Source organism: Megachile rotundata, chromosome 6, assembly GCF_050947335.1.
Source record: "Megachile rotundata isolate GNS110a chromosome 6, iyMegRotu1, whole genome shotgun sequence".
Classification (NCBI taxonomy): Eukaryota; Metazoa; Arthropoda; class Insecta; order Hymenoptera; family Megachilidae; genus Megachile; species Megachile rotundata.
This window is the reverse complement of record NC_134988.1, coordinates 13,224,959-13,773,641: the sequence shown is the minus strand read 5'-3', so window position 1 is coordinate 13,773,641 and position 548,683 is coordinate 13,224,959. Positions and strand designations below refer to the sequence as shown.

Sequence of the window (548,683 nt, the reverse complement as noted above, 5' to 3'; positions counted from 1 at the left end):
GGGGGGGAAAATGTATTCTGTATAGAACGATAGTGATGCACCGAATTCCCCGGTTTTGTTCGTGGAAAAGTGAAAAGCTCTTGTGGCGAGGCGACCGGAGCGGACACAAATTGTGTGTAATGCGTGGATTACTGTACATCGTGGAACTTCATATATGGGAATTTTGAAGATATTTTTTTAGCTCTTAATTTGAGACTTGCAGTCTTTTTTTATTTGTAAGTTTTGTTATTTGTAGATTTGTACATTTTTCAAATTTCAATTCTTCAATTTGACAGTTTTTCAATTTTTCAATTCTTCAATTCTTCAATTTTTTAATTTTTCAATATTTCAATTCTTCAATTTGACAGTTTTTCAATTTTACGATCATTCAGTTTTTCAACTTTTCAATTTTTTAGTTTTTCAACTTTTCAATTTCTCAATGTTTCAATTTTTCAACCTTTCAATTTTTCAATTTTTCAATTTTTCAATTTTTCAATTTTTCAATTTTTCAATTTTTCAATTTTTCAATTTTTCAATTTTTCAATTTTTCAATTTTTCAATCTTTCAATCTTTCAATCTTTCAATCTTTTAATTTTTCAATCTTTCAATCTTTCAGTTTTTCAATCTTTCAATTTTTCAATCTTTCAATTTTTCAATTTTTCAACTTTTCAATTTCTCAATTTCTCAATTTTTCAGTTTTTCAATTCTTCAGTTTTTCAATCTTTCAATTTTTCAGTTTTTCAACTTTTCAATTTTTCAATTTTTCAATTTTTCAATTCTTCAATTATTTCAATTTTTCAATTTTTTTTATTTTTCTAATTCTTCAACTTTTTTAATCCTTCAATTTTTTCAATTCTTCAATTCTTCGACTTGTCAATATCTCAAGTTTCCAACTTATCAATCTGTTAATTTCTCAATGAGTAAATTTATCAATTTCTCCGCTTTATCGGTCTTTCAATTACTCAATTACCTACTACATCATCAAATTTCTAAATCTACAATTAAAAATCGCTGAGTTCTGAATTTTCCAAATTCAGATTCGCGACGAAAAATTTTCTCCGGCTTCCATGACGGAGTGTATGCTCCTGTGTCGATCGAGACCGACAATCTGTTTAATCGAATGATTATGTTAACGCACCGTGCGTCGCCGAGCTTCGAACTTAAGCGTCTATTAACCTCTGCAAAATATTTGATCGACCGTGATGGCGTTTAAAGTGAGCGAAGTCACGTAGCTTGCTTTAACGCATTCATTAAATTTGCTCGGTATTAATATGTTAACCGATCAACCCGCTGTAGGTAGGCACATTTACTGCGCTAGAATACTCGCATTAATTCCCAAATTAATTTTAATACGTTTACGGTAAACTGTGCTTATCGCCTCTGCATACTTCGTTTTCATCTCTGCTTTCTATTTCAACGTAGACGAATTTCGACGTAGTTTTTCTACGCAAAAAGCAGTAAATTAGAAGATTGAAGACTGATTAAGAAATTCGTGGCTATAAAAAGAAAGCTTAGGTTGCACCCGAGTGCACGTACGATGTCCCTGCAGTGCTTACGTATTGCGCAAGCAGCACATGATACGTGGAAGTACGTAACTTGCAAATCGAAGGTAAGTTCTCGCGAAGAAGAAACGTCGTTGTTGCAATGCATATTTCATGCTTCGATTCTGCTGTTCCGTGGTGGAAAATCGACGCGGATAAAAGTTCGCGGCGTTATATCGTGTAGGGTATCAGTCGCTACGACAAAACACGAGTCGTGTTACGACATCGTCGACGACGTACAAAACAAAATTAATCGTAACGAGAAACTTTCATGAACAATGTTATTAATGAAATTTTGTGTACCATTAATAACAAAATGTTCTATTCTTTTACAACACAGTTTTTGTAGTCATTTTTGATACACTTGATTAACATATTTGATAGTTTTATTGTATGAGTATCTTTTTAGAATGTACTATGATATATGTAAATATATTTTAATATGTAAGTGTTGTACATAGACAAACGAGCGTTTCAAATGAGCGTTAGTCTAACTGTAATATGAGTTACGTGCATAAACGCCGGTTCTATGCAATTTTAATGACACAATTACGGAACGAAAATGAGAATCGCTAGGGCAAAGAGCCGTTTTCTCTTTTCCTGTCCATGCAAACGGTAATAAAGTAACAAATTTAGGTAACGTCACGCAGGACAGTAGAACGGTTGCGTTTGGTGTAATTGATAACTTGTGATTGATAATTTGGTGTGATTGATAACTGCTCGATAAGAATATTAAAATCTTCAAATCTCAGATCAGTGGAAATATCAAATTTCTCTAAATTCCAAATTCTCCAAATTCCAAGTTTCCCAAATTCCAAATTTCTCAAATTCCAAATCCCCCAAATTTCAAGTTTTCCAAATTCCAAATCCTCCAAATTTCTACTCTCCCAAATTCCAAATTCCCCAGATTCCAAATTTTCCAAATTCCAAATCCCCCAAATTTCAAGTTTTCCAAATTCCAAATCCTCCAAATTTCTACTCTCCCAAATTCCAAATTCCCCAGATTCCAAATTTTCCAAATTCCAAATCCCCTAAATTTCCACTCCCCCAAATTCCAAACCCCCCAAATTTCCACTCTCCCAAATTCCAAATTTCCCAAATTCCAAATCCCCCAAATTTCCACTCCCCCAAATTCCAAATCCCCCAAATTTCCACTCCCCCAAATTTCCACTTTCCCAAATTCCAAATTTTCCAAATTCCAAATCCCCCAAATTTCCACTCCCCCAAATTCCAAATCCCCCAAATTTCCACTCCCCCAAATTCCAAATTCCCCAAATCCCAAATCCCCCAAATCCCAAATCCCCCAAATCCCAAATCCCCCAAATCCCAAGTCCCCCAAATCCCAAATCTCCCAAATTCCAAATCCCCCAAATTTCCACTCCCCCAAATTCCAAATTCCCCAAATCCCAAATCCTCCGAATTCTAAATCCCCCAAATTCCAAATCCCCCAAATCCCAAATCCCCCAAATCCCAAATCCCAAATCCCCCAAATCCCAAATCCCCCAAATCCCAAATCCCCCAAATCCCCCAAATCCCCCAAATTCCCCAATTTCAAAATGAAATGACTAAATCACAAAGTCATGTATAGCACGAATAGTGCTATAAACTTTATACGATTTGAAACGTATTCCTTGATGTGACTTCGCGTTATTGCCACACTATACACCGCAACCACATTTCACGCTTTCACGGTGTCATACTGATGTTAATAAATATAAAATGACCGTGTCGATTGTAACCTCGGCACGGCACGTTATCTTTTCGTAGGAAGGTTGCGGTAATGGTTCTTTGCAATGCGTCAAATACAGTTATCTCCGGTTATATGGTACCACTATCAGGACCAGAGAGTGCCATATATCTGGACAGACTGTCAAGTGTGATTAAAGTTACAAACTTGACAAAAATTCGATAAATTTGACTGAAGAGGTGAAAACAAATTTGATTAAAATTTGACTAGGAAATTCGATAGAGAATTTTAGAAAAATTATTTGCTAAAAGCTTAACAAAGAAATTGGACGAAAAGTTTGATTCAGGTTTAATAAAAATTTGACAACGGCTTTGATAAAAAATTTCCAATAAAGTTTGATCAAAGTTTTCTTTAAAAGTGTCGTATTTAAAACTAAATATTAATATCATTACAAAAGTATGTGCACATGGAAAGATTAAATAATCTTCCAAATTTTCCTTCTTCGACCATAATTACCGAACCTAGCCTATCCTTCGTATAATGTACTTGCGTCAATGAATATTTTGTTCGAGAATAATTATATTTTCAGAAAAGCTCCGTCATTGTTTATTAAAAAGAACAGCACAAAGATATATGGATGAAAAATGATGAGGCAGAAAAATAGAATACGTGTGCGTTCGACAGTCAACGAGTTACTGCACAACCAGGATGAAAATAAAGTGAAAGGAGAAGTCCTTCGTTTCGCGGAATACGTGTTTCCAACTTTTCATTTAAAACCCTCGATCAATGTTCAAGTTTTATTGCAAACCCCAGTCATTTTTATTCCTCATTATCCTGCATATATTTTGCAAATTGGAATTCAAGTAATTTTCTACATTGTTTTGTATTAAACATTAATCTTTGCCTACTATTAATGTCTACTAACATAATAGTGTAATCAAAACAAATAATGTAATAAAACATCCTCCACAAAGCAAGATACTTTAACAGAAGACAGATCAAATGATCAGACTGTCAAATGTATTTGATTTCATCATGCAACCATAAAGAACAAGACATTTGTTTTTCCCTGAAACCTCTGTTTTCTGTAATTTATGTGTAGTTACATCAGCGGAGTCTGAATGGATGATTGGATCTTGGAAGTTGTCGGGAAACGGATACTGAAGCTCCTGGTACTTGTATAATGAGGAATGCATGATTGGGTAATAGCAATAAAGATTAGCTGAATGGGAAAGATACGTGAGACTGATAGGTGATGAAAGACGTACCCCATATGAATGTATCCCTGGAACTCTGTGGATGTCGAATGGTTCAGGAGTGGTGGTTCAAGAGACATTTGGTTATATCTGGTCTTTATCTTTAATGTAATACTTGAGCTATAATACTATAGTTATTTAGCTTCAATAGCTTTAAATTTTTAATAGCTTGTTATAGTTCTTTGGGTTTAGCTTCATGATGGTGAGGTTAGATCAGGTGAAATATATTCGATTATTAAGGTTCAAATAGCAGCTTGTTTATGTGGTAGCTTGTTTAAGTGTTAGCATCGATCGCTCGAGTTTGTGAAGCATCAAATTGGAATGATGAACACGTGTCACTTAGTACTTTCAAAGATCAGAACAAACGAGATCAAGGTGTCAGCGGAGAAACAACGCTTAGTAATGCGATTAGATAGAAGGTTAAAAAGCAAGAAGATTTCCTTGACACGGGAACAACCATGAATGATAAGTTTGCACGGTATGTGAACGCAGGTTCGTGCAACGTGTGAGACAGAAATATGTGTGGAAATATGAAAACTTTGAATAAAATCGAATTCCTAATGTTTCTAATTCTGTATTTCACAAATGCCATATATTCCAAATTCCATATTCTCCAAATTCTAAATTTCCCAAATTCCATATTTCCCAAATTCCAAATTCCCCAAATTCCATATTCTCCAAATTCTAAATTTCCCAAATTCCATATTTCCCAAATTCCAAATTCCCCAAATTCCATATTCTCCAAATTCTAAATTTCCCAAATTACAAATTCCCCAAATTCCATATTCTCCAAATTCTAAATTTCCCAAATTCTAAATTTCCCAAATTCTAAATTCCCCAAATTCTAAATTTCCCAAATTCCAAATTCCCCAAATTCCATATTCTCCAAATTCTAAATTCTCCAAATTCCAAATGTCCCAAAATCCAACTTCCCCAAATTCCACCCTCCCCAAATTCTAATATCTCCAAATTCCACCCTCTTCAAATTCTAACGTTTCCAAATTCCACCCTCCCCAAATTCTAATATTTCCAAATTCCACCCTCTTCAAATTCTAAATTTCCCAAATTCCACCCTCCCCAAATTCTAATATCTCCAAATTCCACCCTCTTCAAATTCTAACGTTTCCAAATTCCACCCTCTCTAAATTCTAATATCTCCAAATTCCACCCTCCCCAAATTCTAATATCTCCAAATTCCACCCTCCCCAAATTCTAATATCTCCAAATTCCACCCTCTCCAAATTTTAATATTTCCAAATTCCATCCTCCCCAAATTCTAACACCTCCAAATTCCACCCTCTCCAAATTCAGTAGAATACTTTTCAGTAGATACTACCCTCTATAACCCTATAACTACTATAACCTCTATAACCTCTATAACCTTCATAACCTCTATAACCTCCATAACCTCTATAACCTCTATAACCTCTATAACCTCTATAACCTCTATGACCTCCATAACTACTACTTCTATAACCCTCTCCAAATTTTAATATTTCCAAATTCCATCCTCCCCAAATTCTAACACCTCCAAATTCCACCCTCTCCAAATTCAGTAGAATACTTTTCAGTAGATACTACCCTCTATAACCTCTATAACCTCTATAACCTCCATAACCTCTATGACCTCTACAACCACTATAACCTCCATAACTACTACTTCTATAACCCCCAAATTGCAACGTCCAAAGTTCTAACATCCCCAACTTCCACCAATCCAAAACATCAAAATCCCGAACAATGCCTATAAATTGAATCACTTCACCTTGTAATTACCACATTCCCCAACAAAGCCAGATTCGCTATCGACACACACGCGTACAGTTACGGACGTAAATTACTTTTCCATTTCGATACTAAACAGACCCTTAAAATGGAGGCAACGTCGCCACGGTCTCGATTAATTCCGGGCCGAGGGCACCGCCATTTCCAATCGAGTTATCGTTGATAGGATTATGGAATTACAAGGTTAAACCCGAGCGGCGAGTTCGATGACGATAAGGTTAATGGATCTAAGATCAGGAACGAAAGGAATGTGGTTTGCGAGAAACCAAACAAGAAAAATTATACGTTTCGAACAAATAACAAACCTTTTTTGTTCTTGGAATACATGGAAAGAGGAAATAAGTTAATGAAATAGTCGACGAAATATAGTAAACTGAAGTGGACGAGGAAATTTGTTTTTCTGTTCAAATATTTATGGTTCAGACAGAAAAGAAGTGGATGAATATTTATTTGTTAATATCGAGGAAATCGATGGGTTTGCAGAAGTCGAATAATTTAGTTATTAATTTATGAGTTATTTAGGACAGTTATTTTGTATATATGTAGTGGATCGGACAGTTCTTATGAACTATTAATCTTCTGGACGTTGTTACTCATGAACCTTTGGTAACTAGAGGCTTCCTGCTGGGCATCTCAAATGTTAATGAGCTTTATTTATAAATTGTAATGATGTTCTATGTGTGGGCATATGTATATGGTTTTTAATGTACAGCCGTAATTAAAAACATATTTAACTTTAAATATATCTACAATTATTATTAATTTTTTTACAAATATTTTCATTAAAAGAAACATTGAACAGTTCAGTAGTTAGTTACTTTATTTTATTTTTAACATACATCAATAATTAATAACGTGTTTGTCTTTAAATATATCTACAATTATTATTAATTTTTCCAGAAATATTTTCATTTAAAAGAAACATTGAACAGTTCAGTAGTTAGTTACTTTATTTTAGTAGTAGTTAGTGACAAGCGAAAATTTTAAATGAATATATTGTTAATTAGTTTAAAGTCATTCTTGTAAACTTTACAATGCCAATGCTTTGAATCTATGTTGTTAATTATTTTATAAATGTCTATACACAATTCAACTTGCATATAAAATATTTCATGGTAATAATAATTTTCTGAATTGCACACTTTATTATTTTAACAGTTAAACGTGACTGAAAAACTCGTGTCAATATTCGTTTATACGATTTCATTTGCGTCACTGCAGTTATGATAATGTTTCGACAATTACGTAAATGGTAAGTATGATTAATAGCTAATCGTTTCTAACAAAAGAGTTGAAAATGTATTCCTTTTTGCAACATAGTTGACTTTCAATCGTAATGTCTATAATTATAATTTCAAGTTTTAATAATTTTAGGACTTTCAAAAAATTTTTAAATAATTCAATGTTCATTTTATTCAATTTTTAAATAATTCATAGATTAATATAGTTCACCTAAATTATTATATTTTTCAACACAATATTAGCTACAAATGAAAGTGACAATAAACGAAGTGCAAACTAATCTAAAATTTCCAAACTAAAATTGATTAAGCGTTGTGAATTAGCATGCTAACCGTTCACGAAAATAGAGAGAAAGGCTGTAAATCCCCGTCTGATTTCGTTGTTTTTCAACCCGATTTGCGTCATTAATTTCAATCAATTTCGATTACGAGCTGTGCCTGAAAAATGTCACGGATTCTGTATTGAAATCCGATTCCGGGCGTGATCTTTGTCCGCATAACATCCGTAATTTATGACGGTGGGCGTATCGTCTGGTTTTCCCTGCTGGCCGAAATAAAATCGTACGATATCCATGGTTAAAATAGCGTTTGACTCACATAAAAAATCCAGTTTATTCCTGTGCGACGTAGCTTTCGTTTCAGTAAGGATATATACATTTAATATGCAAAATTGCCAATCTAGGTTTTGTAATTTTAGTAATTGTTCATTTGTAAATTTTTTTTCTTAGTGCATGGAATTCCTACTCTTCCAAGTCCCTACTTCTCCAAATTCCTAATTCTCCAAATTCCTAGACCCCCAAATTTCTACTCTCTCAAATTCCAAATCACCCAAATTCCAAATTCCCCAAGTGTCAAATTCCTCAAATTCCAAATTCCCTAAGTGTCAAATTTTCCAAATTCCAAACACCCCAAATTCCAAATTTCTCAAATTCCAAATTTCCCAAATTCCAAATCACCCAAATTCCAAATTCCCCAAATGCCAAATTCCTGAAATTCCAAATTCCCCAAGTGTTAAATTTTCCAAATTCCAAACTCTCCAAATTCCAAATTTCTCAAATTCCAAATTTCCCAAATTCCAAATCACCCGAATTCCTAATCTCCCAAGTCCCTATTCTCCCAAATTTTCATTCCCCCAACTTCCTAGTCCCCTAAATTCTCATTCTCCCAAATCCCTAGTGCCCCGAATTCCTAATCTACCAAATTCCCATTCTCTCGAATCCCTAGTACCCCGAATTCCTAATCCCCCAAATTCCCATTCTCCCGAATCCCTAGTCCCCCGAATTCCTAATCTACCAAGTCCCTACTCCCCCTAATTCCTATTCCCCCAATTTCCTAATCCGCCTAATTCTTATCTCTCCAACTTCCTAACCCCCCTAGACCACCAAATCTGTAGCGTCCCATATCAGTAAATCCCCAAACCCTACCGACCCGAAGTTCCTTAATTCTCAAATTCCCAAGATCCCAAATTCCCAAGTTCTCAAATTTTTCCTTAATCTTCCAAGTTCCATATCCCCAAAAGTGCATTAAAAAATAAAGCAAGAACCCTCTACACCCTCATCTATCCGCTAAAACAAGTTTAGTCCGTAATTTCAAAAACGACGATAGACTTTCAACGAAGAAACTCGTCGTTCAACTTTCCTGTTAATAAGTACGAATCGTTTGTTCGTTAAAACTATTGTGCAAATGTTTATAATGAGAGCTCGTTTGCAACTATAATTAGCAGGTGCTGCAACTTTTGATAACAGGATACGCAATATCGCTCGAGAAACTTTGATATTAGTTTGATAGCACAATTACAAATACTTGCATTTCAATTATAAACTATTTAATTAAGCGGACGTCGCCTCGTGATGTATTCTGTTAATAAATTTATGTTCTCTTAAAATGTAAATTATTAAAAAAATATATATAAAAATAAATCTTGTATGAAAGGTTAAGGGTGTTGAAAATTCAATTTTTTTTGTTTATTTGTCTTGTCGGTAGCAAGACATGTCTCATTATGAATTTCATTTTAATTAACCTAGATTTGTCTGAATGGTTGAAAATGTAGTGTAAACACGGTTTAATTAACGATTCCATCGATATCCAATAAGCACACTTTCATTTTATACGAATGACAAATTCCGGGGATATTGGTGATATTTTTGTGTAATCGTTGCGTTTGTTGTTGTCAAATTTATTTGAGGGTTTTGTGAAACATTTTACCATTTTGTGAATTTATTCTTTAATGAATGATTTATAGTGTGCACAGTTATAATGATTTATGAAAAATTTTTTATTCATCGCGTCAAAACAAAATTTGGCCACTTTGAGGTTAGGATAAATAAATGTTAGGTTAGAATGAATAAATGTTAGGTTAGGATGAATAAATGTTAGGTTAGAATAAATAAATGTTAGGTTAGGATGAATAAATGTTAGGTTAGAATAAATAAATGTTAGGTTAGAATGAATAAATGTTAGGTGAGAATGAATAAATGTTAGGTTAGAATGAATAAATGTTAGGTTAGAATGAATAAATGTTAGGTTAGGATGAATAAATGTTAGATTAGAATAAATAAATGTTAGGTGAGAATATGTGTATGTTAAATTAAAATAAATGTTAGGTTAGAATGAATGAATGTTAGGTTAGAATGAATAAATGTTAGGTGAGAATAAATATATGTTAGATTAGAATAAATGTCAGGTTAGTATGAATGAATGATAAGATAAAGTATACTCTTTATTCAATAAAAAATATTTAACATCTACTTTATAAGTTTGTTTAATTTACAATTTCTGATCAAACATTATCTACCGAAAGTTGATCCGTGAGATAACGAATTAGGTCGTCATACAAGTTTACCTAAATACGATTACGTAGAATTAATCATGTTTGCAGTTTCGAACTAACTATTTGATCTCTAATATTTACCATCAAATTGTAATTAAGTTTGTTTGATCTAAAAGTTCGTTTCTAAACAAACACCATTATCTACCGTGAATTTATCGGTGAACAAATTACCTCACTAAACAGATTTAATTAAATACAGTTATGTAGAATTAATTGTGTTTGTGGTTTCAATTTGCTCTCTAATATTTACCGGATAATCTATAATTAAATTTACTTCATGTGTGATAAAAAAATTAATTACTAGTCAAATGTTGTTTACTGAAAATTGAATGGGAAACAAATTAGCTCTACAAGTTTCACTAAATAATCTTGAATTATTTAACAGATAGACTAAATTTCACAAATTTCTAAATTTCCTTTAGAATTTCCAGTTCTAATTAAAAATTAGAATGAATATTTAAAAATGCATCAAATATGAAATTTTGCGCCATTTTTCTTGCAATTTCTGTTGCGATTTCTTTATTTCTCAACTATTTCTATAAAAATGATTTTGCAAGGCACCGTTTAAGAAGTGAATAGAACCGTCACTTCGTAATTGAGGAATCGATATCGAATGGATGTTGTATTTAAATAATGGCGGATCAGAGTTTCTGCTGCGGACGACAGGCGAATTTACATCGTTTTGCAAGCGATGTGTTTCGGTGAACGACGCGACGTCGACATTTTGCGGTAACATCGATCGTTCAGCACACATTCATGTTCCAGACGACTTCGCTACGAATAAAATATTTAATCGGACAGCCTATGCTACACACGAGCATGAGTTATAGATACGGACAATAACCTCGATCGATTCCTACCACGTTCTGCAGTTAATCTTTTAATTATTCATATATTTGACAACAGGCTGCGTTTCGACACGATGTGACCAACAAAAATATTTTGACGTGGACTGATGATTTTCTTAACTGAGGGTGTGAATTTAATAAAATTTTAGGTGGGGTGTGGTATTGTATAAGCAAGATTTTTGTGGACATATATTAGGTATCTTGGGCAAGGATCATAGCAATCGAGGTCTTCAGAAAATAATTCAATTATGTATCTTAACAATTTAATGTATTTTAAGAATTTTTGGTAACCCCTTGCTGTACAATTTATTTGTCAGAGGAGTCAAAACTAACTATTCATAGTTATAATATTAAAACAAGCAAAGAAAATTAAAATGTTAGGACGATCAATTGTCTACTTTGCTAGTCTTGCTGTTAATTTAGTAGTTCTTTATATTGTCCAAGGGGAGCAATTATTTTTAAGAGTTTAATTAGGTTATTTAAATTTGTTTTGCTACTTTTAGTGTCGTCCAAAGGTTGCAATAATTTTTGCCAGCTTAATTGGGTCATTTAAATTTGTTTTGGTACTTTTAATGTCCGGGGGGATGCAATAATTTTTACTGGCGTAATTAGGTCGTTTAAAATTGTTTTGGTATTTTTAATGTGCAGATGCAATAATTTTCAACATTATATGTATGATAGTTTTGTGTGTGTTGTGCAGATATCATTCATGGAAGATGTGAGATATTATTTCAAATTATATCGTCAAATTAAACATCGAAATTTGCAAATGATGAATTCATTAAAAATCCCCAAGTATCTAAATTTCTAAGTACTTAAATTCCTAAGTTCCTAAATCTTCAAATTATAAAATCTCCAAATGACAAAGTTGCTAAAAATCCTCCAAAACCCTCAAAAATCCCCCAGGATCTTCCAGAACCCTCCAAAATCCCCAAATCCTGAAGTATCTAAATTCTTAAATATCTAAATCCCTAGGTTCTTAAATCTTCAAATCATTAAATCTCCAAATGACAAGTTTCCTAAAACTGCCCTAAAATCTCCCAAAATCCCCCAAAATCCTCCAGAGTCCCCTAAAATCTCCCAAAGTCTTCCAAAATCCCCCAAAATCCTCCAAATCCCGAAATTCCTAAGTTTACAAACCACAAAATCTCCAAACTCCCAACTAGTGAAATTCTCAAACAACAAAATTAAACCCAAAAATTTCCAAACTTCCAATTTGCGAAATCCCCAAATATTCCCCTAACCCTACCTAACTCCCCAACTTCCAAAGTCCTTCCCTCAATTTTTCAATTGCACCATCAATTTTAACTTCCATTAACATATCCATTTTCGCTGCATTTTTAATCGCCCGTACCGTTGAATTTCAGTCCAACCCTCAGTAAATTATTGCAATCACGGCAATGATTAATCGCGGCTATCGCACCATGAAAGATTGAAGCTGGAAGGTTTATGATCTACAGTTGAATCGCATATAATTCTTCCCGTGTTCTCGCCTCGTATCATATATCATTGTCACGATTTCCAATTCAGCCCTTATACAATTAGAAAATAAATTTCCACCGACGCCATAGATCGAGAGAATGAAGCGCGTGAGAACAAAACGGGAAAGCTTTCTATTTTGCATACACCCGTTAAACGCGCGTGCATACTAGCGAAAATTTATGTGGAACGTTGCTTTTGGCGTATAGAAATTTCTCCGATGTATACCGACAAATTTATGTCGGTGTGAACGCGTGCGAATGTACGTAAAAATTTTCGACGTTCAATGCATGTGATTTATTCGATGTGGAACTTCTTTTTTAAATATCGATATTTGCATTGCTATGTATACAGTGGTGGAATGAAAATATCTGCGAGCGAGTTTTCGGGTTTATGAATGTTTATCATATTGGGGGATGCAGTGAAGGCTTCGAATGGAGTACTCTAAATATTTTGAGGGTTGTTGAGGGTGTTTGCGTATCGAGTATGCTGATGATTGCTGTCATATTTACTGTCAATCGTATTTGTTGATAGTAAATAATATATGCAGATACCTATAACAATTTTAAGTGTAAATAGTTATTATTGTAAATAATATTTGTATATGTCTATATATATAATAGTGTACAAATAAATAATAATATTTTATTAATATTGTCATGGCAGTGAATATTTCAGTGATTCATTTGATACTAATTGTAAGGTTTTGTAGAAATGACATAATTATGTAAAAATGTAGTTTGAATATTATTATCATTATTAACAAGCATTATTGTTATTTAAAATATAGGAAATTTTGTTTGGTATGGAAGGGAAAGAAGTAATGACAAAATGATTTTATAGTTTTGAAATTATTTATTGTATCAATTGTTTATTATATGTGAAGGTAAATATTGATATATATTTCCAAATTCTGAAATTATCAAATGACAAAATTTCTAAATTTCTAAATGATCAAATTTATTTTTAAAATTACTAGATCTTCAAATTCTTAGATCCTAAGTCCCTAGATCCTTAAATTCTAACATTCCTAAATCCCTAGATCCCAGAAACTATAAATCTTCAAGTTCCAAAACCTGCAGTTTCCAAAATCTCCAAATTCTCAAAATTCCTCAAATTATCAATTTTCCCAAATTCCAAATTCCTCAAGTGCCAAATTCCCCAAGTGTCAAATTTCCCAAATTCCAAACTCCCCAAATTCCAAATTTTCCAAATTCCAAATTTCCTAAATTCCAAATCACCCAAATTCCAAATTCCCCAAGTGCCAAATTCCCCAAATTCCAAATCCCCCAAGTGTCAAATTCCCCAAGGGCCAAATTCCCCAAGTTCCAAATTCCCCAAGTTCCAAATTCCCCAAGTTCCAAATTCCCCAAGTTCCAAATTCCCTAAGTTCCAAATTCCCCAAGTTCCAAATTCCCCAAGTTCCAAATTTCTCAAATTCCAAACTCCCTAAATTCCAAATTCTCCAAATTCCAAATTCCCTAAATTCTAAATCACCCAAATTCCAAATCACCCAAATTCCAAATCACCCAAATTCCAAATCACCCAAATTCCAAATCACCCAAATTCCAAATCCCCCAAATTCCCAAATTCCCTAAATCCTCCAAATTCCCTAAATTCCCTAAATTCCCCAAATATCCCAAATTCCTCAAATCCCTCAAATCTCCCAAATCCCTCAAATCCTCCAAATTTCCCAAATCCCCAAAATCCTTCGAATTCCCCAAATTCCCATAAACCCATAGCACAAAGTATTAACGCAAAAGATAGGGAAATGAAAGAATAAACACGTTCTGACAACTGTAAAAAACTATTCTGCCTTTACTCTGTATAAATGCAACTGCATTCGTTCAGATTTAATATCTACATAAATACACTGTAAACATTTCATAGACGCATACTGGCGAGTAGATAGCAATAATCGCAACGTTCTTTCGCACAAGGATCCCATCTTATCAAACACAATTGTACAATCCTTTGAAACGCGATCAAAGGAGGAAACATTATCACTTTTACGCGTACGCATCTCTCTTCTATACGCTTAATTTATGTGCCATTAGTTTTGGAATTCAGCCATACTGTCAATCGATACGGTCACTTATCGAGCGTTCAATAAACGAGGAACCATAACCCTTGTAATCCTCTGCGACACTTTTATCGATTTCATTTAATGTTTATTTTATTTAACATAATTTTATACGGCGAGTTTTTTTACCACTTATATATTAATATGTACAATATCGAATTTTCGATCATTCTTCTTTTTTTTAGTAGACGGGAATTAAAACTAAACTCGTTGAAGAGTTTTTTATGCAAGCATACAGCAGATTGATAAAATTAATGTACAAATCATGCTGAAGATTTAAAATTGTAAGATTCACAGTTGTATCGATCGCTTAATTATTATGCAACTTATCGAGATTCTATGCTAATTAAAAGTCCAGTAAAGTACGTTAAATTAATTTGTTCATTCACACAACAGAAATATACATCTACGGGAAAGTTAACGTAGCTGAACAGTGGATTAAATCAGATCGGAATTGAAATTTACAATGTCTTTCTACACGTTGCAGTTTCTTTTATACATAACTATTGTACAATAAATACAGCGGTGTAACAACATTGTTCGAGTGTTTTTATTTTGACAATTGTACTTGTTACGGATAGAACTGGCCAATTGAGGCATTTCAGAGCATGGAATGAAAATTTAAAGATAAACATAAGATTTAATGAATTTAGCGGGGTTTTCGGGGACGACTGGTCAAAAGCAGCAGGCATGGCGAGTTTCCATGCCTCGAAGCCCTACGTGCACGGGGAAACCTGTGGCCGTATTCGTCGAACACCATGAGTGTCTCGGCATGAAAAACACCATCGTAGCACCGGGGGTAACCAATCCGCCCGGGAGTGGTGGTGCTCACCAAAACACCGAGGGCCACTCCGCTCGGGAGAGGTGAGAACCCGGGCGGGGGCGAGCTTGCTTGCCCTGCGCTCCGGCTAGCTGTCTGCGGGATCGGTCGCACTCGAAGACGATAGATAATTAATTTTTCTAAGAAATGTACACGTGCGTGGTGCACGTGGCAATGGCACGTGGCAAAAGTGGCACGTGGCACATGCTCTGAAATTCCGAGAAAAATGCCAATTAATAAGTATTTGATCCACCGCGAAATGCCGGCGAACCCAGGTGCGCACTTCGGCAGAAAAGAAAGGCACTCCTCGGCGACGTCTCCTGATGCGTAATTTTCGAGAAACGAGTACAAAGGCGCGGACCGCTCCGTTTGACGGCGGGTACCGGCAAGTGCCGGCGCGACATCGGTATCGGCGCGCGGCGTGGCGGCGCGGCGGCTCGGCCGCAAAGGGCGGGCGGCATCGCAAGGATCGGTTGTAGAGGGATGACCGCGAAGCCAAGGTCGACGGAGGGCACGTGGCAGATTTCGAAGAAATCGGGTGGTTGCTAGGAGACGTCGTAGGGGAGTGAAACATATAAAATAGGCGAGGGCACCGGGCCCGCGCTTCACTTCGATTCATTCTCTTATATTTGTTGCTACGCGCTTCTTTCTTTATATTTGTTGTTACGAGGCTTCACTTATAGCTTGTCACTACGGGACATACTTGTTGTCATTACGGACTTTACTTTATATTTTGCAAAGACTTTCGTTGCGGGATCAAGTATTTCGGCTTTGATTGTAATATTGATGTCACTCGCAGACTAAATTATAATACGTGTGTTATATAATAATTGAAATAAACTGTGCGTATTCACCGTCGAAAAATTGAGTTGTTCTGATACAATTTTTGGTGCCGAAACCCGGGACACTTTGACCGGACAGACGGTGTTTGACGCGATATCGTGACTTGTGTGGAAGTGCGAGTGACACACAAAGTGGACTTTACTCGAGACAATGGTACGAGGAAAACGAGCAGCAGCCCAGCAGTCAGGGAAGCAGCCAGCGGCCAAGCGGGGCAGACCAGCAAAGGCGAGAGCATTGGCAGATCCAGGACCAGGACCGGCAACCATGGAGGACAACGATTCTGCGGGGCCTTCCAGGGCACCGTCTCCCATCCTACCTGTCATCCGACAGGGGCGTCGGGCAACAAGGACCACTGGGAACCAGCGGCAGCAGGAGCTGCCAGGAGGTAGCGGTCACGGAGCAGGATGGCAGCAGCGACCCACGGAGGCGAGCATCCCATCCGCAGCCGACGAGGACACGGACTTCTCCGACGAGGCGGAGGAAATCCAGGGCAGCGAGGACGACAGGGCAACGCATCAGCCATGGAGCAACAGCACCGCGTTACCAGTAAGGCGCCAGCGAAACGTGAGTGAGCAATCCCTTATTGACCCGGCTGATCGACTATCCGCGGCTATCGAACGTACGTTAGCGGCGGTACGTGAAGCGTCGCTCGCAGGGGAAGGAAGTTCGCGATTAGTAAACCGTCTCACAACCGCGAAAGCGTTACCTAGCTTCTCCGGTGATCCCTTAGAGTGGCTACACTTTAAGGAGGCATATATATCGTCATCCGAATCGGGCGGATACTCGGACCGCGAAAACATTGCACGATTGTTCGATGCCCTAAAGGGCGAGGCACGCGACGTGGTTAAAACGTTGCTCGCGAGCAGCCGCGACGCGGACACAATAATAAAGACGTTAGAATTACATTTCGGGAATAAACGGGCCGCTGCCGAGAAGATCGTCGCGGAGTTAAAGACATTACCGGAGATAGATTCGGGGAGAATTTCGCTCGTACAATTCGCGACGAAGTTACGCAGTGCAGTGGTAGCGTTTAAAACGTTTAGGTTATTAGGGTACCTGCACAGCCCCGAACTAGTAAAATCCGTGGGACATAAGATACCGATAGCATTGCGATATGCATATAACCGGTACGCCGTAAGCGTTAGAGAAGAGAAATCGGAACTCGAGAAACTCGCGGATTTCATATACGCGGAAGCCGAATTAGCTACGGAAGCCGGGATTTTTGATATCGATTGCACGACGGAACGACCGACACAAAGGGTAGATCGCGGCGCGTTCGGTGGATCGCGGCGGCCGTCGGCGAAAACGGCGGTGGTATGCGTAGCAGAACGGCGAGATAGGCGCGTAGAAACAAACGCGACTGAAACTCGAAAATGCGCGTTTTGCAAAAAGGATAATCACCCGTCGCCGAAATGCCTCTTCTTTGCCCGTGAGCCCGTGAGTAAGCGCTGGGACCTCGTGAAAAAGTACAACCTATGCTTCGGGTGTTTGAGGCCCGGTCATTCAAGAAACGATTGCAAGAGTGAGATGTGTAAGGTCTGCAAGAGGCAGCATCACATCCTGTTGCATAAATATGTCGACGCAAATAGTGCGGAAAATGAGGCTCAGCGCGGGGCGATATCCGGGGGAGAGAGTGCGTCGGGCAGGGCATACGTCGCGAGCGACAACAGGTCGGGGGAAAATCGCGGTTCCCTAGATAGTTGACTAGACGAGCAAAGCGTATTGCTGAAAATTATAGCGGTACGCGCGGGTGGGCCGAAGCGAACAATAGATACATTCGCGTTACTAGACGAGGGTTCCACGGTCACCTTGATAGACGATAGGCTGGCGCGAGACCTAGGGGTAAAGGGTTCGCGAATAGACGTGTCTATAAAAGGAATAGGCGAAGGAGAAATTCGATTAGAGAACAGCAAAAAAGTAGATTTTGACGTAGAGGGGATCTTCGGCACGCACCGGATCCGCGGAGCGATAACCATAAAAAATCTGAAGTTTCCCACACAGTCGATCAGCCGGGACATTATTGCGCGGGTACACGGTGCCGCCAAAGACGTGGAGATCCGACCGTACCACGGAGCACGCGTAGAATTATTAATCGGTCAAGACAATTGGGACCTAATCGTAACGCGGGAACTGCGCGAGATAATAGGAACAGATTTGGCGGTTTCGCGCTCCCGTCTTGGCTGGACCGTGCATGGGTCCGCAAAATGCTCCTCACGCGCGGTATACAAAATAGATGTAAGCGAATACCAATGTACAGGGGAGGCTCTGACTTCTTTAGACGACTTAGTAAAGGGTTATTTCGCGCTAGAATATACCGGAATAAAGGATAGCGTCGCGTGTAAAGGCGAGCAGGATCGCGCGTTGCGGATACTAGAGGAAACTAGTTCGCGTAAGGGAAAAATCTGGGAAACGGGCCTCTTATGGAAGGACGATCACGCGCCGAGCACGAACGGTTTGTCTACTGCGCGGAAAAGGTTAGAATTATTAGAACGAAGGTTAGATCGCGATCCCGAATATGCACGTTTATATTACCAGGAAATGCAGCGTTTTCTGGACCAGGGTTACGCTCAAAGGGTTGAGAACACGTTAGAGCGGGCTAGGACGTGGTATCTACCGCACTTCGGAGTGCGAAACGTAAACAAGCCAAATAAAGTTCGACTAGTTTTCGATGCCGCGGCAAAAACCGGAGGAATAAGTTTAAACGACCAGCTGATGTCAGGTCCGGACCTATTAAAATCATTGCCGGGAATATTAATTCGGTTTAGACAATACGCGGTCGCGGTGAAGGCGGACATTTCAGATATGTTCCTACGCGTGCAAATTCGGGAAAGCGATCGTGGTGCGCAAAGATTCCTATGGCGAGGAAAAGACAGGAATAGAGAACCGGACATTTACGAGATGTCGACGTTAATCTTCGGCGCCAAATCATCCCCGTGTAGCGCGATCTACGTCAAAGATAAGAATGCGAAAGACTGTAATGAAGCTCACCCGGAGGCAGTTAGAAGTATTATTAATGATAGCTATATGGACGATTTCTTATCGAGTCGAAGAACCGTGCGCGAAGCGGCAGAGCTCGTTCGGGATGTAATCGCGATAAACGCGCGAGCGAATTTCGCCATGCATGGTTGGGCGAGCAACAAGGCGGAGGCCTTGCGAAATTCCGTCGATCACGGGCAACGGTTAGAGCAGGGCGACATGCGGTTAGGCGACCGAGGGGGAGAGAGGGTCCTCGGTCTTTTCTGGGACACACAGACTGACGAACTCAAATTCAATGTCGAGTTAAAGAACATACCAAAAGAAATCCTGCTAGGCGAAAAGAAGCCCACCAAACGAGAGTTCTTACGCGTTATCATGTCGGTTTTCGATCCGCTCGGTATCCTCGCGCCGTTCACGTTAAAGTCAAAAATCATCATGCAGGAAATATGGCGAAGCGGTATAAATTGGGACGACCAACTACGGGAGGAAGATTTTGTCCGTTGGCGCAAGTGGGTGTCCATGATAGACAGGGTAAAAGAATGCCGGATGCCGAGGTGTTACGGGGTAACGGAATCGCGGGAGTCAGAAGCGCAACTCCACGTGTTTTGCGACGCGAGCTTAACGGCTTACGCGGCGGTAGCCTATCTGCGGTTCGAAAACGAAAATGAGTCTGAATCCGCGCACGTTTCCTTGATCATGGCCAAAAGTAGAGTCGCGCCGTTAAAACCGTTGACAATACCGCGATTAGAGTTACAGGCGGCCTTGATGGGGACAAGACTCGCGACGTTCGTAGAAAAGGAGCTAGACATTAAAATTAGTAGACGAGTTTTTTGGTCAGATTCGACCACGGTGATTTCATGGATCAGATCGGAGCCGCGGACGCGTCAAGTATTCGTAGCGAACCGTTTAGGAGAGATCGGGGAAAACACGCGAACGACGGAGTGGCGATGGGTTCCGACCGGTCAGAATCCCGCGGACGACGCGACGCGCTTCGAAAATAGCTTCGAATTTATAAGCCCGCGATGGTTTGAAGGCCCGGAATTTTTGCGACGTCCGGAATCCGAATGGCCGATAGAAAAAACGTTGACCGCGAAAGAGAAGGCGACAATCGACGGATTGGAGCAGCGGAAAGCGTGCGTCTACGTGGCGGCGACGGTAAAAGCAGAATTTTCGCTACCGATAAGATTGATGGGTTGGCGCGGTCTTCTCGTCATCGCGCGACGAGTACACGCGATCGTCGGTCGTTGGAAGGGGAAGAACACCGTGAAAGAACCGTTGGAAATAGTTCAGATAGGGGAACAATATTGGTACCGCGTTATCCAGGAGGAATATTTCGGAGCTGAGATAGTTGCGTTGAGAAACGGCCGTAATATCAACAAAGGAAGTAAGATCGCCGGTTTAAATCCATACGTAGACGAACAGGGAATTTTAAGGGCCAACGGGCGCGTAACGGCAACGGGACTTGAGGGTTTTGACAACCGACCAATCATACTCGAGGGTCGACACCCTGCGACCAAATTACTAATTGCAGAATATCATCGCAAGTTCTATCACGCGAGTAGCGACGCGGTAGTCAACGAATTAAGGCAAAAATACCATATAATCGGTCTTCGACGCGTTTTACGTTCGCTCATAAGTAGGTGTATTGTATGTCGTATACGGCGAGGCAGGCCACAGAACCCGCTGATGTCCGCGCTACCGGTCGGGCGTGTAGCTTTTCGGCAGAGACCCTTTACACACTGTGGGGTCGACTACTTCGGACCATTGATGGTAAAAATCGGGCGGCGAAGAGAGAAACGTTGGGGAGTGTTGTTTACGTGTCTCACGACAAGGGCCATCCACTTAGAGATCGCGCATTCGCTAAGTGCTAGTTCGGCCATAATGGCATTACAAAGACTAGCGGCGCGGAGAGGCACACCGCAGGCAGTCTACAGTGACAATGGGACGAACTTTCGGGGCGCGGATAAGGAGCTGAAGGACGCGACCGCGAGTATGGACCGAGCTAAGATCGAGGAATACGCATTGTCGAAACGCGTGAAATGGGTTTTCAACCCCCCTGACGCACCGCATATGGGTGGGGCGTGGGAACGATTGATTAGGTCGGTAAAAACCGCGTTAAACGTGATTTTAAGGGAACAAGCACCCTCCGAAGAAGTTCTTTCTACGCTCTTTGCCGAAGCCGAACATTCGGTAAACTCGCGGCCGCTCACGCACGTGTCGTTAGACCCTCGCGATAAAGAGGCACTGACGCCAAATCATTTCCTGATAGGATCGTCCTCGGGTGAGATTCAGCTAGGTAGATATGACCTCCAAAATGTATGTTTGCGAAAACAGTGGCGAACAGCGCAGAGTTTCGCGGAGGCGTTTTGGAAACGATGGTTGCGCGAATATTTACCTACGCTCGTACCGCGTAAGAAATGGACCGAAAAGGAAAATCCCTTAGAAGTAGGCGATATAGGGTTGATAGTAGACTTACAAGCACCGCGAAATAGTTGGCGAAAAGGGACCGTTACACGAGTATTTCCCGGTATAGATAAGGAAGTCAGAGTGGCCGAGGTGCGCACACGAACGGGTGATTTTATACGTCCGACACGAAAACTAATAAAACTACTAGGAATAAATGAGGTACAAAATTAAATGAATTTTGTACGAGGGGGAGGATTGTTACGGATAGAACTGGCCAATTGAGGCATTTCAGAGCATGGAATGAAAATTTAAAGATAAACATAAGATTTAATGAATTTAGCGGGGTTTTCGGGGACGACTGGTCAAAAGCAGCAGGCATGGCGAGTTTCCATGCCTCGAAGCCCTACGTGCACGGGGAAACCTGTGGCCGTATTCGTCGAACACCATGAGTGTCTCGGCATGAAAAACACCATCGTAGCACCGGGGGTAACCAATCCGCCCGGGAGTGGTGGTGCTCACCAAAACACCGAGGGCCACTCCGCTCGGGAGAGGTGAGAACCCGGGCGGGGGCGAGCTTGCTTGCCCTGCGCTCCGGCTAGCTGTCTGCGGGATCGGTCGCACTCGAAGACGATAGATAATTAATTTTTCTAAGAAATGTACACGTGCGTGGTGCACGTGGCAATGGCACGTGGCAAAAGTGGCACGTGGCACATGCTCTGAAATTCCGAGAAAAATGCCAATTAATAAGTATTTGATCCACCGCGAAATGCCGGCGAACCCAGGTGCGCACTTCGGCAGAAAAGAAAGGCACTCCTCGGCGACGTCTCCTGATGCGTAATTTTCGAGAAACGAGTACAAAGGCGCGGACCGCTCCGTTTGACGGCGGGTACCGGCAAGTGCCGGCGCGACATCGGTATCGGCGCGCGGCGTGGCGGCGCGGCGGCTCGGCCGCAAAGGGCGGGCGGCATCGCAAGGATCGGTTGTAGAGGGATGACCGCGAAGCCAAGGTCGACGGAGGGCACGTGGCAGATTTCGAAGAAATCGGGTGGTTGCTAGGAGACGTCGTAGGGGAGTGAAACATATAAAATAGGCGAGGGCACCGGGCCCGCGCTTCACTTCGATTCATTCTCTTATATTTGTTGCTACGCGCTTCTTTCTTTATATTTGTTGTTACGAGGCTTCACTTATAGCTTGTCACTACGGGACATACTTGTTGTCATTACGGACTTTACTTTATATTTTGCAAAGACTTTCGTTGCGGGATCAAGTATTTCGGCTTTGATTGTAATATTGATGTCACTCGCAGACTAAATTATAATACGTGTGTTATATAATAATTGAAATAAACTGTGCGTATTCACCGTCGAAAAATTGAGTTGTTCTGATACAGTACTCAAACTTACTATGCAGCTTATCGATAGAGCTTGAATTAATTGCTGATGGCTGTAATAATTTATCTGATTTTGTCGATTGAGTAAAAGAATGAAGAAACTTGGACTTAAAATTATGTTGGTATTAAAATATTTGATGGTTGTGCAAATTTTAATGTTTGAAAGTTTTCAAATTTTTAGTTAAGGAACTTTCAGATATTAAAATTCTTGAATTTCAAATTTTTTAGTTAAAAAATGTTTAATTTTAGAAATTTACGAATTCACACAAACTTCGAATTACAGCCACCAAAATTAATCGATGTAAGTCAATTTCAACCCCAACTCAATAAATATATTAATCTGCAAAATAATTTTTCTTCTATAGTTCGCGATTTGTTTGTACTATCGAATTGTACAAAGAACCATCGTTGTATAGGAATACAGGTATCGAAAACACTGATGTACTGGCACTTCAACAGAATAAACAAAGAGAACAGCATTCCGTACTTTTCATTTTTCAAATGAATCTTTCAACAACATTGAATTTAACATTCATTCGTTGGCGTCTACATTTTGTTCAGTATCAATAATTGTAGGCCTGCACTTAACATCGAGTATGAACACTGAATGTAATTGAAGAGTAATCGATATTTCAGGCAGCGTACCGATGTCAACCCTCGAGTTGGCGCGTGGAGAGACGTGGTTGGAGGTACAATTGGTCGGAATAGAAAATGGACGTCTCATATTATTTTTGGCGGTGTGTTGGGTGGAGCCAGTCGCACATTAATTTGGGGCTTCAGATCGCCATATTTCAAAATTTCTACATTGTCGAATTTCTGTATTTTCGAATTCCTACATTCTCCAATTTCTACATTCCCCAATTCCCACATTCCCCAATTCCAAGATTTCGGTATCTCTACATTTCCCAATTCCCACATTCTCCAATTCCAAAATTCCCGAATTCCAAGATTTCGGTATCTCTACATTTCCCAATTCCCACATTCTCCAATTCCAAAATTCCCGAATTCCAAGATTTCGGTATCTCTACATTTCCCAATTCCCATATTCTCCAATTCCAAAATTCCCGAATTCCAAGATTTCGGTATCTCTACATTTCCCAATTCCCACATTCTCCAATTCCCACATTCTCCAATTCCCACATTCCCCAATTCCCACATTCCCCAATTCCCACATTCCCCAATTCCAAAATTCCCAAATTCCAAGATTTCGGCATCTCTACATCCCCCAATTCCTACATTCCCCAATTCCTACACTCCCCAATTCCTACACTCCCCAATCCCTACATTCCCAAATCCCTCCATCCCCAAATTCCAACCTTCCAAAATTCTCACACACCCAAATCGCCACACCCCCAACTCGCCACATCCCCAAATTCCTCCACTCCCGAATACCCACATTTCCAAATCCCCACATTCCCAAATCCCTCCCTTCCCAAATTCCCACATTTCGAAATTCTCACATACCTAAATCGCTACCGCCCCAAATCGCTATATCCCCAAATTCCTACATCTCCAAATCGGTACATCCCCAAGTACACCACGATTGGTCAGAATAGAAAAATGGCCTCACACGTATTTTCGGCGGTATATTGGCTCCCGCGGTCGCACACCAATTAGGCGAAAAACAATGACAGTGAAGTCTCTCAAGTGAGCATACTTGCTCGAAAGCAGTTGTCTTTATTATTCTTATTTGTATGTAACTGGAAGGGAGCTTCTTTTACTTTGCACGCGCCAACTTGGGGGTTGACATCTGTTCTCGTCGTAGATTTTGATAAAGCGACGAGATTTTTAAGCGAACACTTCTCTTGTATTCAATTTTAAATTAAATACTAATTAATGATAGTTACGATATAATGAGCTCGATTCGAATGATACAATCGAGTTGGACAGAGAACGTTTGTCGCTCTTTCTTTTTAATAAATGTGCTTGAATGAATGTTTATGCATAATTCTCTTTGTTGCTGAACAAGAGATACACTTTTGTTTAATCAACTTACTTCTTCTTTGATTAATTTTAGCACGAGGTAGTTGGATTTAATTTACTATTATAAAATTACTTTCAACTCTTTCGTTATAGAGGTTAAAAAATTATAAATATTCTTATAAAATTGTAACTATACAGCAAATTCAGATTTCGAATATATTTATATAGTTCTTTGAAAATTTCTGTTAGAATAAAAAAGTTGTTCTTCCTATGAAACAAGTGTTAATTAGACTGAGAATATCTGATGTATGCAAAGTAAATTATTCGCGTATTATTTACATAATATAAGTATAATAAAATAGTAACTGTTTTATATTATAATTTGTTACTAATTTATATTATAATTAGTTACTAATTTATGTTATAATCAGTTACTAATTTATTATATTTATATCACATAACTAATGTACAATTAATTAATAATTTGTGACACTTTACATCTAATAAACATCCACAGTCCAATTCACCATTAAATCAATAAAATTTAATGGCACGCAATTAAACAAAATGCACTCCTGTTCGAAGAATGTGTGCGACAACGTGATTTCATAGATGCAAATGATCGAAAAATTCTATTCCATTGTTAAGATTAGATCGTCTCCTTCTAATCTCATTCCCTGAGAGACATCCAGTGTCTTTACTTTCCCTGCTCTAGGTGCTTGGACCACCATTTCCATTTTCATCGCGGACAACACGACCAACGGTGCTCCTTTATCCACTGTGTCGCCTACTTTCACTCTGATATCGATCACGGTTCCAGGCATGGGTGCTCCAATTTGATTTTTGTCTCCCTTCGCTGCTTTAGGGTGCACGTGCAGCTCCTAATTCCAAACCAAAAACATTTATTCACATTAATTGTGAAAAGCAATTTTTCCATATGTGTTAACAAAAAAGAAATTGTCTTTTACTTATACAGTTCAGAAGTAATTGATAATTTTTATATAAAAATGAATGAAAATAATGATTACACAAAAATACATAAAAATGATATTTATACAAAACCAAAAAAAGATATGAATAAAAATAAATAACAGGTCTAAAATGTTTATATAAAAATGCATTAAAATTAACAGAAGTAAACAAGTCTAAAATGCATACATAAAAATGTATTAAAATTAACAGAAGAAAACTACAAGTCTAAAATGTTTACATAAAAATGCATTTAAATTAACAGAAATAAACAACAAGTATAAAATGTTTATATAAAAATGTTTTAAGATCAACAAAAATAAACAGCAGTCCCAAAATTGAAGCTTCATTATAATTTTTCTGCATGTGCTTATGAAAAGACATTTGTATCATCTGTACAGTTTAAACATTGTCGATAATATTTATATCAAAATAAATACAAGTAATGTTCACTTATGTTATTTGTATTAAAATGAACTCAAATGATGTTTATATAAAAATGAACAATAGACTGAATCTAATAATTGTAACTTTTATATTGTAACAATTTATATTTGATCATTGCATCAATAGTGTATCTATCATTTATATTGTATAAATAATTAATATCCTTCGCATCATTGCGTAAAAAATTATCATTAACGTAATTGTTCTCTTCTGTCAATAATAAATGTAGAAACTATTTATATTATAGCTTCAATAATTACTGTTTATACAGTTCGTTCAAAAATAAATGTACCTACACCCCTTAAAAAATCAGCATAATAAATAAATCAGTATAAAGCATAATACAAAAATCAGTATATATAAAAATAAAATAAATACATAAATGTTAATTAACATCTACAATTTTCAATTTACCTTAACAGCCTCCTTGTCTTTAATGAACACAGATCTGAGTTGTCCATTCATTTCGAAGAACACCTCTCGTTCGCCATTTTTCGTGAGATCCTCAGCAACCGCCAGAGTTTTGATAGCCAAAGTTTTACCCTTCTCGATGGTAACGTCGAATTCCTCTGCAACCTTTGGTCCAGTTAAGAAGATCCTTGTCTCCAGTTTATCAACTGGTCCATACTGTTCTCTGAAGTTCAAGTAATCGTTCGTAACACTCGGGTAGAGAGCCGCTGACATGATATCCTTGTCTGTGACGTTTGGATGAGATTCTAGTAATTGAGTCTTTAGTGCGTTGAAGTCTAAGGGAGGTAAAGTTGCTCCGGGTCTGCCTTTCACGCGGGGCATATCTTTCAATACCTTTGATCTGCAAAGAAATTATAAGTGGTTATAGCGATTATATAGGTGGTTATAAGGGTTACTTGAGGGGTTATTAATGGGTTATTTGAGGTTATTTGGAGTTATGAAGGTTTGGGTTGTTTATGGTTATTTCGAGTCATTTGGAGAATTCTTTATTTTGTAACTTTTGAAATTTTCGGACTTTGGATGTGTAAAGAGTTGAATCTACAGGTATCTTATTTTGCAGATTTCTACATTACCGAATCAATACATTTCCGAATCCTCAAATCTCTGAATCCCTTAATTTCCAAATACCTAACATCAATAAATCCCTAAATTTCCAATTCCATAACACTCTGAGACCCAAATCTCCGAATTTTCAAATCACCAAATCTCTCAATCACCCATATACCAAAATCCCCAAATTTTCAAAGCCCCGAACCTCCAAACCTCCAAATACCAAAATCTGTAAATTCCCAAATCCCCAAATTCCCAACCCTCAAATCCCAAAATCTCCAAATCCTCAACCCCCAAATTTCCAAGTCCCCAAATCCCCAAATCCCCAAACCTTCAAACCTCCAAATCCCCAAACCTTCAAATCCCCAAACCTCCAAATTCCCAAATCCCCAAATCCCCAAATCCCCACATCCTCAAATCCCCACATCCCCAAATCTCCAACTCCTCAAACCCCTAAATCTATGCAACAAGAAAAGCACCTCAGCGGCTCCGGGAATCCTCCATAAGGTTCTCCAATGGCGCCCTGTAGGAACTCAACAACCGATTTCGGAAAAGACAACTCCTCAGCCTTGTTCAGTACATCATCAGACGTCAGTTTATTCTGAACCATAAACTGTGCCAGATCACCAACGACCTTGGAACTCGGTGTAACTTTGATGATATCGCCGAGCAACAAATTAGCCTCTCTGTATGCCTTCTTGACGTCTTCGAACATCTCACCCAGACCCAACGAGTAAGCTTGGAACTGCAGATTCGTGTACTGTCCTCCAGGGATTTCGTTCAGGTACACGTCAGCATTTCCGGACTTCATGGTGGTTGTACATTCGAATGGTGCGTATAATGTTCTCGTTTGTTCCCAGTATGCGGAATATTCGGATACGTCATCTAAGTTAATCTTGGTGTCTTTTTTGGTTCCTGTAATTTTGAAATTTTTGTCAGAAATTTTTGGCAATGATTACATTTCATTTTATATTTCTTCATCACAGTTTTCAACTCATTTTTCATCTCATTTTTCAATACATTTTTCATCAAATTTTTCATCACATTATTCATTACATTTTTCATCACATTTTTCATTACATTTTTCATCAAACTTTTCATCACATATTTATGTAAATTTTTCATCAAATTTTTCATCACATTTCTTTCCACACTAATCTAACAAATAAAACCCACATAACAATCATCTCAGACTCCACATAACAATCACCTAAGACTCCACCTAACAATCACCTCAGACTCCACATGAAATCCACCGCTCCTCAGAAATATACAATAACTAAATAAACATCTAGTGTACAAAGCATCTTACCCATAAGGGAGGCAACTATAGCCCCCATAGACGGCTGACTAGTCATTCCAGACATGCTGTCAACAGCAACGTCAACCACATCAGCTCCACTCTCAGCGCAAGCCAACATAGACGCGACTCCAGCTCCCGCAGTATCGTGAGTGTGGATATGCAACGGTACATCAGGATGTTTCTGCCTGATAGCATCGATCAGCATCGAGGCAGCTTTCGGTTTCAAAAGACCCGCCATATCTTTGATCGCCAGAACGTGGGTACCAGCCTTCACCAACTCGTCCGCCAGCTGCGTGTAATATTTCAGGTCGTACTTCTGCCTGTTTGGGTCGCTTACGTCTCCGGTATACGAAATGGCTGCCTCTACGATACCTCCTGCTTTTCCGGCTGCTTCCATACCTGTTTGGAACGTTAACATTGTTAATTCTTAGCTTCTTTTATTTTCTTTAGAAGATATTTGTCGACTGGAAGAAATGATGTTCGCTGTAGAAGCCGATGATGAAGTTAAGCTACATCAATAGATCGACCCTAACTAGCAAATATGCTAGTTGTCTATGTTCCAGAACTGTTCTAAATGAAATGATATGCGGGTGCCGAATATATGGAATCTAATGTTAAAGTGTACCTACTACTGTTCATTTATCTAGGTTCTAAAATAACTGTTCTAACTGAAGTGACATGTGGATGTTGGACATTTGACCCAACGAAGTTAAGATCATTTAATAAAGCGATTCCACCAGCATAATTATTTTAACTGAAGTGATATGTGGATTCTAAACATTGTAAGTCAAACAATAAGTCCATCTATTTGCTGTCTACCTATGATCCACAATAACTACTGCAATTAAAATGATATGTAGACTTGAACATTTGAGGTCTAACAAAGTTAAAGTCTAATTAAGGTCTGCTACCTGCCTATGCTCCAGACTAACCCTCCTGATTAAAATCACGTCATGTGGCATGTAGATCTGAACATTAAGGGCTTAACAAAATTAGAGTCAAACTATGATTTACTATCTGTCTATGTTCAAGAATACTTGTTCTAATAAAAATCATATCATGTGACATGTGGATCTGAACATTTGGTGCCTAACAAAGTTAATGTCTAATCAAGATCTGCTACCTGCCTATGTTCCAGACTAACTGTCCTGATTAAAATCATGTCATGTGGCATGTAGATCTGAACATTAAGGGCTTAACAAAATTAGAGTCAAATTATGATTTACTATCTGTCTATGTTCAAGAATACTTGTTCTAATAAAAATCATATCATGTGACATGTGGATCTGAACATTTGGTGCCTAACAAAGTTAATGTCTAATCAAGATCTGCTACCTGCCTATGTTCCAGACTAACTGTCCTGATTAAAATCATGTCATGTGGCATGTAGATCTGAACATTAAGGGCTTAACAAAATTAGAGTCAAATTATGATTTACTATCTGTCTATGTTCAAGAATACTTGTTCTAATAAAAATCATATCATGTGACATGTGGATCTGAACATTTGGTGCCTAACAAAGTTAATGTCTAATTAAGATTTGATGACTGAAGATGTTCCAGACTAACTGTCCTGATTAAAATCATGTCATGTGGCATGTAGATCTGAACATTAAGGGCTTAACAAAATTAGAGTCAAATTATGATTTACTATCTGTCTATGTTCAAGAATACTTGTTCTAATAAAAATCATATCATGTGACATGTGGATCTGAACATTTGGGGCCTAACAAAGTTGAAGTCAAATTATGGTTCAGTTAATTTTGTCGTGTGCCCATGTTCCAGAATAACTATTCTAACTAAAGTCATGTCATGAGACATGTAGATCCTGAATATTTGGAACCTCACAAAGTGACTTACTGTCTTTGACTGTCTATGCAATTGAACTATTTCAAAAGGCTAATATTGTATCACCAACGTGTCTTACCAAGAATTAAGTTGGGTAAATAATTCAACGAATCAAACACCCTGAAGATATCCATTCCAGTCTGCACAGCCAGTTCACAGAACTTGTAGACAACATTATCTGGGTAATTAGTGTACCCAACAGCGTTCGCGCCTCTGAGGAGCATCTGGAAAGGAATGTTAGGTATCGCCTTCCTCATATCCTCCAATCGTTCCCAAGGACACTCGTGAAGGAACCTGAGTGCGACATCGAAAGTGGCGCCTCCCCAATTCTCCAGAGAGTACAGGTTGTTAAACTTGTGAGCAACGAAGGGTGAGATCATCAGAAGGTCGTGCGACCTCACGCGAGTCGCGAGGAGAGACTGATGCGCGTCACGGAAGGTGGTGTCCATCAGAAGCAACCCGTCGTGCTGTCTGATGGCTTTGGCAAAAGCTTCTGGTCCTTTCTCCTTGTAGATGTGGCGGAAGCCCTTAGGTGGTTCCAGAACGTCTGAAAAATTGAGGGTTTGTTGAAGATTTTGAAGGGGGAGGTATTGTGGTAAGCTTTCGTGCTGATGTTAGTAAGCTTGCACGCATTGAATCTTGAGATACCATGAAGAATTAAATATTGTTAAGAGATAATGAAGTTTGTAGGAAGATTTTAAGTGGGAAGTTAAGGTATTTACAGAGTTGAGATAGTGGTTAATTAATGATGGGAGGAGTAATTTCAATTAAGGGGTTAGGGGAAGTTAGTTGAGAGATATGGGAATGTAGAGAATTTGGGAAATGTGGAACTTGGGAAATTTGAAACTTAGGAAAATTGAAACTTGAGAAATTTGAAACTTGGGAAAATTGAAACTTGAGCAATTTGAAACTTGGGAGATTTGAAACTTGGGAAATTTGAAACTTTGGAAAATTGAAACTTGAGAAATTTGAAACTTAGGGAAATTGAAACTTGAGGAATTTGAAACTTGGGAAAATTGAAACTTGAGAAATTTGAAACTTAGGAAAATTGAAACTTGAGAAATTTGAAACTTTGGAAATTTGGAAATCTGAAAAATTAGGAAATTTAAAAATTTAGAAATAGCAATTGAGTTTGAAAGTAGTAACAGACAAAGAGAAATAACAAATTTAAGGACATGCAATAGTTATTACTAACCCACAGAATTTTTATCTAATTTTTGACTCCCTGCACATATAATATTTTAACTACATTTTATTGTATTGAGTAATATTAATTACTACGACAAAAGCAATGAAAAATAAAGTGACACAATTTAATAACATCTGTGTATTAGTTTAATTAGTACCACAATAAGTATATCCAATTGTATAATTTTGTACCTTTCGTTATCCAGTTTCCAATATCGAATTTTGTGTCGAATTTAGTGTAAATAAATTTTGCGATAAATTTAAACAAAAATTGTCGCTCCAAGTAACAATGTAATGTCTCCAATTATTAATTTAAATATTGCTTAAAGATATCGGTACATTACCTCAATTTTCAGGAAAATTAACCATTACTCAAGTTTTATATTAAAAATAAAAATGACCCACACACCTTATTTACGTAGAAAAATAATACAAGATTGTTTCTTGTATTACATAGTTAAAAAACCCATACCAGAAAAATAGTCATAAAAATAGCAAAAAGATTGCAAATAAAGATTAAAATCAACAACCCCTCTCCTTTCCTCCACTTTAAATTGCAACTGTATAGCACATCAAAATAAAGTGCCTCAATAATTAACCAAAATAAAAATGAAAAAAATGACATTCATACCTGGTTGGTCCGGATCATTGTTCTCTTCAGCAGCTGCAAGCTTAGCAAAGTCTAAAAAAAATTGCCAAACGAAAAGATAAAAGCATGCGATAAACGATTAGATGTAATTACGAGAGGTCATTTACATCTAAAAATAAAAAAGAAGGTACGAAACGTTCACAAAAAGACAAAATAACATCGAGTTCTTTTTATAAATTAATAGACACACTAATAAAACGTTATTGAATCATTTTTATCACCGTACTATAAACAGGTATTTAAGGGTATAATAAAAGAACACCATACCATGAAATATTTTCAAAAAAAGAGGAAAGTGTGTTGAAAGATGAAATATGTGCAGTAAAGAGATTTGTTGAGAAGTGCAACATAAAATTTCTAATCGTGGACCCCTTGCAATTTTTCCCAGGAAGCGTAGAAAATTTTTGTGAACCCACACGGGTGTCTACTATTATACCTTATGTAACCATGTTCATCGTGCATTAACCTAAAATCCTACACCTGTGCAGCTATCATTGAAGGGATGAAGAAATGCAAAGTTGAACATTTACCCACACAAATATTTTTAAGCTGATACTTCCTGAGTGCAGTAAGTACAAGATCCCGTTAGTAGACACCCTTTAGAATAAATAGAAAGACAGAGCTATCTAATCCCTTACATTTAACCCTTTGACTACTGCTCACCTTTGACATATGCAAACTCATTACTTTTTTCTTTTTATAACAGGCTATTGAAACAAATCACTTGTATTATTAAATTTATGAAGGAGTCTATGTTAAAATAATTCTTAATCAAGTTATCTAGAAGCAGCTTAAAATCAAGGTAGTAAATGAAATATTGATTGAGTATAAATTAAGTTATCTGGAAATAGCTATTAATCAAAGTACTGATTAAAGTACTGATTGGATACAAATTAAGTTATCTGGAAATAGCTATTAATCAGGGTAAGAATTAAAATATTACTTAAGTGCAAATCAAGGTACACAACAATAGTCATTAATCAAGGTATTAATTGAAATATTGATTGATTGTCAATTATCTGAAAATTAATCAAGGTACCACCTAAAATATTAACCAAGTATAAATTACCTTGACAACAACTATTTAGTTGTTAATCAAATTATTATTTAAAATATCAAGAAAGTTACCTAAAAATAGCTATCAATCAAGTTACTAAATAAAATATCCCCCAAACATAAATAACTAAAAGTAACACATCAATACTTAACAACTAAAACTGCCCTCATACCCCAATTCTCCTCACATATCTTTTCACATAGCCCACATAATCAAAGGGTTAATTCACGGCGTTAAAAGCATCCCTCGTGCTTCCAGTTCGTCAACCACACCCCATCTTCACAAGTTCAAAAAGTGAGAAAGTGTTCACAGTGCGATTGTTGTGTCGACAGTAGTGAGATGTGACGTTTCCATCCGATTTCAATACCATACCTAACGCGATCTGGGGAATGTGTGGTTTTATGTCGCCGGGTTTCAACGGCGTTGCCAGTGGAGTACTGGGACCGTTCACCAAAATGGAACCGAGGTAGTTCAACAATTTCTGCGCGCGGTTACGGCTCGGTTGGAATTGGAAGAGCTGCGGGTTCTCGTCGATGAAGTAGGTATCCACGTTACCGCTCAGGAACTTTTGGTTCTCCAATACGTTCAACAGGAACGGAATATTGGTTTTTACACCGCGAACACGAAACTCGCGGAGAGCACGGTTCATCTTCGCGCAGGAGGATTGTAGATCGCTTGAATGAGCTATCACCTGTCGACAAAAATTATTATTTATCTTAGGTGAAGCTTAGATGAACTAGGCTAACATTTTATGTCTGATCTCTTGACTGCCATGATCATATGTGATCGACAGTGCAAGTTCAGTTAAATTGTTTACAGGAAAAGGAAATGAAAGAAACTTTTGAGGACTCTTAATACAATGATATGCATTAATAGGTCAAAAGATGAAATCCAAAAATTATATATAGAATATGAAGATTTGGTACAACAAATATATATGTATTTTTGCTATGTTAACACGTTGCCACAGTAAAAATTGATTTTCTGGTCAAATACTATAACACACATATAATAGATTATTAACCCTTTGAGAGGTGACTCTCAGTCACCATTTTATTTAATAAAATAATTTGAAATAAGCATTTTTTTACTGATTCTATAATACGACACGTGTGATGTATAAATATAATGAAACAAAAAATAGTGGAAATAGTAGAGAAATAATAACCTCACTAAAATTCATTTAACTTTTTAAGTTTTGAAGTTGCTGTTTGCAAACAGTCAAATTACCTTCGAGTGCAAAGGGTTAAGATCAAAGGTGCTTCAAAGGGTTAAGATCAAAGGTGCTTCAAAGGGTTAACTTTTCAATGTCATCTTTACTTTTAGATATACATATTATATATGCATGACATTGGAAGATTAACCTTTATATTAACTTTAACAAATAATATATATTATATGTATATATAAAAATTAAAGATGAAATTGGAAGAATAACCCTTGCATACAGAAGCACCCTTGTTCTCAATAATCTATGTACGTCATAGTTTGACCAAACACCTCAATTTTTACTGTGGCAGTCAACGTTTTAAAATAATAAAAAATGAACGTTAACTAGAAGAGATTTACCTTAACAAGAAGAGAATCGTAGTAGGGTGAAATGATCGCACCAGCGAACGCCGACGCACCATCCAACCGGATACCCATACCTTCTCCAGAACGGAACACTTCGATTCTTCCAGTATCCGGCTGGAAGCTCTTCGCGGGGTCTTCCGTGGTCACACGACATTGAATAGCGGAACCTTGAGGAACGATCTTTGACTGGGTCATACCCAGCTCTGGTAACGTCATACCCTCGGCAATTCGGATTTGCGATTGTACCAAATCGATTCTGGAAAAGTTATTGCAAGTTTTTATATTTGTACCATTCGTAAACTTAATTGCATTATTTTGAAGTTTCGTAATTCGTAGATCACTGGACTTTGTGGACTACTTTCCCAGTTTCATTTCAACACAGTCAACGTTTGGAAGCAGAGATCAATTGCTAGATGTACTTCTATTTACCCAGTGATTTCCTCCGTTACTGTATGTTCGACTTGAAGTCTAGCGTTGACCTCGATGAAGTAAAAGTTTCCACCTTCGTCGGCTAAGAACTCGACGGTGCCAGCGTTCGAGTATCCGACGTGTTTAGCCAGTCGTACAGCGTGCTCCGTCATTTTGTCTCTGACTTTGGTGTCCAAACATGGCGCGGGAGCAATCTCGACGACCTGCATTCGACAAACTAATTAAATCTCGTCGTTCACTATGACGGTAGAATAATGTAGGCAACGTTGAATCAATGTGGAATCTGGGGATGAAATATGAGGATCTGGATGAAGATCTGGAATTCTAAAAATCTGAGAATATAAAGATGTGGGAGTATAAAAATCTAGGTACGCAATCACAGCGAATGAAGGAAGAAGCAAAACAATTTCACGTGTGAACGACCATCTAAGAATGCTGGTTAGTTCTAACATAGTGACCTTCTGATGACGACGTTGTACAGAACAATCACGTTCGTAAAGATGAACCACATTGCCAGCGTTATCTCCCAACAATTGGACTTCAATGTGCCTTGGCCTTTCAATGAATTTCTCAATGAACATCGCACCATTGCCGAAAGCAGCCTTCGCCTCCGATGACGCTCGGTCGAACATCTCTCGCACTTCTTCCATTTGCCTCACAACCCTCATTCCTGGAATAACAATATTTATATCAGCACCAATTTTTGTATACGTATATACTGAACTTTTACAAATTTTCTAATTTTATGATTGATAAATTACTTTCAATTTTTGAAACATTTTCAAATTTTCATGTGGGTGATTCATTTGCATATTCGAATAATCTTTCATACATTAAATAAGATTTTCGATATTTCAAAATGTATTACAGTGAGAATCAAAGGGTTTGAGCTTGAGTTTAAACTATCACTATGTTGCACTTTGATGCATCTAAAGATTTAAATATTTACTAAACTATTTAATGTTAATCCTTCGTAGTCGAAGGTAATTTGACTGTTCACAAACAGCAACTTTAAAATTTAGTTAAAAAGTTAAATAAATTTTCTTGAGGTTATTATTTCTTTACTAATAATGTCCACTATTTGTTTCACTATGTTTATACATCACACGTGTCATGTTATAGAATCAGTTAAAAATTATTGTATTAAATATAATGGTGACTGTGAGTCACCTTTCGAGCGCAAAGGGTTAAAATCTGAAAATGTTACCTCTTCCACCGCCTCCATAAGCAGCTTTAAAAATGACCGGAAGACCATGTTTCATACAAAACTCCATCGCCTCGTCTGACGTGGTCACTGGTCCATCTGTCCCCGGAACAATCGGCACTCCAGCTTGTATCGCAGCTTCTCTTGCGGCCACCTAACAATGTCGAATAATAATGACAACTGCTTTCGCACAAATATGCTCAGCCTCTTCCCCAACTCATAGTTTGTCATCGCTATTAGTAAATTTGAACGAATATTTACCTTATCTCCCATCTGTTGTACAACTTTGGGGCTAGGACCGATGAATCTGATCCCAGCATTAATCACCGCCTCCGCGAAATCCGATCGTTCGGATAAGAAGCCATAACCTGGGTGAATAGCATCTACGTCGTTCTCTTTCGCCACTTGGATGATTTCTGGAATGTTCAGGTAGGCCTGAACAGGTGGAAGCCCTCTGCCGACCATGTAACCTTCGTCGGCTTTTTGTCTGTGCATTTGCATCTTGTCCTGTTCGGAGTAGATGGCCACCGAACGGATACCCAGTTCGGTACATGCTCGGAACACACGGATGGCGATTTCACCTGTGATATAATAAAATTATTCTTTGATATTATACTTAATATTTAATGTTTAATATTATACTTAATACTTAATATTTAATATTATACTTAATACTTAATATTTAATATTATACTTAATACTTAATATTTAATATTATTTAATATTTATGTAATTATTACGATAATGTTTAATTCATATTATACTGTTTGTTTGAGTGGTTCATTGATGAAAGTGGAGCAAGTTTTCATAAAAATTGAACTTACGCAAATTTTTAGTCGCATGAAATATAATAATGTAAAAAATATGGGAAATGAAATTTTGTTTAATAGTGGACTTGCTCTGTTTTTATTATTAAGTGCACTGTGATGAATATAGTACATTACGTTATATTATACTCATTGTGTTGATTTATATATTATATTAAATTTTATTATATTTATATCATATGATACTGCACAAGAATTTGCAGATTAATAGTTGAAGCCTGAATGCAAAATATGCGATTGAGTGCTTAGTTGATCCAACGCAGAAATTGAAAAAAAAGAAATATAGTTTTCTTGTTGTGATTTAATACCTCGACCTTGTTTCACGAAATACAGCTATCCACTGAGTGTATTATTGATCTACCGTAAAATTTATGAATGCGTTCCTGAAGTTTCGTGTTCTACGCTAAAAATAGAAGAGCTAACAACTCATTTTGTGCTTCTAATTATATTCGACAGAAATACGAATAATGATGTTTATTACGAAGTGATATGTAAAGAGTGTTGAAAATGTATCAAGAATCTTTTGTAAACACACGATGATAATTTTAATTATACCGAATTAATTAATTTTAAATACACCTCTTTTGTAAACAATTAATCTCGTACCAATTATTGTTAATTAATTATAGTGATTGTGTATCGCGTAACTCGGGACTCTTAATATAAATGAGTACAGAAATTGCTCATTAGTATTCTCTAAAAAAGACAAAAAGTAACTATGAAGAGAACGTTGCGACGTTGTTTAATTGCACGTTGCAAGACAAACATGCGTTTGATCAAATACATTGTTGTCGGGTTAGCTAATCGTTCTTGATAATCAAAATGAAGCATTTGTCATTCTACATTTGCTAGACTGTTATTCTGTACTATTCTATTTCCATTTTGTTACTAGACAATGTGAGTTACAAGAATGTACTACGGGATGCCGCTTAAATTAATGGGGGAATGAAGACTATAGGAGTGTTAATTAGGTTGTGGATGTAGATCCATACTCCAGACTCTAAGGTCCAGATTTGGATCCAATCCAGATTCCAAGATTCAGATTTGGACCCAGTTCAGATCCTAAAGTCTAGTTTTGGATCTGGTCCAATTCCTAAGTTCCAGATTTGGACCCAATTGAGATCCCAAGATCCAGATTTGGATCTGATCCAATTCCTAAATTCCAGATTTGGACCCAATCGAGATCCCAAGGTCCAGATTTGGATCTGATCCAATTCCTAAATTCCAGATTTGGACCCAGTCTAGATCCCAACGTCCAGATTTGGATGTGATCCAATTCCCAAATACCAGATTTGGACCCAATCGAAATCCCAAGGTCCAGATTTGGATCTGATCCAATTCCCAAATTCCAGATTTGGACCCAATCGAGATCCCAAGGTCCAGATTTGGATCTGATCCAATTCCCAAATTCCAGATTTGGACCCAGTCTAGATCCCAAGGTCCAGATTTGGATCTGATCCAAATCCTAAATTGCAGATTTGGACCCAGTCTAGATCCCAAGGTCCAGTTTTGGATCCGATCCAATTCCTACATTCCAGATTTAGACCCAGTCCAGATCCTAAGGTCCAGATTTGGATCTGATCCAATTCCTAAATTCCAGATTTGGAACTAACGCAAACCCTAAAGTTTAAATTTGGATCTAATCCCTACTCTCTAATCCAGATTTGGATCTAATCCACACCCTACAATCCACATTTGGCTCTAATCCAAACCCCAAAGCCTAGTGTACCTAAACTTACCCAAACCTAGTGTACCTAGTGTACCTAAATCCTAAAATCCAATTCCACATCTAACCCAAATCCCATCGTTCCAAATCCAATCCACATCCACTTTAACTTCAAATCCACATCCTAAGATCCAGTTAAGAATCTGCTACAAATAACGGAACTTTCCCTTACAACCACACAAAGATTCCATCGATAACACTACAAAGTACAAAACTTAGGTTACGGTATTGACCCAGTATTAAACATCGTTATCAGAGGCAGACACAATAGTGCACGCATTGCAACGTTTCTCGTTATCGTTCGTCTCGGTTCGGTTCGTTAGTCCATCGTGTTGGTCTTGCAATTTACGTCTCTTGGGAGCCGCTGCCAAAGGTCGTGAACTGAATAATCATACTCTATACTAACCACCTCGTTGAACAGTTTGTGAGGTCAATGTCGTCTTCTATTGAGAAACTACTTTTAGACTGTGTGCTCGTATCGTTAGAACTAAATTAGAGATGCTAGAAAGGAAAATTAACTGTGCGACACTTACGATGTAAACGCTATGTATTATGTATTTGGAGTATCGACTGTGTTGAAGGGTTTGAGTCATGGAGATAGTGATTTATTATTTTTAGAAATACTGTTACTATCAAAAGTGGTGCACTATTTATGTAATGGGCTGACGAGTTATGAAACACAAATGCAATTTAAGTTTCTGTCATATGTGCTCATATGTGCTCATATGTGCTCATGTGTGTTTATGTGTGTCAATGTATGCTCATGTAGGTGCATGTCAGTATATGCTCGTGTATGTTTATGTCAATGTATATTTATACCTATACGTTTATATAGGTTCATGTATATTTACACATGTTATGTATGTTCACATATGTGGACGTTTATCTAGCTCATGTAGGTTCATGTCAATATATGCTCATGCATGTTTATGTCAATGTATGTTTATACCTATACGTTTATATATGTTCATGTATATTTACACATGTTATGTATGTTCACATATGTGGACGTTCATCTAGCTCATGTGTGGACACATACGAACATGTGTGTATTTAATGTATGTTTATAAACCTTTACATATACTGACATACAATTTAAGTGTTTTCACATATGATGTTTAGGTGTATTTGTCTAGTTCGTATATGTTCATGTATGTCTACATGTGTTCACATATGTGGACGTTCATCTAGCTCATGTATGGACACATACGTACATGTGTGTATTTAATGTATGTTTATAAACCTTTACATATACTGACATACAATTTAAGTGTTTTCACATATGATGTTTAGGTGTATTTGTCTAGTTCGTATATGTTCATGTATGTCTACATGTGTTCACATATGTATGTAAGTACATGATCATACATCATGTATGTTTATATGTATATACATGTGTGTATATATATTTATACATACTTATCTAGTTTATTCATGTGCATGAGCATATGTGTACATATATGTGTTTATATGTGCACATGTGTACATGTATGTTTATCTGATTTATGTATTAGCATTCACATGTGTGCACAGGTGTCCACAAGCTAAATTATGAAGATGAACAGATGATGTTATTGGTAATCGATCAAGATATGTTTTTGAATTATATCCTTTTTAAATGTATATCATTTTCGTGCCAAACAGAACGAAATTTAAAAAAAAATGAAAATATTGTCCATAATGTAATAAAGAAATTTAACATGGATTCGAAGGCTGTTTCACGACACCGAATAAAAACAGTTTTCTCTAAAGAAAAAGTGCAAAAAAGAAATCACGGTAAGTAGACCAAGGTAGTTGCCTTTTGAGTAGCATAAGAAATTCTTTAAAATAAAACTCACCTCGATTAGCAACGAGAACGCTTCTGATCGGTTTGTACTGAACATCGGTGCCAAAATTTCTGGAGGAAACCTTGTACACTTGCAGCACGTTCCTGTACCTCATCAACGAATGCCTTGCTCGTGAGGAATGCATTTTGAATAAATTATATCACCAATTACACAAATTGTACTATTACTATTTCACCGTGTCTCGAATATCGAAACTTCGGAAATTTCTAAATCATTTTCCACCGAAACTGCAAACCTCTTTTGTCACGCAACTTATCACTTTTCACAGAAAGAAACACACAAACACCGTATCGAACACTTTACTGAATGAACTCGTTTCGTCGTACCAGGTTCGAAAAGTTCGATCGTAAATCTGCAGCTGCACCTCCGTTCCTTATCGACTTCAGCGTGGAGTGATTGTCAGGTTTCTGAAACAAATATCGAAATTTATGCTCGACAAAACATATCGAAGTATTCGCAACTGCGAGTCAACGATATTAACTCGGTAATCAGGAAAGTTGTTAAACGTTACGACAACGATTGTTATTAGTCATAATGTGTGCGTTCGTTTTACTGGGTATTTGTTTTAAACTCGCAAGAATGTACAGTTTCGAAATATTCAGAGTGTTACGACATCGAAATGCATGGGTATAAAATTTCTGGTGAGGTGCATGTTAAATTATTTTATTTTTCTGTCATGATTAACTTAGTTATGATTCTCTTAATTAATAGTAAAATTATCAAACGACAGTTCAGGTGAAATGACAGGTTCACAAGTTTCTTATTATGAGGTAGACATTTTGTTAAACATACAAGGTACACATTTTGTTAAAGATATAAGTTACATATTTTGATTATTCATTCCTTGAAATCAACATTGATTTTCGTCAAAATAAAACATAAATATGTATACTAATTCATATTACTTTTTAACTTAATTTTGAATTTTAAACTAAGTATACATGCACCCTTAGGTTTAGTCCTAATTATATGACATAGATATCACATGCCTCTTGTATCACTGAATCACAACAATCTTCAATGAATATAGTGATTAAAAAATATTTTTTCCTTCGATAAAAGTGTTTTATCAGTTTATCGAGATTATCAAATATTGCGACACGTGTTTTTCCCGAAACGTGATCCGAAACGTAGCGATGGATTCACGATAGTGACGTAGAGAACACCGTTGGTCAAGAGCTTAATACCATCTGATTCATTGTATTATACAACTCAGCTAGAATTATAGGATAGTTGACCTCTTCACGAACGATTAAACTAATTGTGAGAGAAAATTTCCATATAAATGTTACGTGTGTATTTCATTGTGGAATTTTTTGTGCTGAATTAATTTTTTGACGAGTGCACTGATGTACAATTATCACATTGTAGAGTTTGTAATTAATATATAATTTTTTAATTATTATGGGCTTCATCAGAATCATGAATATTTTATGCGTGTCTGTTATATTTTTTTGAGACTGATTGGAAGAAGTGTTTAAAATTATTTATTTATTAAAATGAAAAATGAAAAATTAGTTGAAAATATGAATTTTTGGTAAGGATCATTTAGAGGCTCTTACACTTATAGTTGCAGTGATGAATATATTTAATATTTTTAATTAATGTATGTTTTTTGAATAATTATGTTGTCTGTATTTAATTAAGAAATGTACTTTTTTGTATTTATTTAATTAATGTACTTTTTTGTGTTTATTTAATAAATTTACTTTTTTGTATTTATTTAATAAATGCATTTTTCTATATTTAATTAATAAATGTGCTTTTTGTATTTATTTAATAAATGAATTTTTCTATATTTAATTAATAAATGTACTTGTTGTATTTATTTAATAAATGCATTTTTCTATATTTAATTAATAAATGTGCTTTTTGTATTTATTTAATAAATGCATTTTTCTATATTTAATCAATAAATGCATTTTTGTGAATTTAATATGAAATCGCAACCCTGCACCTTACACACAGAATAAATTTACACAAGTTATAAATTCTGAGGCAACCTTGCAAATCGTATGATATTTCTGGTACGTCATTGTATACGTTAGCATAATTAACATGTGACGTATAAATGCGATTAATTATTGTTAAATATAGAACATTTAAAAATAAATTTTGAATAACACTGTTTTTGTATAAAAATAAATTTGATGTAAAAATTGTAGTAAATATTGTGATACAGCACATATTAAAATTTAATTAACATTGTAGGAAGACATTAGAAATTTAAATTCTAATTTCTGTTCTTGAATGATCAACATATTATCACGTATGAAATTAGGATTCAAGTTAAATTACATGGTCTGATTATATCAAAGTTACACTCTAACTAGCAACAGCTTAACGTGTTATTTTCTTATTACAGTTCAGAATAATATTGAATAAAACTGCAGGGAGCAAAGTTGAAGTGTTTGAAAGAACAAGATACGTGTTAATCTTCAGTTAACTACTATCAATTTATAACTTGTTAATATAAACAAATTTTCCTTAGTTCGATAATAGATTTCAATTACATTTTTAAATTATTACTAAAATAAAAATGAATTGAATTATAATTAAAAATTCTCATTAAAATTCAAAACTAAAACTTTCATTAAAAATTCAAAGCCAGTTAATAAATTTATCGATAACCCAATTATCTTAAAATTACAATAAAAATTATAGTGTAGCAATGTACTTACATAAATAATTCTAAAATAATTTAAACATAAATACCTCGTAATTTCGAAATAATATTAATAACAAAAATACCTTAACAAAGATTAATGTCAACTATTTCATTGATAAAACAATCTAACTCAAATTTTTAAACATCATCCAAGTTCAAAGTACTATCAACGATAAAAGAAGAACATTAAACAATTGACACTCTAAGAAATTAAAGTGTCAATAAAACTCCTCGTGCGAAATTCTGAATCACAATTGTGTACATATCTCAAATCATGATGTTTTGTTAAAGCGACCGCCGTGATGTCAATTGTTGGACGTCATCGGGCCGAATCATAATCTTGAATCCAGAAAAATATTTTGGACCAGGCGCGATCGTGATTGGCCCGTTAATCAAACGCGATAACGGAACATGATTGATTCGTGTAGGCATAAGGCAAGTTATTTCCCTGACCTTCGGCAGCGTACTTTGAATCCGTGAATCGTGTTGGCTATCGACGACATTCTTATACGATACGCGCCTCTTACAAATAAATAACGCCCGGTTAAAGTCTCCTCGAATATATTGCCTTGGTTACGTCGACGCGAGTGCAACGATATTCATTGAATAAATTAAAACGACGAACTCATTGCGTTTAGCTTTTGTAAAAGTGCATATGACGCTGGAGTTCTTCGGACAGGAAGGCGTACAGATAATTGACAAATTTTTGATTTTTCAATTTTTGGAGTTTTCAAGTTTGCAAGTTTTCAAGTTTTCAAGTTTTCAGGTTTTGAAGTTTTCAAGTTTTCAGGTTTTCAAGTTTGCAAGTTTGCAAGTTTTCAAGTTTTCAAGTTTTCAAGTTTTCAAGTTTTCAGGTTTTGAAGTTTTCAAGTTTTCAGGTTTTCAAGTTTGCAAGTTTGCAAGTTTTCAAGTTTTCAAGTTTTCAAGTTTTCAAGTTTTCAAGTTTTCAAGTTTTCAAGTTTTCAAGTTTTCAAGTTTTCGAGTTTTCAGGTTTTCAAGTTTTCAAGATTTCAAGTTTTCAGGTTTTCAACTTTGCAAGTTTTCAAGTTTTCGAGTTTCAAAGTTTTCAATTTTTCAAGTTTTCAAGTTTTCAAGTTTTCAAGTTTTCAAGTTTTCAAGTTTTCAAGTTTTCAAGATTTCAAGTTTTCAAGATTTCAAGTTTTCAAGATTTCAAGTTTTCAGGTTTTCAAGTTTTCGAGTTTCAAAGTTTTCAATTTTTCAAGTTTTCAAGTTTTCAAGTTTTTAACTTTCCCATTTTTCAATTCTTCAGTTCTTCAATTTTTCAATTCTTCAATTCTTCAATTCTTACACTTTTCAATTTTCCATTTTTCCAGTTCTTCAATTCTTCAACTATTCAATTTCTGAAATTTCCACGTTCTCAATTTTTCAACTTTCAAATTTCCGAACTTGCAAGCTCTAATTTTATTGGACTTTTATTATATTTTTAACTTCAGCAAGCTTTACTCATTCTCCTTATATGTGACTTGCCATATAACTAGAATTTATACCCTTGAGAAAAGCTAAGATATACTAGGATATTCGATCCCTAGTACGTAATACTTGAAAATGGCGTACTTCATTGTGTAATCTACTTCCATCTTGTCTGGATTTCCTGAAATAAAAACCTTCTGAAATCCGAAACTCTACAAGTATTAAAATTTCCCAAATTGTCAAATGTTAATTCCACTAATCCCTAAATTCTCAAGTCCCCAAATTACCAAGTTCCCCAATTCCCAAATATGGAAATTCTCGACTGCCCAAATTTCCATCTTCCAAATACCCATCACTAGAATCGGTCGATCGTGCAGTGATCGATGAGTTGCTGAACCTTAACAAACTAATAAGAGAAAGAAATCTCAGTTTGTAATCCGTCGAGGTCGATGTCAGTTAATGACTGCGCTGACTTTTATCGTTCTTTGACATCGTACGTTTTCCAGAGCAACTTTCCTTACGTAACGCGTAGACTATGAACCTCAGACAAAGCACTCATTTACAATTGTATTGCTCTTGGCTCTTGCATAAAATCTATGCATTTTCTGTGAAAAACACCAACACGTACACTTTGAATTTACATAGATCGAAATAGTGCTACTTGTGTACCATGCAGATTTTATTAGCAACTGCCATTTTGTGTTCACGAGTGCAGCTGTACAGTTATGGCGGTCTAAAGGATTTTTATTTTTTTTTTTTTAAAGAAAAATGTATGGGGTAGTTTGTAATTTATAATGCAAATTGACAGGAGATAATAAATTATAGAGTATTTTTATAATTAATATATTCTGCATTGCTTGAAGTTTCTTATTTAAGTTTAAGGTTAAGTTATTTAAGATTGAGTGTGCATCAATGATTCTTTTTAATATGAATTTTTATTTAAGTTTAAGTTAGAGTTATTTAAGTTTAAGTGTGTGTCAATGATTCTTATTAATGTGAATTTTTATTTAAGTTTAAGGTTAAGTTATTTAAGTTTAAGTGTGCATCAATGACTCTTATTAAAATGAAATGTAAATTAATTGAAGCTATAAATTAATAATTCTTGTTAGTTTAAGTATAAGCTAGTGATTACTTACTTAAATTAATTCAAGTCAGAATTGATAACTATTAATTTAAATTACATAAACTAGAAAATGAAGATTTAATTTTATACCTTGTATAGACACTTCAAATACTTTAATAACCCGAATTAATTTTAACTAGGAAAAATTTCATTCAGATGATAATTAAACTTCAAGGAAACCAATATGATCTCCATCATGTAGAAATCTTACAAATATTTCTGTACATTTGTTTGTACTAAATTAGCATCTCTTTACAACTTAATTTTGCAAGCATCAAACGAAGATATTAAAAATCACATCTAAATTTTCCTATTTCTAATAATACAAAAATCTATAATAATTAAGAAACAATTTATAAGTAATAATAATTAAGGAACAATTTCTCTAATTTCTAAAATGCTCCACTTTATCCCACAAAATAACTATAAACTGTTTCAAAGATTTACCTTAACGAAAGTAGAACGTTTCATAAATAATAGAATATGTATACCAGGAGGTACAACCATAAATTCCAAAGTAACGGAAACTCAAAGTGCACTACATCGAGGTTACAGCTCGCTGCAAACTTTAAACGTAATGTTACAAAGGTTCGAGAGCAACTGCTCTCAGAAAGTTTTGTTATAATGAAAGGGTCTGATGAATATTTGACTCAGGTAGAGAGTTGCGTGCGCATTCTATTCTGTTGTTCATCTACGTGAAATGTATGCATGTGAAATACATTCTTCTAAAATACTATGGAACGTTAACCCTTTTATACATGGGGTAAGGGTTACTACCCCTCTGTATGCACGAAATGTTCGAAGTGGGTCAAGAAAATATTGAGGGACTATATTTTAATACTTGCAGCTGATGGTTTAAATGGTGTTGCAGATATGTGCATATACTATTTATAATACTATTTATGTAACATGTGTGTTAGTGCAGAAATAATGTTACTAAGATGGTGCACATATGTATGTTTGTTACTGTAGATATATGTCTTTTGTGGTACTCTAATGAACAGTCTAATACAATGTTATAGATTAATACGTATGTAGATATATATACATACGATACACATACGTACACACATTCATATGTGCAATATTATACATGATAAATACTGTTACTATACTGGTACATATATATACATATACTACCATACATGTACGTGTTTTGTGACACTTTAATGAACAGTTTAATATAATGTAATAAATTAATACGTACGTGTATACATATACATATGATACACATACGTACACACATATATGTTAATGTATTTATATGATGCAAGACATCAAATGTTAATTACGGGAACATATACTCATAGTAAAAATTAAATATTTCTTATATAATAAATATTTATACAGTCACATAAAAATTAAATACTTAATGTGATATTTTAAAAAATGTCCTGTCAAATTTATTGTATATGAGTGTATAATAAAAGTAGAAATAATTCTATGAACGTGAATGTGACATATTAATGTGCACATGACATACTAATACAGTAGATATAATCATAATATATTATATATTAATATAATAAAACTTTGTATGAATTTTTAAAACGACAATTAATGTATATCTAAAAAATTTTAGCATTTTGATAAAATATTCCTAGTAAATGTCCACAGTAATATCATCAAGCTTCTTCAAAATCATACAATTAAGCAATCACCGTCACAGAATGATTCATACACAACCCAACAAAGTTTGAATCACACATTCTGTTCCTGTCACAAAAGTAATTTATAGTAACAATAATATTAAAACAATAATTCTACTGTAACAATTTTAAGATAAACGAGTCATATGATCCGAAATTCAGAGCAACAAAGTGTCTACAAATAAGAGGTCTATATAAAATTATTTATAAATCATCGCCAGAAGACCTCACAAAACAGTAATTCTGTAGAATCTTTGTATCTATCGATCTGAACGAAGACATTTCATTGCCAAGATTTACGTCTAAGAGTTACGTACAGTTGTGTGTGGGCAATTCAGTAGCTGAGTAACGTTACAGAAACGGTTCAACCTTGTCCGAAACCTCGATGAAATAGTTAAAATAAATTGTTTATTATGTAATGAGATTAGTGTGATTATAATCGACGAAATATTTCCGGTTCCTTTATAACTTCTAACGTTGTGATAAATAAGTAAGACTATACAGAAATGATAGTTATAGAAATGATAGTTTTTACAATTATTTTTTGTTAAAGTTTATCATAAATTATTTAAGCGAGAGATAGTTAATTTTTATATAACACGATTATTGATTTATAAGTTAATAATAGCGTACGTATTGAACTTGTGTTAACATGAAATGTGTTAACATTCAAAGCTTTTAAACAATTTTTCTATTTTTTTTAATGAAATGAATTTGGTTTATTTGATTTATTAATAATATTGTATTTATGTACCTAAAATATTGTACTTAAAAAGTGAAACAAAATGTTGTAATATTAATATTATAATATTGTTATAATATTGTCAAATGTTATAAAATTAGAAACACAATATGTTTTTGAACAATTTATGCAACGATCTCGATCAACCCATAAACCTACGATCGTATTGAATGAATCTCTGTGTACTTACGCAATTACAAAACAGAGGCCGGATAATCTTTCGAACTACTAACCTCTGAACCTCGTTGCACCGACCTTACTTTAGCTAACATGTAAAATTATTAAATAAATATATGCAATTGTTTCTTTCAAGGCACCTGTTTTATTTAATTGAAAATTTAGAATTTCAAGAATTTTGTAATTTGGAGATTTAGGGATTTGGGAATTTGGGGAATTGGGGACTGAAAAATTTGGGAATTGGGAAATTTGAAAATTGAGAAATCGGGAAATTGGGAAAGTGGGAAATTTGGGAACTGGGAAATTTGGAATTTGGAAAATTTGAAATTTGGGGAATTTGGAATTTGGAATTAGGGAAATTTGGATCTTGGGAAATTTGGAAGTTGGGAAATTTGGATCTTGGGAAATTTGAAATTTGGGGAATTTGGAATTTGGGGAATTTGGAATTTGGGAAATTTGGAATTTTGGGAATTTGGAACTTGGGAAAATTGGAACTTAGGAAATTTGAAATTTGGGGAATTTGGAATTTGGGAAATTTGGAATTTGGGAAATTTGGAATTAGGGAAATTTAGAATTTAGAAAATTTGGAATTTGGGAAATTTGGAATTAGGGAAATTTGGAATTTAGAAAATTTGGAATTTAGAAAATTTGGTTCTTGAGAAATTTGAAATTTGGGGAATTTGAGACTTGGAAAATTTGGAACTTGGGAAATTTAGAACTTGGAAAATTTGGAATTTGGTTATGTAGGAACTACCATAAATCAATTCTTCTGACAAAATTCTAGTGTCGCAAAGAGATATTAGCTTCTAATTAAATCACTCCCATTTGCTGTAGCGTAAGTCTTCACTAAATTAAACTCGTCTTCCCCAAGATTGAATGTCCACCTATCTGTGATACATCATTGCGTCACAACGTAATGTGCTTCTGGAAACTGTGAAACAATTTCTAGTATCGATCCAAGAGCTACGTCACGGTTAAAGTCAGCCGACTATGAACTAATAATTGCTGGAAAGCGACATCGATCTCTGTTATCAAAAGCATCGTTCACGTAAAAACAGCTGATCCATCAGTTTTATGAACGTTCAAGATGAAAACCGAGCCAACGGTATTAGAGATCGCAGGACTCGAGCCTTCAATTTTCCGGAGGCACCGAAAAAGGGGCGTTAGCCGAATCGATACTTCAGGGAAGTACCCTAACTGGCTCTTAACGTCCAACCTAAGCATGCTTTAGGCAATCTGAAAATCTAAACATTTGAAATTTCAACAAATTTTATAAACTAGGAAGATAAACTTTGCAAACCTAATTGGAAATATAAACTTTGCAAACTTTATAAACTTGACAAGCACAAAAAAAGAAGATTCAAAAGAAAATCATCTAAAGAATAAAATAAAAAATTTTATGAATAAGAAAGTAAAGCTATAATTAACAATATCACCCGATGTTTAACTACGAAACACTAAGTGACATATCATGTATGTCCATTTTTAGTATCACAAGTTCGATTTCCTAAAACCTTGCCGTCAAGAGGGTGGATTTCGCCTATCAAAATAACGACGATAACACTGTTTAACTTGGATTACGGATAATAAAAGGAAAAACATGGATGCTAATATTAAAAACTTGCACAATAGCGTTATCTTTCTAGTTAATTCGATGATATTTGTTTATGTTATGTGGGTATTATATTTCAGTGAATTGTAGCATACTGATCCGTGCTTAAATGAGTTCATCTTATCTCAGAGGTTATGCAACACTGATCTCCATTTTGTTTTATGACAGCAGTCAGGTGCTTATTCTGGGGACTTATTGTTAGACAGATTGTTACGGGAATCAGAAGAAAATCTTTAGTTCTGTTGTACATATAAACAAATTTAATTTCTCAAATTTCAAATTTTACAAATTCCAAATTTCCCAAGTTCCAAATTTCTCAAATTCCAAATTTCCCAAGTTCCAAATTCCCCAAGTTTCAAATTTTCTCAAATTCCAAATTTTATAAATTCCAAATTTCACAAATTCCAAATTTCCCAAGTTCCAAATTTCTCAAATTCCAAATTTCTCAAATTCCAAATTTCCCAAGTTCCAAATTTCTCAAATTCCAAATTCCCCAAGTTTCAAATTTTCTCAAATTCCAAATTTTACAAATTCCAAATTTCTCAAATTCCAAATTTCCCAAGTTCCAAATTTCTCAAATTCCAAATTTCTCAAATTCCAAATTTCCCAAGTTCCAAATTTCTCAAATTCCAAATTCCCCAAGTTTCAAATTTTCTCAAATTCCAAATTTTACAAATTCCAAATTTCACAAATTCCAAATTTCACAAATTCCAAATTTCACAAATTCCAAATTTCCCAAGTTCCAAATTTCTCAAATTTCAAACTCTCCAATTCCCAAATTTCCCAAATTCCGAATTTCGCAATTCCCAAATTTCCCAAATTTCCCAAATTCCCAAAATACCCAAATCCTCAAATCCCTAAATTGTCAAAGCCCCAAATCTCCAAGAATCCCTAAATCCCAAAAACTCCAAAGTCCCCAAATCCCAAGAATCCCAAAAATCCCAAAATCCCAAAAGTCCCCAAATCCCAAAATTTCCAAACAGCCAAATCTGAAAATACGTTTAAAAAACAGCAAACAAAAGGATATAAAATCTATTTAAAATCAGCAGATCAAAATACGCAAAGAAGAAATAAAGATAAATTTATTCCGACTTTTTTACGGAACACGCCACTGCACTGTGCATTGGCGAGAGTAAGAGCATATGTATGAAAAAGGCCGCATATCGTTAAGTGACGTATGCACACGCGACGGATACACGTGCTTTCGACGCCGCATTGACACGTTAACTTAGTGCGTTCTTGCTTATTTATTGCACGAATTGCGGTTGCATCACAGACCGACTAACGATGTGTCGTGACTATTTAATCATCTTGATTAAACATCCGTAACTATTCTTAACAACTTTTGCTTATCAAGCTTGAATACAACTTTAGTTTAATAAGACGAGTGATATGTGTTATCAGTTTCGTGGATAAATTTTGGTATCATTTTGTATTTATTTTGAGTATTTGTTAACTGTTTGATTATAGAATGTTTTATTGACGGTCGCGATCTGTGGGTCTATTTAGACCCACTATACATGTAATACATATAATACATTATAATGTGTAATATATCATATGATGTACGTAATGTTCGTATGTACATATGTAATGTAATATGTTTAAGATATGATATGGTACGATATGAGGATGTTAATGTACGCAATATGTAATGTAACATATGCAATATTACATATCATGTACTTTTTGTAATATATTGCATATGTATATTAGATTGTACACATTATATCATATGTTGCATATGTTACATGTGATATAATGTGCAGAAGACATGATCTAGTATATATATATGCAATATATTATATGAAGTACATGATACGTAACATATATGTAAGATGATATGTAGCATATGCAACATATTATATAATGTGTACAAGACATGATCTAATACACATATGCAATATATTATATAAAGTACATGATACGTAACAAATATGTAACATATGCAACATATCATATAATGTGTACAAGACATGATCTAATACACATATGCAATTTATCATATAAAGTACATGATACGTAACAAATATGTAACATATGCAACATATCATATAATGTGTACAAGACATGATCTAATACACGTATGCAATATATTATATAAAATACATGATACATAACATATATGTAACATGATATGTAGCATATGCAACATATGATATAATGTGTACAAGACATGATCTAATATACATATGCAATATATCATATAAAGTACATGATTTATACTGTAATATATAATAAAATGTATTAAATATGAAATGTAACAAATACATATATACAAACATCATAATAAATACATACATGTGTAATGCACTACAAAATTATTGCATAATGCTATACACTACTGAAACAACCTATAGCTTCAACTATAAAATATAATGCATAACAGTATTATGAAAAGTACTTATGTTCAGAACATATTAAGATTAGATAATTGTTAAAACGATGAAGTTGTTCCATATTTAAAAATACAATTGTACATTATATATATCTGCCTCGTATAATTAAACAATTTTAAAATGGTAACAGATAGATAAAGATTGTAAGTTTCAAATAAACATCATGGTTATTAAGTAATGTACCACACATGTGACTTTAAAAAAGCATACATTTAAAAAATATTTAATAAAATTTGATTTTTGAGTGAAATTCATCCCTTGAGCAAGTCTTTACTTTTGTATGAAACTGTAGTTGAAGATGTATGAAACATTTCTATACATAATGTACCTTTCTATGTATAATTTATGTAGTGAGCTATGTGCATTATATTCTTGTATTATACTACAAGTAATAACAAGTTAGATATTTTTAAAAAGGTTGATAAGTTATTTAAGATTGATGAGTTTGTTTATAAAAATTGAGAGTCAAGCTGTATTTTGATCTTTGAACGATTTTAAGATAGGAAGATAGGAGATGAAAGAGTAAAATAAGAGAGGGTATCGTGATAGAAGGGGAGTTGAATTAATCGATAGAATTCCAATCGATGTGGTTGTTTACATTTTAAGGTGTAGCCCTCCTAAATCCCCTTCCTCCTCTCATTCACCGTTTAATTATGCGTCGTTCATTATTTAATCCATCATCTGCTAAGACAACATATCATACACAAACCATTAATTGCTATAACAATACCATAAAATAACAAAAAATAACAAAATTATTAAACACGTCAATTATTAATACACCTAACTTTGATTTCATAAAAGTCAGTAGTTTTTAGGTAAATATTTACACATGTCCCCACTGTCAAATTAGATTAAATATTTACCCTTTTTCCACTCGAATTATAACGCAGGAACAAAGGTCATCCAGAAATAGGCGAATAATAAAATTACTGATATCGACGTCTTTTTAATTTTATGGAAAATATGGGTATGCAAAGTGTATACGTATGTCGGTGAACAATGACATCATTGCGCAATCAATTACGCAATTGACGATTCAATAAAGACGAGTTATAATTCTTAATATGATTCTACAACTTCGGTGACAATTTAAACAAAAGTGCAACGATGTGCAAGCTTCGTTGCATGATATGATATTTTAGATGGGGTTTTGGGGAGTTGGAGATTTGGGGGTTTAGGGATGTGGGGAAATGCTGATTTGAGGATTTGGGAATATGTGAATATTGGGATTTGAGGAGTTGGAGATTTAGGGAGATGTGGAGATATGGGGATTTCAAGGTTTAGAAATTTGGGGATATGGGGATTTCGAGATTTGGAAATTTGGGGATATGGGGATTTCGAGATTTGGAAATTTGGAGATATGGGGATTTCAAGGTTTGGAAATTTAGAGATATGGGGATTTCAAGGTTTGGAAATTTTAAGATATGGGGATTTCAAGGTTTGGAAATTTAGAGATATGGGGATTTCAAGGTTTGGAAATTTGGTGATGTGAGGATTTCAAGGTTTGGAAATTTGGAGATATGGGGATTTCAAGGTTTGGAAATTTGGAGATATGGGGATTTCAAGGTTTGGAAATTTAGAGATATGGGGATTTCAAGGTTTGGAAATTTAGAGATATGGGGATTTCAAGGTTTGGAAATTTGGAGATATGGGGATTTCAAGGTTTAAAAATTTAGAGATATGGGAATTTTCAGATTTCAAAATTTGGGACATAGGAATATGGGGATATGTAGATTTAGAGATATGGGAATTTCAAGATTTACAGATTTGGTGATGTGAAAATTTGCAAAATTAGCGATTTGGAGATTTAGAGATTTAACGTTCTGAAAATTCAAAAATTTAGAAATATAGAAATACAGAAACTTGGCAATTCGGAAGTTTGTAAATTTGGAGACCTAAATATTTGAAAATTAAAAATTTAAAAATTCGTCAAATTAAAAATTTGCAAAAGCTCGTAACAAAAAAAGGATAATTTCCCCTCAATCATCCTCCAACTTTCCCGACTTCATACTCCACCAGTCAAAGGCAATTTCCGCAATAAAGTCATCCAGTAAATGATGAAACAGATCAATAAATATGTGTAATTGAAAACGAAAACTGTATTGGGATTAGTCGAGTAACAGGTTATGTAAATAACGTGTATTACATCAACACAACAAACAGATCCACACAATACGATTGCTTCAAAAATAATGTAATCCTAATCTCCCTTAACATTAATATTCTTTATAATACCATTACTTACACACATATTTATATTTCCAATCAAATCTGTATATTAATACATTAATTATTAACGAACAGTAATAAATTCTATTATCAAGTGTCAATAATTAACAAAAATTATGTTTCACAAATTCGTAACCATAAGTGATTATAAACATATCAGTTATAACATTCATCAATTATAAAAATAACAGTAATATAATTTTCTTCACAGCCCACATATTACATCGACAGCCTTATATGACAACAATATTTCAATAATGTTATTAAAAATATTTTCTCCACAGCTCACATATCACACCAACAGAATTATATGACAACAGTGTTTCAATACAGTAAATATCGAACCCTCAAATACAAACAGACAGATCTTCCGATAACGCATAAATCGCAAGACCTACAACCAGGAAAAACTGCCAAAGAATAAACAATACAAGTTCTAGTTATTTTCAAGCTAAAATCGGCATCGAGGATCACGATCTTCGACCCTACATCGAGACCCAGCGATCAGCGGCTATAGTAATGCGGCTGATTATTACATAAACGTCCTAAACGTCATTCGGGGTAGATCATTTGGCCAGTGTTCATAAACGTTTGTCACTATCGAACTCGATACCCAACATTCTCTTACAGAACCCATTCCACCAAATACTTTTAACAAAGCACTGATTACAAAATTTCTTTTCGACTTTTTTCATTTTGAAAGTATTAGAAATTAGAACGATTGAAAGGTAAAGATATTGGCACGGGAGCAAAGTGATTCAAATTGGTCCGAAAAATCCAGTCCGCAAGCAATTGGCGCGTTCCGAGCGTCGAATTAAGTAGCGAATTGGCCGCTGGGTCAATTCTGTGCGACCACTTGCCCGAAGAATCGCGAGAGAAAAAGAGATGGACCAGTTTCGAGGCTTTAACGCGGTCACCGTGTCGGTGATTAATCGACGCGCGGAAAAATAGCGCTCGAAAGAGGCTCGGCGTGCGCGTACGGGACGAAACGACGGTAAAATACGACTAACTTCAGTCAGTAATTTGAGTACTTACGGTGTCGCACGCCGGGGACAAGGCAGACCAGACCCCGTGCGGCTCGAGTCTAAGCCGCTGTAATATCTTCGAGCGTCGAACTGCTCTCACTGGCACACGCATTCGACCTCTACGGAAATAGAGACAGGCGCGATTGGTGTACCAACCTGCGCCTGCTCATATCCCGATGTGCTTCGAGAATGAACGACGCTGTTGCCATCTAGCGACCGACCGACTGCGGGAGTTATCACTAGTTGGTCTGTAATCAACGCTTTTGTATCATGCGAGTCTGGTTGGAGTTTCAAATGGCAGGTTCTTATTTTTGATGACTTCAAACAGAATGACAAGTTTGTTCATTCAGATGATTTTTATGGGAGATGTGGATTTATTGATGTGGATTTGATGAGGATGATTTAAGTTAGTCGACAAGCGTGACTCGTTTTGATTCTCATACTGACTCTAACTCACCTTGTAGCTGTGATTCTGACTCTACTCTTGGTGATTCTGGATGAGGTTCATCCAGTTTAACCGTAGTGACATGTTCCAATGTTGCGCCTTTAGCTAGCAAGTCAGAAGTTAGGACTATTGATGCAGGTAGTAGTTAGTTCATCTTCAAATGAATGATCAAGTTTGTCCTCAGCAAGTGTGACTCGTTTTGATTCTTATTCTGACTCTAACTCATTTTATAACTGTGACTCTGACTCTACTCTTGGTGATCCTGGATGAGGTTCATCCAGTTTAACTGTAGTGACATGTTCCAATGTTGAGCCTTTAGCTAGCACGATAAGAGTTAGGACTATTGATGTAGGTAACAGTTAGTTCATCTTCAAATGAATGATCAAGTTGGTCCTCAACAAGCTTGACTGATTTTGATTCTTATTCTGACTCTAACTCATTTTATTACTATGAGTCTGACTCTAGTCTTGATGATCCTGGATGAGGTTCGTCCAGTTTAACTGTAGTGACATGTTTCAATGTTGCGCCTTTAGCTAGCAAGTCAGAAGTTAGGACTATTGATGCAGGTAGTAGTTAGTTCATCTTCAAATGATTGATCAAGTTGGTCCTCAACAAGCTTGACTGGTTTTAATTCTTATTCTGACTCTAACTCATTTTATTACTATGAGTCTGACTCTAGTCTTGATGATCCTAGATGAGGTTCATTCAGTTTAACTGTAGTGACATGTTCCAATGTTGAGCCTTTAGCTACCATGATAGGAGTCCTAACTCCTGTTGGATTACTGTTATACATAGGTACCAGTTCATCTCCAAAAAGATAATCAAGTTGGTCCACATTAAGTTTGATTCGTTAGCAGCAAGTTTGAGTTGTTTTGAAGCTAAATTTGACTCTGACTCTGACTCTGACTCTGACTCTGTCTCTGACTCTGACTCTGACTCTGACTCTGTCTCTGACTCTGACTCTGACTCTAACTCTAACTCTAAGTGTGTTTCTGACTCTAACTCTGACTCACTCTGATCTTGATGAGATTAATCCAATTCCAATTCCACTATTATCATATTCCTCCCAATGTTACTCCTTTAGCTATCAAGGTAGGAGTTAGACCTATTGATGCAGATGCCAGTGAATCCATCCTCAAATAATCAAGTTAGTCCACAAGTTTGAATCGCTTTTATTCTAATCTTGATGACCCTAGATGTGGTCAAACCCATTACAAGTTGCTCAACTATTCCTTCCAACACTACTTCGTTAGCTATCGAGCTAAGAGTTGGAACTACTCATGTAGACACTAATAGGTCCACCTCCAACTGCATGATCAACTAGATCCACAAGTTTAACTTGTTCCTATTGTGATCTTGATGGTCCAACATGTGGTTGATCCAATTAGAAGATACTCAACTGTTCCTTGTAACACTGCTTCGTTAGGTATCGTGCTAAGAGTTGGAACTACTTATGTAGACACTAATAGGATCATGTAGGTCCATGTCTAAATGCTTGATTAACTTAGTTCGCAAGTTTGATTGGCTTCCTATTCTGATCTTGATGGTCCAACATGTAGTTAGCATGTGGCTACTTCGTCAGATATCAAACTAAAAATTATTCATGTGGGTACCAGTGAGTCCACCTCCAAAAGTGTAATCAAGTACCTCCACAAGTTTACACTTTGATCTTGATAGTCCTACCTATGCTTGCTACTATGCTACCCATTGCACTATAATTTTTATTTGACAGATGCGTCAGAAATAACTAATCATACCCACAATATTAAACCAGACAAAAAAAGTTGAAGTGTTATGTCAATCTGGTATTACGAAATATTTAAATGTTCTAAAGCTACTTTTCTGGTTAGCATGATAAGGATTAGGGTTATTGATCTGTCTATCAGTGAGACCATCTGTTCCAAAATTGTTGGTAACGAAGAAAATGACATGAGACAAGTGTTTGACTACCTGATGGCATTGGTATCAGCATACCTTATCACTTTTTATTTGCTTAAACTTTATGTATTGTAATATAGGTTTGTATGACGTTTGACGTTTTTATACGTTTGAATTTTTCATCTGTCTAATTGGCAAGTCTAGTGGTAAGTATAGTGACAAGTATAGTGACTATTCTTTTTTACTGGATGACCTATGTGCTTATTGCAATACAAGTTAGAATATGCTTATTAGCATATTGATTGTGATAACATATCTCATATTGACTAAATGGTAAATGGTATAGGCAAAATGGTATATCTCGCGTTATATGCAAGATGACACATCTCATGTGGACTATATACAAGATGACATATAAATGCATCATTCAACAAACGCAGCTCCAAACATTCTGACAGTTTATTAACCTATATAACAAACTATGAGATTCGTCATGCATAAATTCTGACACACCAGAATAAATCAAAATAACTTTTTAAATCCCTAACTTGTGAGACGAATATCTCTACACAACAATTCACAGAATATTGCAGAATTTATTAATTTATCCACCTGTGAATTGCATCAAAAAATTCACATAAATTATCTTTACTAAAATATGAAGATTATCTTCCGATAGAACATATATTACATACAGAAATCTCGAACAGAGTCAGTTGCATAATTGATCATTTTATTATCTCTCTTGTAGCAGTTATGTCAGATCTGACATAATTTTTATCTTCCAATATAAACTTCAGTCGCATGACTCTATTATACAATTTCAGTTCGCTATATTGCAATGTTTCTACGTAATGGTCGTTAATTTAGCACAATTTAGAAGTCTAGGTATTTAAGCTATGCTTATTCTTGTCTTGCAATTATAACCAGTTATTTGGATGATGTGAATGAACCCTTAGGGTTATGGTGATTGCGGTGTGCAGTGATGTACTTAGGTCTTTGGAGGCCCTGGGTATTTTTGAATTTTCAAGTTTAGGATTTTGGGACTTTTGGATTTTAGGACTTTTGTATCTTGGAACTTTAGAGTTTTGGGACTTTGAGATTTTGGGACTTTTGAACTTTGGAACTTTAAGATTTTGGGGACTTTCGGATTTTAAGTCTTGAGGATTTCAGGATTTTAGGACCTTGGAACTTTAGAATTTTGAGACTTTAGAATTTTAGGGACTTTCGGATTTTAGGACTTTTGGGTCTTGGAACTTTAGAATTTTGGGACTTTAGAATTTTAGGGACTTTCGGATTTTAAGTCTTGAGGATTTCAGGATTTTAGGACCTTGGAACTTTAGAATTTTGGGACTTTAGAATTTTAGGGACTTTCGGATTTTAGGACTTTTGGGTCTTGGAACTTTAGAATTTTGGGACTTTAGAATTTTAGGGACTTTCGGATTTTAAGTCTTGAGGATTTCAGGATTTTAGGACCTTGGAACTTTAGAATTTTGGGACTTTAGAATTTTAGGGACTTTCGGATTTTAGGACTTTTGGGTCTTGGAACTTTAGAATTTTGGGACTTTAGAATTTTAGGGACTTTCGGATTTTAGGACTTTTGGATCTTGGAACTTTAGAGTTTTGGGATTTTGAGATTTCGGGACTTTTGTATTTTGGAACTTTAGAATTTCGGGACTCCGGATTTTAAGTCTTGAGGATTTCAGGATTTTAGGACCTTGGAACTTTAGAATTTTGGGACTTTAAGACTGTAGGACTTTTGAATTTTGGGACTTTAGAATTTTGGGGACTCCGGATTTTAAGTCTTGAGGATTTCAGGATTTTAGGACCTTGGAAATAGAATTTCGGGACTTTGAGACTTTAGGACTTTTGAATTTTGGAACTTTAGAATTTTAGGGACTTTAGAATTTTGAACTCTTGGAACTTTGAGACTTAGAGATTTTGTAATCTTGAGACTTTGGATCTTTGAGACTTTCGGTCTTTAGAATTTCAGGACTTTCAGTCTTTAAAAATTTCGAATTTCAGTACTTTAGAACTGATGGTCTTTGGAAGTTTGGAATTTTAGAATTTTGGAAGGTTTGAACTTTGGGACATTCACATTTTGGAACTTTGCAACTTTGGGACTTCGACATGGAACTTCACTACTTCGACATGTTAGAATTTCAAGACTTCAGAACATCAAAATATTCGAATTTAATAATTCTAGAAATCTTTTGAATCAAGTTAAAATGAAGTCTTTAAAGAAACATTTAAAATCAAGTCTTTAGACTCATCTGAAATAAACTCAGACTTACAAAATTTTCCAATTATAAGACTTTGAACTCTCAGAATGTTAAAACTGAAGACCTTCAAACTCTCCAAGTTCAACTTTTAATAATTCTAGAAATTCTACAAAAAATATAATCTCCGTAATATCTTTTATGATAGTAAAAACTATCTTACTTCATTTAAAAATCAATTGAACCCTCCATCACAGAGTCACCGACCGCAACACCGTTTCAAAAACCCCGCCACAGATAATCGATTTTGTGCCACCTAGCGATAAATGAATGCAGCAATCTTGTCAGCTTAGGGACTTAACTACTCCGCTACCGTTGCTATCGGTAGTCTTTTGCGCGAATTTAACGAAATGTGAGTTGACAGTAACGCTGCATTTAACTTGATCGTCTCAGTATAAAACTTTCAAGTTTCTTTTTCCTCCCATCACGAACAATATACTTCACAAAAACCACTCTCCTCCGCTAAACTAAAACCAGTCCTTTACTTTTGATTATACTTTACGTTTACAGTGTAAAGATAAAGGAAATCATTTGAAAAATGTCGTAATAAGAATATTCATCGATAACTGTTTGTACCATAAGGTTAAGTATTTTGATTACATGAGTTCGTTCACGCGCAAAATGCTGATAAAAAGTTATTTTGTTTATTGAATCATATGATGTACTTGTTCTTTGATATTTTTAGACTATTTTTTGCGAAACCGTATCTAAAACGTATCTATGAAAGATGTATTTGGAAAATATGTTTTTTCGTACGTGCTCTCGGTTAATTGGGGCTGTTAAAAAATTCAGATGGGTTTGGAATGATTTAACGGTGTAAAAGATTAATTATTGGATCAGGAACTTTGTTATGAATTTTTAAATATGAAGTTTGGGATCAATTTTTTAATACACTGATACGACACATGAATTATATTTATAATTTTTAATAATATTGCAAGGTTTATTTATACAAAATTGTCATTTATACATATTTTGTATAAATTGTTATTTTGACGCCATTTTTGATATGCTAATAGTAATTAAATTTTTTGTAAGTAGATTGAACTTAATTTTCATAGTTTTGTGTAGGATTCTTATACATACAAAATAAAGGACTTTACTATAATACAAGATGGTATAAATTATTTCAAAATGAAGTACATCAAAGTAAAAAAATGAAGTAGTTGAAAAATGATTGAGGTTGTTACAGTTGAAAGTAGTAGGTATTGAATGATATTGAAACTATTATCCAGCTTCGAGTCTCGGTTCAAGTAATTTGATTAATCTAATTTATCTTTTTTTACATTTTAATGGTACGATAATTAGTAGATTGAGATGTTGGTGACATTTATTTAACAGAAAAAAAGTTTACCGATAAACCTGTGAGATATCTTGATCTGAATAAAAAAAATCAATTGTAGTAGCTTGAATTTGGTGATTAGGAAATTTTTTGTGGATTTGGAAGTTTCGAAATTTGGGGAATTGGAAATTGGGGAATGTAGAGATTTGGGAGATTAAGAATTTGGAAATTTGGAGGTTTGGAAGTTTGAATATTTGGAAATTTAGGAATTTGGGGATGTAGAGTTTGGGAGACGTGGAGATTAGGAAGCTTGAGAATTTGGAAATTTAGGAATTTGGAAATTTCGAATTTGGAAGATGTGGAGATTAGGAAGCTTGAGAATTTGGAAATTTTGGAATTTGGAGATTTCGAGTTTGGGAGATGTGGAGACTAGGAAGCTTGAGAATTTGGAAATTTAGGAATTTGGAGATTTCGAGTTTGGGAAATGTAGAGATTAGGAAGCTTGAAAATTTGGAAATTTCGAGTTTGGGAGATGTGAAGATTAGGAAGTTTGAGAATTTGGAGATTTTGAGTTTGAGAGATGTGAAGATGTGGAAATTTAGGAATTTGAGGATTTAGAGTTTGGGAGATGAGGAAATTTGGAAGTTTGAGAATTTGGGAATTTGGAGCTCTGTTAGTTTGGAATTGAGGAATTTGGAAACTTGAGGATTTAGAAATTTGAAAATTTTAGAACTGAAAGATTATAAAATATAAGGACTTGTGTATTCATGTTTCTGAGTATTTGGAAATTTTTGAATAGAAGAATCTGTAAATTTAAAAACTTGAAAATTTAAAGATTTAATTATCTTGATATTTAAAAATGTTTAAATTTACAACTTAAATCATTTTATAGTTTAAAGATTGCAAAGCTTGGACATTTGCCTATTCAGATATTTTTTACAACGACGGTAAAAATGTAATGGCGTGAGGTTGTATCCCAACCCCAGATAAAAGCAAACTAGAGTTTGCAGATATAACGTAAATATTTAGGTATTTTATAACAAAATTTCATAAAAACTAGTTGATATGACAACTCACGTATGATGATACCAGGTTTTATCAGGACAGTGATTCTAAACATACATATCGAGAATCATACGAGATTATTTCTTATGTAATTGCCTTACGGCATTGCGTCCGCCATCTTGATCGTCGGATTTAAATTCCTTGGCGGACTACTGACAATGAGAATCACAAGCCTCTTTGAATTTATTAAAACTGCTGGAATTTTTTTGTGGTCCATTCTTTTTTTAAGTGAAGCTTAAATTCTTAAATTTCCATATTCTTTAAATTTTTAAGTCCTCAAATCCCTGCATTTTTAAAACCTCAAATCCCTGGTCTCCCAGAATTATTATTATTTTAATCTTCTATTCTAGTGTTGCAGTCCCTGTATTTAAAAAAGAAATGTATGTCTTCAATAACAGGAGAAGAAAGAATAATACATAAATTTATTCCCAACGTTTTATTTGTTTGTGTACACTTATCATAGGCCCTAATTAGGCGTGAGCTATTTCAGATTCAACTCGAATTAACAAGTCAATTCTCCATAGTGAACATACCACGATCAGCAGACTCCGTGTTGTAATTCTCCAGACAAACATTACAATGTTAATAATATATGTACACAGAATTGTTTCGCCTACCTAAGCTTTAATGCAATGAAGCCGTGTAACGAAGATCGATCTCACATTTTCCGGTTTAATCAAAAGTTAAATGTTACGAGACTCTTGCTATATTGCCACTAGATTTCCACCCGTTAGATTTCTACGCGTTAGATTTCCACCCGTTAGATTTCTACGCGTTAGGTTTCCTCCTATTAGATTTCAACGCGTTAGGTTTCCATCCGTTAGATTTCCACCCATTACATTTCTATGCGTTAGATTTCCACGCGTTAGATTTCCACGCGTTAGATTTCCTCGCATTAGATTTCCACCCATTAGATTTCCACCCATTAGATTTCCACCCATTAGATTTCCACCCATTAGATTTCCACCCGTTAGATTTCTACGCGTTAGATTTCCACCCATTAGATTTCTATGCGTTAGATTTCCACGCGTTAGATTTTCTCGCGTTAGATTGCCACCCATTAGATTTCCACCCGTTAGATTTCTACGCGTTAGATTTCCACCCATTAGATTTCCACCCGTTACATTTCTATGCGTTAGATTTCCACGCGTTAGATTTCCACGCGTTAGATTTCCTCGCATTAGATTTCCACCCGTTAGATTTCCACCCGTTAGATTTCTACGCGTTAGGTTTCTACTTGTTACATTTCCATCCATTAGATTTCTACGAGTTAGATTTCCTCGCGTTAGGTTCCCGCCCGTTAGGTTCCCACCCGTTAGATTTCCTCCCGTTAGATTTCTACGCGTTAGGTTTCCACTTGTTACATTTCCACCCATTAGATTTCCACGTATCAGATCTCTTCACGTTAGATTTCCACTCATTAGATTTCCACGCGTCAAGTTTCCACGCGTTAGATATCTACCTGTTACAATTTCACACATTAACCCTTTGCACCCGAACACAATTTTACTGTTTGCAAACAGCAACTTTAAAATATTAATTAAAATGTTAAATGACTTCTTTTGAAGTTATTATTTCTCTACTAATAATTTTTACTATTGTCTATTTCACTATGCTTATACATCACATAAGCACTGTTATAGAATTAATTAAATAATGCTTCTTTTAAATTATTGTATTGAATCGAATGGCGCCTCTCGAGCGCAAAGGGTTAAATCATTACACACGTTGCATTACAATATATTAGATTTCCACGCGTTAGATTTGTGCGTATTTAGTTGTATATTATAGTTGCTACGCGTTAGATCACTTCACACTTCGGATTATCATGCGTTATGTTACCATGCATAGTACCTTCACGCGTCATATCGTTCGTGTTATATTACCACGCCCTCCGGCAATATAAAAGAAGAAAACCCCTCGACCAACCTATTATTTCCCCAAATTCAAAACTTCTCTTCTCTTTAAATCCCGTCAGTGGCAATATAGCGAGCTCATTATATTCTTCTCACGCTCAAGATATAAATTAAATTGATAGGTGGATTTTCCGGCTCGCAAGCTTCGAACCAGACGCTTTGAATTCACAAAGTAGCGCGATCGATGTTTCCTGAATCGCTAAGAATACTGCTGGCAAGAAATGCTTTCCCAAAGGAAATAGTATCAGTCGTGGAAGGAAAACTTCCTTTTTTTCTTCGCTTTCAACTAGTTTCCTGTCGGGCGAACTTGCGGGAAAGAGACGACTGCAGAATTATTTCTACTACAAGGGTTACGAAACTGAACAAGAGTAATGTACAAAGCAATAACGTTATTTTATTCGCTGATTTATTATGACGTAGTCGAGAATCCGTTTTCTTTGCTACAATCTTGGTAACTTATATACATTAATATTCTTCTGTACCATTTTCGAAATTATTGACGAAATTTTGGTTGTAAGGAGAATATCAAAATTATTGTAATTAATTATTTATTCTGTTTGTACAATTTTTCTGTACCATTTTAAATTATTGATAAAATTTTGTTTGTAAGCAGAATATCAAAATTATTGTAATTAATTATTTATTCTGTTTGTACAATTTTTCTGTACAATTTTCGAAATTATTGATGAAATTTTGTTTGTGAGCAGAATATCAAAATTATTGTAATTAATTATTTATTCTGTTTGTACAATTCTTGCGTTTCATGGCTTTTGTGATGTTGAAAATATATCTTGAAAAATATGAATCTCACCACGTGACATCTCACGTTTGGTATTTCTATCCTTCAATTTTTATTTTGCAGTTACATTCTCGGATACAGGTAAAATTTTTGAATGTAGTTTTTGTTATGATTTATTATCGAAAGATTTCGTTACACGGCTTTTCAAGTATATACGCGTGGATATACACCACCGGTCAAAAATATAGGACCATCTCCACTGCTTTTTCATGTAAATCTATAATCGATAGATTTTTTATCTGCAGTATTGTACCTTGTTACGTTCTTTTTAAAATTCATACTTAGTTAATTTAGTTTGCCAATCTGTGTATTAATATTTTTAGTGCGTGGACTTTTATACTATCTTCATTTCTATTTACTGATAGCACAATAATAATATGCTGTTATATATAAAATTATAATAATTATAATATAATGAATATATAAAAAATACTAATCTTGCAATATACGATAAGAAATTTATTATTAGCTTCGTCCTTAAATAGCAAAAGAATAGAATTATAAAAACCGTCTCTTATAAAATACATCTCTTGTGAAACATCATTATTACGAGTATTTTATTAATTCAATATTAAGATCGTTAGTTACGTTCACACTGCAAGAACAACTACTAAAAATTTTCAGAAATCTTCCTATATTTTCAAATTTATTTTTTACAAGATCAAAGTTAATATTTTGATAAGCATTTCATAAAACGTTTCTCAAATATTCAAAGCTAAATGAGGTTAGAAAACCACCACTTTTTATGTACAAAAATGTAAATATTAAATAAAACATACTCTAAACCTTGTACTTTACATTTTCATGAAAAGGTAGTCCTATACTTTCGGTTGGCAGTGTATGTACATGAATATACAGAGTGTACTGCAACCATGTAATAAACGAAAGAAGATTCCTTATGCAAAAATAATTCACGTAAAATTATTTCATTTAAGAATTAGCATGGAACTTGTAGCACGCTCCTGTAGCGTGGAACTTGTCTCAAAATGGCGGCGTACCGCACCAAATGGCGTAACGCCTAAGCAATTTCTGCCTAAGCAGAAAAAATATTTTACGTCTCCCTTTTGCAGAAAGAATCTTCTGATACACTCTGTACACTCTTATACGGTATTTATCCACATAATAACATTTATAATTTTATATATTTATACGTGTATAATAAGTATGCGAATACATATATACAATGATATGTATATATAAATATATGTATGTGGAAGTCAAAAATTAATAAAGTTAAAAAAATATAATCTTCAAAATAGAAACTATAACCGTTTTTCTTCTCCCAGCTACAGCACTATTGTGTCACTTATGAGTCCTTTATTCTCGTGTTTGTTTTCCTTGGAAAAACATCGAACATCATTCTTTCGCTTTCTTTTTGTCTCCTTTGTACGGAATTGCGTATTGTGTACCTACTGTTTTCTGTGCTCGTCGATTCGTGAACCAACGAACGAAAATGAAAATTTCACCGTTTTAGAGTATCTTAGGTTCCTAAATTTCCCGTTTACGAAATTTCGAACGAACGTAATAGAAGAATACGGAAACTCGTAAAATCTTCCAGATCGGTTACTTAACTATTTTAAATACTTCGGCATATAATTTACTCTTCTCACAACACTTATATTTCACTGGGTTATTTTGTAGCTTTCCAAGCGGGGCAAATGTTCGTCTAAAAATCTTAAACGTTAAAACAACAGATGTAAACTCGAAGAAAAAGACTCCAAGCTAAACACTTCTTATTTAAACATTCATCGCTTAACAAACCTTCAAAAATTTATATCTCGTGAAGGACAATTACAGTGTCCTTAAATAAGTTCCCATACTGATTACTTTACTGTATTAACAATATATCTACTTTACAAATATAAACAATCTTCGTTAATATACTCATTGAACGTAACAATTATTAACTCGTCATCCGTTTACAAAAGATCAGGACGTTATTTAAATAATAAACTTCTCTATGTATTGCTCTTAAAAATACTGAACGCTATTATACATATAAAATATACAACGTGAAAAATGTATAAATAAAATGTTCGATTGTCCTCTAAATTTTGTGGAGGATGTCGCTTAGCGACCGCCATCGTTCCGGTAAAAATACGGCAACCACGAAAATATCTTTTTGCTCTGCTGTTGACAGCGCTAAATCAACTAATTTTCTGAGGAAAATCGTCACAGTTTAATTCGCAATTTTATTTACTTTTCAAACGAACTCCAACAAAAATTTTATCATATTTACACTTTTCATTCAATTCAACAAACCTGTACAATTATTTAACACTTTTCTGCGGTGAACTGATTTCAAATTTAATTCATTATTATAGAACGGATTTTGTAGAAACATCAAAAACTGCAACGCCATCTGTTCAACAGTTAATTACAACTTCATAACCGCGAGATCATTTATAACTTATTCAAAAGATATTGTTCGAGCTTCATTTAATATTTAATAGGAGATTTATATTCATACTGCTTTGTATAAAATTACAGGAATTTTCTCAATATGTACTTCTCCAATTCACCAGGTCAACGATAATTAGTTGCAGCTTCCATCGAATCGAATAAAATTAACCTTCGGAGCTCGGGCAGAACTTTATTATAAATTCCAGCGTTACAATTTTTACGTGGCTGTTAACGTGCTAATATCTGGTTTTAAATAGTTCGAATTTTACGCACTGCGATTTTTATTGCTGCCAATTAGTCAGTGGTTGTCAAACTTTTCAAAAATACTTCAACAATAAATATAAAATTCAAAAATTGTACGAAGGCAAACATGTCTTTTATGTGTTTCAATGATCATTGAAGAAAATGAATTCACACACACGAATGACAGGCAATGTTAATAAAAATATGTACATATACATTTACATGTATTAAACTCGTTTTACTGTACACTGCAATTAACTATGCACTCAACTAATTTCTGTGTACTTTTTATAATATAAATTGAGAACCATTGCACACCAAAAGTGACCAAACATAAATGGAAGGCTTTTCAGAACATACACGTGTGTGTTTAGAAAAATGAAAAAATTAAGAGTTGCAGTTTAACAATATATTATACTTTGTGCTATAATCAACACTAACAAATTTTATTAGAAAAATGAAAAAATTAAGAATTGCAGTTTAACAATATATCATACTTTGTGCTATAATGAACATTAAAAATTTTGTTAGAAAAATAAAAAAATTAAGAGTTGCAGTTTAACAATATATCACATTTTGTGCTATAATGAACATTAACAAATTTTATTAGAAAAGTGAAAAAAAATTAGAGTTGCAGTTTAACAATATATTATATTCTGTACTATAATCAACAGTAAAAAATTTTGTTAGAAAAATGAAGAAATTAAGAGTTGCAGTTTAACAATATATTATATTTTGTACTATAACCAACATTAAAACATTTTTTGTTAGAAAAATGAAAATATTAAAAGTTGCAATTTAACAATATATCATACTTTATACTATAATGAACATTAAAAATTTTGTTAGAAAAATAAAAAAATTAAAAGTTGCAATTTAACAATATATCACATTTTGTGCTATAATCAACAGTAAAATATTTTGTTAGAAAAATAAAAACTGAAAAGTTGCAGAGTAACAGTACATCATATTTTGTGCTACAACCAACATTAAAAAATTTCATAAAAAAATGAAAACTGAAAAGTTTCAGAGTAACAGTACATCACATTTTGTGCTATAACCAACATTAAAAAATTTCATAAAAAAAATGAAAACTGAAAAGTTGCAGAGTAACGATACATCAAATATTGCACTATAATCAACATTAAAAGAATCAATTATAAAAAAAGGTCTTGTTAAATTGAGATTAGTGTCCGGTAATTTACTGCCCGTTCTCTAAAGGCTGATTAGCGAAACATACAAGAAGTTTTCGAATTCATTTGTCGTTAATACGATAAAAGGTTGAAAAGGTTGGGTCAAATCGTTATCGTTCTTTCGCAATCCGCGTGTACGTGACGTTTTCGCTAAAATGACGTTCCACTTGGTTACATAAGCGCAATTGCTTATCGATGGAAATATAATTTTAGCTTTATCAATATCGAGGGTCCTTTTAATTCCACTTTATTCGATATCTCGAAAGGCAAGAAACGAAACCGGGTGACGGTCCTGTTTTAAATAATGGCTAACTGTGAGAAAAATTGGAACTGTGCCTAATTTTAATTATTCTTATTAATATTGAATTAGTATAAGATTGAGATCTTCAAAGGGCAGTAAATAGAAAAATACCGAAAATAAGTGCAACAAAGGAAACGGACGATAAAATTCACTTGAAGTGAAATTATCCAAAGTGATTCTGAATGAACTGGTAAAGTGTTAGTCACGTCACGTTTCAGTGTTTGCGCGAAAAGAAAGCTCCTTTGTCGAAAATTTCTATCGAAAGGATCTCGAAAGCATATCTCCGAACAATCTTCTATCGATTCGGATCTACCGATTCTTCCCGTGGAATCTGGATTAAATCAGGTCCAGAATAACACTGGTTCTTATTGAAAGATCTTGAATTCAGTTATCTTAATGACTGCCTCGTACGATAATTAACCTCTTAACCTTACGATTCCTTCATCCAGAAAATTATCTTTTGTGTTTATAATGAAAAATTAATTAACCCTTTGTTGCTTGACTTTCTTCATTCCGACCAGAAATATTTCTCACTGAACACCGTGAAAAAACTCTTTGCATAACAATAACTCTTGCATTATTAATAAGAAGTCAGGAGAAGCGCTTTTTAATTAGAAAAATTTATTCAAAAGAAAATGATACATCTGCGAGGTTCAATTGGGTGTATTATAATTTTGAGGAACAAGAATATCTTCAATAATTTTATTTATGTTTGAAGAAATACAAGAATATATTATAATATATTTGCAACGAAGGATTAAAATGAAATCAGTTCTGTTTCAGACATTTTCTCTTCAATGAATACACCGATCTTCCGAATATTAAATATTCTACGATTAGCTAAAATGGCCGCCGAGGTTAAGAGGTTAAACTCCTTAAGATGACTCGATAAAGAAATCGTCAACTTCGTTAACAACGTTTTGTATCAAAAGTAATAATCGTGTTACTTGTTACGCGTTAAGTTAAAGGCTAATTGAAATATAATTACTTCAAGTTCGTGATAAACAATAAGTGTGTAAGCAAATGGATGATCACTTGTCAATTCCATAACCGATGTCTCTATTACTCGATCAAACAAACCCGGTTAATGTTATTCGGTGTTTCCAACGTCTCCACGATCGTCCGTTCTTTGACGCGAGGTACCTAACCCTAACTGATGCGCGTGTTGTAAAAATATGCGAGTCTTACGAGCTACGTGGTTTCCCTGTTACATGTAGAATCACGATTACTCCTTCTCCTCGGTTTCCTGGCTCTCGCTGCCCAACAAGGTCGATTTGTCTTCCTCGTGACCCTCTACTTCCGGTTCCTCCACGCTTTGACGCTGGCGTCTTATGGCCTTTCGTTGCACGTAGAACATCAGGACGATACTGATGCTTGCCAACGCTGCCAATCCTGCCAGCACTATGTAAATCATTACTGGCATCTGGTTCGATCCCTGGAATCAAAGAAATATTTTGTTATAGCCATGTGTGGATATAGGCTTGATAATCGGTTAGCTAGCTTTTAGTTAATTATTCAGAAATAATTTAATAAATGTTTTAATGATAATTGATAAGGATAATGATTTGACAAGAAAGATGTAGATGGAGATTTTTAGTAGAGCAATGTATAGATATATGATCGCTAGATATCTGCTTCTTGTAACTACTGATTCGAACAAACTTTAGTTACAGGAATAAGAAAATATATTTAGAGACTTTTGATATGAACAATGTACAGATATATGACCACTAGCTATCTGATTAGTGCAACTGCTAATTGAAGCAAACTTGAGTTCAGGAACAAGAAAGTAGTTGGAAATTTTTGAAAGATCGACGTGTAGATATATGACCGCTAGGTATCTGATTCTTACAACTACTAATTCGAACAACCTTGAGTTACAGGAACAAGAAAATATATTTAGAGACTTTCGATATGAACAATGTACAGATATATGACCGCTAGCTATCTGATTCTTGCAACTGCTAATTGCAACAAACTTGAGTTCAGAAACAAGAAAGTATTTGGAGATTTTTGATAGAGTGATGTATAGATATATGACCGCTAGGTATCTGCTTCTTACAACTACTGATTCAAACAGACTTGAATTACAAGAATAAGAAAATATATTTGAAAACTTTTTATATTAACAACATACAGATATATGACCGCTAGCTATCTGATTCTTGCAACTGCTAATTGCAGCAAACTTGAGTTCACAAACAAGAAAGTAGTTGTAGATTTTTGATAGAGCAATGTATAAATATATGACCGCTAGGTATCTGCTTCTTACAACTACTGATTCAAACAGACTTGAATTACAAGAATAAGAAAATATATTTGAAAACTTTTTATATTAACAACATACAGATATATGACCGCTAGCTATCTGATTCTTGCAACTGCTAATTGCAGCAAACTTGAGTTCACAAACAAGAAAGTAGTTGTAGAATTTTGATAGAGCGATGTATAGATATATGATCGCCAGATATCTGCTTCTTGTAACTACTGATTCGAACAGACTTGAATTACAAGAATAAGAAAATATATTTAAAGGCTTTTGGTACTAACAACGTACATATATATAACCGTTAGCTATCTGATCAGCGTATAGATATATGACCGCCAGCTACCTGATCACCGTACAAATATATGACCGCCAGCTATCTGATCACCGTACAGATATATGACCGCCAGCTATCTGATTCTGGCAACTATTCGAGCAAATCTGAATTACGGGATTAGAAATGGTATGACAGAAGATATGATACCGCAATATAGTGATATATGACCGCTAGCTATTTGGTTCTCACAAACGCTGATTCGAGCAAACTTAAATTACAAAAAATAAAAGAGATATGTTAGAAGATTTTTGATACAGCGTTGCACAGATATATGCTAGCTATCTGATTCTTGTACCTAGTGATACGAACAGACCGATTATTGGAAAAAGATATATTTAGAAATTTTTGGTATGTACCGATATATGTACATAGCCACGAACGGTTATATGAACTCCCCAACTCTTGCAACTACTGACTGATTATTGGAACAAGAAAGATATATTTAGAGATTTTTATTACTGCTATATAAATGCATATCTGATTTGAATTACCAAAACACGAAAGACATATTTGACGAGCTTTTATTTCATTTTATTGATATCTGACAACTTTAATCGAATTATTGGATTCGTAATTATAGGAATTTAATTGTCCGTCCAAAAGTCATCCTATGTGATTGTAATTAATTTCAGCGGAAAATATTTGTTATATTTGATATCTGTCGTATTAATTTCAAGCTGAGTATTTTTCAACTATTTCTTAATAGATGTTAAAAATGGAGAGGTTTTCTGTGATCGATAAAATGGACGTTCAAAAGATTGAAGTACAGAAAGGTAGACTTAAAGTGTTCTCTCTGTGAATTTCGCTCTGCTTTAACTTTCAAAATCCCAAAAATCCTACAAAGGTTCCGTAGGCAAAGAGGTTGATATTAATAATGCCAGTAAATATACGTGCAGAGAAGTATTGGACAAAACTGGTAATCGAAGAGGACGGAATACTTGATGCACCTTTGATTTACTTCTAACTTTTTACTTAAAAACATATCGTGAACTATTAAAAATAACATAACTGACCAAATATAAAATATGATTAAATGACTAAATGTAAAATTCCATTTTGCGTGATCAAAAGAAGTAAACTTCAGCGATGAATGTGACCCAGAGCAAATCGTTAAATCATAAGTACCTCGTTTTGTCCGACTTTCTCATATATTTCAATTCTCTTCTAACTTTTGTAAGAGTTAAACTGTTATCCAGAACTTTTGCAAGAATTCAATATTATCCTCTTAATTAAATACGATAAAAGAACATCTTAAGTGGAGACAGGGAATTACTCGATGTTTCATAGAAACTTTGATCTACTTACAACGTTGCTGAAACTTTTGTAACTCCATCTTGATTTCATACTGTGTACCATCTTGATTTAATTTTATGTCTCAAAACATTTCATTTGACAGTAATTAACTTTGTACATCATGAATTCACAATAAACTTTACGGTCAAATATTTTGATAGCAATATTAAAATTTTCAGTAGGAATTTGGTGTACTTCTTTTAACCATGAAAATAGATGTTTAAATTATGTAATATTATTAACAGATGATTAAATGTCCATATTGAAGTATCAGTTTTCAAAGGAATTCTTCAAAGTTGAAACTCAAAGAAGTCGTCTTGTTTGTTTGGTGAGAGAAATTTAGGTTGAACCCATCACTAATTTAAAATTAATAAACCTCCAGATCAAAAGAGTATTCAAACGAGATATCCAGAATGAATGGAATAAATCTGAATGCAAAAATTTGCAAGATATCCGGCGAAAACATCCCCTGTCTCCATTACCGCAACAATTTGCAGCTTTCGCGATAAACATCTCTTTTCGAAGCAGTCCACACGACACCCGGTCTGGGAATAAATAGTGGGATAAGAATAGTAGGAATTCAGAATAATCTCGAAAGTAACATGCATCTTTGTCCGTACTTGGAGGACTCTGCGATAAAAGATAAAAGATAACGTACTGGTGAGAAACGCGAAGTAAAAATAAAGAGACTAGGAGTTTCTCGTTTGCTTTTAGATTCACCAACGTACTCTGTGCCTATCGATCGGTACGAGTGCTTCGGTTTAAATGTCTTTGGTGCAACACGATCAATATTTATGTGGAATACGAATTAACCTTTGGGATCCGTGAAGATCCTCCTGAAATTTTCAGACGGCCTCAAGGCCGGCCATCGCATTCTCCGAAGCAACGCGCACGAAATATTCAAACAGACAACTTTTCCTTCTCTCAGGAACATTCGTCCTGCATCCGAGTATTTTTCTAGACAGATGGTCCCTCGTTACGAATACTCAAGCGTGTTCGAAATTTTCTAGTTTACCTTTTCGAACATAATTTTGTGTCCATGTTAATGGACATAATTTTGAAAGCTATGTTAATGGACATAATTTTATGTCATACATTATGTCCATGTTAATGAACATGATTAAACATGGACCACTGAGTGTACATATATGGAATTTTGCATAGTTGATTCTATTTCATTGAATCTAACCTAACCTCAGTCAAATTCAAACTCAACTAATGTAATCTAATATGATTTGACCTCACTGAACCTCATCTAACCTCATTTGACTTGATCTAATCTCATCTAATCTGATCTAGTTTAATCTAATTTAATGTGATCTAACCTAACCTACATTTAATGTGATATGATCTAACCTAACCTACCTTTAATATAGTATGACCTACCCTAACCTACATTTAATATAATATGACTTACCCTAACCTATATTTAATACAATATGACCTAACCCAACCTACATTTAATATAATATGACCTACCCTAACCTACATTTAATATAGTATGATCTAACCCAACCTAATATAACATAACCTATAATAACCTAATAATTTAAAGTAGCATATTTATGAACATACCAAACATGTCAATAACAGCGATAAAATAAAAATGAAAAATTAGAACATATTTATTTACGAGTACATCTCGATAAAATCTGTAATTGTACTTAATGAGCACCTCGATAAAAGAACAATCTACAACAGCAGAGAGATACTTTTACCTGCAACGTTTTAAAATTCTGGTCAATCGATTCTTGTCATTCTTAATTAAATGAAGTACAGAGTAAATCGCTGTCGAGTAAATTTACCTTTCTACAAATCTGACCTGAAAATGCACAAACATAGCTACCTGCTCAGCCGTTCAAATTTCCCGCGCCCGAATACCTTGCAACTTCGGACTTGCAACTTATATCTAAAGGAATTGAAATATGCTAAAAGAGTCTACTTAACTTCGCGACTATAATGCACCGTTTTATGAAGACTCCTAACAATGCACTTTTACGAAGAGTGCATTATTTTTGAAACAAGCTGTATGGTTACCGTCGCTTCATTCTCATAAGATATTGAAGCGTGTTGCACTCGTACGAACATATAAAATGCACCTACCTTCCACTGGAAGTCGGAAGAGGGGTCGGTAAAGAACCACTTCTGAGGCCACGGCTTTATCGTTCCCTCAGGTGTCTTGAAGATTAACCCCTCGAGACTTAGGCCGTGCGCCAGAACACTGGTCGTAATGTTTCCTTTTTTGTACGAAGCTATCCCCGCCTTCATGTACATCTGAGGTATTGTTTCGTTCTCCCGTAGCTTCAAGGTTATCCTCGGCATTTTCGCCTTTCTTGGCGAGCTCGCCGACGTCTTGGTCACTTCGTTCGGGGTACTGATCACGGGCTTGAACGTCGTCGAGAACGTCGGGGAGATCGTCGACGGGGACGGGGTGGATGTCTGTCGGACACTTGTTGTCGAGTCCGTCGAGGTACGGAGACGTTGCGTGCTGATGATTACGGCCTCTGGAAAAGGGAAACAAAATATGGGTGGTTATGATTAGGTAGTTGAATTTGTGAGGTGGTAATTTGGGAGCTGTGGGAATTTGGGAATTTGGGGATTTAGGGGTTTGGAACTTCAAAAATTTGAGGAATTTGAGCATTAAGGGATTTGGAACTTCAAAAATTTGAGGAATTTGAGCATTTAGGGATTTGTAACTTGGAATTTGGAAATGTGGAAATTGGACAATGTGGGAATTGGAAAATGTGGGAAGTGGACAATGTGCAAATTGAACAATGTGGGAATTGGACAATGTTGAAATTGGACAATGTGGGAATTGGAAAATGTGGGAATTGGACAATGTGGGAATTGGACAATGTAGAAATTGGACAATGTGGGAATTGGACAATGTAGAAATTGGACAATGTGGGAATTGGACAATGTGGGAATTAGCAAATGTGGGAATTGGAAAGAGTGGAAATTGGGAAATTTGGAAATTGGGAAATGTGGAAATTGCACAATGTGGGAATTAGACAATGCGGGTATATGACAATATGGAAATTGGACAATGTGGGAATAGGACAATATGGAAATTGGAAAGAGTGGGAATTGGGAAATTCGGAAATTGGAAAGAGTGGGAATTGGGAAATTCGGAAATTGGGAAATGTGGAAATATGCACAATGTGGAAATTAGACAATGTGGGTATAGGACAATGTGGGAATAGGACAATGTGGAAATTGGACAATGTGGGAATAGGACAATGTGGAAATTGGAAAGAGTGGGAATTAGGAAATTTGGAAATTGAGAATTGTGGAAATTGGACAATGTGGGAATTGGACAATGTAGAAATTGGACAATGTGGGAATTGGACAATGTGGGAATTAGCAAATGTGGGAATTGGAAAGAGTGGAAATTGGGAAATTTGGAAATTGGGAAATGTGGAAATTGCACAATGTGGGAATTAGACAATGCGGGTATATGACAATATGGAAATTGGACAATGTGGGAATAGGACAATATGGAAATTGGAAAGAGTGGGAATTGGGAAATTCGGAAATTGGAAAGAGTGGGAATTGGGAAATTCGGAAATTGGGAAATGTGGAAATATGCACAATGTGGAAATTAGACAATGTGGGTATAGGACAATGTGGGAATAGGACAATGTGGAAATTGGACAATGTGGGAATAGGACAATGTGGAAATTGGAAAGAGTGGGAATTAGGAAATTTGGAAATTGAGAATTGTGGAAATTGCACAATGTGGGAATTGGACAATATGGGTATTGGACAATGTGGGAATAGGACAATGTGGGAATAGGACAATATGGGAATAGGACAATATGGGAATAGGACAATATGAAAATTGGAAAATACAGAAATTGGTGAAATCAGAAATTTAAGCACCCACAGAAACCCCAAATTACAGAACAATTCCCACATTTCCCAAAGTGCGTCATGACGCACCTGCATCGCACCGCATCTCAACTTTACACCCCCATCGATTCCCTACCAAAACCCCCACCATATCTACTCGAAGATACAAAAAATCACAAACGTCCATAAATAATATAAATTCCGCAAAGAATACTAACCCGTGCTCGTAAAATCCTCGGTCTGTTGTATCTCCGCCTTCAACACTCCCGGCATCGTATTCATTTCGTCTTCAGCATCCGATTTTCTGTACATTTCCGCGGACGATGCGGTCGTCACAGGGAATTTACTTTTGCTTTTGTGCACGATATCTTTTCCTTGACTCCTCGACGAATTTCTGGCTATTGTGTTGTGACTGACGCGACTCATCGCTAGAACGGTGTTGGCGAACAGACTCTGGTCGTTTTGATTCATCAGGAACGGCGTCGCCACGCAGGACAAAATAATGAGGATCATCAGCATCCCCATGGTATATTTGATGATCCTCGGCCTCGGTTTGCTCGAGGTCTGAGGGAACCCAGACGATGAAAACTGGTCCGTTTGCGGCAGAATTGTGTATTGCAGGCTGGCATCGCCCTTTCGTACCGTTTTGTACATAATTAACAAACCTGTTGAAGGAATTCGTGGCTTCGTTGTGAATCATACGTAGGTGCATCGTTAACAGATTCTTGGCATTCCGTAGTTTTGGAAGGTTTTGGGTGTTGATTTTAGATGGGTGAAGGAGAGGTGGTGTGTGGAGCAGGAGAAGTAATTAATAGGAGTTAGGTTAGGTGCTAAGAAAGGCAAAATGTAAGCATTGTTGTTTAATTCTAAGTTCATCAGCTGACTAGTATTACTGACGATGTTGACTTAACGGTTAGGTTAGGTTAAATTTTTAGATATGTCCAGGAAAGGTTAGGTTGTGGTGCGTAGACTAAGAGAGGTAACTAATGGAGATAAAGTGTAATCATGTATTGTTTAATTTTAAATTAGTGAGCTAACTAATGCTACCAATGACGTTGACTTAATGTATTGAAATTTTAGATGTTTTTCAGGAGAAGTTAGGTTATGGTGCATAGACTAAGATAAGTAACTAATGGAGGTTAGGTGTTGATATAAGAGAGACTACATATTATAACCATCGATTGCTAAATTTTAAATTAGTCAGTTAACTAATGCTACCAATGACGTTGACTTGATATATTGAAGTTTTAGATGGTCTTCAGGAAAAGTTAAGTTATGGTGCATAAATTAAGACAAGTAACTAATAGAGATTAGGTGTTGATATAACAGAGACTAGCTATTATAATCATTGATTGTTTAATTTTAAATTAATCAGGTAACTAATGCTACCAATGACGTTGACTTGATATATTGAAGTTTTAGATGTGTCCAGGAAAAGTTAGTTTATAGTGCATAAATTAAGACAAGTAACTAATGAAGGTTAGGTGTTGATATAAGAGACACTAACTATTATAATCATTGATTGTTTAATTTTAAATTAGTCAGTTAACTAATGCTACCAATAACGTTGACTTGATGTATTGAAGTTTTAGATGTTTTTCAGGAGAAGTTAGGTTATGGTGCATAGACTAAGACAAGTAACTAATAGAGGTTAGGTGTTGATATAAGAGAAACTAGCTATTATAATCATCAATTATTTCATACTAAATTGAGGAGTTAACTAATAAGCAAACCAGCTACGAATGATGTTGTCTGAATGTATTAAATCTTTCGATGCATTCAGGAGAGGTTAGGTTATGCTGCGTAGACTGAGAGGTTAGGTTAATATAAGAAAGACTAGAAATTGACGAGCTAACTAATAAGCAAACCAGCTATGAATGATGCTGCTTGAATGTATTAAACCTTTAGATGTGTTCAGGAGGTTAGGTTATGCTGCGTAGATTTTAGAGGTTAGGTTATTATAAGAGAAACTAGCTATTATAATTCAGAATTGTTCAACTAACTAATGCTACTAATGACGTATAATGCAAACTGATCAGCCAACTCTATCAATTAATCCTCGATAACGAATGTATCTCCCATCAGCAATTGTAATTCAAATATTATTACTCCATAAATGCATACACTTTATAAATGAATACCACAATCACTATACATACGTACACTTAATATGTACACAAACTTCTACATAAATATACGTACATATATGTTCTACAGTGCATTACGCACCGTATACGAGTAGAAAGACGGATGCATGATTAAAAGTGATAAATGTAAAACGTGAAACATAGTGTAGTATAAAATAGTACTTTGCATGCAATCTTATCCGAGATTAAAAAAAAAAGGGATGAAATTTCCGAGGGTGTTAAAGCATGAAAAACGTGTTATACGACTTGCCGAAAGGCATTTGCATGGTTAAATTTGCTGGCTGATGAAGTAAAGCTGGGATTAGCCGAAACTATCTTCTTAAAGTCAAGCGTAGTAAGCCCACGTAAAAGAAGAACTATAACGCGAGCATAACAGGGACTTTATTCGTACAAAAGTTGTAAAATGCTATTTTACGGGGGAAGAATATGTGATTCGTAAACTGTCGATGAGCGAAGATCTGTCGATGAGATAGAAATTTTTAAAATGGTGTCTTGTTAAGTTTTGTAAAAGAAGGTAAGTTTAATACAAATGTAAGTACATGTATTCTTTAAGGTGCATAAATATTGGTACATTTATTGAGACGAATTTAAACATAATTTTAAATGAAAAATATATTGAAAATATTTGTTAAAATGTATTAATATTTGTTTTCCAATTTTACACAAATAAAAATGCAAGTACAAACGCAAATGAAGTATGAATATTTATTTCTTAATACTCATATGAATTTTTATGACAAAATGCACTTGCTAATCTTAATTCTTTCCCAGTTGCTTTCCATATTTTTTTTTGTACTTGAATGAAATTAAATAAATAATGTATTGCAATATATAATTCAAGAGGAAGATGTACATAAACGAACGAAAATGTTATTAAAATATAATGAGTTACATTTTCATCTCGTGTCTTTGAGACACGATAATAGAAAGTCCTAAAAATTACAATTTAAAACTACAGATAATTAAAAATAATTAAAGTTTGCAGCAGAAAATTATAAGTAGACAGATGTGAATGAAAAGTGACTGAAAGTTGGGAAATTAGAAATAATTGCGGATGGAAGTGCCTCCTCAGGGAAATAATTAAAATCGAAAATTGTATCTACGTGTAATACCTAACAGCAACGAAGCCCCATTTTTCAAATTCCCAAAGGATTATCGAGCATGGTCGAGCTAAAGAAAGGACAACAGACACGTTCCTCCGGGAGGAATCGATTCCCGATTTTCCTCGGCAAATATTAAATCACGATTCCCCTAAACCAGCCATAAGGTTAACGTTTCCCCAAAAATGCAACGCTTGACAAAAGCAAATCACCCGAAAATTCCTGTGAAAGTTTTTTACAAGTTCGAAGGGGATGAAAACAATAACGAATGAAAACAAATATATCAACGAAGCATACTTTGCAAATAAATGGCCACATTTGGCAATTGTCGAGAAAGAAGGCGAGTGACAGTCGGAAATAAATAATCGTTCAGAGATAAACAAGTAGTACTCACAATATGTGTGCAACAGAAGGGGTTGGTATTCTCCGTTTCCACTTCCGGCAGGCTTCTCTGTCGGAGCGAACACGACAATCCAGGACAGGCAGAACCTCGCCTGTGAGAGAAATTCTCCTGGAAAATGCGCAGATGCGTCTCACCAGGGGGTGGTGAAACGAGTGCGCAGACGCCGTCAACAATTTCCGGAAGTCCGTCACCGTTTGAATGTCTTCGATACGGATACGAGGAACCATCTTGGGTTCAAGGACGTTCGAATACTACTCGACCTTGAACTTCTATCATTGCTTCCTGTTATCATGCTTCCTGTTATGATTAGCTGAATTCATCTCTGGAGTGCTCTTTGGCGGTGGGGTTGACTTTGGTTCTTATTTCTTTTTTATTTTGGAGGAGGGTTGATATTCTTGGAAGCTTTTGGGGAGAGATTTTTTGTTGGAGGTTTGGGAAATTTGGAGTTTTGGGAATTTGAGAATTTGGGGATTTGAAGAGTTGGAGATTTGAGGGTTTGGGGGTTGAGAGGGTTGAGGAGTTTGATGTTGAGGAATTTGGATATTTGGAAATATGTGTATGTGGTAATTTGGGAATTTGGAAATTGAAGAATTCTGGAATTGGGGAGTATGAAAACTTGGAAATTTTGGAACTTGAGAGTTTATGATGTGGGAAATTTGGAAACTTGCAAATTTAGGATTTTGGGAAATTGTGGGTTAAGAAATTAGAACTTGAGAACTTGGAAATTTGAGAATTTGGAAATTTAGAAATTTGTGATATCTGTAAATTAGGATATTAATAAATTTGGAGATGTAAGTATTTGAAAACTTGAGAATTTGCAAATTTGGGAATTTAGCAATTTGACAATTTGACAATTCCACAATTTCCCAATTTCAAAATTTCACAACACAACAATTTAACAACTTATAAATTTGCAAACACAGAAATTTGAAAATTTGCAAATAAAACACCTTGTCAACAAAAAAATTCAAAAAACCAACCCTAACAAGAATAACAAAACAACAATAGCTCTGCATGGAATTCTTTATTAGTATTTTATTACAAAATATAGATACATAAAATGCTAAGAAAATTTCTCCACTTCAGTTCTACTGAAATTGGATCAATGGAAGACGTTTTTCTTGTAACATATGCCTATAGAAATTTGTACACTATACTTCATAAAGAGGAAGTATAACCATTAAAGACATTGAACGTAAGAATTAATATAAGTGCAAAAATTAGGAACTAGTATTTAATCTTCACATATTCAATGTGGAAGTTGAAGTCAAGTTCTTTTATTGCATAGTCGGCATAGCTGTTGAGGATGCGATGTCGCTGGAATCTCCAGATCTCCACAACTGAGTTATGGTTTTAACTTGTGTATGGAAGTTGACGCCCTGGAAACATTTTACATTTTTAATTAATATGTTAATCTACATTTTTGAATAATTATGTATATGGTAGAGGTTAAATATCAAATTAAAAATTATTTCCATGCTCGGAAATTTCCACTGGCTAACTATTATTGTATAAAATTGGTAATTCAATGGGTAAACTATTATATAAAATTTTAAAGTTAAATATACAAATAATTTTTACTAAAAGTTACTTAAGTCATATTTTATAATTTTTTAAACAATTGTAAAGTTCATACTTTAATTATTTATACTAGAATATTATTATCAAATATATATAAATTTGGGGTTGAAATATGTTGTATGTGATTGCACTTACATGTTTCCCATAAAAGTGATTATCACCCAAAAACGACCCCTTATTTCCTGTAAAACTGAACATTGGCAATGGGACAGGAATAGGGACATTTACACCAACTTGACCAGCCTCGATTCTATTTATAAATGCTCTCGCCGTTGCGCCATTTGTAGTGAACACCGCAGTTCCATTTCCATAAACATTCTTGTTAATTATATCCACAGCCTCGTTTAGGGTGTTGGTGAAAATACAGGAAAGCACGGGACCAAAAATTTCTTCTGTGTAACATTTCATTGTGGGCTGAAACATGATGTAATATTTGGATTAAATTGAGATGAATTTTATAGCAATGTGGATGTAGTTTTCTATATTCTGGAATTTCTGAATTGTCAATTTTTTAAATTTTCCAATTCTCACATTCTGCAATTCTCACTTTTCCCAATTTCCACATTTCCAAGTTCCCACATTCCCCAATTCCCAAATTTCCCAATTCCCACATTCCCCAATTCCCACATTTCCCAACTCCCAAATTTTCCAGTTCCCACATTCTCTAATTCCCACATTCCCCAATTCCCACATTTCCCAACTCCCAAATTTTCCAGTTCCCACATTCTCTAATTCCCACATTCCCCAATTCCCACATTCCCCAATTCCCACATTCCCCAATTCCAAAATTTTCCAATTCCCACATTCTCCAATTCCCACATTCCCCAATTCCCACATTCCCCAATTCCCACATTTCCCAATTCCCACTCTTCCCAATTCCCACATTCCCCAATTCCCATATTTCCCAATTCCCAAATTTTCCAGTTCCCACATTCTCTAATTCCCACATTCTCCAATTCCCACATTCCCAAATTCCCACATTCCCCAATTCCCACATTCCCCAATTCCCACATTCCCCAATTCCCACATTCCCCAATTCCCACATTCCCCAATTCCCACATTCCCCAATTCCCACATTCCCCAATTCCCACATTCCCCAATTCCCACATTCCCCAATTCCCACATTCCCCAATTCCCAAATTTCTAAATTGCCAAACTCCCAACTCCCAAGCTCTCAAACTCCTAATTTCCCAACTCCCAAAGTTTCCAAATTTCCAAATCTCCAATTCCACACCTCTCAAATTCCCATCTCTCCACTCCCAAAATTCTCAAATTCCCAACTCTCCACTCCAAAATTCTCAAATTCCCAACTCTCCATTCCAAAATTCTCAAATCCCCAAATCTCCATCTCCAAAATTCCCAAATTCTCAAATCAACTTCCAAGTTACCTCAACATTAGTAAGAACAGTCGGTCCAACAAAGTTTCCATTTTCATAACCACTGACAACGAGTCCTCTACCATCAAGAGCCAACGTCGCGCCCTCTTTCACCCCCGACTCCACCAATTCGCATATCCTCTTCTTGGACTGCGGCGATATAACTGGTCCAAGGTCGGTCCCAGGTACGTGGCCAGCATTGACCTTCAATTTTTTCGCGGCTTCTACCAGATCAGGTATCCAGTCCTTCGATTGGCCGACAAATATGGCTACCGAGAGAGCCATGCATCTTTGTCCAGCTGCTCCGAACGCCGCACCGACGATCTGAGAAAGGGTCTTGTTTTTGTTTGCATCTGGCAATACAACGCAATGGTTCTTCGCTCCCATGTTGCACTGCACTCGTTTGCCGTGGGCGCTGCTCTGTTTGTATATGTATTTTCCCTGGAAAATGGAGGACGTTCGTTAAGGCAGAGGTTGGGTGATTCAGAAATTAGTGACTCAAAAATTAATTTATATTGATAGAAGATGTTTGAAATTTTGTTTAGTTGCTTTAGTGTATTTTTGCTGATTTTTGCTGATGTATTGTGCTTGGCTTGTGCGTTGTTTATTGATGAATTTTATATAATTTTTCATGTAATCAAAAAATTTGTTATGTAATTTTTTAAAAATCACAAAAATTTCAAATTAAAAATTTGTTCAAATTAAACTACTTGTAAACTACCTCACCCTATCATAGCTCATCCTAAACTCAATATACGAGTTAAAGCAGTAACCAAATAAAAGCTCCATCATTCAGCTCGATATCTTGCGTACAAAATGCAACTGTCGATAGAACGAGCACAAAGGAATAGCAATCGATAGTAGAACGTACCGCCTGATCGGAACCAACGAAAGAAACCGCCTTGATATCCGGATGTTCGCAGATAAAATCAACAGCGGCATGTTGGCCATGTATAACGTTCAATAATCCTGGTGGAGCACCGGCCTTGGTGAACAAATCGGCCAGGATCATGGATGCCCCTGGCACACGCTCGGACGGTTTCAAAATGGTCGCGTTTCCACACGCGACCGAAACCGGAAACGACCACAGCGGTATCATCGCCGGGAAATTGAACGGACAGATGGAGGCAGTTACACCAAGGGGAACTCTGTAGGAAATTATGTCCATATCTGTGGCGATGTTTGGTGTACTCTCGCCCATTTGCAGGGAAGGAATTGCGGTGCATGCGTCCACCACCTCTGTAACGTAAATCAACATCGTTTGTAACGTATCGTTTACCTGTTTGGGATTAACGGGGACTGAATAACGTGGACAGATTGTAATTTGACTTGCTTACAGAATCATTTCGAAATTCATTGTTCAGTAACTTCTTTAAATTTCAGTATCTCTTCAAATTCCGTATGGTTCACTTTGAACTCTAAGCTTTATTATATATTATTTGTTTAATTGACTCAAGGCATTTTTAACACTGATGGAAGTTAACAAGTTTTGATCTTTGTTATATTTATCATTTGTTAGATAATGTGTGTGAAGTGATTTGTCGCTCTGTGTAACATATGTATACATATATCTATGATATTATAACTTATTCTAGAATCTTATTATACACTAAACAGCTTCAGTTATTATACGTATTATACATATAATTCAAGGATAATGTGATCTATGAACAATATCCAATTGCAGCAAATGTAAAAACTGTAACCTATTAATGACCTTGACAGTGACCTAGCGCATTGGGCATATACGCAGTAGATTGCGCAGTAGACTGCGCAGAAGGTTCATATACGCTCCAATAAACCTCACTGCGCATAGCTACTGCGCACACAACATCCAAACTGATTACTCTTGTTAAAAAAATATTACAATGATACTGTAACATTTATTCTCTTTTCGAAACACCTGAGTAATTACTCTTTCATTGTTATGATCTTAATTTGAAGTAACAATAGCTTAAGCCTTAATTTAAATTGCTTCAGAAGTTTTAAGAATACTTACGAAGACCTCGAAGAACATCCCCTTCCGCGTCCGCCATTGTCTTTCCATTCTCCTGAACTAAATTTGCTGCAATCTCTTTCTGAAACAAGGATTCACATTAAAATATCTACAAAAATTAAAGTAGAATTTCAAAATGCTTAGACAGTAAATGGCTTTAAGCTAAGTTTTATATTTTTTAAAACGCAACTTAGGAAGCTAAATTAAAATTGTTAACGTACCGAGTGTTCACGAATGAGTGCCTGGTATTTCAGCATCAAGGTTTGTCTAGTAAGAACGCTAGTGTTTTTCCACTTCTCGTACGCAGATTTTGCACTTTCTACGGCTGTCTGCATTTCTTCTTTCGTGCACTTTGGTGTACGACATAGTAATTTATTCGTGGCTGGGTCATGAACCTCCGTGAATTCTGTGGCCTTCGATTCTGAAACAAATTTAAAACTTCCATCAATAAAAATAAGTAATTAATTTATTAATAATACGGACACAGAGAAAAGTAAATTAGAACACAATTTTTAGAAAATTTTCTAATATTTTCCTCTGATTGAGAGCCTCTTAAACCCTTCTCTAGTCACCGATAACCATTAAAATTCTTCTTAAAATTAAAAGTCACATAAATTCTACATAAAATATCCACTTCCCAAAAGAATAGTTTTAATATTTAAAAATTTATGACTATTCGTGAAACTTGACGTCGCCATTTTTTCTGGAGGACACTACAGTGTTCGCTACCGTATACAAAATTAATTTTAACACAACTTTCAAGCGGGAAATAGTATGTATAATTATTCCATTTAACTTTGAAGCTTTTTACGTAACCAGTGCTTATTCATCCGATGGTTAAGCGTTTCCTTTTTAAAGCAATGCTTAAAATTGAATTCGCCTCGAAATATAACGCCTTTTCTATGCAGTTTCAATGGACGCTTCAGCAGCACTCGTCGTCCGCGGGCTTGAATCGAAATGCCTTCAGAAGTGTACTTTTAAATGTTCGTCATAAAAAAATGGGTTGTAGAATGCTTGAGAAACCGAGTATATATTCGATCAAAATTTTAGACCTTTCTATTCAATCTTCTATGAAACAATTTATATTATAAGTTTTGAACATTGATTTTCAACTAAAAGCTTCATCATATGATATATTTTGTTTCGTCATATGATACATAAATATTTTCGTATCTTCAAATTGTAGCACCTACTAATTCTGTACGATCGATTATTAATTTTTCTATGCAATTTTTAATACAGAAAAATAATTACCTACGAACTGGCCATCAATGTACATCTTAACCGTCGGTACACTACTGCTGTACGTCCTTGCGGCTAATCGCGCCTAAAATATTCAATCAATATTAAACAAATTTTACTTTGTAATTTAAGTCGAAGAATTTTATTTACCGTCATTTGCATTTGTAAATGGTTTTAAATCGTTTACCTCATTAGCAAACTCTATTGTCATGGCACAAACGAAAAGATAATTTTATTTTCATTCAAAATAAGTTTCAGTTTAGAACGTTTTAAATGTATCACCCAGTAGGCTTTAAAATAAATCTATCTGTCTGTTAAGGTTTATCGGTGGGCAACATCAAAGATAAGAAGCCCATTGGGAACAACTGTTTGCCCCTTGCACGATATACGTCGCTTTGACACGATACACTTGTTGGCAAACCGATTCAATTCGCGTTACGTAAAGTATGCGATCTCCATTACACCAGATTGGTAATGACATTCCCCTTTACGAGCGCCATTGCACTGTAATTTTGTATCGGAGTCAATTGGAACGAAGATTCGCAAGTAGTCTCCCTTGAAAAACAACACGGATGTCGTGGCTCTTGAATGAATTTAGAGTAGAGGTATAATTCGGACTTCCGGTGCGCTTCAGAAAGCAATAAGAGCTTTTAAGTCGATCGTTACTGATATTACTGATATTAAAACGTCAAATTGAGGTTTTCAATCACTTTAGAATTCTTTAAGTCTCAATTAGTGAAAATTTCATTGATTTGGGGAATCAGTTTTGCATTGGTTTTCAGTGACTTTGACTGTTAAATCAAAAGATGTCAGCAGCCTTAATATTTTATCAGATTGTATCGACATTCTATTAGATATTGTATTTTTCAATTGGACTAAAACTTGACGAAATTGTTTATACAATTGTGAAAAGTAGTCACAGTGAATATGTGTTTCAGTAATTAACATATTTTCTAGATTTCATGTACTAATTATGTGTTTAAGCGTTCGGCATAGTCGGTTCGGTGGCCCGCCAGTCGGTACGGAGCTTCTACTGCAATATTCGCGAGTTTGGACAGATTAGTATCGTTTAGACTAGTTTCAAATTACTTTTGTAACTATTATCTGAGTATATAGGTGTTCTAAAAGTTGCTCAGTATAATCCCCTTTCAAATTCTCTTCGGGAGTGAAACTTGCAATAAATTATTTTAATGCTGAAAATTATTCAAACATGATGAAAATTATTTAAATATGATCATTTTAATAGGGAAAATTATTTAAACCTGATCATTTTAACGTTGAAAATTATTTAAACATGATCATTTTAACGTTGAAAATTATTTAAACACGATCATTTTAACGCTGAAAATTATTTAAACATGATCATTATTTTAATCGTATGAATTATTTAAACGTGACGATTGCTTTAACGGTATAAATTATTGAATGATCACCGAGCAACAGATTTCTGATACATGAAAACATGTTTCTCTACGTCAGAAATGTGGAACATCGCTAGTCTAACTATCATGTTTGCACGCAGTTTCCCTTTTATGGATCCCGATAATTCGATTAAAGTCTAATTACAAAATGAAGGGTGTAAAACGTTGATATTCCTTGTTTTACTGGGTTGTTAACGCTTGTATTATCGTTAAATGAGAGGTGTAGATAACGTTGACCCCCCAGCGAGCACGCAGCTCCAAACGACCAGTAATGAGGATGACTCCATGACTGTTAAACAAGCATTACCGCATTCTGAAAATACATGTAAAAGAAAGTACTCGGAAATTAGGGATATTAAGCTCGTTTATGACTTAAGATGATCGAAAGCGTAGTTCGAGCATTGCACAAGAATGATTATTATATAATTGTCCAAATGTTATCCAAACACCTCTATCTCTGTAAACCCAGGGTAAACATAATAAAAAATTTAAGTTTAAAATTATAACTCGAGGTTATCTTGATATCAGCTGTGAAAAAGTACTCCATTACTAAAAATTAGGGTGGCATTTTACATTTTACATTCAAGTGGAATTTTGTTTACGTATTTTTCAAGTTAGTGGAACCTGAAGAGTCATGACGATTGTATCCACCCCATACTTTCAGTGATACAATTATCTTGAAGATAATTTCGATTTTAGTTATGTTAGAGATATCATCCCTTATCTGTAACGAAAGCCAGATCTGATGTTGTGTACGAAAAACAATATCCAAATAGAATAAAATTAAATTTCAGTGAAAATCTGTGTAAACTTATGAAGATGTGCACTGTATCCACCATGTGGCTAAATTTAATTATCATCGACGATAACGTAATTCATAAATATTAGATACAGTCATATTAAGACAGTGACTCCACATTGATTCGCGGCTGAAGTGCACATCTTACGGCAGCAAAGGCATCTGGAATACATTGATTCGACCAACGTTCTCTAACGAAAACAACAAATTTCGGTAAAATTAAGGGAAATTTCTGACGTACCTCGCACTTGGAAATTCTCGCGAGGAGCGCCATGCTTTCAGAGCACGTTCACGGCTGTCTGTAATGGAACTGGCCTTATCCACTGAAAAAATGGCCTTACGTAGTGTCGAATGCGTGGCAATGTTTTCGTCAAGGTTAATTATCTCTGTTTACAACGTTGGCAGTAGTTGATGTTTGCTGAAATGTTCTCAACAAAGTTCCGACAATAGCCGAAGAATGGACGATGATTGTCGAACGGAACACGAGGATAGTTTTATCGATTCGAACCACTTCTTGGCATAAATTACTGATAAAATTATGTACACTATACTTGAGTTCTAATATTTGATTTAGATGAAGTATATTAAGCTTAATTTTTAGTTTTGTAGGGTGGAGAATGGTTTTTTAGGTACTTTGTTTTGAGTTTTGGTAGAAGTGTAAGTCAGCTGTCGGTAAGGAGGGAAATTTGAATTGTGACTGCTGTTGCAGATGTTCGAGTAAGTTTTGCTTGAGAATTCGAGGTGGAGCCACTTTCCAGCAATATAGACGAAGCATTTACTATATAGCATTAGCTGTATTTACTATATGGCTAAGATACGCATTGATAAGACAATATGTATATGTATCATCATATTAAATATTTTAATAACATTTTAAATTTGTATAAATTGTCACATAAGTTAAATCTAACTACTATAAGTTTATGTATAATAAAAGAAAATTGTATGTGTACTATATGAAAATTAATTTGGTAAGGTTAGGTTAATTCGGTAAGGCTAGGTCAAAAAGTTAAGTTGCAGGCAAAAGTACAGTTCTATTAACTGACTGTTACTTTTAAAGACTTTAATATCAAACATTAAAAAACCTTACAAATATTTCCTGAAAATAAAAACTACTTCCTAGAAATTGAACACGAATTTCCTTTAATTTATAAACAATTAAAATCGTTAAAATTTTTTCATTCTTCATAAGATAGTTCTAACTTATAATTTTTTATGGAGACGTCCCTTTCAAATTTTTGTGGTAAAAAACATTTCTGTAGAAACGACTTTCATTTAATATACGAACAAGTAAAACAGTTAGAATTTATAATATTTCAAATGGATACAGTCTCTTATCATCATAACTGTAAATTATTATCATTAAACGACAATAATTACGTTCTTTAACCGTGGTCTTTCCTCGTTCATCGAAATACCGGTTTCCTTAAATTACCATCGATACAAAGAATGTAACATCGCGTTATAAATAATTGATAAAGCACCAACGTCCGATATTGTTCAGAATTGATTGCTGCAACCGTAAAAAAACGTCCGGTTTAGAAAAAAAATGGTATGAGGAAGAGGGGAAAGCAAGAATGTTGGTAATCGTTAGTGGCCCCGAGGCATGCGTAACAACTAACCGCGCGATTACACGGAAGTTGATTGGCAAACAATCGTTAGAACCGATCGACAGGTTCTGACTCTGTATTAAAGTCTCGTGCGTTTGTTCGTTTTATATGTGCAGCCTTTAACTGCCTCCGAAAGCCGTTTATCGATACGACGATTATGTATGGCGAAGAAAGTGAAACGCGATGGAAATTCACCCTAAAAAGGTGAACAAACGTGATCCATTACTCATTAGCGACTAATGTCAACGCTGGATTAGAAACTATATTAAATACTATTACAATTATTTATCGGGGTTCAACGTAACAAAATTTTTTAATTTTTTAAATAACTTTTACCATGTTCGATACTAATATAATCATGTATGTGGAAGGGGGTGAATTTGACAAAACTGTGTTTCTAATTTTTTAAATAAATCTACCATGTCAAATACTAGTAAAATCATTTATATAGGAAGGGTGGAATTTAACAAAACTGTGTTCTTAATTTTTTGAATAAAATTTGTGAAGTTAAATACCACTGCAATCATTTATATGGAAGGGGATGAATTTGACAAAACTGTGTTTCTAATTTTTTAAATAAATCCTACCATGTCAAATACTAGTATAATCATTTATATAGGAAGGGTGGAATTTAACAAAATTGTGTTCTTAATTTTTTGAATAAAATTTGTGAAGTTAAATACCATTACAATAATTTTTATATAAAAGGGATTGAATTTGACAAAACATCATTTTTAATTTTTTAAATAATTTTTACATTACAATAAGCTCTATCTAAACTACATAACCTCATTTACTCCCTTACTTGTGTGAACATTAAAAATTTCTTTTGAAATTAATAAAATTTTATTAACAATCCTTGTTCTTATATTAGAGCTCATATTCCATTTGAATGAGTTAATATTCCATCACACGTGAATATCCTTCTAACATTTTTTTAAGGTTATAATACCTTTTTATAGGTTAAGTTAATTTATCTTAAAGTCAGTCCAACTCATAAAATAAATTATACTTTATAATCACATTAGGAAGTGCACAAGAAGGACAAATTTTTATACGAACAGTAATTTGTTGATGTAACAGAGTATCGTGTTCGCTGTAATTCGATTCGTAGAGTTTATACATTCGTAGTAATCGATCAATTGAAATAATGAGAATATAAATAGAAACAACCAGAACGATGAATAATTCATGATGTTCGACAAATGAAGGTGAGACAGTAAATAGGCGATCAAGAATTGTATTTCGCTTGTAATAAAAATAAGCATGCTGTGAGAAAACGATATTAGAAAACGAGTTCAAGTCGGTGAAAGCAATCCTGAGCGAAACAAGTTAGTAAAAATTTCATTCAGATATTTTCATGATATTATCAATTACTCACACGCTTTCAGGAATTGAACATTTCAAATTCTAAATTATTATTTAATCTGTTGCGGTGCATTTAGTTTGTTACCTCAGATGATCTTAACATTGATTCATTTTTTATTTACTGTTAATCTTTACTTTCATTTACTGTTACTGTTAATTCATTAATACGTGTATACAGTTATTTTTAATCACAAAAGTTAATTCAACAGTATGCAATAAAATTTCTCATACACGAAGACTAATATCTTCTCGATAATATTGACTTTTGCCCCGGGGCTCTGTAAACTCTAACGACAGCTCTGCGGAGCATGTGATCTTTCATATAAAGATTAATCACTTTAGAATGACACATTCATACCACTTGATCACGATGAACACAGTGCTTTAAAATGATTGTAATACGAAAGTTACGATCGGTCACCTCCTAACAAATTATTTAACCCCCTCGTTGCAGCGTCTGCTGTGTAATACTCGCAAATCAATTGCTACAAATTAAACAACTTGTTTATTAATTATTCTGATGCTTTCCATCCTTAATTCTCAAGTTTCCTTTTCTATTTTCGAAATACAAATTGTCTTATTTCAACCCTTTTGTAATATTCAAACAAATGTACATTCTTTATTATTATATTATTGTTATTTAGTTGGAAGGTTGTGTATAATTTAACAGAGTATATATGTATATTAAAACGATATTATAAAACGACAATCATTTATATATACATGTTATTTATTTGATGTATTACATGTCATGTGTAGATACATTGTTTATGTGATGTATGTATCATGTGTACATATGTGATTATCTGATGCATTACATATTATGTATACATACAGTAGTTATATGATATATTTCATGTCACATGCATGTATTAATTACCTAGTATGTTACATGTCACATATGCATATGTGAATTACATGTCATATATGCATATATTATTTATGTGATATATTACAAATGTAGACATATATTACTTATATGATATTTCATACCACATATGCATGTATTAATTACCTAGTATGATACATGTCACACATGCATATGTGAATTACATGTTATATTACATGTCATATATGCATACATTATTTATGTGATATATTACATATGTACACACATATTACTTATATGATATTTCATACCACATATGCATATATTAATTACCTAGTATGTTACATGTCACATATGCATATGTTAATTACATGTTATATTACATGTTACATATGCATACATTATTTATGTGATACATTACATATGTACACATATATTACTGATATGATATTTCATCTCACATATGCATATAATAATTACATGTCATATGTGCATCTGTTATTTATATTATATGTAGACACATATAGTATACATATGTAAACACATATTACTTATATGCTATTTCATCTCACATATGCATAAATTACCTAGTATGTTACATGTCACATATGCACATATTACCTAGTATGTTACATGTCACACATGCACATGTGAACTACCTGGTACACACATCACATATGCACATATTACAAAAATAAATTTCACGTCACACATGTTAATCTGATATATTACACATGCATATATTATTAACGATATATTACACATACATTAATTAAGTGCGTCGATAATTCATGTAAAGAAGGCTAAATAAAGAAATGCAAAGAAGGTGATCGTTCGAAATTTGTTGACCGGTGTTCCGGAGGAGAATAATTTTCGAGCGGAGCGAAAACAGAAGCAAAACGTCGAAAGTAGTCAGCCTGGTACCGTCAGCAGCGGAATAAAAGTGAAAAGGAAATGAAATACGCTTCTTGTAAACAGGACTCGTCGTATTAAGCCGCGTGTGACATAACGGTGACATGAATGTCTTCAACACTAATCTCTCCAAGTAAAATGAAACGCGTACTTACGGCCATTAAGCTCCTTTCAGCGTGTCCCGGTGTTCACGTGTTCGCGATTGCTCTCCCGTTTCAGGAAAATCCGTCTGGCAAGCGCCGGGAACAGGTTTCCGCGCTGTTTAGAGATCGCGTCATTTTCCCGATGGATTGCATGCGAATTTGAAAGTCGAACGTAATGAACCTGAAACGAGTCCTTAAAGTTGACAACTTGCGTTTGGGTAACTTCGATAAATGTCCAAAATGGCTACGTCGTTGAGGACTCCTTTCGTGCATTGCGGGTTTAAAGTTCAAGACGAATTTGTGTTAGTACTTTCACAATGTAGAGTTTCGTTTTATTTACTTTCATAAAGTTTTAGGGTTTTGTAAGTTGGGGATTTTGGGACTTTTGATATTTTGGGGAATTTGGGAATTTGGGAGTTGGGAGTTGGGAGTTTGGGAGATTGGAAGTTTGGGAGATTGGGGATTTGGGAGATTGGGGATTTGGGAGATTGGGGATTTGGGAGCGTGGAAATTTGGAAATTTAGGAACTTGGGGGCTTGGGAATTTGGGAGCTTGGGAATTTGGGGGCTTGGGAATTTGGGGGCTTGGGAATTTGAGAGCGTGGAAATTTGGAAATTTAGGAATTTGGGGGCTTGGGAATTTGGGAGCTTGGGAATTTGGGGGCTTGGGAATTTGGGAGCTTGGGAATTTGGGGCCTTGGGAATTTGGGAGCTTGGGAATTTGAGAGCGTGGAAATTTGGAAATTTAGGAATTTGGGGGCTTGGGAATTTGGGAGCTTGGGAATTTGGGGGCTTGGGAATTTAGGAGCTTGGGAATTTGAGAGCGTGGAAATTTGGAAATTTAGGAATTTGGGGGCGTGGGAATTTGGGAGCTTGGGAATTTGGGGGCTTGGGAATTTAGGAGCTTGGGAATTTGAGAGCGTGGAAATTTGGAAATTTAGGAATTTGGGGGCGTGGGAATTTGGGAGCTTGGGAATTTGAGGGCTTGGGAATTTGGGAGCTTGGGAATTTGAGAGCGTGGAAATTTGGAAATTTAGGAATTTGGGGGCGTGGGAATTTGGGAGCTTGGGAATTTGGGAGTTTGGGAATTTGGGAGATTGAGAATTCGGGAGATTGGGAATTTGACAGTTTGGGAATTTGGGAGATTGGGAATTTGACAGTTTGGGAATTTGGGAGATTGGGAATTTGACAGATTGGGAATTTGGGAGATTGGGAGACATTCGTAGGTTTCAGAAAGTTGCAACGTTTGATGTGTACAGTCGGTCACAAAAATATTTATAAGTGATATAACAAATGTTAAATATAATTTGTTTGTGGCGATGTGCAATGATCTTCCAGTGCCTATATTCAGTGTATAGTACTTTTATAAGATACATGATTTGTAAATATTTAATATTTACAGTCAGTTAAGAAAATATAATAAAAATGATGAATGTAGAAAATGTTATAAATATTATACATTGAATTTAGTGTGGATTTGTGTATAAACTTTATCGGTGTTCCACTTCGATTGCTATCAGCACGCAGCAGTAAGCGGTTTCTCTAATATGACTAATCAGTTGCAGGTCTAGCCAAATTTTTATGCACGGGGACCCACTTTCGAAAACGGCAACTTTTCATGACTCACTAATTACTGTGATCATGATTCATTCTGTGAGATATGCTTTGAGTACTGAGTCCTTAAGTTCAAGAAACCTTAAATTACGAAAGTGAAGTACTCAGGACCTGAAATTGCAATGTGAAAAATTTTAAAATATCAAAGTTCAGAAATTACAGTGGTCTAAAAATTTTGAAGTTTCAATATTTGGAAGTTCCAGAATTGTAAGATTTCAGGATCTCAAATTCCCAAATTTCCGAATTCCCAAGCACCCAAATTTCCACGCTCTCAAATTCCCAAGCTCCTGAATTCCCAAGCCCCCAAATTCCTACGCTCCCCAATTTCCAAGCACCCAAATTCCTAAATTTCCAAATTCCCAAGCCCCCAAATTTCCAAGCCCCCAAATTTCCAAGCCCCCAAATTCCCAATCTCCCAAATTCCCAATCTCCCAAATTCCCAATCTCCCAAATTCCCAATCTCCCAAATTCCCAAATTCCCAAATTCCCAAATTCCCAAATTCCCAAATTTCCAAATTCCCAAATTCCCAAATTTCCAAATTTCCAAATTCCCAAGCACCCAAATTCCCAATCTCCCAAATTCCCAAACTCCCAAACTCCCAGATCCCCAAACTCCCAAACTCCCAAACTCCCAAATTCCCAAATTCCCCAAAATCTCAAAAGTCCCAAAATCCCCAAATTACAAAACCCTAAAACCCCAAAACTCCATCACCCCAAACTTCCAAAATCTCCAAACTCAAAATAACCAAAAACCCCCAATTCAACACCAAAATTCTCAAAAACCATTAACAAAGATAGATTTCGATCCCAGATAAAACGTAAAATCTATACGTCCATTTTCTCGAATTTCTATATTGTCGAAAGAAATCAACGAATGGTAATTGTACAACGTTTACATGCACAAGGAGAGTTTCTTGAACGTTGTGTAAAGATTATGTTATCGACTTGGCAGGGGATATCGTAACGTGTTTTGTAACTTGCTGCTCGGTGTGCTGAATATTAAGTCTGTTCTACGATACACACCGAGAAATCAGTTTGCAAAAGTTAAATAACGCTTTTAACGTTTTCAAATATTCCTCTGCGAAAACAACGCTGTAACCGATTTTTAAATACGTTATTTTCCAGGGAAAATTGTCTGATATCTTCTGAATTCAGTACTGAGTTTTATCTGTTAGTCGTTGTACTTTATTGAGTGTGTTTAGTGTTATTATTAATTATGTTCATGTTTATTTGATCATTTTATGTGATTAAAAAGTATGTATGTATATTGTGCATATATGTATGTTATTATAAAATGATGTTGGTAAATTTTTTTGGATATTGTTATTAAATAATGTTTTTATTAAATGTTTATGTACGTACATTATAAAATAATATAATTACAAAATGAATATGAATATCATTTTAAAATGATGTTTTTATTAAATGTTTATATATGTACATTATAAAATAATATAATTGCAAAATGATGTTTTTATTAAATGTTTATGTATGTACATTATAAAATAATATAATTACAAAATGAATATGAATATTATTTTAAAATGATGTTTTTATTAAATGTTTATATATGTACATTATAATATAATATAATTGCAAAATGATGTTTTCATTAAATGTTTATGCATGTACATTATAAAATAATGAAATTACGAAATGCTTGTGAATATTGTTATTAAATAATGTTTTTATTAAATTTTTATGCACGTACATTATAAAATAATATAATTACAAAATGAATATGAATATTATTTTAAAATGACGTTTCTATTAAATGTTTATATATGTACATTAAATAATATAATTGCAAAATGATGTTTTTATTGAATGTTTATGTATACACATTATAAAATAATGAAATTACAAAATGCTTGTGAATATTGTTATTAAATAATGTTTTTATTAAATGTTTATGTATATACATTATAAAACGATGTTTTTATTAAATGTTTATGTATATACATTATAAAACGATGTTTTTATTAAATGTTTATCTAGAATCAATTGAGTGAAGAGATATTTGTGAAAGTTTGTCACCTAGACACGCTAGAAAGTCTTTTTCTTCTTCTGATCGGGTCAATTAAAAGGTATCAAGTATAAATTATCGATGAAACCTGTTCGCATGAAAATGAATTCGCCACGAAATTTCGCAGGCGTTCAGCCATATTGTCAAGGTCCCCTTTTTTGTATTTTTTCTGATAACAATAAATATTCAATTCGCATATATCATCCGCTTGTATTTATATAATTCGTAACCTTCGGGGACTGTCGAACCGAACAAGGATATTGAGTAACAAACGAGAATTAGCATAATTTTGTAATCGATTTATATTCGAACGGGACACAACACGAGACAGTTAATGTAACAATGCGATTTCACTAGCTCGAGAAAACTGAATGAAACGATGACTTGAACTGAAACTGAAGAGGATATGCAAATCGATGGTTGCATGAATAGCTACATAGACATGTAAATGATTGACGAAAAAAAGTGAAGATAAATGAATGAATATTAATAACAATGTGACCGAATGTTGCGATAAACAAAGCTAAGTAAATGTGTGTATAAGTATGACAGCGTGAAGAGGAATAATTTAATAAATATTTTGAAACAAAGTACAGAGTTGTGTTTCTTCTTTTTATATTTGTTTTTGAACAAAATTTTATTTAACTGTTTGTGCAAAAATTTTAAGGCAGCTTTGTTTTAGGGTACTAATTAGTACTAATTGTTTTTGTATGACTGCTTATTTTTGTATTTTGGGGTGCTAAGTGGAGGATGTAAAAAAGGAAATTTTGATGATGCAAAAAATATTGAGGTGGAAATCATGAGGTGGAAAATTATTGAGTTACGTCAATAATAATAATAATGTAAATGTATTAAAATAAGTATGTCATATAAATCGTCAAGTAGAAATAATTATGGTATACAATATGTGTGTGATTAATATATGATTAATATTATTGCTATGATTATACTTGTGAGATCATAGTCAACAAAATTGAGAACCACTGACTGAAACATTAACATACAATCAAGTATTGAATAGACAATACATCATTTTTTTTTGCTGAGACAAAATAAGAAAACAATGTCGTCATTTTTAATCCTAAAAAATTGCAGGAAATTTCATAAATAAATTACATAAATCAAAATTAATGAAGTTTGGTTCGATCATTGATTTTCCTATAAAATAAAAGAAAAATTTGACGAATAAATTGTAGATGATGGTCTAATCGGTAAATTACGACAGACTGTAAAAACAAAAATTGTTGTCTGCAAATGAATTGAATCAATGTAACTTCCAACGTTACATCACAGATTTGCTTTTAACTAATGTTACTAATTTTCGAACAAATATTCTAACTTTCCAGCTTGTTTTTCTTCGCTTACGTAAATGGATTAGCAAACATCGTAGCACCTCCTACTATAGAATTCTTTTTTCAGGTAGATATGTTTCTATGAGTATGCTCTCGTTATATTGCCGTATTCATTTCTATTTATAGTAGTTTTTACACTGTCTTTTTTATTGATTATTGGAGTATCAATGAAGAAACGATTGATATCCATGCAAAATCAAAAGAGAAAGCCATTCAATATATTGCATATTTAAAGAACCTTTTTATTTCTTTATTCTCATTTATTTAAATGAAAGTCTAACATAATGAAATTTAGCTTTAAATTAAGGTTACAACTATCAATCAAAATTAGTCTGATCATCTAACACATTTTATTTAACTAACCATCGAAAATTAATCAGATCACATTCTCTTATAACCAGTGTTCTTATCAAACCAAAATTTATGCTAATTTACAATCCGGGATAAACTTGTTCCAAACCCGAACCATATTGTCTAAAATCATCATCACGTTCACAAAAGTATGTCACAAGGACTCGTTACTTAACCATCGATTTCCTAATCGTTTGCTAATTTTCATCATTTCACACGTCCATGTTCATGACACATTCCTTTAATACTATCAAAGCTTCATTTCTCGAAGAAACTCACTAATTAGCTACACGTGCCGATTTGTCAAGGAACCTATGCGACAATCTAGAAATTAAACGTTGGATATCTTCAAAGATAGTAGATAGTCACTAATATGGATGAATGTGGGTTCAATTATTTTTTATTTTACGCGCTGAGTTTCGACATTCCCCACATTCCCCAATTCCAACATTTCCCAATTCCAACATTTCGCAATTCCCACATTCCCCAGTTCCAACAATTCCCAATTCCAACAATTCCCAATTCCAACATTTCCCAATTCCCACATTCCCCAATTCCCACATTCCCCAATTCCCACATTCCCCAATTCCCACATTCCCCAATACCCACATTCCCCAATTCCAACATTCCCCCATTCCAACATTCCCCAATTCCCACATTCCCCAATTCCAACATTCCCCAATTCCAACATTTCCCAAGTCCAACATTCCCCAATTCCTATCTTTCCCAATTTATACATTCCCCAATTCCTAAATTCCCGAATCTCAATATTTTGGTATCCCTACAACCCCAAATCGCTATATTTCCAAATCCCTGCATCGCCAAATCCCTACATCCCCAAATCCCTCCATCCCCAAATCCCTCCATCCCCAAATCCCACCATCCCCAAATTCTCACACACCCAAATCGCAACACCCCCAACTCGCCACATCCCCAAATTCCTCCACTCCCGAATACCCACATTTCCAAATCCCCGCATTCCCAAATCCCTCCCTCCCCAAATTCCCACATTCCGAAATTCTCACATACCTAAATCGCCACCGCCCCAAATCGCTATATCCCCAAATTCCTACATCTCCAAATCGGTACATCCCCAAGTACGGCACGATTGGTCAGAATAGAAAAATGGCCTCACACGTATTTTCGGCGGTATATTGGCTCCCGCGGTCGCACACCAATTAGGCGAAAAACAATGACAGTGAAGTCTCTCAAGTGAGCATACTTGCTCGAAAGCAGTTGTCATTATTATTCTTATTTGTATGTAACTGGAAGGGAGCTTCTTTTACTTTGAAACCAACTCATGGGTTGACATCTGTAACTAATTTTTTACTTTGAAAATGACTCGATCTTAATTTGAATGATACACCATACATTTCACAGAATTCACGTATGGTTTCGTCCACAATGAGTTAATATTCAGTACGATCGAATGGCCCGATTACGAAACTGCGTCGCAAAACACCTGGTAATACGATAATGATGTACGTGACTGGGTGCAACGCTACGGAACGAAAACGTCAAACAATTTCGAAACTGAAACCGTGGCCTACAGCTTAATCATGTAAGGTGTTCTTGTACAGCCGCGAACTTGATTACCTTTCTTTGGTAAACAAATTTTAATTGCTTGGGTAAGTGGACAATAGCCTGGTAAGCAGGACCGCAGCGAATTGAGGAGAAGGCGAGAAGGTGGATTATTATACACTTGAGAATTGGTTCTACGTGACATTGCAGTACTGGGAAACTTTGAAGGATATTTTAATTTCCATGTGTATACGTTTGCAAGTTTACAAGATGGAGGATCTCTATATTTTTGTTACTACTTTTGTATTTTTAAATTTTCAAATTTCTAAGTTTTCAAATTTTCACGCTCTCAAATTCCCAAGCCCCCAAGTTCCCAAGCACCCAAATTCCCAAGCACCCAAATTACCAAGCTCCCAAATTCCTAAATTTTTAAATTTCCACGCTCCCAAGTTCCCAAGCACCCAAATTCCCAAGCACCCAAATTACCAAGCCACCAAATTCCTAAATTTTCAAATTTCCACGCTCCCAAATTCCCAAGCTCCCAAATTCCCAAGCTCCCAAATTTCCAAGCCCCCAAATTCCTAAATTTCCAAATTTCCACGCTCCCAAATTCCCAAGCTCCCAAATTCCCAAGCCCCCAAATTTCCAAGCTCCCAAATTCCCAAGCCCCCAATTTCCTAAATTTCCAAATTTCCACGCTCCCAAATTCTCAAGCTCCCAAATTCTCAAGCCCCCAAATTCCCAAACTGCCAAATTCCCAAGTTCCAAAATTCCCAAGCCCCCAAATTCCTACCCGTCCAAATTTCCAATCCTCCCAAATTCCCAAATCCCCAAATTCCCATCTCCCAAAAATAAAATTTCCAAATGAACTCACCCAAAGTTGCTCCCACCATTTCATTAGTAAACCTTGAAAAATTATTTCCATCATTTTCCCAACAACCCAAGTCACACAAAGTTATATAATTCGTTTAAAATTGCTTTACAAAGTACAAGTACTTCAACATTCTCCATAAAAATATTAAAATTTGATGTCAGAAACAGAGTAAACAAATTAAAATTTTCTTCCTCGCGCAATAGAGAGAAGAACACATTACAGCCTCTCGTGTCTACAAGGTACACAATTTCTAGCATAATTTTGTCCACAAAGTAAGGACCCCTGGAGATCACAAGATGGCGTGTTTAGTGGAATGTTTACTTTTTTCGAATACATGCAATTTGTCATTTTCTTGTGCACTTTCTTGCAAAACATGCAGTGGACAGTTATGTAAATCATCGGTCGGCAGGCAAATATGAGTAGATAAATGAATATATAGGTAGATAATGTTAGAAATGTAGGTAGATGGTCAGGTAATGAACAGTGTACATAATTGAGTTGGTAAATAAATAAATAAAGGAGGATATGTGACATAAAAAGAATGGAATTTTTGATAAATAATTTAAAATGAACAATTTTTTATTTGAAAATTGGTTTTCAATGTTTGATAAAAAAATGTAAAATTGATTGTTAAAGTTTGATATCAAGACTTACATTTAATAACTCATTAAATATTAGTTAAATATTGTATTAGTTAAATAGATTGTGTTTGTGTATTGAAAGGCAGTTTATTAAATATTGAACTCAAGGAAAATTTGTGAATTTTAAAAACGTAAAACATTTTCATTATGTATTCAATAACCGATACGTCACGCTTGTTCTCAATTTACAACGCTTCGACTTGTGTATAGTTACTATGTTTTGCTTCCAGTTCCTTGACGAGTCATTAGTACGTTTCCCGTGTGTCCATTTGATTTATCGACGACGTATCAATACGATTCTTGTCTCGTACGACTGATGTGCTAATCACGTATTACTACGTTTTTCATATTCCATGCTCGATAACTCGCCTTAAGCAACAACATCCTTTACCTTGTCTTTTACTCAATACTTTTATCATTTTTCACTTTTACTCATCATTTTTTCAATTATTCAATAATATTGTCTTACTAACAATTCTGTAGTTTAAAAGTTCAAAAACATCAAATTGTAAAACATTGCTAAACATCCAGAATTAAATTGTCATACATTTTAAAACATCCACAATGAAATTCTTAAATATTGTTAAACATCAACAATTAAATTGTTCAACATTGTAAAATATCCATAATTAAATTGTCAAACATCTACAATTTAATTGTTAAACATTGTAAAACATCCATAATCAAATTATCAAACATTGTCAAACATCCACAGTTACATTGTCAAATATTGTAGAACATCCACAATTAAATTGTCAAACATTGTCAAACATCCACAATTTAATTGTCAAACATTGTAAAACATCCACAATTAAATTGTCAAACATCGTAAAACATCCACAATTAAATTGTCAAACATTGTCAAACATCCACAGTTACATTGTCAAACATTGTAAAACATCCACAATTTAATTGTCAAACATTGTCAAACATCCACAGTTACATTGTCAAACATTGTAAAACATCCACAATTTAATTGTCAAACATTGTCAAACATCCACAGTTACATTGTCAAACATTGTAAAACATCCACAATTAAATGGTCAAACATTGTAAAACATCCACAAGTAAATTGTGTAACATTGTAGCACATCCACAATGAAATTGTCCAAAATTGTAAAACATCAATTTCCAAATCCCAATACTTCAAAGTCATCATACAGATGTCACCTAAACCTAACCTAACTCCAACGTCCAACCAAAATTAACATGCTCCCCGTAACAAAACTTTGTTCCCTCACAAAAATCCCAAAACACGACAACGATAAAAACCGAAGAAAATCCCCGTTCGTCAAGCAAGTTTATCCACAATTACGTGGATGGAAAAGGCGGGATTCTTCAGTGACGTATAAAATGTATTCGTAGCGCTGGTTAGACACGTTTACACGAACCACAGAAGATTCCCCAGATAGTTGGCGATCGGCCAAAGGCAACGAGAGGTAAAAGTCAGTGTTTTTTCTTGGTCGGATCATCGCAGAAACAGAGAATCCGCAAATCGGAATCCAGGATTGTTCCTTTTGTCTTGGCTATGTTTAGACATCGCCGCGTATCGCCCGCCATAATTCACGATAGTTTTCATTAAAATAATCCCTACGTTCCCATCTAAATGTCTACACAATTTGCATTCTTCTCGGCGAAGATTTGCACGGGAAAATTGCGTCTCCGAAGTGAGTCGTTCTCTTTCCCCCTGCGTCATTTGCATGGCGAATGTTTGTTTGATCTTATTACCCGGCTAATTCGAGCGTTTCACTTCGTTAGCCTTCTGCAGTGATTACAAATAGCTACGGTTCTGGAAATCGCGTATATTAAATTAGACGATGTTTGGTTTTATACCGCAACAGCTGTTGATCCGATTCATCCTCTGGACGCGATATGCTGGATTTAAAAGGGAGATTTATGTTGCTCTAAATAAGATCATTATTCCGTGGACGGGTACAAAGTATACCACCTAACTTTGTCACCATCAATTACTTTATCACGCTGTTGTATCTTCTCCGGCAATGTCTCGCGGGAAAGTTTGTGGCGGGAAATTCAAACGCGGTTTGAGGTTACGTCTTCGCTGTTTATATAATATATATTTACTCGCGTGGATTTCGTTCTATCTCGTTTTGTTGTAAAATTGGACTTTGAAAAATTAGATTTGGAAATCTTTGAACAGGGTGTTTTACTTTCAAGGGTAGGATAATTTTTTATTTATAAGTTGAGTCTCTTATATTTCTAAAATTATTCAACTTCGAAATTTTCTACTACGTTGTAAAATATTTAATACTTCTAAATTTTCCTCGCATTGAAATTACCAATTCCTTATTGACTGATTTTGAATTCGACAAACTCATACAATATTCAGACCGAACGAATAAAAAACCGATGAAGCTAAAAATGTCCATTGATTTGCAAATCTAAAATGCGGTGTGGTAAGAAACTCGGCAAAAAATAATAAAAATGTTTTCCTCTGGAACGAGATAATTAATGAAGAATGCAGAAAGCGGATTAAACGCATTAAATCCTCCCGTTCTTTTTTTTTATTAACTCATTGATACAGCATTGTGCAACGTGTAATAATTTTTCTATCAGATCGTTCTTGGAGGAAGCTTAGCGATTTATAACGAAATGTCATTCGAGATTATGCAAAGTCGCGAATTAATGGCTACGGTGTTACAAAAGATACTGGAAACGATTATTTTCCCTTTCGATGCAGTTACCTATGTTTAATATGCAGATAAGTTATGTAATTGAATGTATATACTGCATGTGTTCACTGCAGAGACTACTTTGAGCTGTTAATCAATATTTCCGAATACGATTTGAATACGTACTTGATTACGGGTAGTCGTTATATCGGTTAATAAATATTGCTGGTGATTTCTTGTTATGTACTTGTTATTTAGATTCTGTGAAATGGAATATTATTGTAAGGTTAGGTTACGTAGGTTATGTTCAATTAGATCAGGTTCAGTTAGGCTAGGTTCAATTAGACTAAATTTCACATAAGTTAGGTTCAATTAGACTTACTTTAGTTAGGTTAGGTTCAATTAGACTCAAAGTAGTTAGGTTAGATTCAATTAGACTTACTTCTGTTAGGATAGGTTCAATTAGAATCACTTTAGTTAAGTTAGGTTCAATTAGACTTACTTTAGTTAGGTTAGGTTCAATTAGACTCAAAGTAGTTAGGTTAGATTCAATTAGACTCAATGCAGTTAGGTTAGGTTCAATTAGAATCACTTTAGTTAGGTTAGGTTCAATTAGACTCAATGTAGTTAGGTTAGATTCAATTAAACTTACTTCTGTTAGGTTAGGTTCAATTAGACTTACTTCTGTTAGGTTAGGTTCAATTAAACTCAATGTAGTCAGGTTAGATTCGATTAGACTTACTTCTGTTAGGTTAGGTTCAATCAGACTTATTTCTGTTAGGTTAGGTTCAATTAAACTCAATGTAGTCAGGTTAGATTCAATTAGACTCTCTTTAGTTAGGTTAGGTTGAATTAGGCTAATTCTAGTTTATAATTAGTTACTCATTGATGTCTTAAGTTTTTATTTCTTTTTCTGTCTCGTTTTTAAAATTGAACCCCTACTTTTTCCTAACCATGCATAATAAAAGACAATTTATTAATTCATATAATGTTTTGTTAGTCAAATACAGGTAGAATAAATTGAAACTTCTTGTACATATCAAAAAGCAACATACTTAAGCCTTCTCGTCATCCTTGTCTATAACATTATTTATTGCTTGGTTAACCTCAAACGTATAATAAAAAATTAATTTATAATGCTTCATTTTAAAATTCATGCACACATGTTCATGTACAAATGTACTTTAAAATCAATACTCTTACACTCTTTCTCTCTGAATTCGTGAACTTGTACAAGCAGGGTCAACCGGGCTTCCGGAAGAGCACGTAAACTGCGGGCATAAAGGCGAGTCCGTGACAGGCGACACAGTGAACATAATAAAAGTTAGTCCACACATTCAACGTGACTGGGGACGTTTGTTAATCGTTCTCCAAAAGGCGCCAGTCAACCGAGGTTACGTACCGTGAGTCAAGATCTCCTGCTTCCGACCTTGGCCAGCTGGTTTCTCTGTTCCGCATTCTAAAAATATTTACCGCGCGAGGATAGTTAATCGTGATAGACCCTGATTCACCGATCCTATTTCATCCTCTTCCGCTACTGTAACCCCGAAGTCCCTACACGTCCGATCGCTTCGACAAAACCTTACACGTTTCACAATTTCACGCTTTGGTCAGCGCTTTGATCAGATTTTCTTCTGATCGGAGGACTGTTCTTTCATTCGATAGGCAAGTACTTTCTTTCATGATTTTTTTTTATTTTTTTACTACTTATTTTTGGTGGTGACGAGGTTATTGACAGATGAAGGGATTCTATTTTAATTTTGTATATATAGTGTTCTGATAAATTTTACGAATGTGGACATCTCGTGTTTTGATATATGTTAAGAATGTGGACATCTACTGTTCTGATAAATATTAACGTGGACATCTAATGTATTGTCAAATATTATGGATGACATCCGATGTTTTGATAAATACGAGAAAATTGTACATCTAATATTTTAATAAATAGGAAGAATTCATGCAACTAAAATTTTAATAAATTTTACCAACGTGGACATCGAATATCTTCTTAAATATTAGAAACTTGTGTATCTAATAATTTAATAAATATTACAAATGCACACATCTAATATTACAAATGTACATCAATAATTTCCTAGCTTCCCTAGCAGTAATTTCCACTACCAGCACTCAGCTTCCGAGTCGATAAAACGCGAACGAACGTCGTTTACGAACCGGCAAGATTTACGACCGCGCTATATCTCCGTCCCTACTCTACGCTATATTTACAGCTCCTCGAATTCAAAGTTTATTTGGAGTTTCGAGCATCTCGTTTCCGTCAGAGTGGCCGTTTTTACGCCAAGGTTCGCAAATTGTGCACGAATGTTTACTCTCCGAAGAGTTACAACCGAATGAAATGATAAAAGGTGCGAGGATTACAGCGATGTACAACAATTTCTTAAAATTCAATGACTCACACTCGCCTTGATTCCTCGCTAACATGCAATTTCAATGTAACGCGCAGGAAGTGTAATTATAGTCCTTCTACGGAGTTTGCGATTTTTTTTCCTGATTTCAAACCGAAATCGTTTCTCGCGTACGTACACAGAGGCGTGCATAATAACATGATAACTACTTTCGTAACTCGGGACGCGTGAATTATTAATTACTGGGTTAGCGACGATGCGTATGAAAGTGTAACATACGCGGTGTGTGGGGTTTTTTAGAAAAATCGAGAAAGAGGACGCGAGAGATTCGGTGATCGAGTTACGATTCAACTCTAGGTATATTGCCAAATCGAGGGTGCATTTAGTCTTGAGGTCTTCTGACTCAGTATCGGAAGTATTCTGTGCTATACGTGGTCCTGTGCAAAAGTTTATTTATTTTTTCATTTCAATGGATAGTAAATTTATTTAGTTTATTTAGGTTATTTGCTTTATTCAGATAATTTAGTTTATTTAGGTTATTTGCTTCATCCAGTTAATTTAGTTTATTTAGTTTATTTAGGTTATTTAGTTTATTTAGGTTATTTGCTTTATCCTGTAAATTTAGTTTATTTAGCTTATTAAGATTATTTAGTTTATTCAGTTAATTCAGTTTGTCCAGTATGTTCAGTTCGTTCAGTTCGTACAATTTTTCCACCTTCTCCACTTTGTTCAATTTATACAGTCTTATCAATTTGACCAGTTTGTTCAATTCATCCAATTTGTCCAGTTTGTCAAGTTTGTTAACTGTGATCAGTTTGCTCAATTTGCCAAAGTTGTCCTATTTGACTAGCTTGTATAGTTTGTTCAATTTAATCAATTTAGCCAGTGTGTTCATTTTATCCAATTTTCCTAATTTGTTTAGTTTCTTATCTTTGATCAGTTTGAACAGTTTGAACAGTTTGTTCAAATTATTCAGTTTGTTCAATTTTTTAAGTTTGTTCAGTTTATTGAGTCTGTTCAGTCTGTTCAGTTCGTTCAGTCTGTTCAATTTGTTCAGTTTGTTCAGTTTGTTCAGTTTGTTCAGTTTGTTCAGTTTGTTCAGTTTGTACAATTTTTTTAGTTTGTTCAGTTTCTTCAAATTCTCCATTCTCTTCAGCAAAGTTTATTTATTCGAAGACGTACTTTTTTATACAATGATGATGCTATCGCGATTTCACAATTGATGTGAAAATAATGTTGGAAGAGAAGGTTAAATGTTAGCCGATTATCGAGTACGCCAACAACATATTACACATTCATGCATGAATGTTGCTAAATGAAACACTATACACGGTAGTTCCTTTCTTCTCGTGACGAGGGAAGAGAAAATTTGGAAAGTTGAGAGTTCCCAAGAATTAGTATCTTTACCGACTCACGAGCATTTTTAAACTTTCTAAATATAAAATATGCGTCGTCTAAAACAAAATATTCAAAGTGGAAAACTTTAGAAGAAATGCTAACATGTTTTATTCACGAGTCACTGTTTCACTTTCGATTTGTTCTTTTATCAAATAATTTCTTTGGATGCTGCATTAATCATTGTAAATTAATATTTATAACTATTTTATAGTATTAAATCAATTACAAGTTATGATAATATTTATTTTATTAATCTATGACAATTATTTATCTTGCAATTAAAAATTATTATATATTACATATCAGTGTTTGTTTTATTATTTTGCAAATCAAAGTTAAGCTAAAAATTAAACATGAAATAATAACATATCCCATATTTAATCATATACATAAATCTATATTTATCCTACGATCTAAATAAATATTTAATCACATTCTCGAACAATATTCTTCATCTCCATCCTCAGAAAAATAAGTCACTTCACAATGTTCCATCCAAACTCAACAGGTGATTCATTAAAATAAGCACAGATGCTTTCTTATTTTCCAGTCCATTTTTCCTATCATCCAAGCGACTGTTCATGGAATATTTTTTTCATCCACAATTTACGTCAGTTTTCATTGTAACACAATCAGTATACTCGTTTTCTGCCACAACTAAGTAAACACAAGTAGCAGTCCTGTTGTCGACATAAACGTCGCTCGACTTTCGCGAACTGCAAACGTGTCTTCTGCTGCACTGGCGAGATTACATTGAAAGTAGCTCCGTAAGCGGTAAGTGGCCACTTTCAATTGTAACGGCAGAAATCTCGCACAACTTTCCATTTCAATCCGGGATATTGTTCGGTAGGAGCTTCTTGCGCCTCCATCTTGCCCTCAAACGTCAGTGGTTCCCAACAATTTGAAATACCACAATTGTGGCCTGGATTACGGTCATCTAACTTTAATGGCTGTAGGCACGTGTGAAGGGGTCTTTCAAATCTTTGTGTTGTGTAATGTTCAAGTTTGCAGATTTGTATATTGTGGAAGATGTCAAGTTTCAAATTTTACATGTTTGCAAATTGTCTAATTCCATCTGTGGATTCTTCAGTCCCCAAATTGTCAATTTCCGACTTTCCAAATTCCTAAATTCTCCAATCCCTCTACTCTCAAATCCCAAATTCTCAAATCCCCCTACCCCCAAATCCCCAATTCTCACATTCCCCAATTCCACATTCCCCAATTCCCACATTCCCCAATTCCCACATTCCCTAATTCCCACATTCCCTAATTCCCACATTCCCCAATTTTCATATTCCCCAATTTCCACATTCCCCAATTCCCACATTCCCCAATTTCCATATTCCCCAATTCCCACATTCCCAAATTCCCACATTCTCCAATTCCCACATTCCCCAATTCCCACATTCCCCAATTTCCTCATTCCCCAATTCCCACATTCCCCAATTCCCACATTCCCCAATTCCCACATTCCCCAATTCCCACATTCCCCAATTCCCACATTCCCCAATTCCCACATTCCCCAATTCCCACATTCCCCAATTCCACATTCCCCAATTCCCACATTCCCCAATTCCCACATTCCCCAATTCCCACATTCTCCAATTTCCATATTCCCCAACTCCCACATTCCCCAATTCCCACATTCCCCAATTCCACATTCCCCAATTCCACATTCCCCAATTCCCACATTCCCAAATTCCTAAATCTCCAAACCTCTAAATCCTAAATTTCTCAAATCCCTCAAATCCCAAATCCTCCAAACCCCACCTCTTCAAATTCCCAAACTCCACCCACATCTCCAAAACCAAATCCCTCACACAAACAACTAACTCCAACGACTAAAAATAACATCACCCTCCCAATATTACAACAAAGTAATTACAACACTGTTATTACCCATAAAAATACATCTGAAACAATAGAACCATAGAGAAGCAGTGAATTTTCCAAGGAACACGGTAATAAAGCGTAGTATTTAGAAGAAGTAGTAGCTGTTGCGACGATAATTGCTTAATTACCGTCTCGTTACCGCGCTTCGGCTTCTCTCGACTGTCCAATTAAACTCTATGCCGAACTTTAATCGGCCTGATGGCCAGCCCGACTCACAAAGGCTCACAAACGCGTTCTCTAAAAACTGGTAAGCGTCCAGTTAAGCTTGTAAACGTCAACGACGATAGTTCAACTGAACAGCGTACGAAACACCAGTTTCCGCTCCGATACACGGCCTTAATTATTCCTTATAATTGCCTGGTAAATTTAATGGTTTAATTAATTCGGTGCTGTGACGTCATTGGGTGCTCAAACGCTTGTTAACGTTCCACTGTTTTTGGAACGTATTCGTGTTTTTATCGTTTGGGGTGAAAAACTTGTTGTTGAATTTAATATCGGAGATGGAAGTGAGATTTTGGCAGGTCTGGAATGGAGAAATTTTTTTGGGTTTTCGAGGGTGATTCTGGAATTTGGGGATTTTGGGAGGTGGAAAGATGAGAGTTTGATAGTTTGGGAAATTTGGGGGTTTGAGAATTTAAGGGTTTGAGAAATTAGGGGTTTGAGAATTTGAGGGGTTGAGAATTTGGGGGTTTGAGAATTTGGAGTGTTGAGAAGTTTGGGAATTGAAAAATTTGACGGTTTGAGAATTTGGAGTCTTGAGAAGTTTGGGAGTTGAGATATTTAGGGGTTTGAGAATTTAGGGTTTCCAAAGTTGGAAATTTGAAGATTTGGAACTTTCACAGTTTGGAAGTTTAGAAAGTTGGAAGTTTGAGAATTCATGGATTTGCAAATATAGAAACCTTCAAAGTCACATATTACAGAATTTAAAGATTTGAGAACCTATAAATTTGAAAAGTCATTAATTAAACAGTTTATATCCTTACAAAATCTAAAAATCCACAAAATTGATTACTTACAAATTTCCCTACATAAAATCCTGAGAACCTAAAAGTCTAAAACAACTTTACTTTCCCTACAAACTTGCAAATGCAAAGAATATATAAAAACTTGTAACACTAACGAGAACACTTGTCGTACGTTCGAAGCCATCACTACCTACGTTCAGTGACAACAGCATGTGCTCCAAGAGTTAACGCGAACAATGACCGTCAAACTAGCCGCCAATTTGTGCTGGAACAGATGTCACAGCCCTTGTGACGTCAAACGTTCGTTGTTCAAGTATCACGAAAGGGGACAGGATTTAGAGTAGAGCAATTTGCTACATGACGAAGAAAAAAATGCGTTCTCGTTCGAACGTAGGATTCGTCCGTGTCTCGGACACACTTGAAAATAGAACCGCGTACTCGAAACTCTTCAAGGCCTTGGGCAGGAAGCCGAGAAGAGGCCAATGGATTTTCGTGGCCAGGGCTACGGCATCCGGTTGCCCAATGTTTTTATCGCACACACCAACGGGCTTGTATCTTCGTAGTTGTGGAACCAACGAGGACTTTCGCTTTCGAAAGCTGCGCCACTTATCGATTGACTTTCTTCCGACGTTCGTTTTCTGCCCAGAATCTTCGCTGTCTTTTATTGCTTCCTTTTATGATATGCGTTTAATTAAATACTTTTTACTTTGCTATATTTTTTTTTTAATGTAATGAAGTCTTTTCTTGCGAATAATGCTTTGTAATTTATACAGGGTGAGTCATCTAACGTTTGCACCTCTTTGTTGTTTTTTAAGACACAAGGACATTGGTGAATGATTCAGTGTGACTCATGAAACCGATACAATTTTTGTCTTTGTCTTTTTTTTTAGAAATGAAGTTACTTTCATATTTTTAGAAAAACACCTACAACCCCTGTTGATTTCAATAAGAGGTAGATTTTGAGAATATGAAACTAGTTCAAAAAAGTGAAGCCAAGAAATGTTTTTCTACAGAAACATGCGAGGGAATGCGGATAGATGTGCGCAATTATAGAAAACGATGCGAGTACACGTTAAACGTTAGGAGGAACGCTAAACGCACCACTTACGATGTCAACAGACTTTTCTTGTTCGACTGCTATAAAGGTATAAACTACTTTATTGATCTCTGGCTGTAAAATTTTCCATATAATTCTTAATCGATGATTGCATAAAAACAAATTGACACGACATTTTAACTTCGTGTTTAATACTGTGGCTGTGGTTAATTAATTTTGATGTGCCAGACAAATCATATAAAGATATTACTGCATTACTGTATTGAATGTAACTATTTGTTCTTTCTTATCTTTTATTATTTGATATGTTTCTTCAGATAAACTCACATTGAAAGTAAAAGAAATAGATCGTTCTACAAACTGTGTTGATCTAAAAACCTGACTCTTCCCCAAAAAAATTCTCATCAATTTCCAACGTAGATTGACTTGCAAGTCTCTCAGAAAAGAAAGTTAGTTCCAGAGAAATAGAAGGGGTTAACCGTGGTGGTCTAACCCCGCAAATTGCTAATCAATCAATGTGGTTTCCATCCGAGCATCGTCTGAACTGTAGCAACATAACGCAACGGTTAATTAAGGCAATCGTCGATTACGGAGCTCCGTGACGGGAAGGTTAAACGATGAAAAACCGAGCGATCCACAGGGTCGTAGCCATAAACTTGAATCCCATCATGAATTCATTTTCTTAATTGCGTACACGAGTAAGTTTCTTGCCGCGTTCCCTGAGGTCCGCCATCTTGGCCATTTTGTTTCGCGGAGAAATTTCTAGCGCCACATGATCCTTCTTTCCCGAAGAAAATGTATGCCTCGAGATAAATCACGAACGGCGTGGCTGGCTCGTAATAATGAAATGTTATAGAGAGACCGGCTACAAATGGCAGAGGAGCCAAAGAAGTAAGAAGAGTAGATAAAATATGGCCGAACGTCTGCCACTCAGGACTCGTACGCGACCCCGGCTACCAGCGAACAACGCGTACTATGTGTGCTTGTGTTTTAAACGTCCGAATAGATTGCACTGTAATTTTCCTTCTATTTTCAATCACCTTTTTACGCACCAGCTGAGTTACAACAAAGAAAATTATCGTATTTGCCGCGGAGGAATTTTATACCGGAGAGATTTAGCGGCGGTGCTTCTTGACTCGATATGGGGCTAAGGGAATTTATAGACGAGTTTTATATCTTGTGATGATACGCTCCGGGAAATTTGTTTGTTAAATGTTCTCTGGGAATATTAACGGTTTGTTCGTCTTTCATTTTTATAGAGGGATTTGGGGATGGAGGGATTTGGAAATGTAGGGATTCGGAAGTGTAGGGATTCGGGAGTATAGGAATTCGGGAATGTAGGAATTGGGGGATGTAGAGATCCCGAAATCTTGGGATTTGGGAATGTGGGGATTTGGAAATGTGGGTATTCGGGAATGTAGGAATTGGGGGATGTAGAGATCCGAAATCTTGGGATTTGGGAATGTGGGGATTTGGAAATGTGGGTATTCGGGAATGTAGGAATTGGGGGATGTAGAGATCCGAAATCTTGGGATTTGGGAATGTGGGGATTTGGAAATGTGGGTATTCGGGAATGTAGGAATTGGGAGATGTAGAGATCCCGAAATCTTAGGATTTGGGAATGTGGGGATTTGGAAATGTGGGTATTCGGGAATGTAGGAATTGGAGGATGTAGAGATCCGAAATCTTGGGATTTGGGAATGTGGGGATTTGGAAATGTGGGTATTCGGGAATGTAGGAATTTGGGGATGTAGAAATCCGAAATCTTGGGATTTGGGAATGTGGGGATTTGGAAATGTGGGTATTCGGGAGTGTAGGAATTGGGGGATGTAGAGATCCGAAATCTTGGGATTTGGGAATGTGGGGATTTGGAAATGTGGGTATTCGGGAATGTAGGAATTTGGGGATATGGCGAGTTGGGGGTGCAGCGATTTGGGTATGTGAGAATTCTATGGGATGAACTTTTGCAACTATAATTTATCTTATTTCTTTCATTTTTGTATTTGTGAGTATTATTTATTTGAACTTTTCAACTTTTATGTATTATTAATTTTAAGTTTTGAATTTTTATATTTATAACACAGCTATCATGTAAATTTACAATTTTTATATTTGCACAAATCATCAATTTTTTCTAGATCTCCGTTAATGTCTTAATTTATAAATAATTGTCGACTATCAAAATATCTTTTAAATTTAAAACTGACTGAAGATCAGATAATTCATTTGATACATTGCAGAAAGCACTAAACGTTTTAATATTTTTGGCAAGATCAGATATTTTCTGTCTGAATAAATGTATGTCGGAGAAACTTTTGTTGCCACCTTTTCTACCATCTCGTTTTTTTCAGTATTTTTAACGCATGATAATTATGTTATTCAGTGCCAGTCATAAGTTGCAGATATTACTCACAGCAGGAGGGCGATCGTTCAAAATAATGGAGGGAATCAGTACAACCTATTTGAATAATTGTTCTTATTACCCTCATTTGTTGGTTAAGTATAATTACTAATATTTATTAACTGTTATTAATAATTATTAATATCAAGATTTAAAAATTTATATGTTCATCCGTAATTCAAGATGAGCAATAAACTAATTTAGGTATTCAAGAAAGTTAAATGACTTTATTGCTTATTATCAGCATATCATTTAAGCACTGTAAGTCTGTTTATTTTGTGTTTTACAACGCACCTCAAATTTAATCGTCTGTAAATAGCCTAAAAAATATAAAAGCCACAGAATCTTGGGTCTTTTAGATAACAAGCGAAAATATCATACAATATTTAGGAAGTTTAATTATTTTTAGAAATGGTAGAATTAATAAAGTTCAGAAGCAAACATGAAACTTTTGTATGACGTTCTTTAACTTTTTAGTTAACTAATGTTTAAGTAAGGGGATGAAAATTACTCTCAAGCTATACAACATAGAACTTAACCTCTCTTTCTGAAATAAAAAAATGTCATACTTTAAACGAATAGAATTTAAATATTGCAGAAGGGGTGAACAAAAATATCCAACGCACGCTACAGAATGATATAGTAGCTACGTAGTTAATTGATCAACTGGTTTGGCCATTAACCGCAATTTCGATTAGTTGCTTTCACAACGTTGACGCTCGTTACCGTTGCAACTGGTAATTACGATGCCATCGGCACCGCGTGTAACTTTGAAACATGGTCGAGGTCGTTCTATGGGTCTGAGAAACGCAAAATTCGAGCTCGACCTCTGACGACGAAAAAAAACTTGACGCGAACAAGGTTCCGCCATTTCTTCCTTCTTTCAATTTACCTACCTCTGCTACCATGAGAATTCCTGTAATCTTGCTTCAAGGACTTGAATGATCTCCTGATTAAATTGCAAAGGAACGGTAATTAAACCTCAAATTTATGGTGTTTTTAACTGGTGATGTTTCCGGTAAAAGGACACTTTGGATGGTCTTTTGTTAATATTAATTAAGGAGATATATTGAGGAAAGGTCTGGCAAGTTGGAATTGTTAATAATATTTTAGAGATGTTCTGTAATAATTTACAAATAATATTGTATATTTTTATGTAGAGTTTAAAGCAGATTGTTCTCTGCAGATTGTTTCATTATATCAAGCTTTTAAGAAACTTAATTTTTTAAAAAGTGATCAAATACTAAAAAGAATTCTTCACCAATATTTAATGAAATACTACTTCAAAACAATCCTTCTTCAAATTGAAAAAGTTCTACTTCATGAAGAATCGATAAAGAACTATCTTAACCTCAAAAAGATAATAATTGATGAAACGTGCACCGATGTGAACCAGCCCTGCGCAGTAATCCACGGACCTGCGCAGTAATCCATGAACCTGCGCAGTAATCGCAAGTACTTCCCGAATGAAGAAGCAAAGTGAAGATTCACGCACCTGACCTCCGACAAAAGGTAATACGAAATCCCTGAAACGACAGAACCTCTCCACTTTGCGTTTTCGAACGGTTCTGAAAGCAGCCGCACCTAACAGCGGTCCTATAAAGCAGCGATTTAACAACCGACGATGAACTATAGTTCGCCGAGCGAGTAGCCGCAGCTGCCGGGCACGTTGGTTTAAAAATTGCACCAGCCCCAACAAACGCGACACGTGGAACCTTTTTTACGAGTGATTTGATGTTGTGGCAGCCGCAACGACGTCCTGTGACGAACAGAAACGCTCGTTCGGCGTAACGGAGCTTTAAAACCGGCAATAAAAGGAGCGTCGAACAGGCGACGTGGTCTGTAGGATATAAGGATACGATATTCCTTCTGCAATTTAGTCACGATAAATTTTTGATGCTTCTGTCAATTTTTTTAATGGGGTTTGCTGATTTTTGTGGGTGCTGTGTTGAAGGGAATGGATCATAATTTTTGGAGGAAAGATTGAGTTGTTAGGATAATAATTATTACCCTAAATGGTGCTTTTTTGGAATTGTATAAATAAATCATTACTTAAATTATACTTAATGACGTATAGTACCTATGTTAATTGAATTATGTTAAATTGTAATTAACAAAAAATTTTCAGGAAGATTTATACAGAATCCAAAATGGTTTACCGTTTCATTTTGTATTATTCGAACGTATTATAATGACGACATCGCTTCAAGGTGTTATTCGTGTTTCATCTTAAACGAAACGGCACGTGTGACGATCATAAAACTTCGTGATATCAACAGAAAAGGTTGCTGCCTTGTAATATTTGGATTTAAAAGTCTAATTCTGTGCTGGTAGAATAGTCTTCGAGGAAGTAGTTCTATGTGACTATTAAGGAACGATGTTTTAGTATTTGAGAACTTGCTAATGTACAAATTTAAGAATTTATTAATTTGGGTATTTGAGAAGTTGCCAATTTACCAACTTAGAAATTCAACAATTTTTGCTTTGTAAATTTAGAATTTAATTTAACAATTCAAATGCGAAGTCTCAAAGCTCCATATCTCAGAGTTCTCCAAATTCTAAAATCTCCAAAGTATTAAAAGTCCCGAAACTCCCAACTCCAAACTAACTAAAATCCCAAAATTAAAAAGTAGCAAACACTCGAAATGCATCGACATCCCGAGAAGCAGCTAATTGCATTAGCGAGTTCCGGTGTGGTTAAAATGGCGGGCAACCTCGTGCGAGATATTTCGCATAAATTTGCGAAGCGCCTTATGTTTCGTTTAAAACCGGTGGATGTTGACGATGACGCTCGTTCGGCAAAACTCGAATAAATATATTGCTCGCTGACCTTTAGCGTTCAGTGCACCGTGACACGCTCGTCCTAGCGAAGGTGAAACACAAAAAACCGCGAGATCCGAGATGAGAAGAGAGTGGCAGCGTATTCGTACGTTGTACCCGGATTACATGTGCGACACCTTGTTTACTAGGAACATGCGTACTGATGGCAACCCACGAGTTGGCGCGTGAAGAAGTTGATTAGAGTGGTAGCGAGAGATTTACTATTTGTGGGTATTCAGTGGAGATTTAGTATTTTCAAATTTTTATATTTTGTGGGTTTCATGTCTTCAAATTTCTATATTTCGTGGATTATACATCTCCAAATTTCTATATTTCCAAATACCTTTATTCTCGAATCCCTACGTTCCCAAATACCCACATTTCCGAATCCCTCCTTTCCCAAATCCCTCCGTTCCCAAATTCCTACATCCCCAACTCCCACATTCCCCAATTCCATCATTCTCCAATTCCCACATTCCCCAATTCCCGCATTCCCCAATTCCCACATTCCCCAACTCCCACATTCCCCAATTCCCACATCGCCCAATTCCAACATTCCCCAATTCCCACATTCCCCAATTCCCACATTCCCCAATTCCTACATCCCCCAAATCCCACATTCCCCGATTCCCACATTCCCCGATTCCCACATTCCCCAATTCCCAAATTCCCCAATTCCCAAATTCCCCAATTCCCAAATTCCCCAATTCCCAAATTCCCCAATTCCCAAATTCCCCAATTCCCAAATTCCCCAATTCCCAAATTCCCGAATCTCAAGATTTTGGTATCCCTACAACCCTAAATCGCTATATTTGCAAATCCCTCCGTCCCCACATCCCTCCATCCCCAAAACCCTCCCTTCCCAAATCCCTCCATCCCCAAATCGCCACACCCCCAACTCGCCACATCCCCAAATTCCTCCACTCCCGAATACCCACATTTCCAAATCCCCACATTCCCAAATCCCTCCCTCCCCAAATTCCCACATTCCGAAATTCTTACAAACCTAAATCGCCACAGCCCCAAATCGCTATATCCCTAAATTCCTACATCTCCAAATCGGTACATCCCCAAGTACACCACGATTGGTCAGAATAGAAAAATGGCCTCACACGTATTTTCGGCGGTATATTGGCTCCCGCGGTCGCACACCAATTAGGCGAAAAACAATGACAGTGAAGTCTCTCAAGTGAGCATACTTGCGCGAAAGCAGTTGTCATTATTATTCTTATTTGTATGTAACTGCAAGGGAGCTTCTTTTACTTCAGACGCGCCAACTTGTGGGTTGACATCAGTAGATACACACGCGATTTATGCGTAGCTCCGGCAGAATGGAGGCCTTGGCATGTTGATTCGAGAGCTGCAATGAACTCCTACGAGAGACGCTGCCATTCTTCGCTGCTTGACTCATCCGTAACCCTTTTTCATTTCATTCAAGCGATTTTTCGACCTGAAAACGTAAGCCGAGTTAATTGATGGCGAGAATCTATCGTCCTGAGAAGCTGGACGATCGGCTAATGGTATACGGTGCGACGACCTACGGTAACAGAGGTACTTTCAATGTCAGATATGCGCGTGCCTCTATGACTGTGGGAATCCGAGTTTATTTCTCTAACTTTGTTGTCCTCGTTTCTTTTAATGACGTATATTTATTTAAGGAATATTTTTGTATAGGGGATTTTAGGACTTTGGATTGCGGGGGGGTTTCAATTCTGGGTCTGTGGTTTTAGGTGTTTTGGTGATTGGGGTGCTGATGCTTTGGGACTTTGGAAGTTTGGGAGTTTGGGAGTTTGGGAGTTTGGGACTTTGGGAGTTTGGGACTTTGGGAGTTTGGGACTTTGGGAGTTTGGGATTTTGGAAGTTTGGGACTTTGAGAGTTTGGGACTTTGGGAGTTTGGGATTTTGGAAGTTTGGGACTTTGAGAGTTTGGGACTTTGGTAGTTTGGGATTTTGGAAGTTTGGGACTTTGACAGTTTAGGATTTTGGGAGTTTGAGACTTTGGGAGTTTGAGATTTTAGGATTTTGGTATTTTAGGAGTTTGGGACTTTGGGATTTTGGGACTTTGCAATGATGGAATTTGGGAAATTTAGGAACTCTCGAAATTTTGAAATTTTAGATGGCAGGAATTTTACTTTGGGACTTCAAGAAGTTGAGAATTTGGAGATTCAGAAATTTGGAACTCTGGAATTTTGAAGTTGTGATAATTTGATGTGTTGAAACTTTGCAATTTTGGAAACTTGGAATTTGGAAATTTTAGGAGGTGGAAATTTTAAAACTTAGAACTTTAAGATCATAGAAATTTGGGAATTCAGAGATTTGCAAAACCCCGAGTTTAATTAAATTAAAAAATCGAATTAAGTTAAATTAAGTTAAGTTAAATATCAAATATACTTAAATCAGCCATCATAACTGTTTAATACATTTAACATAACTGACCTAAACGTCGAAACCATTACTGACCTTAAAATCTACATAACCTAACTTTATCTTCTTTTACCTCGATTATATCTAAATCCTTCATAACCTAACTTTACCTCCTTCAACTCTACATAGAATCGAAAAATATTTAACTTTAATAAACCACTGTGGCTAGCATTATCAACTAAAATTCGCCATAATGATGCACAGTCTTCGTCAGAAATAATCGTACGACTTATGAAACGTTAACTTGTTTGTATGTGGTAACGCAAATATTTATTATTAGTGTCCGCATGACGTGTCGTAAATTTCCCGTCTCCTTTTTTCTTTTGCAATTAGCCAGTGTTGACTTATGCAAAAGCAATCGATGTCTTTTGTTAAAACGAGAATACCGTATAATTAGATAATATTGGAAATGTAAATTCTGATAGAGTTGCTTGAAGGACGTGTGAAGAACGCGCAGCGTAAGATAGGCAAAATTATATCTTTTTCAAATTACACTATGAATATATTTATAAATATGAATCATTGTCTATTTGCTGTTCTAAAAACATTTCAGGGACTTTTTTTAATTATTCTACTTCGCTTGTTTTTGCTGTGCAACAAGGTTCTTTGGCAAAGATTAATTGTGTTTCTTTTATTTATGAATTTTATTGTTTGTGGAGTGAAAGGAATAAAATAAAAATTGGGGAACTTTTTTTTTATTAAATTAGGGTAGGCAATATTATTAATATTGTATAGTATGTATTATAGAAAGGTATGAGATAAAAAAAGTATACTATTGATATAATTAATTTTTAGAAGTTATTAAAATTTTTATTTCAACATTGGACTTAAATTAAATTTCAAAATTTTAACTACATAAAATAAAATTATCAATGAACTACAAATTTGATATGAATTTCTTTTCATGAACTGAACAAAATAAAATTGTCAATAATATTATAATGTCCATGTTAAATAAACTAACCTTAAATTTTGAACAAGCTATTTTACAAGCTATTTGAACAAATGTACTAAATTTTTTGTAACAGAACTTTCATCCCGTATTTCTAAAAATTGACTAATAATTTTACAATAAAATTTAATAGTAAAATAAAAATAAAATATTATAATATTTCATAAACAAAATCTGTAGCAGTAAAATTTTATAAATAAAATATTATCTAAAAAATTATGTGTGTGCAATATAAAATTAAATAGAAATTTATAAGTAAGAAAAATTTCATTTTCGTTGAAACAAATTTACGACTGCAGCTGTCCGTTATCAATGCCGTTATCATCTTTCTATGTGTCTTATCGCACATTTTTTAATACGGTAAGCCTCATTATCTCGTTATTATGTCGCGAACAAAGCAAGCGAAATAAAGACGACATCGGTCGTAATTTTTTTTACCGCCACACTCCTGTTAGCTTACTATTGTCATTGTAATTAAAGGGAACACGATCTTAGAGCCGGATGATAAGACACCTTTTATCGCAAACGGAAACGTATCCGTTTGCTTTCCTCGTACTAAATCATTATCGAAGATACGCTCGTACGAAACGGATTGATGTAACGCAATAATTTAACTGAATGACATTAAGAAAATTACGTGATCTCGGGACGTGAAGAGTTAAGTAATTGTTTACGATATTTCACTAATACACGTGAGACGAGTTTGCTTTGAGACGGGAGATTAGATCGTGATTTTGTACAGGGTGATTACAAAATGGTGGCGCTGTTGAATTTTCATGAAACAAGAATCAAAAATGAGACAAGAATATACAATAAAGTATACTGTGCAATATAATACAATACTTTTATACAATTTGTTTATATGTTATTTTGTTAAAAAGAATAAGTTTGAACAGTTTTAAAGAACATATAAATAAAGCTTATTTATAGTACATAAAATAATACAATATAATTTTACAATTTGTTCATATGTCACTTTATTAAAAAAAAAATAAGTTTGAACAGTTTCAAAATACCTATAAAAAAGACTTATTCACAATACATAAAATAATACAATATAATTATACAATTTAATTATATGTCATTTACTTTAAAAAAAAAATAAGTTTGAACAGTTTCAAAGAACTTATAAATAAAACTTATTCACAATACATAAAATAATACAATATAATTATACAATTTATTCATATGTCATTTACTTTAAAAAAAAAAGTTTGGACAATTTCAGAGTACTTATAAAAAAAAACTAATTCACAGTACAAAAAATAATAAATGTAGCAACTTTTTAATTTGAGAATTAATGAACATTATTAAACAAATAAATCTTGACACTAATACTACTAAAGTTTGTTATCAGTCATTCTTTGTAACATTGTTGATGAAGATACTAATTAACGCGACGAGTTTAGTGGATGATAAGAGCACGTAAGCAACGAACATAATAAAGCAATAAAACTAATAAACCTATTTTAACAATGTTAATAGTTTAACAATGTGATTCTCATTTTAATGATTTTTAATATTTATTTACTTTATTGAGTAAACCATTAAGTAAAACAATTAAGCAAAATCAATTAAATAAAATCAATTAAGTAAAATCAATTAAGTAAAATCAATTAAGTAAAATCAATTAAGTAAAATCAATTAAATAAACAATTAAGTAAAACAATTAAGTAAAATCAATAAAGTAAAATCAATTAAGTAAAACAATTAAGTAAACAATTTATAAATTCCACCATTTTGTACATTATAAACAAACTTTTCTACAAACTCTTAAAAAATGTTCTTTTCTCAAAACTAATTGCATCCCCATATCAAAACACCCTGTATTTTGACCTGCATCATTCAGAAACCATCTTCAACATCCAACTTCAACCATTTTTATCCTAACCTCAAAAACAGCATCAAATAAAGATATAACAAGAAGATTACCCGATCGTCGAGCATAATTTTCAAATATCCGTTCACGCGAGTCGTTTCTTCTCGTCTAAAAGAAACGAGCATCAAAGAAGTTGGAAAATATTTTACTCGCATGTGTTTCATTAACAGAGTTTATGAAAACACGCCTTGTCCTTGTCGAGTGCATCGCACCCGCTTCTGGCTACGTCCTCGTTCAGCGCGCTGCGTGAGCTTTGTTCTTTTTTTGCCTCAAAGAACGTACACTCGGCTGCAACATGGCCAACACACGTAAACTTTCATGCTTTTTGATATGCGAATTTATGGCTGTTTTTGTTTTTGAATTAAACAGTGTTTCAAGTTTTTAAGGTTTTAAGTTATGGGATTGTTGAATATTCTGATTTCAATATTTTTTTATCTCTAGAGCCATGAATGTGTAGAATAGTGTAGATCATTAAATACATAGATTGATGAATTGGTAAATTTCCAAATTTCTGAAGCACCTTTAGGTTTTAGAAGTTTTAGAGCATCAAACTTGTGGGTTATGAAATTTCTAAACCCCCAAATACCTACATCCCCAAATTCACACGCACCCACGTTCTTAAATTTCCAAATTCCTACGTCCCCAAATTCCCAAGCCCCCAAATTTCCACGCACCCAAATTTCGAAACTTCGAAATTCTTACGCCCCCAAATTTCCATGCATCCAAATTCCTACGTCCCCAAAATTCCCAAGCCCCCAAATTTCCAAGCCCTCAAATTTCCACGCACCCAAATTTCTAAATTTCCAAATTCCTACGCCCCCAAATTCCCAAGCCCCCAAATTCCTAAATTTCCAAATTCGTACGTCCCCAAATTCCCAAACCCCCAAATTTCCACGCACCCAAATTCCTAAATTTCCAAATTCCTACGCCCCCAAATTCCTAAATTTCGAAATTCCTACGCCCCCAAATTCCTACGCCCCCAAATTCCCAAGCCCCCAAATTCCTAAATTTCGAAATTCCTACGCCCCCAAATTCCCAAGCCCCCAAATTCCTAAATTTCCAAATTCGTACGTCCCCAAATTCCCAAGCCCCCAAACTTCCACGCACTCAAATTTCTAAATTTCCAAATTCCAACGCCCCCAAATTCCCAAGCCCCCAAATTCCCATGCCCCCAAATTCCCAAGCCCCCAAATTCCCATGCCTCCAAATTCCCAAGCCCCCAAATTCCCATGCCCCCCAAATTCCCAAGCCCCCAAATTCCCATGCCCCCAAATTCCCAAGCCCCCGAATTCCTAAATTTCCCAATTCCTACGTCCCCAACTCCCCAACCCCCTAAATCCCTACATTTCTAAATTCCTAACCCGCCAAATTTCAACACCATTAAATCCCTACACTCCCATATCTCTAAATCCATAAACTTCTCCACCCCAAAATTTCTAAACCTCCAAATACCCATATCCTCAAATTCCCAAGTCCCCAAACCCCCAAATTTTCAAACACATCAAGCACTTCATCCTCCAATCTCCAAAATTAAATTCGTCTAAAACTCCCAACCGGTTCCCAAATTTACAAATATGAAAAAGTGCCTAAGAATTAACCCGCACCCTCGATTACCATATTTTTCATGAGAATTCAAGATTTGCTGTTGACTGTACTCGTTTCAAAATTGCACAAAGACGTGAATTATGATAAGCCGCAAAAAGGTGCTGCTTGTCCAACAGATAATACTGATAAATTGACATGCTTAAATTTTTCTCGTTCAAAAGGAGAACGTTCCGCGTTTATTTGAGCCATTGTCAGGTGAATTCAGGCATCGCGTAATAAAATCTACAGGGTGGGGTATTTAGTATAATGATTTAAACATTTTTTTATAAGAACTTGCGGTGTTAAAAAATATTTTAAAGAAGTGTATGTTGAAGAGAAAAGAATATAATATAATAAATATTGATATTTTGCAGATGCAATTCAATTTATTTTTTAATTTGTTTATTTAGTTATTAGATTTTTTGCGTTATTTATGCAGTTGCTTTATTTTATTTTATTTTTATTTGAATTTATTTTGTGTGGAGATAGAAGGGTTGTTGAGTTAAGAGATTTTGTAGGAATAGTGTTTTATACCGACAATAACAGACCATAGTTCCATACTTCATTTTTTATCAGGCTCACTCTGTAGAGTTCTTTGAACCCTTATCTTGTTATCACAGTGGTACAATTTAGTAACTGCAGATATGTACATTCGTAATCAGGAAGGCTTGAAATAATATGATTGTGAAACACGTATACTGTGTTATTCTTCATTTTTAAAAATACAGGTATCCATACGTTTCTAAATTAATTTCCCAGGAAACAAAATTTCTTTGAAATACAACTATTTTCAAATATTATTGCACACAAAATTTTTTTTATCTACAATTTAATTTCTATCTCCATTCGAAAACTACTTCGACATTTTTGTTATTAAAAAATTATAAGGAAATTTAAAAAATGTGCAAACTTACTAAATTTATAAATTTGAAAATTACTCTGTTTGCAAAATTAAAATTATTAAATTCGAAAAGTTTCAAGCTATATATGAAAACTTTTCCTGTATAACCAATTATTAAAGCCTTCATTTGAAACGATATAAGAGGTTAATTAAAATGAACTGTATTGATCAGTTTTAAAATTGCTGCACTTTTTCTTATACGCTATACAAACTTCGAGGAGCAAAGAATTTACAAATTAAACTTTCTCTTCTTGCTGATACTTTATCTTTCCGTGTGTACAGAAAATGTTGAATCTGCTTTCGCCAGAAAATATTATCTTTGTTAACATATTCTGAGAAGAGACGCAATTTAATCACCCGTTAGTACTTTATTGATACACCGTTTCTTCAAATTGCGACATTAAAATTATTTTTAGAGACGTATTTATTCATTAAATTGCACCGACATCTTTAAATCGTAAATGTTTCCTAACCTCTTTTATTTTATTTTAAGATTTATTTTAAAATTTCATTTTTTAACCTAATTCATTTTATCCACGCATAGACTTTTTATTTGTCCATCCCATATTTAATTTATTAAAGAATGTAACAGGTTCTCGGTAAACAAGCAATTCTCAGAACCTAGATAACAATTATGTAACAATATGAAATCAACAGGAACAAGAAACGAAAAACAGTTCCAAAAATAGCACTTACGAATTAACTTTTGACATTATCCAAAAAAGCAGTAGAAAAACAGTTAAACTTTGGTACCTAAATAGATAATCGCTGTGAATCGTGTATCAAGATGGCCGAAGAAAGCAAACAGAATATAGAGAATTGGTCATATAAGGAAATCTACTCAAACGATAAGTACTTGTTACGCAACTATTTATCGACCGTAAAATGTTTTCACTATTAACAAACTTTTAACCTTTAGATGTAAAGTAAATTTTATTTAACTTAGTGGTCCAATTATTTGGTTTAATTTGGGGGTTTTAGGGAGTTTGGGAATTTTGGGATTTTGGGAATTTGAGAGATTTGGAGAGTTTTGGAAATTTAGGGGTTTTAAGGTTTTGCAAATTTAGGAATTTGGGGGTGTAGGAATTTGGGGAATTAGGAATTCAGGGGCTTGGGAATTTGGGGACGTAGGAATTTGGGGGCTTGGGAATATGGGTGCTTGGGAATTTGGGTGCTTGGAAATTTGTGTGCTTGGGAATTTGGGTGCTTGGGAATTTGGGCGCTTGGAAATTTGGGTGCTTGGGAATTTTGGGACGTAGGAATTTGGGGGCTTGGGAATTTGGGTGCTTGGGAATTTGGGGGTTTGGGAATTTGGGTGCTTGGAAATTTGGGGACGTAGGAATTAGGGTGCTTGGAAATTTGGGGGCTTGGGAATTTGGAAATTTAGGAATTAGGGGGCTTGGAAATTTGGGTGCTTGGGAATTTGGGTGCTTGGAAATTTGGGTGTTTGGGAATTTGGGTGCTTGGGAATTTGGGAGCTTGGGAATTTGGGGGCTTGGGAATTTGGGTGCTTGGAAATTTGGGTGCTTGGGAATTTGGAAGCTTGGGAATTTGGGTGCTTGGAAACTTGGGAGCTTGAGAATTTAGGGGCTTGGGAATTTGGCAAATTAGAAATTTGGGTGCTTGGAAATTGGGAAGCGTAGGAATTTGGGGGCTTAAGAATTTGAGAGCGTGGAAATTTGAGTGCTTGGGAATTTGGGAGCGTGGAAATTATAACATAACATAAACATATATTATAACATAACATTATAACATAAACGAGTAGTTTTAATTTGCGTAGATTCGAAAAACCTCATCGCGAACATCACTTCGCTTTTACGGTAAACCGCGCAGAAAAGTTTAACGATGTTGAATTGAACGTCGAGGAAGGTTGTTGAATATCTGTACCTCATCAAAATCAGTGTCGGGTAAACTGTCTGTACAACACTTCGCAGACTATTAACGTGTCATGTTAGTATCAAATTCTCTAACTTTCTAAACAGCAGCAATCTTAGCTAGCCAATTTAAATTCTCTTCGTTACGTATATTTTTAAACACGAGGAACGATTTCATCTATGAAGTGTGTTACTGGGTTTCAAGTAACATTATTGCTACCTGCAATGTTATGTTATATAATATATTACTGTTGTGGAATGTTAAGTTTCTATTTTAAGTAGCTTTTTTTATTTTAAATCGTTGATTTTGGGGTTTGTGATGTTTCTGGATTTTTAAGGTTGCAGATTTGGAAAATTGGAAATTTTTGTGTTTGACTGTTTTATGTTTTGAAGTTTATTGATTATTGAATTTTATATATTCTAAATTTCTAAGTTTCTAATTTTCTACATTTCCAAATTTTTACTTTTGTAAATTTCAAACATCCAGATATCTAAATTTTAAACTACAAACGCATGAAACTCTACCATTTAGCTATACAAGCAATACAACATGGCCGCCCGCAATCAGCTGTTCAAAACTGGCGCGAAATTTGAAGTAACAATTTCCAATTTAAAAAAAACGAATATATAAAAAACTTTGTCAAACATTGTAAACTTATAAACAACAAGGTAAAATACATTATTGAATGATCAATTAATTTTGATTAAAAAATAAACTTTTAAAACATAGCGGAACTTTAGTTAGCAATCCAATATAATCAGAAGAACTGATCCTTTAACCCCTTCGAACGGGAATACCTACTTAATTAGCCGAACAAATAGAAGGAGCAAATCGGCTGTTTCTCAGCTGACATTTCACGCTGATAAAGAATTGTTAAGTTTTCAACGACGCGGCTGACGTGCAGCAAGGTATTCAAGAGACGCGACTGCACCTTCCTGGAATACACGATCAAAACAATTGATGTAACGGAGCTCGCTTAAACTAGACGATAAATCCAGCTAAAAGTCATTAAAATTCCAATACAAACGAACTTCGAAGATACGACCACGGCTAGGAAAAATCTAGCGAAGCGTATGTGGCTCGGTAACGACGATGGTTAAACGACTGGTTTATGCGTATGTATGAGCAAGCCTCGTACCGAGTAGCGTTTACCATACGACTCTGATAACCTACGAGCACTGATAATGAGCTTTGTCCAAGAGTATCGATTGGAAAATCACTGCTTGTCTTTTATTCCTGCACGATTCGACTCAAAATTCTAACTATTAATTCACGCGGCTTTATCGGCTTTAGATACTATTTTCGAGATTTCATTTAATTTAATTTTAAAAAATTCGATTTACAAAGTTGGCAAGTTTTAGAAAATTATCAAGTTCTACAACAGTATCAAGGTTTTTTAAAATTAGCAACTTTGATAAAATTATCTAGGTTTTTCGAAATTAGCAAGTTTTATGAAATTATTAAGTATTTTCAAAATTAGCATGTTTTTAAATATGTAAGTATTCAATTTGAAATTCTCGTATTCCCCAAATTTCGAAGTTCCTAAATTACTAGTTTGTCAAGTTTCCAAACCCCAAAATCCCTAGATTGCAAAGCTTCCAAACTTCCAACCTCCTAAATCCCTAGATTACGAAATTTCCAAATCCCAAAATCCCCAGATTGCGACATTTCCAAACCTCAAATTCCCTAGATTGCAAAGCTCTCAAATCTCAAAATCCCTAGATTGCAAAGTTTTCAACCTCCTAAATCCCTAGAGTGCAAAATTCCCAAATCCCAAAATCTCCAAATTGCAAAACTTCCCAATCCCAAAATTGCAAAGCTTCCAAGCTTCCAACCTCCTAAATCCGTAGATTGCAAAATTCCCAAATCCCAAAATCCCCAAATTGCAAACCTTCCAAATCCCAAATTCCCTAGATTGCAAAACTTCCAAGCTTCCAACCTCCTAAATTCCTAAATTGCAAAATTCCCAAATCCCAAATTCCCTAAATTGCAAACCTTCCAAATCCCAAATTCCCTAGATTGCAAAACTTTCAAGCTTCCAACCTCCTAAATTCCTAAATTGCAAAATTCCCAAATCCCAAATTCCCTAAATTGCAAAATTTCCAAACCCCAAATTCCCTAGATTGCAAAACTTCCAAGCTTCCAACCTCCTAAATTCCTAAATTGCAAAATTCCCAAATCCCAAATTCCCTAAATTGCAAAACTTCCAAATCCCAAATTCCCTAGATTGCAAAACTTCCAAGCTTCCAACCTCCTAAATCCCTAGATTGCAAAATTTCCAACTCCCAAAATCCCCAAATTACAAAATTTCCAAACCCCAAAAACCCTAGATTGCAAAACTTCCAAGCTTCCAACCTCCTAAATTCCTAAATTGCAAAATTCCCAAATCCCAAAATCCCCAAATTGCAAAACTTCCAAATCCCAAAAACCCTAAATTGCAAAGCCTCCAAACTACCAACCTTCTAAATCCCTAGATTGCAAAATCCCCAAATTGCAAACCTTCCAAATCCCAAATTTCCTAGATTGCAAAACTTCCAAGCTTCCAACCTCCTAAATTCCTAAATTGCAAAATTCCCAAATCCCAAATTCCCCAAATTGCAAACCTTCCAAACCCCAAAAACCCTAAATTGCAAAGCTTCCAAACTACCAACCTCCTAAATCCCCAAATTACAAAATTTCCAACTCCCTAAATCCCCAGATTGCAAATCTCTCAAATTACCATCTCTCAATAACAGAAATGAACTAAAATTAAAATAACTCCAATAACATTTCAGTAAAACATTTGATTTCGTAGATAAAATTGATTATTAAAGGGTGTTTACGAGAATATTATTTAAGGGAAGAGACTCGCGTAACTCCGTGGATTTTATAGTATTTGCAAACTGTAAATTGAGTAATAAAACGACACAATGTACGGTAATGAAAATTATACAGGAAAGGTGAAGGCTATTGTCATTAACTTGAGGAGCTTACGTTTTATGCCCGCTGCAAATTATTGATTTAATGGTCACTCATCTTGTATGGAAGCAAAATTCTACTCACTACGAAGTTATTTAATATCTCGAAATAGCTGTTATTTTAGTTAAGAGGATACTTCGAAGTACCTTATAGAAATGTTCACGAAACCTCTAATAATTTTCTGTTTTATTAATTTTTTGTTTTGGAACGTAACTTTAATATTTTATTGTATGTGAGACAGGTAGATATTATCTATTTTATAAATAATAAATTGTATAATTTATTACTGTACTTACTTACTAGATTTTCATTATTTTATATTTTATACTATAATGTATTATTATTGTTGCAATAGTTATATTACTTACTTAATAGTTATGTTACGTTATATTACTGTGTATTGTCATGACACGAGTATATAAATTAATATACACACAATTACATAAAATTGATATAATATAAGTTATATAAATTAGTACAAATAATGATTGTTACCAATAAACCATTAATATTTTTATTGATTAAATATTTCATCACAAGAAACTATTGTAAATTCACCTAAAGACTTTAAACGACCATTACAAGTTCCGAACAAACACCTCGACTTTCATTTAAAAAAAAATCGCGATGAATAAACTGTTATGGTTCACTGAAACTACAAGTGTTCTCTTATTACTAAACTCGATACCAAACATCGCTTATATTGCCGATGAGTCACGGTAAGTAATGTCATTCTAAGATTATCATCGGTTTTATACAACTGAATCAACACTACTTTCTTCGAAACACTCTTCGAATTGTTATAAAAGTTCGATTTAACAAGTTTCTATATTCTGTCAAATAGCTATCCCAAGATAGATCATAAATTAGTGTCGGACGCGTAATTCTAAATATAAATCACAGCAACAAATACAGACGTATCGTGTCTAAAAATATTTATACAGACACCGATACACGTAAGCGCTATTGAACTCGACGAAATTAGTCTATGTCACTCACCGTTGAAGAGTTGAAGTTTTAACCTGTCAACCATAGCACGATACTGTTTTTAAACCTGTAGAACGTAGAATGTAGAAGCAGTCATTCGACAGAGAAAATGCCATTTTTCTTGCCGTTACTTGGTCGTTGTACATAACCTATAAATATGTACGTATTCATACGTGCTTTGAAGTCGTACGTTAATTATTATTCATACTTTTTAGTTTTATTCTTTATTTTAATTACTGTTCTTTTCTATCTTCTGTACATACACTTTATTATTATTATTATTATTATTGTTGCTGGTGTTGTTAGTGAGATATTGTTATTGGGTTCTTAGTGAGATATTGTAGTTAGCATTGGAGTCTGAGATATTTTAAATATATTATACTTGGTATTCAATAAGTTAACTGTTGCATTGATCAACCTATATTCTATTAATTATTTTATTTGTTATTATGTAAATTTTTAACTATTTTGTTTGTTAACATATGTTTATCCATATGTGTTTTATTAACTGTTTTATTTAGTAACATATGTTTATCCATATGTGTTTTATTAACTGTTTTATTTAGTAACATATGTTTATTGACATGTATTATACTGACTGTTTTATTGATTAATATGTGATCATTGACATGTATGTTATTAATTATTGTCTTTGTCAATGTTACGTGTAGAAATGCAAAAATTATAAATTTAGTTTAATCATTGAAAATATTTTCTTTATCTGCGTTGTTTTAATTATTTGTTATGAGAAGAAAAGCTATTTCAGTTATTATGCATTTGTGCACCTTTTGCATTATTATTAAGTTCAAAAGCCATGTAAAGGAGCGAGTGAAAAACTTGAGAGAAAGGCAGAATATTGGTAAATTCGCGTTTAATTGGCTACCTGGACGGTGATCTCTTTGCGTGCACAGGGACGCTTTTGCGAACCTGGGGCCGTTCAGGCCGTGGCTAGGGGGGACGTTTTTCGACGGACCCCTGAGGCCTCCATCGACCCCGATTTCGACGATGCTTTGCATCTGGCGAGGGTCCGCGGACGGAAAAATTGCATTGGTAATTTTTCCGAGACGTTCAGGCTGGTCCTAAGAGCAAAGCCGCCAGGTATTCGCAATTGTATAGGCGGGAGTGGGGGAAGGGCCACGTGATAGCGCGGGGCTCGGGCCGCTACGGCTTATCTATTGCGAGCATTCTTTCTTTCGATGACCGTCCTTTCGCTCGGTTTGTTCGTTTGCTCCTCGATACAAATCGTTACTTGGCTACAGATAATTATTAATAATTTAAGATACGCTTTGAGTTGCCGTTAAATATTATATTCGAAATAGATTAGCAATTTCGTTTTGTACATGTATTGTAAATTATTCGATTTGATTTTGCCAATAAACATTAATTAATTAATTCCTTGAGTTCGTTATTCGTTTTGTTGTTTATATCCCTAACAGTCAATATGTATTTATTAACATGTATCTATCTGCATGTATTTTATTAACTGTTTTATTTATTGACATGTATTTGTTAACATGTATTTTATTGACTGTCTTGTTGATTAATATGTATTCATTAACATGTATGTTACTAATTATTTTCTTTGTCAATATGTACTTATTAACATGTATCCATCTGCATGTATTTTATTAAGTGTTTTATTTATTGACATGTATTTATTCACATGTATTTTATTGACTGTCTTATTGATTAATACGTAATCATTTACATGTATGTTATTAATTATTGTCTTTTTACATACATATTAACATGTATTTTACTGGCTACTTTATTTATTAACATATATCATCAGCATATATTTATTGACATGTATTTCATAGACTATTTTATTGATTAATATATATTCATGAACACGTATGTTATTAATAATTGTCTTTATCAATACGTACTTATTAATATGTATCCATCCTTGAACGAGTAATTGAAATTTTACAGCAAACATTAAGCAGAATTTAATTGCCCCAGAGATCATAAATATAAACATATTCGGTACAGTTAACAAAAGCCATTTACCATCCCTCTTTTTTCTGTTTTCATCTCGTCCTTTTTCCACCGTCCTCTTAGTTTCTTTGTATTCTTCCATTAACCTTTCCTCTCCCTCCCGGCTCATTTACCCTTTGACTTGTTCTTTTTACCCTCCCTCTTATTCTTTTTACCGGAGTCCTCCATTATTTCTCCTTCCCCTTTCTCATCCTCCGTCCATGGAACCAGCTCTCTTTATTCGGCACTTCTTCCCTTCCCACAGCGTATCAACTCATCCTCCATCTATCCGTCTCTTTCTATTTCCCTTTATTCTTCCTCGTCCGTATTCTTCTTTTATTCTTCCCTCTCTTCGAACCCCGTTCAAGTTGTTCTTTTTACAACTCCTTCTTCTCTCTCTCTACGTTGAACCTCTTTTTGTCTCGCTCTCTCTATATGGCACCCTGTTCTCCTCGCGCGTCGCACCCGGTTTAAATGTTCTTTGTGCGGTGGCAGAGTATGCGCGGGTAAAATACACGTGGGTGTAACTCGATGTGCAGCTATACACGTGTACCGCCAACTTTATGGGTATATTTTCCATACAGGAGATAGAGTCCGCCTACCGTAACCTTGCACCGGGGAGTCAAGTGTTGCCAACCACGGTAACTTACCCCGTAACCTAGAGCCATGAAAAATATCGCGGATCAGCCCTTGTAACAGCTCTATCGCTATGGGGCGATATCTTGTCACGTTCGCATTCTTGGGGACGGTGTATCATTTTAATTATGAGTTTAGAATTTTGGAATTTGGGAGAACGGTCTTGGATTTTGAGGAATTAAGGTTTGAATATCGAATTTGGTTTTGAGATTTTAACATGTACGAGAGATGCAGAGATTTGGGGATGCAGGAATTTGGGGACGTGGAAATTTCTGGATTTAGAGATTTGGGGGATTAGGAATTTGGGGACGTAGGAATTTGGGGACGTCAGAATTTGGAAATTTAGGAATTTGGGGGCTTGGGAATTTGGGGACGTAGGAATTTGGGTGCTTAGGAATTTGGGGACGTCAGAATTTGGAAATTTAGGAATTTGGGGACGTAGGAATTTGGGTGCCTGGGAATTTGGGGACGTCAGAATTTGGAAATTTAGGAATTTGGGGGCTTGGGAATTTGGGGACGTAGGAATTTGGGTGCTTGGGAATTTGGGGACGTCAGAATTTGGAAATTTAGGAATTTGGGAGCTTGGGAATTTGGAAATTTAGAAATTTGGATGCTTGGAAATTGGGGAGCGTAGGAATTTGGAGGCTTGGGAATTTGAGAGCTTGGGAATTTGAGAGCGTGGAAATTTGGGTGCTTGGGAATTTGGGAGCATGGAAATTTGGAAATTTAGGAATTTGGGGGCTTAGGAATTTGGGGGATGTAGAAATTTCGAACCTTGAGAAATTGGGGGATGTAGAAATTTGGAAGCTTGAGAAATTGGGTGCGTGGAAATTTGGAACCTTGAGAAATTGGGGGACGTAGAAATTTCGAACCTTGAGAAATTGAGTGCGTGGAAATTTGGAAGCTTGAGAAATTAAGAAATATACAAATCAGAAAATGTAGAAATTGGGAAATACAAAAATTTGAGTACATAAAGTATTACAAAAGCAATTCCAATCTCCATAAACTTAATAAAATTCAAATTTTCAAACACAAACTACACAAACCTAAAAATAAAAAATTAGAAAGGTTAACAAAAGCGATATGTAAGAATCGTAGGTCGGAAAATGTGTGTAGCACAAGTGCGATCGAATGATGCAAACGTCAAGACACGTTTTATTATGTCACGCGTTCATTCACCCTTCTCAATATCTTTATCTCTCTTATCCTAACTTGGTCGTTACCGTTCTTACCAGTTAACTGATCTCCACACGAATTCAACGTGCATTTCCGTCGAGCATCACTGATTATTTGAAAAATTACCTGCCGACGATGTTGAAATAAATTTCGACGATCAAAATTTATGATCTCCTGCACACCTGTGTACACACCTATATCCCTTCTCGATTATCTTGATTTCGATTGAATGCATTTAATACATTGATATTATATAATGTGTAACGTGAACAAGAGAAATGTACAAACTGATTTTATTTTGTTAGAGTTTTTACCGTTAGTGGGTTGTGGTGGAAGGTTTATTTTATTTAGGGCTGACTGGTGATTTGGGAATTTAAGGAATTTATGGATTTGGGGAGATAGGGATTTGGGGACGTAGGAATTTGGGGGCTTGGGAATTTGGGAGCTTGGGAATTGGGGGGCTTGGGAATTTGGGAGCTTGGGAATTTGGGAGCGTGGAAATTTGGAAATTTACGAATTTGGGAGCTTGGGAATTGGGGGCTTGGAAATTTGGGAGCGTGGAAATTTGGAAATTTACAAATTTGGGGGCTTGGAAATTTGGGAACGTAGGAATTTGGGGGCTTGGGAATTTAGGAGCTTGGGAATTTGGGAGCTTGGGAATTTGGGAGCGTGGAAATTTGGAAATTTACGAATTTGGGAGCTTGGAAATTTGGGGACGTAGGAATTTGGGGGCTTGGGAATTTGGAAATTTATGAGTTGGGGTGCTTGAAAATTGGGGAGCGTAGGAATTTGGGGGCTTGGGAATTAGAAAGCGTGGAAATTTGGGTGCTTGGGAATTTGGAAGCGTGGAAATTTGGGTGCTTGGAAATTTGGGAGCGTGGAAATTTGGAAATTTACGAATTTCAAAGCTTGACAATTTGGGGACTTAGGAAATTTGGAAAACTTGAGAATTCGCAAGTTTCTAAATTTTGGAATTTTGGGATTTAGATATTTAGTGAATTCAAAGCTCAAATGTACATTTGGTCCAAATAATGTTTTCATACAACTCGCAAACTCCACCGAAACGAAGTCTAAGCCTCCACACTGCGAACCCCAACTGCCCCCTCATCCACAAACCATATTAAAAGCGATAATTTTAGAACCGGTCGAAGAAAGTTTGGTCTGCTTTTTCAAGTTTTCACATTGTGCGTCGTAAATCCGTTTTAGACAAACTGCAACGCTCGTTAAAACGTATATTAAAAAGTTTATGGTTTCTCTATCCTGCGAGCGTGTTCTCCACAGTGTGTAGCACGTTGCATGCTACGTTCAATAAATTCCATTCACAGTATGCTTTACAGCATGCTTTCAAACTTTTGTATAACTGTTGACAGGCACGAGCCAAAAATCATACTAAATAACGTTGCTATACGCACGTTTCACGGAAAACTATTTCTAGAATGGTTTATTTCTAGCTGACATAACATTATTTAGCTTATCATAAGAATAAATTGGTTAAAGAAACACTGAATATTTATTTTACAAAATTTATACACAATTAATATTATTTTAACATTACTCCATTTATTTTAAGTGGAGTAATAGTGAAAATAATAGATAGACTGCATAGTGAACTCAAGATTTTGTCTGTGATTTGGAATTTGGGGACACAGGGAAAAGGTACAAGAACCCAAATTCCCTCGTCCCCAAATTCCCAAGCTCCTAAATTCTTAAATTTCCAAATTCCTACGCCCCCAAATTCCCAAGCACCCAAATTCCCAAGCCCCCAAATTCCTAAATTTCCAAATTCCTACGTCCCCAAATTCCCAAGCACCCAAATTCCCATGTCCCCAAATTCCCAAGCTCCCAAATTCCTAAATTTCCAAATTCCTACACCCCCAAATTCTCAAGCACCCAAATTCCCAAGCCCCCAATTCCTACGTCCCCAAATTTCCAAGCTCCCAAATTCCCAAGCTCCCAAATTCCCAAGCTCCCAAATTCCCAAGTTCCCAAATTCCCATGTCCTCAAATTCCCAAGCTCCCAAATTCTTAAATTTCCAAATTCCTACGCCCCCAAATTCCCAAGCCCCCAAATTCCTACGTCCCCAAATTCCCAAGCTCCCAAATTCCCATGTCCTCAAATTCCCAACCTCCCAAATTCCTAAATTTCCAAATTCCTACACCCCCAAATTCTCAAGCACCCAAATTCCCAAGCCCCCAATTCCTACGTCCCCAAATTTCCAAGCTCCCAAATTCCCAAGCTCCCAAATTCCTACGTCCCCAAATTCCCAAGCTCCCAAATTCCCATGTCCCCAAATTCTCAAGCTTCCAAATCCCTAAACTCCTAAACTTCTAAATCCCCAAATTCAGGAACTTCCAAATTCTCAAGTTTTAATTCTCAACTTTATCACCCACAAGAAATTTGAGGCTAGGATTAAGTTGGGTCTGAACCTAAAATAATTTACGTTCTAAAAACGAGCGAAGATAATATAGAAAGAATTTATTTACGATCCGTATTGGGAGTAGATTAAAGAAGGAAAGGGGAAAGGAAAGTTTTTATGTACTCAGGCGATAAAGTGAAACAAAGAGGGTTTTGTATTCTTTAACAGATAACGAAAAGGAGAAACAGAAAAAAATGAAAGCGTTCGTTTGCATAACTTCTGATAAACGATCGAGGAATACGGTATTGTATTTTTTCAAGAATTAACATTAATATTCTATAATAATTCTTCGATTCTTTTAAAGGAAGATAAATATAAAGAAAATGGAGTAAGTATAACTACGATGAAACAACAAATAAATTACGATATAATGAGTCACGTTTTTGCTCTACAAAATATCAGGTAGAAAAAACAGTTCCATGGCATAAAGATAACAGAGCAACCGCAAAAAAAGAATTCATCCAAAAAGAAAACGGAGAGGAGAAAAAATGTTATCCGCTGCACCGGTTGACGTCAGCGGAGAGAAACAACACGAGCAGGTTATTCTCTGCATATTTCAACAATAAGAGCACAAAAAAGTATGGGATCTGTGACAAAAGATATGAAATCTGGGAAAATTTAGTGTACTAGTTATTGACATAGTCAATTTTTAGAATTCATAGAAATTAAAATTAGAATTCATAGAATTCATAGAAATGTGTGGTATATTATTTTCTGAAATGTGAATTTATTTTGGGTTCATTTTGGGGAATTCATTTTTCCGACTTTATTGTTGTAAGTTTTTAGAAATTCTTTTGTTAGAAATTTATTTTTATGTTATTGATGAAATTACAAGAAGACTATTACTACTATTATTAATACTAATACTAATATTATTATTACTACAAGTAAGTCCACATGTAACAACTTCATATGTGAAAAATACATGAAAAATTTAAGTCCACATGTGACAACTTCATATGTGAAAAATACATGAAAAATATGAAGAGACATTAATTGTAACAACGTTGTCATTTTCATACACTGACATTATGAATATGTAGTATAATATAAATACATGTACATATGTGTTTACATATATGGAATCTTATCTATTAATCTGATCTACATATGCACATGTGAACACACACATTATTTTAATTACATTACATTCCTATTCCTTCAAGATATCAGAGTAAATTTGTTTTAACATTTTGTTAAACATTCTTCATTAAACATACACATACACATATGTACACATATGTACACGTATGTATACATACTCATACGTACACACATGAGTATCATATGAGTATCAGACACATGAGTATAATATGACTATCAAAATCTCAATCACAAAATCACTAAAGTACTCTAAAAATCAACCTAACCTAACCTAACCTCGTTACGTTCCCAATATTAAACAACAATAAAATGGATTCCCAAATAATTTAACCAAGAATAGCCCTTAAGACTACAGAGTAGTAAAGAAGGAAAGAGAAAGCGGGAAAGCGAGAGAGGATCAGAAGCAAGAAGAAGAAGTGGTCGAAAGAGAAAATGGAGGGAGAAGAGAAGACGCGAAGGCAAGTCAAATGTTAGCGAGCGTACGGCGATGGAACGTCTTTAAGACCAAGGAGGAACTTATATAAGAAAGCAAGATGGCAACCGGTTGTCCCTGAGCCACGACCGGCGTTTATTTGCACATTTTTATCTATTTTTGAGCGGACCAAAAAACTTCGCGCAACCAGTTCGCCCCGATGGCGCACATGGGTCGTGCCTCACCAGATTTTTCTTTCCCATGGACGAATACGTTTTTATTGTCACCGAAGGTGTCACACCGTACTCCGTAACATTCTTTGGTTACATTGTTTTTTGTACGATATTACCTTCTTTTCATATTTCATTCATTGTTTATATAACTTCATCCCTAAAACATTTAAATTAATGGACATGTAAATGAACACATTATGTTTAAATTATGTGGACATCGTTTCTATAACTTCATCCCTAAAACATTTAAATTAATGGACATCAAAATGAACATATTATGTTTGAATTATGTGAACATCGTTTCTATAACTTCATCCCTAAAACATTTAAATTAATGGACATCTAAATGAACATATTATGTTTAAATTATGTGGACATCGTTTCTATAACTTCATCCCTAAAACATTTAAATTAATGGACATGTATTGAACACATTATGTTCACATTATGTGGACATCGTTTCTATAACTTCATGCCTGAAATATTTAAATTAATGTACATCGAAATGAACACATTATGTTTAAATTATGTGGACATCGTTTCTATAACTTCATCCCTAAAACATTTAAATTAATGGACATGTATTGAACACATTATGTTCACATTATGTGGACATCGTTTCTATAACTTCATGCCTGAAATATTTAAATTAATGTACATCGAAATGAACACATTATGTTTAAATTATGTGGACATCGTTTCTATAACTTCATCCCTGAAATATTTAAATTAATGGACATCTAAATGAACACATAATGTTTAAATTATGTGGACATCGTTTTTATAAGTTCATCCTTAAAATATTTTAATTAAATCTAAATGAACATGTTACATTTAAATCATGTGGACATTATATTTAAATCTAAGTGAAAATAAATAAATAATTATACTTTGTTTCGATAATAGGTGAACTAGTTTATAGAATAATTTTAGCAAGTAGCTTGATGAAGGTTGAATGAATGAACCATGAAGGTTGATATTTAACGAAAGCTTCATGAGTGAAGAGAAATCGAAAGTCCGCCATTTTGGAGGCTTTCGTAAAGCTGTCTGAATTGTATAATAATTGTGTATTATCAAGAATGTTTAGGGTTATGTTACAGACAATGTCAAGAGATTAAATGCCTATAATGGAATTGTTTTCTTGGACGTTTATCTAAATGTCATTAACCAATATTAAAATTTAAAGAATCTGGTAAATTGAGAATATAAGAATTTGAGAATAAGAATTTTTCCAATTTAGAAACCTAGAAATTTAAAAGCTAAAAAGCATAAAAATCTATTAACTTGAAAATAAAAATATGTTTGCAATAGTTAACCTTCTAAAATTTTACCAATTTCCATATAAAATAATCCCTCCATCTCCGCCATTTTAATTAATAATGAACATCATCCCAACTATCACAGTAGCCGCCATTTTCCTCGGAAATAAGGTTATGTCGATTACATAGCTCGTATTTATACAAAAACGTTAGAAGTAACCAGTCATAAAATGATCGTATAAATCGAAATATGGCAACGAAGAGAAACGATCAGAGTCGACGCAGAAAAATCGTAAGATACCTGTCATTGGAAACTTAATATGCCTAGGTGTCACGTAATCACGAAAACCATAAACTTCAAGAGCAACAAGTGTTCAGGCGAGCCGATTAAATGAGTCAACTTATCGTCCATTAAAATCTCTATCAAATGGTGAACGAGTGTGATGAAAATACATTCAGTTAATAGCATAGCGATATGGGTTTGGCTACAATTGCTACGATCACGATGTTGTATTCGATGATGTTGCATTTCTTTGATAATAGATGATAATTTTCTTCAGATTGTCATTAGTGACAAAATATATCTCTGTGACATATTAAATATTAATGTAAAGAATAAGTATGTGACATATATTTGAATATAAATGTAAAGTATAAATATGTGACATATATTTGAATATATATATGAAATATAAGTATGTGACATGTATTCAAAAATATAAATATGAAGTATATGTGACATATATTTAAAAATAAATGTGAAATATAAGTATGTGACATATATTTAAAAATAAATGTGAAATATAAGTATGTGACATGTATTCAAAAATATAAATATGAATTATAAGTATGTGGCATATATTTAAAAATAAATATGAAATATAAGTATGTAACATATTAAAAATAAAAATGAAATACAAGTACATGAAAATAAAATCTGACCACCAAATTTCGCCTAACCTAATTTTCCATCTTCACCAGCCGAAAGAAACTATCGGTCCATTAAACAACTAGCAGATGTCCATATCATTTGCATGGGCATCTGTGGAAGTATCGAATGTCTCGATGTAATTTTCATTCAAACACAAATCACTCGTTGCTCGCATGACGCGTTATTGAAACAAGCAATTCCCTCTGTCTCCTCCCCGTTCCTTTTTACCATTTATACACCGAGAACCGTACGCCCAATCATTTGCTTCTGCTGTTTGCTCACATGTCACTGTATCGTCGAAAGATGTGTTTGTCTGGCTCTGCAACGAGCCACTACACGCGTCTCTACCTAATAAAAAGAGAGCAGCTGAAACGACTCGATTGCCGACCTAATAAGCACACGGCCTCTCCTTCTTTTCGTTAATTACCTTCTTAAAAACTGCCCGGCCTTTTCATTAACTTATTTTCGTCGATCGTACACAAATTGCTTATTGATCTTTACGGTGACTGGCTTGTTTTCTTCATGTGGTCTTGGGGTAAGACTGTTAGCCTCTTGCTGTATGATTAGTTTGTTGGGTATGTCAGTTTGAAGTAACTATTAAGAATGGTATTAAAATTGTTAAATAAAGTCAAAATGTGATGATTTTGTAGTTAATGGTATTATATAAATTATTGGATGGACAAATATAAATTATAGTTGGAGTTGAACTTCAAATTGAAGTGTAAATGTTCAAGATTTGTTGCAGTGGAGCTGGGAGCGCGTCATGAGTCTAGCTCCTAAATTTCTAAGTCTCCAAATCCCTAAATCCTTAAATCTCCAACTTTCTAAATCCCCAAATCCCCCAAATTTCCACTCTCCCAAATTCCAAATTTTTCAAATTCCAAATCACCCAAATTTTTACTCTCCCAAATTCCAAATCACTCAAATTTCCACTCCCCCAAATTCCAAATCATCCAAATTTCCACTCTCCCAAATTCCAAATCACTCAAATTTCCACTCCTCCAAATTCCAAATCCCCCAAATTTCCACTCTCCCAAATTCCAAATCCCCCAAATTTCCACTCTCCCAAATTCCAAATCCCCCAAATTTCCACTCCCCCAAATTCCAAATTCCCCAAATTCCAAATCCCCCAAATTTCCACTCTCCCAAATTCCAAATCCCCCAAATTTCCACTCTCCCAAATTCCAAATTCCCCAAATTCTAAATCCTCCAAATTTCCACTCTCCCAAATTCCAAATCCCCCAAATTTCCACTCTCCCAAATTCCAAATCACCCAAATTTCCACTCCCTTAAATTCCAAATCCCCCAAATTTCCACTCTCCCAAATTCCAAATTCCCAATTCCCCAAATCCCCAAATCCCCAAATCCCCAAATCCCCAAATCCCCAAATCCCCAAAATTCTCGATATTTCCCAAATTCCCCAAGTCCTCTGAATTCCCCAAATCCCCCAAATCCCCCAAATCCCCCATATCCTCCACATCCCCCAAATCCCTAAAATTAAATCCTTCTCCCTAAATCCTCAAAAATCCCTAAAACTTCTGTCTCTCTTTCTCTCTCTCTCTCTCTCTCTCTCTCTCTCTCTCTCTCTCTCTCTCTCTCTCTCTCTCTCTCTCTCTCTCTCCCCTCCATATTTTCCCCAGTAAAAGCATCTTTGTCGACGACTGTACCTTATAAGCACATCAAAGTTGCGAGCACTTGTCTCGATGTCCCGACCGGTTCATAAATTCGTCCTCATACGTAATTCTTTCCCTCCCGTCTCTCCTTTCCTCCGGAACCATTGAAACTTTGCAACATCATTGCGTTTAATATGAAACCGCGAGCACGTAAATCTCACGAATCGGGACTAGCTCTCCGCGAACGTGATACGCGTATATGTATTCTTCAACGTATCGTTCGTTCCTCGGCCATCTTGCTACCTGACCAAACCGTTGAAAGCTCGTAATAAGCTCGTAACGGGTTTTAACTTTTATATCCGACGCGTGATCGATGTTCATTGTCGGTAAAGTGTACGGGAATACTTTATTCGAAATTATGACGCAAGTCGTAAAAAAATCATTTTAATGGACATAATAGTTGACCGTCAGTTCTGAGGATGTTAGGGATTATTTTATGACGGTGCCACGCTGCGATCTTTGCTTCTTGAGGAATTTTAAGTCTAGCATCGGATACATTTGGGGTACAGTTGGGGATACATTTCAGATTTCACTTGGGGTACTGGTAATTTGACACTTTTGTGGTTACGAGATTTCGAGAGGGATCTGGAGATACTTGAAGTTTAATACTGCAATTGTACACAAAATATATTACCATTAATACACGTACACGTGTACATCACACTATGCAACCTAATTGATGTAACGACTATGTAATGTTTAGATCTATGGACATCAAGTAGTCATTACACTCATACTCGTTGTTAAATAATTTCTTTTTATAGAGAATCTTTTTCCTCCCAGTTACAGTTCGATGTCCTCCATTTTGGTCTACAGTGTCCACCATTTTGTTCTCCAGTGCCCTACAATGGCTGAATGTCTCTCTAACCTCAAAATATAATAATTTTCTTCGCAACCAATGCACTCTTAACACAGAATATTTGAATAAATAGAAAAGTTTGAAATACTGCAGTTCTACAAAAAATATATTACTAATAATACACACACGTGTACATCACACTATGTAATCTAATTGAATGTTTAGATGTATGGACATCAAGTGGTACACACACTCATTGTTAAGTAATTTCTTTTTATAAAGAAACTTTTTCCTCCCAGTTTGATGTCCTCCATTTTGGTCTACGGTGTCCACCATTTTGTTCTCCAGTGCCCTACAATGCCTGAACGTCTCTCTAACCTCAAAATATAATAATTCTCTTCGCAACCAATGCACTCTTGACACGGAATATTTGAATAAATAAATGTTTGTATAAATAGAAAAGTAGGATACTATTGCGAGAAGTTTGCATTTCGTTACATCTCGCAACGCGATTACCGCGAATGAAATGCACATGTATTGAATCGATAACGTTTCAATACTCAACCAATTTGTTCGAAAAAGACCGATCATTGATTTGCTAATCAATGCGTTGCATCAGTACGATTTATTATGTTAAATTGGAGAGTTAACAGGATTTTCCGGCATGATTACGCAAAACGAATTGCGTATCGCAGCATTGCGAATGACGATACGTATCGACGGAAATTGCAAGCTCGATAGCGAGCTATTTCGCTGGAATTATAATTTTATGTGTTCGGTAGTGAAAGCATTTAACAATTCAACGGAGAAACGATTGCTGATAATAGGGGAATTTGTGTTATTTTCAATATTGCGATCTGGAAGTGATTTTATCGGTGGAAAAAGTTCAAGGTATATTATTTCCGCTGCATATTTAATAACTGTTTATTAATAAGTACACAGGTGTTGAGTACAAGAGTCAATTCAACATACTAACCTTACTTTCGAGTTATGACTGCTGTTTGTATTTAATGTTAATTATTAAACTGAGCTAAATATTATATTGTACGATTCTATTAATCTTGTGAAACAAAAATTACGTACAATTTTTCAGTAAAGTATGTTATTTTGTTACAGTGGTTCTAGATTCTGCTGCAGTGGGTAATTGACGCATCTAATTGTACAGCAAAGGTCATGACTGTAAAGGGTTACCGTGAGGTTAACCCTTCGCGCTCGAGAGGAGACTCTCAGTCACCATTTTATTTAATACAATAATTTAAAGTAAGCATTTTTTAAACGATTCTGTAGTATAACACGTGAGATATATAAACAGTGAAACAAACAATAGTGGGAATTATTGATAGAGAAATAACCTCAAAAGAATTTAACTTTGTAAATAAGTTTTAACCCTTTGCACTCGAAGGCAATTTTACTGTTTGCAAACAGCAACTTTAAAATATTAATTAAAATGTTAAATGACTTCTTTTGAAGGTATTATTTCTCTACTAATAATTTCCACTACTGTCTATTTCACTATGTTATCACGTAAGCACTATTATAGAATTAATTAAATAATGCTTCTTTTAAATCGAATGGCGCCTAAGAGGCGCCTCTCGAGCGCAAAGGGTTAAAGTTGCCGTTTGCAAACAGTCAAATTACGTTCAAGTGCAAAGAGTTAATTAACCCTTTGCACTCCTATGTCGAGTGTAGCTCGACATAACATTTCTCTTGGATCTTATGAATGATTCAGATAAATAGATTGGTTGAATTGTATATTTTCATTTAATTACTATTTATAATAAATGAAAAATGTAGTTGTCACATACTCCACACTGTTACAATACATTTTACAGAGAACCCCTTTTTTGATGTGTTTTGTAAATACAGGAGATGTTAGGTAACAGAAATTAAGGAGTGCAAAGGGTTAATATGTGTTTCGAAAAAATTGTGCTAGTAGATTAGTTGGAATTACAGCTATTGTTTAATATTTGCTGCTTTTTGTTGATCTTGAGTAGCGGACAAAAGAGCGGAGATAGTTTCTGCGAAACCCGGGCTCCTTTTTCCTCGGCACCTCGGTAACCGAGTAACCAAGTAACCAAGCGACCAAGTAACACCACCACGCACCGCGAGCAGGAATCGCGAGATGTTACACGAGGGGAGGAACGTCAGATAAGTGGCATAGTGGCGATCTCCCGGGAAAGAAAGAGGAGTCGGCTCGTGGAACGAGGAGAGGCAAAACAGGCGGAGGAGGCAGAAGCAGCGTCTAAAGAAGAAGAAGAAGAAGAAACGGAGTGGAAGAGGTTAACGGCCTCTGGCACAGTGGTGATAAAGAGCCAAAGCAGCGGAGGCGAAACCGCAGAGAATTCGAACCGACTCTGTAGGAACACGAGATGAGTGGAACCTTGGAAAGAGGAAGAGGACGCGTGTGTGGAACACACGCCGAACACGCACACGCCGATGGATATTTTCTGATTCGTTCGGAAACAAACGGTCACGCTTTTCTGCCAACGTTTTATGCTCGCAGAATTTTAGCTCGATGGGAATTTAGATATGGTGGAGAGGTATCGATAAATATTGGTAATGCTGGAATGTTATCGGGTATTCGATGTATTGATGGTATCGTTTAGATAGCGTAAGCAGGGTTAGGAGATAGAGTTGAAATATGAAGTTTGTGCACTTTTCATTCTTTACATTTGTTATTTATATTAGTTACATTTTCAATATTATGAAAGTTTTTTGTACAATTTTTTGTAAACTTCGTTTTATATCTTTATGTGGTTGTACTTAAATCTGGCAGTACATATATGATTCTCAAGTTTGAATTTCCAGAATTGTCAGATTTTTAACGTGTATTACACTCAAGGTTGCGAACATCGATATCCAATTTTCAATTGTAAAAAATAAATTCCTTTTTTGAGGCAATAGCAAAAGAATCATATAGACCTAACCTCTAACTTCAAACGAATTTTACTAATCAAATGATGTGTCTACCAAAAGATGTACTTATTAAAAGATCTGTGTGGGATTAAAATATAATAAACTGTCTCTAAAAATTTCTTTAATTTCAGTTAGTCAGCTCCTGAAGCTTAAAGGAAAGAGAAGAAGTCATGATTGTTAAGAGATGTGTCTATAAAGAGACATGACTAAAATATAATTGACACTCTGAAAATTCGTGTAATTTCACCTAGTAAACTCCTAAAATCTGAAGAAAAGATGTGCTCAAGAAATGAGCCTATAAAGAGATATGACTAAAATATAATGGACACTCTGAAAATTCGTATAATTTCACCTAGTCAGCTCCTGGAATCCAAAGAAAAGATGTGCTCAAGAAATGAGCCTATAAAGGTACATGACTAAAATATAATGAACTCTCTGAAAATTTGTGTAATTTCACCTAGTCAGCTCCTAGAATCCAAAGAAAAGATGTGCTGAAGAAATGCGCCAAACTCTCAAATTTTGAAATTCCCATATTTTCAAGTTTTCAAGTTTCCAATCTCTCAACTTCCCAAACTTTGATCTTCCAAAAGCGATATGACTAAAATACATCTAATGACTAAAAGCCATCCAAAAACTAGTGTAACATGGTCTTAAAACCTAGAAGCCAAAGAAAACTACAAAGAGTAAAGCTATCTAAAAGCTAGTGAAACAATTTCTTAAAACCCAGAACCCAAATAAAAGAAAAGTACAAAGAGCATAGCTACCTAAAAGCTAGTGTAACAATTTCTTAAAACCTAGAACCCAAATAAAAGAAAATTACAAAGAGCAAAGCTACCTAAAAGCTAGTGTAACAATTTCTTAAAACCTAGAACCCAAATAAAAGAAAAGTACAAAGAGTAAAAGAGTGGCAACCGATCCCAGCATCGAGTCGATCGTCGTTGCCAAATTTCTTTACGCCATATACTCCCTCGCTAATTTTAGTGTGCCTGAATGATGGTCCAAGGTACGGTACGCAGTCGACAAGGTGGAACGAGACGACTAACGAAGGTTGAAAGAAGAGAGAGAGAGAGAGAGAGAGAAAGAGAAAGAATAGAGGAAGAGAGAAAAGCTCGCTCGTTCGTCTTTGCCGTTGGCTCTCGCCCTCGCCAATCTTGCCTGCTGCCTTTTCGAATGTCCACAATCGGCCTCTGCCGTTAGGTCGACGACCTCGAAGCGATGCACGCGAGAGAAGGACACATGGGAAATGATAGGAAAACTAAACGTGGCCTACCGTTCGAAGTCTTCAAAACCGGCGATGGCCAGCTGTGCCCGCCAGGGCAAGGTGCAACGACGTCCATCTTGAGAGCGGGCATTCGTCGCTGACTTATTTCGCGATTCTATGTATAACTCTCCGCTTGTGTACTTCTTGTACAATTCTTATTTGTGGAGTTGGTTTGTGAGTTGGATATTTATGAATTTTGTGGATTTTCTTGTTTTGGAAAACTTTCAAATTCACATACCTTCAAATAGGTTTTATTTGATCTGATAATTAATAGCTTCATGTACATTTCTTATTTGTGAGTTGGATATTTATGGATTTTGTGGATTTCTTTCCTTTGGAAAGCTTTCAGATTCATTTATCAGATCAGGTTATCTGATCTGATAATTAGTAGCTTCTTGTACAATTCTTATTTGTGGAGTTGGATATTTATGAAGTTTGTGAACTTCTTTGTTTTGAAAAGCTTTTGAATTCACATACCTTCAAATTGGTTTTATCTGATAATTTCTAGCTTTCTTCATTGATTCATTTCTATCTTCTTGATTCATTTCCAGCTTCTTGATAATCCACTGTCTAACCTCTCGATTCATTTCCAGCTTCTTGATAATCCACTGTCTAACCTCTCAACAAATAAAAGTTTATGAACCAGAATAAAAAATGCAACAAGAATTTTTTCAAGCTAAGTAGATGAAAGTTTTTCAACTTTGCCCGATGACCGCATTCGATAAAACGATTAAAAATCAACCAGGAAAAATTTCAAGATAATCTGATGAGCTCATAGAGTGTTAATAAATTTTCCACATCGTCGGTGCTCGTGACAATGTGTTAGCAACATTTTTCTGGCCTTTGTGCAGATGTTACGATGAAAGTAAATGCTCGAGGCTCGATGGTGAAACAGTCTTCGTTACATGTTGAACTTTATTCTTGAGTAATTCGAACTTTGTATGTACACTCGAGTGCAATGGAGACTTTCTTTCATTGGGAGAAATAATTTATTATTTTTGTTTGGGTTGGGGAGGAATATTTTCCAAAATTCACGAGTGTCGAATCATCAGATCTTCGATGTTCCAAATTCTTAAATTGTCAAATTTCCATATTTTCAAGTTTTCAAGTTTCGAACTCGCAAATTCCCATATTTTCAAGTTTTCAAGTTTCCAAATTCTCAAATTCTCAAATTCTCATATTTTCAAGTTTTCAAGTTTCCAAATTCTCAAATTCCCATATTTTCAAGTTTTCAAGTTTCCAAATTCTCAAATTCTCAAATTCTCAAATTCTCAAATTCCCATATTTTCAAGTTTCCAAATTCTCAAATCCCCATATTTTCAAGCTTTCAAGTCTTCAAACTCTCAAATTCTCAAATTCCCATATTCTCAAGTTTCCAAATTCTCAAATTCTCATATTTTCAAGTTTTCAAGTTTCCAAATTCTCAAACTCTCAAATTCCCATATTTTCAAGTTTTCAAGTCTTCAAACTCTCAAATTCCCATATTTTTAAGTTTTCAAGTTTCCAAACGCACAACTTCTCAAACTTCAATCTTCCAAAATAAAAAATGTCCAAATTATAATTTTGTTAGAACTCCCACATTTCAAAATGTCACCTTCTTTTCCCAAATTCCCAAATTCTCATGTAACAATTTTTTATTCGGACATTTACAAGGAAAGACAAGTATAAAAATCATCCAGGTTGGTTTGATGTTAGTTTGTCTATTTATAGGAACATTTGAAAAATAGTCAGATATTGAAGACAAGGGTGTAGGAACGAGGGAGTGTTATAATAACGAGGCACGCGACACAACTCGAAATACTGTTGCGGTTTGTTGCAAAGCGATTAATCAAGCGGATATCCAGTGTCCGACGTGTGACGTACTCGAATATTTTTCCAGGGATACCGGTAGAAATCTTCGTTCGTCTCCTTCGCGTGTAATAAATTCACTCGGACTTTATTGATGTTCTTGAAACCCGTGCACGCGACTTCCGGCAGAAAAAGTGTGCGGAAGAAAGTAGGGCATAAATAAAGAGATTCTTTTTAACCCGGAAATGTATATCTATAGATTTTATTCCTGTGTATGTACACACATGTGTATATACCTTTACAATTTTTTTATTGTTCGAAAATTTGAGATATCAAAAAAACTGAGAATTTTGTAGAAACTTTGAAATACTTGCAGACTTTGACATTTGAAAATTGAATAATTATAGACTTCATAAGGTGAAAAATGTAAAAATGTAAAAATGTAAAAATGTAAAAATGTAAAAATGTAAAAATGTAAAAATGTAAAAATGTAAAAATGTAAAAATGTAAACATGAAAAAATGTAAAAATGTAAAAATGTAAAAATGTAAAAGTGTAAAAATGTAAGAATGTAAGAATGTAAGAATGTAAAAATCTAAAAATCTAAAAATCTAAAAATCTAAAAATCTTCAAATCTCCAAATCCTCAAATCTAAAAATCTCCAAATCTAAAAATCTCCAAATCTAAGAATCTCCAAATCTAAAAATCTAAAAATCTAAACATCTAAAAATCTCCAAATCTCCAAATCTAAAAATCTCCAAATCTAAAAATTTCCAAATCTTAAAATCTCCAAATCCCCAAATCTAAAAATCTCCAAATCTAAAAATCTCAAAATCTAAGAATCTCCAAATCTAAAAATCTAAAAATCTAAAAATCTCCAAATCTCCAAATCTCCAAATCTAAAAATCTCCAAATCTAAAAATTTCCAAATCTCCAAATCTAAAAATCTAAAAATCTAAAAATCTAAAAATCCAAGAAACTAAAAATCTAAAAATCCAATAAAAAATGGTGAAGTTCTTCTCTTAATCGAAAGAAACCGTCACAATTAAGCGACAGAAAGATACCGGAGCGAAAGAATGCAGGATGACACAATAATCGTAGGGAATTAGTCGATTCGATGGTCGTTAGGGCGACGCAATCGATAGGTGATCGGTAATGAGACGGTGCAGCAGCGTTTAGAGGCGGCCCGTTAATAGAAATCAACCACGTATCTACCACACTCTAATTCGTCGAACAGTGCTGCACGAGCCGTGCTGTCGGTTACAGCGCCCACGTTCGCTGCAACCGGATGTGTTGCAGCGCACCGGGCAGCCGCGGAAAACGTGACTTGTTCGCGACATGTCAGAAACTCCGTGAGCCTCGATCTAAAGTATCCTTTCCTTTGCGTTGCCATCGCAATCCTCGTCCCGTGAACTAACCAAACGAATAATTACGGATACGTGGCTTTCAACGAGTTTGATTCTTTTATCACTGCATTTTTTCTTCTATTAACACTTTCAAATTGGAGGCGATAATTGAAGATTCTTGAAATTTAGAGATTTGTGGAATTTTTTAGTTAGCAAGTTTTCAAATTTGCTAATTTTAAAATTTCCTGAATTCCACATTTTCTGAATCATATATTTGCCGAATTCCACATTTACCGAATTCCACATTTACCGAATTCCACATTTCCCGAATTCCACGTTTCCCAAATTCCACATTTCCCGAATTTCACATTTCCCGAATTCCACATTTCCCCAATCCCACATTTACCGAATCCCACATTTCCCGAATCCCACATTTCCCGAATTCCACATTTTCCGAATCCCACAACCCCCAAATCCCACATTTCCCAAATCCCAAATTTCCCAAATCCCACATTTCCCAAATCCCAAATTTCCCAAATCCCACAAACCCCCAATCCCACAAACCCCCAATCCCATAACCCCCAAATTCTACATTTCCCAAATCCCATAACCCCCCAATCTCACAAACCCCCAATCCCACATTTCCCAAATCCCAAATTTCCCAAATCCCACATTTCCCAAATCCCACAAACCCCCAATCCCATAACCCCCGAATTCTACATTTCCCAAATCCCACAACCCCTAAATCTCACAAACCCCCAATCCCACATTTCCCAAATCCCACAACCCCCAAATCCCAAATTTCCCAAATCCCACAACCCCCAATTCCCACATTTCCCAAATCCCACAACCCCCAAATCCCAAATTTCCCAAATCTCACAACCCCCAAATCCCACAACCCTCAAATACCCTCAAACTTGCGCGAAAGCAGTTGTCATTATTATTCTTATTTGTATATAACTGGAAGCACCCATCTTTTACTTCGAATCACCAACTCATGGGTCGTCATCTGTAGGTGCAGAAAGCGAAAGTTTAACACAGAACCGCTGCAGTAGATATTTGAAATAGACGTTTGTTTATACCTCGCAGCTTGAATATTTAGCAATGGATTATTGATGGCTATGTAAGGAAATCTGTAAGATAGCGTGATAAGATCCGCGAATTAAATTGTTTCAGCATAATCGTCACTAGTAGGGACAACGAGACCGGAACGGTCAGGGACGGTGAACAAGAACTTGATACGATCGAGGATAACCCGTTGCTACTGCTTCCAATCATTGACATAATAACTCTTTAAAAATGCATTGTAGCATGTGCAAGCATGAGAAAATAGTCGACACTGTCAATTCGAAATGATAGATCGCGTTTTACTTTGTAATAATTTACTTATATTGTGCAGTTGTTTGGTGGTCAAAATGTATCAAGATTTACTTCACTCTTCGTGATAAGTATCTAAAGTGTTCGAACGTATTCAAAGTATTATAAACTTTGTTATTTATTTATTGTTATATTGCGAACTCGCATTTGGAGATGTAACTTTTTTAAGGATTATATTTAGAGAAAGGTAAAAAATACCAAACCAGTAACAAAGTAATAAATACAATATAACATAACATAACCTAACTTCTTTATTCTTATCGTTGCATAAAAACAGTCACATAAAATCAATTTACCAAATAATCTGTATCTTAACAGTCATTCATATTAAATTAAAAAATACATGTACACAGAGAATTTTTCCTTAAAAGATCCAGTAGACATCATTCAACAGTAATTATTCATATAAATAAAATAAATATTAAAATAAGATGGTGTATTAAAAAAAAATAGTGCAGCGAGAAAAGTGAGAAAATTTCTCGAATAATAATGCACATATAAAATTAAATTTATCTACACCATCACTATTAAAATACAACAGTCTCTTCTTCCATTAAAAAAAATTTTCCAATACTATCCCCCGAAAGAAAAATGGAGGTCCATGTTGCCACAAGTATCCAGTACATAACACTATCGTTTAGCAATAGTATCAAGATAAAATTGACGTGGACGAAAATGTACGGTGGAGAGGAGAGGGTGAGAACGAGGCGTGGAATGCAGTTGGTGATAGAGTTTATTACAAAGGTGTACGATATCGTATGAAACGGAGCCATTGCTCTCGTTCGAGTTCCGTTTCGCTGGCAATCTTATCGCGCAACGTTGGCCCAATCGGTTGATGAATAGGCTGCCTTCAATGACCACGCACGACATCGTTAACTGTTAATTGCCGTTCGCGTTTTTTGCCACCGACCGTTTCTGTTCCTCCCGACCGTTTCTCAATCGATTAACGACGTTTGCTCCGACAATACCGTGACGGAGCTTTCTTTTACATTCTAGAGACGTAAACAAGGATATATTAATAGTGGCACTGCGATTAATCAATTGATTTGCATACTTTATTTTTGTAGTGAGTAAATTTATTTGAGATGGCAAGGTACAAATGGTAGTTTGAGTTAATTAGAAATTTTCTTTGGGAGTTGCAGTTAATTTGACACGTTTGCAAATTTTATGATTCAAAAGTTACAACTTTCATTTGACTTGGATGCAAATTTTCTTCTTCAAGTTTTTCCTCTTCATAGCTTTTATTTAACTTTGCAAATTTTATTTGTTCAACTAGAAAATTAATTTAACCCACTTGCACATTTTCTTCGTTAGGTTATAGCTTTCACTCGACTTCTTTGCAAATTTTTTCTGTACAGCTGCAAAATTAATTTCACCCACTTGTAAATTTTCTTCTTCAAGTTATAGCTTTCATTTGACTTGTTTATAAATTTGATCTGTTCAGCTACAAAATTAATTTGATCCACTTGCACACTTTCTTCGTTAGGTTATAGCTTTCACTCGACTTCTTTGCAAATTTTATCTGTTCAGCTACAAAATTCAATTGACCCACTTGTAAATTTTCTTCTTCAAGTTATAGCTTTCATTTGACTAGTTTGTAAATTTGATCTGTTCAGCTACAAAATTAATTTGATCCACTTGCACATTTTCTTCGTTAGGTTATAGCTTTCACTCGACTTCTTTGCAAATTTTATCTGTTCAGCTACAAAATTCAATCGATTAGTTTGTAAACTTTCTTGTTCGAGTTGCAACATTTATTTGACTCGTACTAAACAAAGGAAGGTAATAAAATAAATTATGTAGGAATATAATAAATTACATATATCAAAAAGTACCTAAAATTGATTATGACCAAGAATAAATAATAGTATATCTCATCTTCATGAAATTGAAGAATAATATCACTCCATTTTAAACTTGTCTATCTAATCTTTGCTTCCATCAACAAAGCAACAGATACATGTGTCTCCTTAAATAAACATACTAAATAATAAAGAAGAGAACTTCCTCATTCATACGATAATAAAATATCAATAACTGATACAAAATATCAATAGCAAAATGAAATGATCATTTTCTTATTGCGTGAACAGTTTTCACGATCGACGCACGTAATGTTATGAAAAAAAAAGATTTGTTTAGGCAACAATTGTATTGTTGATTGAAAGTGATTTATTGGAATGTTGTATAATATGCGACAAGTTTGATTACATTGCGGTAGGTCGAAACTTGTGAAACTGTCGTGCACGTGGCCTTGTGGCAACTTCCTACTTTGTGACGCAACACAGAAATTGCAATTGTATTGTTGCATTCGGAGATATAGTGCGATTGTTCGATTGCACTGTGATATGAGAAAATTACGTGTTGGAGATTTGTTTGGAGTGCTCGTAACAATTGCACACTTACGAATTTTTAAACACTTAAATATTTGAGGACATTTTCAAATTTTTTTGGTTAGAGAAATGTACATAGATCTGCTGTTAATTGTTCTCTTCCATTTTTTAACAATAATGTAATTTAGATATTTTATTAGACCTCATGCAGGAGTAGTATGTGGTTAATTTAATTATTAATATTATTGACTTTCTTAATTTTTTAAATTTTATTAATTCTATGAATTTTATGAATTTTATGAATTTTATGAAATTTATGAATTTCACAGTAAATTTTCACAAATATCTGTCTTCAAATTCCTGCAATAATTGCAACAAAATTATTGAAGTTTTCCTGCATTCATAAATTTCAGAAGTTATTTTAACATAAATTATCAGATATGTTAAACAGGTGAACTAACATATTCTGACTACGTAAGAAATTCATCTGCAGCACACATAGGTCAGTTGACCATTCGTTTAATTTGTTGTTCTCACATTTATTTCATTATTTAACATTTAATGGTCATGTGCAAACACATGTTGCGAAAACGTGATCTACCGTTATATTTACGACTAAAGTGCACGTACAATTACACTGTCGGCAGTAAAATATATCTGATTGAGTGTAATAACGTTTTATTAACCAGAGTTGGTTCAATAAACTACATCATGTTTGTGCAATTGACTGCAGTAAGAAAAAACTGACTTTGAAGCTATTTCTCTTGTGGATATAACATAACCTTTTTCTTCGATAAATCAATTGCAATTTTTAAATAATTTTGCAGTATTAGTTGCTATTTAAATTAGAGAACTATTAAGTTAAGTACTAACTTAACTATTAAGTTAACTATTAAGTTAACTACAATTAATTAACGACAATTAAGACAGTAGTTATTTCGTATTTAAGTTTCAATCGTAACAAACGAAATACACAAAGATTCTGTAATAAAAAAGGCAATCGAAGAGAAAAATCAATGTTGCAACTCGAGTTCAAAGTATCTCAGTTCACTTAAGGGGTACAGGAAATTTACACTTCCCCGGTTAGGAAATTTTTTAGCATAATGGCATCCTGCCATGTACACTGCAAAACACATCCTGTACCATTTTATTACTTTTACCAACTCGATTTTACGTAATAAAGATTTAATGGAGCAATTAGTTCGACTGTCGAGAATGTGTGCTTGACAGCAGGACTTCAAATGCATTTCCTATTGAAACCTTTTTTGTTTCACATTTCGGAAATCATTTATTGAAGAACCATTACACTGTTTTATTATCGTAAGTGGTTTTCAAGTTGTGAGACGTATGGAGAATACACTCATTCAATTTATTATTTTGGGTTTTCACTTTGTGAGACATATGGAGAATACACTCATTCAATTTAATATTTTGGATTTTCACTTTGTGAGACATATGGAGAATACACTCATTCAATTTGTTATTTTGATTTACAATAATTTAATGCAATAAAATGAATGTAATATTATATTAATATAAATGCAATACAAGTTGATTTTTTTAAATGTATGAAGACATTCCTATTATTATAATGAATTATTAAATCCAACAATTTATAAGAATGTATGATACTGATTCATACTAATTGTATTTTTTAAAATTAGTAATTTGGTACAATAAAATATATGCAGTATTAAAAATGCAAAAACACATTGATATTTTAATTGTATCAAGACAGTACTGTTACTGTAATGATTTATTAAATCAAACAATTTTTAAGGATGTATACTAATAATTTTTATTTCAAATTAATACCTTGGTACAATAAAATAAATATAATATTAAAAATACAAGTTTTCAGCTATGTTTAGTTGACTCTTCTTAACAAAATTAATAAATGTAATAAATTTTCAGTATGAACTTAATACTTCTCTTATGTCCGCCATGTTTCTTGCAGCAGTGCTCTTCTATTCAATTTTTCTTCTTCAATGTATCTGTTAAAAATAGTCCTTCAAAAAAGTACCTGCCTATTGAAACTACTTTTCATTTTATACGAAAATAAAAATTGATAAACAGACTAGTTTAAAAAGTTGCAACTTTAACAATTTTATTTAAATGTTCATACTTGCTAATTGATACAAAGCTACATTTAATTCGTTGATCAAATCGATTCCATCACTAATTTATAAAAGGTGTTCATTTTAAGGTTAATGATAAAAAAGGATGATAGAGAAGGGGATGAAATCACTCGAACAAACTCCATTATTTTGTAATAATGAAATGTATTAAATAGATAGTGTATTGTTGGCAATACTTATCAAACTACAATTTTTTTCGTTCGTGGTACATGAGACTTGCGTGTATATGTATGTTCTTTCGGTAAATGAAACAAAAGAAAGAAGTCGTCGCGCAGGGGTGAGTTCTCTCGACGAGCGCTCGCCGCAAAACAAAAACAGAAGTTGCGTAACAAAAATCAGTCGCATTATTCCTCGAATTCAATTTCCATTCAAATTTCTCGCTCGCGATCGAACGACACCCTTCGCGACATTTTATTTTTCTTTAAAAAGGTTCGCCATTCTTCTAATTTAACGAAACTCTATATGCATTTATCACCTTTGTGGTCCCATTATGGATTAGACCGAAGTCGTTCGAACCTCCGTATATCTCGAATTCACAATCTATACAAAAAATAAAGTAACTGTTGGTCGCAGAATTTGAACGATGTTAAAAAGTGAATTACAAATTTCATTTTTGGCGACGAAAATTTATCAATTCGAACGACTTCCGTCAGCCTATCAATTGGCTCCCAAATTTTTGTATCTCGTTCTTAATTTTAGTACGTATCGCATTTTTCTCTCGCTCACGCACTCATCCGCCATGGGCGTCGGACAAAAAATTTAACATTAATTCCATTATAAATTTTTACATATAAAATATTAATTAATTAGGAGGTCCGTTAACTACGCCCATGCTCCTCCCTTCTCCTCTCCCATTCTTGACAATAAAACATCTCCCGCGCAAATATTTCTCGGGCGACTGCCGACAACGACGGTCGCGTATCACAAGGAGAAATTAAGTATACACACTTTCGTCCTGTTGGGAACATACGCGATAGCCGGATGGACCGGTTTTCCATGGGACAGGAAAAGGGAGAGAGAAGTACATGGTGCAACGCAGCCTTCCTTTCGGCAGAAATTATTTCAGATTTACCTTTCGCTGTACAAATCTCTATATTTTTCTGGAGGGACAATTTTTCAAATCATTACGTTCGAAAATTTCTAGTTTCAATTTCTAAATTTTATATTTTTTTGAAGTTATCGAATTAGATTTTAGTTTTTCTTAATTTTGAAATTCATGGACTTTTAACACTCCGTATTTTCAAATTTTCAAATGTTTGGTTCCACATGTTCTTAGATTTTCAAGTCTTTGAACTGTATAATTATTGTTCTGAATTTTTATCATAAAAAATTGTCAATTTTAAGCTACTGATTTTCAAGATACAGATTTCAAAAATGTCTGAATATCTACAAGTTTGATTTGAAAATTGGCCATCCTGAAAATTTGACATTTTGAAAATGATTCTTTAAATCGAACTAAGACCTCCACGAGCCTCCTATATATCGCCGTTTCCGGAAGGCTACGCTGTCCCGTGTAAAGCCGTATTTTCAAGAAGTACCAAAGACGAAAAAGGAAAGGAAAGAAACAAAAAAAGTATATATGTATAAGGATACGTAATAGGTAAAGTGTAATTTCCTCTGAGAGCCAAGAGATCGACCTGTCGCGTTACATCGTCGTAACGCGTGTGTGTGTGTTATACATTTATATAGCGTGTGTATCGGTGAAGAACGTTGTATAAAATATTGTATAAATATATAAATACTTGATTGAAAAAATAAATATATTAAATTAAAAAAGAGACGTAACGTAAAGTATATTATTTATTATTAATATTATATTAATATGTATAAGTTGTCAAGTCTATAACAGGAGGGTACGAAATTTGCGTCGTTCGATGCTGCGACCGAGGTCAGCCCTGTTTCAGTCGCCATCTTTTCGAACCGAAAAACACTGAGACTCGAAGGTTTAACCCGAAAGATTTCTTGACTTTCAATGAAACTGTTTCACGGTAAAATGGGGCACACGCTTCTTTGATAGACGAGAGAAAAAGAAACGGGGGGCGGGGGGTTAGAACTAAGAAACGTACATGCTTTTGGCGTTATAAAAAATCTGTCCTCTTAAAATGATTCGAATAAATACGTAATAACATTAATTGCACTAATCAACTAAAACACACTCTCTCTCGTTCGCTCTCACTCGCTCGACTCAATATAAATTATGGTTCCTCATACATATATAAAAAAAAAAGAAATGTAAATACTCCAGAGAAGCCAAAGAAGCGTGTGTGACGTACAAATAAAACACCGAGCTCAAACTGTGACGAACGGATAAATCTACGAGAAAGAAAACAAAGATACCGAAAAAGCAAAGTGGCCATGCTGTAAACGAAAGTAATAAAATCTTGTTCGATCATAAATAAATTAAATATGCCATCCTACGATCTCTAGTTCGGGGGTTGCCGAAACCGTCACGATTACTACGTTAAAAAAAAAGAATAAAGTAGAAGAGATACCGAACGTAATCCAATGAAAGCCAAGAAACCTTCCTGAAACTCCGGCAGCCCTGAACGACCGCGGGAAAAAGGGATATCCCGCGGGACTCGAGGACGCGGAAAGATAACACGTTAAGAGCAGCAAGCCGTAACGAGGGGACCTCGTTGTAGCATCGCAGGACGCTTTCGAAAAGGCGTGCCATCGCTACTTCTTCATCGTTGTGCAAGTAGTCGCGACTCTCGCTGAAGTCGCAAGATGGTACCCTCAAATTTCGATTACCTGCACGATGATAAAACTTCGAAAACCAAAACTGACGGTACCAATTTTGTACGTGAATTATTAGTTCACAAGATATTTAATATCGAAGATAGCAACGTCTTCTGTCATGTGCGCTTTTCGAGTAATTTTGAATCAGTGATGGTACATTGTTAGAGTATGGATGGATTATTTTCAAAAATAATTTTGTGAGTTCGGTCCGAAAACCTCTTTGGTCCGAAAGACTAAATCATTCGGTTTAGCAAGTTTCACCGTCGTACAAAGATCCGTAAGATTAGGGTACCATCTCGAGACCTCTTTTCACTCTGATCACGAGAGACAGCAACGCGTCGTGTTGGCTTCGTTTTGGAGAACGCGTTTTTACGAACGAACCCTCCTCCCTCCGCTCGACCACCGTGCCTACGCATCTTTTTGTTTCTCTCGAATGACGAAGAGCGATCAAACTTTCACTCTCTGCGCTGTGTAAACACTAGTTCTTTACTTGTTCTGTAGATGGCTACAAGTCTGGCCCTCGTGGTAAGCGAAACGCCATTTTCTACCCAGCTTGACCTATGCTTCGGTCGGTTAGGTTAGAAAACGGAGTCAAATCCTAATATATTTTCAAATTTGTACATAATTCATTAATCATCAAATTTTGAAACTCTGGTCGACTCCGAATGAAACCGAGCCCGAAGTTGCGTTAACATAATGATATCTAAAACTCGTTTAAAAAAACCTCTCTAAATATTCTCCGTCGATTAAAACCACGAGACGTGATCTTTTAATACGATTTTGTACTTTACATAGATACAATGCGTATCTACGTTCGATTGATAAAGAACTGATGGTTTTAACTTGGAGATGGCCGCGGTTCGATCGCGCGGGAATTTTGAATACATTGAAAGAAATGTAAAGTTACAGAGAAATTAAATAACGAGTTGAATAATTTAATATGGTATTTTAACGAGCTCGAGGAAGGAGAGTAACTTTTGATTGAAATCGCGATAATAAACGGTGATATGATCGATGACAACGATGGTGAGATATGACAATCTGTGAAATGCTAAGGACAGCATTAGTGTGGTAGTAAACAGCAGTAGCAGTAGTGGTAATGGTAGTGGTACAAAGTAATGTAGTAGATAGTATTAGCAGTGATAGTAGTAGTGGTAGTAGTAATAGCAGCAACAGCATCAGTAATAGTAAAAAGTAGTAAATAGTGATAATATTAATAATAATAGCGATAATATAATTGTGTATACACCAAAGATGGCGGTATACATATTATAGATAAGACACAGGATTAATTGACTTTAGCTCGGAGTTTTGAACGATAATCGTCGAACATGGACACTGACAATTGATTGCATCGTTACGAGCGGAAAAAGGAAACCAACTAAAAAAAAAGAAACAAAAAGAAAAAAAGAAACGATTAGCCAGATAAATAATAATGAAGATAATATTAAATGAATGTGCCGTGCTGTTCGTCGAAGTAGCGGAGGATCTACTTCCGTTCGCAATGGAGGCGTGTAGTGTTGAGAATATAATAATAATTATAATAATAATAATAATAATAATAATTGATAATAAAAATAATTATATTAATAATATAATAATAATATTAATATTAATAAACTAAATCTATAATAACATTTGCTTTCAAGTATAAATTAAACGAAAACATTTTTGTTTAGCATAAGAAGTGTGTGGTGTGCATATATACAAAATGTATTCGATTTTCGAAAACACGTCATTTAGGCACTTTCTTTTTTCTGTTTTGCTTTTTTCTCTCTTCAAAAAAAAAAAAATATCTTCACGCAGAGGCGGCGCGCGGTGGAAGTATAATTTTCGAAAAATCTTTTTTTTTGTGCGCCAAATAGCCGGCGCGTTTTCGCGAAACGTCGCGTATCACGAGCGTCGTTAAATAGAAAAAATAATTTGTGTCGATGAGACGGAAGCACTTGCGTATTTTCATTTTACCGCGCCGCCTCATTTATTCTTGTTCACTCTTACTTTCGCTCGATATGATTCTCTTTCTCTCCCTCACTCGCTCTCTATAATAGAATATTTTTTTCTTTTAATAATAGTTAATATTTCTATTGCAATAGTTACATATCACATTTTTTTATGGGAAAGAACAATGTATATATATAAATATATATTTATATATAATATATATTTACCACGAAATAGATGATATTCCTTTCATGCTCACTTTCTCTTTTCTCCCAGTCTCTCGTTTCGCCAACCACTCCGTTATTCGTCATTCACGCCATATAAATCGAGGCACGCTTTTAAGGCATCGCGAGGAGGCCACATTATACAGTGTTATCCTTTAATGTAAAATTATTCCGGTCTCCGTTTTAAACCGCAGATGATCGACTTATCAAGATTTCTTTTTGGTAGAAGTTCACGTGGGAAATATCGGCTTTACTCGTGTGACGATCTTAAACCTACTCGATCTCAAAACTATGTAATAAAAACAACGTGTCCTCTGTCTGCCGATTCCTTTCTTTTATTTAGGTCAATCAAGGGGATAAAAGAAAGGAAAGTCATAAAAAAAATATGTCGAAAAAACCAAGATTTCCTAAAAAGCTACGTCATCCGCCGATAAACATCGCTCTAAAGATTTCTTTGTGTACACAGGGTGTCTCGCGAACAAGCGTCATTCGATAATTGCCAGGAAAATATAAACAGTCTCGTTACGTACAATTTTTCGTTAAATCATCTTCTGAAATAATAAACTTCTTAAGAGATTAAAACTTTCGCTTGAACAAAAATCTCAGGATTTTCTAAATTTTGTGTAACATTCAGTCCATTAATCTCTTTTTATTAAGACCATCTTTTAATTAAATTTTCATAAAAAAAAGTAAAAGGATGTCGATGTGAAATTATGAAATAAAAAATGACAAATCTCGAGACACCCCGTAATTTTCTGAAAAATCGAGGAAACTCAGTGTTCGCGAACCAGTGTGTTCGAACCGCGTGTATCATTGTTTAAAAAAAACCCCATGACGATTCCTCGCCCGTAAAATATCTAACATCGAGTAACCTAACGCTTAAACGAGCACGCACACTTTCATTTACTCGGAGGCACGTTTCCCATGCGCGATACAACACACACGCACAGACGTACACGCATACACACACATTGTCAAACGCACCACTTTCTCTCATTATCTCCCTTTTGCTCATTGCCACACCGGCTGCTCTCACCGGTGGCTCTCTCTTTTTCTCATCTCGACGCACTCACGCACACACATACGCTTACTAACATTGGAAGACAATCGGAGTTCTTAAGCAACGTAATTTGCATAGCATGATCTTTGATTGTTGATCCGTTTCGCGCGCTTCGTCACCACGCGTGTCTACATTCACCTGACACCAGCGTTAATTTATCCCTCTTTAACGGACACTATGGGTCTCCACCCTAAACTTACCCTCTAACGCGTGTCTCCCTCTATGTTCGACCTCTCGCTCCGACACTGCGCGTGTCTCCCTCTATATTCGACCTCTCGCTCTATCGAACTGCTATTTATGTCCATCTGTGCCCGTCTCTTTCTTCAACGCGCGCGCACACGTGTTGCTCTCGCCTCCCTTTCACTCTCAAGACAACTTTCCCCTCCCTTCTTTGCCGAAGAAGAAACGTAACGTACGTAACGTACAAATGTTTTAGAATATTGCAACGTTTCACCTGCCCCGGATAAAAGAACGTCTCGTCCTCGCGAGCCGCCGATGGCGTAGGAGAGCGAACGAGAGGCAGCGGAGGCTGAAGACGCGGGACGAAGAGGAGGATCCGGTCCGAGTCCAAGAGAGATCAAAGAACAACTCGCTCGAGGAAAGTTACAATTCGGAAGAGACTTGGACTCGTCCCCTTCTCGATCCGGCGACTTCCACACGCTGGCTCTTTGTTCTTACGGATCGCTTTTACAATTATGCTCCTTCGTTTTCGCTTTGCTCTCCTTCTCCATCCGGGGACTCTCGCGAGCAGGTCGGGACATCCGGGATGATACGATCTCGACCTTACCGTTAAACGAGCGTAAATCTAGAGTGAAGAAAAAGAAAGAAGAAAAGGGTAGTCGAAAGTCCGAGACCGACTGACGACACTCGATGCGGTTTTAAGAGTAACGACGATATTCGATATCCGATAATGATATTACTGATAATGTCAATAATAATATTAATTATAGCAATAATATAATATAATAATCTAATAATAATATATAATATAATAATATAATATATAATCATGACGATTATAATAAAAAAAGAAAGAAGGAAGAGACGATCGTTTAAAGAACGAAAGTAAGGTGTGTGTGTCTGTGTCTCTGTCTAAAGTGCACTACGAACAGAAAAGAAATGCTTAAATAAGAAGCCGAGTACGACGGAAGAGGAAAGAATCCGTCCCGCGCGGAGAAATGCAGCTCAAGTGTTTAAAAAGAAAAGAAACCTTTTTCTTCAAGTCGGTGGGAGAGTCCGTCCACCTCTCCCTAACGTTCTCTTGTCTTTTCGGAAGATAAAAAAAATCCCAAAGGGTTTGTGGGGGATTGCGACGTCTCAGCCTCCGTGTCCTTCGAGAGTCTTTGTGTGTCTGACCCGAAGAGAACCGATACGATACCAAAAACGTCGAAGGAGCACAGTAGGCCCGCGAGCTTAGATCTTCAGGTTGTCGAAGTCGCAGAGGGTGCTGCTGATCCTGTTGAAGACAGGCAATCTGGACTCGGCGTTGGGCGACAAAGGGGACGGTGTCCTCGGGGCGAGTTCGTCGGAGCCTAGAGGGCTGCACACGTTGTTTGTCCGTGGGCTCGGGCTCTGCCTCGTCGCGAGGAGGCCGAAGTCCTGGCCGAAGCTGAACGGCGTGGTAGGTAGACTAGTCACGGACGGTTGTTGGCTGCAATCGTCGCTGAAGAAGCTGGCCATCGAGTTGGTCGGCGATTGACTGAGGCTCGAGGACGGCGAGATGGAGTCTCCGGTGCTGCCGAGAGAGAAGGTCGGGCTGAGATTCAACGGCTTCGGTCTGGTCGCGCCGATCACCGAGCTGACGGTCGTGGAACCAGTCTGGTGATGATGATGGTGGTGATGGTGGTGGTGATGGTGCTGGCTCGTGGTCAGACTCAGAGAGTTCGTTCGTAGCAATGGCGGCGGATTGTACGCGTTGCTGCTGCTGCACAGACTCAACGAGTTCGTTCTCATCAGGTTCGGTGTGGCTGCGGCTGCTGCTGCCGCTACTTGCGGAAATGCCGCGATCTGCTCGAGCAGAGTGACGCTGTTCGCCGTGGAATTGTTCACGGTGGAGCCGTTGCACGCGTTTCCGCCCGCGGCTGCGGCTGCGGCCGCTGCCGCCGCGGCGCTCAACAACGGGTTCAAACCCATAATGTTCGGCTGCGTGGAGCCCAGCTGAGCGCTCACTTTCTGATTGTGGATCCTTGCCTCCTCGAAGTTGTGGATGAAGTGGCAACGAGGACCGTACGGACAGAATCCGATCGTGTGGAAGGTGCGGCACAACTCGGTCTTGTATTTCGGATGACGGGCGAGATTGCGTAGCTCGCTGTAGCCGTGAGCGAACTGACACTTATCGCCATATTTGCAGGTACCGCTTTCCTCGAATGGCCTGCACAGCTCGGTTTTGTAGCGAGACGTTGGCTCGCTCGCGCTGCGATCTAGTTTACGATGCTGCTCGATCAGACTGGTCACTAGGGACGTGTAGCTGCGACGTAGGGGCGCGTGCCCGCCATTGTTCCCGCTCGAACTGCTCCCCGAGCTGTTCGTCGATGACGTCGAGCTGGGCTCCTTCGCTTTCGCGGAGGCTGCGTTCTGAAACAAAGGAACAACGCTATATAGATACTGTCATTGCTCTTAAAATAATAGATACGTTATCATATATTCAGGAAATTTAATTAAAAATGATGAGTCAACTCTTTGGGACAACTGTATGTTCAATAAGTAAGTTATAATGCTATATACTCAATACTTATAAAGCTGAGTTTTTTTATAAATATTTGATAGTTTGATACTATACTAGCTTCAATTTTAGAAATCATTTTTATCCCACTTGTCCAGATATTTCCAAGTATTTTTAACATATTCAATACGCGTGATATCAGCACGAGGGACTGTATTCCAAGAGCAAACATCAAATAATAGAAAAAATGTAGAATAATTTTCTACAAACAGCAAAGAATTAAGTGTCATCTATTATATTCATTATGACTCGAGGTCAAACAAAAAGACTCGAAAATTAGTTTAATAATAAACCATCACATAATTATTCCAATAATAACAAAAAACCATTTCGTACAATTTTATTTGTCATAAATTGTATACTAAAAAAGTACATACATAATCTACAGCTTAATGCATTAGTAACGAGTAATGTAAAGGCTGAATCATCCAGCAAATGATATTCCGAAGGAATCAGACATGTACTTGGAAATGAGTATTATTGGAATAAATAATAAGCAACGGGAAGATAATTCTTGTAGTTTGGTGTTCAACGAAACGGAGAATATATCTAGTGAATATTCGAAGATTCGAGGTCTGCGTATGTGTCACCATTCTTCGGGACAAGCCGAAGCCGATTGCAAATTATAGTTGATCGTCGTAGGTAATTCCAGTGAATGTACAGTCAAGTGCAACGTAAACTTCCTTTGGGTAAGAACAGGTATGGGTTTGAAGTTGCATGTCTTTACATTTTATTATCTTCGAGTTTAAGTATGGTTTATTAATTTATAGAGATATTATGTTTGTGGAGTTGGTGATTATTAGGTTTGGTACGAGCTATTTACGAGTTTTTGATTTCTTGAAATTCTGAGTTTATTAATTTTCAAATTTCCAGATTTGCAAAGTCTCGGACCCCTAATTTCTTAGATCTCGAATTTGTCACATCCCAAATTCTCAGATCCCCAATTCCTCACATCACCAATTCCTCAGATCCCCAATTCCTCACATCCCCAATTCCTCACATTCCTAATTCCTCACATTCCCAATTCCTCACATTCCCAATTCCTCACATTCCCAATTCCTCACATTCCCAATTCCTCACATCCCCAATTCCTCACATCCCCAATTCCTCACATCCCCAATTCCTCACATCCCAAATTCCTCACATCCCCAATTCCTCACATCCCAAATTCCTCACATCCCAAATTCCTCACATCCCCAATTCCTCACATCCCCAATTCCTCACATCCCCAATTCCTCACATCCCCAATTCCTCACATCCCCAATTCCTCACATCCCAAATTCCTCACATCCCCAATTCCTCACATCCCCAATTCCTCACATCCCAAATTCCTCACATCCCAAATTCCTCACATCCCCAAATTCTCACATCCCCAATCCCCAAATCCCCAAATTCTCAAATCCCCAAATCCCCAAATCCCCAAATTTCCAAATGTTCCAACTCCCAACCCCCCAAATCTCCAAATATCCCAAATTCTCAAATTCCCAAATCCCCAAATCCCCAAATTTCCAAATGTTCCAACTCCCAACCCCCCAAATTTCCAAATATCCCAAATTCTCAAATTCCCAAAATTTCTAACTTTCCACTTAATAAAATCATAAAACCAGAAAGAAGCTTAGCTTGCACCGAGTGTACAGGAATAATACATCATTTACCGAGGACTCGAGTCTTCACGGATATTATAGTGTTAGCACTCTTATGCAATCGGATGCATGCAAACCCTTGACCGATAACGATGATTTATTTCTATTAGACTCTAATCAGAGATACAGGAAACGTGTACAATTGCTTTATTCGAACTCCTAATTGAACATTGTGGCACGGGAATTCCCTTCCTTCATCCATCAAAACAATCTACCATTTTTCAATTTAATTTATCATTTTTAAAAAATGAAAACATTCGATAAAAGTACAACCAACACAAAGTACAATTTTAATAATAATTTCAATGGATCAAAATTAATTTCATACTTCATTATAAAGGTACATATAACTGCCTGCCTCGGGGCTTCGCATAACACCGACAGGATTAATTCTTAATTGCTTTCGAATCGACAGAGATTGAAATCGATGATGGTGAGTCTAAAATTATCCTGCATCGTAGGTATACGAACGGAGAGCAAAAGCTATTTCGACGAATGGAAAGGCGAAATTCGTGGAACGAGAAATTACCTGAGAACCCGGGATCAGAAGATCTCGAATCCTTTTGAAACAATCGAACGGGACCTTGAACAGGTCAGAAATCCTATATTATAGGATAGTCCTTTGGGACAACTAACCTCTCGAAAACCGTAAAACGAACCTTTCATTTTAGGTATTTTCGAATTGAGTTTCTAGGAAAAACCTTGCCTCTTTTATTCCGTTAAATCCTGTCTTTGTTCCTTGGTTAAATATTGCGGGTTTATTGCTTTTGGATGAAATTTAGTTAATTGTGTTTTTGGGGGGAGATTTAATAGTAGAAATAATAATATTTCTTTGTTGGTTAAATGTGGAAAATATTGAGATTTGTGAAGAAAATATAAGGAGTTTAGTAAAATAATATTTTAGAACTTGCTTGTAACTATGAATAATTGTGATAACACTTTTATCGATATTTGCTGATAAGAGAGTTGATAAACACACCTTTTATAAACAAAATGAAGTTCTTTATGAGGACAGTTTGTGGATATCAGAGTTTGAGATCTTAGGGGTTTGAGAAGTTAGACGTTTGAGAAGTTAGAAGTTTGAGAAGTTAGAAGTTTGAGAAGTTAGACGTTTAAGAAGTTAGACGTTTGAGAAGTTAGACGTTTGAGAAGTTAGACGTTTGAGAAGTTAGACGTTTGAGAAGTTAGACATTTGAGAAGTTAAAAGTTTGAGAAGTTAGAAGAGTGAGAAGTTAGAAGTTTGAGGAGTTAGACGTTTGAAAAGTTAGACGTTTGAGAAGTTAGAAGTTGAACAAGTTAGAAGTTCATCAAGTTAGAAGTCCATCAAGTTAGAAGTCCATCAAGTTAGAAGTCCATCAAGTTAGAAGTTCATCAAGTTAGAAGTTCATCAAGTTAGAAGTTCATCAAATTAGAAATTCATCAAGTTAGAACTTTAACAAGTTAGAAATTCATCAAGTTAGAACTTTAACAAGCTAGAAGTTTATGAACTTTAAATCCTGTGACCTTGCTCGAAAGTTGAAGGTTCCACATCACACCAGCAAATCACAAATGACGTATTTGAGTATTCGTTTCTCCCCGAAAATTACCTGACGATTATACATCGATCAAATAACGTCGATCAAAGCCTCGATCATCCTTATTTCCACAGATTGCCTCTTGTTTCACACGAGGCTGGAAATTTCCACGAACACGTGTATTTGCCACACGTGTACGCGTCTGCGAGGGAATCAACTTCGCACACGTACACTCTCTCGTTCGTGTAATTAATCTGCTGACTCTTGGTATTAATGCAAAGAGGCACAGACACACGCACGTAGTCACGAGCGTGTTCGTTATCCGGCAGTCATCAACGTGCAATGGCTGTTTATCACACTCCTACGTGAACGGTGCTTGCAATGACTATACAGTAGCGTATCGTATCTTTTGTTGGATTATACTGTGGTATTGTCTTATGTCTTCAGTGATATGTTCATATAGTTGTATGTCATATTTTGATTAGATTGCACTGTGTAGGAGTATGTTATCTTGCTGTGACTATACAGTTGTATGTCTTGTTATGATGAGACTATTATCATGTCTGTATACTGCTATCCTGCTGTGACTATATACTTTTATGTCGTGTTGTGATGAGACTATATCATGGCTGTATACTACTATCCAGCTGAGACTATACACTTGTACGTCCTGTTATGATGAGACTATAACATGTCTGTATACTATTATTTTACTTTGACTATATACTTTTATGTCGTAATCATGTTGAAATTATTATCATGTCTGTGTACTATTGTCCTGCTGTGACTATACACTTGTACGTCCTGTTATGATGAAACTATATCAAGTCTGTATACTGCTATCCAGCTGTGACTATACACTTGTACGTCCTGTTATGATGAGACTATATCATGTCTGTACACTGCTATCCAGCTGTGACTGAGACTATAACATGTCTGTATACTATTATTTTACTTTGACTATATACTTTTATGTCGTATCATGTTGAGACTATTATCATGTCTGTATACTATCATCTTGCTGTGACTATATACTTGTATGTAATATTATGCTGAGACTATATCATGTTTATATACTATTATCTTACTGTGACTATACAGTTCCTTGTCGTATTATATTGAGACTATAAAATGTCTATATACTATGAACATTGTTGTAACTATACACTTGTATGTCATATTATGCTGAGACTATACCATGTCTATATATTAAGTCTGCATAGATTGTTTGTCTGAGTACTATGTCATTAACTTGCTAAGACTATACATTATATTGCTATGTTGTTATCTTGTTGAGACTATACAGACAGTATATAAAACCTATCTGAGGTTACACAGTACTATATTGTTATCTTGCTATGACTATATAGTAGTATATCACTATTTTGATGAGACTGTACAATAGTACATAATTATCTTGCTAAGACTATGCAGTATTATATCTTATCTAGCTGTGACTATGCAGTAGTATATTATCTTGCTGTAACTATACAGTGTTATATCATGATCTCCCTACGACTGTACAGTATCTATACACTATACGCCATCATTAATAATATTATTAACAATACATCATTAAAATATATTATTACTATGGTGATAGTTATCTGCCTACAAAGCTGAGAACCACAGTTCAAGTCTCACCTAACTACAATATATTTTTCCTTCATTTTTTACTAAAATTTACAATAAAAATATATGTTTAATACGTCCTAAATATCACATAACATATAACAAACTATCTCACACAAATTAGAAGAGGTTCCTCTTAATTCTGAAACGGTGAGAGCTAATGGGCCCAGCTAAGTAATTAACGGTTCTATGCCACCTTCCCAAAATTTCACGGTACCCGAACTCAGGGTGAAAAGGTTCGCTATAGAGAAAGTTTCAGTCTAGTTATAACTCTTGGCGACCGTAACGTGATTCGGTGGAATAACGTTCACAGGAAACATGCTTAACCACGAGAGAATGTATTCAGCGAAAGTCCCGATTAGGAAGCGCTATACTATCGCATTCGTGAACACGCACACGATGAAACGACAGTTTTGGCTATCCGAGAAATGAGTCAAACAGGATACCTCGACACCGTGAGCAATCCAAGGCTTTTACGTCGAAATGTTATGTGAGAAATGTTCACGGTATTGTCTCTAGAAATGGTTCCAGCTGGAGATTGATAGGTGGCCTTCGGAAGAGGTGTACTTGTAGCTTTTTATTTGCTATTCTTCGTTTTTATGATTTATTGTCACATTATTTAGGTTTATGTGGAATTCGCAGCTAAGGTATTGTTATTTGGAATTTAATAAGATTTTCAACTTGTGTAGCATTGGGTTTTGATCACTTGAGTTTTAGGACCACATGATATGGTTTGAATTTAATTATCTGGGATTTGAAGCTGTGTACTGCGTTTTAAAATTAATTATGTGGGACTTTGAACCTAGGTGTAGTCAGATGGATTTGATCATTTCAGATTTGAAATATAATATCACTTAGAGTTAATCACTTGGGATTTGAAATGACGTAGTATTATTTAAATGCTATCGTTTAGGATGTGAACCTAGATGTTATATGGATTTAGTCATTTGAGGTTCAGAACCACATACCAATGTTTAGATTTAATCACTCGGGGTATGAAACTATATATTGTCATTTCGAATGCAATGTTTCAGATTGGAACATTCGTCATTTAGAATTTTGGATCTAAATATTATCGTTAAAATTGTATCATTTAAGATTTGAAAGTGTATGTTGTCATTTGGAATTCATCAATTAAGATTTCAAATTATATCTTATCATTTGGTATTTAAAATTGAATATCATTTTTCAGAATTCATAATTTGGGATTTAAGCTTATTATCACTTAAGCTAATTTAGATGTCTATGGATTAAGTACTTTACACACAACAAATTATGATTAACACTGCAAAATATGACCAATATGAAAAACCCTCTTCGCAATTCCTAAGTCAACATTTTTTCACCTCAAGTACATTATCGTTTGAGTCACATATAACCAGTCGTTTATGCATATGATTATGCAAACCAGGGAACTCCATTCCAAGAAACGAATTAATTTCCAAGTTATCAATCAGAAAATATTAAAAAAAAAATAATAATTACTCTGCAACTCGATATCGAACAATCCACACTGAATAAAGTTTCGTTAAAAATTTCGATCTTAAAATATTATTCGTTAACCGCAATGTATCACGATTCGTTATGCAACGCGATTCAACGAAGTCCAATTAGCTGTTTCCACGTAGGGAAAAAAGTTCATTTATACGTAACGATAGCTGACATGTGTTTATTGAAAGAATGTAACGGTCATCAATGATCTCTGTACTCTCGTTGACTCGCATGCACCGTTGCCTTTATCTACGTAAAAATATTTCCTGCGTGAATACGTCGAAAGTTCACTAAGCTCAAACTGGATAAGATTATTAAAAGTCATAATGACTCTGCAGTGGTCTTTTATGTACAGATGTCAACCCATGCGTTGGTGATTCAAAGTAAAAGAAGCTTCCTTCAAGTTACATACAAATAAGAATAATAATGACAACCGCTTTCGCGCAAGTATGCTCACTTGAGAGACTTCACTGTCATTGTTTTTCGCCTAATTGGTGTGCGACCGCGAGAGCCAATATACCGCCGAAAATACGTGAGAGGCCATTTTTCTATTATGACCAATCGTGGCGTACTTGGGGATGTACCGATTTGGAGATGTAGGAATTTGGGGATGTAGCGATTTGGGGCGGTGGCGATTTAGGTATGTGAGAATTTCGGAATGTGGGAATTTGGGGAGGGAGGGATTTGGGAATGTGGGGATTTGGAAATGTGGGTATTCGGGAGGGTAGGAATTTGGGGATGTGGCGAGTTGGGGGTGTAGGGATTTGGGTATGCGAGAATTTGGGAATGGAGGGATTTGGGGATGGAGGGATTTGGGGACCGAGGGATTTGGGGATGTAGGGATTTGCAAATATAGCGATTTGGGGTTGTAGGGATACCAAAATCTTGAGATTCGGGAATTTAGGAATTGGAGAATGTTGGAATTGGGGAATGTGGGAATTGGGGAATGTGGGAATTGGGGGATGTTGGAATTGGAGAATGTTGGAATTGGGAAATGTTGGAATTGGGGAATGTTGGAATTGGGAAATATTGGAATTGGAGAATGTTGGAATTGGGGAATGTGGGAATTGGGGAATGTTGGAATTGGGGAATGTTGGAATTGAGAAATATTGGAATTGGAGAATGTTGGAATTGGGGAATATTAGAATTGGAGAATGTTGGAATTGGGGAATGTGGGAATTGGGGAATGTTGGAATTGGGAAATATTGGAATTGGAGAATGTTGGAATTGGGGAATATTAGAATTGGAGAATGTTGGAATTGGGGAATGTGGGAATTGGGGAATGTGGGAAGTGGGGAATGTTGGAATTGAGAAATGTTGGAATTGAGAAATGTTGGAATTGAGAAATGTTGGAATTGGGAAATGTTGGAATTGGGAAATGTTGGAATTGAAAAATGTTGGAATTGAGAAATATTAGAATTAGAGAATGTTGGAATTGGGGAATGCAGAAATTTCGATGAAAGCATCCACTTAAAATAACTAACCTAATCACAATTTCAAATTCACTCTGCAATATTCATTACATTAAAACAATTTTACAGAACATACTAAACTAGTCCATACATTTTCAAACTCAAGTGTAAAATACGGTTGCATTATCAAATCTAACATGACCCACTTCGTACACCAACAGTGAAGTTTCTATGCAAGAAAAGTTGAAACGTTAGAGCAAAGATACGGCGTAAAGTAACGCGTAAAACATGTCGCGCAAGCCGATAAAAGGAAAATATTATACAATATGTGGTATCATAAGTATGTATGTATAATGTAGCTTATAAATTACGTAACACCCTTTTATCTAACTAATCAGATATTCTGCCATCGCATGACATTAGAAAATTGAATTGCGTCAGAAAAGAACGGGATAATATTGTGCGGATACTTCGATAGATTGAAAACATGTGTGGAGATTAACATTTATCGGTATGGGTGTGAATGTTGATATAAACGTCCTATTTCTTTTGATATACTTGCTTTTTATTTACCCTCAATTTTTTATTGTATGATGATTCTATATTAGAAATTTCATAGTAGCAATTTCATATGAAATTTTTGAAAAATTTCAAATTTCATATGAACTCAATTTTAATAATTTCACAGTGATCCTAGATTAGTAATTACTCGAATTAGAGTACTCTTGAGTTAAAAATTTGCTAATTTCGGAGCTTATTAGAAAATACTAAATATTCAGCAGTTTGATAATTTTTAAACTTCAACATTTCAAAGTTCTCTAACTTCAAACCTTGAAAATTTAAAAATTCCACAACTTTATTAAAAATTTCAAAGTCCACAAACCTCAAAGTTCCAAAATTCCATTCCAAAAAAAAGTAATTCCACAATTTGAGGTCTTCAAAATCTCCGCCCACACAAAATTGAAATTTGACAACAAAAAAATATCCAAACTTGAAAATACAGAACTAATAAAACTTGAAACCTCAAAAATTTAAAAACCCAAAAATAAAAAAGTATTAAAACTTGAAAACGTAAAAGTGAAGAATAGAAACAGGCCAGAAACAAAGTTATTTTCCAAGCAAGACATCGCAACCAGATATGAATAGCGGTATAAATGAGTGAATCGCACAAGTACAAAGACTCGATAAGGATCTCGTTCTCGATTCAGCGAACCGAAAGGTTCGATTATGGCTCCGATTCGTTGGACACGTTGAAGGATCCCGAAGGTCAAAGGTGAAAGTGAGGCAGGAGAGGAAAAACAGCTGGTTGGTATACGAAGTCAAGAGCGAAGAAGCAACTCGGCGCCAGTTGAATGGAAATTGGCGCTTCACGCACTGATTCTTATGTAACCGAGGCATAGCTCCGACTCTTAACTATCCTAATTACCCGGTTGTCCAGCATGGAAACGATTCAAACGATACTCGCCGACGTCGCTTCATTGTCAGCTGCCTTATTCTTACTTTGAACGAATTAACCCTTTTGTTATGTTATCATGTACATGCGGTACCTTCATGAATTTCTTATGAATTTTGGGGGATGTGGAAATGGAAAATGTGGAAGTTGGAGGATGTGGAGATTTGAAACCTTGGGAAATTGGAGGATGTAGAAATAGGGGGATGTAGAAATTAGAGGATGTAGAAATTGGGGGACATAGAAATGTGGCAGCTTAAGAAATTGGGGGATGTAGATATAGGAAGATGTAGAAATTGGGGGACGTAAAAATTTGGAAGCTTAAAAAATTTGGGGATGTGGAAGTTGGGAGTTGTGGAAATTTGAAACCTTGAGAAATTGGGGGATGTAGAAATTTGGAACCTTGAGAAATTGGGGGACGTAAATATTTAGAAGCTTGCGAAATTGGGGGACGTAGAAATTTGGAAGCTTGAGAAATTGGGGAATGTAGGAATTGGGAAATGTGGAAATTGGTAAATGTGGAAATTGGGAAATGTGGAAATTGGGAAATATGGAAATTGAGAAATGTGGAAATTGGTAAATGTGGAAATTGGTAAATGTGGAAATTGGGAAATGTGGAAATTGGTAAATGTGGAAATTGATAAATATGGAAATTGGGAAATGTGGAAATTGGGAAATGTGGAAATTGGTAAATGTGGAAATTGATAAATATGGAAATTGGGAAATATGGAAATTGGGAAATGTGGAAATTGGGAAGTGTGAAAATTGGGAAATGTGGAAATTAGTAAATGTAGAAATTGGTAAATGTGGAAATTGGTAAATATGGAAATTGGGAAATATAAAAATGGGGAAATATGAAAATTAGAAAATATGGAAATTGGGAAATATAAAAATTGTAAAATGTGAAAATTTGAAAATATAAAAATTGCAAAATACGAAAATTGAAAAATATGGAAATTGGCCAAAGTAAAAATTGAAAAGTATTGCACTTCAGATATATAAAAATTAAAAAATATAAAAATTGAAAAGATTCAACAACCTTAAATTTTAGCAACGACTTCCCCAATTCGTAAAAGTAAAAAAACTAACGAGTTCCTCCTAAAAACTTCAGGTACGATAAATCGATCTTTACTCAAGCAAGAAACAAATCACAAGATTTGAGTTAAGTCATTTGAACAAAAATAAATAGAACATGATCTCTTGTTAACCTTATTGTTTGAATTTGCAGTATGCTACTTTTCATAACGATAAATTGACCTCTACGACAAGACTTAACACACATAATGCCTGATCTTCTCCAATTGCTCATGTACTGACATGCCATCATATCGTGACATCGAGGTATCACGTGAACACGATACGAAAAATATATCGGCGTTGATGTTACGCTCTTTTAAACAAATTGTGTGTCATTTTAATTCATGACAAACCTTCTTATTACTTGTAATTATGTACTTCATAAAATATTGTTATAAATGGTAATATTAACAAATTTGAAGATTTAACGATTTGAAGATTTGAAGATTTAATTATTTGAAAATTTGAAAATTTGAATATCTGTAATTTATAATTTGGAAACTTGCAACCTTGAAAATTTCTATGCTTCAAAATATCTAATCTTCAGAATTTAACTTCGCTTAAAATAAAAAAATGTTTACCAGTTTTTTGAAAGATTGGGGAATGTAGGAATTGGAAAGTGTGAAAATTGGGAAATGTGGAAATTAGGGAGTATGGAAATTGGGAAATGTGGAAATTGAGAAATGTAGAAATTAAGAAATGTAGAAATTAAGAAATGTAGAAATTAAGAAATGTAGAAATTGAGAAATGTGGAAATTGAGAAATGTAGAAATTGAGAAATGTAGAAATTGAAAAATGTTGAAATTTTTATCATGACAAAGAATTAACGTGTACAGCACTTTTACCTTTGGTTTATTTATTCCCGTTCACTCTTAATTTCGTGCAAAGCATACATCGGTTTCGCGTGGAGGCACCTTAAAGACTCGGTCGAACGGACAAAAGAAGCAGGCACAAGGAAAGGCAAACGAACGTTTCGCTTTCCGGCGCAGAAGAGCGTGTCACCCCTTTCGAGACTTGGCGCTGGTTTTTCCCTTTGTTGACGTGACCACCGTGCGTGCGTGTGCACGGGACGAGAGTGATTGTAAAACGCGATGACTAAGTGCAACGTATGATTCAGTGTCTTGATAGCGAATGGCAAAGATGGCGACACGACCTGCAAAAACCGGAGCTCCAACTTTCAGATTCGATTCACTGCACTTGCTCGTTTACCTGCTACTCTTTCTTTGCTTCCTGGAACCGTGTCCAATGACACTTTTTACTGTGCCTCCATTTTGGTTTCATCTGCACGGTATCGCCACGAATTTATTTATACGCCTACTTACTTTCTGTTTTGATAGGTGTTCAAGTATGTATGGGTTAGGTTCATTCATATTCATACATATGGATCATATCATATGTAGATGTTCATATACATATGATATGTGCATATGTCATATGTGATTAGTATGTCATATGTTTGTGTGCATAAATGTTCATATAGTATGCACATTATTATGTTTGTTCTATGTGTTGCACATACACATGCATATGACATATGGATCACATCACATGTGGATGTTCATATACATATGATATGTACATATGTCATATGTATGTGATTAGTATGTCATATGTTTGTGTGCATAAATGTTCATATAGTATGTACATAATTATATTTCTTCTATGTGTTGTACATACACATGTGCATATTACATGTGTATACACATATGCATCACATATGAGTTCTACGTATGCATACATGTATAGTTCATATATCATATGTTTACATACATGTTCATACAATATGTGAGTACATAATTATGTATCGTATGTACTGTATGCACACATGTGTCACATGTACTGTATGCACACATACGTCATATGTACTGTGTGCACACATGTGTCACATTTATTGTATGTACACATGTGTCATATTTACTGTGTGCACAAATGTATCACATGTATTGTATGTGCACATACGTCATATGCACTGTGTGCACAAATGTGTCACACACTGTACACACACATGTGTCATACGTATTGTATGTACATATAAGACGTATGTGTTATATGTAAACATATGTGATGTGTATTGTACGTAAACATATGTGATGTGTATTGTACGTAAACAAAAGTGGTGTGTATTGTACGTAAACATAAGTGGTGTGTATTGTACGTACACACATGTGATATGCATTGAATGTAAACACATGTGATATGTACTGAATGTACACATATGATATACATATAAAGATAAGTGCACATATACTGTCACATAATAATTAAATGATTAAAAATGAGCAATGTCAAATGCATTTTAAAAATGATTACATAGTAAAATATGCATAATATATAAATATATAGTGAAGTTGCAATTTAGGGACATGTAATGTAATTAACAGAGAGAAACAGAATGGCAGAGCAAGTTTTATATGCAAATAACAGAATATAGCATTCGAGAATCCAAGGTTCTTATTGGAAAACAGCGAAACCAGCATTAATGACTGAATAAATATGAAACATGACACGGCGTTTATTCATTCTCTACCAGTCCCGCGTTTTATTCAATTTATTTTCTCAGCTGATCTAGTTAACTCGTACACCTACGCTTCGATTCTATACGATATCGTCGACACATTTTGTAAGATAGTACTCAAAGAAATTATTGATGTACCAGGTGTTCCTTTAATATAAAGTCGAAATTATTAATTTCTTTCAGCTCCTAAATTTCAAGTTACTCAAAGTGGCTCAAATTCTCTAGTTGCTCGAACTTGCTCCAATTTTCAAGTTGCTCAGAGTGGCTCAAATTTTCAAGTTGCTCAAACTGGCTCAAATTTTCAAGTTGCTCAAAATTGCTCAAATTTTCAAGTTGCTCAAAATTGCTCAAATTTTCAAGTTACTTAAACTGGTTCAATTTTTTAAGTCACTCAAACTGGCTCAAATTTTCAAATTATTCAAAGTTGCTCAAATTTTTTAAATGCTTCAGCTGCTCAAATTTTGAAATTATTCAGACCTGCTCAGATTTTGAAATTGCTCAAGAAGTCTACTTCAAAATTGGAAACATCGGAAAAAAGAAAATGGAAGGAAAAAGTTGAAACATAAACGTGTACAAGAAGAAACAACGTGCCGTATTCAGTATTTGTTTTACGCATACAGACGAATACCATTGTTTGCTTTATCAGAATCAACCTCCTGTAACGTTTCACTGCTGGTAGAAAGTTAAACAGTTTTCACAACCTACGCGTTGCCCACTCACGGTTCCACGAACGTATTGTTTGAAACTTTTCCTTCTCGTTTCCCCTGCTTTTCCATACTAATCGAATCTGATCGTATATCAGGTTGTTCATGGGAACGTACCGAATCGTGCATACGCACACACTCGAACGAAAATAACAACCGTCGGACGAATTTATCCGCCAAAGGATTACATTGCCGCGGATAACCTGCTTTCAATTTAATAATGAAATCACGGTAACGAGGTTCACAGTCAGCGATTAACGATCTACTCCTATTGTATTCCATTCTGTTAGAAATATTATTTCATCTCCGGCGGAAAATTAGAAATCCAGATGTTGCGGATGATTCGTACAATTAAGTAATTTGGTGTACAGATTTCGCGTTGCGAAAACTTGATAACTTGTTCGAGAAAATTTCAGCCTGTTTGAGAAATTTAAAAATTTGAGACAGTTTGAGCAATTAGAAAATTTGAGTCAGTTTATGCAATTTAAAAATTTGAGGCAGTTTATGCAATTTAAAAATTTGAGGCAGTCTGAGCAATTTGATAATTTGAGGCAGTTTGAACAATTTGAAAATTCGAGACAGTTTGAGAAATTATAAATTTGAAGCAGTCTGTGCAATTAGAAAATTTGAGACAGTTTATGCAATTTAAAAATTTGAGGCAGTTTATGCAATTTAAAAATTTGAGGCAGTTTGAACAATTTGAAAATTCGAGACAGTTTGAGAAATTGTAAATTTGAAGCAGTCTGTGCAATTAAAAAATTTGAGTCAGTTTATACAATTTAAATATTAGAGGCAGTTTATGCAATTTAAAAATTTGAGGCAGTTTGTGTAATTTGAAAATTTGAGTCAGTTTATGCAATTTGAAAAATTCAGCCATTTTGAAGATCTTGAAAAATTCAGCCATTTTGAAGATCTTGAAAAATTCTGCCATTTTAAGCAATTTGAGAATTCAATCAATTTTGAGTAATTTGATAACTTGATCAATTTCGAATAATTTGAAAGCTTGAAAATTTATTTGAAAACTCCAAAAGTTCCAAAACTACATAAATATGAAAATTATAAAAATATTCGAACAGTCGTGTCACCAAAAATAAATCCTGCTCAAACATCCCACGCCCGTTTATCCTACCAGAAGCGACAAAGACTAACAGCGCGTAGAAAACCCACCGCAACATACTGCTCGCACGTATGTATACTAGTCTCGTTTATTATTCATTTACGTGTAAAAAAAAAAAAGAAAAAAAATGATGAAATCTCATGGACGTTAAACGCTACAAAGATTGCTATGTTTACGAGTAAGAAATAAAAAAAAGGAGGGGGAAAAGGCTCGCCTTAGGCAATGCGAAAAATGATATTTTTCTTATTGTTGAGAAAATTGTAGTACACATTATTCATCGTGTATCGAGGGCAAGTCACGGTTCAGTCGTTTGTTCGTTGCGTACAGACACGATTTACATGGCTACATGCGAGTCGAGCTTAAACCGCTCGGGAAACACGTTAGCCCACAATCAATGTACCATTCAGGCTGCTAACTATAATTCATCAACGGGACAATGCAAAAAGTTCGTCTGTTGCAACGCGTTGTTACGCTGGTTCGTTAGTTGGAGCGGAAACAGAACAGGGATATCGAAAATAACGTATTAATTAAATGAATCAAATATCTAGGATATATAGGCTGATTCTAAAGTGGTAACATGAACATACAATACAACATGTACACAATGGAAGTACATGTGCAATGAAATAAAAATATTGAACAAAATGTGTGCATACAAAAGCTGAATTTTTATGTGCAACTTTGGTCAAATATTATACAGGGTGATTCTAAAGTGGTACCAGAAGGTGGACATATAGAACATGTATAGTATGAAAGCGCATGTGCAACAGAATCAAAATATTGAAGAAAATTTGTTCATACATAAGCTGAATTTCTGTATAGAGACTTTTAGTCAAGTATTATACAGGCTGCTTCAAAAGTGATGCTGCTACCAAAACACAGAAAATATATAATATATACACAAATAAAATATAATTAAAAAATGAAAGAAAACTCAAGTTTATGCAGGACCTAAATTTTTGTATGTATCTACATTCAAGTATGTACAGGACGTTTCAAAAATGGTGCAACAAAGTACATCCAACTAAAATGAAATTAAAATTGTAAATTAATGTTTGTCCAACTGAAACTTCATCTTTAACGCAGAATTTAATAAGAAATTTCATTCAAATATTTATGCAGGGTGTTTCTAAAGAAGCTATCTAATGTTTACATAAAAAATGAAATAAAAACATAAGAAGTTTTTATGTGGATCTCTTCACATGAAGTAGAAAAAATTTCCATGTCTGGCAGATAAATTGATGAACATTATCATAACATCTGTATTGATAACCAAATCAGACGATATTTCAACTAGATAATCCGAGGCATTCAACTCGAGTACAGTTTTTTACACATCATCAGCGTCTGCAATTTCGTTTTATAATTTACATCTCATTAAAGTCATTAAATTTTGCAATAATTAACCGATAGTAGGCAGTTTGAAAGAATCAAAGGTCAGTTGTTTATGATCTTTGCTATATAAAGGCATTGTATTTCACATAAATGTGAATAAATGTAAAATTCATGAGGAAGTGAATGGTGTTCATTACAGAATACCTTTCTATACAATGCACGTCTTAATTTTAATTTTAATTGAGAGTTCGAACTTTGAAAATGAGGCTGGAATTAATTTGTGATATGAAAATTCTGAGCATCTGTGTAAATTCGAGAATTTATGTTTGCAATAAAGAGGATTGTATATCTGTAAATTATCGATGATATAATTGAAGCGAGAAAAAGTGGAGTTATTAAATAGTATGGGTGCATATGTACTCCAGAAAGTTTCTTCAAATCCCGCAGTTATTTTATGGTTTGGGGTGCAGCTGTTTTATTGCTGTGCCTGCATGTTTACAAGGATGGGAAAGTAAATGCATTTGTACAGAAAATAATTCACAAGTTTACATATATTTGAAAATTTCTAAAACTGTATAAAAACTATAAAAATTAAAACTATACTGTATAAAACTGTATAAAAATTGGCCAAACTAGAAATTTCAAAATTCGACAATTAAAAAATATGAAATAGCAGAAACTCGATAGTTTAAAAAAATAAAAATTAAACAAAATGGAGAACGTAATTTACTAAAGTGAACACCTACAAAGCACTAATACTAAAAAATACTAATAACAACATACGGAAGGAACATTCACTGAATCACGTTTCTCTGTTTAAATGAAAAAGAGAAAAAAAAAAAGCTTATTTAATAGGAAATACGAGGACTATATCGTACAAAGCTGACTCGACGAAGCGAGCGTTATTTCCTCTCTGCTGGAAATTATGTATGCTGTTCTAATTGTCTATACCATTGTATTACGTTTTCTCCCCGCTATCAAATGTAATTTTATGTAATGGACTCGTGTTGTGCCGGAAACTTATGCAATTCGCTAAATAATTGTACATTCATATTGTACAGAAATCATAGTGTGCTATTTTGCATCTGATGTTACAGAATAATTCATGTGATATAAGCGGTACTGCTGCTTGTAATTAGATTAACAGATGAATAAGAGTTTATACTAATTCGAGAACCACAGTTATTTTACTACTTGATTATTCTACTATTTTTATATTTTACTATTTCACTATATTGCAATTATTAGTGTACTTAAAAATCTAAGTTCTAAATTTTCAAATTTCCTAGTTCCAAAATTCTTTAGTGCCAAATTTCCCTAGCTCCAAGTCTCCCTAATTCCAACTCTCCCTAGTTCCAACTCTCCCTAGTTCCCAATCTCCCTAGTTCCAAATCTCCCTAGTTCCAACTCTCCCTAGTTCCAACTCTCCCTAGTTCCAAATCTTCCTAGTTCCAAATCTCCCTAGTTCCAAATCTCCCTAGTTCCAAATCTCTCTAGTTCCCAATCTCCCAAGTTCCCAATCTCCCTAGCTCCCAATCTCCCTAGTTCCCAATCTCCCTAGTTCCCAATCTCCCTAGTTCCCAATCTTCCTAGTTCCAAATCTCCTTAGTTCCAAATCTCCTTAGTTCCAAAATTCTCTAATTCCAAAATTCCCAAGTCCCAAAATTCCCTAATTAAAAATTTACTAGATCCAAAATTCCCTGATTCCAAAATTCTCTAGTTCCAAAATTTCCTAGTTCCAGAATTCCCCAATACGAAAATTACACTAGTTCCACTAGTTCCAAAATTTCCCTCAGATTTCTCCAAAAAACATTTTTAATTAAACTTACTAATTTAACTTAAAAATTGTCAAATACAAAATAAACGAATTAGTGATAATACATCTTATCTCTCTCTATCGCACTCGCTATAAATTCCTAAATAATTTCATAAAAATACCGAAATAAAAGAACCACAACGATGATCATACACTCGTGCATAGTCGCGAACAATGCGATTAAAAGACACCTGCGAACGAAAACGTAGTACAGAAACAAAAGCAAAGAAGAGATGAGTCGAATGTCGCGCATAAACCATACGAGTTATCCCGATGGAACAAAGAGGCGCACCATATGCGTTCGTGGTACACGAAAATACCAAGTTGCGCAGAAGTCGCAGCGGACTGCTCGTGAAATACGGTGCAACGAATGCTGAACAGCATGATTCAGGAGTCGCTGCACGAGCACCAAGACTTTCCTGCGTGCATAAAGAAACCGAAATGCACGTGTGCGAGCGTGTATGCACACGTGCATATACACGCACACATACACCAGCGCTGTTTTCACGCTCCCTTCGGGTTTTTATTCTTCTCCTCGTTCGTTCTCACCGTCAACGCTTTCGCTCAACTTTATTGGCTAATGAGAATGGGAGACGTTACGGTACGTTTGAAAAATTGCCCACACCATTTCGAGGTACTTTATACTGCACACCTCCGACGAGTTACGATATTTGGATCCATTGTACCCGCTAATCGAGTTCATCTTTGAAGTGATCGGAGATATGTTGATGAGGTTCGTTATTAGAGCAACCGCGATCAGATTATTGTATTCAGATCAAGATACACTATGCGGTTAACTATCTGCACTTGAGGCGGACTTTCAACTGCGTGACCTTCATGGGTTTGTGAGGAAGAGTTTGCTTGGTGATGGAGAAGGTGGAGACTGTTAAATTTGAGGGGTTTTTGGAATTTGGATGTGAGGGTTTTGGAGTTTGAATGTTGGATGTGGGAATTTAGGTACTCCACATATGACAGTTACTGTATAGCATAGATCTCTGTATTCTCCAGTGGTGGAGAAGGTGGAGACTGTTAAATTTGAGGGGTTTTTTTGGAGTTTGGATGTGAGGGTTTTGGAGTTTGAATGTTGGATGTAGGGAATTTGGGTACTCCACATATGACATTTACTGTATAGTATAGATCTCTGTATCTCCAAATATCTACATCCTCAAATTCATATGTTCTCTAATAGCTATGTCTCCAAACCTCTATGACACCAAGTACCTATGTCTCCAAATTGCTGCCTCCACATTGCTATGTCCCCAAATTCCTATGCCCCAAATTCATATATCTGCTAATTCATATGTCCCAGATCGCTATGTTCAAGATTCCTATGTCTCAGATCCCTATGTCCCAGATCCCTATGTCTCCAAACCTCTATGACACCAAGTACCTATGTCCCCAAATTGCTATGTCTCCAAATTGCTATGTCCCCAAATTCCTATGTCTCCAAAGTGCCATGTCCCCAAATTGCTATGTCCCCAAATTCCTATGTGTCCAAATTCACATATCCCCCAAATCCCATGTCCCAGATCCCTATGTCTCCAAACCTCTATGACACCAAGTACCTATGTCCCCAAATTGCTATGTCCCCAAATTGCCATGTCCCCAAATTGCTATGTCCCCAAATTGCCATGTCCCCAAATTCCTGTCTCAAAATTCACATATCCCCCAAATCCCATGTCCCAGATCCCTAAGTCCCAGATCTCCATATCCCAAATCCCTATATCCATAAATTGCTATATTCCCAAATCCCTAACCTCCTCAATCCCAACATCCCCAAACTCCCACATAAGTAAAAGAATTTAAAAAGAAACGTCATGCACCAAAAAGCGTGGAGTAAAGCCATAATTAAATATTTGAAGTAAGAATAGCCGCAGCTTCCAGTAGCTGAAAACTACTGGTGTTCGATGTTATCCGTCTAAAATTTCCACTTCACGGAACAAGTGCTCGAAACGCATTTAAAGGGGCTACTATGGGAGCCTAAGAAAATCCATCTGTGCAAAGGAACCACATGTGCGCGTCCTGCGTGTGTTTGTAAAAACCGCGCAGTTCTGTACACATGGTTGAACAAAAAGGGTGCCTCCTCCTCTCTCGCCATGTTTCCATCCTGCCTCGCCTGCATTTTCTTTCTTTCTTTTCATTTCCACGGACTTTTTGTTTCTTCGCCACGTCCGTTTTTTCCTGGTTACCCTTCCTGCCATTTTTCATGGAAAAAGAGAGAGACGAGAAAGAGTCCTCCAGATGTCTTGATTCTATTTTCAGAACCGTTTTCTTTTCGTTCCTCGGCATCATTAACCCTCACTTTCGAATTATCGCGTAACTGCTCGTTTAGCTCTGGAATTACGGATTCTTCGATCACCATTCATCTTCCGATTGATAATAAAGTGCCAACACGAATAAACATCGGGATATAACGACGCGGAGAATGGATGGGACTAATGACGCGTTTATATCGAAATTAATTCTTCCTCGACGTCGACAGGGTAAACGGTTGCTCATCCAGTGTGAACGCGCTTTAATTTATACAATTAGTTTTTTATCTCCACGAAGGTCGAAACACTAATAACTTGAAAGGTCAAAACACTGCGTATGGATGCTTTAATCTGATGAATAATTTCTTGTATTTTATGGAAATGTCCGTCATTTTGGTAGGTGCCGTAAATATAGTGACGCATACGTCACTGAAGACTGGTTTCAATAAATGTCGACACAAGTTTTACAAAATATATTTTTAAGAACGTGCACTTAAAATATTTAATTACTGTCTATATAATAATATGCTTCTGCCTACAGTAATCTGTTTTTACTGTCAGTTATAATCTGTTTTTATTGTCTGTATACAATAATCTGTTTTTAATGTCTATGTACAATAATCTGTTCTTACTGTCTCTAGACAATAATCTCCTTTTAATGTCCGCATATAACAATCTATTTTTACCGTCCTTACAATAATCTATATTTAATGTAATACAATAATCAAGTCTTAATGCTTCCACTCAATAATCTGAAATATACAATATTTTAATAAGAATGAATGGATTCTTCGCTGAAATTCTGAAAGTCAGCAAAAGAAAACGAGCCTAGGTCGGCAAAATATTTTCTACAAACGTTAGTAACAGGAGCTGCAATGCTTTAAGCGGTTTCAATTTGTTCCCAAGGTCCTCCTTGAATTAACGTACGATGTTATTCAAGCGTGTGCATTGCAGTTGCAAAAAAAATTTAATGACAATTAACTTCCGGTCGCAATTGTGTTAGTGTGGATAGTGCCGTGACGGTACTTGATTTAATGGAGTGTACAGGATGCATTGATAGGGATGATTTTATGAGAGAAAACAAATTAAGAATGCAAAATTCTATGCGTGGCGATATAACGCGTGGGAAGTCCACGCTTGGAAATTCTACGAGTGGCGATATAACGCGTGGGAAGTCCGCATGGAAATTCTACGCGTGGCGATATAACGCGTGGGAAGTCCACGCGTGGCAATATAACGCGTGGGAAGTCTACGCATGGAAATTCTACACGTGGCGATATAACGCGTGGGAAGTCCACTCGTGGAAATTCTACGCGTGGCGATATAACGCGTGGGAAGTCTACGCTTGGAAATTTTACGGGTGGCGATATAACGCGTGGGAAATCCACGCGTGGAAATTCTACGCGTGGCGATATAACGCGAGGGAAGTCTACGCGTGGCGATATAACGCGTGGGAACTCTACGCTTGGAAATTCTACGGGTGGCGATATAACGCGTGGGAAATCCACGCGTGGAAATTCTACGCGTGGCGATATAACGCGAGGGAAGTCTACGCGTGGCAATATAACGCGTGGGAAGTCTACGCGTGGCAATATAACGCGTGGGAAGTCTACGCATAGAAATTCTACGCGTGGCGATATAACGCGTGGAAATTCTACGCGTGGCGATATAACGCGTGGAAATACTACGCGTAGCGATATAACGCGAAGAAATCCTACGCACGGCGATATAACGCGTACTAATTTGAGCTCCTATTTTCGTAGACCCACCCAGAAACGACATAATACCCGTGTCCCTTTAAATTGGAATAAAATACGTTACACAGATACTTTCCGGCCGAGCGAGCTCGTTAAATAGCATTTTAAGTAAAGCTTCCTTAATCTTCTCAACAAAACGTTACAGGCTTCTGGGCACAATTTATCTCTCCCTATAGACTGATTGTTACCCGAGTTACTTTATCATATTATGGTTATTCAGGTCGTTAAGCGTGTTTTTACTTTCGTAATAAATCACATTCAGTCCCCGTTGTGCAGTTAGGTAAAATGACATCGAAAGTAATTGCCAGTATGTGTGCATTTTCATTACCGTTCGTGTGCACCGTAATGTTTCATTAGTTATTTCTCGCGGTGTGTCTTTCTTGGTAAAAAAGGAAAATACGCTTCTTCGAATGCTAAGGAAGACAGATCACGTACCGGATGTAGCTTCATCTTCCTTCTTTCTCTTTCGCTCTTGCATTACCATTTATAAATTATTTGAACTTTGGCAAACACGGGAAGCACGAAGTATGAAATCATCAGTACTGACCCGTACTATTGTTGCTCATATAAATACATGTAAATGACATATTATTTTTGATTAATTTAAGATTATACTGGCGATCATCGTTAGGTGTTTTAGTAATTCCGTAATTTAATGCTCTGCCATAGTAGAAGTGTTCGTTAGGTCGAGGCAAAACGTTGCTTTCTCCTCGTTGACGTAGATCTGCAATTATGGCATTTATGATACAATAGAGAGATACGCGCGTTATATGCCCATTATGGAATTCATTAAGCGCCGGGTAAATTCGACGAAAATGGGTTGCGAGGATATGCAACCTTGTTAACGAGCAATCGATAAGACATTCAACACGCAAACCCGTTGTTTGCTTCCATTTGGATAAGCAATTCCTTTTTCTTTCGTTCATCATTCGCTTAATTATATAAGCTCTTTCGAACATCACTGATGTAGCAGATACACGTATTACAGTTTAATTCGTGATATGTAATGTGTCAAATTTTGTCGAAAGTACAAGTACCATGATTAACATCATGTTGATTAATAATATTTGATGATAAGGATAAATGTACTCATTAACGATTGTACGGAATAAAATAAATATTATATCACCACATAAATTATAATTAGTTATTCATTATATTAATATTTACATTATTGAAAAATATTTCAATTCTCCCAAAGTTGCAGAACAAATTTTATGCATGCGTAGGATTTCGACGCGTAGAATTTCCACGCATTATATTGCCACGCGTAGGATTTCGATGCGTAGAATTTCGACGCGTGGACTTACCACGCGTTATATCGCCACGCATAGAATTTCCACGCGTGGACTTCCCACGCGTTATATCGCCACGCGTAGAGTTTCCACGCGTTATATCACCACGCGTAGAATTTCCACGCGTGGACTTCCCACGCGTTATATCGCCACGCGTAGAATTTCCACGTGTGGATTTCCCACGCGTTATATTGCCACGCGTGGACTTCCCACGTGTTATATCACCACGCGTCGAATTTCCACGCGTGAACTTCCCACGCGTTATATCGCTACGCGTAGAATTCCCACGCGTTATATCGCCACGCGTGGACTTCCCGCGCGTTATATCGCCACGCGTAGAGTTTCCACGCGTGGAATTCCCACGCGTTATATCATTACACACTGAGTTACTAGGCAATTAACTCAAGTCACTGGATTACTACGTGTCAAATCGCCACGCATATTATTAGCATGCATTTTATCGTCACACACCAGATCCAGCGTTCAACGATTAATGATCACGATATAAAAAAAGGATGCGATTATTGCAAGTTCCATAAATCTACTACTAAATTGCCTCGCATATGATCTCACGTTATCTCCATATTTAGAAAAACAATCATTCTAATTAGTGATCAATTATAGCAATTTTCAAGTTCATAATACACATTAATCCTATTCATCAGGATTTTTCTTTCAATGACCTATTTCACCCGATCATTACGTCCAACTAACTTTCACACGTATTTTCGTTCCTTTTATTTTATTTTTTTTTATGTATTTCTTTACTCTTGAAATCACGGTCACTCCAGCGTGCCAGTTTTCCTTTCGTCGTTAACGATTATAATTAATCGTTGCTTGCGAAGAAGAGAAAAAGAGAAGAATAAGTCGTTAACGATGAATTCATTATTCCGGTCAGGCAGCGGAACACAACACAATATCTCATTCGAAATAACTATCCGATGCACGCGGAATACTTATGCACTCGCGCCTAATCACTATTCTTGCCTTTCTTAAGAAGGCTTGTGTTTTAGTAATGCAACGCCTGCACGCTCGACCGACACGCCTTTCTTCGAGACTCTCGATTCGATTGCACCTAAGTATACGAAAGAAACGTCTATCGATACTCGCCCGATATTCTATTACTAGCGAGTGTACTCTTGTAATGTCTAACTCGAATTATGTTTTGCGATGTATAAGTTAACTCTTTTTTTTGAGTATTCAGGGAATGTTAATTGGATATGTGAATTAATAGGATGATTGATGAAAGTACTTTTCACTATTTTATTGGTGTAACGCTTTACTGTTGTATTACACTTTTTGACTCTAGTTCACTAGTTTATTATTTCACTTTTTAATTATATTATTACTTCACTCTTTAAGTGGGCTGTTATTTCACTAATAAATTCACTATTCGCATCAGAATCTTTTACTATTTTATTACTGATTTTATGTTATTATATTACTGTACTAATCTAACATAACCTAACCTAACAATTACTGCTATTATATTACTGTACTAACCTAACCTAACCATACTATTGTACTGCACTAATAAGTGGTACAGTAATATAATAACACAGTGTATATACAATGATACAAAACTTCATTAACTTTATTATTACACTGTTTCACTATACTTGTAATTATTACAACTTCACTATACTATTCTACTATTCCACAATCTACCAGATACTCATTACAACTTGTTCACCATCATCAACTTAACCGAACACACAAATAATTTCCAACGGTCTACATTACCCGTATAACGTAATTAGACTTCGCATCATAAAACCATTATTACATTTACACTGCTTTCTAAAACGATAAAACATCTCGATTTCGATCCCAAATTGATTCGCGACACTTCTTACGGTGTTAATTAATAGTGTTCTTTCGAAAAGGCGTCTAAAGATCAACGAACAGCCGTGAAACGAAAAAAAAATGAGTATACTTGGCCTAAATCTTCCGGTGGACCGACGGCGTGGAAAATTGAGCATTTTTAATTGGAAAGGTGGATCATCAGGTACATGAAGCGTGAAAGTGAAACCGAGGAGCGTCAAAAGTAAGGAGGAGTGAAAGAGAGACAGAGAACCAGAAGGAAAAACATTTCAACGCACTCTCGCTTTTCCACGTGTGAAATAAATTCACGTTTAATTCTATGTTATCTTCAATTATTTTCATAGTTCTGTTCCAGCGGAGTTGGAACATGTTGCAAGGAGTTCTAGGGAGATTACAGTGTTTCGCGCTGTTGTGCAGGGAATTACAAATGAATAATATATCGTTCAATTTATACATAAATAAGCATAAACCAGTCAATTTTTAAATAAGCGTAAACGAGTCAATTTTTAAATAAGTATAAACCAGTCAATATTTAAATAAATATAAACCAGTCAATATTTAAATAAATATAAATGAGTCAATATTTAAATAAGTATAAACCAGTCAGTATTTAAATAAATATAAATGTATCACTTGAATAAAAATACCTTAACATAAAATTTGTACATTAACAAATTAATGAATTTGACCTAACCCATCCTTGAAAGTTTAAAATTTCTTAAACTTGATTTCAAGAATTAAAAATATAGAAATCCAATAAAAATATAGAAATTTGATACTAAAAGAAAAATTGAAAAAATAGGAAAAGGACATAGATTGTCCAGTTGAATACAGGACCACAAAGGATTAGGTCAGCTTGGGAACAGACGAATTGCAAACTCTATCGCATAAAGAGCAAGGTGTACGGTGCACCCTCCTTCTCCGCCTTCCATCTTTTGTGTATCCAGTTTCTTTTCAGAAATATGGGAACATTTTTCGAACGACTCGTCCAAGACTTTTTACGTGGAACAACCCCAATAGGGGTGGCGAGCCAATCTTCTGATAAAAGAATAAAAAGAGGATTCCATCTGCTTCGAAAACATGCAAAACCAGCTTCCTAACGGATTTTTCGTACGTGTGCTTCCAAAACTTTAAATAAATTTTACATAAAAAAAAATATCTATGTTTGATTTATTAATTTTTGAAAATGACTGCAGAATATGACACCAAAAATCACTGGAATGTGATTCGAAAGCTTTTTACGTGCGAGCATGTTAAATGAAACCATAATTTATCCTTTTTTTCGTTTTCAGAAATATGGGAACACCTCGAAAAGAATAGCAGGTCTGAAGACCTGGAAGTGTAATTGGTGAATCCTTTCTGATAAACGAGCAAAAAAATATATGTGCACCTGGTAAATAGATGGCTAAGAAGCCAATCAGTGTAAGTCAGTTACGCGTATAAAAGGTAGCAGCGTGAAATTTCAAGTGGTCGTACTCGTGTGAACGAATTGCTGGCAACGTTTCAACGCTGCCTATGGTTCCTGACTAGTAAAGCAGCTAGCAGGCTAGTGTATAAAAACAGAGGACGAAATTATATCTATGTTTTAATAAACGAAATTGGAGGTTAAGAATTTGGGGAGATGAGAATTTGGGAGAATGAGAATTTGGGGGAATGAGAATTTGGGGGGATGAGAATTTGGGAGAATGAGAATTTGGGGAAATGAGAATTTGGGGAAATAGGAATTTAGGACATGAGAATTTGGGAGAATGAAAATTTAGGGGAATGAGAATTTGGGAGAATGAGAATTTGGGGAAATGAGAATTTGGGGAGATGAGAATTTGGGGAGAATGAGAATTTGGGGGAATGAGAATTTGGGGGAATGAGAATTTGGGGAGATGAGAATTTGGGAGAATGAGAATTTGGGGAAATGAGAATTTGGGGAGATGAGAATTTGGGGAGATGAGAATTTGGGAGAATGAGAATTTGGGGGAATGAGAATTTGGTAAATTAAAAATTTAGAAACTAGTCAACTTGCCCATACCCCAATTTAAAACTTACCAAATACAAAAATTAAAAAATCTCTAGCACTAGCACATCTAAATATTTAACACAAGAGTTACCAGCCACCAAACCAAGAAGTAAGTATATAGATGTGGTTTTAAGATAAAAGTGAAGGTAGAAATTAATGGAGTTAAGATGGCCTTACTGCCCTAAGGAACATCTTAAAATAAAGCTGGTTAATATACAGAAAAGGAAGTAAGGTGCAAGAACCTAATAGTTGAGGGGAGCTCGTCGAAGCAGATACCTGCAAAGAGGTGCAAGACCATTTCGCCATGCCTGGATGCTTTGATATCACCCTGAGGTAATCCCCGGAAAATTCTATTTTAAAAACTTCTTCAACCATAGAAATTCTATGTATTAAGTTGTTGCATTCAAACTGTCTGATTTCATCACAAGTCAAAGGTAATTTCATGCCATTATATTGAAATACACTTTTATAACAGCGCTTATGATGTGTCAATTGGAAACAAAATCTACTATTAATAACTAGGTAATGTAGTCACTTGGGAGTTTATATACCTCTAATGTATTATTGATTTGTACATTAATGTTTTGAAAATTTATACACTTATAACATATTCTGGATTTGTACATTTGTAACATATTGTAGATTTATACATTTGCAATGTGTTATATATTTGTACATTTATAATGTATTCTAAATTTGTACATTTGTAATGTATAGTAAATTTGTACATTTACAATGTTTTAAAAATTTATACATTTAATATTCATAATATATTATAAATTTATAATGTGAAGCAAAAGCTTGTGTAAGTTTGTGAATTAAAAGATTGTTCATACATTAAGCACATAAACCTAAAAATGTAAAAACTTGAAGATTTATAAATGTAAAAATTTCTCAATCCCTAAAATTACACGTTGTCGATGCAAAGTAAACTCGTGGAGCCAGTTCCCCATATAAGTGTAGCATGCTACCGTCCACCACGAATTACACAAAGAACGAAGTTTGCACGCAATTTCGCATGAAAATGAAAGCAAAGTGCAGAGAACAAAGCTGAAGCCTGTTCCGGTCTACACAGGACCAGTTTCTTTTCAGAAATATGGGAAATTCGGAACGACGTAAAATAGGCATCGCACACAAGCAACGCCACAATGACCACATTACAGCACTGACTTGGTACTCGAGTCTACATAGAAACCGGGCACAAAGAATGGTTTCTCTCTTTCCTTCTTTCATCTTCTACCCGTGTATCTCTCCCTTTCGTTTCTCCTTTCTCGTTCACTCGCACGTTTCAATTTCTATTTACCATTATACACACACACACACTTGCATTCCCACTCTTCGTCCAATTTCTATTTTTCCATTTTTAACCATCCATATCCAGCACTGCCTTCTTGCCTCGCTAGATTCACTCGATCGTTTATTTTCGTCTTTCCTTCTAAACGCCTCTCTCTGTTCAACTCATTCTTCCACTTCCCTGGCCTGGCGTATCCGTCTCTTTTTCTCTCGATCCCGTATATAATAGTCTATCTTTCTCTCTCTTTCCATCGTAAATCCGAAGCAACAGGTTCCGACACGCTGCTTGCGGCTTGCATTTACCGAGCCGCTTTTTGTTGCTGCTGCCGTCGGTGTGTGTTCGACACGTTGCTCGCTCAGGGCGAGGTTTCCACTTTCAGAAAAATCCAGACCGAACGATCCTACAGGAAGGGAGAGAACCGATGCTTCCTTCGACGTGTCCTGATCACTAGCCTTCTATAACAACCTGTCTTCCTTGCTGTCCTCTCGCGTTAAATAATTTACGTCGCCGCGACGAGCGCTGTCGTCGCTCACGCACCGTATTTACCTTCTGGACGTCTTTACATTTTATATTTTATGCATTCTATTTACCTACTCGCTGCACACTGTATTATCAGGCTCGAATAAATTTCTTTGCAAGGAAATAAGAAAATTAGAATTGCATTTTCTGCTATTTTATCAATATTATGTGAGAATTGGTTGACTAACATTGTAAATTCTTGTGAAGTAACTTGAGGTTGGTAGTAAAATAAATTTTGTACTTTTAAAGAATATGGAATATTATTATTAGAAGTGTTGTATTATATAAAATAACTGAAAATAAACAAATCATTTGCAAGATAAATTTTAAACACTCAAAATTTATACAGGCAGTTTTGAAATTATATTTCTGAGGCTTGGAACAATGACAGGCCACGCGAGAGGTCGAAATTTACAACCACGAGAAAAAAGTGACCAGAGATAATTTTCTTGGAAGTAGATAAAGTAAAATGGTCGGGACGAAAAGAACGTAATGTATACGTCGTACCCACGTTTACAACAAATAGAAGCTATTCGAGACGAAAGGAAATATTATCTAAATACCAAAGTCCAAATTTCGAGTGGTGGCCATCGAGCACGAAAGTTCGAAAGGCTCTCTCGATCGAACGAGTTTCGAAATCGCCGAAGAGAAATTGCCGAGGAAAGTTACGAGCTGGTGTAGCTGAAAAGGAAAGAAAGGAGAAAAAAAAGTCACAATAAAACTCGAACGTCGCACACCATTTGCTCGAGCAGGCCTGTAAACAATGACGTTGACTTCGGTGCCGCGCTTCTTTTTCGTTGCCACCGGAATAAATTCGTGTGACTCCTCTCGGAGACACGTTGCCATTTTTAAATTCGACTTCGCTGTTTGCCGCCTCTTTCTGCGTATTCGAGTCAATATGGCGTCTGATCTTGTGTTTCTACTTACACTGGTTTGTGCTTCTAATCGCGCTTGAAATAACGGTACCGATTTTGATCAGTGCCGCCATTTTTCGGCAACGTACCGCGAAATTTAAATTGTAAATAACGATGTGCTTTAATTAAAAGATAGTAGATACATAAATAACAAGTTTAAATAATAATACATAATATTTATGTACAATTGAATGTATTTTTATAAATATTCTTATAGTATAAAAAGATATCACTAAATAAATAAATAAATCTAATTGATAAAAATTTTTTATGTAGCTTTTTGAATCAAAGCATTCGAACAGTTTAAATTTCGCGTGAAAAATGGTGCTATTGACCTAACCTTGTAGACTATTTCGGGTCTCTACTCTCAGCCAATCGCGATCAAAGTCAATTACGTAAAGACTTGTCTATCGAATAAATGAATGGACGTTTGATTCACTGAGAATAAAATTTATGGAACTATTTTTACTCGCAAACACACGTGTGTGTGCACGCCCACGAGTTTCCCGCTCTTTTTATTTGATGAATTGCTCACGTTTTCGGTTCGCTTTATTCTGGTATAGTGAATTATCAATATTAAAGTTAAATTCGCTTATTCATGTGTAGTAACATTTCGTCTTTTATACCAAGAAAGATTCGGTAAACTGAAATATTTTAAGTAACTTTTCTTTAGAAATTATACATCTGGAGTTTCGATTTTGATTCTTAGAATATTAGCTGTAATATTTGCGTTACATGCAATCTGTAAGATAATTTTAACTTTTGTAGCTTTGGTGATACGATTTGTAAAATCAGAAATTTCTGAATTATCAGATTGCCGGATTTATAAATTTCCAATTTTCAAATTAATAATTTTCAATGTTTAATTTTAAGTTTAAAAATTGTTGAACTGCAAATTTATAATTTAAAATCTAACATAAGAGATTAGAATGCAGTATAATCAATTCTGTTCCATTAAATAAAATTCAAATGCCATTCTTATCGCACTACAAGAAGTAATTTATTATGCAAGAAATGTTTCATAACCAGACGTTATTGCACTCAAAATCGTATTTTACAAATAAAAAGAAGATGAATAATTATACACTGTAAAGATAACTACGGTTCTGCTCCGAACATTCTGATTGGAAGTCACGCCATACATGTATTTACGTATGTTTATGGAATAATTATTATTCGAAAGGGAAACGCAATACACTTATAACTACACGAATTCTTATCGTCGAAACAGCATAAAATTAATGCATTCGAAGGAAGTCGGTAAATGAAATTATTTTCCTGTTTTCCAGGAACGTGTAACAAAGGCATTTGTATTCAAATCAGAAAATATCGCGAAATATGATACAATTTCACTCCAATGTTACTTCACAGATATCGCTGATGTACAACGCAATCCGTGTCTCAACCATAAACGTATTCATAAACCTAATCTAAAAATGGTACTTAATTTGTACTTTTATGTACCATAAATTTCGTCCAAAAATTTTCTGTTGAAATATATAAATAAATTAAATAAATGTTAACTTAATGTATTAACAGTGTAAGTACTAATTTTATTTGCAAAAATAAATAATAAAAAAAATTCTTTTATATTAGTACACCCTTGTAACTACAATAGCATGTAAAATTAAATATAAACTTGTGTCTTGTGACTATTTTCTGTCTTGATAAAATTTTCAGTTCAAAATAAACTACATAAAAAGATAACCTTCATATACAAATGTATACCTAAGTATACACATAAATAAAAATAAAGTATATACAGAAAGCCTTGAAATATTTAATTATTAATCTGTACAGCATAAAAATTATATAATAGAATCGTAAAGTTTGTATAAAAAGAACGTTTAATCAATTCAGACGCAAATTTTGATGAGCATGGTAATCGGAGATTCCAGAGGGCGAACATCTGAACGACGCAGTACGGAAAAACACGAAACGTCAGAGCGCGAATTCGGTTGCGTTTTGAACAGGTCATCGCAAGTTCGTGCGAGTCGTCATGAACAGCCATGTTGTCCACAGAAATAACTGACAATCGATCAACCATACGCGAAATCGGATTGTATATATCACGCTTCGAAGACCGAATACAAATGCAAACATTTACAAAGTTTATCGAACGAGAAACGTTTACGGCGACAACAATGAGGACGACCTCTGAACGCGTGCAAAAAATAAAGTTCGAATTTGTTTTCATATGAATTCGACGCTCAGCCGTGAACTTTCACTCCTATCTGCTTTCAAATATGTGTAGTGTATATACGCAGTCGGTCAAAAGTTTCGGATCACTTCTTTTTATCGGAAATTCATTTCCTCGTCTATTTTTAGATTTACTGGTGTCACTCATTGCACCATTGGAGAAGACAAGCACTTTCACAATTCGAGTGATAACAAAAAAATAAGTTTCATATTAACAATCTCTTAAAATATATTAATTTATAATCATATAATAATGAATAAAAATGAATAAATTTCATTTATTATATAACATAAATAACAATCAATAAATTTCTTGCTTAATAACCTATCATTTCTTAATTAAATTTTGTCCAAATTAAAAACAGACTTGTCAATAAAATGTAATACATGTAAAATTGTTTAAAAATGTTTGAATTTTAATTATGAATATAAATGATGATTAATGAGTACAAATGATGATTAATCGGTACAAATGATTAATCGATATGAATAATGATTTCAAACATCAGAACAGTGTATCAAAGAGAGAAAAAGAAAACAAAGCAACTTTGTATAGAATACATTTTTCACCGACTTACACTTTTGAGTCTAACCTCTCCAATTTTGCGAAAAACCTTTTGCCCCACTTTCGACCGGTCTCGAAATAAATTCGAAATCGTTACACAGAGCAGATGCAGAAACTCAAGCGATTTAAAGGAGAAATTTCATAAGGAGTAAATAAACCTCGAAGAAAGCCAAGTACCACGCGATCAAAAATACCACTCGAGCCTTGAATCATTATCTCCATAACTGTTGCGCGCCAAAATAGTCACGTTTACCGCGTCTGTTAATTCCTTTCCAATTTCAAGACACTTTGAGTACAATTTATTTGGGAAATTCAAGAATAAGGTACGCTGTTTTTGTTACGCCATTGTTATATTTTAACTGTACCAGTTTACCAATGATGGTGTAATGGAACTGTTGGTACCGCAAGTGACACGTATAAAAATTTTACTGTGGTCATTTATTTACAAATATTTCAGTCAGTGAAGCTTTGAATCCTCAAGTTATTAAATCAGCAGGCTTATAAATTTTGAAATTTCCAAATTTAGGAATTACCAAATTTTCAAATTTCTAAATTCCTCAATTCCTAAATTCTTAGATTCCTAAATTTCTAAATTTCCAAATATCTAAACCTCAAAATCCCTAAACTGCCAAATCCTCAATCCCCAATTTCCTAAGTGACCATCTCCCTAATCCCCAAATCCTCTAATTTCAAACCCTTAAAATTCTTAAATTCCTAAATTCTCACATTTCAAATTCCTAAATTTCCAAATATCCAAACCTCCAAATCCCTAAACTGCCAAATCCTCAATCCCCAATTTCCTAAGTGACCATCTTCCTAATCCCACCTCCCTCCAATTTTAAAACTTTAAAATTTCAAACTTCTAAGTCTCCACCTTCTAACTTTCTAAACTCCAAAATTTAAAAATCTCCAAATTTCCAACCGAGGTTTCCACCTTGCCAAACTTCCAAATCTCCAAACCCTAAATTCCCAAATTTTTAGTTCCCATTAATTTTCTCAACTAGTATAATATATTATTAGAAAATTTTTGGCACGTGTAGACAAAAAGGTACGCCATGGCTCCACAGCGTGTTCAACCCGTTCCATTCCATATTTGTCCGGCGGTGCAATAGAGCGTGGCGATCTGAACAGAATAGGTACGGGTACCAACACCGTCACACGAATGTTTGCGCCACGGTACCACCGGGTACCAGCGAGAAAATTCACCGCGAACACGGCCAATACGGAATTTCTCGGTATTCGCGATGCCACGTGCTGAACACAGCCATCTTTAACACCTAGCCTCTAACGTTTATCGACGAGATTCTAGATTCTTCGAAATGATGGAAAACATGCTCTGATAACGTAATCTGTTAATAGAAAACGATCCCCTACAGATAACGCTCATATTCGTAACCAGGTACGTGTCACGCATCACCTGATTCACAACAAAGTCCAAAACACTTGAACTGTTAAGGGTTCTTTAATTTATGTCTCCAAAACATGACCGATCACTCTCTGTCTAGTAATAAAGAAATTCTTTGTCTAATAAATAATCTCTTTGTCTGATAAAACGAGAAATTATTCTTTGTTTCTGACATACGATATGTAAAAGATTGATTTACAATTTTGTAAACGATATAACGTGTTCAGTTAATATAAGGGCGTTCAAATTAATGGCGACTAAATATCTGTATTCACGGAATATCTCATGGAACACAATTACACTATTTTTAGGAATATTTATAACAGTGTAAGACTATGTATATTTAAATTTTTCAATTTTCTAAGAAATTTCTAAGTGAAAAAATAGTGGATACATTATTAATCGTTCAAGAGATTCATATGAACTTATTTTGGTAGCGGTACTTCAAAACTTTTTCAAAGTAAACTATTTTGAAATAAAATCGTTGAAGTTTAAGTTTGTTTTGAGAAGTGTAGAATAGTAAACAAGATCGCCTTTTGACACTGGTAACACAGTTTTATCCTATGAAACAGTTCTTTAGTTTACAATTTTCAAAATGGTTCCCAAGCACGTTTGTTACCGTACCCTATTTAAACGTATAGGTTGATAATCATGATTTTATAAAGTTATTATAAATTTGTATTGATATATTATAAATGGTAAATAAGGTAATTGAAACAATCCCAAAAGGAATTGACGTACCATGATTTTGTATAAAGGTTAGACATGATGGAAAACGGAGAAGAAAAAAAACAAGGAACAAATGAAAAAAAAGAACTTACCTTGAAGAGATGCTCGCTACACTCGAACATAGGGGTGCTCATGACGGCGGTCGACATGTTCCCTCAGTTTCGCACAAAACACACTGGAGCTAAATAGTAAACGTAGCGATCCGCCTTCCTCTCGTTCGAGACCAAGGCTGTGCGCGTACCGCACGGAAGACGTTGGAGGAATAAAAGAATAAAAAACCGCGATATATCAACTTCGAGAACACAGAAACTGCCACTCCGACGATATATACGCTCTCGTGGATTTACATTGGAAGCACACCCGTAATTGATTCTTCGAACGTACGAGATGAACAGAAACGCGAGCCAGATTCTCGAAATCAAGCGAGTAATTCAAATGAACAACGTAGTGTCTCTGGCCGTTCAACGAGCACGTTGCTCTCGACGTTCTTTGCTGTTCAAGCTGTGTCACGTGCGATCACCGTGCGAAACGGAAGACGATCTCGTACGATGTGTATATTTTGCGTGTACCGGTGATAAAGAGTACGTGGCGAGAGAAACTTGGCACTTTATTTTTCGAATCGAAGAATCTTCGTCGCGACTCCCGTGGAGAGGGAAACTTGAAAGCTCCCGTCGGCTGTTTCCTTTCCGTCTCAAGGAGATATAGCTCGCTGGGGCTCCGAATGCGAACTGAAGATGCGTGCGTCCGCATGACGGTTCGTGAGACTCGAAAGGCGGCACCGCCGGTTCGACCAATCAGACGTCGCGACGCTGCCGGCCATCCCCACCACTCCTTCGCCACTGTTCTACGACATTTGGCAACGTCGCGCACTCCTCGGGCCAATCATACAAAACATATTTCGCTTGCTCTCTCGATACCAGCAACCCCTTGGTCCATGGATTTTCGAATCATTTTCTCCCTTTTCTCCCCGAGCTCTCCCATTGGTGGAAATTTAGGGGTGCCTAATAGCATGGCTGGCTCCCCTTCGATCAACTAAATTGCGCAGTCTTTTTTGGAGTAATTTTTTTGGACGATGTTTTTAACGCGTCAAATAACCTACAGGCGCATGTAAGTACATTTACATTGAAATTAAAAGTGGAGTTGGAACGAAAAGATAAATTGCCGTATACATTGCGTCTTTATCTTGATGAAAATCAACGTAGGTTGCAAGAAGACCACTTTAGCAAACTTTGTAACTTATAATAAGAAACTTGTTGCACGGTCATTTTGACCGGTTCGGTAGGTTTACTGTTATTAATTAGATCGGTCTTGAGATTTAGATGTCTAAGAGTTGTTCAATTTTCAAAATGACAAATTTATAAATTTAAGAACTTTTAAAATGAAGATTTAGAAATGTAGAAATGTTGCAAGAGAGTTGTTTATGTTTTCAATTATGTGAAATATATTTAGCTTTCTCTTTCGGTACCAGTCGCTTGGTCCATGGATTTTCGTTCTCTCTCTATTCTCCACGAAGTCTCTGATTGGCGGGAATTTAGGGGTGCGTAGTAGCATGGCTGACTCCCCACAATGGACTAAATTGCGCAGTCTTTTCTGGAGTAATTTTTATGGATGATATTTTTGATGCGTCAAACGTCCAACGTAATTAGGTCTAAGAATTTAGGGATCTAGGAACCTAGGAATCTAGGTATATATCTAGGTATATATGTATTATAATAAATTAATAAATTTGGCAATATAAAATTGATAATTCAGTAACTTAAAAATGTACGAACTGAAAAATTGAAAATGTAAAAATATTCCAATAAAACTTGTTTACTTCATCAGAAAACTGAAGAAGTAACACTCGATGAAGTCAGAAAACAAATTTTCTGTTCACGTGTAGAATTGTTTGTTCCTACAGATGGATTTATCGCATGAATGTAAAGCTTGTTATTTAAGACGCATTTGTAAAAGCGTAGTATTATATTCTTATCAGTATACATATATTTATACTTGCCACTTATCTCGTATTGAAGAGTACGAAAGATATCGGCATTTTATTATATGCGTATTCGAGAATTGACGAAAACGAATCAGTTTATGGGAGCTGTGAACCGATAAAACTAATATCATTGCGCAGTATACACTTGAATCGTAATCGATACAATCAAAATTGAAAACTTAGCGCAAACAATGGTTAACATAAATTAAATTTTCAACAGAGATTTTATCGTGGTGATACACTTCTAAAAATATCGTATGAAATCGGTGTGTAATCAAATTTTATGCGAATTGGTTGTTTACTGTGAATGTACGATATTTTTTGGTCGTTTGCGTCATTTTGAGTATGGGGATGTCAAGGTTTAGGGATTTGGGAATTTGGGGGTTTGGAGGTTTAGGGATTTGGGAATTTAGGGATTTGGGAATTTAGGGATTTGGGAATTTAGGGGTTTGGAAATTTAGGGATTTGGAAATTTAGGGATTTGGGAATTTAGAGATTTGGGAATTTAGGGGTTTGGAGGTTTAGGGATTTGGGAATTTAAGGGTTTGGAGGTTTAGAGACTTGGGAATTTAGGGATTTGGGAATTTAGGGATTTGGGAATTTAGGGATTTGGGAATTTAGGGATTTGGGAATTTAGGGATTTGGGAATTTAGGGATTTGGGAATTTAGGGATTTGGGAATTTAGGGATTTGGGAATTTAGGGATTTGGGAATTTAGGGATTTGGGAATTTAGAGATTTGGGAATTTAGGGGTTTGGACGTTTAGGGATTTAGGGATTTAGGGATTTAGGGATTTGAGAATTTAGGAATTTAGAGATCTAGGGGTTTTGGGATATACGGATGTTTTGGGATTTAGGGGTTTTGGAATTTAGAAGTTTTGGAATTAGGGGTTTACCGATTTTGGAATCTAAGAATTTAGGGATTTAGGGACTTAGAGGTTTTGGGATTTGGTAACCTAGGAATTCATTGATTTAGAGGCCTAGGAATACAAGGATTTTTGTATCTATGAATCCAGGAATTTAAGGAGTTAGAATATTCAGGGATCAAAAACCTGGTGACCTAAGTACCTAGGGATTTTTGTATTTAGAGATCTTACTGCTTGACATTCGCATAATATAACAATCATGCTATACCATGTAACCTTGCAACATATATCAAATTTATTTATTGTTACTTTCACACCAATATTGCTTTAAATAGTAAACTTTGAAGAGAGTTGTCAAAGTAATACAATGATAGGTTAAATAAGTAGGTTACACAGACTACAATAAATAAATCAGATAGTAAACCCGTTTAGTTACATAATTTAACCATAGAATACAAAAGCAGTTATATTCGATGATGAAATGATTTAAGGACGTGTTAACTATTTCAGTTGCGGTATTCAGCGCATTGTGATCCGATAGCTCGAACGTAGCCGCGCGATAGAATACCGAGAAGAGTCGTATGAATGAAATTGAGCTTTTATTCATGCACGATGTAAGTCGCAGATTGTAAATAACCATCGTCCACGCATTGTTAGCCTTTGATTATGCGTCGATCTCGGTGTATCGTAACAATGCGAACCGATTCATGGTAATGGAAAAAGAATTCTTTTTTTATGGAATTTCAAGCACTCTCCTTTTCATACTGTCGATGTAGAAATTTTATGGAGCTCAGGAAAAAGACGCTGATAAAAGCGAAACTGCAATTCATCGTCACCGGCGTTACGTGTAACGTTTCAACAGAATCTTTGGTAAACAATCTTGGCTCAATTGCAATGCGATATATCAGTTACCGAGAAACGTGCAATTATAGATCATGAGAATTATGATTGTTGATGGAGGGACAGTTGTGTGACTGCTGGGTGACGTGGCAAATTTATTGAATTAAGTTGTAAAGTCGGTGGTGAGGACTTTGATATGGTTGCAAACTTTATTGCTTTTGGGAATTTTTAATTTTTAGAATTTTGGGAAATTGGGGATTTGGGAGGGTAGGTATTTGGGAATTTGGGAATTGGGGGATGAGAGATTCGGAAATTTAGGAATTGGGGGATGAGAGATTCGGAAATTTGGGAATTGGGGAAGGAGAGATTCGGAAATTTGGGAATTGGGGGATGAGAGATTCGGAAATTTAGGGATTCGGGAATTTAGGAATTGGGGGATGAAAGATTCGGAAATTTAGGGATTCGGGAATTTAGGAATTGGGGGATCTGGGAATTGGGGGATCTGGGAATTGGGGGATGAGAGATTCGGGAATTTAGGAATTGGGGGATGTGGGAATTGGGGGATGAGAGATTCGGAAATTTAGGGATTCGGGAATTTAGGAATTGGGGGATGTGCGAATTGGGGAATGAGAGATTCGGAAATTTAGGGATTCGGGAATGTGGGAATTGGGGAATGAGAGATTCGGAAATTTAGGGATTCGGGAATGTGGGAATTGGGGAATGTGGGAATTGGGGAATGTAGGAATTGGGTAATGTGGGAATTAGGGAATGAGAGATTCGGAAATTTAGGAATTGTGGGATGTGGAAATTGGGGAATGTGGAATTGGGAAACGTGGGAGTTGGGGAATGTGGAATTGGGAAATGTGGGAATTGGGGAATGTGGGAATTGGAGTATGTGGGAGTTGGGGAATGTAGAAATTGGAGAACGCCGAAATTAGGGAAAGTTGAAATTGGGGAATACCGATATAGGGAAATGCCGAATTCGGTAAATACCGAAATTGGTAAATACCGAAATAGGAAAATACCGAAATTGGTAAATACCAAAATATCTAAAAAAAAAATACCGAAAGCCCTGAATGTCAATGCCCCATTTCCCATTCACAAATCGATACCCAACAATTAAGATAGTCCACAACCATAGACCTCAGTATACGATATACATATGTCCTACAAAGCACCCGCATATATCAGTCCGCTAGTTATAGATGTACTCGGCCACCATAACGAAAACTGACTCCCATTAGTAGTAATACAGCCGGCATATAACTGCATGAGAATCTGTATGGGGTTGAAAACATTAACCCTCTTCCCTATTAGGGTTCTGTCACGCAGGGGCCGTCATCGTCCCGTATGTTATGGGAAAAACCCTCGCCACCTCTAATTCTACAGAGCCTGATTTTTGAATTACTATCACACGGTGCTTGATGATACTCGATCACCGTAATCAGATAAATGAACACAGCCACTTTTATTGATATCGATATTAATCTTCAGGTATCTTGTATTTGTGACGCTATGTAAATAATTGTGTCGGGCGAGACCTAATGAATTATTGAAAGAGATTATGAACATAATTGCTTTGTTCGATATGGTAGGCAGAGTGGAAATTATAAATAACTTTTATCGGTGGACTATATTCAATGTATGTAAAGTAAGTGATTGATATACGGCAAACAAACATTGTTTACTTAACATGTTTTTAATGATGGACTGTTCTAGTGATGGGTTTTAACCATCAGTGTTAACTGTTATGTTCATTGTTTTAATTTTATGTATACATTCTTTTGATGCTGTTATGTGTATTATTGTGGTGCAAATGTTTGTTCTGTTACTTTAATGAAGCTTTGTATTAAATTGTTTTAATGAAGACATGTAATAAATTATTTTTTTGTGGCTGTGTAGTAATTTGTTTTAATGCAGTTATGTACTAAATTATTTTATTGAAGCTATGTAGTAAATTATTTTAATGCAAACATGTGCTAAATTATTTTATTGAAGCTATGTAGTAAATTATTTTAATGCAAACATGTGCTAAATTATTTTATTGAAGCTATGTAGTAAATTATTTTAATGCAAACATGTGCTAAATTATTTTATTGAAGCTATGTAGTAAATTATTTTAATGCAAACATGTGCTAAATTATTTTATTGAAGCTATGTAGTAAATTATTTTAATGCAAACATGTGCTAAATTATTTTATTGAAGCTATGTAGTAAATTATTTTAATGCAAACATGTGCTAAATTATTTTTTTTGCAACTGTGTAATATATTGTTTTAATGCAATTATATATTAAATTATTTGATTGCAGCTTTGTATTAAATTATTTTAAAACAACTATTTACTAAATTATTTTCGTGCAGATATATACAAAATTATTTTTTTGCAGCCATCTATTAAATTATTAGAATTCACTCACTTACTAAATTGTCCTTATATAATGATACAATAATTTATTTTATCATGTAGCTAATTTATTATGTATTTTATTATGCAGCTGTGCAGTAAATTACTTGAATGCATCTTCATATTAAATCACTTTAATAAAACAACGTATTTCATTAATTAATTTATTGCAACAGTCATTCAAAAAATGTAAATGACAACCCTTAAACATAAACAGAAATGTTTCATAAATTATTTATTAAAAGAAATAGTTAAAAATGTTTGTATAAATTTCTGTGAATGAATGTGTTCATATTAAAGAATTTTCTACGTATACTGATATTAGCACGACCATCAATAATTGTACTTTTAATTCCGCCGTACCTGAATAGGGTTAAATTCTCTCCACTTTATACCGGACCCGTAATTTACAACACGCTATTATAAAATTCTTGGGTAAACTATCTATAATCTTCCGAATGGAGTTTTCAGGTCAACATGGGTACAGAATTCAGGTATTCAACTGCTAATGGCCGTTTCATCCCTTAATTACTGGTATAAAGTATTCCTATTATAACCTCGCACATACCTCGAACATATTTTCCGGAAAATAAAATAATTTAGTTCACTTGCGTTCATAATACAGCAAGATATATAGTCAATAAACAAACTGAAAAATAATATATGGTTATTTTGAAATAATTCTGTCGATTTATGACACGAAGCTGTTGAATTTATGGTCGCCATAATTGTGACGCAAAAAATTCACATGTTACATAACACACTTAAAGTATCTACTAAAAATTAACAACGACAAAAATTAATTAATAAATCTTTCAAAAATTAATAATAATTATAATTCTTTCGTTCTTTAAAATAATGTACGCGACAAGGTTTTAACAAAAATATTAAATGAATATTTATTTAAAAATAAATTATAGAGTCAAACTTTCAGCAATTATGATGTAACTATAATATTATATAATTTTATAGAAAAAAATATATATTGCAATATAAATATAAAAAAATAAAAAATATATATTAAAATTTAATAGATAGAAAATGAATTAAAACTTGTGTATCCACTTTTAACATCCAACGCGTACAATAGAGGATCCCATTGAAAAATAATTGAATTCCCAGGTAAAATGAAAGTTTCAAAAGTAGCTGCTTAACTCGAAAAGCATGAAAATTCATGAACGAGAACTAATTCTTCGAAAAGGTTCACCGACCTGATGGTAGCCCTTGACATTGTATCTGTACAAAAGCAAGGTAGTCTCATTTCCTACTCGAACGACCTCCTGCCCGAACTTCCGACTTTCCCTTCGCGAAATGTCACTTCCTCTTTCGATTAATACGTCGCCGGCGTCACAGCTGCGAATAATTTCGCAAAAATCGGTTCCTGTTTGTCTGTAACGTATCCGACAGAGTAATGCAATGTTTTATAACCGTTGAGCAAGCGCTAACTAAACTTTCTCTGAAATTTATAGTGTACATAGAGCCAAGACATTTTGTTGGTTATGTGAATATGTTGTATGCAGGACACATTTTATAGCATATGCATTTAGCATATGTAGAATTAGTGTATGTACATATATGTGTAGCATATATGACAGCATATATGACAGCATATATGTAGAGGAATTATAGAGGGGATGGGATATGAAATTCTAAAACTTTCAGATTTTTGGGATTGTATTCTAAGTTTTTAAATATTTTATTTGACGGACTATTAAATTTTTGAAGTTTATAAATCTTGAAATTTATAAATTTTCAAATATATGAATTTCCAAATTCTCAAATCTCCAAATTCCTCAAGCTGTACATTCCTGAATCTCCAAGTTCCTCAAGCTGTAAATCCCCAAATCTCCAAATTCCTAAGGCTCTGAATTCCCAAATCCCCAAATTTCCAAACCTCCAGCCTCCTAAATCCTCAAATTCCTAAATCCTCAAGTTCTAATTCCACAAATTCCTAAAACCCTAAATTCCTAAATCCCCACCCTTCTAAAGCCCCAAATTCCCAAATCCCAAACCTCCTAAAGTCCCAAGCTCCTAAGTCCCCAACCTCTTAATTTCCCAACCTCCTAAATCCCCAATTCCTAATTCTCCAACCTCCTAAATCCCCAAATTCCCAAATCTCCAAATTCTTAAATCCCCAACCTCTTAAATCCCCAATTCCTAATTGCCCAACCTCTTAATTCCCCAATCTCCTAAATCCCCAATGCCTAATTCCCCAAATTCCTAAAGCCCCAAATTCCCAAATCTCCAACCTCCTAAATCCCCAACCTCCTAAATTCCCAACCTCCTAAATTCCCAAATTCCTAATTGCCTAACCTCTTAATTCCCCAATCTCCTAAATCCCCAATACCTAATTCCCCAACCTCCTAAATCCCCAAATTCCTAATTCCACAAATTTCGAAATTCTAAAGTCTCCAAAAGTAATAAACGTATTAATAAAATTTGAGTGGAAGAAATACGCGAAATTATGGACACATTTAGTAATCAGTGGCATGGACAGAAATAATAACGTTGTGATTGCAGCGTAGGAATGAGAAAATTACAGGGTCATTAGTGAGAACGGTAAAAGTATGAATGTCAGAATGATGCTTGAAAGACTGTCAACTATTATTTCGTCCTGTTTGTAAAATACTCTCACAATTCGTGATTTCACTCTATATTTACTGTAATTTCAGATGTAACCTCACGCGATCTATACTTCTATCTTTTAATAAACAAACAATTCTTTTATTACTCTATACAATACTCTCCCTTGCCTGTCATATTTTCATCTTCATCATTTATTCTTCTTCTTTTTATAGAAAATACACTTAGTTTAATTATAGAAAAATTTGTATATAAAATTTCACACTTTAAGGTTATTAAATTTAAAATTTGTAATGTTCTAAATATAAAAATATAAAATTTTTAATTTCCCAAATTTTAAAACTTAAAATTTCTATATTTGTATAATCCTAGATTTATACATTTATATGTACATATTTATATTTTAATATGAAAGTTTGGAAATTCCCAAAAACGTCAGAATCGAATAAAGAAATTGGAAATTCCTAATGGTGGATTTTATCCAGTACCCCTTCGGGACTATTAGTGTTCTCCAGCGATGTTTAGATGACACAACAGAAGCGTAAAAACGACAGAAACGAGTTGTGTGACGTCACTCTGCTCAGCGTGTGACATTTTCACCATGGCATTTTCTTATTAGCCGGCACATTCTCATCTCGAGGATTTAACTTCTCTCTACTCACAATCAACCAGTCTCGCTTGCATGGATCGCAGATAAAACCGAACAATGCTCTTCGAACCTGCAATTATTTATTTAAATAATGAATGCGACTCTCCTGATACTTGTCATTCATAAAAATCTATTTTCTTTATCTTTCTCATTGTGCACAATGATTTTTTTATTGTGATTATGTACTTGGTAACTATTATTTAATGTCGCACATTTACAACAAATATTGTAGTAATATTAATGAAGTTATAAATATGTAGTAAATATTGTAGCAGTGAAAATGATACTGTAATAAATTTAAAACAAATTTTATAACAATAATAGTGCAGTAATAAATTTAAAATAAATATTGTAGTAATAATAATAACACAATAAGGAATTTACAAGAAATTTTATAACCTTTACAATAATAAAATAAAAAATATCCTATGAATTTGAACATAGTAATTCAACAATCAAACTCATAACAATATTAATTATTCCTATAACATTTATTACAATATAATTTTCAAAATATTTTATACGATTTTCATCAACATCATAGTCATCATCTAACTCTATACTTCATTCCCTATATTAAATGCAAAGAACTACCAACACGTCTCTCCCCTTGCTTTTGCAAATGCTTTTGCTCGAACGAGAAATCAATAGTTTATAGTCATGACTGCCATGTAATTTTGTCGTTGCTCTAACGCCTTTCGAGAGCAATGAAGAGAGGTTCGAACATAAAACATGTTCCATATTGTGCACACTCGACGTGTTCCATATTGAGTGCCCACGTGTTTCGATAGGGAAGTAATAACCATACTAACAATACGAAGAATATAAATTCTACGATAAGTTTCTGGGGGACAATCGGAAACAATCGTTTTTATTAGTAAATCTCGTTGCATTCCATAAATAAACCTTTTATGGTTGAAAAAAATTGCAATTAATTCAGTATTTCTTCAAGGAAAAAAATCTTTCTTCTTACATTAAATTTTCCCCAATTCCAATATTTCCCAATTACCACATTTCCCAATTCTCACATTCCCCAATTCCCACATTCCCCAATTCCCACATTTCCCAATTCCATACTCCCCAATTCCCACATTTCCCAACTCCCACATTCCCCAATTCCATATTTCCCAATTCCATACTCCCCAATTCCCACATTCCCCAATTCCACATTCCCCAATTCCATATTTCCCAATTTCCATATTCCCCAATTCCCACATTCCCCAATTCCCACATTCCTCAATTCCCACATTCCCCAATTGCAACATTCCCCAAATCCCACATATCCCAACTCCCACATTCCCCAATTCCCACATTCCCCAATTCCCACATTCCCCAATTCCCACATTCCCCAATTCCTACATTCCCCAATTCCCACATTCCCCAACTCCCACATATCCCAATTCCCACATATCCCAATTCTCACATTCCCCAACTCCCACATATCCCAACTCCCACATTCCCCTATTCCCAAATTTCCATCTCCTAATTCCCCAAATTCCTAATCCCCTAAATTCTCAACTCCCCAATTTCCTAAACCCCCAAATTCCCAACTCCCCAAATTCCAAAACCCCTAAATTCTCAACTCCCCAAATCCCCAACTCCACAAATTCCTACGTTCCCTAATTTGCATCCGATAGAATAATTTATCGAAACGCAGTGGCACATATGACGTGCAGTTTCCATACTGCATACACTTATCCACACAAACACGATTCGTTCCGCAGCATAGAATGGTCAGAAGGGACTACTGCACAGGGTTCTGTTCAGCACGTGTACACCCATGTCTTTTCTTCTGCACTCCAATAATAATGCATATATACGAAACGTATATACATCTGCTGGACACTTGGCTAACTTTTCCTTTTCTTCCTGCCTCCCTTTGTTACCGTATCCTGCCTTTAATCGCGGTAACGAGACGTCTCCCTCTCTGTCTCTCTTTCTCTTTTTTTTTCTTTGTTTCTTTCTCTCTAGAGACGTCTTCCATGGACAGACACTTTCGAAACTTTCGACGATAGGTTTTGTTCCAGTTGCTCCTTTCTTGTTCTGCACGGTATCCAGATTCGATCGCTTTTATTTACGGTAGCTACACGAAGAAAGTAGTCGAACTCCACATGTTTTCACACCTAGTCGACTACTTGTGTACTGGGGTGTTCTTTGTGATTCTTAAAATATGTAGTCATTTATTGTATTTTTTATTGTATTTTTGAATTCTCAAGATCTTGGAAGTTTGACATTAACAAAGATTCAAGTTTCTGTATTTACTGTCATGTCCAATGATCTCAAGTTTCTATGGTCCCAAATTCCTACGTCTCCAGATTCCACGTCCCCAAATTCTGAAGTCGTCAAATCACAAAATTATTGTACTGCTAGGTACCCAAACTCCAATGTCCACAAATTCCTACGTCCCTCAAGTTTCTGTGTCTCTAAATTCTCTACATTCCCAGATCCCTTATTTCAAGGTTTCCACATTCCTAGATCTCCAAATCCCAAATCCCAAGGTCCCAATCCCCAAATTCCCTAAACTAGATCCTCAAATTCCTCGGTCTCCAATTGATTTCCAACATCCCCCAATTCTGAAACTATCACAAATCTTCAATATTGTCAAATGTTGAAGGGAGTGCATAATCTTTATCGGCAAGCACCCGCAGTTAACATTATTTATGGTATGATCTGATATTATTCAGAGCTATAGACAACGCTGCATCGAGATGAAGTAAAAAATGACAAGATAGTTCGCGACTCGCGATTTCCAGAGGTCAGTTTTCGCATTCGCGTAAACAAGCTCGCAGATAACGACAAGTTTTATCGCGCGAAAGGCTACCGTGCTGGCGGCGATGCGCGAGTTGCTCTTCTCCGCTCCATCCGGTTTGCCAGCGTGCATTTACCCGTGTCGTTGTACACTCACGGGCAATGTGGCCTTCCTTTCGATAACGACTTATGTGCAAATGTATAACTGTCTTTTTATTTATAAATTCGCGTACCTTCAAGTGTTTGAGTTTTAGAATTCTTGGACTCCCGAATCGCTGGAGTCCCATATTCTTAAATATGGAATTCTTCACATTCCCCAATTCCCACATTCCACAATTCCAACATTCCCCAATTCCCACATTCCACAATTCCAACATTCCCCAATTCTCACATTCTCCGATTCCCACATTCTCCGATTCCCACATTCTCCAATTCCCACATTCCCCAATTCCAACATATTCCAACTCCCACATTCCCCAATTCCCACATTCCCCAATTCCCACATTCCCCAATTCCCACATTCCCCAATTCCCACATGCTCCAATTCCCAATTCTCCAATTCCCAATTGTCCAAATCCCACATTCCCCAACTCTCACATTCCCCGATTCGCACATTCCCCAATTCCCACATTCCCCAATTCCTACATTCCCCAATTCCCACATTCCCCAATTCCCACATATCCCAACTCCCACATTCCCCAATTCCCACCTATCCCAACTCCCACATTCCCCAATTCCAACATCCTTCAAATCCCAAAGTCCCCAAAATTCTCTATTTCGAGTTCTACTCTCTCAATTTCTACGTTCCCTTTCTGGACATCCAAATCCTTAACTCCCCAAATCCTCAAATGGTCCTACAGATCCCCCAAAAATCCCACCTTCCTATATTCCTCGATCTCCCTAAATCCTCCAGTCCCTAATTTCCCAAATTTTCATACCTTCTCCTCTCATACCCTCTTCAAATTTTTATACCTTCATATCCTAGAATCTCCAGATTCTCCAATCCCATATTTGGAGTTTCTTACCATATTTGCCATGATTGCCATATTTTTCCTAGGGTAGATTTGCTCTTGACTGTACGCTACTGGCTGCTGCATGTCGTTGCCTTGGCCTTTAACGATTCCTGGAACGATCGCAGCTCTGATTTCGATCGATTCAATTCTGATTTCGTCGATACACGTCCGCCTATCTGCTCGAACAAACTCTCTCTTTTTCTGCTGTATCTTTCAACCCTTGTCTCCTACTAACTTGTTTTTGTTTGCAATAATTCGTTTCTGAACAATGCGATCTGGGTTGACGGAAATTGCCATCGGAGAGATCTGGTGGATCTTTTGGTTAGAGGGGATTTATGTGGCATTATAAGGCGAGGAAAGGATACAGAATCGAGTCTGTAAATTGGAGGCGAGATGTGGAAGGTGACTGTTTGAGGTTAATTATTGGGAACGTTTGTTTACTTGTGCTATGTGCATGGCTGCATATGAAGTGCATTCCTGTATGTGTATTCATTTATTAAGTACATATGTACATATGTATATGTACATGTGTATTATGTATATGAGAAGAATAAGGACTTATATAATTCGTATTTTACTTGTATAATTATGTACATGCAAATTTTTGTACAATTATATTATGTACATATATGTTCATGTGTGTAACATACATACATACATGTATACATATATACACTCTGTATAAACACAAAGTGAACATTTGTATATACATAAAACACGTCCTCACATATAATGTGTACGTATATAAAATATATGACTACACTTTCAAAATGAACAGAAAATGGTGATAATTGGATCACGTTCGAATTATAATCAGCACCACGACTAGGTGTTACGAGGGGTTAAGCGGTGTTTAGGTTAAGATAAATATCCGGATGTTACGCCATCGTTGCAGCTAGCTTCAGATGTTTGAATATTTATATGTTCGTGTTCTGGATTATTGGCCAACCACATGCGTTTTAATTGGTCAGGTGATCGAATGAGAGGTGAAGAAATGGTGCAAACTGAATTTTGTTAAAATGTTTTTTTAAAATTATATTTACTAAATGTTTCCTTAATATTTCTTTACTAAATGTTTCTTCAATTCTTCCTCACTAAATGTTTTTTCGATTCTTCTTTATTAAATGTTTCCTTAATTCTTCTTTACTAAATGTTTCTTTACTTCTTCTTTATTAAATGTTTCCTTAATTCTTCTTCACTAAATGTTTCCTTAATTCTTCTTTATTAAATGTTTCCTTAATTCTTCTTTGCTAAATGTTCCATTAATTCTTCTTTAATAAATGTCTCCTAAATCCTTCTTTATTAAACAATAAAGTAAGAACAGGTTTAGTTAGATTATGTACAAAAGCGTGTAACATAACCTAACTCAACTTCCAAACTGCCCCGTAAACAATCCACAGTAGTAAGTAAACGTTTGTAAATATAAGCCAGAAGTATGTCGTGACTAATAAATGAAATATTTAGAAGTTTAATGGGTCACGATCGTAAATACCAGTGGAGCTGCATAATGAAACTAACTTCACGGTGCTCACGATTTTGTTGAGACGTTTCGACACGAATCAAGGATGCGATTCTTCGAGCGTGATGTAAATACGTGTTACTGTAGATGTACTGATTGCTTCTGATCCTTATCGACACCGTGCAGTTTAAGAGATGAAGATAGAAGATGCAGATTTACGACGTTCTGTTAAACTTCAAGTTGCATACATTGAAATCTGTGGATCACAACAACGTCTGTTTAGATCCTTGAGCTAATTGCGTTTTAATCTCCTTGTTTTTTAAATGCTTGTTTGCGTGAATAATAATGAACGAGCAGATAAATGGCTTTGGGTTTGTTCCGGTATCGGTGGCGATAAGCAATTGCCACATTTGGCAATTCCACATTTCATAATTCACACATTTTTCAGTTGCCACATTCCCCAATTCCCACTTTTCCCAATTCCATCATTTCCCAATTCCAACATTTTCCAATTCCAACATTTTCCAATTCCAACATTTTCCAATTCCAACATTTCCCAATTCCAACATGTCCCAATTCCAACATGTTCCAATTCCCACATTCCCCAATTCCCACATTCCCCAATTCCCACATTCCCCAACTCCCACACTCCTCAATTCCTACATTCCCCAAATCCCACATTCCCCAATTCCCACATTTCCCAATTCCAACATTTTCCAATTCCAACATTTTCCAATTCCAACATTTTCCAATTCCAACATTTTCCAATTCCAACATTTCCCAATTCCAACATGTCCCAATTCCCACATATTCCAATTCCCACATTCCCGAATTCTCACAGTCCCCAATTCCCACATTCCCCAACTCTCACATTCCCCAACTCTCACATTCCCCAATTTCTACATTCCCCAATTCCCACATTCCCCAATTCCCACATTCCCCAATTCCAAAATTCCCACTTTCCTCAATTCCTACATCCCTCAATTCTTTTTATCTTCAAAACGCTCTTTGCAAATTTGTGTTAGCAACTATAAATTATTTTCACAATACTTCTTGCAAATAGTCATTTTTTACAAAATAATAATCAACAAATGATTAATACATACATCATAAAATAATATTAATAAACTATTAAGTCAGCTCACAATATTAATTGCAGTCTTAACTTTGTATCTCTACTAAATTACGATCGCGTTAAATTATTCGAAAGATATTGTGAAATAAAATTACAGAACCAAAACCAGTTTATTTGCAGATCTTCGCGACACGTGATTCAAAGTGTTTTTCGATATCTCCGACTCATTTATTTAAGTGGTGCTTTCATTAGAACTATTGGAAAGTAAGATGGTTTATCAAATGTATCTAATAAATTTATAAGAAGTTTGTAGGACAATTAATGGCCGTCGTTTGTGTATAGGTAGACACGTGTGTGTATGCGCGTGTTCACATACTGTTGGAGATCGCTTTCTCATTCTGTCGCATTTTTAGCGCCTGGCGCCATGTCGATCACAACTTTCACGTGTCGCATTAAATTCAAACAAGCGATAAATTTATGTGTTACGCAAGACCTTACAATTTTTCTGTGTCAGGGATTACCTACAATTTTGTAAGAAAATATGTCAACGGAGATAACATTGTTTTCAGATTTTTGAACGCGTTATCGTTGAATTTCTACGTGACCTCACTAAGAACAATGATAAAAAATTATACACTAATTAATCACTAAACAAAAATAATATATAAATTATAAAATATTCGATGTATAACCAGAAGAAAATATACGAAGGATTATTAATTAAATCCTCACAGGATTAAACCGTAATAAATGTTTCCGCATATTCAAAAATTTTGTTATTTTCTTAATTCCAATTTCTACATGACAGAACCTGCTTCTGTTACTGCAAAATCAGTAAATTAATCACCGCAGTGGATTAACCATGTTGAAATTCTACCCGTTACAATTTATACATACAGATTCATTACCCTCTTTTTATTTTATTTTTTATCTCAGAACGTACACGCATATGTGAACCTACGTGTTTATGTGTAATTATATGCATGTACTTTCATTCGCTCTTTTATGTCGCTACGAGTCAGTAAATAAGAATTAATATCGTTAGATTTCAATACGCATTTGCATGCTAATTGAGTAAAGTACATTTGCAATGGGGTAAGCTTTGGATAAGTGTAGGCTGTCGATGTGGATATTTTATCTTTAGAATTTTTGGCTTTTTAATTTTTGGATGTTAAGTTCAATTTCCCAATTTCCACTTTTTCTAATTTTTACATTTTCAAGTTACTATATTTCCCAATTCCCACTTTTCCAATTTCTACATTTGGCAATTCCTACATTTTCCAATTCCAACACTCCTCTATTCCTACATTCCTCAATTCCAACACTCCCCAATTCCAACATTCCCCAATTCCCACATTCCCAACTCTCACATTCCCCAATTCCCACATTCCCAACTCTCACATTCCCCAATTCCCACATTTTCCAATTTCAACACTCCCCAATTCCCAAATTCCCCAATTCCAACATTCCCCAATTCCCACATTCCCCAATTCCTACATTCCCAACTCTCACATTCCCCAATTCCAACATTTCCCAATTCCAACACTTCCCAATTCCCACATTCCCCAATTCCCACATTCCCCAATTCTCACATTCCCAACTCTCACATTCCCCAATTCCCACATTTCCAAATTCCCAAATCCCCAACTCCTAAACCCCCAAATTTCCTAATCCTCTAAATTCTCAAATCCCCAAATTCCTGAACCCCTGAATTCTCAAATCCCCAAATCCCCATATTCCCAAATTCCTAAACCCCCAAATTCCCAAGTCTCCAACTTCCTAAACCCCAAATTCCCAAATTCCGAATTTCTCAGCTTTCTAAAATCTCAAATTCCCAAGCCTCCGTCCACAAAAAGCGAGTTGTACAACCGCAGATAGAAATGCAAATACAACCACAGTCGTCGATCTGACAAAATCCTCCACACCGTCATGCATGACATGTTTCCTCTTATTGCTATTCTTCGAACACTGTTTTGAACATTTACCTGAATGTGATCGAGGACCTGATTGAGGACAGGTCTACCAGTATCTGCAACTCTTTTCCGGCAAAAACTGGTCTCTCGTAGGCGTTTATGTATATCCTTTGAATTTTTTTTTATTTCATTGACGTCAGCTGGGAAAATGCTCCTCATACCAACGCCCTGCTTTAGCGTATAGATATCTCTTGAATATTAATTAGTTAAATTGATTTTTACGTATTATCCATTCGTGTAATTGTAGCTTACTAATTATCCTGGTAATTATAGTATATTACCCTTGTTGCATATAAATATGTATAATTGTGACTTGAGGCTTTCACGGCCCGGCGTCATACAGGTATTACTGTTGAGGCTTTCGGGTGTAAGCCGTGTCCTAAAGGAAGCGAGTTCCCAACGTTTCGCCAGCATTGCAGCTAGCTTCATCAGGGGTTACACTGAGTATCAGTGTAACCCCTGATGAAGCTAGCTGCAATGCTGGCGAAACGTTGGGAACTCGCTTCCTTTAGGACACGGCTTACACCCGAAAGCCTCAACAGTAATACCTGTATGTATAATTGTGTTAAAAAGTGATGGTTGTAAAAAATTTCTATTTCTTAGAATTATTTATTTGTAAATAATTTATTCTTATGTGTTACTTCTATCAGACATATTTATTTACGTGATTAAAAATTTGAGAATAAATGAAAAAATGAGAAAATCCACCAATTTAAAGATTAAAATATTAAGTACCATTAAAAAATCCATAACTTAGAACTTAAAAGCAAAGTATCACTGTAACAATACACATTTTTGAAACATTAAAGTATATTTTTTAAGAAGAAGCTTGACAAAGTACGGTCGAGTACATTGACCACTTAATCTGATTGCTAGTAGAATTACAAGGGTCTGAAGTGATAAAGTGGTTATAATTAGTATAGAGAAGACAGGAGGGAAATGAAATCGAAAAGGAGCGAGAGTAACATAATAGGAGTCTTAAGATCGTGCTCTCACCGTGTTAAATAGTACGAGGGATAAGCACAAGTAGAATTATCCAGACGATTTGACTTTCACCCGATTGCCTTTCCCTTTCTTCAGATACTCGCCTCCGTAATCCCACGTATGTGTCTGTCATCTTCGAAACTCAAATCTTCCTTTTGGGTTCGCCCACTTTCCTGACCTATTTCTTCTTTCTTCCGCTGTTGAATTCCATTTTGTAATTTAATTTCGATCAAATTTATTTTGTGGATAAGTTTGGAGGAATTTCGGGACGTAGGAATTTTGAGACGTGGGAATTTCGGGACGTAGGAATTTCGAGACGTAGGAATTTCGGGACGTGGGAATTTCGGGACGTAGAGTTTTCGGGGCGTAGGAATTTCGGGACGTGGGAATTTCGGGGCGTTGGAATTTCGAGATGTGGGAATTTCGGGGCGTACAGATTTCGGGGCGTAGGAATTTCGGGGCGTAGGAATTTTGGGACGTGGGAATTTCGGGGCGTTGGAATTTCGGGACGTGGGAATTTCGGGGCGTTGGAATTTCGGGATGTGAGAATTTCGGGGCGTACAGATTTCGGGACGTTGAGATTTCGGGGCGTAGGAATTTCGGGGCGTAGGAATTTCGGGACGTGGGAATTTCGGGGCGTTGGAATTTCGGGATGTGGGAATTTCGGGGCGTACAGATTTCGGGACGTTGAGATTTCGGGGCGTTGGAATTTCGGGATGTGGGAATTTCGGGGCGTACAGATTTCGGGACGTTGAGATTTCGGGGCGTAGGAATTTCGGGGCGTAGGAATTTCGGGACGTGGGAATTTCGGGGCGTTGGAATTTCGGGATGTGGGAATTTCGGAGCGTTGGAATTTCGGGTCGTAAAAATTTTGAAGCGTAGAAATTTCGGGGCGTAGGAATTTCAGGATGAGAATCTAGAAATTTGGAGATTCAGACATTCAGTGTCCTACATTATACCTAAGTGTAAATTGCGAACTAAAAGTAAACTAATACAGTGATCAATCTAAAAACTAATTAATTGTAAGTCATTTTTCCATCTTGCACTAAAGAACGTAAAGCATTCGATTATTTCATAGTCGATAAGTATTGCATGAAATATGTCAGGGATACTTTGATCTTCCATGCAGAATTCGGTTTTCACCGAGTCACATCGACCTGTGATGACGTTGCTCGACGACGATACCGAAGACACATGCATGTATGTATTATGCTTCTACATCGCGGTGCTACGTGACTGTAGTCTCATTCAAATTCTTCGTGGAAACTTATCTAATCCCTGTTTTGCGTCAGAACACCAGATTCTACATTTTTTTCCTCTTAAACATTTCATTTGTGCCATTACATTCGGCCGTTGAACGTCGCGATTAGCGAGAGATTCGAGCGACTTTCGAGTATCAAATCAGTTCACTGACGCATGGAATAATCTTGAAAGAAAAATTGAGATGCTTCTTGAACTGTGAAAAAATTTGAGTTAGTAAAATGGGGATACTTTTGATTAGGGAGTTTGAAGGATTTAGGGATTTAGGGATTTGGGAATTTAGGGATTTGGAAATTTAGGAATTTCGGAATTTAGGGATTTGGAAATTTAGGGGTTCAGAAATTTAGGGATTTCGGAATCTAGGGATTTGGAAATTTAGAGGTTCGGAGGTTAAGGGATTTGGGATATTAGGGATTTGGGAATTTAGGGATTTGGGAATTTAGGGATTTGGGAATTTAGGGGTTTGGAGGTTTAGGGATTTAGGGATTTAGGGGTTTGGGATTTAGGGATTTGAGAATTTGGTAATTTGGTAATTTAGTAATTTAGTAATTTGGCAATTTGATAATCTAATAATTCCATACCTCTATAACCTAAAACTCCAAAGGAACCCACTAAACCTACTAAAATATTTGTTACAACAATGAAAATATAAAATTATAAATGTAAATAGATAAAAAGAAGCAGAATTGTAATCAAAATGCGTGACTATAAGAACACGAGCAAGAGATTGTTGCAATGTTCTACGTGTGAAAGTATTTTCGGTATTTTGACGAAAAGATTTTTGTTGGAAATCAGCATCCTCTTTGTCCGTTTTTTCAACGCTCTCTGGAATGCCTTCCGACTTTCACAATCATCACGAATCAGTACGGCCTTTCGTGGAATTTTCCACAGATATCGTTCACGGTGACGGCACTTATCACTGTAAGTCTATCTCTACGATGTTAAACTCCGTTTACAACGATATATACATAACTTACGATAACTCATCCTACAGGATTTAATATTATACCAATCTCAAACTATACAGTTTTACATACTTAACAAGAAACTTATTAGGTGCATAGATCTCAAAATAAATTTCAGATAAGAAGACTCATTTTATTAATAAACTTTGAATACATATTTTATTAATCTTTTTACCAACAGTGGTTTTTTACTGAATATTAACGATTTTTTATAGTATACTCTCTTTATCTGAACGGTTTCCTTGCTGGAGGAAAAATATTTTTGTGAATACCAGTTTGAGGATAATAACAATTAATTAGTGATACTTGATAATTTTAATTAATATATGAACTGGTTGTCATTCAAAATTTATACAATAATGTTACATATTAAAAATTTGATAAAATTGGGGAAAGGGAGTTTGAGAGTTTGGAAATTTGGGAATTTGAGTAGGTGGGTATTTGGGTATTTAGAAATTTGGGAAGTTGGGAATTTGGGGATGTGGGAATTGGGGAGTGTGGAATTGGGGATTGTGGAATTGGGAAATGTGGGAATTGGGGCATGTGGAATTGGAGAATGTGGAATTGGGAAATGTGAAATTGGGAAATGTGGGAACTGGGGAATGTGGGAATTGGGAAATATGGAATTGGGAAATGTGGAGTTGGGGAATGTGGGAATTGGGAAATGTGGGAATTGGGGCATGTGGAATTGGAGAATGTGGAATTGGGGAATGTGGGAATTGGGGAATGTGAAATTGGGAAATGTGGGAATTGGGGAATGTGGAATTGGGGAATGTGGGAATTGGGAAATGTGGAGTTGGGGAATGTGGGAATTGGGAAATGTGGGAATTGGGGAATGTGGGAATTGGGAAATATGGAATTGGGAAATGTGGAGTTGGGGAACGTGGAAATTGGGAAATATGGAATTGGGGAATGTGGGAGTTGGGGAATGTGAAATTGGGGGCTACTGGAATTGGGGAATGTGGGAACTGGGGAATGTGGAATTAGGAAATGTGGAATTGGGGAATCTGGAATTGGGGAAGGTGGGAAATTCGTAAAACGAATTAACTTGTATTCAATTCGTTTATTATTAACCTTCAAGTTTATGGAACTACGTGAAAATATTTTAATTGAATCATTCTGTATCGCATGTATTTACCTTCCTTTAACAAAATGCAAAGAAACAATTTACGACGTGTAACGTTAATATAAATCTTTTTTATAATTAAACTGTAATCATATAATTAAAAGGCAGTTAATGTTACCCTTCACCCCTTCATTTTTCTCATTGCAGTAATGAAGTATCGCTTTAATCCAATATTTCACGATCTCCAGAAATAAATCTCTTATACAGAAATAAATTGTAAATCCGTTTCATAAATTCCGTGAACGCAACAAGAAACGTAAAGCGATTATAAATGATCTCCGATACTATCAGAATATTTTGTACCTACATTTTGCACTTGACAATTTAATTCCATCAAGATGCATCAACTTTGAAACACGTTTCGGCCTCTCTTAATTACTTTGTGAAATGACTTTTCATTTAATAACTAGTTTTATACGTCATTTTTTAACGGTAATTAATGCGTGCGGCCCGATGATTCAGATCGAATAATAAGCTGTTATAACTCATCTTGTACTTCGTGTTCGGTGCAAAAGAACAAAGACTGCATGACTATTAATTTGATCGCGAAAGAAAAAGACGTTGTCACGTGTGGTACTTTAAATATTCCTGAATTTTTATTGTGAAAAGGAGGAAAAGTAAAGATGTTATTTAGTTTTAAGAATTTTTGAATTAAACAGCTTTTTAATTTAGATGAGTAAATTTTTAAATTAGATGAGTTTCAAATTTTCTGGTTTTGTTCAAATTTTTAGGTTTTGTGTTATCAGTGATTTGAATTAATAAATTTTCAAATTTCCTAATTTTCTAATTTTCAGTTTTCCAATTTTCCTCTTTTCCAATTTTCTCATTTTCTAATTTTCCCATTTTTCCAGTTTTCTAATTTTCCACTTTTCCAATTTTCTAATTTTCTATACTTATAATTTTCAAAGTTTCAAACTTTGAAATCTTCACATTTCCAATTTTCTCATTTTCCCATTTACCAGTTTTCCAATTTTTCAATTTTCTAAATTTCCAATTTTCTCATTTTTCCATTTTTCCATTTTCAATATATGACATCAAAAAAATCTCTCACTACAACATTTTAAAATTTAATATTTTACCATTTTTTTTAACAACATTTTAAACTTGTAATACAACATTTTAAAATTATTTTCCTACGCACAAAATAGTTTCCTACAAGTACATCAGTTCCTCTAACAAGCACGTGAGAAAGTGCATATTAAGTCAGGTGAATATTTTTGCAATATCCGCTGCGAACCAATTTATTACTTCTCAATGCTATCAATCGATCTAAATTATTTTTGCGAAAGGTATCTATCATCGATTACACGTATCTTTCTTAGCAAGCGATAGTGCAATTGATCTTAAACATTGCGTGTGAGTCTCACGCATGACGAATTTTCATCGTGAGGTTCTATTATTGAAATTAAACTGAGATAAATATGTATAACAAAGCGTGACATTCAGACAATTCTAAATACAATTATAGATAGTAGAACAATGGTGTTATAATAACAATTAATAGGAGGTAGACAATGAAGTATAAGTTATCATTTATCTGAAGAAGCTTTCAAATAATTCAAATAATACACTAATCAATTTGTTTTTATATGTTTTTATATGTTGCTATGTGTGTGTGCATGAGTTGCATTTAAACAAAGTTTATTTTGTTTCTTTGTTTGAGACGGTGCAGTAAATTGTTTCTTATAATTTCAATTTTTAATTTTTAATAAATGAAATGCATATACATTACATGTTTCATAAGACTCATACTTTATAAAAGTATATAAATCTTGTTATACATATATCTTATTTTATTTGATTATATATCTTATTGTATATCTACTATTATACAGAGTGTTTCACAATTAGTGTAAGTCCCTGAAATGGGAGATAGCTGACATGATTCTGAATAAAATTTCCCTTTGCAAAAATTAGGTATGAAGCTTCCTTCTTGAATTATTAAGGAAAAACACGGACCAATCAGAACGGGAGGAGTACGCCTACTCAGCCACTAGGCTCGAAGCTGTCGCTCTCGCGTCCGCGCATGCGTAGTCCTCGCGCTCTGATTGGTCCGCGTTTTTCCTTAATAATTCAAAAACTAAGCTTCAAATCCCATTTCTGCAAAAGGAAATTTTATTCAGAATCACGTCAGCTACCCCCCATTTCAGGGACAATGCATTACACTAATTGTGAGGCACCCTGTATAAATCTTACTTATAATACATAATCTTATTTATAATACATAAATACATCATATTTATTTATCATATTATAAATACATCGTATTTATTATAAATACATCGTATTTATAATACATAAATACAACATATAACTTAATGTACAATAACTTCGACATAAAATCTAATAAAAAGAGATAGTAGATTACAGTTAAAAACTGAATCTTCATTCCAGGTCACAGAATGTTATATTAAGGTTAAAGGTTAGGTTACGTATTAAACAGGTTGTATAATAAACCTCTGCCTGCAAATTACAAGTCACTCTAAACGTTTCAAGAATTACGACTGTCATTGAAAAAAAGAAAATGTATAAAGCAATAATTTGACGAACAGTAAAGTTCAGGAGTATAAAACAACAGCAAAAGGCTTTTATTACGACAATGAAATTTTCTTTCACGAGGTTCACTTACAATAGCGTGAATTAACGCGGTTTCGGTGAGAAAATATAAATGCGGTAGTTGCACGCATAAACTTCCGACGTCATAAATCACGATAGCTTCTTTGGGAAAATGTAAACGCTTAGGGAACGCGAGAAACGTAAATTAACCATTCCTATCGTTCGAACAGAGTTATTGGATATTTGCTTTACTTCGGTGCCACGAAGCAGGTAATGATAACAAATAAACGTAGAAAATAGATGCAGGGATTAAAAATATTGTAATTCAATGGTAATCGAGTGGTTTTCAAGGTTATCTACTGATGAACTGTGTTAAGAGAGTACAATTCTAAAATTTATAGTTTATTATTTTTACTTGGCTTTATATTAATCTATCTTTTATATTAAATCTATCTTCATAAGCATTTTTAAGTACGTTATCGAGAGACAAACTTTGACCTTTGTTGCATTGAAAGTATTATTATCTTGCAGGGTAGGTATCTTAAGGGTAGGTGAGCTTCGTATATTTCTGTCGTTGAAATTGTTATTAAAAAATTAAGTTTCTGTCTCTTTTAGTTACAACTTCTCTGTTTTAAGTTTGTGTTATAGGTAACATCGTATGTAACATTGGACGATTCCTTTTATTTTTTTTATTATCAATACTTTGTTATTATTAACATATGTGAGAAGTCAAAAGTGCATTCTTTCACAGAACTTTCACATTTGAGAACAACTGAAGAATTGTGAATTTCAAAATTTGAAAAAGAAAAAAACCTAGTCATTTGTTTATAAGCAATTTGACTTATGTAAACGTAAAAGTGAAACACTTTGCAAAATCTGAATATTAAGAAATTTAAGAAATTATAGTAAAATGATTGTAAAATGAAATTGTACTGAAATAATTCTAAAAAGAATATAAAAAGTATTTGAAAACAGTAATAATAATTAACAATATTAATAATAATATTAAATATTTATGTAGTTCTCACAAATTCTTCCTAAAATAAGATGTAACAATAAGTAGTAAAATTAGTATTAAGACATATCTTATCCTACAGCGTATCAACTCCATGTTCATTTGCATAAAATAGAACTTCTTACTTCTGAGTATCGCTGAGGTTATCGACCTACAGATAAATAATGGAAACAATAAATATCACTACGTTTCGAGTAATACCGCCATAAAAATCGTGTTTTAAACTCCAGTAGTCCGATCTTGTAGGCGCTGAACATAAAGGATCCATTCATCCATAAAATCCGTTTAAACGTTGGGGCAGCGATATAGCCAATGGGTTAGCGAGATCGATCAACTCTGTGAAATGTCAGAAAGTAACGATATAACATCATTATTACTATGATACTAACATGCATTTTACTTAAACGATGAAATTGAGTAAATTGCATTTTTTGGGGGTTTCAGGAATTTTTGGGGTAATTTTGGAATTTTGGAATTATGGAATTCGGGAATTTGGGAATTTGGGAATTTGGGAATTTGGAAATTTGAGAATTTGAGAATTTGGGAATTTGGGAATTTGGAATTGGGGAATTTGGGAATTTGGCAATTTGGCAATTTGGGAATTTGGGAATTTGGGAATTTGGGAATTTGGGAATTTGGGAATTTGGGAATTTGGGAATTTGGGAATTTGGAAATTTGGGAATTTTGGAATTTTGGAATATTGGAATTTGGAAATTTGAGAATTTGGGAATTTGGGAATTTGGGAATTTGGGAATTTGGGAATTTGGGAATTTGGGAATTTGGGAATTTGGGAATTTGGGAATTTGGGAATTTGGGAATTTGGGAATTTGGGAATTTGGAAATTTGGGAATTTTGGAATTTTGGAATATTGGAATTTGGAAATTTGAGAATTTGGGAATTTGGGAATTTAGGAATTTGGGAATTTGGGAATTTGGGAATTTGGGAATTTGGGAATTTGGGAATTTGGGAATTTGGGAATTTGGGAATTTGGGAATTTGGGAATTTGGGAATTTGGGAATTTGGGAATTTGGAAATTTGGAAATTCGGGAATTTGGGAATTTGGGAATTTGGAATTGGGGAATTTGGGAATTTGGGAATTTGGGAATTTGGAATTGGGGAATTTGTGAAATTAGGAAGGAGTTTCAAGATTTGGTAATTTAGGAATTTGAGGATTTGGAGAATTAGAGGATTTGGGAAGATGGAAGTGTAGTATGTATAACATTGCAAATTTGGGAATCTAAATTCAGAAATTCAATATCACAAATTTCAGAAATCATTTCACATTCAGAGATCAATAAACCTAATAGCATTACAGCCTCAAACCTCTACATCTCCAAATTACAATTTACTGAATTCAGAATTCAAAACTTTACCTAAAAACATCAAAAAACTCACACATCCTTCATCTCATAAATCCACAAACCCAAAGTTTCCTTGAAAAAAAAGAACCTTCCCGCAAAGAAGGAAAAGCTTAAAAGTGGCAAGTTAGAAGGTGAGCGCAGGCTGGCAGCGGAACGTGTTAATTATTAATACAAAGCATTTAAGCCGAGCGTTATGGCGGTCTATTTTAACCCGGGAGGTCTGTTTTCACCGTTGCTTTCCGGCCACTTCCGGTCCTGAATTAGAAGCGCCAATAAACGGGGGCCTCCATAGAGGCCTCGTTGTTTGACCAAGTGCACGCCAGGCTCCCTGTGCGGCCAGTCGACTCCTTCCTAATACTGGGAACGACGCCATCAGAAACACGATAATTTCAGCTGCTATGTGTACGTAAGTATATATGTACTGAACTGTATGCCTGTTGTGTCAGTCGGTTGCGACTAAACGAGAATATTGCCGAATATAATTGAACCGTATTCAAAGAAAGGCATTATTTCATTTCTCTTAATGATGTTTGGATTAACCCTTAACTCGATGCATTGTCTTCATAATTTCTTATGTATGCTGGGTAATAAACTAGGTTACTGTAGTTTTGAATATGGGTGAACTGTATGGACTTCTGTGTTGTAGGTTGAATAATAAAGTAGATTAGTGTTGTACTTTTGAATGGATATATGTGTGAACTTATGTGGACTTGTTTGTGGCTGTTGAAGTTGTTGAAGGTAATTTTAGGTTTAGGTAATTTTTTTGTAATTCCACATTCTCCAATTCCCACATTTCCCATTTCTCACATTTCCCAGTTCCACATTCTCCAATTCCCATATTTCCCATTTCTTACATTTCCCAATTCCACACTCCTCAATTCCCACATTTCCCAATTCCCACCTTCCCCAATTCCCACATTCCCCAATTCCAACATTTTCCAATTCCCACATTGTCCACTTCCCATATTCCCCAATTCCAAAATTCCCCAATTCTCACCTTCTCCAATTCCCACATTCCCCAATTCCCACCTTCCCCACTTCCACATTCCCCAATTCCCACATTCCCCAATTCTCACCTTCTCCAATTCCCACATTCCCCAATTCCCACATTCCCCAATTCCCACATTCCCCAATTCCCACATTCCCCAATTCCCACATTCCTAAATTCCCACATTCCCCAATTCCCACATTCCCCAATTCCCACATTCCCCAATTCCACACTCGCCAACACTTTTTTGATGATTTTGATAATTTTTTGGATACGTCTTTTTGGTTTGTAGTTCGTTATAGATTTGAGGAGTTGGTACAAGTTTTGTTTAAGAATTATTAGGTTGTCGTTTTAGTATAATTGTTTATTATCATATTTATAAAGGTTTCAAAGTGTATTGTTTTTTATATAGTTAAACAGTTTTATTAGTAGGTGGATTAGGTTGAGTGAAATGAATAGATGGTCAAACTATTAAAGAACCAATTGTTAAAATTTCTCATTATGAATTTATTATAGATTATGTCTCCTAAAACCTCCAATTCCAAAAATCCTAAATCTACAAATGCCACAATTTAAGAATGACAAAAAATGTTCAAATCCTAATTACGTATACTTTATTATTTTCTATGAAATACTAGTTTTACGATCAATTGGTTTATCATTTTCTCGAGCGATATCCGAGTATCACTTTTTCTTGAGCTATTCATTACTGGAACCAGATACGATACGCCTCGAATAAGTCGAAATAAATATGACTCGTTTTTTGTAACTCAACCATACGTATTATAGATCAAACTAAACCCTATCTATCGTTACAAAAAAAAGAAAATAAGTTCTGAGGAGAAATGGTCGAATGTTATCTTCACTTTTTTTCTAGATACTTGGAAACGTGTTACGTCATCGTGTCTTTTCATTCGTTATCGCTTTGGTGAAACATACGGCACTTTAGCTTCTCATTTTTATTTGTAATTTATGTTATATAGTATAGTATGTGTGATTCTGTTGCTGTATGTAATATTCAATGTATATGTAGTTTTTGTGGATGTTGTTTTAGATGCTTTATTGGAATGAGGTAGTTTACATTTTCAAATTCTCAAATTTTCACACTTTCCAATTCCAATATTTCCCAATTCCACATTCCCCAATTCCAACATTCCCCTATTCCACATTCCCCAATTCCCACATTTCCCAATTACCACAATTTCCCAATTCCCACATTCCCCAATTCCACACTCGCCAAGTCCCACATTCCCCAATTCCCACATCCCCAATTCCACACTCGCCAACTCCCACATTCCCCAATTCCCACATCCCCAAATTTCTAAATGTCCAAATACCCAATTGCCCAAATTCCCAAATTTCCCAAACTCTCAACCCCTCCACTTCCTAAACCCTCAAATTCCCAAATTTCCAAACTCTCAACCCCTCCAATTCCTAACTCCCCAAATTCCCAAATTCTCAAACTCTCAAATCCTTTTCCCCAGTTTTCCAATACCTTCCACCACCCAATTCCACCCACCCAAGTTCCCCTATCCCCACCTATTCCCCTATCGCTCCTATCCCTTATCCCCATTCCTATCTAAATCCCCCCCTTCCCAAATTCCCTAATCCCTCTCCCAAACTTCCATCTACTCATATTCCAAACCTGACCATCCCAAATCTGACCATCCCAAAATACCAGCTCTAACAAAATATCAATCCTTCTCCTCCTATATCACCATTTTCCCCCAGCAAAGTGTAGCACACTCGACTGTACGTCCCAAGTGGGAGCACCATATGAAATCCTTGAGAAAGGTTAAGACTTAACGGTTAGGTCCTTTATGGCGGCAACTGTTGAATGTTATGGTTGCCGGCGTATGCCGGGACTATGGTTTCACCGACGTCCACTCACGCATTCCTAAGTACCTACACGCATGTATATTTAAGTATAGTCTACGAAGAAAGAAACCTGCAGAAGCCAGCCACGGATTTTCTCCGTATATGTTACTTATACAGACATTTTACGAAACCAGACCTTTAGAATCAATTGGCCCTTTTCTTTTCGGGTACCTTCTTTTTTTTTTGGTGTCTCTGCGGTGTCTTTTGTTCTGACAGATATGGTTCGCTTCTTCAACTTCTGCGATTCGTCGACAAATGCGAGTGGTCTGTTCTTACTTATGGCTTCCTGTGCTTGATACGTTCGCGAATGCTTCCGGTACTTTTGGTTTGGCTAGCGGACTGGTTTGCTATCTGTTTCGGGGAAGTTTTCGAGTTTTAGTTTCTAGATGAGGGATTTGAATATTTAGCTCAAGTTTAGACTTTAGTGGTAACAAGTTCGGCACTTTTTTAATTTATAGATTTATACATTTATATATTTATAGATTTATAGATTTATAGATTTATAGATTTATAGATTAGATTATTAAGTTATTAGATTGTTAGATTATATTTAGATTATATTGGTATTTAGGTTATGTAGATAGTTGATATTTTGTAGTTTATAAATTTGTTATGTTGCAAATTTACAGTTTCTGTATGAGTTAAGGATCTGCAGATTCCAGAATTTAAGAAATTCTGAAATATCAAATTTCTGAATTCATTTACCCATTTTTTAATTTACAGGTTTATGAAAGTTTTAAATATTTATGTTTATGGTTCAGAGATTTACTAGGTTGCAAATTTATGGTTCATCAAATTTAGAGATCTGGAGATTTGAGAATTAACGAGATGCTGAAATATCAAATTTCTGAATTCATAAATTTACCCATTTTTAAATTAACACATTAACGGAAGTTTTATACGTTTACATTTATAGTTAGCAGATTTAATATCTTGCAAATTTATGGTTCCTCAAATTTAGAGATCTAGAGATTATTTACGAGACACCAATGTTAATTTTTTAATTCATAAATTTAACAATAAATTTTTTTAATTGACAAACATAAATTGTCACATGTTTAAAAACAATCTTAAATATACAAATCTAATATGCTACAAATATAAAATGTCTCTAACTAACAATTGTACACATTGAAAAATTTATAAAATAAAATAAAATCTTTCAATAAAAGATTTACAAGAACAAAAATTTATAAACTCTCAAATTTCTGAGTTTACAGATTTTCTCCAGACATCTCCATTTCCAAAATTCCAAACTTTCACATTTCCAAATATTCCACTGCTTTTCAAACATTATTACAAATCAACAAATATAATATTTTATTATTAACAACAATAATAATCACCTTTATCACGATACTGATATATTAATAACACTGTCTCGATTTCAATAAAAAATATCTAAATTCTTGGAAGATCGTCTGGCAACAATTTTTGAAAGTTTCGAGAAAATCCCGGTCGGAGTTACGCCATTGGTTGGCAGAATAAAATTATTCCTGGCGACTGTATCGTCGTGTCGACACACTATTTAAGAACACCTTTTCGATCGAGGGTCAGAGAGTCAGCAGCCGGACTTTCGCTGTTTAAAAAGTCAAATACACACGACGAATTTAGAGTAAGAAAACAGATCAATGGGTATATACGATGTTATGCACCTCGTATTTAGGTTAACTCGTTGATACATACGTATGGGGGAATGTGGAATCGAGTGAAACACCGTGACGTTCACGCGAAAACATCCTGTGTCCGGAGTCAGGGAAAAAAATATAGAATTTTTTATCCGAGCTTGTTCTCGTCAACGAACGTAAAAGTGGTTTTCGTTGTAAATGTCGAAGAAGGGTTTTATTTTATCGATGGAAACAAACATTAGTCTTCGAGGATTGTTGTTTTATGGATGCTGGGTATAATTACTTTATTTGGGGACTTTTGGAGATTGTGTAATGTGGAGTGTTGTGGAATTTTTTTTCGAGATTTGGGATTTTTGGGGTTTTTGGGATTTGAGAGTTGTGGGAATTGGGGACCTGGGAATTTTGGGGATTTGGGGATTTAAGGATTGGGGATTTGGGGATTTGGGGATTTGGAGATTTGGGAATATAAGGATTTGGGGATTTGAGGATTTGGGGATTTGGGGATTTGGGGATTTGGGGATTTGGGGAATTGGAAATTTCAAGATTTGGGGATTTGAGAGTTTTGGGGGTTTGCTAATTTTGGGATTTGGGGAATTGGAAATTTCAAGATTTGGGGATTTGAGAGTTTTGGGGGTTTGCTAATTTTGGGATTTGGAGAATTGGAAATTTCAGGATTTGGGGATTTGAGAGTTTTGGAGGTTTGCTAACTTTGGGATTTGAGACTTTGGACATTGGAGAATTTGGAGATTTGAGCATTTGGTGATATCAGAATTTGGGGGGTTGAAAATTTAGGTGTTTGAGAATTTGGACATTTGAGAATTCGGAGATTTGAGCATTTGTTGGTATCAGAATTTTGGAGTTTGAGAATGTGGATGTTTGAGAATTTGGAGATTTGAGCATTTAGGGGTTTGAGAATTTTAGAATTTCAGAATTTGGACATTTTGAGAATTTGGAGATTTGTGGATATCAGAATTTGGGAATTTCAGAGTTTGGACATTTTGAGAATTTGAAGATATCAGAATTTGAGAATTTGGACATTTGACAACTTGAGAATTTAAAGATTCAAGAATTCAACAATCAATTATATCTCCATGACAGTGGAAAACTTATTTTAAGTTTACAGCTTCACGTTCAAAGGAAGCCATTTTCCAAGGAAAAGCGGTCCAAGGACAAATATCGTATCTAATTGGAAGAACTAGAAGCGATGTTAAGCAAGTGTTCCATAAGTCATCCAGCACGTCGACCCGTGACCCCTTAACGGCCCTTTTCGAGGGCCTTTTTTTCGCGAGCCACATGTGAAAACCGACCTGCCCACCCCCGTAGACGTTGCAGGTCCTTCAACGGTCGCTCGGGGTTCGTTGTGGTCGTGGGAAAGACGACCCAGCCTTGAAATCTTTTCAAAGGCATTACATCAATCCACGTCTGCACGAAATCCTCAGCCTCCCTTCTTCTCTTTTTTTTATATCAAACTGCGTTTCTTCGATCGAAGTATCGGGGTCTTCGTGAAAATTGCTGCCTCGGGTTCCTCAAGTTTTTAACGTCTACATTCTCTAATTTTTATGTTTTCTATTTTAGTTCTCTTTTCGTGTACAATTTTGAAGGTGTTTGGTTATTTGATGTTTGTATTTTGGGACTTACTAGCTCCATAAGATCCTAACTCCATAAATTCGTATGCTCTCAAATTTACGAATAACCAAATCTCACATTCTCAAATTTTCAAGTTCATAAATTTCTGAGTCTCCAAATCCCTAAATCGCTGAATTCTTAAACCCTCAAATTCTGAAATCCCCAAATTCTCGAATCTCTAAATTATGAAATTCCCAAATTCTCAAACCTCCAGATCCACAAATTCCCAAATTCTGATATCCTCAAATACTCAAATCTCCAAATTCTCAAACCCCCAAATTCTCACACGTCCTAATTCTCAAATCCCCATATTCTCAAACCCCCAAATTCTGAAATTTTCAATTCTCCATCTCCCCAAATCCCAACCCCCAAATCTCTCAAATCCCCAAATCTCCACCTTCCCAAATTTCCAAACTCTTCAACCCCTAAATTCCCAACTATTCCCCTCCTCATCACCCAACCAAAAAAGTACCCTCCCCCAAATTCCCAAATTCGAAAACCTTCAGATTTCTAAAGCTACCCCAAAGAAAGCCAGATTTGCTATCTAGTGTACACGTGCGTTGCATCCCTCAGGACATCAGAAGGAGAGAGACGCCTCATGGGCGTGGAACCATGACTGACGCACCATGGTAATTTTTCTTTCTCTGTCAGAGTCTTAGACACGGTATGTAAATTGGAGTGGCACTTTCGGTGCACAGGAACTCCTAACACCACTCGAATACGCGTCGTTGTAGGTTTTTGAATAATGTAACAGGTTGCTGAAGCTACTTTTATCCATTTATTGCATACTTCGAGTAACATTTCTCACTTCTTTATTTTTTATTTCTTGTATTATACTTTTTTGCAGTTGGTACATTCTTACGTGCTTCAGTAGGTTAATGTTGTTTCATTATATTAATATTGCTTTTTTATATGAAATTTCAATATTTGTATGTTATTAATGATGATTATGTTAATTTTATGTTTATAAGTGCACTTCTGTTACTTCTCTTGAGAAATTATATTTTTTTTTAATATTATTTTCAATATGGTTTGATATATTTTATTGTTGTACTTCATTATTTTTTAATAATTTGAAGCAGTTTATAAATATCTTTCAACTTCATATAACATCATCTATAATAATTATTCAAAATATTTAAGAAATTCTTTATTAAATTAATTCTTTATCGAACCATAACCTCAAAATATGTAACCTTGAATCTTAACATAAATTTTGACAAAAGCTTCCAAACAATTTCCGCTATCAAAAATAACAAATCTAAGGTCCACCATTTTAAATTATTAAATCCAGTATAAAACCCTGAAAAAGCATGAAAGCCCACATATATTTTACGACACAACTTTACCCCCAAGATTAATAACCGTACACATATACACCGTTTCAAACGAAGCACACAGGTGTTTCGTAGGGACAGAAAGATCACGAGATGCACGTTATATGCGTCATCGACATCCATGATGCGAGTGCGTCTTAAAAATGGGACTTCTGGAGTCTGACCCCCTACACGACCTTCCCTTTTCAGGACCCCGACAACCGTGAACAGGGGCTGGACGTACCATGTATCGCCCTATCTTCTTTCTCGTCGGAGTTTCCCCTTCTGTCTCCTCTTTCTTTTTTTTGCCGCACCCCCATCCATACGGCCTGAATCTGGGCACGAAAGCCGCAGGTGCTGCATCCTATAAAACCCTCATAAGATTGGGTCCCAATGGCGTCGACATTTTCTATGGACGTTCTTGAAATTTGGAACTTGAAGAAAATTATATTGGGAGATTATTTGGTGGGGTTGTAGAAATTTTTGTTAGGTTATTCGTGGTAGTAATTAGTTATAGTTAGGTTTTTCGTGGTAGCAATTAATTACAATTTTATGTTAGGTTATCGGAGCTAGGAACTCAGAGAAAATTAAGTTGAGAGATTATTTATACGGTTGTTGGGTTCTTAGAAATTATTTTTGTTAGGTTATGATTCATGGTAGTAATTAGTTTTAATTTTAGGTTAGGTTAGTTATGATTTTCAGTAATTAAAATTAGTTTTAATTTATAGGAGTTGCAATTAGTTATAACTTTGATAGGTTAGATATCATTTTTGGTAGTTATAATATATTATAGTCTTAGGTTAGGTTAGCTATGATTTGTGGTAGTCACAGTTAGTTATAATTTTGTTAGGTTAGTTATCATTTTTGGTAGTTATAATTTGTTACAGTTTTAGGTTAGGTTAGCTATGATTTGTGGTAGTCACAGTTAGTTATAATTTTGTTAGGTTAGTTATCATTTTTGATAGTTATAATTTGTTACAGTTTTAGGTTAGGTTAGCCATGATTTGTGGTAATCACAGTCAGTTATAATTTTGTTAGGTGAGTTATCATTTTTGGTAGTTATAATTTATTATAGTTTCAGGTTAGGTTAGCTATGATTTGTGGTACTTACAGTTAGTTATAATTTTTGGTAGTTAAAAGTATTTATAATTTATAATAGTTACAATTATAATTTTGTTAGGTTAGTTATAATTTTTGGTAGTTAAAAGTATTTATAATTTATAGTAGCTACAATTATAATTCTGTTAGGTTGGTTATAACTTTTGGTAGGGATAAGTAGTTTTAATTTTAGGTTAGATTACTTATAATTCATGGTAGTTACAATTAGTTATATGTTTGTCAGGTTAGTCACAATTTATGATATTCATAATTAATTTTAACTTTGTTAATTTCCTTATAATACATGATAGTTATAATTGGTTATAATTTGTTCATGTTAGTTGCGACTTAAAGCTGTCACTACTTGAGCCAGTCATAATGAGTTACAATTTTATTAAGCTTCTTTTATTAAGCGCTCAGGTTAGAATACGTTATAAGTAAAGTGTTAACAAGCAGAAGTACATCTCTCACCGCTAAATAAATTCTAGAAATCCTTCATTTCCCAAAGAACACCTGTATACCTGAGCAACCTGCACCCTCACGCACGCACCTCCACACACTCGATATTTATACAGAGGGTGGAATCGTGGTCGATCGGCATTACGTTCGTGAATGCAACCAGAGGAAAATAGAGGCAGATCGTGAAAGATTTTGGAATCGTAAGGGTGTAAGGATCCGTCTCGATGACCCATACCTGCATGCCTCTATCCTCTCGTATTTCTTCTCGTGCTTTCACCGTTTTCGAAGTTTACCTTTCAAAAGCTGACATGTGCGAACATACGTTACCGTTGGAAATTCTTTCGACACTTTTTTCTATATTTAACCGAAGTCTGGAGTTTCTCATGGAGAATGTACGGAGTTTTATTACCCGTAGTAAACACGCATACAATACAAACTTTTATTATGCGTAGTAAATGAAGAGCAAAAGCTCTTGATTATAAATCAAATTTAAAAACGAAAATATTTTTCAACCTTCTGAAAGTCCACGTGTTTATACGCGCTCTTTTTATACTGTTTACAAATATCATTTTCTAAACAACTTTTTTTGGTATAAGCTTGACTCAGCTATTTTAAACTACGTATATTTAGGATATCCGACGTCAGACTTTAACCTTGAGATAACCTTGCATTCAGACATTTTGAAACCTTAATACGGAGCGTTAATTGAAAATTTTTTTATAAGAATCTTTTTATACGGTGCATAATACTCGTGTCTTATGTATCATTCACATAAGATATTCGATTGATTGTGACCTTCTTGAAAGAGAAAGTCACGTACAATTACCAAGCCTATCTATAGAACGTCTGCAGTTATGACAGATAGAAATATGTTTGACGGAAAATTCTTCGAGTTTGCACGTGCATTTAAAAACTTATCTTTTATGAACAGAAACGAAGTGGAACACATATGTACATTTTTTATATACATATATGTTCATTTTTTAATTTGTTCATTTCTTCAGGAATTCTTTTAAGGTCAGTGAGAACAATGATTTAATTGTTTACAGAATGTACAAAATTATTTTATAACGAATCATCAATCATGTAGCATAGAAAATATAATGTGTGAGAGCAACATCCACATATGTGACTTTTTAACGAACTTAAAATTAAACATTCACATATGTGTGCACATGCTTCAAGAATAAATTTTACCACACTTCAACAGTAATTCTGTTAAATAAAAGAACACATGTCCTCCAAAAATATAATGTACACGAGCAACATCCACATATGTGACTTTTTAATGTACTCAAAATTAAACGTTCACATATGTGTACACATGCTTCAAGAATAAATTTTATCACATTTCAATATTAATTTTGTTAAATAAAAGAACACATATCCTCCAAAAATATAATATACACGAGCAACATCCACATATGTGACTTTTTAATGTACTCAAAATGAAACATTCACATATGTGTACACATGCTTCAAGAATAAATTTTACCACATTTCAATATTAATTTTGTTAAATAAAAGAACACATGTCCTCCAAAAATATAATGTACATGAACAACATCCACATATGTGACTTTTTAATAAACTCAAAACGAAACATTCACATATGTGTACACATCCTTCAAGAATTTTTACCACACTGCAACACTAGTTTTGTTAAATAAAAGAGCACATATCCTCCATCTTCATAATTAATTTTGTTAGGTTCCTTGTAATATATGATAGTTATAATTCATTATAATTTGTTCATGTTAGTTGCGACTTAAAGCAGTCACTATTATAATATATATCCTTTTATCACACGTTCCATATTAATTACCCTATAAAGTAGTTGTCATCGAAACAACAAAAATCTGACGACAAATAAATACAGTATAATACATTATATCAATTTGCCTCAGAAAGTTTGTTAAAGCCAAGTACACAATCTCGTCATAAACGTCTTCGGTAACACATAGATATTAGAAACAGGTTTCATCGACCGTGCAATCTGCACTATCAATTAATAGTAAAAATCAGTCACGAATCAGTATAATAATTATGCCGACGATTGCATCGAACGATAACGGTGTAATAACTTGTAAGCTCGGTTTCCCGCCAACGCAAACGTCGTCCGAACGAACGAGTGCGCTTCGGAAAACGTCACCTTGGCTGGCTCGGATAAAAAATCACGGAAAAAATCTTCCATGCCTTTCCTTTCCTTCCCATTGATTCTTTTTATCTTGATCTTTTTATCAGGCATCGAGTATATTTATAAGTGGTTGGTCAACACGGTTAGCGAGTTTCACGCGAAGTTGGTCCCAGGCATGCGATCCACGCCATAAAACATTGCCATTTTGTTCTAATCCAGAGTTTCTCAACCATCTTTTTATTTACCCCCTCCTTTTATTGCCGATCATTGAAACCAACAACAATTATTGTATGTCACGGTAGTATTTTTGTTTGTTTATTTGATCTCCGTTGAGAAACCCTGCTGTAGTCTACGCCAAAGTAGCAGCAGCAGTAGCCTTATCAATCATCCTCAAACAGCCGGGAGAAATATTAGTCGGGATAAGATAAAAAAAAGCGTAAAAATAAACGACAGATAAGCGGCAGCCATTTGTGCTGATTTCAGCTCGGAATTGCATCTGCACTGCGCCGATTACATGGTTCGCGAGCTGCGTTCAAATTAATCTGTTCATGCTTTATTTGCGACAGGCGATTTGGTGTAATTGGATGATTTTAAGCTTTTAGAGGTGATCGTGGTAGTTGCACGCTAAAGTCTAGGATAGGGAGACATTTTAGAAGTTGGGGAATTTGGGAATTTGGGGATTTGGGTTTTGGGAAAGTGGATTTGGACATTTGGGAATTGGAGGATTGGGGGATTTAGAGAATTGAAGATTTGGGAACTTCTGAATTTGGAAGTCGAGGGACTTTGAAAATTTGGGGAAGTTGGGAATTTTGGAATTGGGGAATGTGGGAATTGGGGAAGGTGAGAATTGGAGAAGGTGGGAATTGAAGAAGATGGGAATTGGGAAAGGTGGGAGTTGGGGAATGAGGGAATTGGAGAAGGTGAGAATTAGGGAATTTTGGAATTGGGGAATGTGGGAATTGGAGAAGGTGGGAATTTGGAAATTTGGGAGTTGGGGAATGAGGGAATTGGGGAATTTTGGAATTGGGGAAGGTGGAAATTGGAGAAGGTAGGAATTGGGGAATGTGGGAATTGGGGAATGTGAAAATTAGGAAATGTTGGAATTGAGGAATGTTGGAATTGGGAAATGTGGGAATTGGGGAATGTAAAAATTTGGAAACTTTAGAATCTCTAAACCTACAAATGTACAAATACCAAAAATTTGAAACCTTGAAAATATAAAACCCTATGGATTTTCTTCTACAATTCCTTAAACCTCAAAACCCTCAAAAAATCCACCCACTCCTAAATTCCAAAATATACAAACTTAAATATCCAATCCCCCATAAACCTAGCATCTCTTACAATCCTTCGCACAATTAAGAATCGCCTCATATTTTATGAAATATTAAATCGATTGGACATCAAACGCTCTCTCCCGTTCTCTCTCCATATTCCCTCCTCCTTCTCTTCGTGTTCTACCGCCCTTCTCGTATATCTTCGCGCGTGTACACGGATTCTCGGTTTTCCATGGACGTCGCAGCAACTTGAGGAAAAGAAATGACAACGATGGGTACTTGATAAAATTTCTCTTCCGGCAGAAGTACAAGCGTGTTAAGCCGAGGGGCCAGCCTGTTGTGTACGTATACCGTTGCGATCGCATTATACTGTCCCACGATTGAATTCGCCGCACGGCGAACGCCCCTTTAAAAAATATTCGTCGGCCTTTCGAGTATTGTTCGAACACGGTTCGCGAATTAACGGTATTTTATGTGGCTACCTGAATCCAGACAAAAACAGAGGGCTCCTTTCACGCGTGAAATTTTACCGAAATGGAGCGACTTTCAAAACGCTACTCGTTAATTTGTCACATTGGCGTAAATAGATATATGACACTTCCATTAACCCCTTGCCGTGTCATTTATTTATGAGGTGCGTCAGTCAAGACTAATCATTCAGGACTATAACATTAAAACGAACAAAGAAAATTAAAATGTTCTAAGTATTTTATATTCAGGGATCCTTGACAACGCAAATTATAGTTGGATCTAAACTTCAAGTTGAAGAGTATTCAAAATTTGAGTAACATTAATCGCGTTTGAGTTGTGAGTGCGTCACGAGTGAGACTCGTCAAAGCATGGGAAGGGATTAATCATCTTCGTCATAAATATTTATTGTACCTTTGCTTACAGATATTACCTGGAGATGTTATAACAAGTACATGTGTACTGTATTATTATACAATATTTTATAATATATTCTATATTGTATATAACCTAACCTTGTATTAATATACAATATATTACATTGGATATACATTAAATATACAGGGTGTCCCATAATTACTGTGAGAGTCGAAAAAGGGTGGTACATGAGGTAAATTTGAACAACTTTTCCCTTTGTCAAAATATTAATTGAGCCTCCATTTTGAAGACATTAGCAAAAGAGGCCCTGTACATAATATATATTGACAGTTCGAGATTTTATGAGACTTCATTAAAAATTCATAACTTTGAACATTTACTTATGAATACAATAATTATATGATCATAATAATTACTGTTATAATAATTATAATAATATTGTAAAAATTACAGACCATCACAAAATGAATTTCGATAAATGAAGTAACTTTCCAACACAAAATTTCTTCAGCGAATCCCCAACCCTCGTCACGCAACCCCGCTAAAAAATTTGACCGGCAGCAATCAAACCGATTACCTCCACGCTAGCAGTCCCAATAGGAGTCAAGTGGCGAAAGTAAAATGGCCAAGCAGATAGTGCTTTATGATTTAACCCACTTCTCGAAGGTCAAGTCGAAATTAGAAACTCCTACGATCGTTTCCGACTTTCGTTCGTGCGCGATCACGAAGCGAGAATTCAAGGTGGAGAAAGTGCTCGGTCGACAAAGAAAGACGCACAGTAGAATAAAGCAGAAAGGAATATAAAGGATAGGCGAGGGAGAGATGAATTTGTTCGTTCGATCATAAGAAAGAGAAGGGTTAGAGAGGGGACAACCATAATTTTCTGAGTGAACGACGCGGGATCAGAGATCGTAGAGACGGAGACATCGACAGCCGAAAAAGAAGACCGGTTCCTTACCTGATCGACCATAATTTGCCCTCTCTGAAACGTAATTTCGAACTTTGTTACGGGCTCTTACCTGATCCCTAAAGTTTTCAAAGTATTAGGATTTCATTTGGGTGAATATTCTTCTTTACACAGTTTTATTAAAATGCTAGATTCGTGAGTGTAATGTTTATGCTATGGAGAGGTTAGGTTGTAAAGCGCGGGAAAAGTGATTTCAATTTTATGTGCATTGTGTTGCTGTAAAAAATGTAGCTGATATATTTGATGAGTTGGAGTTTGGTAAAAGAAAGGATTGAAAATTAGGAACTTAAGAACTTATTTATTACAAATGTATATCTGTAAAGAAACCTATTAATAAATATCAAATTTATAAATCACTGATATTCGCAAACTTGAGTATACCTCCTTGAACAATAAATCCCTGAAACTTCACCATACCACAATATTAATCTCAAACAAGTCTATACAAATTTCTTAAAAAAAATCATACAAAACATTCATCAACCCTAATATAAAATAAGTCCAGCAGCTAGTAAAATAAGTTCTATCAACAAATACAGAAAATATACAATAAACAGTATACTAAAATTTCGTTCAGCAATCCAGTATCCAATTAATCCAGCCGATATACAGCAAAGAAAATATAATACAAAAAAAGAATACAGAAAACTGCACGAAAAGTCCGATCGAAAAATGTCGGGTAATTGTTGAGCAGCGATGTTTTCTCCGATCCCTGACACTCCTAACTCTCGTTACATCGACAACCTGAGAGCTGTGGTCCACCAGCGGCCATACTGAAGGTCTGACCTTGAAGGGATAAAAAATCTTCCCCAAGATGTCTCGAGCCTTGAAGGCAGCTCTCGTCTCTCTCCATCGAACCTGGACCTTCTTCTTGCACCGCTGGCTTTCCTCCACTCCTTCAATTAGTCACTTCCTTCTCTTTCGTTCTCGTTGCTCTCCCTCTCTCTCCTACTCTCTCGCTCCTCCATTTTCTCTTCCACTCCATTACGCCATCTTGCTCTCTCTTCTCCTCGGTTTCACCCTAACCTTCTCACCCATTCTGTCATTTTCCTGCCGGTTCCCTTATCCGTTCCCTCTTCAACCGTCTTCCTCTCTCTCTCTCTACATCGCCGTGAACGTTTCCTCTCACCCTTGAACGCCTCTTTGTCCCGTCGACGTGACTTTCGTTTATCTTTCTCGTTTCGACTCGCTCAGCCTTCAGACTTCTCTCCTTCTCCTTCGCGTTGCCTCTCCTTCTTCAAAGATTTACAGCGTCCTCCATCTTGTACTGCCTTTCTAACCTCTCTCTCGCTCCTTGTCACATATGTGTATGTTTTTATTGTGCTCTTTCAGACTGTCTATTTCTATTCAGCCTGTACCACCAAACAGATCTCTCTCTCTCTCTCTGTTTCGCCCTTAAAATGTTTTCTTCTTTCTGTCTTCTTCTGAACAAAGTACGAGCGGCTGTCTTTCTTGCTGGCTCTATCTCGCTTCGTCGAGTCAAACATCGGAGGAACTCGACTCGAATGTGCATTCACCCACAGACAACACGGACACGGACACACACTAAGAGAAATCGTGAGCACAGAGTTATATCAATTTCTCTGCAATAACAGCACGATAGGAGTACAGCTGCCTTCAAAATTATGGGAGGTGATGTTGGAGGAGTACTGAGTCTTTTGGGGACAGTGTGGAGTATGGGTAATTGATAATATTTAACCCCTTGCCGTACTTTGACGAGTCCAGCTCGTGACGCACTCACAAATTCAAATGTGACAAACCCTGTTAAAATTTGTGTCCCTCTTTAACTTCAAACTTAGGTCCGACTATAATATACATTTAACAGTCAGAGATTGTTAAATATAAAATACTCACAACATTTTAATTTTCTTTAGTTGTTTCAATATTATAGCTGTGAATAGCTAGTTTTGATTGACGTATTTAGGAAATAAATTGTACGGCAAGGGGTTTTTGTGGAGTTGTGGGATTTTGAGAAGCTGGGGATTTGGAAATTTGAGAGTTGGTTGGTGAGGGATTTTAATATTGGACAATGTGGGAATTGGGGAATGTAGGAATTGGGGAATGTAGAAGTTGGACAATGTAGGAATTGGATAATGTGAGAATTAAACAATGTGGAATTGGGGAATGTGGAAGTTGGACAATGTGGGAATTGGGGAATGTGGGAATTGGGGAATGTGGGAATTGGGGAACGTGGAATTGGGGAATGTGGAAGTTGGACAATGTGGAATTGAGGAATGTGGAAGGTGGACAATGTGGGAATTGGGGAATGTGGAATTGGGGAATGTGGAAGTTGGACAATGTGGGAATTGGGGAACGTGGAATTGGGGAATGTGGAATTGAGGAATGTGGGAATAGGGGAGTGTGGAATTGAGGAATATGGGAATTGAGAAATATAGGAATTGGGGAATGTTGGAATTGGTCAATCTGAAAATTGAGGAATGTTAAAATTTGCTACCTTGTCAATTCAAACAGTGAATAACAAATAAATTCAGAAATCCACAAATAATTAAAAAATGTATAAACCTAAAAATTCCAAACCTCATCTCACTATTCCACTCCAACATAACCTCCTAAAACAAGTACCATCTAAAACACGAATCCACATAACACTGTCAATGCCAATTAACCATCATCATTCAAAACTTTTTACATAATACAAATTTAATAGTAGCCGTACACCTCTACTTCCTGTGTTACAACACATCGTTACATAACCCAGAATACAAACTTCCAACACACAAATATTTACATAGAAAGTTTTTAACACTCCTAGCAACAAAATGTTAGAAAAAATTATGTACACTTGGAAAGGTGGCATAAATCTAATGAATTTCTGAATGCATATAACGTTGATAAAAACGAGGCGAGTACTAATAGTACCGCTTGCACAGGTTTTTACGTACATTTTACGCGTCGTTGAGTCAACTGGTATCATTCTCTCTTTCATTGACCCAGCCTGCCTAGTATAGCTGTCGTTCTAGCCACGAAATGTTTTACTATTACATCAGGAACTGAGAGAGAGGGAGCATGAACGAAACATGATAACCAGGAACGAAGAGAGTGAAATAAACCTAGCTACGTACATTTATCGTTGACGATAATGGATTTCCCTAATCGACGTGTTGCGTTTAATTGCAGCTGACATTTTGCAACACCTACTAATTATTTTGCGTTAATCATTCTCTTTGGAGATGCATATGTTAGGGGATTGCAATTTTGCTTACTCAAATTTTTATTCCAAATTTAGTTTTGGAATTCCCAAATTCTCAAAGTTTGTTAAATTTGTCAGATTTCCAAATTTTCTAAATTCCCAAATTTCCCAAATTTCTAAATTTTCTAAATTCTAAATTTCCCAAATTTCCAAATTTTCTAAATCCCCAAATTCTCGAAATTTCCAAATTTTCTAAATCCCCAAATTTCTCAAATTTCCAAATTTTCCAAATCCCTAAACTCCCCAAATTTCCCAAATTTCTAAATCCCCAAATTCCTCAAATTTCCAAATTTTCTAAATTCCCAAATTTTCCAAATCCCCAAACTCCCCAAATTTCCAAATTTTCCAAATCCCTAAACTCCCCAAATTTCCCAAATTTCTAAATCCCCAAATTCCTCAAATTTCCAAATTTTCTAAATCCCCAAATTTTCCAAATCCCCAAACTCCCCAAATTTCCAAATTTTCCAAATCCCTAAACTCTCCAAATTTCCTAAATTCCTCCCCTAAATTCCTCAAATTTCCAAATTTTCTAAATCCCCAAATTCCCTAAATTTCCAAATTTTCCAAATCCCCAAACTCCCCAAATTTCCAAATTTTCTAAATCCCCAAATTCTCCAAATTTCCAAATTTTCTAAATCCTCAATTCTCCAAATTTCCCAATTCTCCAAATCCCCAAATTCCCCAAATTTCCAAATTTTCTAAATCCCCAAATTCTCCAAATTTCCAAATTTTCTAAATCCCTAATTCTCCAAATTTCCCAATTCTCCAAATCCCCAAATTCCCCAAATTTCCAAATTTTCTAAATTTCCAAATTTCCCAAATTTCCTCTTTCTAAATAACTCAACTCCAAACAAACAAACTCAAACCCCACCACAAACTCGTACCATAATCTAATCAAATAACCTAATTAAAAGTACCCACAATTAATACTAAACGCCCATAATTAAACACCAGTAAATACCTAAAATCCAATCATAAACACGATTATAACTTATGAACACTTTCATTAATCTCTCGCTTCGCAATTAATGAAATAATGTTGTTTAACAGGTTGTTACGCGCGAAGTGTTAATTAAATACTAATTTGTCGTACAACATTTTCCACGCGAAAGAAGTCGAACGGGAATAATTGTTGATTGCTTTTTCACGAGGCAACGTTTGAAAGACGACCGAGTCGTCCGAGAAAATACGGCATGAATGGCGGATCGAGTGGTGAAATTCCAAAATTGGCTCGTAGCTTTACGGAATTGCTTCATCATTGCAATTGCGATGTTACATCACGCGCCGGTATGTGTGTCACGAAAAACTCGTTTCTTCGGTGTAATTCAGCATCTTCAAAACTGTGATAATTCCAAAAACATTTGAACGCATGAAGGAAATAAATTCGGTTCATTATTCAGTTAGCTTCTTAAAAATTTTTCACTTTTTTTATATTTATAACTGGTTTGAAAAAGAGGCAGTTAGATTAGGGATTGTAATATACTTTTTTCTTGGATGTTTTTCAAAAATATAAAATGATGAATTTCCTGTATTTTTATGTATACCTTTTTTCATATTTTAATTAGTTTGAAAAAGACACAGTTAGATTAGGGATTATAATATACTTTTTTCTTGGATGTTTTTCAAAAATATAAAATGATAAATTTCATGTATTTTTATGTACACCATTTTTCATATTTACAATTAGTTTGAAAAAGACACAGTTAGATTAGGGATTATAATATACTTTTTTCTTGGATGTTTTTCAAAAATATAAAATGATAAATTTCCTGTATTTTTATTTATACCTTTTTTCATATTTATAACAAGCTTGAAAAACACAATTATATTATGGATTATTCCATAATCTTTTCTTGGATGTTTTTCAAAAATATAAAATGATAAATTTCCTGTATTTTTATGTATACCTTTTCTCATATTTATAACAAGCTTGAAAAACACAATTATATTATGGATTATTCTATAGTCTTTTCCTGGATATTTGTCAAAAATATAAAATGATAAATTTCCTGCAGTTTTACAAATGGTAAATAAATTCTGACATAATTAATTTATTTCAGTATTTCTGCAAGGAAAGAATTTAATAACAAAAATCATGTGGGAGCAGTTTTTATAAAATTTTATTTTTCATCGAATTATCTGTGGTCACAATAATGTGTTGTATGAATCTGAATAATGAAGTTCTGCTATTTTTGTTTTGTAAATTCTTCCTCAAAATCTGCTTGAAAAATGAAAACAGGTTCAAGGAAAGGTCTGAGAATGACACAAAAATTTCAGTGACTTTTAATGTTATAAATATTTATAAGAAAACATTGATTACAGACCTCGTCACTTTACTAACCTATAAATCTTGTTAAGAATTTAATGAACGCACCTGTGAATTTTATTCGCACAAAAATAACATTGTACAAAAAGTACCATAAAAAGAACAGTCCTATTTAATAAATAAATAATTTGAATACACGAACAGTTAAATAACGCGTACAATAAACCTAAAATTTGTTAGAAGCGATAAAAGCGATAGACACGCGAACAAAATGGCAGCCCAATCCCGCGCAGCGATCTGACATTTAAAATTCGTGGGTGGAATTTAAATACGAAATATTCGTATAAGGTAATTTTTATTGGTAATTCGTTAGAGACTGTTATATAAATAGACCGTTGACACCGATAAGGCGAACTTATGCAATTGAAATTCATACGCGGATATTCAAGTATCGTAAACGCGAACGAAATGCTCGTATATTAAACGGTTTAACTATACTTTCTAGCTCTAATTGAAGTTAACCTCGAGTTTACGATAGAGAGTAGAGGATATACGTTTTCGAGATAGTTAAAAGGGATACGTCATCCTTGTTAGATCGGTATCGGTCAAAGTATCCATTTACCAAACCAAAATTCGCCCCCATCGAGTTTTGACGCAGGTTAGGGATGGTTTTTGGTCGCTGGCCGGACCGAAATGGCCCTGAACCTGAGGGAGATTCATTTTTCAAGGGATCTAAGGACCTGCTCGTCCACTCTATCCCTCTCTCTCTCTTACTCTCGGCCAAAGGACAGGACCCACTCTAACAACAATCTCGTCCCGTCTCGCTTCTCATCTTTTCTTTCTCCGTTCTTTCCCCTCTTTCAGGGCTGTCCAAAACCCTCTTATTATTGTGTACACTCTCTTCTTTCTCAAACTAAGATACTAACCAAGATTTATTATTTATTATTTATTATTTACTCTCAAAAAGTTCTTCGTAGAAAATGTGCAATTTTTTATTAACTCTTGCATTAATATTTTAAAAAAATAATTAAGTGGTATTCAGGTTTGAAGTTGTATTACAAAGCTATAGTCTTAAATTTGTTGTGAAGTTGTATTACAGAGTTATAGTTGTAAATTTGTTAAATTTGGTGCTGGGTTTTATTTACTTTTTTTTGGGGAGTTTTTCGAATTTGTTGTCTGTATAAGTTTTCAAATTGTTAAAAGTTAAAAACGTCAGTGAGGTTGAAATTTCCAATGAAACTATACTTCTGTACATATGCTAGACACTGTGTTTACATACAATGTCTACGTAGCATCTAATCGAATGATCATAATGAATAAGTCGGGAAACGTAATAGGTGTCTGAATATATTTGCGAGGTCAAATTTTGCAATTGTTTCGTATCTTTTTATTTATGCAAAAAATGATCACATTAAGTTAATGAAGCTTGCATTCCTGTCGTCGTTTTGAGGAAATAAATAAAAGAAATACAAAAAAAGGACATATGAAATCAAAAACTAAATATGAACACAGGTGCCATTTTTACAAAATCTAACCTCTTCAAGGACATTTATTTAAAGTCAGAAAGAGAAATGATTTAATCTTGTATTTAATTATATTTGACTTTAAATGCATTTAGCTAAAAGTCTATTACAATTTAATATAGTAGAAGAATGTTAATAATACATAAATATTAATAACATAAAAAATAATGATGATGATCAAATGCGAAAATGTTCAAAATAAAAAAGACTGAACATACATTTATGTCGGGATCCTTGAAGTTAAATAAATAAACATACTGAAAGATCAGTAAGGAAATTTGAAAATACTGTGAGTAAACAAGGCTTGCAATTCAAAATGAAGCACGAACAGAAGAGTAACATTTCTACAAATGTTATATAAATAAATATACTCGAAGATCAACAAAGGAATTTGAAAGTAAATGTTGGAAGTAAACGAGTCATTGAATTTTTCAAGTTTCCAAATTTCTATATTTCTCAATTTCTCAAGGTTCCAAATTTTTGCATCCCTTAATTTCTCAAGGTTCCAAATTTCTATGTCCTCCAATTTCTCAAGGTTCCGAATTTCTACGTCCCCCAATTTCTCAAGGTTCCAAATTTCTCAAGCTTCCAAATTTCTACGTCCCTCAATTTTTCAAGCTTTCAAATTTCTACGTCCCCCAATTTCTCAAGGTTCCAAATTTCTCAAGCTTCCAAATTTCCACGCCTCCAATTTCTCAAGCTTCCAAATTTCTACGTTCCCCAATTTCTCAAGCTTCCAAATTTCTACACCCCCCAATTTCCACATCCCCCAATTTCTCAAGCTTCCAAATTTCTACACCCCCCAATTTCCACATCCCCCAATTTCTCAAGCTTCCAAATTTCTACACCCCCCAATTTCCACATCCCCCAATTTCTCAAGCTTCCAAATTTCTACACCCCCCAATTTCCACATCCCCCAATTTCTCAAGCTTCCAAATTTCTACGTCCCCCAATTTTTCAAGGTTCCAAATCTCTACATCCCCCAATTCCTCAAGGTTCGAAATTTCTACACCCCCCAATTTCCACATTCCCAAATTTCTCAAGCTTCCAAATTTCCACGTCCCCCAATTTCCCAAACTTCCAAATTTCTACGTCCCCCAATTTCCACATCCCCCAATTTCTCAAGCTTCCAAATTTCTACGTCCCCCAATTTCTCAAGGTTCCAAATCTCTACATCCCCCAATTCCTCAAGGTTCGAAATTTCTACGTCCTCCAATTTCACCATCCCCCAATTTCTCAAGTTTCCAAATTTCTACGTCCCCAAATTCCTCAAGAGTCCAAATCTCCACATCCCCAAGTTCCAAATTACATCCCCCACTTCCCATTCTCCAAATTCCCCAATCTCTAAACCTCCAAAACATCCTTCCTCCGCAACTCACCCACCTGAAACCCAAACCCACCACCAAAATTTCTATAAACCCCAAATAAATAGTCTCAAACCTCACCAAAACACCTCAAAAATGAATACACTAACTTTCCCCTGCAATTGAAAATAAACCTCCACCCATTTCTACAAACCCCTATCACATTTACAACGACTCAAAATTGATATAACAACATATAATATTTGTGGGAGATCCATTCTCGTAATTCTCCTCGAAAACCGTAAAGGTAAATTAGCATTTAATTTGCTCTACCTGGCAGTGTTACAGAAAGAAAAAAGGAAGTAAAGGATCGGTAAGATGATGAAGTATAAAATTTCAAGGACTAAGTCGTTTTGGAGTATCTTTCGCCGTGGAAGATTTAATTCGAGATACGGCCTGGCCGAAGGTTTTACGCTCGAATATATCGTGGTGAGGCAACCTTTTAACTTTTCTTCTCGACTGTACCACGCTGAGTTGTTTACATTTTAACGGATGGCGACGTTGCCAACTCTACGGACCTGTTGCCCCTTCCGCGCCGGGAACCTTCCATTAATTAAACACCTTAATGACATATATGTACATCGAATCAATTCGTGGCTCGGGATTCGCTGGGCCATCGCGAAAAATTGTAGATCGAATGGAACTAGGGAAATATTTTAGGGAAATATTGTTCTAAGGGTACGCTAGTTAAAATTGTACGCTACCTAACCTTATTAGCTGAATTTGTGAGATTGTTTATTTGGAAACAATGTTGATTTAGAACAATTTTTGGAGTGTTAATTTATTTTTTAGTAATTGAGATTTTTTGTAGGCGCAATTTTAATGGAGGTACAATTTTAATGGAGGTTGCAACAAAGGTTTTTAGTTGTTCAAATATTGAAATTGTCAAATGGTCAATTTGCGAGATTGTTTATGTGAAAACAGAGTTGATTTACAACAATTTTTAGAGTGTTGATTTATTTTCGTAGGAATAGATTTTTTGTAGGTACAATTTTAATGGAGGTTGCAGCAAGGGTTTTTGGTTGTTCAAATATTGAAATTGTCAAATAGTGAATTTGCGAGATTGTTTATGTGGAAACAGAGTTGATTTACAACAATTTTTGGAGTGTTGATTTATTTTCGTAGGAATAGATTTTTTGTAGGCACAATTTTAATGGAGGTTGCAGCAAAGGTTTTTAGTTGTCCAAATATTTGAATTATTTAATTTTCATACTATGAATTTTTTGTTGTAATAATGATGTTTTTAATAATGGAAACAGATAACAAAAAGAACAGTTCCATATAAAGAAACGGAGTTGACCTTGAATCCTTCGAAGATCTTCCATTTACAATCTATAAGATTTCCGCCATTTTGTGCTCCCAAAGTGTTATATAACTTCGGTGAATAAACTTTGTCATGTCTTTTCAAATAACAGAGATACATATGTAATTATGAAATTTATGTCTGCACTGTACACTGAAACATGTGTCTTTATGTAATTATTTATTTTTGCTTTTGAGGTTCATCGTATTTCGATGTGGAAGAATGGAGTTTTGTGTTGATGGAAATTTTGAGGTTAAGAATTTAGAGTTTTAGAGTTTAGAAGTTTTTAAGACTTGAAGTTTTTACAGTTTTAGAGTTTTGTTGTTTTAAAACTTTAGGATCTGGAACTAAATTTTGAAATTCAAAAATTTGTTAAGTTTTTCAAACTTCAAAATTTTGAAACTATGTAAACTTGTTTGAATTTTTGAATTCTTAAAATAAACTTATTCTAAAAACTTGTAAACTTCCAAGTTTTGAGCCATCAAGTCTATTACTTCTCTACATCAAAATTAAAAAGAAAAATATTTGAAAAATAATTTCAAATATTCCTGAAAATGATGGATAACCCAAACCCGAAGGGAAACGAGGAGAAATACAAAAAGAAAGTAACATTTTATCACGATCAGAAACACGAAACATCGTACATGCACGAATACTCAGTGTGGATATGCTCCAATTCCTCTGGAAATTTCTGTATCATCGTCAAACATTGAAGTCGTGATAATAGCACGTTTCTGATAAAGATCATCGCCCCTTGGAACGTAGCGAGTATGGGAGATGCATTATCTGTTGATGAATTATGAAAAGTCATCTTTCAGAACACGCGATACATGTTCTCTAAGAAAATTGTTTACGTCGCTCTGCGCATCTGTTTAAATTTATCGAAGTTCTCTGATCGTTTCTTTTGTTCTTGTCATTTATTTATGCACGAGTTAATTTATACGATTCCGATGAAACAACACTGTGTAATTATAGCGTTTCATGTTTTATTTATGGGGATTTTATAATTGTTGATGAATTATTTTCGGTAGTTTGTGTAACGGTTTGAAGGTTCTGTGAATGAGAGAGTTTTTTGTTTTTTGGAAATAAATTTGGAGTTTGGATTTTCAAATTTTTCAAGGTTCCAAATTTCTATTTACCCCAATTTCTCAAGGGTCCAAATTTCTCAAGGTTCCAAATTTCCACGCACCCAATTTCTCAAGCTTCCAAATTTCTACATCCCCCAATTTCTCAAGCTTCCAAATTTCCACGCCCCCCATTTCTCAAGGTTCCAAATTTCCACGCTCCCAATTTCTCAAGGTTCCAAATTTCTACGTCCCCCAATTTCTCAAGGTTCCAAATTTCCACGCCCCCAGTTTCTCAAGCTTCCAAATTTCCACGCCCCCAATTTCTCAAGCTTCCAAATTTCCACGCCCCCAATTTCTCAAGGTTCCAAATTTCCACGCCCCCAATTTCTCAAGCTTCCAAATTTCCACGCCCCCAATTTCTCAAGGTTCCAAATTTCCACGCCCCCAATTTCTCAAGGTTCCAAATTTCCACGCCCCCAATTTCTCAAGCTTCCAAATTTCCACGCACCCAAATTTTCAAGCTTCCAAATTTCTACACCCACCAATTTCTCAAGGTTCCAAATTTCCACGCACCCAATTTCTCAAGCTTCCAAATTTCCACGCCCCCAATTTCTCAAGGTTCCAAATTTCCACGCCCCCAATTTCTCAAGCTTCCAAATTTCCACGCCCCCAATTTCTCAAGGTTCCAAATTTCTACGTCCCCCAATTTCTACATCCTCCAATTTCTCAAGCTTCCAATTTTCCACGCCCCCAATTTCTCAAGCTTCCAAATTTCTACACCCACCAATTTCTCAAGGTTCCAAATTTCCACGCACCCAATTTCTCAAGATTTCAAATTTCTACATCCCCCAATTTCTCAAGCTTAGAAATTTCCACGCCCCCAATTTCTCAAGGGTCCAAATTTCTACGTCCCCCAATTTCTCAACCTTCCAAATTTCTACGTCCCCCAATTTCTACATCCTCTAATTCCTCAAGGTTCCAAATCTCTATATCTCCCCATTCCTCAAAGTTCCAAATTGCATCCCCCAATTTCTACATCGCCCAGTTCCTCAAACTTCTAAATTTCATCCCCCAATTTCTCAAATTTCCCTTCTACATCCCCCACCTCCCCATTTTTCCAATTTCCCCAATTTCTAACCCTCCAAAATGGCCTCCCTCCATAAGATAACGATTTCATAGGTATCAAATAAAGTTTTACCGAGAAGCAGACTGATCAGTGGTGGCAGCCGTAAGCATCGTTTTTGAGCGGGAAAGGTATTTTCGTTCTGGGATCCGCTTTGTTGGTCCGTGCGTTAAAATATCTTTGCACGTTAGAAAGTGTTTGCGGTCGGAAGATATTTTAGGACATGAAAACGTTTCCATGGTGAGGGGAGGTCGACGGAGTCGTGCCATAAAGGAGGGAACTACGAGCGATAAAAACCTCGTAATGCATCTTAAGTGCGAGAATTTTTGATACGATAATAAACATCCGACACGAAATTCAACGAAACTTTTGTATGAATTGATGGATGCGAAAATAATTGCGGAAAACTTTATATAGTTTATTATGAAAAGTTACTTTTTATAGAATGAATATGTTTAATAGAAAGAGTCGCTTAAAATTTTGATGAAATTAAAGACGAAATGGAAATGCCAATCTGGAAATTCAATCCTAATCGTGTAACACAGCGTGTTTACCACGTTCTCGTGCAGTCGGGTGTCAATTTACAAGAACATTAAGGAATACCGTGATTTCTGGAAAAATCGATGGAACCTGTATGTACCTATTTAAGTATGTACATACACACATCGGTTTGCTCGTTCAATTTTCAAAACACGACAAATCATAACACCATTGAACATTCGCTTCCACTTCAAACTTATTCGATATCTCTGCTTTTGAAGTAATGTGCACATGTGCAGGGAAAAAGATAAAGTAGTATGTAGTTATCAAATTTATTTATGCTTGCAGTATCTTTTAGAAGTTAGGTTAGGTTTGCGGAGGTCTGTTTTTGAAGACAGTTAAATAGAAAGGAACATCAAAGTCTACATTATTTAATCAGTATGTGATTTGATTTTTATATGTGAAAAATATTTGATGATTTTCTGTATGTTTAAGAAGTGTGACACACATATACAACTCTAAGATAAGTAAAATGTTTGCTGTATGTTTTAGAAGTTAGGTTAGGTTTGATGAAGGTCTGTTTTTGAAGACAGTTAAATAGAAATGAACATCAAAATCTACATTATTTAATCAGTATGTGTTTTGATTTTTATATGTGAAAAATATTTGATGATTTTCTGTATGTTTAAGAAGTGTGCCACATATATACAACAGTAAAGTAAGTAAAATAGTAGTCAAGTCGTTTCAAGCGAACGATTATAAGCACAAAGTTGTTACAAGGCCGCGGAGGACTCTATCAGTGATATTACAGTGAATTCTAGACTTAAACGCACGGATTCACGGATGTTGAACACCGAATGCCGGAAATCCTTGAGTAGTGTTGATTCGTGCATCGACATGACTGCACTAAATAAGCGCATAATTGTATTGTTACGCGATCCGTCTATGTTACGTACCGATTAATATGCACGGTCTGTGTTATGTTAAGTTCGCAGGGATACCGATAACTTCTGATAAAACACTGTACTGTTATGATACTGTGATCGGTTCTGGTGAAACGCAGATGAGTGAACGCAGATGATTTAATAACGAGGTTAATTTATACTGATTTACATTTATTTTTGTAGATTATGAATAGAAGATAAGTGGGAAATTTTATTTTTGTGGAGTTACTTTGTTAGATGTTATTTTATTTTAATTATTATTTTTTTTATCACATTCCCCAATTCCATATTCCTCAATTCCAACATTCCCCAATTTCCACATTCCCCAATTCCCACATTCCCCAATTTCAACATTCCCTAAATCCCACATTCCCCAGTTCCCACATTCCCCAATTCCAAAATTCCCAATTCTCACCTTCTCCAATTCCCTCATTCCCCAACTCCCAAATTCCCAAAGTCCAACATTCCCCAATCCCAACATTCCCCAATTCCATATTCCCCAATTCCAACATTCCCCAATTTCCACATTCCCCAATTCCCACATTCCCCAGTTCCCACATTCCCCAATTCTCACATTCCCCAATTCCAACATACCCTAATTCTCATATTCCCCAATTACCACATTCCCAAATTCTGAAATACTTAAATTTTCAAATTCCCGAATCCCCAAGTCCCCAAATTCCCAAATTCCAAATTTTGCACAACTAATAAAACCAATCAAATCAAAAATTCACCCTAAATCGGTTGATGTAGAGTGAACATGGAGCTGCATCTATTTTATAAATTTATTTTAAAATTCATTATTGTTAATTTATTCTGTATAATTTTTAAGATATGTCCCAGTAAAATTGTTATAATATAACACATATGTGGCATATGTGTTATACATGTCTATAACACATAATATATCTTAAAATTGTTTTAAAGTATCGGTAAATTTAGTATTTAAAATATTACTAAATTTAAGAAAATTATTAAGAAAAATATGTAAAGAGATAAACTTCAGCAATGATTCCATGTAAAACCATCTAACAAGCTGCGAAGTAGCGTACGTTTAACTTAGTATTTACGTAGCCTTCGAAGACTGCATCAGCAGAGTTTAGATCCCTGTAATCAACAGAGTATGTATACATACGCGCATATGTACACACGTATACATGCACGAACATAAGTAAAGGGAGCTGGATGTGATAAGAAGTTATCATTTGGGGGCACGAACGACGAGCCCACACAACTGTTCAGGATTCTTTATCACCCCTTAACTCAATATGCCTCATTCGATATATATGGGAAAGTTTTTAATGTACAAGAAAATAACGTATTTACACAATAAATAAACGATACATATTTTATCTATGTTGCACAAGCTTGCTTAAGTAACTTATTTTACTTTACAAGGTTAATACTTCTTTCGTTCAATTTTTTAAAATATATGTTCAACGTATGAAGTTTGAATTATACGTACACCATATAAGAATAAAATGTATGTTCACTATATAAAGTTTGAAATATATGTACAACATGTAAGATTAAAATACATGTTCCACATATGAAGCTTGAATCATATGTACACAATACATGATTAAAATATATGTTTCATATATGAAGTTTGAAATATATGAACAACATATAAAGTCTGAAATACATATACAACATATGAAGTTTGAAACAAATGAACATCATGTAAGATTAAAATACATGTTCCACATATGAAGCTTGAATTATATGTACACTATATAAGAATAAAAAGGATGTTCACTATACATATAAAGTCTGAAATATATGTACAATATGTAGGATTAAAATATATGTACAACATGTAAGATTGAAGTATATGTACAACATATAAAATTTGACATATGTGAACAACGTATGAAGTTTGTCATATGTGAACAACACATAAAGTATAAAATACATGTACAACATATAAGTTCCTTATAAATATAAACTTGAAGTACAAGAATAGTACAGAATATTTAAAAATATATGTACATTAAATAAAATATAAAAATGTGTACATACATGCATATATTACACACACGTTCATTTAGAAGACAAAGTGTAAAATTAGTGAAACGTTAAAATGTAAAGGCCGTATGAAAGAAGAGGAGAAGAGTGAAGAACGTTCGTGTCAGCAAAGTCCGTGGAATAAAAGATAAGTATAGAAGGTGCTTCAGTCATGGTTGGTTAAGGTCCTTCGAAAATGGACGTACAGGACACGACTCGTAGCACCACTGAGTTACGTGGGAAAAATACAGAAGGATAAAAACACATAAGATCCTTCACGCCCCTTATTTCCTTTCGATGTTATCTCAATCGAACCGAGTAATTCTAACTCGTAGGAAAAGAATCAATCCGTACCGATGGATATTGAATCTTTAACATGGCTGATGTTTCTAACTGCGAAGATGTTTGATGAACGATAAGATTGATGATTTACGTTTTATTCCATCAGAACGTTAGATGGTTAAGATATCGCACTTCTAAACAGAAATAATTATGATCTTCAATGAGATAAGATATGTACAATGGGTTAGAGTTAATGTGCTGCGAGAAATAAAGTACTTAGCGTGAGTCGTAATGGTCGATGATTACAAACACGTGATGTTTCACGGTTAAGGAAAATAAAATTTGTCTTAATTATTTATACTGCAGATTCTAATAATAAAATCATATTAAAATAATAAAAGATATTTAGATGAATTGTAAAAGTAATGGAGATAAAAATTTAGATGAATAATAAATAAGACTTGCTTACATTTTTCGTCATCGAAACAAATGATATAGGATTAAGTGAATTGCATAAGCGAATAATTTCGAGATTTACATAAACGTTCAATTATTTCAACCCCGTACTCTTTCGTGTTTTTGAATCGACGGAACTGGCGGTTAATGTCAGCCTTTGCCATTTCGCTCGGTGATCGACCACGGCTCGTCAACATCCTTGGCTAACGTATCGAAAGATTTGATTGCGAAACATTTCTTTTTCTTTTCTTCCGACGAAGTTAATTTATTCAAATATGAATGCCTATAGAGCTTTCTCCTTTGAACGGTGCCGTCGTTTCTTTCCATTCTGTCTCCGAGATGATAAGTTTTACTGAGGTGCTAAAAATGAACATTTGTGTGTGCAATTTTTAGGTTTCAAACTTACTACATTCTCCAATTCCGTATTCCGTAATTCCAACATTTCCCAGTTCCATCATTTCCCAGTTCCATCGTTTCCCAATTCCCATATTTCCCAATTCCCACATTTACCAGTTCCATCATTTCCCAATTCCCACATTCTCCAATTCCTACCTTCCCCAATTTCTACATTCCCCAATTTCCACATTTCCTAATTCCCACGTTTCCCAATTCCATCATTTCCCAATTCCCACATTGCCCAATTCCCACATTTCCCAATTCCATCATTTCCCAATTCCACATTCCGCAATTCCAACATTCCCCAATTCTCACATTTCCCAATTCCCACATTTCCCAATTCCATCATTTCCCAATTCCCACCTTCCCCAATTCCAACATCCCCCAATTCCCACATTCCCCAATTCCAAAATTCCCCAATTCTCACCTTCTCCAATTCCCAAATTCCCCAATTCCCACATTTCCCAATTCCCACATTTCCCAATTCCAACATTCCCCAATTTCCACATTCCCCAATTCCAACATTCCTCAATTCCCACATTCCCAAATTCCTAAATCTCCAAAACTCTAAATCCTAAATTTCCCAAATCCCCAAATCCCAATTCTCAAACTTCCAACTCTAAAACATCAAGCTCCCAACCTTGCCAGTCCTAACCACCGCACATCAAACCTCCAACAAAGTACTTACACTTAATAGCAACTCGATAAAAAATAAAATCAATTAAAAGGCACTTAATAAATTGACCTCTCATCGGCGCAATAAAGAAGGCGAGCATCATTAATCATCCAGTAATCGATGGACGAAATGAAAAACGCATATATCGACAGACAAGATGCTCAGATACGAATATCGAGAAACAAAATATTCACCTGTCCCCGTAAGCGTCACGTATCACCATGAAAAAAAATATGGAACCCTCAGGGGGTTGAACGAGGGACAAAGGAAAATTCGTAGGTCAGATGTCACTCGTTGAAAACATGACATTTGCGAGATCGGTGGTGGATCATCGGATTATCTTTTGACGGTCAGGTTCGATTGTCCTTATAGAAAAATTTACGGGACCGTTTAGACGACGTTCCCCATTCAACGCATTGTGCAGCCTCTTTGGAAAATCGTTATTCCGGCTTATTGTCGTCGAAATTTCGAGCTCACCTGCAGTCAAGGAAAAAAGAGCCTGCTGAGAACGAGCAAGGTGCGCTATTCTTCACGAACAATCGACTAGAATTTATCTATTCTTCTGTTCTCCCTCTTGCACCCTGTTTTCTACCCCTAGAATTAACCGGGGCCTAATGTGTGCATTATACGCAAATATTAATTTTAATGTATTTATATTCAGTGAGATACTTTACTTTTTATGTGTACATATATCTATATGTATATTTATGTATATGTACGTTCAACTATATTATATTAGTCTATACGTATATTTATCTGTATGTATATTTATGTATATGTGCATTTATCTGTATGTATATTTATGTACATATGCAGTTGTCTATATGTATATTTGTCCACATGTATATTTGTCTATACATATATTTATCAATATATACATTTATGTACATATGCAGTTTTTTATATGTATATTTGTCTATAAATATGTTTTTATACATGTTTATTGTATATACCAGAAAATGTTTCAACATTTTGAACATTCATTACTATAAAATTCATAAATATTTGACATCTTCAGTCCATCAATTTTTTAATCTTTTGCAATCAACCAAAATCTAAACTTAATCTACAATCCACCCTAAAAAAATCTAGCAGAATATACTTGGTACGTTGCCTTGTTAAAGTTTGTCGCAACGAAAAGCTGAGTTCGCATAAAAGTATAAAATCTCATCTTATTACCGTGCGCCTCGTATTCTTTAAAGTTTAAAGTACACCTTTAACGCAGCCACGCGATAAGTGAACGGCTCCTCGTGCAGCAGGCACGCCCCAAAAGAAGAAAACGTATATACTCGACATTCTTTTTTCTTTCTTTTTTTTGGACTGCGTGCAACGTGCTCTGCACTTGCTCCTCAGCATGGGGTCAGTAAAAATGTAAGGGCCTCTGCGGGTTCTTATATGTCCTGCAGATCGTCTTTCAGTGCAATGCTTCCAAGTACCGATGACGATCCGACGGATCGATCCCTCATTCAAACTGCCTCGTGTTTGATCTGTGATCTCCTTCGCCATCTCAACGTTTTCATCGATCAGGATCACTATTTGCATAATTCAAGATAAAGTCTACGTGATACGCTTACGTGAAATGTAATGTGCGTCGATTTACGAGCGAAATGGATAGTTGTATGGATGATTTAGGGGTGAGATTTCTTTGGGGTGGATTTTGGGTTTGATTAGGTTTATTAGGTGGGGAAAATTTGGAATTTGGGGAGTTGGGAACTTGGGAAGCGGAAATTTGAAAATTTAAGTATTTGAGAATTTCGGAATGTGGGAATTGGGGAAGGTGGGAATTGGGGAAGGTGGGAATTGGGGAAGGTGGGAATTGGGGAAGGTGGGAATTGGGGAAGGTGGGAATTGGGGAAGGTGGGAATTGGGGAATGTGGGAATTGGGGAATGTGGGAATTGGGGAAGGTGGGAATTGGAGAAGGTAGGAATTGGGGAATGATGGAATTGGGTAATGTAGGAATTGGGAAATGATGGAATTGAGAAATGTGGGAATTGGGGAATGTGGGAATTGGGGAGTGTGGAACTGAAGAATGTGCAATTTGGGAATGTGGAATTGGGGAATGTTGGAATTAGGGAATGTAGGAATTGCGGAATGTAGAATTGGTGAATATTGAATTGGGGCATGTGGGAATTGAATGATATGAGAATTTGAAAATATTGCAATTTCATCATTCGAAAATTTGGAAAATTAAAAAATTTCAGAATTTACTAATTTATTAATTTGGTAATTTGAAAACTTGAACGTTCTCGGAAATTCAAAGGCACATACAAGGACAAGTTTTCTCTTTCATTCGAGCGTACGTATATAGCTTTCACCGGGTATTAATTATGCATTAGAGATACATGAATTGATCGAGAGACCGAGGAAATTGATAAATGAATAGCCGTGTGATGTAAGCTGCTTCACCACAAACTTCCCCTCCGAGTAAACGATCAAAGTTTCATCATAAGAACTGATCATGATCGAGAAACAAGTTATTGGAAATATTTTTCAAAGCTAATGAAATATTTATTTCTGAACGTGTATCGTATAATTATACGTTGCTGTAAAACATTTTATACTTACTATCAATTTGAACATCTATATTTCTTGTAATTTGTACACAGCAGTTTTAACATCGTGAGAAACAAATTTGAAGTCACTGACTTGATTTTATTTTATTTTTATTATAGTTTGAAAATTGCTTTATACAATCAGTGACCCAATTCCCACATTCCCCAATTCCCACATTCCCCAATTTCTACATTCCCCAATTTCCACATTCCTCAATTCCTACCTTCCCCAATTCCTACATTCCCCAATTTCCACATTACCCAATTCCCACATTCCCCAATTCCACATACCCCAATTCCCACATTCCCCAATTCCCACCTTCCCCAATTCCACATTCCCCAATTCCACATACCCCAATTCCCACATTCCCCAATTCCCACATTCCCCAATTCCCACATTTCCCAATTCCCACATTCCCCAATTTCCACATTCCCCAATTTCCACCTTCCCCAATTCCACATTCCCCAATTCCCACCTTCCCCAATTCCCACCTTCCCCAATTCCCACCTTCCCCAATTCCTCACGTCCATTTACCGTAAATGCTTCCATTATATAACTTATTTTATTGAAATGCAAAATACAAAGTTTAAATGCGTTAAATCGTTACGTGCTCGTACGGCGTGGCCTGCATATGCAGTTACTCAATGAATAATATTTATAAGTTCGTTCATACGTGACAGGAGTGGCGAAACAGCGGAACGATTGGCTCACAATAATCAGTTCACTCGAGCACCGTTGGCTATCAATGAAACGGCAGAACAGAAAAGGTCGAGATAATCCTATCGGTATGTTAGTCGCGACGGCGTAACCGTAATCGTGACACGTAATCAACTTTTGGTAATCGTTTCGGGTTAAAAAATGAAGTAATACTTACAGAAGAAGAAGAAAGTAATAATCATGTGTTTAATAAATTGATTTATGCAGCTCGCTGTATCATTACTGTTTGCGTGGCTTCGTATCCGATGAAGATTACTATGCTTCACTTATACATATGTGCATATATTAGAAGGTTCTACGGTAGCTTTTCATTTCGTCGAAGAGAATTTCTTTTTAATTATTGTTTACGGTTTCTTACTGTTTACGGATACAATTAACGATAAAAATTTATCAGGGTTGTTTTATGTCTTCGAGTGTTTTTTGGAGTTTTTGTATTTTATACATTTTTCTGTTTTGTATGTGTTACATGTTGGTCTTATTTTTAGTTCATTGTTGTTTGTATTGGTATGATATATTTGTTGCTGCTGTTGCTGTTATTGATACTACTGCTGATATTGCTGTTGCTGTTGCTTTTGGTATTGATATTGTTATTGCTGTTGTTATTGCTGTTGCCATTGCTGCAGTTATTGCTGTTGTTATTGGTGTTGTCATTGCTGCTGTTACTGCTACTGTTATTGATATTGCCATTGTTGTTGCTGTTGTTGTTCCTCTTATTGCTGTTGCTGTTCCTGATGTTGTTATTGTTGTTGCTGTTGTTGTTGTTGTTGTCATTGGTGTTGTTGTTGTTGCTGCTATTGTTGCTACTATTGTTGGTGCTATTGCACTTGCTGAAGTGCTGTTTAATCCCTGCTATGGATTACCATTAGCCATTATCATTATTGATCATCAATTATCGTTTTGCATTATCATTATTGACTATCGACTATCATTACACATTATCATTATTGATCATTGACTATCGTTATCCATTATCATTATCGTTATCATCACCATTGCCTCAATAAGATCTCAAAATCCACTTCAACCAAATACGAAACAAAATTTGAAATTGCTCAAGCGCTAACAGCGTCGAAGAGTGAAAGATCGAAACCGAACCAGAAAACGAAGACCACTGCAACAAACAACGTTGTTAGCAACGACACACGCAACGGCTAAACAGGCTGACAATACGTTTCTCTTTGTACACTTGGGACCTCCAGGGTTCCCTTTGGTCATTCGCCTGCAGCGACGTCGATGTCAAGGAACTTTCATAAATATGCTCGACTGGTAATGCACACATTTCCACCAGCTCCTCCATCGCCCTCCGCCTCCGTGAACCTTCCTCTTCTTCTTCTTCAACGGGGGATATCGCCGGAGAACTCGTCACTTTTTCCGACGACTGTACGCTTCTTGGAACTGCACCGGGTACCATACGAGAGCCCGACGTGTACATGTGTCGTCTCGTGCGTGCACCAGCACGCGTGTCTGTCTACCACTCTGGACCATTGGTTATCTTCGACAGTGGTTCCCAATTTACTCATGATACTCTTTGTCCTTTTCTGAGATATCGTCTTTTTCTTTTGCTGTTAGGATCTTTGTTATTTAATGATTAGGTTACTATTGGTGAAGGTACTTGAAATTAATATATTAGGCTGCTACGTTTTGTTGTGGGACTTATGGTGCTGGATGTGGTGGAGGAGGATTTGTAAGATGGAGTATGTAAGTGTAGTACTTCTTATATCACCAAATAGCCAAAGACTCCTGAAATTGATAGGTTTAGATGTATTCATAGGTGGATACACTCATGTATACACTACATGCATGTATACACTATATGCATGTATACACTGCACACATGTATACACTAAATACATGTATACACTACACATATGTATATATTACACACATGTACACACTACACACATGTATACAGTACATACATGTATATATTACACACATGTACACACTACACACATGTATACAGTACATACATGTATATATTACACACATGTATACACTACACACATGTATGCACTATATTCTCAAGTATATGTATGTACTAATACTCACATGTCTCATGTACACATGCAGTGTTCTAAGTACACTATACTTAATTTCAGCATTTCAAAATTGCCTACTCACAATACTCCACAACTCTTGCTCCCCACTCTTGCATCTCTGAAATCACTACCCAAATTTCAAATAGCATCTTGACTGTATCCATATATACAGAATATCATCCAACATATGTGTATATCATATGATGTACATAATATGTGTATAATGATATACACATATGAATGATGTACACAATATATGTATATACCATATGACATACATAATACATATAATACATCATATATAGAATTACATATCCACATATGTATACCTACACATACATCCACATAAATTATCATTAACTCCAATTTACCCAAAGAAGAAATATATTTCTTGAACCTCCCTAAACAGCTTACATAATATCTTCCTCTCGAAAGTAATTGCAATAAAGGTCCAGCGATCGATAAAATCCTAGATAGATTCAGCGACATAATTCGAGATAAAGTGAAAAGCAGAAATATTCTGGTGGATAGCAGCTTTTTTGACAATAACTTGTTTGCTTATCTCGTATACATGGTCGCAGAGCGTGGTCACCTCGAAGGTACGAACATGTTGATCCTTCCTCTCCATCGAGGCAGCTTCGTGTTCGAACGGTTCTCACTTTTTACTTTATTTTCGTATCCATTAGCATGAAAGAAGGATATTCATGAGTGTTTTTTATGCGGACCAGCCTGTATATCAGTAAAGGGATGGCGAGTGGAGAGACAAGGAACCGTTTGTGCATTTGCAGTGAGGATCTCTAACCGGTCGACTCCTTGAAGGGCGTCACGTCATCCTGCAAACGCGACTATTTGAGCTTTGATAAGACACGTGGATCGGGGTTGAGTTATCGGGGATCACTATTGCGATGAATTGTGGATGGCTGAAGTTAGAGATGTTTTTAGAAGGTTTGTACAAATTTTGGTGGGTTTAACGTGGTAAATTTTTTATTGGCAAATTTTTGAACTTTCAAGCAATTTCCCAAGTTCCCAATTTCCCAATTGCGCAATTGCCCAATTTCTCAATTTTCCAATTTCCCAAATTACCAAATTCCCAAATTCCCAAATTCCCAAATTCCCAAATTCCCAAATTCCCAAATTCTCAAATTCCCAAATTCCTAAATCTCCAAATCCCCGATTTTCTAAATCCTCGAATTCTCAAATCCCTAATTTTCCACTTTTCAAATTTCCCAATTTCCAAAATCCCCAAAATCCCAAATTCCCCAATTCCCCAATTCCCCAATTCCCCAATTCCCCAATTTCCCAATTCCCAAATTCCCAAATCTCCAAATCCCCGATTTCCTAAATCCTCGAATTCTCAAATCCCCAATTTCCCAAATTCCCAAATTCTCCAATTCCCCAATTTCCCAATTCCCCAATTCCCAAATTCCCAAATCTCCAAATCCCCGATTTCCTAAATCCTCGAATTCTCAAATCCCCAATTTCCCAAATTCCCAAATCTCCAAATCCCCAAATTTCCAACTTTTCAATTCCCAAATCCCCAAATTTCCAACTTTTCAATTCCCAAATCCCCAAATTCCTTAATTCCAAAATTTCTAAATCTCCAAATTCCCCAACTCCCAAACTTCCAACTCTGCAAAATTCCTAAATTGCTCAATTTCCAAATTTCTAAATCTCCCTAAGTCCCAAACTTCCAACTCTCAAAATTCCTAAACTCCTATACCTCTAAATTCCCCAAATCCCTAACTCTCAAATTCCTAAATTCCAAAATTGCCAGCAGTAGTTGTTATACAGCACTTTCAACTCGATCACGAGCCCACTTATCACACTTTGCTTACTTAACAAATGAAAAATTCTTATCATCGTGTTTACGACCTATCCTATTTTATTAGCAATATCCTCCGCTTCTGACGTATCTTGTTGACAGCTTCACATGTTCTACTTATTCTTAACATTTTTAAAAATACTAACCAGATTATAATTTCAGGTAAATATTAATATACTCACAACTTTATTTTCCACAATTTGGCTCAAATTATATTCTGTTCAGTTTTGTTTATTTACTATAATAATACTATTATTATTACTAGAAGTTACTAGACAACTTTACAGTGTTAAAATTGAGAACCACTTTAACGTGTATATACTTGCAAACAAGGTATGTATTTATTTACTCTACTGCAATATATCTAGATGAATGTACTTGAACTCGTTGAAAGAAATAACAAAAATGAACGTCATAAAATTTGACTCGAGTAGATTACTTTGTAAATATTCTCGAAAAAGGAGAAATTAAAGCAGTGGAATGTGATATTGTCGAATTTCTTCAACGATCACTCGCATTGCAAACTGCACTTTCACACGATACAATTTACGTCGCCATAGCAATTGCATTCGCGTAAACAAGATTTGTTTGATGCAATCGAAAACCGCAGTCAGCAGAAACGAAAGTGACAACTGACTGATCCCTCAGAATGCAAATATTTCAATTACGAGAAATGGGTATTGCATTTCGACATTGTTGTCGATCGCACAGCGAATTAACGCTTACGAAATATTAATAACAAGATTGTATTTAGTTCAGCGTTGGTTAGGTGCAATTATCCTACAAAAAAATATGTTAAACTGCAACAGTTGCATTCCAGAGAACACGTGGTCATCTGAGTGTTATGATTGTTTAAGGTAGGTTAGGTTAACCTATGAAAAGTACATGTAAAATTGCAATAATTAAATTCTATGATACATGCAGCCATGAAAGAAGAAATCTTATGTAGGTTAGGTTAGGTTAACCTATGAAAAGAACATGTAAAATTGCAATAATCAAACTCTATGACACATGTAGCCATCAAAGAGTAATACTTATGTAGATTAGGTTAGGTTAACCTATGAAAACAACATGTAAAATTGCAATAGTCAGTTAGATTTAATGAAACATGCATTTATCACGATATCAAACAAATTTGGGTTAGGCTATTAATTACATAAAAGCTACCTAACCTAAGTACAAATTAGTGAAATTATCAAGGTATCAAACAAAATTAGGTTTAGGCTATTGATTACACAAAAGCTACTAACCTAACCTAATCTAAATTTTTTTGATACTTTAATAACTTCACTGATCTCTACTTCAATGACTGTCCCAATACCTATTAATTAAACCCAAAAGGACTTCTACAATTTTTTCCAAAATTGTATCTAACTTAACCTAACCTAAATTTCTTTGATACCTTAATAACTTCACTGACCTCTTCACTGCCCCAGTACTTAATTAAACCCAAAAGGACCTAACCTAACCCAAAATGTTCACCAGATTCTTTTCCCCTAAACTTCCCCTAAATACTCCTCTAATTTAACCTTCCTACCTCTCCTCACGCATAAACCTCTTCAGTGTGTCCATTCCCATATTAATACACCAATTAAAAACTAATAAAAGACAAGCCTTCAAAAGTGCCCAGTCATTATACGCTTAATCATCGTATAATGAAGCGACTTTCGTCGGAAAATTTCAGCAGCTAACGCCTTTTGTCCTGTCACTGTGACGATCTGATTCCGCTTGATTTCTCTGGTTAACCGTTCGTGTGGCAATCATCGCGTTATTTTCCCTTCACGCTCCTTTCTCCGTTTCCCGCGAGCTTTTTGCCCAGGTCACTCGACAAATCGTTACCGTTAAAATTACACGGACCACGCCGGGGTGTGACTGCGACTTGAAGACCCGTTGCCGGAATACTCCGGCCAACGGATCGATTCTGGATGCGTAACTCCTCGGGATCCGCCGTAAATAACGTCATAACGACGTTACGGGGAAGTATAAACCCTGTTGTCATGTTTTATGTCTGATGGAAATCTTATGATATGGTTGTATGTGGAGAATTGCTTGTGGGGAAGCTTAGGGGAAAATGATGGGGTACTTGTGGATAGGGAGGATGATCAATAGGTGTTGATGTTATAGGGTTTTTGGTGTTTGCTGGTAATATTGGGAGGTTGAGGATATTTTATTGATGGGGGATTTGGGGGAGTGGGATTAGGGCATGTGGGATTTGGGAGTGTGAGATTTGGGGTTATGAAGTTCGGGATTTGGGGGCTTGGGAATTCGGGACTTAAGAATTTGGTGATTTAGAAGTTTGGGACTTTGGAATTTGGGGGCTTGGGAATTTTGAGACTTGGAAATTTGAAGACTTGGGAGTTTGGGAGGTTGCAAATTTTGGGACCTGGGCATTTGGAAATGTGGGAATTGGGGAATATGGGAATTGGGGAATGTGGAATTGGGGAATATGGGAATTGGGGAATGTGGGAATTGGGGAATATGGGAATTGGGGAATATGGGAATTGGGGAATATGGGAATTGGGGAATATGGGAATTAGGGAATGTGGTAATTGGGGAATATGGAAATCGGGGAATATGGGAATTGGGGAATATGGGAATTGGAGAATGTGGGAATTGAGGAATGTTGGAATTGGGGAATGTGGGAATTGGGGAATGTTGGAATTGGGGAATGTGGGAATTGGGGAATGTGGGAATTGGGGAATGTGGAATTGGGGAATGTGGAATTGGGGAATGTGGAAATTGGGGAGAGTGGGAATTGGGGAATGTGGAAATTTGGGAATTTGGAACTTCAAAATTTGAAATTTGCAACCTTGATAATTTTATAAATTTTTAGAATGTATAATTCATACAAAATAACTTCAACAATTTCGATTTCACTGTACAAGTATAAAAAAAATGATTGAATAAATTACCAGAGGTTACTATAGGTCATGGAACGAAAGAATAATAATATTCCTCTGTGGAAAGGGAAAGTTCCAGTACACACGTAGAAAGCAGCTCTCCAGTGAATATATGAAGACTATAGTAATAATAAGTGCAAGGTAATAATTACAAAAAAGAAAAAAAAGAAGAAATAATAAATAATGAAGGAAGGAAACGAATCTTTCACGATCTCCCATGGAATTAAGGAGTGAAAGTTATTACAAAACAAGAATAATTTAAAGACATTCTCAATGGAACGTATGAAATATTCGACAGGAGGAGAAGTAATTACATGCGTTGGACAATTTGATAACATGAAATCAAAAATTAAGTTGAGTGCATCGCGTTTCGTTATTTATGAGAAAGTTATATGAATTTTTTGTAGCGTTTATAATATAGTTAAAATTTAATTTTTACTTATAAATTTTTGGGATCTTTTAATTTTGGAAATTTCTATATTTTCAAATTCTTTTACTTTTAAATTTCCAGTTTTTCCAGTTTCTATATTTCCAAATTTACTCATTTCCAAATTTAAACGTTCCCCAATTCCACATTCTCCAATTCCACATTCCCCAATTCCATATTTCCTAATTCCCACATTTCCCAATTCCACATTCCCCACTTCCACATTCCCCAATTCCACATTCCCCAATTCCACATTCCCCAATTCCACATTCCCCAATTCCCATATTCTCCACTTTTCACATTCCCCAATTCCCACATTGCCCAATTCCACATTCCCCACTTCCACATTCCCCAATTCCACATTCCCCAATTCCCACATTCCCCACTTCCACATTCCCCACTTCCACATTCCCCAATTCCCACATTCCCCAATTCCCACATTCCCCAATTCCCACATTCCCCAATTCCCACTGTCCTCAAATATCAAAACCACCAAATTCCCATAATCCCAAAATTCCCATATCCCAAATCTCAAATCCCCTTCTCAGATCCCAACCCTTCACACTCCCTAAAACCAGCATCCCCAATACCTTAATCAACTGCCCCAAAATGATTAAAAAAAGGAACAGCAACAAACATCACAATCCTAAAGAACAAAATCCCTAATGACGAGATATACAATATCCGAAAAACTCACGCGAAGAACCCAGGTACTCCAAAAAAGAGAAAGCAAACACCAAGAAACTTTTAAGGTAAATGAAGAAATCCGACGAAGCGTGACGAAGGAAAATCCGGTCCTTGATCACGGTCGATCGTTATTTTTGCCACTCCATTTTCTTGGTAGTCCCCCTGTCAGGTCTAGATGATTTTTGACCTGCTAAAACAAATCCCGGACCTATCTCGGGTCGCTTCTTATCCTACGGGCGAGACCTATCTTTGTCGAGGAGCAGAAGATACCCCACGATGTTGTCATAGTCCCTCGCTAAGCCGTCGTTCGAATACACTCTGCAGGGCTGTTTCGTATTTAAAAATATCGTGATGTTGGTCTGGGATCGGAGAAAAAAGCGCACGGGGAGATATATGTATCTGGAAACTCAGATATGCAAATTTGTACTGGGTGGTCGAACAAGAGGTTGATGGATTTGGATGAGCACTGCTGAAGAATTTTGTAAAAATGTTTATTCAAGACAATTTTTGTTACAAATTAGATTATGTAGCTTCTTCTTGCTTGTATTTAGTACATTATACTATAACATTTAGTAAAATTGCAGTACTATATGAAATATGTGAAATGTACATGGTGGTCGAAGAAGAGGATGATGCATTTGAATGCACATTGCTGAAGAATTATAGAAAAATGCTTATTCAAGACAATTTTTGTTACAAATTAGATTATGTAGCTTCTTCTTGCTTGTATTTAGTACATTATACTATAACATTTAGTAAACTTGCAGTACTATATGAAATATGTGAAATGTATATGATGGTCGAACAAGAGGTTAATGCATTTGAATGCACATTGCTGAAGAATTATAGAAAAATGCTTATTGAAGACAATTTTTGTTACAAATTAGATTATGTAGCTTCTTCTTGCTTGTATTTAATACATTATACTATAACATTTAGTAAAATTGCAGTACTATATGAAATATATGAAATGTATATGATGGTCGAACAAGAGGATGATGCATTTGAATGCAGATTGCTGAAGAATTATATAAAAATGCTTATTGGAGTCAATTTTTGTTACAAATTAGATGTATGTAGCTTCTTCTTGCTTGTATTTAGTACATTATACTATAACATTTAGTAAAATTGCAGTACTGTATGAAATACATTAAATGTACATGGTGGTCGAAGAAGAGGTTGATGGATTTGGATGAACATTACTAAAGAATTTTATAAAAACATAGATTTAATACAATTTTCTTTGCAAATTATATATGAACATTTTCTACTTCTCTTATATTTAGTGTACAACACTATAACACTTAATATAATTGCAGAATTATATGAAATATTTGAAATATACAGGGTGGTTCAATGAAGGTGTGATGGGCCTGAATGTATGTTACTGAAGAATAATTATAAACATGTCCTTCTAATACAATCATTGTTAGAAATTAAATGTGAATAACTTGTTTTACAATCGGAAATTTGGGAATTTGGTAATTTCGAAATTACTTTCTTATTCTGAAGTTTGGTAAGTTAGAAATTTAACAACTATTTAACTTGACAATTTAAGAATTTTTGAACTTGAAAATTTGGAAATTTGTGTATTCGACAACTCTGAAAATTTGTAAGTGAATTCGAAGTAGAAATTTAGTAATTAATTAATTCGCAAACTCGATATTTCCTTCATGAAAACCTTCAGAACCGCAGAAACTGCAAGTTCTAAACCACAACACGAGATAAAGTATTTTAAAAAGACATTTCCATGCCATCAGCCATAACAGCACTCGATTATTGTACGAGCTCTATTTCTGTCGTTCACATTTCGATAATAACAAGTCTCTGAATCGAATTACTTATACAAACGTAAAGAGCCGATAATAACATTCACACTTGTGGTTCCTAGATCCATATAGACTCCATATTATAGACCGTAATGTGTATCTTTAGGCATTGATAAGTAGAATTGACGTGAACGAGGGACGATAACAGCGAGCAACTTTTTCATCGAGTCGGTTAAAAGTTATCGGTCAGCCTCCGGGAGTCATGATACCATTTGTAACTCGTTCTTTTTTTTCCTTTTTTTATTCTCATTTTATCTCGTATGTCTTCATCCGTAGATTGTTGTAGTTATCTCTATTCAAACAGTGATTTTTTTGGTAACCCAGATCTTTTCCATTCAACAACTTTTGAAAAGAATGTCGGTGAAAATCTATTACTGTCGGGAATGAAATACTGCTCTTTCCTTGTTTGTGTTGGGTAACAGTTCAGAGGTACAGATAAATTATTTTTATTGTGCTCGAATGTTTACAGCACACGTGCGATGATGTTTAACATGTTTTGTTTAAAAATGAGGAGCAAAGAGATAGAACCGTTTCAGTGAAATAAGAGCTATTCTTAAAAAGAAATTTAGACCTTTCATTTTTGAGTTTTCTTTTATTTTCACGCTTTGTTTTATTTTGTATATAAAAGAAATTATTTTTGAGGGAATAGGAATTTTGGGATCCAGGGATTTAAGGATACGGGGATTTGGGGATACGGGGATTTAGGTATCGTGGATTTAGGTATTCGGGAATTTAGGGATCCGGGGATTTAGGAATACGGGAATTTAGGGATACGGGGATTTAGCGATATGGGATTCAGGAATCGGGGATTTAGGAATACGGAAATTTAGGGATCCAGGGATTTAGGAATACGGGGATTTAGCGATGCGGGGATTTAACGATATGGGATTTAAGAGTCGGGGATTTAGGAATACGGGAATTTAGGGATCCAGGGATTTAGGAATACGGGAATTTAGGGATCCGGGGATTTCGGAATACGGGGATTTAGGGATACGGGGATTTAGCGATATGGGATTTAGGAATCGGGGAATTTAGAAAGCTGAGCATTCAAAAGTTCTGGAATTTAGAGATCCAAGGATTCAAGAATCTATGCATTTAGAGATTTGGAAATTTAGAAATTTGGAGATTGGGAAATTTGGAATTTAGGAATTTGGGAATTTGGGAATTTGAAGATTTGGAATTTGGGAAATTTGGAAATTTGGAATTTTGGAATTTTGAAAATTTAGAAATTTGGAAATTTGAAATTATCTTTTATAATTACTTGAGATTCGATCGATCAGCAGTGTTTACTGAGCGCATATAATTATAAACTACTTACGCCGATATCGGCATTATTTACCGTATTATCATCCAGTTACGTTCATGTTATTTAAATTAATTCCGCGATAACCCGAGGAAAGATAACCCATTCCCAATGAGATGGCGAACCGAAGAGAGAAAGAATGACAATGCCACCTTTTACGGATCGCACGCTGTATCGAGCTTTTGTTAATGCAATGAACTATCCTCGGATCACTCTGTGCGATCAGAGTAATTAGCAAAGGGAAAATACTTTTAATCAACAGCCTTATTAGACAATAATTGTATTGTTTCGTAATCGAGAATAACATAATGCTCGAGAGGTTATGTTTTAGGTTATGCTTTCTGAGAATCTATGAGAACGTATACAGGATGTTTCATATATTTTATTCGAAGAAATATGCTGATTGTTTTGAAACAAGTTATGGTGATTTTATGCAACATTGCGCAAATTGAATTTAATTTTATATGAATTCATTTATGTACATAAATTTCTAGCTTCGTTGTTAAATGTTGTATAAATTCAATTTAATTTTATGTTCACTTGTTTGTGCAAATAAATTTCAAGTTTTGCCATGACCTCCATTATTGAATGTATAAATTCAATTTTAATTTATGTTCACTTGTTTGTACAAATAAATTTCAAGTTTCACATCATCTTCAGTTATAAAACATTTTGAAAAATCAACTCTCTATTATATTAAGTTATTTATATAAATAAATTGTAAATTTTATATCACCTCAGGTAAGAACCATCACATACATTTAATTCAACAAATAATTTTAATTATTCATTTAAAGAAGACCTATATCAGCTTTAATAATAAAACTTTACATAAACACATGTAATTTATACATTTTCATTAACTTGTTTATAATGATATTAACTTGTCAAATACATTGTAAATTTTACATCAACTGCATACATAAACAAACTCCTTTACAATTAATTCATTGATTGATACATTAATTTATTGATTCTTTCAGGCTCTCGATTAAAAAACATTTTCTATACATACAAAAACTATCCATGATAAAAATTTGACCAAAATCTCATGAACAAATTGAAAGTTTCAAGAACTTTAGAATATCAGCATCAGATGCATTCATATATCTGGAATTAACCCTGGATCACGTTACCGAATGAGAAACAAAGCGGCCATTTTATCCCCGGCGATATATCGCGGAGGGCAACGATGCTTATCAAGATCCAATGAATTCACCTGAATAGATATACGGCCGTACGAAATTCAGTTAAAGCCCCGAGAAAATTGAGTCAACCGTATGCGGCCCGTTCAAAATGCAAAGCTATTCCGCATACACACGTTCCTACAATTTCTTTCGTAAGGGGTTCAACGTCCTCTTGCCGCCCCGATTTAATTGGCATCGCCGATCGCCCGCCGGAAGTTTGAATTTCAAATGTGCTCGCATCGAAATAACGCGGTAAAAGAAAACAATTTGACACGGTACCGTTAACCTTTCCTTTTTAGATTTTACCCATCACACTACTAGGCTACACTATTACTTCGGCATTACATTCGTTTTTCGCTCTAATAATAATTCGTACAAGTTTTATCACGTATTTTGGTTGTTCACTTTTGTGAAGTTAAGGGAGGTGGTACTCGACTCTTATTTTAATACTATACTTAATATTTCTGTACTCAGGAATTTTAGAGATAAACCATATTCACAATATATTTGTATTTTTGTATTTTATATTTTGTTAAGTTTGTATGGTATTATTTTGTGTATAGAGGTTTGTATTTATTATTTTTATGTAGTACATTTTGTGTAGGAGTATTTATTGATTTTTATGTAGTGTCCTATTTTATACAGGAACATTTATTAATTTTTTTGTGGTGTCGTATTTTATACAGGAACATTTATTCGTCTTTTGGCAGTATGATGTTTTATACAGGAACATTTATTAATTTTTTTGTAGTGTCGTGTTTTATACAGGAACATTTATTAATTTTTTTGTTGTGTCATATTTTGTACAGGAACATTTATTAACTTTTTTGTAGTGTCGTATTTTGTACAGGAACAGTTATTAATTTTTTTATAGTGTCCTATTTTGTACAGCAACATTTATTAATATTTTTGTAGTGTCCTATTTTGTATAGGAACATTTATTAATTTTTTTGTAGTGTCCTATTTTATACAGGAACATTTATTAATTTTTTTATAGTGTCCTATTTTGTACAGCAACATTTATTAATTTTTTTGTAGTGTCCTATTTTGTACAGCAACATTTATTAATTTTTTTGTAGTGTCGTCTTTTATACAGGAACGTTTATTAATATTTTTGTAGTGTCATATTTTATACAGGAACATTTATTAATTTTTTTATAGTGTCGTATTTTATACAGGAACATTTATTAATTTTTCTGTAATATTGTATTTTATAAAAGAACCTCTATTAATGTTTGTGTAAAATCGTACTTTGTATAGGATATTTATTAGTTTTGAACAGCACTGTACATTATAAATCATACTTAATAATTATAATAGGTGTTTAGGTTATAACCTATACGTTAACAACATGTAAATATATGCAAATAAATCCACAAGCACGTGTACCTAAAAGAGGGGTTGAAATCTCGGAAACAATAAATCATAACCAAATCACATGATCAATTCATCAAAATCAGATATTAATACTTATGTATATATTGTAATGGATTCCGGATTGTGTAGCATCGTCTGTCGAAATATCAAATACCCCCGATTTATGACATCTCCATAAATCAAGATTCCCGTGCACTTTCTAACAAGTGCTCGAGAAAGGGACGAAAGTATTATAACGACGACTTGGAAATTCAAATGATGGATTCTTATCATCGACTCCCGGAGACTGTTGGTGACGCGAGGCTGAACGAGTCCAGATAATCTTATCTTCTCCAACAGGAAACGCCGGAACCTTTGCCCGAAGTACATATTTCGTCCCGTAATGCGCACCGTGATTTAATTTAACCGGACTTCTTCGTTATCTATGTTCTTAATAACGAGTTAATGAACATGGGGCGTTCGTCAAATTGGGTGTAATACTTGGTTGCGTTTGTGTAAGTGTTTATGTTAATTAGGTTGTGGAACTCTTCAGGGATGCACACTATCTATCAATTTTATATTTTATATTAGTATTTATGTTGTAGTTTATATTGGTCTTTATATTAGTCCTTTGTTATATTTTATATTGGTCTTTTATCTACCAGACTCTATATTTTATATTGTAATATATGAGAAAGAAAAATATTAACATTCAGTTTGTAACAAAAATTTTAAAAACGATTCTTAAATTCCCGTATCCCTAAATTCCTGAATTTCTAAATCCTCGATTCCTAAATCCCGTTTTGCTGAATCCCCGTATTCCTAAATCCCCATATTCCTAAATCCCTGGATCCCTAAATTCCCGAATACCTAAATCCCCGATTCCTAAATCCCCGTATCCCTAAATCCCCATACCCCTAAATCCCCATATCCTTAAATCCCCATATCTCTAAATCCCCGTATTCCTAAATCCCCATATTCCTAAATCCCTGGATCCCTAAATTCCCGAATACCTAAATCCCCGATTCCTAAATCCCCGTATCCCTAAATCCTCGTACCCCTAAATCCCCATATCCTTAAATCCCCATATCTCTAAATCCCCGTATTCCTAAATCCCCGAATCCCTAAATCCCCATATCCTTAAATCCCCATATCTCTAAATCCCCGTATTCCTAAATCGCCGAATCCCGAAATCCCCGTAGTCCTAAATCCCTGAATCCCTAAATCCCATATCTCTAAATTCCCATATCCCTAAATCCCCGTATTCCTAAATCCCATATCCCTAAATCCCCGTATTCCTAAATCCCCGTATCGCTAAATCCCCGCATCGCTAAATCCCCGTCCTCCAATTTCACCAAACCGACAAATTTGCAATATTTAAAACAAAATAACATTTTCTACCCACACATTAATAACGTATACCACAAATATTTTGCAGATTTTCATAAAAAAGACTATAAACTTGCAAAAAATAATTAGATACCGTAACGAGTATTTTCATTTGCATATCTCACAGTAAGACGTTCATTAATGAAACAGAAAGCAAATACGATTAAATTCGCTATCAACCGCCTCGTTATCGTTTATACAAAATTTATTATCACGAATGAAAAAAGTACACTGGGAGAGGTACTATTGTCATGATTGATTAGTTGTTTTCGTTTCACTCGGTGAACTCGGTAAACGAAAAAGTGGCGTGACTACGTGAGCACATTAATGACTGTTATTATCCGCCATATACACTTTCGATTTCAATTGATGCGATAAAGAAAAACAAATTTTGAAACGCGGTTTACATTACGATTTATGATAACGAAGTATATGTACGTACACGAATTTTCGTTATCACTTTCGGAGATAAAAATATGAATCTATAACAAAGAGTCTTCTGTGAAATATAAGGTGAAATATAAAGTTACAATATTTAGAATTGTTATAAAATATAAGTTGAAAGATTTATTGAAGACGTAAATCGAGATCTTTTATACGCTCGTGGATAGATAAAGATAACACAGATAATTTCACTTTCTTATTTCGTTAAATAATTTATAAGAATATTCTATAGATTTATTTTATACAAATTTTTAGATATTAATGTGTATATTCGATTATGTTTCAACGTTTATTTATTTGTTTTTCTAGGCTATTTTCAATTCTAAATTATACAGCTCGGTTAGTGTTAATAATTCATATGTGATTTCGTAACGCATTTATGATTGCAAAACTTGAATTCAAATCGGAATACAAGTTTTCTGTGATGAATGTATTAATAGGTTTTCACTGCACAGATTAATTTATGTACATAACATTTTGTTTGATTTATGTGGATTCGTTTTTAGAAATGCAGGTGCTTTTACAGAGTTTTAACTATTTTAAAAGTAGGCATTTTTTAAGAATTATCTATTATGTACTAACAGTGGATAATTCTACTACTTTATATAGTATGATTATCATCATAAGTTACAAATTATACGATCATAAATTATAGCATAAGTTATAGTATAAATTATAATATAAATTATAGCATAAATTGTAGTTTAAATTACAGTATAATTATACTATATTAAATAATAGAATTATCTAGTTAATTAAATGCAGTATTAGAACTATCTTCTACTGTTCCATGCAGTATAACTATCTACCACATTTCATCTACCAGTTAAAATTTGTACAAACCTAACCTAACCTAACAATAAATAAAATTTCTAAATCAATGTGATTGCAACTACCACTGCAATATTTACTATGTTTCCTTATATAACTATAAAATAAGTATCAACATAACATAAGTTAAGTTACAGTTTCGATTGTTGTAGATAATTAATTTGCACATTTCTGCACGAACAATTAACCTAAAAAAATGATCAATGACAAGTCGGTTAAAAAGCAAATGGACGGCTGATAATTTTGGTTACACGAGTGACGTCATAACAGACGCCAACGAGGGTTGGTACATTATGACAAGAAGGGACCATTTGACCCCACTCATTGTTTCTAATGCCACAATAAATTGAAGCAGCTGTACCGGCAATTGATACAAATTTACGTACAGTCTGGCGCATAAGGCGGCCATCTTACGACGTGTCGCCACGACGTCTTTTCTTTGCAAGATTTTACTCTTTTATCAATTTTTATTTGGGATTTGGAATTTGGGGATTTGGGAATTTGGGAATTTAGGGATTTGGGGATTTGGGGGTTTGGGAATTTGGAGACTTGGGAATCTGGGGATTTGAGATTTTGGAAATTTTAGGATTTGGAAATTTTGGAATTTGGAAATTTAGGAATTTGGGGGTTTGGAAATTTGGGGGTTTGGGAATTCGGGGATTTGGGAATTTGTAGATTTGGGAATCTGGGAATTTGAGAATTTGGAAATTTTGGAATTTAGAAATTTAGGAATTTGGGGGTTTGAGAATTTGGGGAATTGGGAATTTGGGGATTTGGGAATTTGGAAATTTTGGAATTTGGACATTTGAGAATTTGGGGAATTTAGAATTTGGAGATTTGAGAATTTGGGGAATTGGGAATTTGGGAATTTGGAGGATTGAAAATCTGGAGATTTGAAAATTTTGGGATTTGGAAATTTAGGAATTTGGGGGTTTGGAAATTTGGGGCCTTAGAAATTTGGTGATTTGACAATTTCGGAACATAGAAATTGAAAAAACAGAGATTTGAAGATTCACTTCAGAATTTGTAAACTTGTCAATGTTCAACCTTGAAAACTTGGTGCTTCTCAAATTTAAAAAATCCAGGAAAATTTGATAAACCTAAGAAAAATCATAACTCCGAAATTTTCTCCTATTATACAGTTAACCTTGAACCATACAAAACCTTGAAACATTCTTGAAACTTAAGAACCGAAAGCCTTCGAAATATCACCTCCTAATCCTTTTATTAACCGAATGACTCATAACCGTTCCACATTAAGAATAATAGCGTCATTCACTAAAGGGTGAGAAATTCCTGTAATTTTTGAACGGTTAATCATCCCCTGTTACCCATTCAATATCTATCAAAAGAAAGGAAAAATCTTACCACGTAAAATACACCATGAACACGTGTAACGACAATGGGCATTACATATGCAGGAGACGGAATGCCGGTACATTCATGGCTACATTTTCTTGTCCCTTTTCGTCTTCCTTTCTGTCGTGCAAGCTATATAGCTTTTTACACATCCTTCACGTTTGATTTATATTCCGCGTGTGGAGACATTGTTCACGCGTTTGCGTACATCACGAATCTTCGTGCCGCCACATTTGTCCCCTCTGTCTGGGAATATTTTCTAATTACCATTGGGGATATTAAGTATGGCGTTTATGGCCATCTGTTATCATCCCTTTTGCTTATTTGTTGTTATTTTGTACTTTTTTCTTGGAAACTTGTTACTTAAGATGTTACAAATAATTTTCTGTGACAGTTTTTTATTATTGGAACTAAAAGTACATTGTTTTTTTTTGAAACTGTGAATGGAACTCATTTTTTGAAACTGTGAATTCAATTTATTTTTTGAGGAATATGTAGGTTGGACTTGGATCTGGTTGTTCTATGAATAATATCGTACTTACGTAGATAAACAATTTGATAACAAAATATATTTTAAGGTATTTTAATTTGAAACTAAAAATTCAATTAAAAGAATTGAATAAACATTTCATTTATATTTTGAATATAAAACAACAAGTTATCTATTGATGTTAAAGATGTTCATAAAAAGATTACATAAAAGTTACGTGATTTTTAGAGAAGCAGTCCGCCATTTTGTTTACATGTAGAACTTAAATGTACTCCATTTTCTTCACTCGTAGAAACAGCCAAGAACTTTCAAAAAACATAACAAGTTATTTCAGATCGGTCCAATTTTATATTTGACTAACAATAGAAATAAATGGAAGACCAATATATGTTCATATGGAGCAACGTAATGATATATAGTCCGCCATTTTGTTTATGTATGAACCTTGAATATACTCCATTTTGTTCACACGTAGAATTACCTCTGACATACGTAGAATATCCTTTGACTAACAGTATAAATAAATAAAAGAGATATATAATTCCATGTGGAACAAGGTAATACTATGGTCCGCCATTTTGTTTACGTATAGAAGTTGAAGGTACTCCATTTTCTTCAGTCATAGAGACAGTGAGAACCTTTCGAAGAACAGCAGAAGTAACATTCCCATAACTAAAAATAGAAATAAATAAAAAGCGAATATAATTCCATATGTAACAAGCTAATGATCCACCATTTTGTTTACGTATAGAACTTGAACCTACTCCATTTTCTTCACTCATAAAGACAGTGAGAACCTTTCGAAAAACACCAGAAGTAACATTCCCATAATTAAAAATGAAAATAAATAAAAAGCAAATATAATTCCATATGTAACAAGCTAATGATCCACCATTTTGTTTACGTATAAAACATGAACCTACTCCATTTTCTTCACCCGTAGAATCAGCAAAGAGCTTCAAAAGCACAGGAAGTCTTCTAAAAATAGAAGTAAATAGAAGAAAAGTGCAACTAGAATATTGAAGAGCATCGGCAATATATGCAAGTGCAAGAGTCCCATCGTCTGCCAAAGACAGAAAATGTTTTCAGAACGTTCATTTATGCGCCCTCTTGTTCATTGTTTCCTATTGCACTCTAGCCTTCTCTACCTTTCTATTATCGTTTTTCGTTTCTTTGTTCGAACTTGACATCGTCGTCACGTAGCAGACTTCCTACGAGACTGGCTGCTTTCCTGAATACCTAACATCCCTTTTGTAAATCCCTCCTAATCTTGAATATCTGGGCTTCTCTCATCGAGATCAGGGATTTTGATCTTCCACTTCTTGTACCGATGCAATGGGAGTTTCTGATGCGATACGATTTTCAAAGCTATAGAAAGATCTTTCGAATAAATTCTGTGAAGTTTGAATTAATTTGGAGGTGGGAGATGTTGTCGGGTTTGGGGTTTTGAGAATTTGGGGAGTGGGGAAGTAGGAAGTGGAACGATTGAAAGATTGAAAAATTAAAAAATTCAGACCTTAAAAAATTAAGAAATGAAGAACTGAAAGAAGTTGAGAAATTAACGAATTAGCTATCTATCTAAATGACACTCACACATCTAATTGCGAGTCTAAAATAGAACATTTTTCTTGCAGTGACATTTGAATAATTGCAAAACCTGACACCGGTTATTTCTTAATTAGCTGTATGCATTCAATTATAGTCAACTGCTTTGGGCAACAGAGTATCCTGTTTATAATGTCTGCAATTAATTCACAGCAAATCTATTTAATTTCGCTATTGAAATCAAAGATAGATTTTCTTTATCTGTATAATTAAGTCAAACAACTCATATAAATCATTTCTTGTATACTCAAAATAATTTTATCTTAACAGTCATATAATTATTCAAGTACAAAAGTCAAGTACAAAATATCTCTATACAAGTCTTACATACACAAAAAGTGTTTAAAAAATAACCTACACAAAAACTTAACCTATAAAGATATTACAATTTCCTTTTTATTTCGACCAGTAGCCAAGTTATAATAATGTGATTGCAAATCGGAAATGATACCGCACTAAGCGTCCATTTTGCAAACACTCGTGTCAGCAGACACATAAATCGTTTCTGCGTCGAATTCCAGCAACTATTGCGTCTGGAATTATTAGCTAGACGAAATTGTAAAACGTCCGGCCGAAAGCGAAATTCGAGAGCTTGAAGACTGTAACTTTATATCATTCTATGTGGTAGAATTTGTTTGAAACCTATTACTACTGTGCGTTCAAAGAATGACGATACAAGATGGCCGCCGTCAATCAATCAACTCAAAAGTGATTCTTTTCTGAACAACTAAATTTTCTTCAAAACAAATTCTGTTAAAAATGAATTTATCTGGCAGAATCTATCTGGTAGAATTTGTCTAAAACCTATTACTATTACAAGTTCATACGATGACGATACAAGATGGCCGTCGTCAATCAATCAACTCAAAAGTGATTCTTTTCTGAACAACTAAATTTTCTTCAAAACAAATTCTGTTAAAAATGAATTTATCTGGCAGAATCTATCTGGTAGAATTTGTTTAAAACCTATTAATATTACAAGTTCATACGATGACGATACAAGATGGCCGTCGTCAATCAATCAACTCAAAAATTGGTCCATCTTTGAACAACTAAATTTTCTTCAAAACAAATTCTATTAAAAATGAAATTATTTAGAAGATAATGGAGGAACATGATTTACAGGTCCATAATTAGAGCTCGTACTGTAAGAAACTTTGAAGGAATGTTTGTACACAAAATGACCGCCGTCAACGAATCAACTCAAAACTTGACCCATCGCTGAACAACTAAATTTTCTTCTAAATAAGTTCTGTTAAAAATGGAATTCCTTAATAGATGATGGAATGATATGATTTACAGGTCCACAATTAGAGCACATACTGTAAGAAACTTTGAAAGAATGTATGTGCACAAAATGGCCGCCGTCAACGAACCAACTCAAAACTTGACCCATCGCTGAATAACTAAATTTTCTTCAAAACAAATTCTTTTAAAAATGAAATTCTTTAAAAGATGATGGAAGGATATGATTGACAAGTCTATAATTAGCACACGTGCTGTAATAAATTTTGAAAGAACGTTTGTCCACAAAATGGCCGCCGTCAACGAACCAACTCAAAAATTAACCCATCGCTCTGCAACTAAATTTTCTCCCAAACAAATTCTGTTAAAAATGAAATTCCTCAAAAGATGGCACCAAATGATTTACAAGTCCATAACTACCTGCTGTAAGAAACACTTAAAGAATATCGAAACAAAAATTGTTTAACTATGCCCTCAGATATCAATAAGCGTATCTTACATGAACAGAAATTCATATTAAACGCATCTTGCCTGAACAGAAATTCAGAATTGCATGTTTGTGCTTCTCCTAGATAAGTGTACACACATAAATAAGCATTAACGATTCGACGATACGCACATTCACGGATACGTGACCTCGTGTGCACACGAATGTATCCATTATTTGCGCTCGTTACGCAATTGTCCTCTATTACGAAATAGTAAGCACGATGAGAAATTGTTATCCCCGTGTAAATATTTAATCAGGATTACCAACGACCTGAATACCACAAATCAAAGATGTTCTCGCCGCTTCACTTTTTTTCGGAGTTACATAAGAAATGCATGAAAGCGCGTATTGTGTTGGTAATGAGCTATCACTTGTGTTGTTTTTAGAGGAACGAATTGGGGGAGAAAGAAGTGTATGGTGAGGAAATAGGTGAGTGCACTTACAATGTTGTGTGCATTATCAAGATAAAGCCTGTGTGCGTGGGTTATGTTTGTGGACTCTTAGATAATGGATTCCTACTTCTTGGAATAAGGTTTGGAGATTATTTCAAAATTGTAGAGTCTAGTTTTGAAGTGCAAGATTGTCTGAATTCTAAAGTGTCAGAGTTTCGAATTTATCAAGGATGTAAAATTTTAAGGTTTTAGTATAAATTTTCTTCGTTTGGTGAAATTAGTGAATTTGCAGTATTTCTGAAATTTTCTGAATTCTGAAGTTTTAGAGTTCTTTAGTTCATCTTGGAAATTCCCTGAACAACATCCCTGGGATAAAGTCCTTGAATTCCGTAGTTGCTAAATTCTCAAAACCCAAAGTTCCAAAGTTCCCAAACCTTAGAATCCCTAAATTCCTAAAGTCACAAATTCCCAAATACCCAAATTTCCACATTCCCCAATTCCCACATTCTCCAATTCCCACATTCCCCAATTCCCACATTCCCCAATTCCCACATTCCCCAATTCCCATATTCCCCAATTCCCATATTCCCCACTTCCCACATTCCCCAATTCCCACGTTCCCTAATTCCCACGTTTCCCAATTCCATCATTTCCCAATTCCCACATTGCCCTATTCCCACATTCCCCAATTTCCATATTCCCTCCTTCTCACATTCCCCAATTCCCACATTCCCCAATTCCCAGATTCCCCACTTCTCACATTCCCCAATTCCCACATTCCCAAATTCGCAAATACTTAAATTTTCAAATTCCTGAATCCCCAAGTCCCCAAATTCTCAAATCCTCAAATCTCTAAATTCCCAAAATCCCAAATCTTCAAATTCCCTAATTCCCAAATTCCCAAATTCCCAAATTCCCAAATCCCCAAATCCCCAAATCCCCAAATCCCCAAATTCCCAAATCCCCAAACTCCCAAATAACCCAGCAAAATAAAATGCACCCAACGCATTAAAATTCGGCGTTGAAAATGATTAATGACTACACTAATTCACACGGATGGTGGAATAAATACTTTAGACTAGTTGGTTGCAACATATGTTGTTGACGGATAAATCGTTCAACTATGAAATTACATATTTCATAATGTGCTTGATTTTTCTGTCCTCCATGCATTAATTATATAGAAATTAGAACAACGTGAAAAGGTAAACAACGCAACTTCTGTGACAAGTGGGAGATTATGTGGTAAACATATTACTAATGGAACCTAATGACTCACAAAAGTCTATGACTTTATGGTTCATTATCCTTACATTAATTTTTGTATGAATATAGTAGCAACAATATCTTGTACTTTCTGAGTTATGATCTATAATATAGTAGATCAATGTTTTTTTCAATATTAGCCTCTAACTGACGTCAGCCATTTTGTTGCACTGAAAGTAAAATAGCTCTCACAGAAATGTAATAAAAGTAGCTTAAATAAAACAGTAATAAAACTATTACATATAGTAAACTATTACAGTAATTACTATTACAGTATTAACCTTGTTTAATACTGTAATAGAGTCAATTACAAAATACCAGTCGAATACTACTTAAATTTTCTTCTAAGTACCTAGAGACTCCTCCATTATTCTCCCCAGAGATTAATTTTAGTTCCAATGAACCTCAACGGTTCTCAACAGATCACTGCTTATCGCAACAATTATTTACACCAAAGAATAAAGCGATCCTACATTATATTTCTTTTTCCACGTATCAGTTATTTATGCAAACGAGCTACAAATTGACACGAACGCCACCTATTCGTGCACTCGTCATATGTACTTAAGTATCCATTACATACATACAATGTCGCAGATAAGACGTTCTTTCGACACTTACTCTTTTTCAAGGTGACGCTTCGTCCATTCACACGTACGTCCCTTATCTTCTCGGATCCATGCACATTCATGCGTGTCTATACACATCGTCTAACCACACTTACGTTTCACGCGTGAGTGCGTTACTCACACGTCACCGTGTGTGTATATGGCCTTTCAGAGACGAGTCGAGGTACAGTCCCTCTGAAAAATTTACAGTTGGAACGACTTGGAAATCAAAGCCTTTTTTTATTGGAGGGTGAGTGCTCTTGGATGAAGCTTTGGGAGAAAGTAAAATTTGTAATTTGAAAGCAAATTTGAAATTTTTAAGTTTACAGGTTTTCAAATTTTCTTGATTCTCATATTTTTCGAATTTTGTCATTTCCAAATTGTCAAAGTTTCAAGTCTTCGAATTTCCAAATTCTAACTCCTGAGTCCCTTAATTCCCAAATTTGCTAAATTCCTAAATTGAATTCCAACCCTCGAGATTCCTCCATTTCTAAATTTCAGGATCTCAAAGTCCCAAACTCTACAAATTCCTAAATTTCACCATCTATCTCCTAAATTCCCAAATCTCCTATATTTCCAAGTCTCCTAAATTCCCAAATCTCCTATATTTCCAAGTCTCCTAAATCCCCGTCTCTTAAATTTCCAAATCTCCCATATTTCCAAGTCTCCTAAATTCCGAAATCTCCTAAATCCCCAAATCTCCTAAATTCCCAAATCTTCCATATTTCCAAGTCTCCTAAATCCCCATATCTCCCATATTTCCAAGTCTCCTAAATCCCTAAATCTTCCATATTTCCAAGTCTCCTAAATTCCGAAATCTCCTAAATCCTCAAATCTTCTAAATCCCCAAATCTCCTAAATTCCCAAATCTTCCATATTTCCAAATCTCCTAAATTCCCAAATCTCCTAAATCCCCAAATCTCCTAAATTCCCAAATCTTCCATATTTCCAAATCTCCTAAATTCCCAAATCCCCTAAATCCCCAAATCTCCCATATTTCCAAGTCTCTTAAATCCCCAAATCTCCCATATTTCCAAGTCTCCTAAGTCCCCAAATCTCCCAAATTTCCAAATCTTCTCAAGTTCCAAGCTTGAATTGTCAATCAAAGACCACCGAGTCAATCAAGTGATGCGTTTTCCACTACTCCGCCATCTTGTGCACCACTGCCAAAGAAAATGGCGGACCGTATAGTGCTTCTAAAGCACGATCGTTGAACTATAGTGTGAATCAACCTTAACCGAGCATGACCTACGTGAACGTGAACCAAGGGGGAGAAAGGTGACCGTTGCGGTATTGTAAGTTAACGTTTCAAGCTAATTACTTTTAAACATTTAATACATAATACGCCTAACAGAAAAAATACTGGAAAAACTTAATTACTTCATCGACTATAAATCAATAACATTTGCTATTTTTAAAATTGTAATGAACATAAAAAAGTTTAGAATTGTCTGTATAAAACAACATAGTATTCTTCTATTTTGTTTAAGATTTACGACTGATGTAAGAATGTTGCAAGCTTAAATTATGTAAGAATTAATGATATTAGAAATAACATTTGGCAAAACAACTTTATCAAAAATCTATTTAATACTTATATTAATGGATTCTCTTTATCTGTGATCAATAAAGATATCTTTGTTTTTATAGGTTATTTCATTTAAGATAAACTTGTTTATTTACTTGTTTATTAGCAAACGAGGGCAGCCTTCAGATATGATATAAATACGAAAGGAGGAAACGTTCCTCTTTTTTATTATAAATCTGAGATTATTTGCTTCTTCCTCTTCTGTTTTATAAACTGTTAAAAAACACATGAGGCTGTGTAACTTACACAGTTACATGTAAGTAATATTTAAAGTCATAGTGTAATTACTATGAGATGAATATATTTGTGTATCAGATTATTAACTCCTCATTTTATATCATCAGATCGAACATCTGTAAAAGAAACAAATACTTATAGCATCAGTCGAAGTGTAACGGTGAACGTCCCGGATACACGCATCAGTAAAATTATCGAATTACTGTATTGTCGGGTAGGGTTAATACATATATTTGTATTCATAATGAAGTTCTACTACCGTTGTCATAAAAGTTTTAAACACGTGAAAGCGAACGGAGAGAAACATGGATATAGTACTTAAAAATTCATTTAATTTTAATTGCAAAAATTTTCTTGTACGTACTATGAATTTTAACAATTGTTGGCTGTACGAGTTTATCCTAAAAATTATTTCAAGCATAAAATTTAATGAAGAATAATTCAGAAAAATTATTAAATATACGAAAAATAAAAATGGAAAAATTGTTGAATAAAAAGTGATTGCCAAAAAATAATTTTAATCTTTGACTGTAAAAGAAGAGTTTGAACAAATTACTCAAACTAACTACATAAAAACCTAATTTAAAATAATTATTTTGAATATAAAGTATATAAGAAAATTTTAAGAGAATAATTTCGATTATGGAACAAACTTAAAAAGTAATCTCCATTTCCGTAAATATAAGAACAAAGACCTCGCTGACCAGAATATACGGCACTGTTCTTTCAGCACAACACAAAAGAAAAGCAAGACGTGACATGACGTATACAACTCGAAATGGCAAGGATCCTTTTTTTTTCGTAAAAGGTAGGATACTCATATTTATATTCTCAAACGAGACATCCTGTGTGTTCAGTGGCGGATACAAACGGTTGTCGTCGATGCCATGCAAAGGCGAGAGACGAGATGGAAAGGAACCCATTCAGTACAGTTTACATCGTGAATACGACTTGCAGCGACTACAAATGACAGGACACACTGACAGCGAAAGTTTTGCTCTTTTTCTTTTTCGACTCGCATGAAGACACGTCATAAATGGTAATTGATATTTTTTCTTTGTGCATCGCTACGGTAAAAATTACCGAGAAGAAAGCCTCGATATCTCTGTCAGGTCTCAGTTCGCTTCATTCATTTCTTCGGTTTCGAAAGTGATACACGTCGCTTCTTTTCGAAATTAGAATTAGATACGAAACTTTTACTTTTTATATTTGGTCGTTTTAGTGACGACTGCTCGGCGGCCATTTTGTTTAATTTTCTTCTCGAGTTTAAGTCTCTTTAATTTCCACATTTTTTAATATTTTTATTGACGACTGTTCGTCGACCATTTTGTTTTATTTTCTTCTCGAGTTCACGTCTCTTTGGTTTCCAGATTTTTTAATATTTTTATTGACGACTGCTCGTCGGCCATTCTGTTTAATTTTCTTCTCGAGTTTACGTCTCTTTGGTTTCCAGATTTTTAAATATTTTTATTGATGTCTGATCGGCGGCCATTTTGTTTAATTTTCTTCTCGAGTTTACGTCTCTTTGAGTTCCACATTTGTTCATTTCAGTGACGACTGATCGTCGGCCATTTTGTTTAATTTTCTTCTCGAGTTTACATCTCTGTAATTTCCACATTTGTTCATTTTACTGACGACTGATCGTCGGCCATTTTGTTCAATTTTCTTCTCGAATTTGCATCTCTTTAATTTCTACATTTGTTCATTTTAGTGACGACGGATCGTCGGCCATTTTGTTTAATTTTCTTCTCGAGTTTACGTCTCTTTTTTAATATTTTTATTGGCAAGTTTTAAGCTAGTGAGTTATCAAAGTTTGGAGTCATCAAGGTTGTTATTTGCAAATTTTTAATTTATTTATTTTTAAAATTACAGAATCGAGTCAAGTTTTTAAATTTTCAAATTATATTTTGAAGTTTGTGCGCTTACAAGTTTTTCAATTTCTAAATTGTTAAATTACCAAATTTTTAAATGTTCAACTCTTACACAGTTAAAGTTTCAAGTTACCAATTTTTGTACAATTTTAAAGTTTTAAAAATTTACCAAAAATGCAACTTAATTTTTAAACAATCAAACTCCCAAATTGCAGTAACTCAGCCTAATAAATCAGAAAGAGATTAAAGAACACCCCGCGTGAATTTGAGAAGCGCGGCATAATTTTACAAAATAATTCCGAATAATTATCATCCAGCATCTGTGACAAGTGATGAATCTTTAATGCTTCATAAACTCATTTGTCACGTGCTCAACCAGTGAAACTCCATTAGTTTTAAGTTGCACCGCCAGAATAGCAGCACTTGACGAATGTCTGCGAAGGATTGATGAAGAGGTAATATCACTCACTGTTGCACCGACAGAGTAATGAAGACAGTTTACAATATGCACCTACGGTTTCTTTATATACCTTCGAATTCAAAAATTACAGTACCCTGTCACTGTCAGAATTCCATACGAACTTCAATTTTAAAGCCTTATACACGCTTTATGCTTTTATGAAACGGATAATAGTGTTGGATATCAAAGTATCTTTTAATTTTATTATATCGACGGGGGGTATAATTTTCTTGAGCGCTACATGAATATTGCTGTTTGTATGAATTTTTTATAAAGATAGTTTTACTTGGGAATATTTATTTAGTTGAGTTTAATTATTTTAATTCTATACACACAAGTTCTAATAAATTTCATAAGTTTGTATGAAACATGCATAAGTTTGAAATAATTTTTTGTTCGACGTGTGTAACTAAGGCAGTATGAATTTGATTTAACAAGTGCAATAAAACCGATATCGCGGAAGAATGAGAAGAATAACGAAGTCTGCATTCGTGATTTCAATGATGCACAGACGACACGACTGAAATACCATAGCGTATGCTTTCCACCATCGTGCATTGTAAAAAGGTCTTCCATGGAAAGGACGTCATGATGGGTTTTCCAGGATAAGGTTACGGAGGTCAAATAGATATTTATTTACAATTCGTAATACAAGTTTATTCCGTGACAACATTGATAAAATAAAGATCCCAAAAAATCAAAATATATTTTATTCTTACGATGATCTGTAAGATTAATACGATCTTAATAGTGAATTAATGAAACAGTGAATTAGTAGGAAATATTTGTTCACTTTTATAGAAGATATTAAAAAAAAAATATGGCAGTTTGGTTCTTGTTTTGTTGATATTTTAAACGTTGAAGTTGTGAGGTGGTTACGGGCTGCCATGACAGTAGAATAGAAGATGGCGTCCATTTTGAAAGCTTAATATAATGGAAGCTTTGTTAGAATGTACTTTAGAAGTGAAAATTGATGAAGTTTAATAACTTTTATTATTGTATTGCATCAATTATTATATATATATACAATCATCTCTATTTTGCTTAAATAAAAACACATACACAAACGCTGTTTAACTCCTTTTACATAAAATACTTGCACTTATCAAAGAAATTATTACATCCACAAATAATTTGTGAATTCTAAAATCAATCAAGTGCCATAATTAAACAAACTTTCTAACTAAAAATGTACCATTCTCATTTCATTTTCCACAAATTTCACATGAATCAACCAATTAAACTTAAAAATTAAAAATGTTGCAATAACCGTACATCGTTAGTACATTATTTTACGATACATTTTGAACGAAACGAGTCAAAGTATCAATATATTTAAACGTCGTACGAGTTCCCTTAAAGGGAACGGCGAATGGTGTCCGTTGATTGGCTTGCGTAAAGGTCGTAGCCATAGCCGATAATTCGAAACCGGAAACTGTTGCAGATTTTTGAGCGGTAAAGTTGTCGTTGTGGTTCGTTAAAACGTTGGAGCGTTTAACGCGAAAGATCGAAGGCACGGTTAAAAAGAGGAAGGGAAGAGTTCCTGGGGGCCAGGAGAACCCGTTTTACGACTCTTACTTCTTCTTTTATAGTGGCCCTCGACATCGACGACCACCTTCTCTTTTTCCCTTTTTTTTCTTTATTTCACCTTTCCTCCTGCCGGACATTTTCGACGAAGAACCAACCAAGAATTCGCTACCGCAGAATTTCACCGATCGACGTGTATTTTTCTTTCGTTTCTGATACGGTTACTGCTCTTTTTAATGGTAGACACAATTTTTATTCATTTTTAATCACTCAACTGTTCATAATAATGGTGGATTATTTAGAAAATACTAAATATTATTGCTTATAAAAATGTTATGTTACTGTACATAAAAATGATGGTTTATTTACAAGACACTAAAAATTATTGTTTATAAAAATGTTATGTTACTGTTCATAAAAAATCATGGTTTATTTTGAAGACACTAGAAATTATTGTGTATAAAAATGTTATGTTACTGTTCATAAAAAATCATGGTTTATTTTGAAGACACTAAAAATTATTGTTTATAAAAATGTTATGTTACTGTTCATGAAAATCATGGTTTATTTACAAGACACTAAAAATGATTGTGTATAAAAATATTATGTTACTGTTCTTACTGTGTAATGTTATGTAAATTATGAAAATCATGGTTTATTTACAAGACACTGAAAATGATTGTTTATAAAAATGTTATATTACTGTTCATAAAAATTATGGTTAATTTACGAGACACTATTTGGTTCACATCGTCCCAATTTTCGTGGGAACGAAAAAAGTATCAAATCCACGTGATTCTACGATGATTGTCCCGCCATATGTGACACGTGACCGAAGCCACTCCATAAAGAAGAATTCACGTTTCTCAGTTTCCCCTTGATGAGAACCCGCATGTTGTCAGCCCACTCGAATTGATTTGTACATTGCTCATCCACCCCCTTGATCATTACATCATAGCATTCGAGTCGTGTGCTGTAGAAATACGGGCTCTTAAATTGTCATAGATTTCCTCCCTCTGTTCGTCAAGTAGCTTAACTATGCGGCTCCGTTTTATTGTAGTAAACGGAGAGAATCTGCGTGACCGGATACTTTTCTCATGAAACAGAAATTTACTGGATTAACGATCACATTTAGTGAATTAATGAGGGAAGTTATTGTAAGGGGGACTGATATTTGTTGGGGGATGAATTGTTTTGTTGTGGTTTAATAAAATGAGGATTAGGGTTTTGGGATTTTGGGGATTTTGGGGATTTTGGGATTTTGGGACTGTGGGGTTTAGGGTGTTGGGAATTTAGGGATATGGGGATTTGGGGATTTGAGAATTTGGGAATTTGGAGATTAGGGAGCTTGAGAGTTTGGGAGTTTCAAGATTTGGGAATTTGGGGATTTTGAAATGTGAGAATAGGGGAATGTGGGAATTGGGGAATGTGGAATTGGGGAATGAGGGAGTTGGGGAATGAGGGAATTGGGGAATGTGGAATTGGGGAATGTGGAATTGGGGAATGTGAGAATTGGGGAATGAGAGAATTGGGGAATATGGAATTGGGGAATGTGGAATTGGGGAATGAGGGAATTGGGGAATGTGGGAATTCGGGAATGTAAGAATTGGGGAATGTGAGAATTGGGGAATGTCGGAATTGGAGAATATGGAATTGGGGAATGTGGAATTGGGAAATGTGGGAATTGGAAAATATGGAATTGGGAAATATGGAATTGAGAAATGTGGAATTGGGAAATGTGAAATTGGGAAATGTGGAATTGGGAAATGTGGAATTGAGGAATGTGGAAACTCGGAAATATGGAATTGGGGAATGTGGAAAAGTTCAAAAATTCAACTAAACAAATAAATCTTCATTTACTCCACACTAAATTCCTAAAATTACTACCAAAATAATATCAGATCCCCACAAACAATCTACTCACTATAAATTACAAATGTTAATGAAATAATATCGTGCTACGCGTAATCACGGTTAACGTTATAATTCCAAGTTATTTGAACACCGTTCAATTACCGCGCGAGCAAGATTTTCATTTCAGATAAAATAAAGAAGGTTAAAAAAAAAGAAGAGAAAAGTCGGCAATATTAGAAGAGCTACTACTGTTTCGCGTGCCTGAGAGTAATTGATCGTTCGAGATGATTTTCACTCGCGCCGAGTAAAATTATTCATCGGTCATTCGCATGTAAATTATCTTTGGGAATGGTGTGATGTTCCTCTCGTTACGCTTTTGCTCAGTCATTCGTTCATGTTCAAAAAGACCACAACCGTTCGAAAGAATCCAATTTATCATGGGGTTCTCTTGTGATATATCTCTGTCCTGAGGTGTTCAATTTTTCTATAATTTAGAGCTCTTGCCCTCTGAATAATCTGTTGTTTAGGTAACAATGCAGTTTTTTTACAATACAGATCTTTTACTTACTAAAAGATTTTACTAAAAATCTTTTACTGATTGGGAATCTCTTTTATGTTTCTTTTAAAGTATCTATTTAAATCGTCAAGTTTGTAGTATTCATATTTTATCAGTATTAATTAACAAATTTTTTATAGCAACATTTTTTAAAGTACAACTTGTGATCACTTTTGCTAAATGAAAATTTTTATTACTGTACTTTTAAAGTACATATTTCAATCATCAAGTTTGTAATATTCATATTTTGTCAATATTAATAGGAAATTTATAGTATCAACATTTTTTAAAGCACAACTTGTGATCACTTTTGCTGAATGAAAATTTTTCTTGCTCTACTTTTAAAGTATATAATTCAACCAGTAAATTTATAACATTAACAAATTATTGCTAAGAAAATAGTAATTTAATAGCTGTTCACCGGTCTCAAATACAGCTGAACAAATTAATATTTCACAAATTTAAGGCAAGTTTGCAATTCAAGTCAATTCAAGAGGGAAGAAAGAAAGAGGAGCATAGGAGGACGATATCTAGAAAGGAATAAACAGGATCGTGTTAAAGCCACCTAGTGGAGAACAGTTGAATCAATGGAAGAAAGAAGAAGCTCAGTCGGTAATGTAGAAATGCACTTATTTGAAGAATTAAGAAAAGAAGACAAATATGAAAGAAACTAGAAAAGTCATCACAGAAGAAACTTTATCAACCTTAATAAAATACTAAAGCAGACGTAAAGCAGACATAGAAGTACAAATCAGAAAGAACTAAAAAAGAAGAAAGAATGAAACATAATTAAATAACAATCCTTAAAAAAAGACCTTGGACCACCATCTACAATAAATGAATTAGAAAATACATCGCCATTACGAAGAAGAAAGTTCAAGGCGACAAAATGTTATCCAGGATCGCCGACCCTGAGACTCGTTCGGATTCGTTTAGAAAACGTTCGACAGGAGGAAATCACACGGTTGTATTGAGAATACGAGAAGAATACATAAACAGTTGCATTGCTGCACGGTTCCTCGATTCGAATGCAAAGACGGATCGTAAAAGGCGCAGCAAAGGCTTCTTTACATTTTCCCTACGCAGGATTTCAATTTCGCAGCATTCCTCAAATCACCTGTCCCGGTTCGTCTTTCTTCTTTGATGTTGTAGCTTCTTTAAATGCAGATCCTTAACGGACTAGCTAATCGTTTGATCGGTTCGGGTGATTTTATTTCTTCTTTTACTTAATTATTTATTCTTTGGGTTCAGCGTTTGTTCCTTCACTTAATTATTCTCATTCAATTTTACTTCATCGTTTCTTCCACGATTTCTTCTTTTCATAGGATTCTTATTATTTCTTCTATGACTTCGTCTTCCTCTCATACAATTCTTATTGTTTCTTCTACGACTTCTTTTTCTTCTCATACGATTCTTATTGTTTCTTCTATGACTTCTTCTTCTCACATATTCTCATCGTTTCGTCTATGACTTCTTCTTCTTTCACGCAATTCTTATTATTTCTCCTACGATTTCTTCTTCTTCTTCTTCGTTTTACATTTTGAAATTCAACACTTGAAAATATAAAAATGTAGTACCAATTATAATTAATTCTAATAACTAATATACAAATTTAGAACAAGTCAAAAAGCTCATAAATTCAACAAAACCAAAATCGCAAAAATGACCAACTCCAAAAAATTTTCAAAAATACAAATTACAAAACTTGAACCCATAAAACTTAACCAACTCAAAAATCATCCAATTTGCATACATCGAACGGAAGCATGCGTTGCATCCGAGTGTACACCTGCAAGTATTTAGATAGAATGAAAGGTAGATCCTGTGGATCCGTGGAGGGCGGGAGAAAGAAAGGCCCCGGACAAACGTATAGTGGAAAAAAACAAGAAAGGAATGGGCAAAAAAATTAGACGCACCTCACAGAGGGGTAGACCGGTTCGTCTGGTCCTTGATTTGAAGCCAACAGTGTGTCCCTTTTCTTTTTCTTCGACTTTGATCCTCCTCGGTTCATCCACACTGCTATCCTTTCGTCGTTGTCGTCTGATTGTGGCATAACCTCTCTTCTACCGGCATTCTTTTCCTTCTTTCTTTCCGCGTGCGTTGCCTACCGTTTTATCAGAATTTCACTTCTATATGGAAAATGTGTCAAGATGGAGATTTATTGTAATTCGAGACTTATTGCATTTTAAGGATTTTTGGATATTTCGGGATGAGGGGATGGATTATAAATTGGGGGATTGTGGGTATTTGAGTGGATGTTGGGATATTTTAGGGGGATTGGAGGTTTAGGAGATTTGGAGATGTAGGGATTTGAGGGTGTAGGGTTTTGGGATAATAGGGATTTGGAAATGGAGGAATTTGGGGATGTGGAGATTCAAGGGCGTAGAAATTTGGGGGATGTTGGAATTTAGGGACGTAAGAATTTGGGGACGTAGAAATTTGGGAATTTGGGAATTTGGGATTTTGGGATTTTGGGAATTTGGGAATTTGGGAATTTGGGAATGTGGGAATTTGGGAATGTGAGAATTTGGGGATTTAGGGATTTGGGGATTTGGGGATTTGGGGACGTGGGAGTTTGGGGACGTGGGGATTTGGGGATGTGAGAGTTTGGTGACGTGGCGATTTGGGGACGTAGCAACTTGGGGACGTGGGGATTTGGGGACGTAGGGATTTGGGGACGTTGGAATTTGGGGACGTAGAGATTTGTGAACGTAGAAATTTGGGAACGTAGCAACTTAGGGACGTAGGGATTTGGGGACGTTGGAATTTGGGGACGTAGAGATTTGTGAACGTAGAAATTTGGGAACGTAGCAACTTAGGGACGTAGGGATTTGGGGACGTTGGAATTTGGGGACGTAGAGATTTGTGGACGTAGGAATTTGGGGACGTAGCAACTTGGGGACGTAGGGATTTGGGGACGTTGGAATTTGGGGACGTAGAGATTTGTGGACGTAGGAATTTGGGGACGTAGCAACTTGGGGACGTAGGGATTTGGGGACGTTGGAATTTGGGGACGTAGAGATTTGTGAACGTAGAAATTTGGGAACGTAGCAACTTAGGGACGTAGGGATTTGGGGACGTTGGAATTTGGGGACGTAGAGATTTGTGAACATAGAAATTTGGGAACGTAGCAACTTAGGGACGTAGGGATTTGGGGACGTTGGAATTTGGGGACGTAGAGATTTGTGGACGTAAGAATTTGGGGATGTAGGAATTTGTGGTACGTGGAGAACAGAGAACGTTGGAATTTGGTCACATAGGGGTTTACAGACATTTGAATTTGAAAGTGTAAGTAAGTACTTGAGAACTTAAAAAATTTGGATGTTTAACTATTTTAGGACATTGGAATACCAGAACATATCAAATGTAGAGATCCATCAACAGTCCTTAAAATTCATAGTAAAAAGTATCTTTATCATACTATCTTCATATTACATTAAAAAATATACTCTATCTAAATATCACAAAAGATACAATTACATAAAATTAACATCTCTCACATACAAAACTCTTCGAATCTTTTTTTACAATCAAATGCAACCCTCAGTCCACAGTTGGGCAGTCCATCCATATGTCCATATATACATCTCAAGCATCACACTATCTATTCACATCTATCAGTCTTCAATCATAAATCCACAAACACAGTCCAGTTACTACAATATTCTCACTACAAATGTTTATTAAAAACACAAACCTTGTCAGCAACAAACCTCGTCAATTCACAGAAGGTTCCCTAACACACTCCGAATCCACGTCAACATTAATAGCACCCGACAGCACCCAACCAAGACAAGTCTGCTGCGCAATGGGTGCACCCACATCTCCCCTCCGAAGACCTTCCCGAATGATCTGCGAGTACACATGAGCCCCCAGTATAATATCAATCTTATCTGGCTTCGCAAAATCAGGATCAGCGAGGTGCAGTCCTTCCAGATGCGACCACTGCGTGTGAACGATGCGAGCAGCTGGCAAACACGTTGTGAGTTCCGGCAACATGAGAGCGTCAACGTGGCATTTGAAGGATTCGTCGATTCGGGAGATCAGTTGAAATGTCGTGGCTCTGTGTGCTATGTTCGATCTTTGAGCTCCTACGCCGATTATGGGAACGGCGGAGAATCGACAAGTGAGTTCTAGCTTTTCTGCTAGGGACTCGGTTATGAAGGATACTTCTGAGCCTTGGTCCAAGAGCGCACGGGCTGGGAAACGGTCGCCATTTTGGGAGACGACGAGGATGGAGGCGGTGGCGAGGAGCACTGGAGTGCGTTTTGGGACGTTTGGTGTTGATGTACAGAAGACTTGTACAGGACTTAAGCAACTTTCTTTATAAATATTTGAAGGACTTGATATATAGAGAACTTGCACAGAGTTTGAGGAACTGCGTTTTTTAATAGTTGGATGAGTTGATGTACAGAAGGCTTGTACAGGACTTAAGCAACTGTCTTTATAAATATTTGAAGGACTTGATATATAGAGAACTTGCACAGAGTTTGAAGAACTGCGTTTTTTAATAGTTGGATGAGTTGATGTGCAGAAGGCTTGCACAAGATTTGAGCAACTGTATTTAGTAACATTTGAAGGAGTTGATGTACACATGTCCTGTACAGAGTTTGAGGTGCTGTATCTTCTAATATTTGGCTGAGTTGATGTACAGAAGGCTTGCACAAGATTTAAGCAACTATATTTAGTAACATTTGAAGGAGTTGATGCACACATGGCTTGTAGAGAGTTTGAGTAACTACATCTTACAATATGTGAACAAGTTGATGTACAGAAGCCTTGCACAGGATTTAAGAAACTGTATTTAGTAACATTTGGAGGAGTTGATGTACACATGGCTTGTAGAGAGTTTGAGTAACTACATCTTACAATATGTGGACAAGTTGATGTACAAAAGCCTTGCACAGGATTTAAGAAACTGTATTTAGTAGCATTTGAAGGAATTGATGCACACATGGCTTGTAGAGAGTTTGAGTAACTACATCTTATAATATGTGGACAAGTTGATGCACCTAAGGCTTGCATAGAATTCCAACTTTGAGTAACTTCATTATATGATTTGATCGTCGATGCTGCGTTTTTATAATGCTTCTTACATATTCGACATTGCTGAATTATATCTTGTAGAACATATGATCTAACAGAGGAGAAATTTTTCAGCACCATAAATCCTTGAAGATGCGTCTTCACACGAGACTGAGAATATGCTGATGTATCGTATGTAGAAGTACATAGCGCACGTATAAACTCTACTGATGAACAAGCTCTTAAGCCCTTGCTGAACTGCTTCTTAGAAAAAGACCACTTAGGTAAGTTTTGCATCACAAATGCTTTTGAATTGTGGCCTTGAATGTTTATAAGTAGTTGACGTTTATTTAGAGACGTATATTCATAGAGGTTTATTTGAAGTTTTGTCCAGATAGAGATGTATAGGTCTTGAAGTTTACTTGTGAGCCATACTTTGTCCGGTTTGTGTAGGCTTTTAATCAAGCGTGTGAGACTAAAAGGATAATATGCAGTGACCACGGTGATTGACATAACGAGAGTTTGTGCTGATCACATCAGGATGCACTGATAACTTGTGGAACAGAGTTGAATTCACATCAATTTGATCAAATCACTGTAGCACAATTGTCACTGCAAGATAGGAGAGTTCAAAGTAGATGTAAGAGATTTGAACATCTGAGGCAATTTAACTGAAAAGACTTAATCACAAATAAACTAGTCAAACATTTATAAATAAATTCCTTAAAAATTTGTTTAATAAATTAACTAAGTTTGGGGATTAATAAGTGTATCAAGAAATGCTTGAAGAGAGCTAGAAATGCTTATTGGCAATTCGAACGGCGCTCGTTTATTTGTCCCCGACAAGCGTTGCAGAAAGACTGACCATAGCGATAACATATCTGACATGAATTTACAAAAGTAATCGTTAGATTTATGGATAACGCGTCACGAGACAAATAATGAAATGCATCTGATCCTCGGTAAATAACAGCTGATCGCATCAGCAAAAGGAAGATCATCAAACAGAAATTTAAATCAATACAATACACGATTGGACATAAATAAATATTGATCACGAAATTAATCCGAACGCCTATGGCAACAATACGAATGATGTATCAGTATAATTTGAATAAACAGATACTGTAGAGGGAAAGGATTAGCATACATTATAAATCGTATAAACAGATTTATGTTGCAAGAACAAGGCACTTAATTGGAGAACGATTTTCTCTTCAACATTTTATTCCTGTTAAATTTTAATTATTTGATTAATTATGGAGCATCGTCTAATTTCTATTAATTTTTATGGACAACCATCTTGCTTCGATATTCAAAAAAATTGTGCAAATAAGTTCTTTTTTTATGGAAGAAGATTTCTTTTTAAAGAAGAGAATGGTTTTTGGTTAATTGAAAGGAAATTTTTTATCTTTGTGTCATTTCCTGTATGATCGACAAGGTGTATAGTGTGGGAAGTGTACTGAACATATAATCAAAATATTTGAACCCATGAAATGTATTGCAAGCAGTATAAAGTCAATATTAATGAATACATAATAAATATATAGTTTATTAATCAATAAAATCAATATTAATTGATTTTTTAAGGAAAATAAATTTTTGAACTAGTGGCGCCATCTCTTCGGCGAACGGGGTGAACTACACACTTTTGAAACACCACCTTGATTAGTTCCACTTTCTACCGCTAGACGGCGCTGCGAGATGCACTGTATCGCCGTCTAGCGGTAGAAAATGGAACTAATTAAGGTAGTGTTTCAAAAGTGAGTAGTTCACCCCGTTCGCCGGAGAGATGGCGCCACTGCATACGCCACCTAGCGGTAGAAAATGGAACTAATTTAAGTAGAGTTTCAAAAGTGTGTAGTTCACCCCGTTCGCCGGAAAGATGGCGCCACTATATTCGCCACCTAGCGGTAACAAATGAAACTAATTAAAGTTGAGTTTCAAAAGTGCGTAGTTCACCCCGTTCGCCGAAGAGATGGCGCCACTAGTTCCAAAAATTTAATTTCCCTAAATATTCAATTATTACTAACTTTACTAACTTAATTTACTATGATATACCAATTATTTTGCTTCCGTCACCAAAAACTGCTCCCCAGATGTCCCCCTTTGAAAAAAACAGCTTCTTTACAAAATATTCCCAAAATCCCAACATAACGGTACTCCTCAGTTTCCCTCAGTCTTACCCCACTTCAGAATATAAAATACACAGATATTTAATAAAGTTAGTTTTTATTTATTCAACGTATTTTTTACAATTAAAATTTCGTGCTTTCTACTTACATCTTTGAACGTGATGCTCTTATTGCAAATGTACAGTTTTAAAAATAATCCTTTGAGAACTTAAAATCGTATAAAATTACTGTGGTGGAAGATATTCTACAAAAATTAATTGATTGATCAATCATTTATGAAAAATAACGTTCCTCTATTTCTTTATGCTTAGCAATTTTAACGATCGATTAACGCGTTAGGACGCGGTACTTGCGCGTCATCTGGACAAAAACGAAGAAGTCGCTTCTGACTTTGTACTTATACCGGATTGCAAGCTCATCATAGATCCTCTGGAAAATATAATGGTCGTAGATAATTATGATCGTGTATAAAGATTCATTTATTGTATACAATATACCTGTAGTGGATTGAAGGTAACGTTTCGTAGAAGTACATGAGTTGTGCTTTGTGACTACTGATGGATGGAAGAAATTCTACCTGATCATCTTGATTATGCCACTGCAATACATATGTACCTGCTTGTTGCATTATGTGAGAACCCTGTATTGATGGAATGCAAGATTAGAACGTTGGGAATTTTTAGTAGATAAAGTATTATGTATACGTTGGAAATAAAATAAATCTTTCACCTGGATACTTTCACCATCATGACAAGTAATAGTGGGTTCAACTTTAACGAAAGGTCCTTTTATTTCTTCCGTTTCTGTTACCTCTGGTTCCTTATCTATAGGATAAGATATATATTTATCATTTACTTATTCTTTTATAAATTAACAATATTTAATAAAGCTTGATAATACCATACCTGAGGATGAAGGTTTATTATCTGGACTGGCCTGATACAGAACAGTGAACGTAATATTATGACGTATCACGTCAAAATCCCACGTTAGAACTGCTCCTGGGTCATTAGAATGTATTATCACACGATGGATTTGTCCACGGCTCAAGGTAATGGTGTGATATAAACTGTGTCCTTCTTCGGTGGACGTAATTTCCAAGTCCAAGTTGTACAGTTGCTTTGGGACGATTCCTCCATCGGCAGTGCAAGTCTATTAATAAAGAATAACTTCTATCAGTTGAATAGAATTGAATATAAGTGACCGGATCAAATGATTTGCTATGCAATACCGCCGTTAGCGTCGGTATTTGGGGAGGACCCCAACCTTCAAGCTACCGACTTTAGAAATATTTTAATTTACAAATCTTGAAAATTACAAAGTTATGCATTTTCAAATTACCAATTGCTATTGCAAACCCTAGCGGCGGCTCTATCGCTGTGAATTGTCAAGCATGCATTATAATGTATATCTTAAAATTGCTATGCGTAAGTATTTCATGTGGTTGGCATTGTACAAGAAAAATATACTCTACTGCTGTCAACACCAAAATACAGGATACCTCAAAATGGTTTTACAAGTTGGTCCTTTACCATTTTGCAATCTGTGACTTCATCTTTGTGGTACAAGAAATTGAATGGTGTTTTTTGGACGTCACAATGAATTTTTTAACATCCAATTATCTCACTTGTGTTTGTACTTACTTGAAATATAAATGCGCGAACGTGACACACATTGCGAATTACGGAAGATCTTTTTGAAACTTGTGTTAGTCTATGTTCTAACATACAGATATTGTGCGTTATTTTGTATGTTCGTGTTCTTTCATTGCTTTTAATTTAAACAATTATCAAATTGTAAAATGCTAAATGACAATGACAAATAAAATATTATTAAAGGTATACGCCTAAGTCTGAATTATTCTTGGATATCCCAAAAATCAATTCAGATGCTTGCATACCCTTAAAAGAAAAAAAAAGCAAATGGAAACGGAAAACAACATAAGGTATCACTACACCTTTCAACGTACAAACTAAAGATATAAAAGTTCTTACGTTATTAGTTGTTGCGTCGAAAATATAAAATCTTCGAGGTACCATACCATAAATCTCGCACATACTGTCCTATTAGTTAAAATATATTATTTCGAAGAATAAGGTTAGGTAATTTTACGAGGTTACGTACTATAAAATATTAACTTAAATAATTAACGGTGCAAGGATTATTCTTCGCGGCTTGAGACTATAAAAGAAGTTGTTATCTTGAAAGTACGCGCGTCTTTCGATGGTGCCACAAGTCACGTTATCATGGAGTAAAGTATTATTAATTTTACCTCGGATGATCCTCCAAGAAAGTCCGGAATGAATTCAGGGTCGATGTATTCGTCGATACCTCCAGCGCCTTGCTCTTGATAACTGGTGCCACAGTAAAACATGAATTTCTTCCTCGTGTTTTCATCTGTGAAGGAAAATTTTATGGTTATTATCGCACTGGTTGTAATAAAAGAACTAATATACTTACTTATGAAAGTGCTAATAAGTGTCCATAAAATAGGAAAACATCTGGGTGCTCGTGTAACAAGTACTCTACCCATTGTTTCTGGGTAATTAATTTCGACGATTTCAATGATTCGTAATAAAGCCTGCAAACATTCATTTATCATAATTATAAAGGAAAGAGGAAATGTGGGTTTACGGTATAATCGATGTTAGAAAGCACTAAGTTGTACCTTTATACCGGGTCTCCACAAGTGACGCATGTTCAAACCCTCCAGATCTATTAACAAAGTCCATTGTGATACCGGATGACCTGAAACGGTAGTTGCTTCTTCCATTAATAGAAGGCCTTCCTCGCATATGTGTAACGCCTGTGCCAGTGACAATGGTGAATTTCATACTTTCAAATTATTTATTAAAGATGTTACTTTAATATAATTTTATAAGACCTTACCAACATTAATAAATCATCTTCTCCGATGGATTTTAATAATCCTTTCACATCCATTTGACCCATTTTCAAAATATATAAAGGTCGACCATCTAGAAACGAGGTTGTATCTTAATGTATACAGCTTCTTAGGTATACAATTATTTCTAAAGAACATAAAAAAATATTTGTACCTTTATCAAAATGATGCCAGCCACCAGGAAAATAATCTTTTACCACTTGCGGAACTTGGTACTCTTCCAGCAGTCTATCGATTTGGTGTTTCTTCCGCCAATGTAACGCCTGCGTTAACATTTCTTTCGCTTTATCAACAGAAAATTCTGTAGCTCTGAGAAATCGCAAGAGAGTCGCGTCACTAGGTACCGAACTTCCCCTTAATTCTTTCATACTTTGACGCAGTTGTATAAGTTTACTCTCTTGTATCATGTTTAACTTTCCCAAGTATCTCTCTATGTAATCCGACGACAACTGCATTTCTAAAATATAAAACAGTTTCAAGTTTAAAGAGAAATAAAAATTATTTGTTCAGCTACTAATTTATTAAATGGGCTATCTATGCCATACCTTTATTTTGCAAATCTGAATAGGTGTAAGGCTCTTTTAGGCTCAGATTTTCCTGACTTTCCTCATCAGCATTTCTAAGTAATAATTGAAAAGTGTATAATATACAATTAATGTACAATCGCTGTGGCTAGTATACTCTTGTTAAGAAAACATATCTACGTACCCGATGGTTAAACGATCGTTTAATTTTTCAACTTTGTAATTTTAAACTTACCCTGTATCCTTCGTAAATGATGTTTCATTAGGATCTTTCCACGGAGATACATAAACGATACCTTCCTCTTTTAACTTATTTATGAAATATTCAATTATTTCTTTACCCTGTGTGTTTCATTGAAAATATTACCTCTATGATTTAGAAATAAGGTAACAGATAAAGAAACTACCACGCTTTTCGAAATGTACCTTTGCTATGTTTTGAGCATATTGTTTCATCGCTAATTTTTCCATTGAATTTTCAAAGCCAAAAAAGTTTCTGATATCTAAACTTGCAGTTTGTTCAAAACAGGTCCACTCTGGATTCTGAGGATGAACCTATAAGTATCATATATTTATTAAAGACTTTATGTGTACACTATTTTTATTTAGTATTTCTGTATGATGCATGAATCAAATGATCTTGCACAATAATCTCTTCTTGCAGTTATGAATGAATGCATAGTTATGTAAGTATAATTACTGAATATGTATTTCCTTATATGATTAATATCTGCAGAATACATATGTACATATGAGGTCACATTGAAGAAAGAATACAGATACAAATTGAATCAGATACTTACAAAATATCTACATTTTTCAATCACTGTTACTCTGGATGAAAAGCTTTCATTGTACGCTTCAATTTCTAGCACACTGTTCCTTCTATCTAAAATGTTCCTCTGAATAAAATATACATAATCGACCCCAATTATCTGTAAGAAAGAAGAAAAATAATACGGGTCCATTCATATACATATGTTATATAAATTTGCATATCGATATAAAAGGAGAAGGAGAACACAAGATAATCAAATTTATAGCTATTTGAACAAACAAAACTTTAACAGAAAATAAGTACAAAATAACTTGAAATCGTACAACTATTTTTTGGTACTGTAAGTGTAATATTTTCTGCCAAATTCTCAAAATAGTAATCAATTAAATGTGTACACGCCTTTTTTAAAATATATGGAGCATCGACGTTTAATTTACATCGTCGTTCCGTTATTCTAAATGTACCATTTTTACACTCTTCGTCCGAAACTATCTCGCAACCAACTAAAACAGGGATTTGTGAGCACGTTGGAAATCTACGCTCGTATGCCTGTAAAATAATATAAGAAATAAAATTTTTAAAAACTATATCGGTCAACACGAACGTTCGAATAAAATTAAACAAAGTAAAACCAGGTACGATAAATAATTTGATTCGAGGAAAGCAAACATACCATCATCACGAGCGGAAAAGGATGTTTGTACACCCTGACGGGTGATTGGTATTGTTGAACCATATCCTGATATTTTCTTAGTTGCTACTTTAGGCTATAACGCGAATAGAAACACTATGATAATTTAACGAGTTCGATCGAATAAAATTAATCGGTTGCATCAATGACTGACCTAAGAGTAAACTTTAGAGGATAGGTATTCTCCTTTAATTTCAGCTTGGCCACTGTAAAGCGTTAAACTATATATTCCTGACGATATTCTTCAAGCATTTGTACGAATACGTTGACCTCAAAATAGCAGAAATCAGCGAAGGAAACATTACGCTGACAGCAACTATGTCCAACCTAACCTTTCTGCTCTTTGAACGTCAAACGACGGAGCCTCCATGGCCGCCATGCCATAGGCGTAGATTTACTTACACGACTCCTTATTCAGAAATAGGCAAAGAAACTTACTGAAGTTAGCTGCATTGCACAAATTTTAAATGTATAACTTATCTCTGTAAGAACAAGTATCAAAATAACAGATGTTATAAAGAGAAAATGTTTCAATGAAACATTTACCAACAAATACTGAAAACTTCTATGCGTGAAGTTCTTTTTATTAATTGTTTCCTTTGATGAGCAATTTATCTTTCAATCTTTTAAACGTTTGACAAGTGGTATAGTCAACTTTGTCGAGTGATTATAATTTTATAATTATATACTTATATAATTGGAACAATTAAATACTGCAATTATTTAAAAGATTCTTTGGAATAATATGGCTAAACCGGACAGCGAAAATGATATCTTTCCACGGATACAGTATGCATTTCCTATTTTATACGAACAGGTTAGATTACATGTATTTGTTGATATATTATTTTTTTATTTAATACTCTTACATGCACATACCTATGCTTTTCTGTTGCCTTCATATTATAGCTTTAATAACTAGATTTATTAGATCTACAAGATACTTTTATTTTACTCTTATAGCCTAATATAACCTAATACTATTTTTCTTCAGATTCAAAATGAATGTACAGATGAAGAATTCAATAAAATAATCAATGAAATAAAGTCTCTTGGATTAACAGACTTTGTCAAGGACGTAGTTATTTATCATATACAACGATACATAAGACAGAATGTGGCTCCCACATTTTGGAAACACTTTGTAAATACCTTAGATGGACAACAAGGTTTTGAACATTTTAAGAATGCAGTGGATGGATTATATGTTAGCTTAACAGAATTTCTGCCACTATTAAAAAAACTGGAATATTTGATACAAAGTGAAGGCATTAGAAACTTGAATGGTACTGATATATTAAATCAGTTTAAGGCAATAGTCAGATCTACGCTACTGAGTCAATTGCCTTTGCGCTATGAGCATGTTGTAGAACAATTTTATAAGATTTCATTCAATGTGTTCTGTAGTGCAGATAACTCAACACATGGTAAATTTATACATTGAAAATTTCATGTACAATTTTCAGTAGCAATCACATTATATGATGTATAATGTATTCTTTATTATAATCATTATTATTAACATCACATATTTTATAGTAGCCAATCCTGATGGTGATTCTCTTCGATGCATGGGCTGTTTACAAAAACTAGAAAAATGCCAATGCCAAATGATAGTATTCATGTTTCATGAAACTAACAGAAAGTTAATAGAGCTAGAATTATTGGAAAGGATAGTTGGTAACGTCCTCACGTCGTTGATACACATACGTATAAAAAATCACGTATATCGATCATGCGACAAAACGTTTGACGTATCGCAAATAGCATCGTTGGAAAATGTAATATCTTATTTCACGACGTAACATAAATTTGAACAACGAAAGTTGTTTACTGAATATAAAATAACTGATGAGAAAACGTGAACTTTCCAGTGGCTTGAAACGGTTGTTATGAATTGGTTGATCAGGATATACTCTGGTGGTTCTTCAAAAATTGTATCATTGAATGATCAAACTCGTAACGCTATAAATAAGTTCAAACAGAAATTGTCTCACTTTTTATACGAGACGTATACGAGATTCAGAATTGAACAACTCTTCGATATCATAATAGGTATTTTTTTAAATGTTTCTAATATTTATTCTTTTAACATCATTGTACGTAATTTTTTGTATGTGCAGAGTATCCCGATTCTCAACCTGCGGTGGATGACTTACGCGTTTGCCTGCAACGAACTGATTTAAGAAAATTCCTAATAGAAAATTTACAAGAAGCTCTGAAATCAAGACTGTTGCATCCAGGTGTAAATACACCGGATATCATAACGGCTTACATTGCCGCTATAAGGGCGTTGAGGCAATTGGATCCAACGGGAGTTCTTCTTGAGACGATTACGGAACCTATTAAGTAATAGTAACGTTACAATCATATTTCCACCGCTTTGTAATAGAAATAAGTAACAACATTTGCATTGATTTAATCAGTATTAAGATTACATAGAAGAATCTGGAACTTATGAAACGTATAGGAAATATATTTGTTTATCTTCTTTTACGCAGGATTTATTTAAGAAGCAGAGAAGATACCGTACGCTGCGTGGTAAGCGACTTACTCGATGATTCTCCTAGCGATCTAGCAGATGAATTAGTTAAAGGAGAATCTATACAACTAGACGACGGTTCCGGCGATGAAGAGAATGAAGATTGGGATAAATGGATGCCGGATCCCGTTGACGCTGATCCTGGTACGTTCAAGAAAATATAATCTCACTAATCGTATTAAACGATTTGGTAACGCATTGGGTTTTACAGCAAAATCAGCGCAGCGCAGAATGTCAGATATAATCTCGATGTTGGTAAACATATATGGCAGCCAAGATCTGTTCGTAAACGAGTATCGTACGTTGTTGGCGGACAGATTACTATCCCAATTAAATTATCACACTGAGCGAGAAATCCGCCACTTGGAATTACTGAAAAGACGCTTCGGGGAAAATCAACTTCATTATTGTGAGGTTATGTTGAAAGATGTCTACGATTCGAAAAGAATAGACGGTCATATACAGTCGGACACGAATTACATATTAGAGAAAGAGCGGTTCCCTACATCCGCGTTAATATTATCGGCACAATTTTGGCCACCGTTCAAAGAGAACTGGAAACTGGAACTACCAAAAATTGTACAGAATCAATTGAATAAATATGTGAAGGCGTTTGAAACTTTGAAAGGGAACAGAACGCTCTGTTGGAAACCCCATCTTGGAAATGTCACGTTAGAAATCGAGTTAAAGGATCGAAAATTAAATATAAACGTAACGCCGATACACGCTACGATCATCTTACACTTTCAAGATAAAAGTAAGGAACATTTCCATGAATCTTGTTATAATTTATATTTAAGTTAGTAAACGTTGTTCTAAAATTTTTGCAGAGGAATGGACTTTGGAAGAACTGGCGGAAGTGATGCACGCCCCAGCAACCGTGTTAAGAAGAAAAATAACCTTTTGGGTCTCGCAAGGTCTTCTGAAAGAAGTATCTAACGACGTTTACGCGTTGCAAGAGGAAAGCTCGACGAAAAACCGATCTCTAGCGGATATCGTGGAAGAGGAAGAAATCGAGAGCGCAATGGCGTCCGCGAGCGATCAGAGAGAAGAAGAGTTACAAGTGTTTTGGTCTTACATCGTTGGCATGTTGACCAATCTAGACTCTATGCCTTTGGAAAGGATTCATCAAATGTTAAAAATGTTTGCTTCTCAAGGTCCAGGTGCAATGGAATGTGGACTACCGGAATTGAGACAGTTCCTCGATAGAAAAGTTCGAGAACATCAGTTACTGTTTTCCGGTGGTTTATATCGCTTACCGAAATCGTAATACGCTTATTTCTTTCGAACTACATGTTGCATAACTCGGAAACTTTATAAATATTTATAATATAATTTGTATACATATTTATAGATTGTATTTTTTTAATCTCGCTCGTGTACATAGTTCATAGATATAGATTTCAAGGATATCCTTAACGTTTTGTTACGCTTGTCCATATGTGGGCATATTTTATTTGGAATAAAATAAAGCAATTTGAAATAATAAATTATTACAACTTGTTTATTATTTTTATTTTAGAAATACATAGAAAAGATTTTACGTAGAATTTAACCACTTTCAGATAATTTTATATCTGGTCATTTAAATAAAATAACAAATAATTTGACATGAAAGGATAATTATTTTATTTAAATGAACTTGAGTCAATAAATTCGTACGTGTTAATACAAATTTGTTCCAGTTTTCTGATGGGGAAACCTGGCTTATATACATAGAATTAAAAAATTACCTGTACGATGGCAACAAGTTGTCGAGGAAAATTATTGCTGAAATATTCTGCTAAAAATTTTTACATAATCTAACAATTATTTCAAATAACGTTTAAACAAATATATATTATTTGTCAAGTATATAAATAATGTTTATGGTCCATATACAACGTTACGTATTATTAAATTGCCAGTACCACGATAGTAAATCGAAAAGGTTAAAAAAGGAAAAGATAGGATTATTTTTGGTCCCTGGTTTCAAGGTACGAAGACAACGAGTCCGAACAAACACGTGGGTTAAAGAAATTAATATCGTCGAATCTCCAGACGATCATTCGTTTTATTAAAGCAATTGACATGCTCCCTTTCAATTAAATTCTCGTTAATATCCTTGACAATGGCATCGCGAAAATGATTCACGCAACTATGATTAAAGTAACGCGTTGTTAATGAATGGTGATTAATACTAAAAGAACACGTTTTAGAGACTTTTTTTTATTATAAAAAAAAGAGAATTATTTAACGTTAAAATATAATATGTTCGGTATCGTGTAACGTTAAAGAGTATCCTTTTGTTATTTTTAAGATCGAAACATTTACATATAATTTAACACGATGTACAATTTAATTATAATTAATTCATGCATGCGAATACATATATGCGTATGCCGTTACTTATACGTGTAGGTAAGTATGTACTAACCAGGAATTGAAACCTGATCGATCATAGAAATAACCGTTCGAAACTACTTCTGTTAAAAAATGGCGGTAACCGACGAATCTTATCGTTAAAAACGAAAACGATACCACATCGGTTTCAAAGCGATTCCATGGAGTAGCAAATTCGAACGAACGTTTTTGAACAGCCATAAAAAAATCCTGCATGATACATGAAAACTAAAAGCTGACGACTAGGCTAAATTGATTCTGTTTTGAATTTCTACATGAAATTTCAATTCTTAAATAAGTTCGAGAATGGACGAATGGCGTGTAAGTAAATATATAGGACGGTATATCTTGTTCGAAATTGATCGCTCACGGGTTTAACGGAAAACCGGTGGAGAACCGTTATCTACAGAGCCGCCATTATTATCCGCGATAATAAATTCAAAACTATTTTAAGAACCGTTATTGTGCCAGCTTTCAATCCCTGGTGTGAATTACATCTAAATACGCTATTGCACTAAATACGCGACAAAAGTACCTTCGATTTTCAACTTTTCCTATTCCTACATATTTCTACAAAATATATTTCTTTGAGTTATATATACTATATATATATATATAATGTCAAAATATAACGAATGCTACTTTAAACTAAAAACTCGAGTAGATTTCAGATCACTCTTGGTACAATTATATCGTGAAATTATCCACGCAAAGTATTAAACTTCGCGTTCAGATAATCGAAAGGTGCCTGTTGAAAATACAAGCACGGACCGCTAACATACGCGAACGCGAAAATAGTTGGCGTTGCGCGTACATACGTATGGCAAATTTCAATCACGCGAAATATAACATATGCATATGAACCAATATGGAATCGATCCATATACTTTCGCGTATAAACGGTAAACGATAGACGACGTTGCATAATTAGAATATAATTTCGAAGTGGATGTGCGAGTATTCGGAATTGGGTCCAATCGGGTAAAGGGTTTTAGAAAAATTGAAAGTAAAGTGAATTTAAAATTTACAAACGTGGATATTTGTAGAGTTTGATAATTATAAATGTGAGAAACTTTTTAACATTGAATTTGTATATTTGTAAGTGTCTGAATTTTCTCAGCGGAGTCCCGACTTATTCCGACTGGACCCAACAGATGACCCGATTACCCGCGCATTCTTTCCGACGTGATTGTCCGTCTGCAAAGGTACGATCGGTTTCAGAATCTGGTTACTATCGAGCACTTTCAGTCTCTATCTTCTAAAAACTTAATTTTATCAAATTGAAAATATGTAATCGATAAACAATTAGTCTATTATTTTACAAATAGATTGCACCACGACGTTATATAACAGAATTTTTAAATTATAGAACATTAAAATATAATAATAATATAATATATATGTATATATATATATAGATATATCTTTGTTAAAAACTGGAGATTCTTTCTATCTACGTAACAAACTAACGTTGTTCGAACGTTAGGAGAAACTACTTGGTCTTAACGCCTAATCGGTAGATTCGTGTATTTTGATTTTCTTATATTCCTTCTTAGGTGATTTCTTCGTTAAACCAACGAGAATTCTAAGTCTCGAGTGAAGGTTAGAAGTTACGCGTTTCCCTGTAACTTACGATTTTATATTATATTACATTAATCGTCGTTACGTTACGTTTATATCAACGGGTAAGATCGGACGGTGTTCGATCGTTGATAAAAAAAAAAGATCTTTAACCGCTTAATGTTAACGTGATTGTAACAAAAATATTTTTTTTTTTTATTCTTTTCAAACCGTACTTTTTCCTGAGTCGACTTAATAGTAATTTCGTTTCTACTCGCGAAAATCAAAATGGAAATAAGTTTTGATTTTATTATATATTGCACCTATTACGCGCGAACGTATTCGTTCTTTAATTAAACAAAGTACATGATATTAAAATCTTTTTTCTTTGTCCCTTTCTACTCGCTTCCATTTATTTTAATGTTTCATTAAAAACGTAAGTACTTTAAAATCGATATGATCATTATGCGAAACAGCGTAGTTTGCAAAGAACGAATTTATATAAAAAATGTTATCTCTCTCTATTCTCTCCCTCTCCTCATATATGTATGTACATATATATATATATATATATTTTGTATAATATAAAAATCTTTGTGGAAACCTCAGATTTATATATTGTCATCTCAAGGTCATCGACATTGCGTACATAAATGGACTCAGATCAATGTACATATATTGTTAATACAGCGTATTTAACCCACAATTAAGGTGACCTTTTACAATGAATTTAGCACAAAACTTATATGCACATTGATGTTTAAAAATAATTAATTACATACTTATTTTCTGCAAATACAAAAGTATTGATAAATCGGTACAAATAATTTTCTAATTACCAATGTTCAGAAATTAGTACAAATTACGTACAATATCAATAACCCTGAAGAATTGTCAATACAAAAATGTTTGTCTAAGGTTTCCATTAGACTTCACGGAGAGAAAAGAAAGAAAACAGACAGAAAATCGATGATAAACTACATAGCAAAGCGGAACGAACAATTTTGACGGGTTAAACATAGATCGGTTACTTACTCGTTTATCATCGAGAAAATGGTGGTTACCTTCGACCGTGCGCGAAAGTCTGACTCGACAGTAAAAATTGTTGTTTCCCGTACAAGATACGAGAGGCAAAATTCGAGCCGGCTGATACGAGAAGGTAAAAAGGTAGAATAATTAATGGATTACCTGGTCAGGCATACGCGCAAGATGCCGGGAGAAAAGATGGTATATCGGTTAAACGAAGCGACTTATTCGAGACTGTACATTCGGGAGCAACGTAGGCTTCCTTTGGATAAAAAGGGGAAAATTCTCCCGCTATTTACCTTTAATAGTATGGGGAAATATTTTCACAAATTTTTTAAAGGAATTTTATTGCAAACTTTTTTTGTAATTTGCAAATTTTCAGAGGCAAATTTGCAAATTTCTTAATTTCCTAATTTTCTAAAGTAATTATCAAACTTGTAGATTCTTTGTCTTCTTAGATTTCTAGATTTTTAGATTTCTAGGTCCCTAATTCCCTAGATTTCTAAATTCTTAGATTACTAGGTCCCTAGATCCTTAGATCCCTGGATTTTTAGATTCCTAGGTTCCTAGATCTCTAGATTGCTAAATTCTTAGATTCCTGGGTCCCTAGATCCCTAGATTTCTAAATTCTTAGATTCCCAGGTCCCTAGATCTCTAGATTTCTAAATTCTTAGATTCCTGGGTCCCTAGATCCATAGATTTCTAAATTCTTAGATTCCTAGGTCCCTAGATCCCTAGATTTTTAGATTCCTAGGTTCCTATATCCCTAGATTGCTAAATTCTTAGATTCCTAAGTTCCTAGATCCCTAGATTTCTAAATTCTTAGATTCCTAGCTTCCTAAATTTCTGGATTTGTAGATTCTTAAATTCCCCAGATCTCTAATATTCCTAGATTCCTATGTTCCTAGAGTTCTAGGTTTTCTGGATCCCAATGTTCCTAGGTTCCTAAATTTACTAGATTCCCGAGATTCTTCAATTTCCCCAAATTCCTAAATTCCCAAAACCTTAAACATTCAATTTTCAAAGATCCAAATTTCCAGCTGTTAATTCTCAAATTTCCAAACTTCTGAGTCCCTACATCCTTAAACCCCACAGTCCCCCAAAAACAAATATTTCTAAATCTCGAAATCGTCAAATTTCCAAATTTCGAAAAGTCCTACCCAAATACGAAAGTTTGCAAATTCGAAAATTTACCAGGGAAAAGTAAATCGGTGAGTCCTCGTTCCCCCAAATATTTTCCCTAGGGAAGCCTACGGTGCTCGCTACTGTACACACGATACGGTATAAAATGACCAAGAGGATACAGGATGGATATATAAACGCGTTGACGAACAGGGCTGGTGATGCGAACGTGGCGAAGGTGGTCTGTCTCGTCTGGTTACTGGTTGGCGAACCGATCGCAGATCGTAGATCGAAGATCGAAGATCGTAGATCAAACACGCGGATGTTGTGTTCCAGAGTCCAGGTGTTAGCACGGGGCGGGTGGATTCCATTGTTAGCACTCCAAGCCTATAGGCCATGGTCAACCAATGTTAAAAAGAAAGAAAAGAAAAACAGTTTGTTAGTTATTTAATTATGATCGATTCGTGTTACCGTTAAGTATTCGAACAGTTTTAACAAAGTTAAAAAGAGATAATGGTTAGCGAGAAGCATTTGCCTTTCGTTAGAAAATCTCGTCTCCCTTTACGACGAGATTCATTTTCATCCGCGTCGTTCAAAGCGTTTCGCGCGAAATTCGAATTAGGATACAAAGCGTCGAGCAATTGCTTCGCGCTCTCCGTCGATCGACGTTAGCGTTGAAAAGCACAATTCTTTCGAAAACCTGACAGAAAAGAAACGCGAAGCTCGGTTGATCGCGTACGCCGTACGGTTAATTGTCAACTTTTCGAAATTGCCGCTTCTCCTCGTTGACGCGTTACGGTTACTCTCGCGTCACAAGATGAGTTATGATACCAACTGTAGCAACAACGTGATGTCACATTAAAATATACTAACGCTAGATCTTTATACTACTTGATAATTACATGTGTATAATATTTAATTATATTTAGAAAATGCAGTAGGTCTTTATAGGAAGAACCTGATCACTGATTAAATGTATGCATTTTATTAAATTCAAACAATGTATGATTTAATATAATATAAATCAAGATAAAATATATCTTGTTTATTTATTCAATTGTTTTTATATATTCGTAGGATTAGTTGCACACTGTAAATTGAATAAAAACATGAACATACACATATGTTCATGTACATATGTTCATATACATATGTTCATATACATATATTCATATACATATGTTCATATACATATGTTCATATACATATGTTCACATACATATGTTCACATACATATGTTCATATACATATATTCATATACATATGTTCATATACATATGTTCATACACATATGTTCATGTACATATGTTCATATACATATGTTCATATACATATGTTCATATACATATATTCATATACATATGTTCATATACATATGTTCATATACATATGTTCATATACACATGAACATATATATATGTACAAAATATATGTGCATATTTCTAAGACAATGAGTATACATAGATATCTTCGATACTCATATGTTAGCTCATGTAATGTATGCACATTAATATACTGCACAATTATAATCCATAAATATATTCATAAAAAATGATCATAAGTAACAAAGGTACATATACTACATTATATTAGACTGAATACATTGTTTGAATTTGTTGAAATAATTTTTCTATCATCATTGTCATCTGACTTCATATTTAATCAATATTATACACATCACGTGTGACATCACCTTGTTGTAACTCTGGCAATATAGCACGATTATTAGTAGACATTCAGCAAATGAGTATCTCTACAATAGCGTTAAGGTTGTACCGAGTACAACCGACATGATAGCTCATCTTGTGTGACGCGAACGAACAAACGTAACCGTGAACGCTAATTGAATAAATCTTCGCGAGTACCCTCCCCGCGCTTAGGATAACTCGAGAAGAAAGTTTGAAAATTTGAAATGGCGCGGTCGCGGTACCGTTTTAAAAGAGCGTAACGAAGACAATGTTGTTTCGAACGAAATTTTTTTTTTAGAAAGTAGTATGTGGGCAGGTTTTGGGTGTGCACCTGCCACCGCGTAAACGTTTTGTGACGCGCGTACGACGTTCAAGATATATGTATACGAGTAGATGCGACCACGAACCGTATTAATTATAACGATTAATATCCTGTCAGCAAGCAGTCGGTTAACGGGCCAATGAATTGCGAGTGTGCCGTATTAATAAGATACAGGTCTATTATACAAATTTTTAGATAAGCGTACCTACTTTGTTAAACGGTGTTAACGACTATACGGATTACGTGAACACAGTGTTAATGCGATCGCTCCGAGAAAATATATACAGGGTGTACTTCTGGTAATATGTTGCAAAAGTGGTGGGAGTCGAAGTTAATCAGTTCCTGTTATAGATTGTGACACAGGGTTTACAAGATTTTCTTTAATAGTCAAGGATTATGTAATTCTATAATGTATATTTTTAATTAATTTTTTTATTTGGAAATCTGGTGATAATTTGAACTTCTGGAAATTATCAAGCAGCTTCATGAATTTACAAACATAAAAATTCAGAAATATTTTTTAAACTTGAAAAGGATTTGGTTGTTTGTTAATGTAGAAGTTAGAAGTGTATTCTAAGGTCATCTGAGGATGAAGAAGTTAAAAAATTTGCTAATACAGATATTTAGAAATTACATTCTGTTAATTTGAAAACTTAGGAATATAGAAATTCATTAATGTACCTCAGTAATGTAGTAATTTAAAAATGTAAAAATATAAAAATTTAGTAATTTAAAGATCTTAAAAATATATAATAAGTTTAAACTCTCCTTTGCATAAAATATTTGTTAAGATATCACAATATATCCCTTGAAACTGATTAACATTTAAACCTCGTAACATTTTTGTCTCAGATTACCGGATGTGGCTAAAGAATCATGGCGACAGTCACGTGGTACACCCTGTATGTACAGAAATACGCGAAAAAAACAAATGAAAAATCGGTTTGACGATATTTACGACAAAATATATGTAACATATTTATTTTTGTGATTATCGTTACGTTTACGGGCGTACCATGTTATTATACGAATAATATAATATTTTTATACATACGTATACGAGTACGTAGACGTATACTTATACGTATGCATACGAAACATCGAGTTAGCGTCAACTTGGCCATGTGGAGCATTTTTGTTAGTTTTTTTATAAATAATATGTATAGTTATACGATTCGTGTAACGAATGAAATTTTATAATATAGGTGCCACGTTATAGATCTTATATGCGTAGTAATTGTTAGTGACGGTACATAAAAAGGATAGGATGCAATTTTAGGATTAAACCTTTTTAAATTCACTAAAAAAAAAAAATAAGTACAATTACCGAGAAAAGATACTTTGCGATGCATGGAAAAAGAATATTTTAATCGATTATAAAAATTAGGATTATTTTCTAAAAGTACTTGGAAAAAAGAAATGAAAATTTTGTACGGTTCTAAATTTTCGTGAATGATAAATCCTGGAATTGCGTGGAACAAACAAAAGAAAAAGTCGATTCTCGCGGAACTTTTACCAGTAAGAAAAAAAAATCCGTACACGTTTTAACGAGCCTTCGCATCATATATCATAGCACCACCCCTGTTATCGTTGTATGAAATAAAAAAACTGCTTTTTCTGTACTTTGTATCAATTTTTATTTGAAACATGTGTACAACGCACGCTCGCAATGTATACACGTATAAAAAGGTTGGCTAAATGGAAAATCGATAAGCGTTCCACAGGCACAAGCTGCCAAAAAAAATGTCTCAATTCTAAACTGATCGTTCTTTCTTTTTTTTATTTTTTAACACTTACGTACGCGCATGTATATGCGTGTATGTATGTATGTATGTGTGTGTGCATGTCATTGGTATGCGCGCGCGTAAATATCGGGTCAGAACGAATTGGATCGCATTACGGTACACGACCGTAAGTATCGTTCACATTCTTTTCCTTTAGTCTTCGTTTATCTTATGAGTATCCTAGCTCAGTGATGGGCAGGTTTGAGCCCGGTGAGGAGGTTGCGGGCAGTCGAGGGCACGGTGCGATAGCTTACGTTTCTTAATTTTAAGGATTTCAAGTTTTCTTATTTTCAAATTTTCAAATATTCAAATTTGATAATTTGGAACTTTGTCAATTTGGGAACTCGGAAAGCTCCAAATTTCCAAATTTGGCAATTCTCGAATCTAAATTAACAAATTTTGGAATTTGGCAACTTGGAAATTTTCAGGGGTAGAAATTTGCCAATTTCCAAATTTCCAATTTCCCAATTCCCACATTCCCCAATTTCCACATCTCCCAATTCCAAAATTCCTCAATTCCCAAATTTCCCAATTCCCACATACCCCAATTTCCACATTCCCCAATTCCCACATTCCCCAATTCCCACATTCCCCAATTCCCACATTCCCCAATTCCCACATTCCCCAATTCCCACATTCCCCAACTCCCACATTCCCCAACTCCCACATTCCCCAATTCCCACATCCCCCAATTCCCACATCCCCCAATTCCCACATCCCCCAATTTCCACATTCCCCAATTCCCACATTCCCCAATTCCTACATTTCCCAATTCCAAATTTCCCAATTCCCAAATTTCCCAATTCCCAAATTTCCCAATTCCCAAATTTCCCAATTCCCAAATTTCCCAATTCCCAAATTTCCCAATTCCCAAATTTCCCAATTCCCAAATTTCCCAATTCCCAAATATCCCAATTCCCAAATATCCCAATTCCCAAATATCCCAATTCCCAAATATCCCAATTCCCAAATATCCCAATTCCCAAATATCCCAATTCCCAAATATCCCAATTCCCAAATATCCCAATTCCCAAATATCCCAATTCCCAAATATCCCAATTCCCAAATTTCCCAATTTCCAAATTAACAAATCTTGAAATCTGATAATTAGAAAATTTGAAAGTTTCCATTTTAACAAACTTGCACAGTGCCCTATCAGTTGCCCATCACTGTACCTATATCACGAGACTTCGAACCTCTTAACAATAAAAACGTATCGATAACGACATTCGACCGTACTAAGAAGTGTCTGTATAAAAATCGAAAAGATTGCGTAGAAAGAAAGAGAAAAAAAGATGGGTAGGTGCGCACCCGTACCACCGTTCAACTCGCGTTGTTTCTTCTACTCGTAACGTTGCCAAAAGAACATTTGAAATCTTACCTAATTGCGGGGAGTCGATTCTAAACAATATTTATAATGGATAGGTAAACGAGAAGAGCAAAAGAACTTTTACGATCGAGTTTACAAAATTCACGAGATCGTAGAAATTTCGAATTTGTACGCGTATGATCGTACTTTCGTAACGGATCATCCGTTACATTGATCGAAATCTGTCTTTTATGGAAATAGTGAAACATACATCGTATACGTGCTTAATGCCCGTTCTTCGTTCGCGGATTCGTCCTTTGAACGGTATAAAAAAAGAGAGATCGGAGTCTAGGTGAAGTCCTAGAATTTTTGAGATGGGAAATCACGTGGATGTACGATGTCACTTAAAATTGGGTAGCAGTTTGGAGGAAACATTTTTGTACATAAAATATTGTAAATTTTTGTGTATAAATATTTTCTATTATATTTTTGATTATAATGATCATTGCTGCACTGACATTTTTTCTTATATAATTCTTTATTTTTAATCCTCTCACATGTTCTCATATTTACCTTTTTGTTAGTTCTGATTTTTATTTTGTACAGGATCTTCTTTACTGTATTTTTTAATTATTTGTGGTTCTTCTAGTTTTCTTAATTTCATTACTTGTTCTTATCATGGTGGATCATGTTATTTGGTAAATTTATATAGTTCATAATCTGTTGTCATAATAGAACATGTAGGTAAAAAATATTGAAGCAAATAGGCAACTGTTAAATAATAAATGACCTTGTATTTTTCAATTTATTGCAGTCGTAACTGGGTATATGATTTTTATCAAATGACCACTTAATGAGAACTTTAATGTATTTAATTAACTTCTTAAAAAAAATATTATTTTACTGGTAGCTAGATTTGCAAAGTATATTTATGTGCATACATATACACTACCATAATATACTTGTCTTTCATACAATAACAATATATAATATTATACTTAATAATTGTCTCATAATTCTCACATATTTACAACACTTCATCTACAAAAATGTTCCTCTCATCCCCCAATTTCTCGTGACACCGTACAAAAATAACGCGAACCCGCGCGTGACAATTAAAGGAAAAGAAAAGAGTAGAAAAATAAAAAAAGATAGAAAAAGAATAGGAAGAAAGAAGTATATAATCGATCCTGATGCTACGCATAAAATAATGAGACGGTATTAAAAAAACTAACCTTTTCGCGGAGGCGCGAACAGTATCGCGATATCGGTCTCCGGATTCACGATAAAGCACCAGCCCTTTGATAAGGGTGCTCGCGAATCTGACCCAAGTGTCTACGTTGTTTCGCAGCGGCCGCTGCACCTGTCCCCAACATACAAACGTGTATAATTCATCTGCTTCCAGTAATATATTATTTTACTCCTCTCCTCGGCAGCTCGCTCGACTGCCGCTAGAAAAAATAATATTATCAATTAAACTTATCGAGTAAGGTCGTAACGCAAACTGATACATTCGCGCGCCATTTTCTTCCTCCACGCGCCATTTTGTCGTCCCGTTTATCAGTTTGCGAGCGAAAAACCGTGAAACTAAACGAGGTAAATCTTTTTACCTGAAAGGAGAACGCTCGTGTAACCGTTGGAACATCTTTAATTCTTTTCGCGATCTTACTTACTTTTGCACGTTGATGCTTTTTCAACGTTCGCAGATTATATTTTCAAATCGTTCTTTAATTGTATAATATAACATGAGATAACATAATATAATATAGTATAATATAATGTAATATAATATAATTTGGACGCGTGGCTAAAGTTGAACGTTTTTAACGATTCACTGTGTATGAATTATGTAAACCTGATCTTAATCTACGAAGTACAATAAATAGAATATACACAGTGAAGTCGATGAAGATTGAAATTCTTTTTAAGAGACGAAATTAACGGAATATCGGTTGCGCTTATGACTAAGAAGATAACGTTCACTTATACTCCTGGTTCATGCAAATATTCACGATATCACCGATTTCTGATGTACAATAATTTACACGATCCTTCGCTGTAGTGATGGGCACGTGCTCTCGTGGGCACTGATGGTTCTACATTTTTATATTCAACTATTCTGAAGTTTTTCCACATTTTCTACTAACTTGAGTACTCGCTTATTACATTTTCCAACTCACCAATTACTAAATGTTCAATGACCAAATTCTGAAATTCTGCTAAACCTAAATTTACAATATTCCTGAATTTTTATGCTTCCGAATGTCTACATTTCTAATTTTATAATTTTCCAAATTTGCAACCATTAGAGTCCCTAAATTTCCAAACTTTACAAGTGTACTCCTAAGTCCTCAAACTTGATAATTTGAAATCTCTTAAGTCTCATAACCTCATAATCCTGTACTACGTTCACCAGTGCCCTTGCACTAGATCTGCCCATCTACCATACATTCTATGCGATATCATTGACTATTCTCGACTTTCAACTTTCGATCGACGTCATAACAATTCCCCTACAAATCGTTATTTTGTACAGCTTCGTCGATACACTGACAACCATTTGTGGACAATATTTGACAATGACAATAAAAAGAATATTTGTGAAGAACATTTACAATATTTGACACTGATTTTTTGACAGAACAAAATAACGTTTCAAGGGACGTCTGGTGAGTTGACAATTACAACGCAGAGTCAACTTACTAGAGGTATAGCATTTTATGCGATCGAATGTCGAACACGTTTACAAAAGTACGTTCAAACTCTGTTCGTTGAACCTCTTCAAGGTCAGAATTGTTTCAGAATTAAAAACAGAAACTTAATATCAGTAACAAATAAAAAGAATTGTAACATCTCAGTATACAAGAAAAATAGAGTATACATGTGTAATCAGTGAAATTATAGAAAAGTAAAATATTAAAATAAATTGAAGAAAATACAGGCTAATAAGTTAATGTGGACTACATTGTTTTACATTGATTTACAAGTGGATGTAGTGACCTTGAAAAGATTATGTTATGGAACAAAGTACATACTCGAAACGACGAATACACGCGTATATTTAAGAATAATTATAAACGTATCATAACGTTATAATGATAGTCAGTCCTGAAAAAACGGTATCGTATTTGGTCCCTGTTTTTCCTATTATCTCTTGGCCATCGATTTCGTGTCTTGATTTACATCATATTATGCCGCTCGAAACGAACAATATTCGTTTATTCGTCATTGAAAATATTACAATTGCAAATAATCTCCTTATCGCCGAACTTCGGAACACGTTCCGGTATTCTGAACGATTCTTCCACGTGATTAATATAAATTCACCCTTAAAATTACGCTAACTATAACGAGTAATGATTATAACGATAACATAATTAGGCAAATATTTCATAATTATTTTACTTCGAATATACGCGTGTGGTTGTACGTCATTTTCCGACGCGCGTAAAAAAAAAAAAGAAACGTTGAAAACTTTAGCGAACGCGCGATGATTTTATATTATCAACGATCAGATCGTTATTTGATACGTAATACTGGAAAACAAACGTTGCGCTCTATTTTAATAAATTATCAAAAAACATAAAAAATAAAATATGTACAATTACGAATAAAATGCAGATATAAAATAATATAATATAATATCATATAATATATATATAATATAATATAATAATAATAATTTGAAAAATAATAAAATAGAAATATAGTATATAGCTACTTTTTCTTTTAGGTAATTATATCGATGAGGTAGCGTTTCTTTTCTCTGTCCTTTAGACAGATTTTCAATCTGCCGATTTGATATAATTCGTAAATGAAATCGAAATCGAAATCATCTTGATCAACTACGGATCGTATAAAACATATTCGCATCGAGTATAAATATCCCCTAACTGGCGATTTAAGCGATAGTACGTTGTAAGAAAAATAAAAGGTGGACGGTAATGAACGAAATAATATCAGATTCACTTTCTAGACAGAATTTTAATCCTTCGTTGCATTCAGTGATGTACTCAGAGGGGGTCTTAATGGACTCTAGTATTCCACTCAAAGAAATAAGAAAAAGAAATGTTAGACAATCTTCTAAAAATCTTTGGCTAGCTTTACAGAATATTTATTGATTTGCATTTAATAATAGGAATGTTAAATTATTATAAATCGAACAGTGAAATAAATTATATTAAAATTGAACATCTCTATTACAGATTTTACTATAGTCAAAATTATCAACAAGGTTTGTCACTTTTAATAAAAATTTCTTAATTAAAATTTTATATAATGTTATAAATTAGCTATGAAAGTACAATATATGTTCATTATTATTTCCTTCTTATTACCATTATTGAAAAGAATACTTTTTAACCAAGTTAAAATAATGCAACGAAGAATTAATATTTCTATCAAGTAACGAGAACATGGTAGCGCGGCTCGACAAACTTCTGTTAAACTTCAAACAGAATTAAACAATTATAGTCCTCAAATTCATGCAATCGCGTTCGGTTGAATTGTCAGAAACATTTTCTACCGCCCTTCTTTCTTTCTTTCTTTTGTAAGTACGTTCGAACGCGATTACGAATGATACGCGATTTAACGATTACGATGAATCTCGAATAAAACTATTGCGTATGCACATATATGTACGTGGTACGCGTAAATACAATTTGTTTGATAAACATTTGCGCCATTGTTAATCGACTAACATGGTTCTAAGTCTTTGGGAAAACTGACTCGAAGTCGATGGTTTCACGAAAAAGAGTGAGTGATGATACGATACGAGTAAAGAATTATAATTGTGACCACTTTTGTAACTAGGTGGGGTCCTAGGGAGGACTTCGTCAAGGCAGGGATTGACTCTTAAATTTTGTAAGTTTTCAAATTTCTAAATTTCTGAATTTCCAAGTTTTCAAATTTACTAATTTTCCAATTTCCCAATTTCCCAATTTCCCAATTTCCCAATTTCCAAGTGTTCCAATTCCCAAATTTCCCAATTCTCAAGTGTCCCAATTCCCAAATTTCCCAATTCCCAAGTTTCCCAATTCCTAAGTGTCCCAATTCCCAAATTTCCCAATTCCCAAGTGTCCCAATTCCCAAGTGTCCCAATTCCCAAGTTTCCCAATTCCCAAATTTCCCAATTCCCAAATTTCCCAATTCCCAAAGTTCTCAATTCCCAAATTTCCCAATTCCCAAATGTCCCAGTTTCCAAATTTCCCAATTCCCAAAGTTCCCAATTCCCAAATGTCCCAGTTCCCAAATTTCCCAATTTTCCAATTTGCAAATCCCCAAATTTCCAAACCCTCAAACCCCCAAACCCCCAAACCCCAAAATCCCAAATCTCCAAACTCCCATACTTCCATTGATCACCCCTAACACGATCTAACAAAAAGAATCTAGGGCCCCTAGTCAAACATCCCAGTTACGTCAATGGCACAGTATCATACATCGCATCGCATATCTACATATCATCGCGTCAACAAAATTATACCTACCAAGTTCTATGGTGCAATATATTGCACCATATTGTTACTAAAAATATCGGCGCTATTTTATAAATGCTTCTATTTCACTGGAACAAACGGTGTACGCACTTTAACCGCGTAATCGTTAAATCGTTGACGAGAAGCAAAAATCAAAATCACGACTAACTTATACTAATCTCTGTTTTTGTACACTGAACTTCAACGAGAATTAAACGAGCACGCGTTTCCTTTTATTCGTTTATACGACGTACAAATTGAATAAATAGCAAGGTATTTTATATTATGCCCAATGGACGGTCAACTACGTTATGTTTTCGCGTCATTTTTAATCGCCTTTTATATTCAATTCAACTATCGCGAGAAATTGGATAATTTTTCTATGCACTTACGTATATATATAAATTAAAAAGTATACGAATAAATAATATAATATTTGATCGTTTGATTATATGTATATGTACATATCATATATGTATGTACGTATCTATATGGCAATGCACCAGAAAATATCGGACATAGAGTTACGGTTATACACGTTCGCTTTTTTGTCCTTTTATACGACGGAAGCGAAATATAAGGACTACGTGAATATGATACATTTGAAAAATGAAACCATACATATGTACATATTTTAGTTAAGGTTTGAATTATAACGATGTGATAATATATACATTGACAATTGTTTTAAAAATTTTGCGCATCACAAATTTAATTTGTTACAAATGTCAGTGGTAAAAAAAAGTGTACCTTGTAACACATACGAATAAAATTGTGCTTAATATGATAATCCCTGAATAACAGGAAACAAGGAAACGAGAAGGTTAACGTACTAAAAATAATTGGAACTACAGGTGATATTTCATATTTCAAACGTACCATAATCACTGAACACATTAATGATCTTTACTATGCATAGTAAATGGTAACGAATGTATAAGTGTAAGATTCATGGTACGATAACCGAGTATTTTTTTCGTTGATCAACGAGAGGTTCGTCTCCCTTTCTTATCGATAACGCGTATGTAATATGTATACGCGATAATGTATATACAACGTTTGCATTACTTGGCTCAATAATTTACGTTTATCGCGGTCGTTAAAATACCGCGCGTGTTAAAATCTTGAGGGTTATAAAACGACTAATAAAATTTAAATACGCGTAACAACGGTACTAAAGAAAATCTCAAATAAAAAGAAAATGGAATCAAATATATTCAAAGTATATATCGCGATAAACTCTGTAAACAAATACCTATAATAAATAATATCATTTAACGTGACGCTCTTCGGTGAGTACCGATTATGCTCGTTTTTCTTCTTCTCTTCTAAATCTATTTCAAACGTGACATTTTCCCGCGCAATCGGAACTGCACGGATCTTCGTTGTCCGTGTGATTCTCCTTTTGTTTCTCGAATTTCGTTATTTCTTATGATCCGTTGTTCGAAAAATGCGAGCGATATCGAACGCATCCGTTATCAAACGATTACCGGAATCGATGCGACTAGTGAACGACTGATCCTCGTAGCGTAAAATGTTCGATACCGTGATTAAATTAATAATACCGTTTACTTAACTCTTAATTACTATAGACAATCTAGGTCGTTAGTGACAATTCAATCTTTATAAAATTTACATACAAATATATGTTACATAAAATTTACAAATTTTACATTTACAAGCTTTCGAATCTTCCAAGTTTTTCTTCTAAATTTATAAATGCTTCTATTCATAAATTTCTGAACTCCCAAGTGTGTACCCCAATATAAAAATCTGCAATTTCCAAATTACTGAATGAGGAAATATTCAAACCTCAAAAGGGCATCTATAGTAATTAAGAGTTAATACTCCTACCTACCGAACCTTTCGACCTCCCTAAACCGTCTTAACGACTCTTAATAAATAACGAAACGACTATCGGTTCCCTTTCGACCATTATTATGCCTGTAACGTTGCTAATGATAGACTAAATGACGATAACGATGTAAACGACAAGGATAACGAATATTCTAATGCTATTGGTACTAACACTAGTACTAATAATAATTATAATTGTAATAATAACAGCAATGGTAATACTATTAATATCGTTGAATAATAGATGATGATGACGACGACAATGTTGACGACGATGATGGTAATGATAATAATAATTATTGCATAACGCTTATGATAATAATCATAATAATAATATCAATAGAAATAACGGTAATAATTACTTACAAGCGCGACCATAACGAAATGATATTACTGCCATAGCGTAAATAAAAAAAAGTAAGTACATACGTACGTACAAGTCTACGTACGCGTACGCTTCTTTTAACGCGGAATATTCTTCTCGTTAAACCTTCATTGCATTCTTTTGCGATATGTAATAAATACATAAAATATCCTTCGAATTTATTTATTTCAATAACTGCATATTTCGTCATTAATGTATCAAGATCATTCTTACTTTTATTATAATCTCTAAAGAGTTTACAAGTATACCCTTTTGTAAACTTGATAAAATCCGTGCAATGAAGGGTTGATTAAAATGTATTTAACAGAAAAAAAACATGGGCTTCTTAAAAATAAGAAGTTGATACAAGTTTAAAATATCTAATTCCTCAAAAACTGAACTGTACACATAACGTGTAAGATTTCAACAACGTGTCAAACTCGAAAGAATGAAGTACGAGAAGAAATATTCCGTGGCGATTCGAGTACCGTGGAATAGGCGAATAATATTATTACGTCTTACTTTTCGTTCGTTTTACTCGATTCGTTTTCTTTCTCCCTTATTCTCTCGCTTTTCCACTGCACCGCGTCGAGTTTCAACCAAAACGCGTCGAGATCAAACGACAAGTAGGAGGAAACGCGGGAGTAGCGGAAGAAGAAAAAGAAAAACGAACGAAAGAGAGAAAGAAAGAGAGAAAGAAGGATCTCGCGACGAAGATCAGCGAGCAAACAACCCACCAGAATGATCAGCAGTGGTGTATTCCGTGAGAAGAGGCGAGGCTGCCAGGGCGGCGTAGTTGGCGTAATCGGCGTACGGCGTGTAAATTAATCCGTGAGGATCACCGGCGGAAAGAAGGGATCCCGGGGGACCCGAACCGTTCAGCAAGGACGCGGCGGTCGTCGGGACAGATATCCGGGGCGAGAGTATTAATGGTGCCCCGAGAGGGGCGCTGGGTGTCCTCATCGGTGTTGCCAAGCCCGGAAGAAGCCGCTGCGTTTCCGCCGCAGCCGCGGCTACGCGTCTCCATTCTTCGTCGCAAGCTAAAACACAATTAATATTAAATTAATACGTTAATAAATAATTTAGACAAATTAACTCCTTTAAATACTGAGCACTATTTGTTATAATAGACCTTTACTTTGTTTGATTTGAAAATATGTGCTAAAACTTAGTTAGTTCTGTGACACATTGCAGATGTTGATGAATTTGCAAAGTTAAAGAATGATAGTATGAGTGTTTTCATTTAAAAATTCATTTGTATCAATCTACTTGCAATTCTTGATATGAGTAATCTAAGGTGATATTGTGGAATAAATCAGGTCTGAAAGGGTTAAGTAACGTCACTCAACTATCTCCTAAACCAGGCACGTCAAACATGCAGTCTAACAAGCTGCCCCATTAAAATGGCATCCAACATGTTTATTTAACACTAGAACCAGTCAAAATAACTGGTTCTAGGTTTTACAATATATGTTACAAAATTTTGTTGCTGTGCTTTTGTGCAAATGTCTGTCATACTTTATTGAGATACAAAATGGTGAGCTGATGCTTCAGTATCTATTTTATATTTTTCTACTTGATTTTCAATTTAAAAGTGAGCATTTAACAATAATAGTTAAGTAAAATTATAAATCCATAAATTAAGTACATAATGTGATGGGAGGCTTGATTTAACAGTGACCATTAATGCTAAATGACATGGCTGTTCTCTACAGTAAATTACTCAGAGTAATTTAAGTTCTGAAATTTCTAATGGGCAAATCTCCAAATTCTCAAAATCCTACGCATAATGTGAGGTTCAGATGCGTACCCGAAGCCGCAGCAACTTTAGTGTTGGAATCCCGGTAGGTACCGTTTATGATAGCGAGTTCCATTAGCTGTCGTTTTTTCAGTTCGTCCTCTCCATCCGCCTGCAAATAATCAGCTTCATCAATTTTATATCGATAAATTACCAGTGTAAATATCTCTCAAAATAGATTGAAATTTTCAATGTAACTGGAACTCTCTCACCACGGGAACGAGAAGCTTCTTCACTTCTTCGACGGCTCTGGCAAGCTTCAAAGTGGCACGATTTTCGGTATCTTCAACCGTTAGCAAAACGTGCAGTTCATCCGTCAGATGTTCCCAGTTTGGTTTCCCCCGATTTTGCTCCTCCTGTGGAATCATGAAAATGAGTCTGGATTCTCTATTTAAAGCTCGTAACGCGATCTTACGAAATGAACGCGTTACGCGTTGCAATTATGCGAACGTTGACATTAACGATATACTCTCTTGTAATTATACTTAATGTCTCAGCAATTACACTTAATGCCTGGACATCCATTTGCTATATAAATGAACCATACCGTGATATTTCGCTTACTATGTCTTTATATTCATTTGACTTATTGACCGTTTAATACATGTAATTTCTGGTGAATGTATATTTATTTTTGAAAGCACTTATTAATTCGTTTCGTAAAAACGTAAATGGAGAAATTGTACATGTTTCAATTATCATAAACCAACAGTGTCATTTCTTAATTATGGGCTGAATTATGTACATAGGTGTTTTAGGTATGTGTAAATAATTATTCTATTGTTTATGTCAGGTGATGTATAAATTGTATTAATAATACTTTTACGTTTAGTTATCATATTTTATAGAATTTAAAAAAATTCTAAGTATGTAGACAATTATAAATATTTCAGTAGGTAATTATAATTTATGTCGACTACTAAAACTTTCATTCGTAACCATTAGTCTGTGACACATCCTTAACACATGTGACAAATTTTTTTCTACGAAAGTTACGAAACGTCCAAGCGATGTAAAATTATTTCGAGAGATGGCTGCCGTCATAAAAGAAATTTCGGAGGCAAGCAACAATTTATTTTTATACTCGTACTTACGATAAGATTTTCTCTCGTTCGCCGAACGCAGCTTGAAAACAGGAATACGTTACTTGGCGAATAAATGTGCGTTATCGTTCGATGTTTTGTAAATGGTATTAATAATAATAACAGTAATAATAATGAGAATGACAACGATATTCACGTAAATAATTAACAACATATTAGAACGCGATAATAAATATGAAAACAAAGGAGAAGATGAAACGTGGTAAATGCTACTAAAACAAGATCTTTTGTGACGGAATTCGCGGTCATCGTCGAGATATGGCATGGCGCGACGCAAAATAAAACGTCTCAAATGTTATTCGATATGTAAAGAAAATCGCGGAGGGGACAAAACGAACGAAAAATAATTAATCAAGGAAAATAATTTACCTTCTTTTTGTCCCTCATAGAACCTTTCCCCCTGACCATTATTTTGCATCCAGTTTCTTGTTCGAGCTGTTTGGCCGTCATTCCGCGTGGACCGAGAATTCTTCCGACGAAATTAAACTGCAACATAAATGTTTCAAAACATCAGTCTCTGGGATCGTAAATGTAGCTGGTCGTCAGGTTTATTTTATCATTTTTTATTTTGTATAATGTACATGTATTTTGCATAATGTATGTATATTTTGTATAACGTATATGTATCTTTTATAATGTATATGTATTTTATATAATGTATATGTATTTTTTATAATGTTCATATATTTTGTATAATGTATATGTATTTTGTATAATATATATATATTTTGTATAACGTATATGTATTTTTTATAATGTACATATATTTTGTATAATGTATATGTATTTTATATTTCGTATAAAAAGAAGAATATGGAAATTGATTTAGAGATGCGGGAGGGAAGAAAGGAATATTAAAATAAATTTATTGATACAATAGAATAAGGTGAAACATAAAAGTTAATTTATTTGGGTGGTAGAATAAGGTGAAACATAAAAATTAATTTATTTGGGTGGTACAATAAAATAAAAGATGAAGGTTAATTTATTCAGGTGGTAGAATAAAATAAAACATGAAAGTTAATTTATTCGGGTGGTAGAATGAGATGAAACAGGAGAGTTAATTTATTGATACAGTAGTATAAGATCAAACACAAAAGTTAATTTATTCTTGTGGTAGAATAAAATAAGACATAAGAGTGAATTTATAGATACAGTAGACTAAGATCAAACACAAAAGTCAATTTGTTCTTGTGGTAGAATAAAATAAGAGTGAATTTATAGATACAATAAGATGGAACATGAAAGTTAATTTATTCGTGTGGTGCAATAAGATGAAACAAGAAAATAAATTTGTTAATATAATAGAATGAAATGAACAATTATTTTTATTATAAAATGTAGATCAAGTTATGGGATGTATATAAAGATCTTTAAATACCGCAATACACAATATGCTCTTATGAATCTTTATGAACACTGTGTATATCTATGATTGGTACAGTGCCAAAAGAGCAAATTTAGTGCAAAAAGTATAGTTTGCTCTTTCACTATACGTATGAGTGTTACTTAAAACAGTACAGAATAAGAAACATATGTGTATGAAATATTCTAAATGTGTAATATAAAATGAAGTTAATAATTGTGAACTTGTCTGTAATATACAGTGTCTCTCAAGTTATGTACACATGTTATAATAAAATAAATGAAATAAACCTCTGTAATATACAGTGTCCCTCAAATTATGTACACATATTATAATAAAATAAATGAAATAAACCTCTGTAATATACAGTGTCCCTTAAATTATGTACACATATTATAAATAGAATATATGAAATAAACATATGTAACATACAGTGTCTCTCAAGATATGTACACATATCATAATTGAATAAACGAAATAAACATATGTAACATACAATGTCTCTCAAGTAATACACACATATTATAATTGAATAAATGAAATAAACAGAAGTTAAATTGACATGTTAACTACACTTAGCAGCCCCAATAAAATGTAAACACACTCGATTATCACGTAAGTAAACACTCATTATCATTATCTTTGTTTAATATAAGTAAAATAAACAGAAGCTAAGTTCACATTACGTTGCCTATTTTAAAGTTACAAGTGTTTAAAACAAACATGGATGGCACGTAACATATTTGTTCACGTATCTATTAGATACCATTATTCAGAAAGAGTATACTTTCTTGTAACATACTCCTACAATATTACGTTTATTCTACCACTATTTGTATCACATTTTATTCTACCATAAATGTTAAAATTGTACCATTTTATTCTCCATTTTGTTCTACTTAATAAATTGTAAAATTAATACAGAAATCATGAGAACATGCAGTGAAAATATGCTTCTGACAATAAAGTATGTTACTTTAAACCTTAACAGAATTTATTATCTTGCGAAAGTCATGCAACAGGTTCAATTAAATTTGCATAAAGTTTAACCAGCCCTCTTGAAATGCCTTTCTTAAACCTTTCTTATTGCAAATATTACGTAAAACCTTTTCTATTTCACACCCAACACGTTTAATAAGATTAATATCTGGTATTTATTTTCCATTCGGAAAATTATGTAATAACCAGTTTTTAGCTATGTATGGTGTATCCTCGTTTCTGACTGTGAAACTTCGAATTACTCGAAATGACTTCTGTAATTATTTTTTAATATATTTAAAAAAATAATCAATATTACTCTTTAATATATTTAAATATTTTTATCTGTTCATTTCACTATCGATAAATACTACATTTCTTAAAAATTCTAATAAAATTACATTTGTCATTGTTCTTTTGCTTGTGGAAAACTTTGGTATGCATCTGATCAGGTTTTCTCTGAATCATGACTACTTTTTCGCATGAAAATTACGCTACGACTCATTCATGAAAATAACATTTTTCTTGCATTCAAGTCTCACTGCCATTACTTCTTTCTTATATTCATCTTCTCGTCACGTCTGACTTCGATTTTATGCCATATAAATCTTCCTTCTTCTATTGTACACAAATACATTCCTCCTCCATTTTTATTATTAACAATTTCAACAGATGTACTATTGCTGATATATGCACATCAAAAAAGATACTAACTATTTATTCATAACTTCATTTTATCTTATACAAATAAACTTTAATTGAGAGACACGTGTATACATAACAGAATAAGTATTATTTTACGAATCTTCTTTTCAATTAAATCAACTGATCAAATTTATATTGTTTCAAATACAGAAAATATTAAATTGTTACTGTTTTGTACATTTACAGTTTGTACATTATATTTATACAAAAATATACCTCTCCCTCTCTCTATGCTACACAATTTTTAAATAACTCTTAGTATACTTTAATTCCTGCACAAATTAATAATATTACTTAACAATCTACGAAAATAAATAAACAGCTAAAACTTACGTCGGGATGTTCCTTAACGGGCACATAAACTTTCTCTGTCAACGTTATGATTTTTCCCTCTGGTTCCGGTAAAATCAGCGGTTCTTTTTTGACGCCGCTGATTTGAAAAAGACTCGCCCGCACTTTCGCGATTTCTGAAACATAGAAAAAGAACATATTTAGATAAACATGAGAAATTATAAACCATTCGTTTTTCATAATCAATGTACGCATATAGAATATGTGTCTATAATAGTGAACGAAAAAGGTCGCCCCTAATTTTCCCTAGGCGATGTGACGATGTAGAGGGAAATGGATCACTCATTGACTTACATTTATTGATTTAACAATTTTGGAAATTTTTGAATTTTTATCAAACGTAAATTTTCTTGTGTGAAAGATGAGGACTTGGAAGTTTGGGAAGTGGGTATTAGGAATTTGGGGAATTGGGTAATTGGGGAAGTGGGAATTTGGGGCAATAGAAATTTAGGGAGTTGAGAATTTGGGGAAGTGGAAAATTGGGTATTTGGGGAAGTGGGAATTTAGGGCAATAGAAATTTGGGAAATTGGAATTTAGGGAGTTGAGAATTTGGGGAGTGGGAATTCGGGAAATTGAGAATTTGGGGGAGTGGGAATTCGGGAAAGTAGAAATTTGGGAAATTGAGAGTTTGGAGGCGTGGGAATTTGGGGAAGTGGAAATTCGGGAAATTGAGAATTTGGGGGAGTGGGAATTTAGGGAAGTGGAAATTCAGGAAATTGAGAATTTAGGGGAGTGGGAAATTGGGAAAGTAGAAATTTGGGAAATTGAGAATTTGGGGGCGTGGGAATTCGGGAAAGTAGAAATTTGGGAAATTGAGAATTTGGAGGCGTGGGAATTTGGGGAAATAGAAATTTGGGAAATTGAGAATTTGGAGGCGTGGGAATTTGGGGAAATAGAAATTTGGAAAAGTGGGAATTTACTAACTTGAGAACTCCAGAATCTAACATCTCCATAAACACAAAAACCTGCATAATTCAACAACCTAAAAATGTGACAACCTTAAAATTCCAACATCCTACCCATTTAATATCCAAAATGGAAGCCAGGTGATCTCCTCCCTCTACACAAGGCGTGAGCAATAAGAACAGAGCATCGCGTCTACTTTTAGTAACGTTGCTCATTACGGATGACATCAGACGCGTTATATATCGTTAGTTTCTCTCTACCTTCCTCTTTTCCTGAGAAATTTATTCATCGCATTTGGATTGTTCATAGGATTCAAAAGGTTTGCAACACTGTACTTTTCTTTAAATTCTGCTAACAAGAGAACCTTGCAACATGTTTTCATTGTGCAAGAATACCATGTTTAATCTTCTCAAGGACGCTGGCACATACGTGGATGTTTAATTTTTTGTAAATTCAACAACCGGTGGCATCACGTACGGACATTATTTAGTTTCTTATCAATTCTTTAAAAATAGGTTTAATTATTTTGCAATTAAAACGTCGTTACATAAAAAGTAGGTCATCTTACAGAAAATCATTGACTTTGTTTTAATATTTTTTTGCATTCCGTAAAATACAAAAATTAATTCAAGTAAGATTTTAAACATGTTCGCTCAATTTATATATATGCCTATGCATCACTGTGCTAAGCTTGCTTTAGCATAATTAAAAATTCATCATTTTTCATCGCAAATGAGTCATAAACGATAAAGTTTCGGTTCATACTTAAAAGGTCAGATTACACCGAAGGTCTGACAGTACAATACTGGGTGAGTCAATAACAATATCTAAAATAAGTCAATGGTATCATAAACCGATTAAGACCTCATTTTAACAAATGCATACAATTAGGTGAATCTTCTATTTATTTAGACATTCTCATATTAATTGTGTCCCATTTATTATTCAAGGTCAACTCAAGGCCAATTTACAGGTCATTCATCGACTAAACTTTACATATAAAAAAGGTACAATAACCTTGAAACAACTCAATGTTTTAATATCTCAGTAAAAACTTTACGTTTCCTTAATATTTTCAATTTCCAAGAAATACCAAGATACAATAAAAGAACGTAGGAATCCGAGGTCCATTTTTAAATTAAAAGTAATCGTAAATATTCCGAAACGATTTATCGAGAAATATTTTGGGAAGAGAAGAAAGAAGGGGAAAATGAAACCCGAAGCCAGCGAACATAAAATCGTTAGGAGAATAAAAATCTGTCTAAGCGTAGGATACAATGATGGTGGATCGATGTTGGTAGCGGTATAGGTGCAGCGTCCATGACATCATCGATGTCGTAATCACCTAGCTACGATCCATGACACGGATCAAATGCTTCGAGAAGAAGATGATGATCGCGAACACGATTCAGCTTACGAAACGTATTTGTTCTTCGTTAGTTACATTTATCGAAGGATGGAAAACGAGACCGAGATGCGCGTTCGAGGGCGCCAATCGACAGAGACCCGCTAATGATCATTGTAAATTAAATAATGAACGGATAATGGCCATTTCAAACTTCTCGAGGTAAACATTAAGTCTGATTCTAATGGCTTCAAATGCTGCTGAAGCATTCGTCGAGAAAAGTAAAAGAATGTTTTCTTGAATAGAGGCGCATGCGCAGTGCGCGCGCATGCGCAGTGTGTATCCACTTTATTCAAGGAGACATTTGTTTATTTCTTTTCTCTAATCGTCTTTTAATATTTACACGTGTATGTACAGTACTTGTTTCTCAATTTGTACTACATTTGTAAGAATACATTAAATGTTTCTTCACTGATGTGAAATAGAAGTTGTTTATGTAACTATAGAATATCTTAAACTTCAACATCTTAAACTTAAGATAGAAAGATAGTGATCAAAATCGATATCTCGACTCTGAGTAAAGGGTCCGCTACTACAATGAATGTTTACCGTTCAACGATAAAGAGATACACAGGGTAAACAACGTAAAACTGAATACACGTAATAATGATCCAGTTTCAAATTCCAATTGGAAACTTAGTATCGCGCGTATCAGAGTCGCGTTTCGGTGGCCAAGTCTCTTGAGCAATTTACAACTTATTTTCACGCGGTGAGTCAGAAAGATATATTTATAAATTCGTAGCCAAGAAATTTTCTACCAACGCGCGAAGCGTGATTCTTAACGTAACGTTTGAAACCCCGAATAAAATACCGAAATAGCGCGATCGTTTTATCGTTTTCGGACGGACAATGTTGCTTTGCGTAGGTCCGGACCATGGGCAAAAGTGCCCGCCGAAGTGTTCATGAGCAATTGTGTACTCTATGTGAAGTATCCTTAAAGTCAGAGTCAAACTTTCATATATTTAAGTTTGAAAATTAAACAATTTTTCAAGTTGAAAATATTGAAATGTTGAACTTAAGAGTTTTTAATCTGACAAACTTCTGAATTGGACAGATTAGAAGATAATTCATAATTTTAATTTATACATATACATGTTTAAACAATTTCAGATATGAAAAAGTATAAATGTAGACATTTAATAATTTGCTGATGTGAAGAATTATAAATGTAGGCATTTAATGATTTTCAGATGTGAAGAATTATAAATGTAGATATTTAATAATTTGCTGATGTGAAAAATTATAAATGTAGGCATTTAATGATTTTCATATATGAAAAATTATAAATGTAGACATTTAATGATTTTCAGATGTGAAGAATTATAAATGTAGGCATTTAATAATTTACAGATATGAAAAATTATAAATGTAGACATATAATAATATGCAGATGTGAAAAATTATAAATGCAGACATTTAATAATTTTCAAATGTAAAGAATTATAAATGTACACATTTCTAAATTTGCAGATATAAAAAATTACAAAAGTAGACATTTGATAATTTACAAACTTGAATCACCATAAATGTACAAGCTTGTTAATTTATAAATTTGAATATATACATTCTACACTTGTTAACCTGATAATTAACAAATTACTAAAATGAACATATAAACTTCATACAAAAGCTAAAAATTCAAAACTTGTAAATTTTAGAATTACTAAAACAAGAAATTGTGTACAGTTGAGAAATGAGTACGTAACACTACACGAATAAAGTAAAACAAACTAGATCCACCTCGTCTCGACTTAAAAAATAAACATACGTCACAAAAAATGGAAAACGCGTAAAAAAATAAAATAATGGATAAGAAGGTAGTAAAATTCCATCGGTATTCCAAAGTTACGACCATAAACGCCGAACCTGTTTCATCTGGAGGCAAAGCTGACCGACTAAGGCCGGGTACACGGTACCAGATACGAGATACGAGTTCCGAGTTACATGCGAGCACGGTTCGGTATAACGACCCGAGCGCGCGCGCGCACGAGTGCACGGTCGACTCGAGGCAACAAGAAAGAGCGACGACGAGAGACATAAAGACGAGAGAAGAGCGCGGGTTGGAAACGGAGATGGCAGAGAATTCCTTTCACCCTACCTACTTTTCGAAGCTCAATGTAAAAGACTCGAATTCGACGGAGGCGGGAAAACTTAGACGCGGGAACATGAGACGAAGAGGGGAAATATGAAAAACAGAGAGGAATATCTCGATAGGCGGTAGTAGGAAGAAAATCGTGGAGATTGAGGACGGTCAGAAGTTTAGCAACGTTATTTGGGTGCAACGGAGATTTCGTAGTGCACCATGGGAAACTTAAAATTTAGTTTACAAAATATTGAAATTGTAAATATTTGAATCTACGTGCCCGAATTTACAAAATACTGAAATTGTAAATATTCAAACCTACGTGTTCGAATTTACGAAATACTGAAATTGTAAAAATTCCAATCTACATGTCCGAGTTTACAAAATGGAAGCTTCATAATTTTTGACTCTTCAAACACCCCAGAACGTAACAAACTTAAATTACAATTCAGAAAAATTTTAGAAAACCTCAAACTTCCAAATACTTCGAGACTTCTAATCTTCTAAATTTCCGAACCCTCAAATTTCTAAATTCCCACGTTCCAAACTATCAAGTATCCAATAATCTCTCCCCTTTCTAAATTTATCCACGAAGCAAAAATCAGTATTTTTAGAAAAATCCGTAGATAAAAATTTCCGACTGAAGAGTTGAAAGTTGTTACAATTGTCGACTGAAGAGTCGAAAATAGTTAAAATTGTCAACTGAAGTTGCACCGCCATTTTCCTAAGAAACCTTGTAAGCATACAGTCAGAAACAGAGAGGGTCGAAGTGTAAATTTCCGCAAGTGAACGAACGACGAGCAAAGACGCATTCGAGTAAAAAGATCGTAGACAGAAAGAGGGAAAGAGATCGACAAGAACAGAACGGAACGGTACGGAATGGAATGGAACGGAACGGAACGAAGCAGAAGTGGCACGAGCCCGTTGCTGGATGCCACGCGGCGCGAAGCTAACCGCGGGTCAATCCGGTCATCGGCCCCTGCCACTTCTCAAGGGCCGTTCCAAGGGTTTCCAATTTTCCTTTTCTTTCGCAAATTTCAAATCTGATTTTTCTTGGGAAATGAAAGTCTATTTACGTTCGTAGAACTGGTAGAAAGTGACGTGCCTCTTATGGTAAGTTCGTCAAACTTGTTTCAGAGTTTCATTTTTAAATTTGCCTTGGTAGTTGTAATTAAACTTTTAGTCAAGGTTTTTAGATAATTAGATTTGTATAATTTTGTGTAGGTAGATTTGTAAAGTTTAGAAGTTTCTGATAGGTTCTTGATTTTTGAGTTTTGAGGTCCTCTAAGTCCATCAAGTTAGTTCTCTTATCTTTTTATGTGGAATAGCTAGATTTCTATATGTTTGGACCTCAAAATTTATGGCTCAATATATCTGATACAAAAGTTGTTGGATTATATGTCTGTGTCCTAAGAATCTTTAGATCATCACATCTTTGGACCTCAAAATTTATAGCTGAACATATCTGATACAAAAGTTGCTGGATTATATGTCTATGTCCTAAGAATCTTTGGATCGTTACATCTTTGGACCTCAAAATCTATGGCTCAATATATCTGATCCAAGAGTTGCTGGATTATATGTCTATCTCCTATGAATCTTTAGATCATTACATCTTTAAATTCTAAAATATCTGAACACCCATATATATGATAGTCCTTGCTCCAAAAATTTCTGAATTCCTAAATGACTAGATTTTTATGTTTTCAAATCCTCGAGTTCTAAAATTCCAACCTTCCTATAAACCCAAATGTCCAGATCACCAATTTCCAATACCAAAGCAGTAGATTCCTTCTATATTTAGATCCTTCAAAGTCTTCAAATTCCTCGGTACCTAGACCTCTAAATCCCTTGATCCCCAAATCTATTAATTCTCAAACCCCTGACCACAAATCTCCAGACTCTGAAATCTGAAGATTTCCACATCCATAAAGCGTGAATTCTCAAAGTCCCCAAAGCCACCAATCCTCAAACCCCTGATCCCAAATTTCTAGGCTCTGAAATCTGCAGATTTCCACATCCATAAACCCTGAATTCTCAAAGTCCACAAATCTAAAGATCCCCAAATCCACCAATCCCCAAATCCACCAATCCCCAAATCCATCACTCCCCAAATCCACCAATCCACAAATCCACCAATCCCCAAATCCACCAATCCCCAAATCCATCAATCCCCAAATCCATCAATCCCCAAATCCATCAATCCCCAAATCCACAAATCCCCAAATCCATCACTCCCCAAATCCACCAATCCCCAAATCCATCACTCCCCAAATCCATCAATCCCCAATTCCATCAATCCCCAAATCCACCAATCCCCAAATCCACCAATCCCCAAATCCATCACTCCCCAAATCCATCACTCCCCAAATCCATCACTCCCCAAATCCATCAATCCCCAATTCCATCAATCCCCAAATCCACCAATCCCCAAATCCACCAATCCCCAAATCCATCACTCCCCAAATCCATCAATCCCCAATTCCATCAATCCCCAAATCCACCAATCCCCAAATCCATCACTCCCCAAATCCACCAATCCCCAAATCCATCAATCCCCAAATCCCTACACTCTGAAATCCATAAACCCTCAATCCTCCAACTTCCCAAATCCAAATACCCCCAAAATTTTCAACTCACCCCAAATTTCCCAAAACCAAAAAATTACTAAAAATCAACCTCGAGTTCCACTCAATTCCACCTTGATATTTTCCCTAAGAAAGGCAGGTTCGCTATACGGTAAAGTTACGGGACACCTTTTATCGGATGTAAGTATGCGTGCACGCGTATGCGCTCTATATATGCATCGTACGCGCGAAAACTATACGATAGGACGACCACGACCCGACGACCCACGTCCACGAAGAGCGCGTAGACGTTTCCTTATTTGGGAAGAGAGAAACGGCTTGGCTGCTCCGAAGAATTCGGATAAGTTTCGAGGCATATCCGTTACAGGTGCTCCGGTGATTCAGGATACCGGTCGTGATTTCACGTCGAACGTGAGACTTATCACGATAAGAAAAAATCGTTATCGAGATCTCACGCGCCGTTGACGTTCAGCGCGTGCCGACACTTTAGATTACGACGTGACCATCGATAGGGTTAAATCCGATAGAATCGGATACGATGAAATCGACTTTGGATTACCGTTGCTCCACTCGAAACGCTTCGAGTGGATGGGAAATAGATATCGGAAAAGATTGCGTTTATTGGATTTTCTCTGATACTTCAACTTAATGCATTTGATTTAGTTCTTTTACTAATTAATCGATAAGTTTGCTTTTATTTTAATGACTATAATGTAGTCATTATAGAGTACATCATTTTAGTGGAAGACATTGTTATTACCTCTTTATTAAATACATTCTTACAAGCTTAAAAAAAATGTTCAATTTAAAAAATTTGTAAACTTGTTTAATTTCATGTTTAATCAGATCGAAGTTAATTTATCAATCCATCATAAAGTAATCGCAAATAATCAAATCATAGATTAATAATACTCAAGTCCATAGATCAAACAGGATAAAGAACAAGAAACACATGAACGAATATCTTAAATACTTGACAATGAAAGCTATGTTTTCTACATTCGCACGAAAATATGATTTTTTATAGCAGCATGTATCAAAAGAGTAAAGAAGTACTTCCGTAAACCGAAGAGCTCGCGTTACTAGCCGATTGTTAACGGATACGGATAACGTCTTCGATCGGCCGGTAAAAGGAACAGAAACGAGGAGGAACAAAGAGGAAAGAAGGAATGCGGCCGCTACCGCCTTCGTCGCCACTGCTGCAACTATTGCCACCGTCGCCCTGCTCAATGTTTACTCGAACACCGCTAAGCCGAAGAAACATAACAGAGTCCGTGGTTGCGCGCCGATTCTTCCTACGTAGTTAGGATCGCTACGAACGTGACCGATCGTTCGACCTATTCGAGATATCGGAGTGAAACGAGCAAAATATATAATGCATAAACCGATTGTTTGCTGCATATCTATATCAGAATACAAAAGCTAAGTAATTATGCGCTTTATATAGAGAAGTATACTTCTACATTCTTAGATCAATATATTTACAGAACTCTATACTCTGATATCCCTAGATATTTTTCTGATATTCCAACGTTTTTAAGACTGATTATTCTCGGACCCCAAAATAAATCTCTTCTTGAGTTTTAATATCTCTAGTACTCAATATTTCTGGTAATCAATATCCCTAGTCTGAAATAGACTTAGATTCCTAAATTCCAATATCTTTAGATCCCAATCTCCCTAGTTCCAAATCTCCCTAGATCCCAATCTCTCTAGTTCCAAATCTCCCTAGTTCCAAATCTCCCTAGTTCCAAATCTCCCTAAATCCCAATCTCCCTAGATTCCAATCTCCCTAAATCCCAATCTCCTCAGATCCCAATCTCCCTAGATTCCAATCTCCCTAGCTCCCAATCTCCCTAGTTCCAAATCTCCCTAAATCCCAATCTCCTCAGATCCCAATCTCCCTAGCTCCCAATCTCCCTAGTTCCAAATCTCCCTAGATCCAAATCTTCCTAGTTCCAAATCTCCCTAAATCCCAATCTCCCTAGTTCCAAATCTCCCTAAATACCAATCTCCTCAGATCCCAATCTCCCTAGATTCCAATCTCCCTAGCTCCCAATCTCCCTAGTTCCAAATCTCCCTAAATCCCAATCTCCTCAGATCCCAATCTCCCTAGCTCCCAATCTCCCTAGTTCCAAATCTCCCTAGATCCAAATCTTCCTAGTTCCAAATCTCCCTAAATCCCAATCTCCCTAGTTCCAAATCTCCCTAAATACCAATCTCCTCAGATCCCAATCTCCCTAGTTCCAAATCTCCCTAAATCCCAATCTCCCTAGTTCCCAATCTCCCTAGTTCCAAATCTCCCTAGATCCCAATCTCCCTAGTTCCAAATCTCCCTATATCTCAATCTCCCTAATTCCAAGTCTCCCTAGAATCCCAATATCCCTAGACACGTATATCCCTAGATCCCAGTATCTGCGATCCCAGATACATGCATTTAAACCCTATTAAGCCTTATAAGTTTATATTCCTAAATTTCTGGAATCATGTTTCTATAATCACATACTCCTACATTAAATTCCTACATACCTATATTCCCATATTTTGATGTTTTCAGTTCTTAATCAATATGCGTTGCGTTCTGGAGTTTATCTCTCTTTTTTCTCTCAACGACGAGCATAGCTAGGGAAACGCGCAGAATTTGAAAACAACACCGGCAAACGAGATATTTTTAATTCGCGAATGTATCGTTGCGATCCAAGTTTGGAAACCGACCAACGAACCGTAACGCGTCGCGATGTTTACGCGTCCAATTCGCGCTTCGTTCCACGTATTTCTGTTAAGCTCGCGCCTTTCAAACGACCAACGCGGCGATTCAGAATCACCGAAACAAATCCCGACCCAAATCGTCGCGATATCAAAATGTTCGTGTTTACCATCGAATATATCAACGTCTACCGCCAAATGAAAACGGGGCATTCTTGTTGCATTTTGATCTCGTTACGAGAATACTGCACGTATTATATTCAATTTGGCGAATGGGGTTGATTCTTAATTACGATAACTTTCACGATATACACGCTTATGTTTTTTGTGTTGATTTCTAACGTATAAATAGTCTTATATTTATTGTAACATTTGTATTTGTTATATCAAAGAATAATAAATATCATCTTCAATGAATAACATTTCTAGCTTGCAGTATTATCTAGTTTTGAAAGATAATATAGATCTATGACTAAAGCTAACTCCACTTAATAGCGACCGAGGCTTATAAATAAACAAATAAATTTCATTCGATGCTAAAAATACGTATCGAGTGGCGAAACACGAATACGCACCGTACTCGAAAGAGTCGATACGCTGCGTACGATTTCGTAGGTTTCCGCCCGAAACGATTAAGCGCACCGACCTAGTAGCAGAAGAAAACTAGAGCTCGCGCGCGTCCAAGTTTTCGCTAGACGGTTTCGAAAGGACGCGCTTGACAACGAGTTCTATTCGCGCCACTAGGTCACCGAGAAAACTTGCTACGTCGCGTTCGAAATAGATCTTTCGGACGCGATCGCGATACGCTCGAGCCAACGTAAACGATGCGCCACGATCAACCCTATCCGCGAGATCTAGCTCTGGGTCATACCGTTTACCCTTTATTACTTTCCGTTCATTTCTCTTTCCGTTTACTTCTCTCGACTTTTCTTATTCCTACGAGTATGAACTTTAATTGTCGGCTGATTATGGACCGGGTCCAAAGATACGCGATAAACAATCGCTCTTGCAATTCACCAGACTTTCCGTTGTAAAAAATCTCCTCGTTTCGCTAACGAACACCGGTTTACTCCGATAACGCGACCATGTACGCTTTTATGGAGAATTCGGTACAGAAGTACAAATTGGCAAGCAACTTTTTTACAGTTTGAGTAAATCATGAAAATCGTGTTAGTCAATTTTATTTTCTTTAACCTTAATAAACTATTTTTATAATGTTTAACTTTTTTCTGTTCAAACTTTCTGTTATTTATAATTTGGTATGTAAACAAATTTTCATTAAAAGAAATGATAGATTCGTCTGTCAACTACATATGACATTCAAAATGGCGCTTATTAACTCATGTATAATTTTTTAATTCAGTTAAAAAGAGGAATTACTTTAAACTTTACTTCACAATAATTAAAAACTCAATAATAAATTTGACAATAACTTTCTAAACATTGGTACATTCAGTAAATTATTTAAAAAGTCAATATAAACAATTTGAAATGTTTTAGTTAAAACAGGTATACTTGTAAAAATGTATAAAAACTTGGTGCGATAACTGTAGATAACACGTGTCCACTTTTCAACGAGTGCAACGTTCGACTTTAAATATTTCTGTACCGAAATCATCATGTTCGATTAACACGGCGAGAAAAAAATATCGAAAATGATCGAATAAGTTTTTTTGCATCGACGAGACCACGTTCGAAGGAATGCAACGAGTCCGAGAGCTTTCGTGAAACCGGTTCTCTTCGTAAACGCCATTTGACACATTTCCCGTGAAACGGTATACGCATAGACTCGAACGCGCCTACATATATTTCCAACGATCTCGCAAAAACCTTTCGAAACGCGTTAAAAATATGTATGTATCGTAAAAATGTTATCCTAATTGCCATTTAAGCGCGAAATTGTTCGGGAAGAATGGCACGCCCGTAAGTAGGAAAACGAACCTAACCTCTCAGAAGGTAAAGGCGGTTTCACCGCTCGTCTTTCGATTACGAGTCGAAGACGAATAGAACGCGCGCATGAACTCCAATTGTAAACAATTACGACTCTACCTTTCATCGATCAAAACTATTCGAGTAAAAAATGTAGCATTAAATGCTCACGATAAATACATACGAAGATCAATTTATTTTCGCGCGATGACGACGCACCGTTTCTATGGTATTTGTCCTTCCAAGCTCTATACATAGGCGCGCGTATTGAGCGTAACCTTAAGCAGCGATTCGCGATGGAAAAACGGTTTCGCGATTTCTTGCGTGTTACGCGGTGCGCGTTCGATTCGAAAATAAGTTTCATCGCATAACTTTTAAGATCAACGATCTATAAAACCTACAGAAATAGAATTTTTGTTTCTTCGCTCTTCTCAAGTTCAATCCCCCCGACCTATTTCTCGGGGACAACGAATTATTAAATCTACGAATTATGAAAAGTACATAATTCGCGCGGGAAGATCATGAAATTACGTCACCGAACGAATCACGACACGTAACGAAGGAAATATCGATCGAAAGATGCAACAACTTCGCGATTCATTCGTGATTCGATAACTTTCGTATTTCGCTGCAAACGATGTACGTAAGTAGGTACATACCACGAGACTTTCTCTAACTTTTGAATCGTCGACTCCAGTTTCCTCGTTCTCCGATAACCAAATATAGATGATACGCGAATGCCCGTGCATCACTGTGATTTTCGACCAACTTTCGAATGATCTGATTGTCGTCGTTACGTACGTCAGTTATCGATTATCGATCGTAATCGTAAATCGCGTCGCGTCGATCGCGACGCGAGTCGACGTCCATTGACACGAAATCAAACAATATCGAAACATGTTTTTCACAATTTCCTAAATGAGAGATATTGGTCACAAAAATATGAGAAAAAATTGCGTGTGTCGCCACATGTGTTAGAAGTGAAACTTCTTTATTATGAGTAAAAATTTGAGGTTAGAAAAATTTACAGATTTTGAATTTGGAAATTTGAAAATACAGGAATTTGGAAATTAGAGAATTTAGGAATTTGAAATTTTGAGAATTTAAAAGCCAATAGATTTGAACAGTTAGAGATTCGAAAGTTTGGAAATTGTGAAAGTTAAAAATTTGGGAATTTGAAAACTTGCTTGTACTTTTCGTGACGCATGGATGAGACGATCGGCTGTAACGCTCCGGCGCCGAATCGCGCCCATAGAAGTTTCACTTCAAAACATCCAAATAATACAACATACGCGATTAACCACGAGTTCACGACGCGTATCACGAATCACGAGCTTTACGGTTTTCTCGGTCACTGTTCTCGAACACTTGGTTCACTTCGTTTTCACTGACAATTCCCCCTCCCCACCCCTTTCTTTCATATCTTGTTTCCTCTCTGGTATGCGATGATTCTGAGTCGAACTGGGTTGGCCCCTTTCGATGGGCCAAATCGACTTTTCTCAGGATCGATCGATCGCTCGAATCGCGAGTCGCGTGTCCCACGAGATTCATACATATTTATTCTGTTCGACTTACGTTGATCAACTTAATTTCCTTTTCTTCTGGGTCCGGCGTGGAAAATTGGAAAAAATAAAGCGAACGAGGCAGGCTCGAACGAAACACCGGGACGCGTAACACGTGACACACGATCCAGATACGATGTTTGCGAGCAGTTCGTTGCCGATTATGGCAAACGGAGCAACGAGAACCGGTCTCTCGTGACGCGAGCAGCGTTTTTAGCATTAGCCGAACGTACATGTTTCTCTTTTTTCTACCTTTCCACTCGAAATTCCGTTTTCCGTTTTTCGTTTTTCCTTTTTCCATTTTTAGTCGACGCGAGGCACCGCGACACGACGCGTCGAAAACTGCGTGGCAAAAGTTTGACGGGCGGGCGCGTGTAACGTGCTTGGATCAAACTCGAAGTATGTATAAATCGCAGTGGGCGTTAATCATGCGAACCAAAGTAAGGCGTGTCGCGAATGAGAACGATGCGTTACCGAACAAGGTATACAAGATATTAGTGGATTAATGGTTGCTTACCTTCGTCTAGTAGGCGCTCTACGTGTATGAAGACATTAGGGAAAGCAGCTAACTGCTTTCTATCTTTTAGTAACTGTGACAGATAGTCCGCTATACTTTGCGTCGTTGTGTTAGTATTATCACACATCGCAATTACTTGATTACTCCTATGGCGGTCACGCGAAAATACTAATTAAACGTACGACAGAGAAGAAGAAGAAAGAAGAAGAGAAAAAAAAACGAAAAAAGATATCTGCCACAAGAGAGGGAGACGGAAGAAAGAGTGAACGTTAAACGTTAAACGTGAACGAGTAAGAGACGGACGATGTTGCGATCAAGATCTAAAATAACAGCAGTCTTTTCACGTTCGGTTTCGCGCGACGTTAACATAGATTTATCCCTTGTATTTATCACTCTGGTAACACTTCTCGACTTTTCTCGCACGATTTACTCGATCGCGATCGATACAACTCGCGGTTCGTAGGTCGCGCCTCCTCGCTCGTGGTTTCTCTGGCGCGCTCCTCGCATACGTCGCCACGATTGCGTTACGTTTTTAGAAATAGCGAAGTCGGTATACTATGCTATGCGAGGAGAAGGTGGAGGTGGCGGAGAAGGAGAAGGGGAAGCTGAGAAATAAGAGCGAGGGAAACGGAAAGACCGAAAGGATCGAGAAAGAGTGAGGCAGAGAAGAGAGGAGAGAGAGAGGTGAAAGGGAAATAAGAAGGCGGCGGAGAGTCGTTGTGGCGAAGGAGAAGAAGAGGGGAGAGAGGAAAAGAAAGAAAAAGGAGGGTAGGAGAAAAAGGGAAAACGGACGCGAGAGAAGGGAAAGAGATGGAAAAATTCGGACGAGCGTGTGGCACGGAAAAACGATAACAGAGAGAAAAAGATATCGTAGGTTCTTTTCTCCTAGCTTGTACTCTGTTAAGGTTAAAGAGTTAAATCGTCGATCGCGATATTAAAAACAAACACGCACTACGGAATTCTCGGTTCTACTGCTCCATCCGTGGCACGGATTCCGTGCATGTGCCGCGTCAGGATACCTATAGATTCCGGAGTTCGCGCGCATGCGCACCGCCCGATCTGCGCACAAGCCTGCCGCGCATCGGTTCTTGCGTTCCGTGGATCGGCGCGCCGCTACCGCCCACTACCATATACGGCCTCTCCGTACGCGCGGGTATTGAGGTACCATCGCCGCGCATACGAGTTGAATAATTCAGGGACGCGATCGTATGCCATGGTGCCCCGAGATTCAACGCGATTCACAAATCGATCGGGCGATCACTTCTATCGCGTGACTCTTGTCATTCACCGCAACTGTACTCGCATGAATTTTATCTTATGTACACCTCTGACGAACAATATACACAGTATCGCGACTCTCAATATATAGTAACAATTTCAATCGTGAAATTGAGCATTTTATATTTGAGATTAGGAATTCAGAATTTTATTAGAGCATAAGAAATGATTACTAAATCGACACTTGATATGAACAACAATGTAACTAGATCATGTTTACGTTAAAGGTACAGCGGTTCATATCAATTGCCAAAATAAGGTTGCATAATAAATGCGATGTGTACATTTGTCATACGTGTATTCACAGTTAATTAATTTGTTACATAAGGCTTTTATGTGATATAATAAACGAATATGAATTTTCTTTATAAATCTAATAAAATTAATTTGTATCGTAAATTGAGAAAAAAAATCAATATTTATCACTTTGTCCCTAAATTTGAATGCACTCGTGATTACAATCAGGTTGAGAATCCCTTTGAGACATCTAAAACTTGAACGCCCATCATCTATTTCTTAACTTAATCGAGGCATTTTATAGTCCGATTATTAGTCATGCATCGCAGCATCCATGAATAAAAACGTCCAATGATCAGATTTTGAAATAAGACGAATTAGTTTTGAAAGTTGAGTGACGAGCGCCCAGGTTTTGGAAGTACACACGTAGATTCGTACGTAATCTTTCGAAATTTAATCAAATAACTAATCGTCCATGGAAACTCACGCGATGCTTCAAATAAACCAGAAACTAAATTTAGGTTTCAACGTTAACTCGATATTTTAAAGTCGGCCGTACGTACACTTTGTAAACAAAGAGATTAAACGCGATGTATATGAGATACATATTAAAGATTCCGTGTGCACGTGTGTATACCGATGACGCGTAGCAATGCACGTAGAACAATGATTTTTTAATTATATACATTATTAAAATATGTCCTGATTATACAGTTATTATGTCGTATACTAATTCTTTTTCTTTCTATCAATTATTTGTGAGATCTTATAAATATTTCCTATAAATATGTATACGTAGTGGATGCAATAGTGTAGACGTAGCCCACGCGACATGAATGGAAAGTCACGTGAAACTGGCGCGGCGTTCAATGTGTGATCTCAGAAGATCATCATACAATATATTGTCATTATTGCAGGATACTCACGACCAATATTGTCAATACACCATTGTTAATTTATCTTAAATTAAATTTTCAAATTTCCTAATTTAAAAGTTCTTAAATGCATAAGATCCTCATCAAATCACTTCTAAACTTCGTAATTTTCCAAACTTCTAAATTCCTTGAACGCAATAATACAAACGACCTTAACACTTCGGCCTTGCTCGCGAACGGGGGCGACACCCGCTATGTAACACCAAATGAGGGCCATGTATCGAGAACCGTCATTGAAAATGAACACGTGCACGTGGTAAAACATTTCCGACGGATCTCATGTTCGGTTACGTGAGACTGAGCAGCCGTGAGAGGACCTCACCCCCGGGAGCTGCCACGTCCACGGAAAATACGTCGGGGGTGGCGCACTCCTGCTGCGTTTTTATCATAATACGTGCTCGAAACTCCAAAAGCGTTTTAAAGCAAATTTCCTATTCCCATATTACAAATTCTCCAATATAAAAATTTCCAAATTCACAAATCTAATATTTAAAAAATTCCAAATCAAACACCACTTTCCCAAGTTTCAAATTCCACACTTCCAAATTTGTTAATCTAACTTGAAGAATGAAAAAATTCTCTGTAACCCTCAGTCCTCAAGCTGTGTGTGTCCCTAATTTTCCTTATAGGAAGTCAGATATGTTCAGTGTACTTTGTACATAATCTATAAAGGATCATTGGAAGACGAACGATCGATTACCGAAGGTTGCCGGTTGTCGCCTTAACGTTCTCCCACGAGTGTTACCTTTTGCGCCACATCCAACGCGCCTACACGCGTATATCGGTTGATGTAAAGTAGCACTGACGTCATACGACATCTACCGTACATGGTCCTGCCGAGAAATTGCGTGGGTGTCACATATTATTAAGTATTTCTCTTGTGTCGTTTCAAACCGCGATCAACGGATACTTTCTAGTTTCTCTTTTCGCGTACAGGAATCAGAGGTACTTGAAAATATCCAAGTACGCGCGATTAACGCCACGTAACATCCCACGGAACGATTGTGCCTGATTTCAATACCAACTGATTCAATTTTCGTACGAAGAACAAATGGCGATATTTTAAATCATTTTGTACAATACACCGCTGGAATTAATTTTCGATCTTGTGATAGATGTTATTACACAACAATGAGGTAACATATTCAGAAAAATTTATTATGTTTTGAAACATGGTTATCTGGAAAACTGTCGGTCGTCGTGTCTGTTTACTTGCCGGAAGGTTTTGCTACGCTGTATTTGTTTTCCTGAGTTTGGATTGTTACCGCTCTTCAAGTATCCGTAACCGCCTCCTCCTATTCTTTTTCGTGGCCGCGAATTCTTGCTTATTCCTACTTCTGTTGACATCGTGTTAAGGAACATTTACCGTATGAATCAATTTTTAATATTAATTAAAATGGTGTAAACGATAAATGAGATAAGATGTACCTAAGATGAATGTATCAAGATAATGTTGTTGTCTTAAAATATAACAAGGAAAATTTTGCTTTCATTTTATGAATGTTTATAACAATATTATTTTCTTAAATTGTAAGTGACAAGGAAAATGTTGCCTTTATGCTATGAATAACTTTGTAACAATATATAGTCAGCTGTGACTGCAAGTGGCTGCCCAGTTGATGTTATGAGTGTTTTTCTATTTTCAATGCTTACAAGTGAATGCTTTTGTTCACTTTTATAAAAAAGATGATACATTTTATCAGAGTTACTGTAACTTTGAAGATGTAATAATGATAAGTTATAATAATGCAATTAAGTTTGAAACATTTCAGCCTAATATTCAATACACCTGTTCATTTGCTGTCTAAATATCCGAATTGAAATATATTTTAAAAAAGGATACTCAAATCTACAGCTGGTGGTACCAAAAACCCAAAGGATTTCGCCACTTTTACTAGATCTAGCGTTTCGATATCGAAGATCTGTTTCAAGTGGTGAGAATCGTACGCCCTTACGTACGCTTTAAATGCTTCTTTCGCTGACACGTTTAAAAAGTAGTTCTTTGAAATTAACTTTTCAAGCTGAAACAAACGATTAATCAATCACTCGAAGCACAAAGCATATTAGAAAGTATCATACGCGTATTTTGCGAGCTGTTATTTGTTTGGACTTCCAACTTCCTTAGACTTTTTGATTTACTTATTCTCTTCAAATCATCGGAAACGAATAAAAGAACCAATTGCAGTTCGACCATAAAATTTGTATATTTTTAAAATCTCAAGGTCTGGTGTTTTGACTCATTCGATTCCGTAGAAAGTTAAGCGGCTAAAAATAGATCATACACGGAGCGTCCCAAGTCACGTGATCAGGATATGGAAATAACGTTGCAGTTTTGTGTGGACTACATCGAAGATATGCCATCGACAAAAAATTGTCATTCGAGAGAAGGAGGGAGAATTATTGTTTGAAGAAACTACACGACATTAATGGCTTTGTCATTGACTAAAACTCCTAATTAAACACTGAAAATTTGAAACCTTCGACATTTTTACGAGTTTGTATAATATTAATTTATTAACGAATTTTAAAATATTCACGTATTCTTATTCGATTAACGTAAGAATAAATTACTCACCTGCAGTTGAATATCAGCGATCTTATTCCATGAAAAATCGAATTCATTTACCGGCACCCTAGCTTGCTTAAGGTATCGAAGAAATCCGAGTTCTTCTGGTCGTAAAATTAATAATGCATGACCACTACTACCTTCTCCACGAGCTGTTCTACCAACGCGATGAATATATTCCTGCAATCGTGTTGATTATTCAATATAATTAAACTGCGTCAAATTAAATTTCTTAACCATGTTATGGTATAACTACCGATGTGAAACCCGCTATATTTTATAATAGTTCAAGTTAGTTACACCGTTTAAATAGGTTATATTTAATTGAGACCACACGTCGGTAATTAAAGGTTAAAAATATCTCTTCGGATTAATCAGTAACAATTTACCTTTGGATCATCCGGTGGATCGTATTGTACGATCCAGTCAACAGCTGGTATATCGAGACCACGCGCAGCTACGTCGGTACACAAAAGTATTCCGGATGATGCGTTACAGAATTGGAAAAACGTCGTTGTTCTTTTTGTCTGCTTTTGCTTTCCCTAAGATTTAATTAAAACATATCATATATTCTGAACGTTAACAAATATGTAAATATTTCATATACGTAAACACACTGGCGTAACTAGATAGGGACTAACATGACCCTAACCTCCTCAAAATAGTCAAATAAAAATCCTAAGTACGACAGTATGTATACATGTATGTATTTATACAGATATATGATCGTACGTGTATACTTAATACCGGTAGATCAATGTAATTTAAAAGTTCATGATGATATTTGACCGACATACAAGAACTGAAAAAAACCATGACTTTTTTCTTTCTATTCTTTTTTAAGAAGGTAAACAGAAGCAGGAATCTTTTCTCACTGGGACAAACTACATAACCCTGTTCTAAGCCTTCTACTGTTGCTTTCTCATGATGGTCGTCGACACCGACGTAAATCGGTTCCTTTTTCAAAGCTAAAGCTGTCAGCGTCTCTGTTTTCTTCGTCTGCGTTGCACTGAACAGCATCGTTTGTCTTTTTTCTGCAATGCATTATCATTACATTATAAATCTATCTTACTTTCATCTATAGATTTGGAAAAAACATTGTACTAACTTGGTAAAATATGTATAATTTGCTTGAGTTCCTCTTCAAAACCAATGTCTAAGATACGATCAGCTTCGTCGATGACGAGACACTGAAGATTTTTATATAAGAAATCTGCAGTGTTTTGTAAGTGATCCAATAATCTACCGGGCGTAGCTACGACAATATTAATTCCCTTTGAAAGTTTCTGTGCTTCTGTCTGTCTGCTAGCACCACCCATCAATAAACCATATGTGTGGTGGTGATACTTCATCAGTTCTTTTAATACTCCAAATGTTTGCATGGACAATTCACGTGTTGGAGATATAATGATGCAGCCAGTACCTACGAATTAAGAGTATCAATTAATTAAAACTTCTGGAAAATTTATCACTTCAAGTAAGTAACATCTCAATTATAATGGACATACCATTACGAGGCATGAACTTTAACTTGTAAATTAATTCTACAGCTGGTATTAAAAATGCCAAAGTTTTTCCAGAGCCAGTTTTTGCAGCACCAACCAAGTCTCTGCCTTCTAGCAGTGGTGGAATAGATTTTGCTTGTATTTCAGTCATGTTTTTGAAACCCATATCTTCAATAGCTTTCAAGGTATTTTCACATACTGATTCTTTTAGTGTCTCAAAGCTGGTATCTTTTGCTACTTCTAAGCCTATTGTACTACCAGGTACTGTAAAATAATATCCATGAAATAGATGTACTTGTTCAATGACTGAAGATATTCGACAAAAGTTTGATATACTTACAATTTACAGCTACACTATCATTGTCCTGTTCTTTAGTTTCAGAACTTTCACTTGTGCCTGTGTTATTGGATTCAATACCAGTATTATCATCTTCATCTTCTGTTTCTGGTACCTTTTCACTCTTTAGCTTCTTTTTCTTTTCTGTAATATAATATAATTATATTATAAACATATCATATCGTAGAAAACTTTTGTTATAACTTACTTTTTACCGCTTCACTTCCATCTTCACTTGTATGTCTTTTTAACCCATTTGCACTTTCTACACTTTCAACATATTCTGAATCATCAGTTTCACCTGTCATTAACATATGAAATCAATTATGAATTAAAGTTGCACTATTCATAAAAAAAATAAGATATGATACAAATAATCATAATATAAGTTTGTATTTACCATTCTTTATTTGTTGTTCCCGTTCTTGTAATATTTGGAGCTTCTTCTTTTCTCTCTTCTTGATCTTTCGCATTAAAACTTTATCGGGCACTGACATTTTGCTACAACGAATGTAACAGTCCAAAAAAACGAATAAAAACTAGTACATTCTTTTAAACACGTGGTGAACGGCGAAACATGAACACAATACAAATGCTCGAGAAATGTCCGCTGCATAGGTTATGCTAACCTCCCGCAACTCCCCAAACGTGGCTGTACCTTGAACTAGGAAATCCCTAGATCTAGGAAAAAACACATACACGTGGCGCCGTCCAGCGGCAGTGTGGAAAACTAATAGAACTGCTGTTTCAAAACTGTGTAGTTCACCCTGTTCGCCGGAGAGATGACGCCGCGAGTCCATTTTCGTGGATGACGTCACTTTTTAAAAAATTGCGCGTAAATTTTTAATGACAGAATGAAACTTTTCGAAAAATATGAAACTGAGTTTTTTTGGTAACAAGTAATTATAAAGAATTATATATCGTAATATATTAATTAACAGTCATGTTGCAATATATTTGTTAGAGTAAGTTAATAAAAATGACGAATTTGAATAGTTACAACATTAATTTTATAAATAAATAACTAAAAAATGATTAATTACAAAAAATATATCGTAATATATTAATTGACAATCATTTTGCAAAATATCTGCAAAAGTAAGTTAAAAAAAATAATAAATTTAAATAATTACAACAATAAATTTGTCAATAAACAATCGAAAAATATAAAATTGTAAAAAAAATAACGTTAGAAAAGTTATAGAACGTCCAACTAGAATGGTTGCACGCTATTGGTCGATTACATGATGTCTAATTGGCTACTGTACAGTACCAATCACTATTACATTCGAAAAGATCGAATTTGATCTATTGGTAGACTATACGATGTCTAATTGGCTATTGTGAACTACCAATAAACTCTTGCAGTAGAGGGAGGTCAAACGCTCTCAGTTTTATTTTGGAAGTCGAGGAGCTCGGACAGCACCTGTCAACACTTACCGGTACGAGTCAAGGGTCCACTAATCCGATATTGTGCTTGTCCCTGTCTTACCTACTGTGCTACTACTAGTCTTTAGTGTGTTTTAACAAATATTTTTTAATAAATACGTGGGTGTATTAATAAAATTTTACGGTGTAATTCTACAAGTGTCAGTGACTTTAACAATGTGTTACCGGCATGCATATACGGATATATAAGTGTACCTAGTGTATTAATAATAGTGTTTAGTGTGCATTATTTAATATTTTTTATTAATTATGTGGGTGTATTAACAAATTTTATGGTGTAATTCTACAAGTGTCAATGACTTTAATGGTGTGTTACCTGCATGCATATACGGATATATAAATGTACCTAGTGTATTAATAACTGTGTTTAGTGTGCATTATTTAATATTTTTTATTAATTATGTGGGTGTATTAACAAATTTTATGGTGTAATTCTACAAGTGTCAGTGACTTTACTTGTGTGTTTTATTAAGTGATTGCGCACGTGTATACGAATTTAGTAGTGTGTTTTATGGCGCGGTTATTTAAATGTTTTATTAATTTTTTACTGATTTAATGTATTTTGTGGAGTGATTATTTAAGTGTTTTTACAAATTATTAATGGTTATTAGTGCACTTTATTTAATGGTTATTTAAATATTTTGACATATTGTTACTGGTGCTTTAGTGTACTTTATGTAATGATTATTTAAATATTTTGACATATTGTTACTGGTGCTTTAGTGTACTTTATGCAATAATTATTTAAATATTTTGACATATTGTTACTGGTGCTTTAGTGTATTTTATGCAATGATTATTTAAACGTTTTGAGATATTGTTACTGGTGCTTTAGTGTATTTTATGCAATGATTATTTAAACGTTTTGACATATTGTTACTGATGCTTTAGTGTACTTTATGCAATGATTATTTAAACGTTTTGACATATTGTTACTGGTGCTTGAGTGTACTTTATGCAATGATTATTTAAATGTTTTGACAAACTGTTACTGATATTTAAACTGTAGTTACCTAAATGTTCCGGTATATTTTTGCAAACGTTCTAACAAGCTTTCTAAAGTAATTACCCAAGAGTTTTGACATACAATTCCAATTATTTTACAATATTTCACGTTGTGACATGAACGTTTGCAAATTTATAACCGACTCCTGCATGCCTCTATATGTTTTTACATCTCAAAATCAAAGCTTATTACATGTTTGCATGAGTAGTAGTTAAAAAACATATATGTTATCAAAATGCAAATCGATAAACACAGTTAATTAATCGTTGTGATTCTTTTATGATTACAGAGGGTCCACTGCCAAACCGCCACATTCAAATCTGACGAAAGCAGCCAAGCAGCCAACCAACCAAGCAGTCAATCAATCAATCAGCCAACCAATCAATCAGTCAATCAGCCTCTAAGATGCAATGCCTACCAGACGTGCAGTCTCAGATGCCTAACCGGTAAAGCGATCGCAGTGAAGTCAGCGATCGGTGAGTCGCATGCTTTACGATTCCTCCGGTTCCCATCATGTCGTAGGACGAATGGTCCGAAGCGACACGGGAACTGGTTGTATTTTATATTTTTGAGCGAGCATAGTGACCACGACTGTACGATCGTGCAAAATTCGTACACACTGTTTATTTCATTTATTAGATCAGGTTAGGGTTTTCTTGTACATCGCGTTTTAACTTCTTTACAATTTAAAATTAAAATTAGTACATAGAAGTCGGATGACCCTCCGATTTCACAGTAGTTTTCGAGTCATTTTGATAAAGTTATCGAGTCACTTTCAATTTTTACGTACGCGTGAAAATTTTTTAAATAAATGTACAAGAAAGTATCGCGAGAAACAGATTTCGATATCAAAGTTATTTACGAATGTTTGAGTCATTTAGAAATTTACTTTGATATCACAAATCTGTTAAAAATGAAACTACCGATATACTTAGATTTTTGCAAAGTGATCTTCCATTTTCCATTTTGAGAATTTTTTAAAGTTAGAGTCAATTTTTGCTGGAAGACACTTTATTAGCATGTTTCTAATCATGTTTTTAGCTCAGGATTTTCAGCACACATGAAGAAAACTGGTAGGTCAAAATACGTGTGGCCGTGTTCATTTTTATGCTCTATACTCATGCGCGTGCTTAGATGCTACTCGCATGGGTTAGGGCAGGTGGACACGGTTTAGTTTTAAGATGTATTGGCGATCGACAAATTGACAGTGAATTATCGACACAAGTTACACGTGTGTGTGTGGTTAGGTCGTGGACCTTGTGTCGATTAAACTATAGATTTATTTTTTAAATTTTGCAAAATTTTATTTGAGAATGCATACAAAATGCAAGTCGAGTCATTTGAGAATGCATACAAAATGCAAGTCGAGTCATTTAAGTTAGAAAATTGTATGAGTAGTTAAAATTTTTACATGTACATATTACATTGAATATTCTAAAGAATAAGAAAATGAAATATGTATGTTCACTGTCGATTGTCGATCGATTTCAGCAAAAAGGTATGAACTTAGAGTGTGAATGTAGTATTGAACTCGGGTGTCGGAGACGTCCCGGGACGTACTCCCTAGGATTAGGCTTTTTTGCACCCGGGTGGTATGTGTGAGAACCGTGGAGTGTGTTTTTGTGAGAGTGGACATTGCAATTTTTTAAATATAGCGATAGGCAGGCAGGTAGCTTACTTCTGGTGTGAATGAGTTAGTTTTAAGTAGGTAGGGCCAGAGCAAGCTTTCACGTTTCTCTTTCCTCTTTCTCTCACACGTGAGATGCTTGCATCTGGGGGGTTCACGAAAAATCGAGAAGAGAAAAATATTAAATATGAATTTATTTAATATTCTCTTGAACTCGATTGTTCGTTCAGGCCAGGCCTTTTAGTTTGTAAGTCGCAGTCGGGTTCTAGATCCGACTGCAAAAATGAAGTATAAAGTGAAGTGAAGTGAAGTGCAGTGAAATAAAATATTCTGCTCGGACATTCTTTTACGGACAGCGCATTCTGAGAATCGCTGGTCGTATTCTTATTTTCAGTAATTTTTCTTTTTTACCAAACTTATTATATATTACATAAAATTTCGATTTTGTTATCGAACGAAATAAATGGATAGCAATGCAATTTTATTTTTGTAAAATTGTCTGCTATCTGTTTATGGAGATTGATAGCAAAATTGAAAATTTATGTAATTGAGAAAACTAAGAATGTCCGAGTTACCGTAAAATTTCGCGAGTGATTTTTGTGAGGCTTTGCCGAAGAGAGAAGAGGCTATATGCCGAAGAGCCCCGGCAAAAATTGCCAAAGAAGAGGGGAACTATTAATGGCTGTCCATCTTAGGATGGACAGTCATTTTGTCACTATGCTCGCTATTATTTTTTTGTATTTTACATGTGTTTTTTGAACGATACAAAATGTATCGTTTTGCTCGAATTTTTACGAGCAAAGCCACTCGCGATTTTTATGCCCTCCCTATTAAATTTCGAGATTAAACATTTTTGCATAACTTCGCGATTAAATTTTGAGATTAGAGATTTGCATATCCCTTCGCGATTTGAGATTTTTATATTTTTACGATTTTATTACGAAATTAGAGATTTTAGTATCCCTTCGCGAATTTATTACGAAATTAGAAATTTTAGTATCCCTTCGCGATTTTATTACGAAATTAGAGATTTTAGTATCCCTTCGCGATTTGAGATTTTTATACTTTCGCGATTTCATTACGAAATTAGAGATTTTAGTATCCCTTCGCGAGTTTATTACGAAATTAGAAATTTTTGTATCCCTTCGCGAGTTTATTTCAAAATTAGAGATTTTAGTATCCCTTCGCGATTATATTTCGAGATTTGTATATCCCTTCGCGATTATTTTATGAAATTATAGATTTTTATATCCCTTCGCGATTATATTTCGAGATACGATATTTGTATATCCCTTCGCGATTTTAATTTCCCACAATTTTATGTGTTAATTACTTTTTTCTGTTTCAGGAATTGATTTTGTATAAATTGTTTTATTGTTGATTGATCTTGAATTCGTAATTTTTATCGTGTTTTCTGTTTTTCGATTGTGTCGTTTCACTTCTTCTCCTACAATTGTATAGGCTAATCAATTTTTGTCTGTTTCAGAATTTAATTCTTGGTAAGTTCTCTGCTCTCAAATTTCTATGTTAATCAATTTTTGTCTGTTTCAGAATTTAATTCTTGGTAAATTCTCTGCTCTCAAATTTCTATGTTAATAAACTTTTGTCTGTTTCAGAATTTAATTTTTGGTAAGTTCTTACATTGATCTCTGTTCTCAAATTTTCTATATTAATAAATTTTTGTCTGTTTTAGTATTTCTTCTTTGGTAAGTTGCGTTGCCTCCTCAAATCCGCAATTTTCATTGCGTTTTGTATTTTTTGATATTCTTCTGTGAAATAAAGAAAAATTTTGTTTCCTCTCCCATAATTTTCTGTTTTAATACAAATTTGTTTGTTTCAGAATTCAATTTTTGGTAAGTTGTTCTCTCTTCTCGAATTTCTGACTTAATAAATTTTTGTCTGTTTTAGTATTTCTTCTTTCGTAAGTTGCGTTGCCTCCTCAAATCCGCAATTTTCATTGCGTCTTGTATTCTCCGAAATTTTTGTATGAAATAAAGAAAAATTTTCCTCCTCCTCCCACAACTTTATGTGTTAATAAAGTTTTATTTGTTTCAGAATTTAATTTTTGGTAAGTTCTTACATTGTTCTCTGTTCTGAAATATCTGTGTTAATAAATTTTTGTCTGTTTTAGAATTTAATTTTTGGTAAGTTATGTTCTCCCTTCTCAAACTTTTGTGTGTTTTAGATTTTAATTTTTGGTAAGTTCTTACATTATTCTAACCTCTCAAATTTTTGTGTTAATAAACTTTTGTCTGTTTTAGAATTTAATTCTTGGTAAGTTATTATTTTCTGGTCTGATATTTCTATGTTAATACACTTTTGTATGTTTCAGCATTTAATTTTTGGTAAGTTCTGTTGAGTGCATGTTAATTTTACATTTATTCCGAGCTGTGGGAGGAAGGGTGGGCTCGGGCGTAAGTTTTTCGTCACAATTTGTGGCGAAAAACTTACGCATTTTTTTAGTGCCTCTTGTTCTACATTGTACTCGTCTTTATTAAAATTTTTCAACTTTTTACAAATTACAAATTTTTCAACTTTTTACAAATTACAAATTTTTCACGTTTATTTATTTATTTTTACTTTTATTTATTATAGATTTTTACTTTCAAAGCATTAGTTTATTCTTGTGAATCGATTGAAACATAAAAGAAAGTTCTTCCAACTTTCTTTTCATTTGTTTCATTTTTCTCTTTACATAATTTTACATTATACGAGTGCAATGTTAGAACAAGAGGCACATGTAGAGTCTTTAGAAATTTTAATGTGTGATTGAAATGCAATTGCAATTGTAATTTCATTTATTAAATGTTTTAATGCTTTAATTTTCAGGTTCGACTTTTTTCAGATATTATTGCGATTTTATTTTGTGCTTTAAGGTTCTCGAATCTTTAGTAATTTTTGTTCGGCTACTGAAGTGTTCAAATTTAATGATGGTTTCATTTCGGGGTTTGGAACGTATAATTCTTTTTATAATTTTAGTTGGAGTTTCGAGCTTTTGGATTTTTTGTGGATTTTAATTCAGGCTTGGGGGTTTCAACCCTCTTCTTGTTTTATTTCAGGTTTTGGGGTTTCTGAATCTCATAATTTTATTTTGCATTTTCGCTCTTTCGAACTTGCACGATCTCGATTTTTCAAGAGTAGGGTTTCGAATAAAAAATAATATTCTTCGTTCTCCTCGAATTTCCTATGTTAATTTCATTTGTTTGTTTCAGACATTGATTTCAAGTAAGTAATTTTTATTGTTTTATGTTTGTCTTAATCACTTTTGTATGTTTCAGCTTTTTATTTCAAGTAAGTCATTTTTAATGTTTCATTTTTGTCTTAACTATTTTTGTCTGTTTCAGATATTTATTTTATGTAAGTAATTTTTAATGTTTCATTTTCGTCTTAACTATTTTTGTTTATTTCAGATTTTTATTTTATGTAAGTAATTTTTAATGATGCATATTTATCTTAATCATTTTTGTATGTTTCAGCTTTGAATTTCAAGTAAGTAATTTTTAATGGTTTATATTTGTCTTAATTATTCTAGTCTGTTCCAGGTTTTAATTTTATGTAAGTAATTTTCAATGTTTCATTTTTCTCTTAACTACTTTTGTCTGTTTCAGGTTTTAATTTCAAGTAAGTAATTTTCAATGTTCCATGTTTGTCTTAATTACCTTTATCTGTTTCAGATTTTTATTTTACGTAAGTAATTTTCAGTGTTTCATTTTTCTCTTAACTACTTTTGCCTGTTTCAGGTTTCTATTTTATTTAAGTAATTTTTAATGTTTCATGTTTGTCTTAATCACTTTTATATGTTTCAGCATTTTATTTCAAGTAAGTAATTTCTAATGCTTCATGTTTCTTTTAATTACTTTTATCTGTTTCAGATTTTTATTTTACGTAAGTAATTTTCAATGTTTCATTTTTGTCTTAACTACTTTTGTCTGTTTCAGGTTTTAATTTTATTTAAGAAATTTTTAAAGTTTCTTGTTTGTTTTAATCACTTTTGTATGTTTCAGCTTTTTATTTCAAGTAAGTAAGTGAATTTTTCATATGTGCTTTAATTACTTGTATCTGTTTCAGATTTTTATTTCAAGTAAGTAATTTAATAATTTATGTTTGTCTAAATTATTTCTGTATGTTATAGGTTTTTATTTCATGTAAGTAATTTTTAATGTTTCATTTTTGTCTTAACTACTTTTGTCTGTTTCAGGATTTTATTTTATTTAAGCAATTTTCAATGTTTCATGTTTGTCTTAATTACTTTTATCTGTTTCAGATTTTTATTTTAAGTAAGTAATTTTCAATGTTTCATTTCTGTCTTAACTATTTTTGTCTGTTTCAGGTTTTTATTTTATGTAAGTAATTTTTAATGTTTCATTTTCTCTTAACTACTTTTGTCTGTTTCAGGTTTTTATTTTGTTTAAGTAATTTTCAACATTTCTTGTTTCTCTTAATTAGTTTTATCTGTTTCAGATTTTTATTTTAAGTAAGTAATTTTCAATGTTTCACTTTTGTCTGTTTCAGGTTTTTATTTTATGTAAGTAATATTTAATATTTCATGTTTGTCTTAATAACTTTTATCTGTTTCAGATTTTTATTTTAAGTAAGTAATTTTCATTGTTTCATTTTTGTCTGTTTCAGGTTTTTACTTCAAGTAAGTCATTTTTAATGTTTCATTTTTGTCTTAAATACTTTTATCTGTTTCAGATTTTTATTTTATGTAAATAATTTTTAATGTTTCATATTTGTCCTAATTATGTTCGTATGTTTCTGGTTTTAATGTTTAATAAGTGATTTTTAATTATTTACATTTATCTTAATTATTTTTATATTTCTCAAATTCTTATTTTATGTTTAATGATCTTTTATTTTAATTTAATTGATTCCTATTCGTCGTAAGTTTCATTTGTATGTTTCAGATTCTTATTTTAAGTTAAATAATTTTTCATTTTATATTTACATATTCCAATCTTGCATTTATTAATCCTTTCACATATTATTTCTCTCTGTTATAGCATAGGTGATCCAGAACTTTTACAGAAAAAGGACTCGAGTTTTATTTCAGCTTTATTCCGAAAATGTTAATATGAGTTTTGCATGTTAGCATAAATTGTGCATGTTAGCATGAATTGTGCATGCCTAAACATTGTAATGTTACTAACATTGCATTTGCTTTTCTGTTTCTTCTTTTTATTGTTACGACTAATTATTCTGTAGGTAATGAACAGGTCATCGTTGAAGACATCCATCCAGGGATTTCTTCAACTAATGCGCTAATTTTAAGTAATTTTAAGTTAATCTTAAGTTGCGTCTATTGTAAAATATTGTAGTATGAGTGAGTGCGAGTATGAATTGCATATACGCGAAGATTGAAGACATCGATGGACATCGCGGGATCTTCGATGGGCACCGAGGGATGCGTGCGTTAGTTTTAAGTTAATTATAAGTGTATGCTTGTGGGCAGGGCGGGTGGGTCCCTGTAAGTGCCTCTTATTCTAACTTGCACTCTAATTGACAATTCTCAAACTTTGTACGCGTTAGCTTGTAGTGTACTCAGTTATTTTTTGCCAATCGTTCCAAACCCAAGTGGATCATTGGGGGTTCATAGCGCTGTGAACACGCGGCAGAGGTGAGCTGCAAGTGCCGGTGTAGCGCCAGGGACACATCTCTGCGGGGCCGATCGATTGATGGCTCATCTCGATCTGCCGCCTCACGGCAGGGGTCTCCTCTCTGCGGTCAGACTTGCTTCAAACGCAAGCGGGGAGAAATGGGAGACCCTCCGCGGATGTGTCACTCGTTCTTACCAGTATTTTCGGTTCATCTCTGTCTCGTGGTTCACGTAAGCCACTATGGACTACCCTTTGACCCATGGAAGGCGAGGTTCACTTGGCGAAAAATACTGATCCTCTTTTTTCACAGAAAGTTCTTCTAACTTTCTTTGCTTTCTGACAGAAAGTTCTTCTAACTTTCTTTTCTTCTTGACAGAAAGTTCTTCTAACTTTCTTTTCTACCCCTTTGCTTTTTTACTTCGTCATAGATTATTCGAGTGCAATCTTAGAATAAGAGGTACACGTGCGGCGTTTAGAATAAGTTAAGCGTATGTGTGAGATCCCATGGGATTAGTATTAAGTTAATGTATGTGTGTGCGTGTGATACAAGTTCTTTGCTAGATTGTGGTAAAGAATTTGTAAATGCGAGCGTATGAGTTAAGTAGAGTCAGAACTCATTTATCCTTCTGATAAATGAGGTAGTTGCAATTGGAGGGTGGTAGGGATTTGGAGTTAGGGCGGGTCACTATCGTAGCAACCTCCACGTGGTGTGACCTGGTAATCGATGTAGTTTTCTAAATATTTTTCACAAAATTATCTTTAGAAAACGACATCGAGCTGATAGCTACGATTATAACTTGCAATTTCTTTATTAAATTTTTCTGTTTTATATTTCGATTCTAAATTCACAATTTTCATTCCAACTTTGATTATTCAAAATTTTTGTGTGAAATAAACAAAGAATACGTATCTTCACCCACAATTTGCGACTTTAATTGTATTTGCTTGTTTCAGGTTTAAATTTTATGGAAATAAAAATATTGTTCATGTTAATTCCGAGCTGTGGGTGGAAGGGTGGGCTCGGGCGCATGTTTTTCGTCACAACTTGTGGCGAAAAACTTGCGCAAATTGTAAGTGCCTCCTGTTCTAACTTGCACTCATCTTTACAATTTTTTAACTTGTTACATATTAGATTGTTACAAATTAGATTTTTACATATTAGATTGTTACATATTAGATTGTTACAAATTAGATTTTTACATATTAGATTGTAGTAATAGTCTATCATTTTTATTGCCAATTGCTCGAAACTTAAAAGAAAGTTCTTCCAACTTTCTTCTTTAACCCTTTTCTTTATAAAGTTTTAAATTATACGAGTGCAATTTTAGAACAAAAGGCACATTTAGGACATTTGTTATAAGTAATGTAGTATGCGTGAGTGTGTGAGTGAGTGAAAATGTGAGCATTAAAAGTTGCGTCTATTGTAATACATTATAGTCTGAATGAGTGCATATGAGAATGGCGTATACGCAAAGATTGAAAACATTAATCATCTAGGGATCATTTAGGTATCATCGAGGGATCATCGAGGGATCATCGTGGGATCGTCGAGGGATCATCGAGGGATGCGTGCGTTAATTTTAAGCTATTTTTATGCGTGCGTTAATTTTAAGCTGTTTTTATGCGTGCGTTAATTTTAAGTTAAGTGTGCTCGTGGGTGGGCGGGTGGGTCCCTGTAAGTGCCTCTCATTCCAACTTGCACTCATCTTCACAATTTTCAATCTTTGTACGCGTTAGCTTGTAGTATACCCACTTATTTTTTGTCAATCGTTCTGCGCCCAAGTGGATCATTGGGGGTTCATAGCGCTGTGAACACGCGGTGGAGGTGAGCTGCAAGTGCCGGTGTAGCGCGAGTGATATTCTTTGCCCGGCGGGGCGGATCGGGGTTGGCACCTCTCATACTCTGATGTGCCTCCCCGACCCGCCGCCATTCTGCCAAGGGGCATCACGGTCTGGGTATCCTCTCTGTAGTAAGACGCGAAAGCGCTGGGGGAAATGGGAACCCTCCGCCAACTGGGGTGTATCACTCGTTCTTTCCAAAGGTATCTTCGGTTCATCTTTGCCGTCGTGGTTCACGTAGGCCACTATGGACTACCCTTTGACCCATGGAAAGCAAGGTTCGCTTGGCGAAAAATAATGGTCCCCTTTTTTCACAGAAAGTTCTTCTAACTTTCTTTTCTTTAGCAGAAAGTTCTTCTAACTTTCTTTTCTTTTAGTAGAAAGTTCTTCTAACTTTCTTTTCTGCCCCTTTGCTTTTTTACTTCGTCATAGATTATTTGAGTGCAATCTTAGAATGAGAGGTACCGTGCGGCGTATAGAATAAGTTCAGCGTGCGTGTGTGGGATCCCATGCGACTAGTATTAAGTTAATGTATGTGTGTGTGTGTTGATACAAGTTCTTTGCTGGATTGTGGTAAAGAACTTGTATACGCGAGCGTACGAGCTAAGTAGAGTTAGAACTCATTTATCCTTCTGATAAATGAGGTAGTTGCAATGGTGGGTGGTTGGGATTTGGAGTTAGGGTGGGTCACTATTGTAACGTAGCCACCTCCTCGTGGTGTGACCTGGTAATCGATATCCTTTTCTAAACATTTTTCTCGAAATTATCTTTAGAAAACGATATCGAGCTAAGTGCTACGATTAGAACTTACGATTTCTTAGTCACATTTCTCTATTTTATATTTCGATTCTAAGTAAGAAATTGCATAATTCTAAAGTCGGAATATTTTTTCAACTTTGATTTTTCAAAATTTTTGTGTTAAGTAAAGAAAGTTTACGTAACTTCACCCACAATTTGTGGCTTTAATTATATTTGTTTGTTCCAGGTTTTTAATTTTACGTAAGTAAAAATATTGTTCACATTAATTCCGAGCTGTGGGAGGAAGGGTGGGCTCGGGCGCAGGTTTTTCGTCACAGCATGTGGCGAAAAACCTGCGCAAATTGTAAGTGCCTTTTGTTCTAACTTGCACTCATCTTTCCAATTTTTTAACTTGTTACAAATTAGATTGTTACATATTAGATTGTAGTAATAGCCTATCATTTTTATTGCCAATTGCTCGAAACTTAAAAGAAAGTTCTTCCAACTTTCTTCTTTAACACTTTTCTTTACAAAATTTTATATTACACGAGTGCAATTTTAGAACAAAAGGCACATTTAGGGCTTTTATTATTGTAGTATGCGTGAGTGTGTGAAAGTGAGTACAGGATGCAGGACCTATTTAGTTTAAGAGTTTTTCAAATTTTTAATGTTTTTATTTTTATTTTGAAGATTTCAGGACTTCTTTCTATTTTATTCCTTGCTTGGAAGTTTTCAAGTCTCTTCTCTATTTTATTTCTTACTCCAAAGGATTCTAAAAAATTTTATTTTTGGAACCGAGGTTTTCGAACAGCATTGCGATTTCACTTCGAGTTTGGAGATTTCTCAATCTTCTCGTAATTTTATTTCGGATTTGGGATTTTCAAAAGCTCATCATGACTTTGTTGCGAGTTTTGAGATTTCTGGATCTCTATACAATTTTATTTTGGATATTCTCATTTTCGAACTTGTTGATTTCAATTTTTTTACAATTGTATTTCGAATGAAGATAGATTTCATATCTAGTCTTTCAATTTTCTGTTTTTAACTGCATTTCTCTGTTTCAGATTTTCATTTTATGTAAGTAATTTTTAATGATGCATATTTATCTTAATCACTTTTGTATGTTTCAGCTTTTTATTTCAAGTAAGTCATTTTTAATGGTTTATATTTGTCTTAATTATTCTAGTCTGTTTCAGGTTTTAATTTTATGTAAGTAATTTTTAATGATGCATATTTATCTTAATCACTTTTGTATGTTTCAGCTTTTTATTTCAAGTAAGTCATTTTTAATGTTTCATTTTTGTCTTAACTACTTTTGTCTGTTTCAGATATTTATTTTATGTAAGTAATTTTCAATGTTTCATGCTTGCCTTAATTACTTTTATCTGTTTCAGATTTTTAAGTAAGTAATTTTCAATGTTTCATTTTTGTATTAACTACATTTGTCTGTTTCAGATTTTAATTTTATTTAAGAAATTTTTAAAGTTTCTTGTTTGTCTTAATCACTTTTGTATATTTCAGCTTTTATTTCAAGTAAGTAAGTGAATTTTTCATATTTGTTTTAATTATTTTTGTATGTTACAGGTTTTAATTTTATGTAAGTAATTTTTAATATTTCATATTTGTTCTAATTACTTTTTGTATGTTTCAGGATTTAATTTTATTTAAGTAATTTTCAATGTTTCATATTTGTCTTAATTACTTTTGTATGTTTCAGGTTTTAATTTCATGTAATTAATTTATTTATTCATAAGTGTCTAAATTATATTTGTATGTTTCAGGTTTTTATTTTAACGATTCGTGTTTGTCTTAATTTTATTCAGATGTTTCAGTATGTTATTTTAATAATTCGTGTCTGTCCTAATTTCGTTCATCTGTTTCAGGTTCTTATTTTAATTAAATAATTGAATATTTCTCAAACATATTGTATATTTTGTATGCGTATTTTTATTAAGTCGACTCGAGTTTTATTTCACTTTTATTCCGAAAATGTTAATATGAACTTTGCATGCTAGCATGAATTGTGCATGCATTGTAATGTTACTAATATTGCATTTGCTTCTCTGTTTCCGCTTTTTATTGTTACGACTAATTATTCTGTAGGTAATGAATAGGTCATCAATGAAGACATCCATCGAGGGATTTCATCAACTAATGCGCTAATTTTAAGTAATTTTAAGTTAATTTTAAGTTGAGTCTTTTGTAATACATTGTAGTATGAATGAGTGAATGTGTGAGATGCGTATATGCGAAGATTGAAGACATCGATCATTGAGGAACCATCGTGGCATCTTCGATGGACACCGAGGGATGCGTGCGTTAGTCTTAAGTTAATTTTATGCGTTCGTTAGTCTTAAGTTATGTGTGCTTGTGGGCGGGGAGGGTGGGTCCCTGTAAGTGCCTCTTATTCTAACCTGCACTCTCTTTGATAATTCTCAAACTTTGTACGCGTTAACTTGTAGTATACTCAGTTATTTTTTGTCAATCGTTCCAAACCCAAGTGGATCATTGGGGGTTCATAGCGCTGTGAACACGCGGCAGAGATGAGCTGCAAGTGCTGGTGTAGCGCCAGGGACACATCTCTGCGGGGCCGATCGATTGATGGCTCATCTCGATCTGTCGCCTCACGGCAGGGGTCTCCTCTCTGCGGTCAGACTTGCTTCAAACGCAAGCGGCGGGGAAATGGGAGACCCTCCGCGGATGTGTCACTCGTTCTTGCCAGTATTTTCGGTTCATCTCTGTCTCGTGGTTCACGTAAGCCACTATGGACTACCCTTTGACCCATGGAAGGCGAGGTTCACTTGGCGAAAAATACTGATCCCCTTTTTTCACAGAAAGTTCTTCTAACTTTCTTTGCCTTTTGACAGAAAGTTCTTCTAACTTTCTTTTCTTCTTGACAGAAAGTTCTTCTAACTTTCTTTTCTACCCCTTTGCTTTTTTACTTCGTCATAGATTATTCGAGTGCAATCTTAGAATAAGAGGTACGCGTGCGGCGTTTAGAATAAGTTAAGCGTATGTGTGAGATCCCATGGGATTAGTATTAAGTTAAAGTATGTGTGTGCGTGTGATACAAGTTCTTTGCTGGATTGTGGTAAAGAATTTGTATATGCGAGCGTATAAGCTGAGTAGAGTCAGAACTCATTTATCCTTCTGATAAATGAGGTAGTTGCAATTGGAGGGTGGTAGGGATTTGGAGTTAGGGCGGGTCACTATCGTAGCAACCTCCACGTGGTGTGACCTGGTAATCGATGTAGTTTTCTAAATATTTTTCGCAAAATTATCTTTAGAAAACGACATCGAGCTGAGAGCTACGATTATAACTTGCAATTTCTTTATTAAATTTTTCTGCTTTATATTTCGATTCTAAATTCACAATTTTCATTCCAACTTTGATTATTCAAAATTTTTGTGTGAAATAAACAAAGAATACGTATCTTCACCCACAATTTGCGACTTTATTTGTATTTGCTTGTTTCAGGTTTAAATTTTATGGAAATAAAAATATTGTTCATGTTAATTCCGAGCTGTGGGTGGAAGGGTGGGCTCGGGCGCATGTTTTTCGTCACAACTTGTGGCGAAAAACTTGCGCAAATTGTAAGTGCCTCCTGTTCTAACTTGCACTCATCTTTACAATTTTTTAACTTGTTACATATTAGATTGTTACAAATTAGATTTTTACATATTAGATTGTAGTAATAGTCTATCATTTTTATTGCCAATTGCTCGAAACTTAAAAGAAAGTTCTTCCAACTTTCTTCTTTAACCCTTTTCTTTATAAAGTTTTAAATTATACGAGTGCAATTTTAGAACAAAAGGCACATTTAGGACATTTGTTATAAGTAATGTAGTATGCGTGAGTGTGTGAGTGAGTGAAAATGTGAGCATTAAAAATTGCGTCTATTGTAATACATTATAGTCTGAATGAGTGCATGTGTGAATGGCATATACGCAAAGATTGAAAACATTAGTCATCTAGGGATCATCTAGGTATCATCGAGGGATCATCTAAGGATCATCGTGGGATCGTCGAGGGATCATCGAGGGATCGTCGAGGGATCATCGAGGGATCATCGAGGGATCGTCGAGGGATCATCGAGGGATGCGTGCGTTAACTTTAAGTTATTTTTATGCGTGCGTTAACTTTAAATTATTTTTATGCGCGAATTAATTTTAAGTGTATGAGTGTGGAAAGGGTGGGTGAGTCCCTGCAAGTGCCTCTAATTCTAACTTGCACTCTCTTTGACAATTCTCAAACTTTGTACGCGTTAGCTTGTAGTATACTCAGTTATTTTTTGTCAATCGTTCCAAACCCAAGTGGATCATTGGGGGTTCATAGCGCTGTGAACACGCGGCAGAGGTGAGCTGCAAGTGCTGGTGTAGCGCCAGGGACACATCTCTGCGGGGCCGATCGATTGATGGCTCATCTCGATCTGCCGCCTCACGGCAGGGGTTTCCTCTCTGTGGTCAGACTTGTTTCAAACGCAAGCGGCGGAGAAATGGGAAACCCTCCGCGGTTGTGTCACTCGTTCTTGCCAGTATTTTCGGTTCATCTCTGTCTCGTGGTTCACGTAAGCCACTGTGGACTACCCTTTGACCCATGGAAGGCGAGGTTCACTTGGCGAAAAATACTGATCCCCTTTTTTCACAGAAAGTTCTTCTAACTTTCTTTTCTTTTAGTAGAAAGTTCTTCTAACTTTCTTTTCTACCCCTTTGCTTTTTTACTTCGTCATAGATTATACGAGTGCAATTTTAGAATAAAAGGCACATTTAGGACTTTTGTTATAAGTATTGTAGTATGCGTGAGTGTGTGAGTGAGTGAAAATGTCAGTATTAAAACTTGCGTCTATTGTAATATATTGTAGTGTGAATGAGTGCGTATGTGAATGGCGTATACGCAAAGATTGAAAACATTAATCATCTAGGGATCATTTAGGTATCATCGAGGGATCATCGAGGGATCATCGAGGGATCATCGAGGGATCATCGAGGGATCATCGTGGGATCGTCGAGGGATCATCGAGGGATGCGTGCGTTAATTTTAAGTTATTTTTATGCGTGCGTTAATTTTAAGCTGTTTTTATGCGTGCGTTAATTTTAAGTTAAGTGTGCTCGTGGGTGGGCGGGTGGGTCCCTGTAAGTGCCTCTCATTCCAACTTGCACTCATCTTCACAATTTTCAATCTTTGTACGCGTTAGCTTGTAGTATACCCACTTATTTTTTGTCAATCGTTCTGCGCCCAAGTGGATCATTGGGGGTCCATAGCGCTGTGAACACGCGGTGGAGGTGAGCTGTAGTGCCGGTGTAGCGCGAGTGATATTCTTTGCCCGGCGGGGCGGATCGGGGTTGGCACCTCTCATACTCTGATGTGCCTCCCCGACCCGCCGCCATTCTGCCAAGGGGCATCACGGTCTGGGTATCCTCTCTGTAGTAAGACGCGAAAGCGCTGGGGGAAATGGGAACCCTCCGCCAACTGGGGTGTATCACTCGTTCTTGCCAAAGGTATCTTCGGTTCATCTTTGCCGTCGTGGTTCACGTAAGCCACTATGGACTACCCTTTGACCCATGGAAAGCAAGGTTCGCTTGGCGAAAAATAATGGTCCCCTTTTTTCACAGAAAGTTCTTCTAACTTTCTTTTCTTTAGCAGAAAGTTCTTCTAACTTTCTTTTCTTTTAGTAGAAAGTTCTTCTAACTTTCTTTTCTACCCCTTTGCTTTTTTACTTCGTCATAGATTATTTGAGTGCAATCTTGGAATGAGAGGTACCGTGCGGCGTATAGAATAAGTTAAGCGTGCGTGTGTGGGATCCCATGCGACTAGTATTAAGTTAATGTATGTGTGTGTGTGTTGATACAAGTTCTTTGCTGGACTGTGGTAAAGAACTTGTATACGCGAGCGTATGAGCTAAGTAGAGTTAGAACTCATTTATCCTTCTGATAAATGAGGTAGTTGCAATGGTGGGTGGTTGGGATTTGGAGTTAGGGTGGGTCACTGTCGTAGCAACCTCCACGTGGTGTGACCCGGTAATCGATATCGTTTTCTAAACATTTTTATAAAAATTTTAGAAAACGATATCGAGCTAATAGCTACGAATTAAATTATAATTTGTTGCACATTTTCTTTTACGAAAATGTTTGTAAGTAAGCATATATTACAAGTTCCACACTTATTCAAATCTAGTTGTGATGTATAAATCTTATAATAGAATGTACAAGTCTTATAATAAAATGCATAATTTTGTAGAACCAGATGACAGCAGATGGGAGGGAAACCATAGAGTAAACCAGAGGCATTTTATGTTGAAACAATGGCGTGTTCCAAATAAGTGTAAGTAATCATATATCATACTAATAAGTTTTTATTTAATAAATTACAAATTAATTTGTGCAGCTATAAAAATTTGTTCTGGAGTTTATTTATAGGAGAACTATTGTGTCAATAGAACCTCTCTCTTGTTAAAATAATTTTAAAAATTAAGTTTAGTGTAAAAAGTTTTCTTACGTAATGAATGTCCAAATACTTAGATGACTAATCATTTTTAAATGAGTTGTAGAAGTGGAAGAAAATAATGACGTGGTAGTTTCTATCGACACATTGCTTTTACAAAACAACTTTTGTGATAACGGGAATGAAGATACGACAGAACGTATAAATCCTTGAGACACGATGAAAGCGAAGGGGAGCTCAGTCAGTGTGGTCGACGAAGCATCAGTGTTCAGTTGAACTCGTTACCGAGTAGTACACAGACTCGCTGCTTATCGTAAGTAACTTGCATTGAATTCATGTTACTGTTCAGAATAATTCTAACAAAGCGATTAAATAGAAATTTGTTAATTTCGGACAGGAAAATGAAGCTCTACAGTATTTTAGATGGTCCACCGTCTGTTGCATGTCGTCAGGCATTAAAAGCTTTGAATATTGATTATGAATTGATCGAAGTGGACTTTCTCAAGGGTGACCACATGACGGAGGAATATGCAAAAGTATGTTTGTTCTAATAAAATAATTAAAGTGCAAAGAAAATGTTAATGTGATTAATAATTTACAGATGAATCCACAAAAGGAGATACCGGTGTTGGTAGATGGTGATCTTGCCATAGGAGAAAGGTATGAACTTTTTAATAAAATAACAATCTTGTCAGTTGCTTCACTAGAAGTCGTCAATTCTATTATGTGCAAAGTTTTATAACAGTTTATAACAAAGCTATAAAAACTTTGCACAAAATAGAATTATGTAAAATTATATAAAATAGTAATATAATTTAAAGTAAAAAATTATATGAAATAGTGATTTATAAAATTATATAAAATAGTGATTTATAAAATTACATAAAATAGCGTAGTATGCATAGCAAGTCTTGACACATTTAAAAAAATTATCCTCCTCTAAATTTGACAATAAAAGTTTTAACTATTATTGCCTGTTAATTACTGTATGAATCACTGCATATTCTATTGTTTTACAGTACTGCAATTATCCAGTATCTCTGCGATAAATACGACACAACAGGGAAATTTTATCCGAAGGACCCGAAGGCTCGTGCAATAGTCAATCACCGCTTGAGTTTCAACCTGGCGATGTATTATCGTGATATATTGGAATATGCGGTACGTATCACAATGACTGCAAACAGCATAAGTTATGCAAATAAAATTCTCTATCTGACTAACTAGTCTGTTGTATCTGATTCAAACGGCGGTATGCAGTAACCTGTTTTACAAGGTGATTCACTGAACCTATTACAATTGAGGAGGCGTTAAAAAGCCTTTGACAATATTTTTTACATTGCACTTAAGTACTTTTTCACACAGAATTCTCCAAAGAATTTAAGAAAGAATCCAAAGAATTAATAAAATCTGTTTTATTTAAAAAGAAGCGTAGATTCCTTTTTGACCCAAAATAAATTGCATACCAATAATCAATTCAATGTGAAAAATGAATGAAATCGGTATCTGTTGCGGGCTCAGAGAAAAGAGCTTGTAACAGGTTTTGAGAAACCAAAACACATGCATATACATGTGTGTGTACGGTTTCGTTTTACATTACCTTTCACCGCATGCTTCGCTATTCGTTCCGTTTAGTTTCCACGATATTTCAATTACAGAAAATTTCAATCGAAACGCACAAGATAATTAAAAATGCTAAAACATAATGATGAACATTTATGTAAAGGTGGCTCCGATATATTTTGATTATCCGAGGACTCCTTTGGGATTGAAGAAAATGAAAATAGCGCTGGATGCTTTTAACACGTACTTGCAACGTGGAAATACAGAATACGCTGCAGGGAGTAAGTATAAGTTAACTACAGTGTAGAATTAAATAATAAAACATTGTCGAATTTACAGTAGATATTTTCTAGAGTCCTAAAATTAAAAAACTCCAAAAGAAAAATTCATTTTCTGATACTTTAAATTAAGTTGCAATGTAATATAATCTGTATACTTGATTTAACAGATACAATGACCATCGCTGACATGGCATTGATGGCTTCAACCATGGGACTAGAAGCGATAGACTTTAAATTGACCGACTGGCCATACGTAGAAAAATGGTACAACAATTACAAACAGAAACAACCGGAATTATGGAAAATTGTTAAGGAAGCTATGGAAGCCATGAAAGATTGCGTAAAAAATCCACCAGATTTGTCTGGCATAGGTCATCCGATTCACCCGGTTCGTCAAGTAAAGAAGACATAAGCACATAAAGTGCATTGCGACCAATATGCATTAATCTATAAGTTATTACACTTGTTCACTGTGCTATAACATCCAACATAGTACAATAATTTGATAAAATAAATATGCTCCATTAAACGCGATTTTGCTACCAGCTATCTCCGTTCACGGTTACTCTTCATAACTTATTTTTAATAAAATAATAAATCCTACTGTATCTTTGAGATCAGATATAATGAAAAAAATTTAACGATGCACTTTTAGGAATAGTGATTCTAAACGCGTAAAATTCGCTATGGATTTTATTAAATACATCGGTACAGTATATACATTCGTGTAATCCCTCATATCTAACGGATACGTGTTAACGCGTAACGCATCTCTAATTTTCTATTTATTTACATGTTCAGAGATTCAATCCTGCAAAGTCATTACACGTTTTAATTTCGCTTATCGTCAGTAATGATAACTTTTTTACGAGGTTGTAATGTTGAAACGTATCTACATTTTACGAGTCGACGATATTAGTAAGTTGTACGCGTGCCAACGCGCATAGTTTAATTGAGCGAATTTACCAATTATTTCATAACGTAACTTAAAAGTCGGCGATACTTTCCGTTGATAAGAACACTTTAGCAATATTGTTCCTTCGTATTTTAGTCAATTAATCCGTTGAAATATCGTGTTTGAAAGATGATAAAGTAGCATCGCGATTGCATAAAGAAAAAAAAAAGCTACGCAAAGAAGTATAAGTTTTATGCTGCACAGATATACTATTCGAAGAAAGATTCTATTTGATCTATTACTATTACATACATACGTATTTAGATTATTGCATCTGAAATGTCGGATTTTGAAACATCCAAAATCATACATAATAGTACCATAAAATATTACTTATGATGTATCAATTTGAAGCTGAAAGTTTACTGAGAACTGCATAAACTTCCTTGGCTAGTTATCACAAAATCATCTCTATTACTCTCTACACAGCAAGATAATTTTATATCAAGAACACTAAAGAAAAATTTGACAGTCATTTTTAACAAGATATAAGCTTCAAATTGAGGCAACTTAATCACTATTTTATGGTACTTTTATGTCATCAAATTGTATTGCTATCTTTGAAATTTCATATGCATCAACCCAATAGATAGATACATACATATATACATACATACACACATGCACGCAAACATAGGTACATATCTGATTGTCTTAACAGGTTACAGGTCACATATTCGAAGATTATTCTTATTGACCTATCGTATACCGATACCGAGACTAGAAAACTTTGAACCGGAAACAATGTATCGTTTCTTTGCAGATAAAACGATTGTATTGTTTTTCGACGAAATGGACCTTTACAAATATCGAAGCAAACGAAATAATCAGATGCATAATCGCAAAAGCGAAAAAAAAAAACACTAGAACAGCGCTTACGTAAACAGTTGACTCGAGTAATTGACTCAAATTTCCAAATATACGTAACGCTTATCTAATTGCCACAACTTTCTTCTATTTATAATTGACGCCGAATCATCTCGCGCGTTATCCCCGACTTCGCCTTCGATTTGTCCCCACGTTATTTATTGTCCGCGATCGAAGACCAATGAATTAACAGATGAGATTGATGTTCGAATCAGTCGTTGAAGTTTGAAATTTCGCGCCAAATCAACGACACTACTCTACCGGTGAAATTTTACTTGAAGAGGAAACGCGACGTTTAGAAAATGTTATTTTACTACGGAATATTTGTTGGAAACGTTTAAAGTTTGTCTCGAACTGTTTTTTGTACTTTTCTCTCTCTGTCCATTTTTTCCACTTCCCCCGCGAAGATTAAAATATGAATTAATCGACACCGTTGGACGATAATCGCCGATTCATTTAGTTTCATAAAATCATTTTAGATAATTTTAAAACTGACAAGTTATGAACTTGATAAGTTGTTAAAAAGATTCGACCATCATTGCAATATGTCATGCATGAGAGGATTCTACAAGACTTTTAGTAAGGGTAATAATGTAATAAAATGCAAAGATGGCCGTTTTTTAACATCCCATTTACAATTCGCTTTTGGGGTATTCGTGAAAAAAATCGACTTCATCGGATTAATGGCGTCCCGATCGATACCCTAACCTCGTAAACGAAACAATTATCGCGCGATCACGCGACTGTAGTCGTGGAAAAATTTTAACCAGCTTTTCGGTGGAAATAACCAAGTGTGCGATGGTGCATATAGTCACCGAACTCTTCCGGAAGGTGAACGAAGATGAGATTTTATGTAACCGGTGCGATAATCGATCACATCGCGTTGCGTACCTCCTGGTACACCGTGTCCGTGTCTTCTGCTCCATCTGCAAAAAGATCTTTGCTTAATCGAATCGTTCTTTAACTGTTTTCAAGTGATACTTAACTCGCATGCAACGTCTTCTTCGAGTATCTAACGGGTCGTAGAAATTTTCTAACAATAAAGGGACAAAACATTTGATACTACTTTTTAACGAAGATTGGCGAAAATTTCTACGATGATTTCAGCCGAATCTCAACTATTCTCATACGCGTCGATGCGCTTTATGGAACAGTTCAGAAATCACACGAACGCTTAAAAGGAACAGATCAATAACTCAGTGCACAATTATTATATATTCACTTGTCATAACCTATTATTTTTGTTATCTTGGTTAGATATTTATAAATGATTATAACACATAAAGTGCAAAAATGATTGATATAATATACACTTGTTTTTTTTTTTTTAGGTGAATATACAATATTTGTGCAGCGAGGCATCGAAATCGAATCGGACAGGGAAAACTATCGCGTGGAGTAAAAACGTTGAGCAGCATGACACTGGTCACGATGCTACATTCCATGTATATAAAAAATATTTGCTATATCGAGGAACATGACAAAGGTATAAGAATAAGAAGAAAGTCTAACTAGCTACGGTAAAATATTTCCAGTCATTCGTTAACGCAGGCACATCGCATGGACTAACGAAACCTACCGTAAACTAGCAATTCGGAATTAGCGTACCTACGCGTATCGCAAAAGCCCATTTTAATTCGTTTTCCTACTTACGGGATTCTAAACGGCGAGTTTCGATTCGACGCGTAAATCAGCGTCACGTAAAATAACATAATATTATTTAATAAATTAATGAAGATCATTCGCGACGTTTCATAAACCATCTTTTTTTAATTATACGTATTTACCGATTTATCGAATGAAATATTAAACGAAGTTTAATGTCGAAGTTAATGCAAGTGCTTTTTATGATTAATATTTCATTTACCCGCGAAAAAGTGTAAAGAGTGTGCGTGTTAAGTGCGTGGCGCGTAGATGGCTTTGCGCCGTTTATCGAATGTTTGATGCTGCTATCGATTATCGATATGTCATCAATTTTTGACGATATATCAATAATGCACCGTGCGCAATTTTTTCCGTTTAAATCTGTTTGTTAGTTCAGGTTTTATCGTACAAATTGTCTACATCCTATTAAGTTAAAGTAGATTATGAAATCCGATTTAATTTATTCTTGTTTATGCTCCAAACATAACCTAACCTGATGTCAAACACGATAATCAGATTTGAAAGATAAAAAGCGCGCACATCGATATTATTGACATATCGCATTAGTGATGACATATCGATATTATTGATATCGATAACATTAGCAGCATTGATCGATGATATAGTCGGCATTTATCGATAACAGCAGTGGTAGAACCGTGATTCGCGGGTGGTTTAACAATCGGTCGTACCTTGTTATTGGTTTTGAAGGCCAGGAAGGGAACGTTGACGAGCGTTCGTCGCGGTCGAGGTCGAGGTCGAGGTCGAGTTTGAGATCGGGGTCGAGGTCGAGGTCGAGGAAGTAGGAACGCGACGAGGTTGGGATTCGGAAGTCGCGTTGTTCCGTTGCGACGAGTTAATGTGGCGATGCGTGAGATTTGCGGCCGTCATCATCGATGAGTCGTTGGTTGATTGGTTGTTGTTAGTCTGGTTGCTGTTATTGTTGTTGATCGGCAGTAGCATTTGGCCGTCACCGTGAGCCGTCGACACGCCGTAACTTCGTAGCCGATATTGGCGTTGTTGCATCGACGAGCAACGGCTTCTAACAACGGTGCTCCTGCGTTGTTGGGTGTCCGTGGTACTGCGTATATTAATTCCATACCTCTCATCAGTATTTTCGTGATATCTCGCCACCGTTTATGGCTTCCCTCGATTTTTTAACCGTCGTCGTTCGAAGGAATTGCGGAGGAGTGACGAACCGAAACGCGCCTCGGTTCAAAAAACCGGAAGTTACCGCGCTCACACTGTAACCTCGCGAAGTTGGCCGCGAAACGACGCGACGTATCGAAATCGAAACTACGCGCCAATTGTAAGCAAAACGTCTACCGTTTCTAACGGTTACTGTTGATGAAACTACGAAACGTGCGTCTACGTTGTGAAACTACGTTGTTAAAACCGCGTTACTACGATCACGAGGGTTATTCTACGAAAGGGTTACCAAAGATCCAGTAAACGATGGAATATCATCGCAACTCGAATCCATGAAAATTCGAACAAACGATCACGTGGTACACAACTGTCCCTTATCGAAAAGCTATGCTTTTCAGGACCGGTATAGTGCCGACTAAGGGCAACGTTTTTTATTGGTTGAAAGCAATAGTTTTATCGAAAATGCTACGTGTTCAAATTTGAACAGAAACATCGTAATACGACAAAAGCAAAAACATCATGCTTCTTGATCTATGAAAGAAAGCGAATGCATCGAATTAAGAAGAAACGTAAAAATGAATCAAGTAGGACATTTATCGTACATCCACGCACATATAAAACTGACACGGCAAGATATAAATCGTGCGTCTTTTCAAATCTTTTATTTGTTACTTACAGAAAATTCATCTTAAATATCGGGTCGGGTGACGTACTTAATGAATTTTCAAATTTACTTGAAAATTAAACGACCATTCGACGATATGTTTAATTAGTAAATTATTTACTGTCGAACACACGACTGGTCGTGCGCACATCAACGGTGAAAGCCGTTCAAATAAATGAATGAATTTTTAAGATTAACACAGGAAGACTATATACGGTGAGTGCCACTAAAAATCGTACAGTACAACGCAGAGAATTTTTGTTCATAAAATATTGTACAGTGAAAAGTGAAATAAAATTAAAAATAAATTTTTTTAATGTATACGGGTATATTTACAATATTTTAAATACAAAAATGTTTTTCCTGTACGATTCTAATTGACAAGCACTGTACTTTTTTCCTTGAATCGAAATATTTCTGTAACATCCTGGGAAGCGAGACTCCGCGAAAAGAAATTATATTTCAGCAATTATCGTAGCTTCGTTCAGACCGATCGACCACTAGTCCCGTTTAAAAACGCAACGATGACCTTCGAATCTATGTAAACCGCGTACGCGTTTCAATGAAATCCTTAGTGGCTACTCGGACGTATAAAATCGGCATAAAAAAATACTTTCGTAACGTGGAAATACGTTCCCGCGCTGAACGAACAATTAGCAAGTTGAACGTAACTGGTACACAGGTACATTGATCCTCAAATTGTACGTCTATCTAGAAGCTGCACGAATAAGACTGGATAAATGACTTCAAACCTGGTTACGCGTGAGTTCATCGTTTCGTTTAAACGTGGAGCCAAATTGTATATCGTTTCTTATGCGACGATCGTGTTCTTAGCTACGAAAAGTATTCAAGTATTTACTTATACTTTAAACCTGTTGCATATTCCAGGCATCCTGTAAAACAACATCAATGCCACTTTTTATTTTAATCGATTCACGAGACACGCATATACCTCTAAACGGCAAAGAAAATCTCTACGGTTTGCTTCCAACGTTTTCTACGCAACGAAATGATTCAACGCGCCCTTCGTTCGTCTTTGGATTACTAAGTTTTTATAGAAAAGGATTTCCGTTAATTTATTGATCGATCTGTTTTAGCGATTTTACCTACGCACACACACGCACGCACACGCACACGCATACGCGCATGCACGTGTAGGGTTATGACACACATGGTGCGTCGAGAGTGTCGGCAACCGCGGATTCTCCAAATCTTACTTTCGTTTTACCAGCGAGATTTTATAACTTCTGGAACAATACTCGTAAGGAACGAATAATCGTCTTCATTAATCACTAATGTAATGTAACTTCATTAGTCTTCACTAATGTAACATAATTTCCAGCATGAGAACCGTTTTTAAAGTCGTTGACAAAGTAGCCGTGACATAAAAAAGCGTTATCGCTGTGAACGATGTACGGCGATAATTATATACGCCGTTACACCGATCCTTCTTATCTTGAAATATTTTCTTTTTTATAAAATTGAAATGCTTTAACGGAATCTAAGCAGAAAAGTAAGAGATACGAAGATGTTTATAGAAAAGTTTAAAAAGTCAAGCATATCCTACGTCGGTGAAACTACGCGCTGCCTCTATTATATCGGTGCAAAACGAGAGAAACAACGATCGAATAATCTTGCAAAAGTGAAAAGAAGCGTGTGTGTGAGTGTGTATGTACAAGGTGTCTTAAAAATTATGTACACCGTAAAAAATTGCAAACTTTCCGTACCAAAAGTAATCAAAAATTCTTTGACGATTTTGCGATCATCGCTTTACCTTTCGAGTTACGAACGATTAAGTCTTTGGCTTAGAAATTTATGAATGCAGTTCTCAAAATTAATAAAAATTCAAACTTAACAGTGGAATTTTTAAATTTGTAATTTAAAAATTTTTTAAAGTAAATGTAAGTAGCTAGGGCTCTTTCTTGTAGATATGTCTTTAGCCAAAGCGAGTGTACATTGCCCTCAACTGTACGTTCTTGAATTAAAACTCGTCTGAGGAATTCGGGCATCCAACTTTCGATCGTTCGTATCCTTCCAAAACGAAGCCGCAGATCGCAATATCACATGGAAAGTTTTGATTTCTTTTTGCGCGCGATGTGTTATCGTGTATAAAAAGGTAGCAAACGTGGGACGCTTGGAATAGCTACGGAACTAAAGACTAAGAGAAAAATTAAGTTGGAATCGATGAACGTACCATCAAATTATGTACACGAAATACGTATAAAATGCATACCGGAGTAGTCTGGTTATGTAATCTGGCCAATTATCCGGAAACATGACGAGAAAGAAGCCGACCGCTATAAAGATCATTCCTGCCAGTTTCATTCCCATGAAATGGGCTCCGTACAGAAGAACGTCCAATGCTAAAAACAACAAGCAGAAGAAAGGAAAAAAGAACAAGAAATGTATGACATCGATCAAGTACCGTTTCGCGATAATTATGAATTCATTCGAATTTATTCCGATACGTGTTTAGCATACCAGCGGATACGGGTACAGCCGTGATCAACCCCAACGTGATGAATAGATCATACGTTAGAGCGATGCTGAAGTTACCGAGCATGTTTGCAACTGTCAAACAACGATAAAAAAGTATAACTTTAACCGTTGTCCAGCTATTTCGCGTTTGACACAAATCATGAGATGAGCCAAAATATGGTAAATTCGAGGCTTATTTCATGATTTTTAAGTAAATGATCTTCCAATGATATTTCCGTTAACCGTGAAGGATACTGACCTAAATGCAGAATACTTGCTGAGAGCAACGTCGTCCATGGTAACCGTCCCCAGTGTACGCTTTCCGCTCCCGAAAAATAAAGGGCCAAACAAATTGGCCATAACAGTGCTGCGTTGCATAATCCGATAAGAGAAAAAAATAATGACATTTGGCCGAACGTTGTCTCTCCTATAACTTTTTTAAACAGCACCTATTTTAAGATTGCATCAGTTACTTTTATATTGATCGTTCGCTTTTCCTTAATAGTTCAAGTGCAGATTTACATATAAAACGCTGAAGATAAACGTGATTTTTATGAATTTATAATGAAGGAACTATTATAAACACGAAGCACTGAAACTTCTATAGTAATTTATTTAATAGTTTCCTTGTAATAAATTTGCAAAAGTCACCTCTATTTTTAGCGTTCCACATGTAATTCTCCTCTTAAAAGTTTAACGAAAATGACTACATAAAAGTTGCATTACATTCCTAACAACATGGCTAATTGCCAGTAAAAATAAACTATATATTTTGTGATTAGGAAATGCGTGACGGTAAAGATAGAAAAAAAAATCGTTTCTTGCAAAGATTAATTACTCACCTTGTACACAGCCGAACCGGCTGCCGCGGATGTTGCTAAAACTACTCCTCCTAAAGTTGGACTTCCGGTTATGCCATCCATGTATGCTAACAGTGCGATTCCAGTATTACATAAAATCACCGCCACTATCTGCAATGCATTTATTTTTCTTATCGCCTTTGCCTTGTGTAAATTTGTTTGCTGTAATTATTACATAAAAATGCATCACTGACCCTTACGCCGACGAATTGTTCGTGTAGAATAACCCAGGATAATAAATAGACGCAAGAGACATTAGTCGCGAACAATGCCATTACGTCGGTAGCTAGCAATATCCTTAGTGAATAAATATACATGTAATTCGTAACTACCCAGAGTCCACAAAAAAGACTACATCTGATCAAAAAGCGACCACCAGTAAATCCTTTATCGCGGAAACCGCGCAAACTCTCCGCGATTATTTCTGATGGAGCGTTGCATTTTATCCTTACGGATTGACAAACGAAATAAACTGGGAAGTAAAGGATCTCCCAATTTGTACAAAACCAGGTTGTAAAAAATGGCGCGTTATATGGAACAGTCTAAAAAGATTTTTAAAAGAATAAGTATAGATATTTGTTACTAACAAATTAAACGTCAAATTAGCTTACATGTTGATGACGTCCTGTAATCGATGAATTAGAAAACGACGAATAATTAGGAGTTTCGTGTTTGTGAAAATATAAATATTTGATACAGTGTGTTGCACCGACCCAACTTGCAGTCACGCATATCGTAACGCATACTCCGAAATATATCTGCAATTATTTATTGGAAATTGCAAATTATTTTGTAGAACTTTACATTAATAATATTAGCAAATGTTATTTATGTACTTGTGAATTATTGGGACATAAAACAGAAGATTCAAGTATAATCCATTAAAAATTTCTAAGTAAATTTTGACCTCCACTAATTTGTCATTTATTGAACTTTCTCTTTTACTTTTATCCATACACCTTGTGTCCTGATAACCCACAATCACTATTGTTTAAAATTAATGAACCTTTTTGGCAGATTCCGCACAACAGGATGCATAACATGCTGATAATGAATTAGGCCTTTGATGATAGGTAACTGGTGGTACTGTTACATGGGATTGAACTTGAGTTTGACCTATACCGTGTCCTTGGTTGTCTCCTGTTCCTCCACCTCCAGTTCCACTTCCACTTGTTTCTAATGGACGACAACTTGGCACGGAATCACGGCTTCCACTAACACTACATCCTTGTTGCTGTTCGCAGCCTAAATATTTCAAAGAAAAGATTATAATGTAAGTAGTATTAATTATCTTCAGGACTTAATGATGAAGACAAGGATGATTAGAAAAGTTTTTAGCATGTGTTTTAAAGGTAAAATTTAAATTAGCCCATTCATATTGTAATATATATTTGTTCCAAATTGAAATGAATAAAACAATAATATACCTTTGACCTACTAATCCATCATGTGTGTGAATGACCAATACATCATCTATTGCATATGAGTGTATACTTACCAGAATTGTCACGAGTACCTTGACCACTTGTGGTTTGAGGACCATGGTTCTGCTGACCATCGCCAAGAATTATATTTGGAGCATGAATTTGTTGGGGATGAAATATTGTTGGAATATCCCCGACTCCTTGGCTACCCATATTTAAGTTTGTTCTTTGAAACACATTATAATATTTGTTTTCAGCGTACTGGGAAAAAGATACCAAATTTTTATACGTTCAGACAAGTTAAGCATCTTAGTTAGAAAGCCAATTAGATTATTTTAACCATTGACAAATTACTCTGTTAACATAGCAAGTACTTAGAGTACCAAAAAAGAAAATAAGTGAGTCCAGTGATTGCTATGAATCGTAAACGTACCTTCTTGACATTTTTCATCGAAAGTTACGATGCGCCCTAAATTTAACGTGTCCATCGTTTGTGATGCACAAAAACGCTCACTCCAAGCTACATAGACTGTCATTTTAATTTTACTACAATTATATCACAAGGTCATTTCACCCATCGCTGCTACGTTAGTCCTTTAGATTGACATGTTTTATGGCTGCCCTATTAACAGAATCTAATAATGCAACAGCCACCAAATGAATTTGTATCTTGCAGCTACCCGACATGAGTTGCTTCTTCGATTAAATTAAATATATGGTTGTCATTGTTACCCATTAAAGAGTTAAAACAGTTGGAATTATTCGATTATTCGGTTCGATCGAGTATGACATTATTTTCTTCGCGCAAATTCAACGCGTTCCACGGTAATGGTCTTCAAGTAGTTTCAAGTATACTATGTCGCGTCATTGATTACTAGTAAACTTCGCACTACTACCCCTTTAGAGCACCCTACTTGCGTCTGCGCTCATGTCTTAGACTTTTAAATCGTTCGATGTAATAAATATTGTAATTTCTTAATATTGTAACGTAAATGAACCAGTAGTTCATATTACAAGTCGCAATTTTCATTGTAATTATTACAGTCTTCCTGTACATTGTCCTGTACATTGTCCTTTGATTTGAACCACGCGGGTCTATTTGAAATTTTGATCGCTCAAATTTTAAATTAAGGTTTCAATAAAAGATAAATACTAAATTTTCCATTGCCGAATTTATTATGGACCATACTTTAAAAAACCCCAAAGTCGCAAAATTAAAAAATTCTAGAATCCCAAAATCTTAAACTCTGGAATTACAAAATCTTAAATTATTATTTTAAAGGTATTTTGGATTTGAGTTAGGGTAGTAAAAGACAAAACAGTTAAGATAAAAATACTTTATTTTCTATTTTTCTGAAATAAGAGTCTTAGTTTATTTCAAATGTTCAGTGATTTAATTATCACTGAACTTGCTTCGTATTAATACTTGGTGTTTGTATTTTATTATATCTGAACAATCTAAATCCTGTGTGTTATTTTGTAAAAAAATGTAAGTACAAGTACACGATCATACAAATAGTACAGTCATACGCAATAATAAGAATAACGTGCATAGCAAATCTCAGATGGATGAAAATCTTTTGTATCCAAATATTCAAACAGTTATATTCTTTGTGTTACAAACTTCCTATCTTGATATTAAATACAAATGCAATTATACAAAGGAACACTAGATATTATGATGTACGTGGTTTTTACTTTTGTTATTTGATTTTGTTTGTCATATTTATTATGTGATTCCATCTGTATTTACTACAATGACAAAAATTAGGCAAATAAACCAAACATCATAATAGCGATAATTAAAATTACAGATTAATCACAGTCTTATCATAGAATAACACTGAAAAGTGAAATTCATGAAATAATTATAATACTCCTTATGAGAAAATCATACTTCTATTGTAATAATAATTTTATTTGTTATATTAAAAATGCCTATAAATTACACATATAAAGCTGAGAATAAACAACTTAGAAATGTGAACAGAAAAAAAAATATCAAAAAAGTTTTAGTTAATATAAAATGTGTGGCATATTTCATGATGACATACGTTGTCTAGAAATGAAATTTTAACAACTATTTGTGTTATTCTACAATAACTGATGTACTTATTATTAACAAGACCATTCAAGCCTTGATGTATATCACATTTTGTACAATCGATAAATTCAACGGTTTCAAGTCTTTCGAGTTATTTTATAATAATTATGTGTCTGCTACTCGACTTTTGGAGTTGACGTCTAAATACCCGTGTAAAGGCATGTAAGGAAACAGTTTGACACGATGCAAAATATTATGCTGCTTTTTTAACGCATACTTAATTGTGTATCGTTACGATATGATCAAACTAAATATAAATCATAATACTCGTGTAAAACATCAAGTATTGCTTTTTCTACATTTATCAAAATGATATACTTTAACTATACTTATCAAAATGATATACTTTAAACTTTCTTCAAGATTTCTCAATGTTTTTGATATTAAAACTTTTATCAAAAGCAGTTGATATAAATTTATTTGTTTTTTATTTGATTAAGAATAATAATTACACCTTCATAGATACTATGAAGTATGTTATTTTATTTTTTGCGTGAAATATAAAGTATGAAATAATTTATTTTTGTATTTGCAAACATAGTAATTACTGCACAGTGGTAACGCATGGGAGTGATTTACTAGTTTATCTATTACTCATGATAATAGAAAGTAAACGCAAAAATGGCAATAATTATTCACCAAAAACATAAATGAATATTTTATAAAATACAAGGATAAAATTTTCTCGTTTGAAATTATATAATAAAAGAGTAGAATAAAACGTTCTCGCAATTTACTGATTAAATTTAATTTCGTGAACACGTATAATTCTAGTAATTGTATTACTAATAATAATACTATTTTTGTTATACATATAAAATTTAAATATGTGCACAGATACATTTTTTTTACATTTGCTAAAACATAACTTGCATTATATGTTTTAAATTGAAACATAAAATAATAAGTAGATGGAGGGAAGCTACTTTATACTACACTGCATCTTTCAATTATCAGATTCGTATTTGCTACCTTCAAATTACATAAAGTAAAAAATATATATGTATATATGTATATATATACATATCAATAAAAATCACTCTTCTGTCAATATAGATCACTTTATATACTATATTCAATATTTGAATAATGTCAACTCAATTTACATGATACGGCAACTTATTCTTCACTTTTCACACTCTTATTAACATTATTATATTTACAATTTGTCAATTTATTTATACAGAATCTTTTCATAGTACCGAATATACTTAGGCTTACAAAAGGTGGCTTTGGGATTATCAATGATGCTTATTTATTAAATGAGCGACCGATGTAAGTTATTTACAAATACTTCAACACAACAACTGATTTAATATAATCACATGTAATTTACTATCTACTATAACTGTAGCTTAACAATAAATAATTAGCTCGTACAATCATACATAAAGTATTTTGAATTATTGATATTGTCTTCTAGAAGAATGTTATCTTTTTTTTTCTTTTATGTTAGGTCACACTCCAAATGAAAACGAATACCTTTTCTACGCGAGTGCAATCTTTAATACGATTAACTATTAATGAATCTTATTTTCTTATGCTGACAATAAAATAGGAGGTAAGATGAACAGCTATGCACTCTTCGTATAAATATGCAATCAGGAGAACACACGTTTACTCTATTCCTAAACAAAAAAAAAAAAGACCAGATCACATTTATCGCCCCCTAACGAAAATTATACTCGGTTTAATTTATGCAACAAAACTGAAACCGTTTAAATTTCATTAAGCTTACGGATCGCTACAAGGACGAAAAAATAATAAAATAATCTTTCATTAAACTCAAACCATTTTCTAATACATATATGAAATAAAAAAATGTAGACCAATGTTTTAATAGTTTTAGATGAAAAGATTGGAAGATAAGTATTTTCACTCGATTATCTTTCAATAATAGGAAAGAAACACAATGAACAACGTGTTACTTTTAATTTATCATAGTGTTATGATAATGATTGTAACATAATTGGAGTCATTGAGTAGATTTCAAAAACAACCTTCTTTTTAAATACAAATTAACTTTGTATTATTCATTTTTGTCATTTATGTTACAAATAAAAAGACACATTTCAAAACCAAAAGTGTTAGGAAGGCTTTGTTTTTAAAAATTATCTTATAAATGCTATTCAAAGCTATTATTTGTGCGTATCCACATCGTGAGTCTACAAAAAATATCTTAAATATTCTAGTAATCGGTCAAATTAACAAGTTGCGTTTCAACTTTTATAAGAATTTATAATAAATTAAAAAAATAAACAAAAATTGATATACTTGAAATGTTACATAATATTCTTAGTAAACATTAGTTAGTTCCTTTAAAATATTATGTGATGTTATTGGTAGATAATAATTATATTCTTAATTGGTATACCCAAACGATAAAGCGTTGATATTATAAATTTTATATTGATTCATTTCTAATTTCTACTAAAAAATTGTATACTGAAAAAGCGTTAAACATAAAATTTATTTATATCACTACTTTTTCTAAATATCTTTAATTCTTGAAGATACCAATGGTTGATTTTAACATTTAAACCGGTATAGATATATATAATTGTCAAAACAAATATTGGTAAATTACAATCCCAAGCAATTAAAACGTTATAATATCAAATTATGCGTGAACATTATGTTTCTAAAAAAAACTGAATATATGAATTATATACACTCGATAAAGTATTATTTTTACGCTATAAAATATGTTCACTATTTATTAGAGTCAAATTGACTTTGTGTTTTACCTTGCGACCCTGTCTCTTAGATGCTTTTCGGGAAACTTTCGACTCCCTGGTATCATGCACTTGTTTATTCAAACCCAGTCTAAATCGCACAGGCATCTTTGAATCCAGAGTACTTTCATCTGTAAAAAATATAACGAATTAAATGATGTTATAAATAATGTTGTACTTTAGAAAAATATAAAATAAGACATGTTAAAAGAAAACCATTGTAATATGGAGTTTCAAAATGAACTTTAAAACTGAAACCTAAAAGTCTAAAAGAAACATCTTCAAATTATGATTGACTCTAATTTGCTATTAAAAACAAATATTTTTTCTTGATTACATTATAAGTTGTAATATTCTTTAACCTGTTAACTGTGTCACTGTTCAACCAGAACACAATCATTTTTCTTTTGGATATATAATAAAAAAGAAACAAACAGAAAAATATTTATTACTTCTGTAAACAAAAAATAATAAAAGTATTCTTTTAATTACAAGCAGGACAATACAATCAAAGGCAAAAATCTTTCAGTAAATGCACTGTAAAACTTTATATACCTTTTAATCGAGTAATGAATTAATTCGTCATCCACAGTTAACAGATTAATACCGTTACCAATACCTTGTTATCGTTTTACGACAAGTTTCGCTACAAAATAATTTCATTAAAACGTATATAGTAAAATATTGCGATTATGTATTAATCAAATACAAATGTACAAACCTTCGGAATCGTGTAAGTCAGATATTGGCCGGTGAAGAACGGTAACCCTTCTGACTTCTTTTTGATTAGCTGCTAAATAAAATACAAATACAAATACAAAATTATTAATATAATAAGTATGAAATATAAATGTTTAATATGCATACTTATATTACTTACTTTTATCGTCTGTTTTAACTAAGTGTCTCTGATTTGCTTTTGCATTATTTTTGACAACTCTGAAAATAAAATAAATTATGATTGCATTTGAAAGTCAAAAACTTAAATATATTATACGTTAAGAATCTTCTCATCTTTTTTAATACGTATCAAGTTTTCTTTTTCAGATCTTAACTGTTCTATGTTCACTAGTTTGTACAGTTAGAAAACTATATATAATATGAACACTTTTTCCCTAATGAATATAATATTGTACTTACTCATTGACAACTCCTTTAAAAGCAGACTGCACTAATCTTGCAGACTGAATTGGCACTGTTCTATTTAGTCTTTCTGCTCTTCTTCTACTCAATTCAGTTCGCAAATCACTTTCTTCTTCTATTGCTATATCTTCGAAAATAGCATCCATATCGTCGCTAGGTCCATCCGAGACAACGTCCTTCCTTTTTTTACACTTTTTATCTTTTCCAATTCGTTCAGAAAGAGGAAGTTCGTTCTTTAATTTTCCTACTTGATAAAGTTCTTTGTCACGTTTCTTCTTCTTTTTTGAAGATTTTTCTTTCTCTGATTTCTGCGATTCCACATCTACACTCGAATTAACTGAACTCGTAATAGTAACGGGTGAAGTATTTTCCATACTTTCTTCAAATTCTTCAAATTCATACTGATCGTCTAAACACAAATCAGTTTCTTGTACCTCGTAATCCTCCGCAACTTTTCTAGCATTACTCGACTGAAAATCCGCCCCTTCTAGAAACTCCACCTTTTTACTTGTATTCTCCTTTTTACTTAATTTAATTTTTTTATTTGCATTTATAGGATCTATAGGCCTCGTACATTCAAACTTTCTTCGTCTAGCTTCCAGTATAGGATCACTAATCACGTCTGTAGTTTCTTTTTCTGCCAATGTGACTTTCTCAAAATTATCTTCCTTCTGTTTCGATTTGATACGAGTTACTTCTGGAGATATTCTGCTTTTAGGTAGTGGCGAAGATTCTTTTGTGTATGATGGACTGTTCGTTCCGTCCGGAGTAACTGATCGTGGTCCATGTTTTCGACACGATTCTTTGGGCGACCACCTTGGAGATCTTTTCCGTCTAGGAGAAAGACGAGGCGAATTTCTGGGCGATGACCACGGCGATCTGCGTGGTGATAATCTCGGTGACCTTGTTCTCGGTGAAATTCTTCGAGGCGATATTTTCGGCGACGGTAACTGCAATGATCCCCTTCGAGGGGATAGTCCAGGTGATTTCGATTTAGGCGATAACCTACGAAGAGGCGACGCCCGTTTTGGAGATAATTTAGGAGATCTTGTCCTTAAAGGTGATCTCGATTGAGGGGATAACCTGAGCGGTGAAAATTTTGGAGAACGTGATCGCGTCAGTCTCGGGGACTTAGCTAACGATGCTTTAGGTGAACGTATTGGTCTTGGAGATCTGGAATGCGGTGAGAGTCTTGGAGATCTTCCTCTTGGCGACAATTTTTTAATCGGTGATCTTCTTATCGGGGATTTATTTGGAGATCGACGTGGAGATAATCGTGGTGATCTCGATCGCGAGGAAAGTTTAGGTGATCGTGAACGTGGGGAATATCGTACCGGTGACTTTCGAGGTGATCTGTATCTCGATATTTCTCGTTGTGACTTTTTTAACTGTCTAGCTGGTGATCTTCTAGGGGATCTTCTAGGTGATTTTTTCCTTGATCGTGATCTGGGCGACAACGACCTACGTTTCTGTGGAATTCGATTACCTATATGAGGCGATATAGACCGCCTTTCACTCTTCAAAACTGATACTGTTGAAGCTGAAGCATAACTCTCCTTTCGAATATTACTATCTTCTGTTCTATTCTTTTGACTCGAATTTCTCCCTACGTCATCCTTTTTTATCGATTCTTTACCATCTTTCTTGTTGCTTTTCTTTTCTCTTTTTTCGGACGGTTTATCAACGTTCATCTCCCTTTCCATTTCATCCATCAAACGTTCTAAACTGTCCTCCTCTTCGAGATCAGCCATCAAAAGAATATCATCGTCGTCATCGTTAACGACGTCTTGATCTTCTTCAATTTTTTTCTGACTCTCTGCAATTTCTACTTGATTTTCAGTCATCGCGAATGGTGTTTCACTTTTAATACCGTCATTTTCAATTGGTTCTTCTTTTATGTTTATATTTTTTTGCTCTTTATTATCTTCTTCGTCCGAACCGCTTCCATTATCTTTGAAACGGTGAAATTTCGATACTTCTAAAAATATTATTCTTATATAATACTTCAAACAAATATCATAAACATTAAAGTTCTAAAATATTTTTATATTATACATACCTGTGGAGTAAGAGTCAACACTTGTATCTGTCTTTTCTACTGGACAAGTTATATCAGCTTGTTGAAGTACCACATGTTCTTCCATAGGAACTATTGCTATTAAATTTGGATTACGTGGACTCTGATAATATAAATTCTATAAATAAGAAAAAGACAATACATTGTAGACAATTAAGGCAACATGAAAAACAAATACCTCTGTTACAAATATGTGGTATTGAGCTTAAAGTAACCCTTAGAGTATCACATATGTGTACCGAATATGTTAAAAAAGTAATCTTACTCCATTTTGTCGCTGTTGCATTCGGTTATGAAAATACCCTCTCCTTAAAGGTCGCTGACCTTTATACAAAGGATGAAATGATTGTGTTACATCAATCTTCTGTACTTGTGGTAAGGACTGTTTTTTATTATGTACAGCATCTTTTGTTCTCAATGATTGAAGAGCTGCTAATCTAAGCGCTTCCAAGTCTTCGTCATCTTCGTCATCATTTTTTGCATTTTGCTGTGAAGGTATAATCATCTGAAATAAATGGTACTCGAATTGATTATAATTCATTAACAAATGTATTTAATATCTTCAATTGTTACATATACTTGTGTCATAGTAATCAATTGATAAACATAACACATTTAGATATAAAAATTATTATATATACCACTATTACATTAATGTTCTATAAAAATTACAGCATACAGTAATTATATACATCCTATTTGCATTTTCCATAATAATCTTTTGCTAATAAATTAAGATATGTATACAACAAGATTCTATGTACAATTTAATGGCATAAGAAAAGTGATTGTAAATAAACTTGTTCAACATCAATTTTGAAATAATATTAGAATAAATTTTCTATTTATTGACTGATTCCTGTATATGATTAACATTTAAATGGGTAATATGTATCAAATTAATAACGATACAATAAATATATTGATTTATTAATTACTATAATATGTTTACGCTTACTTTTTGACGATAATCCATTTTATTCGAGTTACAATTGGAGCAAAACTTGTAGTTATTACCACCAACACGAAGGTCCAACGCTTGCATTAATAACTCTATACCAATTTTGGTATAAGATTTACCTTACGAGTAATTATAATTTACGTTATAACTACATCGCAAAAACAAAACTGTTCTTTTGATCAATTTTTCGATAATTATGAATCCTACAGGCAATGTTGCACACTTTGTTACCCCCCACCACATATAAATAAAATGGCGTGAGCGCTCATAAAATCAGACGTCTTCGAACCAGAATGTAACATAAGATGTGCGATCAGTTACTAGTTTCATATAGTATTACTCAAACGCATAAACCATGAACATCTGTTTTATGTATGTATTTTGTATAAGTAAACCGAAGTGTAAAATGTTTTTAGACAATATTTTTATATATGTAGTATTTTACATATTTATATTGTCAAATGAATAGGTATATGATGAACGCATGAACTTTGAAATATGCAGACAGAGCAGGACAGAGCATATTCTTGATGGGGGCAGCCATTGCGAGACGAGGCGAGACAAATTGATGCCCAACTTTGATTGGTTACTGTTTTATACTACTCTAAATTGAAATTTTGTCATTTCTAAACTTAAAATTGTTTTATTATATCATTTTTAACTTCTCTAGTTTAAATACTTCTGAAATGATATATGCGCATAAAAAATAATCATTTATTTGATATTAACCTATATTACTCAGTATTTTTTAACTTTTCATAATTATCGGTACAGAACATGCACAAAAAATAACCAATTAAATATGAACGTCAGCTATTGAAGCTCTTCTTTCATACTGGCTTCACTCTCTTCGTCTGTAATCCAAATTTACTTCATTCCTATATTCTCAGATTCATGATGGATAGATATATAAGGACTTGCGAGAAAGCAGACGTATATAGATATTCAGTATGATCCCTCTGGTGGCGAGTATGGGAATTACAACCATATTACTTTCTTCTTCATTGATATGTTAAAAATAGATACATAATTCTATAAATACAGTTATAACATATTTAAATCTGTTATTTTATTACATGGTCTCTTTCATACGTAACATTCTAGATACAAAATTTTGTTTTAAACTAAAATTAAAATGTCATACTTGGAGAAAAAAAATGAATGAACCTTTTAAGATATTTACAACACTAAAAGTACACGTTAAATTTAACAGAGATATTTTGTCGTCAGAATTTTTTTTACACAAATCGTTTCAATTACACAAGTTTTGCAATTGAAAACTTTGTTTAACACAGCTTAAAGGACCTATAAACGAGTTGGCCGGTGATATAACAATATGCAATTTGAGCATATCTTTATTTGAACCTACTAAAAATGGAGATGTATATTCTTGTACAGAACCCTGTTGTGGATTTAGTTCTTCAAATGGCAAAAGATCATCCAAGTTGAGAACACGTTCTTTTTTACTAAATCTATGAATAATTTCAGTCACTCTTGTAATATGTTCAACACCATCTTGCAATCCATAAATTAATACACCTATTTTCACTCTCATATCAGCATCACTATTTACTGGAGGTTCTTTACAAGTAAGCGATAATCTTACCGATCGCTTTACGTGTTCAGGCATTTCTACTGTTCCTTGCCATACTATTAAAAAAAACTTCTTAAACCATACACCCTTTGGGTATATATCAACAACCCATTCACACGCACGATCACCAGCATACTCTGCTAAACACGAATGACTCGAAAATACAAGAGTTCTGGTGTGATAAGAAGGCAGACCATGAAAATTTTCAATTGTAAGCAGTGAACTACAAGTGTCCACTGTGTATAGTCTTGGTTCAAAAAGTAAAGCGCCATCCTCTTCATTTAAACTTACTTCTTTAACTCTATCTAATTGCCCTGAATGAAATGACATTCCTATCGACATACGTTCTACGAAAAATTCTTTATATTTTTTTGTTAAAGGAGATAAAAGTAATTCTGCTAACTGTCGAGGAGACATCATTGGAAATCTTACAGGAGTCATTACAGCTATCACCAATTGTTTTAGAGTAGCTTCTAATTCATCAGGTGACAACTGAGTTCTTAAACGATTTGCCTGATGATCCAACCAAGATTCTAGGCACTTGTATAATGTCATTTCATCCTTTATTACTAAACTACTTTGATGTAATAATGATACCAGAATATCCAGATCAAAATTTCCAAAATCTGCAGTCTTAGCTACCAACTCCAAATTCCATTTGATAAAATTCTGACACGCTTGAGTAATATTGTGATGGCCACAGTTTGAAGTATACTGTAACCATGATACTAGAGTGCCATGTATGGCAGCTAACGCAATATGATTTTGCATATAATCAAGACACAGTGATATTAAATCTTTAACATTATACTTATCCGCCAAAGATAATATTGGTAGAACAACTCCATAATTAATTCTTATTTGACCAGTATAAAAGTAACGCAAAAATTCACTAAATATAGGTACACATTGTGGTGTCTCTTGAAGTGTTACTCTACTTTCTTGTGATTCGCTCCACTGGGGACTCATTAACATTACCTATATTAGAACATTGATATTAACTATACATGAATTTAATTCTTATCAACTTTTGAAACACATTGGTTTATGGATGTATTTGCTTACTTGGAAAACATCACTTGAAGCACACAATATAAGGCGATGTGCAGGATATTCTATACCATCAACAACAAGACAAATATCATTCATAAGGCGTTCAGCATACAGTGTTGCTATTTTTAATAGAACTGTACGTGAATTATCAACCTAAATGAAAAATGAATAAATTTACTTCTTCCTTTACAATAAATATAATTTATAACACTTTATAGTAACCTCTATTGAATCAGAATTCTCATGTTCCTCAATATCATTTGGAACACTACTTGATTCCTGTTTTATTTTATTCGCATCCATTTTTTAAGATTTTGTTATCCACTTAAAGGAAGCTTATAACACCACACATGGTTTCCTTATGTACTTCAGCACTTATTTCCTTTTTTATATTATAGGATATATTATGTCAATGAAAGACACAACTGTTTAGGTAAGTCTTCCATAACCTTTAACATATTATGAAAATATTTTCCAAATCACAGTAACTGTAAAGAAAAAAGTAGATATATAATGAAAGCAGCCACTTCATTTATATTAAAATAAACATTGCTATATAGATTCATGAAACAATAAATAAAAAACATTCGTAAATTATCACAAATGTTAACTATCTGTTGAATTATTCAACAATTAATTATATTTTTATAAAAAGCAGTATACTGAATTCGATAGTATATTTTTACCTGATACGATATTATTTACTAAAAGAAGTTGACAATAAATTTTGTTCCATCCTTTTTATTAGAATGATTTGTAGAAGTTTCACAATCTTATTTACGTGGGCACAACAGAGTGAATAATAAACTGATATTGTTTTGTATATTATATTATTTATGAAATAGAAATCTTTTTAATCGAATTGAATTAAAATCACATTATTTTAAGACCTTTGTATCTATTAGTTTAAAATGTTTAAGCTATGCCCGTTACACAGATTGAAATATGAACTGATCTGATTTGAAAGTCAACTGTGCAACGTAAAACCAAAAGAAATGAATAAAACGTCCACAGTGAATTATTACCATATCTACATATTTTAAAACAATTCAAACAGTTTATTTAATAATGACCAACTACGAAATTCTATTTATATCTATAATAAATTTGTTTTGTAACAAATTTAGTCGTACGCATGTTGCAAAGTTAAGTCATATTTCCCTCGAGTTGCGCGAATTCAGGATAGTTTTTCGTTGAACTGTGTACAGATGGTGCTTTCTAATCATTCATACGCAACAACCCAACATTGCAATAAATGTTTATGTTTACGTTATTAAATTTGTAACGAAGTGGGTTAATAAATTTATGAGAAAATAATTTATTACATATTTATGCTGTTCCATCATAACGTAACAAATAGAATTGCGAGAATAAAAATCTGTTAATAAACCGTTACTGTAAAGAAAAGGTAATTTGCAACTGTAAACAAACTGTATAGTTGATCAACTGTAATCAACTATGAATGTAAATTTTGATTTTGGTATCATTTATCATAATAAACCATGCTTAATATTCTGTAACAGTCAAAGTTTTGTAGAAATTATTTAATTGAATATCGTTAATGTTATACTAATCATCTTATGAATAAATTAATAACACAATTTTTTTGATTTATATCTTAATTGTTACAGGTTACATCAAGAAAACATATGTAATGTATCCTGTTTATATTTTTATATTTATTTGTTCTATAATTGTTGCAAGAATATGTTTCATGATATTTTTTACACATAAAACAAAACAGAAAAATGTAGTTCGTGCTAATCCTGTCAAAACAATGATAATATTAGGGTCTGGTGGACATACTGCTGAAATGATAAGAATTCTTCAGTATTTAAATTTTAAAAATTATTCCCCAAGAATATATGTACATGCTGATACAGATATAGTGAGCATGGAAAAAGTTAAGGACTTAGAAAAGAATAATACAGATTATAAAGTATTTAAGATCCATAGAAGTAGAGAAATTCATCAGTCATATTATACATCTGTTTGTACTACTATCTATGCGATATTGGAATCAATTCCACTTATATGGAAAGAACGACCAGAATTACTTCTGTGTAATGGTCCAGGCACTTGTGTGCCTTTATGTATTACAGCATTTCTGTTTAAAGTATTTTATATCATGCAAACTAATATAATATATGTTGAGAGCTTTTGTAGAGTGAAAACATTATCATTGACAGGAAAACTTTTGTATTATATAGTTGATTATCAAATCGTACAATGGCCATATTTAACTGAACCAAATAACAAGAATGATAGAATATTTTATTTGTGAATAAAATCATTTTAATTTTTATTTCGATTATTTTGTTTTACTTATACACCTGTAACATTTCTAGAAAATGTGTAATCATGTATTCATCGCAAAATTAATTCCATGGGATTTATTAATGGAGAATATACAGAACTCTTTACCTATTGAAATGAAAATACATTTATCAACGGTCACGGTCAAGTTAAAAAATTTTACTGAAAATAAAATGTAAATATAAAGTATTTTAAAAAAAAAGTTATTTATTGATACAATTTAATACTGTTTTCTTTTTACCAAAGAAATCCACCCATAAAATGGATAGAGAATTCATTAATTTTAATTGAAGCTTGTTTGGACAGAACATGGGAAATATTAAATTCAGGTTACTGGCAATCTGTTCCAATAGAATATCGATATTGTTATTCATTATGCGTTATTTTGAAGGTAATAAACTGATATTGTATATTATTCTATCAGTCTGAAGAAATATTGACCACTATCTATTCACATAGGCAGTAGTATTGGAATTCCAATATGAGAGTAATCCCAGAGAAGCCAGAAAAAACATAATGCTATTGAAAAATATTGTTCAACAAGTTGACAAAGGTATTTTATTAGGAGCTCCTTTTCCAAATGTTCCCATTTTATTACCAAACATTGCTTCAAAATTAAATGAAACTAGTAAGTAGTATAAATAAAAAATAATATATAAATTTGTATTTTACATTACAATTTTGATATTTTTACAGTAGAATCATTTGAAACATCAAATCTTCAAAAATTAATTATAAATTCTAAAGATTTGCATAATACTGTATTGTCAGGATTTACTGAAATTACACGATACAATGAACCTTCCATGGAATTATTCTATAAAACTATGTTTATGCCTCAAGTTCCAGCAATATTAACAGGTAGCACTCACTTTATAGAATATATCAGTAAAATATCCAAAGTGTATTTGCTATTTAATTTTAGGCTGTATCAAACATTGGAAAGCTTTAGATCGATGGCAAGATTTAAGTTATTTATCTAAAATTGCTGGAAATCGTATAGTACCTATCGAAATTGGATCACGTTACACGGACGAAGATTGGTCACAACAGTTATTTACTTTCTCAGAATTTTTACAGAAGCATATATTAAAAAAGAATGATAAAGTTGGTTATTTAGCTCAGCATCAACTTTTTGATCAGGTTTGAAGTTTTTACATGTTTTGTTACGTCTATTGAAGTTATTTACAAAATTAACGGATAATAATAATTCTAGATTCCCGAATTAAAAGAAGATTTTATGGTACCAGAATATTGCAGTTTTACAGATAATGATTCCATAGAATCACCAGATATAAATGCTTGGTTTGGACCTGAAGGAACTGTTTCACCTTTGCATTTTGATCCAAAACATAATTTGTTATGTCAAGTATGGAAGTTAATACTTGCTTTAAGAATAACAACGTATTACGGATATATGAATTAAAAATTGACATTCATGATTTTAGGTATTTGGGTATAAAAGAGTCATTTTATATCACCCAAATGATTCGTCTAATTTGTATCCTTATGATACAAAATTGCTTAATAACACCGCGCAAGTTGATCCTTTGAGTCCAAATTATGAAAAGTGGCCCGAGTTTAGTAAAGCTAAGGGTTGGATAGGTTATTTGAAACCTGGAGAAATGCTTTACATTCCTCCAAAATGGTGGCATCATGTAACCAGTTTGAGCCCAAGCTTTTCAATCAGCTTTTGGTGGAATTAAACAGTACTTGCAAGCAGTGGACGGTAAAATATCGCTGAATTGTACAAAAAGAAAAAAAGGCTGTGATAAAACCTGTAAAATTTATTTACGATATTTAAGAAATTGTAATAGGATTAAAGCTGTGAAAGAGAATCATAATGGTAAATGAATTGAGTTCCTCAATCCTTATAATATATATTTCATTGCATTGACGACATACGCTTAAAATAATAAGTCGGGTTTTGATGTTATAAGCATGTAAAGTTCATAATTTATATTATATTTATTTTCACGAGTTATTTCTAAAAAATTAGTTGAAAATAGAATAGGTAATGAAATAATTTGTCAAATTAAGATAATACGATTTTATTATTATATTTGCATGTAGATACAAATCATTGAAGCGGATGCACCACAAAGGCGTTCAGGAGAATAAAACAGAATGCTATAAATATCTGCCGACCTACGTTTTTAGTATGGGGTGTAGAAAACATACGTACACGTAGTCTGTCAAACGAAATACACAGTTTATTATTTGGAAATGACGACAGAGGAAGTGTTTCTGCCGATCATTGGGTTTCAGGTAAAAACGTGTGCAAATAACATCTAGCAGAGAACGCGTTGCATATTTGCGTCTAAGTTTGCGTGTTGCGATATAATCGAAATATTTAAAAAATTTCTTTCCTGTTTACAGTGCACATCGGGCTAAAAAAATATATTCTACTTTTAAAACAAATAATATAGAAATTACGACGATAAATGACAGTGAGGGTGTATTGTTCTTAAACAAAATTTTGCCAATTATGTTATTTATAAAAAAGTATTAAATAACCATTTTTATTCTCGTTAATATTTATATTGTAATATTGGCGGTGCTCCAATGCTTAAGAAGTTGAAAATTATTTTTAGAAAATTCGTGTGACCAACGTATGAAGCAGATTTGTTAAGTAAAATTTATAAATAATAACGATTTAAAAAATTTCAACTGATACAAATATTTTAGTTTATATAAGCAGCGAGGAAAATAGAATTTAAACAATTTTCGAAAACAATATAAAAGATAAATGTAAGATTTTTTCAAGATGGAGTACAAACTGATCAAATATCAATTTTCTTTTCTATAAAAAAACATGAAATAGTAAGCGATCATACAGTTTTTAATTTTTGCTCTATTACGTTGACATTTTTTCAAAGCTTTTCTCATTTTATCGATAACATTATTTCATATAATGTAGTAACATTAATAAATAATGATTTATCGACTGAATTTTACAATTCTCTTTAACCCATCAAGTAGAATTTCCTCGTAGCAATACCATTTGAAAAGAAAAAGAATAAATCATTTGTGGGATATTTTCGTACGTGTTTGAACTCCGCGCATGCGTGATAAAAATTCAAATTTTACCGCGTCTTCATAAGGACGTATGTACTCTTTTAGAATACGCAAGTATATCAGTTTTTTATTCGCGCACATGCGCAGCAACAAATGGCGGCCGGTACTTTGTGTATGACAATTTTCTTAATAAAATATGACATTTTGGTGATGTAGAAACGTAGGAGCAGAATATATTTTTATGGAGAGAAGCTGAGGTCAAAATAAAAATATCTAAATCTTTAAAGTAGTATGTATAACCACTTTAATTGTAATTTTTCATAACTAGCGGCACAGACCATGCTCAGTAAGGTAACCAATCAAGGTTAGGCATCGACTATTAAACCCTCCCTCTTATATTAGCTTCGTTCTCCTCGTCCATAATCCAAGCTTACATTTCATCCCTATATTCCTAGGTCCAGAACATATACATGTTGCGTTAGAGAAGGAGAAAGGACACGGTCGGAAAAGAAAGAACATATTCTCGCGTTTAAGGAGCGCGTGCGCAGAACAATGACGGGGGACGATATATCGGTACAGATAGGTGTAAGAAAAACAAGGATAGAGATAAGAAGGGGGTCGAGAAAGGCAGCAACGCAACCCCTGTTTTTCCCGTAATCGTTGCTGTTCGATTCTGCGCGTTGGTTTGGCATATGGGGCGGCTCCTATATTCCTGTATACGTCTTTAGCGTTACCTCAGGAGCGTCTGAATGGTAATTTAACGTGTGCCGAGGAAAACACCTTTGCGTCCGGCAATTGCTGGACGAGTGAAAAAGATTAGGAAAACGGTGACTAGCCTCTAAATAAGCACGATGGTTATGGATAATGCCAGCCAGGTACGGTTCTACCTATATTACGCGAAAGGCAGTGTCGGAACGTTGCCGGTATTTTTTTATTCTCTCCAATCTCTATTAATCGAAGGGTGTGAACTCGCAAACGGCGCATTTTGATTAACGGAGTAGATGGAATTGCATTTTCAGACGGTATTTACAGTATTTCGCTGTTATAGCGAGTATTATTAGCCGACCGGAACTTTTTACGATTATCGGAATGGTAAAAAGAAATGGAAGGGGGGGTTGTAAGAAACATATACGTAAACTAAAAGCAGACGGTTCGTGAACCAGCTGCTTCTTCCGCGTATGACTTTACCCTTGGTAACGTTCATAATTTGATAATAAGGCAGAACAAGAAACATACTACTCTACAAAGTAGGCTTTGAGAACGATTAATAGGGTGAAGGTCACGGATAAATTATGAGGCGTTAAACGGATTTTACCCTATGACGCTGTAATTGTTATACAATTTATACTTGAATATTCTATCACAAACGAATTGTATTACTACAAATTTAATAGCTTTCGTCACGAAAATATACTTTTTTAAAATATGCATTGATATCAGCGGTATAAAATGTTTTTAAAATTAGAAACACATTAAGTTAAATTAATACATTAAGTTAATTGTTTCCTCTAATGACAAAAGATATAATTAATGGATGTATTTTGTTCAGGTCGACGATACGACGGCATTTCTTCGCGCTGCTCGATCTGGAAATCTCGAAAAAGTGATCGAATTCCTCGATACCGATCTAGACATCAACACAGCTAATTCGGTAAGCGTCAATTGATAATGTTGCCGGCTCGTTCATTAATGTTATATTAATTTTGTGTGTAGAACGGTTTAAACGCTTTGCATTTAGCGTCGAAAGATGGTCACGTCGAAATAGTAACAGAGCTATTAAAAAGGGGTGCTAAAGTCGATGCAGCCACGAAGAAAGGAAACACCGCGTTGCACATAGCTTCGTTGGGTGCGTAATTACGTATAGTACAGTGGCGTGCATATAAATAGGTACAAGAGTTTTGAAGATTCGACCGAAATTTTGTTTACAAATTTTATGTAACATGATGAGTCAAATTCCACGAACACGTATTACAATTCTGAAAATATTTTATACCTCAATCAATTTACAAATATTTGGTATATATTTCACGAAGTTAAATAAATAGAAGCACAATTTAATATTAATATATTTTATTACGATAACATGGGCTATTATTATATTTTATTTACTACAAAATTAAATTATAAATTACTTAAACTATATGACTGAAATTATCTTTTGTAGTGTTATATTTCAAGTGAATTTAATTTCGGAGTAACATCGTTTCAGAATGTTTCTATTTATGTGCTCGTCGTACATCAAACGTGTACGAACATAATGAGTAAGATTTTTCATCTCTTTTAGCTGGCCAATCAGAAATAGTTAGCATTCTTATACAATATGGAGCAGCGGTTAATATTCAATCGCAAAATGGTTTCACGCCCTTGTACATGGCTGCTCAAGAGAATCACGATCAAGTCGTTAAATTATTGCTCAGCAACGGGGCTAATCAGAGTCTCGCGACAGAGGTGAACGTCTCAAATTGATCGATATGCGTATATCCTTTGATAACACCACCTATGTACAATTTAGTGAATATTTTATGTTTGTTGCGGCTCGTGGTAAACTTGTTGATGTGCTACCTCGTGCTACTTCCAAATTTACAGATTTACAAATTTACAAATTTACAAATTCTTACATTTTCAAAGTTGTGCATTTTTAAATTGGAAACTTGAGAACATTTGCAAATTAATATATGTACAACTAATTAATTTAAGTTCTATAACTTTGAGTATTTGCAAATTAGGTAATTTAAGAATGTAAAAATTTAGTAACTTGAGAGTTTGAATACTTAAAAATTTGTATATTGTAAATTAGCAAATTGTAAATTTGTAAAGTGATATCATTTAATGATACCTCTTTGAATCACATCGTCAAGTTCCCTTCTCATAACAGAAAATAAAAAAGTAATATTTTAGGATGGTTTTACCCCGCTCGCCGTGGCGATGCAACAAGGACACGATAAAGTAGTCAGCGTTCTCTTAGAAAATGATTCTAAAGGAAAAGTTCGACTACCGGCGCTTCACATAGCGGCTAAGAAGGACGACTGTAAAGCTGCAGATCTACTTTTGCAGGTAAATGGGCAATCGAATCGACCAGCTGTTTTTGCTCGTTTTGGTCAAGCGTTTTAACAAAGGTTTATTTTAGAATGATCACAAACCCGACGTAACCTCAAAGAGCGGCTTCACACCTTTGCACATCGCTGCTCACTACGGTAACGAAGAAATAGCACGTTTATTGATAAAACGCGGTGCCGATGTCAATTATTTAGCAAAGGTATCAACGAACTATGGTTAACGTAATGAACCCATCAAACGTTAAAAATAAATGTTACCATTGATCGTTTCTTTTGTCAGCATAATATAAGCCCGTTACACGTAGCTGCAAAATGGGGCAAAAACAATATGGTTAAAGTATTATTAGAAAATTCTGCTCAAATCGACGCGAAAACCAAGGACGGTTTAACGCCTCTTCATTGCGCGGCAAGGTCTGGCCACGAACAAGTAATTACCACGCTTCTTGAACATTCTGCGCCTATAAGCGCGCGAACAAAAGTAAGCAACGTGTCTTTATATTAATTATACCTAATTATTCTAGCGTCTGATTCTGACTGCTCCAATTATTAATTCAACGTTCATTATTTGTCAGTCTACATGAATTCATTTTAATAACGAAGAAGTATTTTTCAGAATGGACTCGCGCCTCTGCACATGGCATCGCAAGGAGACTATGTGGACGCGGCAAGAGTACTTTTATATCATCGAGCCCCTGTAGATGAAGTTACAGTCGATTATTTAACTTCTCTTCACGTAGCCGCTCACTGTGGCCACGTCAGAGTAGCGAAATTGCTTCTCGATCGAAAAGCTGACCCTAACGCTCGCGCTTTAAACGGCTTCACGCCTTTGCACATCGCTTGTAAAAAGAATCGAATAAAAGTGGTCGAACTGTTATTAAAACATGGAGCATCCATCAAATCTACTACCGAGGTAAATTCACAAATCATTCTTTATATATTGATTATGGTTATCCTTTTGTTTATCGTGCAATTGAACGGGTCGAGTTAGCAGAAACGACTTGTATTCAAAATGATTCGATCGATTAATTTTCTTAGATAAAAAAAACAGTTTCTACCTTTGGTTTTCGGTTACCAAAAAGCTATTATGTTTTGCAGTCTGGACTGACTCCGTTACATGTTGCTAGTTTTATGGGATGCATGAACATCGTGATATTTCTGTTGCAACACGAAGCCAATCCTGATGTCACAACTGTTAGAGGCGAAACACCTCTGCATTTGGCAGCTAGAGCTAATCAGACAGATATTATTCGAATTTTATTACGAAACGGAGCTAAAGTTGATGCTCGTGCAAGGGTAAATAATCATGCTTGAAAAATAATGAATCTTTTTTTTAAAATACTATTTTTTTAATCTTTTTTTTACGGTACATCTACACGAACGACATTGTTATTTTTGTTTCTGTTTTCGTCGATGTACAGTAGGGAGCACGGTAGGCTTTCTCCTGGGGAAAATGGCGATGTAGGGGAAAAAGGCTTAGATAGTATTACATCTAGTTTGTACTGAAGCCTTTTTCCCTCATACTTTGCAAATTTGGAAATTTTAGTGTTTGGTAATTTAGAGATTTGGTAATTGAGGGATTGGAGTTTAATTTTGAAATGTGGTAATTTGGGAACTTGGAAATTTGTTAATCTGCATATTTTGGTAAATTTGGAGAGAGTTTGAAGATTTGAGAGTTTGGAGATTTTTGTATTGGGGGCTCTGGAAATTTTGGAATTAAGATCTAAGAACTTGAGAGTGTGGTGATTGAAGGGGTTGAAAATTTGGGAATCTGAGTTTTATTTAAAAAATATGGGAATTTGAGAATTGGAATATTTAGTGATTGAAATGTTAAAGTTTCTAAATTATTTATATTTGGAATCTGCACGAGTGGGACTCATATCGCCATTTTCCCTAGGTGAAGCCTAAAATGCTCTCTACTGTACACGGGTATGACACACTTATTCATTATTTTCACAATTTCATAACTTGCAGACCGTGTAACGCTCTATTGTTTTAGGAGCAACAAACACCGCTGCATATTGCATCGAGATTAGGAAATATCGACATCGTTATGTTACTTTTGCAACACGGTGCAGCCGTCGATACCACCACAAAAGACATGTATACCGCGTTGCATATCGCGGCCAAGGAAGGTCAGGAGGAGGTAATGTACAAAGAAATTGCAAAGATAGCGGAGTATATCAGCACGCAAAGTAGATTACAGTTATTTTGGGCAAGTTACCGCGAATACCTTATTTAGATGCTATATTTGTAAAACTTGTTATTTTTCGTTGTTACGTATATTTAGTATTATCCTTTATCACCTATGTTTCGTTTCTTGTTTCGCCTCTTGTTATATCGATCTTTTGTTTTATACTTCATATTTTACGTTAAGTTATTTACGTGTAACTTATTTTAATAAAATTTTTTATCATAGCGATTTATTTTGTATGCAACCTTTTCTCAACGTCACGTATGCTTTTCAGTATTTATATTTTAATGCACTGAATAATGTATTTCTACGCAGCAAAGAAGAGATTTCGACTTACAATTTTCATCTCGAAAATGTTGAATATTGCTAATTGTATAAAAGGAGAGCATGTTTAATATTATTTTCTTTACAGAGTAGTCCTAAAACCCGATCCTTATTATTTTTATAAATATTTATTCTGCAAATTTTATTTTACAGTTACTTGCATTATCCGTAGCTTTGTACTGTGCTCGCATTATCCACGTATGTTTCAAATATTTTATACACGATCGTTTTTTATATGTACCAGGTAAGATGATTATTTTTTTATTACAAAAAATCAATACATTGTTACGTCGGTGTTAAACATGGCTTACGTGCTGCATTAACCATTAAACAAAGTAATCATTGAACTCGTGATCAATGTAGCAAATTTATTGTCCAACTTATCATGGGCTATCTTACAAAAATTATAAAATTTCAAACTTCTAAAATTAGGAGGTTTCAAATTCTTAAATTTTCAATCTTTAAAATTCAATAACATAACTGAAAGCCTAAAAGTTACAAAATTTCAAAGTGTGAAAGTTGAAGAATTTCAAATCTCAAAGTTTGAAAACCTTAACTCTTAAGATCCCAAAATCTGATTCATAAAAAATTAAAAAATGTCAGAACTTTCCAAGTGTTCAGAGACGACTAGATCCGCCCCTGCTCAAGTTTTTATTCGCTATTCAAGGCACACAGCTTGAAACCGTAAATACACGAGACATTTGAAAGTCTATTTCGTTTTTCAAATTACCCCAATTCCGACGACAAGAAGTAACCTGAAACTTGTTATAGTCGGTCATCGAACTGCCATGACCCGAACAGAAATAATGTATTTGAGAAATTAAAAATTGAACAACACGAATATAAAGTTTGATTAAGTTTTAATTTGTTCATGTATAGGTAGCAACTATTCTCGTGGATAATAATGCGTCTCTTAAGGCCACCACCAAAAATGGTTTTACCCCTTTACATATCGCTGCTAAGTATGGCAATATGAGCGTGGCTAAGATACTTTTACAGAGAGATAGCAAATTAGATGCTCAGGGAAAGGTGCGTATAAATTACGGTATACAATGTTACTTATATTTACTTCTTTTATTTAAACAATTTCATACATATTTTAATTCATGACTGGACGATATATTTTCCAATAAAACTAATTTCATTTAATACACTCAATTAATACGAATATTATATTATACAAATTATACGAATTATATTAAATTATTATACGAATTTTCAGAACGATATTACACCATTACATTTGGCGTGCCACTACGACCACCCGAACGTCGCAAATCTTTTATTAGAGAAAGGGGCCTCACCCCACGTCGCTTCTCAAAATGGACACACTCCGCTACATATTGCTGCTCGTAAAAACCAGGTGAAATATTTATAGTCCATTAAAATAGCACGACTGAGAGATTCAAGTTTAATAATTAATTGTCTCATACATTTTTAGATGGATATCGCTTCCACGCTTTTGGAAAATGGAGCAAACGCGAATGCCGAATCTAAAGCTGGCTTTACGCCATTACATTTGAGCGCTCAGAAGGGACATTATGACATGACGAATTTGTTAATTGAACACGGTGCTAATCCAAATCATAGGTCGAAGGTAACGCTATTGTTTTTAATTAAACACTGAAGTACCAATTCTCTATTATAAAAAATAGGGGTATAGAGATAGAGCCTTTGAAAATATGAGGATTTTGATTGTAGGAGATGTGGAGATTTTAAGGATGTAAGGGACATATCTTGGGGATTTGCAAGTTTAGAGATTTTGAGGTATAGGGATACATAGAACTAGATTTAGGTATTCAAGGATTTATAGATTTATTATATCTTAAGGATATAGGAATATAAGAATATAGGTACATAGACATCTAGGATCTTAGCATATAGACATTTTGGGAAATTGAAATCTTGGTATATGAGTATCATAGGATATGGAGATCTTAGGGTACAATCATCTTGGAATGTATGAAGTGTAAGGTAGATACAGAGATAGAGATCTTAGAGCATAAAGATGGAGCATAAAGAAATTTGGAATATATAGATTTAGGGATATAGGAATTCACATTGTATACAAGTTTGAATATATGAAGCTCTAAACATATAGAAACCTGAAGATTAGATATTATAAAAATTTGTAGATACAAGAATGAAGTAGATAGAAATATCTTATAAGAATATAAAGATATACCTAGAGAACCAGAATGTAGAAAACTGTAAATACAGAAGAATATATAAATATACCTATTGATAAGAGGATGTAGAAATATGAAGGATATAGTTTTTTGGGACTGTAGGGATCTAAGTATCTAGGAATTTAGGAATATAAGTGTCGATATAACACACACATGTTTCGCTTTTATAATATAGATTGGGTGTCTTCAAGATTAGTGGTTTCTTCCTTGTTTAGAATGGTCTGTCCGCGTTGCATCTGTGCGCCCAAGAGGATTTTATTAAAGTGGCATCCATTCTCGTGAAAAACGGCGCAAACGTGGAGAGCGAAACCGAAACTGGTTACCGACCGATACACATCGCGGCGCACTTTGGAAATCTTTCGATGATCCGATTTCTTTTAAAACACAACGCTAATATCGACGTTACGACTAATCAGAACTATACTCCGCTTCATCAGGCTGCACAGCAAGGCCACGCTCACGTAGTTACCGCTTTATTAGAAGGAAATGCTTCGCATAAAGCTAAGACTAAGGTAAATCCTATTATATAAGTATAATATAATATAATATATAATGTATAAGTGTATGTTCAAGCATATAATCAATATAAATGTTAATAATCGGTATCGTTTCAGGACGGTTTGACCGCGTTAAATATAGCTCAAAAATTGGGATACATATCCGTTACGGAAGTGCTGAAAGGATTATCTTACGACACGTTAACGCCCGATAATAAAAATTGGGATGAGAAGTACAAAGTTATCGCCCCCGAAAGTTTGCAGGAAACTAGTTTTATGTCCGATTCAGACGACGAAGGAGGTACTCTTTCAAATTATAGCTGTTGTTCAAATTGTTCAAAAAGAGTACCATGAAAATGATCTCTTTATAAAACACCCTGTATCAAATTAAAAGATTCTAGAATATCTGATATCATTCGCAGGATCAGATACGTTAATTAACGAGCAACCGTACCGTTATCTCACGGCGGATTTAATGAAAAGTTTGAGGGACGATTCGTTGCCTATCGACGTCACCCGAGACGATCCTATACACAGACAAGGTAAGTTGTTTATCCGCTTTCCAGCGTTACGGTTGTCTTTACACGAATCTTTAACTCCTTTTCAATCAGTTACAAAAGAAGAAAAGAAAGAATTTACACAAAGCAATAATTATTGCCTAGCAGAAAACTTTGATACCGACGGAATTAATTTGGGGTACGTAATCATTCATTTACGTTAGATAAATATCTCCGTGATATTCCTTGATTTCGTATCAGTCTTCTGTCACACGGGGATTTCTATTAATCGGAACAAAATTTCTGTTTCTAGCCGATTGCATTTCAGATCGTAAGTATTATTCGACTTCCACTATACGGATTAACTGTTTTACGTATTTGTGTGAATGGTTGTTAAGTATAGTTGAAAATTATATGTTCGTTTCGTTGTAATTAAAAGAGGTTGAATTTTTAGATTTTTGGTAAGCTTTCTGGTGGATGCACGAGGAGGTGCTATGAAGGGGTGTAGACACAGCGGTGTACGTATTATCGTACCACCACGTAGAGCTACTATGCCGATTCGAGTTACCTGTAGATTAATAAAACCTAGTAAAGTTGCAAATCCTCCTCCTTTAATGGAGGGGGAGGCTTTGGCGACTCGTATCATAGAGATGGGACCAATTGGTGCAACATTCCTAGGGTGATTACTTTTTGTAATGTACATTTGTAATTTCTAAATTAATTTCATTACAATCTATTGACTTCTTAAATTGAATTCCAGGCCTGTTTTGATCGATATACCACATTTTGCGTCCATTCGAGGCAAAGAAAGGGAGATTATCATTCTTAGGAGCGAGAACGGAGAAACGTGGAAGGAACATGACAACTCGGTCGACAATGACGATACACTGTTGAACACACCATATGGTACTCTAGCAATTTTTATAACAATTTTCTCCATTAATATTACTAAACGAATTTGTAATTTTATACAATGTAGTCCCATTAGTTTGATTAGTTTGACAATGTAGTTTGATATTCCATTAAGTATCAAAGAATTTATACTTGCCAGAAATATTGGCATCATAGACACTATTATTTATAAAAGTACAGAAAATATGGTAGTCTCAAGTAAATAATTTTAATAGTAGCACTGCTGTAAATATTTGTAGAAATGGACTATCATATTTGATGATGTTACTTGCTCTTTGAATGACATATATTACTTAAACATATTACTTCATATTACTTCAATATTTTAACAAAGTTCAATTTTACAGATCCTCAAATGAGTGCCACTCATTCCGGCAGGATTACTCGCATAATAACCACAGACTTCCCCCAGTACTTCGCAATAGTAACAAGAATAAAGCAAGAAGTCCACGTAATCGGTTCCGAAGGTGGAATTTTAATATCCAGCGTAGCCAATCATGTTCAAGCAGTGTTCCCACCGGGAGCACTAACGAAGAAGATTAAAGTTGGACTACAGGTATCTGTTAAATCGCATAGGTCCCTTAACAAAAATATAACTTCGTTTATCGTAGGCACATGTGATTCCTGCTGAACTTACGGCAAAATTGCTGGGCAATTGCGTGGCCGTTTCTCCAGTGATAACGATCGAACCCAGAAGACGAAAGTTCCATAAACCGATCACGTTGACGATACCGGTACCGCAAGCTGCGAATAAAGGAATGATTAATCAATATGGCGGCGAGACGCCTACGTTACGTCTCTTGTGCAGCATCGCAGGTAAACGTCGAGGAACAATTTTATTTATAATAAACATTTTTGTAAATTATGCATTCATTAATTTATGCATTATGGTTTTAATATAGGTGGAACCAGTGAATCGCAATGGGAAGACGTTACAGGATCAACCCCGTTAACATTCATGAACGACAGAGTATCCTTTACCACGACCGTCTCCGCTCGATTTTGGTTAATGGACTGTCAGAATATAAGCGCAGTTCCAAAAATGGCTACAGAATTATATGAAGAATCGTTATTTGTACCATACGTTACAAAGTACGTAATTTATAACATTACCTCTTTTTAACAGATAAAAAGAATTAATTTTGTTACACAGCTTCGTGATCTATTCGAAACGAATGGACGTTCTTGAAGCTACGTTAAGAATATTATGCATGACCGATGGAAAGGAAGGAATTCACACGTTGGAGAAGCAAGAGGAATTTGTTGAGATCGTAAAAAGCCGTGATGTTGAAGTAAATATTTGTTAAAATAAAAATTAAACGATGAGTATTGAGTTGGAATAATCGTGAACGTATCATTCACAGGTACTCGATGGGAAGGATCTCTACATCGAGTTCAGCGGAAATTTGGTACCCGTAACCAAATCGGGCGTGCAGTTAAAGTTTACCTTCAAAGCTTTCCGCCAGAATCGTTTATCTTTTCACGTAAAAGTAAAGGATCCATTATCGGACCCTGTCGCTAGGATGCTGTTCATGAAAGAGCCAAAAGTTGCCAAAGGGGAACCGCCCCAGCAACCCATTTGCGTCCTAAACATCGTTCTTCCAGAAATTACCACTAAGCTTGAAATTCAGAAAACGACGAAAGGTAAAATTGAGTTATTCTTAAAATAGTAACTCGTACCAAGTAACTTGTACTAATTCTTTTTCACTCCTCACAGATTACGAAGATTCGAACATCATTAGCCAGAAATGGGATACTTACGAATCGAAATACAAGAAGGATCAAAAAGAGAAAAGCGACGAGCCGAAGGAAACCTCCCCTTCGGAAAAGAAATTTATTACCGACACTTTGGAAAAAGAACGAACAGGTATGACGTTCGTTTTCACTCATTTTCATCCGTCGAATAGATGCTAAAGTAGCGTTTGGTTTTGTAACGCGATGAGTACGATTTTTTAGTCGTTTAGAATGTACATGTAAGCTTTAACTATTTAATCGTAATTTTATACGAAGACGCGATGCTTGTTTTGTGGCTATCAAGCGAAAGAGTCAGTCATGTGCTTTCATTTTAAAGATATTATCATAGTAGTTTGAGTTATATATTTCAGATTATTATGCTTTTAGACTCATCATGTAAATTAGGTAAAATGTACAGCGTTACTTCCACTGTAGTTAAATTATAAAATTCCTAATAAGTTAATAACAATATCATGAACATTTTGGCACTTAAAAAAATGCTTCAGCATTCTACCTTTCTTTTAAAAATACAAATACTGTGTTTTACATTTTTATTAAGATAGAAATACAAATTTTTATATAAATATGACATACTGTTTCGCTTAATAGCCACAGATACCTTTAACTGAAATTGTGATACAAGGTACAGAAAAGGTTCACGTACAGGTATTAAGTGGTAACGCTTGTTATTTTAGTAAACGTAATCGTATGATGCCACAGTAATGGACGATTATGGAAATAACTCGACGACGATTTAAAAAAAGTGATCTCCGAAATAGTTGAATTTTATACCTGGTAGTATGGTTCTGTTTTCATTTAAGAAGAGAAAAAAAAGTTAATCCGCTTACGGCCGAGACGTTCAGTAAGACTTCTTTAATTCGATTACGCATAATGGTATCAACAAACGTTGGAAGTAACGGTGACGGCCTCGTTTAGTTTGATCGTAACCATCGGCGACATCGCTTTCAAAAGCTATCTTCTTTTGAGTTGGTCTTACCATGATTTCGTAAACGTGAGTTTATTTCATTTCGATCGAGTTATTATTTTCTTTCCATTTCATTTACACATTTTTCTTCCGTTTTGAACGTTAATTTCCATTTTTCTTTACCATTTTCAGTTGCAGGTTTTTTTATGTTGTTTAGTAATTTATGGTTAAAATCGACACGCTAAATCGTAAAGGAAGGAAGGGCCGTCGAAAGAAAGCATAATGGAAGAACCGAGTGACAAGCGAGAAGAGAACGAATTAAACGATCGCGTATCGGATGCAGAGAAAGAAAACGAAGCAGAGCAAAGAACATCTAATCAAGAGGAAAATTTAAGTCCATCGAGAACGAAGGAAACCGTGAAAGTGAAGCGTAAAATAAGGTCCACCCGCAGGAGGTTGAACGCCATGATCAATAACGCGTCCTTGCATTTCTCCGACACCGATTCCGAGGGAGAATTAACGACGATCACTTATCAACCTCGACCAACGAATCACGCGACGGAGGAACCACAAGGACCCACGATATCGGTGACCTTGGACAACGAAGAAGCGGAAGAAACCGGAAACTATTTATCGACCGAAGGTAAAGAACGTTCACGCCGGAACAGTTTCATCGATAATCTGACGGATGTCGATGAAATTTATCCGAGTGAACCAGAAACCGAGCAGAAGGAGGGTCAAAACGATTTAAAGCTTCCGGAAAGCCCGTGTCAGGGCGAAACCGACTTGGAAGAAGTCGAGGCCGACGAAGAGGTTGCCTCGACGATCTACGTGAAACCGAGACTCGATTTATTTTGCGAATACAGTGAGACCATAACGACCAAAGAAGGCGACGGACCATTTTCTGTGGAAGTTCGAAATAAAATGTACAAAGACGACGTTTCGCGAAACGAAGCTCGTTGCGCCATGCCGGATATCGTGATCGCGTGCAACACCGACGAAGAAGACATGGAGGTTTCCGACGACGAAGACACTCAGGAAGCTTGTTGTAGTCGCAGAGAAGTATTCGAGGACTTAGACGTGCTCGCAGGCTCTCAAGTTTTTATGAAAAACGTTGATAAAACGAGCAACTTGTTAAATGTCAAAGATACTAGCGACGACGCGATTAGCGATTGTCATACCGATATCGAAGACGTTGATCCGATCGAATAAAATTTATTCGGTCGTGTACAACGTTTTTATGGTAAGAAATATTTATGGAGTACTGTCTTTAATGGAACGTACAAGCTAGGTATCTAAACGTTTATGTATAAGGTGATCGATAACTTTTGATTCATGTGTATATTGGATAATTGTTGTATTGATAGGATGACGGAGTTAGATATATCTCATCTTCAAGATTAATTTTATGTTCAAGTTTATGTCCAGGGCTGGATTAAACATTGAGGAGCATTAGGGAATTAATTGAAGAGTATCATTAAAATTATTCATTGATTTATTGTAAGTATATGCTAACTTTTAAAGGAGAAAAGTTGTAAAATTCCAAAGAGTCTAAAAATTTTGAAAATACTTCCTGTATATTCTTGTTTTAAAATTTTTCTAAGTTTCCAAAGTTGAGTTCCTGGAGTCCTAACATCCAGAAATCTCAAAATTAAAAAATTCAAAGCTACAAAGTTCTACAACCTCCAAAAGTTTGAGACTCCAAATTCTTCAAATAAAGTCTGAAGTTTATAATGTTTATAAATTGTAAAAAATGTTAATCCCGCCCTGTTTAAATCTTAATGAAAAGTTTGACAATATGGAAGTAATCGATATTTGAGTAAATCGTTGCAGCATGATTGACGCTTGGTATTAACTCAATTGTCTATACTTATACTTGCAGACAGAACTGCCGTCCTCAACCTAATCATACGCAACCGTATTGGATATTAATTTTAAGTCTCGAGGAATATCGGATATTAATAAATATAGTGGAGAGACAAAGAAGTGAAAATTTAACGAAAGATTAAAAGTTACTTATATATGTATACACACACAATATCTATATACATATATCACATATACGCATGTTACACGTTAGAAATCTATATTTAAACGTTATTTTTTGAGAGCGTTTTTAGTAAAAAGTTACGTGTTGTATCAAAGTTTATCTCGTTAATATTTCGGCAAGTAAAGAATCTATAAATTGCGTGGTGTTGCTTGCAAAAGTTTTCAATCCTATGAAGTTACATAACAATTATAAATACACATATAAGATATATACACGTACATAGAGAGAGAATGTATTTTACCTATAACGTGTAATAGTTGAATAAAAAGTAATGCGATCATGATTCTTGGTTGTTCTAGATGCTGTCACTATCCACGAATCCCTTGCGCAAAAAGCGGCTTGTTTCCTAGAATCCGTAGATGCTAGTTATCCCAGTAAAGTAGTCGGCCAAGAGCAGGATTTGTCGCCGGGTGTCGAGAGGCAAACGTATTTCGAGAAGAGGAAGTTCTGGGAGGACATATCGAGAAAGCGGGAAAGTTACCAGCGATCGGAATCGGAAGTGTCGAGATCGTCGCAGTTGACGATCAACGAAAGCGAAACCGAGTACGCGCACAGTGGCGTCACGGAAGACATGGCGGAAATGGAGCAACGGGTCGAAACCTCCGAAACGATGGAGGATCTAAACGTGCCGGACATCTCAGAATGTTCGGTCGCTGAAAAGGCGCAATATTTCGAGGAACAGATACAGAAAGAAACGACGAAACTCCCTGCGAAGACGCAAGAGACGGTGAAGCCTGAGAAAGAGAAACCGAAGCCTAAGGATAAGGAGAAGATGGACAAAGAGAAGATCGAACCGAAGCGGGTGGAGAAGACGGAGGAGGTTTCTAAAGAAGAGATAAGAACGGAGATTGAAGCGACGGAGAAAATGGACGAACCGGAAATATCGAAGAAAGATCGATCTCCGGATAAACGGAAAGAGAAACCTGATACGGAAAGTGTAAAACGTGTTGAAAAGAGTGAAGAGTTTGTGAAAATGGAGGTAAAGGAAGTGACAGAAAGTGTGAAAGCATTAGAGCAACGAAAAGAAGAGAAGATTGAAGAATCTCGGGTGAAGGATGAAAAACCGAAGGTAGAAGAAGTGAGTAAAGTAGTAACAGAAGTAAAGACTGTAGTGGAAGAGAAACCGAAGGTAGAAGTGAGTAAAGTAGTAACAGAAGTAAAGACTGTAGTGGAAGAAAAACCGAAAGTGGTAGAAGAACTCAGTAAAGTAGTAACAGAAGTGAGAACTGTAATAGTGGAAGAGAAACCGAAGGTAGAAGATGCCAGTAGAATAGTGAAAGAAGTAACAACTGTAGTCGTGGAAGAAAAACCAAAAGTAGAGGTAAAGGAAGTAAAAGCTGAAGTTGTAGAAGAAAAAGCAAAAGTGAAACAGGATGTGAGAAAGATTGTACAAGAAGAAGTAGTGGAAGAAAAACAGAAAGAGATACAAGACTTGAGTAAAACAGAAGTTGAAGTAGTGGAAGTAAAACCAAAAGAGGTGCCTGATTCAAGTAAAGTAGTGAAAGAAACAAAAGTTGAAGTATCAGAAGAAAAAGTAAAGGTGATAGAAGACTTGAGCAAAATCAAAAAGGAAGAAAAGGTTGAACCAGAAGAGAAAGCAAAAGTGATAGAAGATACGAGTAAAATTGTAAAGGAAGAGAAAGTTGAGGTGATAGGAGAAACACCAAAAGTGGTAGAAGATATTAGTAAAATTGTAAGAGAAGAAAAGATTGAAGTCATAGAGCAACAACCGAAAGTTATAAAAGAAATAAAAACCGAAGTAACGAAAGAAATACCAAAAGTGACAGAATCCATTAAGGTAATAGAAGAAGTAAAAGCTGTAATTCCTGAAGAAAAACCAAAACTGACTGAAGAACCCACTAAAGTAGTAGAAGAAGTGAAAACTGTAATCTTGGAAGAAAAACCAAAAGTCATAGAAGAAACCGTGAAAATAGTAGAAGAAGTAAAAGCTGCAGCTTCGGAAAAACCAAAAGTCATAGAAGAAACCGTGAAAATAGTAGAAGAAATAAAAACTGCAGCTCCGGAAGAAAAACCAAAGGTGACAGAAGAAATTACCAAAACTATCGAAGAAGTAAAAACCGTAATCGTGGAAGAAAAACCGAAAGAGATACAGGATTCCATTAAACTAGTACAAGAAGTAAAAGCCGAAATGAAAGAGAAGCCCAAAGAGATACAAGAGTCCGTTAGAGTGATAGAAGAAGCAGAAGTGGAAGAACCGGAAGAGAAGTCAAAAGAGATACGAGAATCGACTACAGTAGTGCAATCAATAAGACCTGAAATACCGGAAGAGATAAAGAAGAGGGAAGTAATTAAAGAAAAATCGAAGGAAGGTGGAAGGACGGTGATAACCGAACAAACTACTATTATTTATAAAGTACAAAAAGACGGTACGTTGGTGGAAGAGAAGGTAGTAAAATCAGTACAAGTAGAGGGCGAAGGAAAATTACCAGAAATTCGCGAAGACAAGAAAGGCTCTCGAGAAGCTCGATCGATAGGAGACATGGAACACGAGGCAGTCTCTCTGGCTGACGTTAAAAAAGAACTAGAAAAGTTCCTGGAAAGAAAGGAAAGAATCGAAGCGGAGCTCAAAGAAGAAACAGCAGAAGAGGAAGAAATTAAAGAAGAAAAAACCGAGAAGTTGGAAGAGATGCCTCCACCAGAGCGCTTCGTTTCCGCAAAAACCAAAGAAGAAATTCCAACGACGGCAAAAACACCGGCAGATGGCGAACCAAAGCAAATTAAATTCGAGTCTCGCATTCCCGTGTCGATGGCAAAAATGGACAAAGACAAAATCGCAAAAGATGCGAAACAAAAAGGAGACAAGCAGCCTCCGAGTAGATCTCCCAGCGACAAGGATTCCAACGGCGAAAAAGAAGAAGTGACGTCTCCGAGCGCAAAGAAAGAATTCGAGTCCCGAATCCCGAAGCGTATCACTGATACAAAATCGACGGACAAGGCCGGGAAGAAAGACACTCGCGTGAAGAAGGAGAGCGAAACTTACACGATAACGGAGAAGAAATCGAGCGAAGAGGTGACTTCAAAAATGGAGGAGCGTTCGACGAAGACCGAGACGTTCGCCAAGGCCTTCGGAGATCGAGAGGCGTTCGAGGATAAAGCAAAGAGCGAGTTTGCAACGGTGACCTCCAAAGTGGACCACAAGGTCTCCAGCACTCTGGAAGAGAAGGAGGTGGTGTCTTCCGAGATCTCCAGCGGCACCGACCGAGTCATCACCCTGAAGGAAAAGGAGCGAGTGGAGAAGAAGAAATCCACGGAGTCGCGCTCGAAGAAAGAGTCCCCTACGGAAACCTTGGAGGAGAAGACGAGCAAACGCGAGGAGCTGGACAAAACTGCGATTCAGAAGACGTCGATGAATCTGACGGACACAGAGCGAGTGATAGACGCTGCTGCCTCAGAATCTAGAGTCGAAGTAAAGAACGAAGAAACGTTCAAGAAATTATCGGACCAAGAAGGAGTTACGACGCACGAGGCGGGCAGTGCGATATCGAGAGAGAGCGACGCGGACGTGGCCATTCGGATAAAGAAGGACGTCTCCGAGAAGGTGGACCTGGACGCGAAGACGATGGTGGAGAAACCGGAAGCGGAGAGGAGGTCTCCCGTGGATCTAGGTCAAGTAGAGACACTCGTCCAAGGTGAATCGTACAGAGAGACGAAGGAGAGCTTCGACGTAGCTCGGTTCGAGCCCAGCGAGAAGCCGAAGGACAAAGAAAGTCCGAAGGTGGAGAAGAGCGAGAAAGCAGAAAGCTTGGAGGAGCAGCAGAAGAGGAAATTCAAAGAAATCGAGGCCCGTACCATAGCGGAGACCTTGATTCAGTCGATAGAGAGCGAGATCGAAGCTAGATCTGCGGAGGAGCTAAAGGCGGAGTTACTCGAGAAAGGATACCTAGAACAGATCATGAGCGATGAAAAATTAGCCGACGATCTGACTCGGAAGTTCGAAAGCATGATGAAGAAGGGTGAGGGGTACACAAGGTCTTCCATACCCGAGGAATCTCGCTCGTTGGAGTCCGCCAGGGAGAGCACGAGCATCAGCGAGGACGTCACCAGAGACGAAGAGTCATCTTCGAACGAGAAGGAAGAGAGCTTTCCGTTATCTTCGTCGAGGGCCAGGCTGCAGGACCGGGACATCACCGTGAGTCCCAGCAGCATATCCGAGCAGATCGAATTCGAGGAGACGATCGACGTGGACGTGAACGAGTCGGAGATGGTCTCGAAACCGACCTCGAGTCCGCAGTTCGAGAAGGAACTGTCGGAATCGCGAACTCGCAGCGACGATGTTAGTTTTCCTCGAGATAAAATCGTGTGCGAGCTTTCGGGCGCCAGAGTGCTGGAGATTCTCGAGCCGGGAGCGGATGTACGGTCCAGAGAGGACTCGGTGGACGTGCCGTCGTTGGAGATGGACGAGCAGAAGATCTCCGAGCAGACGAGCAGGGGTATACCGTCCTTAAGGGAGAGTGCGGAAACGGATTCGTTTGAGAGGTTGGTCCAGGAACGGGACATTACGATCAGTCCCAGCACCGTGTCCGAGGACGCGAACGCAGACTACTCTATGGTCCAGGAGCTGTCCACGTCGCGGAAGGACCAGGAACCGCTGAGCATAAGAAGGACGGACAGCTTCGAGATCGAGAGTCCTCCGATGGTCTCTCCGAAGCCGAAGGTACGCGGGTTGGAGATCAAACCTGTCGACTGGATGATCGGCGACGAGAAGATCGAGATATCAGAGACGCTGCAACCGTCCCAGATTTTTGATCAGGAGTTGGAGGCGTACGAATCGACCAAGAAGAAGGAGCGACTGTCGTCTCAAGATGGATCCACCGACCGCGAACAGGAGTCGGGTACGAAATCCTCGGAGGACGTTAGCGTAATCGAGTCGGCGAGGGAGACCGTGTCCGAGGGTGAACGCAAAAGCTCCAAGTTTACGGTCATCTCCGTCGCCGAGCCGGACTTGGACAACGAGCTGGTGGAGAATAAGCTGGACGTCAGTTGCCAGGAACTTGTGGACGCGTTGCAACGTGAGTACGACGCGAAGACACCGATCAAGGAGTATGTGGAAAGCATGGAGCAGGAGACGAAGGTCAGCGAAGAGGTGCAATCGGAGAAAAGTGAGAAGACGGCTTCGAAAGAGGATAAAAAGATTCCAGAAGAGCGAGGGGGTATAGCGGTGCCTACCGAGCTGCATATCGAGAAAGCCGTCGATCGACCGAGTGCAAAGACGGTTAAAGAAGAAGTCACAGTTGTGTCCACCGAGAGCGCTGAAGATACTCAAACTGAACAGAAAGAGAAATCATCAAAAGAGGAGGAAAAAGTGAAAGAAGAAAAGGTGAGCGAGACAATAGTGGAGGTTGAAAGAACGGTCAAAGTCGGTGACGCCTTGAAGGAATGGACGGAGGCTTACCTATCGAAGATGAAACCTTTAGGTGACGATTACAAGAGACACATGGAGAAGTCCACGGACAAACACGACAAACCTGGAAGATCCACGACGACGATTCCTTCCGACGCTTGTGCCTTTAAGATAAAGAAAGACGACCTGAACGTCGATCTGAGCGCGCGTTACGCCATAACTGTTCTGGATCAGGTGGTCAAGAAGGAGATCGACGAGGTGAAGGAGTCCTTGGAAGCAGCTAGGCAGGACCTGATAGAGGAGCTGAGCGAGAACAGCGAAACCGTGATTCAGATCAAGGATTCCCCTTCGGAGTTTCGGTTCAAGATTCAACCGGAGTCCATCCCGAACGACCTACCCTTTTTGTACGAGTCGTCGTTTCCGGAACACGCGCTGGAACCCGAGGCGGAGCCAGTGAAAGCAGAGTCTCCTGTCACTACGTCCGAGCAACCGTCCACGTTCGAGACCAAGGACGTCTCCGAGGGCAAAGGGGATGCGGAAGAATCCGCCCCCAGCAGCGTTGAAGAACCCGTAATCGCGACGAAAGAAGAGATCCTCGTCATGAAAGTCGAGAAGCCTGACATAGAGGCGATAACCGTCCAGGACGACGCGAAAGACGAAGAGGACGAGCACCCTAGTCCAATAGCCGCCAGTAGGTCCGGTTCGGACGTGGACAACAAGGACGAAAGTTCCTCTTTGGCTCTGCCGCGTCCGGTACTCATGAGACGGAAGAAACCCGGCCGGGGTTCGAAGAGAGTCACCTCAGAAAGCGATTTGGACCTTGGCTCCAGCTCCGGGGAGAGCAGCAATTATCAGTCCTGCGATTACGAGATCGGTAGCGGGAGTAGACCTAGCTCCTCCGATGTAGAAGCTTTCCAGTCGTGCGGAGTGCCTTCGGCGACGGCTTCTGAGTATGAAACGGCCGCCATGTCGATCGAGCACTCCACCGCCTCGAGACCCACTTCCCAGGAATACCACACGGCCGCCACAACCATGAGCTCCCGCGAGTCCATGAAGTCGTTGGCGTCCTTCAGCTCTGGTCATCTAGGCAGCATCGATAGCACCAGTGAGTTGTCGGAGACTCTGGTGCCTTCCGAGACGGACGCAGAGAAGGAGGAAGCCGAAGAGAATCTAAAGGGAGTCCTTGACGAAGAACACACTGATCGGTCGGACTCCTCCGGCAGCGACATACCGATCGACGAGCCGATAGGCGCGATCGAGGGCAACATACCCTGTCGCATGAAGCGATCGTCGGAGATGATCTTCCCGCAGGCGATCGAAGACGCTGACCTCGACAGCGGCTCCGAGAAGACATCGCCGGTCAAGGACGCCAAGGGGATAGACTTCGCAGCGTCCACCGTGACTGCCTCACCCGGTGCACTTCGGTCCGTGGACATAATGACCGCTCGAGTGTCCGAGGACGGCGTGCAGAGCGTGTGCACCCAGGTAATCTCGGTCCAAGCTACCATGGAGTCCACATCCACTGTTACGAGGGTCGCCAGCGAGGTGTTCGACGCGGAGGTCATTGAGAAGGACGTGGAATCGGAATTCCTGAACCAGCGGTCTGTTACGGAGGGCATATCCAGTGAGAGTCCTGAAATGTCCGCGCAGACGGCCACCATCTCCATGACGCAGCAGGCGAGCATGTCCACGTCCTCGACGTCGGGCGTGTCTGTCGATACGGTAATGGGTAAAGAAAAATCGGACCGTCATTCGCCGGACAGCGATTCGTTCGAGATGATCGACAAGCCAGACATCACCGATGACTTCGTGGTCGTGGAAGAAGTGGGCCGTGAGGCTGAAGAGTATGACTCCGAGGGCAAGAGTATACGCATCAGCGCAGTTCCGCAGACTAGTAGCAAACTTTACGACCGGGACCTTGAGAACCTGGTGTCCAAGGACAAGGAAGATCCACAGGCGTCGGCGATGGTTAAAGTGTCGAAGAATAACGAGCTGTTCGACTTCGAGTCTGAGGAGAGTCCTCCGCAAGTCTCCAACGACGATCAGTATTCCCAGTCGTACTCGGACGAGGAGCAGTACGAGGGCGGGAAGAAGTGGATGGAGATGCAGTTCCATGCGGACGCCAGGGTATACGACATCGAGTACGACCGTGGCCCCCTCGAGGACATCAAGGAGGAAGAGATCACCGACTTCGAGGCTGGGAGCAGTAGGTTCGGGAGTCTGGGTAGCCACAAGGAGTCCATAGGTAGCGTGGGTAGTATGCGAGGTAGTCTAGGCAGCACTCCCGATTACGACGTCCTAGCGGGCAAGAAGTACTTCTCGAGGCCGTCCGATCACGACAACGTGTCCTTGAGTTCGTTGCAGGAGTTCGAGCACTTGGAGAGCACGGTTGCTGCGGAAAACTCGAGGAAGTTCCAGTGTGGATCGCATGATTCTGTGAACAACGGCAGCCTTCCACGAAGATACGCGGCGAGCAGGTCCGGCCACGGGGACGACGTATCTCTGTCTTCGCTGAAGGACTTCGAAGGGTTGGAGAAGGCTTGCAGGGAGGCGCACCTGATCGAGCTGCGCGCCAGGGAGGAGGAAGACTTGCTGGAGCACGAGAGTCCGGAGAACAAGTACAAACTGGAGAGCCTGGTGCGGACGAGGGTGGACGCGAGTGCTGCTGGGTCGTTCAACGCGAGCGCGTCCGGGTCGGACGACTACGAGAAGAGGATCAAGGAGATCGACGAGATCATACGCATAGCACAATCGAACGTAGAGAAATTCGATCGCCAGGACGACACAACAGAGGACATCTCGCAGATAGAGATCATGGATGTGGAGAAGACGGAGGTGCAGACGATGGCGCAGGTCGTTCCCAAGCAGGAGACGCCGGAAGCTGGGCCGCTCCAGAGGGACACCAACATTATGGAGACCAGCACAGACTCCCTTGAGCTGGAAGACAACGCGGATAAGAAACGCCATCCTCTCTGTCGAAGCTCCGATTCCCTAGAAATGAAGACCACTTTGGATTATCCTTCGCTGAGCTCCGATTCCCTGAACAACGTGCGGGATGCGAAGGAGACCCAGTCGGACCTCACCGGTCAGGCCAGCAGCGTCAGGCGCATCTCCTCGGACTCGCTGGATGTGCCTTTACTCGATCAACCGGAAGCCGAGAGTCGCGGAAGAAGCAACGACGACGATCCTTCAGACAATTCTTTAGAGCAGAAGTCCGAGAGGGAAACCGACGCCAGAAGCGACGAGAAGAGGGCGGCATCGAGCACCGATACGTAGGAATACTCGCGCGGGCGTTGAAACCATTGAACGCCGAACGATCCGTTGCTTCGAAGCGTCCAACTAAACTTTCCAAGTTCTCTCTTCTTCAATATGGTTTACTTCGGTTTGTTCGGGGCGAATTTGTTACGGATAAACGTGAGAAAGAGATCAATGTGCTCGGGCGTCGTTGTGCGGGCATTCGCGCGTTTGTTTTTGGTAATTATTGAGATAAGCCCGATTTTATCGATTTTCGAGTGTATTGTTAAGATCAGTATTCCAAGTATTTTTTTTCTGTATAAAAGTTTCAAGCTTGAGATACTCGAGTCTGTTCAGTAAAATAATTAATTATAAGACACGTTTTGTTAATTTTGATAATCTTAAGGTTAACATGTTGAGTTGTTTTATCTATTAGATTATGTGTACAGTAATACCTATTGTTTTATTGTTAGTCTTTATATTCATAAAACATATTTCATTAATATTCGAAAGTATTGATTTTTACAATATACTTCAAAGTCATTGAAATCGGTGATTGCCCCAATTCTCAATAATTATCTTGTCTTTCTTTGTTTTCTTTCAATGATATTTACTTTTGTTACGCTCGAGTAAAACGATTATCTTTTAAATACAGTATTGGATTGTAGTATTAATACAGATGTTTCAGTATGAAATTGTGTAATTTGGAACAAAATATTATAGTTAATTTAATTTTTTTTTTAAATTAATCAGAACAGAAGTATTAACAGACTGTATGCAATATGTTCTTTTATTATAACTTTCAAGCAATTAAATTTTAAGTTACGATTTTTGGATCCAATAGTTAATTGTATAAATGATTTGAAACTTTCCAAGTAACTTGATTTATTCAAATTAATAAGCTATTTTATACTGAAATATTTATGCTAATACTTTTGTCTAGTACTGTACAATATCGTTACCGATAATATCGCGTTAAATAATGCGAATTACGCTTAATTATTTCGCGCTCGATTCGTATCGAATATTCGTCGACTGCTCGGATATTCGAATGTTCGCGGTAATTCGCGACGCGGCGATTCGTTTAGGAATGTAAAATTGTACTTCGAATGTTTATACGTCCTATATATTATATGATACTATTGTATAATGTCATGTTTTGTAAAGTTTTCGATTGTAAAGCGTCTTTTTGACTACGTTCTTTTTTAACGCGTCGATCATTACACGAACGCTTCACGTTGCGCGACTAATTTTGTGGAACGTTTACGAGTTCCAACAACTGGTTATTCTTAATCGCGAGTGTTCATGCGAGAACAAATAATATGTATCTATCGATTAAATAGGAGAATTTTATATACGAACCGTAACGTTTCGAATATTAGCAGGATACTAACGAAATGATGCGTTCTCTAATCTATATTATGCAACGCGTGCGCGCTAATGTCGTAGGCAATTTTGTACGCGACACTTTAAATCGATGTAAGCGATTGCTTTGATCTTTTTTGCTAACGATAAATTCGATGTATTCGATCCACTGTACGAGTTCTGTGTTCTGTCAACGATTTAAGGATGTCTTTCGTTTATCTTGAACATGTTTTCTTTTTGTCCATGAAAATATAAAACTTTAAGAATTAAATATTAGTCTCTTCAATGGTACCTTTATCCTTCGTATTCTATCTTTCAATAAATGTTCTTAACATGATCGTAAACTACTGAATAACTGTCTATTTATGAGTACAGTTATCCGCCACTAACTTAATCGAATCGAAAATATGACATTACGTGAGGTGACCACACGTGGTTTCCGATATCATTTCACGGAAAGTAATTCAATGAGAGTTTAGTAAAAAGAGAAATTGTATCGAGTAACCGAAGAAACCGCCGTTCTTAACTTCCTCGTTCTATGTCCTATGTATAAAAAGTCATTTGCTACTGGTTTTTAAACATGTATTTGTCAAGCACGAACGCTTCGATAATCATTTCTACGATATTTATTAATTAAAAGAAACGTATTATGCTATGTCGAATTTACGCGTTCCGTTCAAGTGAAAATAGTAAGAATACGGTAACGCATAAATTAGACAGTTATATCTTGTAGTTTTACAAAATTATCAGTTTCTATAATATATTATGCAAAATCAGTTCTTCTACCGTGTTCTTATTTTACAAAGAAAATGTAACGTCCAAATGCAGCAAGACACTATGTGCACGTAATATACGTGTACGTTGATTAAATGATGCACCCTCAAGAAGTATAAGTAGATCAGGCAGCGTAGAAATTCCACAATATCACCGTAAGGTGATTCGTCGAATAGGAGACCGATCGCGGTCACAGTGAGCAAATTATTGATCGCTATAAATGCTGAAGATGCGGTTGTTAAATCCTGTGGAAGAGAAAATTTTATTTGTTGGGTTTACTGGTAAGTATATGTCTGCTAATTTTACAATAAAATCTTACCCGCGTCTCGTCATACAGCTGTAAATGCTGGTAAAGAACTAAACAAAAATGCACGATAATGTACAAGCTTTGCCAACTGGGTATACGACGGTCGTATTTAATTCTAGATGTTACCTACGAGAAACAATAATTATTTCTTACGTTACCTAGACTTTGTGACGAGACGTAAGAACTTACATTTATCTTGAACTCGTCAAGACCCAAACGTGGACCACCTGGAAACCAACTAGGACCTTTCCAAATTACAGCCAACTTGTTTGTCAGAGTCGACATATGTAAACTCTTTTCGATTAATTGCGCCACATAAAATATCTACAACGTTAAATACATATTGTTTCAACAACTCATTCAAAAATACTTGTTCAACTATAGGGGATCAAACACATCACATACACATTGCATTCGTGTACATGTTTGTATATGAAAATAAATTACATAGAAGATCCTACACTGACCTTAGATCAAGGTGATCTAACCCCTTAGCGTAAGTTACCTTGCGTGCATACACAGTTAAGAGATCAATTATCTACGCGTCCGCACATCGATCAACTTCAAAATCGTATCAATCATGTATTTACATAACTAATTGAGATTTTACATAACGGAATGATCGAGCGTTTACCGGTTATTAGAGATAAAAGCGGTTTGCGAACAGGTAGAGAAATACGGATGTTCGAGGATCCGCGGTTTCTCACCTGCAGGTATAGTGGATTAAATGATTGTGGACTAACGACTAAGCCATAAATTATCTCCTCTTTGCTTCTCTCTTTCATAAATGTGCCGAATAATTTATCCCATATGATGAGAACGCCGCCGTAATTTTTGTCCAGACAGTATAAATTGCAACCTGAGAAAAATTAATCGGAGTTGTTATAGAAAATATTGATGCATCGAGTAGCAACGATAACTCGTTTATTAGAGTCTCTTACCGTGATGTACCCGATGATGCTTTGGTGTATTGAATATTAGTTCCAGTGGTCCTAGATCGTCGATCACGGTCGTGTGGATCCATAGTTGGTAAATTAAATTGAATTGGTTGTGGGCGATGAAATGCGATGGAGGTATAAATAATGCGAGGGGTAAGTAAAACATCTGTAAGCAAATTAAAATTACCAAATATTTGAAAATGTTGAAATTGTGAGACTAGAAAAGATACTGACGAAATTACACCAGTGTTGAAAGATGGATTGTCGCAGACCAACCGCGAGATTGAACTCCTCACTGCTATGATGTACTTGATGGTGAGCCCATAAAAAGTGTACCTCTGTAAACGGGCGAGAAACGTATAAATTGGTCAGGTAGAGGGTTCACAATGACACGCATGGATGGTTGGATAGGAATTTAACCGTGGTTACTGCGGTGAACCCAATAGTAACAGAAATCCACCCCCACGGCAGTGATACACCAAGTCCATGCCGAGTTCCAAGGCAGATTCCACCAGTGATATCTCTCGTAAATTACGATGTACGTGTAATATTCGGCACCACGGAAGAGAATACTGAAAAATACGACGTCGTTAAAAATTTCAATCAATAGTTAATTCAGAAAATAACTAAAATAAATATATTTTATGTTGAGAAATGGTGATCGCTGTTATTATTGCAAAATGAAATGTCTAACACCTGCTGCTTTTATTGACTTTTATCACTTTTTAATGGCTCATAAATATTGGCTGAATATTACTCATAAATATCAGCTTATATTTTCATATTACCAGTGGCTATTTTTGTTCTAAATTCGTCGTGATAACCACCCTAAACTTATTACTCGCTGCATCTGGGATCCAGAATTGTCGAACACAAATCCGATTAGATACATCTTAACGAGGCCACGGATCAACGTTACGGTAAAAATACGCTCACAAAAATAGATTTGGTGTCGTGAAACGTTGAACGTTCGCATCGATCGATACTCCACTTGTATATTTTATTAAACGTAGAAGTAATAATATTAAAGCGTTACCTATGCTTACCGTCCAGTTTCTTGGAACAACCAATGGGATAAAGATGTCACTTGATCGTTCAAACGAAACTTCTTTTTCTTGAATACCAATATCATTTGCTCCAATATGATTAGGACGAAAAATGGAAACCATACCTGTGTACATATTTATTTTATTTTAATTAATGTGTTCATCAACAATTAAGTTACAAAATTGTAATTGATAATTATTTCTTAGTTTATTTAATAAGAAGAGCCTTCAATTGAAATTAATTTATCTTTCAATAAACTTGAATTTTCAATTAAAAGATATCAATTATTGATTAATTTAATAACTGAATTAATTATTAATTGATGAATTAAAAAATAATCAGTCAATTTACGTATAAATAATAGAATATGTGATATTACCTGCTGCTGATAATCGGGCACTTGTTGCGGGAATTCAAAAGACGTTTCGTAAGGGTTAACAATGTACCAAAGTTTTCCCGCGTGTTTCAATTGCGCGAACACATCGTCGCGCGAAACGTTCATTTTACGCGTTTCCTCGCGTTACGTCGTAGATTCCGAACAGCTCCTGCGAATCAAGAAAAACAATACGTAAACGCGCTGTTACCATACGTTTTAACGCGAAATCGCGTGGACGTATCGTTTATATCGTGTCGTAGTTGAAAGGTGGCTCCATCCTATCAAGAAAATCCCCTCGCTCCATAGCCATTTCCCTTGCACAGCTTGCGGTCTGCGCAATGCGCTGTGCGCACCACCTTGTCGGTAAGTACGATTTGTCAAAAAACCGCCTTTTGATCATAATTTAATAAATTACGAACATTTACACATCTATAATACATCAAGATCTGCAATAAATCATATATCAATCGTGCGAATTTAAAAGTGTAATTTGTAAAAATTTGAAACTTCCAAAATTTCAAATTTTCAAACTTTCCAAGTTTTGAACATTCAGATAAGTTTAGAAATTACGTGATTTGACAATTTAGAAAATTGAAAATGTAGAAATTTTTAAGTTGAAATTTTGAAATCGGCTGCCCATTATTGCCCGCGGGTACATACTTGCCCCGTGGTGCTCGCGGGCGCATTTGTCCCCTGTTACACTTACCGACCTACTCGCAGCCGCGTCGCACGTTGCACGTAACCACAAGCTTCGTGAGGGGAATGGTTGCGGAATGGGAGATCTTGTCGGCAGACCGGAGCCAGCTTTAAACCACACTGATTTGCATACAATACATATGCAATACAATACAGTAGCTACATGCGTGTATGTTGGATTTGTAACCGAGGACACACGAGTACGCAGACACGATGCTTCTTCCACGGCCGTACTTACTTTGTAAATACGCGACGATATTTTATTCCGGCAGCGGTAAATATTTTGTCACTGATAAAAGTAAGTTAACATTGATATACTCGTAATCAGTGATTTTTCAAATGGGATAATTTATGTGATAAAACGAAGCTTGCATTATGTAGGACAAGTTCTGTTTCTTTACGTAACGGCATGATAAGAATTAATTACGGATCGTGGTATCTGGTATGCGACAAATCAACCGTTTATAAATATACTCCACCTAATCATTTAAAAATTTCTTCAAGTATTATCCGATGTTTAGAAAGTGTAAAATTTCAAGGATTTAATAAATAGTGTAAGATTAGCAAATCGCATGATACGTCACTGTACACAAACCTTCGATATGCATTGTACTGGAGACAAACAGGGTGTTTCGTAACGGACATTAATTATTCGCCCAACGACAGACAATAAGAAGACGAATTATTCCATTATTGCGCAACTCTTGCTGTTTTTGAATCTGTATGCAATATAATTCGAAGAGGAAGAATTTGTTATAAAGTTACTCATATCGGTAGCACCCGATAGTCGTTCCGTATAATCGAGAACATGACCCCTTTAATGCAAGATAAAAGAAAACACGGTATACGGTTATCGTACGTTTTTGATTACTGCATTTACCCGCGCTTTTGTAATGATACTGCCATCTAGCCTCGAATGACGAAACTATGAAAAATCTGCGCGCTACTTAAAAGTAGTTCAAGCCATGCTATCAGACCGACGAGCTAGTCTTTACAGCATTGAAGTGGAGGAAGGATCTCTGCGTTCCATTTAATCAACGTAAGTCCTATTTTTTAATATTACACATATATTTAGTCACAACAATTGCACATTATAAATAGTTATTCAATTTATTATTTTTATAATTAACATTTTCTGTTTACTAAGGTTCTAACTTTTACGTAAAAATATTATTAAATCGTGCAACAACAATAAATATGTTATTATAAATGCTTTTATTTTTCAGTTCCAAAATTGAATATACACACAATCTGCCTCGATCTTCGACCAAGAATTAAGCTAATAAAGAGTTACATAAATTAAAAATTATACAAAATATATTTGCAAATTGTATGTATTCATGAAGTTACAATAAATAAACAAAAGAAATCATGTACTTATTTACAATCCCTTCCATTACATTCTTAAACATAACAGACAATCAACAGGTTAGGTCAGGCTTGCAGTTAGGTTATATTAAGTTCGGTCAGGATCTAAGGTTAGTTCAGATCATGTTAGGTCAGGGACTAAGGTTAGGTTGTATCAGGTTAGGTCTGGAGACCTAACATATATCATTCCCCATGTTACTATTACTATTATTGTGGAACTATAATTATTATCCTTACTACTCTCATTATTATCAATTTGATCGATATTACTACTTTTATTATCGTTACAACTAAATTATTATTATGCTTATCATTCTTATTATTATTAATATTATTACCCATATTACGACTATTATCATCGCTTCAACTGTAATTATCCTTACTACTCTTATTATTATCAATATTATTACGCACATTACTACTTTTATTATCAGTATCCTTATTATTCTTATTATTATCAATATTATTACGCATATTACGACTACTATCATCGCTGGAACTGTAATTATCTTTACTACTCTTATTATTATCAATATTATTACGCATATTACTACTTTTATTATCATTATCTTTATTATTCTTATTATTATCAATATTATTACGCATATTACGACTACTATCATCGCTGGAACTGCAATTATCCTTAGTACTCTTATTATTATCAATATTATTACGCATATTACTACTTTTATCATCGCTGGAACTGTAATTATCCTTACTACGCTTATTATTATCAATATTACTACTCATATTACTACTTTTATCACCGCTGGAACTGTAATTATCCTTATTATTCTTATTATTATCAATATTATTACGCTTATTACGACTACTATCATCGCTGGAACTGCAATTATCCTTACTACTCTTATTATTATCAATATTATTACGCATATTACTACTTTTATCACCGCTGGAACTGTAATTATCCTTATTATTCTTATTATTATCAATATTATTACGCATATTACAACTACTATCATCGCTGGAACTGCAATTATCCTTATTATTCTTATTATTATCAATATTATTACGCTTATTACAACTACTATCATCGCTGGAACTGCAATTATCCTTACTACTCCTATTATTATCAATATTATTATACATATTACTACTTTTATCATCATTATCCATATTATTCTTATTATTATCACTATTATTACGCTTATTACTACTTTTATCATCATTATCCATATTATTCTTATTATTATCACTATTATTACGCTTATTACTATTTTTATCATCATTACCCTTATTATTCTTATTATTATCAATATTATTACGCATATTACAACTACTATCATCGCTGGAACTGTAATTATCTTTACTACTCTTATTATTATCAATATTATTATACATATTACTACTTTTATCATCATTATCCGTATTATTCTTATTATTATCACTATTATTATGCTTATTACTATTTTTATCATCATTACCCTTATTATTCTTATTATTATCAATATTATTACGCATATTACAACTACTATCATCGCTGGAACTGCAATTATCCTTACTACTCCTATTATTATCAATATTATTATACATATTACTACTTTTATCATCATTATCCATATTATTCTTATTATTATCACTATTATTACGCTTATTACTACTTTTATCATCATTATCCATATTATTCTTATTATTATCAATATTATTACGCTTATTACTATTTTTATCATCATTACCCTTATTATTCTTATTATTATCAATATTATTACGCATATTACAACTACTATCATCGCTGGAACTGCAATTATCCTTACTACTCCTATTATTATCAATTTAACCTATATCGCTACCAATATTGCTCGTTCTATTGTCGTTATAACTATTATTAGTAGTAATTATCTATTTTTAATATAAATAATACTTATTACTCGTATTACTATGGGCGGAACTATAATTATTATCCCTACTACTGTTATTACTACCAGTCAGGGCCTAAGGTTAGGTTATATTAGGTTAGGTCTGGACCTAAGGTTAGGTTAGAATAGGTTAGGTCTGGGCCTAAGGTTAGTTTAGATTAGGTTAGGTCTGGGCCAAAGGTTAGGTTATATTAGGTTAGGTCTGGGCCTAAGGTTAGGTTAGAATAGGTTAGGTCTGGGCCTAAGGTTAGGTTATATTAGGTTAGGTCTGGGCCTAAGTTTAGGTTAGAATAGGTTAGGTCTGGGCCAAAGGTTAGGTTATATTAGGTTAGGTCTGGGCCTAAGGTTAGGTTATATTAGGTTAGGTCTGGGCCTAAGGTTAGGTTAGAATAGGTTAGGTCTGGGCCTAAGGTTAGGTTATATTAGGTTAGGTCTGGGCCTAAGGTTAGGTTAGAATAGGTTAGGTCTGGGCCAAAGGTTAGGTTATATTAGGTTAGGTCTGGGCCTAAGGTTAGGTTATATTAGGTTAGGTCTGGGCCTAAGGTTAGGTTAGAATAGGTTAGGTCTGGGCCTAAGGTTAGGATAGAATAGGTTAGGTCTGGGCCAAAGGTTAGGTTATATTAGGTTAGGTCTGGGCCTAAGGTTAGGTTATATTAGGTTAGGTCTGGGCCTAAGGTTAGGTTAGAATAGGTTAGGTCTGGGCCTAAGGTTAGGATAGAATAGGTTAGGTCTGGGCCAAAGGTTAGGTTATATTAGGTTAGGTCTGGGCCTAAGGTTAGGTTAGAATAGGTTAGGTCTGGGACTAAGGTTAGGTTATATTAGGTTAGGTCTGGGCCTAAGGTTAGGTTATATTAGGTTAGGTCTGGGCCAAAGGTTAGGTTATATTAGGTTAGGTCTGGGCCAAAGGTTAGGTTATATTAGGTTAGGTCTGGGCCTAAGGTTAGGTTATATTAGGTTAGGTCTGGGCCTAAGGTTAGGTCAGAATAGGTTAGGTCTGGGCCAAAGGTTAGGTTATATTAGGTTAGGTCTGGGCCTAAGGTTAGGTTATATTAGGTTAGGTCTGGGCCAAAGGTTAGGTTATATTAGGTTAGGTCTGGGCCTAAGGTTAGGTTATATTAGGTTAGGTCTGGGCCTAAGGTTAGGTTATATTAGGTTAGGTCTGGGCCTAAGGTTAGGTTATATTAGGTTAGGTCTGGGCCTAAGGTTAGGTCAGAATAGGTTAGGTCTGGGCCAAAGGTTAGGTTATATTAGGTTAGGTCTGGGCCTAAGGTTAGGTTATATTAGGTTAGGTCTGGGCCTAAGGTTAGGTTATATTAGGTTAGGTCTGGGCCTAAGGTTAGGTTATATTAGGTTAGGTCTGGGCCTAAGGTTAGGTCAGAATAGGTTAGGTCAGAATAGGTTAGGTCTGGGCCAAAGGTTAGGTTATATTAGGTTAGGTCTGGGCCTAAGGTTAGGTTATATTAGGTTAGGTCTGGGCTCACGTGAGGTGACATGCGTGAGCTCACGTGAGGTGATATGCGTGAGCTCACGTGAGGTGACATGCGTGAGCTCACGTGAGGTGACATGCGTGAGCTCACGTGAGGTGACATGCGTGAGCTCACGTGAGGTGATATGCGTGAGCTCACGTGAGGTGACATGCGTGAGCTCACGTGAGGTGACATGCGTGAGCTCACGTGAGGTGACATGCGTGAGCTCACGTGAGGTGACATGCGTGAGCTCACGTGAGGTGACATGCGTGAGCTCACGTGAGGTGACATGCGTGAGCTCACGTGAGGTGATATGCGCGAGCTCACGTGAGGTGACATGCGTGAGTTCACGTGAGGTGACATGCGTGGGATCACGTGTGGTGACATGCGTGAGCTCACGCGAGGTGACATGCGCCAGCTCACGGGTACTGATATGCACGAGCTCACGCGAGGTGACATGCGCGAGCTCACGTGAGGTGACATGCGCCAGCTCACGGGTGCTGATATGCACAAGCTCACGCGAAGTGACATGCGCGAGCTCACACGAGGTGACATGCGCGAGCTCACGCGAGGTGACATGCGCCTGCTCACGGGTGCTGATATGCACGAGCTCACGCGAGGTGACATGCGCGAGCTCACGCGAGGTGACATGCGACAGCTCACGGGTGCTGATATGCACGAGGCCACGCGAGGTGACATGCGCCAGCTCGCGCGAGGTGACATGCGCGACCTCACGGGACGTGACATGCGTCAGCTCACGCGAGGTGACATGCGCCCGCTCACGGGATCTGATATGCACGAGCTCACGCGAGGTGACATGCGCGAGCTCACGTGAGGTGACATGCGCCAGCTCACGGGTACTGATATGCACGAGCTCACGCGAGGTGACATGCGCGAGCTCACGTGAGGTGACATGCGCCAGCTCACGGGTACTGATATGCACGAGCTCACGCGAGGTGACATGCGCGAGCTCACGTGAGGTGACATGCGCCAGCTCACGGGTGCTGATATGCACAAGCTCACGCGAAGTGACATGCGCGAGCTCACGTGAGGTGACATGCGTGAGTTCACGTGAGGTGACATGCGTGGGATCACGTGTGGTGACATGCGTGAGCTCACGCGAGGTGACATGCGCCAGCTCACGGGTACTGATATGCACGAGCTCACGCGAGGTGACATGCGCGAGCTCACGCGAGGTGACATGCGACAGCTCACGGGTGCTGATATGCACGAGGCCACGCGAGGTGACATGCGCCAGCTCGCGCGAGGTGACATGCGCGACCTCACGGGACGTGACATGCGTCAGCTCACGCGAGGTGACATGCGCCCGCTCACGGGATCTGATATGCACGAGCTCACGCGAGGTGACATGCGCGAGCTCACGTGAGGTGACATGCGCGAGCTCACGCGAGGTGACATGCGCCGGCTCACGCGAGGTGACATGCGCGAGCTCACGCGAGGTGACATGCGCGAGCTCACGCGAGATGACATGCGATAGATCACGGGTGCTGATATGCACGAGCTCGTGTGAGGTGACATGCGCCGGCTCACGCGATGTGACATGCGCCCGCTCACGGGATCTGATATGCACGAGCTCACGCATGGTGACATGCGCCTGCTCACGTGTGCTGATATGCCCGAGCTCACGCGAGGTGACATGCGCCGACTCACGCGATGTGACATGCGCGAGCTCACGCGAGGTGACATGCGCGAGCTCACGCGAGGTGACATGCGCCAACTCAAGTGTGCTGATATGCACGAGCTCACGCGAGGTGACATGCGCCGGCTCACGCGATGTGACATGCGCGAGCTCACGCGAGGTGACATGCGCCAGCTCACGTGAGGTGACATGCGCGAGCTCACGCGAGGTGACATGCGCCAGCTCACGGGTGCTGATATGCACAAGCTCACGCGAGGTGACATGCGCCGGCTCACGCGAGGTGACATGCGCGAGCTCACGCGAGGTGACATGCGACAGCTCACGGGTGCTGATATGCCCGAGCTCACGCGAGGTGACATGCGACAGCTCACGCGAGGTGACATGCGCGAGCTCACGCGAGGTGACATGCGCCAGCTCACGTGAGGTGACATGCGCGAGCTTACGCGAGGTGACATGCGCCAGCTCACGGGTGCTGATATGCACAAGCTCACGCGAGGTGACATGCGCCGGCTCACGCGAGGTGACATGCGCGAGCTCACGCGAGGTGACATGCGACAGCTCACGGGTGCTGATATGCCCGAGCTCACGCGAGGTGACATGCGACAGCTCACGGGTGCTGATATGCACGAGCTCACGCGAGGTGACATGCGCCAGCTCACGGGTACTGATATGCACGAGCTCACGCGAGGTGACATGCGCGAGCTCACGTGAGGTGACATGCGCGAGCTCACGCGAGGTGACATGCGCCAGCTCACGGGTACTGATATGCACGAGCTCACGCGTGGTGACATGCGACAGCTCACGGGTGCTGATATGCTCGAGCTCATGTGAGGTGACATGCGCCGGCTCACGCGTGGCGACATGCGCCAGCTCACGTGAGGGGACATGCGCCAGCTCACGGGTACTTGATATGCACCAGCTCACGCGAGGTGACATGCGCCAGCTCACGGGTGCTGATATGCCCGAGCTCACGCGAGGTGACATGCGCCGGCTCACGCGAGGTGACATGCGCCAGCTCACGCGAGGGGACATGCGCGAGCTCACGCGAGGTGACATGCGCGACCTCACGCGAGGTGACATGCGCGACCTCACGCGAGGTGACATGCGACAGCTCACGGGTGCTGATATGCACGAGCTCATGTGATGTGACATGCGCCGGCTCACGCGAGGTGACATGCGCCAGCTCACGGGTGCTGATATGCACAAGCTCACGCGAGGTGACATGCGCCGGCTCACGCGAGGTGACATGCGCGAGCTCGCGCGAGGTGACATGCGACAGCTCACGGGTGCTGATATGCCCGCGCTCACGCGAGGTGACATGCGCCAGCTCAGGGGTGCTGATATGTACGAGCTCACGCGAGGTGACATGGGCCAGCTCACGGGTACTGATATGCACGAGCTCACTCGAGGTGACATGCGACAGCACACGGGTGCTGATATGCACGAGCTCACGCGAGGTGACATGCGCGAGCTCACGCGAGGTGACATGCGCCAGCTCACGCGAGGTGACATGCGCCAGCTCACGCGAGGTGACATGCGCCAGCTCACGTGAGGTGACATGCGCAAGCTCACCGTGGCCTCTACCCTGACCTAACCTAATATAACCTAACCTTAGGCCCAGACCTAACCCAATGTAACCTAACCTTTGGCGTAGACCTAATGTAATATAACCTAACCTTGGGCCCTGTCTGATAGTAATAACAGTAGTAGGGATAGTAATTATAGTTGCTCCCATAGTAATACGAGTAATAAGTATTAATTATATTAAAAATAGATTATTACTATTAATAATAGTTATAACGATAATACAACTAGCATTATTGGTAGTGATATAGGTTAAATTGATAATAATAAGAGCGATTAGGATGATATTAATAGTTCTAACTATTATAACAATAGTTATATATGTAATAATATAGGTTATATTGATAATAATAAGAATAATAAGGATAATGATAATAAGAGTAGTAATATGCGTGATAATATTGATAATAATAAGAGTAGTAAGGATAATAATAATAGTTCTAACCATAATAACAATAGTAGTATGAGTAATAATAGGTTATAGCGAAAATAATAAGATTAATAAGGATAATTACTCTTATAATAGAGTAATATTATAATAATTATTATAAGAATTATAATAATTCTTTGTAAATTACTTAGTATAATAATTATTCTTTGTAAATTACTCTTATAATAGAGTAATTATTGTCCAGTAATTGGGGAATGATATGTTTTAGGTCCCCAAACCTAACCTGATACAATCTAACCTTAGGCCCTGACCTAACATAATCCGACCTTACCCTGGGCCCTGACCTAACCTAATGTAACTTGACTCTAGGCCCTGACCTAATATAATATGACCTAACCTGACTGGTGGAGTATGGGACATTATTTAAATTAAAATACCAGAAAACACAATAACGTTTGAAAGACTAAATGAATTTACTATTTTGGAATTGCAACTGTGAAGTTAAATGAAGTTTAATGAAGAACTTCTTTAACACTCACTTTAAAGAACTTATTTTAAAGAAGTTCATTAAACTTGATTAAACTTCATGGTCGTTTTTCTTAAATAATAAATTCATTTAGACTTATTGTATTTAAAACGTTTTTCTGTTTTGTTTTATTTTAAATATAATAATCTTCCATATTCCATCAGTCATGTTAGATTAGGTTAGGGTGGGGTTAGATTAGGTCAGAAAATACTAAATAACATTAATGGATTTGGGAATCTAATCTTACCTAAAACGCAGAAATTTGTGGAATAGGATTTTTAAAAATTAGTAGAAATGGGAAATTGTGTCATCTTTTCGTCCAATATAATTTCCGGATACAAAGATTTCAACCTTGTAAATTTATGTCGGTAATATTTAGAATTTAACGTCATAAAAATTCTCAGAAGTGGCATGTTGTGTCACCTCCTCACATGTTATACTCTCTTGGTGTAACGTTTCAGATTTTGATTCTCATATTTTGCGAAGAATTTCGTGTGTAAAATGAAAAAAAAATAGTTTCTCGCCACCTAGCGGTGAAAACGAAAAGTAGTTTCCTATTTTATCCACATCGTACAGTGTTTGTATTGCCTTTAACTACGCACGTGGAAATTTGAAAGGTTGTGAATTAAGAAACAATCTAGAATAGTAATAAAAGTCAGGAAAGAAATATTATCAGAGTGTAAATAAAACTTTCCTTATTTTTTAACGTGAAGTATTGCATATTCTATAAACAGACAGCGTTAAAAAACTTGTAATGAAATTTCGTATAGGTTATCCGGTTCGTGTACTATTCTTCAAAATTTATCTTTAAGACTTTCTCTTATTTTAGCAAAATAATGAAGGACAAACGTGTTAGAAGCGTATCGAAAAAGATTAAGAAGCCTACTACAAAGAAACGTAAACCATTAAGTAAAGTAACAGTTGATGAATTTTTTAATCAAAGTTTTGAAGATGATGGCAGTAATGATGATGATGAATATAAAGATAAAGGTAAGGATGTAATGAACTCGTTGATGGAAGAAAAACATAGATTTTTATGTCTAATCAATTTATCAAAACAATTTTTTTATTGTAGATGAAAATGTAAATGAAAATGTAGATGAAGACGAAGCAGACAGTAGTGAAAATGATATGGATCCAATGGAACACAAAAAATCCTTAATGAAATTGAAACAAACAGACCCTGAGTTTTACACGTATCTAAAAGAAAATGATAAGAATCTCTTAGAATTCAATATATCGGATGATGATGATGAAGAAGATTCATCAAATGAATTGGATACAAAACATATACCAAGTGATCGTTTAGAGGTACAAGATTACATAAAAAATAAAAATTTGGAATTAGAAAATGAAATGTATCTTTTTAATTGTAGGTTGCTAGTGATGAAAGCGATTATGAAGGAGATGATGGTGCTACAAAGGACAAACGTAAAATTACGTTACAATTATTGAAAACTTGGCAAACTGACATTCAGAAAGACAAGTACAATATTACATTTCATTCATGAAACTTAAGCTATGATTAAGAAGCTTGAAAATATAATGTTATGGTATACTTTAATTAAATATTCATATTGCTTACTAATTTTATAGATCACTGAAAACTATTAAATGTGCTATAGAAGCTTTTCACGCCGCGTTACAAACCGTAGTAGATGTACCAGATGCGGACTATGTGGGGTATAAAGTAGAGGGTGGTGCAGGTTGGTCTTAACATACATATTTAGTATTTCAATAAATGATTCCTATTTCACAAACGATAATTTTTTAGTTTTTAATGGAGTTGTTCAGTTATGTGTAATGTATTTGCCTGACGCGTTAAAACAATACTTAAAGCTGAACTCAGAATCCCAGGCCCAAGTTCATAAATCCAAAAGATTTGTAAAGATAAAAAGTATTTTAAAGTCTTACTTGACGGATTTAATTAAGGTACTTACCATCGATATTACCACTGAAAATCGATTCATCTGAATCGTATATAATTCGTGACCTTTTTTCATAGATTTTACAAAATGTAACTTCGTCTAATATTATCACAGTGCTTTTAAAGCATTTACATCAAATGTTACCTTACACGCAATCGTTCTCATCATTAAATAAAATATTGCTGAGGATATTATTAAAATTTTGGACGAGCGGAGAAGAAACTGTACGTGTTGTTTCATTTTTGTGTATATTACGTCTTGCGACGAGTAATCGAGAATCACTTCTAGAAATGCTGTACAAGGTAAGAATCCAATGTTTATGCTTGCATATGTTTAAAGTTTTTTATAATCAATTTCTGCACTTGTACATTCTAGGCAATGTATGTAAAATACGTTGAAAATTCCAAATTTGTGTCCGTAACAACTTTACCCGGAATAAACTTTATGAGACATTCTTTGGTTGAAATATACTCGCTCGACCATAATCTAGCTTATAATCATGCGTTTTTGTACATCAGGCAATTGGCCATCCATTTAAGAAATGCTGTGACTTTAAAGAAGAAGGTAATATTGTATAATATTGATAATGTGTATCATCTGTTAGTTTTTAATAATGTAGAGTATATTTTTCTAGGAACATTTCCAAGCTGTATACAATTGGCAGTATATAAATTCATTACGCTTCTGGTCAGAATTAATAAATGCATCTAAAAGCAATTCTATGTTACATTCGCTTTTATATCCCCTTGTACAGGTATGTATCAATAGTGCACTTATAAATGTTAATATTGGCATCATTTGATAACGCTTTATTTATTGGCAGATTATTATAGGAACAATAAAGGTGATACCAACTCCACAGTATTATCCATTGAGATTTCACTGTGTACAAATATTAATAGATATTTCTAGAGAAACTGATACGTTCATACCCATGTTACCATTTTTATTAGAGGTACCATATTTGCATCTTTTTGTATCCCATCATTTATCGGGATTTTAGTTTACAATAATTTTTATTTTATAGATATTAGATTCGTACGATTTTAACAAAAAACATAAGGCAGTATCGATGAAACCTATACCTTTTATTTGCATATTAAGAATGTCTAAGTCCCAGTTACAGGAAAATGGTTTTAAAGATAACGTTATCGAGTCTATATACAAACTTATTTTAGAAAGTGCCGCAAAGGATAGTTATAAAATATATTTTCCCGACTTGTACATACCATGTATAATACAGGTAAAAAATAATCTTTTGAAAAATACTTCCTACAACTTTTCTTGTTTATATTTTTTAATCCATTTATTCGTTGTTTATAGCTGAAGGCATTTTTAAAGAAATGCCACATAGCAAATTACTGCAGAAAAATGAAACAATTACTGGAAAAGATCGAGGAAAACCGAAAATACATCGAAACAGAACGAAATAAAACCGTGATTGATTTGAAAAACATGCCAGCGATAAAGAACTGGGAGAACAAAATAAAAACAGAAGGAACATCACTGTCGAAATTTTACGAGTCGTGGATAAATATTCATCAGTCTCAGAAACTCAAATTACTTACAAAGAACGAGGAGTTAGCCGAATATAATATACCGACGATCAAAAAATTAAAGAAAGGAAAATCAAAAGAAGACAGCGCGGGAGAAAGCGACGAAAGCAGTGACTTTGAATTGAGGATAAAGTCCAATGAAGAAAAATCTGAAACACGTACCAAACGAAAGAAGAAGAAACTAAAAACTAGCAAAAACATCGAAGACATTGAGTTACCAACAGAAAATACTGATATCGTGCAAGACATAAAGTCCGAGGATTGGAATTAAATTTATTCAATTTGCATACAAGAATTACGCTAGTATAAATGACTATTAAAGTAAGATTGAATACGAAACGACTATATTTATTACATTGTATCTTTAAGGCTAAGGTAACAGATATATTTGTCAACTATGATTTCACCGCGTTACAAAAGTAAATAAACGTGTAAAACTGAATGCGCAATCGCTTTAATTAGGTCATCTCATTCAAACGTGCGCGGCAAAGACGCATAAGATATTAGTATGAGTAGCATGAGTCCTCTGCATTATAATAACCTGTATATTATTTTAGTAACGTGAAACATGAATCAACAAGAGCTACAAAACCCAATGAGTGACACGAATCAAGTAGTCTTATGACATTAATATGCCACTTGGTAAGAGTGCGTCCGATATTTGCAGAGATTTGGTGAAAGTGTTAAATTTACTTTCCTGTAATAGTGCAACATTGTTCAAAGGAATTTTGTACGCACAATACCGACTCTAGCAAATGTCGAGATGGTGCAATGTAGCGGAATATAACAAACGTTGTTATAATGAAAGAGCTTCTAGAAGAACGAAGATAGTTGACAGTCGGTGAAGTTTCCCGCCAACTATACTTGTAGTTATGTGTAAGTTTCGTCGATATTGCGCGGCTACTTTTCCCAACTCCTCATTTTGGCGCGCAAGTTCGAACGAGATGACCTACAATCTAGGAAGTTGTCGATTATGTATCCGATCTAATTTTGACATTTATTATTCCGATAAAAAAAGAAGTTTTTCCAAGAATAACCGCGATAAGGGACAGCATTAAACGGACGCTATAATTTATGTCTGGTATGGCTGAAGCCGCCGATTTCTAAGGTGTCGCTTTCTGATAGTCTATTTTTATCGAAGACGAGTCAAAGCAGTCGGGAAGTTGGTATAGCAACGGTTGGGCGCTATTATAAAGCACCGTGTGCTTGCCGTACCGTAATTCATCCAAGCGTGATCGTTTCATGTAAGAAAAAGGATTTCGCGGTTAGAGGAATAGCCGTGTTTTATTTACTGATCGTGCAAGTGACGAAGAGAAGCCTGAACACGCGACACCTTTATCATTTGGACGACTGCTAACTCGAGAAAAGGATTCAGTTACGTATGTACGGGAAACATTGAAAGAAAATGAAACGTTGAATCTGAGCGTGGAACGAATACCGTTCTGATCGCGAGAAATTGATGGCATTTCGTTTTGGTATAAAAATACATAAATTTTCGTGCATCTTCGAGACTCGGCAACGAATGGACCAGTATCAGCCGATACTGGTGCCTGCTGGCTACTAAGTGCCGCTGTGACGGAGTTGCCGTGGATCGTACGTGCTTAGTCGGCCACCTCTTGTGCCAGGGAACATTTTGTAAGATGCGATTTTGTCTCTCATGGCGAAGGAGCTTCCGTCGTGAGATTCGTCCGCTTTTCGTATCGAACGCTTCGTTCAAAGTATAACACGCTCGCGGATTACGTAAATTCGTAGGAAAAAAAGCGACGTAAAATAGGCAGGGTGCGAACTGTGTAAAACGTCGAAATGAGGAGAACACCTTTCGATAAGTAAACTTTCATTTTCTTCTTACGCTTTAGAAGAAAACTGAGGAGAAAGAGAGAGAAAGAAAACACTGGCTTTCCTGTTACTCTTTGCAACGACCATCTAATCCCGATTAATTTTATGATTAAAATTAATTCGCATTATTAACACCAGCTTTTTATGACGACGTTAACATGGGTCTCCGAAATAATTTTCTCCGAAGATCAGACTTTTAAATGGTCTATTTAAAGTACCGCACAAGCTCGATACAACGAATTTTCATTTACAACAAATAAATGTATTAATAAATGCTTAAAGTACAAAATGTTACGAATATAAAGCAAAATTTGATGTTAAATCGTTTAACTTTCTACCGAGACTTACCCCGTAAGTTGCGTCGATTAATTTTATCTTGTAAGAGGTGCTAATCGACTCGCTTTTTTTTCTTGCTCGCAATTAATCGAATATTTTCGTTCTAAACGAGTACAGCACTGGATAGTACACCCCAAACGTAACCGCTCGAACTGTTACCGCGTATTACGTTACAACGGATAAATTTAGCATTTCTTTTGCACGAGAGGACGTTATTGTGCCGCTGCCAATACCGAAACGCGAAATTAATTGACTGCTTGGACGGAGCCCAATTTCTTTCGTTAAAGAATCCGATCAGACAACGTCTCGTATATGAGATTAACGACGTGTTTCTCGTTTCGTTTGTACCCGCTAATCGTAATCTTTACTTTCATTTTTGCTTCTGCGAATGATAACTGCGTTGGGAGACTTCGGACAATCGATGTTTCAATGTATGTCAATATTTCAGGGCTTACATTAATATGTTGATTTAATACGGATATACTGTTTAATACAGAAATTGTTTATATGAATAAATATGTAAATTAGATTTTATGTAGTAAATAGTTTTCAACTGTTTGTGCTATGTAGAAGTTACATTTGTATTTTTGGAAGTTAAAGATAATTGTTCAATTTATTGTAAGTCAATATTCTGTTCTCTAATTAAATAGTTTAGCATATTGACTCTTAAAGTGAAAACTTATGTAGTGAGACATATCTACAATGTTATTAATAAGTATTAAAAAGGCTGAAATATTGACAGTAAATGTTAAGCATCTGAGGTCTCTATAACAATAATGAGATACTCTAAAGAATGATGCAAATAAATTAAATACTAGGAAGCTCTCTTTCTTCTTACCACGGATTCGCTCTTCGTCTCCAATTATTAGACTTGGGACATCATTAACTATGCTTATCATTAAAAAGAAAACATGAAGTTTGCGCGCGTAACTCATTTCATGTAACTCGATACGAGAAACATTGTTATTCGTAAAATATTGTAAATACATGTATAAGGTAAAATGAAGACAGGCATAAGTACTGTAATATATTCTTCTTTAACATACTACATACATAATATTAAATTCTTTAACATACATACATATATAATATCTAAAATAATATAACATATACATAATACTTTATTACATATTACATGTTTTATTATTGTATAATTATGTATGTATATGAAAAAATTATATACCACATCATGTCAATGTCACTTAAATACATATTTACAATATTTTATACATAAAAGTTCTTCACACCATGCCATATTTTAACAAAGAATATTTTAGGGTAGAATGTTTCTATTTTTCTATAAAGTATTAAAAGTTAAGCGATCAAAAAGAACGTTCATAAAAAGAGTATACTAAACGACCTCCATTTCGACAGCCACATTTTAAGCAACACATACAATTCGTATAGTGTTGCATCGAAAAATTCGAAGGATGCCGAATGCAAGTACAGCGTGAATTATAGCAGTAGACAGGAGAATCAGTATCTGCAGCGAAGTTATTCCGCGGACAATGTTGTAATACGTTCCCGTGGTTTTAAGCCCTCCGATAGGCACGATCCTGTCAAAAGGAATTTCCTTGAACATTTGACCTCGAAAATACTACATTTTGATATGGTAAGATTGTAGATTCATCGAAAAGCAGTTGATGTTCAAACATTTTTAATGGGGTTTCCTTTGTAGGAGAGCAATGAGGTTGGACCGGTCAATTTGCAGAAATTACTCACCCCTGCGTCTGACTCGCAGGGGATTTTGCAATCGAAAAATAGTAAGCTCTAGATAGGGTAGATGTACTATTTGTGGACGTGTAATGTAATTTGCGAATCAGAGGTTTGAGAATTTAGAAATTGGGAGGTTTAGAATTTTTAAAATCTGAAAATTCGGAAATTTAAAACTTTAGAAATTTATGGGGTGGTAAGTTTAGGAGTTTGGAAATTTGCAGGGTGGGAAATTTGGAGATATAGAAATTTGCAAGGTGGGAGATTTGTGAGATGGAAAATTTCAGATTAGGAAATTTAAGGATTTCAAAATTTGAGGGGTTGTGAAATTTGTGAGATGGGAAATTTAAGGATTTGAAAATTTGCAGAGTGGAAAATTTAGAGATATAAAAATTCGCAAGGTGGGGGATTTGTGAGATGCAAAATTCCAGATTGGGAAATTTAAGGATTTAAAAATTTGAGAAGTTGAAAATTTGTGAGATGAGAAATTTGCGAGTTGGGAAGTTTAGAGATTTAAAAATTTGCAAAGTAGAAAATTTGGCAATTTCCAGATTAGATCATCTTAAAATTTCTAAATTCCATCTACACATACTATTCGTATTTAAGAGAAGCTAGATCCACCCCAATCCTCCTTCCAGTCATAACACAAGCTAATAAAGCACCGATTACAACCCACTGAACGCAAATATTACATCTACTCTTCCGAATATAAAAAGAACAGTAAACAGCTCGTCTGTGGCCACCGATCAAATCGAAATGAAAAAACTGGAAAACTTGTTTATAGGAAAAATGTTTGCGTCGTCGTATTTTTACGCGCCAACGCATCCGACCGTCGAGGATCAAGTTGAACTCGCTCGACGAATTTCGCATTCGTTGAGCGACGTGAAAAACATGAAAAGTAAAGGTCAATCTATGTATGTGAACAGAAAAAAGCGGTCTGTTAAATGGATACACGATGGCAATGGTTCGTATATTTATTAATCTCGAGATTCAATAACGCCGCAGCGATAATGTATAATAGTTTAACACGATCGTTACCAGCGCTCTATTGGAAATTTGCCCATCATGAATCACTATTGTGTTAGACATTGGGTAAAATAACGTAATTTTGGGTTATTATAAAATTGACCTACCTACTGTTTTTAAAATCGTGTGAATGTTAAAATATTATGTTTGTTTTATTATATAAAATACATCAAATATTTGTACATTAAATAATACATTAAATATATCAAACATAAAAGATTTTGTATTAAAATTTTTGTATGATAAATGTTTATGAAGAACAAATTATTAAGGTAGATGTTATTAAATTAATTATTAAGGTCTCATAGAAAATTTTATAAAATAAAACATTCTGTATTAAAATGTTTATATGACAAATATTTATGAAGAACATGTAATTATATTCTCATAGAAAATTGTTATACATATTTGAGACTGACAACGAACGTGTTACTTGCAACTATTGTAACACTTCTATGAAATGTATTTAATGATCTAACATTGTATGAAACACCAGGTGTAGAAGACGAGGAAGAACCTTCAACCGCAATTCACAGAGTAAGTGATACCATTTAATGTTCCTAGTTTGAACAAGTTCTTTCATTTTTATTTCTTATCATCCCTCATTCTGTTTCTTTACCCTAAAACTTGTATTTGACCCACGATTTTCTGCCCGACAGGACAAGGTTCCTTTAAAATGCATGATGAACCCGCACGGAAAAGTGTTAGATATACACGGTATTCAAGCTTTAGGCGAAGAAGTAAACATTGAACCAATGCCAAAGAATCCTGAGAAACTCTTTGATATCGTGCGTGACCTGAATAACCAAAAAGGCCGCGGTAATCAGACCTTTCGTATCGATTAGTCCAAGAGAACATCAAGAAAACTTAGAGGAATGTTAAACGAAAGAATTTTGTTTACAGGTGCGGAGATATTCGCGAAACGTAGGAAAAGGTCGGAGAAATGGGTCGTGGACAGGGATCAACCGCAAACACCCAACACTCCGGGGACACCTAAGGGACTGGGGTACTCGGGAAAACCGGTAAAGTCTATTTTTTAAGAGACATACATTGATTTATATCATTCGTTCAGACCTAAGACTATGGATTGCAGAATAATTTCAAACAAAAATTATTGGAGAATAAATTTTATTTCTAAGGGCTCAGAGGCAATAGTAGTTTGATGGCAGTATGGATTATTTCAAATAAAATTTTTGTATAAAAATACATACTTAATTACCAATATATTTGCACCAATATATTTATCAATATATTTATAGTCATACCATAGCAGGAAGACAATAGTCATTGATCACCAAGGTGTCCAGCTGTGAATTAAAAAAAATGTCTGTCTGTAGATAAATAGTGAAATTTATATGTCTATGAATAATAATCTTTTTCTGGAATCTTGTTGAGTCTGAACGGATAATATAAGATCTGGAGAATATTAAAATAACTGGTATATGTACACGTCCAGGAAATGAATGGTTCTTCGAAATTTTCGACGTTGCCTCCACTCACACCGATCGCACCCGAGCCAACCGTCCAGAAACCATTTTACAATCCCTTCACCGTGGATTTGTCTTTAGACGACGCGAATACACCCACGACAGGTACGTAAATTATCGGAGCTGTGTGTTTCACGAGAAGTTGACGTGTTTATTTGGCAATGCTTCGCAAACATTGGCATTCAATGGCGTAACCCGGATTGGGGTGGGTTAGGTCACTTATCTTTGTTGGAGGGACTTTTGGAAGTTAGGTAATTTGCAGATTTGGGGATTTAATTTGGGGATTTGGAGATTTGGGAATTGAGAAATTTAAGGATTTGAGGATTTGAGGATTTAGGAATTTAAGAATTTAAGAATTTGAAGATTTAGGAATTTAGGAATTAAGGAGTTTGAGGGTTTAGGAATTTAAGAATTTAGGAATGTAAGAACTGGAGGATTTAGAAATTTAAGAATGTAGGGATTTAAAGAATTTGAAGATTTAGAATGTAGGGATTTGAGGATGTAACAACTTGACAATTTGAAGATTTAGAAATTTAGGACTCAATCAATTTGAAGATTTAAGAATTTAAAAACTCAGGATTACAAGAAAATTAGGATTATGAGAATTTATGTATTAAATGTTAAAAACTTCTACTTCCAAAAACTTGTAAATTTACACTGACCCTACTCCCAATCCAGTTGCGCCAATGGTTGCATAGTTTACAACGCAAACAATAACTTCCAAGGTCCATGGCTTCTGCTTATTTCCACTGCTGCCAAAATTCTCTTGTGTTACCTTGTAACAGTCTCAGCTTTGTTAAGACTGAAACGTATGGTACAAAACGAGACATTGATGCATTTCGACGTTAAAGTTAATCCGTAGAAGCTTCGTTCGTGGGTTCAATGACCTAAGACACTTCAATTGGCAAACGACGTCGATGTTATTCTCTCGATGCCAGATCACCGCCGCATTCTTTTTCACCGTATAGCTAAAATAAACAACGATCCGTGCCCGGTTGCCAATTGATTCCTTTACGTTGATTAAACTCTGCGACCTGACGTTGACGTTTAACATTTTGAGTGCCATTTCAATCATATCTGGGTGACACTTGAACTTTTAGCTTTATTATTTTTCTAACTATTTTACATTACTGTAAACTATTTTATTTTATCATTTGTGTAAATTTGTGTGATAAGAATGAGATGAAATTGTAAGAATTATTTGCTAGGTTTATTTGAAATAGTCAGGAGTTTAGAGTGGCTCTGTAATTCTCATCTTAAATTAGTAAAAGTAATATCAGTTTTTGTATAAGTAATTTTGTTAAATTGTATAGTTTTTATAGACTTGTGATTTGTAATAATTTTACAGTAGTATGCAAGTTTGAGATATGACTTACTATAAATAGAATTGTTATTTTATTGGTCAGCAAGCAGTAGTCACCATTATTATTGTTATAAAACAAAATGTCCAGACATACGGTTGTCATTATTCATGTCTCACAACAATATTTGTCTCCCTGAACTGATTTAGTCAAACTGCTATGCATTTCAAAATAACAAATATTGTTAGCCTTCATATATCACCATATCATATATCAAGGAATATTAATTACAATGATTACAGTATTTATTGTACTATACTCAGTTTATTATAACAGTCTAAAATTATATTATTATATGCTATGTTATACAACAGATTTGTGAAACTATCTCAGAATCATAATTGAGTAGTTATTAATCACTTCCTTGGAACTATTTACATGATTATAATTTGTTCTAAATATTCCAGGCAGAAATCAGTTTCGTTGCAACGGTCAAGAGTGTAATCACTCGAGCACCGAAGTGAAAAAGATATATCTGAGAGAAGTGGCAGTCGGCACCGATAATGATTTTGCTTTGGATGAATCTCGATCATCGATCATCGAAAAATCACGTCGAACCGCTTTCGATCCTGATAACGAGCAGCGCAATAATTATCACGCCAGATATAACGGCAGCGAAAATACTAACAAACGCAATCACTATCACAACAAGGCTTCGCTCAACAAATTTAACTACTCTAACGGCCGCCATGCTACTAACAAAGAAACAAAGCATCATCATGTGAAGGAGCAACGCATCACGGAGCGTATAAAAATCAGCGAAGAACGCGAGTTTGTAAATAATCAACGAGAAATCGACTCGATCCGCGTAGACAGCGATAAAAGCGAATACACACCCATACCGGTCAAACAGTTGATACAAGAATTCGAAAAAACTTGTAGGCCAGTTCTGCAGTATAAACAAATCAGTCCAAAGGTTATTCCGATTGTACAGCATTCTCCTATAGACAGCGACATTGCACGGTTCTTTGAAACGCGAAATTCTGTCAAATCTAACAACGTGGAAGATCATAGGAGGTGAGAGCTCCTCCATGAATTGTTATAGGATTTATGGAAGATAGGGCTGGATTAAGGATCAACTAATCAAATGATAAATTTATTCAATAGAAGTACTGTAGACATTGTCTGTTGTTAAATTTACTATGGAATGTATTTTATAAAGTACCACAATTTCAAGTTCCAAAAATACCAAAGTCAGAAAGTTACACAATTCCAAAATTGCAAAGTTCCAAACTTACAAAGTTCTAAATTTCCACAATGACAATGAGGCACCAAAACTATAATTTAAATTGTATAGCTGCATTTCAGTCTACATATGCTCTAAAATTTTGTTAGTATCTTTTAATGACGCTGAAGTTCTTAATCCGGCTCTGAATGGAATTTTATGCTTCTGATCGCAATCTCCGCCACGTAAACTGATTAGTATTATTAGTTCTTTCTAAAGGATTGCTTTAATCTCTAACTCTAAGTTGATTAACTCAGAGTTAATTAGAGCGATAAGCATAGAATTCTATTTACCTTAATTCGAATCGATCAAAAATGTCACGGAATCGAAACTTTCCATTGATTTGATCACGATACAGAACAGCTGGTCAGCGAGCGTACGAGGAACCCGTGAGGTTTCGAGATAATTGCGACAACGTTTACCTGTCTACCGATGACACGGAATACACAACGGACGAAACCGATTCGCAGACGAACGATTATGCCAGCGAGGAAATGATCTATCGCGAAAAATCGGAGACCTCGAGCGTGATGAACGGAGATCACGAATATTCGACGATCTACCGAGAAGAATGTTCGAGCCGTCGCCGATCGGTCACTTCCGAGGAAGTGGAAAACTTTTGCAACAACGGGGACGGAAAGTTTAGGAACACAGAGTCGGACGTGCCCGTAGAAGCAAAGTCGTTGCTGCTTTCGATGATCGCTTCGCAGGAGGATATTTTAGAGACCATCAAACATTTGCGAAACACCCCGGTTTTGGATAATCTTTTGCACGGCGTTTCGCCCGATATCAAATTTGATGTCTGTCAGGATGATGGCAAGTTAACCGCATGCGCTTTTAATGCAAATCAGCTTAGCTTCAGCATTACTTAACTGAACTGTATTCATTGACGTAATTAGACTAATTTACTGAAGTATAATCTAAGTATGATATAAAATACTATGTACATTTCATATTAGAAAGTTATACATTTTCAAAGTTACAAACTTGCAACTCATTATATTAAGCACTTCAGAAAGTACTTGAGTTACGTCAATGATTAAGATAATCAATAGAAATCATAGTTTAAAATCAACTTATAGGCTTTTCTTTATCTGCAGGTAAAAAACTTTACGAGAGCAACACCTATTCAGGACCGAAGTTAGCCAGCATTCACAACTTGACGAATTACAACACGGCACCACGTGGCTGGGATCAATCTCTAACCTTCTATCGGCCAATAAAATTCGAGAAACCGCAGGAAATCGTGTATTCAGACTTTTAGATGCACGAACCTGATTATAAGTCGCTCTTTAATTCAAGCACGAAATTAGAGTAAATATGTATTCCTTCTGGGAGAACGAAGCCATATGATTATTATCTCCCGAACGTGGCCCCGCAGATTATAATTAATTTGTTTCTTTATTAATTAATGAATTTACCTTTGCCCTGATCTAGTCAGATAACGATAATGATATCTTGAAAAATAAATTCAACAAGAAAACGGCGCTACACGCGTTGTAATGTTGTGCTTGAACCTACCTCTCCCATTGTTGAGACCTCTTTATTTATGCTTCTCGGTGTTATGTTGCATTTTACTTTATAGTTATTTAAATAAATGTTGTTTTCGTAATACAAGTACTTTCGAGTACATGTCGAGTTTGTTTGAGAGGAGAGAATATACATTTAGAGCCAGAAAAAATCTTTTCAGCTGTAAACTAATAATCATGATAATTACCTACTGATACACCTGAAACATTTTTCACAAAATTACTGAGCCTCTTTATTCGTTCTTGTAATTTTAATAAATAATTTATGTCAGCTAAATAAAAATGTTCTATTCTGTATATATAAGTACAAGAATAACGAATGTAATTATGACATCAACTTGTACTCCAAAATAGAATTTTAATTGGCCTTTGAATGGGTACTATTCATTGTTTCAAATAAAGACTAATTTTGTTCATAAACGTATTTCCGCATCAATACACAATGCCTTTTAATAATTACAATGCTACTTTTGATAAAAAATGTGCAATCGTTAACACCTAGTCATTCAGGAGAGTTATGTCAAGATCATGCCATCAGGGTTGCCTAAACGTGACCTTCAGCTGTTTGTTTACACCTCTGGGCTACGTTTATAATCGTAAATAATGTAACAGCGTATAAACAATGTAACAATGTATTATGTAAGAGTAATAGTCAAATTTTTCCGGGTGTTAATTTACAAAAAAATTTATCTAAATCCTTACTCCAGGAGTAAGTGGACGGTAAACACGTATTCTAAAGAGGCAACGTATCTGTTTGATCTTGTACGCAGTCGCAGTAACTTCGCCTCGGAGAAACAGTATAAGTAATAGTAGACTGGACGATTATTTCATTAGTTGTGACTGGAAGCGTACTGTGATAGATTATGTCACGGTTATCCGGCATCGTGTTTCCATTGTTTTTACTGGTAGCGTTGTTAGGCCATGGGCAAACGGCGAGCATACCAAGGAGGTCGCCGGTGCAAACCTGTGGCTATCAGGTACTCCTTCCTTTTTTAAGTAATCGGTTACTCTTATCAAGTCTGCGTTATATTTAAAAACTGCATAAATAAAGTTATCTCGTTCGCGCGTTTATTTACGCGTTCTTGCATGCGATATTCAATCGATGATTTTATAGCGTCAGCAGAAGAGGATTGCAATTTTGAAAGAAACTATGTCACTGTTTAAAAAGTTGCTTTTCGTTTATGAACAGAGTGTTTATAGAATTATTACAATTATTATATAGAGTTATTTTTGCGGATTTTATGAAAGAATTTCGATGTACATTTTCCTGAAGGGAATTGTTTTTCGGAAAAACTTTGATGGTATTTGTCTTCTGTTATTCAAAATATTCGTAAATTTGTAGGCATGCCCTGCGGTAGATCCTGAGAAACTAAATATTCACCTGGTTGCTCACACTCATGACGATGTTGGCTGGTTGAAAACTGTTGATCAGTATTATTTCGGAAGTAAGCGTTTATGAGTATCATTGTTAAACTTAATTTTATGAAATTAATGTACCTCTGACGCTACGTAAAAATTTACTTTCTCTTGTTTTAATAAAGGTCGGACGACGATTCAGAAAGCGGGAGTGCAGTACATTTTGGACAGCGTGATACAAGCGCTGTTAGCTGATCCACAGAGAAAGTAATCTCAAAATATAATTATTATTGGTCATAATTTCATACATAAAAATAATGGAAATAATATTGAAAATTTATATTTAATTACTCGTACATTAGGTTCATTTATGTGGAGACCTTCTTCTTGTGGAAATGGTGGCTGCGCCAAAGCGATGAGATGAAAGAAACCGTGCGAAATCTGATAAATGAAGGCAGATTGGAAATCATCGGCGGTGGATGGAGCATGAACGATGAAGCAGTCACTCACTATCATTCTCTCGTGGATCAGTATACCTGGGGTTTTAGGTGAAAAGATTTTTTTCCCAACGATCAAAAATGATAAACGATGTAGTTTGCGGTCATTAAATTATGATGAAAATACCACTTTCAAACCTTCTATACAATTTAATTTTACAGTAAAATAAAAAGGGAGAATCATAGTCAGTTTAAATTAAATAATATTTCTAAATATTCTTTTACATAAAATAAACTTCTTTTAGATAAAATAAACTTTTATCAGTTAACTCAGCCAATGGTCATTGAACCACCATTTTCTCCAACATACTCTTCTTGGAAGAATAACAATATTTTATATTTTCCATTAATATATTGCTGCTATAAGTTTAAATTAACATTCTCACAGTCTCAATCAATTTTTATTTTCACATTGAAAATAAGTCATTATATATTCAGCCTAACGTGAACTTGTCAGAACGTAATTATGTATTCCAGGCGTCTAAACGACACTTTCGGTAGCTGTGCAAGGCCACGTATCGGATGGCAAATAGATCCTTTCGGCCACTCTAGAGAACAGGCGTCCTTGTTTGCTCAACTTGGATTTGATGGCATGTTCTTTGGACGACTCGATTATCAAGATAAGAGCCAACGACTGGAAGACAAAACTATGGAATTCCTATGGAAAGGAAGCCCAAGTTTAGGTAATACATTATCAGCCGCAATTCAGAAAATTATGGGAATAAAAATTAAACGAAAAAAATCCATTCCCTAAAATCACAGACGATCAAACATTATTGTGTTTTAAACAACAAAGGAGTTTTTAAAAAATTGCTACATTTGTTTTAAACTTCTCTGTGTGCTTTATAATTGTTTGAACAATTTTTCTTTTCGATATCGTTAAAAGAAAGAGCAACGTGGATTTACCTATGAAACGTGGATTTTTAAGTTGAAGATCGTTTCTAATAATTTTTAAAGAAAAGAGAAATAATTTTTAATAATCTTTTCAGGATCTCGTGCTGATCTCTTCACGGTTGCACTATACAACACTTACAGCCCACCCCCCGGTTTCTGTTTCGACGTCTTGTGCTCGGACGACCCCATAATCGACGATCCTAACAGTCCCGACTATAACGTGAAAGAAAAGGTATTCAAAGTTTGAAGAACCCTTTCCCTTCCTTCTGATCGCTTCCACTAAACTTTATCTCGTGCAAAACAGATCAGTAAATTTTTGCAATACTCGGAGCAACAAGCACAGACGCTACGTACGAATAACATTATACTAACGATGGGTGGAGATTTCACTTACCAACAAGCGGAAATGTACTTCGTCAACTTGGACAAATTGATAAGGTACATTACTCGTTAAAGTACATCGTTTATTTATTGCGTGGAAAATAGTGGAGAAGAAAGGAAGGGAAAGATCTTGCAACTGTTATTTTCTTTTGAATCGGTGAGTAAAATTGTGGTCCATCGACAGGTTGAAAAGATTGTCGCATACGCGCGTACTCAAGCAAAGTCTTATAACACCAATAACGTTATTTTTACGATGGGTGAAGACTTTAATTACCAACACGCCGAAATGTGGTTCACTAACTTGGATAGGTTAATGAGGTAAAATATAATGGTGTCTAGGTCGACCAGAAATTAATTAAAAATTAATTGTTCAAGTGTAAGAAGAATTTTAGACATCTTATTTTATGTTTGTTGGGTTCAACAGATACGTGAAGGAGGAGAAAGGTTCCGAGGTGAATATATTCTACTCGACGCCATCTTGTTATCTGAAAGCGGTTCACGACGCTAATCTTCAATGGACCACGAAAGCCGATGACTTCTTCCCTTACGCGAGCGACCCTCATTCGTATTGGACCGGTTACTTCTCTTCGAGACCTGCGATCAAGTTTTTCGAAAGAATGGGAAACAATCTTTTACAAGTAAGAGAGAACTTTGAGGAACTTGCAGAAAACTTGCATAGATTTATACACTGTTACATATTTTTGTATGTCGTTCAGTAACTGATACTTTATCACTTTTCATAAGTAAAATAGTTCTTTAAATACATATTGACAATTTTATATGTTTCAGATAAGCAAGCAGTTATCTGTGTTGACCAGTTTGGAGGGACACGAGGAACATTTAGTGAACTTCCGCGAAGCGATGGGTATAATGCAGCATCATGACGCTGTGACTGGAACGGAAAAACAATTGGTTGCTGATGATTATTCGCGTTTATTATATGAGGGAATGCAACATGGAGCAGATATTGCTTCTAACGCTATAAGGTATTGTAACAATTAACTGTGGAAATTAAGAATCTTAAATTTGTTAAAATTAAAAATTTAAGAATTTTAAGTAATTTAAGAATTACTCTTCTGGTAGAGTTTGTGTTCTACTTTGTAACTTATGAATTACTCTTCTGATAGAGTTTTCTATCTTGTATTATATGGTTCACAGAAAATGGAAATCAAAGGGCGCAGCAGAGCTCATACAAGAAGAAGCCTACTCATGCATGCAATTTAATATAAGCACATGTTCGTACACCGAAGACGAAAATTTTTTACTGACGATTTACAACCCCCTGAGTCGAAGAATCTCAACTCCCATTCGTGTGCCCGTAAAATACGATGCATACAAAATCCTAGAACTCGGAGGTTTGTATTTTGCAATTTGTGAATGTTAATGTAATCGTTGCTTACTTTAAGGATTCTAATTTATTTAATTTTGTTAATTTCAAGGTGGTGTTCAAATCGTTTCTCAAACAGTCCCAATTCCTAAGTCCGTTCGTGACGTACCCGGAAGGGTGAGCGCTGCGAATAATGAACTTGTGTTCGTGGTATCGATACCGCCCTTAGGTTTCAAGTCTTATAAAGTTACACGAAAATTGGAAAGCGGGAGTCAAGTATCCGATGATCTTTTTATTGGTAACGAGGTAATGTATCAATGAGGACGAATTATTATAAATTTAATGTAGTTCATGTAGTTTAATTGTAAAGTGAAAAATTTCATGCATTAAACCTATTAATATATGTATATGTAATAATGAAATAATAGAATACTAAAATGATGAAGTAGTATAATAGTAAATTTCCAGTACATGAAATTGAATATTTACAATTTATATCCTGAGATCAAATTTAAGAGATATGATTTTTATTTCAGTTTTACAATGTGTCGATCAACGACGACGGAATAGTAGTTGACTGGAAGAAACAAAATAATATGAGTTTAACTCAATCCTTCCACTACTACGAAGGAATGGAGGGTAACAATGAGGTAAACAAAAACAGATCATCCGGTGCATATATCTTTAGGCCCAAGAGCGTGTCAGGAAAGAATTTCGCGAATACGGCAACTTATGAAATTTACAAAGGTAAAAGTTCTGCACGGAATATTTTAAAATATGAGATTAAACTTCATACTTATCGAACTAATCGATTATGAAGACTTGTTCAATTTGATTAAGTTTTGGATTTTTACAGGTCCAGTGGTAGAGGAAATTCATCAGGTGGTCAATGATTGGGTAAGTCAGGTAATTCGAGTGTACAAGAGACAGGAATACGTTGAATTCGATTGGCTTGTCGGACCAATACCTGTTAAGTAAGTATGTGTTATAAGTTGTCATAGTAAAATCCTTAATGTCAGTAAAATTTTACCAAGAGTTTGTTAGTTTATCAAGAGTCTATACTTGATTAGAGAACGACAATATAACTTTCAATATATATCTCATAGCAAAACAATAATTTCGCCCACTTTCAATTACAGAGACAAGATAGGAAAAGAAGTAATAACGAAGTACTCCAGCAACTTAAATTCCACCGGAGAATTTGATACGGACACAAACGGCCGTGAGACACTAAAACGAAAGAGAAACTTCCGTCCAACGTGGGACTTGGTATTAGAAGAAGAAGTATCCGGCAACTACTATCCAATCACTTCGAAAATCTCCTTGACGGACAAAGAAAAATTACAGAAACTCAGCGTCTTGACTGATCGTGCTCAAGGTGGATCCAGTATGAAAGACGGAGAAATCGAAATGATGGTAATTGCTGCATTGTGAATGCATTTTGCAAATGAAATCAATTTTGTGTCCTTCATATATTTTATATACGATTATGTCACAGATTCACAGAAGGCTTTTGAAAGACGACGCGTTTGGAGTAGACGAAGCCCTCAACGAAACTGCATATGGTAAAGGTTTGGTAGTCAGAGGCTCACATTATGTCATTGGAGGAAGCGTCAAGAGTTTGGACGACTTCGTATTGAAAGAAAAAGAATTGGCTCTTCAACTTCTTCTTCGCCCGTGGCCGCTTATTACACCTGTACCAACGAATTCTGTAAACGAGGACTTCATGGCTGTCACACAAGTAGGCATTCAAGGAGTTTGTGGAACATGTCCCAAGTTTCTAAGTTTCTAAAGTTGATATTTTCTTGTAGGCTTCTGGTCTAGCTAAAGGTCTGCCACCGAACGTTCACATTCTAACTTTGGAGCCATGGAAGGACAACAAAGTTTTACTGCGACTGGAACACATTTTCGAAGTGGGTGAAACGGAGACCTTATCGAAACCCGTCGAAGTTAATCTACAGGTATAACAATACTCAATTTATATTTAAAAAAAAACTCTTAACACGATTATTGTTTCACAGGATTTGTTCACAACATTCACGATAACATCCATCGAGGAAACCACATTGGGTGGCAATCAATGGTTGAAGGACATGGATCGTTTGAGTTTCAAAGCCGTTAACGAAGACGTTCTTCAAAAACAAACAAATTTGGATGTTCCCGTTGAAATTAACGACGGTGCTATAAACGTTGTTTTGAATCCAATGCAAATTCGAACGTTCATCGTTGGAGTAGAACCAAAAAGCAATTGAACGTTAGAGTAAAATGTCGAATATTTTTGTACCTTTAATATCTCGTACAATAAAGTATAAGTCTTTAATATTCTCAAATGTTTATATTCACAAGCTTCCAAATTTCGAAATACTCGATTCGCTCTGATTTGTGACTACAGAATCGAATGTCAACCTTTTTGACGCTTGCACCTTATAACCTATTAAAATGTAAATCCTCCGTCCCAAAATTTACGATAGTTCTTTAAATGTTTGGAGAAGTTTGAGATGCCTTTTCATAAAAGTACTTCATAGAACCCGTAAGAAGTAATTCAAACTCTAAGGTAATAATTTAGTTCTTCTTTTAACCTTCTTCTAAATTTTGTCTTCACATTTTACAATAAAAATTCAAAAATTCTGCATATGGTAAATATTTAAATATTTACAGTTTGTACAGAAGGTTTGTACAGAAGGTTGAATGCAGAATATTTTAATTTATAAATGCATTTGTATGACAGAAGTATTTGTTACTAAAAAATGGTTGAATACCTTATCAGAAGTAATACTGTATCAGAAGTAATTTCAATTTAACTTTCAAAGGAGTTATACAAATGTAATTTATTTATAAACTATGTAAAGATTGTATGAAAGTCAATTTTTCAATTTGTGAAATGCTTCAATGTATTCAGATGACAACGGAGGACGATACCTGGGCCCAAACTCTGGTAACAGTAACCCCTGAAGACGATGCCACAATCAGAGAAATTTCGGACACCGTCACATTATCTTCACCATCGGATACCCCTTTGATTCTCGATCCAGATAAAATTGTATTCCGACGATCAATCACTCACAGACAGTTCATAGACGCTAGTGAAGACGCGGAAGCCGAGGACGTAATACTAGAGGAAGAAACGGTAGAAATACGAGTTGAAGAAGTGGAACAGCAAGATGTGGAACCGAGACAGCAAGATGCGGAAAATCAAACGTATCTGCAAGGAATTCCAACGGTTGACATCCCCAAGGAATATAAAGACCAATCTGCGCAAACTATGTATATGGCCACACCGTGTCCTCCTTTGACATACTTCCAAGATATCATGAGTACGTATATAGAAGAAAACCTAGGTGATGAAAATGTTTTTACAAGTGTAAAGAGTGTTTGATATCAATATGTACATAAATTGTTTGTATAGGTACTTCTTCAATTTTGAATATTTGTTCACTATTTTAATTTTTGTCAGAAGTTAAAAGAGTTTAGATACTTTGTAAATGTCTTTATTATTTGGATATTATACTATTACATTTCTAGATTAATTATATTTCAAAACTAAGATGTAGAGATAATTTCATTTATTCTAAGTTACCCAGTTTTGTTCATAAAAGATTTTTTAGAATACAATTTTGAAAACTCCTATTACAGTGCGTTAATTGAAAAGATAAAATGACTTTAATATGAGAAAATATGTAAAGTATTATGTAAGTATTTAAGTATTATAAAATATTTTCTTGCGTGTTCAGCAAAGATGGCGGACGGCGCTCTGCCAGAAATGAAGAAAACGATCACAACTGTAACCGTCACTACCTTCTCTCCTGAAACACCGCAAAATGTAGTAACAGAAGAGTTATCCACCATCGTCCCACAAGAAGAACTCGAAGAATTCGAGACTGAACTCAGCGCCGAAGAAGAAGCAGAGACCGAAATAAACGACGTTCTGAATTTTGTAATAACGCGCGCGTTTTGGATAACTGATCCACAGCAACCTCAACCAGAAATGTCCGATAAAGAAACGCAAACGTTCATCAGATACAATCACTTCACGCACACTGTTTTTGTGGATAATCAAACGCAGACAGATTTAACTTGCGAACCGAAGAAATCCAACACGATGCTTCTGGCCGAATACAAAGAAACGAAGAGTATGATTTTGAATTACTTGGAGGATCGTATCTCTAAAGGACTCGAGGTTATTACGATAACGGAGGATACGATCGATGAACTTATCGACAAGTGCGTTGAAGAGATTAAGTACCCCGCGAAAGAACAGGTTGTACAGACTATAGCAACGTATAAGTCGAACGAAGGGAAAGAAGATGTGATAAGGAAATTGAAAATGGGGGTAGTTGTGGATCCTTCGGAAGCGTCGATTATTGTTGAACCTTTGTTGGAAGATTTGGTGGAGACGGTTTGTGAGACTGTGTCGAAGAATGCTGTGGTGGAGGTTCAGAAAGTTTTGCGGCAGATACTTCAGCGTACGGATGCTGTCATTGCGAAGCTTATACAGATTAAAATGGAAGCGCAAAGTTAGTACTATTATGCTTTGTTAAAGGAATAATAGTTGTGGAGCTAAATTTCACATTTGGGAATTTAGGAATTTTTAAATTCCCAAATTTCCAAGTTTTTAAATTCCAAATCCTCCAAATTCCAAGCTCTCCAAATTCGAAATCCCCCAAATTCCAAGCTCTCCAAATTCCAAAACTCCCAATTTCCAAATCCCCCGAATTCTAAGTTTCCCAAATTCCAAATCCCCCGAATTCCAAATTCCCCAAATTCCCAATCCCGCAAATTCCCAACCCCCCAAATTTTAAATCCCCCCAATTCCAAATCCCCCAAATTCCAAATTCCCCGAATTCCAAATCCCCCAAATTCCCAACCCCCCGAATTCCAAACCCCCCAAATTCCCAAAATCCCACCCCATCAAATGCCAAAACATAAATTCTCTAATCCACCCCTCATAATTTAGCAAACCGAATAGGTGAAGTACTAGAGAAAAGAAAGAAGAAAATCATGCTATCGATGTTGAAGAAAGAAACCGAGACGCTCGGTACACAAACGAGCGTAACAGGGATTTCGGAAGTGAAGAGAATCGAGGAACCCAAAGATATATTATGTTCCGTATGCAGAAGACAATCGATGTGTCAATGGTGTGTAGCTGGTGAAGACACTGAAGATGGTCCGCGTGAAGAAGTTAAGATACTTCGTACTCAAGATATATTATTAGCGTATAAACCTTGTTACGTTATCAAGAAAGCTCCTCCAAAAGAAGAAAATCTACTACCTGTTTGTCCGGAAATTAAAGTCAAATTACCTCCAAGACCCCCGAGACGACTATTTAGATCGAAGGAGTCCTCGGATGTATCTGGAGACACGATCGATGTATTTCTTTGTGCTGACAAAACGCTTGAACCGCGAGGTAAAACATTTCTTCAAAAGAAGTTTAGGAAACTTTTAAAGATTACACATGCCGCCATCTTTGATTTTCTAATTATTTTCTAGAGTCCTTTAACGAATGGTCATATGTTACCGATGCAACCTTGATGAAACCGTGCTCGATAGAAGGTAAATGCTTATTCATCTTATGTTTATAAAACAGAAATCTGTTCATCACTCGTCAATTTATCGTTCAATGTTATTGCACGTTTACAGAATCTACGAGTAAAACGAGTCAAACATCTTCGTCGATAGACAAATCGATCTCAAAAGTATGTGAGAATACATCCGGACGCACTGTTTTAAGTTCGGGAGCGTTCAACGCTTTACAAATACTGAAGAATACGTTTTGTACTCAAGAAAGTTGCTTTGCTTCACCTCGAACTTCGAAGCAAAATTATTCGTGCAAAGATGATGGAAGAGTACGAGAGAAATCGATATGTACCGTGTGTTCAAGTAGAAATGATATAGAAAATAAAATGTGTGGGTTGGAACCATTTTGTACGGAAGAAACTTGTGGAGCTTTTTCAAATTTGCATGTACCTAAAACAAGTGTTTATGATGTAAAGGAGGCTTGTTCTGCTTGTTCTGTTCGCACGAAGTCTCATGGTGATGGATTTAAAATTATTCCAATATGTCTTTCTCAAGATTCTAATATGTAGATATTACAGAAACCGAAGTTCTTTCGTAATCTTTAATAATTGACAAATAAATGCAAATACATTTTTACGCGTTCTATATAAATATAACATCAACGACAACGTTCAGTATATCTTTTGACATTAATAAACGTATTTACATTTGAGTTTCTTGTAGTTCGCGACACATTCTGATGATATGAATAATATCGTAAAAATAATATTGTTACTATTTCTCGTTGGTTTAAAAAGTAACGCGTAACAGCTTTTCATTAATATCGGTAAGGTGTAGGCAACATTGGCGTAATTAGATGGGGACCAAAATTGAGAGATTCAACCCACTCCATATACAAATTCTAACTACGCCAATGGTAGGTAGTACTGAGCACAAATTACTTTTAATAGAATCTCACTGTTGGCAGTTGAACTTAAAGCATCACAAACAAAATGTCGATGTATAATTAAAATTTCGCAAACTCAAGAATTCTACTACCACGACTTAAATCAAATTTAAATAATTGTGCGTTGTACGAATTCAGTCGAATAAAGTTTTGTACTACGTTTTAGCTTCTACGTTTAAGCGTACGCATTTGTAAAATCGAATTATAAATTGAAACGTTATACACAAATATAAAAATTTTTATACTAAAAAAGACTATGGTATTTGGTAATAGTATCATACTCCGTTTGTATAGATTATAAAAGGCAAAATGTTCTTCCAAAAATATGCGTACGAATAATTAATGTCTCCAGTTGTTTTACTACAATACTGTGGAGTGATTAAACGAATTAGTTTCTTTGGTCAATGACGATGCAAATCGCAAAAGAATCTTATTAAAATACCGCATTATCGCTCTGCGAAAAAAAGAATCTTATTCGTAGTACCGTTGTTCGTGTGAGATCATAATTATTTATGATTATTATGATCATCATTATTATTATAAGCGCTATTAAAATTTACTGGTAAGTAAGATAGCGCGAAATTTCAGGTTAGAGACGTGCGTTTTCTCCCGGCTCGTCTTCTTCCTGTTCCACTTTTCGGTCAGTTAATTCAGTTATTTGTTTCTCTTCATCGGCAATAGCGTCTCCTTTGCTTTCATTTAGATTATTCCACGGTTGTATTTCCGTTGAACCGAACAACCAGAAGAATAATGTTGCAGATGTGAATACCACTGCTGAGATCCAGAACATAACGCGCCATTCCTCTACCGTGTTCTGTGCGAAAAGAAGAAATATTAATTCAAAATTGTCAACTCAATTGTCAAAAAATTACCCCTTACCCTTTCATTGGTTAAAGCACCGATTATAGGTGGAATAATGAATCCAGGAAAGCTGCCGAAGGTGTTCATTATTCCATACAGAGAACCTGCATAGTTCGGTGCGAGATCTTGATGATTCTGTAGACTCGTTTGACAAGCAGCACCATTAAAGGTCAATGCTAATATTAACATCACCATTGCAGTTATGGCATCGCAGCCAGCATACGTCATTACTATTAAACAGACTGCCGGGCCCACGTGTGCTATTGAAAACGAAAAATTAGTATTACTGTCATATCAATGAAACGTGTTTTCCATTAAATTTTTCTTACAGAAGATCATAAATATTCTTCGCATCCATCCCAAAGTCAAGAATTTCTTCCTTCGTACATAGTCACCAGCCGCAGCGAACAGTACTCCAGCGCCGAGTCTGGCGATATAAGGTAAACCCGTAATCGGACCTCCCTGAAATATGATTGCATTATTTTACGACCCAACGAGAATATTGTAAAGAACGTGAGGATGAAACATTACCGATTTCATATCGAAACCGAGAACTTCTAAAGTGTATTTTGGCCCATTGGTAGCGATGAAGTAAATACCCCACATGTTTGCAAAGTGCGCCCATAGAAGAACTATAAATGGTACGGAAGTGGCCACAGCTTTCACAGGAAGTTGTACCTGCAATTTGATATAAATGTTCTTAATCTTAAAACTGATATAATTTATGTGTTTGGTGATACTTTTATGTGATCAAATCGTGATCCACATTTTATATGCACTGACAAATACTAGCCTTTTGTTTAGAGACGGTGGTACCTATTTGCTCTTTGATATAAGCCTTTTCTTTTTCTGTAATTCCTGGATGGGTATCAGGAGTGTCGTAAATAAGGAAAACCCATAACGCGTAGAAGATCAGTATCAGTCCACTAGTGACGTAATACGCAGCCTTCCAACCGAAAGCACTAATTATTTGTCCACATAAAGAGAAAGTTACTACTGTTCCAAAGGGACCACCTTAAAAACAATTATCCGTAATTAGAATTTGAGCTGGTGTAATGCAACCTTGTACGTAATATTGGCGTAATACCTTGCATCGTCCATACGAACATGCCCTTCTCGCTGGGAGGAACCCATCTAGCGATCATCGCGTGAAGAGCTGGATAAACGGCTCCCTAAATATATATTTTCTGATAAAACTTGAATTACATAGAAGTCTACATAAAATAAAAGATAAACAAAAATAAAACTCCTAGTTACTCCAATGCCTAATAATTAACTTACTCCAAAGAAGCCCATCAAGAAACGAAGAACAAACACAAAACCATAATGAAAGCCAGCAGCCCATGGCATCAAAAGATTCAACACGGCGGGTATCAGAGTTGCGAATCTATCAGAAAAAAGAAAAGTATTTAATATTTAATTGATATGTTTACACGTGTTGACGCTTATATAACACACTTACGCTACCACTTTAGAGCCTCCATATTTTTCAGCTAAAAGGCCAGCAGGTACACTGGCTGGTAGGACTCCATAAAAATAGCCGGACAGTAAAAGACCTTGTATATGTTGATTCCATTCGTATCGTTCACCGTACTGAAAAATGCACGTGCGATAAAATTATAATGCGAGCAGATTCCTCGAACTGGAATATATTGCAACATTGCTATTATTTTCTTTAAGGAAGATAGCTCATGTCTACCGACTCGGTAGCCTAGGGCGATATTCACTAACGTGATTATACGCAAAGTTATGAGTTGAGAACCACGATGAGTATTTAATAATAATAAACAAATAGAAGTATGTGTATCTATAACTAATAAACGAATAGAAGTATGTGCATCACTTTTGTTTATTATTATTAAATACTGTTTTCTTTCATACAATGTGTACATATACATATGTGTAATATGTATATAGCTTACATCTTTGAGCACGGCAGCTTGTCGACTAACATTGCCGCCTTCGTAATTACAAGCCGCACCGACATTTCCGCCTTCTTTGGTTGTATTTACCATAGCAACTATAGTAATTGATAAATTTGTACGGATCATATACGAGAACATACAGGCTAAGAACATCATTGCTCCCAGGATTCCTCTTCGAGGTATCCTCTCTGAAACAAATATAAAACTTTACTCTGAGGATACGTTTAACATGTTTTCAAATTTACCGCCAAAAGAAACAGGACTTTTTATACTTTTACTAAAACTACAACTCGTACGCCGCATTTAGAGGTCACAGTAACCTTGCACGTATTATGTTTGCATTTCTACTCTCCTCTGTGTGTATTGACAGTTATACACAAACATATCGAATGTGTGTTAAATTTAATATATCATTTGATACTGCTGTAGGTCAAAAGAAGCTGGTATCCGATTACCGGGTCATTTACTAAGGATACAGCATTCAAAGGTTAAATTTCATGATAAAAATTTTAACGAATGAGGAGGCAATCTATGTATAAAATTCTATTGAGATATATTTCCCCAAACCGACACACCACAAATAACTTTTCAAGGTAGAATACCGTAAAGATGATCTTGTGTTCGCATTTACGTCACATTCTGGATTTGTAAACGATTAAATTCCCTAAATTCTAAAGTCAAAAATGTTTGAGTTAAAAAATTTAGAACTTGAGATTCATAAATATTCAAATATTTTTTAAATTTCAAAATTGTAAAATTTATACAATTTTTAGAAATTAAGAAATTTCTAAACAAAGTACTTAACAAATTTTAGAGCGAATCGCAAAATTGGCGCGCAACAAGCGTACGCTTTAACTTCATCGATCGTTCGCTACCGTACGAATTTAAAATACTTAGCATATAAGAATTCTTAAAATATATCTATCAAATATTGCGAGTCGGAGAAAAATAAAAATCTTCTGCGTATCTTGTTCGATGCTTATTATGTACCTCGTTCACTAAACGTTCACTAAAATAGCAATTATTGCATAACATATTTATGTTGATATACTTGTGTCAGACTTTATGAGCTAACAGAGAAGTTTAATGAATGAGCGTATAAGTGACGCAAAATTCTTCATAGAAGGAGTCCGCATTAAGTGCAAGCATAGTTCTCGTAATTAAGGAAAATCAGTTCACTTAATACTTTACTCGCGAAACAGTATAAAGTTCTTCGTACACAAAAATCATGGATACAGAATTGCAAATAAATACTTACCGTTAAGCTTCTTAAAGACAGCCATATCTTCTGCCACGGTTTGTAATCGATGAACAATACGCCAACTTATATCCTTCGAATCTTTCAAATAGACTTTGTCTTAAAAAATAATGACAGTTATTAATCGCTAATCGTTAACAGCATCCGACCGGGAGCATTTAAAAGAGGTTAGCCTGTGATTGTATTTATTTAGGATTTAGTCAAACTCCGTGAAGCATTAGTTCAATTATATTACGTCATACTTTCGCAATTGTCCCCCGATACACTTATCGTGATACAATTTTACTCTATCTCCAATAAATGACGTCTTCGTGACTGAAGTCACGTGTTTCTGCAGAGATGCTGGAAAAGATACATTAATGCCACTATTTTCAAAATCTATATTTAATTTATCGTGAAATATGAATTTGTCAAACATTACGCAATATTATGTTTTATGTATGGTACGCAGAACGTTTTACGAGCCAGGGCCGCATAAGGAAACCGGGGATTTTGATTTCTATGACACCGCATTTGACCCTTCTTTACAAAAATAAAAGAAACCGCCGAATTATAAATAAAAATAAGATACGTATACTTTTATTTCCCATGAATTTAAAAACAGATATATATGTTAGGAATTTAATTAGCTGAAATAGACTTGATGGAGACCATGATGTGCCTGGGGCCTTCAAAACAATAAATGCAGCCCTGTTACGCAGAATGCGTACAAATTTTTACGTCGCTAAATAATACGGTAATGGCCTAAAAATGTAGCTTTCGAGGCAATTTACGATATGCGGTTTCTACAAAGTAATTCATAATTTAGTTTATCACGTATACCGATAATACCCGTATCGCACAGTTGATTCACCAAATAATCAACATTTTTACGTTTTCACGTAATACTTATCGATGTGATGCATTTTTTTCGATTATTTGATCAGATTTAAACATTTATTTTGAAAGTGATTACAAGTATGAAGATGAAAATGATTCGTACAAATTTCTTAAAAGTTCCGCTAATTTAAAATTCAGATATCCAGATATGTAAATACCACTGGCATAAATTAGTATTATCTTCCTATGACTATGAATTATTCAATTAAAATCGAGCGTAAATTCATAGAGTCTTTGTATGTTTTATTAATGATTCGAACAAGTTATATTTCATAAACGAATTATTTATAAATGATGGAAAGCACAAATACGAAAAAAGAATAGAACTGAAATAACATAGAAAAAAAAAATCAATATTATAACAAGGATTGTCAATTATCTTCTGGATTAATTAATTTAATTTTACTGAAATATTTAGTGTGAATATGTTGATCGCATGCATTGGTCAAACATTTTTTAAATTGCTAACATAACATTGCGAACGTTCCACAAATACAAATAATATTTGCATCATATGTTTCATTTTTTATATGATTCATTATCAGACTAACCTCTATCAAACGTTGTTTTCCTTGTATAAAATTGCAAATAAAACGACGTATCTGTAATTTATGACTCAGTATTTAAAAGAATCGATTCGTGTTATTGTGCTTGTAAACTTAGCGCTCCTCTTCTGTCTAATTATACGTGCACGTTGTATATTTGAGATGATGAAATAAAAGTAAATTCCTATTTTACCCACTTCGTTAATTCACATAAAATATAATAACACTTTGCACGAGACACTAGTCATATTGTACTCATGTTATGCACAAACGCGACTGAATTTCTGTCATTGTACGTCGCTAACTTTTTTTAGTTTCCAACTCACGCTTCGGTTTCCCCTACCTAAAATCACTTGTTGAATGTGTGTGTACGTATATGTATATACGTGTTAAATTGTGTGGTGTAACGAACTAGGATAAGTAAACCGCGTGTAACGTAGGCTTCCTTTGGCTACAGATGAACGTAGGGGAGAACCTCCCTCTACTTATATTTAAATAAAATTAAATATATAGACTTGAACATTTTTCAATTCCCAAATTTCTAAATTCTTAAATTCTCTAAATTTCAAATTTCTCGAATTCTCAAAGTTCGAAATCTCTAAATTTCCAAATCAAAAACTCTACAAATTTCCAAATTTTCAGGTTCCAGTATTCAAAAGTTCCGAAATTCCCAAATTTTTCAAGTTTCCAAATTTTCAAAATTTTAAATTCGAAAATTTCTAAGCTTTATAATTCATAGTATTGAAATTTTGAAATTTAAAACTCGGAATGTTAACGATATATCAACTACAAACAGATGAATGGTGGATTCATCTTTCCCTATACCGCCATTTTCCCTAGTGAGATTCAATGTGTCGCCAGATGCTTACACATGTTGAATATTATTTCTTCAAATATGTGCTTTTCGACATTTGTTGAGGATTTCATTCTTTGTTTGTTGAACTAATATAAAGTTAGCTCATAAGGCATGGTGCCTTCGATGTGACAGATTAATCAAGTGACATGAATTTAATTAAACGCATAACCTTTTAGGAAAAGGAATTCAATAATTTAAAAAATAAGATGTTACACATATTACAATTTTATGTTAAAATATTTATTTAAATATTTAATTTTACAATTAGAATCTAACTGTAATACGTAAAATATGAAGTAATTGGAAGACTTTATTATATTTATTGAGAGTTTGTTTTTGTGAACAGCCAAAATATTGTAAATATACTTATTGAATTACATTTTATTATTCGTAACAAGCAGCTCCAATTTCGATGTAGAAACTTTGATGAGATTTTCCAATGTCTTGTAAAGCTATATCTATTATAGGCAACCTTACAGGTTTATCGGTTTCGTATAAGATTACTGTTTTGCCTGATTCTACCTTATGTGACTGCAAAAAATGATAAAACATTAGTTTTGTTAATATTGCATTAAGATCTTTAGTCTTTTTTTACATACCTTACATTCATCTACCATAACTTTATATCTGAGACGTTGATTTCCATACTGAGTTAATTCAACATCGTTCCACGTTAAAAGTTTCATGCTTTTCCTGTGTAGTTCTTTGTCTGAATCTAAATATGCTATGGTATTTTTACAGTAGTATGTTATATTTTGATATGCATGTTTTGATAGTAATTGTAAGAAGCCAATTTGATTACTATCTGCTTTATATGTAATCTAGATGACATAAAAATTATCTTCAGTCATTTATTTTATGCTGATAATATAAACAGAATAATGGATATTACCTTCATTCCATTCTTTATCTCACTTAACCAACTTTCTGGTTGTTCAATAGCATGCCTAATTTCTGGTGAATGTGTGGGACTTGGTAACAAACAAGTTGCACGTTTTTTAGCATCACAGTGTACTAAAATTGCATCTCTTGTATCACCTTCATTTGGATCAATCCAGTATTCTCCTAAAATAATAGTATTTCCATAAAATGAATATTATTCTTCCAACAATTTATACAAAGTAATACTTATAGTAATATTATAGTTAATATTAAATTTTTTTGCAAACTAACCAGAAGGTTTATTTGGATAGGCAACATAAAGGTCTCTGCAAGTTTTAGCTGGTGAATTCTTTTCTCCATTTGGTTTTATAAATTTCTGGAACGATGTCTTCAAGTGCTTATATGCTTTGAGAATAAGTTTTTGTTTTTCTTCTTCTGTCATATCTTGACTAAACATTCTAGGTGGTTCATCTCCAATCAGGGGATCTGGCCCTTTAGTTTGTCCTTGTCCTATTGAACATTAATTTCAAAGCATTTAACAATAGAAATATTACTCATAAATGTAATGAAAAATTAATTACCTAACAGAGCAGCTAAAGAAGCTGCATCATATCCTAATCCAAGTTCACCAGGTGGTCCTGGAGGCCCTGGAGGACCAGGTGGACCTGGTGGTCCATGGCGACCTTCATCTCCAGGAGGACCTTTTGGTCCTGGGTTGCCTATTAAACCTATTGGGCCAGGACTGCCATCTCGCCCAGGACTGCCTCTAGGTCCAGGATCTCCATCCTTACCAGGTGGTCCAGGAAATCCTATCATGCCTTTCTCCCCTGGTAAACCAGCAGGTCCAGGTAGACCTTGTAAACCGGTAAATCCTCGGTGACCTTTAGCCCCTTTCATTCCTTCCTCTCCGCGATCACCTTTGGCACCTTCTAGCCCTATAGGTCCTGGCTTCCCTCTAGGTCCCTAAGTAAAAGTTACATAAATTCATATCGTTGTTTATCAGATTGTAACGTGATAAAATGTACGTGAACTATAAAACTAACTTGTTGGCCTTCCACACCTTGTGGTCCCGTTTCCCCTTTTGGACCTCTTTCTCCAGTTGGTCCTGGAGGTCCTGCCTGACCCGGTGGTCCCTAATCACAAAAGTGTATGTGTTTATGATTACTATATCACTATTATTTTCCATTACTGTATATTTCCATGTCTTACGGTTGGACCAGGTGGACCATGTAATCCTGTTTGCCCAATTGGCCCAGGTGGTCCTTTATCTCCTGGACGTCCAGATATTCCAGGAGGTCCTGGTTTACCGGTGGGTCCTTCTGCCCCAACTTCTCCAGGAGGTCCAGGAGGCCCAATTGGTCCAATCAGCCCGGGACTTCCAGGTGGACCTTCTGGACCTGGTTTTCCAGGTGTTCCAGATTCACCCTGTCGTATCATACTTGTTAAGTTAGACATAACGCAACACGCACTTAAGTTGTACTTACAGGAGCTCCTCGCATTCCTCTAGCACCTACAGGTCCAGGAGAGCCTGGTAATCCAGGTAAACCTCTTTCACCAGGAGCACCCTGGGAACCTTGAGGCCCGGGTGGACCTGATGGTCCTGGAGAACCACTTTCGCCTTTGTTTCCATCTGCACCGGGTAGACCTGGATTTCCAGGCGGTCCAGGATTTCCAAGTCGTCCTGCTTCTCCAGTAGTACCCTTAATTCCCGGTAATCCGGATATTCCTGGTGGTCCTCCTGGACCTGGTAAACCCTATTAACATTACCAGTTTTAAAGTTACTTAATTAATATTTTTACACAGTACAGAAAGGAGTATAAATTTGAACCAAAAACATACTGGTGGTCCTACTAGGCCCGGTGATCCAGGAGGTCCCATTATACCAGGTTCTCCTCTAGCACCTGGTTCACCCCTTACTCCTTTAGCTCCTGTTAGTCCAGTCAGACCTTGTGGCCCAGTTTCACCAGGACTACCTACGTATAAAATCTATGTTTGATATAGCACCCTAATTGATTTCTTTTGTTTGTATGTGTTTTTTAAGTACACATATTTCTTATATTTTTAATAACATATTTAATAGTACCAGGTGGTCCAGGATTTCCTTGATCTCCCTTTAAACCCGGATAACCACGATCGCCTTTTAATCCTGGCAATCCGATGAGCCCTTGTGGACCTGAGAAGCCTTGTAGTCCTTGTAGTCCTTGAGGTCCTCGCTCGCCAGGACTACCGGGAGCTCCAACTTCTCCTGGAGGCCCAGGCAACCCGGGATCTCCTCGTTCAGCTGGTTCACCAGGTGGTCCAGGTGGACCGATCTGACCTTGGGGTCCTCGTTCTCCGATGCGTCCTGGAGACCCTTCAGGACCAGGTGGACCAACAGACCCTCTGTCTCCTTTCGGTCCTGGTTCACCTGGAAAACCTCGTGAACCTGGTAATCCTACCAACCCAGATGGACCTGGGATTCCTTTGTCTCCTTTCGGCCCGGGTGGTCCCTAGTATATTTTCATAAAAATAATAGATGTCGATTAATAGAAAGCGGATGAAGAAACAAATACTAAGAAGCAGTAACTTACAGGAAAACCATCTGCTCCTTGTGAACCTGCTTCTCCTTTTGGTCCTATTAATCCTGGTGCTCCTGGGGTACCTCTTTCACCAGGAAATCCTCGCTCACCTCTATTACCAGGTACACCTGGTGGTCCAGATGGTCCTTGAATACCTGGCTCTCCATCTTTTCCTGGAGACCCTGGATTACCAGTTGCGCCTGGAAAACCCTAATTATAACAAATTATTTAACAAAATTGTGTCTTTTTAATTATTTACATAAGCAAATGCAATTTTACTGAAGTATAAAGAAACATACTTGGAAACCTCTAGGACCTGAAGGACCTGGAGGTCCCCGTTCACCATCAGCTCCTGATGGACCAGGTGGACCTTGCAAACCAGGTGGTCCTTCTTTTCCTGTGTCACCTCGTGGACCAGGTGGTCCTGGATTCCCCGGTTCTCCAGCTTTACCAGCTTCGCCCTTTCAATAAATATTCTCGGTAGTAAAGTTTACCCATAATTGTGTAGCTATAAAGAGTAAATATTTTTAATACCGGATATCCTTTCTCTCCTGGAGGACCTATTGCACCGGGTAAACCTTGTGAGCCAGGCGGACCGTGTTCACCAGGTTTTCCATCAGCCCCTTGAATTCCTCGCTCCCCTGAATTACCCGGTTTCCCAGGAGCACCTGGACGACCCATTAAACCTCGTGCACCCTATAACATTTCGTCGTATGAAACAATATAACTTTTAATTTATTAAATAATTCAGTAGGGATTATAAAGCTAGAAACCTGAAGACCAGGTGGTCCTGACCGACCAGGATCTCCTGTTGCACCTTTTGGACCGGTTGGACCTATCGGGCCACGTTCTCCAGGTTGACCTAAAGAGTACATGGTTATTATTATACATTACATTATTATTAGAGTCCAAAGTTTCACTGATGGATGCAACAACGTTAATATGAACCTTTCGGTCCCATGGGCCCATCTGCTCCTGGAACACCTGGCGCTCCTGGTCCTCCGCGTTCTCCAGCAGGACCGGGTGCCCCAACTGCTCCACGCATTCCTCTTTTGCCTCGTTTCCCTTCATTTCCAGGAGGACCAGGTACTCCACGAGGTCCTGGACTACCCATGTCGCCTTTAGTTCCTGCGTCTCCTTTGAATCCTCTTTCGCCAGGGAAACCCTATAGGTTTCAATGATATATTCTTGAATGAAACTATCAATTAATTTCATTAAATAAGAATGTGAAGTAGATATTTACAGGTGCTCCCTTTGCTCCTGGGATACCAGGGTTGCCCGCTATTCCCGGTTGTCCACGAGCTCCTGGAAAGCCAGGTGGTCCAACCGAACCAGGCGCACCCGTGCTCCCTTTTTCTCCCGGTACTCCATCTCTTCCTGAAGGTCCCTGCGGCCCTGATTCACCGGGTTGTCCAGGGCGACCAGTTTCACCTAAAAAGCAATAAACGAAGTTGTTATTAGAACATAAGTGGATACGTAAAGTAACGTTAAGTGATCATACCTCGAGGTCCCTGTAAACCTTGACTTCCCTTCGGTCCTTGAGGTCCTTGATCACCTTTCGCGCCAGGATTTCCCGGGAAACCAGGAGGTCCCGGTTTACCTACCGCACCCTATAAAGAATATATCACCGATAGCATCCATCTATTATTTTTCATATTCCTGATCTACATTTTGAACTTACAGGTTGTCCAGAAGGTCCAGGAATCCCATCCACTCCTCTAATTCCTGGTGGTCCAGGTGGACCTTCTCTACCTCTTTCTCCACGCGGACCTGCAGGACCCTATCAACAAATATCCACAGTTCATTGCAAATTATGTGAAAAATTTTTAACGATACTTACTATAGGACCTATGGGTCCCATTGGTCCAGGCGCACCCATGGATCCTTTGTCCCCGGATACACCTTGTTCTCCTTTTGCTCCGTCCAGTCCTGGAAAACCACGATGTCCTTTCATGCCGGGAAGACCAGGCATTCCTGGAAGTCCTCTTGGGCCAACGGGACCAATTGATCCTGGGGGACCAGGTTCTCCATCTTCGCCGATATTTCCCTTCAAATTGAATAATTTGTTATGAACAATTAAGAATGATGGATTAATCATACTTGTAAAGACTGTTGAAAGTCACTTTGAATCCACTTGCAAACTTTAAGTTGAGAATTTAGGAGATTCAAACATGTCAACCTTGTAACATCCTCCTCTGACATCATGTAACGATAGATGATTGAATACGTACGTCTTTCCCGGGTAAACCAGGCAATCCTCGCGGTCCGGGTGCCCCTGGAGGACCTGGGGATCCCGGCTCTCCCGATTCTCCTCGCACTCCTTGAAACCCCTGTGGCCCAGGTGGACCGGGTGGACCTATTGTTCAAAATTTGCAAGGTTACAAATGTTACATACAATTGCAGTCTCTACATAAGAACAGAAGAATCACCTGGTGAACCACGTGGACCAGCGGGACCCACTTGAGTTTGTAAATAAGCATCTGGACCGTATAATGGCGCTGCTAGCCCTGTTGGTCCTTTATCCTGATTTGCTTGAGATAAACCCAATTGTTGGTAGTACAGTGATACCTATGAATATCAGTATATTCGTATTAAATAATAAACGTGGATATAAACAAATACTCACGTCTGGTACGGGTCCTGGTGGTCCTGGAGGTCCTGGAATACCTGGAGTACCTGGCTGCCCTGGGAATCCAGCGTCACCTGGACGACCTATATCCCCTGGACGCCCTGGTTCACCCTAAGTTGCATTGAGTTAAACAGAATTTAAAACTTGTTAATATATTCTTCATTGTTACTTCACGTTGGATGAAGTAGAGATGGAGACCGTATTATTACGTGATTAGTGTATGTACAATGTATTGATCATCTTTACGAATATGAATTAGATTATAATAATTATTTTCATTGAAATATTTACCCTTGGCCCAGGTACAGCGACCGCGTTTATCAGATTACTTTCATCGGGTACAATTTCTGTTTGCGGCTAATGATAAATATTTTCGTTTATTAATCTATTTGTGAAATTTGGAATCTTTTGGATGCTTACCGGGTGGTCGCGATCGGGGGTGGTATACGATTCGTTTGGTAATTCTGTAAGGAAATAGGACCACGTTATTAAAATTAATAATTTAAATTACCTGTATTAAACGGAGGTAGAAATATACGTCTCGATGTAACAAATACATATTCTGCTTTTATAATAAAAATTAATAACTCATGGTACCTTGATTGAAATATCGGGTAGGCGTTGGGGTTGGTAGATCCGTAGACAACGACGCCCTGTAAAGACTTTGCAGTCCTTCCGCAGGTAATCCACCCCTATCTTAATAATTTACAAAACAAATATTTTATTTCTGCCTCTATTATGTTCCATTTAAGAAAAAGTAAACTTACTCGCAATATTGGATTCATAAGAAGTGATAGGTGACGGTGTGGTCGTGGTTCCAGTTTCTGAACACAAAACCATTATTTAAACAATAATGTGTCTGCATAAAATGTAACATTTCATAAACTATGAGTAACAATTAGTTTATCAATCGTTGAATTTATTCGTATAAACGTCGATAAAATTATTACAACCGGAAAATAGCCTGCAAGCATTCTTGAAGCGCGTAACGCTTAATGGGCTATAATAAAAACTTTAATTGTTCCTTTCTATCAATTAACACAATTGATTGATTACATTAAGCAAAGCGCTAAAAGCAGCATCCGATTCTGCTCTTCCGGTGTTAATTACGTAATCGAGTAATGCATGCACTTCCTTTATGGAGATCTCTACTATCAATATTTAAGGGCTCTTTATGTTTGATGATACTAAAACATTTATGATATTGTGCTGACAATATTAATTGTTATAACTGTTGTATTATGTAATGTTACATTATATAACAGATGTAATATATTATTTTAATTGTTACATATTATACATTGTTATGTATAGAATACTGAATTAAAATATAAATTGTAAAATTTAGGATAGCCATGATTTCGTGCATCTTGTAAGTTGGCAGCTGGAAACAATTCAGATCCTACTGGTTGACATGCCAACTTTTCAAATTTTCCAATCTTCAAGTTTCCAAGGATTAAAGTCTACATTCTCAAATTTCTAAATTCCTAAATTGTTAAATTTAATAATCCTAATTTGAAAATTGTAATATTTGCAAATTTGCAAATTTGTTTAATCCAATGTTCACAATTCCTATTCTTGCCTCAGACTATTGCTAATTTTCTCCAGGGCAGTCATTTTTTATCGTGCAATTTAAAACATTCTTAATCTCAAATCCTACTAATTAGTTACTTTCACATTTTCATCTAAAAACTGCATATAAATGCATGCAAATAAAAATGCTTGAACACTTCATAGTCTTTTTATTTATCGCAATTGAATTACATTAAAAAAATTGTGAAGGAAATACTCACCGTTTCTGTCCTCATAGTCATCGTAACTCTCGTAATAATCGTAATTGTAGTCGCCGTTCGCGGGTTCCTGAGCTTGCAGAGACTTCGAGCGCTGTTTCCTCAATTTCGCGCGTACGGAATCCACCCGCAGCAAAAGAAACTGAAACACGACGAACGCCGTGGCCAGTCGTAGGGCCTTCGGCCCCATGAAACGGCTGAACGATGGCGAACAACTAGCAAAGTGATCCTAGAGCCAACCCGTCTTCATCTGAAGCTGAGGGCAACTAGACTTATGACAACTAGCGTATCATTTATTTAGCAGATGCTTTGTAACTTAGGGGAGGTCATCATCCTCCGTTTTACGATGCACACGCAGTCCTCCCACTGCTTTCCTTCAACCTCATCCCTTCCCTATGATCCCTTCTTTTCCATATTAATTTTCTTTTACTCCATTTCCTTCTGATTCCTTGTTATTAACTTTACCCTCTCCCTTCTCTGTTTCTACACCCGTTGGTATATAACCATGAATTTTGTGATCTGGATGCAACAACGGTTTAAGCAACTGTTTTTGTACTTCTCTATTAATTTCTTAATTGCCAGACTGTGATATATGACAAATTTTTAAAGGTACAGAAAGATATTTCTGTGTATACAAATATGTAAGAAATATATTTTTAAATTTACAAATATGTGATACATCTTTGAATGTATAAATATACAAATATGTAAAGAAATATATTTCTGAACATGCAAATATCTTAGAAATATATTTCTGACATATATAAATATTTATGATATATTTTTGAATATACAATTTAAATGTGTATGGTACTGAATAAACGGATAGAACAGATGATCGATATCAATAGAACAGAAACGTTATTCCAATGATAGAACCTACGTAATACTTTATTCCAATGAAAATGTCCCCGTTTAATGGAGTAGTTGGAACTACGAAAGGAGATTAATAACGCCTATCTGATATTCAGCGTTTGTGCCTAGAATATTGCGAAAGCGTAAACTAGAACATAAATTAAATACTCTGCATCGCATGTTGTCGTGATATGCGTTCTCGAGCACATGTTCGATGTCCTAATACGCACGTACGATATACACGTTAGATCAGTGATGGGCAGATCAAGTACCCCGTGAAGACATCGGCGTACATGATGCATACATTGCAAAAATTTCGCATTTTATATTTACAAATTTAAATATACAATTTTGCAAATTAAGAAATATCAAATTTTTAAATATTATAATTTTGTAATACAGGAGTATGTTATTTTAAAATATTAAATTTTCGAATTAAGAAACTGAGTACGTCTACTATCGACTTTTTTGCCCATCACTAGACCATCTGTAATATGCATTTCGTACAAATCATTCATACAGTTGAATCCTCGCAAATCCTTGCTTTGATTGTTATCATTTTGAGTTGCTACTTGTTCGTCGATACAAATATGCGTCATTTCCACTTAATCGGTTTATTAGACGACGATCATTATTTTGGCCGCATTCCCGGAGCGCGACTTACTTTACAAAGCGTTAACCGTAATAGACTACATTGACCCAAGTTTTAACATCGTTACGAGTGACTATAAATTAGAGTTGCCACTATTTCTAATAGTACAACAACTAGGCCAATACAATGTCGGTATATTTTTTATCTTTATCATGATCTGCAGTATCATCTTAAAGCATTTGTTCATGGTTATTTGCTATACTTGTTTGACTTAAAAAAAATAATGGAAGACAAAATAAATCTATAACACCTTTAAAATCCTAGATTTTTATATTTCTATACTAAATCTCTATATCCCTAAGTCCCTACGTCTTCAGACTTTTAGATCCCTATATCCCTCTATTTTTAGTGAATGCAAAAGGGGGAAACATGGAAGTCGGCGCATAAGTAACGATGATTTAAAGAAGAATAGTTTTTCATTATATTTTGTCCTCATACTTTAAATAAATATTTTAGATTTATACAATGTATGAATACATTATATTTCAGTTATAAACCATTAGATTGCACATCTTTCTTTCAAACGGATATGCCGATAAAAATAAATAAAAACAATAAACATATCATGAATTATTAAATTAAAACAAGTTGACCACTGTATACCATTTTTTTCCAGTTTTTCTTAGATTTGTACAACGAATATAAACCTTTAAACGCGTTAGTTACAAAGAACTTGTTTTATTATTCCTTATCACATTGCCTGTGTTAACTTTTTTCTTGTATACTTTGAAAGTAGCTCCTAAACAAAGATGATCACTACCGACCGCAAAGTTAGGTATCGTAGGTAATGTGGAGCATTCTGCGACTGTCGGTAAGGTATATTTCTCGATAAGTTTTAAATCGCTATAAAAAATATAATCAACCGTGATCCATGCATCTTGATTCGTTGTTGCTTCTCGCTTTCCATTCTTCTTTTGGTGCTTGTACACGCTATGGAAATGGAACGGATGCGTTAAAGTACCAGAGCAGAACTTCGCCTGACAATCGCGAGCAATTTCTATCGTTTGAAGATCAGTTGTGTCTGTATTCACCTCGCGATAACTGGACGAAGCGTTTGAAGGATTTTCTTCTGAACCGGAATTTTCGCTATTTTCTAACTACAAAAAATAAAGAGGAATTGATTATAATAAACTTATGAATTTAAATAAATGATATCGTTCCGCTTGGAGAAATAAATTTATCCGTTATCAGAGAATCATACCATCACTCTATACGGTCCGTCGCCACGCAACCGATGCCTTAAAATGTTAAAGTGTTGACAATTATCGGTAATATAAAGACGAGGGGGAATTAACGAATTCGAAAGAGTTCTATATTCTGTTTGCTCAAGATTTCTTCCTTTTCCCCGATACTCGAACGATCCCCTCATGATGAATTTGTGTACTCCAGAATTCGGTTCTAAATTGAAGTCACCCGTCAAAATAACTGGAAGATATTTGCTTCCTGCCCTGTTTAATGTTTGGAAAACATATTAGACATTATTTCAAACGGGACATTACGATAATTTTTAAAAGTGAAATTTACTTACGGCGTGTTTTCCAAAAAAGCGATTCTTTCAATTTCTGCTAGAAGTAGTTGCGTCTGTCCTAATCGAACGTCGTTTCTTTTTGGATTATAAAGTAAATGAGTTGTAGCAATTACTAATTGTGTTTGAGGACTTTCTTTAACTGCTAATTTTGCAACGATCCCCACGTTATCTCTACTTAAGAGTTCTATGCCCGACTGATAAAGTTCAACCTTTACGTGTTCCATTAAAATAAACTGATCGGCACGATACATGAAGAGTAAACCATCTCTTTTATCATTTGTTCGTTTTTTATATAAATAAGCATAACCCAATTCTTTGAACGGAACTAAAAATTCTTCCAGATGATCTTGTTGCATCTCTTGAAGACAAATTATCTGAAAAATTCCATAAACCTTCTAAATAATTTTATTTGAAATTAAAAGAACATGGAAATTGAACACTCAATTTTTTATCATTTCGCGGAAACGAAACCGCAGATTGCAAACGATATGAGACTATATATCTATTTTTATATAAACTAGTTTAAGGTTACATTTAAAAAACGTATCAACAATGAAAATGAATAGAAAATAAACAAACATTAGCTTGTGTTCCTAAAATCTCTTGCAAGAGAAGCTGCCTCCTAATATTCCAAGATAGTGCCCGTTTGTCATGTTCCTTGTATAGAAATGGATAAGTTTCCAGCAGATACTGTGCCAATATGTTGAAGGATAGTACTCTCAGGACAAAATATTCTTCAGAATTAGAGGTCAGCTTCTCTGTAAAAATTGCACAATGAATATCAATTCTTTCATAATACAAATCCTATGTTTACCTTTCAATACTTGTTTCCAGCGCCTCATTGCTTCATATCTTTGTTTATCTTCCACATATTTGTCTTTCAAAAGCATTGTTGTATCAATACACGTATTTGTCTCAACGTTACTTTCACAATCTAGATTTTCTACTTGAAATGAGAATGGAATTTCGTGATTGTTACTAGAATTATAATATGTTTCTACAAATGGTTCCAATGGTGCTTGACCAAATGGCTGCTTTGCTGCAGAATTTGCCATTGTTCCCATAAAATTACAACACAACGTCAGTGCCTTAGGACCTGATATGCTTTTGCAAAAGTTTCTTGAAAATACTTGATTTCTTGCTAATCCATACATATGAGAAGTTGAAAATGGAGCTTCATAGTAGCAATGCTATAAATATGACAAAGTTATTTATACAAAATATAATTTTTTTAAATATTTGTACATGAATATCAACGCACATTAAATTTTTATTTGACATTTAAATTTGATTACAAACAAAGAAAACTTAAAAATTTAAACAGACTCGAAACCACATCTCAGCAAAATAAGTTACATAAGTTGTATTCAATCATAAACAGGTATATTATACATTAATTTCAGATACTTTTCATAAGATAATGTCTAATATCTCTAAACTGTATCTTTAGTATTTGCATTTAGGATACCATCATCATTAATATAATAAAAGAATAGTGGAATAGCTATAAAATTAATGTTTATTTATTTATTTTGTAGTTTGTTTACAACAGTAGATGATGCAATATTCTCTTCCAAAAATTACTATAATACTTATTTGTTAAAAGACAGTTGAGAAATTATATCAACATGAATTTATAAGTATAAAGTCATACGCACGTATAAATGCAAGAAACGCGTAAACACTCAAAATGATGTAAAACGTAAGAACGGAAATGTATATAACGGTGTATTTATTTTAGCGATAAACATGAGATGTTAATATTTGTATAATAAATTTTTATGTTATAGTTTTTTTATGAATAATTTTGCGACATAAAAAGTAACCAAATAAAAATTACTGATTCGTTGATATGCAGTGTGAAATTGCATAAAAAAAATAAAAAACGAATAATTAATATTACCTTATACTTGTAACGTAAAAATTTGAAGATGTCAAAACTTCTACTGTAAATTTTCCGCAGCAACTTGCTACCAGTATTCATTTATTTATGAAGTAGTGGGGATATTAATACACGAGTATACTGAAGTGCATAGGTTAGGTTATGTCATCCGTTGTCATAAAAGATGGATACTTTTCACATAGTCAGATGTAGATAATGTCGTCACAATGCAGAATAGGCAATTGATACAGTAATCCGTTTTCAAATTCCATAATTATTCGATTCTATTCAATGCTTATATTTTCAGAAAATCTCTTACCAAATAAAAGGAGAATGATTTTGTAAATAACACATTCCATTAATAATACAATAATTTAAGATTTTATTACAATTAGGTATTTATGGATTGATAGATCATAAAAGATTTGTAATAAATGTGTAATATCTTGCATTACAATTCAATTTTTTGTACGTAGTAGATGAATTTGACTCGAAATTTTCTATATACCAAAAATTTTGACAAATATATTCTAAAAAATATGCATATTACAAACAAACATGGTTTTATGTTAATATGGAAAAGTCATAGGTGAGATACATTTTTTATAAGGTTAATAAAGACGATGAAAATTAGAAACTTTATATTCTTATTAAAAAGTCATAGGATTAAATTTACTATTCAACTTTTAAATAAATTTGAATGACTGCATTTTCGATTACAAAATTGACGGATATTTTTAATTTACCGCCGCTCAATAACAGAGCATACTAAACTTGAAGCGATGTGAACATACCCAACTAAACGATGTGAAGTGTCTTTAACAGAAATAAGTTCGACTAATGTGTGTTTGGGAACAACGTTTTTGAACCTAAAAAATTCTATTGAATTCTTTTACGTTGTATATTGTACTAAAGACGTTTGCACGTATTTTTTCAATTTACATTGAGATTTGGTTTTTATAGTAATTCTAAACGTTTGAATTCTTCATCGAGTTTGTTCATTTCCAGTAATTTCTGATCCTTCATGATGAAGCTTTTATTGTTCCTTTGCTTCACTGCAGTCCACGTTTTAGGTATGAATTTTTCAATATTTATATATAATTTATAATTTTTCAATATAGCTTACGATTTTTTATGTAGTGTTGTAGTATTTTTTGCATTTATTTCTTGTTTCAAATTACACAAAAAATTATTTAAATATATATAGTTCTATACATTCTAAAGTAATTTTAAACATAAATAATAAATAATTTAAGGTATTTGATAGCTTTCATAAAAAAAACTTATTAAAAAAATGAATCTCCTAAATAACAGTAAAGAACAAGTATAGACATTCGTACGATCAGAAGTTTCAAGAATAAAAGCTTATTTTTGGGACAAAAATCTATAAAATTTGTAGAAAATACGAAAAATTGTATTACAATCAACAGTTTTGTATTTGAAAATTAATTTATGGGACTTGATCTCGTCAACATGGATGCGAAAGACAATCATAAAACATGGCCGATTTTAGTCTTCACTTTTAACCAAAAATTTTGCTTTTTTTTTATATGTATATATATTACCTGAGTTGATTTTAAAAGTTGCCATTATTGTTGGATATGGAATGGATGTATTATATTGAAATAATTAAATAACCTAATCTTTCTTATTATTTCAAAATAGGTGAAAATACAAAAGAGGTTTTAATTGACAACAGCAACAGTCCTAGTAGATTACTTGCGCTAAATGATACTGAAGTTCATCCTGAAGCAAAACCATCATCAAAGAAGACGATAGATCTTCTAGAATCTATATTACCTTCTTTAGATATGAATGAAAATAAAACAAAGGCAGATAAAACAAAGCCAGATAAAACAAAGTCAGATGAAACAAAGTCTACTACTGTCATCAATGTTTCAAGTTCTATGGCCACTGAATCTCATACAGAAGTTACAACACCAGATTTTACAACTGTTCCCAGTACCACAACAGATAGATTAACTGAGCAAACATTAACCACAACAGTTAATCCACCAACAATGGTCAATGTTGCAAATGTGGCAGCCTTATCTGCTGCTAAACCTGGCAAATGGATAGTTAATGGAACAGATAATAAAATTTGTATCGTGGTGCAAATGTCTGTGGAGTTTAATATCTCTTATGTGAATAACAATCATACGGTTGGTATAATAACATTTATATATGCTAAATAAAGATCAGGCATGATAAAATAAGAACGAACAGTAGTACCATGTATAATTATAAAATTCATGGAGAAATTTATGTATTATATCTGTTAAAAATGAATCAATTACACCTTAAAATTCTTAAATACTTTGCAGAGTTGTAACATTAAATTAAGATTAAAGCAATAATACAAGTAACTTTTCAGATTTCCTATAAAACATTTGACATGCCAGTGAGTAATGCAACCACAACAGGAAATGGAACTTGCGGTGCACTTGAACAAAATTTGACACTAGCATGGTCTTCCAAAAACCAAACTAATAATGGTAGCATGACAATGCACTTTTTGAGAAATGTAAATGAAAGTTATTATTCATTCCATCATTTGGAGGTTATGCTTCCAGCAGCGGATTTCCAAAATTCGTCTCTAAGTAAGAATTTCACATTTGTTTTGAAGTAATTTAAAAATAATGAAAATTAATTTCCATTTCATGTGATTATTAACAGATGAAACGATGATATTGGTGCATAATGCATCCCACATTACGGTTGGATTATCTAATTCCTACAGATGCTTGAAACAACAAATTCTCTATTTAAAACGCAATAATACTAATGAAACAGCTGGCTATTTAACAATAACAGATCTTCAGTTCCAAGCATTCAGAACAGACAATTCTACCACCTTTAGTGTTGGTAAGTTCTAGGGTATTTTCTTTAATCTGTAGCTTTTATTTTTTTTCCTTCTCTGTGATGGAAGAATAATATTATGCAGAATAGCATTATAGAATACCAATAGAATTAATGTTTTATTTATCAATTAATTTACAGCTAAAGACTGTGCTTTTGACACACCGGATGCCGTTCCGATCGCTGTAGGTTGCGCACTAGCAGGATTAGTAATTATAGTATTATTTGCATATTTGGTTGGTCGCCGACGAAGTGAAGCCCGTGGTTATGTTAGTATGTAACTCCTACGTATATCATTCTTCAATTTTCGTTTTTTAAGTAAGTTGATATTATACTTTTGTGTATTCCGAATCAAAAATTATTTTTTTCTTTTTGTAAATCTGTAAAGTTATAGTTTAAGGGAACTTTTGATCAAACAATCTTTTCTCTTTTACGCAATAAATTTTAAACAAAAAACAAAAAAAAAATCGATTACATCTTTTTAAGAATTGCTTGTTTTCTGGTTTATTACTAGTAAGAAGGATTTCATAATTATACACTTTTAAATAGTATTTTATATTAATCTTTTGTGAAATTCTGAAAGGTTTATTAGACAATGTATCATTGTTTTACTTTGTGATATATGTTACAAGATTAATTTTCAGTAGATAGCGTTATGTTAAATGTAAAATTTAACAAAATGTATTTCTAAAGAACAAAAATTATACGAAATAATATTCGAGAAACGAACGTACTGCAATAAAAAAATTAACTATGTAAAATTTATAATAAACGCAAATCATTTATGATACCTTCTTCTGATAGTAAATGTTAAAATTGAATTGCATAAAATATGATGAAATATATGTATAAAATGTACACGTTTTACTGTGATAATAATTTTAGAAAAATTCAGTTATGTGAATAAGCATCTGATTATTTATGTATAGTAATATTAATTTTTAAGAAATCAGTTTTTGTTATGATGGTACGTTCGTTGTTTGTCAGGAAATATGCTCCGTATATTCTTCATTTTTATTGATATTAATAATAACTATAATTCTAGTAAAAACCAGCGTATGCATTATATAATAGTATAAAGATTTCTATGTTTGCAAATTACAAAACTTGGTTGCTAATAAATAAATTACTATATATATTTAAAAGATAGTCTGTTTATTATTCTTTCCATTTCTTATCATTTTGGAATTCAAAATCTGAATTTGGTATCAACATCACGAAAAAACAAAGAGAAAATCTTTCTGTTGATATGCATTCAAATACGTAAGAGCTTTTTATCTTGACCACTGCATGTGCACGGTCGTCGTTAGGACCGTTGTAAAGGCGCGTGCACATTGTTCACAACCACATGCGCAGAATGAACGAACACTTCATTCTGCCGCTATTGTTGCTTCGGAATTGAAAACATGAGTTATCGTGTTTACAAAGTTAATTCATACAAATTAATGTTGTATGAATTATTTTCGTAAATTCTATTAAACATTTTTTATTAATTGTGATTATTATAAACATTCGTAATAAATTGTACATATGAGAATTAGAAACGAATTTAGAACCAATACGTACATGCTTATATTGAAGTAGTGAATTGAAGGTTAGAGGTGAGAGCATTCCCATTGGATTGCACTACAAAATAAAGTACAAAAAGTTCAAAGAAATCATTCTTACAATATATCATGGCCCTTGCAAATATATCTGGAATTCCTGATAAACATTGGCAGCCACCATTTGTTGTATTTGAAACTACGTACGTATATAAAAAGAATTGTATTTAAAAGATATGTATCTGGTCTGCAGAGTCAGAATGTATTAATGTATATCCTTTATCTTCTAAAAGAAGACCTATTATAAGAAGATATTTTTACATTGTTAAGAAGAATATGAATTTAATATGAAAAATGTGTAAAATGACTTTTGTTAAAAGAAGTGGATTTAATACATTCTGCCTCTGAAGTTTAAATATATGTTGGTAAATAATTAATAATAAAAAGAAAGATTAAAATTTTATTAATAATATTTTATTAAAATTTCAGAATGGGAGAAATTGTCATTGAGCTATATTGGAAACATGTTCCAATTACATGCAGAAATTTTGCAGAACTTACACGACGTGGATATTACAATGGGACTAAGTTTCATAGAGTAATAAGAGATTTTATGATACAAGGTATTGCATTATTGTTGTAGTATATCATGTCCTTATAATTATATTTCTTATATTAATTGCACATGTGCCCATATATTATATATTTCTTTGTTTAATATTTATCATTGTTCATAGAAAAAAATCGTTTTGACTATTTTATTTATAGATTACAAGATACTGTTTATGCAAGATATCAAGAGGTCTTATTGATTTAATATTTATTTTGCATTAAACATTATTATTGCTACTGCTCTAGGTGGGGATCCCACAGGAACAGGAAAAGGTGGTGTATCTATCTATGGGGAATGCTTTGATGATGAAATACATGATGATCTAAAGCATACAGGTTCATATTTTTCAGTGCTTGAGTATGCTAATATATTTAATAACTCTTCATTTTTTAAACTTAATATCTTAAATTTAGGTGCTGGAGTAGTATCTATGGCTAATTCTGGACCAGACACGAATGGATCACAGTTTTTCATTACATTAGCGCCCACGCAGTGGCTCGATGGAAAACATACAATTTTTGGTATGTGTAGTTTAGGATCTTACCGTATGAAATAATGTTAATTAAAAGGATTTTTAATTTCGCCCTATATAAAGATATGTTTCTATCGTTTTCGAGGATCGCATAGATCGTACATCCAAAACAGATTTGTTTTTGTCATTTAAAACGAAAATAGCTTGTTACCAACATATTATTAATGTATTTCACCTTGGGAGTTTTACCGGTATAAACGAAATTTTCATTAGAGTTTTTTCGTTAACAGGTAGAATTCACTCCGGCATGGCAATAGTCAAAAGAATTGGTCTAGTCGAGACTGATAAGAATGATAGACCTGTGGATGATATAAAAATTGTTAAAGGATCCATAAGAAATGCGTAATAAATAAATAAATTTTTAATTACCGTTCTTATTATGCTGATATTGTATGATATGAATAATGATATGTTTAATTATTTCTTTTGACGCGATACGAACTTTCTAAACAAATTAACAAAAACTTATTAAATAATTTTTCAGTAAAAATTATTTTAAAAGTCTTCATTTAAAAATTATCCAAGTAATTTGGCAAACATGCTATTTTCTTCTTAATAATACTATAACAATGGAATTATCCAATTATGTCGATATATATATACAGTATAAAATATACAGATTCAGTATAAAATTAATTATTCGCTTATTAACTAAAAGTAATAATCCTTTTCAATAAGGAATACAATAGTTTCTTGAGCATTATTTATATTTCCATCATTGTTTTCTAAATATACGAATCTATTACTTATTGTGTAACAAATGTTGAATTAGCTTCGGACGGTGTATTATCATTTTCTATTCTCGCAATACGTTCAACAAAACAAAATGTAATAGTACCAACAATGATACTTATCACTAATATAAGAAGTTGTATATAAAGACCGATGACATTACTGTAAGCAAAGCTCACTGCAGCTGCAAGTGATTGGCAAAATTTAAATAATGCAAATGCTGATGCATTGTTTTGTGCATAAAGTGTTCCTAATAACGAGTACACTTGCGTATTATAACAAGCATCTCCAAAGCCTAAAGCAAGACTTCCGGCCATGGCTAAAATCGGTGAAGGATTAATAAACCCTACGTCAGTAGTATCACCGAAGGGGCAGTCATTTGGCAGATTCAGAAAAATGGTAAGGAAGGCAAACAAATGTACACAAAATCCCGTAAGCACGACTGTCCATACGCCGCAAACACGAGATACCTTAGATGCAAAGATACCAAACAGAGCTCCGCCGATCACTTCGCCAATTCCGACGAAAATACCAGATAGACCAACTAAGCTAACACGCAAATCACCAATTGCTTCAGTAAATCCAATGCTCGGTGAGTAAACCCCAGAATAAAACGTTAACACGATTCCAGTATACACAAATGTAAAAGATAATAAAAGCATTTTAGGAGTAATGAAAAGTTTAAATGCGTCTGCCAATGCATTCCAAGCGGCTAACAATGGTTCCTCTCGTCTCGGTTCTGGTATTTGAAGTTCTCTATTTGCACCCTCAATTTCACCCAAAATAAGTCCTCGCGATGACTTTCTTAAGGTGGCAAGTAAGCATGTACCAACAATTGCTAACGCAGTAAGAACACTAAATACAATTTTTCTCGTTGAAGCGTTAATTTCAGATCCAATAAATAGAAAATAAACTAAGAGATTGCCGGTAAACATCGAAGTTTGAAATATGGCCCAAAATATTCCTGCATTTCTGGACATTGTTTCAGAGTCACTGTTCTCTGTTAAATACTGCCCATGTCCTGTCCATATCAAAGCAGCTCCAAGACCTAGGACTGCTGACGCGCAATAAAGTAGAATATATTGTGGCCAGAAGAAAATTGCTATGAAAAAGACATAGCTGAAAGCACCGGTAACTATAGCAGCTCTTGGCCCTGTCATGGAGATGTACGACGGCGCTAACCAGTTGCAAATGGCTAAGACTGCATAGATTATTGATAAGCTAGTATAGCCTTCACCAGTGAAATTTGGAGTTTCCTTCTTAATACTGTCCAGCACGGTTTTCTGTACAGAAAATAAACCTAATATGATACAACGCGTTAACGCACATTCTATTAAAACAAATAACAATTCTAAAATCTTATATATAAATTATGCCCTGGATTAAAAAAATCTTTGATACTGAATGAAGATAAGTATATATATGTATTAAAGTGGAAGTGATACATAAATCAATTTTATTGCATGATAAGATTATCTGAGAAAATAAGCTGGGTAATAATAAGTAAACTGTACCATTTAATTATTATTTATTTGTCAAGATAAGGATATAGATGTTAATGGATATCTTATAATAAATCTAATACTGATAACCCGCTATTGCTTACACGTGCAGAATGTACAAAACATACTCAAAAATACGTTTGTTAATCTATTATAAACGCAGTTTTGCATATTAATAAATTAATTTTTATAAAACAAATATTATTAAAGTTAAAATTTTATACATAATAATCTACGTATATAATGAAATATAAAATTTGTATTTTTAAATCTTTTAAAATCTGTGTAAATAAATGTAAATGATGTATCGAAAAATTTTGAATTTAAATTCGGAAAATGAAGGAAGTAGGGACTTTATGTACCTATGTTCAGAGCGAACTGCAAGATTACTTGTTGCGCAGCCAGTCTGTACGTGCTACCCATTTTAAGCAAATAATATTCGTTTTCTTCGCATTTTCAACTTTATTTCGGAGATCGAAAAATTAATACATTAATCATATGAAAAAGTGAATGAAAACTATATTATGAAATTTAAAAAGGTTCATTAGATAATTGCGCGGGTGTAATCATTTTTTTTATATAAATAACTTGCAAAAAGCTTAGACAAAAAATGACAGGTGTTGCGCGTGCAGGGTTAATCGTTAATCCTTTAAACTTTGCCATATGTGATTTATATAATCACGAAAATATTTTATGTACGTATCCGTAAAAGGTAGGAATGTTTTTCATATAAAATAGGTGTCATTATAAATTTACAAAAGCGACATATTGTTAAAGCTGTCATTGCGTTAATACCTAAATTTAAGACATAATACATACATACATGTATATCAAACTGCATGCGAAACAAATGAATATTAAAGAAAATCAAACAAATATTAATTAATTATATTAATTCTTGTACTCACCTCAATATTGCCCATTGTTTGAAATGCTGTAAACACCAGCATGAAACCCCAACTCAATGTTATTACATTTAAAAAATTTCTATCTAACGTCATGATGAACAAGTTAAAATGTTTTAAATGAAAAACAAAAGAATAAAGAATGTCATTAATTATTTACACGTCAAGTTCTAATATTCATCACAGTACATGTAAAGCAACAAATTAAACGTGCATATGCCAATAGTATGTATGTGGGCTAATAACCACAGCAGTCGACGCCTATAGTTTAAAACAATCAGTATAACTTGAATGAAATGATTTGAAGTTGTTTCAAATATCAACGATATGACACGTTGCGATAGTAAATTTGTTATCGATACATCGACAGGATTTATACTAAATTCAAGTTGTGGCTGTATAAAGAGGATTTTATTTGTAACTTTGTTCCACACATAGGCAGAGAAATCAAGCATATAAAATGTTTAATTTAGTTTATTCATTTGTTTTCAACCGAAAGATGGCGTTTGAACGCATTACCACTCGTTTCGCCCTGAATATAGTCTAAAATGTTTTATAAAAAAAATGTATCAGCATTCTGAAGATATTTTATTCATTGCAAGTGCAATAAACATAGTTTAGGTAGCATAGTTTTAATTTGCTTAATATCGTTAACCAATACTAGTTTTATCTCGATATTATAAAAAATAATGTAATTATTTTGAATTTTCCGCTATTGAAACGATTTCTCGATATAAGTGAAATCATATTCGGAAACGAAAATGGCCGACTGCGGCCAGTAAAAAGTTGTGATTGTTCCGTTATCATATACTTCGACGCAAGCCTAACAATTACTTAATATAGAAAATTGCTATCTAATTGAAGTTATAAAAAAGAATGCGTCACGTAATAGCCTAAACTGAATTTCTTGCAGATGTTCGATAACCAATGGCTAATAACAACATAAAATCCCGTAATTATTATTTACGAAGTTTAGACACGTTTACAAACTTAAATATTGAGTCTGGAAACGTTCTTTAAGAGTGGAAACTCATTGACATTACAGAACAATATACTATTCACAACGTACTATCCGTTCTCAGCAGAGTGTGAGATCATTGTACAACCACTATGACGAATTGCTGCATTTGGAATAAAACGAAGAACTTTTTTTTCTATCGTTTGTATATTTTTAGTGCTGTATGATTATATTAAAAATGTATATTCATGAATATTATTAAATCAGTCAGTGACAAGTGATTATATGAACAGTTCATTAAATGAAAATATAATTTTATTTATATAATACAAGTTAAATGCTTATCAATCATGAAGAAACAATTCTTTAGAGTCAAACAGCTCGCTGATCAAACATTTTCTAGGTAATTATTTTGTACTTTGATTTAAATTTTTGCATAAGCTATTAGTATTCTTTTGTTAAAGTGAATGCTTTAAAAACAACAGTAATTTAAAAGGAAGTGATATATAAATAACACTCATAGAATATGTACCTATATGTCAAAAAATTAATTTCATATTTTAATATTTAATAATAATATTATAAAGAGTGCAATTGTAATTTTTGTAGAGCTGGTAAGACAGAAGTTCTCACGGATGATTTACAAGCTGCGGACAAACATGTAGAACAAATTAGACTAGCTCTCATCGGTTTAAACAAAAGACTTGGTAATCTACCAAATCAAATTATAACACAAGACTCTGTGGTTAAAGAAAAACGATTGGTAATATCAGTAATCATACAACATTTTTAGCTGTCATGTATTTTCAATTTTTTAATATATATTTTCCAGAAAAAATGCCCAGAATATATATTAGGGCAAACAATGTTGGAAAACGCCCCTGAAGATGGCCTCATGAGTTTCACACTTTTGGAATGTGGCCGTGCACAGATGCATTTAGCTACTGAAACAATTGAACATGAAGCAAAAGTTGAACAATACGTTGCAACACCTCTTCAACATATTTTAGATACAGATGTACCAAATATATTAAAACATAAGAAAAATTTAGCTAGGTTAATCTTAGACATGGACAGCATGAGAACAAGATATCAACAAGCCAGCAAGCATAGTGCTGGTAATAAATATTTTCATTTTCACATTTTTAGCTTATGTACTCCAAGAATTAGATACAGGTTTCTTAAGTAGAGTTCCCTAAGTAGAATTCTTATTTTGAAGGCACGGGTGCAACGAAAATAGATAATCTAAGAGAAGAATTGGAAGAAGCTGAAGCTAAAGTTGAACAATGTAGAGATCAATTGGCTGCAGAAATGTTTCAGCTCATGTCACGAGAAACTGAATTAGCAAATACTATCATTCAGTATGTAAAACTTCAAAGAGCTTATCATGAAAGTGCACTGCATTGTCTTGAAGATCTTATTCCTGGGTTAGAAAGATACATTAGTAAGTATTTGACTATGAATATTTTAGTCATTTATTGTATTGGAAATTTCTGTTGAAAGTAATTTCACTTTATAATTACAGATGATAATCAAATGAAACCAGTTTATGGTTATCCACTTGAAGAACATCTCAGAGTAACTAACAGAAAAATAGCATTACCTATTCAATTATGTGTATCTGCATTATTGAGATTAGGTATGGAGGAAGAGGGTCTTTTTAGAATAGCTGGTGCTGCGTCAAAATCGCGACGTATTAAATTAAGTTTAGATGCTTGTTGCCTTACACTCCCAACTGCACTGGAGTATAAGGATCCACACGTAATCGCTGGTGCACTAAAATCATACTTACGAGAACTTCCTGAGCCTCTTTTAACTTACAAGTAAGTACAGAAACAATATTTTCTACTAGCATATATTATTAATAACGTAAAGAAGAAATATAAATTTTTCCCAATATATTACTTCAAAGATTATATTCTGAATGGATGGCAGCTGCAAAAATAACACATAATGAAGCAAGATTAAGAGCTCTTTGGGATGTACTGCATAAATTACCACCAGCAAATTTAGAAAATTTAAGGTTCCTAATCAAATTTTTGGCTGTACTTACTAAAAATCAAGATGTAAACAAAATGTCGCCTCAAAATATTGCAATTGTTATTGCACCTAATTTAATTTGGAGTCCGCAAGAGGATGTAAATACAATGGTGTAAGAATTTATTTTTTTAAACGATAATTAAAATAGAGGGAACTTACTGATACAAGCTAAATATGTTTGTTATTTATAATCTATATATCTATTATCCTAGTTATATTTATTATTTCAGGATGAATATGAGCACAGCTAATAATTCTAGTCTTATAGTTGATCAGTTGATTACATATGCAGATTGGTTTTTTCCTGGTGAAGTTGATTTCGACCGAGATTTAGAACTTGGAATTATAAATGGTTCAGAGAATCAAACTACAACTATGCGTCGTTGCATTTCTAACAGTAGTCTCAGTGATCATGGTGAAAGCCCTCCTCAAGGTAGTCCCAAGCCAGCAGTCCGTAGAAAAAATAAGCCAGCACCAACACCACCAAATAACACTACACCAGATAAACATGATAAAAAACCTGACGATAAACCACCGCCTACACCTGATAAGCCACCTAGACCTTTAACGTGTAAGCTTCAAAAACATGAAGTGGCTAGTACTGAATCGACGAACAAACATGAAACTAATACAGAAAAACAAGATGGGAGTACAGAAACAGAAAACAAGCAGCAGAGTACAGAAATAAATGTTGCTATCGATTCTCCATCATATACGTGTTTGACACATGTTAATGAGATACAAAATGAACCACATTCGCTGGACACAGAAACGGAAAATAATAGTCAAGAAATCGAAAAACATGAAAAAATTTTAAATGTTTCTGAAAAAACAGACAATGCACCATGTAACAAATCCATTGCGGAACTTGAGAATTCGGAAGCTTCTACGCATGGACTAAGAATAATCCCAGCAGAAAAACCACACCCTTCTACTTTGGAAAGAAGAAGACCGGTAGCCGCTCCAAGAAGTATAAACAATATAGTACATAATACAGGTAAATATTATTTATTAATGTATTAATGTAGTATGAACTATTTAATATACTCTTGTATTTTTTAAAAGAAACCGTGGAGTTGCGTAAAAAACCAGATATCAGTAATTCCATGTGTGTAAGTACACCGGAGAGAAGTAGCAAGCCAGCCATACCGGAACGACCGGTTGGATTAATCCGGCCTTCAAGTCTTATCAAGCAACAACCACGCCACAGTAACGAGAACTTAGATGCTGAGACAGGGGTGAGTATTAAGAGTTTCGAGGTGTTATATTTATTTTCAGTATTATATGTAAGATAATTCTTTAAAATAAATGTAGTTACTGCCAATGGATTCAACAAATATCTCTGCCTGGATATTGCATTTTGAAATACAATAACGTAAGCTATAAATGAAGTGAAAGATAAATCTGTTAACGATTTCTTGTGTTTTAAAATGTTAAAGATGTAGAGTAATTATTCAGAGATATTAATGTATTTTCCCCTTTTAATAACCTCTGTAGCCTTTAACTTTGGAAAGAGCTCATGTATATTCAGTGGACAAACAGCAGGTCAGTATAATACAAGTGCGTGGAAATGGCAATGCATTCTGCACCTCGGGGAACAACAATGGCAACGCGGCTTCGAACTTACAGAGAAGCCCCAGTGTAGGTAGTCGACCTTCGTCTATGTCCTTGTATGGTGAACGACCGGAGAAGCCTACGAAGTTGAATGCTCCAGAACAAACGAAAGCTCACGTGCGAACCAGATCAGAAGGAAACATTATCGATGTACAAACACAGACTGAGACGGTAGTAGTTCTTAAATCACCGCAACAACCAGTTCCGGCTTCCCCAAGATTTCATCAGAGGCCTCCACGGCCTCAACCTCCGCCACCGCCTCCACCCACAACACGAATTAAATCGGAGCAAGAAAGTACTAATCTTTAGGACTGATCGTACGATAAGTAATTATTACATTTATAAGAGAACTTTCAAAGAATCACTAATGTTTTTAATAATGACAGCTATATTTCTTACAAGACAATACGAAATTTAAGAAATTACTGTATAAAGTTTTTGATAGTGTAAGCATTTTTATTTTAATGTTAAACGACTGTTGTTTCAAGTTCAGTATCTTCGTTTTAACTGGTATATTAGACCAGCAAAATTTCGATTCATTTTTTGAAAATTTTTTAATAACTGAAATTTTTAATTAAGAATAAGTATAAAGTAACAAAGGAATTATTTTGGAATTTTAGCTTAAAAAATTCTGAATTTTTTAACTTTATACCATAAACAGCTGTTTTCATGTTAAAAGAACCTGAGCTGGATATATTCCTTTTTTCGATATCAAATTCTTCACAGTTCTTTAAATTACAATTTAGAAAACTTGATTGAATTAAAAATATGAAAACGCTGATATATTACATTACTTAGGAAAAAGTATAAGAACAACAAATCGAAGTTTTATTTATGTTAAATAATTGTCAGTATTCAACATAAATGTTCACTCTATAACCAAAAGTAGATCAAGCGATTTTATAGTATATTACTTACCATCCAAATAAATTTGAATTTGTCATTAAAGAAATTAACAATTTTAATACAATAAAGTTTTCAATTTTTTTTATAATTTTATATATTTAAATACTTACAGTCATTTCTTTTAATTTGATAAAAAAAATTTCGTATAACATTAGATGGTAAGTAGTATATTGAAAGTGAATTATTAAACACGCTGAAAATTATGTACAGAAAAATAATATCTGTGTTTTGGTTTTATAATGTACAGATACATAAATGGGCAGTTTTAATAAATTATATTACTTAAGGGAAATAATCGAATCGTCCTATATGTATAGATGCTTGTAACTGATTGCTTGATGATACAAATTTTTCCGCCTATGCATCTTAGTAAATGTAATTAATTATAAAACAAAAAAGACTTGTTATTACTGTAACATATTAATATGTATGTTTCCAAACATTAAGATCATGCCATTTAATAAATGGATACAACATTTTTGAAATAGTTTGTTGCATATGCAGCTATATTCTAAATATATTTTTATAACTAAAATGTTTATTAATCTATATAGTAAGACTTCTAATCCCTGAGGGATACATAATAAGGTATTTGAAAAGCACAACTTTTTTTCTTAGAGTTTAAAATATTGCAAATTGTTTGCATTATTTTTGTTTGTGTTTAACAAAATTTTAATTATACATTAAATAATACTTATATCATCAAGCATCTGAGTTAGTTATTTAAAAAGAATTAAAAAAAAGTTTCTTATGATTTCCTTTAATGTAGTATGGTTTACTTGAGTTATCTGAACATTTATACATTATTTCATACGTTTATTTTTTGAATAACTTATGTGCAATTGTTATTAAAAAGGAAGTGAAAAATTTTGTATGTTTTTACATTAATTTAAAATTATATTCGTAATAAAAATACACTGTTCTCTACGTATTGTTGTTAAAAACAAAAACATATTATTTATGTTTTGCAATAAGCATCGTATTGTTATGTAAGATTAAAAAAAGAATGACTTTTTGATAAATTGTGCATTTACCTAAGGAATGCTTAGGCTGTGAATGTAATGAAAACTGTTAGAGGATTTTCTTGTATATAAATAAAAATTTGTAAAGTAAAATTATTGTATAAAACATGATTTCCATAAGAAAACCATTATTTCAATTTATTAATTTTCATTAATAAATTTAACTAGTACAATAGAAATACAATAGTATAATATTAAACGATTACACATACTAATATTTGAATATGTCTTTCAACTGTTCGTCAGCGATGTCTTTGGGTGTCATACCGTTATTATCTTCTATAAGTTGGGCACCTATAGAAAGCAAATATTTTACAACATCAAGATGTCCACAAGAAGCTGCATAATGCAAAGGTGATTGCCCATCTTCATCTTGAGAATTTATATTTGCTCCTTTCTTAATTAATTGTTCTATAATTCCCAGATGCCCCCTATCTGCCGCCCAATGTATTGGTAATAAACCTTCTGTATCCATCGAATTTACAAGTCTTGGTTCCTTATCTAATAGTTCTTGTACTTTTCCTTCATGCCCTTCTTTTACCCAATCCAAAAACGTTTTATCTATATCATTAATTTCTTCTTCTGTATTTATTAAACAGCTAACAGCAACCCAACTATTTGATTCAGATTTTATATTCTCTTCCCAATTAGGATCTAACTTAGTTAATTCTTGAATATAACTATTCATAGCAGTATCATGACTCATATCATTAAGGTTCTTCCATGCTTCCCATTTTTGTCTAGCTTCTATTTGATACCAATTAGGTTTTGAAGTATCACAAGGTCCAATTGTTGCTTGTTTATATAATGCATAAAATTTTAAAAGTTCTGTTGAATTTAATTCTGATGCTAATGATTGTAAATGATGAGCTGCTTTATCAAATATGTCCTCAAGATTCATTTTAATGTTTTCTACTACATTTAATGTATTTTATTTATCAAATATTTCTGATTATTAGATTATATCTTTATGTATATTTTTTAATTATCTTTGTGTTCCTCAATATGTGGCATTAGAATGTTATCAGCAAAATCTTGCATATTACAATTCCATTCAATATATAATTTCCTCTCATCTAGTATATGTACAGTAGAAAGTGCAGCCTTCATAGCGTTTCTATCATAGAATTCTACGATTCCCTTGCCTGTGTTTACTCCTAGCTTGCTAAATTTTACTCTTGCTAATTTCACATCACCAAATGTTGCAAAGTATTTTTCAAGATCACTATGAGAAATAGTCCAAGAAATATTACGCACAAAAAGAATATATCTACTATTCATGACAAAAGTCTCTTAAGTTGCACGTTGTATACTCAATAAGTGAATAGTATGATCTTGCATCAAATCATGTATATTTATATCAGAATCAGTACCAAGACCAGCCAATGATATATGAGTACATGTAAGATTCCATTTATTTAACAAGTGTTCTATAGACCAGTCTGCACTTCTTTCTTGGTAGGTACAAAGAAATTTTGCATTCGGATTTCTTTCTAATAAAAATGCTACTGTAACAACTATGTCTTCAAATAATGCTGGTTCATAAAAACAATCAGATCCAAGGATTAAATCTAATGGTCCAATGGAAAACAAGCTAGACAGAAATAATCCCCATGTAATACCAATAATTTGAACTTGAGATAAAATACCATTTAATTCACAACTTCTTCTTATATGTTGTAAACTTCTAGGAAAACTAGCAGAGTCACTTAAAATAACGGTGGCACCACATTTACTGGCTAAAATTCCTGGTAGGGCTGTGCCTGATCCAAGCTCCAAAACTCTTTTTCCGATAAGTTCTTCTTTATGTTCCCAAAGAAACCAAGCTAACACTGGTGCAGAAGGCCATGTATAAAAACTATAGTTGGCTTGAAGTAACTAAAACAAAAATTTAATATGAAAGAAAAATTACATTAAGGGAAATTATTTATAAAGACCTTTATTTATTTATTAAAGCCTTTATAGATTACTGATGAAAATTTATAACTTTGAGACTTTGGAATTTTTAAACTATGTAACCTTGTTCATTTAAAATTTAAAAATGCTGGGACTTTGGAATTCAAACACCCTGTAAACTGTACTACTGTAAAATTTGAAATTTTAAAACTTTAAAATTATGAACTTTCAAAACATTGAGACTTTGGGACTTTGGAAACCATTGGAAAAACAACTTCTATAATGCCCTTTGCTACATGTGCTTATTTTACACAGTAATAGTTAATCCAACTCTGATTATTTATAAATATTTGAATCATTTGTTCATGTCATAAATGGGACGTCATCTGTAATAGTGCATTAAAAAAATCTAAATTATTTGTTCGAAGGAACATTTAGGGTAACAAGAGTTTTAATTATAAATTTAAAAGGTATTTCTAAAAAAAGTACATAACCAAAAATAAACAATTATGACTTATCAATTCAGAAGTATACAACTTTATTACCTCTGGAATATAAATCTCTAAACTTTCGTTACACTGTATATTATCTTGAGTTTTCCTTGAAGTGAACAAAAACTTTTTTACTTGTTCGGAGGCGATTCCATCGGACATTAGGCTGTGCATGCGTGAACTAGTATCGCGTGATATACTTTCTTCTAAACCTGGCATGACTAATTATCAAATCGTTCACGCCAATATCTTTTCGTTAATACCTCATTTATTTCGACCGTAATTAACAAATTTTAAATAAGGATCATCAACTCATATTTTCTGCGTTGACAAATAAAATCTAAATCGAAAATATAATCACTATTTTGTCCAGAGTTGTCGATTTACACCAACAATAGAAAATGCAAATGTATAGATAAGATTTAAATTTTGAAATGGCGCGAACCGATACAAAAAGAATCATTATCATTCAACCAAAATCTTTATTATTAAAATTTCAAGAATTATACAAGTTATAAAGAATTATACAATTTATTGTTAATTTTTAAGAAGAGCATGTCAAGTTGAAAAGCAATTATACTATAAATTCATATATCTATTTATATATTTATAGGTATATGATTGAAGAATAAGAAAGTAGTTAATAATAATAATGCATATTACAGTATTATTGGTTTAAAAATGTTTATCCTAACTGGGCATGACATTTTTATTTAAAATATGAATATATTTTAGTTGATACAGTACTGAGGCAGTCGTTTAGATTAAACATGGAGGAAGCTGCTAGTGAGAAGTTTCTGTCAAGAAGACGTTCTGCTGCTTTGAAGGCTTTTAAAGTCAAAGATGAACGTGTAGCAACTTTTAAAAAAGTACATATGTATATTTTCGATATACCCTATTCAGTTACGATAATTTCATAGTAATATTCTTGTAAAATTTATGTATATCTCCCGGCATCATTCTTAACATGGATGTGCTGTAAACAACTGCTAAGACCTTACATTTTTGCACCTTTCAGGTAGCAGCAATTTTACAAAAATCTGAAACAGATAGAACCGCAGAAGAAACGGGAATACTTGTGTCTTGTAGTGATGTAGTAAAAGAGGTTAATTTAAGGTATAGCCATTTTGGAAATCATTGATTGCACATTTATGATCATATCAAATTATTTTGTTGTTAATGTTGTAACACAGAGTACGGACATTATACAGGGTGTCCCAGGTTTTTTCTGAAAAATTTTACCAGCATATTCCGCGACTAAAAAATAAGTAAAAGATGTTATATAAACATAAACTGTTAAATACAGTGTTAAAAGGTTGTAACAAAAGTACAAAATGACAATGGACTACTTTCTTTTTTGATATCACATAGAAATAATTTGTCATATTATAATTTCATTTCAAAATGTATGTTATTATTGATTGACATTTATAGAAAATAGAATTTTTTCCATTATTAATTTCTGATTTACTTTTTTTAAGTGTAACACATGTGTCAAGAAATCGCATATTTATGTTTGATAAACTTCTTCTTTGCAGGTTTCTTACGATGCAGTTCATTACTATTTCATATTTTTGTTATGGCCTTTTAAGAGCATGTAAGGGCCTATATTTGCATAATGTATACAGTGATTTTTCTGAAAATCTGTTACGATTATTTCATGTTAGAACCTGTTAGTAGACTTATTGTTATTGCATTTTCAGCTGATGTGTGTTTTAGGTGGATACTACAGTAACAAGGAATTTAAAAGTGATATACATATGTATATATGGTAACATGTTTCTTTGTGAGCATTAATGAGAAAGTAAAAGTTCCTTTGTTCTTTAATTTCAAGGGAGTTATTGTTACATATGGAATGTTGCTAAAATTATGCAAGAAAAACTGGGACTTCCCTCATATTAATTTTAATAATTGTTGCCGGTTTTGAATGTAAATTTTAATATTGAATTATGTAGCAAATATTATTGTAAAAAAACATTCACTGTAAAATTATTTATTAGACAAGAGAAAAGACATAGAGTAAAAGCAAGATTAGAAGAAGTAGAAGATGCACCAGAAATATTAGAAGAAAAGTGCATAAGATTAGCTGCAGCAATTAGCAGGGCAACATCACTCGCTATTTATACCGGTGCAGGTATTAGTACTGCTGCTTCTATCCCAGACTATAGAGGAACTAATGGTGTGTGGACTCGTTTGCAACAGGGAAAAGATATCGGGTAATGTTAAAATATGTCTACTTATTAGACCATGGATATTTATGTACTTATGATATATCAAAGTCTGCAAAGTATGTATAAATTATGAAATCCATGGACTGTAGATTTAGTGCTATACAAATAGATGTATACTTTGCAAACTTTGATATATTATAAATGCATAAGTATCCACTGCCTAATTATTACAAACAACTTGCTTTTTTCTGTTGAGTAATATTTATATTAATTTGCTTTATACTTACAGAAATCATGATCTTAGTCAAGCAGAACCAACAGTCACCCATATGGCTCTTTATGCTTTATACAAGGCAAGAGTTTTGAAACACATAGTTTCTCAAAATTGTGATGGACTCCATTTGCGAAGCGGGATACCCCGCACACTTTTATCCGAAGTTCATGGCAATATGTATATAGAAGTTTGCAGAACGTGTAAACCTTACAGGGAATATTGGAGATTATTTGACGTTACTGAAAAAACAGCTCGATATTCTCACGGGACTGGAAGATTATGTCACAGGTGTAATTCCGTTTTGCACGATTCTATTGTTCATTTTGGTGAAAGAGGCAATCTTCCTTGGCCAATTAATTGGAATGGTGCGACAAGAGCAGCGAAGCAAGCAGACGTTATATTATGTTTAGGTTCCAGTTTAAAGGTGTTAAAGAAGTATCCATGGTTGTGGCAAATGGATAGACCAATTCACAAACGTCCATCGTTGTACATTGTAAATTTACAATGGACTCCAAAAGATGAAAATGCAGTTTTAAAAATAAATGGCAAGTGTGACGAAGTCATGAAAAGAGTTATGGTTCATCTTGGATTAGAAATACCGCAATATGATCGTACCAAAGATCCAATTTTTTTCCACGCTGTACGGCTCAGAAGCAATGAACAACAAACAACAAGTCAACCCTGTCTGGAAGAACCAGCCAATATGACTCTAAAGGAAATAGATGAAATTACTGACAATTTTCACGAAGATATTGCATCGGAAACCAAAGAGGAAGATTGTGCTTCGCCGATAAAAGTAACTGAACCAATGTCTACGTATTCAGCGCCATTTTTTACCGCATTACCATTTTTGTCCATGGGTTTACCATTTCCACCAATGTACATGTGTCCTCAATTAACACCATTTTTTTATTATCCATTTGTACAAGTACCCAATATGACTTCAGATATCGCGAAACCCAAGCCAACTTGTACCTTCTGTATGGAGAACGAGGGGTCACTTACTTGTCTTTATTACCAACGAGATACCGATAATACTCGTTTAATAGGAGCTGAGAGCAAGCAAATGAAAGATGCAAAAACATTGGTAATTCGTGCAGATCCTCCAATAGCGCCTAAAAATCCCGGGTGGTTTGGTAAAGGATACCGCAAAGGCATGAAGAAAAAACGGTAGCATTTACTCTTCTCGATATGGTATATGATTTTCCTTTTTTCTGTTACTCTATAAATATATGACATAATATAGTATATTATTATATACTATAAAACAATAATAATAATGTACGTGAATATATAATGTACGTAAATGTTTGATGCTTCCATATCATAATGGAATCTGTATACACAATTTAACGTGTGTAGCAATCTAATTCCAGTATTCAGAATTTTAATAATTAAACGAAGATTATGAAACTGAAAACAATGTTAAGCATAAGTCATTATTCCTATTTAGTAGTTACTTGAGTATTTAATTTCGAACGTAAGTTAAAAAGTGAGGTGACTGATAAATATTTAAATATTTATGTAAGTGTAATTTGAAAATTGTTAACTTATAAGTATTATCGTTATTTGTTTCTCGTGCAGTACACTTGATTCCAAGTTTTTTACATCATTAACTAATGACGTTGTGATCTTTTAATTATAAGATTTTATTTAAACAGCATTGTATGAATTACGATAAACTCAGAGCGACCAAAGTGATAATTTTTAATTATATCTTTTTTTTACTATTTTGTACTTTGTATTTGTATAGTCCGCTGTATCATACGATTTTTTTAAAAGGAGTGTATGTATGAATATAACATGTGCAAAACTTTTGAATTGTTTATCATGTTGATTCACCATTCCAGTTTTGTGAATATTATCTAAATACAAAAAATTTAATTTTATAAATACAGAAATTGTAATTAATTTTGAATTACAATTAGCTATCGTTTTGTATTGATCAATATACAGAATAAACAGAAAGTAAGTTAGTATAAGACTGCAATATGAATCAATTTACTTTTTCTGTTGTCTTTTTTTATTTCGTTGAAAGGTAAAAGAAAGGAAAAAAAGAAGAAGAAACGATTGATATAACGAGGAAGGGAATGTGGCTAGAAAGGGGAAGGTTGAAAAAGCCTATAGTCTGTTACCATAGTAACCCCGTAGAGCGTCACCCTATTACCAACTTCGACGGCGCTTATTCTAAAGCCTCGTAGTACTTCGCCAATACTACGAGTGTGGTACGTCGACAGCTCATTGACTTCTTTACAACGAAATCTCGTTGTAAAGCACGTGGTGATTCTATTTCTCTACCGTTTTAAAAACAACTTTACAATACTTTATTAGAGAATAAAGGACAAATGGAAATAAAACCAATCGAGTACTTTATCTTACATAATTTTATTCGTAACCAATTACTTTTTAAAATTAGTAATTGTTACAATTATTCTTTGCATTTTACATTAAATACATACAACAAATAGATTGTAACATTAATTAAAAGTATTTATGTAAATTATTAGGATTGATAAATGTTAGACGTATTTTACAGGTTATATATAAATTTAATAAAAACAGGTTAATATAAACAATGAATAAGTGTATGTAACAATGAGTGAAAATATTATTTTCTTATAATACATTTGATTCACCGTTTAACAGACTAAAACAAAGTTGATGTAAGCTTTAGCATGTAAGATAATTGAAGATAATTAAGTCTATCATTCTGTTGTCCCTACATCAGCTTTTATATAGAGCAACAAGATAATTGTTAGCTTTCAAACGTCGTGGTGTAAAGACCGTAATCTTTTGACAATAAACCTAAAACAATGGATAATAAATATTAAAATAAAATATTGTCAGATAGTTTGTTAAAAATTATATTAAATGCAAAAATGTATATTACCTAATAAAAACATTTCTCCTTTCCTTTTTAAAATAGCTACTTTTTGAGTTAGTTTATTTTTATTTAAATTGAAGCATTCAATGCAGAGCAATGTACAACACAGAGCATAGTTGGCATTTCTAGGGGAAATGGCGATGTAGGGAAAAGAGAACCACTCGTTAGTTGCCGATTAGTAAATTTTCAAAATCACAAACTTATAAATTTGGAGCTTTTCAAAATCACGAATTATCAAATTTTGAAATTTAAGATCTTGAGGAATTTAGGAGTCTGTGAATTTGAGAAATATGGGAACTCAAAAATTTGAAAAATTTAGTTACTTGGAAATGTCAGTGATTTGCAAATACTTGAAAATGTAGGGAATCCAAAATTTAGAAACTTGAAAATTTTCTGATTCACAAATTTGGAATTTGAGAATTTGGAAATTTAAAGATTTGTAACTTGAAAATATGGAAATTCGAATGGTTTAGAATTACAAAATTTAAAAATGTGATCTTAAACATGAAAAATTTCAGGTGTACATGTTTAATTTTGAAAATCGAAGACAATTGGTGGGAGTCCTCTCCCACTGCTCAACCAAAGTAATCTTACATTGCCCCGGTGTGTGCAGATCATAACAATAAGCTGAGTGAAAGAATAAGAGTAGCTTGAATGAATATACAATCAAGTAGGTACAAACGAAGAAACCAAGACAATTGAATCCCGAGACCTAAATCCATACACGAAGTAGATTTATCATTACCGATCGGTTGAGCGCTCTAGCGGTGGCATTGGTTACTACGACACGAGAGTGCTACGTGAGAAGTCGTGATGGAGTAGTTTATACCCTGTTTGGTCGCCGTTTCTCATTCGCGTTTAAATACTTCTAAAACTATCACCTTTATCGAAGTGCATTAATCCTTCATAGGAAACGCAAGCCTGATCGGAATCCTGTAAAACAGCATGTCAATTTTTCGCGGAACAACTTTTTGGGTGCTCGTGTTAACGTAATAGGAAAAGACAGTGCGGAAGGGTCAGGTTATCTTCTTTGTTCGAGAAAAGCCTCATCGGTAGGCAATGGCGCGGGAACCTCGCGTTCTGAAATCGGTGTGTGCATGGCGTAGGTGATGATCGGTGTTTGTACATACATATGGCATGGTGTTTACGGCGAGTCGGAAGATTTACGTGCCTCGCTGGATTGACCAGCCTCGTCGATTTTTGGACACGACCCGTGCCGTGAGTCGCCATGAGGCGCATTAGCGGTGAGTTAAATGCATTTTCTTCATGGTGTCAAAGAAAAATTCTGTAGAAAAAATTACACGAGGCATTTTATGAACAGCGGCGTTCATGTTTGATAGATGAACGGTGTTACAAAGAATGCTTTCAAGAGAAAAGATATATATTAGAACGTGATTCTAAACTTCCCCACAGGGCTGCGCACGCGTTCGTATCTTGAGCTGTTTTTGCAAATTTTTTAACATTTATAAACTATATTCGTTTTCGCACAGATTAAATTATATGTTCACTGTTTTGTGCACTATGTTTGGTTCTTGTACTTTTTGCAGGCACACTTTATTACCGTTAAGTTTTAACCGTGAACGTTTTGCAAAAAGTAATCACAGAAATTTTAAAGTTTGATAACTGACTTGAATACGTATATGTAAATTACACGAGTATCTGTTGGGAAAAATTGTTTACGGTAAAATATAAAAAGATGTTTGATGATTTTATACGACAGAATCGACGTAGCAAAGAGTAAAGCTAGAAAGTGGAGTTACTTGTAACTAGCAAACGTGTTTGAACCTTTCCCCTTCTACTGCAAGGAGGCTGCTTGAATATTTTCTCGTTCGTAGGGTCGAGTATAATATAAGATTCCTTTCTTGAAGTAAGAACTGTCATTAACCATCTCCTGATCGTTTAATTTTTTTCTTTATGGATACGGTACAGAAACGGAATCGTACGGAAAGTATTTGTTTAAAATATTATCATTATGTTTGATCGTTTGTTATTATGTTTTAAAGCTGGTTTTAAAACCTCTTTTTCGATTATTATTATTCGCGTGTTAACAAATTGTATTGTTTGCGCTTACGTAATCTTACATTTTAGGTAATCAGTATCGTGTGAATATTTCAGGGTTCTTACGATTACATTATCGATAAATATTTAAAAATCCGAAATACTGATTATACAAATTGATTCTCTGTCGTCTTCATAACATGCGATGCCGAATGAACGTATAATTTGTATGCGTGGACGTATCTGAATAAACATCGGTCGATTAACATATCTCTGAGAACGACTACGTATGTGTTCAGTTCTGCATATAATCTTATAAAAAATAATAGACTACAATTATAACAGGCTGTAATCATAAATTAACCGGGTTAATTGGTTTTAATTCGGCTCTAAATTTTGGCGAACAAAATGAAAGGAAATAAATTAAACTCGCTTCGACCTCCTCTTCTTCTTTTACACTTTCTCTTACGATAAGAATAAATGTTTTTTTTTCGAAGTAAGCATCGCTTATGCATAATTACTGGAAAAAAGCTCGTTTATCCGTAATGTTCTTTTCCAGATGTACAGCATTGACGGTGAGTTTGTTATATTTAAATATCGGCTGTTTAACAAAAGGATTGAAGGGGAAGAATGATGAAGGATGAGTGAGAAGGACAGGTGGTGGAGAGAGAAGTGAAGCATAATACTATAGAAGGAATAAAAGTAGGAAGAAGTAGAAGAGTATAAAGAAACGAAGAATACGTTGCGTTGATCTTCGATACATTGGACGATTCATTTTTTGAATATTAAAAAATGATTTCATTTCTTGTAGACATTTCTTCTTTGCGAGATTAGGGTTCTTAGCACTGTTATACCTATGATGCTAACTAGTCAGCAAATTTTTTCCATGAACAGTTACAAAGTACACTGACGAATACGGTAGACTGTCTTAAAGAAAATGGCGATATAGAAGAAGTAGAATCACCACTATAGTTTTAAAAACATGAATATTCATCAGGTAATGAAATAAATTATTAAATTTTAAAATTTATAAATTTTTACATTATCAAGTTTTTAAATTAAGTAATTTAGAAATCTTGAAGTTTTCAAACTTAACCTTGGCGCGAGATGCCACACGTTATGAATATGCGTTCTCATATTTGTCAAATTACATACTTAATGACGTAATATTTGAACAAAGATATTCCAATAATAATATCTCTTATATCTCAATCTTCCCTAGATATCTATGGCACACGTCAATGAAATAAAATCTACTTTAAATCAATGCGAAATCGCAATGATAGCGTCACATTATCTTGATCATTTGATCGATTGCATATCTAATCAATCGTATTCAGTGCACTCGTAACTAGAGCAGTTATTACTATACTGGCATTAATATATACTATGGGTAAGTGTAATGTATAATGCCGCGATGAACTGGTACTATTTACGATAAATGTTGAAATATGCGTAGGAAGCAAAATGTGCAGAAGTATGAATGAACCACAAGAAGAATGAGTACGGAGCGTGCATCTAATTAACGAATAAGGGGAACGAAGTGGCTGCTAGTAAACGAAAGCAACGATGTCTGGTTAACGAGTTGTAACAAACATTAGGTGACCCAGAAACTTTGTACGGTTTTTTATACGTTGTTTAAATGATGCGTCAGCTGTTCATTCGATCGCATCCCGGAATTTGAACCGTTAATAATTTCGCGCCTTTGATAGGAAAGTTAAATCATCCGAATCGACTTAATTAGCCGCTTTAATACATGCGAGTGTCGCTTCAAATCGTGCGAGAAACATTTTTGCATATAAACTATTGTAAGTATTGTACACGGCTAGTAAGATGGCATATGAAGCAATGTCCCAGCTGCCAACTTACTGGACGTGCACAGTATATGTATAAAGTAAAAATGAAGTTAGGAATAAATACTGTAATATATTCTATTTTTATTATATATACAGTTTTTATATTCTTTCTGAGATATCACCTTGAGATTTTTCAAGGTTAGAAGGAGCTTCAGTTGACCTTGAAGTAGGACATAGTATTTAGTTTCAAAATATCTTATTGTCAAAAGAAGTAAGATATACAAAAATGAAATAGGATTCACTTGACGAGTTTCTTGGAATGGTATACTATCATGTAAGACATTCCTTTTGGTGGAACTAGTATTAGTTTTTATAGATTTATTGCATATGTTCCAAACTTTAACTAAACACAGCATAAAATTTTATTCATTTTTTGTACCTTTTATTTTGTACGGTTAATTACTGTAGCAAACAAAACGTGTAGCATTTATTTCATTTCATTTTATACACGGGTTCACAATGTTTTATGTATAAAAATGCTTCCTGCATCATGGCGTATTATTTTGGCCGGCACTCATTGTATAAACTCGCTTAGCGTTAATCACGAATAGGTGAAAGAACAATTTTTTCCACTATTTCAGGATAATAAGCTGTCGTCTGATCTGATCAGTCCATCCCCGCTTTGTGAATGTCGTAATCAAGAACGACGTCTGGTTTTGCTTTGTAACTGGCTCTTCTCGTGACCGCACAACAACGTAAGTTGTAGAGAAGCTGTGTGGCATGCTAACGGCATCGACGCATCATTCGCGTATCTCCATTTTAGGCAGCGCAGGTGCTTCCATCTTGCCGAAATTATTTTTCATTTTTTTTTTCTTTTTTTTTTCGAATCATCATCTTCCGTAACGACACTTGCTCGTGAAAGGTTTCGTCTGTTCGTTAGAGACAGCGAAGAAGTTCTTTGCCACCGGTGGTAATTATCCGAGCAGCCTCTGGACCGCCATAACGTCTAACTCTTCTGCTCCCTTTTCTCGATTACGTTGCCATTTCTCACGCATCGTCGAGCGAAGTATCGCGCGATACTTGGACGCTATAATTATTTAGCTCGTTATTCGCAAGCGCGCGGAAAAGGTGGCGCGAAATTTCAAATATTCTTATTGCGATATTGACGAATTTCCAAATTTTCCAATCTCCAAATTTTCTAATTCTCAAATCTTCAAATTTCTAAATTTTCAAATTTTACGATCCAAAATTACAAAATGGTAGATTTGTAAATTTCTGAATTTCCAAAGTATCGCACGATGCTGCTATGCCATAATTATGTAGTTCGTACGCGTGAGAAAAATTAGAGCGAAATGTGAAAAGAGAAGCGAATTCGAACGATCGGAACAAAGATGTGAAAAACATGTACTTTTTATTCCCTTTAAGGTTAAGGTTTGATAGTACTGCTTTGAACGGACCACGCCTCATAATCGATGCAGACCAGAGTGTAAAGGAATATAGAATTTTTAGAGCGTAATCACCGGGTTTGCGTTTCTTTGTGAAGCACGCGCATATTATTACTGCGATCGATAAATAAGTACGCATTATTCTATATTTTTACGTTTCCAAGTACAGCTGTTCCCGGAAAGTTTGCACAATTTTTTAAATAAATGAAAATGTTTTCTACAAGGGTACCTTAATATCACAGAGTATTTTAGTTAATTAATTACGCTTTTTATTAACAATTAACAAAATAATTAAACTTTAATCACGCTTGAATTTTCTTTCATATAATTTGTAACTAGTCATTGAATGATTTTATAAACTAAACTTTAATACAAACTTGTTAAGATTAAAAGCTTGAAAATGGTTTTGGTTGAGGATTAACTTTAGTTGATGTAGTTAGGAATAATTTAATTTTTGCCTTATTTTTTTCAAGGAGGAAAGCGTTATATGCCAGTTGTGTCATCAAATATGAGACACTGTATAATTGTAACGTTCAAACTTTTGTTATGATTTACTTTTCAAGTATGGACCATAAGTATGGATCATAAGTTCTACATTACTAATTGTAAATCACCAAATCCTCTAATGTATAAATTTTTCAATGTGGATGTTTAAAATCAGATTCTTCATGTCTGAAATTATCAAACTTATAAATTGTCTATATCAATTCTTATATTAAATGTGAAAAGTTCTAAATTTCTAAATGGTAACAGAGGGACTCTTGCAAAGCAGGTATACCTGTAGAGTGTACAGTAGCTGACTTCATATCGTCATTTTGTGTCGAACAAACCCTCTCGTACATCGTACTTACTAATAATTCGAATCTCCGCGGAGATTTCTCCGATCGAGTCCTTTCATCGTTTCCACGTGGAAAGTTGTTTCACGTGTCGCGTTTTTGGAAACCTACGCGCGTGGAAGCATTACCCGGGGGACGGCCTATGCCGTTCTCCGGAAACTTGTCCACCCACCTTCGACCTCGCCTCTTTGCATTCGCCACACCAACGACTCTTTGGGTGTCGCCAACTCGAATCTCTATCCAACGCTCTACGTTTCTGACAGTCTTATCCGGTTATCTCAGCCGTTTCCTTCGTATTATTTCACTGTAAAGATCCATTCCTAAAATCAGTGCGTTTTACTTAAACCGTGAACCAAAAAGTGACCATTCTCGATAACAGACGTACCACGTATCTTAACGGTGACAGAGTTCGTTTAACCTAGGCCGGATAACTCTGGTACCATAATTGAATAGGGAAACGTCAGTATTTCTTGAGACGTTACACTTTAGAATATTAAATTGGCTACCTCTCAGGAAGTTACAGGTCGTTTAAAGTAGCCTGGCGACACTCCCAGCGTTTTAATTACGGTTTTCATTTAATCACGCTTAATATAGGCGTGACGGGATTTGCACAGGTGATTAAAATGCAAATTCTAAAAAGGCATCGGTTGCATAATTAGTGCCGTTATATAAATCTATGAATGGACGATCATTCGTTGAGATAATGGAACAGTTTGGTTAGAGATATAAATCGAGAGTCTATTTTGAAACAAAGCGAGGACTACCATAAATGGCGATCACAGCCGTCACCAGTTGCTTGGGTCCTCCGCCCTTACCGCCTGGCAAACGTTTCCTGCAAAAGTCCTCGAAGAAGTTGTCCTCGACTTACAGAAGCTTCAGGGATCCGGCCGTCGAAGCTTGGATCTCGAACGGTGTTATCGAAATGTCGAAAACGAGACTCCAACGACGGGAACGTGGCCCCACGATTTGTACGATAGCCAATGGTAATTTGTTCAGAAGCTGTTCCGAAGGCAACCTGAGTGCACGTAAAACGACCGCGCTATTATCCGCTACTCCTCTCGATAAGTGCATCCAGGCGATTTATGGCAGCTGGAAGAATCTCGTGCACCGTAAGTGTAACGCTCCGAGAATGTTGCTTGACTAGTGCGGCTTGAAAATAGATTGAATAAATTATATGACAGGTTAATCGGTCGGAACGTTCTAACGCAACGAAGCATCAAAATTACATTGCACTTTTTTTCTTCGCAAATATTTTGTGACCAAATACATCAATTGTACACTAATCCATCTGCTGCCTTCGTAACGTTGCGGCGGATATTAAACGACTTGCTTCAACTTCTGTGGACGAAGATCCACTTTTGAATTCCATTTACTTCATTAGATTGTTATGAACTTATTTTTACAAGCATTGAGTGTTGTCAGCATATCAAATGTCTCAAGTCCCAATTGTTCAGCCAGTCAGTCTAGTCAAATTATTTCTTTAATATTTCCTTCGCCAATTGTTACAATATTCTGAAACTAAGGACATATATTATAAAACGAAGAAATTATATTTCAGTAAAAGGATATACTTTTAAATACTTCCTGTTGTAATCCTTACAGTACCAAGACCATAGTATCTGGTAGTTAGCTCTACGTCAGCACACTTTGGGAATCTCTAGGATATTTAGATATGTACATATCTGACCGAGTGTTCAATCAGTTGAACCTCGATGCGAAAGAATTTGCAAGATTTTATGGGACGCTTTTACATCGGTATCTGTACAATTTCTGGTATCGGCATTCCCCAACCGATGTACAAATTGTTCTCGCGTTAATTCCCAGGATTCTTAAGGTACCGTTGTTAAATTATGAACATTTCGAATATCGACGATGTTCTCCCACCTTGGCCGATGTTCCGTAAATTTCTTTTGTTACCAATCGCGGATATTTTAAGCTCAATTTCGTTCGAAAAGAGCTCGCTTTTTCCTGTCGGTAAAGTGAGTGCAAAGAAACCATCTCGTTTAACGAGCATGGGTCCCGCGTGTATTATACCTAACTTTCAAGTCCACTCCACATGGCGACTAACGGTTGAACTTAACGAGCGGGATTAGAACAATAATCCCGTCCAATCGTTTGTGGGTCCATAAACCATTGCGAAGTACGTTGGATAATCGAACCCCGTACAAAAGTATCGTTGCAGACACTTTTACGTTCGATTCGTTGGAAGTTTTGAGGTGCAACTATAGTTCAGTGTAAATGTGACCTTGCTATCTATCTTCTATGATATCGTATCGCTCGATATACCCCTTCTGTCTGGTGTAATCCTTCTATGATAGATCTCATTTTTCTCTGTTCTGGTTTCTGATAGTCTTTTATCTAACGGTTTAATTATTTGGTTTATTTTCTGTTTATTTGGAGCAGCGTTAGAACTAGTTTCATGAAATTTAAACGACAAACATGTTTGTTTATTGTTTGAGATATTTTAAAATTCTTAATTCTCTTTATCTCTAGGTTCCACATTTTTAAGCTACAAAATGAGAACTAGGTATTTATAAATTTTGAAATGTATAGACATAACAGTTCCTAGATTCCGTCATCCCCTGTATTAGCTTGTGAAGTCCCTAGATTTCAAGATTCCCAGATACTGAAATTACAAGATCCCCTGAGATCTTGCTAGATCTCAAAGCTGCCATTATCTCGAAATTTTCAGACCCCAATAAAAACCCTACATCTCTATATCCAAATCCCAACCCTCGTGTAAATCCTCAGCCACTAGATCTCCCCATCCTTATAAACGCACTATTATCCCTAAATATCCAGTTGTTCGTAACAGTGGTACTTTTTTAATCTTCTATTTTTAACTGTAACGTGAAACGAGAACAGTTATTATGGAAGTGAACGATTCACATAAATGCGTCGTTACGGTATATTCTCCGAGGCAAACGAAGTAAAAACGGCGAATGAATATTCTTTTTATGAATGGTTTCGTATAGTTCGCGTTGTAAAGAGGAAAAATAATGCGATCGATGCTAGACTTTTGTGCAACGCTGTACGCAACGATCCAGTTACTAAACCACGAGTTAGAATGTTATGGCGAGTTGAGCCTAGTTTCACGGGTCTGTCGACAACGATTACCACCAGATAGGGTCATTTTTCTGCCGCGATTCCATCGGTCGTTTAACGCCACGACCAAGAATTGCCTCGTTCAAACGAGTTCTATTTGTATACGATCGATTATGGTACGTTTCTACTGCCATGACAATTTGTTGCTAAACGTGCTTAACGCGTTCACACGCTGCACACGTGACCCTAAAAAAGGCGATCGAATAGAGTACATGGAAATTGTTATACTCTTATATGTAGTTCACTTTCATTCTTATATGTATTACATTCTTATGTTACACTTACATTCTTATATTCGATACAGTTGATAGTCAAGTAACCCAGGATGTTCGTTTGAAAACATCCAGTCTTCCATTATCAATTTCCTACTTCGAGAGTGGTGCAGTAAATGTTTATTTCGTTAAATACTTTTTCAAGAGAAAGTCCGATAAGTATCCTTCTAGGTCCATAAAATAAGAATCTGCAAAAAATAAGTTTATCGTTAAATAACCTTGAAAGCAATAAAAAAGTAAATAGGTAAAAATAGTTGTATCTCACCCTGAAACTTGAATGCTATAGGTGTTAGTAAGGAAAAGTCAACGTGGAATTTATCGCGGCGATAAATTTCGCGTTCGAACGACTTAAAATGATATATGGATTTTTAACTTTAGGAGCAACGTTCCGCGTTATTGTTTCGTTGGATGTTTTTGTCATCCGAGTTTAAATTACCGTCATGAATCATAAACAGAAATCGTAACGCGAGGCACGAAGCATAACGATTACGCATCGTAAGCCATGTGCAGCATACGAGACCTTGATAAAAATTATCTCGTGCTTACACATGCGTTTGGAGTTCTCTGGATAACCGTCTCGAGATTCCACACGTTTATACAGATGTTCTTATATCGGTAGTGTTTGTGAATATTAAATAAAAAAAAAAAAGAAATTTTCTCACTAAAAGGGAAGACGCGTTCTGGAAAGTAGATTCCTCGGTCTTTGTGGGTCTTCGGGTTTCCGTATTTACACGGCTAACGAATTTACACGGTTAGTTGACTTTGACCTTCTCTCCCTTTTTATTCGGCTTCTTATCTCCCTTCTTTCTTCTTGCCCTGTGTATTTCGTGCTAGGTACTTCTTTCACGCCTACGCCTACCTTTCCGTTTCTGTACACTTCAATTCCTAGAACGATTTAACGGAATGACATTAATTGCTTTACCAAACATTTTTTTTCCGTTTAAGGCACGTCGCTAGTCGTGTTACCTCTTTTACCTGGAAAACGTGCCTCACGTTCTCCGAGATTTAACAGTTTATCAAGTTATTCCGCTGAGAAGGATATTTTTCTCCAGCAATAACGTGCTTCTAGTAGTTGATGGCTTAAGATTCCATCTTCATTAAATCATGGGTATAATCATTTCATCGTTCAGAAAATTATTTCATTTCTATCGATGTATTAACATGTTCGTGCGATCTGTATCTGGGTGACATATCACTTATTTTAGTGGACATTTTACATGTTAAATCGTGTGTAATTTTATTGAGTACATTAAAGCTTCAGTAGAAGAGGATTAAAGCGAACATTGATTTATTAACAACTAAATTACTAACTAAAAATATCTTTCAGGATTTTAGGATTTCAAAGAAGACTGCTACTGATATAGTTTAAATTCAACAAATTGTTTACACTACTGAATTGTTTAAACTTCTGAATTTATCTTTCACAAGAATATTTCTGGATCATAGCTCAATCAGTTTACAGGATGTTTAAAAAATATAACATGGTACCTGCATCGTGTTGAAGGTCGTCGGGGTCCATGGATCAGATTACTTGGATGCGGGCGATCTAAAATTAAAAGAATTACTTTCTTACCATAGCTAAAATGTAGCATAACTTTTATATATCTTTATTCGTTTGTAACAAATTTTTGAACAAGAAGATAAGTTTGATACTATTGTAATATGTATACAACCGGTGGGGCTCTTAAGGATATAAAGATGGTAGTGTGGTTAACCAAACACGAACATTCAGATTCTGAAAATCTCTTAAAGAAGTATAAATACAAATTCCTTTGACTGCATCCTTTAAGCTACAAGGCTCTTTATACCAAGCCTGTGTAAAAGAAACAAATCCAGTCTTTCATGTTAGGTTAGGTTTACCTTTCATCTTTAAGGGCCTTTCAAAAGTTATATACTCCTGCTCTTTTGCACATTTGCAGAAATTTCTAAAGAACATACCTTACATGTTAGCCACATGTTGTGTAAAAAGGATTTTTAACAATCATGATACACCAAGTTATTAATGTTTTCTGTACACAATGGAAAATCTGCAAAAAGATAAGTAGTGTGAACAAATTGTTGAACTTAAAGTTTAATTGATAATATGAGATTATTGCTTATTTAAATTGTATTAAAAAAAATAAAATTACAGGAGATAGACCCCCATCGTATCAGTTAAGGGTTAATTTAAACTATATCAAAGTGGCGTGCTCCCTTAAGCATGTCAATCTGAATTAAAACGAATAACGAAGGGACGTTATTGTGTGTATAGTTGGCGGCATGAACCGGCCGTCCAAAGCTGTAACCCAGGCGAAGAAAGTGGCACCACCAGCTGTACCCGATGTATTTCGACATTCTGGTTCCTCTTTTGGATCCGCTGGATATGCGAGCAGCGAAGATAGCTGCTTCCTGCCCGGAAGTGGACCAGGAGGAACAACGGACGAGGGTTCTTACGGAGTGCCATCTGGAAAAAGTCCGGGACCTATTTTTACTCATCCTGGCTTTGCTTTTCCATCGGTTGTCGGCAAATATGCTCATGCCGAAGATCAAGGTGCGATGGTTATACCGTTACGTTCGCATTAGCGCGATAATGGTAGACATTTATAATCCGAACTAATGTCGATAATTACAATAATCTAATCTGTTGTAGGAATCGACATGACTCAAAGTCCTGGAAGAGATAGTCCAGGTAGTTCAGGATCAGGTTCTGGTTCCAGGCATTCGACCGCTTCGCTAGATTCAGGAAGAGCCTCGGGGTATCATTTAGGTCCTAGAGGACCTGGTGCTCTCACTTCGTCTCCCAGGTGTTCTATTAGCTCGCTTGGCAGTCATCCTGACAGACCGGCGGATCTTGACGTCGTTCATGCTTGGTTGACCGAGCTCCAATTCGAGGAATATTTCCCATTGTTTGCTTCTGCCGGTTACGATCTTGCTACTATAACGCGTATGACGCCGGAGGATTTAACAGCAATAGGTAATGGAGAGTGCTCGGTGAAATGGATTCACTGCAAGCAACGGTTTAATTCGAATAATCTGTTCACTTGCAGGGATCAAGAAGCCTAATCACAGGAAACGTTTGAAAGCGGGAATAGACAATTTAAATATAGGAGACGGCTTACCAGAGCATATTCCTGGCTCGTTAGAAGAGTGGCTTAGACTTTTACGACTTGAAGAATATCTTGGTGCTCTTCATCAACAGGGTATGCGTTCGGTAGAGGACGTAACGACTCTCACTTGGGAAGATCTGGAAGATATTGGAATTGTGCGTTTGGGCCATCAGAAAAAGTTGCTGCTAGCAATTAAGAGAGTTAAGGATATTCGTGCTGGTAAACGCATTCAGCCGCTGGATCTTGCACGACTACCGCCACATCCTGGACAAACACAAGTAAATAAATATCATTTTGTAACTTCCCGTTATAATTTATATTTTGCATTTAGTTGATTTTAATCGCGTTTACAGGATGTAGTCATTCAACGAGGTGGTCCTGATCTACCATCTCCCGACGAGGATTGTTCCTCGCCAGTTTTAAGATCTTTTCAAAGAGGAGGAAGCGATACTACGTCCGGGTCTGCATGGAGAAGCATGTATGCCGCTTTGCCAACCGATTACAATATCATCGGACGAGCTGGTTCACGAGGAAAGTCTTTAGAGAGTTTAGAGGATGCACCTCTTGGGTATCCTCCGTCTCCAGCTCCTTCCACGCACCCACAACAAATTGAATGGCGTCCACGTAGTTTCGAGGACGGAGATCTCACTCCTACTAATGATACTTCCGTGGTAGATGCAGGTGGAGGAACTCTTCCGCGCCCAAGGCATTGTCTTGTACGTCCACGACCTGTAGCCAAGGTAATACAAGACTTAGTCAATGGAGTTGAATTTATTAATGAAAGTTCCATTCGATTTCAGGTCGCCGCGACTCCAGGGCAATTCAAGTCACTGCCAAGAGACTTTGATAACAAGTATCAATTAACTTATGGTCTTGAGAGTAGTCCACATCTTCCAAAACGTTGTCCACCGTCTCCTCCGAGGCGCCAAAGCTCCAGAGATACGAGTGGTACCGGTGTTGTTGGCGTTGGAGGAACGGCAGTCGGGGATGTCGTGATAGATTGCAGCGGACCAGTACCAACTGCTTCTTGCGACGATCATCATATGCATCATCATCAACATCATCACTTGCTTCATCATCCTTCGCCTCCACCTCCTGCACCCGCAGCAGCGCCATCCACACCGCCGCAAATGAATCGACCACCTTCTTCCATGTCTCGTTCTTGGGGTAGCGTCAGCGTTAATGTGAACGAAGAACACGAGTTAATAGCTTCTCTTGCTTTACAACACCGTAATGGTTCTGACGCCAGTTTTAAGGTATCGTAGTTTTACGTATTTGAATATTTAGAAAACCTAATTACTGTTTCGGTAATGTACAGCTGATGGGGAGGACCTCATAACTAGGAAGAGGTTAAAATAACTTGTTATTCATTTTCATGTTTGAGAAATCCCCAAAAGCTGGACATTACCGTTTTCTTCCTAGCTACATCCTCATCTCAATTTTGATACAAGGAATAATGTGTTTAGATGTTAATAGCATTTTTTCTTACTTACTGTATTTTTAGTCACAAAAAACATTCTTTGAATGGGAAGTGAGGTAAATGTAATATTAAAGAAATATTTCGTTATAGAATATTCATCTTAGTTTCAAAGAAAAAAATATTGCCTAATGAAACACTGTTTTATTTTTTACTATTCATCGTTACTTATCAATACTATTTTTTTGCAGTCAAGTTCCAGTACAGAATCAGATTCTCTGCCTTTCGCAAATGAAAATGCTGGTACGATAAAACAAAGAGCTGCTCGCGCACAAGAATATGCAAGTGGTAATTCTAATAACAATATTCAAAGCCATGGAATGACCCATCATTCTGGTGGTAGCGAACCGGCGGATGTGTTGAACGACATTGGGAATATGCTTGCAAATCTCACTGACGAACTTGACGCTATGCTCGAAGAGGAAAAGCGTCAAGGCTTGACTTCATAATTGCTGCCTTTGTTTGCACCGTCTTTTCAGTTATTAACGGTATAAAAAAGAGCATCTTTAGCGACACAACTGATAATTAAAATATAAACTTCCCACGCTGTAAGGTATGATATAGTAGAACACGAGCGCATATAGGTTACAGGATTAAATTCAAATTTCTTCGATCCAAATAGCTACTATTTCGAAATGAGAACGCTCGGAGTTGGATAACTACTAGACTACGTTTTGTTACGTTGATCTATACATAAGTTGTATTACGCAAAGTAATATCCTGTTATAATTGTATTGGTTAGTATGGTGGATCATATATTCATCCATGCCATAATCTTAATTTTACCAGGTTCTATTTCCTTTCTTCTCTCTTTCTATAGAGCAAAGCTTCTTATTTTTCTATCGAAATATTATGAACTCGTGAAGTTTCCAGAGACACCTTGTTGCACAATTTTTCTAATCCTCGTATTCCTCTAAAGTACTTATTACTATACATTATTTTTACTTACGTTTATTACATTTGTACAAGATAATATTGAAATTATAAATATTTGACAGTTTGGACTACGACATTTTTATGAGGAATATACTCGTACAAGAGAAAACGTTACAATGGAAATACACTTAATGAATAAGTATAATCGATACGTATGCCTTATGAAAAGAAGACTGTAAAAACATCAGTGTAGTCTAGGTCCCTAAACTGAATGATTCCATCGCTTTATACAGCATAAAGACTGATCTTTTTTCTCTGGAAACTTCATTAGTGGCAGCATACATACATTCCAGGTAGTATATTTCCTTTTCCACTTCCGTCCTTTGCTAAAACGATAGCACGTTAGATTGGGACCTTCATAACTGTTGGAACTGTTAGACATTTTGAGATTAGTACAATACAAAGAGGTAAACTTCTGTATCCATTTTCCAGAATAAAATGATTCTTCCAATGATGACAAAGGAAAATATTGAGTCAAGTTGTTTTGATAACGAAGCATAATTATACCTTTGACTATATTGTGGTACAACATCTATAAGAGTTTATGATAGTTTATATGAAAAAAAAATTTACATCTTCCATTATTTGAACTTGAAAGAAGTTCTCATAAGACTGAGAACAAACCAACGTAGATATTTGACTGCCAATTAAATTTCAAGATTATACAGTTTAATACAGAATCATATGCACTGTAAGCCAATTAACATTTTATATTTATTAGCCGTACTAATATAGTGATGTATGTAACTCACTATTGTTATATGGTGCACAAATCATGTGGAACGTACAGAGCATCCACGTGTATCAAATCAAAGTAACGATAGTAGTAGAATGTTGTTGATAAAGTGTTCAGGTTCCCCCCACATCCAGACATGATATTGATACGTATTGAAAACTTGGGCGTAAAACTTTATGGCGTAAACTTTATTAGAACAATTTATGTGTATGTGCGAATGCACGTATACATATACATCTGTACGCGGTAACACTAAATCATTATTGAACATGAGTTTGTACTCGGTTTAGTTTGAGATTTCAAGTATTTTGAAGTCTGTGATCTTCATTAACTGCCTCCAATCTTTGTTAACAAAACAGTTTGTATGTACTACAATTGAAATGTTTCATTTTTTAATTCATATGTATAGCATTTAGAATTCTTATGCATACAGTTTCAGTGAAACGTTCATAAGGTATATAAAACTTGTTGTATCTGTGTAAATCAGTTTTACAACCGAATCGTGAAGAAATTAATTAAAATGAACTCGATTATATTATCATTGTTTTAATGAATTTTAGTTTTAATCTTGATACATGATTTGTTATATATCTTTAAATTCAGCTATGCCCTATTATTATGACACAAGAAAATGTGGTAGGACATATACAAGATTTTGAAATACACTTAAAACTTAGGTTAATCAACTAAACATTGGGGCTACGTTATTGTGGCCTGCAGACTTGTTAACTACTGTAGGTATACATATAATAGTATATACGTATATCATTTTAAGCAGTGTACTTAGGGAAACTGTTTTGCGGTGCTGCAAATTTATAAATTAATTATTAATTATGTTTTAATTCTTATTGCAGTGTATTATTATTAGATTTGTGCTAATATCGGATAAAGCTTTTGCGCTAAGTTATTTCTAAAGAAAAACTTGAGCAATACATTTGAATGGTGACGATTTTTAATGTCGCGAAGAAGCGAATAAGATTTTTATATTTATAAACAGTTGTTTAGACATTTACTATCCAACGGATTGATAAATTGCTTTTTAAAGTTAAGATTAGAAATTGGATACAGATACATGAGTATTTTTAAGATCAACTATTTACGATAAGAAATATACAAGTAATTCGTTTCCTTTAAAAAAAATTATTGATATAACAATAATTAACATCAAAAAAATGAAAACTATACAGTGATATTTCGATGCAGGTATTTAGACAGTATGAATGTTAATACGATGAGAAATTTTGCAAGTAATAAACGTTGGCAGGAAATAAAATATTTTATACTAACATTACATGGTCGAATAACCATATTTGTTTTTATAACATATAAATTGACAATTTTGATAAATGTAAATTAAGCACAATAGAATATAATCAACAATGTCGATTTTCGGACTGAAATTTCATACTTAATGCGATATGAAGAGATAAGTTCAATCAGAAATTCAAAACAACCTCTGTATAGAATTATGAAACATCAAATGTGTATAATTATAATAGATTTATTTAATATTTATTTGACGATCAATTCTTGATTATTAAGCGTATCGAAAATGTTATAATTTTATTAGTATTTCGAAAGTATTATTTTAAGTAAAACATTTTATTATGAAAGATATAGGTCCGCGCAATAATAAAACTTATATACAGTAACATATACATATTAATATATGTAGTTTAATAGCGTCACTAGAAATGCTTAAGACGATATAATTATTGCTTTTAGACGAACAAAAGTTTGTGAAGAAAACATTTTTTTATAGTATTATTCACATTTTCATTTTAACGCGAATTAACTGTCATTATAGATTAAATACACTATGTTTACTTAAAATAATGCATTCGTGGCGTTCATGGCAGTTTGTGGCATTCCTTCAATCGATGAAACATATGCTATTTACTATTTTTAAGTCCTTATAGTTTTGTTTAAGCAAATAGTTAATATTAAGCGATATCATAATACGAACAGAATTCAATTGATGGCTGATTTTTGGCAGCTAATTCAGAATTCCTGAAGACATTGCTTCTACATGGTATATACATATTATATATATATATATATATATATAAATATTATATAAATATAAATATAAATATAAGTATGTATATGTATTTATATTTATATTTGTATTCACTTAGTCATAGTTTTTGTACAAAACGTATGCGTCGCTGCAGTTTTGTTCAGCGAATTCAATATCCGCCTAACTGCATTTTACGAGTCCTCGAGGCCCTTCCTACTTTTTGTGTTTGTTTAAATGCACGTTAAATACATTATTTTATTTATCAATTATGATGAAAATCATTAAATAAAACTAATTGACAGACTCAATTTTTAATGTTTTTTAGTGCATACCCAAAATAAGCCATTATTAATTTCTATTATATTAATTTCACAATGATTACACTAGATATCTGACATTTTTTAGATGGGATAAGCAAACAATTAAGTAAAATTTAAAATATTTAGTATATAGGAAGTGACATATGATTTTTCTATATTCTTATATAGAAAGTAAGTTGATTGATCTTCTTATCTGAAAAAGGCTGCTTCATCGTAATCCTATAGCTAGAAGTAGTTCAATGTTTTCCACTATGAAATGTTTAATTTTAAACATTAACAATAATATAGTAATATTATTTTTATGTGAGAATAAAGAAATCCATAAGATACTGATATATTTACATTCCTCACTCTTAGTTGTTAAGTTTTCTTTAAATATTTAGATGCAGATTATATGCCATGTTATGTATGCCATGTTCGTGTAAATTATATATCAGTTTCAATATAAAATTATTAAGCAACAGTAACTGCATTTTACAATGAACGAATTATCATCGACATATTGTTTTATAATTCATACCTGTCATACTTGTTTTATTACAACTTCAATATGACATGAAGTTATTCTGAAGGTCCATCTATTAAAGGAAAAATAAAAAAATAAGATAATTATTTTCTCGTCTTTTTCTTACGTATTTGAATTTCTTTTTCTTACCGTTCTTTTCTCGCATATGTTCTAAATTCAAATGTTCGTTCAACGAGAGATCGTATTCTATCTGCGCAACACGGCTAACTTCAGCAGGCTCCTCACTAATGCTTCCTCTTTCATTTGTCATATATATGGCGGTCAAATTATGTGAATAACCAGAAAGGGTAATAGTGTAGAACAAGATTAGAGTTAGTAAATTTGGTAACCATAAAATTTCAAAAGTCTCAAACTTGTAAAAGTACAATTTTCCAAATTCCTAAAATTTTGACATTTCCAGAGTGGTCATATCAGTGCAGAAGAATGCATAAAATAAAGGATCACCAAGTACGTACAAATGATGTCAAAAGCGCATGTGCATTGAACTTGGTTGCCAAGTGTTTTTTAACCAATCAGAGGTAAGGTGCGTAAAACGAACGAAAATCCGTCGAATGGTAAATATGATCTCCCGTCGAAAACGGAGTATGCGAGTAAAAGGTGATTGGTGTTTTTTCTCTCTCAAGTTCTATTCTCAGCTACAGGAGTGCGCTCGTGAGCATTCTTGTGCCCCTCACACGGCAAGTTGTGCGCTTTGTGTACCAGTGGAGCTGCTGTCGCGGTCCGGAATGAGTGGTTGTTCCAAGTGCATTTCTTTCGAATTTGTGGCATCGCGTCTCGACCTATTTTTCACAGACATTAGTGGATGTTTCGTGTAAAAGTGTGAAAAATGATAATAACTAAATGCAATAAGTGTGGCTTATTCGGATAAAAGGTAAATTAGCTCGTGCAAGAAGTGAAGGGCCGTGATTTTGAGATAGAGGATGGCTTCTTTCTACTCGAACGACTACCATACTAGCTGCTACTGGTTGCCACGAGATCGTTTCGTACGGATCTTTTTTTTTAAATAAATTACCCAGGCTTTCTCAGTGACTAGCAGTATTTTCGAAATCAGGTTAAAAAGTTAGAGATCTAGTTGTTGTTTCCGTTGTGAAAGTATTGGTTGTGCTCGAACGTAACATCTACATTTCCAAATTTTCGAAATTCACGAATTTCAAGATTTCTGATATTTCATACCAGGTTCTCTCATTTTCAAATTGATTCTCAAATTTTTCAATTAAAATTGCCAAATTTTTATAACTTCAAGTTTCTAAATTTTCAAAACATCGAACTTCAAAATTTCAAAATGTCAAGGTACACAATCTGTGTTTGAAAGTACACACATATATGTGTGCATCTGTGTTCATTATTAATTATCAAACATCTAATTATTTTACACAATATTTGTATTAGGAAATGAGTGACAATCGATAATCAACATACGTTATAAAATTGCGAAAAGAATGCTTCATAGAAACACTGCTTTTAACACTCCTCTGTCTTCGATATCATAAAGGATATTTCAAATATTATTTTTCATAATAGAAACAGAATTCAATTTCGTAAACTAATATTCGTGTTATTTGCCTTTTTTATTTGAAACGCTCTAAATACTAGAAATGGTTTGTTTACCACAATTATTAGCTATAAATAAATAAGAATAGAGTCGAGAAAAACGTGACACGCCTGCACGCGCCAGATTTAAAAGGTGTTCGAAATTTTTATCGATAGTGGCGACTTTCGACTCAAAGTTGTCATACCGCCGAATCATGTGAATCGATGTGTAGAGACGTAGAAACACACAAACACGAGAAGTACCGTTTCTCAAAACGGTCGGTCGCGAGAGCGACGATAATTTGCAACGTAAACGTTGGCATACAGTTAGTTTCAGGTCAGTTACGAGTTTCATCGTCGATGTCCATCGCTGTGAAAATACATATTAAATTGTATCGTGGAAAATTTACCAAAGCGTCAATGCTATCGAGGTCGATTCGATTCTCGCTCTGTTAACGCGAACGAGAAGAAAATGAGAACCGATCAGATTCGTTAGCTTTTGGTATACAAATTATATCGACCATCGCATTGTTATGTTTTCTGTTTACATAGGAATAGAAATCTGACGTACACTCGCGTGCAACGGAAGCTTTGTGTAGATAACAGAAGACATACATCATTTATGTTTAGTAAACGGATATGTAAATGACAGCTTCTCAAATTTCCTAAAGATCAAATTTCTAAATATTCAATCTTCAAATTCTTAATTCTCACATTGTCAAATCCTAAAAAATCAGGTATGTGGTTTCTTTCTTCTACATCGTCATTTTTCTTGGGAAAGTCTACTGTGCTATTGTACGCATGCGTTAACACAAAATTTGCGCGGCAAAATTTTTTCAGTTAAGTAGCTCCTGTACAAAGGTAACAAGTGTTTGTGTTTAATCGACAGGGAAAAGGAACGTCGTAGGGAAAGAAGATATAGCGTACGTTATACAAATATATAAATCCCTAAATTATTAATACTTCTCGAGTGTTATAAAATGGTAGCAATCTTTTTTTCAACACCGCCATTTTCCCCTGGGAGGTCTACCATGTTTCGTACTATGGTACACAAGTGGTACACAGAAGAAAAATAAAGCAGTCAGCGTTTACTTTTATTGCCCTATGAATGACGGAACTGAAACGTTTCTTTTTAGTGAATAAAAGACCAGTAGCAAGAAAACTTCGGATTAAAAATGCACAACGGAAACGCATCGACATAAAATACATAAGAGCATACTCGAGGGAGAAAAAGGAAAATCGCGTCTGACGCGTCGCAAAGAGATAAAAGCATAGCAGTCGCGCTTTGATATTCATGACGGGGATCAATAATGAAAGAGAATATATATTTCTGTTGTAGCGCAAATGAAGAACAAACGGGGAAAAAGGAACAGTGGTAACCGAAGCAAGAAGATAGAAAAGATGTCCATGAAACGAAAATAAGGACAGAAGGAAGAGGGGATTTTATATCCTTACCGCTGGATAAGGTCAGAGGGGGCGGGAGGGAGGGAGGGAGGGAACTGGAGAGATTAACAGATCACGATACAAAGGCGGTTTCGCGAAGAATAATGCGACGAACGAACTTGAAACCAGAAGAGACGAAAGAATCGCGTTAAACTGCAACCAGACAAAAAGCATTTCAACCGGAACGAATGAACAGAAAGATACGTAGTAAAAGAGTACTCGATCGAAACAGAGGAAAGAGAAAGCCGTACCGCGAAAAGGCAGAGCAGCAGCGGGAGGGAAGCGGTTGGAAGAAAGGAAGAGGCGAAACCGAAGAAGACAAAGCGGGAAAGCAACGATTTTCGGATAAGCTAAACGGCAAGGAAGCAAAAAAACAGAGGAGGCGCGTTACATCCTGGAGTCCGATGTTCAGAGTCGTACGATGGCCGGGGCTCTATCCGAGAATGCCCCGAGGCCTGTCAGCGTCGTCGCGGTAGATGGTGCAACCGTTGATACCACTAGGAGCAACCAACTCAACGGACCACAGGTATCGTTACACGCAGGGCTGGATTACCAATTAGGTTAAATAAGCAGGTGCTCAGGATATTAAAACAGGGGACCATCTTATGGAAACTTCTCCCTTCTATTACTAAAATTATTATAAGCTATATCTCTCAAAGTCATAAAGTTTAAAAATTCCATACTTCAACAGCTCTGAAATTATGAAATTTTTAAGCAACAAAACCTTGAGATATTTTAAGTGAAAAAATTTTAAAGTCTTAAATCTAAAAAATTCTGAAGTCAAACTTACAAATTCACACTTACAAAGTCCCAAAGTTCCAAACATGGAAAATCTTTAAGTCTCAAAATTTTTAAAATCAAAAGTTATAAAGTTCCACTTTAAAAACTGAACTGTTATATTATTGTCCACACGTTCAGCACTGACTTATAGTATTAATTTATAGCACTAATTTCAAATGTTTAGGGCCTTCATATGTCTCCGGCACTGGCACCTTGCACCTCACAGAATGGTTAGATGATATTAAAAATGTTAAGTCTTGTTTTTCAATGATGTAATAGTGGTAGATATTACTCGTTTGCACGTTGGGTTACCACTGTGGTAACCCACACTTGTAAACCATTAACATATACACACATATATGTGTACATAGATTTATTTGTTCTTTTGGAAACCGCTACCGTGCTTTCACGAGTAACTGTGGACAAATCCTTTTGGGCGGTAATGCATGCAAATGAAATTGTGCGGTTAAATGGGAATTATGTAAGGAGCACGATAACGCGGCGACGTGCGCTTATATATAGCGCATTACTCCTGAAACCTCCCAATCCAGGAAATCGAAATCGAAAGAATAATTACAGTTAGGAGTACGGTTATAGCTGCGGCTACCTGTTACGGTTTTCAATATGACGTAAACATGCGGTTTCGTAAGCAATTGATTAATTCGTTTCATTGAACAGTTCTTTCATTTGTTTATATTTCTAAACTTCTCCACTTTCATTTTTCAAGGTTTCAACGAAGTCGAAGCTTCAAGGTCCTATATTAACAAAATTTCACATTTCCAAACTTGCAAAGATTTTAAAATTTCGAGGTCTTGAAACTGTGCGATGCAGTACTTTGAAAATCTCTAGTTTTGCAAGGATAAATAATTAGGTATACCTTGATTAGCCGAAAGGAACGGGTAAGGTTTTTAAACCGCGTTCCTGCACGTCCGGCGTGCGGCGTGGAATACTTGATGAGGATCTACCGTATAGTTTTGGGAGAAATTACGTTTTGGCCATCGCGGTTTTTTTGCAATTCCTTGGGCAATGTCCGGAGGTTTATTTGTTCGACATGGTTCGTGACTTTCTTTTACCACTTCTTTGCATCCTTGATACTACAGTAAATCTATTAATAGAATTTTAATGTCAGTGGTCTTAAATCACTTGATAAAGTTTAAATTAAACCTACGTATGGTCATATTATGTTTTTATTTGTACATTAATACTTCCACTGATTCGAAGTACGTAACATACAGGTACACAAGAAGTTGAATCATTCCTTTTTCTACCTTGGAAAGCGATTTTCCTCGAAATTAACGAGACAGCTAACGAGATCGTTAATTTCCGTGAAATTTTTCAGGAAACACGAGAGAATGGCCGCTCTTTCACTTCGACGGAGGCGCAAACAGAGTTGCCGATTCAGAATGGTCCAGAGGCGGTCGAGGATATGGACGTTCGAGGTGCACGTAGAAGGGAGAGACGGATGCGGAGACACCCTCGAGCCTTGAGATCATGTTCGATGCCACCAACTTATCCTGGAGCATCGCCAGGATGTCAGGCTAGCTCTACAGCACCCGGAGTACCGTTGGTTGCTCCTCCTAGGGGATTTTTACATCCTCCACCGCCTCATTTGGGTCTCAGGGGTCTTAGTCTTGGCCTACCGTTTCCGGTCTCTACCAGCGTCTCTGCTTTCGGCAGGTGAATACGTCCGCTTCGATTAATCGGACAGTGAAAATAAATGAGGCTGTAAAACTTCTGAGAATTATTTCTTGTTCATCAAACTTTATATAAAATATATAAACACATTTATATTAATTATATAAACAATATTGGTAAAATAAAATATGCATGTAAAAACTTGTTTCTTGCAGGACAGCTTCTCTGACTGAATATAATAAACTGCTGAAAGTAATAGTACGTTTTTAAATTACCGAGGAAAAGAAATACTTGGAGAAGATAAATAGATAAAAGTTTCTCGCTGACTCATTCAGTCTGATCTAGGAAACTAGTTCACTGACATTGGCTTTCATATGAACATCTTTTTTATAAAAACAAGTGATATTTCATAAAATAGCACTTACAGCCTTTCTTATTTTCACTCTTCGGTTGTACCTGTGATTATAAACCTTAATAACATTCATTACTACTTCGTCGCAACAGCTGGGATATTAAAATGGTAGTTGTTCAAGTTCATACAGATTACTCAACAAATTGTATAGTAGACATGATTCGTACTTCAAGAGTATATTGTAAGAGTATATGAAGAGTATAATTCTTCAGAAAGTATACTGAGTATATTGTAAAACATTGTGTTCTTTAAAAAAACATACTGCCCTTCGTCATATACTCTTGCAGATATGCAACAAGACACCATACAAGTCTTGCATTTTATCAAACATAATTTTATTCAAATTTCATTCAAGCACAAAAGTGCAAGTACTCTGAAGTAAATAACTTAATCCATAGTCATGCAGGCAGAGTTGACCGATGAGAAATAGTTTAGGTTCCGATAACGTGGCGTGAAACGAGACGATATTTGGGAAAGAAAAGTGTTTCTGGTAATAACCGTGTTGTTAACTGACTGTATTCTGTGGCCATAGTTGACCGTAAGTCGAGCGTAATACTGGATAAGCGTGTTCGAGCGACGCCAACTTACCGGGAGTACGTGTCAGTGGGTCATTCCAACGGTTAGCCGTTGTGTTGCAGGGACGCAGTGCCGAAGCAGTGTTGCGGCCTTAGTTCCCCTCCTGTACGTTGGTCCATACTGGGTGTCGGCGTAGTGGGTCTTGTTTGTGCGGGTGCTGGTGCTCTGCTGGGGGCTCTCAGGGCGTCCGGTCGCGATCACATTGCTGTGGCGCTTCTTATGATCGGTGAGAACATTTTTCTCCTCACTTTGTTCTTCATATTTCATCATATATAGGGTGGCTCAGTAACAGGTCCTTACTATGAGAAGTGACATGAAAGATACACACTGAACAGCATATTATTAGGAAGATGAAGCGCTACAAGTACCTTTTGTTGCAATATGTATACTTAGAGGAGCTTAAGTTCAAGATGCAGCTATGTGAAAGGTCGCTGTAATACACTGTTGAATTTTATTGCGCCTGAGAGTAACATTTCTAGTAGTTTACTGTGATGTTACCTTGCTTCAATTTGTAATCCTTAACTTGTGATTCAGAGATGTAATATACATAATGTACTTTATGTTCTTTAACGTTGTTTTGTCATTTTTATATGAACATATATCATTATGCAATTCTGAGTAAAGAAAATATAGGTTTAATCTGGTTCTGTTGTATAGTATCTCAGAGTTAAGAAAGGCATATAAAATTAATTTACAAATTATTGGAAGAAGTAGTGTATCATAATAAGGACATCTTAGGTAGATTCTCCATACTGCAACAAATGGAATATCCTTTCTTTTCGAGATGTTAAAGACCTGGATGACAGAATCGAAAAGAAACGTTAAAGGGACGAGGGGTATTGATGCAAGAAAGAAGTTATGAAATAGGGAACAGCAGCAGCAATGAGAAACGGCAAGAAGTTCGTTGGACGGCCAGATTGGTCGATCATGGCACTACGAAAAGAGGGGGACTGTGTTTGCAACGGTTACTTTCTAAACGTGGGCATGTAACCTGCGACCCGCATAGAATGCCTCTCACAATAGGAGAATGCTCTAACCTACAGGTACTGACGTCGTACGCCTACGCGTGAAAAGATCGCAAGATCCGGAGAGCAGAAAATTTGGAATTTTAGAGCCATTGACCTAGGCTAGTAATTAGGTCCCTTCACATATGTACAGTTACGTATTTATGAAACTTTTGCTGTTTCACATTGGATGCTGAATATTTTGTATCAACTTCATTGATTAGTTATTTTTGTGTAAAGGTCAGTTGTACCCATTGTAAAAGAAACCATTTTACACCCATTTGAGAAGAAACTTCATATAAAATGATATATTGAAAATTGACATTTATATGATTTGACAACAAAATTGCGTACCTAGATTTCTCACCGTGAAAGCGTTGAATCAATTTCACACGGTTCTGTCACATTATCGAAATGTTCACTTTCTTTGATTCTGTCACAGAGAATGGATGTAGTCGATAAATCATATTTTGAAATTTCGAATTACATCATTGTTTATACTACTTTATGTTACTCATAAATTTTATCGTAGCTGCAGTTGAATCGCGCATTAAAAACATGAACGATATGCAGGATTGAATTAATTAGATATGCTGAGTGAGTCAGTACTCAGTAGATTCAAGGACTAACATTATAACTTGATACACATTGATTGTGTTGAAGTGCGTTTTAAAGAAAATGTGTAGTATCTTAAGAAACTCAGATGCAGCGTGATCTTTTGTATCTTTTTTGAAATGGGTGGCCTTGAGATATTCCATCACTTTATGTTAATATTATAGCTGATGAAAAGACAAGTTCAATGAGCATACTTTAGGTTGACCATGAACTTAAACTGTGACAAAAGATTTAGTCTTCAAATATCCTAGAAAAATAAAATCTGTCGAAAAGTATTAGATATAATAACAAAGCTTTACTTTTAAGAAATGTGATTTATAATATAATGTTTCTTTCTATAATTATCTTTGGTTATACATTGTAATGAATGTAATTAAATTTTTGAGCAGTAATGTAATCAGTAAAATCAGAAACTGTAATAACTATTCTAGGCTATTAAATATTCACTCATAAAATTAATCTGATCAGATACATGTCTCGTATCGCGTGTATTACGCCATATTCTTTGAAAAGCATTTAAATAATTCCACACCGGATCTACGCATTTAAATAGTGATTTGTTATTAATGTAATATATATTCTGTATAAAAAAAAGAGGTAAAAGAAAGGAAAGGGAAAAAGGAAATGAATAATTACGCAAATTGCTCCCTCGCGACACGCTTCGCATCCTAGTGAAAAGTTCTAGTCCATTATAATGAAGTAATGAAAGTAAAATAAAATTTAAAATGCAAATAGAAGGATCGAGTACGAGGTAAAGAATAAGTCGAGCGAGGCAAAAGAAGATTGTCGGGTTCGGTTAAGAAATTACGAAGATTAAAGCGAAAAGAGTGGAAAGATGTGGGAAAAGGAGGGAGGGATGAGAGGGAAGCGAGGATGGGTGTGGTGTATCGCGAAAGCTAGTTCGTTTCCTTGAAGGATGTTTTCTTAGCTCTCACTATTCTCACATACTGGAGTTCGTGAGAACCAGCGACAATGCTTAATAACGATTCCGTCATCTGTGCTTTAGCCGCCTGCCGCTGCATTTCACTTGGCTTTTCACTCGTTTATGTCGTTTCCAGCGCGAGTAACTGGAACATTCGATTTTCATTGCCTTTTCTGTACAAGATTTATTCTTGGAATAACCGATCAAATCAGTACTACAGAAACGAACATTTTTCTAATTATTATTCAATCTTAATTACATTTTGTCTTGTACAAACTTTTTATTATTTTTTAAAAAGAAACACAGAAGGATATTTCAAATTTATTTTGCAATTACAATTTAATTAAACAAGCTCTTGTATTTTTAAGTTTAGTAATAATTTCCATATATTTCTTTTTAATTATCCAATCTAAATTTTATGCTTTAAATTTTGTGATATAAGGTTACAGAAAAAGAGTATTTAATTTTTGAAAGGAGTTCACATTCTGACAAAACGTGTTGTGTTACAGGTATAGGAGTGGTTCTGGTAACTGTGAGCGCTGTAGCGTGGCGAGTGACCAGTCGAGAAAATTGCGGCAGTTTCTTTGGTTTCACAGGGATCTCGAGCAGGATTCCACCGGCGAGGCCAATTCATCCTTACGCTGCCATGATTTATCCGGAATTTCAATTTAGAACACCGCCACCTAGTTATCAGGTGACATTTCAGAAATGCAGAAATTACTGTCCATAACCCATATTTCTTTATGCTATGAAAGTTAAAAAGTACACCTTAAAACCAGAGTAAAAACTTTTAAAAAATTTTTTGTATCAAATTTTTCACTCTTTCCAGTGATAAATTCTAAGTTGTTTACTTTCAATATAACAGTCGAAAGTTACGTAAAGTTTATATAATATATCCTTGAATATTTGATTTGTTTTTTCTGTAGACTTAATGTATTCTAGTATATTATAAATTGAGAAATTATTAATGTTATTCTCTGAACTTTTCCAGGCAAGCATGCAAGAGTACAGATTGCGACTGTTACTTTTGGACCGCTTGCAGCCGACATCATCGCCTCCGCCAACGTACAGATCCAACGCCGGAAGTATCGTCACTCCCGGCACGACCAGAGAAAGCAGACCACCAAGTTACTGTGGCCGATCGTATGCCACGACGCATGCCAATGTTGCACCTTCGAAGAAAGATGCAAATTTGGTCAGAATCGTTCAGACCGAATCGGAGCCGGTGATTTTGAACGGTGATCAAACACCGCCTGTTGCTGCCGTTGAAGTACTCGCGCATCTCTGATTTTTTCCAATCATTTTCTTTCTATCGATGCGGAGACGCTTATCAGTCGATCGACAAGGTAACGTTTTATTTGATGATTTCGCGAGAAGAATCATCTGTCTGTAGTGCAATATAGTTGTATCGTTATGTCGTCGAACAATAGCTTCAGTTTATTTTTAACTCCGTAGATTTTCATGAATAATAACAATCGTTAGAAGTTATCTCCGATGGTTCTTTGAACACGTTTGGAAACGATGAATAAAAGTGCTTTACGGCTGATGTTGAAGTCGTGCCATTTGCAGTCGCTGGAAAGTTAGCGCTGTTTGCGATGGATGGAATATCATACAGAACCGTGATAACTGTGGTCATGGTTTAAATTAATGGATCCGTGATTGTATAATTGACAGGGGTATCGAATGTCTTGACCATTTGTTTCTTTTCTCCAACGGTCAGTATTGTCTGTCACCCTTTTATCTGCTTTCGTTTTATGGTCGTAGAAAAAGAGTGAAAGAACGACGCTAATGGGAAGAAACATGGTCGCGATTATTAACGTTTTATCGTAAAAAAACTATTTTCGCAGTTAGTGATGAAATTAGATGATATTGAGGGTTTTAAAATTAATGAAAGTTTCATTAAGTAGGTACATTCGAGAGCAAAGTTAGAATTCCTTTGGATAGGAATGAATGTAGAATGACACATCACAAATGTGTAAATTTAAAAATTTTTTAATATTCGAATTTGAAAATTTAAAAATTTACTTGAAGAATTTTCACATTGCTTATTCTGCGATTTTTCTCTATGGAAAGCTACATTTGCTTCCTGGTGTACCGTAGAAACTTCAGATTGCGAAACCATGTTACCTTATAACACGCGTATTTTGCATAAAGTTGTATCTAAAAAATAATGTCGTTGTCACGTTCATTCGTTTAAGGATTAACTTATTCTGTACAAGAGAGGCCAACTTTTCGGGGCATCGCTTTGTAAATATCAATGTTGAAATTTTAAACTTGTAATTTGTATTATAAAATAGTATGTTACAAAAGGGTGCGCGATGTGGAACGTGTTGACTATGTGTACATCATGCTGGTAGAAACTTTTAAGGTCTTCCTGTTGTTACAATTACTCATACCTAACTTCGAGAAACAGAAAGGTTACAAACGCCACAAATTTACATCACTGTACAATGATTGTAATATTTTGGAAATTATTTTTTAAAGTAAAAAAATTGCAACGTGTTATAAAATGGTTTTGCAATAATTATAAATTTTATTATGATTCGTCGACGCTGGTACTAATAGCAACAAAACCATTTTGATTATTATATATTTTTTTTTAATTAGACCGTGAGATTATTTTTTCGTTGAAAGCTGCATTAACTTGTTTTATTACATCGCCACAAAAGATGGTACTTTAGTGAATAAATAAATAATGCAGCTTTAAAATAACGATGCTGTCGTAAGCTTTAACGCCATACAGTAATATTTACTGCTCGCTTTATTATTACGACTTGCGACGACCACAATTTTATCGTCGAGAGTCGATAAAAAAACGAGAATCTCGTGTGTTGCGTACAATATATACATATTTTTGTAACTATTATTTGATGGTTAAAAACCCGAGTTACGCGCATTATTGTACTGTCGGTTTTTATATACAGTAATAAAATTTCTGTTTTACAACTTTACGGTACTTCAAAGTACTACGGAAAATTTTTGTAAATTTTTACAAATTTAAAAAATTTCGTTCGTCGATTAACATCGAAATATTTATTAACTACCTAATAGTTTTGTCATTTCTTTCTTCATTAGTATTAAGCAATCGTGATAAAAAATTTGAACTGCAAAATACTCAACGAATGACTTTAATATACTTCAAGTTTATACCTATAAGTATAAACTTCATTTTGATATCTTTTTATACAGTCATTTTTATTCTAAAGTTTCTTGTATTTACTGCTTTTTTTAATTATGATTTATCGAAAACACCTTTAAGGTAATTTGCATCACTCTGTGATTACTTCGTTATTGTTAAATTGGTGTAGGTAAATAACAGATACATATTTTATGCATTTTTAACACGTTACCAAGGGTAATAGAAGTTTCTCCATTTTTTAAATTTAACAGTTATGCGAATATACAATTAAAAAAATTAATAACACAAGATGAAAACAGAACCAACAATAAGAATTAGCTGCAACTATTGCGGAGCGATAATAGTTACTGCCTAACGACAAAATATAAATTGATGTGTATTTTTAGGCATCGATAAATTACATTCCATTCAGTACAAAGCGGACATAGAATTATTGTTTCTTTTAGTAATTGTACAATGTTAGATGCCTATATGTGTATTTTAATGATTGTATTTTGTCGAATGCTGTATATACAATACCGACAGAATTAACGATAGGTAGAGTTGTAAGAGTGGTAATTAATACAAGGGCGACAAATTTCGAAAGGCGGCCTTAACCAAACTCGCAATGATTCGTGATATGAGAATAGATCAACTATAAGTCATCGATCGAATGAGTATATTGTTCCTTCATATTATTGTAGAACAATTTGTATATATACGAGAACAAATATATTTATCTGACTTATTTGACCTTCCTCGTGATTCTATACTTCCATATTTTAACGATGAACATTATTTTCATTTAAAATTAAAAAATAAGGACTAGATACTTTTATATCTATTAACATGAAATTACGATCTATAACAAGGTAAATAATGTCTGTTAAATATAATTAAATATTTGTTTAAATTTATGTTATCGTTAGATTGTCTCCTTATAAAATATTATAAAACAATGTAAAAAATTGTTAATAACTGAAAAGCAATTTATTTCTATCACAATAATTTAAAACCGTATCATATTTAAAATAATATTCAATGATCGAAGTAGTGAACTCTATTACAACTGCAAATTGTTTAATAATTTAATAAAAACTCGATAATGAGTTCAAATATTGTTTTTATAATATGCACGGTTTATATTTCTAATACAAATGTCCGGATATTACTCAAAAACATCCTGGACAAATTCTTTTAGTGCATCCTGCGCATAAAGGTTTTTTACATATTTCACAGTAGGTACCAGTTTTCCTATCACTTCCACGTGGACACGATTGACACCTTCTTCGTTTTCCTATCCAGTCAACAGGTTCATCTCGTGCTTCGTTACGCGGATTACAAACACCTGTTAATTTCACGATTGTATGTCTTAATTCGCGAGGTAGTTCCTTCTCTAAGCTTCTCCTTTTAAGTTCAGATTGGATTAAAGATTTGCCTAAGGATATAATAAAATCGCGTCTAGTGATCGATTCCGAATTTTCTTTGTTGGTTTGAAGTATGTAAGCATTGAACGCTGCAATGTCCATGATCGCGAAAAATATCACCATTGGCCACCACTTTGTACTTTGCACAGTGGAATATTTTGATATGTCCTGCTCCAATTTATCAACCGTATCTTTTGTCATGTTGTAAAAATGAAGTATTTCAGGTTTTCCACTTTCGTTATCGATGCTTTGCGTATGGTGCATGGTGGAGAGTAAGATTACCGACTTATTTTTTCTAGGAGTATAGGAAACAAGAGTGGTTTGTTCATTGAATCCAAACACAGATGACCCAATAACTTTTTTCTTTTGTGGAAGAAACTGTGGGGGAATCTGCTTCTTATCTTTTTTCATTGTTCCCACATATGTAATACCCCTATTTTTCAGTTCATCTGCTAGCTCTATGGATGAAAACCAATTATTTCCTGTTATGTTTCTATTTGTTTTTTCTACTGGATGTACAAGTTTCAGAGCATGTTGCATAGGCACAGAGAAATTCTTCTTTCTTTTTAAAACATCCTGCTTTCCTGTATATACATGGGCATTTATTAAATAATGCGTTTTTGCATCTGCTAAAACCATCATTCTAATACCATATTTGTTTAGCTTGGATGGTAAGTACATTTTAAATGGGCATTTGCCTTCGAATGCAATCAACATTTCATCGATTGTTAGGTACTCACTAGAACTATAATTTGTTTGACAATTAAGAATAAATTGTTCAAATAGTTCAGATATAGCAGCAAACTTATTTGTCCTTTTTCGTTCTTCTCGCGTTTTCTTATCATCGAATCTAAGGCAAGAAAGTAAAAATATCAACCGTTTTAAAGTCATTGTCGCTGGAAATATATCCCTTCCAGTACCATCGTTTGCATATAAATCTTCTAAACTTTCGTGTATAGTTTTGAAAACACCTGCTAAATATAAAAGTCCCAGGACTGCTCTTATCTCTTGATAATTAGTTTCACTCAAGAAAGAGGCTTCATTCGGGCATAAATATTTACCCTTTCTTCTGTTTATTTCTTGATTGGTATATTTCACAATAACATAAAGTATTTCATCCGTAAAGAGGCAACGCCAGGCAAGTTCTGGATTAAGAACAGTATGTTCTTTAGCAGGTCCACAAATTTCAGGCGAATAACTAATAGTATTATGTTTCAGAGTACATTCATCTTTAATGGGTTTATTATTCCACTTGTGTTTATTTTTACTAGACATAAACAGTGTGTCATTATCATTATCAATACTTTCTTCATCCGAACTAGCACTTTGTTCACTGTTAGTGTCATATTCACTTTCAATAGCAAATTCTTGGTCAACTTCGGTTTCATCTTCATCATCGCTTGATTCATACAAGATTTCAACAATTGGTTCTATGTTTAATTCTTCAAACATTTTACCTATAAACAAATTGAGACAATATCAGTGTAAGGTATGAAAATAATGGTAATAATTTAAATATATAGTCATTAATAATAAATCTAAACTTACTGAATATATGACAGTACTAAAACAAAAGGAAATATTAATATTATCTAAGAATACAATATATTGTATATTGTCAAAAAGTCATAACATGCACAGCTCTTGTTTAATAGCTGATATTATTAACAAATTTTCTAACTTGTAAGATTAAGCTGGGTCATTTTGACCCCACCCTACCATTTGAGTTGAAGTAAATCATTGGTGACCATGTATTATTAAAAAATATCCCTAGAATAATTGATTTACAAAAGAACTGCGGCACTTCAATATCGCACTCACGTCATGGAATAAAAATTCGCGATATAAAATAATATCACATATCACAAGTATATCGATGAGTTGCATTTAAATCATAACAAAATGTAAGATATCACTGTAGCAGGAATCAACGAAATAACACACGAGCAATGCAGAAATGATCAAACGATAACGTCATTATATTTAAATATATACAAAATATTACACCTAAAAGTGTCAACAAATTGTAAAAATTAACAATGATTTCATATAAACTCTCGAATGGTAAAGTCACTAAATTGTATAACATGTGAAGAGACTCGGGGAACTAGCGCCACGTGTAGAGCTAATTCATAAACTTTTGGCATTTGTTTTTCTAATGAGAATTGTAATTAGAAATCTGAGCGTAATTAAGATTTCTCTTTGGGGTGGGTCAGGTCTCTGACTCTTGGGAATTTAGGAATTGGAAAATTTGGGATTTTAGAAATTTAGAGATTGGGTGTTTGAAGACTTAGAAATTTGGAGCTATGAAAATTAAAAAATTTGAGAATGTAAGAAGTTGAAGATTTTTTTTTTAAATTTGAAAATATAGAAATTTCAGAATGAGAGATAATTCTACTTTGATCTTCAATTATGCTAATAAGAAATATACAAATACTGACTGTTACTATAATTAAATATTAAAAAACATACACTTTGTATCACAACATAACGAGTATTTTAATATATTTTAAAATCATAAAAAATGAGACGATCGATCAGAAAAATGTCGGTAATAAAATACAGTTGATTAGAATCACTATAAAATTCAAAATTTCCAGTAACATGTTTAAAATCAAGCAATTCGAACCACAGGAAATTTCTCCAAAATTATGAACAGAAGTTTCCTTAGATTTTTAATTGATCAGTATGATTACATAAACGTTACTGATATTTGAGGCTATAGTGATCGAAGTGGTTTTTCCAATTTGACATTTTCCTACGATATGAACGCTTTCGCGGATAATCCATTTTTCTTTATCGTGGATAATATGCCGCCTATATCTTCTGTGAACGCGTCAAAGAATGCAAGAAGGATCGTCGAATTATCGGATACCGGTTGTGACGCTAGGTTATCGGTATCTACTCTTCTGCGGAACGCTACTCGTTATTATTCTTCGGAATCTGCTAAGATGAGATCGAAAGAATATTGGAAACCGCGTTGCGAAAAGAAGTATACGAATATACCGCTGGGGGAGAGGTTACGAAGACGGTATGAGCAGGATGTGATGGATGCTGAGGAATCGTATCTTGGACCTGCGGAGGATGGAAGTCAGGTTGGTGGGAGTAGTTATTTAGAATTTTTAAGAAATGCCGTAGTTCTTAATTTATCATATTTCAAAATTTTTAAATTACCAAATTCTTACATTCCCGAATTCCCGGTCTTCCTAGTTTCCACATTCCCCAATTCCCATTTTCCCCAATTTCCACATTTCCCAATTCCCACTTTCCCCAATTCCCACATTCCCCAACTTCCACTCTTCCCAATTCCCACATTCTCAACTCCCACTCTTCCCAATTCCCACTCTCCCCAATTCCCACATTCCCCAACTCCCACTCTCCCCAATTCCCACATTCCCCAATTCCCACTCACCCCAATTCTCACATTCCTGAATTCCCACTCTCCCCAATTCCCACATCCCCCAATTCCCACTTCCCCCAATTCCCACTCTCCCCAATTCCCACATTCCCCAACTCCCACTCTTCCCAATTCCCACTCACCCCAATTCTCACATTCCCGAATTCCCTCTTTCCCCAATTCCCACACTCCCCAATTCCCACATTCCCCAATTTCCACCCTCCCTAGTTTCCACATTCCCCAATTCCCACATTTCCAAATTCCCACTCTCCCCAATTCCCACATTCCCCAACTCCCACATTCCCCAATTCCCACTCTCCCTAGTTTCCACATCCCTCAATTCCCACATTCTCAAATTCCCAAGCTTGTACATTTCAATATTCCCAAACTTGTAAGTTTCCAACTCCCATTTTGGTCCTACCTCATATCACCTATCAACATCATTAAACCCAGAACATATATCCCACTTCAAACAAAAGTTCCAGTCACCACCATGCAATATATACTTTATCTACAAACAATAATTCAACTTCAACTATTTTCACATGTCCAGAATTATTGGCAAGAATATTCCATGTACGACATCAACGAAGACGTTGAACACGGAAGAAAGTCAAGAATCGCATCTGAAAGAGTAGCTCCTAGGATCCCCGAGTACAATGGTCGCTACGACCACAGTGTACCGCAACGAGTTCCAAATCTACCCAGAAGCAATTCTCCATTTCAACCTCCCTTTCCTAAATCAAAAATCACCACAGGTCGTCTGCAAACCCCTCGTTTTAGTTACCTAGCTTCTGAATTGAGTTCTTATGATCGGGGAAGAAGAAGATCCATGGAACAAGATTATGCTGAAGAATTCAAGGAACTGCGACATCCGAGAAGCCATAGAGAACATTGGCAGAGAAACAACGAAGAAGTCTTTGACGAGATCGCGCATCAGAGTCACAATTTTTCGAAATATTCTAGAAGGCCATCTTCAGCGAAGTCGAGCGACGTAAATGAAACAAATGGAGATAATATTCGATCTGCACCGCGTTCACCCATCACCGATCGTCGGAAGAGGACTCAACCCATCTCTAAAACGCTTTACCAAAATGCGGAGAGCCAGTATGACATTCAAGCTTCTCAAGATCATGAAAGTTTGAAGAATAATGAAGGAGTGGGTTCTAGTCGATCCAGTGAGAAATTAAAACGTTTCGTGGATCGCGCAGTGGACAAAGACAGTCTGTCCGACATTTTGAAGTCTGAGCGTCTTCCTAAAATGGTGGCCGAGCGTCCGGTAGTCAAGGAGGAAGCGAGAAGCAGTTTCTGGGAGTTTATTTCGCTGGAAGACGACGATGACAAGAAAAAGGCGCAAGAGAAGAAATCTGTGTGGCCTATGAAGAAACGTCAGACACAAAATGCAAGTGTTACAGCAAAAATTAAGAAGAAAAGTGAACAGAAGAGTCCTGCTATTAAAACGATCGAGGAGGATGTAACAGAAAGGAATAATAATAAGAACTCTGACGAACAAACGAAGTTAAGCACAGATTTACCATCGAAAGAGGTTGAAAAGACAGGGATGAATTTTGTGGAGAAAACGGTAGCGTGTCTGAAAAGGAAGATCGAGAAACCGAGGGTTGAGGAAGCCTCGAACGATGTGGGTCAAAGTTGTACAGTAACGACGGAGAAGAAGATCAAGTCAGAAGGGTTCACTTATTCTAGACTGCCGATAAGAATTGGACGCCGTATGAAATTGAAAAATCCGATATCTACGAGGATGAGGAGTAATGCGGAGGGATGTATAGGTTCGAAGGAAGATTGTAAGGATGTAGGGGTAGAGCCTTCGGTTAGATCCAGGACTAAGCCGAAGGCGAAGTCGACTTTGTTGGATAATGTGGATGGGGATGCGGAAGCGGAGTATTCGAAATCCTTGGGAAATGTGCTGCAGGTTGCTGAAGTTAATAGTTACGAGCATAATGGGTACCGTTTAGTATATCTACTGGATATGTAGAGTAGTTTTTTTTTTCATTTTTATGCTTCTGAGTTCTTAAATATTTTATTTAGAATTTGTGAAGTTCTATATTTTTAATTTTTTAAATTTTGCAGTGTGAAATTTTCATAATTCCATATTTTCAATTTTCCAATTTTTCAATTTTCTTATTTTCCAAGTTCCAATTTTCTAATTTCCCGATTTTCCAATTTTCTAATCTTCCAGTTTTCCAATTTTCCAATTTTCTAATTTTCCAAGTTCCAATTTTCTAATTTTCCAGTTTTCCAGTTTTCCAGTTTTCCAGTTTTCCAGTTTTCCAATTTTCCAATTTTCCAATTTTCTAATTTTGCAAGTTCCAATTTTCCAATTTTCCAGTTTTCCAATTTTTCAATGTTTTAATGTTTCAATGTTTCAATGTTTCAATCTTTCAATCTTTCAATCTTTCAATCTTTCAATCTTTCAATCTTTCAATCTTTCAATTTTTCAATTTCTATACCTTGTCACTTTGTCATTTATCAATTTTTCCATTTTTCCACTTTTCCACTTCTCAATTTTTCAATTTTCTAATCTTCCAAGTCCACCATACTAAAATCAACTCATTATTCATAGTAATTTAGATGGAAATCAAAAAGGAGACGAGAATATGATGAAAAATAACGTACTCGATAAACCAATGTACCAACCTGATGAGAAGTTAACAAAAGAAGAAAAATTAGAAAGTACTACTAACAAAACACGAATTGGAAGTCCAAGACCATTAAACATGACCGGGGATCACAGAAAAAATGAAACCCTCAGTCCTCGAGGAAGGAAACTGACTCAAGGAAGTAGCCAGTCCAAAAGAATTGATATTACAAAAAATTGCTTAAAAGATAATTGCTTTCTACACGTGCACGACGAAGAAAATATAGTTTGTAACGGTTATTGTACTAAAGATTGCGGGAAATCACGTTGCTTTCAATCTAGAATACCTATAGCCATCAAATCTCGATTATAATTATTACGATGAAAATACTTAATTCAGTTGTAATTGTATTTGTAGAAAGAAAACGGGAAAAGAACGGAGAAGTGTAATTTTTATATAAAAATAAATGTTTCGACAACTGTAATTTATTATGTATTATCGAAATTTGATAAATTAGCAATTTGGTGTATAATTCTTTACTGTTGATTTAGAAAGTAATTAAAATACTCTACAAGTTATAAAAATAATCTTGTGAGTCATCAGTAACAAATATTGTTTATAATTGATATTTTGAAGTTGATAAAGTGATTCAGTAAAATAAAAGTATTTTATATTTTATGTTTTTGAATCCCATTTGAATTCGCGCGCAAACGAGTGGCGCCATCTCTCCGGCGAACGGGGTGAACTACACACTTTTGAAACTCTACTTTAATTAGTACCATTTTCTGCCGCTAGACGGCGACACAGGTCGTCTCGAGACGCCACCTAGCGGTAGAAACGGGAACTAATTAAAGTAGAGTTTCAAAAGTGTGTAGTTCACCCCGTTCGCCGGAGAGATGGCGCCACTTGTTCAATTTTCGAAAAACCTTAATTAACACTGATTTTATTGGATTAATTAACTTCATATGCATCAAATTACATTGGAATACAGAACCAATTAACTTAGGAACCAAACTATTATAAATTTTGAACCATTTTCAAGATAATCCTAATTACCCTAAGGGTTCCTGTATTGCGCGCCGCCATCTAGCGGTAGAAGACAGGAACTAATGAAAGTAGTGTCTCAAAAGTGTGTAGTTCACCCCGTTCGCCGGAGAGATGGCGCCACATGTTAAAAAAAAAATAATTCCTAATTTTCGTAATTAAAACGCTTAATTAATTAATATAACCATTATTGATGTTCCTTGTGGATTTCAAGAAAATTTTTAAGTCAGATCAAAGCGCAGAAATCATTTATTTTTTAGTACAACGTAATTATCTCTTTCGCTATATGCACCTTTTACTATTAGATGACGATAGCAGCACAATTTCAAATATTCTCATTGATATAAATTAATTACACAGAAATTCACACGAAATTTGCAACATATTTAATTATTTAGAATGAAATATTTTCTCCCGTTTTTTCATATAAAATAGTCGAAAGCTTTCGATTTCAATAGCATTGCAATTAATTTATATTTTCCCAAACACAAAAATAGCATAACATTTTATACATCATATTTACAACAGAGTGCAATAAAGCGTTAGACAGTCCTAAAAGAGTTTGAATACCTCACAAAGAAACATCCGTAGAACTTATAGTTCGTAGAAATTAATCAAATATTCATTCGCCGTTCTATTCAAAGAGGAAGTGGATGATTATTATGAAAGTAATAAAGCAGACGCGCGTTCGCGAGTAGAATAAGCCGAATTTCTAGATTTCATTTCGTCTCATCCACTGGCAAATAGAATGATTGGGTGTGCACGAGTTGAGAATATGAATCAGGATACGTTTCCATTATTTGCAAACTAGATGCATGTCTATCCGTTCGTGTTGCAGATCTTATACTAATTCCATACCCGAAATTAGAAGTCTACATTGTAGAATTTAATTATGACACTGAAATTTAGCATCTGGAGATTTTATAGTCTATTCGAAATTATTTCATGTTTAAAGACTTTCAAATTTTTATTTCTGAAGCCTTATAAATCTTGTAATTTTATAGATACTTGAATATGAGACCTGTAGAAAAACAGATCTGAATTTGTAACTCAGAATTTGATGATCTAGAAACGTGCAAACTCATTACCTTGCAAACTGAAAATTTCTTTCAAACAAAAAGTCTGAGTCATAAGACATCTGTTGACAACAAGTATCAGTTTCGTCAGAATAAAAATAATTCGACAGAAATAAAAATCGCCATTCTCCCCAGAAGGATTCCCGTTTTTCTTACAGAACGGTTTAACGTCCGTGCAAAACGTCCGCTAATGGGACACGGGTCCCGGACACCTTAACGTACGCTCATCTCGAAATTTGTTAGCTCGCATTCCGAGTTATCTCCAGCTTCTTTCCAGCCAAACAGTATGGCACCTACTCTCGAAATCTCGTGGCGAGATTGCGATTCGCCACGGCAGAGCCTCCCTTCGCGAACGCGGTTGTTGCGCCAACAAAATACGCGAGCCCGCTGCCTGAACGAGAAAAGAAATCAGGACCAGTCCGGTCCTCGAGCGCATTGTTACGGCTAGAAACCTCTCGTATATATATAACCGACGAGTTTAACAGTACAATGCACCATAAATCAGCGATCATCGCGTATCCTCGCGAGGCCGATTCACGCGGAACGCGTGGGCGCGTTGCCGCACGCGCGACCCCAATCGCCGAATCGCATACCTTATCGCCGATTTTCCGTTCCTCAGGGCTTGTCCAGATTCTGATTTAACGCGCTTATCGAAAAACTGACGAGATGTCGCGGTACAGCTTGTGCAACTACCCTTTCGAGGAAACCGTTCATCATAGGAACTCTTTTTATTCAAGCTACAGATTTCTAATAATACTTTGATTTTAGAAAAAAGTGACTTGTCTATTTTATTCTATTTCACTTCTTTCTACAGTGAGATAGTATATGATATTCTCGTGAATCGATCAAAAGTAGTCTCATTATAAAATGTTGTATTACAATGCTTCTTACATGAGTGTTATACATCTACATATTTGTTCACGTCCCAATTACACTTTTTCACAATAAAAAAGTACAATAACTAAGTCGAAATACTTCAATTTATGTAGAGAAGTTCGCAAGTGACGCTAGAAAACCAATATGGCGGCAGTACTAGTGAAAGCTTTATGAAGAATCAATATGTTAATATTCCAATTTATTTCTAAATCCGTAAATATCTAACCACAAGAAATGCAACTACATCCCAAGAAATTAAAACGCAGAATCTTAATCGTCCATAAAACCTAGTCGTTATTCGCGTATTCAAAGAACCCGTAATCGTCCGTAAGTACTTGTACGAAAGGCGATCCGAAAAGACATAAAAAGCAGTTTACGAAGGAATAATTGCGAGCGGAATTAATTGAAGAGCACAGTGATCTCCATTTAAAAAAGAGAAACCACGGAAATTCGTGGTCTGATTGCGGAAAAAGGAGGCCCGGTGCGAGCTCGTGGGCGGATTTTTATGGTGGTTGATTGCTTGATTTATAATCTCGGACCGGCTTCTTGGAGGTAGGCCGCAATCATCAAGGGGTCGTCGCGACGTTCTGCTCGCTAATATCCGTGGATTTTTGCGTGGTTAGGTTGGGATGCTCTCGGCGATCAAAGTTTGATTAAGGAGCGCCGCCATGTTGAATGCTGCTGAATCGCGAACAAAAACTAGGGGACACTACCGTAAACACGCCTCCGTCGTTAAGGCAGGATCTTGAAATTTACTTCTTCGTTCTTCGACGATCTTCTTACCCCTACTGACCCTTTCGGCTAATCAGAGATCGTGGGTTTTACGAGCGTCGATGAGATCGTTAAAGGTTCACCGAAATGGCTGCCTCCATCTTGCGGAGATTACGCTCATCAGCGTCGAGGAAGCTTCTGCCACAGTTCGATTATGTTTACGAATTTTTAGATTTTTTAACTTCAGGACTTTGCAATTTTTTTGCTTTGAGGCTTTGCAATTTTTCTATTTTAGCACTTTGTTCGTTTTTAACCTTAGGAGATGACACTCGTCAACGTCGATGAAGCTTCTGAGCTTGTCTGGTTTCGTTAATGTTTAGGAATTTTACAATTTTTCAACTTCGGGACTTTG

At 35.2% G+C, this 548,683-nt stretch overlaps 37 protein-coding genes and 8 long non-coding RNA genes across 124 annotated transcripts; 21 read left to right on the top strand and 24 right to left on the bottom strand.

The window, feature by feature from the left end:
- Window positions 1-14,434: 14,434 nt before the first annotated feature.
- On the bottom strand, window positions 14,435-56,401 carry PCB (Pyruvate carboxylase). 2 transcript variants are annotated; one of them, XM_003704235.3, is made up of 14 exons: window positions 56,244-56,401; window positions 41,167-41,582; window positions 37,037-37,356; window positions 36,779-36,929; window positions 36,030-36,241; window positions 35,572-35,774; window positions 35,137-35,398; window positions 33,940-34,258; window positions 32,493-32,543; window positions 30,753-31,220; window positions 28,836-29,225; window positions 28,003-28,438; window positions 26,918-27,314; window positions 14,435-25,968 (listed from the first exon to the last, which is right to left on the bottom strand). In XM_003704235.3, the coding sequence occupies exons 2-14, from the start codon at window positions 41,297-41,299 to the stop codon at window positions 25,720-25,722; spliced, it is 3,591 nt and encodes a 1,196-aa protein (XP_003704283.1). In that variant the 5' UTR covers window positions 41,300-41,582; window positions 56,244-56,401; the 3' UTR covers window positions 14,435-25,719. The 2 variants fall into 2 exon arrangements, with proteins under 2 accessions (XP_003704283.1, XP_012143088.1); XM_012287698.2 differs by lacking the exon at window positions 32,493-32,543.
- LOC143264673 (uncharacterized) lies at window positions 16,543-23,931 on the top strand. The gene is made up of 3 exons (XM_076532873.1): window positions 16,543-18,025; window positions 18,131-21,940; window positions 23,801-23,931. The coding sequence occupies exons 1-3, from the start codon at window positions 16,543-16,545 to the stop codon at window positions 23,929-23,931; spliced, it is 5,424 nt and encodes a 1,807-aa protein (XP_076388988.1).
- A 14,324-nt stretch (window positions 56,402-70,725) lies between the features above and the next one.
- Window positions 70,726-82,149, bottom strand: LOC100881021 (uncharacterized). 2 transcript variants are annotated; one of them, XM_012287701.2, is made up of 4 exons: window positions 81,427-82,149; window positions 78,004-78,450; window positions 76,037-76,437; window positions 70,726-71,472 (listed from the first exon to the last, which is right to left on the bottom strand). In XM_012287701.2, exons 2-4 carry the CDS (start codon window positions 78,437-78,439, stop codon window positions 71,263-71,265), a joined length of 1,047 nt encoding a protein of 348 aa, XP_012143091.2. In that variant the 5' UTR covers window positions 78,440-78,450; window positions 81,427-82,149; the 3' UTR covers window positions 70,726-71,262. The 2 variants fall into 2 exon arrangements, with proteins under 2 accessions (XP_012143091.2, XP_012143092.2); XM_012287702.2 differs by lacking the exon at window positions 81,427-82,149 and adding an exon at window positions 79,789-80,574.
- A 291-nt stretch (window positions 82,150-82,440) lies between these two features.
- Window positions 82,441-90,249, bottom strand: LOC100881133 (putative methylmalonate-semialdehyde/malonate-semialdehyde dehydrogenase [acylating], mitochondrial). 5 transcript variants are annotated; one of them, XM_012287706.2, is made up of 9 exons: window positions 90,092-90,196; window positions 89,197-89,364; window positions 87,643-87,715; window positions 86,610-86,809; window positions 86,392-86,470; window positions 85,264-85,631; window positions 84,405-84,833; window positions 83,152-83,430; window positions 82,441-82,814 (listed from the first exon to the last, which is right to left on the bottom strand). In XM_012287706.2, the coding sequence occupies exons 3-9, from the start codon at window positions 87,665-87,667 to the stop codon at window positions 82,713-82,715; spliced, it is 1,482 nt and encodes a 493-aa protein (XP_012143096.2). In that variant the 5' UTR covers window positions 87,668-87,715; window positions 89,197-89,364; window positions 90,092-90,196; the 3' UTR covers window positions 82,441-82,712. The 5 variants fall into 5 exon arrangements, with proteins under 5 accessions (XP_012143096.2, XP_003704285.2, XP_012143097.2 ...); XM_003704237.3 differs by lacking the exon at window positions 89,197-89,364 and having other exon boundaries at window positions 90,092-90,249; XM_012287707.2 differs by lacking the exon at window positions 87,643-87,715 and having other exon boundaries at window positions 90,092-90,195.
- Window positions 90,250-106,605: 16,356 nt separating this feature from the next.
- Window positions 106,606-107,712, bottom strand: LOC143264627 (uncharacterized). The gene is made up of 2 exons (XR_013038440.1): window positions 107,123-107,712; window positions 106,606-106,991 (listed from the first exon to the last, which is right to left on the bottom strand). It is a non-coding gene; the product is annotated as an uncharacterized LOC143264627 (long non-coding RNA).
- Window positions 107,713-158,085: 50,373 nt separating this feature from the next.
- Tis11 (Tis11 zinc finger protein) lies at window positions 158,086-201,851 on the bottom strand. 2 transcript variants are annotated; one of them, XR_013038517.1, is made up of 3 exons: window positions 201,210-201,851; window positions 164,198-166,499; window positions 158,086-164,156 (listed from the first exon to the last, which is right to left on the bottom strand). XR_013038517.1 is itself a non-coding variant. In XM_076532830.1 (2 exons), exons 1-2 carry the CDS (start codon window positions 201,264-201,266, stop codon window positions 165,339-165,341), a joined length of 1,218 nt encoding a protein of 405 aa, XP_076388945.1. In that variant the 5' UTR covers window positions 201,267-201,851; the 3' UTR covers window positions 158,086-165,338. The 2 variants fall into 2 exon arrangements, 1 of the variants encoding a protein (XP_076388945.1); XM_076532830.1 differs by having other exon boundaries at window positions 158,086-166,499.
- A 78,744-nt stretch (window positions 201,852-280,595) lies between these two features.
- LOC105662748 (uncharacterized) lies at window positions 280,596-286,350 on the bottom strand. Of its 3 annotated transcripts, none has more exons than XR_013038367.1 (4): window positions 286,247-286,350; window positions 281,551-281,995; window positions 281,109-281,299; window positions 280,596-280,932 (listed from the first exon to the last, which is right to left on the bottom strand). It is a non-coding gene; the product is annotated as an uncharacterized LOC105662748 (long non-coding RNA). The 3 variants fall into 3 exon arrangements; XR_001096291.2 differs by lacking the exon at window positions 286,247-286,350 and having other exon boundaries at window positions 281,551-281,690; window positions 281,776-282,910; XR_001096289.2 differs by lacking the exon at window positions 286,247-286,350 and having other exon boundaries at window positions 281,551-282,910.
- An 82-nt stretch (window positions 286,351-286,432) lies between these two features.
- On the top strand, window positions 286,433-288,553 carry LOC143264588 (uncharacterized). The gene is made up of 3 exons (XR_013038368.1): window positions 286,433-287,528; window positions 287,928-288,077; window positions 288,166-288,553. It is a non-coding gene; the product is annotated as an uncharacterized LOC143264588 (long non-coding RNA).
- A 6,066-nt stretch (window positions 288,554-294,619) lies between these two features.
- On the bottom strand, window positions 294,620-300,392 carry LOC143264583 (uncharacterized). Of its 3 annotated transcripts, none has more exons than XR_013038359.1 (2): window positions 296,243-300,391; window positions 294,620-296,115 (listed from the first exon to the last, which is right to left on the bottom strand). XR_013038359.1 is itself a non-coding variant. In XM_076532490.1 (2 exons), exon 1 carries the CDS (start codon window positions 299,862-299,864, stop codon window positions 298,044-298,046), a length of 1,821 nt encoding a protein of 606 aa, XP_076388605.1. In that variant the 5' UTR covers window positions 299,865-300,392; the 3' UTR covers window positions 294,624-296,430; window positions 298,024-298,043. The 3 variants fall into 3 exon arrangements, 2 of the variants coding, with proteins under 2 accessions (XP_076388605.1, XP_076388606.1); XM_076532490.1 differs by having other exon boundaries at window positions 294,624-296,430; window positions 298,024-300,392; XM_076532491.1 differs by having other exon boundaries at window positions 294,625-296,430; window positions 298,040-300,392.
- Window positions 300,393-301,566: 1,174 nt separating this feature from the next.
- retm (real-time) lies at window positions 301,567-306,746 on the bottom strand. Its single transcript, XM_076532778.1, has 17 exons — window positions 306,539-306,746; window positions 306,367-306,460; window positions 306,093-306,242; window positions 305,719-305,850; window positions 305,342-305,470; window positions 305,151-305,257; window positions 304,937-305,010; window positions 304,546-304,848; window positions 304,376-304,464; window positions 304,155-304,292; window positions 303,947-304,067; window positions 303,759-303,883; window positions 303,481-303,549; window positions 302,392-302,638; window positions 302,216-302,310; window positions 301,984-302,126; window positions 301,567-301,915 (listed from the first exon to the last, which is right to left on the bottom strand). The coding sequence occupies exons 2-17, from the start codon at window positions 306,427-306,429 to the stop codon at window positions 301,843-301,845; spliced, it is 2,058 nt and encodes a 685-aa protein (XP_076388893.1). The 5' UTR covers window positions 306,430-306,460; window positions 306,539-306,746; the 3' UTR covers window positions 301,567-301,842.
- A 179-nt stretch (window positions 306,747-306,925) lies between these two features.
- On the top strand, window positions 306,926-310,416 carry morula (anaphase promoting complex subunit morula). The gene is made up of 8 exons (XM_012287711.2): window positions 306,926-307,201; window positions 307,379-307,811; window positions 307,924-308,165; window positions 308,259-308,439; window positions 308,508-308,733; window positions 308,886-309,070; window positions 309,138-309,683; window positions 309,757-310,416. The coding sequence occupies exons 1-8, from the start codon at window positions 307,130-307,132 to the stop codon at window positions 310,194-310,196; spliced, it is 2,325 nt and encodes a 774-aa protein (XP_012143101.1). The 5' UTR covers window positions 306,926-307,129; the 3' UTR covers window positions 310,197-310,416.
- Window positions 310,417-310,936: 520 nt separating this feature from the next.
- how (protein held out wings) lies at window positions 310,937-348,769 on the bottom strand. Of its 2 annotated transcripts, none has more exons than XR_013038459.1 (8): window positions 347,813-348,769; window positions 334,098-334,231; window positions 331,085-331,201; window positions 329,828-329,968; window positions 329,625-329,724; window positions 328,552-328,854; window positions 321,355-321,570; window positions 310,937-315,403 (listed from the first exon to the last, which is right to left on the bottom strand). XR_013038459.1 is itself a non-coding variant. In XM_012287713.2 (8 exons), the coding sequence occupies exons 1-7, from the start codon at window positions 347,937-347,939 to the stop codon at window positions 321,400-321,402; spliced, it is 1,005 nt and encodes a 334-aa protein (XP_012143103.1). In that variant the 5' UTR covers window positions 347,940-348,762; the 3' UTR covers window positions 310,937-315,403; window positions 321,355-321,399. The 2 variants fall into 2 exon arrangements, 1 of the variants encoding a protein (XP_012143103.1); XM_012287713.2 differs by having other exon boundaries at window positions 321,355-321,482; window positions 347,813-348,762.
- A 547-nt stretch (window positions 348,770-349,316) lies between these two features.
- Window positions 349,317-353,827, top strand: LOC105662749 (uncharacterized). Its single transcript, XR_001096292.2, has 2 exons — window positions 349,317-351,398; window positions 352,516-353,827. It is a non-coding gene; the product is annotated as an uncharacterized LOC105662749 (long non-coding RNA).
- Window positions 351,400-355,326, bottom strand: pit (probable ATP-dependent RNA helicase pitchoune). Its single transcript, XM_012287712.2, has 10 exons — window positions 355,071-355,326; window positions 354,879-354,971; window positions 354,674-354,814; window positions 354,337-354,597; window positions 353,937-354,251; window positions 353,561-353,862; window positions 353,218-353,370; window positions 352,838-353,008; window positions 352,106-352,283; window positions 351,400-351,599 (listed from the first exon to the last, which is right to left on the bottom strand). Exons 1-10 carry the CDS (start codon window positions 355,165-355,167, stop codon window positions 351,439-351,441), a joined length of 1,872 nt encoding a protein of 623 aa, XP_012143102.2. The 5' UTR covers window positions 355,168-355,326; the 3' UTR covers window positions 351,400-351,438.
- Window positions 355,327-372,916: 17,590 nt separating this feature from the next.
- Window positions 372,917-373,685, top strand: LOC143264692 (uncharacterized). Of its 2 annotated transcripts, XR_013038595.1 has the most exons (3): window positions 372,917-373,061; window positions 373,165-373,248; window positions 373,469-373,685. It is a non-coding gene; the product is annotated as an uncharacterized LOC143264692 (long non-coding RNA). The 2 variants fall into 2 exon arrangements; XR_013038596.1 differs by lacking the exon at window positions 373,469-373,685 and adding an exon at window positions 373,344-373,455 and having other exon boundaries at window positions 372,917-373,248.
- A 59-nt stretch (window positions 373,686-373,744) lies between these two features.
- Window positions 373,745-375,746, top strand: gfzf (GST-containing FLYWCH zinc-finger protein). The gene is made up of 5 exons (XM_012287793.2): window positions 373,745-373,904; window positions 373,970-374,028; window positions 374,388-374,529; window positions 375,095-375,212; window positions 375,380-375,746. Exons 1-5 carry the CDS (start codon window positions 373,770-373,772, stop codon window positions 375,622-375,624), a joined length of 699 nt encoding a protein of 232 aa, XP_012143183.2. The 5' UTR covers window positions 373,745-373,769; the 3' UTR covers window positions 375,625-375,746.
- Window positions 375,747-375,887: 141 nt separating this feature from the next.
- Window positions 375,888-386,343, bottom strand: LOC100879637 (solute carrier family 35 member F3). Of its 3 annotated transcripts, none has more exons than XM_012287785.2 (10): window positions 385,687-386,334; window positions 385,328-385,514; window positions 384,836-385,074; window positions 384,441-384,587; window positions 384,024-384,371; window positions 383,812-383,940; window positions 383,229-383,418; window positions 382,973-383,062; window positions 382,725-382,854; window positions 375,888-379,759 (listed from the first exon to the last, which is right to left on the bottom strand). In XM_012287785.2, the coding sequence occupies exons 1-10, from the start codon at window positions 385,702-385,704 to the stop codon at window positions 379,375-379,377; spliced, it is 1,863 nt and encodes a 620-aa protein (XP_012143175.1). In that variant the 5' UTR covers window positions 385,705-386,334; the 3' UTR covers window positions 375,888-379,374. The 3 variants fall into 3 exon arrangements, with proteins under 3 accessions (XP_012143175.1, XP_012143180.1, XP_012143179.1); XM_012287790.2 differs by having other exon boundaries at window positions 375,888-377,960; window positions 385,687-386,309; XM_012287789.2 differs by lacking the exon at window positions 382,973-383,062 and having other exon boundaries at window positions 385,687-386,343.
- Window positions 386,344-386,575: 232 nt separating this feature from the next.
- On the bottom strand, window positions 386,576-395,172 carry LOC100880941 (uncharacterized). 4 transcript variants are annotated; one of them, XM_012287784.2, is made up of 8 exons: window positions 394,271-395,172; window positions 393,578-393,817; window positions 393,295-393,430; window positions 391,233-393,213; window positions 390,973-391,031; window positions 390,814-390,885; window positions 390,105-390,223; window positions 386,576-388,985 (listed from the first exon to the last, which is right to left on the bottom strand). In XM_012287784.2, exons 1-8 carry the CDS (start codon window positions 394,355-394,357, stop codon window positions 388,980-388,982), a joined length of 2,700 nt encoding a protein of 899 aa, XP_012143174.1. In that variant the 5' UTR covers window positions 394,358-395,172; the 3' UTR covers window positions 386,576-388,979. The 4 variants fall into 4 exon arrangements, 2 of the variants coding, with proteins under 2 accessions (XP_012143174.1, XP_012143173.1); XR_013038591.1 differs by lacking the exon at window positions 386,576-388,985 and adding an exon at window positions 390,648-390,738; XR_013038592.1 differs by lacking the exon at window positions 386,576-388,985 and adding an exon at window positions 390,648-390,738 and having other exon boundaries at window positions 390,814-390,882.
- Window positions 395,173-395,312: 140 nt separating this feature from the next.
- Tango10 (transport and golgi organization 10) lies at window positions 395,313-397,753 on the bottom strand. The gene is made up of 4 exons (XM_003704398.3): window positions 397,607-397,753; window positions 397,143-397,408; window positions 396,933-397,073; window positions 395,313-396,845 (listed from the first exon to the last, which is right to left on the bottom strand). Exons 2-4 carry the CDS (start codon window positions 397,221-397,223, stop codon window positions 395,526-395,528), a joined length of 1,542 nt encoding a protein of 513 aa, XP_003704446.1. The 5' UTR covers window positions 397,224-397,408; window positions 397,607-397,753; the 3' UTR covers window positions 395,313-395,525.
- Window positions 397,754-398,194: 441 nt separating this feature from the next.
- Window positions 398,195-401,074, top strand: LOC100881167 (jumonji C domain-containing protein 5). 5 transcript variants are annotated; one of them, XM_012287780.2, is made up of 9 exons: window positions 398,209-398,328; window positions 398,552-398,571; window positions 399,269-399,411; window positions 399,483-399,627; window positions 399,696-399,789; window positions 400,008-400,097; window positions 400,162-400,379; window positions 400,453-400,605; window positions 400,685-401,074. In XM_012287780.2, exons 3-9 carry the CDS (start codon window positions 399,272-399,274, stop codon window positions 400,940-400,942), a joined length of 1,098 nt encoding a protein of 365 aa, XP_012143170.1. In that variant the 5' UTR covers window positions 398,209-398,328; window positions 398,552-398,571; window positions 399,269-399,271; the 3' UTR covers window positions 400,943-401,074. The 5 variants fall into 5 exon arrangements, with proteins under 5 accessions (XP_076389149.1, XP_012143170.1, XP_012143169.2 ...); XM_012287779.2 differs by having other exon boundaries at window positions 399,933-400,097; XM_012287777.2 differs by having other exon boundaries at window positions 399,696-399,864.
- Window positions 398,365-399,231, top strand: Alg14 (ALG14, UDP-N-acetylglucosaminyltransferase subunit). Its single transcript, XM_076533041.1, has 2 exons — window positions 398,365-398,384; window positions 398,552-399,231. The coding sequence occupies exon 2, from the start codon at window positions 398,575-398,577 to the stop codon at window positions 399,202-399,204; it is 630 nt and encodes a 209-aa protein (XP_076389156.1). The 5' UTR covers window positions 398,365-398,384; window positions 398,552-398,574; the 3' UTR covers window positions 399,205-399,231.
- A 291-nt stretch (window positions 401,075-401,365) lies between the features above and the next one.
- Window positions 401,366-426,861, top strand: LOC100881279 (uncharacterized). Of its 5 annotated transcripts, XM_076533009.1 has the most exons (27): window positions 401,366-401,504; window positions 403,804-403,905; window positions 403,968-404,100; window positions 404,539-404,702; window positions 405,153-405,308; window positions 405,382-405,510; window positions 405,591-405,788; window positions 405,924-406,220; window positions 406,406-406,603; window positions 407,307-407,453; window positions 408,705-408,854; window positions 409,048-409,188; window positions 409,267-409,422; window positions 410,230-410,526; window positions 410,629-410,812; window positions 410,934-411,053; window positions 411,123-411,207; window positions 411,322-411,339; window positions 411,463-411,687; window positions 411,769-411,914; window positions 412,268-412,476; window positions 412,532-412,736; window positions 412,823-413,012; window positions 413,074-413,212; window positions 413,285-413,564; window positions 413,638-413,787; window positions 416,929-426,861. In XM_076533009.1, the coding sequence occupies exons 1-27, from the start codon at window positions 401,463-401,465 to the stop codon at window positions 425,265-425,267; spliced, it is 12,600 nt and encodes a 4,199-aa protein (XP_076389124.1). In that variant the 5' UTR covers window positions 401,366-401,462; the 3' UTR covers window positions 425,268-426,861. The 5 variants fall into 5 exon arrangements, with proteins under 5 accessions (XP_076389124.1, XP_076389122.1, XP_076389120.1 ...); XM_076533007.1 differs by lacking the exons at window positions 401,366-401,504; window positions 403,804-403,905; window positions 403,968-404,100; ... (5 more) ...; window positions 406,406-406,603; window positions 407,307-407,453 and adding an exon at window positions 407,545-408,069 and having other exon boundaries at window positions 411,177-411,207; XM_076533005.1 differs by lacking the exons at window positions 401,366-401,504; window positions 403,804-403,905; window positions 403,968-404,100; ... (5 more) ...; window positions 406,406-406,603; window positions 407,307-407,453 and adding an exon at window positions 407,545-408,069.
- On the top strand, window positions 414,386-416,912 carry LOC143264690 (uncharacterized). Of its 3 annotated transcripts, none has more exons than XR_013038594.1 (3): window positions 414,386-414,666; window positions 414,772-416,079; window positions 416,462-416,912. XR_013038594.1 is itself a non-coding variant. In XM_076533040.1 (3 exons), the coding sequence occupies exon 2, from the start codon at window positions 414,862-414,864 to the stop codon at window positions 415,789-415,791; it is 930 nt and encodes a 309-aa protein (XP_076389155.1). In that variant the 5' UTR covers window positions 414,387-414,666; window positions 414,772-414,861; the 3' UTR covers window positions 415,792-415,822; window positions 416,462-416,912. The 3 variants fall into 3 exon arrangements, 2 of the variants coding, with proteins under 2 accessions (XP_076389154.1, XP_076389155.1); XM_076533040.1 differs by having other exon boundaries at window positions 414,387-414,666; window positions 414,772-415,822; XM_076533039.1 differs by having other exon boundaries at window positions 414,772-416,912.
- Window positions 426,862-427,198: 337 nt separating the features above from the next.
- On the bottom strand, window positions 427,199-446,252 carry LOC100881500 (alkylglycerol monooxygenase). 6 transcript variants are annotated; one of them, XM_012287773.2, is made up of 10 exons: window positions 445,269-446,252; window positions 430,036-430,201; window positions 429,656-429,780; window positions 429,030-429,181; window positions 428,844-428,947; window positions 428,613-428,775; window positions 428,379-428,530; window positions 427,861-427,995; window positions 427,684-427,797; window positions 427,199-427,609 (listed from the first exon to the last, which is right to left on the bottom strand). In XM_012287773.2, the coding sequence occupies exons 2-10, from the start codon at window positions 430,156-430,158 to the stop codon at window positions 427,373-427,375; spliced, it is 1,305 nt and encodes a 434-aa protein (XP_012143163.2). In that variant the 5' UTR covers window positions 430,159-430,201; window positions 445,269-446,252; the 3' UTR covers window positions 427,199-427,372. The 6 variants fall into 6 exon arrangements, with proteins under 6 accessions (XP_012143163.2, XP_076389147.1, XP_076389146.1 ...); XM_076533032.1 differs by lacking the exon at window positions 445,269-446,252 and adding an exon at window positions 430,739-431,746 and having other exon boundaries at window positions 427,684-427,721; window positions 427,830-427,995; window positions 430,036-430,478; XM_076533031.1 differs by lacking the exon at window positions 445,269-446,252 and adding an exon at window positions 430,693-431,743 and having other exon boundaries at window positions 430,036-430,478.
- Window positions 440,066-443,526, top strand: Noc2 (Nucleolar complex protein 2). Of its 4 annotated transcripts, none has more exons than XM_076533026.1 (12): window positions 440,066-440,217; window positions 440,430-440,590; window positions 440,676-440,911; window positions 440,977-441,086; window positions 441,197-441,306; window positions 441,375-441,532; window positions 441,606-441,830; window positions 441,904-442,092; window positions 442,163-442,282; window positions 442,352-442,483; window positions 442,556-442,771; window positions 442,852-443,526. In XM_076533026.1, exons 2-12 carry the CDS (start codon window positions 440,437-440,439, stop codon window positions 443,353-443,355), a joined length of 2,154 nt encoding a protein of 717 aa, XP_076389141.1. In that variant the 5' UTR covers window positions 440,066-440,217; window positions 440,430-440,436; the 3' UTR covers window positions 443,356-443,526. The 4 variants fall into 4 exon arrangements, with proteins under 4 accessions (XP_076389141.1, XP_012143161.2, XP_076389139.1 ...); XM_012287771.2 differs by having other exon boundaries at window positions 440,154-440,351; XM_076533024.1 differs by having other exon boundaries at window positions 440,154-440,351; window positions 440,413-440,590.
- Window positions 443,967-453,559, top strand: LOC100881607 (uncharacterized). 7 transcript variants are annotated; one of them, XM_076533023.1, is made up of 11 exons: window positions 443,967-444,463; window positions 446,664-446,868; window positions 446,935-447,019; window positions 447,754-447,933; window positions 448,492-448,532; window positions 448,655-448,814; window positions 448,899-449,017; window positions 449,452-449,587; window positions 451,251-451,860; window positions 452,427-452,884; window positions 453,169-453,559. In XM_076533023.1, exons 2-11 carry the CDS (start codon window positions 446,866-446,868, stop codon window positions 453,330-453,332), a joined length of 1,956 nt encoding a protein of 651 aa, XP_076389138.1. In that variant the 5' UTR covers window positions 443,967-444,463; window positions 446,664-446,865; the 3' UTR covers window positions 453,333-453,559. The 7 variants fall into 7 exon arrangements, with proteins under 7 accessions (XP_076389138.1, XP_076389134.1, XP_076389136.1 ...); XM_076533019.1 differs by having other exon boundaries at window positions 446,631-446,868; XM_076533021.1 differs by having other exon boundaries at window positions 443,967-444,467; window positions 446,631-446,868.
- Window positions 453,560-454,227: 668 nt separating this feature from the next.
- LManII (Lysosomal alpha-mannosidase II) lies at window positions 454,228-460,374 on the top strand. Of its 2 annotated transcripts, none has more exons than XM_012287767.2 (17): window positions 454,228-454,574; window positions 454,940-455,042; window positions 455,139-455,220; window positions 455,316-455,501; window positions 455,928-456,133; window positions 456,440-456,576; window positions 456,910-457,043; window positions 457,150-457,363; window positions 457,515-457,711; window positions 457,884-458,080; window positions 458,165-458,358; window positions 458,589-458,799; window positions 458,909-459,026; window positions 459,192-459,468; window positions 459,551-459,793; window positions 459,864-460,013; window positions 460,074-460,374. In XM_012287767.2, the coding sequence occupies exons 1-17, from the start codon at window positions 454,461-454,463 to the stop codon at window positions 460,302-460,304; spliced, it is 2,994 nt and encodes a 997-aa protein (XP_012143157.2). In that variant the 5' UTR covers window positions 454,228-454,460; the 3' UTR covers window positions 460,305-460,374. The 2 variants fall into 2 exon arrangements, with proteins under 2 accessions (XP_012143157.2, XP_012143159.2); XM_012287769.2 differs by lacking the exon at window positions 456,910-457,043 and adding an exon at window positions 456,649-456,782 and having other exon boundaries at window positions 454,229-454,574.
- A 91-nt stretch (window positions 460,375-460,465) lies between these two features.
- On the top strand, window positions 460,466-464,435 carry LOC105662773 (uncharacterized). Of its 2 annotated transcripts, XM_012287798.2 has the most exons (6): window positions 460,466-460,606; window positions 460,952-461,366; window positions 461,784-462,566; window positions 463,007-463,456; window positions 463,540-463,602; window positions 463,690-464,435. In XM_012287798.2, the coding sequence occupies exons 2-6, from the start codon at window positions 460,952-460,954 to the stop codon at window positions 464,133-464,135; spliced, it is 2,157 nt and encodes a 718-aa protein (XP_012143188.1). In that variant the 5' UTR covers window positions 460,466-460,606; the 3' UTR covers window positions 464,136-464,435. The 2 variants fall into 2 exon arrangements, with proteins under 2 accessions (XP_012143188.1, XP_012143187.1); XM_012287797.2 differs by lacking the exon at window positions 460,466-460,606 and having other exon boundaries at window positions 460,801-461,366.
- LOC100881826 (sialin) lies at window positions 464,154-468,649 on the bottom strand. Its single transcript, XM_076533030.1, has 10 exons — window positions 468,557-468,649; window positions 467,296-467,486; window positions 466,836-466,966; window positions 466,655-466,760; window positions 466,461-466,545; window positions 466,167-466,387; window positions 465,905-466,051; window positions 465,703-465,835; window positions 465,392-465,633; window positions 464,154-465,326 (listed from the first exon to the last, which is right to left on the bottom strand). The coding sequence occupies exons 1-10, from the start codon at window positions 468,579-468,581 to the stop codon at window positions 465,102-465,104; spliced, it is 1,506 nt and encodes a 501-aa protein (XP_076389145.1). The 5' UTR covers window positions 468,582-468,649; the 3' UTR covers window positions 464,154-465,101.
- Window positions 468,650-471,133: 2,484 nt separating this feature from the next.
- Window positions 471,134-478,885, bottom strand: LOC100879818 (uncharacterized). 2 transcript variants are annotated; one of them, XM_003704391.3, is made up of 27 exons: window positions 478,699-478,885; window positions 477,673-477,729; window positions 477,503-477,601; window positions 477,326-477,369; window positions 477,197-477,262; window positions 476,903-477,016; window positions 476,706-476,844; window positions 476,508-476,632; window positions 476,117-476,323; window positions 475,958-476,056; window positions 475,778-475,886; window positions 475,520-475,707; window positions 475,225-475,441; window positions 475,050-475,138; window positions 474,811-474,972; window positions 474,576-474,737; window positions 474,289-474,486; window positions 473,802-474,207; window positions 473,558-473,691; window positions 473,203-473,472; window positions 472,928-473,143; window positions 472,762-472,851; window positions 472,300-472,681; window positions 472,010-472,228; window positions 471,729-471,901; window positions 471,436-471,657; window positions 471,134-471,367 (listed from the first exon to the last, which is right to left on the bottom strand). In XM_003704391.3, exons 1-27 carry the CDS (start codon window positions 478,883-478,885, stop codon window positions 471,221-471,223), a joined length of 4,521 nt encoding a protein of 1,506 aa, XP_003704439.2. In that variant the 3' UTR covers window positions 471,134-471,220. The 2 variants fall into 2 exon arrangements, with proteins under 2 accessions (XP_003704439.2, XP_012143189.2); XM_012287799.2 differs by lacking the exon at window positions 477,197-477,262.
- A 1,714-nt stretch (window positions 478,886-480,599) lies between these two features.
- On the bottom strand, window positions 480,600-483,924 carry angel (protein). 2 transcript variants are annotated; one of them, XM_012287820.2, is made up of 7 exons: window positions 483,634-483,924; window positions 482,545-482,920; window positions 482,310-482,488; window positions 481,731-482,104; window positions 481,404-481,650; window positions 481,234-481,299; window positions 480,865-481,132 (listed from the first exon to the last, which is right to left on the bottom strand). In XM_012287820.2, the coding sequence occupies exons 1-7, from the start codon at window positions 483,712-483,714 to the stop codon at window positions 481,061-481,063; spliced, it is 1,395 nt and encodes a 464-aa protein (XP_012143210.1). In that variant the 5' UTR covers window positions 483,715-483,924; the 3' UTR covers window positions 480,865-481,060. The 2 variants fall into 2 exon arrangements, with proteins under 2 accessions (XP_003704458.1, XP_012143210.1); XM_003704410.3 differs by having other exon boundaries at window positions 480,600-481,299; window positions 483,634-483,917.
- A 484-nt stretch (window positions 483,925-484,408) lies between these two features.
- On the top strand, window positions 484,409-487,616 carry Lamp1 (lysosome-associated membrane glycoprotein 1). The gene is made up of 5 exons (XM_003704392.3): window positions 484,409-484,685; window positions 485,278-485,774; window positions 485,987-486,212; window positions 486,289-486,477; window positions 486,613-487,616. The coding sequence occupies exons 1-5, from the start codon at window positions 484,637-484,639 to the stop codon at window positions 486,750-486,752; spliced, it is 1,101 nt and encodes a 366-aa protein (XP_003704440.3). The 5' UTR covers window positions 484,409-484,636; the 3' UTR covers window positions 486,753-487,616.
- Window positions 487,617-487,760: 144 nt separating this feature from the next.
- Cypl (peptidyl-prolyl cis-trans isomerase-like 1 Cypl) lies at window positions 487,761-489,525 on the top strand. The gene is made up of 5 exons (XM_003704393.3): window positions 487,761-488,218; window positions 488,505-488,638; window positions 488,874-488,963; window positions 489,042-489,149; window positions 489,391-489,525. The coding sequence occupies exons 1-5, from the start codon at window positions 488,148-488,150 to the stop codon at window positions 489,504-489,506; spliced, it is 519 nt and encodes a 172-aa protein (XP_003704441.1). The 5' UTR covers window positions 487,761-488,147; the 3' UTR covers window positions 489,507-489,525.
- LOC100882149 (UNC93-like protein MFSD11) lies at window positions 489,390-492,575 on the bottom strand. The gene is made up of 2 exons (XM_003704412.3): window positions 492,303-492,575; window positions 489,390-491,175 (listed from the first exon to the last, which is right to left on the bottom strand). Exons 1-2 carry the CDS (start codon window positions 492,393-492,395, stop codon window positions 489,907-489,909), a joined length of 1,362 nt encoding a protein of 453 aa, XP_003704460.1. The 5' UTR covers window positions 492,396-492,575; the 3' UTR covers window positions 489,390-489,906.
- On the top strand, window positions 491,172-498,932 carry LOC100880153 (rho GTPase-activating protein 44). Of its 7 annotated transcripts, XM_076533012.1 has the most exons (12): window positions 492,785-492,920; window positions 493,213-493,660; window positions 493,867-494,020; window positions 494,090-494,375; window positions 494,477-494,701; window positions 494,783-495,080; window positions 495,170-495,409; window positions 495,528-496,294; window positions 496,363-496,535; window positions 496,612-496,672; window positions 496,795-496,842; window positions 496,927-497,057. In XM_076533012.1, exons 2-10 carry the CDS (start codon window positions 493,608-493,610, stop codon window positions 496,669-496,671), a joined length of 2,256 nt encoding a protein of 751 aa, XP_076389127.1. In that variant the 5' UTR covers window positions 492,785-492,920; window positions 493,213-493,607; the 3' UTR covers window position 496,672; window positions 496,795-496,842; window positions 496,927-497,057. The 7 variants fall into 7 exon arrangements, with proteins under 7 accessions (XP_012143200.1, XP_012143199.1, XP_076389125.1 ...); XM_012287810.2 differs by lacking the exons at window positions 492,785-492,920; window positions 496,612-496,672 and adding an exon at window positions 491,172-492,089 and having other exon boundaries at window positions 493,213-493,251; window positions 493,345-493,660; window positions 496,795-498,932; XM_012287809.2 differs by lacking the exons at window positions 492,785-492,920; window positions 496,612-496,672 and adding an exon at window positions 491,172-492,106 and having other exon boundaries at window positions 493,213-493,251; window positions 493,345-493,660; window positions 496,795-498,932.
- LOC105662775 (acyl-CoA-binding domain-containing protein 6) lies at window positions 498,933-499,740 on the bottom strand. The gene has a single exon (XM_012287803.2). The coding sequence runs from the start codon at window positions 499,738-499,740 to the stop codon at window positions 499,051-499,053; it is 690 nt and encodes a 229-aa protein (XP_012143193.1). The 3' UTR covers window positions 498,933-499,050.
- A 146-nt stretch (window positions 499,741-499,886) lies between these two features.
- On the bottom strand, window positions 499,887-501,603 carry LOC100882258 (histone-arginine methyltransferase METTL23). The gene is made up of 2 exons (XM_012287801.2): window positions 501,281-501,603; window positions 499,887-500,717 (listed from the first exon to the last, which is right to left on the bottom strand). The coding sequence occupies exons 1-2, from the start codon at window positions 501,443-501,445 to the stop codon at window positions 500,133-500,135; spliced, it is 750 nt and encodes a 249-aa protein (XP_012143191.1). The 5' UTR covers window positions 501,446-501,603; the 3' UTR covers window positions 499,887-500,132.
- A 339-nt stretch (window positions 501,604-501,942) lies between these two features.
- Sirt7 (sirtuin 7) lies at window positions 501,943-505,488 on the top strand. 2 transcript variants are annotated; one of them, XM_012287821.2, is made up of 5 exons: window positions 501,943-502,095; window positions 502,245-502,342; window positions 503,227-503,442; window positions 503,687-504,467; window positions 504,619-505,488. In XM_012287821.2, exons 1-5 carry the CDS (start codon window positions 501,997-501,999, stop codon window positions 504,715-504,717), a joined length of 1,293 nt encoding a protein of 430 aa, XP_012143211.2. In that variant the 5' UTR covers window positions 501,943-501,996; the 3' UTR covers window positions 504,718-505,488. The 2 variants fall into 2 exon arrangements, with proteins under 2 accessions (XP_012143211.2, XP_003704443.1); XM_003704395.3 differs by having other exon boundaries at window positions 503,687-505,488.
- A 773-nt stretch (window positions 505,489-506,261) lies between these two features.
- LOC105662779 (uncharacterized) lies at window positions 506,262-506,904 on the bottom strand. Its single transcript, XR_001096307.2, has 2 exons — window positions 506,562-506,904; window positions 506,262-506,476 (listed from the first exon to the last, which is right to left on the bottom strand). It is a non-coding gene; the product is annotated as an uncharacterized LOC105662779 (long non-coding RNA).
- Window positions 506,905-507,357: 453 nt separating this feature from the next.
- ckn (CRK like proto-oncogene, adaptor protein) lies at window positions 507,358-524,570 on the top strand. 9 transcript variants are annotated; one of them, XM_076533016.1, is made up of 10 exons: window positions 509,411-509,550; window positions 509,776-509,946; window positions 510,013-510,154; window positions 510,991-511,104; window positions 518,259-518,537; window positions 518,637-518,960; window positions 519,034-519,371; window positions 519,447-519,833; window positions 519,894-520,349; window positions 520,762-524,570. In XM_076533016.1, the coding sequence occupies exons 5-10, from the start codon at window positions 518,267-518,269 to the stop codon at window positions 521,017-521,019; spliced, it is 2,034 nt and encodes a 677-aa protein (XP_076389131.1). In that variant the 5' UTR covers window positions 509,411-509,550; window positions 509,776-509,946; window positions 510,013-510,154; window positions 510,991-511,104; window positions 518,259-518,266; the 3' UTR covers window positions 521,020-524,570. The 9 variants fall into 9 exon arrangements, with proteins under 9 accessions (XP_012143214.1, XP_012143213.1, XP_012143212.1 ...); XM_012287824.2 differs by lacking the exons at window positions 509,411-509,550; window positions 509,776-509,946; window positions 510,013-510,154 and adding an exon at window positions 507,358-507,799; XM_012287823.2 differs by lacking the exons at window positions 509,411-509,550; window positions 509,776-509,946; window positions 510,013-510,154; window positions 510,991-511,104 and adding exons at window positions 507,358-507,799; window positions 509,113-509,128.
- On the bottom strand, window positions 510,770-518,260 carry LOC105662777 (uncharacterized). Of its 11 annotated transcripts, none has more exons than XR_013038600.1 (11): window positions 517,946-518,260; window positions 517,496-517,553; window positions 516,974-517,187; window positions 516,273-516,892; window positions 516,021-516,195; window positions 514,231-515,921; window positions 513,857-514,148; window positions 513,395-513,779; window positions 513,016-513,262; window positions 512,573-512,950; window positions 510,770-512,466 (listed from the first exon to the last, which is right to left on the bottom strand). It is a non-coding gene; the product is annotated as an uncharacterized LOC105662777 (long non-coding RNA). The 11 variants fall into 11 exon arrangements; XR_013038599.1 differs by having other exon boundaries at window positions 513,857-515,921; window positions 517,946-518,034; window positions 518,137-518,260; XR_013038601.1 differs by having other exon boundaries at window positions 513,016-513,304; window positions 513,857-515,921.
- Window positions 524,571-525,804: 1,234 nt separating the features above from the next.
- LOC100880382 (uncharacterized) lies at window positions 525,805-537,891 on the top strand. 5 transcript variants are annotated; one of them, XM_076533036.1, is made up of 8 exons: window positions 526,658-526,975; window positions 527,191-527,375; window positions 527,528-527,561; window positions 527,978-528,607; window positions 530,201-530,538; window positions 531,547-531,710; window positions 534,535-534,719; window positions 535,017-537,891. In XM_076533036.1, the coding sequence occupies exons 4-8, from the start codon at window positions 528,503-528,505 to the stop codon at window positions 535,311-535,313; spliced, it is 1,089 nt and encodes a 362-aa protein (XP_076389151.1). In that variant the 5' UTR covers window positions 526,658-526,975; window positions 527,191-527,375; window positions 527,528-527,561; window positions 527,978-528,502; the 3' UTR covers window positions 535,314-537,891. The 5 variants fall into 5 exon arrangements, 4 of the variants coding, with proteins under 4 accessions (XP_076389150.1, XP_076389151.1, XP_076389153.1 ...); XR_013038593.1 differs by lacking the exons at window positions 526,658-526,975; window positions 527,191-527,375; window positions 527,528-527,561 and adding an exon at window positions 525,805-525,979 and having other exon boundaries at window positions 535,017-535,371; window positions 535,481-537,891; XM_076533037.1 differs by lacking the exon at window positions 526,658-526,975 and having other exon boundaries at window positions 526,989-527,375.
- LOC143264693 (uncharacterized) lies at window positions 529,498-532,961 on the bottom strand. 2 transcript variants are annotated; one of them, XR_013038607.1, is made up of 3 exons: window positions 532,180-532,961; window positions 531,497-532,098; window positions 529,498-529,966 (listed from the first exon to the last, which is right to left on the bottom strand). It is a non-coding gene; the product is annotated as an uncharacterized LOC143264693 (long non-coding RNA). The 2 variants fall into 2 exon arrangements; XR_013038606.1 differs by having other exon boundaries at window positions 531,497-531,783; window positions 531,853-532,954.
- On the bottom strand, window positions 536,602-540,622 carry LOC105662780 (piggyBac transposable element-derived protein 4). 2 transcript variants are annotated; one of them, XM_012287832.2, is made up of 3 exons: window positions 540,290-540,622; window positions 540,119-540,134; window positions 536,602-540,027 (listed from the first exon to the last, which is right to left on the bottom strand). In XM_012287832.2, the coding sequence occupies exons 1-3, from the start codon at window positions 540,290-540,292 to the stop codon at window positions 538,316-538,318; spliced, it is 1,731 nt and encodes a 576-aa protein (XP_012143222.1). In that variant the 5' UTR covers window positions 540,293-540,622; the 3' UTR covers window positions 536,602-538,315. The 2 variants fall into 2 exon arrangements, with proteins under 2 accessions (XP_012143222.1, XP_012143221.1); XM_012287831.2 differs by lacking the exon at window positions 540,119-540,134.
- Window positions 540,623-540,814: 192 nt separating this feature from the next.
- Window positions 540,815-545,048, top strand: LOC105662781 (uncharacterized). Of its 3 annotated transcripts, none has more exons than XM_076533027.1 (3): window positions 540,815-541,665; window positions 542,521-543,929; window positions 544,549-545,048. In XM_076533027.1, exons 1-3 carry the CDS (start codon window positions 541,336-541,338, stop codon window positions 544,934-544,936), a joined length of 2,127 nt encoding a protein of 708 aa, XP_076389142.1. In that variant the 5' UTR covers window positions 540,815-541,335; the 3' UTR covers window positions 544,937-545,048. The 3 variants fall into 3 exon arrangements, with proteins under 3 accessions (XP_076389142.1, XP_076389143.1, XP_076389144.1); XM_076533028.1 differs by having other exon boundaries at window positions 542,521-543,913; window positions 544,549-544,692; XM_076533029.1 differs by having other exon boundaries at window positions 542,521-543,897; window positions 544,549-544,686.
- The last annotated feature ends 3,635 nt before the right edge of the window (window positions 545,049-548,683 follow it).

What these genes read in the sequence shown, in the direction of transcription:
- LManII (XM_012287767.2), top strand. Translation starts at nt 454,461, where the DNA reads ATGTCACGGTTATCCGGCATCGTGTTTCCATTGTTTTTACTGGTAGCG. An exon ending in TTAGCTGATCCACAGAGAAA is followed by an intron (nt 455,221 to 455,315) that starts GTAATCTCAAAA and finishes CTCGTACATTAG; the next exon opens with GTTCATTTATGTGGAGACCT. An exon ending in ACTATAACGTGAAAGAAAAG is followed by an intron (nt 456,577 to 456,909) that starts GTATTCAAAGTT and finishes GTCCATCGACAG; the next exon opens with GTTGAAAAGATTGTCGCATA.
- LOC100880941 (XM_012287783.2), bottom strand. Translation starts at nt 394,357, where the DNA reads ATGCAAGCGTTGGACCTTCGTGTTGGTGGTAATAACTACAAGTTTTGC. An exon ending in TGCAACAGCGACAAAATGGA is followed by an intron (nt 393,431 to 393,577) that starts GTAAGATTACTT and finishes TCTTATTTATAG; the next exon opens with AATTTATATTATCAGAGTCC. An exon ending in TTTAAAGGAGTTGTCAATGA is followed by an intron (nt 391,032 to 391,232) that starts GTAAGTACAATA and finishes TTTTATTTTCAG; the next exon opens with AGTTGTCAAAAATAATGCAA.
- retm (XM_076532778.1), bottom strand. Translation starts at nt 306,429, where the DNA reads ATGGTTCAACAATACCAATCACCCGTCAGGGTGTACAAACATCCTTTT. An exon ending in TTCAGATTTGCAAAATAAAG is followed by an intron (nt 304,849 to 304,936) that starts GTATGGCATAGA and finishes TTTATATTTTAG; the next exon opens with AAATGCAGTTGTCGTCGGAT. An exon ending in AAGATGATTTATTAATGTTG is followed by an intron (nt 304,293 to 304,375) that starts GTAAGGTCTTAT and finishes TCACTGGCACAG; the next exon opens with GCGTTACACATATGCGAGGA.
- LOC100880382 (XM_076533035.1), top strand. Translation starts at nt 528,503, where the DNA reads ATGGCCGGGGCTCTATCCGAGAATGCCCCGAGGCCTGTCAGCGTCGTC. An exon ending in ACCAACTCAACGGACCACAG is followed by an intron (nt 528,608 to 530,200) that starts GTATCGTTACAC and finishes GAAATTTTTCAG; the next exon opens with GAAACACGAGAGAATGGCCG. An exon ending in AGCGTCTCTGCTTTCGGCAG is followed by an intron (nt 530,539 to 531,546) that starts GTGAATACGTCC and finishes GTTGTGTTGCAG; the next exon opens with GGACGCAGTGCCGAAGCAGT.
- Alg14 (XM_076533041.1), top strand. Translation starts at nt 398,575, where the DNA reads ATGTATCCTGTTTATATTTTTATATTTATTTGTTCTATAATTGTTGCA.
- Sirt7 (XM_003704395.3), top strand. Translation starts at nt 501,997, where the DNA reads ATGGAGGAAGCTGCTAGTGAGAAGTTTCTGTCAAGAAGACGTTCTGCT. An exon ending in GTAAAAGAGGTTAATTTAAG is followed by an intron (nt 502,343 to 503,226) that starts GTATAGCCATTT and finishes ATTATTTATTAG; the next exon opens with ACAAGAGAAAAGACATAGAG. An exon ending in CAACAGGGAAAAGATATCGG is followed by an intron (nt 503,443 to 503,686) that starts GTAATGTTAAAA and finishes TTATACTTACAG; the next exon opens with AAATCATGATCTTAGTCAAG.
- Tango10 (XM_003704398.3), bottom strand. Translation starts at nt 397,223, where the DNA reads ATGGATGCGAATAAAATAAAACAGGAATCAAGTAGTGTTCCAAATGAT. An exon ending in AGAATTCTGATTCAATAGAG is followed by an intron (nt 397,074 to 397,142) that starts GTTACTATAAAG and finishes TTTTTCATTTAG; the next exon opens with GTTGATAATTCACGTACAGT. An exon ending in CTTCAAGTGATGTTTTCCAA is followed by an intron (nt 396,846 to 396,932) that starts GTAAGCAAATAC and finishes GTTCTAATATAG; the next exon opens with GTAATGTTAATGAGTCCCCA.
- LOC100881826 (XM_076533030.1), bottom strand. Translation starts at nt 468,581, where the DNA reads ATGGCTGTCTTTAAGAAGCTTAACG. An exon ending in AAGCTGCCGTGCTCAAAGAT is followed by an intron (nt 466,967 to 467,295) that starts GTAAGCTATATA and finishes TGCATTTTTCAG; the next exon opens with TACGGTGAACGATACGAATG. An exon ending in CCACCGTCTCTAAACAAAAG is followed by an intron (nt 466,052 to 466,166) that starts GCTAGTATTTGT and finishes ATCAAATTGCAG; the next exon opens with GTACAACTTCCTGTGAAAGC.
- pit (XM_012287712.2), bottom strand. Translation starts at nt 355,167, where the DNA reads ATGTCAGTGCCCGATAAAGTTTTAATGCGAAAGATCAAGAAGAGAGAA. An exon ending in TGGAAGTGAAGCGGTAAAAA is followed by an intron (nt 354,815 to 354,878) that starts GTAAGTTATAAC and finishes ATTATATTACAG; the next exon opens with AAAAGAAAAAGAAGCTAAAG. An exon ending in TCGCTGATATTCAACTGCAG is followed by an intron (nt 352,284 to 352,837) that starts GTGAGTAATTTA and finishes CGTTTGTTTCAG; the next exon opens with CTTGAAAAGTTAATTTCAAA.
- LOC100881607 (XM_012287770.2), top strand. Translation starts at nt 444,888, where the DNA reads ATGAGGAGAACACCTTTCGATAA. An exon ending in AAATACTACATTTTGATATG is followed by an intron (nt 446,869 to 446,934) that starts GTAAGATTGTAG and finishes TTTCCTTTGTAG; the next exon opens with GAGAGCAATGAGGTTGGACC. An exon ending in CGCGAATACACCCACGACAG is followed by an intron (nt 449,588 to 451,250) that starts GTACGTAAATTA and finishes TAAATATTCCAG; the next exon opens with GCAGAAATCAGTTTCGTTGC.
- angel (XM_003704410.3), bottom strand. Translation starts at nt 483,714, where the DNA reads ATGAATACTGGTAGCAAGTTGCTGCGGAAAATTTACAGTAGAAGTTTT. An exon ending in TTTTACGTTACAAGTATAAG is followed by an intron (nt 482,921 to 483,633) that starts GTAATATTAATT and finishes TCATATTTATAG; the next exon opens with CATTGCTACTATGAAGCTCC. An exon ending in GCTTTTTTGGAAAACACGCC is followed by an intron (nt 481,651 to 481,730) that starts GTAAGTAAATTT and finishes AACATTAAACAG; the next exon opens with GGCAGGAAGCAAATATCTTC.
- Cypl (XM_003704393.3), top strand. Translation starts at nt 488,148, where the DNA reads ATGGCCCTTGCAAATATATCTGGAATTCCTGATAAACATTGGCAGCCA. An exon ending in TTTGTTGTATTTGAAACTAC is followed by an intron (nt 488,219 to 488,504) that starts GTACGTATATAA and finishes TTAAAATTTCAG; the next exon opens with AATGGGAGAAATTGTCATTG. An exon ending in AAGAGATTTTATGATACAAG is followed by an intron (nt 488,639 to 488,873) that starts GTATTGCATTAT and finishes CTACTGCTCTAG; the next exon opens with GTGGGGATCCCACAGGAACA.
- LOC100881279 (XM_076533009.1), top strand. Translation starts at nt 401,463, where the DNA reads ATGACGACAGAGGAAGTGTTTCTGCCGATCATTGGGTTTCAG. An exon ending in ACATCAACACAGCTAATTCG is followed by an intron (nt 403,906 to 403,967) that starts GTAAGCGTCAAT and finishes TTTTGTGTGTAG; the next exon opens with AACGGTTTAAACGCTTTGCA. An exon ending in CCATCAAATCTACTACCGAG is followed by an intron (nt 406,221 to 406,405) that starts GTAAATTCACAA and finishes TATGTTTTGCAG; the next exon opens with TCTGGACTGACTCCGTTACA.
- LOC100881500 (XM_012287773.2), bottom strand. Translation starts at nt 430,158, where the DNA reads ATGAACGTTTCGCGCGACGATGTGTTCGCGCAATTGAAACACGCGGGA. An exon ending in TTGACGAGTTCAAGATAAAT is followed by an intron (nt 427,798 to 427,860) that starts GTAAGTTCTTAC and finishes TGTTTCTCGTAG; the next exon opens with GTAACATCTAGAATTAAATA. An exon ending in AGCTGTATGACGAGACGCGG is followed by an intron (nt 427,610 to 427,683) that starts GTAAGATTTTAT and finishes TCTCTTCCACAG; the next exon opens with GATTTAACAACCGCATCTTC.
- how (XM_012287713.2), bottom strand. Translation starts at nt 347,939, where the DNA reads ATGTGTGATAATACTAACACAACGACGCAAAGTATAGCGGACTATCTG. An exon ending in AGAGCGCCTACTAGACGAAG is followed by an intron (nt 334,232 to 347,812) that starts GTAAGCAACCAT and finishes TCTATGTTTCAG; the next exon opens with AAATCGCGAAAGTGCGGGCG. An exon ending in CACCACTGCTGATCATTCTG is followed by an intron (nt 321,483 to 328,551) that starts GTGGGTTGTTTG and finishes TGTTGGGGACAG; the next exon opens with GTGCAGCGGCCGCTGCGAAA.
- LOC100879637 (XM_012287785.2), bottom strand. An exon ending in AGGTACTCGTGACAATTCTG is followed by an intron (nt 385,075 to 385,327) that starts GTAAGTATACAC and finishes TGAAATATTTAG; the next exon opens with GCTGCGAACAGCAACAAGGA. An exon ending in GGCTGTACCCGTATCCGCTG is followed by an intron (nt 382,855 to 382,972) that starts GTATGCTAAACA and finishes TGTTGTTTTTAG; the next exon opens with CATTGGACGTTCTTCTGTAC.
- ckn (XM_076533013.1), top strand. Translation starts at nt 513,400, where the DNA reads ATGGCGATCACAGCCGTCACCAGTTGCTTGGGTCCTCCGCCCTTACCG. An exon ending in GGAGGATTTAACAGCAATAG is followed by an intron (nt 518,961 to 519,033) that starts GTAATGGAGAGT and finishes GTTCACTTGCAG; the next exon opens with GGATCAAGAAGCCTAATCAC. An exon ending in CACATCCTGGACAAACACAA is followed by an intron (nt 519,372 to 519,446) that starts GTAAATAAATAT and finishes TCGCGTTTACAG; the next exon opens with GATGTAGTCATTCAACGAGG.
- LOC100880153 (XM_012287810.2), top strand. Translation starts at nt 493,608, where the DNA reads ATGAAGAAACAATTCTTTAGAGTCAAACAGCTCGCTGATCAAACATTT. An exon ending in GCTGATCAAACATTTTCTAG is followed by an intron (nt 493,661 to 493,866) that starts GTAATTATTTTG and finishes TAATTTTTGTAG; the next exon opens with AGCTGGTAAGACAGAAGTTC. An exon ending in AGCCAGCAAGCATAGTGCTG is followed by an intron (nt 494,376 to 494,476) that starts GTAATAAATATT and finishes CTTATTTTGAAG; the next exon opens with GCACGGGTGCAACGAAAATA.
- LOC100882258 (XM_012287801.2), bottom strand. Translation starts at nt 501,445, where the DNA reads ATGCCAGGTTTAGAAGAAAGTATATCACGCGATACTAGTTCACGCATG. An exon ending in TAGAGATTTATATTCCAGAG is followed by an intron (nt 500,718 to 501,280) that starts GTAATAAAGTTG and finishes TTTTTGTTTTAG; the next exon opens with TTACTTCAAGCCAACTATAG.
- LOC143264673 (XM_076532873.1), top strand. Translation starts at nt 16,543, where the DNA reads ATGGTACGAGGAAAACGAGCAGCAGCCCAGCAGTCAGGGAAGCAGCCA. An exon ending in GGCGATATCCGGGGGAGAGA is followed by an intron (nt 18,026 to 18,130) that starts GTGCGTCGGGCA and finishes TGAAAATTATAG; the next exon opens with CGGTACGCGCGGGTGGGCCG. An exon ending in CGAGGTGCGCACACGAACGG is followed by an intron (nt 21,941 to 23,800) that starts GTGATTTTATAC and finishes TCGATATTTCAG; the next exon opens with GCAGCGTACCGATGTCAACC.
- LOC105662780 (XM_012287831.2), bottom strand. Translation starts at nt 540,311, where the DNA reads ATGATTTACTTCAACTCAAATG. An exon ending in GATTTACTTCAACTCAAATG is followed by an intron (nt 540,028 to 540,289) that starts GTAGGGTGGGGT and finishes ATTTGTTTATAG; the next exon opens with GTAAAATGTTTGAAGAATTA.
- Tis11 (XM_076532830.1), bottom strand. Translation starts at nt 201,266, where the DNA reads ATGTCGACCGCCGTCATGAGCACCCCTATGTTCGAGTGTAGCGAGCAT. An exon ending in GTAGCGAGCATCTCTTCAAG is followed by an intron (nt 166,500 to 201,209) that starts GTAAGTTCTTTT and finishes CCTTTGTTTCAG; the next exon opens with AACGCAGCCTCCGCGAAAGC.
- gfzf (XM_012287793.2), top strand. Translation starts at nt 373,770, where the DNA reads ATGAAGCTCTACAGTATTTTAGATGGTCCACCGTCTGTTGCATGTCGT. An exon ending in TGACGGAGGAATATGCAAAA is followed by an intron (nt 373,905 to 373,969) that starts GTATGTTTGTTC and finishes AATAATTTACAG; the next exon opens with ATGAATCCACAAAAGGAGAT. An exon ending in GATCTTGCCATAGGAGAAAG is followed by an intron (nt 374,029 to 374,387) that starts GTATGAACTTTT and finishes ATTGTTTTACAG; the next exon opens with TACTGCAATTATCCAGTATC.
- LOC100882149 (XM_003704412.3), bottom strand. Translation starts at nt 492,395, where the DNA reads ATGACGTTAGATAGAAATTTTTTAAATGTAATAACATTGAGTTGGGGT. An exon ending in AAACAATGGGCAATATTGAG is followed by an intron (nt 491,176 to 492,302) that starts GTGAGTACAAGA and finishes TTTTCTGTACAG; the next exon opens with AAAACCGTGCTGGACAGTAT.
- LOC143264690 (XM_076533039.1), top strand. Translation starts at nt 414,862, where the DNA reads ATGGAAGAACCGAGTGACAAGCGAGAAGAGAACGAATTAAACGATCGC.
- LOC143264583 (XM_076532490.1), bottom strand. Translation starts at nt 299,864, where the DNA reads ATGTCAATCACCGTGGTCACTGCATATTATCCTTTTAGTCTCACACGC.
- LOC105662773 (XM_012287797.2), top strand. Translation starts at nt 460,907, where the DNA reads ATGAAAGTCAATTTTTCAATTTGTGAAATGCTTCAATGTATTCAGATG. An exon ending in ATACTTCCAAGATATCATGA is followed by an intron (nt 461,367 to 461,783) that starts GTACGTATATAG and finishes TTGCGTGTTCAG; the next exon opens with CAAAGATGGCGGACGGCGCT. An exon ending in GATTAAAATGGAAGCGCAAA is followed by an intron (nt 462,567 to 463,006) that starts GTTAGTACTATT and finishes CTCATAATTTAG; the next exon opens with CAAACCGAATAGGTGAAGTA.
- Noc2 (XM_076533026.1), top strand. Translation starts at nt 440,437, where the DNA reads ATGAAGGACAAACGTGTTAGAAGCGTATCGAAAAAGATTAAGAAGCCT. An exon ending in ACTTGACGGATTTAATTAAG is followed by an intron (nt 441,533 to 441,605) that starts GTACTTACCATC and finishes CTTTTTTCATAG; the next exon opens with ATTTTACAAAATGTAACTTC. An exon ending in CTGTGACTTTAAAGAAGAAG is followed by an intron (nt 442,093 to 442,162) that starts GTAATATTGTAT and finishes ATATTTTTCTAG; the next exon opens with GAACATTTCCAAGCTGTATA.
- LOC105662781 (XM_076533027.1), top strand. Translation starts at nt 541,336, where the DNA reads ATGAACGCTTTCGCGGATAATCCATTTTTCTTTATCGTGGATAATATG. An exon ending in CTGCGGAGGATGGAAGTCAG is followed by an intron (nt 541,666 to 542,520) that starts GTTGGTGGGAGT and finishes TCACATGTCCAG; the next exon opens with AATTATTGGCAAGAATATTC. An exon ending in AATAGTTACGAGCATAATGG is followed by an intron (nt 543,930 to 544,548) that starts GTACCGTTTAGT and finishes CATTATTCATAG; the next exon opens with TAATTTAGATGGAAATCAAA.
- LOC100881167 (XM_076533034.1), top strand. Translation starts at nt 399,272, where the DNA reads ATGTGTAATCATGTATTCATCGCAAAATTAATTCCATGGGATTTATTA. An exon ending in AATTTTACTGAAAATAAAAT is followed by an intron (nt 399,412 to 399,482) that starts GTAAATATAAAG and finishes TTTTTACCAAAG; the next exon opens with AAATCCACCCATAAAATGGA. An exon ending in TTCAAAATTAAATGAAACTA is followed by an intron (nt 399,865 to 399,932) that starts GTAAGTAGTATA and finishes ATATTTTTACAG; the next exon opens with TAGAATCATTTGAAACATCA.
- LOC100881133 (XM_003704237.3), bottom strand. Translation starts at nt 90,124, where the DNA reads ATGGCGCTCCTCGCGAGAATTTCCAAGTGCGAG. An exon ending in CTGTTCTTACTAATGTTGAG is followed by an intron (nt 83,431 to 84,404) that starts GTAACTTGGAAG and finishes ATCATGTTTCAG; the next exon opens with CCCACAATGAAATGTTACAC. An exon ending in ATCACTTTTATGGGAAACAT is followed by an intron (nt 82,815 to 83,151) that starts GTAAGTGCAATC and finishes AAATGTTTCCAG; the next exon opens with GGCGTCAACTTCCATACACA.
- Lamp1 (XM_003704392.3), top strand. Translation starts at nt 484,637, where the DNA reads ATGATGAAGCTTTTATTGTTCCTTTGCTTCACTGCAGTCCACGTTTTA. An exon ending in CACTGCAGTCCACGTTTTAG is followed by an intron (nt 484,686 to 485,277) that starts GTATGAATTTTT and finishes ATTTCAAAATAG; the next exon opens with GTGAAAATACAAAAGAGGTT. An exon ending in ATGTGAATAACAATCATACG is followed by an intron (nt 485,775 to 485,986) that starts GTTGGTATAATA and finishes GTAACTTTTCAG; the next exon opens with ATTTCCTATAAAACATTTGA.
- morula (XM_012287711.2), top strand. Translation starts at nt 307,130, where the DNA reads ATGGCTAAACCGGACAGCGAAAATGATATCTTTCCACGGATACAGTAT. An exon ending in ACTCTTCGATATCATAATAG is followed by an intron (nt 308,440 to 308,507) that starts GTATTTTTTTAA and finishes TTGTATGTGCAG; the next exon opens with AGTATCCCGATTCTCAACCT. An exon ending in ACGATTACGGAACCTATTAA is followed by an intron (nt 308,734 to 308,885) that starts GTAATAGTAACG and finishes TCTTTTACGCAG; the next exon opens with GATTTATTTAAGAAGCAGAG.
- PCB (XM_003704235.3), bottom strand. Translation starts at nt 41,299, where the DNA reads ATGCATTCCTCACGAGCAAGGCATTCGTTGATGAGGTACAGGAACGTG. An exon ending in CATTCCCCAGATCGCGTTAG is followed by an intron (nt 32,544 to 33,939) that starts GTATGGTATTGA and finishes AATTTTTTTTAG; the next exon opens with ACTTTGCTAAGCTTGCAGCT. An exon ending in TTTACCCAACTTAATTCTTG is followed by an intron (nt 29,226 to 30,752) that starts GTAAGACACGTT and finishes CGTTCCAAACAG; the next exon opens with GTATGGAAGCAGCCGGAAAA.
- LOC100879818 (XM_003704391.3), bottom strand. Translation starts at nt 478,885, where the DNA reads ATGGGGCCGAAGGCCCTACGACTGGCCACGGCGTTCGTCGTGTTTCAG. An exon ending in CCCCCGATCGCGACCACCCG is followed by an intron (nt 477,263 to 477,325) that starts GTAAGCATCCAA and finishes ATTTATCATTAG; the next exon opens with CCGCAAACAGAAATTGTACC. An exon ending in CTATCCAAATAAACCTTCTG is followed by an intron (nt 471,902 to 472,009) that starts GTTAGTTTGCAA and finishes CTATTATTTTAG; the next exon opens with GAGAATACTGGATTGATCCA.
- LOC105662775 (XM_012287803.2), bottom strand. Translation starts at nt 499,740, where the DNA reads ATGAATCTTGAGGACATATTTGATAAAGCAGCTCATCATTTACAATCA.
- LOC100881021 (XM_012287701.2), bottom strand. Translation starts at nt 78,439, where the DNA reads ATGTACAAAACGGTACGAAAGGGCGATGCCAGCCTGCAATACACAATT. An exon ending in CGAGGATTTTACGAGCACGG is followed by an intron (nt 76,438 to 78,003) that starts GTTAGTATTCTT and finishes TCCCTTTTCCAG; the next exon opens with AGGCCGTAATCATCAGCACG. An exon ending in CTTCCGACTTCCAGTGGAAG is followed by an intron (nt 71,473 to 76,036) that starts GTAGGTGCATTT and finishes CTTTGATTCCAG; the next exon opens with GGATCGAACCAGATGCCAGT.